Source organism: Lontra canadensis, unplaced genomic scaffold, assembly GCF_010015895.1.
Source record: "Lontra canadensis isolate GAN:19392208 unplaced genomic scaffold, GSC_riverotter_1.0 scaffold7, whole genome shotgun sequence".
NCBI lineage: Eukaryota > Metazoa > Chordata > Mammalia > Carnivora > Mustelidae > Lontra > Lontra canadensis.
The window spans coordinates 25335487-25912202 of record NW_022631001.1 but is presented as its reverse complement, the minus strand read 5'-3'; the positions used below and the strand labels follow the sequence as shown (position 1 = coordinate 25912202).

Sequence of the window (576716 nt, the reverse complement as noted above, 5' to 3'; positions counted from 1 at the left end):
AGGGTGTAGAGATTACTTAAAAATAAAATCTTAAAAAAATAATAAAATAAAATAAAACCAAAAGTAAAAGGGCAGAGGGGAAAATGAAAGAGAAAAAAACAAAACAAAAACACCCAAAACCAGAATAAGCAACACAGCATTCTCCCCAGAGCAGCCCTAGTGACCTACACTGGGCACATCACAACAGAATTTAGCAGCTGTAAAATTCCATCAAAATTCACAGAACTTTCAGTTCAAAGCATTGCATTCATTATTATTTGACAGGAGCTCTTCAGCTTTTCAATCTAGGGGAAAATGTTCAGTTACAAAGGCTCTACCACTAAGTTTCAAATTTCATTACAGTGGAAGAGGAAATCTGCACTTTGGGCAATTTACCTTACATCTTGTTCTCAACCAATAGCTACTCATCCACCTTATTTTAGTGGAGAGGACTTCTTCTTTGACATCAGAACCTTCTTAGGAATTTCTATTAAAGAATATGGTTTTTTTTAATCCATGTGAAGGTGAAGTGCTGGTTCCAGATTATGAGGTATTCTAAAAATGTCAACATTAAAAGAAGAAAAATGGGAATAATATTAAATCTTAACTTTGGGCAATTTTTCTAAAATGACAATAATTTCAGGGGCACCTGCCTGGCTCAGTAAGAAGAGAGTGTGACTCTTGATCCCGGGGCTGGGAGTTCAAGCCCTATCTTGGGTATGGAGATTATTTAAAAATAAAAATCTTTAAAAATAAAAATAAAGGGGCACCCTGGGTGTCCCAGTGGGTTAAGCCTCTGCCTTTGGCTCAGGTCATGATCTCAGGATCCTGGAATGGAGCCCGCATTGGGCTCTCTGCTTGATGGGAAGCCTGCTTCCCTCTCCCCCTCTGCCTGCCTCTCTGCCTGCTTGTGACCTCTCTCTGTCAAATAAATAAATAAAATCTTTAAAAGAATAAATAAAAATAACTAAGTACATAAATAACAATTTCAGCTGCTTCTCTGGTAGCTTGGGTGAGTCTGGGATGGTGTTCTAGGTGGGAGCTGTGAGGCCATCATGAAAGAGAAAAGGGCGGTGCTCTGCTACAAGAAACCACCAGGACAGAGAACCACAGGGCCTCCAACCAGCTGCTGAAGACTATGAGGTTCCTAAAAAGACAGGGTTGATATCCTGGAATAGAAAGCATCTCAGAGTTTCTGGTCTAGCCAAGCTCCTAGCCCCCCACCTGTACAGAAAGCTCAGAGATCTGCTAAGCACCAGGGAACACAAGTCATGGAAAATACCAGAATGTGTGGCCATGGAAAGAGTCGGGGGTGGGGGTGTCAGGAGATGTGTTTCCAGGCAGACTGGTGCGGCGGCGGCAGGAATCTTGGCCAATATCCAGGTGCCTGGACTGAAAGGGTGGCTGTGGTAACGAGGAAGGTCAGGGGACTGTTGTTCTCTGTTGTAGCAGGAAGAGAGTGAAAGCTGGTGGACTGAGGGGTCAGAAAAAAAGATGGTGGACCCTGAGATTTCCAGTGTGGAGAGTATACAGATGCTGAGCAGGTTGGAGGGCATTTCCTAGAAGTGGCTGACTAGATTTAAGAGTAGGTGAATGGTGTTAGAGCTGATGAGATAAAAAATCTGAAAGGTTTCACGTGAGTGGGCTGCCCAGCAGACCACGTACACAGGATGATACCTGGAGTAACGAAGGTTAGAGGTGGTTAAACCAGAGGACACAAACCTCAGTGACAGCCAATCCATAATGGCTGGAAATAGCAATGCAGAGCAGAAAGAAGGGTTTCCCTCTCCAGCTCTGTGAGAGAGGTGCCACCAGAGGCAGCCTCCCCTCTACCTGACTCTTCCCAAGGTATCCTGGCTCTCAGATTTCTGTGCATTTCTACCCATTGTTCCTTCTGGCCTGAAGTCTCTGACTTCATGTCCTATTTCACCCAATCTAAGACACTATTCGTTCAGTACAGTAATTATCTTCCGAGACCTCCTCCCTCAAATATCATCTCCAATGTTAAGGCTTCCTCAGTACTTTCAGGCAAAATTAAACTTCATACCATGCTTCAGCCCCAGGTTTGGGGTCAGATGACCTCAATGGTAATTCAGGCTCAACCACTACCAGTTCTGTGATTTGGGGTGAGTTTCCTGAGTAATCTCTGTTTCAAATGCCTCGTTTGTAAAATGAGGATACAAATAATAAATAGGTCAGGAGTATTTCTGTGAGAATCAATGGAGCAAAGTCCATAATTTGCTGCCTAAAGCATATAGACATTGCTCAATAAATACCATCTTTTCCTCCCTGGAGAATTTTGAATGCATCTTTGGCCGTACACCCACCATCTCATTGATAATCATTTGTTTATAGTCTGGTGATCTCTTTAAGGCCAGAGCCCTTGCCTCCCTGTTCCATCTGTTGAGGTCTGGTTTGACTCAAGGCTCTAGCGTGTGTTGCTAAAGTAAGGTTAATAAGATGACAGGGTCCAGCCAGCAGTGGATCTGTGCCGCAGAGGGACTGAGTATCCAGCAAGTTTCAACCAAATCATGCTCCGAAAGGGTGCTAGAAACAAGAGAAATGTTTGGGGTTGAGATGGGATCACAGAGAGTGATTACCAGGAAACTCTGAGCTTTTACACAGAGGGATTTTGAATTTGGATCAAGCCTAATGAAAACCGGACAGGCAGGTAAACAGTTCAGCAGAGGGAAGCTGCAGCCTGCCATCTTGGGTCCAGTGGCGGGTTTCCATTCTGATTCAGGCAGGCTGAGAACCCCAGGAGAGGAAGCAAGATCCCACCAAGAGTCAGAACTCCAGTTAACATGGGTTACTGGAAAAGGAATATATACATTGCTGTGAAAGATGAACTTCCATGAGGTCCAGACCCAGAAAATATCCCTGGGGGAGGAAGACAAGCATGAAGGAACGCCCATGTTGGCCAAGGACCTTCAAGCCCCAGGTAGGAAAGGTCTTTCTTATCAAAGACCCTTAGCTTGGAGCATAGGAGCCTGGGAAGTGACGATGGTAGGGAGGGTCCCATTAGACCTGATAGCCCAGTCAACAACTTTAGGCAACCTTAAATTCAGAGAAGGAAAGGAACTGTTCTCACAGTCTGGCATTCCTGAGGCTTCAGGAATCCCTGAAAGGCAAGAGGAGTCCTGTCAGCAAGGACGGGGAGCCCTGAGTGCCTACTTTTTTGGTTTTTTGACCCTAGGGTGGAGGCTGAAAAGTTTGAGGGGCCCCTGTCTTGAGAAACCCCACAGAGAAACCTTTCCTTTTCCTCCTCCCATCTGCAGGAATGAAAGAAAGCCCTGCGTTCATCTTGCTAACGTCTAGCCTCCTTATCCTGCCGCTTCTCCCTGCTGAGCTAGAGAACCGTCCCCTGCCTGGCACCTGGCTCAGCCTGGGGTTTGTAAAGAGGGGTGTGGGAGGGAGGTAAAGGGGTAGGGAGCTGACCGGCCGGTGGGCCAGCATCAGGAAAGGGAAGGGTGGTAACACAGGATTATTTCTGTGGCCTGCATTAATGCTCACATGCCCCAAGACATCTAACGCATCTCCCGGTTCTAACTGCAAAACTGACTGCAAAACTGTTTTCACGTTCACCACCTGAGGTAAGGCCCTAGTCTCTTGACACTTCACTATGACTACAAAGCAGTAGTTTTGGGTACTGTCAGCAGTAACAGTCTTAAAAATGCAATTTAATTGTGATGAATGTTATTATCTAAAGAAATAAACCATTTATAATCACACCTTGCTTTTCTGCAACCAGTGATTTCTACAGGTTGTATTATTTGCTCAAGAAATTCTCTCCAGGCATCAGATTTGATGCCTGCAATTTAGAAGTTCAGAAGAATTCATGACTTGTACTTCCCACAGATATCCGTGAAGCCCTGATTGGTTGAGCCAAAATACTAGAGCAGTCTTAGATAAATCCCTCTCCCTACACTATCCCACCAGAAATCCAAGCAGTTACCCAGCCCTGTCCATTAACTTTAATAATAGCTCCCAAATCTAGTGCTTGCTTCTCACTCTGATTATTGCCATGAAAATGGACTTGCACGTTCTGATGTGCAGACAGCCAGGATGCCCAGGCCCAGAGTCTGGCGCCTCCTTGTCAAGGGCGGGTTTGGCTAAGAGGCACAGAACTCAATTCACTCTTCATTCCCCACTTTCCATGCCGGAAGACTTTATACTGCCCTCTGTCTACCCACTAGCGAAACATATGACAAAGAAGTAAGTAAAACCATATGGTAATATGGTAGAAAAATAGACAAAAAGATCATGGGAGAGAACAGAGAGTCAAGAAGAAGCCCCACGAATGCACGGGCACTCTAGATATGGGAGGGGAGGCCACAAGTCGGGGAAAAGGATGACTCAGTGAATGGTGCGGAGACAACTGTCTTTGAAAACAAAAAACAGAAAACAAAAAACTGAATTTGATTCCTGCATAACACCATACACAAAAACAATCTGAAATCTCAAATCACACTTAGCCGCCTAAATGTGAAACATAAACCTCTAAGACTATTACAAAAAATATGGGAGAATATATTTATTTAACCCCACAGCAGGAAGTTCTTTCTTACCAAAAAACTAAAACAGGCCAAGAGTTTATTTCTTGCTCATACCTAATTCAGGCCACAACGGGGCACTGCTCCTCGTCACTCAGGGAAGCAGGATGCTAAGGCCCCATCACAGAATATGCTCTCAGGTGACCGTGACCATGACCATGGCAGGAAAAGGGAGCACACTAAGTGGCCGGCTGTGACCCTACAGCTCAGTCCTTCCGGTCGGGTTCACACAGCCAGTGAAGCCACACACCACATCTAACTTCAAAAGGGGCCTTATAAGGTGCCCAGAGAAGAAAATATTAATTGGGGAAATATTTCTTAAATAAGACCAACACACACACACACACACACACACACACACACACACACACATACACGTAAATTGTAGTAATAACAATAAGCTACAAGGTACTGCGTGCTTACTGAAAGTCAGGTATGCACTGTTCTAAGCACTGTCCGTGTTTCCTCATTTTGGCCCTCAGGATAACCCTTGAGGGAAATTCTGCCATTTTCCAATTTTATAATTGAGGCACTGAGGTTATGTAAATGGCTGTAAATGAGAAAAGAGAACATATCAGACAAGGGGGGGTGGTGGTAGTTAACAGTTAGAAGGGGCTATGTCAATTAACTCTGTATATATTCTTGAAGCAAGCCCTTTGTTGACTATAATGTGTTGCAAATATTACCCATGCTGTGGCTTACTTTTCCACGCTCTTATTGGTATTTTTTAGAATCGAAAAAGAGGGGTGCCTGGGAGGGTCAGTTGGTTAAGTGTCTGCCTTTGGCTTATGATCCCAGGGTCCTGGGATGGAGCCCCACATCCTCCCTGCTCAGCGGAGAGTCTGCTTCTCCCTCTTCCTCTGTCCCTCCCCACTACTTGTGTGCATATGCTCTCTCTCAAATAAAATCTTTAAAAAGAAAGATAAAAAAGAAATCATTTTAATGTAGTTCAATTTATTCAGTCTTTTATGATTGGTGTTTATCGTGTCTAGTTTAAGAAAATTTTCTCTACCCCAAGATCAAGAATTTTTCCAATGTTATTGTAGGGACCAAGGCCAGGCTGTCCCAAAACGTACCAGTTTGGTACAGTGATTATTATTATTATTTAAGACTTATTTATTTTAGAGAGAGAGCACAGGGGAGGGCCAAAGGGGGAGAGAGAGAGAAGCTCAAGCAGATTGCACTGACCTTGGAGCCAGACCTGGGGCTTGATCTCAACACCCTGAGATCATGACCTGAGCTGAATTCAAGAGTCAGATGCATAACCGACTGAACCACCCAGGTGGAGTGGCTCATAGAGATTATTTTAAATAAAAGTTACTTAAGAAAGAGCTGATACAAAGACACTCCGACCCTCCTCTGTGTCCCTAAAAGCAGGAACTAATCTCCCATAGGAAAGGTACCTTCTCTGTACAAAATAAAAATACATCCTTATCACCAGAGGAAGGAACTTGAAAGCCCAGACAGCTATAGAAGCAAACCAAATGACTTTTTCTAATCTACAACTTCAGTCCAAATTCCACTTAGAACTCCTTATTAATTCATGCTTCCAAACATCTGTTTTCTTTACCCTGTCACTTCCTCACAAATTTATTGTGTCTTCATCTAAAAAGTATAAAAACTGCCTGCCTCATTTCTTTAGGTCTCAATTATAAATAAAATGAATACTGGTTTTTCTTTGTCCTGTTAATGTCTCAGGTAAGTTTAATTCTTAGTCCAGCTGGAAGACCCTGAAAGAGAAGAATTTTTCCTTCCCTCCTTTATCTTCTAGGAGACTTGTTATTTTGTCACATACAGATCAGCAACCCAGTTGAAATTGATTCTGGAGTAAGGTGGAAGGAGTCAGATTTCATCGTTTTCCATATAGACATCCAAATTAGGTCAGGGTTGGAGTAGAAAAGGAGCCTGCTACTCTGTGCTAACCTTAAAAATAAAGATGCCGGGGCACCTGGGTGGCTCAGTGGGTTAAGCCTCTGTCTTCGGCTAAGGTCATGATCTCAGGGTCCTGGGATCGAGCCCCTCGTTGGGCGCTCTGCTCAGCAGGGAGCCTGCTTCCTCCTCTCTCTCTCTCCCTACCTGCTTCTCTGCCTACTTGTGATCTCTGTCAAATAAATAAATAAAATCTTTTTTTTTAATAAATAAATAAATAAAGATGCCAGTTATGTGGCAAGCAAAAATGGGTTTATTCAGGACTAGCAGAGAACTGCAAGCAGGGACAAGCAAACTATGGCAAAACCATAGGAAAGTCTGCAGAACAAAGGAGAGGAACACTGTGTGAACCAGGCTAATGCCATCATGGACAACTCCGCCTCGGTGACCACACTGTGACCGGAGCCCTAAGTAAAGCACCCCCCTACACACACACACACACACACACACACACACACACACACACACACACGTTTCCTTTTGTTTGTTTGTTTAATTCAGCCACACCCTTAAGCTCACTTTTAGGGCTTAAGGTCCTTGATCTGCTCTGGAGATATGCCTATGGCACAACTATTCTCAAACATTTCCTCCTGGGTGGTACTAGCACGTACTTCCCAATCTCTAAAGCTGTAAAAGCGTGTATTACAGGAAATAGGGCTGCACAGATCTACATGTCTTGCCACCGTGCAAGACACACTTCTATCCACGATAAGTCCCTTTAATAAACTATTTCCTGTTAAGCTGGACCTGTAGGCCTTTTCCTTCAGCATTTTGACCTCAAAGGTCATTTTGGGTATACCCCGACTATTATAAACCAAAATTCCATTGGTGAAAACTAGGAGTCTGAAGTCTGGTGGCTCTTCATTGGCTGAGTTGTGACCGTCTCTCATTGGCTGCATCACAGTAGGGGAAAAGGAACACTTTCCTGCTCTTGCTGGAAGTTAAGTAAAGAATCCACCTGTTGGGTCTGTAATTGACCAGGAGGGCTAGGGCTTTGGAGTTCCCTCTGCTGCATCTCAGTTTCCTTCTAAGCTATGTTTCTTTTCAGGCAAGGAATTTTCTGGAAGCAGTCATACCCTCCCTGGATCCCGAGTGACAAGGCATTGGTCCCTGTGTTTAAGAGAAAAACAGAGGTCATAGCAAGAAAGCGTTAAATGGGTGGAGTCCATTTACTTACAGTGAACACAGGATCTAAGACTGAAAGCCTCAGCGCCTGTCAGCCATCTGGGTACTTAGCAAGGTTTGGTAAGGTGGTCTCCAAAGAAGATCCAGTGACATCTTCCTTTGAGAAACTTTATATGATCTCAGTCAGCAGCTTTGCCATTACTGTGCAGAGGTCAGCTGGTATGTTGTGCTTGGAATAGGCTACTTAGATACGCATCATTAGTGCTTTAAAATAATCGACCCAACATCGTCTGGCCCACAAATGCTCTGGCCTTGGGAGAATAACCAGAAATTGTACAGGTCTCCCACCGATGATGGATTGTGTGCGAAGAGTCCTGGTTTTCACCTTGCAGTACATGCTCATAAGAGATATGGAAAGGCCATGTGGCCACTAGAGTCCAGTTTTTGCTTAAACCCTGACCAGTTTTATCTATTTTAGAATCCTGTTTTGAAGTTTCATCACTTTCCCTGACTCTAGATACTGTGAGCCATAAAGGCATTCATGAATCAATAGGCTTTGCATCTATTTATAGGCAAGGGTAATCCAAGCTTAAAAAATAAACCTTTAGAGGGGGACCTGGATGGCTCAGTGGATTAAGCATCCAACTCTTGATTTCAGCTCAGGTCATGATCTCAGGGTGGAGAGACTGGGTTCAACCCCATGTTGGAGTCTGCACTGGGTGTGGAGCCTGCTTAAGATTCTCTCTCCCCAGGGTGCCTGGGTGGCTCAGTGGGTTGGGCTTTGGCTCAGGTCTTGATCCCCGAGTCCTGGGATCAAGCCCTGAATCGGGCTCCCTGTTCAGTGGGGAGTCTGTTTCTCTCTCTCTCTCTGTCCTTCTCCCTGTTTGTATGCTCTCTTTCTCACTCTCTCAAATAAACAGATAAATTTTTAAAAAAATTATCTTCCTCTCACTGTGCCCCTGCTCTCCTCAAAAAAAAAAAAAAAAAAGAAAGAAAGAAAGAAAACCTTAGAACTCTTTCACCAACAGACATAGTATTGTTGGGTCCATGATCAAAGGAATGAGACTGATACAAAGCAAAAGCAAAGCTTTATTTTGCACCAAGCATCGAGAATCAAACTGATCAGGCCGTCTCTTAGAAAGAGGGGACCCTTTCCCGCCTCACAGACTAGCTTTTTAGAGCAAAGGCCATGTGGTTGAGCCTGGCTACACACAGGTGGCCAATGAGATTACAATTTACCTTAGCCTAACTAACACGTTGGTCAGAATTGGCACCCAAAAGTCGGGGCCCACTCTCCCTGGTAGTTAGGGAGACAGTATACATACTCCACTGATTGGACGTCTCCACATGGCCTGACCTGCCCTTGTATTTGAGCTTTGCAAGTAAGTTCCTCTGGGAGGGGCAGGGTCAATCTAAGTTTACTGCATAGGGTCAATCTAAGTTTCAATCTAAGTTTACTGCATAAACAACAAAATGGCTCCCTGTGTCTAAGTAGGCCCTTACACTATCAATTCTTGTGTTTGGGCTTGCTTTAAAAGTGCATAAATTTACTAAAATCTATACATGTGGTCAACACTGCACTTGAATGAAAGCAACTGGAATAAAATGTATTTTCAAATACATATATTTATATATATATGAGGTTGAGTCGTTCTTGTCTTGACAGGTTTTCCCACACTGCAGTCTTAAAACGCACATAGTTCTTCCAATACTATTGACAGATTCGGAAAACGGGTGCATCCCAAACATGCTAAGTGTTCCTGGAATCCCCTTTGTTTGCGGATGCTATACCTTGGGTGATGTGTACAAAGTGAAAGAGAAGACACTCGGTGCTGCCAGTCAGCGGTTCAGGGAACATTGTAGAAGGCTGGGGCAGAACGACGCCGTGGTCAGTCTCCACGGGCGACTACTGTGGGGCCTTAGAGAAAGGCAACGTCTGAAAGAGAAGCTGGAAGATGTCAGTCGATTACAAATGAGAACGAATGTGCCTGAGAACAGGAATGGCTACAGTCTACTGTTGGCCGTCAGAGGAACAGGATTTTATGATCACTGTAGAAGAAGGTAACAAAAGCAAGGTTCCTATATGAGTGAGGGCCTGTTGGGTTTTTTCCACAGTTGCCAACAGTCATGAAGTCCTCAAAAGCATGGTGAGAACTGGTACAAATGCCAACAGATTCCTGAGAAGTGAGAGTACAGGTGCAGGGAGGTTACAAGAGCAGAAAAGAAAGAAGAAATTTTTCTACCTTGTGTTGAGAGCTGACTGCATAATCCAAGACCATCTTTTCTCTCAGCAATCAGTCACTCTTCATGGAGGGTTTTATAACCATTAACTTTAATATGCCTTGATATGTGTGCATCTCTATTACAGGGAACACCTTCCCTGTACCACTTCCCACTCTCCCAGCCTTGCTTACAGCTCCCAGCCCCATCTGCAGCCACCGGTTCCTTGGTTCCTCACTGACTCCTGCTGTCACACCCCTCCTCAGGGGTGCACTGCCTCTCCCTTGCTGCCTTTCGGCTTCTCTGATGCAGACGCACGGAATGCCTGGGAGAACCCACTTTGCGTTCATACCTATGCAGCTCAGCAGTGTGGGCTGGTCAGAATTCCATGGGGCAACTCTCAACCAGTGGAGGACCTAAACCAGACGATAAAAATGTCTCCCTTTCGTCCCCCTAGCTACATGATTCTGAGACTCATTTCATAAAGCTCCTCAGAAGGCCCCAGCAGGGTGAAGGCTCAGTTGCCCACTCCATAATGCATCCTTATATTGGCTTTGCTCCTTTCCTTTCTACCCTCTAGGTCCTTCTGTTCTAAGATCACTTCCTAAATAAGCCTCCTGAATGTGTAGGCAAGGCAAAAAAATCTTTTTCTTCTACCCTCTTACAGTCAGTGAGTGAGGCATGTGAATCAAACCAAAAGCAGACAGATTCATGAGAGAAAAAACCAGAGTATACTTATTTATGCACGTAACACACACACACACACACACACACACAACACATACACACAATGTGTTACTCAATCATGAGTAACTCAAACAGGTGGTTAGAATTTGGGGCTTATGTACCTAACTTAGTATATGAAGAGGAAAAAGAGAAAGGACACTTACGGGAAAACGACTTTTTGGAAAGATAAATGAGACTTTGGAGAATAGATGAGAGATACGATAGTCTCATGACAATGTCTGTTTGGGTGCGGTGCCAATTTCTAGTCTCCGAGATTATACAAAGAGTTGTTCCCAAGACAGGATTTATGACAATTCTTCTGGGAGGCTCTGCTTTTAGGCAGATAAGGGATTCCAGGAACTCAAATGCCTTCAGTTCAGAATAATTCCTATGTGAAAGTGGTATGTTTTGGGGTAGTGTACCCTGATCCTCTACAAATGTAAATCCATCTCTCAGGTTAAACAGATAAGAACATATAATCATATTAAACAATATGCATAAGTGACAACATCTATTTTTTAATCATAACGAATATTATCAATCATATTACAAAACAATGTTTACAATACATGGATTAATTTGTCTTCTTAATTTGAATATTTCAAAGACCAAATGTATTTATACATAGAAAATAATCCACAGGTTATAAATCCACCTGGGGATTATAACCACGTGCTTTATTTTCTCTGTCTCTGGATTTTAACTTCTTTACAAATCTCCAGATGAACAATGGTAACGTATTAATCTAGCTTAATATTTTATCACCTGTGATTCAAATCATTAATAGGTTTTAGAAAATATGCTAAGTTAACATTAATCAATCTTGCGGATTATAAGGATTTGTAAGGGAAATACGGTAACAAAACATACACTTAAGTGAAAACTGTAGATTCACATAATTTGTCATATTGGGTAAATATTATGTAAGTTCCAGTAGTACAAGAAACAATTTATAAAATACCGGTTCTTTTTTTTTTTTAAGTTTTATTTATTTAAGTAATTCCTACACCTCAAAAGATCAAGAGTTGTACACTCCTCCAACTGAGCCAGCCAGCTGTCCCTAAAATACTAGTTCTTTAAAAGTATTAAATTTCACTGAATACTTGTGTTTACACTTACATACTCTTAAATATCAGTGTAAGTAATAATAATCAGGAAATTTGAACTTTCCACTTAATTCGACTTTTGGGGGGAAATTAAAAAATTAAGTTCAAAGTCTTACAGGACTACTACATTTGCATTTTCATTTCCTACAGTGGTAAAATCAAGAAGACCTATATCATCTTTTAGCTAAAATTCACAACATCATTTATTTTATCAAAGGGTTTACCTTGACTGAGAATATTAAAGGCACATACATTAGCATTTAATTTCCTTGCATTTATTTATTTTTTCCATTTTATACCTGTTTATTTGAGAGCTTTGCCTATAAAACTCCTTGATAAAGGCACATTGTTGCAATAAACCTCGGAGACAAATAAGACAGAACTGATAAAGAATGTACATCTGATAAAGAATGTACACAGGCAAGATTAGATGGCTGTTGCATTCTTCTTTTCTCTTTCCTCCCCCAATTCCAAATCACAAACAACAACTGATTTCAAAAGCCTCATCTGGGGGCGCCTGGGTGGCTCAGTGGGTTAAAGCCTCTGCCTTAGGCTCAGGTCATGATCCCAGAGTCCTGGGATCAAGGCCCGAAGCAGAGAGCCCGCTTCCTCCTTTCTCTCTCTCTGCCTGCCTCTCTGCCTACTTGTGATCTCTGTCTGTCAAAAAAAAAAAAAAAAAGCCTCATCTGCTCCATCCAGCCCTGCTCTGGCCGTGAGGGCTTCTGTTACACTTGGTTAAGATTAATTCTGAAACTGAGAAGGATTTTACAAAATGCACATTCATATCCAGGACACGTTCTTCCTCCTTAACACAAGGATTCTCAGGGACCCGCACAGATCAAGAGTCGGTGATTTAGGATTCTGGCGAAATTCTTGGTCAAACAAAACCAACATTCGGAAGACACTCCCCAAGGGTGAGGTAAGAGTTGTGGGAACTGAATCAGTAGTTGGTCCACACCACTGAGCTCGGCAGGAAGATCCTTCTGTCCTTGGAAGACATACCCCTGGCCTCTGCTGCAGGGAAAGCTGGACTAATTCAAACACCAGATACTGACTCAGCAGAAAGCAACATTTTCCTCTTAGAATTCAAATTGAGTTGTTTCAGATATTTCCTTAGAAAGTCATACAATGAGAAACATTCAGGAGATACACTGGCTAAGGTGTCCGTATGCGGAGAAGGTGGAAGACTTCCCACCCACAGGGCCCCTTTGTGCACAGATTAGAAAATGCTCAGGTGTTTGAATCAGGGGAGGGAGAGCTCCAGCTGTCGCCCAGAGGGCTACAGGGATTGATGCTTACTAGCACTGAATCGGCCACCAGGGGGTGTGGTGTGTACGTTAACCCAGGCGTTTCCCAGAGCCCAAAGCGTCACAAGTCTTTTGGGGTGGATCTGGAACTCTCAGGCAGGCCAGTAGCTTGTTTCCCTTGACTTGGGAAAGATGTGGGTCATCAACATAAAGTAAGAGGCAAAACACCCTTGAAGGGCCCAAAATTAAGACGCTGAAGAGCAGTGTTAGTGATGGCTGTACCCATTGTCATTGACTGGTAAGAGTCTCCAGACAATTGAATAAGGGACAAATTACTTTAGAAAAGAGGAATTCTGGAGAGAAAAGGGGGAGCTTGGGGGTTTCCCAACTGGAGACTCCAAATGAAGACTAACCTGAGTTTGTCTTCGGGAAAATATAAGCTGGGTGGTAGTGCCCTGTGCAAGAACAGTGAAAGGAAGTCCCGTAATTCACAGACCTTGGGAGGAAGCACCTGGGCCATGCCTGCACGCAGGCCACTTGGCAGAGAAGATCAAGGGCTTCCTTATATTTATTTTATAGAGTAACGGAATTCTCTGAACCTTGATTGGAAGTCTTAGTACTGAAGGGTTTCTTAAAATCTTTGCGAGTGCTAATTTTTGGCCTGGTGTGAATTTGCAAATCATTGGGCCTGATCTGCATATTTATTTTGTAACTCAGCAGGGACCATGAAGCTATTAAACCAAAGTTAGATTTTCCCGTTTCATATTTGAAGAAAGGGCTTAGATTTGAAAACAACAATAGTGTTTAAATCTGTATTTGTTTATTTTGTAGGTTATTTATACATATTTTGTTTCATCCTTCTAAGAATGTAAAATTTACCTTTTACCCAAAGGTTTTAATACTCAATTGAGTAGTTTCATTTTTTTTCCACTGGAAGTCATTTTTTTCTAAGTGAAAAAACTGTTGAAAGATTCATCCTTTTGAAGATAATTTCTTTAATCTATTTAAATGTATTAAATAAATTACAGAGTGCAATTTACAGCTCAAGTCTTCTTGTAAACACGGTGTTCTGCGATTTGGAAGGTTTTCTTTTATTTTTCTCTCAGCCTGGGGGGCTTTTCACAAAAGGCTAGAACACTTAAAGTATTGGAAGTATGGCTTGATTTCTTAATTTTTCCCCCTGGGAGACTCTAAATCCCTTTATCTTGGATTTATATAAGTGCTCACTGATCTCTTGAAACCGACACAAATAAGAAATTCACTGAGGTTGAGAGACATTATGAAAGTATTTTCTGCAAAATATTTTCTACAGAGCAGGCCTAATTAATTCAAAAGTCTTTTTGATATCAAACTCATTTCATGTCACCCGTAGTGTATCCAGACCAATCTTCCAGAAATCAGCAAACTGAAATATCTATTGGGCTTCCAGTCCCTTGGATCCCCCACTCCTGATCCTTATTAACTTCATACCAATTCAAACGCAATTCAGCTGGGCTTTAACATGAGGTAGAAAATCTCAAACAACTGAAGAAATTTTCAAATTATTAGGCAATCTAGGGACACTTGGGTGGCTCAGCCAGTTGAGCGTCAGACTATTCTTTTCAGCTGGGGTGGCGATCTGGGGTCCTGACCTCTGGATGGTGGGACTGAGCCCTGACTGGGGCTGCACTTTCAGTGAGGTGTCTACTAGAGGACCTCTCTCGCTGGCCCTCCCTTCCGAATGAATGAATGAATGAATGAATGAATGAATGAATGAATGAATGAATGAATGAATGAATGAATGAATGAATCTTTAAAAAAAAATTATTAGGTAATCTAAAGATTAAGCAGTAACATCCCCCCCCCTCCCCAAGGAGAAACCGTGCATACATTGATTAAAACAGCGGCCCTGAGTTTCCCTGAACCATCATACACATATTTATCCTCTAGGGGGCGGTAGTTCCCTGTTTCTGGGGAAAAACAACCCTCTCTGGGCCAGAGTTTTGCAGTTCTGAGCCTCTAGGGAAAATTCACTTAGCTAGGCCATAATTTGAACAGAAAGAAAACACTCCAGCTTCGAATCAGATAAAATTCTAACCCAGAAACTAGAAACATTCATTCCAGGAGACAGAAGCACAAGAGCTCTTCCATCTGATCTGACTGCAGGCAGGCTCGTAAATAAGACTCTACCTATATTGTTTGGATTCATACCCATGAACATCTGGCAAAAGGCACAAGACAATAATCCACAACAACAGGAAACAGAAACCGCAGTTTTTCACTTCCCAGTGCTCTATAGATGTTCTTAGCCTGTCGCAACTTGATGTCCTTGTTAGAAACAGATCTCAGAGAAAGGCAGTTACCCCCAACAAGACCCAAATGGATTGTCATTGCCTGGCTTCCCTCTGTAAACAGCCTAGGACAAAGACTTACCTGGAAGGGCTACAGCCATGGTGCAGGTATGAGGAACCAGTAGGCTGACTAGTCATCTCTGTTTGTTGGGGACGGAGGGGGTCCACAAGCTGTGAGACTTTCAGAGCTAAAATTGGGGAAACAAGTTGGTCATTACAGGAACTGGAGAGCTAGCTCCAGGGAAGGAGGGAAATCCAGTACAAGGCTGAGCTGATGCATTCGTTGACTCTCATAGGACTGAATGGGGGTGCATCTCAGAATTAGGGAGCATTTATCTGTGGGTTCTCATCCCCTAGTAGACAAGCACTGCCCCTTGGGGTGTTCACTTGTCCCGCATCCAGGGCTCACACATGAATGAATACTTGTGAGTTCCCACAGGCATTTCTCACTGTGGCTTCAGAGAAGCCGTGGGCAGAAAGTGAGAGAAACACGATGCAGCTGACAGCCATCAGCTGAGGTGTGGCGTCACGCTCCACAGATCCGGTTGGGACAGCAATGGCGGGGGTCAAAACTGGACTGACAAGGTGTGAGGTGGGGCAAGAAGTGACCACTCCATGAAGGTGAAAAAGCTTCCCTTTGGTTGGCTTCTATTTGAGCCCGACCTGGAGTCGCAAGTCTCTGTTCTTAGCTTCGTATCAGTTTATCAATTTTAATGATATATTTTTTAAAAACCTCTCAAATTCTTTGTTTAAATAAGTAATTTTGTCAGGTGCCTGGGTGGCTCAGTGGGTTAAAGCCTCTGCCTTCGGCTCAGGTCATGATCCCAGGGTCCTGGGATCAAGCCCCGAGTTGGGCTCTCTGATCGACAGGGAGTCTGCTTCCTCCTCTCTCTCTGCCTACTTGTGATCTCTGTCAAATAAGTAAATAAAATCTTTAAAAAAAAATAGGTAATTCTGGGGGCACCTGGGTGGCTCAGTCAGTTGGGCAACCAACTCTTGGTTTTGGCTCAGCTTATAGTCTTAGGGTCGTGGGATCCAGCTCTGTGTTGGGCTCTGTGCTCAGCCAGCCTCCACTCCTTTCTCCCTCCCCCATCCCCTGTCCTGTGCACCTGTGTGAGCATGCGCACTCTCTCAAATAAATAAAATCTTTAAAATAAATAAGTACAGGGGCGCCTGGGTGGCTCAGTGGGTTAAAGCCTCTGCCTTCAGCTCAGGTCGTGATCCCAGGGTCTTGGGATCGAGCCCCACATCAGGCTCTCTGCTCAGCAGGGAGCCTGCTTCCCCCTCCCTCTCTGCCTGCCTATCTGCCTCAAAAAATAAATAAATAAATAAATAAATAAAATAAATAAGTACAGAGTGGTTTTATTTTCCCTCATGTATAATGAGGAAGGTGTCATGCCAAGGATCCTGTCTTGGCAAAAAAAAAAAAAAAAAAAGAGAGAGAGAGAGAGAGAGAAAGAAAATTCACAGGTATTTGTACCTCCCCAAAAAGCTGAGGGAATTCAAGTGTCATCACCGGTCTAAAACATTATCAAGACAACTGTATTAAGAAGCTAGGGCTGGTGTATTGAATTAAGAATATGCAGACTCTGCCACAAGGCACCCACACGGTCAAGAGCACGGGGCTCCCTCAGTATCAAGCTCCCACTTTGGGAAATGAAACCCACATGGTTTTTGCTCCAAGGCGCAGTTTCAATACACCCCACAAGGGACCGTCCTCTGTCCCAGGTCAGGAGGCAGGAGGAGAGAGCAGAGTAGCAAGCACCTATTGCCTATAAGGTGGCTGGGGCAGAGGTCACTTTTTGTGGGCTTACCTCTGCATGATTATTTTAGAAGGTGGTCTGGGAAAAGTAAAGCAGGAACTTACGGTGGGAATTCTAAACTTCAGTCCTTATTTAAATGTCCAGACTTGGGGCACCTGGGTGGCTCAATCGGTTAAGCGCCTGCCTTCTGCTCAGGTTATGATCCCAGGACCCAGGATAGAGCCCTGAATCCGGCTCCCTGCTTGACAGGGGTCTGCTTCTCCCTCTCCCTCTGCCTGCTGCTCCCCGCTGCTTGTGTTTTCTCTCTGGCTGTCTCAAATAAATAAATAAAATCTTAAAAATAAATAAATGTCCAGACCTGAGTGTGAATAAGGTTATCATACGCTAGAATACCTAGGCAACGATTCAGAAAAAACAAAAGTTGCTTTTTTCATCAACAAACAATCAAAATTATAGACTTTAGAGGTTAAGCCACACTGTCACAAGACATAGCAACAATCTCTGAAGCCCAGATGTCTTGCAAAATTTTTTGGAAATCGTATTTGCCAGGATGAGTTATATATATGTGTGTGTGTGTGTGTGTGTGTGTGCGTGCGTGTATAATTTTCATAGTTCTTTTAAATTCTTTATTATAGAAAATTCTCAGACTCTCCTTGTACTATCAACAACCATCCGATTTTAGCTGTTCTTTTTCCATGTCCCTCTGTTAAGGACACATGAAGCGGCTAGCTACAGAAAAACTAATTATGTGATCCTAAACAAATAAAAGCACTATTTGTCTCGGGAAACATAAAGTCTAGAGATAGTCAGTCCAAGCTATAAAATTAAACGATGTCTTCAAAAAATTGAGCTCCTTCTATTGCTTTGGTCTTCCATCTTTAGGATGTGGTGGCAGGAGGACTGCTAAGTCTCCAGAAATCACATCCTTATTGCAGGAAAGAAGAATGAGGAAGAGTGAAAAGGACCCAATGATATGCCAACTGCCTCAGGGTTCCTTTAGAAACCTTTCCCAGAAGCTCCCAGAAGTTACTTATATAAGTAATTTTTACTTACATGCCTTTGGCTGGGATGGGTCACATGGTCTCTACTTGCTACGAGAGAGTGTGGGAGGTAAGCAATTTGAGCTGGGTACACAGCCACCCTGAATTAGATCAGGGTCCTGTTAGTCAGGAAGGAGAGGCCTCAGCCATTTTGCCAATGATTTTCTCTTCACTTCCAATGCCTTCCCTTCCTTGACCACCCAGGTTATTCCTTTTTTTTTTTTTTTAAACAAATATTTACTTAATACTCTCATCCTGCTAGTCCCACGGCCAGGTCCTGGGGTTCTGAAGAGAATTAAAATGTAGTGTTTGATCTTGAAAAGGTCCTACTTTAATCTGTAGCAGGAAGCCAATACACAATATCTAAACTTAGCAAATGCAGAGTCACACAAACACATTATTTAAAGATACAGAAGCTACACCTCAAAGATAGAAAACCAGAAATGCTTCAAAGAGGTCGCCTCTAGAGACCAGACTGGGACGGAAAGGTGCAGAGCTGGAGATGGTTGATACCATTATAAGCTCTTGTGTATTGTTTGCCCTCTTTTTTTTTTTTTTTGAATCGCATGCCTACATAAATTTGATAAAACAAATAATTCTGAAAAATAATACTGCAGTAAGCATCCTTGTGCATAAAGAATGGTTGCCATTTTGGGTTATGTTTGCATGGTGTATTCTTAGAATTTCTGAGTTAAAGGTCACAGATACAAATTTGTTTCCAGAAAGTATGCAGGGGTGCTGAAGAGTTTAAACAGAGTAATATATGTAGGCTACCAAGCACATAGCAGGCCCTCAGTACACATCAGTTAGGAACAAGTAAATCACCCAATGTTTTGTCTGGGTTCCAACTCCTTCCCAACAGCTGCCACACAGAAGAAGTGCAGCTCTCTTAATGAGCTTCCTCTGGGTCTTTTGCTAATACAAATACTGCTGCAGTGAGCAGTCTTATGCCAACGTCAATTCAGGTTTTTGCCAGTGTATATTTGGGATAGTTTCCTAGAAATGGGTAAACGCATATGTCATTTTGCTAGATGTTGCCATGTTCCCTGTACAGAGGTCATACCATTTTGTACCCTCCCCAGGAATGTGTGAGTGCGCCATTCTCTCGAAGCCTCCCAAGAGAAACTGTTGTCCAACTGTGGGATTTATATTCATCTGCTGGGTGAGAAATGATCTCTCAGTGTAGTTTGAATTTGCATATCTAACTGATGCTTGTCATTTCCCCCTGCCACTGCCCATCCTAAATTTCGCTCAACCTCCGCTAGCCCTTCAGCTGGTCTAGCTGCTGGCCAAGGGGATGACCTAGACCTTTGTCCCTGAGGGCTCTGAGCCCTTGGTGGCCTTGGCTTTATCAGACCACGGATGTTTCAGTCACCCACGCAGTGCTACTGCTGGGCACAGAAGCAATAAGAGGCACCCTAGGGAATGCCCTGAGCTCCGGACATGCTCCTTTCTGCCCCACTCAGTGTCTGCAACGCTGCCTCTTTATGAAAATCAGAGGTGATTATACCCTGCCACCATGGCAAATCCTTTTGGCCTTCTGAACCATGGGCACGGAATCCGAAAGTGACCAGGTGGCTGTTGTAGCTTCAGGTTCAAGGGAACTTTCCTGTGTCCCTTGGTGGAAGAGCTCCTCCCTGGAAACCGGGACTTCTTTCCAGTGTAGCCTAAAGTTGTAAGAACACAAAGCCCAACGTCTGCAAGTAGGTCACCGGAAATGGTGGTAGGAGGGGCCACTCCTCCTTTTACCCTTTAGCTCCCCGACCTCTGACCTCTGTATTCCTGCTAATGGGGACAGAGTACCAGAGTACCGCATACCAGCCCTCAGTTCAATACAGGTTGCATACCTTCTGGGACAGCCCCTGCAATCCTTCAAGGGGGCATCCCTAGGCTAGCGGCCTCACTCAGCCTTCCAGATGACTCAGGGCGTCAGGGGACCAGTGAGTAGTATGGGACTGTGCCCCTTGTCCGGTCTTCATCATAAAATATGGCCATTAGGCTAAGGCAGGGCAAGGCAGAGTGCTTTGTTGGGAAATCAGGGACGCTGTCACTCTGAATTGGTGGCAGAGGCCCTGTAGGCTGGGAAGGCAAACCCACACCCCAGAGCTAGTTTAAGTTCCTCTAAGAAAGAATTAACTCCCCTTCCAGGTAGAAGGAGCATGGTATAACCCGCTTGCTTGAGTGCTAGGGATGGAGCAGTGCTGGAGAACATTGGTGGCAAGTTAGATAATCAGATAATCAACAGAGGCATAGCTAGATAGGTGTTGGTGGGTGTGAGCCCCTGCTGCTGGGCCTCTGCACAGCCCCCATCCCTGCCCCTGTGACTCCCCCATTTATGGGTCCCAGCCCCAGCACTGGGCTGGCTAAGGATAGCGGCTGGCTGCCATGGGCCAAGAGGAGTCATCCTGTCCACCAGGCTGTTGCGTGCTTCCTCAGAGGTGGGTGCTTCCTAGTGAACATAGATTTGAGACGCAAACATCTTCACATCCCTGCCTCCCCTACCCCATAGGTCGTCCATGTGCTTCTCCCGTATCTTCTGATGATGCTTCTTCCTGGCTCCTGACCAGCCAGCCAGTGATTTACCACTGCTCAGAAGTATGTGTCTTCATTTTTGCCAAATCTTACCCCCATAACACTTATGGCTGAAAGCACTGCTTGGAGCTCTGCCCACTAGGAGGGTTTGCCTTCTATACTACCTTCTAGGGTCACCACTGCTTGGGGCTACAGTGTGGCAACAGTCCATTTTTGGCTCACGTCAACTTACAGGCGGGCCACCCCCTATGTGTGGACCACGCCTGGATGTTTCCTTTCTCCATGGTCCGGTCACAGAGAAGCCCCCATGAGGCCATGGGCTTGAGTGCAGGAGAGACAGCACTGCAACAGATTTCTGACATGGGGCTCTGAGCCACCTGCTCTTATGACTCATTTGTGTCTTACAGACCTCCTCAAGCCTGAATGTACCCTTTCCATCAGTCAGTGGATTGCTACTGTGCCTGTCTCCTTGCTCTATGACTGGATGGAATACCAGCTCATGATACCTCCTGTCTCCTAATTACGTAGTGCACTTCTGAGCGCACCATGTTCAGCCTCTACCAGGGGCCTGTAGTCCATCAGGAGCTGCTTCTCAAATATATACAGTCTTCTGATGCAGAAGTCACAGCCCAGCAAGAGGGTCCACGCCATGCGTCTCCTATGGGGCTCACTAGAGACCCAACCCACATCCTATTTCCATGGACAGCTCCAATGCTATAGCCGAGGGGCAGAGCTATTTGTACTGTGACCTTGTCCTAATGCACAGCCCTCTCTTCCTCAGGGCCTCACTTGAAATTGTTAGATTTCCGACCACCCGATAAATGGATTGGGGTACTATCTTCAACATGGCATCTACTGGCTCTAGATTCCAAAGGATCCATCAAACATGTATATCTCACTTGGCAATAAGGAGTATAAGATGTAATAATTTTTTCTTTGCCTCAAAAGGGATGTCTCAGACCTAGACCCCCTAAATCCTTCACCTATGTAGCAAACTAATGAATCTTGTAGGTTTTTTCTCACACACCCTGGCACAAATGTGTCTTATTCGGACATTCAGAGTAACCCCATATTCCTGTTTACCAGGTCCAATGAGCATGACCTCACCAATATGGTGGACCAGAGTAATGGTCTGCAGAAAGTCAAGGTAACCAAGGTCTTTGTGGCAGACCTTGTTTGACAGAGAAGGAGAGTTATAGTCTTGGGGTCAAGACTATAAATGAGTACTATTGCTCATTTATTTGTGAACAGCTTTTGGTTCTCTTTGCTAATGGGGATTGGAAAGAATACCCTGACAGAATTAACAGCAAGGGCCAGAGATCGTGCTCATCTAGCCCAGTAAAGATACTACATCCAAAGAATGGAACTGCATTCGAGGTTATCACTTGTGGTTATCACATGATCCAACATAAGCCAAATGGTTTTTGCAGACACTACTACAGGTAGATTAAATGGGGGTGGATACAATGGGAACCACCACCCTATATCTTTTTAGTCTTTAAGGGGGAAAATATCTGAGCCCAAACAAACTGCCAACCTACAGATTCAGGGGCTAAATATTCTAGTGTTAAGCTACTAAATTTTGGGTATGGTTGTCATATAGCCAAAGTTCCATTGGATACGCAGGCAGGGAATATAGAAGAGAGATTTGAACAGAGCCTATAAATTTAAGAGTCATAAAACGGTAACTGAAGTGGATGAGGCTGTCTTAGAAATTCATGGGGCAGGGTGCCTGGGTGGCTCAATGGGTTAAAACTTCTGCCTTTGGCTCAGGTCATGATCCCAGGGTCCTGGGATCGAGCCCTGCATCAAGCTCTCTGCTCAGTGGGGAGCCTGCTTCTCCCCCTCTCTCTGCCTGCCTCTGCCAGATCTCTGTCTGTCAAATAAATAAATAAAATCTTAAAAAAAAAAAAAGAAATTCATGGGCCATAGGAACAGCTTGAAGCCCCCAAAGTCAACATTACCAAACTGAGTTCAGTGATTCCTGTCTCAGAAAATGGCACCACCCTCTACCGAAGCACCCATGCTGGAGACCTGAGCCTCTAGCAGCAGACATCATGCCTTTTTCATGATCTGGCCCTGCCAGCCTCATCTCTCTCCATCAGGCATCCCACACACCAGCAAAACAGAACTTTGGGATGCTCGTCATTTACACTGCGCTCTCTTCCCACCACTGTCCCCGTGGCCCTGCACTTTCCGGCATCTGGAACACCACCCACCCCCGGCCTCTTCTTCACAGCCTTAGCCACCATTGCAACCCCATGTGTCACTTCCTCTGGGCAGCCTTCCCTGACTGCCCCCAAGCAGAGTTAGATGCTCCTTTTCTGGTAGCTTTCTATGCACAAGCCATAGCACACATTATGGAGATGACAGCTCTATCTCTGCCAGCCCAGCACATCCTCTTCACCTGACTGTGTGGCTCTGGAAGGCATGGACCATGCCTTTTATGTCTGTAGGCATCCGTGTTTATGTATACGCAAGAATGTAGAGTGTCTCCCCAGGAACAAATAAATCTAAACAGGGTCCTGCTTGGGCTGGGGAGATTTCAGAATGGCCCGCTGGAGTGAATGACAAGGCTGATTACCTTTATTCTCTCTTCCTTCTCTAGCGTCTACAGCAATAACTGTTGGTGGGCTCATGCAACACCCACTTGCAAATCACTTTTCCTTTGTCCCCTTAACTACAGAATCTGAAAAACCTAGCTGTTTTCTCAGGCTCTTTTATTGAGTGTGGCCAATAAAATGAAGCAGAAGTCTGCTAGAGGCCTCTGGGAAAGCTTCTGCTTTTCTGAGCAAAGGGCTAGCCTTCTCCCTTTCTCCCATCTTCCTGCCTGGAATTTAGATGTGAAGCCTAAAACTTCACCTTGTACTGTGAGGCGATAAGCCAGCACACTCAAGGGGGCTGAGCAGAAAGTCTGAGTCTGCTGGCATCTTGGGAGCACTGCCCCAGCCTGCCTCCAGCCTGCCTCCAGCCCTCTCCTGTGTGAAATAATTAAGTGACCTGATTGTTTAAGATGCTGCTTGTCAGGTGTTCTGTCACGGAGCGGAAAGCACTCCTAACTGAGACAGAATACACAGAGCGGCAGCATTAATGGCCAGAGGAGTACCCGGGGTCAAGGTCATGCTGGAACTGGTTTTAAAAGTAAACCTACCAATTAACAAACACACGAGGTTGCTTTTTGTTTTTTGTTCTTTTCAGCTCTGGGTGCTGTGGAGGAGACTTAGAAACAGAGATGTAGCCTCTGTTCTTGAAGGGTTCACAGTCAAGTGAGAGGACGTCTGGTGAAATGCCACGCTGGACAGCATGCAGTTAAGAGCTGGATTTTATCAAGCTCGGAGGAGGGGAAGCCTGGTAAAGGGGAAGTGGCTCAGACAGGGAAGGCTCCCTGCAGGTGGAGGGGCTTGAACACGGCCTCAGCCGAGGAATGGGATCTGCTGGCTCATCATTAGCCCATCCGTGATCTCAGCCTCCGAGGTGAGCTAAAGGAGATGCCTGCTGGCAAGCCCCCAGCACACCGTAGAGGCTCATTAAGTCTTAATGCCTTTCTGGTTTAAAAACATGCTTCTCTCCCTCTCATGCATTTATTCAACATGTATTTATTGAGCCTTTGCTATAGATAGGGAACTGCTCCAGGCACTGTGGATACAACGGTGGGCAGAACACACATGGAATCTGACCTCATAGAGCTTCAGGTCCAATGAGGGACACAGCAAACAAAAGAACAGCTTGGGACTGGAGGGACAGGAGTAAAAACTCAGGCCTGGGCTGCTTCTTACCTTCCTTTAGGCCTCCGCCTGCCCAGATGGGTTCTACATCCAGCATCCGGTTTCCATTGCCCAAGCCACTCATCAGACAGCCCTGCTTGCTGGAGTACAGAGAAAACTGGCCCAGAGCACACCTCCTGTGGGTGCTGTGTGTGGCCTCTGGGCCCAGGCCACCCCTGTGTCGCTGCAACCTGTGAGCCTGACATTCCTCTCTGCCCACCCAGGCTCATGGCCCCGTACTGCCATCCCCACCTCCCTTCCCGAGTCACACATACAGTGCGTGCCACAGCTGAACTCCATACCCCTCAGTCTTCCTGTCGCTTGGTGCCCTCGCCCCAGCCCCAGCTGGCTTGCTCTGGCCACACCTCTCTGCAGGGGGGTTGGGGAGACCCCATCCCTGATCCTGAAGAGCCCCTCACTTCCCCCCTCCCAGGAAGCCCTCCTCCTTGCCCAGAGACGAGTGATGACACAGCTGATCATCTCAAACTAGGATACTCTGAAGAGGGGAAGGGGGCACTACTGTAATCATATCCAACCGCAAGCAAACCGAGGCTCCTACCCAGAGCCCCTCGCTGCGGTCTCATTCTCCAGATAGCCTCTTTTTTTTTTTTTTTTAATTTATTTGACAGACAGAGAACACAAGTAGGCAGAGAAGTGGGCAGAGAGAGAGGTGGGGAAGCAGTCTCCCTGCTGAGCAGAGACACCCCCCACCCCATGCGGGGCTCCATCCCAGGACCCTGAGATCATGACCTGAGCTGAAAGCAAAGGTTTTAACCCACTGAGCCACCCAGGCACCCCTCCAGACAGTCTGCGTCTGTTACCTCACCATTTCCCAGACTGTGTTCTGTGGAACACCTGGGGGACATCAATGGGGCTTCACGAAAACAAAAAGAAATGAAAAACTCCACATTGAAATGACTTTGAGAAAACACCGAGTGAATCCAAGATAAACAGATTTCCTTCCTGCAGGACTTCCCAAAATTAATACGTGGCAGTAAGCGTACAGCACGTCATGTCCCCCAAACCCATTTGATGATGGAATCCTTGTGCAGAGAGCACCCCATGGAAGAAATATACTTGGAGAAACACTGTCCTAGGCAAATGTAGAGGTTTGCAGAACTTACACTTCTCTCTGTCCTAGAGTTTAGTATTAAGACATCAACACCACAATGGAGATGGTTTTAGACCAGCTCTGCCCCTTTCCAGCTGGGTGCCATTTTTCCTCAGTATGCTTCGGGCTGCAGGGGATAGATATTAGTGGGTATTGTAGTTTGTTTCTGTCCTAGCAAGGACCCTGAGCTAAGTGCTTATAGGCCAATCAGTGGTCCTCAAGGACCCAGGTGCTTTCCACTTTTCTACCCCACCATCTTCAGCTTGCTGCTTATCTCCTCTCGTGGTCATAGGATGGCACCAGCAGCTCCAAACACAGTAGAGAGAAACAAAGCCTTCCAGCAAAGAAGGGCATGTCCTCCCATATGTAGATCTTTACCATTTATTCTTAGCGAAGAAAAAGTTTTCCAGATGCCCCCCCATCCCCACAGAAGTTGTCTCCTCAGGCCTCACTGGCCATTGGGGTGACCAGCCATCCTAGTCTTCCTGGAAATGACAGATTTCCAGGCACTCAGCACTACTAGAACTAAAACAGGGACATTTCTGGGCAACTTCAAAGTTCCTAACCGGGTAAGAATGGACCACATGACTGCTAAATCAATCTTTGGGTAGGGGAATGGAATTACCATGATTAGTTTAGACTAATCAGGATTTATGCCCTGAGGCAAGAGAGGGGGCCAGCTTTCCTGAATATGGAATAATGAACACCCAAACCAATCCTGCTTTCTCACAGTGAGGAAGAGGGGAAATGCCATTGGGTAGGCAATCTGCACAGCTGCCTTATCTGTAAAATGAGATACAATGATCATTCTGTCCTCAGGAGGATGGGGTAGAGATTAGATAAAATGATGTAGGACCAGGCCTCACAGAAAGAACGAACAATAGCATCTTTATGTTAAGCACTTACTCTGTGCAAAGCACTGTGCTAAAGGCACTGGGTTGTGTTGTCCCTAGAGCCACAGAACATTCTAGGGGACAGGAATGTAAATCCCATTCTACAGATGTTCTTGAGGCACCCAGAGGTTAAGTTATTTGCCCAAGGTCACACAGCTAGGAAGCTGTAGAGCCAGGTTTCAAAACCAAGTCTGTCACACCCTGATGCCCACCTTCATCTCGCTAGCCTGCTGACTTGCAGAGTTGTGCATCAAATGCTAATTTCCTTCCCTTCCATCTCCAGCACTTGGCACAGGGCTCAGCATATAGCAAGCATTTATTCAATATTTTTTTTTAATGAGTGGGTGGTAACAGCTGATATTCCTGCAACCATAGGGTTTACAAAGAACTTTTCCTGAATTGAGGGTTTTCTCCTCCAAATCTGGTCCTCTTCCAGGGCGCCTTCTCCCAGCAAATGGCACCAACATCTATCTAGTTGCACAAACCAAGAGACTAAGAGTCGTCACCAACCTCCTTTCTCCCTCCCAGACATCACCTCCAACCCATCAGTCAGGCTGTCTCTCCAGTCCATGCACCTCTCTCCATCCTCCGTGACCTGGGCCCACGTTACTGTCACATGCTCACTTGAGCTACTGCGGGAGCCCTCTACCTGCGCAGGCACCCAGATGCTTCCCAAGCCTGTGCTGCCGCCAGAGTACGTGTCTCGGTTTCTGACCCGTCACCCACCTACTGCAAACCCTTGATATTCATCTTTTTTGAATAAAGCTCAAACTCCTAACACAGCCCGACTCTCTTGCCTTATCTTCCAAGCTCCCTCTCATAGTCCACAGTCTCCCAGACACCCCCTCCGTTGACCTTCCTTAAGACCCTCCTTCTTGTGCTGCCTCCTGCCTTAGGATCTTCATTCCCTCTGCTCCTCTGCTGTTTCCTCTGCTCTTACTCGCCTCAGGCCTTAGCCTGGGTTGCTCTCCTTCTACTAAGACCCTCTGACCACCATGACCAGGTCAAATCCACCAGTCAGAGACTCTTAAAGCATCTCCTTTTTCTTAATGGCCCCGTTGGCACAACTGCCGTTTTACATTTGCTTGTGAGTCTGCCTTATTTTTTTTTTTAAGATTTTATTATTTGACAGAAAGAAACAGCAAGAGAGGGAATACAAGCAGGGGGAATGGGAGAGGGAGAAGTAGGCTTCTTGCTGAGCAGGGAGCCCGATGTGGGGCTCCATCCCAGTACCCTAGGATCATGACCTGAGCCAAAGGCAGAGGCTTTAACCCACTGAGCCACCCAGGTGCCCCTCCCCCCTTTTTTTAAAAGTAAATCCCCATAGGGGGCCTGAACTCACAACCTGGGGATCAGGAGTTGCATGGTCTATGGACTGAGCCAGTCAGGCACCCCTGCCTACGAGTCTATTAAATAATGTCTATTGCTCAATTAGCCTGAGTTTGGTGTCTGGGGTTTTTTTTTTTTTTTTTTTAAGATTTATTTGTTTGTTTGTTTGTTTAGAGAGCAAGCCAGCACAAGCGCAGGAAGGGGCAGAGGGAGCAGGAGAACCTCAAGCAGACTCCATCCCGAGCACGGAGCCCCACACGGGTCTCAATCTCAGAGTCTGAAGAGTCAGACATTTAACAGACAGCGCCATCCTGGCATGCCCGGCGTCTGGTTCTGTTGCCTTTCCAATGCCTAGTTGGAGACAGCACATAGTATGTTTTCAATAAACGTGTGTTTCTCTATGAACTAGTTGATGAATCAGTGTTGCACTAGGTAACCCTGAGCTCCGGGCAGGGCCCTGCCTTAGTGCCTCTGTTACCCCCCACCCCCAGCAGCTAGCACAAGGCTGGGCTGGGCAAGTTTGTCAGGAACTGCTCTGAGGGACGGTGACCACGTGGTTGACAGAGATGGGAGTGCTTGTCAGAAACAAGGGAGTGAGGAAAGCAGGACAGGAAAGGAGAATAGTCGAACATGGATTGGGTCTAAGACCCTAGTCTCCATCTGGTGGGAGAAGGAAATACGGAGCGTCGATTAACGACTGCATTGAGGAATTGTTTCATCTCAGGTCAAGGAAGCCAGACGTTTGTGTGTGCCTCCCAGATCGTCTTCAGTGACTGGACTGACCTACCAAGCGGACTCAAGACACCAAAGTCTTCCGGTGTCAGCTGTGGCCCCTCCCTCCAATCCACCTGTGCCCTGTGCCCTGAGGCACTGTTTCCTGGCCACACCCCCTATGGTGGTCTCCTTGGGCTAAGATGATAAATCTCTGCAGTGAGTGGCTTCAAATGACAGAAATGTGTTGTCTCATAGTTCTGGAGTCTAGAAGTCCTAAATGAGTGCTGGCAGGCCATGCTGTCTCTGAAGGACCTAGAGGGGGACCTTTCCTCGACTTCCTCACAGATTCCAGTGGTGGTGGCACTCCTTGGTGTCGCTTGACTTATGCTGGCATCATCCCATCCCTGCCTCCATCATCAAATGACCTTTCTGTGTGTCTCTGTGTCCACATTTCCTTCTTATAATGACCTCAACTGAATCACATCTGCAAAGACCCTATTTCCAGAGAAGGTCACATTCACAGGAATCAGGGATTAGGACTTGAACATACCTTTTGGGGAGGGACACATTCAATACACTAACCCAGAATGATGCTGTGGTGACCTCTTCCAAACTCTTTTGAACCTGCCCTTTCTGTCTCTAAGGCCAAAGCCCTCTTCCCGGGAGCTCTCTTCCCAGCCCTCATGCTTTGCCAAAGATGAAGTTACCTCCTCATTCTCATCAACACACCCCATGAAATCCTGTAATTCACACCACTGGAAGCTTTAACAAAGGACAAAGGCTTTCATGTCTCTTCTCATTTAATCCTTGCCACGGCCTTGAGAAGGCTTATTATTATCCCCACTGTACAGAGGAGGACACTGAGACTCAGGGAAGGTTAAGTACTTACACAAAGTCACACAACAAGGAATGGCAGGACAGGATCTGACCTAGTCTGCCACATGGCAGATGCCATGCCCTTAACCACCTTGCCCGACCCATTCCCTCGGTGGGATACCCACCAGCTGCCAAGAGGGGCCACAGAAACCCATCTAGCAACTTAGAAGAGTGTCATGAAAAAACTGCTAAGAGAATAAGAGAGAACACAAAACTGGGGCCCTGTGTTTGGTCCCTAGGAGGACCCAGGAATAAGAAGTCACAGATTGTATTAAGAGATGAAAATAGATGCTGAGGGGAATTGGGGGGGATATTTCCTTAGGGAGGAATTTTCCATTGGTGACATTTTAGAATTTATTTGATGAGGGTATAGTATAAATGCAATGACTATTCTCTGTCTTTTTACATGCCCCACTAATGGTGAATATCACTTTGCATCCTGGAGCCGGCCCTGGTTCTGGAAGCCAGTTGGTTTTGAATGATATTTAGCGCTGGTCATGCAAGCATGACTCTGCTGTGAACATGATTTCCTCCAAAGGGACGCCTGACTGCTCGTCACGCAAGCATGGTTTTACTGAGCAAACTATTTTCCTCAGTTGAATGAGCTAACTCTTGCACATCCGTGATCATGACCAAGATACTCCTCAAGATACGCAGGCCAGCCCCAGATCCCACAATGGGTGCAGCCACTCGGATTGGATTTACAATGACTCACATTTCATTTAAGCAGTCAGTACATTTTTGCTGAGTGCTGCTCTGTTGTAGGCTCTGTGCTGGGTACTAAGGATCTAGAAATAAGCCAGACCGGGTCTCTCCCTTCAAGGAGCTCATGTTTTATTGGGGGAGACAGACAATTACAACCAATAGGATCTGGGCTTTTGAGAGGACTCTATCAGCCGAGGCTACAAGCTGTACACAGCATAACCTACATAGGGTTAAGTAGAGGGAGAAGAGAATCAGGTTCAGTGCTACACAGCTGAAGGTCAGGGCCAGCCAAAATGCCCAACTGGTTTTCAAAGGGAAACATCACCACGCAGCCACCTGTCACTTGGCACCTATGTGAAGAGTTGCCGTTTAGAAAGCCCTCCGTGGGTGTCTCTTCACAGCTGCTTTTCAGGGGAATCTGTCTACCCGCAGGTAGTCATCAATGTCCAGTATGAACTTCCACCTCTGTGTCTTGGCAAGGACATCTCCTTCTTCCTCTTTTCTTCTTCTTCTCCTTCTCCTTCCCCTCCTCCTCCTCCTTCTTCCTTCTCATACATTAGGTGCCTACTGCATACCATGGGAGAGGACCAAGCTAAGAATATACAATCCTCAGGGCAGCTCTGGCCCTCATCCTGTGAGCCAACTGACTAGAAGAGGTGGGACCACACACGGTACCGGTCAAGGGACAGAGACATTGGGGGCTGTGATGCCACTGACAGCTGGGTGGCAGGGGGCTCTCTGCAGGTGGGAAGCCAGGGTGAAAGCGAGGAAGACCCAAAGGAGAGGAAGAGCAGGCCCAGGTATAGGTCTTCAGGCAGCTGTGGGCCAAACAGCATCTGGGGCATTTGGGGGAAATGCACGTGGTCAAGACCAAATTCGGAGGGTGGGTTTTATTCCAGGTAGCCACCACCGGAGGCTTGGAGCAGAAGAACAATATGGTCAGTGGCCTCTGGCCACCACATGGGGAACTGGCTGGTGGAGTGGCGGCCTCTGTGGGGGTCGGGAAGACGACGTGGCCTTTCCCTTGTCTGGCTTCCCATGTCTCACCTCCTGACAGCCCAGCATGCCAATGCCATGTTGCTCAGAGACCTCTGGATACCTTCCTGGTAGAACCCAGGTCCTACATGAAACCCAAGCTGGTGTGGAATACGGGAAAGGTTTTCTAGCCTCTATACCACAGGAAGGCAATCTAGAAGGGATCAGGCAATTGGATGCTTGTATCTGGGATTCAGGAAAGATACATGAACAAATGAGCTGGGCAGGGTCACGGGTTTTGCCTGGGTGCAAAGATTGGTGAGGATAGTGACTCAGACCAGGTAAAAAGATTACTTCCACTTTGATTCCCCACTGAAATTCACCACTGAAACAGCAAATGAGCTGGCAGAGATAGAGGTACAGTGTGATGCACTGATGCCTCCCTAACTTGTCATACAGGTGTGCTCAAAGCCTAATGGTCAAAGCCAAGAGGGAGAAATCCACCAGGGAGGGGGAGCCCTGGCTGCCTGCTGGCTACCCTTTATTTCACTGAGCTTGAACTCAACACTCAGGGATCTACTTACTGTCACATAGGGAATTCCAAAATCCTATTCTGATAAGGAGCAGTTCTAAACCATGAAACACTGAAGTGTTATGGATTAATTACAATGTAAGTGTTGATGAGAAGCAAACTTAAGCCAGAGAGACAGAGACAAAGTAGCTTTTCCTTCTCACCAGCCACGAGGCAGAGGGTAGAAAGGCTTTTTTTCTAGGTAGAGATATCTGGTCAGGGACAGATCCTTGGTTATAGATCAGGAGCTAAGGACGGAGACTGCCACTGGTGACCCTCTCCTCCCCTGAGGGGGGTGTGAGTGTGAGCCCCAAGGATAAGAATCTAGTGGTCAACATAAATATAAAATAATTTCTCCCATATCAGCATTACTATTTTTCTCTTGTTATCACAGGATTTCAGCAAAATTTTGTAGAATACTTTCTTAGCATGCTTTGGGAATTAACGGAAATGTACTTATCCGTAGCTGACGAAGACTGGATTGAGGGGAGGGAAAATCACCATGGATTCAAGATGCATTATGAATCTCAAACAGGAGAAATACAGAGAAAACCACACATAAGCACATTGTGATAAAACTGCTGAAAACCAAAAACAAAGAGAAAATCTTAGCAGCCAGAGAAAAAAATCCATTAGGGGACTTTCAAAGGAATAAGAACAAGACTGCTGGCTGACTTCTCATCAGAACCAATGACACTCAAAAGAGAATCGAATGTGATCTCCAAAGTGCTTGGAGGAAAGACTTCCCAGCCTATACTTCAACAGCGGCAACAACACGCCTGCGTGGCTCAGTGGGTTGAAGCCTCTGCCTTTGGCTCAGGTCATGATCCCAGGGTTCTGGGATTGAGCCCCTCATCGTATCGGGCTCTCTGTTCAGCGGAGAGCCTGCCTCCCTCGACTCTCTCTGCCTGCCTCTCTGCCTACTTGTGATCTCTGTCTGTCGAATAAATAAATAAAATCTTAAAAAAAAAAAGAATGAAGGAGAAACAGATATTTGCAAACTAGTCCAACCCAGAAGGATTCAGTAGCAGCAGACCTGCACGAAAGGAAACACTAAAAGAGTGGTTTTAGGTAGGAAGGAATGGCTCTGGATGGAAGCCTGAAGATACAGGTCCACAGTAGAATAGAGAAATAGATATTCATACAACAGAGTATTCAAAATATACAAATACACAAGAACACCCCTGGGAACATTGCTCCTAACAGCCAACATATTAATATCCAAAAGGCTGTCAACATTCATACTTGGAGTACTATTCTTCAATCAAAGTTAGTAAAATAGACTCACACTCCCATCCAAGGCAGAGTAATAAAGGCTAGATTTACCCGCCTCCTTGAAATAACAACATCATGGACAAAATATATGAAATAAAGGTTTTCAAAGGGCCTGGTACCAGACAAGGAATGGGATAATAAGAGAAAGGAAAATTGTGGTAACCTCTACAATTGCCCAACTTATAGCCTTGAGAGAGTCTCCAGGTCACAGAGCAGTAGGGAAGGGGATCCTCAGGGAAGCCTGGAAATTTCCCTGAGTTGAGAGGATGGAGTTGGGAGTCTGAAGAGATCCAGTTGGCTAGCCTTTACAGGGCAGAGTACCAGAGATGAAAGAGCTGCACAGAGAGAGAATTCTGGAGATTTTCAGAGGGTCTCTCTGAAGCGTTCAGCTGAGTCGTGATCAGCGCATATGCCCCGGAGCCCTTACTTGCCTCTTTTGAGAGCTCTTTTGAGCTCTCTTGGCTCTTTTGAGCCCCTATGGCATACTCAACTCTTGAGTAGGGACGTGGAAAGCCTGAGCCAAGGCAGATCTTTTCCTGCCCTCGAGAGGCTCCTGGTCTGTGGGAGGAAAGCAAGCACATGCACCTGACCGGCACACACAGCCTGGAGAGTCTGAGCTGAGAGCCAGATGGATGTTCAGAGGCAGATGTGGAGAGAAAAGGGCACCTACTGCTCTAACCAGCCTCCCTCTTCCATGACCCCAGCACTAGGCAGATGCAGGAGCACTGGGATGTGGGAGAAACAAACCCGCTCACCAGGGCCGGGTCTGCAGAGGGGCAGGGCTGATGTGAGGTCTGAAGTTAGTGACTCAGGGAAGCAAAGACTGCCCTCCCTGGAAGAGGGGCAAGAACCTCTGGCCAGGGAATGGCAGCCAGTACTCAGCTCTGCTCTGCCTCTGTATTTTGTATGATCTTGGAGGTCCCGGTCCTTCTGAGGCTCGATTCCCTCATCTGACCCTGGGGATGCTCTATAAGCAATTTTTGCTCTGAGGGAGGTTGCTGCCAGCTGAGCTTCTGGGCCTCAGTTTCCCTTGTCACTAAAGGGGACAGTAATTCCCACCCATCTTTGGAAGAGTCTCCCAATTAAGAGGTTGTTCTTTTCCTTCAGGCACTGCCCAAAGGGGGTAAAGAAGCACCAGGACTTTGTGCAGACGTGAGAGGATGGGCAGTGGTGGACTTTCCAAGGCAACATGAGGCGAGACAAGTGCTTTCCTCCAACCCAGCTTCTCACTTTAATCTTTCCCCAACTCATCCAGAATTGTTAGTTCCCAGAATTCCATGTTCCTTGCCCAGTTCTGTGGTTTCTGCAGGGATGACTGAGGAATGGAGAATGGCTGCCATCTTGCCAGGAAAGGCAACACCTCCCATTTTCACACCTGACCCCCCAGTCTTCAAACGGCATGTGTGCTCTGCTTCCTGTACAGACCCATGCTAGTTAGCCCTCAGAGAACAATGTGGCCATGGCGTCTGTGTGCAGACTGCATTCACATACAACTCCTTAGAAGTAGAGTGGCTTCCTTCCCAGCACAACCTCCTGTCTCCTGATGGCCTCCAGAGGGACTTCATCATCCCAGTTTGTGGACAGGAAACTGAGACCCCAAGGAAGAATCCGAGGCTCATCCTTACCAGGAGAGAAAAGAAAGTCCTGGAGGGACTGGGTGTGTGGGGACAATTCTTGCTTTGTGTTTCAGGAGAGAGAACCCAGCAGTGCAAATTTCAGTCAGATAGAGGCCTCTCCTGACATTCTAAATCCTCCCCAAACAAGCCATGTGGCCTCCTCCTCCCCGCTCCTCTCATTCCCCTGTCAACCCACTTTCTCTTCTCTTCTCACACACCATCCAGAGTCTAGCTTGGATGCGTGGTTGCTCTGCAGCTGTGGAGCCCAGCTCCTGCTCAGAGCAGGCCTTTAACCCCTTCACCTCCCTGCTCGAGGCCCTTCCATGACACTACAGCTGAGGCTAAGAAAATAGCGTCTCCTGCCATTCTCCTGCCCCTACCCTGTCTGGCCACCTCGTAGCATCTGTGGTTGGCTTGCACTCCCCACCTACAGCACCCCTCAGCTCATCTCAAGGAGGCAGCCCTGGGGGGCTGAGCAGTGAGAAAAGGCTGAGGCCCTGCGCACAGACCCTACACCTTCCCACCACCCAGCCTGCTGTCCTGGTGTATCTGCAGTGCCCTCACCTCCTGTCCCAATCCTCCCACCCAGACATCAAGACCCCTGAGCCCAGCCTCCTCCCGAGGATCCTGCACGTTCCAGCTAGCTCCTGTCCTGACTCTCCAGCTTCATCAGCACAGGACCAGGCCCCACAGTGCTGTTTCCTAGTTATTTTATGCCCAGAGGAGGGGTTCCACCCATGCCGGATCTCAAGGCTGGTCTGTCTCCCCAGGTATCCTTCCGTAGAAGTCCACTCAGCAGGCAGACATACCCCAGACACAGGGTCTCACTCGGGTAAGACTGGCGGACCTCAGTCCTGTTCAAAGAGAAGCTAAAGGGGCTACAGGCCCTCAAGAAACATTTCCCATTTTCCCTATGGAGTCTGCACAGCGTACGCCTTGTAGACTGTAAAGTCAGCTCTAGAGTGTGCCAGTAGAATGAGCGTGTGAGTCTCTGTGTCTGTCTGCGACAGAAAGAGAGAGAGAGAGAACACGCATCTCTCTGTGTGAGTATGAGAGGAGAGTATGTGAGTGGATGGGAGTGAGGTTGGCCGCCCCCCCACTACCCCCGCCCCGCCCCGCCCCGCCCCCTGTCTTGGACCTGAGGTGAGGCAAGGGTTGAGTGCCATCTAGTGGCCAGGAGCTGCACTACAGACCACCCACACCTTCACCTCTTCCCGGTCTCACCCCTCCAGCCTCTGCAACACAGAAGCAAAACTGATCCCAGATCCTTCTCTTGGGTTCCAACCCCACTTGCTCACCACCCCTACCTTCCACCACAGTCCTGCAGAGACAGTGACTCTGACCTACTGACTCTGACCTACTGAATCTCCTTTCCCTATCCCAGAGAAAGAGCCATTGGAGGGGAAGTCAGGCAGGCGAAGCTCACATCTCAAGCTTGGCAGATTAGTTAACCTCCCTGAACCTCAAGCTGCTTGGCTGTAGAATGAGATAATGGTATCTACTCCGCAGAATCATAGTAAGGTTTTATGTAAAATGAAACCATTAAGTTGGGAGGGATGTACAGCTACAAGAAACCACGGGGCCCAGCCTAGTGTTCTCCGATCCGGCGAGAGCTGCCAGGTGAGAGCCTCGCAGAGATTCCTCCTCCCAGCCGGCTTCCCGTTTCTCCTGACGCCCCTCCCCCAGCCGTCCCAAACAGCTGCCCCGCCCATCTTCCCTCGAGCTCACACCTGCCGGGGGCGCCACACCCGGTGGTCGCTGCGGGTGAGAGAGGCCCCGAGCCGCCACCCGGAGTGGTTCATGGGGCCGCGTGGACCCACCTTCCAGGCCACCTCCCAGGCTTCCCTTGGCCCTCACCTCCACCCAATTGGCCACCAGGTTCTGCCAATCCTACAGGTCTTAAATTCCTTCCTCCCTCCCAGGGCCAGCCCAGGGCACCGAGAATCAGCTCTAGAGGGCTCCCTGCCTCATCTCCTTTTTCTGCTTCCCAGCAGGATCTTCCTAAAATGCAGGTCCAGGGGCACCTGGGTGGCTCAGTGGGTTAAAGCCTCTGTCTTCAGCTCAGGTCATGATCCCGGGGTCCTGGGATCGAGCCCCACATTGGCTCTCTGCTTGACCTGGAGCCTGCTTCCCTTCCTCTCTCTCGGCCTTTCTGCCTACTTGTGATCTCTGTCAAATAAATAAATAAAATCTTTTAAAAAATAAAAAAATAAAATGCAGGTCCAAGTCACTCCTCTACTGCAAACTTTTCCTGGCTTCCCCACTGCCCCTGAGGTAAAACCAAACTTTCCAGCCTAGCATTCAAGGCCCTTCCTGATCTTCCCTTTGTCTCTTCATTCCTTGTGTGCCTTCATATGAGCAGTCCCTTCTACCAAAGCACCTGTCCCCTTGTGCCCACAGGAAAACAATACCTGCTCATCTTCCAGACCTCCCTGACTTTCCTCTGGGTTGTGATCCTGCCTGGGGCCCCATGGTCAAGAGTCCCATAGGGCTGTCATGTCCTGTGACCATATCTCCCTGAGCAGGCTGTTAGACCTTCCAGAGCAGTGACAAGGACAGTTAGCTCTGGGCCTCAGCAAAGGCATGAAGAAATATTTGTGAGCTGTTCGCTCAACTGGGCGTCGAGGAAGGATCTGTCACAGCATGGGCCTCAAATGGGATTAGATGTCCTCAAGGGAGGGTTGAGCTGGGGACAGACAACAGATGCAGGGACAGGGTTCGAGATCCCTGCAGTGTGCACACTGGCTGTGCTTGGTAGAAGAGGGACACACATTCAGGGTTGGGGGGAGGGGAGGGGAATCACAGGCAGAGAAGCACCTGTGCCAACACACACTGATTGCCGGGGGTCAGCTGCACATTGTTAGAATAGCCAGCCTCTATCAGCAGGGGGCCTGCTGGGCACTGACCTGCCCCTACCTGGGGGTCCACTGGTCAGCCTGGGTCCTGTGCTGAGAGAAGACAGGGACAGACTGGGATAGCCCAAAGTGGGGGCTGGGCAGGGAAGGGGACTGGACCCAAGCTCCTAAGGGAAAGCTAGGTGCCCTGCAAACCATCCAGCCCAGAAGAGCAGGTACCAAACCATGAGAAATAGGCTCTGTGGTCCCAAAGGCTGGCACCCGGAGCACCGCCAGTGGTCACAGGATGGCCCTAACCATCTCCTCCCAGCCCTCCTTTCCTCCCTGTCCTAGGAAAGGAAATCCCAGTGTTGAGCACTGAACGTATCAAGCTTTACTGATCTGGACGAGATGAACAGGAGAGGAAGTGGGGAGGAGAGGGGGTGTAGGCAAGAGAGGGCAGGGTGTAGACATTTTACCCATCTGAGCCTGCTGCTGTTCCAGTCTGGGCTCTGCCTCTCTCCCTGCAGACGGAAACATGCTCACAACCAGAAAAGCAGGGAAGCAAATCCACAGACACAACTCGGGCTGTATTAGTGTAGAGTCAGACTCAGGGGCACTTTCTCGGCAGGACTAATGGGGACACAGTTGGGGAAGGCCCAGAGGGGTTCCAGAGGTCTAGGCTCTGGCTGGGTGGGCACTCATGACCAGTAGGTCAGCAGACAGAGGGTTTAGGACAAGCTCTAGGCAGCCTGCTTCAGCCTAGTTCTTTCTTCCCAGGTGGCCAGCTTCAGCCCAATTCTTTCTTCCCAGCTCACAGTCTCTGCCAGCCAGCATGTCCCTCACTGCTCCATGCCCAGGCCTCCTCATCCACCATCTGCCTCATACCGTAAGCCCCATAGTATGGTAGAGAACTGGTCCAGGGTGTACCCAAACAGTCTGTGACTCTCCTAGAAGAGGAGCTACGCACGAGTGGTGGGGGCTCCAGTAGCCGAGGAGTTCTAAAGAGCTTTAGCTGGCCCCAATTCTGTCTCCCCCATCCCCGTGCACAGTATCTGGAAATAGCCCCATGGGACAGGGTTGGTAGAAAGAAATAGATTTATTCTCATGTACAAAGCGGTCAGCCCACGGGACCATATACAACAGTTGCACAGAATCCTAGAAAAACGCATCTCTCTAAAGGCAACTCAGAATAGGTAAGGCAGGTGGACCCCCTCCCCCCACCCCACAACACATATAGAACAACACAGAGAAGGGAGAAGCCAGCAGCCGGGCTGACCCAAGAGGCCCGGCCCTATGGGGTACTCCCAAGCCCCAGGGCACGGGTAGATATGGCCTTGAAGAAGATAGGAGCCCTGCTAGGGCTAAGGCAGCCCTCTCTGGCTGCAGGGAGGGGGAAGGGACTTAGGCTAAGAGGGGGGACACTCAGGGGGCCCCTGAGGGACTCAGGGTCGGCTCTCTGCCCTAGGGTTGCAGGGACATTCCACGGCTTCTCCTGGGACTCCACAGAGCCAAGGGGACTTTGATCTAAAAGGGGTCTTAGAAAATGGATTGTCTCACTCTCCTGTCTCACCCACACAAGGGAAGTCACTTGCCCAGGGTCACACAGTCAGGAGGAAGCATTATTGACTCAACTGGCACCTGTCTTCCAGCCCCAGGCGCCTTCCTGCCCATCATTCCCATCCTGCTTTCTTCCTGAGCCGCCTCTGCCCAGAGCCCTGAGCTGGCCCTCTGGCAGCTTCTGTGTGGGGCCCGGGCAGCTCACCAGTTCCCAATGCTCACCACAATTATAGTGGCGATCCTTAGGGTCACCTTCAGCCTCGTGGCTATTTCTAGCCATCCAGCAGAATTAATGACCGTTTCTAAGACCCACTCCCTGTCACTGAGATGTCCCACTTCCTAGTTGCAGGAGAACCCTGGAAGAGGGAAGAGGGCCAGATCAGGTGAAGCAGGAATGGGGCCCAGGAGAAACCATCCGGGCTGCCTCAGAAGGACTTGCCAAGATGTGGTCAGGGCCGCAGAGCGGGTCCCGCTGCTTCTCAGTACCCCCTGTGCTCTCAGAGGGCAAATGACAAAGTCTTGGTGAGGCTGGAAGTCTTGCTTCCATTATACAGACAAGAAAGCTGAGGCCCAGGAAGGTCGGTGCTTGCCCAGGGTCGCACGGTTAAGTCCTGGATTAGAACCTAGGACCTGTGGCTCTGGTCCCAGGACACGGGGGCCAAGCCAGTGCAGGGCTGTTAAGAGGAGGCCTGGGCAAGGAAGGGTCCCCGGGCAGGGCTCATTCAGCATCAAGGCTGCAGCAGCCGTTGATGGGGGCCCTGGTGCCATCCAGCTCAGGCACCTCATACTCCTCGTCCAAGAAGTCCAGCGAGTTGTTGCTCGGGAGGCCGCGGATGGTGAACTTGTGAGACACCTTGGTCCAGTGCTCACGGTTAGAGGCCACGCGCTCGTACAGCTCTGCCGCCTTGGGGAACAGGTCCTGCAGCAGCCTGGGGGTGCAAGGGCGCAGGGGCAGGGCAGAAGTCAGACTGTGAGTAGCAAGGGCAATGCGGGCTATCCCGCAGGTGGAACTTGCACCTGAGTGTGAGGCCTGGGACGGGATGCTCAAGGAGAACATGAAGTGAAGGCCTCATGTAAGGGCCAGAAAAGGATGGCTGGGCCCAGAGGCCGCCCGGTACGTCAGCTGGAGCTTGGAAGCCCAGTCCCTGGGTCTGCCGCAGCCAGCCCCATCCCCTAGGCAGCCGCCCCGCCCCCCCCGCCATCGCCCCCGAAGTCTCTCACTTGTAGATGGGCATTGCGATGTGCTCCATGAAGCTGATCTGCAGCTCAGGGATATAGGCCTTCTCCCGGTCCATCATCTCCATCGGCCTGTTGCCCATGGCCTTCTCCTGTAGGCAGCAAGTTGTCAGGCCTGGCCCCTTCTCCCTCAGTCAGGCACCAGGAAGAAACTAACCCAGCCCTTCCCAGTCCCAGGCCTGGGACCCTCCCCGCAACCTGGACACCCAGGGTTATGCCCCACATACCAAGTCTCCCTGGGAGAAGAACTCTTTGTAGATCAGCTCCTGAAAGGCCAGCACTCTCGTCACACTCTGTGCATGAGCTCTGTCTACGTGAGCTCCTCTACAGCTCATTCCCAAGATGGCAAACTGAGGCAGCCCTCAGCCCCACCTCAGGCCCAGTTTGGCAGGGGGACAGCCCCAGATGGGATCAAGTGGCTGCATTCCGGCCCCCCTTCCACCAGCCACTGACTTGCTGTGTGACACCCAGTGAGTCCATGCCCCTCTTTGAATCTCCCCATCTGTCACCCTGAACTGATCTAGGTTTCTGTCTCCCCAAAACTGAGCCAGACTGAGCTTGGTCCAGAGAGGGTGTCTGGGCCACAGGAGCCACACAGAACTGGGCAGGCAGCTTCTCAGGGAGGGGCAGCACTTACAGCAATCTTCCTGGTCGTCTTCCAGCCCTTGGTCTGGTCAGAGAGGTCACAGGAGGTCATAAGGAGGCAGAGGAGGAGGCTGTGGTGCTGCTTGTTGGTCCGGTCATAACCTACTGTTGGGGAGAGGATGGGGTCAAGGACCCAGGCCCCTCTGTCTGAGGGCAAGACCCCAGGGCCCCACCCTCCATGCATGGCTCAGGAAATCCAGCACCCTGGATGGGAGCCAAAGGGCTGGGTGCTGGATCTGCCTGGGTCTGGTGCCTCGATGCTGGGCAGGGGGGCAGGGGGTGTCTAAGCCCCTGGAGCTGCTCTACAGGCACATCACCCTCTTGGTGGTCCTTCCCCAACCCCAAGGCCTGGGGTTAACAGCAGGCACCTTCAGCCATCTTCTGGAGGTCTTTGAAGATGCGAAGGTGATGGGCCAGGTCGGTGGCCAAGATGATGTCCCGCATCAGGTCCAGCATACGCTGATAGTCCTGGGCCGGGGTGGGGGGAGTGTCAAGGCCTCCTGCCAGACACCCCCACCCACTCCCTCGGCTCCTTCCCCTGACCCCATTACCTTCCGGGAGAAGTGGTCGAAGATGTTGCAACCATGGGTGTTGAGGATGGCGATGGCCTGAGCAAAGTGGTGTCTCTGGGGATCAGGGAGAGGAAAGATGGGGTCCCAGTGGGGACTGCGGGCACTGTTTACCACTGAACCCAAGAGAGGTAGCAGGCCCAGTACAGCTCCAGCCCCCCAAGGTGAGCACAGCAGGCAGACGCAGGGAGTCTGGGGACCTGGTTCCCATTTTGGGCTCTGTTGCAGGCCTCTGTGTGGCCCTGGGCAAGTCCCTGCAGGCCCTGAGCCTCAGGTCCCTCAGCTGTCACATGGAGGGACACAACCAGGCAAGCTCTGAGAGCCTCTCAAACTGGAGTGATTCTGAAATGATCCCCCAGAGTCCTAGACACTAATTCATGCAGCGAACATTTGTTTGCTGACAAAGAAAGGCAGTGATGAGGAGAGGGCAAGGCCCCTGTCTCTAGATGCTGACAGGCTGTCACTCGGAGGAGCAGCAGGCTTAGCCCAGGGCACAGCGGGCAAAAGCAGGGCTGCCAGGCGGCCGCCTGGGAGGGAGTGAGCCCCTTGTCTCCCAGGGGCATGCAAGCAGGGGCAGTCTCCAGAGGGGTGTTGTGGGGTGGGGGGGGCAGTGTGGGGCAAGGTGACCTTGAAAATTTGACTTCTACTGTGTGCCAAGCCCTGTGCCAAGGGCAGAGAATTCAGAGACGTCTCAGATTTTGTCCCTGCCCCAAGGAGCTTCCATCTGGGGGGTGGACAGACCCAGTTCAAACAACCTAAGGCAAAACTGGGAGTGACGGGCGCAGAGCCATCCTAGGCCTGGTGGGGAGCGGGATGCACAGGGCATTCCCAGACACACAAAGAGAAACATGCCAAATACAAGTCCTCCCTGTGCAAACCTGGGCTCGGGCAGAATCCGAAGGCTGACTCACACCCCCATCCACACCGGCACCTCTCCACACCCATCCAGCCAAAGGAACCAGACATGCCCTGGGCGCGGGGGTGGTGACAGTCCGCAGGGCCTGTCTGGAGAGCAGGACTTGGGAATAGGAGCAGCTGGGTCACAGTCTAACTACATAAGTCACCAGCCTTAAGAGGATCATGGGTACAGGGATATTAGGTAGAACGATGGTACCTCCATGACAGAGCCCTCGGAGCTGTAGAGCGCAGCCAGCACAGATTTCTGGAAGAACCCCGGAAATCTCCATCACTCTTCACATCCAGATGTAAGTGCCTGCCACATTAGGCTAGGCATTGCCCTGTCCTCCCCGCCCCTTACAACTCTCCTATCTTAGAGCCCTTGCAAAGCCTCAAGGAACCTCCTCCCAGCTCTAAACCAGCTCCTGGTCTCAGCAGCTCCCACCTCCCCTCAGGATGCAGGGCTGAGACTCCCAGACACCCCCAGGAGGGTGCCCCCTATGGGGAGGGCAGAGTCTCACCGAGGCCACCTGGAAGGAGTTGTTTGTGCCTCTGTGGTCCAGGTCATGACACATGCAGGAAATAAACAAGGCGAAGATCTCGATATCCCTGGTTGGGAGGCAGCAGGGAGAGGGAGATCAGCCCCCTCCCACACAGCCAGAGGAAGAATGGCTGCATGAGTTGTCTGGGAGCCACCAGACAGGAGCTCGGGACACCTGGGTCCCCTTCCTGGAAAGCAGCCCTGATTTGGAGTTTCATAGGCTCATTGTTCCAGGTGTATGTGACTGTGAGCAAGTCCCATTGGAAAACAGGACTATGCAACCTTCGTCACGACACCCTTAGGAGGATCCCTTAGGAGGTGGTGCATGTTGGGGGCCTGCCACAATGGGAAGGGGACTCCAGCGGCAGCCAGACATTGGTGGGGAGGAGAGGTTGGTGCAGCCACTCACTCGAGGTAGTTGGAGAGCTCCAGATTCTTGTAGAGCAGGTAGCAGAAGTGGGAGACAGAAAAGGCGTGCATCCAGTTGTGGTAGGGGGGATCCCGGTAGCCCTTCTTCACCATCAGACAGAACCTGGGGGGAGGAGAGAGAGCAGCAGAGGGGCCTCAGGCTCTCCTCCTCCAGGAAGCCCTTCAGGGTCTGCCTTGCCCCATTCCTTTCCTTTACTCATGGTCCCAGGGGCTGGGAATTGCCCCACTCCGACACACCGGGCCACTCCCAGTCATCCTCAGAGACCCCTTCCCAGAGTGCTGGGGCAATGGATATGAGAGTAGAGGACAGAGTGGGGCAAAGCCCGGGGCTCCCCGCCCGTGGAGGGGAAAGCTGGGGTGCACACCGGGCCAGAGTCGGGCAGTCGATTTTGTAGTTGTTGATGAAATTCATGTCCTGCAGCATGCTCAGAATGGCCTGGAGAGAGCAAAAGGGGGGGACCAGAAGGACTGTGAGTTTTGAAATGACTCCCCTGCCGTGGGCCTTCTTGAAGCCTACAGAACTTTGGAATCTCAGAGCTTTAGATCTAAACCAGAGAACCATCAAAAGAACAACAACAACAACAAAAACCCCCAAAAACCAAAAACCCAGAGAACCACGAAATGGAAGAGCCAAGCATTCTCAGAGCCATGAGCTTTCAGAAATGGGATCTAATAATTCTTGTAACCAAGTTCACACAAAATCTTAGAAAACCAGGGAGGGCCTGCTAACCCTGAGACCACACGCCCTGGACATTGATGGTTCTGGAGCAGCCTTAGGCGGTCATCCAGTCCAGCCCCTGAGCCCTGGGAAGGCCCCGTGGTCCATGCTGGAAGACGACATGCCCACTCCATCTCCAAGGGAGGCTCTCTAGTCTTTGGTGATGACTGTCTTGCCAGAAAGCTCCTGTCCAAGTCTAACTTAAATCTCTGGCTGACATCCTCCACCTCTTAACAGTCATATGCGGAAGGGTCTGCTCACCATGGAAGTGTCATCCTCGGGCAGAGAGCGAGGGGTGTAGGTGAAACTGGCAAAGTTGGAGTCAATGGCAGCCACAGGCTGGATTCCGTCATGGAGGAGTTTGGTGTATTCATCATCAGAGACCTAGAGGGGACCAACCAGGGTGTTAGAGGATGGCCTCCACCTCCACCCAGTGTCCTCATCCTCAAAATCCCATAGTGGGGGGACCCCCACCCAAAATGCACCCTCACTGGGCAAGAGATCCCCATTGTCCAGCCCACCCACTGTGCCTCCTTGCCAGTGAGAACCCCCATCTGTAACAGCCTTTCGTGAAGGAATACCCCTTCACGATACCCCCCAAATAACGCCAGCCTTTCACAGACACTAACTTGAGGGTTCCTTCCTTCAGGGGGAATGTCCCAGAGTCTAACCTCAGTCCTTCCAACCACAGCTTTGACCCTACCCACAAAGTCTGGGACCCTTTGATTTGGACATAGGTGAGAGGAAAATGACCACCACACACTTTGAACTAAAGCCTGGGACCATTTTTCTGACACTGAGTCCGGGAATGAGATAGGCTATCAGCAGACTGTGGGGGACTGTAGGACCACAGTACCTAGGAGAGCTGGCGGAGGGCCCTGAGTGAGCTTCCTAGCCTTCAGTGATTTTTAAGGTGGGAGTTCTCCCCAGATGTGGGGAACATCAGGCTGAACCAAGTTGCTCCCTGGGCTGGGTCCTGCTGCCAGCCTTGGGGCTAAACCAGAACCTGCTTGAAAGAGGATGCCTTGAAGGAAAGCAGGAGAACAGGAGGCTTGCCATTGCTCTGGGTCTATTCTTATCTTTAAGAGAGGGCAATCAGAAAACCCAGGCTGGTCCTGGGCCCCTGAGGAACTGGGAGGCAGGGAAGAAACAGGTGGGTTGCAGGAAACCCTGGGATCCTGAGAAGAAGGACAGAGACTCTGTGTAGGCCTCACCTTCATGTGGTACATCATCATCTCGTTGGCTAGGTGGCTGCGATACTGGGCCTCATTCACTTTCTTGTATAGGAGAGACTGGGGGAGAGAGGGAAAGATGGGGCTCAAGCAAAGTGGCTATGAAATCTTAGAATGCCCAGGACAGGGACAAAGGGGTCAGACAGAACCCCCTTCCTGTCCCATGCTGACCCAAGTCCAAGCCTTCAAGCTCCAGCCCAGAGTAGGGAGCACCCTCCGACTCCCCCCGCAAACCTCCCTCCCCTTGCTCCTCCTCCCCAGGTCTTCTTGGCATTTGATCTGGCACTTTGCACCCCCTCCTGAGCCTGCCCCAGTCTTCAGTCACGGAGTCTGAGTCCCAAAGCAGGGAAAGAGAAGCAAGGAAGTGGGAGAGCCTCAGGAACCTAGTGGTTGGCTTCCCTGAGCCAGAACTGCCAATTCTGGACAATGAGACCCAACGTTTCCCAAAAAGAAGCTAACCAGGGCCTTGGGTTGAGGTTGCTTTGGGAAGGGATGGGGGCAATAATGACAACTGGAGTCTTCCCTGATCCTAGAAGGCTAACAGGACAAGATAGTATATAGTAACAGTATCCTGATTTTCAGATGGGAAACAGGCCAGAGGTGACCAGCAGGCACTGTAGGCTGTACAGTGACCCAGAGCAGAACTCCGAGTCACAGACCCGTGCTCTGGACAAAGTCAATGAGGAGAGGATAACAGAAGATCCTCCACTGGCTCTAGGCCCTGTCCCCACTCACATGGGCTATGCTGATGCCACAGTAGATGGAGAAGGCTGTCGCCAAGTCCTCATCGAACTTGCTGAACCATGGTCCGTTAATCTTGTTCACCAGCTCGGCCACACCGATGACCTCTGGGGACCAGAGAGGGGCTAGCACCAGCCGGTGGGTGTGTCCGGTGGCGTCTGCCTTCCCAGGGTGTCCTCAAGGGACTTCCGGGCCTGGGTAACCGCAAGGCCTTTCTGCTGTAGGACTCTAGGACGGTGGGGAAGGGTCGCCAACCCTCCGCTCGGCTCCGCCCCATCCTGCTCAGGCCCCGCCCCGCCCCGCTTCCCGGAGCCGCCCGGAGCTCGCACCCTGGTTCTCATTCTTGATGGGGAAGCAGAGGATGTTGCGCGTGCGGAAGCCCGTGCTGTCGTCCACGCCGCGGTAGAAAAGCGGGTGCGCGTACGCGTCTGGGATGTTCAGGATCTGGCCGGTGGTTGCCACGTGGCCCGCAATGCCCTGGTCAGCCGGGATGCGGATCTCGTAGCTCTGCCGCGGCGGTAACCGAGTAGGGAGGAAGTCAGCGGCCCGCCAGGGAGCGGACCGTGGACTGTCCCTTCTGCTCCCTCGCCGCCCTGCGGACTCCTGGCTGCCAGAACTACGGCCACACCCGCCCTTCGCGCGGCCGCGCCTCACCTCGTCATCCACCACACCCCCGTCGAACACCTTGGCCACCAGCTCATTCTGGTCCAGCAGGAACACGGAGCAGCTGTGGGGAGATAGCCTCAGTCCACAGCGCCCTGACACCCCTCTCTGACCACCCCCCCCCACACACTTCTCACGACTTAGGGCAAAGCCCAGACTTCTGAAGCCTGGAAGGTGTGCTCCGTTACGAGACCCTCTGGAGGGTTGGTTGACTTCAGACATAAATTCATCCCAATGATTTTTTTTCCTCCTTGTAGCGGCTACTGTGTGCCAGGCACTGTGTTAGGAGCTGGGGATCCGTGGGCAGCAAAGGGACCCCCCCCTCCACTGTCATTGGACGTTACTAGTAAGGGACACAAGCATGAAATAAAGGATCATACAAAACATGACAGGGTCCCACAAGGAGGCAGTTGGGGGGAGGGGAGAGGGAAAAGGAAAAAGGGGATGAGGCCTGAGGACTGGGGCCTCTGCTTCCCCACCCTGAGGTAGATTCGCTTACATCTCAGCATTGCTGAGGTTTCTGGCCTCTGTGATGATCTCCTGGAGCAGGACAGAGACATCATCTGTGGGTGGGAGAAGCGTGGACGGCAGTGATGAGACCAGGCTAGAGTGCCAAGAACAAGCCTTCTCACCTTTCCTCCCCAAAACGCCTACCCCCACTCCCACCCCACAGCTGGGCATGGAGGAGGACAGTTCACTCACCCAGGTGAGTGAATAGGTTCTTTGCTACTTGGAGAAGAGCCTGGAATGGAGAGAATGAAGATCGTAGGGGTTGGCGTTGCAGAGGGTTCCCCTTCTCCAGCCCCCTGCCTCCAATGTTTCCTGAGTCTTCTCATTCCTCCTCTCGGGCTCTCTGGTCATGCTGGAGACTGGCAGAGTCTAATTATATCATCTGGCTACCAACTGAAGGAGTGGGAAGTACAGCCCCAGTGAAGGAGCACAGTAGTCTGGAGTCTCAGGCTCTCCCTAACATCGGGCTAACGCTGCCCAGATGTTGCTGTAGTACCCAAGTTGAACACTAGAGGACGATCGCACACAGCGCCTGCAGCCAGCAACGGGCTGGCCTGAGGAGCCACTGACCCACCTCCCTCTTTAAGAAGCCTCCAGGGCACTAGGTAGCTAACCTTCCTGCCATCAGTCCAGAAAGACAGGGGCTTTTCCCTATGAGTGATGCTCTGGGGCTGAGAGCTGGGTGACTTCATCTCCAAGAGAGGCTCATAGTGGGTGACTCACCTGGCACTCACACTTGAGCTTTTGCTCCTTCTGGAAGGCCAGGGTGCTGGTGAGCACAGTGCTTGTGTAGTGGAAGCAGTGCTGGATCACACGCTCATCCTGGTCCGTGAACCTGGGGCAGGGGGGCAGGGGTCACCAGAGAGGCAGTGGACAGCAGTCTTTGGTCTTCCCTCCCTGTTTCTCCTTGCTTCCATTTCCCCAGGAAGTCCACTCAGAGACGCATGAGCTAAACATCACTCCCTTCTACCCGGGCTGCTCGCGGCATAGGCAGCTGAGGCCAGCTTCCCACTCAGACTGGGGGCTTTCTGAGGGGAAGGCTCTAATCTCCCTCAGACCAAAATGTGTTTTCCTCCTCAAACTATTGTTTCTTGAAGCCAGAGCTATGTCCCCTTCCACTGACTTCGGATTTATCCAAACTGAGGTTGGGTCTCCCCCCTCAGACTAGACACTTGCTTGGGCCAGAGCTGGGTATTCTCCTGCTCTTTCCCAGGGGCCACCAGCCTCAGAGAGGGGCAGTGGTCCCACCCTGTCTTGTCCAACTTCTTTCACTGTCCTACTCTTCCAACTCTGCAGGCTGTGATTTGGTGCCGCCATAAATTCTAACGTGGCTGTGAGGAGGAGCCCATCTCTCTCAGAGCTAGCTCCCATTTGGCAAGATGGCCCCTGGTCCTGCTGAGGTCATTCAATCTGGCCACCAAGTGACAGGGAGTTCTGTGGGGCTGGATGGACCAAGCTAGGGAGGATCTGCGCTGGAGACATGGGTTAGCCTCTCCAAGTGGGGGCCTTAGGAATGAGGGGGAGAAGCATGCCTCTGAGATCTTGACCTCTCAGCCCCCAGATTTCCCTGCCTAGGCTTCTCCCCATTTTATGGCCGGTCTCGGTGCTCCTTTGCCAGGGTATCCCTCACTCCTGCTGGCTGCCTCATGCTTTGGGTCTAGATCCCTGTCCCCACCACCCTGTATCCTCTCCCCACCTTCCCTAGCACAGCATGTGAGTTCCCTCAGTCTGGTCCCGCTCACCTCTGTCCCCATATCTATGGGTGTCTCTCAGACTAAGCCTTACTGAGATCCTCATCATTCTGAGAAAACCTCAGGCTCTTTCACACCTTCACGCTTTTCCCCACACTGTTCGCTCTGCCTAGAATACCTTTCCCACCCTCCTCCCTCTCTGCCCTGAAAATAAACTTCAAATCTTGAAGGCAGGGACCATGACTGTGTCACCCAGTGCAGAACTGGTGCCAGAGAGATAAATGGGAGGTGTCTGCTAAGTGCTTTAACTGTATTCTATGTCTGCCCTGGCCACCAGCCCCCTCACGCTCCCAGCTCAAGGGACTCTGGGGTCCCTGTTCTTTGGGCTCCAGGCAGCTTGTCTGCCATCCCTGCTCTGAGCAGAACCCCACCTTGTCTCATACACTCATTCAGCACTTACTCCCTGAAATGTGTGGGACCCAGAGATGGCTACAGAGCTGTCACCAAGCCCCATCTCATTTCCCTTCTGATGCCACCTCTCCTCCAGGTCTAAGGCCATCTTAGAGCCCAGTCCCCCAGCCAGCAGCCAGAGGTCACAGCCCCTGTTGAACCCCCTCTCTCTGTACTCCCCTCCCGAGGGACCTTTCTGAGGCCATCTGAGCAGTCCAGGGCTGGACACAGTAGGTGCCCGATGTGTGCTTGCTAAACGATGTAAATGCTCCCACCAGTAGGACGCCAAGCACTGATGACACAGATCCCACACCCTCCCTGCCTCAGCGGGTTCTGCTTCAGCCCCATCTTCACTTCCCCAGGCCTAGCTGCCCTGCCTGCAGAGCTCTGCGCTGGCAGGTCCTGCTCCTCAGGCCTACGACTCCCAGATCTCTGCCTCACCCTTGCAGACACCATGCCCAGGCTTTCTGACATCTCAGTCATCTCAACATCCCCAGTGTCCACTTTCTGCAGGACCTACAGCCCTGACTGCTTGCTGGAGCCCCAGGGGCCAAGCATTTTGTCAGTATGTCCGTATCCTGGAATCAGGACTCACCTCCCACCCGCCTGCTCTTCCCTCCCTGTGCGACTCAGGCACAGTCTGAGAGAGCAGTGGACCACATGTGGCAGCACTCACATACGGAGCCTATGCCCAGGACAGACACAGCTCCCTGGTCACGGCACCGTTTCTCACTCAGTTAACCTCCATGCTCAGCCCACTCTTGCAGGCAGCTCTTACCAAGTAATGAGCTGGAGTAGGACATGAAATCTATTTACAATTCCACTTCTAGACCCCAAATCTGACCTCAGTTCTTGAGAATAGCTTCCTAAGCCTCTTTACCTGACTCTGCCCTTCCCACCACTGTTTTCTAGGATTCTTAGAGCTGCCCTGTCAGTGTCTCTACAGCTTATCCCAGCCCCCCACCTCTTCCCTTTAGCCCCTGTCCACAGTGTCAGTGGCGCACTCTGGGTCCCAGAGAGTTCACCCATCCCAGAGCTCACCACCCTTCATCAGGGCAGTTTCCAGCAGAAGTGCCAAAAGAGGGTGAAGGCAAGTGGGGGAAAGGCCAGTTCTCTCTAAGAGTAGATAATCCAAACTAGAGGAAGTGGGCAAAAGAAGGGGAACTGACTTGGACCTCAACATGATTTTATTTTTATTTTTTTTAAGATTTTATTTATTTATCTGACAGAGAGAAAGACAGAGAGAGAGAAAAAGCACAAACAAGCAGGGGGAGCACCAGGCAGAGGGAGAAGGAGAAACAGGTTCCCTACTGAACAGGGAGCCCAATGTGGGGCTCGATCCCAGGGTCCTGGGATCATGACCTGAGCTGAAGGCAGATGCTTAATGGACTGACCGACCCAGGTACCCCTCAACATGATTTTAAATAAGCCAACATGGGTGATGGAGAGTCACCAATGACCTGTATCTCAGCCAGAAGAAGCTGCAGCACCTTCAGAATCCCCTAGGCTCCTGCACCAACAAACCATATGGCCCACCACTGCTGGGACAGTGTCCCCTGCCTGGAGCCTTTCCCTCACTGTGGCCCTAGCAGAGCCCTGCCCAGCCTCTCAGCTCCACCTCCTGATCCACGTCATCCAACCAAGACTCACAGGTCTCCTCCAAGCTTGTTGAAGGCGCAGGCCAAGGCCACTACCTGGTCGGTGGCCCGGCTGATGACAGGGACGCAGAGCATGGCCTGCAGCTCACAGCCCAACATGCTCTGCAGCTGTTGCACATCCTCCTGCAAAGGGGAGGGGTGTCAGGGTGGGGATGGAAGGAGGGAATGTGCTTCGTCCCAATCCCACCACCACACTCCGCAACAGGCAATTCTAAGGGGCTCCTGGGGAATGGGAAGCACTAAACATGGGGGTGGCTTGGAAGAAAGTCCCTGGGGCTTGTCTCCCCCGTTCGCAAGCTGCCTTCTCCCAGAGACCCTGTCCCTTTGCCTCCTCCCCCCAGTCCGGCCAGTCCATGGCTTACAGAGGTGAGATCTTTCAGCTGGATAGACTTCTTATCTTCCACCACATGGCCCAGGCGCCCTGTGGTCAGCTGGGGAGTGAGGAGAGGCTGAGTCAGGGCTCGGCTCTCTCCAAGGTCAGGTGACCTCAGACTCAACCCCCCTCCCAAGTCTTTAAGTTCCAGCAACTTCTTCAGTAAATCCAAACAGTGGATAGAGTCAATACTGGGGAGTTGGGGTGGAAGGTGGGGTGGAGAGAAATTCTGCTCTTGACCAGAATCCCCTTCGGATGACATTAGGGTCTTCCCTAATTAGAAGAGAGGAAAGCAAACTCCACAGAGAGTGGAACTCAACAGATTCTAAGAGCCAAATCCAGAAATATTCCAACAGAAGTGAACTGGTCCCAAGTAAGCCTTTCTATAGATTGTAAGAGGTCTCTCCTAATGGATCCTGTTCATAACAGATTGTGATCTCTCATAACATTTCTAAATAGATTCCAAGATCCAGATGATTCCAGCAGATTCCAAGAGATTCTAGCAGAGATCCCTGTCTCTCTGGCCAGCTCCCTGGAGCCCCTCACTGGCCCTAACTCCTCCCACAGACTCCCAACACTGAGGATGGATGGGGGACTCACCGGAAAGCTGGTTTCCTCCTGTAGCACTTTATCTCCTATGACCTGAGGGGCAAAGTGGCGGCACCGGTTAAAGGGTGGGCAAGACTGTTCCCCTCGGAGACCTGGGTCCCCCACCCCCTCTCCAATCCACAGTGGACCTGGGCCCTCACCTTACAGGAAAGCTGGAGATTGTCCTCGGACACCAGCAGGAGGCAGCAGCGAGATGCCTGGGTTTCCTGCTGCAGCTGAGAGGCAGGGACCAAGGGAGCGGCTGACCGCGGATCTGGGGCCACCCCCACTCCCCACCCTCTCGCCTCTCCGAGGCTCCTCAGTAGGAGGAGGGGAGGGCGGGCGCCGGAATCTGATTGAGAAGGGTCCTAGGTCCCTGGAGGACCACCGGGGACAGGGTAGAAGCACGTGCACTCACGTATTGGAGGACTTTGAGCTGCAGGGAAGAGGCGTCCAGGTCGTAGAGTTCCCCTGCAGTGGGGAGGCGCGGAGCAGAGGGAAGACTCATCGACTCCCCCAGGGGTGCTCCACCTGCCGGCCCGGCCCGTAGACCTCCCTTCCACTTGCCACTCGGGTCCCCCATCCCGGGCGCGCCCCACCCCGTAGGCCCGTCGCTTCCAGGTTAGATCCCGTCGGGCCCCGGGACCCCGCCGGGTCCTCACCGCACAGCTGTAGGATCTTCCGGTCCTGGTCGGTGTACGCGACGCCGCCCTTCTGGTCTGCCGCCGCCGCCGCCACCGCCGCCGGGGGTTTCTGGACTACTTCGGAGGCCACGCCGAGCCCGCGCTGCTGCAAGGCCTGCACCCTTTGCAGGGCCACCAGGGTCTGGGACAAGCCGATTGGTCAGCGAGTCACTCGCCCCACCTGTACGACGCTCGCCGCTGCCTGGAGACCTTCGCCTTTGCTCCGTCGTCCTGCGGTGCTCGTTGCCCCCAACCCCGGTCCCAAACAATTCAGCCCTTAGCGCTCTACCCACCCGTGGGCTCCTAGTGCCCCAGGCGCATCCTTCAGTCCTTGAACAGCTAGGGACAGGATTTGTCCCCCTGGCTGGCCTCCAGGCTCTTACTAGACTGGGCGGGGTCAGATTTCTCCGCTTCTCTGGCACTCAGGGAGTTGGAAGGCCTTGTTAAAGTCACAAACTCCTGAAGTCTCAGGATCATTAAGTACATAGTCCTTCCTAAGTATTGACAAGGTATCTGACTTGCCTTATCTCACTGAACCATAAGCAAGTCCGTGCTATCTTTATCCTCATTTTCAGATGTGAAACTGAGGCCCAGAGAGGGTTAAGTGACTTGCTCAAAGAAGGTGGACAGGAACACAGGTCTGTCCAGTTCCCCAGCCAGATCATCTTCCTACCAGTTGTGGTGAGGTCTTCAGCAGCCCCCATCTTACCCGGCCCTACCCCCACTCACATGCTTCTCCACCGCCTGCAGGCTCCACTCTTCACTGTCGCTCAGCTGGCCACAGTGCACCTGAAAGAATATGAGAGGGGGACCACCTGTGACCTCCCCTAGGCTCCTGTCCCATGCCCAGCACACACCTGTCACCACCAACACATCCACACCCCAGTCTGTGGGCCTCAATGATAAGCCTATCCTTCTGACCAAGCAGATGGCGCCAGGAAAATCCCCTCCTCCAGGAAGCCTTCTAGGGCTAATCCAAAGAAAGATCTCTGCCTTTTCAGACACTGTCCCATTAACAGCACAACCCAGGTGTCCAGTGAGGGAAAGAGGGGGTGACCTTGGACCCCTTTCCATCTCCCAGCCCATGGAGCCCCTTAGGTGCTGATTATGGAATCAGTGGTATTAGCCTCAGCCCCCAGCTCCATACTTTCCAAGTTGAGGCTTGAGCTGCCCTTGAGTCTGCAGTGAGGGAAGAGTTTCAACATTTATGATGCATCTGCCGAGCCTAAAGAACTTGGGAGGAAGGTTGGGAGAATGGATGATGGAGTGATAAAGTGCTTGCCTCACACGTGTGGGATTCTCACCAGCCTGGAAGGCAAGCTTCCATCCTGCACATGAATCAAGGCCCAGAAAGGTTGTATTGCCTTGCGCATGGTCACACAGCAGAAAGTGGCAGAGTCTGGGAGAGCACCAATCACTCCCTCCCCTTGTCTGCTCATACCTTCCCCTCTCAGGATCCACCCTCAACCCTTCCACCCTCCATCATCTATCATCCAACTTCCCCGTGTCAATCATGAGGCATACCCTTAGCGCATCTTCTATACTTTGTGAACACTCTTCCCTGACCCCTGCATGGGGACTTGGTAAGAAAAATGGGGGGGGGGGTGGCAGTCTGGGAGCCCACAGCAGGTCCTGCCAGCTAGGCTCCCCACCTGCGTCACCAGCTTCCTGTGCCTACTCAGAGCTGCTTGCCACCTGCAGGGCTCCCCACAGTGACTGCACTGGGGTCCCTCCTTCATCCTCCCTCCCCACGCAGCAGCCCCCATCCGCCTCTGCTCTAGGTCCCCTGCCTGGAGCAGATGGAGAGGAGGAGCCCAACAGGTTCTCACAAAGCTCACAGTCTGGCTGGGGTGGGATGGAGTGGGGGATGCAATTGGTGGGGTGCAGAACCTCAGACCTGAGGAAGTAGGAGAGGGCAGATGGTGTCGGTGGGAACGTCAGAGTTGTGGGGGCTCCGAGGGGAAAGGCATTAGGGAGGCTTCAAGAACTGGCACTGAAGTATGGGGAGGACAGGTGGAACCTGAAGAGAGGGGACACTGCAGCCAGGGGTGTCCTGGCAGGGCTGGCTAAGAGGTGGCATGGGGATGGGAGGACCAGGGCAGGGGTAGGATCCATAGTGCCACAGGAGGAAGAGCCTTGAGTGCAAGGTGAAGGAATTGGACTTTAGCTTCACTGTACTGGGGATCCATGGCAGACTCTAGCATCTGTGGACCAAAGATGGTTGTTGAAGGTTAAGTTCTGGACGAAGTGCCACCATCTAGGACTCCCACAGGACAGGGAGTTGAAAGAGGCTGGGAGCATGCTTGATTTGTGTATGGCTTACATAAACATGTCAGTATGTTACTGTTAGTAGATGGGGGAGGCTATCCTTCTTATTCCTTCCACCTGGACCCGTCTCTCAGGAAAAGGGAAGATTGGGACCCCTCCAAGACTATGTGACATCCAGTTCCTGGGTTGACAACACAGCCTGGTGCCAACACAGAGTGGGGAGACCGAAGGAGAGCTTCAGAAGGCTGGAGACAGGGACGTTCTCCTGTACCCCTTGTACTCCTCCCACCCCCCAGCCCAGCGCAGCCTCCTGGGCTGCTTCAGCCCATCCCCACCCAGCCTATGCATGAGCCCACACACATTCTCCTGAAAAGCCTCAGCACCCGCCCCTACGCTCACTTTTCCATGGAGATGCTCAGGCGTGTGGGCACACGTGGAGTGGAGTCCCAGACTCAAAGGCATCCACACATCCACACCCACAGCATACACACCATCTATATGGGCACATTCAGATCCGTACACAGGACACCTGGGTTCACATAGCCAAGAGCCATGCACACACTCCTGCTCCCCCATAGGCAAACATACAATCACTAGCACTCACGCATGGCTTTTTGCTCACCCACAGGAACACACAATTGCAGCCTACTCTTGCTAAAAAGGGAGTGTGTCTGGGGCCCCGTGGGAACACTCAGTTGTGGGCACTGGGGCTGCAGAGAGGGTTGAAAGCCCAGCACAGCCCTCAAACCCCTCACCCTCACCAAGTTCAGTGTGGCTAGTCGCATGAACACATCGTCCTCAAATAAGGAGCCGGTGTGGCTGCCAGAGCGGGAAGGAAGCATGGGCACAAATCATGCATCCGATGCCAGAGACCAAGGGCCATCCTCTCCTGGGACTTCTCATCCCAGAACTAAGGAACAGAGCTAAGGACTCTTTGCACACGAAGAATCTGCTGTTCAGGCACCTTGAGCTGCAGACGCCCAGCACTCAGCCACACAGCCCTGCACCTGGCCGGCACAGTCCTCAGACAGCCCTCCACCCACAGTATCTCCATCAGGCACCAATATTCCTTGCAGGGCTCCCTGTTTCCTTGCCAGCATTTGCCATCATTTGCAATTCTATCCCTGTTTGGCTCACTTGTTTGATGTCTGTCTCCCGACAGCTCCAGGCTGTATGACCTGCGAAGCCAGGGGTCAGTCACTGCTCCGTTGGCAACACCTAGCACACCATGCCTGGCAATGCCCGAGAAATGGGTCTCCGACTGATAGATGGGCGGGAGGGTGGATGGACAGATGGAAGGATGGATAAATGGACACCAAGAGCAGAGAGTCTGAGAAAGGAGTGGGGCTTGTTGAGGACAGAGCTGGTGAATCAGCCCTCCCCAAATCTCTGCCCTGTGGCATCCCCTTTACCCTTCGGCCCTTTGCCGTCAGGATCTAGTTGTAGCTAGGAGGTCGGGGGCAGCCTGGGCCACCTCTGGAAGCTTGTGAGATCCAGGGGGACACAGGACCTAGCAGATGTGTATGCAATGGGGACAGGGGTGTCCTGGGGAATTGCACTTCTACCTGAGGCACAGGCTTGGAGGAGAGGCAGACTGAATAATTTAAGTACTTTTCAAGAGCTCTTAAAGAAAAAAAAAAAAAAAAAAAGAGCTTCCCGGGGCCTTTGAGGAGGTGGGAAGCTAGTTGTCGGGAACCTCTCCTGGCAACCAGAGCCCCAGGTGACATCTTGCTCAGCACCGTGCACCCCAAGCCTCAGCCTCACCAGGATCACTCTTCTCCCAACCACCCTTCTCCCCACCCTGCCTTGGTTCATGCTGTTTACTCCTAGAATATTCTTTCCCCTCTTCTCTGCCTGTCAACCTCCTACCTATGCTCCAAAGCCCTACTCAAATGCTACCTCCACTATGAGGCACCCCTTGGTGCTCCAGCCTCTGCCACCAGAGCACCTGCCAGCAGCATTTATTTCATTTGGCCAGTGGTCACCTGAGGCTGTGCCTGTCTTCCCCCAGATGGAGCTTCTAGAAGGCGCAAATGGGTCTCACTCCGCTCTCTGCCCCAGCACCCAGCCTGGATGCCCAGAGCAGGGTTTTCTAGGGTGTACTGAATGTGAGTAAGGCTGGCCGCCTCCCCTTCCGCAGCCCACAATACACATATACACACAGGCCTTTCTTCCCGCAGGTGAAGGCAGAAACCTGGACTCCGGGTCCAACCTGAGCCAAGCTGAGCTTCGGTCACGGCAGCCATTCTCCTGCCGGCAAGATGAAAAAACTCCGAACGTCCTCCTCTTGCTGGAGTGGCTTCCCTTCTGACCCAGCCCTCACTAGACAGCCACAGGAAATCCTTCTCGGGAACCTGGCACCCCCAGACTCTTCTCCCTCAACAGAGGTGGGCCACTGAGTTACCCCCTCCCACCGCCCACCTCTGCACATTGCCCCCAGCCCTGGGCCTCTTCCAAGCCACCCGCTCTGGCACAGATTGGGACCAAAAGAGGGAGGGAAGCCGCGCTGAGAAAGAACTCTGTGCCAACAGCAGATCCGTCCCCTGCGGGAACAGAAGCTGGGGGTGGGGGAGCAGCTTGCGGGAGAAACCGAGGGGCCGACGGCTCCCTCAGTCATGCAGATGGGGCGCCGAGGAGACCAAGCCAAGCACTCCTTCCTTCCTCTCCTCTTCCCCCTCTCCCCGCGGCCGGCCCCCACTCCCACTGCCCTCCCCTGCCAGCAGCTCCGGAAAGGTCAGGCGCCTCGGAAACCTTTAATTCCGTTTTAATGAGCTCGGGAGGAGTCCCACGGGCGCACGAGGACCCCTTCTTCATCTGTCCGCGCCCCCAGGTCTGAGCCTTATTGAGGTTGTGGCTGCCTCGGTGAAGCAGACCCCTCAATAATGGCCATTGGGGGGCGCCAACCCTCGGTTCCTAGGACAGGATGATTTGATTTATGGGAGAAGAGCCTGAAAGAGTGGCTGAACCAGCCCCACTAGGCTCAGCCAAGCTCGGCTGGTGGAGCAGAAAGCTGGTAAGCTCCGCCAGGGGGCAGCAGAGGGCAGGGGGAGCCTGGGCCTGGGTTCCCTGCCTGACTGCCCACCATCCCACTACCCCCGGCTCCCCCCCCACACACACACCCGCCTCGCCAAGCAGCGCATACCCCCTTTGCCGTTGAAACCCCTTCCCCTCCATTACCCCCTCCAGGAAGCCCACCCATCGTCGCCAGCATCAGCAGCGGGGCTGGATGCTTTCCCAGGCAGACCTTCCCAGTGGGCCCCCCTCATGCTCCTGAGCTCCAGCCACAGGAATCTGGCCGGCCTTCCCAAACTGGCTCTTTTTGTAGGCAACATGTCCATCCACTTTTCCTCAGTGTCTGTCAGGCCTTCTGTGGACACAGCCCCCTGCCCCTAACCCAGCAGGGAGGATGCCAAAGGTCAGTGTTGCACAGATAGCTCCAATCAGGCTGAGAAGTACAAGAGAGGCCTGTACATATCTCTGAATGTTGCTGACAGGGCCGATGATTTCGTCTTGCCCATTCAAGGTAAGGTGAAGAGCTGGGGTGTGGGAAAAACCCGGACTCCTCCCAGATCCCCATTTCCCCCACTCCAGTCCAGCTTGCTGCTCTACACACACACACACACACACACACACACACACCCAGAAAGGCTCTATCCCCTGTTCGTCCCTTGTTCCTCTCTCCCCCAATCCCACCCCACACTGTTCTTACCAAGATGACGGCTGCCACAGCCCCAGCCTCCTTGTCCACGAGCGGCATGACCAGCACTGAGGGGGAGAGGGCAATAAGGTGGTCCTGCGGGGCCAGTGAGGCTCAGAGATACAGAGCCAAGCCCCAGGGAGGGAGACAAAGACACAGAGAGGCTGGCACAGAGACACAGAGACACCCAGAGAGACGGGGGTCCTGAGGCGGCAACAGAACAACCACAGCAATGTCCCCTGCATGGAAGGAAGCCCCCTCACTTCAAAACTCTTCTATGAGCCCCACCCCCCAGCAACCCTGAGAGGGCAGGAAGCAGGTAAGGCTGAGCACCCCTATTTTACAGATTGGGAAACTGAGGTCCAGAAAGGGGAAGTGACTTGCCCAAGATCACACAGCAAGTCAGGTCTCCTGACTCCCAGTCTTGTGCACTTTCCACATCGAGACAGAGGACAGAGACCTAGAGAGACTGAGACACGAGGCAGAGAGACATGGCGGACAGGGGGCGTGGAGAGGAAGAGAAAGAAAAACAGAGACAGTGACAGAGAGAGCATGACAACAATGCAGCCCATCTAGCAATAGACACAAGCACATGATCACTGCGGCCACTGGCCACTGAGCCCTAGTATGTGGCAGGCCCTTAACATGCGTTATCTCATTTGCTCCTCCTCAAAACACCCCCTCAAGGCAGGTTCTCTCGTCCCCATTTTACATATCAGGAAATTGAGGCTCAGAGAGGTTAGTAGCACAACAGAGAGAGAATTAGATGGAGGAACTGCTGGAGACACAGAGCAAGAGAAAGAAGGAGACAGAGATGAAGACAGGGCTAGAAGACAGACGTGATCTGGGGAGCAGGGCCACAGTCCCTCCCTGCCCCTGCCCAGGTCCCAGCCCTTACCTTGGGTGTCAGGAGCCAGTGGAGCCATCAGCCTGGCCAACGGCTTCCCGGGCAGGTCTGTGGGGCCCAGTCCGCTGCAGCCCAGCCGCTTCTGGGAGACCACAGCCTCTCTGAAAAGGACACCCTCCCAGCTCTCAGTCCCCGGATCAAAAAGGAGCAGACCCCGACCTGAGGACACACAGCCGGCTCGACCCTGCACACCTGCAAGGATCTAGACAATCTGACCTGCTGTAGGGTGGACACAAGGAGGACACAAATAAAAGAGATGGGAACACTGACCTGCCACGTAGAGGGGCAGGCAGCCACAGTCTGGTCTCTGGTGCCCCTTGCTGGAACCCTGGGGCCCAGCACAGGTCCCCCAGAGCAAGTCAAGCAAGGGCTCAGAGCTAGGCTACCTAGCTCTGAAATCCTGCTGTGGCTACTACTTGACCTTGGGCAAGTGATCTACCTCTCTGAGCCTTCTAGGGAGAAAGAGTATGGAGGAAAGTAGAATCCTAACCATCTCTACCCTCAGAAAGCCCTTCTATACACCTGAAACTAGTGTAACACTGTGTGTCAATGATACTTCAATTAAAAGAAAAAAGAAAAAGAAAACATTCTAGAGCAATTTGTGGTGCTAAGCCCAGGAGGACTCCAGGGACAGCTGTCATGACTAAATTTTATCCTACATTCCCCATGTGCCATGCACAGTCCAAGCAACGCGTCTGGTTTAACTTGGAATTCCCAGAAATCCCATGAATTCAATATTATCATCATTTCCATTTTCAGGTGGAGGTTGAGAACATATCCAAGGTCCCAGGGCTAATACGTTGTAGAGTCAGGATTTGAACCCAGGCACTTGGCACCAGAGCCCATACTCCTAACTAATGTGCTCGAATCTTCCTAAAGACCTGAGGGGGGTGAGCTTCCAACGGGATTGGCATGAATGGGCGTAGCTGTGATGGAGGGGTGGGGAGGGGAGGTCGTTTAGGAAGAATGAGCTTCTATCTGCCCTCGCCACACATACTACCCTTCCCCTGGCCTCTAGCTCTTCCTGCTTAATTAAGTGCCTGATTTTTTACCAACTGTCCCTCCATGATGATTAAATGTCCTGGGTTCCTCATCCCTCATGCTGCCTCCACTTAATTGTGTTTGTAGGAACTGCCTGACCTGAAGAGAAGAGAAGCCTGGGGGCTGGGATGCCAGTGTGGGCATCCAGGGTCACTAAGGAGAGCCAAGGAAAGGCCAGATGAGGATAAGAGAGGCGGGGTGGCCTCCAAGTCTCCCCATCAGGTCGAGGCCTCTAGAGAAATCAAAGACAAAGAGGTTGCACCTCTTGGTAAAGGTCATGCAGCATTCTGAGCTGGATCCATTCACTCTTGGCCTCTTGATTCAGGATCTACAAGAACCAGTGGTGTCTCCTACCTTCTAGCCCTCATACCCTGGAAAATGAGGCTCCTGGAGAGCTAGTCTCCGGCTCTGCTCTGTCCAGCTGGGAATAGGGAATGGGAATCTAGGGCAGCAGGAGAGCAATGTAGCCACGTTTCCTGATGACTCAATTGCTGAAGACTGGGGCTTCCTGGAGGCAGGGGCTTGCCTCCACGACCCTCAGCCAAACCCCCTCTTACTGAGCTCACCCAGCCACTTGGCCTCCTGCAGTCTGGTTATTGGGCAACCACAAGATGGCGCTGGTCCTTATGTTGCTGGTCTGTAAACCAAGGGACTACATCTCCCTGACCCCTCACTCCCCCTTTCCCAACCTCCCAACCCCATGCCCAGACCAGAAGCTGCCTTCGCCTGGTGCTCCACCCCCCCACCCTGGGAGCCTGACAAAAGAGTCTATCCTCCGCCTTTCTTCTGCACAAAACTCCCTCTTCTGCGCTCATGGCCTCCTGACTCCAGGTCCCACTCTCATGAGCTCCAGACCCCTGATACCCAACAGCCTCCTGGAAGCCTGTCCTGGATGTCCCTGATGTCGTCAAAGGCACCCAGTCCCAATCTGCACTTGTTCTCTCCACCACATAAAGAGGCACAACCACCCACCAGGTCCCTTGTAAGCTTGTCCACAAACTGTCCCAGCTACCTCCCTCTTCCTCACCTCCCCCATCCAATGAGTGAATCACCTTCCATGCATCTCACAACTGTCCTGCTTGGCGTTAGTGTCAGAGAAGGCTTCCTGGAGGAGGCGATGCGGAGTTGGGTCCTAAAGAACATGCAGAGGTTTTCAAGGCAGACAGGAAGGGAGGTGCAAGCAGAGGGACCCGCATGTGTCGAGTTTAGTGTGGCTGGACAGCAGAGAGCAAGGCTGGACAGGGTCCTGAGGAGCTGGGCATGATCCTGAGGGCAGTGGGAGCCCCAGGATGGACTTGAGTAGGGGAAGGTGAAGGTCATGTTTGCTTTCAGCCTGATCAGTTTAACTGCTGGGTAAAACTCTCACTGGACAGGGAGAATCTGAGAGACTGAAAATGTCCTGGCAGTGAGGGCATCTAGTCTCTGTCGTCCCTGGACAGCAGAGGAGAGGCGGGGCTGGGGCAGATCAACCTTGACTGAGCCCAGATCTCTCACGGAGCACTGGGGCCTCTGAGGAGCCTAAACCCAGAGGAGTCCCCTCACCTTGGCACCTTGCTCTGCAATCTGTCCTCCCCAGCCTGGCCACATCCCACAGTCCCAGGCAGGTCTATGCTGGGCCATGCTTACCCCAGCCCACACCCATGCAAACCCTTCCTGGAACTGCTGTCCCCCTAGAGGTTTTAAAGATACCCATGGACTAGAAGGCAAATGGAAATGCCCAGGCTGAGTCTCCTCAAACCAGATGGGGGGTGAGGGCTTTGTCTATATTCACACCCCAGTTGTTCCTCCCTCACCTTAGGGTCCCCTCCCCCACCCTGCCTCCTCTCCCCTGCTGACTCCTCTGTCCTCCTACCCAGCTGCCAGGCTGATGGTGAGGGGTGAGGGGACTCCACGCCCGGGGGCCAGCTGTCCAGGTTGAAGGCTAATGACTCAGGTCTGGTGCCTGGGTGGTCATGGCTGCCCCAGTTACGATAAAGACAGATGGGCACAGAGTGGGGAGAGGAACAGGCGTGGACTTTATGACAGTTCCATCCCTTTAACAATTATTTGTTTAGTGGCAAGAGTAGAGAAAAAAGCTCTCTGTTGGGAGGGTCAATGGCCTGGAAAGAGCTGAGTGCCCAGGCCCCCTCCCACTCCTCTGAGCCCCGTCTTTGGTGAGGCCCCATCCCCTTTACTGAGCACCCCACTCCACCTCCCACCTCCCAGGGCCTCAACCTCACTCTGAATTTTCATCTCTCTTGGAGATAAATTATGATTCAATCCAGGACCTGGACCCTCTCCTCTCCCTCTCCCAGAATGTGAGACTCCAGAGACAGGGACAGACTATTCCATGTGTCCCTCGACACAAATCAGAGGAACACAGATTCTGCAGTGAAAGAGGACCAGGTCAGCTCTGAGGAAGAAATTTCTCAAGACTGGGCCCTGGGACCCCCAAATGGTAGCAGAGAGAGACAAGCAGCTGGGCTCTTGTGGGCGGGGGTGTCCCCATGGCATCTGAAAAGCCCCAGACTTCGCTGCAACCAGCAGCGGGTAATGAGAGGCTTGAAGATGGCAGGAGACACAATAAGAGGAGGAAGGCGGCAGGGCTGGGGACTGAAATAGGCTGGGAGATTGAAGGGGCACCAACATGAAGGCGACGAAGAGTTCCCGGAAGGCCCTTCTGCAGGCATTCTTCCAGGAGGCCCTCCCCTACAGCCCCTAGAATTCAGAGCTGGACCAGCCCTCGAACACCGCAGTCTTCCATCTTGCTGTCCCCCAGGAGCCGCCAGAGGCCCAGAGCAATTACTGGCCTAGGGTGGTGGTGGGGGGGTCTCAGCCACACCCTCCTGGATCCCAGGTCTCCTGGACGCCCAGCCCACGGTTCTTCTCGTGGAAAGACCTATCCCCGAGGGAGGCCACCACGGCCGGAACACCTTTTTTGGAAACTGGAGCTTCCTCAGGGATGGGGGCAATATGGAGCAGGCCTCCTAGAGCGCCTCCTGCTGGCCAGGAGAAATCAGGGAAGTATGGCTGGTTGAGATGGAGCCGCCCCAGGAAGGACTTTGCTCAGGAGAAGAGGGACTGAGGCAGCATGAGGGGGTAGGGAACCCAAACCACATTGTGGGGATGAAACTGGTGACCTGTGAGCCCACAGTGGAGGACAGTGGCACGAGGGGTCTCCCCATTCCCCCTGTTGTCCTCACACCACACTGAGCCTGTCCTCTTTCTCCCCGGGCCTTATCTGTCTTTATGACCCACCTCTATTCACACCTGCTGCTGTTTCCCAGCCCTGCCAGCCCTCCAGGGTTTCCTGGAGTGGTGCCCCCTCCACTGGGCACAGCCAGAGCCTCGGGCCCCACCTTTGGATGAAGCAGCTGTCCAGTCTCCCACTGGGGCCAGAATCACAGGGGTCACCACTGGAAGGACCCTGTACCCAGCCTCACCCATTTTATAGAAAAAAAAGACTGAAGTCGGAAGGGAAGTAAAAATTTTCTCAAGGTCACCCTGATGAGTAAATTGGGGCTTGGGGTGGAGGGCAATCAGCAACCACTGAGCTCAGACTTGTGCCAGGCACTGGGAGGAGCACTGGGCATCCAGGATCTCATCTCTTCAAAAGACAGCTGCTACTGTTATCTCTTCTAGGGAGAAGAAAACAGGCTTGGAAGTGGGCACAGGGAGTTAGGGAGGGGGCTGGGCTAGACTCCAGGCCCATCTGACTCCCATTTTGGTGCTCTTCCCTCTTCCGCATACCTAGCTAGGTCTTAGCCCTGGCCTTGGAGGTGGACTCAGTGCCAGATGTGGGGTTGGGGGTGTGACAAAGCACAGATTTCAGGAGAGAAGACTGACGTAAACCTTCACCCCTAATCCTTGCTGACCTGAATGAGTTTTGAACTCTGTGTCCCCTGGGATGCGGGCTGCCTCACTCCCCTGGCCCCTTGCTAGCCTCTTCCTGGGATTTCTGAGCCCAGTCTCACAGCAGGCGCTCACCTCCCCATCTCCACTGAACTCTGGGCTAATTGCATTGTAATACTCACTTTTAATTGCCTTCCACCACCACTCTCCCCTCTCCACTGTGGCCCCCTTATCTTTTCCAAAAGCTTTACTGAATCTGAAGGTAGTGGGTGGTGGTTGGGGGATCCTGAGAGGTGCAGAAGATCTGAGAGCTCTCCAAGATGCCTGGACGGCAGACCCCCACCCCACCCCTCCTCACAGCAGAAAGCCTCCGGGGAGCATTCTTGGGCTCAGAAGGGAGGGCAGACCCAGCAGGATGCTCCCTTCCTGCCTTCTGGGCCCTTGGTCCTGTGTCCCTCTCCCAGGAAGGCCTTCCCTGGCCACTAGAAGGAACCCTGCTGGGTGAAGCAAGATCATATATAAAGCAGAGTTCTTAGTAGTAGGGCTGCTGGCTCCGAAAAGGAAAGGGGATATTATAAGCATTCTTCTTCCATAAGATTCCGAAGACCTGCCAGTCCTCTCCTGCCATCTTACAGATGGGACAGTAGAAATCAGAGAGTGGCATGGCGTAGTCATTGAGGGAAGGAGCTGTCAGGAGATGGTGAAGAGGAGAGGGTCACCCACCACCCATCCCCTAGAGGAACAAAATGGGAGAACAGGATGTGAGAAGGCTCTGGCTTGTTGGAGAGGCCCCAGCCTCTCCGAGGGGGAAGGGCTGGAGAGAGAGGCCAGCGTCCTGGAATCCAGGGTCCCAAGTGTCAGGAGGGGCCTCAAGACTACCAGCATCCCCAGGACCAGGATCTCCAGCAGCCCCAAACAGCAATTATTTCCATGACCTCCGTGAAAGGAGGTCTTGCCATGTGTCTTGCTGGCTTTAGCTACCACCTGAAAAAGCCATATTCCTGGAGGCCTTGGCCTGTTGGAAAAGCCCTCCCCACCAGGGAGTAGAGTGCTGCCTTCTAGTAACACCCCACTGGTGCCCACTCAGCCCTCAGCTTACGACCTCGTGCTCCCTGGGCCCACAATGGCCTTGCGGTACTGAGAAGGCAGTGACCATGTCCTCTGCGGCCTGACCTCCTCTGGACCAGCAGTCCTGCCTGTCAACACTGTCTCATCTGACGAGCTCCACTTCCCCTGACTGTCCCCTGAATGGCCAGGAGCCAGGAGACTGTGTCCCAGGCCTGGCTCTATCACACACCAGATACGTGGCCTGGGACACATCTCGTGGTGGAAGATAAGGAGGCTGAATTCAATTTAGGCTCAGGAGTATCAGGGGACCATAGCACACCAGGCGTCCCACCCGTGTGCCTAAGGTCAGGGATTCCAACATTCCATCCTGACAAAAACAAAACCAGATGCTTAGCATTTCTAATAGAAGGCTTTTAAGGGCTTCACTTGTGTTAAACTTATTTGATCCTTGCAACAACCCTAGGAGATAAGTAACTATCATTATTGGCAGTTACAAACAAGAACCCTGAGGCCCAGAGAGGTTGAGTACCTTGCCCTAGGTTATACAGCTAGTAAAAGGGAAGTGGGATTTGAACCCAGGCACTGGGGCTCAGAACCCACAGCAGGACACCTGTCTCTGATCTCCCTGCTTGCGGACACTGGGTTGATACCATGTGCTCCCATAGGTCCCAGCATTCTGGGATTTGGTGAGAACCTCCGTGGCAGTTCTCAGAGCCTTCTAATGATAAACTCTAGCCCCGACCTTCTGAGAAGCTGTAGCAATTCCAAGGAGCTGTCTAGGTTTCTAGAAGAAAAACTACCACTGGGTACTTTCCTGTGCTGTCCACTACCACAACACAGCACGAGAAAAGACATTGCTTCTCTCCTCTATGGGGAGTCAGTAACCCAGCCAAGGAACCCCATTTGGCAGGGAAGCTGAGGTCAAGGGCAGATGGGGAAAGTCAGACCAGATGACTTTGGCAGGTCCCCTAGGCCTGAGATCCTTGACTGTAGGAGAGGCAGCAGGGTACAGAATGGCTCACCGGACTTTCCCCTCCTGGGGCAGCTCATGACGGGGGTCTTCACACACCAGCCGGGACTCCCCATCCAGCAGGTAGGTGTAGACAGTCTCCTAAGACAGAAGGCACTCATGAGATCCTACAGACAGCCCTCCCAGCTGCCCTGTCCCAGGGCTGATGCAGATCTGGTTGACAGGGTCACCGATCCTCTGGCAGTGGGCTCAAGCATCTGTTTGGTTTCACTCCCCAGGTGAGGTCTAACTTGAAGCCAGGGTGGAAGAGCTCCTGTAAGCACCCTTTCCTCCTGGAGGGGTTCTGGGCAGGCAGTGGCCCATGACCCTGCTGGCTTTCCTTGTCTATCACCCCAAATCCAAAGTGCTGGGGAGAGAATCTAAAGGGCCAAAGGTGCAGACAAATCCCACCCACCCCCCACCCCGAGAGATTTCCCTGCTGTGACTCCAGTCTCAGCGAACCATAACAGAGTGGTCAACAGAGTGGTCCATCCAGGGCTGTATGGCAGGAGGGGCTCAGAATGCCCTGGAAGCTTCCCTCTCGACCTCAGACCTCAGAGACACAAACAATTCTACAAGAAACCACACACTGTGACTCAAGCCAGAAGTACTTTCAAGAAGAGGTGACCTTAAACTGTAACTGCTGGGAAAATTAGACGCATTTGGGGAATGGGTGAGGCATAGAAGAATGGCTTCTGGGCCTGGGCCGAGTCGTAGATACGCGGTGTAAAGAGCACAGAGTATTTATAGAACTGGCAGTGGAGGTAGGGGGCACAGGAGGTGGCCTTGGGGTCAGCAGGGCCTAGAAACAGAGCTGGGGGGAGGCTGCTGTGAGCCCTGAGAGATAGGAGCAGGTGCGTCTTTTGGAATGATGGTTCCCTAGAGTGAGATCAAAGCTCTATTCGAAGCTTGTCAAGTCTTCAGCTTGTCAATGTGCCTTCCCCAAGGGCCCAGAGCCGTCTTGGCCTCAGTTCCACACCATGTCTTGGCAGAAGCTGTTGCCCTCAGTGACCCATGGGTGAAAAGCCACATCCCCTCCAAGCAGGACTGGCTACCCGAGGGTTCCACACCCAACTCAGCACAGCCTCAGCGAGCATCCCAAGGCCCTGCACTCTGGGTGCAGAGGGAGACACAGAGGCCAGGGCTGCCCAGCGGATGCCCTGGCCCAGCTGGGGGCCCCTGCATGCCGAGCTAAGTGTCTTGAGGGACACTGTTTTCTTGGGAGGGGAAGGGAGTGCTCTCCTCTCTGCCGATGCTATCAGAGAGGGCTTCTGGAGGAGGTGACACTGGCGCTGGGTGTTGAAGGCCACCGGCAGTAAGTGTGGCAGTAAGTGTGGAATCCAGTCGAAGCCATTGCCCTTCCGCCACTGTGAGAGTCCACAGTCTTGCCAGCCACTCTGGTTTTGGCTGCCCTCACCCTCCCAGCCCCAGGAGTTGTTCCAGTCCTACTTCCAGAGAACCTGAGCCAGTTCATCGGTGGTGTGGGCTGGGGATGATAGGGCCTGGACGAGTATGAGGGGCAGGCACTGGCCAGGCCTGGAGGCCCCTGTCCTCTAGGGGAAGGGTCCGGGCAGCGAGCTCAGGGATGGAGAAACCAGTGAGAGGGAGGCCTCTTCTCATCTGTATCCTGCCTCTGTCTGCTCCTCTAGTCGTTGAAGCAGCCTGGGAAGGGCCTGAGGGATCGGGCCCAAAGAGGTTAGGAGACACCCCAGCCCCAGCACCCAGGGTCACACGGAGAGCCTGGCCCTGACAGAGAGAGAGGTGGCTACCCTGGGGGTGGGGAGGCAGGGAGGACAGATCCTCCTCGCTTCCGGATGTCCCTCTGCCTCCCACCCCCTCACTCCCAGCCCTCTGGGTTAAAATTAGCTGAGTTTATTGGAGAGAAGGAGGGAACCATCGCAGACACATCAGCACCATCTGCATTCGGGGCTGCCTGCCACAATGGGTGCTGATGAGAGGGCCAGGTGCGGTGGCTCTCCTCCGAGGGGGAGTATGGAGACCCCTCCCCCAGTGCCCCCCTTCCCACCACCCCGTGGGGAGCAGAGACGCCTTCACGTCCCTCCCTTCTCTGGGTGCAGAGCAGGATTCCCAACTCCCCCGACTCCCTGGGGGCCCAGCCAGACCCTTTCCATCTCCCCACCCCCTCCATTCCGTGGGAGCAGAGCAGATGCTCTCCTCTCCCCTCCCTTCTTAGGGGTCAGACACTCTCATCTCCTCACCCTTCCCTAAGGGCAGAGTGGACCCTTCCCATTAACCCTCCCCCGACTCCCTGGAGGCAAACCAGACCCTCTAATTCTCTGGGGGCAGAGAAGACCTCCCATCTCCCCCATCCCCTGTGGGCAGTTGAGACCTCTCATCTACCTCTCATCTACCCCTCCCCAGGGGCAGATCACACTTCCCCTGTCCCCACCTCTCTAGCGGGGGTGGGGGAGGTGGGCGGGGGGGAGGAGGGATGCCTCCAGGAGAGGGGGTGTGCTGAGACCCTTCCTGCAGTTAAACCACAGCTCCCCAAAGTCGGGGTCCCTTAGCTCATACAGGTCTCTTGGACGAGCTAAGGTAGACATGTCCCACTGTCCCAGGAACCTAATGGCCTGGACCACAGCTGACTTCTAAGCTCCCAGATCTGGGGATACAATTAATCCAGTGCTGGGCATCTGTGCTGGCACAACAACCAAGCACCCTGCCTGTGGAGACCTAACCAGTCACCTTCTCCTTACCCCTCCCAGGGCAGCCTCCATGGCCACAGAGGGGCCCAGGATAGCCTTGCAGATGCTGACCTGCTAGCCTCCCCACCCCCTCCTTTCCACATGTTTCTCCATCCCAGGCCAGATGTTGCCTCAGTCCTATCCTTCTCTGGGAGGATTTATTTTGGGGCGCCAACACACCACCCACTTCCTACCAATTTCACGCTCAATAAAACTCACTCATTAGCCCTCTTCCTGGGCTCTGAACTTCTAGAAGGTTTGAGAAGCCAGAGCTGAGGAGAGAGAATGAGGATGCTTAGGAGCCAAGCCCCATTTGTCCCTGTCATGCTGTGTGACCTTGGGTGAGTCACCCCCCGTCCCCGGGCCTCTGGAGGTTCATTAATCAAGCAGATTCAGATATGGTGGACTTGCAAGGGTGGGGGTGGAGACTGGCGGGGTGAGGGGTGTCACATTTTGGTAGAGGCTGCCCTTGGCTGGGTCTAAAGTAGGGAAGAGGAGATTCCAGGCTCTGGGGACCCAGTTGAGGTGTCTCCTCCTCCAGGAAGACTTCTATGCTCCTTCGGCAGTTTCAGACCGCGCCCCCTCATGAGGAACACAGTCCCCTCAGCAAGGCACTCTGGGCCCAGACAACCAAGTGGGCCGGGGTGAGCATGGGCCTAAGCAGCTGCTCTCCATCTGCCCTGTGTCTATAACCATCTGTGGTGTTGGGATAGGTCAGAGAGAAGTCTAAAGGTTTCTAGAGGTCATCTTGTCTAGCCTCCTATCTCTGGGCAGGACACGTCACCTCACACAGACTCATTCAACAAAGCTGTGCCTCTCACTCTAGCAACTCCTGGACTTGGCATCAAGGAAGTTCTCCTGCACGTCTACCCTCAACTTCTTCTGCTACATATTCCAAAGCCCAGCTGACTCCACTGTGTTCTCGCTATTATCCCAGGGGAATCCTTTCCATTATTCGAGACACGATCTTCCCAATTTTAAGCTCTAAGTTCCTGTCTGCCCCTGACATTTCAGAATTCCTATGCAAGTTCATTCTCTGGTACTTAGCTTCAGACCTTCTCTTTCAGGACACCCTCTCAGAACACTTACTCAAAACCTTCACTTCCCTACGAGAGGCCCTGGGTACAGGGCCCCTGCTTCTTCCTTCCTTCTCAAATTTATGTGAGGTACAGCAAGGAGCTGGGCAAAGGTTTGGGGGCTGGGGGGAAAATGTGGGCCAAGGCACCTACCACTTTGGGGAGCACAGCTGAGAGGGCCTCCTTGACAGCCCGCCGGAAGCCCGCTATGTGGATGACGGAGCCCAGGCTCAGCAAAGCATCCTGGAAGAGAGGAAAGGGAAGTGAGGGCTTTTTCCAGGCAGGCCAGGGCAGCCCCAACGGCCCAGACAGCTAGGAGCACAAACTCCCTGCTTAAACCAGAGCCCAAGGCTCTCAGACACTTGAATCCCAGGATCTTAAAATCTCAGAATTCAACAAGTCTTAAGGTCCTAGTGCATCCAGGTCCACTCTTCTTAGTAATGGGGGAAAGGGGCTCAGAGAAGGGTCAGGGGCTTAGCAAAGTACTCATAGTACACTAAAAGTTCAAGTCTAGATTCACCCCCAGGCCTCTTGTCCTTTAGCCAAGGACAATTCTAGCATAGAAAGGTAAGCATAACCTTCCATATTAAAACAAAGCAAAATAAGCAAACCAAAAACCCTCCAATCTGAATCCTGGTTTGGGAGAAGCAACAGTCCAAGCAATGAACCCACAGGTGGGAGAAACCACAGTTGGGCCAGCCCCTGGCTGGATAGAGGAGGAAGGAGAAGCCAGCCTTGACAGCCTCACAGCCTTCCCATCCCAGGAACAGTCCTGTCCTTGGAGAGCCGGAACAGAGACAAAAAAGGTCCATGCTTCTCACTCTATTAACTTGGCTGAGCCGCAGGGATCAAAAAGAAAGGTAATGGAACAGGGGATCCAGGGCCAAGGCAGGCTCATGACTCACACCATCCACTCAGCCATGCCCTCCCCCTAGCCCTTGAAGTTCTTTTCTGTGGATGGCCGGGTCTGTGTTCAAAAAGCAAAATTATTAACCATAGGAGGAAGGAGACATGGCTTGGCCCCCATTCATATAAAAATGTTACGAGGTTGAGGGTCTTAGTGAACCACAAGCTCCGCATGAACCCATAGTGTATGTGTGGCCGGTAGTAATTAAAATGCTGGAACTGCAGGCCATATTAATAAAGATCTGTTAACCTGAATAGGGAAGATGACCATTCCCCCACTTCTGCAGGTGGATTAGATTAGCTCCAGTGCACTTCATCTCAAGAAAGGACAAGATGAGACTCATTCACAGGTGACCCATGTAAGGAGGGAACCAGAAACCAAGGCCTGCATGTGGCTGAGACTGGAGGACCTGGGGATGCTCAGCCTACTGCAGAGCAGACCCATGGGTCTCCGTCTTTGATTCCAATCTCTCAGGCTCTCCCGAGCAGCAGGACAGGACTCTATGGCCCCAGGGAAAGGCTGGAGACCCACAGGTCTGAAGGAGGCTGGCCTCAGCCCAGTGGGATGAAGGACCTTTTTCTAGGCAGAGTCACACCACATAGAAAGAGGCCACCAGGAGAGAGGGAGGAGGTGAGCTGCCTGTCCCTAAGGGTGGGCAAGAATTGACTCAGGGCCCATTTTTCAGAGGCCGCTGAGAGAAGTCCTGTGCTGGGGTCCAGGAGAAGCCTGGGGTCCAGGCTTCAGCTACAGCATTTGGCCATGTGTCTTCTTGGCTTCAGTCTTCCCCCTCATCCCTGTTGCCACCAAGTCCTGGGTTCCCAGGAGTGAGCAGCTGCAGTGGACTTTCTCCCCAAATGCTCACTTCCCACTGCTCTCCCCACACCCCAGCCTCCCACCAGCCCCTCCTTCTGCTCAGGGATGAAGACACATTTTGGTCATGGAAATAGATCTCTGCCCTTGGACATCAGAAGCTGCTGGTTCCGAACATCAGAATCCCCCCACACTGGATTAATTGTCCTTTAACCCTTAGGCATTCCCAATCACACTTCACATGTACTCAGCACCCTACACCAGGCCACACAGCCACAGACCTTCACTTCTCCACAGAAGCACCCAGCACACCCAAGCCCACCCACCAGGCACACACAGAGGTTCACGCAGGGGCAGCCATTTCCTTCTGGCTTTGAGACACAGCAAGAGAGGGAACACAAGCAGGAGGGGTGGGAGAAAGAGAAGCAGGCCTCCCACTGAGCAGGGAGCCCAAAGCAGGGCTTGATCCCAGGACCCCAGGATCACGACTTGAGCCAAAGGCAGACACTAAAAGACTGAGCCACCCAGGTGCGCCTTTGTGACTTTTCAGACTTAAGTGCAGGACGAAGGTGGGGACAGGGGGACTATGGCCTTTTAAGGTCAATTCTGCAGACTCAAAGGGGGGAGAAAGAACTCATGTCCCAAAATTAAGTCTGCCAACCCAGGGTCCTCAGGCTGCAGCTCCCAGGTCGGGGCCTCCTCAGAAGGTGGTGCTGGTTTCGGCCTGTTCCTGCCTGGAGGCGGGGCTGGGGGGTAGACAAGCAGAGCCCTGGGGCTCTTGGCCTCTGGTGCAGTCTGATGTGTGTAGCTGTGGAAGTTGAAGAAGAGCAGCCAAGGTGATGGAGTGAGCTCTGGTGCGGGGCCGGGGGGTGGGGAGGCTTGGGACAGCTTAGTCTCCTCATTTGACAGATGAGGAGACCGAAATCCAAAGAGAAGCAATGTCCCATTTATGGTCAGCCAACGAGTCAGGCAGAGCTGGTTCCCAGCCCAGGTCTCCGCCTCTCCAGCCCCTGTTTTGCCTCCAGCTTGGAGCCTGGCCCCCAGCTCCTTCCCCAGGGCCTTAGAGAGGAGAGTCTGTCCTTTGTTCTAATTGGTGGGCTCCTCTACCTGCCCTTTACTTGGATTGGGGGCTGCCCCGGCCTGTCCTTTACTGGAATTGGTGGGTGCCTGTCTGGCCTTTCTTCAGGTTAGTCAGCTTTCTGTGACTTTTCAGACTAAGGGCAGGATAAAGGTAGGGACAGAGGGACAGGAAAGGAAACTTGAGGAGAGTCCAGGCGGTGGCAGAAAGGGGCTTCACAGCCTTGGCCAGAGCTAGCTAGAAGCAGACATGGCCGATGAAGCCTAAGACTCCCTGCCCCGCATCCTTCTGTCCATCTCCCTCCTGGCCTGGCCCTGCCCCTCCTGCCCCAGGAGTAGGGGTGTGGGGTGCAGGAACAGCCACTGGGAAGACAGTTCTCATACCTGGCTCTCAGGGGCCTTCAAGCCCTGAATCTTCCCCAGATCTCAAAGCAACTTCACCTCCACCACATCAGCTCAGGAAAGGAAACGGCTCTGATCCCAAAGCCCAGGAAAATTGGTGGGAGCAGCTGAGAACGCTCATGCCTCTGTCCAACATACATGCCACACCCTCACACAAACGTGGCCGCACACAGAAACACAACCCTATGTACAACGCACACACACTCAAATACTTAGACATGAGTGCACACACACATACATGCGCGTGCGCGCAGCGGCCCAGGCTCAGAGTGGGGTGAAGGAGGTCACATTTCCTGCCCTCTCAGTTTTTTTGGAACAAACCTCAGTATAAATATCAACATAACCACCAGGCAATTTCCCAGACCCCAGGGGAGAATGTTTGGTGTGTAGAAAAGAGAGGCAAGGGGCATCTGGGTGGATCAGTGGGTTAAAGCCTCTGCCTTCAGCTCAGGTCACGATCTCAGGGTCCTGGGATGGAGCCCCTCATCTGGCTTTCTGCTCAGCGGGGAGCCTGCTTCCCCCTCTCTCTCTCTGCCTGCCTCTCAGCCTACTTGTGATCTCTGTCTGATCTCTGTCTAATAAATAAATAAAATCTTTAAAAATATATATTAAAAAAATAAAAATTAAATTAAAAAAAGAAAGGAAAGAGCGGCAATTTCCAGGATTGTCCCAGACTGATGACAGAAACTGTGACCTTAACAGGCCCCTTTCCTCTTCTGGGTCTCAGTTTGCTCATTAGTAAAAAAGGGTCCTTCCAGCTCTGCAACAGATAGTTGTAGAGTTTTGTGGTTGAATTCAGTGAGAATGACTAGCTGGCTGGTGACTTCCTGCTTTCGCTGGCTCCCTACCCACAGCTCTGTAGTTGGAGAGAGGGCCAGGCAGCACCAAAGACACTGCGGCCCCCTTCCCCTCAACACTGGGCTTTCACTCCAGGTACCAAGAAAGGGGAGTCTGTTAGGAGTCAGGGCTTCTCTGGGGCCAGTCCTGTAGCTAGATCAGCATTTCTGCACTTGTTGAGGTAGAAGGGGAGGGTCTAGACAAAATTACTTCTAACTCCTTCCTAATGCCTAGGATCATATGAAGCCAGAGACCTTGGCCTTAGTTCTTCTGCTATTTCCTGTGCAGGGACTAATGCAGGGACCATCTTGAAGGTCAGGGTCACTGTCACAAGCTGCCCTCCTATCTTATCTTCATGAGTCTCTGTGTCTTTTCCCACCTCTTTAAACCCTCCTATTGCTCTCCCCACTGCCTGGGAGAGACTCACCATGCCTCTCGGTGGCCTAGAAGAAGGTAATAACATCAAACCCAATGGTCAAGTCCCTCCCAAGACTCAAGCTGTATTATAGGGACTGGCCATACAGACTGAGTTATCCAGCTCTACTCAGGCCAGGTCTCCTGTGTGGCCTGGGGGTCTTTCTGTGGGCCTTGGTATCCCCTTCTCTGAAGCATGGGCATCCTTCAAGATCTTCAGGGTGTTGGAGCCCCTCTCTGCCTCTTCCCTTCCCTCCGGGCTGTGTGTCTCTCTTAGGCCCTGTTTCTTCCAACCCCTCTAAATGGATCTCTCTTCTCTCCATGCTTCCCATCTCTGTCACAGGCTGCTCTCCTGTCATGTCTCCTTGAGTTTCAAAGTCATTTCCCACCCCAAATCCTCTCTCCTCTCACTGGCTTCTCTCCCATTTCTCTCCTGCACACTCCAGCCCCCACCCACTCCTATCTCTCCTGTCCACTCCTCCCCTAAACCTCCAGGCAGTCCCCTTGAGAACTTGGGGAGAAGGCACCTGACCCAAGATGGGTACCCACAGAATGGGGGAAACCCAGGAGGACAGCCATGTTGGGAGGAATTGGGGGTGCCAGGGCAGATGCCATCTATACTCTTTTGCTTCCCGCCTCCTGTTTTGGTGATCAATATACAGTCTCTTATCTTCCTGGAGAATGGGGTTCCTTCTAGGGCAAAGGAGAACTTATCCATTTCTGTGCCCAGGACTAACAGGCTGAGCTGCTGTGTCAGGGTGACTAACAGAACTCCCCTAAAAGAAGCCTCCTGAGGGCTCAGAGCATGGAAGCCCCCCTTTTGGTAGGGCCTCAGACCCTGGACTGAACTCCCATACTCCAACCTTCCTCTGTGACTTCTTCGCACAGCCCTCACAGCATGGCCCAGCCCTATAGAGAGTCAAGTGTCAACAAAGAACAAGAGGCAGGCCCTCCTCCCTTCCCCACTCCCACCCATGCCTGTCGCCTGCTCAAGGAGCTGGCTCTAAAAGACATTCACGCCTTAGATACTCCGAGAAGAGCTACCTGTGAGCTCTAGATCTTGCACTCCCAGACCTCCCCCTCAACAAGGCTGAGCTGGACCAGCAGCAAGAGAATAGAGGTGTGGTGATCCCTGGGAGACTTGATCTGAAGGAACGGGCAGGATGGAGACCGAGGCCACAGGTGCAGTAACGCAAACGTCAGAGCCTGGCTTGAGTGGGCTGTCAGGCTTGGGGGAAGTGTTCTCAAAACACCTACCGCGTTGGGGGTGGTGGTGGTGGTAGGGCATCAGGGGCTCTCAACCATCTGTGCCCACCAGCGTCCCCAGGAGGGTTGGCTACCATACAGTTTGCTAGCCTCACTCCCAAGTTTCTAGTACAGTACATCCGGGATGAAGCCAAGAATTGCCATCTCCAACAGGTTCAGAGCTGCTGCTGCTGCTGTTGCTGGCCCAGGGCCCACACTCTGAGACCCAGGGGCAAACACCGCCTCCAATCCTCCTGCGAACCTGGGACCATTGTTTTGTTTTGCGTTACTGCTGAATAGTCGACAAACACCATTACATTAGTTTCAGGTTACAACACTGCGATTCGGCAATTATATACCTTACAAAATGCTCATCTCGGTAAGTGTAGTTACCATCTGTCACCTTACTACCTTGGGACAATATTATGGGAGGTGCCTGCTTTGATCCTCCCGTTTGATAGGTGGGGAGAGGAAGGGGCGGGGCCTTGCTCAGGTGAGACCCGCCCAGTCCTCCCAGGGCAGCGTCAGGGGCTCCCGCCTCTTCCGCCTACTGAGAGGGACTCCTCGCGGAGGGTCCTGACGGAGGGGAGAAGCGGGGCTGCTGGAAGGAGAGAGTGAAGTAGGACAGAGGGGAGACATGGACAAGGGACACCTGGAGCTCAGGAGCCCAGTCCTCAAAGAAAGTCCTACCCTTTGCGGTCCTCCTCCGCCCTGCGCCCCTCTGGTCTCCGTCCTCTCTTCCTGCTATTATTTCCCCTCCCCCTCCCCCGACCCCTCCTCCTCCCTCCTCCCGCCTTTCGCAGACTCCGGCTTCAGTTGTTACTCCAACAGGGCCGCGTCTCCAGCCTCTGAGCCACACTGGAGACACGTGCACTGTAGAATACACCTGAGCCCAGTCCTGGCGCCCGCCCCCCCGGCGCCCCGTGGGTGCCCCACTTCCCGGATGGGCTTGGCCCCCGCATTGTGGGCTCTTCCCTTCCAGTATGGCTAACCAGATCCTCCCGGGCCCCTCACCCTTTCTAAGTCAGACTCAGCTTCTACTCCAGATCCTGCCTCCTCCAACACGCCCTCCAATTGTTTCAGGCCCCCCTGGATCCCTCAGGGGCTATGTTTGGGGATGGATGAAGGATGGGAGGAAGGACAGATTTGGGGAGAGAAGGTAGGCTTGTGTGAACAATTAGCTTTCTGGGCTCCTGACTCCCTGGAACCTCTCAATCCCTAGCACAGGGTCTGGGGTCAGGAACAGAGAGGATAAAGGGACAGCCAGAGTGGGCAGAGGGAGGGAGAAAGATGAATGTGTGGAGGGCAAGACTGCCCTGGGAGGCGGACATCAGACCAAGGGGGCCAGGACAGGCTCCTGGCTTCCCCACCTTCAACTGCCTAATTCACAGGACAGGGTAAGTAGTGACCTCTATCCTCATGACCCACATTCTCCTGGATGCCACAGTCTTCTTCCAGAGCCCATCACCAGCGTCCCCCTCATCACAGCTGTCCCAGTCATTCTGATCACCTGGTGCCTCTCCATCCTCTACTCAGGGCACAGCGAGGTTGTCACAAGGAGGCAGATGTAACTCGCTGAGATTCAGTCATGCCATAAGACAGAAGTCTGGGAAGGAGGAAGGGGTGAGCTCCCTATCCCCAAGGATGTGATAAGAAGAATAGGGGCAATGAGGTAAGGCCTTGGTGAACTTGGCCTCCAGCTCTGGGTTCCTTGACCCTAAATGTCTTCAAACCTTCCTCAGCCTTGCCCCTCACATGGTCTTCAAAATGGGTTCAGAGCTGGACAAAGCCCATCCAGGAGTCTCTGAAAGGCAGACATAGTGGCCTGAGCAGAAGAGAATGGAGAGGTGTGACCCGTTGGGCCAATGTCAAGAAAAGTCGCTCTCAGGAAATAATGACCAAAGGAATGGCTGGATACACGAACGAATAAACCAATGAATGAGTGACCAAACTCCCTTTTCTGGGTCTCCCTCCATGAACTTTCCCATGCAGATCTGACCCTGACACTCACTGTCCTGTGCTCCCCCCAACCAGGGCATGGCATGCCAGATACATTGCCACTAGTTCCAATCTGGTTTTCCCATCTGACTGGGAGTTTTTAGATTCAGAGGTTGTGTCCTATTCCTCCCCAGTCCCCAGCTTCATCCAGCCCATCACAGGTGTCAGCAGATATTTGCTGAGCTATAAAATAATCAGTTGGACTTCTTAGTGCCGAGAGCCTTTGGGCTGAGAGGGGTACATTCCATCACCAAGGAGATGGATGGACCCCATAACCTCTGGAGGCTCCCAAGCCACAAAGACAGCTGAGAGCTCTCAACATTTCCCAGGTCTCTCACAGTGACTGTCCTAGAGAAGGAGCCTGAGGAATGAGGGTGCCTTCTGCTGAGAGCTTTTGGAAGCCTTTCCAGGGCAACTTCATGGGCCAGAGGGTCCTTCAATGCTTTAGGATCATCTCCCAGAACAGAAGGGGCCGGGGACAACATGTCAGGATGGAGGGGCTCTTCCCTGAGAGGAGCACTATCGCTATCAGCTTCTTTCATGACTGATGTCACCTCTTCCACGCAGCCTTCCTGGATGGGTCATCTGTCTTCCTCCCAGACCTCCTGAGAATCCCTGCAGGACCAGTGTCTAGAGGGCCCTAGGTCTCAGGGAGCCTAATCCCCAGCTTGATGGGGGTAGCTTAAGGCCAGGAGAGGTAGGAAAGGACTTGCCCAGGGCCTCACCTGGAGTCAGGAGGCCCATGGTCCAGCTCAGGGCCCTTCAAGACACACTAGGCTCCCTCCCTTCTGAGCACTCTTTATTTTTGAAGTCCCTCCCATTCCCTGTTTTGGCCAGGAGATGGGCTGAGCCCCTCTCAGGTGTGGGGTGGGGCTGGGTGTCTTCCTCTAAGCCAGGGGCAAGGCTTCTCGTCTCTCTTTCTGTGCCAGACACCATGCCCAGAGTGGGAGGTGAATACTGGATGGCACCAGCCTGGCCTAGGGTTAGTGTGGGCCTCCAGAGGGCAGGGAAGAAGGGCTGAACTGAGGGGTGCTGATGGGGGTGGAGGGAGGGTGAGCCCGGTAGAGCATTCCCCCCTTGGGACAAGTCAGAGAGCACAGAGCAGCTGCCACAGTCATCGAGGCCTGCCTTGGGGCTCTCCCTGACTCTGTCCCAAGCTCTTTCCCTGCCTCTCAGCCTCCCCAGGCTCTCTGTGTTTGTCCCTCTTACTGTCTGTCTGTTCTCTGGTATGTGTTTCTCCCACAGTCTCACTGCTGGTCCCATGACTGTATTTGGCTCAATCTTCAGGGCCTGGCTCTTCCCAGCTGTTCCCTAGATCCCAAGGCGGGGGGGTGGGGGGAGAAGGGGGGCAGATGAGGGTATGAGAAAGAGACTGGGACAGTGACAAGTTCAGAGGCAACGGGATAGACACAAGACGAGGAGGGGACCCTGGGGACAGGGAGGCTGGGCTGGCCAGGCGTTATAAAGCCTCCCCAGCCACCAAGGGGGAGACACTGAAGACAAAGTCAGAGATGGAGGGAAAACTAGGGTCGGCCCTTTCCTTCTGCACTGGCTCCTGGCCGCCCCCCTTCCTTCTCCCTGCCCCTGTAGGAATGTGTGAGCACTTTCATTGTTCCCAAAAATAGTCCTCCTTTATTGGGGGCTGGAGTGAGGAATCTGGGCTGGGTTCATCTCAGGCATGCCCCTGCCTCTGGGCTCCCATCTACTCTGTGGGGCCTCTCTGAGCTACCCCAACCTTTACCTGCAGTGCTTTGTTAAAACTGTAATCCTTGGGCTCCTGGGAGGCTCAGTGGGTTAAGCCTCTGCCATCGGGCTCGGGTCATGATCTCAGGGTCCTGGGATGGAGTCCTGCATCGGGCTCTCTGCTTGGCAGGGAGCCTGCTTCCTCCTCCTCTCTCTCTCTGCCTACTTGTGATCTCTGTGTGTCAAATAAATTAAAAAATCTTTAAAAAACAAACAAACAAACAAACAAACAAAAAACTGTAATCCTTCTTTGAATAAGACTGCCACGGCTTCTGGGCACAGTAGGCTCTGAGCTCCCAGGCCTGTTGGGAGCTCTCTGTCAAGGGCTCAGCATCTCACAATGGGGTCACTGCCTATTCCTACTAGCTGTCATGCTCTAGCTTCTACCCAACTCTCCCAGCCTCACTCCCCGCACCCTTAATATTCCTCCACCTCCAGGCCTCTCCTTCCACTCTTGTCCTTCTAGGTCCTGCCCTGGTCTGCTCAGCTCCTCTGCCTGGCCCTGTCCTCTAGCACTCACTACTCTCATCCCCACAGCCCTGCCCTGCTCCCCTCAGCAGCTCAACAAGGGCTGGGCCCCAGCAGATCCAGGCTCTGAGGTAGAGGGCTTCTCCAGGGAAGGGGCAGTGGGTGAGAAACACGGCAGGCTCTGGGACCCCGCGCCGGGCCCTGAAGCCTGGACCTTACTGGCCCCCTCTATCTCCTGTATCCCGCTTTTGTTTCTCTTCTGCACCTTAAGCTTGGGATGTCTCTCTCTCAATTTCAGTCTCCATGGGGAGGCCAGTCTAGTCTCATCTTCTCCCTGCCTCCGTTTCTTGGATGGGGAACCTGAGCCCCAGAGGGGAAGTGATGGGGGCCTACAAGCTTATGGAAAGTGATGGGGGCCACAGGCCACAGGTCTCAGTCACTGCAAAATCTTGCGAGGCCCCCGTCAGGGGAGCAGCCAGCCCTTACATGACCCAACACCCCACCCGCCCTGCCCGGGGCAGGCATTCTGGCATCCAAAGTTATTTGCCTTTGGAGGGCCCAGGAAGCCAGAGAACAAACATCCGGAGTCTCTGGAACTTCTACCCTCTCTCCCAGCCCAAGGATCCGGGAGCCACCAAGCGGGTACAGCAGCGTGCGTGTGCACACACACACACACACACTCACGCTCACACACACACACATACATACACAGTCCAGGGCCGGGTAACACGTGAGCCCAGAAGATCCCTTGGGACTGTGAATCTGAGCAAGTCCCTTGGAGTCCCCAAACCTGGGTAAGGAGATGATGAGTCCCACCCCCAGCTTTATATTAATTTTGTCTTGGAAATGAAAATCTCTTTTGTGTGACTTCTCTGATTGCAAAATTCTGGACACACTCATCAGAACGGATACACTCATCAACACGGATCTTTTCGCTCACTTTATGGGCAGCTCCCACTTCGCTGGTGCCCTAAGCACGAGTGTGGCCTGCCCATGAGCCATCTGGATCGCGTGTCTCTGCAGGCCACCACGCGGACTATGGTAGACTACACCCCGTGGGCCGCTAGAAGAGTGTCTGGGTGAAAACCCACAGATCCGTGATTCTGTGAGAGAGTGTGTGCGAGTGTGAATATGTGAGTGTCCCTATGTCCACATCTGCGCCTGAGCGATCTGCGTGTGTGGGGGACCTGTGCCTCCACCTGTGTGCCCTGAGCGTGGGCTACTTTTGTCTCTGAATGAGTGTATGGCTGAGAGTCTTGGTGTCTTACATGTAGGGAGTCTGACTCTCGGCCTCCCGTGCACCCTGCTCCCCTTTTCAACCACCCATGCCAGACCAGGGCTACATCCCTACCTTGCCATGTGTCTCCTGTGTGGCGGTGGACAAATCTTTTAACCTTCCTGGGCTCTGTTTCACCATCTGTAAAACAGTGCCTTCTCCTCGAGCTGCTGGGAGGACTACCCTTGCACCATAAATGTCCTGCCCCAGAGGGCTCCCAGCTGGGGGCAGGGCCACTTCTGTGTGAGTTAGGAGACGGGTGACCCCAGCTCTCTGGCCACTGCCACCCTGAGGGACATGGACTGGTGGGGGAAGGCAGGCTGGATGTTGGCAGTGCCCTACTTCTGTGGGAGCCCCTGTGCCGGGTCTCAGGTGAGGTTAGAGGCCGTGGCCCAGCCAGTGAGCCCAAAAGAGCAGCTCCCTTTCCTCAGCCCCACTCCAGGTGTGCAGCATGGGACTAAAGGCTGTCTGACTCTGGGCTAGGGTGGCCAGGTTCCAGACGAGGCTCTGAGGACATCCACCCCCTCCCCTTCCCCTGGGGCCCTGTTCCCTTGATCCACCCTCCTTCTCCAAAGCCCAAAAGAAGGCCTTACAGTAGCCATGGGCGGGGTGGGCTCACTATGCTGGCACTCGGAGACGAGCTAGGCTGACCCGATGCTCAGAGACACACCCCCACCCAGCCCAACTCCCATTATCAGAGAGGGAAACCGAGACATGGAGAGGGCCAGGGACCCTCCTAAAACCTCTGTAGAGGCCGTTGGAGAAACCCCAGCTTTGTACTCTGTTGGCTGCTGAATGGAGTCCAAGGGAGTACACGGGGGTCCTGAGAGACAGGTACAGCTACACCTGTGCCCCCAGCTGTGGGTGTGGACCTCCAAACCCAGCCCCACCCTCCCCACCTGGGCCAGATCCCCTACTGGTATGATTAACCAGATTATAGGGTTTTTTCTTGAGCAAATTGCCTCGGCCTAATTGAACGAGGCTGCGGGAGCCTGGGTGGGAGGCTGACAGGGGTGAGGATGGCGGGAGCTGGGGAGAGGGTGGGTTGGGAGCAAGTCGTGGGGGCAGGCCAAGCAGGGGACAGAAGGAACAAGAGAGGTGGAGAGGAAGGCTGTGGGCACAAGAGGACAAGACATCACTCATTCAGCACACCCTTTCTGCACACCTGCAATGCTCCCGTCACACTAGCCTCCTGGGCACTGGGAGGAGTGCTGCTCCCCTAGAGACTGCCGAGCCACTGCTCAGTGCCAGGTACCTCGTTCCCTTAAAAGCACTCTTTCGTGACATCCCCCAACAGCTACAATTTTATTCTTAAGGGGATTGAGGCTCAAGACACGGAATGACTTTCTAGATGTCAGAACCAGATAGCACTGTCAGACACCACAGCCCTTGCTCTTAGCTGGTCCAGGCTCATTCTGCCAAGGTGTTACCATCCTGCTTCCAGAAGGCCTTCCTGGGGGTTCAAAGAAAGGAGGAGGCCTCACACCGACTCACACTTGGCCTGGACCCCACTTCCGTCCATGTCGGGCATTCCTCCTTATCTCTGCTCTGGTGGCCAGCACTTGAGGCTGGGGCCAATCCCACATGGATCATACGCCCCCACACAGCCCATGGCACACCCACGGCACCTCTCACTCCCAGTGTCCGGGTCTGTGTCGCACTCATCACCCCCGGATGACACACAGACAGGATCGCTGTCACTTTCGTGTGTCATGACTCACATACTCAGTGACTCACAGCCATTTCATGGTTTCCACAGTGTTATACATCACTGAGTGTCACGGGGCCACACACAATGGTACTATCCCTGTGCCCTCACTCAGGGTGGCTCATCCCCAGTGTCATACATCATGTCTCCAGTGCTCCACAATGTCACCCTCATGTAGTGTCATGTGCACACTTCCAAGCTGGATGTGAGTTGCACCATCACATTTCAGCATCACCCAGTACCTTCTGACATTGAAAAAAAAAATCCACCTTTGGTGAAATGACATCGTATCTGAGATTTGCTTTAAAATACAAAGCAACTGAGAAAAGAGATCTGCAAATCATACATCTGATTAGGGGTTAGTATCCAGAATATATAAGGAAGTCCTACAACTCAACCACAAAATAAACAAACTGATTTAAAAATGGGCAAAGAACTCGAATAGGCATTTCTTTAAAGAAGATATACAAATTGGTCAACAAGCCCATGGAAAAATGCTCAACATCACGCATCATTAGGGAAATGCAAATCAAAGCACAATGAGATATCACCTTTCCCCAGTCTTCCATCCATTAGGATGGCCATGGAGGAAGGAAGGAAGGAAGAAAGAAAGGAAGGAAGGAAGGAAAGGAGGTAGGGAGAGGAGGGAGGGAGGGAGAGAAAGAGAGAAAGAAGGAGGTGGTGGGCAAAGGGAAGGGAAGGAAAGAAGGAGAGAGGAAAGAAGTGTTGGCAAGGAGGTGGAGAAATCGGAACTCTGGTACACTGTTGGTGGCCATGTAAAATGGCACAGCTGCTGTGGAAAACAGTATGGTGGGTCTTCAAAAATTAAAAATAGGGCGCCTGGGTGGCTCAATTGGTTAAGTGTCTGACTCTTGGTTTCGGCTCAGATCATGATATCGAGCCCCATACTGGCTCTACACTCAGTATGGAGTCTGCTTGGGATTCTCTCTCCCCCTTCCTCTGTCCCTCCCACTCATGCATGTTCTCTTTCTCTCTCCCAAAATAAATACATAAATATTTTTTAAAAATAAAATAAAAATAAAATTACCTATGATCCAATAATTCCACTTCCAGGTATATATCTAAAAGAATCAAAAGCAGAATCTTGAAGAGATGCTTGTACCCCTACATTTACGGCAGCATTATTCACAACAGCCAAAAGGTGGAAGGAGCCCAAGTGTCCATCAATGGATGAACGGATAAACAACATGCAGTCTATACATACAATAGGATAGTATTGAGCCTCTGAAAGGAAGGAAATTATGACACAGCTGCAGCATGGCAGGACCTGGAGAACATGCTGCTGAGTGAAATAAGGCAGTCACAAAAGACAAAAACTGTATGGTTCCAGATATCTGAGGTACCTAGTAGCCAAATTCCTAGACAGAAAGTAGAACGGTGGTTGCCAGGGCCTGGGGGCACAGGTAGCTGTTTGAAGGATATAAGTCTCAGTTTAGCAAAATAAAAAAGTTCTGGAGAATGTGAACGTATTTAACATTACTGAACTATACACTTCAAAATGGTTAAGATGGGAAATTTTAGGTTACGTATATTTTACCACAACTAAAAACTAAAAATTAAAGTACTTCAGGAAAGAAAAATGAAGAAAAAAGTGGGGGGGGGGGACTTGGGTAGGGTAGAGAGGGATAGATGAACTAAATGTGCCCAAATCTTGGTAACTATTAGATTTGGGTGAGGGGTATACAGCAAGTTTTTACTCTCTCTACTGTTGTATGTATTTCAAATATTCTATAATTTAAAAATTTTACTCTCCTTTGACCTCACACCTCCTCCAGTGACCACGCCCCTTCTCCACATCCCTTGGGGCCAAAGGTCTCCAAAGTGTTGACTGTGCTCTGTCTTCACTCCCCACTCAGCACCCACCCAGGCGGGCTGGCTTCAGGCCCCACCCCATCACTGATGTGGTTCCTGTTGGGCTAATGCTGGGCCCAGTCCAGCACGGTCTCCCCTGTCCACCTTCCCTGACTCACAGCCACCTCCCTCCCTCTCAGCCCTCTCCTCTCCTGTGACTCCACCCTTCAGTATCCCCTATCTCCCCTGTCACTCCTCCCCTGTCTCTGGGCTGCTCCTCCTCACCTCCCAGGCCTCTAGATGATGGAGTCTGGGCACCTGCGGCTGGGGCTTGGTCCTCAGCCCTCACCCCTACTCTCACCGTGCTCTCGCCCTAGGTCAACCCAGCCACACTTGCCACCTCCCAAAGATATCCCCAGTTTGACCTCTGCTGCTGAAGGTGAAGGGACACCTTCACCTGGATGTCTGACTTCTGTCCAAAAACAGATCTCTCCAATTCTGCCTCCTTGCCCTCTCTCAACCCCCTAACCCTGGCCTCCCCCCAGTCCTCACCCATCTCAGTAACGTCTCCACCATCCATCACTTGGCCCTCAAGTCAGAAACCTGGAAGACATCCTCTGCTTCTCCCTCTGGCTCATCGTCTCATTCATTAGCATGTTCTGTCATTTCAACCTCCCACATATCTCCAAAGTTCATCCATTTCTCTCAACTATTCTGCTGTCCCCTGAGGCCCGGCACCACCATCTCCTGCCAGGGTGGCTGCTGTGGCCTCCAACTTGTCTGCCCACCTCCTCTGTGCCCCTCCAACTCGCCCACCCCCGCCCCCCAACAACTCAGCAGCCAGAGCACTCTCCAAATCATGCATCAGACTGTGTCACTTCCCTGCCTGGACCCACTGGGGGGTCTTCCTGGGACGGCGTCATACACAGTGTCGTGTGATTATACATCGTCATCAGCCATGACACACAGCATCACACGTCCAGCATCGGGCTCAGAGTGTCCTGTGGCCTCACGCACAGGGTTTCACACTTGGCATCACTCCATGTCACACCCTTGGCAACGTGCTCAGCGTCGCTGGATCCCATACGCTTGGGGCACACACTTGGTTTCACAACTCAGTGTCAGACGGCTGAGCCCCAAGGACCACACCTGTTATCACACCATATCACCCATCTGTGTTTACATATTCGCTCCTCATGGTGACACACCCTCAGTGTCGCATACTTGGTATCATTCAGCATCACACAGTCCATGTCACACGGGATCACAGTGTCACGGACTTGGTGGCACATCCCCGGTCTCATAGTCTCTGAGTGGCACCACACACTCGGTATCACTCGGTGTCACACACTCGATGTCATGCTCTGACTCACTCACTCCCCACACGGTATCCCATAACAGAGGATGCACACTGGATAACACACAGCATCACATACTCAGTAGAACACCCACTGCCCCCCATTCCATGTCTTGGTTCCCTCCCACCCCCACCCCACTGGGCACTATCACCAGAGCTGCTGCCCCATGTCAAGGCTGTTTCCTGTTGTTGTGTTCAGAGTCCTTAGCCTGCTTGTTCCTTCAAGGATTTCCTGTTGTCAGGGCCCCAGTCAGGCCTGGCCCAGCCTGGGATACTGGCCCCAAAGCCCAAGAGCCAGCCAGCGGGAAACCTGGGCCCTCTGCACCCACCCCACCCCATTCTTGTAGGGCCCGTGGAATTTTCCCTCACTCACTCAACCTGGATTCCCCATGGGCCTAGGCTTGTGGTGGTTCTACTAAAAGGTGGCCTCTGGGCCCTGTTTCACTCCCAGGGTACCCAGGAAGGGGACGCTTGGGCAGTGTAAAGAGGCTGTCTACCTCCCAAAATTTGGGGAGAAGACCTTAACTGGTCTATGGGGCTCAGTCTGAAGCTGCTGAGAGGCCGAGGAGAAGGACAGAAGGTAGAAGGGGAGGACAAGGGGTTAAGGGGTTAGAGAATTAGCAAAGCCTTCCCAGAGGAAGCCAGCTGAGAGCTAGCAAATATGAGGGCAAAGAAGAAAAGGCAACCCGGGTGGGAGCCCCAGAAAGGAGCAAATGCTTGCTGGTAGAAACTGGGAAGCAGCAGCACGCCTGGGGATAAAGACAAGAACATGGGAGACAGGTAGGTTGTGTTGTAGGATTTGGAGAAAACAGGTTTCTCTCCTACCCTTCCCCCTCCCCCCATTACAGCCTTCAGATTCTGGCTCCAAGAGGAGCCTGGGGCACTCCCTTCCTGGCCCCGACTTCAGGCCACATAGACTGTCCTCCATTGGCGGCTGCCAAGCCCCCTCACCTCCTGCCCCAGGCCAGCCTGCAGGAAGGACACAGGGAGGCCAGCACACGCTCCCCACACGGCCTGAGATAAATATTTCCCAGGAAACGGAACTTGTTCTCTCAGTGTTTACAGCCAAGGACCAGGCCCGGGGAGGGGGGCGGGGTCGGGCGGGGGCCGCCTGAGGAGCCTTGTCCTGGGGCTCACAGCATCGACCCCAACACTGCCTCAGATCCGCTATGCACCTCTGACCAGTCTTTGCCTCTCTCTGAGCCTCCATTCCAAGCCCTCACAGGGGCTGGACCTCCCCCTGGTTTTGGTCTGCCCAATGCCTGGCCCAGTCTGAGCTTGGGTCTTTTCTGGGTGTGAGTCCCTGGTACTTGACACCTCCTCCTTTAGACTAGGCTTCTCTGATTGTAGGACCTATGTTCACCCATCTCCGTCTGGTCCTCGTTTGGTCAGGGGTGAGGACAGATGAACAGACCGACAGACAAAGAGATAGACTGGGAGGCAGCTGAGACCACCTTCCTGGCCCCAAGTCCCAGCAGCCCAACAATTGGGCACAGCCGGATGGCAGGGACTCCAGGCCCCGAGAGATGCCAGATGCTGTGGCCAACCTGCTGGTGGCAGCTCCTCTGGGGCCATGGGGCATCACTGAGGCCGCTTAATCCTGATGTGCAGAAGCCAGGAGGGGGCTGGCACCCCTGCCAGTTATGAGCACTCACTCAAGAATCTTAAACATAGGCCAGGAAGTGCTGCCTCCTGGAAAGCAGCCCTCCCAGCCTCATCCCCACGCTCCCGCGTCCATTTCCTGGGCTCCACAGACATGCTGGTCCTTCTCTCACGGAGACTTAGGGCATCCCATCTACGTGCCCTTGTACACCCTGCTCTTATCACTTGCAAAGACCTTCTTAGCCCCCATGGCAATCTTGCCTTATAGGACCACCTCAACTCCTGCCTGTCCCTATCCCCCCATCACTATGCCACCATGCTGGACCCATTTATTCACCATGGATGGCCTCGGCCTCACCCCAGACTGTGGGATCAAGTGGACCCAGGGTCAGAGATCCAGGGGCTTCTCAGCACCAAGACAGCCTCCTGCAGCCTCCTCTGGGAGGTTCCAGCTCCTCTCTCTGTTTGTTCCCAGTCCTGGGCTGGGCCTAGTTGTCCTCATGTGGTACCCACAGAAGCTGACCACATGGACCTCTCTGACTACCTAGCTGATTTCTGGCCTCAGTTCATGGCCTTGACCCTCCCCATCCTTCAAATTTCCAAGGTCACCTCCTCCAGGAAGTCTCTAAGACTGCCCCCAATCCAGCAAGTGCCCTTTTCTTGGAACTCCTCCAACCTTCACACAGCCATTCTCATTTAAACAAGAAACTTCATTGAGCACCTACTATGAACCAAGCCTGTGCCAGCTCTCATGGGGGCCCAGGAGAGACAAAGGAGACTCAGCCTTGGTTCCTATCCCCCATGTATTTATAACTATGTGACAAAGGATATATAACCACACGGGCAACAAGTCACCCAACTGTGAGCTCAGGGAAGCTTGGGGGCTGTGAGTGCCCAGAAAAGAGCAGAGACTGATTTGACCTGAGTGGAGGGAGCAATCTGAGAGGACTCCACAGAGGAGGTGACATCTAATCTGAGGCTTAAGAAGGGAGTAGGTAGAGAAAGAAGAGAAGGGCGTTCCAGAGAAAGGCGTCCGTGCAAGCAAAGGCAGGGAGGCCAGGAAGAATGGGTACCCTGGGGAGTAAGCACTGCCATATCTGGGAGCAACAGGCAGACGTGTGGGGGCCCAACAGGCAGGGCTGGCAATGCCAAGGCCTGTGGTCTCTCCTTATCCTGTGGGCAGCAAGCGAGGAGCCAGTGCTGGGCAGGACATTAGTGTGCTAAGTGTGGATACCTGTGCCATCGTCTGTGTCGCCTCTCCCTCAGCCCCTGCCCTAGCTAGCGCCTCCGAGAGCCAGCAGAGAGGGCACGGACCCAGCGTGCTCAGTTCACTACTCAAACTGCCTCCCCCTGACCCCCCAGAGAGCAACGGGCCTGACCCTGAAGTAGGATTCCAGGCTGAGCCTGAAGAACCCTCCTCCCAGCTGGCCAGTGGGCACAGGGGCCAGGGAGCCGTCCCGAGAGGGGTGCTGAGCAGATGCCTGCCCCAGAGATGGGCACTGGCAGCCCTGCTCCCCCAGCTGTCACGCTGCCAGCACCAGGAGGACGCGCCGTGCCCCCAGAAGCTCCGCGAGCCCTCGCCCAGCCCCGTGCTGCACCCCCGTCAGCCCAGGCCTGGCTCCAAGGAGCTCACCCTTGCGGGAAGCAGGGAGGGAGACCAACTCCCTCGCTGGGCCAGGCGCCTCACACATACTTTGTAACTTGTCCCAAAGGCTCTGCTGTGATTATGGCCAATAGCAGTGATTAGGTCCACTAATGCTGGATCTTCTTCTCCCCTTTGACAGGTGAAGAAACTGAGGCTCAGGCTGGTTAAGGAACTGGCCCAAGGTCGGACACCGAGAAAGTAATGGAAGTAGGACTTGAACTCATGCCCACCTGACCCCAGCCCCTGCTCTCTCCAGTCCTGCCCTTTCTGTATTGGGGAGCACTCAGGACTCTCTCCCAGCAGAGCTTGTCCTCACAGCCTAAAACCTTCCCTCTCTGAGGGAGGAAGCAGGAGGTCCAGACAAAGGAAATGTGGAGAGAGAACAGAAGCAAAGGGATCTAATGGGCACGATCCCCAGAGGCCTCCTGGTGGGACTTGGTGGGCCGAACCTGAGCTGGCAGGTACCTGGGCAAAGGGGCAGGGCCCAGAGGTATACACAAGGAGCTGAAGCCTGGCTCCTTCCCTTGGGGCCTAGTTCCCAGCACCAAGGAGGGTCTCCACTTCTCCAGAGCCCTCTCCCCTCATGGCTTCCTGGGAAGATGACAAATACAGGCTTTCCTGGCAGGTGGCCGTGGCTGCTGAGATGCTGCAGGCTCCCAGGAACACCATCTGTCCCGGCTCGGGGGAGGGCGGGGGGAGCCTCTGCCCCGTGGGGAATGCCATGACCATAAATAAATTAATAATGACTTTCTAGCGCCACCCGCTCCAACCCCCACCCCCGCCCCGCACCCAGCTCCCAGCTGCAGGGACATTCTCAGGACTTGGCCCCGTGTCCCGGCTGAACTCCTCATGCACCAGGCCCCATGTGGGCGCCTTCTTTCTCATCTCATTGGAGGGCAGCAAGAGATCGAGGGCTGGGCACAAAACACGTGTGGGCTCCACACTCTGATCTGCCCCGTGTGCTCACTGTGTGACCCCACTGTGTCTCCACTTCCCTGGCCATAAAAGGAGAATAATAGCAGTCCCTGCTTCCCAGGGAGGTTGTGAGGGTTGAACAAGGAAGTGTGTCTAAAGCTTCTGGCCTAGAGGAGTCTCCTTTCTCTCAGCCAGGCCAGGGCCCAAGAGTAGGCTCAGGCTGATCCTGGTGGTTGGTGCAATTTGACACACAACCCTCCTCTGTGTCAGTCTTCCCAGTCCCCAGCCCACCCTGTTGCTGCTGCTCAAGGTCCCTCTGAGCACTGCCGATGCGCATGAGGCACCCCAAAGTCATGGTCAGGGCTGCAGAGGGCATCCCTCATCTCAAAGGATATGCACTCCCTGAGCCCTCACCAGGCAACCTTTGGAGGGCAGTGGGAGACTCAGGAATGCAAAAGGCACAGTCCCCAGGCTAAGGAGCTCACAGTTCAGAGAGGAGACCTGTAGAGAAGCATAACAGAGAAACCAGGGTACTAATGACACAGACATCAGAATGTTCCATCTGACTGCCAGGGCAGGAGAGCTCGGAGGAGGGAGCAAGAGGGACAGGGAGGGCTTCCCGGAGGAGGGGAGGCTAGAGCTGAGTCCAGAAAGATATGGGAAGCTGAGGGAGAAGAGAGCGGCAGGAGTGGTTCTGGGGAGGCAGGATGGTTAAAGAGGGGACTGTGGCCTGGCTGGGGCTGCAGAGGGAGCAGGAGGATGGGAAGCATGGATTTTAGAAAAGGGACAAGTTCAGGTTTGCATGTTAGGAAGAGCTTTCTGGCAGCTGCATGGAGAGAGTGGGGTGACTGAAAGCAGCCAGCCGATGAGCCATCCAGGGGGATTGGGACAGGGGGCAGGGATGGAGAGGAGGAGAGGAATTCAGAAAACACTTAGGGCAGAGAATCAATGAATTGTTGGGTGAGGGTGGGGAGGCCTAGAAAGGGGCTTGAAATAATTCTCTTCATCTCTCCTCAGGGGGAGAGAGCCCCAGGCAGGAATAGGGCAGGGAAGGTGATCTAGGTGCAGGGCGACCCTAGGCTGGAGGGGGCAGGGCTGGGATTCAGCTCCAGCCTCCCAGTCCTCCTAGGGGTGGGGACAATGCTCAGGCTGACCCCCAGCCTGTGCCCCCACCCCTCCAAGCCCACCCAGTTCTCCCTCTCCTGAGCTCTCACCTCCAGTCCGCTGGCAATACTCCCTGGGGGCACTGGCTCCTGGGCAAGGAGGTCCCGGCTGGCTGTAGAGACAAGAAGGCCAGGAGCTGAGGCCTGCCAGGCCTTCTTCCCTTCTCCCCAGCGTGCCCAAGGGCCCTCCCCCCGCCCCCTGCCACCACCAAGCCCTCAGCAGGCCCAGGGGCTCCTGTTGCCCGCGGGGGGGCCTCCTCAGGGAATCTTCTCAGGAAGCCTTGCCTGATTTTGCCCTGCTTTCTCCCCCCACCCCCATATCACTCCCTACTTCAGGTGGGTACCATTGACTGGTGTATTCTCTGCCTTTTACTCTGAGAACAGAGCTGAGCTCCTTCTTTCAGCTGGGGCCTCCTCAGGAGGGGAAACAACCACATTGTTACTCCTTGTGAGGCCCCCTCCATGTCGACTTCTCTCCAGGGAACTTCACCACCCCTCTGTAAGCCTCGGTTTCCCCATCTGTAAAATGGGGTTTGCAATGTCTAGTTCACACTCTCACTGGGTTGGGCTCCCTGCTAGGGCAGTGATCATGATGATATGTGTGAGCCACCAGCCCCTTCCTAGCACCCAGTCTTCTGGGATCCTGCTGCCCCCACCCACAATCCGGGGGCCACAGTTCCTCAAAGGCTGGCTGCCACCCCAAGGAGCCACTCGCTCATTCTCCAGGAGCCTATGGCCCAGGTGGCATGGAGAAAGCCCAGCCTCTCCAAGGCGCTGCCCAGGGGCTGGCTGCCCCTCCCCACCCCCACCCCATAAGTACACCCAGCCATCGGACAGGCACAGGCGGAGGGATATTCTGAGCCTGGCTTCGTTCCAGTCAGCTGCTGGCCGCCATGCCAGCCTGGCGCGGGCGCAGGGGCTGATTTGATTTGGCAGCTTTGGAAGCATGTGGTGGGGACGGGGAGGGGGAGAGGGATGAGACACCCATCCCTGCGAGGAAATAAACAGCCTTGGGCACTCAGCGAACTGGGGGGAGGGCAGAGTCTGGCATGGGGGTGGGGGGAGGTTCTGCATTCCCTGCCTCGTGCCCCCCTCTTCTCACCCAGGCCCAGAACACCTGCCCATAACTGCTGGAATTTATGGCTCTCCTTGGGTCACCATAGGGGTGACAGTAGCTGCACCTGGTGTGCGGAGGCTTGTGGTGTGGCTGTGGCAGGGTGTCTGGGTGTCCCCAGGTCCTGTGGGCTCTCCCTGCTCAGCCAGGGTCTATACCCCAGCCTGAGTGCCACCTAGAAAGCTTGGGTCTGTGTGTGGGGCTGTGGTCTAGATGTAGCCATCCCCCAGGGTGACTGTGGCCACATGGCTGGGCTTTGATGGGGGACTGATGGCAGCCCAGGGTGTGACCAGGTCACCCACGTGCCTGAGTCTACTGTAGGGCCTGGTATGCCTTGGTCCCGGCCTGTTCCTTCCCTCTGTGCGATGACCTTGCTCACCCAGCCATGTCCGGCGGAGGAAATGACGAGGGCCGAGCTAAATACCTAACCCCAAGCCCGTCCCTTTGTCTACAGTCCTCAGCCTTCCTTTCCACCCAGGTCTCCAGTGGTCCACCCACTGTGCTGCCCCGGGCTAGCCCCTCCTTCCCTGACAGGAGGCAGTGCTAGCTGTGATTCTCCGAACACCTCTGGCCTCCCTACCGCTCTCTGGAGAAGCCCCTGCCCGTGCTCTTTGGCTCCCCATCACCAGCTTCCAGCATGGGAAGGTAGGCATTCACAGTTCCTCCATAATCCCACCCTGCCTCAGTGTTTGCCACCCTCCTGCCCACCCCACAGGCGGGCCAGTCCGGCTCACCCGCCCTGGGGTTCTGCAGCACCCATTACAAAGCTGCTGGGCTGCTGGGGACCTGGGCTCCACAGCCTCCACTTAGAGAACTGCTGAGTGCGGTCAGGACTCTGACCCTCTGACCTCTACACTGAGAGGTCAAGGCCAGGACCCTTGTGGTCCCACAAGCCAGGGCTGTGCCCCAGACACCAGCCAGGAGGTTAGGGGAGGGTGGAGCCTGCTTTGGGGAGGACATAATGTCTCATCTGTCACCGCCTCCCCATTGTCCCACTGTCCTCTGGGGACCTCAGGGCTCTCCCCACCCCAGCCACAGGAAGCTGAGCCCCTCCTAGAGACAGAAGGAAGGGACACCGAAGGAAGGGCTTTAGGACTAGGAGGAGACTCACCCATGATCTGACTGTCACAGGGGAGAAACCTCGAATTACAGAACCCACTTGTCACAAAGAGGCTAGTGAGAGGGAGACAGTCTGCAGAGAAGTCCTGGAGGGCTTCTGAGCGGAGGCGTGTGGTGCCTCGTGAGAAGAGAACACCAGGTTCCAGGACAGTCTCCTAACTATGAGACACAGGTTTCCACCTGGTCTGTGTCCCAAGGGCAGGGTCTGCCCAAGGTAGGTGTCAGCTAGGCAGCTGGCACAGTGGCAGACAAGAGAGTAATCTGGGCCAAGAAGAGGGAGGACAGCTCAGGGCTGAAGAGAGAAGCTGCCAGCTGATCATAACCTCAGGACTCATCGTAGCTGCCTGACACAGAGGCCAGTGTGCTTCTGTGATATGGGCCCAGCCACAGTCTGCTGTGCCCGTGTGGCATGACCTTCCCCTCTCTGAGCTACTTTCCTCATCTGGAGAATGAAAGCATGGGATCTGATGATCTCCTGGGGCTCATCCAAGCCTAACAATCTTTGGAAAGAGACTGACACATACAGCCAGCCAGAGGGGGAGACTTGCGGGGTGAAAGAGAGGCTCAGTGAAGGGACAGGAGAACCAGGAGGCTCCTTGTGGATCGGGCAGCTGGAGACCCTATCCTCGGACCAAGACAGGAGGTGGTGGACAATAGACACTTGGGGATAGCAGAGAGCCACTGTCATCACCTTACTTGCCTTCTGGCCTGTGGGAGGAGAAAGATGGAGGAGCTCTCAGATAAGGGCTCTGCCCCCTAACAGGTGTCCTGCCTCAGCTCCTGTTCCTGAGATGCTCCAGGGGAAAGGCAGAAGCTGCAGACAAAGGGGAGCACCCAGCATGGGGAGTCGGGAAGCTGGGGTTCAGACCCTGCTGTGCTGTGTGAGCTGGGCCAGCTCCTGACCTCCCTCACCTGATCTGATCACTGAGACTCAGGCTGAGACCCAGACAGCTGGTCCCAGGCTTCTGAGGAACCCAGCTGGAATGAGCTCTCCAGAGGCCAAAGATCCTTCTCTCCTGCCTCCAGGGCTCCCCACCCCCACCAACCCTGGTGTAAGTGCCGAGACACGTGCGTAACCCAAGCAAGCCGGTAGGCAAATGGCCTGGCCTCCTGCCAGGCTGGGCCCTGGGCCTGGGTCCCAGGGGAGCACCCACTGGTCATCCAGGCCCCCTGGCCTGGGACCTCCCTTCCTCAAGCCCTTCCCACAGCCACCTCCAGAGCAGAAGAAGGGTCCTCCCTCCAGAGTTGCCAGTAGGTCCCTGGCCAGCGCCCACCCGCCTCCTCTGGCTGCCCTGGCCTCTGCCCTGGTCGGAGGCCCTTTGTGCTCGGGGCCCTCACAAACAGGGGTTCGTGCATTTCCACGTCCGTGTCCAGGAAGTGTTCATGTCCTGTTTTCCCCCTCAGGCCGGGGCTGGCCAGGCGGGGGGGTAGGCGGTGTAGCAGGCCTCTTTCCTCTGCTGTCTGTGGACACTTCTGCCCAGAGACTTTAGGGGCTGGGAGGAAAGGGCACTCCTCTCCCTGCCATGGTCTGAAATAGCTGAAGAACAGAGGCAGGGGGATGAAGGAAATGACCCCTTCTCTTGCAAGCTTAGGGAGCAGCGGCTCTCACACGTGCACAGATGTGGCTTCTGTTGTGGTGGGAGAATCCCCCCTGGTCCTGTCACCCGTCACCCATGCCCCAGGCAGGAGAAGGTCTCCTTCCCCCAGCACCGGGCTGGGCCCCTCCTCCCCTCCCCCACTCCCCAGGGGCGGGGCCACCCTCCATCCCGAGCTCTCTCCATTGCTTCTCGTTATGTTTTTAATAACCTAACATCAACATTAACGAGGCAGGTGGCTGCAGCTCTTCCCAGCAGCCCCATTTAGAATCATTGAATCATCAAATCATCAAATCCTAGAATCCTGGATTCACAGAATGCCTGCCTATCCGGCTCCTGGAGTCTCAGCAACTTCAGTCCCAGAATGTCGGAATCACACAACCACGCTTCCATACAGCTCCGGCTGGAAGCTAAGTGCCGGGGAAGGCTAGAAACCCACAGAGCGCCAACACCGGGTCCTTAGAGTCATGCACACCCAGAGCCAGAGCTCATGCATGCCTTGGTGGAAAAGGCCCCTACTTCCTCCTTTCCCAGGTGAGAAAATGAAGCCCAGAAAATGGTGCAAGACGAGCAGAGTGTGAGCCAAGCAATGCCCACCCCAAGACTGCAAGATGGGACCATAACATCAGGGAGTTCCCGAAATGGCGTCACATTTACAGTAGGACACCGTGTTCACGCTGGAGTGGTGCTGCTCTTTCATTTTTGCTCCCTTCCCCTCATGCCCCCTCCCGGCTCTCCCCAAGTCTCCCTGTGCCCCCACCCCACCCCACTGGGCACTGTAGCCGATACCCCAACCCCTGGCACCCTTCCCTCCTCCATGGCCCCCCAATAAACACAACCACAGATGGGAGATTTCAAGGGCTAACTCCCTGGTGGGGGTGCGCACAGGAAAAGCAAAATGCCTGTCACCTGAAGCCACCAGAAAGAGGGCGGGCTCCCTGCAGGCAGGACCCTGAACTCAAGTCTGGAAGGTCCTGGAGCTGCTGTGGGGGTCAGTCACACCTGAGGCAGCGGCTTCCGGGGAGTTGTGTCCAAAGTGGAGGGAAGCGACTGAGGCTTACAATTGATACTAGAATCATCGGTTAGGTTTAGCATTTTCATAAATTTACATTTTAATTCATTTTGGAATGTACTCACACATTTTGGATTTGAATTTTATTAAATATTACGTTTCACAGATTGTTTTAATTTTTGAATTCCGAACACTCTTTGCCCAGGGCAGTTCCTGAGTCTCCACGCCACAGGAGAGGGCACAGGAGCCGGGAGCAGGGTCCAGTTCTCCTGGTCTCTTCTTAGCCTCAAAGCTCCTGACCTGGGACACCCTTCCTGAGACCTTTCAGACCTTAGAGGGCCCTGACACAGGCCCAGGCATCTGCCCTCATGCCCTGTCTTCTCTCGAGAGCTGGCCTAGACACCCTGGGCAGCGTTTCCTCTCTTTCTCTCTGTACCTCCACAGCCGAGTGGCTCCCTCTTCCACCCTCAAGGGTCTGTCTCCTCCCCTCCATCCTCTGCCTCTTCCTGCCCCAGCCTCATTGGTCTTCTCTGGACCATACTGTGCCAGCCTCACCACTTCAGTGTGCTCTCCACCCCGTGACCCAGAGGCTTTCTTAACAAGCAGATCTGAGCAGTCCCTGCCCTGCTTTCAACTCTCCCCCTTAGTGCCCAGTTCCTTCTGGAAAAAAGTCCAAATCTCTTCACTTATAAGTCCTGCACAATTTGTCCCTGCCGACCTCACCAGTCTCGTCCCCAGCTACACACACACATACACACACACAGACACACACACACACACACACACACACACACACCACCCTGGGCCTCAGAGCCCGGGCAGTCCAGGATCCACAGAACTGTAGAAACATACTTCTCTCCCTCTGTCACCAGCAAGATGTCACATTTGCCATTCACTCTTTCTCTCTGTCCAGAACTTTCTCCTAGCTCATCTCTTAGCTCTCAGATTAGATATGTTTCCTCCTGGAAACTCCCCAGCTTGCCCTCCCTCCCACTCTGGGCTGAATCAGGGGTCACTGCTCTGTCCCATCATGACCCCCCAGTCTCTCCAGCATTGCCCTCCCCACACTGCCCTCCCCACATTGGTCTTTGGGCCCCTGCCTCCACCACATTATCTGCCCACTGTCAGCCCTGGTACCTAGGTCCACCGAGGGGCCATAGGACAGATGCACTGTGGCTCAGACGTGGTCCTGTGTGTGACAGAGCCTTAAAGCCCACCTTGTGCTCATCTTTACCTCCTGTCTCTGTGGGGCATGTAGTAGGTACTCACTGAATGTCCACCTATGAAGGCCTGGCAGTACATAGTGTGTGGCCTGGATAGGCAGGCTGGGATGCTCAGAGTAAGTCAGAGTCCCCAGGTTGGGCTGGGTTCTTCTGGAGGAGGCATCTGGGAGAATCCTCCAAGTGTCAGTCTTAAGATAACAATTGAGGACAGGTCACAGGAAGTCCCCAGCCCAGACAGAGGACCAGCAGAGTGCGAACAAAGTCTGCAGGAGCGAGAGTTGATGGTCAGGGCCCAGGACAGGGCCACTGGCGGGCCTAGCAGTGCATTCAGAAAAGCCCTCCAGGAGAAGGACTGCTTCTGGCTGGTCTGAGGCGGGGAAAAAGGTAGAGCTGAATCAAGTTGGAGAAAGTGGTAAGCCAGAGACATGGAAGAGAAAGCTCTGTCTCTTCTTGTCCATGGACCTGGAAAGGAAAAAGCTGCCCGGGGGTTGGGCAGGAGGAGCAGGGAAAGCTGGGGCAGCGTGGAGATAACATTCATGTTGACCCCAGGGGCAGGGTGGGTGTGGAGGGCGGAGGCTGGCCGGGAGCATGTCCCCAGCTGTGGCTGGGAAACGTTTCCTGTCTCCTGGCCAGGGGGGTCATTAATAATCGTTTACACGCCACAGGCAGCACGGAGGCCAGCCAGGGAGCAGCATGGTGCGGGGCTGGAGCCCAGCCCAGTGACCAGTGGAGCTGTGTTCTGGGAAATACAGAATTTCTGTGTCCTGTCACCTTATTGTGAAACCTGGGCACGTTCCCCCAACCCGTCTGGTCTCTGGTAACACTGGTGAAAGGAGGGTCTAAAGAAGAGACTTGTCTGGAGTCCCCTCCCTGCTCTGGGCCTCGGTTTCTCTAGATGGCAGATGGGCTGCCAGCCCGACAGGGGGTGATGACCATCTGATGATTGACGTGGCCATCTGGACTCTGTCGAGCCCAGCTCAGGACGTGCGGGATGGGTAGACTTAGCCCAGTCTCCGAAGAGCTTGTGTTCTGATTGGGAGCCAGAGCCTACTACCATGGGGTGCATGCCTGGAGCCTCCCAGAACCAAGTGCAAACGTCCGGCTGGGGAAACAGACTGGAGGGTTGTGTGCCCAGGGCTTAGGGGGCTGACAGTGTGGCTGGACTGGCAAGATGGGCTTTCTCCAGCACGGGAGGTGGGAGCCCCAGGAAACCTATTTGGGCCCTGCTGTGTCAAACTGGGCCTGCCTGGTGCATAGCAGGTGCACAGTAAATGCTGTAGCCAAGCGAACGAGTTCATCTGTTAAATGAGACCCCTGTGAAAGGAGCCTGGGATCTGCAAAGAGCCGCCTAACAAATGATGGTGACAATGACAGTCATTTTGGCTGAACACAAGGTGGGTGGGAAGAGGTGATGTGAAAGCCTGAGAAGGCTGGAGGCCCAGGGATGGCCCTCCAAAGCCAGACAGGACTGCTTGGGAAGGATCAACTGCCCTCAAGATCCTTTTTTCCGGTTGACCCAGAATCTTCCTCAGCCCCAAGCCACACTTCTCTGCTTACTCAACACCCGCTTCCAGGCCCAGCTTAAGCCCACTCACAGCAGGGAACCTTTTGGAAGGTGATACTGAGGTGGTGCCCCAATCCCCTCCGCTGATGACTCTGGTCGTCTAGGTCTTCCAACTGTCAGGAGGCCTGGCCTTTCTTCTTCCCAAATACCTGTCAGCAGGCCACTTGCTAAGTCTTCTCCATTGCTTTCTCTGGAGGGTTTGACCTGGGTCCTCCTACTGACTGGCATCTCCCCTATCAGACTAGAGGGTCCCCAAAGTGTAACCAGACTTCCTTTTTCAGATAAGGGTCTCTGTGAGGACAGATGTGAGGTCAAGAAGAGGAGATAGATTAAGGCCTTCCTGGTTGAATCCCAGCCCAGGGACACTCCTTGAGGGCCACATGGAGAAGAGAAAAGGACAGGCTGGCATGCAGAAGGGAGCTCCCGGATGCTTGGCACCCCAGAGATGATGTGAGCCAGAAAGGCTACTGTGCCACCCATTGGACGAAGACCTCACAGTTGGCAAATTCACCCAGTGCCATGCCCAGTCCAAGCTGCTTTTGAGCCAAGGAGGCACCCCTCGGGATACAACCCAGGCCCCACAGCTTGGGCCTGAACCCCTCCCCACTGCGGCACATTGTGAGGGAGTAGTAAACACAGTGAGCCTACAACACGTGTATCCTTTCTCCGCCCTCCTCCAAAGCCCAGCCTAAAACACAACACAGACCCAAAGGGAACAAAGCTTCCCAGACCACGACATCACCCGCCGCCTGCCTGTCCAGAGCCTGCTCCACCGGAAACCCAAGACAAAGGCCTTGGTCAACGTGAAGAGGATGAAGGGCAAAGGGTAGAGGCAGCTTAGCTTGGGGTGGGCCATGACAGAACGTCACTGGGGATCTCTGGGGACCTAATTGGGAGGGAAGCAAGGACAGGATGGCAGCCAAGTCCTCCCTGCACACACACATCATTCCACAAACATTTATGGGACACCTGCTGGATTCCACACAGCCCAAACATTACATATCTCATTCCTCACCCCCACACACCTTGAGCACACACTTCCTTGCCCCCTGACGCACACTCCACAGCTCTCAACACTGCCTACCCCTCCACACACACACCATTAGCTCACCAACACCCTTCACACACCCCTCACCACACACCGCACATAAACTCACAGAGAGAAAAGATCACATAATCCACATGTCACACTGAGAAGTCATACAGCTCACACACCCACACTTCACATCACACACTCAAGCTCCCACCACGCGCCTCACACACCCCACACTCACCTCCCCAACCACAGACACACACACATCCAATTAAATTCAACACACACACTATCTAGACATGGAGACACACCCTGCATAGATGACGTGCACACCTAGTGTCACACATTTGTGGACACATGCGGACCTGTGGCAGAGACAAGCCTGCCGGCACATCGCCTCCTGCTGCCCACGTGCACATGGACACACGGACACACACACACACACTTAGCCGACGAGCCCCTGGCCTTGGACCCCTCGGTCCTAGCTGCTGCACCCTTCCCTACCCAGAGGGGCACACATGGCCATCACAGACACATGACACTCAAACACCAGCCCCTGGGTCCAAATACATTTCCCAAGCAAGCCCAGGGTGTACCACAGTGACTCTGAGCCGCCTAGGCTGCGAACACACTCGGGCCCACACACAGCTCCCCCACCCTCACTCCCCTCCACCAAGGTGCCCAACAAATCCCTCCATCAGGCCCCCACAGTGGCTTTTCCTGGCTACACACAACAGCCGAGAACATACGCAACCACCCACAAAACCCCCCCATGCAGGCTCACCCTACAACTCCACCCCATGGAGACAGACACACCGCATACACACATGTTCCCTGGACACACAACACTCGTGCATACATCGTCCACTCCACACTCACAACACAGCCCTCCTAGCTGCACACGACAGGCAATGCCATACACACCATCTTCACACACACCGGAAACCCCCATGAGTCCCCCCCAAATTATCGCATTGGTGATGCCACACACAATACTTCATGACACATCACATATGATCACACACGAGGCACACCCAACACATGAAACGTGGCCCAGCCTACACAAACACACATACACCCCAGACTCACCCAGCCCCAGAAACCTCCCACCACAGGTCCCTGGCTCCAGATTGCAGTCTACTCCCCCATCGTTCCTCCATCCCAAGCCCCTACCTGACCCCAATCAAGACCAGGACAGTGGGGATGGGGGGTTATAAGTTATGAACCCCAGGACTCCACACATAGTCCCCACCTACCTTAGATCCCTGGGCACCGCCCAAGGGCTGTATTCTCCATGTTTAGTCCCTACGACCAGCGCCCACACCATGCCATGCCTGACAACATGGGGCAGGCAGAGGTCCTGGGGACACTGGCCCCATATTCTGAGTCTACCCATTCCTCACCCCAAAGCAGAGGCAGATATATGGGGAAGGGATGATCACAGGGTGAGACCCTAGAACAAAGATAGAGACCTAGAGAAATGGAGGGGGTGGGGTGATGGACAGACTGAGAGAGATGAATATGGGCAAAAGGGACCAAAAGAGAGAAACAGAGGGGTAGAGAGAGAAAATGCCCAAAAAGACTCAGAGAAGGCAGAGGAGAAACCAGAGAGTAAAGTGGGACCACCACACCAGAGAGAAACAAGAGGAGAGGGTGAGACCCCTAAAAGACTAGAGGACCTCTTACAAAGGAGGGAGGAAGGGTAGGAAAGCAGGAACCAGGTGGAAGGGGGTCCTGCAGAGAAAGAGAAGCAGTGATAGAAAGAGGTGTTTGGACCCTGGGGTAGAGTCCCAGGTGAGGACTGAAGACCAGATGTTTGAGTGGGAATCTGGGTGGGGGGCACAGATGAGGCTGTGGAATAGAGGTGCAGGGGCTTGGGGTGAGTCTCCAGCTCTGACAGAGGTCTTGGTTGAGAGCTGGGGGTTCAGGTGTTCTGGGTGTACCTGCAGTCCGATATCTATCTATCTATCTATCTATAGATAGATAGATAGATAGATATCGGACTCCAGGTATATATATATCTATAGATATAGATATAGATATATAGATATTGGACTCCAGATATATATATCTATACATCTATATAGATATATAGATGTATAGATATGTATGTATGTATGTATGGTGGGTGTTCTGGGGTTTGGGCAGGGTCATACACTCATCTGGAAGGCAGGGGGTTCCAGGTTTGAACAGAGCTCTCGGTGGGGACTGGGGTCCTACTCTGGACTGGGAGTTCAGCGCTTGGAGCGGAGTCCCAGATCCAAAAGGGGTTCAGAGTCTGGGGTGAGGTCTGGACTGTGAGCTGGAGATTCAAGGGCTCCGGGTATGGGCTGCAGTCCCAGCACAGGAGTGGAATTCAGAGCTAGGGGAGGGGGCCCCACTTTGAGGAGGGTTCTGGGGCAGAGTGGACTACGGAGCTGGTGCCCGCACGCCCCTTGGAAGACCCGGCCGAGCGCTCGCCCGACACCCCGTCCTCCTCGTGCCCAGGGCTGGGGGCCCCCCTACCTGCAGGCTGTCGGCGCATGGCTTCGGCGGCGGCGGCGGCGGCTCGTCCGGCTTGAGGAAGACCTGCTGGCCCCGCCTGAGGAATTGGACAACAGCGATGAGGATGTGGTGCAGCACCAGGACCATGCTCGCAGCCGCCCGCCCGCCCGCCGGCCCGGCCGCTGCGCTCGGTCAGCGCGTCCGCGACAGCTCCGCCGGGTCCGCGCGAGGGTCCGCCCCGGTCCCGCCCCGGCCCGCCCACTCCCCGCCCCCCGACCGCGCGGCCCCGCCTACTCTCCAGCCACCGCGCGCTGCACCTCTCGGCTCGTCCGACCTGCGGACGCCCTCAGGGCCCCCCTCACCGCCTGGCTCTCACCTCCCTTTTCTCTCCGCTCTCAAGACTCTTCCAGCTTGTCCGCTATTAGGATCCCCTACCAGGTAGCCAGCTCTCAGTTTCCGGTCGCTCCTCAGGCCTCTCGCCCCTCCTATCGCTACCTTGCCTCTCGGAGCCCCTCTCTAGTCCGATCACGTCCTCTCCCCCCACTTAGAAAGTCCTGGGGCCCGGCCAGAACCCCAAGCCAGAGACCAGTGCAGTGACAGGAGGGGCGGAAGGCGGAGGGTAGAGGGGGAAGGGGCCGCTGACCCGATGCAGGGAGCCACGGGCCGGCTCCTCTTCAAGTCGGGGAGAATTATAGAGGTCGCCCAGCGACGGACAGGCCTGGGGCAGTAGCCAATCTGTGAGGGGGACACGTGCGCACAGACACACGAGCGCACACACGGACAGGCGCACCATCTCGAGAGCGGGGTAGCGGCCCCGGACCCCCTGCACTGGGCAGGCAGGTCTGCGTAGGCGTCCCCGGAAGCCAGGGAGGGTGCGGGCGCCGGGGCCACCCAGTCCACATTCCGCCGGTGGGACCCGCGCGTCCGGAGCGCAGTTCTCCGCAGAGCGGCCTCTGTGCTCTGGCGCCTGCTGTAGCCGCGACGCTTCTGCGCCCTCTGCTGTCCTACCGCGGCAGCGCGGCCCTGCCCTGTTTGCCGTCTGCTTGGCGAGGAAGGTGGGGGGGCAGGCGGAGGGAGGAGGGGTCACCTGGGCTAGCTCCCTGCTGGACCCACCCAATTCCTAGCCTCCGCTTGCTGTGAAATCGGCTGGGGTGGTAGAACGTGTCTGGACTGGAGGGTGTGCTTTGAATTACACCTGGCCTTTGTCAGCGACTTGAAGCATGACCTTGGTCAGATTCCCTCCCCTTTCTGGGCCTCAGTTTTCCCATCTCTTTCACAAGACTGCCAGGATAATCAACCCGGATAAAGGTGGGAAGGCCACCAGAGTCCCCTGACAGCCCTTGCTGTGGTCTGATCCGAATCCTTCCCACTGCACTGCAGGCCCCTTCTTGGCAACAACCCCCTTCACCACTTGGAAGGTGACTCAGTGAGCCCCCAGCCTCCCCACCTCATGGGGCTGATTCATCTGGGGCCTTTCTCCCTGAGGAGTGATTTCCTCCACGTTGAGTCACTGAGCCCGGTCCTGGACACAGTCCAGGCCCCTGACACAGGCTGGACCGAGCCCTTTTCGTCCCATCAGCCCAGGGGGGCCCCTCCAAGCTGGGATTTCTCCTACCTCTGTTTGTGAGGCCCAGCTCTGAACATGCTTCTTCCTCTGCTCAAACACCTTTAAAGATTCCCTACCACAAACACCAGAAAGCCCAAATCTTCAGTCTGACATAGCAGACCCTCTGTAATTTAGCCCTGACTTATCTTCTCAGCTTTGAACCTCTTGCCGCCATTCCTTAAACTTATACTTCCTCCTGTACTCAATGGGTGACTGACTCATCCTCTAGACCCTTGCCCATGCCACCCTACCCCTGATGCTCTCCAGATCTTGTCAGCCTGCTTATCATTCAGGGACCAGAGGCCCACATCCTCCAGGAGGCCTTCCCTTGATGCTACCTTAGTCCTCTGGGTCCCCCTTCTTGTGTCGTTCCTGGGAGCCACGTCTGGGAACGTGGGGAGGAGTACAAAGCTTTTCTGTCACTAAGTGATCCAGGCCAAGTCAATGTATTTTACTTTATCTTCAGATTGGGGCAATGTGGCCTACTTTTTAATACCCTAGAAATCGGCATGGGCTAAGGTGATGTAAAGGTTCTGGCCCAGATAAAGGCCTCCTTTCCTTTCTTGGCCTCAGTTTCCTGCTCTGGAAAGGGGGTGACCAATGTAGAGACTATGCAGAAGGACTGAGTCTGAGCCCAGTGTATAAAATGCTTGGCAAACCCTGAGCACCTGTTAGTCCTGGGCTTTAACAGCCTGGCTGGAACATAGGTGCCGAGGGGCTATCTGTTACAGCCACAGGACAGAGCTATTCATCAGGGGAAGCCGTGTCAGACCCCGCAGTCAAGTGCCGACCCTGGCCCAGCACAGCCACTATCCCTTGGGCTCTCAGCTCTAGGCAGGACCTCCCAGCACTCACCTCCTAATAGGTTATTTCTTAAATCTTCCTTGGCCATCTTATACTGCAGCTCAGTGGCTGGGGCCCCGGGTACATGCTCTGTGTCTCCCTCAGCCAGATTCACTCTGCATCAATCCTTCAGACTCAAGCATTCCTCCGAGGGTTTGCATCCTAACTCTGCCACAGACTTGTGGGATTCTGAGCAGGCCACTGAACCTCTCTGGACCTCATTTTACCCATCTGTGAAATGTTAATACACTAGATTTAATAAACAAACTTCCTTCTTTTGATGCTTGGCAGGATACAGAGGCTTTTTCGAAAACATCCCGCCATGTAATCCTTGAAAATCTTCATCCAGCCCGCTCCCAGGAGAGGCAGCCCAGGCTCCTTGAGATGGCAGAGTGGCAGGCCATGCCCAAGCCCTCATTGCCAGGAAGGGACTCTTCCTCCAAGGCTAGAACTCCTTCATTCCCCCCATGGATCCCTGACTGCCAGCTCTTCATTCTGTGATTCTGTGTTGGGTTCTCACGCTGGCTCATGCCTGCGACTCCCCCACCTCAGGTACTTTTAAATGTTCCCAGGTGATTCTAATTTGCCGCCAGGATGAGATACACACTGTTCCTGGCTCACCTCAGTCCCATGAAATTGAGGGACGGGCTGACCCCTATGGCCTGAGGGTTTATATCTGGAGCTGGGGGACTGTGTGTCCAAGGGGCTTTAACATTTATTTCCAATACTTACTATGAGCCTCCCAGTTCAGTGCCTCAGGAACAATATAAGGTCAGATCTGTTATTAGCCACATTTTACAGATACAGACTCTGAGGCACAGAGAGACCAAGTAACTTGTCCACAGTCACACAGTTAGTAAGTAATGGAGCCAAAATTCAAACCCGGCCCATCTGGCTCCAATCTGTGCCCTAAATTCATGCTCCACATCTTGAAGAAAAGCATGTGAGAAAAACAGATTTTCCCACCTCTCCTTTTGCCCCCAACAATGCAGTGACTGAGGGTTCTATGCTCCCAGTCCCTGAACCCTCTGCCCGTCTCAGTCACAAGGAAGCCCGGCCCCAGGAATGCCTGCCCCAGCCCTTCTAGACCCTTCTTTTCATTGCCCCACCTTATGGGCCACTCTAACTGCCCCATGGCCCAGCTACTGAGTATTTTTAGGAAAAAGTGACTCAGCCCACAGCTTGTCAACCTGGGTACCAGGCCCCCCAGACCTCAGGCCCTGTCCAGAAACCAGGTCTTTGTTGTTCCTGATGATATTGACACCGCTGTGGGCCACCGTGTTCACAAAACACTTCCTTACCTGGGCCAGGAGAGTGGACTTTCCTGCTGGCCATCCCTCCAGCTAATCCCCAACGGACCCCCAATCTGCTCTCACCCCCCATGCCCACATGTCCTACTTCCACGAGCCTGTCTGGTGTCTGACATGCCTCCCTCCTGTGGCTGCTAACTGTGGTCAGACTCCTGGAAGCCCAAGTTCAAATCTGAAGGAAGCCTGCCCGGACATACTGGGGGACTTCAGGCAAGGTCTGGCTCTCAGACGGCTCAGAAAAGTGAGCCTGGTTCTCACTGAGGGCTCGGGCAGCTCAGGTGGAGGGAGGCAGCATCCAGGTAGGCCTAGTTGGGCACAGAGCAGCTTTCTTGGGCAGACAGGCCTGCGTGGGCATGCCAGACCCAAGGACCGTGAACAAGGTCCAGATCCCAGTGTGGCAGGCTCCTCAGGAGACAGTGTGTATGACTCAGTCTTTCCGTGACTTGGGCATGGAGCCGAGGGACTCTACCATCCTAGGGGCCCTGCAAAGGGACAATCTAAGAAGTGCCTGGAGGAGGTGACATCCCTGCAGGTTCTGTGTCCATCTATAGCCTGTCCTGCATGCTTCAGCTCTGGCGAGAGCATGGGTATAAGCCGCCCTTAGGTACCTGTGTGTGTGTGTGTGTGCAGGTGTGTAAGGCCTAACACCCAGGCCTGTGAGCATGGTGTGGGTGAAGGCAGGAGAGAGTATGACTACAGGTTTGTCAGTTTATTTTTTTGTGAGGCTGTGTGATGCTTCCATGGTATAGCTGAGTGTGTGTGTCTGTGTGCGTGTGTGTCTATGGAACGTGCGTATATGTATGTGTGTGCACACAGGTCTATGTGTGCAGGTGCAAGTGTGTACGTACACATGTAGGCATATGTGGACAGTTGTAGGTGTGCACGAGTGTCCACATATCAAAAACATGCATTTACGTGTGAATATGTGTGCAAGTGTGTGAGTATGCATGTATTCAAATTTACACCTAACAAGAGGCACTGCCAAGGCCACCAGCCCAGGTCAGCTCTGTTTGTCCCTTGGCTATGGCCCCAGATGTAGGGGTAGCCCTCACAGAGAAAGGATCCGGCCACAGGGAGGTGCTGGGAAAATACGGATTTTGGCTCTGGATGAAAAGGTCCTGCTCCCAGAGCCCTGGGAGCAGCTGAGTGGGGAAGAGCACAGGCCGAGCAAACTCAAGCCCAGGGGAATCTGAGGATGGGGAGGAGTCAGCCGAAGTCTCATCCATTTCCATGTTATTTGTATACACATTTGTCTGCAGCAGATGGCCAGGTCCATGACCCTAGAGAGTTAAGGGAACCCACAGGATTCTGGCCCAGACTAGCCTAGGCCTGTAGTCTCACATCTGGGCTGAGGTTCACGGGACTCAGGCCTTTGCACATGTTAGGACTTAGTATCTTCTCCTTATCATCTGCAAACCCCAAGATGCTTCTACCACCACACAAGGCCTCCCTGGGACACCATAATCACACACACACTCACCATCTTCCCACAGATACACACATACTCCTACCGCACACACACACACACTCTCTCTTTCTCTCTCTCTCTCTCTCTCTCTCTTTCCTATACCTACACACATGCTCACATGACTCCTACACACAGAGGCATAGGTGGGCATGTCTGCCCCAGGGCTTCCTTCAGGGACCACTGTGCCTCCTACCCAAGGCCCATACCTGCTGGAGTAGTCTTTTCTGCAGCCTCACCCACACTCAATGGCTCCTAATTGCCTGCTGGACAAAGCTGGAGCCCTTCAAGGTCCTTAACCCCCACCACCGAACAGACTTCCTTGCAGGCCACACCTATGCTGCCTTCTGGCCACACTCCTCACAGCTTCCAGATCCACCAACCAGCACTCGCCATCTCCCTGTGCTTTGCCAGGTGTTCAGCCTTCCCACTGTGCTGTCCCCTCCAGGGAATGGGACTCTTTCTTTTTCATTCATCGCTGTGACCCCAGCACCTAGAACAAGGCTCAACCCAGAGGAACTGCTCAAAAAGAAATCTGTGACTTCGTAAATCAGTGGTAGAATCTTCCTTCCAGCCTGGTCTGCTCCCTTACATAAGATTTGCCCAACCGTATCTGTTTCCCTGTGTGCCTCCCCAGTTGGACCTGTTGCCCCTCCATGAAGAGATGGGTCTGATTCAGGTCCACGTGTACATGTCCAGCTCAGGGCCAAGCACAGAGTAAGAACGCAGGGTGGATGTGGGGGCAGAGCCCAAGGTGTCGTGGCCCCCTCAACAGGCACAAGGATGTCTGGAAGATTGGGCCATCTGGGCCAATCACACAAAGCCTACATGTCCCAGGGAAGAGGCCTCCCCACAGCCTTCCTTCATCTGAGCCCCTTTCTAAAGTCACCCTGACTGGTGATCTAGGCTCTGCTCTCACACTCCCAGGGACAGGGAGCTCACTTTCTTAGCAGCCAACTCCTTCCTTTGTGCGGTGGCTCTGCCTGGTGCTGACTCCTCCCACAGCACCATCCTGTTAAACCCTGATCATCCTGAGCCACGATTCCCATGGAAACCAGGAACGAAGATGAGCGAAAGGAGAGGCAGATCCCAGCTTTCCCAGCAGCTCTCCCAATCTTTCCAGCTTTGGGAAGAGATAGGAAAAGGAGCTCTTGGCTCTCAGCCTACACCAGGGAAAGACAAATGGGTTTAAGGTGCTCAGACTCCCCTAACCTCAACCACCATCCTCTAGAGCCTGGGGTGGTGCGGAGACAGCGCAGTGCCAAGAAACTCCTCGGCAACCTCCACTGAGCCCCACCCCCTCACTGAGCTCCACCCCTGAGTCCCGCCCCTCACTGAGCCCCACGTCTTCACTGAACCCCGCCCCCTCACCAGGCCCCATCCCCTCACTGAACTCCCATCCTCCTCACTGAAACTGCACCCCTTCATTAAGCTCCACCCCCCTCACTGAGCCCCCACCCTCATCCCCCACACCCCTACTCACACCCGTCTCCCTCACTGGAGCATCCTTCCTTCCAGTCTTAGGGACCATGAAGAATGTTCTGACTCCAGCCCTAGGAGTGCCATGTGGAAATGCTTCCTCCTGAGCCCTGACTCAAAGGCTGGGTAGATAGAGGAGGGCAGGCTGGTCCCGGGCCAAGGGTGGCTGCCCAGACTCCCATCCAGCCCCGCCTGGACAGCTGCAGCCCACCAGCTTCCTCTGCCGTCTCTTCCTGGGCTGGCCCTGCTCCAAAGGGATCTCAGGCTGCCGTCGGTCACTGACCCCAGCAACGGCCCCAACACACACCAGGGTTGCTCAGAGCTAAGCCCATGAGAGATACCAAGGCACAAGAAAGTCTAAGAAACAGGGACTCAAGGCCCCGGGTTCTGAAAACTCCCTGCCAGTGCAGAAACAATCATAGAGGGAGGCTCCTGTCTGTGGCTTTGAGGTTCCAAGAACACCCAGAGCTTTGTGTTCTAAGAAAATCAAGCCTCTATTATAAGTCCCTTTATTTCAAGAGTCTGTGCTTTTTAGATTCTATGCATGCAAGAGCCTGGAGTCCTGAGAGTGCAGGGGGGGTAGAGCTTAATGAAGGGGTGCAGGTTCAGTGAGGAGGATGGGAGTTCAGGACCCCGTTATTCTAACTGTCTGACAAGCTAGAACTCGGCTAGGGTCTCCATGACCCTCAGAGCCTGCTGGTCTGGGGGCTTTAGTCTCTGTGAATACCAGGTAAGAGAGAGGGGCCCCAGCGAACCCCTGCACACTTGAGGTGCATTCCTCTGCCCTCTTGCTAACACGGCTGTCCATCGCCCTCCTCTCTGCTAATTAAATCTCAGGCAACTTTAAAGGAGAAGGGAAGGACTGCCATCAGGGACTACCTTCTAAGTGCCGGGCACACTTGGTTGATTCTCTCATTTAATCCTTATGATATTATTAGCCTGACTTGACAGTTGATAAAACTGAGGTCCTGGGGCATGAGGTCATTTGTGTAAAGTCACAGAGCTAGAAATAGTAGAACAGTAATCCAAAGTGGGCCCCATGGCAGACCATGCCTCCTGGTAGCAGGCTGACTTGGGAGAAGAGCCCAAGGGGCCTCCTCCTGTGCTCCCTCCTTGGCCCAGGGCCCTGTTGGGGCAGCTTTTCTTGCCCCAGCCACCCCAAGCACCAGTGGCAGAGACTGTGGCTCCCTCTTCTCTCTCCTCCCGGAGCTGGAGGCAGCCTAGAGCTGGCCACATTTCCCGTCCTGATTGATTGAAAGGTGCTCGATCCGCAAAGACTTGCAAAGACTCTGTGGTGGGACCAGGAGATGTGGCGTTTTGTTTCTAAGCAGCCGTCGCTATGGAAGCCAGGTGCTGCCAGCCCACGGCCTAGCAACAAGGCCCTGGCGCAGGGCGGGGCGGGAGGGCATTGTCGGGGGCTTCCAAGGCAGCCAGTGAGCAATGGTGTGTGGGCTACTCCGTGCTCCAGGCTGGAGGGCTGGACCTGCTGCCCTCTCTGGGCACGCGATGAGGGGACAGAGGCAAAGGACCTGGCAGGCTCTAAAGGACAGAAACCCAGAGATAAGAGCAGAGGGAGACTTGCAGAGACAAAGGGAGTCCAGAGACAGCGAAAGGCAGAGACATCATCAGAAAGAGGAAGACACAGGAAGGTGGTAGAAGACAAGAGCTGGTCAGAGTGGTGGAGACCACTTATTTAGACGATTGGCAAGGAAGGACTGACTCCCAGAAGGGCCCGCCTCCAGAGAGGGTGTGTCAGAGAGCAGGAGGAAGCCGCAGGGGATGACAGAGATGGATGGAGGAGTGACAGGAGGAGATAAGCCTGAGGCAGGAGGCAATAGAGTTAGATAATAAAGGAAAGAGGACTCAGAATAGAGGGGCAGGCGGGGCAGCAGAGACTCGGGAGGCACAGCAGAGGACTGCAGGGGCAGGCCTATGGCAGTAGGACAACAAGGGCACCAAAGTCACAGGTGTCCTGAGCTGGCCCCGCCTCATGGGTCTGCCTGTAGGTGGTCACCAGCCTTGTACCACCAGCCCCTCACCCAGCCTCTCCCCCAGAACACAGAATCATCTAGGCCCTCAAAAAGAGGCTGGTCAGAGGTCGCATGTCTCTCTGACCCCCCAGGGACAGGTCTTGCCCAAGGTCAGACAGTGAGGCACTCTCTGAAACGGCAGGAAGGCAGGCATCAGGAATCCCAGTCCAGGGCTCCTCCCACCCTCACCTGAGTCAGACCGCTCCCTGTGGTTTCCCATGAACATTAGGCCAGTATAGAGAGGCACGTGTGTTCCCTACCAGAGTGAAGAAGATGACAGAAGCTAAGATGGGACCCCCTTTACTTCCCTCTTCCTCAACAACCCTGTGTCAGGGCACTGGGGACCCTGTGTCAGGGCACTGGGGACCCTGTGTCAGGACACAAGGGACCCAAGGATGGAGCAGACAGCATCTGGTGGAGAGATGGCCCACACCTGTTCCTGTCAGGGGTATGACTAGGAAAGGCAAACTCTGGGGAATCCCGAGTGGCCCGGCTCCTTGGGAACAGGGAAGCGGCAGGTACTTAACAGGCAACATCTCATTTGATCTTCACCGTAAGGTGTTATAGATGAGAAGACTGAGGACCCCCAAAGCAGAGTGATTCACCCTAACTAACTACCACCAGCCAGCAGGTGCCTGAATCAGGACCTGAACCCAGGTCTCTGGGGGCCAGTGCCAGTTAAAGTGACTGACGGAAGCCTGTCTGCCAGGGGCCTACTCAGGGGCCCTTCCCAGAGGGAGCAGGGGACGACGGTCTCCAGCCCTGCTCTGGCCACCATTCCTCCCAGTGCCGGATGCCCTCCCCCCATGTCAGAATGGGGGCTAGGCTAGCCTCCTATCAGGGGTCAGGTACTAATCCCCCCATCCACCCCACAATGCTAATTGTTCCAGGAAATGTTAACGCTGTCAGCTGCACCTGACAGCCGCTCTGGGAGCTCATGTGCCTCCAGAGGCCCCCCAACCCCCCATCAGTACCAGCCTTGCTCTCTCCACACTCCTGAGGGAGGATCAAGACGCAGTCTAATTAAGCACCTACTATGTGCCCCCCTGTGGCATGAAGCACTTCACACTCATTATCTCCTTAAATAGTCTCCTAGGGCTCTGAGGGCTTGCCCCCACCTCCTGCCACTCTCGACCCTGGCCTTTCTGCTCGCCCTCCCCACACCTCCCAGCACCTACCCCGGAAGCAGCTTCTGGAGCAGCGGAGCTCCAGAACTGTGGGTGCACACAGGTGCCTGGGAACTGGCAGTTTGATTCTCAGCAGCATGGCTGACTATGGGGGGGTGGGGAGGGGGGATACAGGGAGGCGGAGGACAACAGCAGGAAGGGGAGAGAAAGGGAGAAGGGAGAGCACATGGAGCTGGGGGCACAGGGGCAGCAGGCCACCGCTCACCTGCCACACTCCGCATACATGGGCCTGCCTGCTGGGCCTGGGCTGCAGCCAGATCATCAACCTGAGGCACCACGCTCCCTTGAGCCCCAGTTCCTGTAAGATGGAGCTGCAGGCATTATTGATTGGCTGCCTCCAAGCCTCCTCTTCTGGATGCCTGGAGGCTGCCTCCTCCATGGAGCCCTCCAGCTGATTGGTGTCACTGCCAGGGTGATTCTGGGGGCAGCCTGGGGGCAATGAGCAGAGACTCCTCATCTCTTCCTCAGCCCAGAGCTCTCCCTACTCCTCTGGAAGCTGGTCGGGGTAGATGAGTGGCACAAGGGCCAGCATGGAGGCTTGTGTTCATACATGGATGTGTGTGCATGCGTGCCTGTGTTTGTGTGCGCATGTGTGCACACATAAGTAAGTCAGTATAGCAAAGGAGTTGCTAATAATAATAAGATGTAAGCCTTACAACTTGGGTTCAAATCCCAGCTCCTCCAGTTCCTGGCCATGTGCACCTGTGAAAGTCACTTAACCTCTCTAAGCTTCAGTTTCCTTATCTCTATAGTGTAGTTAGCAGTAGTACCCAACTAACATCATAAATGAGAATACACATGCAGAACTCTGGCACAGTGTTTGGCATGAGGTATTTTTTGATACATGAAAGTTTTTTATTTTATTACTGTCACTGTGAGCATGTGTGCATGTATGCATTGTAGGTATCCTTGGGAGGAGGGATTTCTGGTATTCTAGCAAAGCGGTGTAGGCTGCTTCCTAACCCTTGACTCCCCTAGAGTAGGGGCTGCAGCCATACTCCCAGCCCAACCTCAGAGAAGGGGGAATAACTGCACTGCTCCTCTTTCCCTCCCACCGCCTGCAAAAATACCCCACCTGTGCTGGGTAAAGCTGTAGGGGGGAGATGGATGGCTTGGTGGCCACCAGGCAGAACTGGTGATTAGAAGGCTAACAGCCCAGCATCCGGAAAGGAATGGGAGGGAGGCTGAGCTGTGGGACCATCCATCAAAGCTGGCAGGCCCAGCAGTGCTGCAGAGTGGGGTGGAAGAGAGGCAAGGGGACAGCTGCGAGGTGGAGGAGTGTAGACAGGCAGGGCCAGGCAGCCAGACCCAGCTCAGCTCTGACCTATTCAGTAACCCTGAGTGAGTCACTGTTACCCTGAAACTTCAGTGTTTTCATCAGGACAACGGGGCTAAATGTCTCTCTCTGCCCCGATAAGTTCCAGCTTCAGCAGACCCAATATCAGGCCCCCGGGCCAGAAAGAGCCTGGGGAGAGTGTGAGGGCCTCAGAGATGCCCTTATCTCCTGGGGGTGCCCCATGCGGACAAAGATCCCTGAGAGTGCAAATTAAAGAATGCAGCACAGTGCTTGGGCTGGAAGCCTGACGGCCCAAGTTTCTGACCTTAATCAATTTCTGACTGTGATCTCTTGCTGACCTCAGCCAAGCCTCTGGCTTCCCAGGTCCTTCCTTGGATGCCCTACCCAATTACCACCAACACACAAGAGGCAGGGAGGGCCATCGCACAGCTCTTGCCTATCCAAATTTCATTCAAACTAAGGGTGAAGTCATCCATGGGCCCTCCTCACCTTTTGGAGATAGTGGTTACCTGGAAAAATCCTAGCCAGCAAGTCTGAGGCAAGAGGTCCTAGCTGAGTTCTATTGGGATCATGGCAGAGCCCATAGCCTTGGTTGGCTTTAGTGACCTCAGAAAGCTTGAGCAAGTCACTTTCTCTCTCTGTGCCTCGGGTTTCCCATTTCCAGAATCAAACACTCAACAACAATTCTTCAGGGGCTCCTATTTCCCTATGGGACATACTGCAAACTCCTCATTGTAACCACGGCCCCCGAGTCCTTCCCCAGGCTCCAGTCCTCCTCTGCTCCCTGCTACACCTCCTACAAGTAGGCTGCTCTGGATTTCTGTCAACTCCCCATCCCTCTTTATGTTTCACTTCTGGACTCATGGTTCACCTCTTCACCCCTGATCCTCTGTCTCTCCATTGGAAAATCTCACTCAACAGGACCAGAAGTATCACTCCCTCTGCAAAGCTGTTTGCATAGCCTCTGGCAGAGCTAAGGCAGCCCTCTTTGCAGAGCCAGCAGTGGCTCCCACACACCTTCTCTGAAGCCCAGGCCAGGATGTGTCTATGTCCCCATCTCACTCTGGGCTCTTAAGGGTGAGGGCTGGGCTGGGCCTGATTCCCAGAATAGGGGGAAGAGGTGGGAAGCTCAGGGACTTGCACAGGGATGAGGCTTGAAGGAAAGAAAGGAGGAGGAGAGGAAGGAGGAATGAAAAGAAAAAGAAAGCAGGGAGGAAGAGAAAAAGCTATCCCCAAGGTTCCTTTGGATCTAGCAATCTGAAGGAATGCTAGGCTACTCCAGATGGAGCCCCTATACCCTGGTCCTTGCTCCATCTCCAGCTGCCTCCCCGTTACTTCCCCCTTTGGGCCCCAGTCCCCGCCAAACACACCAGTACAAAAGCCCAGAGCCAAAGGGGTCTCTGGCCTCTGCCACTTCACCCTGACTGGAGGCTAAGAACATGCCTGGTCGTCATAGTGATGGTGCAAAGCTGTCATCACTAATTCATCGCTGGAGCCCTGGGAGGCCAGCGAGGTGTGAAGAGAGCTAGTCAGAACTAATCAGAGCCACCACTAGGGGCAGAAGTCTTGTGGTTGTGCGCCAGTGAGAGGAGCAGAGATTAAACTCCATCACCCCAATCCTGCTGTGTCCTTCCCTCAGCCTTCCAAAGCCCTGATAGGAAGGAGGAGCACAGAGCTTCCCTCAGTCTGTCCTGTGCACCTACTGTATGTCTAGCTCAGTCCAGTCTCAGAACTGGGTCTAGCAAAGGCTGGAATAGGAAGCCCTGCACCTCAGAGCCTCTGAACAGTTATCCAGGGCCTGCTGTCTCCAGTAAGGCAGGGGGGTGTCCCTCCTCAAGTCACAGGGGCTGAGAAGAGGTGGAGGGAAGCAGAAAGAAATGAGCCCATATGCTGTGCCCTTTCCAAGCAGGCAAATGTGCCAGGCATTCCTAAAAAGTAACTCATTCAATCCACCTAGAAAACCTATAGGGTCAAAATTATTACTTTGTTTTACAGATGCCTGAATATCCTCTCTGCCTTAATCTTCCCAGCCAATCCCATTCCCCTCCTCCAGGAAGCTTTTCAGAATGCTCCATCTCGCACTCATCCTCCCTCCCTGGAACTCCCTACAATCGTGAGTGAGGGTCCTGATCTCTCCAGTCTGTCTGGACTGCGGCTCCTTTTCTCACCTGTAGCTGTGGAGGGTAAACTAGGCGGGCCCTTCCATCCCAGCTGCACCGCCTGCGACCAGGAGACCACGCCCATTATTAGGAGGGCGGAGCTGTCCGTGGTTCTGACCTCTCCCAGGCCTGCCTCTAGAAGTCGCTTTTTTTCTGTCCTAAATCGTCTCTTCCTCAGTTTGGGGGAGAAAGGCCAGTCTCCACCTGCGAGACACCTCTGCCCTCCTCTCATTTAGGTCCATCATCCACAGACCTTGAAACAAGGAACCCATTTGGAGTAGGAGAATGAGAATAAAACTAATATGTATTCACTCAACAAGCATTTATTGGACACTACTATGTGTGGCCCTGTGAATAGAGCTTGCGATAAAATAGTGAACAAAACAGACTTACTTCCTGCCTTTTTGGAGATTTTTGTCTTGTTAAGTCAGCACTGGACTTTGCTTAACGCACATTCACCCACGTGGTCCACAATGTGTGGAAAGGTGGATATTGTTATGCCCATTTGACAGTGAGGGAAACTGAAGCGTGGGGTAACAAAGGAACCTGCCCAAGGCCACGCAGCTAGGCAAGCAGGTCACAGACCTAGTCCCTGCCCTCAGAGAGTTCATAATCTAGTTTACCTGTCCCAGTTCTCCAACAAGCATCTCTGGCAAGTGTTCCTTGAGTCTGATCTGAATTCTTCCTGCCACTGCTCTGACTTGGCCTCTCTTTGTTGAGACCTCTGTGGGGTGGAGGATCAGCTTTCATCTCCTTGCAGACACCTGGGGTGCTTCCATGAGCTCCCAGCCCTTTCTCCACCCCCACCTTGCACAGAGGCCTCCCCTTCCCCCCAGGAGGGAGTGAGGTGTGCGCTCTAAAAATACCTTAATCCCTCCCTGCTCTTGCTCTAATTAAGCTGAGTGAGTCACTACTTTAAGTAATTTATTGCTAGTTACATAATTGCTTTAATATTTGGTTCCAGAACTGGGGAACAAAAGTGCCCCCCTTCTTTTCAGGGAGTTGCTAATTCTCAGAGGGGTTTACAGCCCCTGGAAGGGGGAGATTGGGAGAGATGTGGAATCATCTTGGCCAGGTCCCTGCTCCAGTCTGGACCCACAAATAGTCATTCCCATCAGGGCCACAGAGCTCATCTGATCCAAGGAGGGACAGGTTTGTGAGAACACCAACTCTCTACTCCCTTTCACCCACTCTTTGGATTTCTGAGGCCACCACTTCCAACTGACCCCACTCTCAGACCCAGAGTATACCCTTAGGAAACTGTGGCCTGTGCATCATCCTCTCCCTGGCCTCATTACCTCTGCCAGGAGGTACAAAGGCCACAGAAACAAAAGCCCAGAAAGGGTGAGAATTTCCTTGGCATCACCCAGCATGTTAGAAGCAGCTCCAGTCTATATGTCCAGGTTTTCAGCTCAAGTAAAAACCCAGCACCTCTCACAGCCCTGTAAAAAGTCACCCCCCCCAAGGGGGATTAACTGCAAAGGGCACAGGGAAGTTTGAGGCAATAATACTCTTGTCTTGATTGGAATGGCAGTTATATGACTGTATATTGCATTTACTAAAACTCATTGAATCATAAACCTTAAATTGGTGATTTTACTATATATAAGTTATACTTCAATAAAATAGATGTAAAAATTTAGATTAAAAAAAAGAAGTTACACCCTTACTTTCTGATCCCCCCATAGGGTAACAGCTGTATGGAATCAGCGGCCCTGCAGATACTGAGGAGGGGAAGTACAAAGACCCAGCCATGGAGGGCACACAGTAGGTACTCACACACATGTTTGTTTCACTCAGTTCCAATTAGCAAGGACTCACTAGGCACCTCCTGGGTGCACTTGCACATCCTTGATCTCATTAGCTCTCCCTCAGCTCTCACAGAGCCCAGAGCGGGAGCCTAACTGCATGCCAAGTACACCACACACTTGTCTCATTTAATCCTTGCAGCAGCCCCAATGAGATGGGCTCTATTAGTGTCCCCCTTTCACAGATGAGGGAACAAAGGTGGCAGAACTTATACATGTCCTGCTGCCAGGAAGTAGAAGGGCTGAGATTTGAACCAGGAGACAGTCCCAAGACTTATGCTCATAACCACTCCACTCTATGCCTCCCTTTACCAAACTAAGTGGCCTGGGTTAGGAGACTGTGTCTGGAGGCTGTGCCTCTGACCCTAGGAGTTGAATCATGAAGTTTTCCCCAGGCTTAGAAGTACAGGCAGGATACACCCAAGCGAAGAGGGCAGGTGAGCATGTGTGAGCTCAGAGAGGTGGCAAGAGGCAGGACTGGCTTTGGGAAGGAGGGAACTGGATTGGGCAGCAAGCCTAGAAGAAACGCAAAAGAAATCAGGCAGAGTCGGAAAAAAAAAATGAGGCAAAGAACATCTGGCTATGCCAGCCTGTGCATTAAATGCTTACTCAGGCCCCAAGCAGTCAGAACTCCTCATTGTTATTCCTGACTCTGTCCCCCTCCATCCCAAATTTGTCTCTGCTTGGTTTCTCAGCCCTAATGGCCTACTCACAACCACAGCCACCACCTCACTGGGCACAGGCGAAAGTTTCATCCCAAAACTTGTCAAAGTCTGGTTGGAAAATAGTCAGTGATGCCTTGGAGCAGGGGAGAGCTCCAAGGTTGGGGAGTATATAAGGGATGCCAGGACATAAAGAACGATAGGAATTAACCCTGAGAAGGAAGGAGGCATCCAGGAAGAATGTTCCAGGCAAAGGGAACAGCATGTGCAACAACCCAGAGGTGAGAATGCTTCACAGGTGAGGAACCAGAGGTAGCTTTGTCTGGCCACCTGATGGGCAGCCCGTATTTATGCTAAGTGTGAGTGTTTCTATGTGCCAAATGCGTGTCTGTGTTGCATGTATGGATACCTGGGTTATGTGCACAGGTGTTACACTTCATCCCATTAGTAGGTCAGTTTTTTAGATTTACCCTGTCTCTGTTTCTCAGTGTATATTGATGTCTGTGTTATGTGCGTGTTTGTGGTGGGTCTCTCTAGGTCTTTGTACTAGGGTCTGCTTCTCTGTATGTGGGCTTCTGTGTCTGCTGAGTTTTTCTCTTGTTTATTTCTGTTTGTCTCTCCATGCCTGGAGCTGTATGTCTGTGGCCTGGACACTTGGTCCCTTGGCTCAGGGAGCTAGACCCAGGAGAAGCCAGGGGCAGGAGGGTGCTGGAGTTGGAGTCCAGCTGCATACAACAGCACCTAACGATTGTCAAGCACTTAGTTGGGGGGCGGGGGATGCCTGCACCAGAGATGCCAGTTAACACTGATAATGAGTCAGCGACCTGAGGCCCAGCGGAGGCTGAAAGTGGGTCCCCACTGGCACGGAGGCACACAGATGAGCTGGCTGGGCCAAAGCCCATGACTGCCCCCCAGCACCAGGAGGGAACCATTTCACTGACTCATCTCCCAAGGAGGCCAAGGCCCAGGCTCTGGATAGAAAAAGGGTTGGGATCAAACTCCAGGATGAAGGTCTTAAAAGGGAGGACTTTTATTAGACTTGGCAGTGGACAAGTCGTAAGTGTTATCAAGAGATGAGGTGGCAGGGACAGAGCTTTGCTCTTGGTGGCTACAGTCTGAGGGGGTGGCTTATGGGTGTCAGGGATGAGTACTCAAGTGTGTAAGCCACAGGTAGGATGAGGCAGGGAAGGGTGCTTCTGGAGGACAGTCTGGAGTTGCCACCCATCTCTGCCTTGGAGGGCGGACACTGAAGAACTCGGGATATGCTTAGATGGGTGAGCTGGGGGGTGGGGATTGTCAGTCCTCCTACGACCTGTCTACATGGCTCACCTGTCCTCAGCCACCTCCAGTGCAGCCATCTTGCCTCTTACCTGCATCTCCATACCAGCCTCCTCCCTGGCCCCTTTCATTCACCCTTCACTTGGGGCTTTCAAAACCCAAAGCTAACCATGACCCTGATTCCACCCTCCCTGGCTTCCCTGGGTGAACTGGGCTTCCACAACTGACCCTTCCCCCAGCCCAGCAGCCTGGGCCCTGCCACCATGACTTCCTGCTGTTGTGCTGGCTTTTTGTTTAGAATTACCTTCCTCTCCTCCTTCACATGTAAAATTCCCATTCATTTTTCAGGGCTAACACCCAGCATCACCTCCTTGGGGAAGTCTCCTGATCAGCCGTCCCAGCATGGGCTTTCCTCCTTCCCTGGGCTCACCCCCTAATGTCCACTGCCTTCCTCTAACAAAGGGGAGGACAAGGGCTGTCAAGCCCATCTCCACGGCCAGGGTGCCAAGCACAGGGCAGTGGAGGCGACAGCATCATTGAGGAGGGGTGGGATCCATGAGCATGTGGTTCTGTGGGGGCCCAGGACACCAAATCCTGTGAATGGCATTCTTTAGCAGCCCCAGTGCTACTCAGGTAAGGGGCAGGGTGTTGGTGGCAGAGGAAGCTCCAGACTCCTAGCAGCCCACAAGGCACCTGTGAAGCCACGCAGAAAGAACTCTGGTACCTGGATCCCACCAAGCTTCAGAGAACATGATAAAATCCATGTGCAGAAGCAGGGCCTGGCTTCTGGCTCCATCTGAGACCAACCAGCTGTGTGACCTTGGACAAGTTGGCACCCTCTCTGGACTTTGGGTTCCCACCAACCATTTGTCCCTCCAGACCTCTATTCTTTGTCTCCTTTGACAGGCTCTGGGGGGCATACCTTTATTCCAGCTCTGGCTCTCAGATCTACAGCACTCGCCTTGCCCCTTGGGCCTCATGGATGCTTGTCCCAAGTACCTCGACATCCCCTGTTTTCTCCCTTCATCCTGCCCCATCTCCACAATGGTTGCTTCATTAAAGTGCCTTCAATTAGACCATCTTAGTGTGTCATCTGATTCCCCACTACAAAACAGTGCAAACTCCTTGAGGGATTATTGAGGTGATTAAACAAGGTAATTTGGAAAGTAGAAAGGGCAATCTGTGATCATTAGTTCTCTCCTTCTAGCCCCCAAACTGCACCCCACTTGGAGTTTTAAGATAACTCTGAATTCTCTGCCATGGGAAAGATGCGGTACCAGGCTGCCTGCTTCTCTGCTCTTCTACCCAATCCCACATGCTCAGCCCACAGCACCAGGAAGCCTCTGCCCCCACCCCACCCAGAGCCCAGTTCTGAGCCTCACATGGGCCTCTAACCTGAGAGTCCCCCCACAGTTCATCCCAAAGGAAGGTAGCTGCCTGTCTGCTCCCTCCCTGCCAGGGCTGCCAGCAAGGCCATTGCCTCCTACCCATCGTATCCCCAGCTCCACTGGTGTCTTTGAATCCAGCCCCCTCCCACTAATCTTAAAATTCCAAGAAGACAGTGTCTCTCCAGTTTCCCAGGGAAGGGGATCTTCCTGCTTCCAGTTTCCCACTGCCCAGGCCACCAGGAAAAGCACTGTGGGGCTCAAACTTCCCTGTGCTCACTGGGCCAAGCTATGTCCTTCTCGGGCCCCTCCATGGCAGCTATAGCTTAAAGGGATTTCAAAGAGTTTGTAAACCAACTCCTCTGCTAGGACAGGATTCTCATCTACAGTCTCCCTAACCAGGCTGCCCAGCCCCCCTGTTCACACCTCCCTGCACCAGGGACTGGAAGCTTATCCCTTTCCCTTTAGGAGAGTCCCTTCCCCATGGGACTGCCCCACCCCCCTCTCATTGAGCTAAGCTGTTTCCAGGACTCCCCTACTATCCCAGCACTGATTCAGTACTAAGACACCAAGAAAGGATTATAGGGAAAGCCTTGAATGTCAGAACAGTAAAAACCTAAAAAAGCATCTGATGCAAAGATGAGGCCCCTCCCCAAGGTCCCATTCCCATGCCGGACTCCTCTCTACAGAATCACCGTGCTCCAGGAATGACAGACTTCATAAGTGCCCGGGAGGAGTCTCACAGCAGGCAGAGTCTCTGGTACAAACTTCAAAGGCAGCATCTGAGGCCTCAGAGGAGTGGAAAGGCCCAGGTGCAGGAGGTGTCCTCATGCCACGGAACTGAATCCCTACTCTGAGCTCCCCATCTGCTCCAGAGGCTGGATGGAGAGAGGCCTTCTAAGCCAGACACACCCTTCTCTGGGCTGCGAGCCTTGCCATCTCACCCTGAATCCTGCTATGTGATGCTGCGTCAATCATTAGCCCTCTCTGGGTTTCAGAATTTGTATCTCTAGAAAAGGACTGGGCTGGGAGCCCCTGAAGCTCTGCTAGAGGAGTGCCAGTACGGCCTGTCCCCCAACTCCATGGCATGACCCTGGACCTGAGCCTGAACACAAAGATGCTACGTTCCTTTAGGGCCTATACTGATGAGGAGGGGGTCCCAGAGTCTTCCAAGGGAAGCCCAGCCCTACACGTGACAGCCACCCCCCAGCCCAAGTCCACACGTACCCCGTCTCTACCTTCAGGCAGATGGGACTCAGGAGAGAAAATGTTGAGTATCCACATCTTGGGCGTGGCTTTGCTGGGTTCACACACACGCTCATATGTCCCTGCCTTTACGCTGAAACATAGACACACGTATGCACGGAGACGCACACCCACAGGCAGTTTTATTAGAACACGAGTGCATAACACTGTACAAAGAGGAGCACACACTCACATACACAATACCATTTACCAATAACCAGGCAGGAAAATGGGCACTCACATATTCACACATATGAATATGTCCACACTTTTATACAAACACTGACCCCCACACCCTTACACTCTCAGACCCATAAATACACATGCACAATGGGAAGCTCACATTCAGGTTCACACACACACAGAAACACAAACCAGCCAATCTTAGCCCTCATCTCAGGATCAAGCAAATCACAATCCAGTAGAAACCCAGATTCCAAATGCAATTGTCATCCTATATCCGATTCCAAATCTAAACTTGTCCCAGAACTGTGAGGAAGTAAAATATCTTGTCCTCTAACTTATCCCCTTCCATGTGTCTGTGCCTGCCATGTCGGGTCTGGTGTCTCCTCTCACCCTGGGCCCAGTGGGAGTGGAGAACAATGGGCTACCCTTCCTCCACCCCTCATCTCTACTCCTTGTCCAGCCTCCCTCCCTCTGGCCCTTCAGACAGGAGAAGAACCCAGGCTGCAACTGACTGTGCACAACAGCAACCCCTGCTGGAGACAGGTGGCATTACAGCACAGCTCTATGGTGTAGTTCTCACTCCCCAGGATGGGGTGGAGGGTACAGGGTAGAAGGAAGAAGGAAAAAGAGGAAGAGGAGGAGGAGGAAGAAACTGGGAAGAAGTGTGGTGGAGGAAGAGGAGCAAAGTGCTGGGAGCACCACAGGTGAACTTCAGAAGTCTCAGTTTGTGTTGTTTCTCCAATCCTAACCATTCAGCCCAGGCAATATCAATCTTCCCAAAGTCCAGCTCTAATCAGTCCCTGCCCCTGCTCCAAACTCTTGGGAAGAGCCTGGTGGGCCATGGTAAGCAGTCCAAATTCTCAGCCTGGAATTGGTTGTCTGGCCTAATCCACTTCTTAACCTCCTATCCCTAGGAGCTCAGGCTTTGCCTTCTGTCCCTTGAGTCAGGTCTTCATTCCTCTGTTGAGATTTCTAATTGTCTGTGTCTTGCCTGTCCTTCAGTGCCTGACCTTTGCTATCTAGAACAATCCATGGAAAGAGCAGAAACTTTGGGAGCGGGCAGACATGTGCTCCAAGCCTGAGTTCACCAGACACTGGCTGAATACCTTTGGGCAAGTTATTTCCCCTCTTGGATCCTGTTTCTTCATCCAGAAAACAGCAGTCTCTTGGGTTTGTGGTGAGGATTAAATGAGATCATAGATGTGAAAACAGTGCTCTGGAAGCTGTAAACTTCTGCGTGAATGTGTGAAGAGTCCTAATTATGGCTTAATCCCTTTATCCCTACCCCCACCTGCATGGCCCAACACACAGCAGGCTGAGGGGTCCTGAGGGAGGGACTGACAATGCTCCACTTTTGGGCCCTGCATCCCCCAGCCCCCTCCAGGGCCTGTCCCCAGCACGTCTCAGCAGCACAGTATGCATTTGGACGCCAGGCGGCTGGACTAAGTATACTTACTGTGAACTCATGCCAGACTACAACTCCCAGAATGACTCACAGCCTGCTATGGGTGTGGCCGCTGGCTTAACCCCTTCCTCGTCTAGCCCTTTTCCCCATTGCCTCCTCTGGGGGTTAGACCCTGACCAGCCAGGGCAGCCGAGGGAGGTGGTCGCATGTCTCTGAAGGCCCTTGGCCCTCCCACGGAGCATCCACACTTCTCAGCATTCCCACCTCCATGGCTCCATTTCAGACATCCTTGTGTCTCCCACACGATGACAGCTTCTGGGCTCTTAGATCTGGTCTCTCCCCCTCAAGGCCCCCACTGAATCTTTCTTAAAGTGTGGGTGAGGGTGGGTGGTTTATAATGGCAACAGCTAACCTTTATGAGCACCTGCCGCATGCCTGCCACGAAGCTCCCCACTTCCAGATTCTTCACAGTCATTCAGCCAGGAAAGTACTAATATTCCCAGTCCACTATTCACACAGAGTTCAGAGAAGTTAATTAAGTAGCTTGCCCACACAGCTGCCCAGTAATGGTGCCGATATTTGACCCTCCACCTGTCCACCACCTTTTCTACTCTATTCTCCAAGCCTCCTCTGGCTTTGGAGCTGGGTAGCCATCGAAAAAGTGAGAACCCAGAAACCTCAGGGTCTGCCTATTTCAGCAACCACACTGTTGGGACGTCCTCCCAGATGTCTGACTTAAATCCCTTCTGCTGCACCAAGCCCCAGCTGCCTCCTGTTTTTCAGGGAGGGCAGTGAGAAGGGTGACTTCAGGGAATTCGAGAAGTGGGTCACGTCACTGGGGACCTGGCCTTTCCCAGGGAGTGGGCAGCTGAACAATGGGAGATAAATGTGTTGAAAACATCCGTTACTAAATATATCGACTTCCCGAGAGGATGGGGGTGCTTACAGGGAGCGTGTGGCCCCTAACCTAGAGGCCACAACCTTGTGGCTCAGACAAGCTGGGGCATTCAGAGCAGCAGACGAGGGTGTTCAGGCTGTCCCAGGGGCCGGGGGTTGGAGGCCCAAAGGGTGGGAGTCAAGCATGGAAGGGGGTGATGTCTCATCCTCCCAGACAAAGCTGCCAAGCCTAAGCTGGCTTATTTGCATATCACTTTGCATTCATTTGCATGCCACTTTCTGGAAGGGGCTCACTTTCAAGTGCTGCCTCTCCCCCATTTTCAGGGGCTCTGCTCACTGAGCATTTCATTCTCAAGCAAGGAGGAGTCCCTCAGCAGGTCGCTGGGAGAGACCAAGAAGTTGCAAATTCCCAACAATGCCTACATGTCAAAGCTGCTGGGGGTACCCTGGCTATAGAAGAAAGTGCTTGCTATAGTCTAACCTCAATTCTCATTTCTCTCCTCCTTCATCTCTGCACAGGCCCTCCCATACCCCTGCACTTCATGCTTAGGCCGCTCTGACCTCCTTCAGTGCTCACATAAGCAAAACCATGCTTGCTCTCCCCTCAAGACCTTTGCATGTGGTGTTTGCTCTTCCTGGAGCTGTCAATTCTGCCTGAAGAAGTGACTCTTCCTTCTAAGGGCAGCCCCAGCCACCCCTCCCCTGAAAGACCTTCCCTAGACACTGGCAGAGGTAGGGGGAACCATGGGCCTTCCTCCATGTGGCAATTGCTGTGTCCAGCACCCTGCAGAGTTGGCCTGTTTGGTTGGGCAGCATCCCAGGACACACCTGCTAAATGAATGAGTGAATCCTCACCTCCCTCCCCTGTCTCTCTCAGCCCCTGCCATCCCCCCTTTCCCTGGATGACTTCACTCACCTGCAGGAGGGACAGAGCTGGAGAGGGTCTCAGTCCCCTACACCCCCTCCTGTTCCAGAAGACTTCACCCTCATGCCCACAGCCCACTCTCCCAAAGCCAGGAGGTTCCACACCCCTCTGTGCTGGTAGGAAGTTCTTTCTGTTGTCTATCCTTACTCCCTTTTTTATCTATGCCTACTTCTTTATCATTATTTTTGGAGAGGGGTCAGGGACTGCCCCATCTCAGTTTTACCATCTGTAGTGGGATAAAGGCTGCTTTTCTCTCCCTACTCTCTGCCCAGGATGTGTTCATACCACTCCTGAACCATTATGCTCTGGCCTGGACCTACTTGGGAGGAAGGACAGTGACCCAGGATGGAGAAGGGACACAAAGCCAAGCAGCCAAGCCCTGAAGAGGAGCCCAGGAGAGATATAACCACTCCAAGAGAAGGGCTGCTCAAGAGGGAAGGGATGAGCATCCTGTCCCATGGGGTATGTAAGCAGGGCTGGGTAGATCTGTGGGCAAGTTGCAAAGAAGAGTAAACCAACTATGAGAAGGCCCAGATGCTCTATATGTCTTCTCCTGCTGGGAGGCTGGACAGAGGCTAGATGCCCAGCCCTGTGCTGGGAAGCACAGGGAGAAGGCTCCTGCCTCAGAGAAACTCCTTGGTGAGTTGGGTAGGGACCACACACCCAGGGGGCATCACAGAGGAAAGCGGAGTCTGGGCTACAATCTTGATACGTACTGTTGGGGAGACTGCAGGGTGGGTCATGGGGTCAGAGGGAGGGAGAACCAAGGAGGGCTTTCTAGGGGAGCCTTCTTATTCAAAAACTTTTCCTTAGCAACTTGGTCCTATGAAAAGAAGTCCAAGCCCCTTAGCCTGTCATCTGAGACTCTACCGAATCTGGCCCCTCCTGTCCTCTCTTCTTCTCCACTCCCTTCTTGCTCCCACCAACCCAAACTCTTTCTGTCCCTTGGTCACATAGCAAGTTCTCACCCTGACCCACCTTTACATGCTGTTCCCTCTGCTCTTCACCACATGGGCCATTCCTATCCATCCTTCAACACACAGCTCAAGTGTCTCCTCCTCTGAAGCCCTGGCTTTGGGGGTTGGGCCCCACAGTTCCTGGGGCTCCCTCTGCACAGCACCGTTCACACCACAAGGCTGTAGGTTTCCAGTCTTGCCTCCCTCATCAGACCAGGAGTCCCTGAGAGCAGGGTCTGGGGCTGTGTCCATTCTGTGTCCCTAGTGACCAGCCCAGTGGGCAGCAAGCAGGCATCGGACAGTTGCTGTTGAGGGACTAAATGAATGGGTAAACACAACAGTGCCAGAATGGGAGAATGCCGAGTGGGTAGGTTGTATAGACCCAAGCCCGGGGAGTGTAGGCCTGACCTGACAGCAGCCTGGCTCGGGGTGAGACTCCCAGGCCATTAAGACAGAAGGCGGGAACTGCTGGGAGCTCTGCCTCCCCTATTTGGCTAGATCCCAGCCAAGCCATCAGCAGTCCCTGGGGATGGGAGGCTAGAGTGGGAAGCAGCAAGAGTGGCAGGAGCTGCCTGGTGGGCAGGGGCAACTGGGGGGTGGAGGGAACATAAAGGCGATTAACTCTCACTGAGCTGAACCAGCTCAGGCAACCAACAGTCCCCTCCAGAGCCTGAGGAAGGAGACCGGGGTTCGCGTCTGCTGAGGAGCTTCAGCCCTGGCCTTGCAGCCAGAGGAGGTGGACAAATCCACAGCCTCAGTTCCCCTGTCTGGGAAGAGGCAACTCCATGATTTCCAACCCTTGGCACCCTGACTAGAAACCCGCTGGGCATCTCTCCTGTTCCCTTGTTGGCCTGAGCTTTCCAGGGGCTTTTCCCTCTAACACCCTGACCCTCTGAGGTCCTGGCACCACTCCTCCCACCTGAGCCCAAGACCAAGCCCAAGCCCAAGCCTCCTTGACATTTCCCTTCCCACCTTCTTTCCCAGGCCCTCCAACTTCTCCCTTCCAAAAGGCCCTGGTCACCTGCCCCTTGGTCCACCTGGTCCCAGACCTCCTAGATGCCCACACCTGCCTGGCCTCCACCCTGGTCTCCCTGGCCCTTCGCTCTCTTCTAGTTCCACGGTGACAGTGCCACTGAGACAGCGTTCTCAACCCCAAACCTGATTCTGTCCCTCCACCACACGGAGCCTTCTCGGGCTCCCCAGGACCCTCAGGGTAAAGCCCAAGAGGTCTGGAGTTCCCCGTCCTACAGGATGAGGCTGCTGCCTCCCCCTTTAGCCTCCTCACAGCTCCAGGCACATGGCCCGTTCCCCGCCAGGGCCTTTGCTTATGGCGCTCCCACTCCACCCCCACCTGTTAGCTTGATCCTGATCTTTATGCTTAATTATTCTCAAGCTATTTTATGTCTAGGAAGCTTAGGAGGCCCCAGAGGGCAGAACCATTATTGCCTGTTTCTTTCCTGCCTCTCCCCTCAGTGTGTAGTATGAATTGTCCTGGGCTCACAGGAGTGGTCACACTTTCAGCCACCCCCCGCCCTGCCTCAGTGGGCCAAAATGTCCCAGCTGTGTCTTCAACTGCTAGGGGAAGGCAACAGCCACCCACGCCCAGGGGGGATGAACACACACACACACACACACACACACACGGACACCAGCCACACAAGCACCAATATCCACTCACACACACCAGCATCATGCTCACACACCCACACTCGAACACTCAGGTTAACAGGCATCCACGTCTACACACACACACACACACACACACACACACAGCGCAATGCTAGTATTCACGTGTGGGCAAATAAGCACACACACATGAACGTACTGGAATCAAACAACGCACTCGGTATGGGGGTCACTCTGCACATCTTAACATGCCTGCGAACACACCAACTCTCACATACACACACCTGTGCTGACACGCAGCGCAACCTGCACCCACACGTGCACAGGTGAACTCGCACGGTCACACCGCATGGCTCACGCATCCGGACAGGTTGTTGCCCATCCCACCACCCAGGACTCCACAGGCCCCTCCGCACCCCACGTGTCCCCTTGCCCCTCACAGACGTATGCACACACATACCTTCATGTGCAGGCAGAGGCCTGCCCCCCTGAGGACTTGGGGAACACATGTCACTTGTCACCCACCTTGGCAGCCCTCAGATGGTGGAGGGCTACCTCCACAGAACCACCCCCCCACCTGCACAACTAACCCCCGCCCCCCACCAGCATGTGGAGGACCACGAAGCTGGTGCACGAGGCTTCATTCAACTAGCCCCATGGCTCTCTCCAGGATGGATGTTTTGGGGGTAAAGTTGCCTAAACTGGTGGCTGTGAATCCCAATCCCATGAAAGGCAGTTGCCCCAGACCCTGTTCTGTGCCAGCGCCACTCTTATTCATATTCATGTTTGTTTTCTCCCTCCCTCATTCTCTCTCTCTCTCTCTCACACACACACACACACACACACACACACACACACACACGTGGTCCTAGACATCTCATCCTTCTCCAGGGTTCTGAATCAGTTTAATCTCGGTGCCCCCCCCCCCCCCCCCCCCCCCGCCCCTGTCCCCGCCCCAGAGCTCCTTGGAACTCCCTGCAGACCTCCCCCACCCCCAGTCCCTGGAAGGATAATTCAGGTTCATTACTAACCCCTCCCCCAGCCCCTTCTATGGGACCCCAGCCCCATCGCCTCCTAGGTTGATGCCAGACACCCTCAGCCCTGTGCAGAGGCCCCCCAGGTTATAGTCCAGCAACCAGGCTCCCAGGAGCAGGGTTGATCCCCCATCCTTCCACGTGGCTCAGCTCCACGCCAACCCCAGCTCTTCACAGGCACTCCCAGGACCCTTGTCCCTGGTGCATCTTGCAGCTGCTCACCCAAACCCCAGCCCCTCGATAGTACTCACGGCTCAGCCGGTCGCGCTGCCGGGTACTGCTGGCTCCTGCAGAGGATGGAGTGGCCGCATGCCTGCCCCATCGCTCCTCATCGTCTGCCTCCCCAGCCAGACTAAGGTGGCACCTCGCCCTGTCCACCCCGCCCGGGGTGCCAGGCAGGGTGCCTGGCCCAGTAGGCACGGGGACCAAGAGCGGTAGCCTGTCCCTAACTCAGCCTGGACTTGATACCCCGACCCAGTGCTGCTGCTGCCCCAGTTGCTCCCACCTCTCCTGCTGCCACTGCCTCTGCCGCTAGGCTGGCTCTGGGAGGAGGTTGGAGCAGGTCTGATAATGCAGAAGGGGGAGGGAGGAGGGAGGAGGAAGAGAGAGGCCCAGACAGAGAGGCAGAGAGGGAGGGAGGGGTAGAGAGAGACTCTGGCTGGGAGAGGAAAAGAAAGATTCACACACAGAGGAACAGACAGAGACAGAGAGAAACAGACAGGAAGGAAATGCGTGAAGGAGAGAAGAGCAGGATCAGAGCCTCAAAGAGATCAAGACGGAAATATAAAGAGATCAGAGAGGCATAGGGAAAACACATACAGATGAACAAAGATAGAAAAGAAAAAAAAAGTAAAGATGGGAGACAGCGAGCGAGAGAGAAGAAGAGAGAGGAGCTTAGAGAGGTAGGAGGATGAAGGATTTGCACTGTGCATGGACTAGAATGGGAGCTAGGGGTGAGGGACAGATGAGTGGGACCCAGACCCTGCACTACCCCATTCTGGAGGCCATCAGGGTCAGGGGACACTTCTGAGCCCTCCTCAAGTATGGAAGGGCCCTGCTCCAGGCAACACCAGCTCCTCTGGGCTCCCTTACTGAGTCTGTATCATGGTCCTGGGGTGTGTCCCCAGCATGGAGCTGAGTACACAGGGGGTTCTGGGGACTTTTGCTAAGGTCGTTTGGACTCAAAGCCTTGTCAGAGTCCACTTTTGGTGGCTCTGCTTAGAACACTGTGGGACCTGATGCTGAAGCATGCACTTTTTTTTTTTTTTTTTTAGACTTTAAGTAATCTCTACAGCCAATATGGGGCTTGAACTCACCTCCACTAACTTCTTCATTCATTCACAAACACCTACCATTGGCCAACTTCATTAAATAGGAACTCAGACTGTTCCTTGCCTTGGAGAAGCACCAAGTCAAGGTGTGTGTGTTGGGGGCGTGGTTATGACTGGTAGTGTGACAGAAGCACAGTGTCTGTCATGCCCAAAGAGGACCCTAGACCCAGTCTAGGATTTGTGAATATCTCTGTAAGAGAGGATACCAGGTGGGTCTTTAAAGGACCCCAAGAGAAGGGGGTATACTCACCACTAACCTCACTTCTCTGACCAGTGGGGGCAATACCCCTGGCCCCACACACCAGGATCCAGGCTGCAAAGCCCATGAGACTGAGTGAAAACCTAGTCCCTGTTAATGGGCACGGGGGGAGGGCACACAACAGTGGTGGGAAGGACAGGAATGACCTGGCTTGTGCATGAGGCCTGTCCAAGCTGACAGAAGGCCTGTCCAAGCTGACACTTCTCATGGCTGAGCAAGTGTCAGGAAAGAAAATGGGAGGGAGCTTTTGCTTCCCACTGTGGTCCCCGAAGGTAAAATTTCGGACCTCTGAAAGCTCTGGCCGAACTGTTTTCGCAGCCTGACCTATACCTGGGACCTCGCTGCCCCATGCCTTCCAGTTGGGAAGGCATTTTTCAGGCCCAAAAAGTCCAGGCCCTGGCCCATGTCCAGACTCAGCCTCTCACAGTTCCCCTTCACGGCCCGAGGAGCCCGGCAGACAGAAGCTGAGTCAGAGGGGTTCAAAGCAGGGCACCTCCCGGGCACAGGGGAAGCAGGTGCACTGAGGCCTCACCTACCACCCGGCCTCCTCTCTGCCCTCCCACTCTGGAAACGGCAGGGGAGGCCTCATCTTCAGAAACTTCCTGGGAATATACTCAAGCAAGTCAGGGAGGAGGGAAGGTCTCCCCCCCCATCCCACTGCCACACCAGACTCCGCAGCTGCCCCAGAAGTAAGGAGTCTGCAGAAACGAAGCTCAAGAGCCAGAACTCCTGGGTCCTAGGGTACTCCTGGGTTAGAGGTAGGCAGGCGGAAGTTCAGATCCCTGCTCTGCCACGTGCCCTGGGCAACTTATTTAACCTCTCTGAACTTCTATTTAGTTTTCTCATCTGAAAGGAGAGGTCACAATTTCCAAGCTCAAAGAACTGTGAGGCTTTGGAAATGTCTGCCCAGTTCCCAGTGGAGAACCTTCTTCCTCCCCTCCCGTCCCCTTAAGAGGTTGAGTTGATCAGGCTGTGAGAGTAACGGCCTCAAATGTTGGGGCAGGGGCTGCTGTAGGGCAGTGCCAGGATGGGGGGAGGCCTCTGAAAGGGGAGGGTGGAGGCCTCTGAAAGGGGAGAGGGCCTGAGGTTTCCAGCCTGCTCTCGGCTCCTCTGGCTGCTTGCAGCCTGGGAGGCGGGCCCCGCAGGAACCCTAGGCCCCGAGCGCTCACGGCGAAGCCCCGCCCCGCCGCAGGCCCCGGCCGCTCTCCCGGGTGCTGATCTGGGCGTGCCGCGCTCACAGGCCCGGGCAGTCGTTGTGCCGCCGGTCGGCAGACCCCGGGTATGGTTAGTTGGCAGAAGTGGCGGGAGGTGAGAGGAAGCCGGGAGGGGGTGGCTGTCCCAAGCGACGGGAGGGTGCAGCCTCTGGGATCCAGCCTCCGCCCTGCGCCCACTGCCTCTCGAGGACTGCAGGCTCCAGCTAACTCCTCATTGCCAAAGAACGCGGCTTCTTACCAGCGCCCTCTCCCGCCTCCTTCCTGCTTGGCTGTTTCCCTCCCACCTTCCAGACGGCCCCTCCTCGGTCTCTCTCGCTGCCTCATCCTATCTTTGCCCCCTCAACATGGGTGCTCCTCACAGGAGCACCAGGCCCTCTTTCTCCTCTTTCTCCACCCTGGCCTCAGGGAGATTGGAGCCTTCCCCCAGTGCACCATCTCCAAGTGCTGCCGGGCAGGCCAGCCCTCTCCCCAGGGCTCCAAACCTCCAGTACAGATTGCCTCTTGGACATCTGTGGGAACATCCCAGAGGCCCTCACACTCAAATATTCAACATCCAACATACCTTTTGTCCCTAACAAAGGCATCAGCAAACTTCTAATCCTGTCTGGAAACTTCAAAGTCATTTTGCCCCTTTCTTCTCCTGCACTTCCTGTGTAAATCTGTCACCCTCCTCTCCCTCTGTAATCCTCTCTTCTGTCCACTGCTTCCATCCCTCCAGGCCCAGCTTACTTTCCCCTTCTCTGGTCTTTCTCCAGCCCCTCCAGAGCCCTCAACCCCACTATTCCACTCTACCCTCCCCCTGGTACTATCTAGCTTGTCATATAACTCTTCCTTGAAAGCCTTGCATGGCTCCTCAGTGCCTTCAGGATAAGGGCCAAGCTCGTCAGCCTGGTATTTGAAGTCTCTCATGTTCGCTCTGACTGACCTCTCCATTCTCTGCTCCACACGGATGAGGGTCTAGTCCCTAAGCGCGCATCAGTCCTTTTTTCCTCCTTGACTTGGTACCCTCTGGTTCCCAGGCTCACTTCCCCCTCTTCTTGCTTTTCTCTGCCCATCCCAAATCCTGGCCTAACCTTGGATCAGTTCACACACTCCCTGCCCTCACCCACTGGGGACAGGGTAGACAGGAGGAACCACTGGGTTCTGGGCTGAGCAGCCCTTGGCTGCCTCCCTCTTCCCTATCATCTGTCTTACCGTTCCACACCCCCTGCTCAGGGTCACCTCATTTCTTCTACTGGATCACACTTCTCTCAAGGACAGGCCAAAGTCCCCTTCACCTCAGCCCCAGTCCGTAGCCTTGGGGCAGCCTCACCAGGTCTGAGTGAGAAATGTTGAGGAAAGTAAGGAGCAAACACCGGTGAGTGCGGAAGTGAGACAGTGCTTGAGAGCTCGGCACAGGACCACACCAGAGCAAGGTCTCAAGAACATGCTGTAGGTGGATGGTGGGGGGGCCCTGATTGCCCCACCTTGTGGGAACCACTGCCCCACCCCCCCCCCCAAGGGCAGACTGAGGCCATGGAGTATCCCTTGGCCTTCCCGGGGGAAGGCTGGTAATTGGCAGAACGTGGATTTCACGGAGGCTCAGCCTGAAAACTCCTGGGTGACTCCCTCTGGCTGGGAGCCAGGATGGGCCCGCATCTGAGTCTTGGCAACTGAAGCCCAGGGGTGAGGGGGGGAGTGGGGAACTCGGCTCCATCTCACAGTGCTTCTCTGCCTCCCACTCAGCCAGGAGGATGCCACCTGTGGCTTCAAGGACAATGGCTGAAGGAGCACCAAGTCCTCACCAAAGGCCTGGCATACTTCCCTGTGTTCCCACACGAAGGACAGACCCCATCACGCCACAGGTGACAAGACCCTTGTTGACAAAGGAATAAAAAGCCATGCCAGGCTCCAGAACAGCTCTAAGCTATATGGCTTCTTCAACACCTCGGTAAGGTGGCTCTGGGGACCCAGAACTGAGGGTTGAGGCACTGTGTGGGCCTGCTTCAGGTCCAGGATCAGTCTGAGCTGCCCCATGAAAGAAGGGGTGACCTCACACGGGGGTAGTAAGCTCCCCACTCCTGCTGGGCAGGGGAATGAAGTGGTGGAGCAGATGGCCAATTCAAGAAGGGGAGAGGCAGTCAAAATTCAGCCCCTCAGCCCAGAACCCAGTAACGCTTCCTGTCTCCACTGCCCTGTGGATTTGGTGGGAGGCAGGGGGTGCTGAACTGGCCCACTGAGGATGGAGAGATTTGGGATGGACAAAGAAAAGGAAGAGAGGGAAGTTAGCCTGAGATGGGGCTAGACCAGATGCTTAGAAGGGCCTTTTGCCTAAGGTCAAGGTCATCTCCTTGGATGTCTGTCTGGAATATGGACCAGACAGCACAAGATGCCAGAGCCAGTGGAATCCAGCCCCTTATGGTGCAGCAGGGAAAACAGGCAAGAGGGCAGAAACATGCCCAGCTCACACAGTGAATGGAGGGCAGGCCAAGACCTAGGACCAGGGACTTGTGGCCACTGCCCCACTCCACTACCTCCTCCTCCACACCTCTTCCGCTGGGGCACACCGCTAGGAAAGAAGGCTGTGGATATAGCTCCTGATCCTGGGGAGGTATCCCCAGGAATGTGGCATTTCAGCAGGATAGGTCTGAACAGACGTGGCTTCCGTGGCTTCATACTCTGGGGAAGGTTTCGCCTACCCTGGGGTTCTGGCCCCAGCTTCCTCACCTCCACCACCCTCCAGTGAGGCAATTCTCTTTCCAGGAGGCCCTGAGCTACCCACTCAGCCCCAATCTACCTCTTCCCCCTTAACTCCCTGCACCTGAGCGGGGGCGGGAGGGGGTGTGACTCAGTGGGATAAAGGCAGCTGCTATATTTGAATGATTACATAAGCCAGGAGGGAGGCAAGGTCGGTAGACAAGCTGAGGCTGGGCCCGGGAAGCAGGGTCTCCTCCATCACACAGCGCCCGCCTGGGCTTGGACAGGACTCCATGAGGACCTGGGAGGTGTGAGCTTGCATTGCTGGACTGTGAGGGATGTCCTCCCTATGGCTAACCACAGTAGAAAGGCTCTGTTCCCTCTCCACCTTCTTAGAAAAATAACCCTGTGGCTTCTAGAAACCTTATGGCCAAACTTAGACTAAGCCCCAGATCCTCCCCTTGAACTCTCTCCAGAAGGAAAGACAGAATGGAAAACATGGTTTGTCACTGACTCAGAAAGAGTGCTTGCTGGAAGGGGGGCACTGGGCCTGAGGCTTTGCTCACCTGCACCTTCTGGGAGGGACCTGTGTTCCTTCTCAGCCACGCCACTTACTTACTAGTCACCTGACACTGTCAAGTCCATGCCTTGGTTTCTTCACCTATAAAATGAGAGTATCTTCCTCATGGGGTGGGTTTGTTGTAAGGATCAAATGAGAAAACACAAGCAAAGCCTTAGCCCTGGTGGTGGTGGGGGGCTTCACTGTGGCTTTTCAGTATTACCATCTGCGTCACTGTCATTGCCAACACAAAGGACTGGGGCTGGAGCCCTCCCAGATTGGAATGACGCCTGTGCCCCAGTGACCACTGACCCGGGTGGAAGGTGGGAACCCAGAGGAGAGAACTGATTCTGAGAGTCAGGAGCCAGACTTGCTGTGTTCCCCTAAGCAAGCACCTGCCCTCTCTGGTCCTCAATTAGTAAATGAGCCCTCAATGAAAGACCCCCGAGGTCCTCAGCTCTGGAGCTCATGTTTGCAAGAGAATCCACCCTCCCCTCCAACTGGGGATTCGTGACTTGCGGCGTTGGAAGCTGCAGTGCTTCAGGGTGGGGGTATCCTGGGCTGGTATGAGCTGGGGGTGGGCGCCAGCACAAGGCCCATCTCCTCAGAGCTGCTTGGCAGCTCCTAGAAGGCCATGGGGGGCCCCTAGGAGGAGGAAGGCTGTGCCCACCCAAGCTGTGTTACCATGACGCTGGTCTCCATGGTGCCAGGCACACAGGAGGAGGGGCTGACGTGACAGGATCTGGAGGCTCAGGCCCTTGGGTCCCCTAGGCCTGTCCCTCTGTCCCCATAAGCCCCATGAGGTCCTCAACCTAAGGCCCCCAGGAGGGAGGGCAGGAAGGAAGCACAGTTTCTACCTCAGGGGGTCGAAAGAGTGCTAAGAGGACTCGGAATGACTGAGAGGCAGGGGGGGAGAGACAGGAGCAGAGAAGTGGCAGAGAGGGAAGGATTGAGGAGCTACAGAAACAGACGGAGAGAAAAGCGGGTGGTGGGGAAGACGGGTTGGGGCGGAGGAGGACGCTGTCGTCAGGGAGTGGGCTGTGCCTCCCAGGCTGACAAGCGGTGGGAGGGCTGTCCAGCCCATCTCTTTGGTCTCAGTGTCTTGAGGTGGTTGGAGGTAGGAGGACAGAGTGGAGGAGGAGGAGCAGGGTGGGGGCAATTTTCCTAGAGAGCTTTGTTGTGGGGGCGTTCAGACACGTGCCATGTATGCGTGTGTGTGTGTGTTGGAAGTGCAGGCTGAGGTGTGCAGGCACGTGTGTACAGGGCATGTGTGCGCCCGTGCCACTGTGTCTCCAGGGTGATAAATAGAGCGGGAGGAGCTGGAACCAGGGCAAAGAAAGTGCGGAAATTTCCACAAGCTGAGAGTGGTGTGCGAGAGGGGACATGCCAGAACTGGACCAGCTCGGGCTGACTGGGGAACCCTGCCCTGGTAGCTCCTCCCAGGGCCAGGCCCTAGCTGGGGTCAAGTGACTGGACACAGGCACACATACTCTTAAGTGCACACAGTATGGAAGAGCAATCCAGAAGAGCTTCCTGAAGGAAGTGTCCTATTGGAGGAGAGGTTGGGAGGTTCATGCCAGCTGTACTTATGTGTATATGTGCGACAGACAGACATTCCCCAGCATTTAGGGCCTGGATCACACGTTGGTCACAGAGCTAGCTAAAGAAACAGGAATTGTTTCTGGTGGGGGAAGACCCCAAGGAGCCCATTTGACTAGGATGTGGTTACATTTAAGAGGCAAGAAGGACAAAACCCCAGCACCAGAGGCATGGGGAAGAGGCCCCCAGGGCACTAAGCCGCACCACAACGGGCTGCTCATTGCAGGTCACAACACCTTGCCCTTGCATCATGCTGTTCCGTCTTCTTAAGACACCTTTCCCCCTTAACTCCACCTGTAGAAATCTGTCTTTGTAGCCTCACCTCCTCTGTGGAGTTTTTCCTGATCAATACCCCTCCTGGAAGTGCTCCCCCCCACTGGCATTTACTTATGTGCTCCCCCTCAGTGTCCAGTAAAGCTCTGTACACAGTAGGTGTTCAAGAAGGGCTTGTTGAAGTAAAAGATATGAGGCCTGGAGAAGATTCTGGATGCCAGGTCTCCCTAGACATGTGCGGGAAGGGGATTACCAAGGGATAGTGCGAGTTACTTCACACATATTAGCTCATTTAATCCTCCCATTAGTAGGTACTATTAATACCTCCAAAGTAGACGTGAACAGTGAGGATCAGAGACCTCAGGAACTCAGCCACGGTTCTAGAGCTTATACATGGGAGCGTGGGCATCTGTCCAACGGGTGTCCAACACCCATGTTCTTTCCCAGTGAGCTGTGGGCAGGGGGGGAGCCACCAGAGCACGGGCCCCAGTGAGAAAGTCTCCACTCCAGGCCTCCCTCCAATCCCTTGGATCTGGGGGAAGGAGAAGGCAGGGCCCATCTTCCCCTCCCCTGTCCTGTGGATTTCTTGCAGAGCCTGGGGGTCTCCCGAGGCCCTCCAAGGCTGCAGAACACTTTGCAGGGTGGGCGGGTCGAGCAAGAAGGAGGTAGCAGAGAGAAAGAGTGAGACAGACAGACAACCCACCCCATCGCCCAGCCCTTTCCCTCTTCTCTCCTCCCTCTCCATCCATTATGCTCTCCACCCAGACTGACTTGCCACAGCCTTCTCTCCCAGGGCTCACTGTGGTCAGGCCCAGACTTGGGTCACCGGGTCCTTCTCTCCAAACACCTCAACCCGCCCTCACCCTGGCTTGCACCCCTTCCTACCACGTATACCGGCAAGGCTTCCAGTTTTCAGGGCCAGCTTGGGGGTACCTCCTCCTCCAGAAAGCCCCCTCTTCTCCAAGAGCTGCTTCCCACCCCTCAAGGTCTAGTTCTGGGATCTTGACACATCCTACCCCTCCCCCACAACCCCAACCTCAAATGTGAATATAAACCACTCAGGGTCCCAAGAGGCCCCATTTCTTGGAATCTCTGTGACCAAGACCAGCAGTCTCCTGCCCAAAACCACCCATCACGCTGTTGTCATTGCCATAATTCATTACAGTTGAGACTTGAGGCTCCTGTTGGGATGTTGTCCCTGATACCAAGGGAAAGCACTTTAAGTTATCATAAACTCCTGACAGTTCAGATCCCCTCTCCCAGGGGACATATGGGGCCACTTATAAGAGGAGAGAGAAGAATTTAAATCAGGAGGGATACAGAAGAGGCAGACTCCCTTCCCCTGAAAGAGTGACTATAGAAACGGACCTCAGGTTTGATGTGACCTTGTGATCTTGCACAAGTCACTTCCCTTTCTCTGAGCCTCCCTTCTCTGAGCCTCCTCCAGGAGGAGACAGTGCAGAGAACAAGGTGCTGACCCACAGTGGGTACTTGGAAAAGCGCTACTCTCTCCTTCTGGCTCCTAGATTCTGGGAGTCCAAAGCACTTGGTGTTGCCTTCCAGAACATCACTAGTCTTGGAGTCAAAGGCAGGGCCAGGTCCCACCCCACACTCCAACAGAACACCACCTGGGCCTGGACAGCCACGCTGGGGTCTCCAGAACCTGCTCTGGGACCGTAATGTTGAGCTATCCATGGCTGCCCCCTGGTGGCCCAACTGAGTCACTGCAGCCAGTCCCTGACCCTGGGCAGCAAGGCTGGCAGCCTAGCATTGGGGCATTTCCAGTCTTACCCACCAGACTCTCTCTAGGCCTCAGAACTAGCTGGTCAATCCAAGGTGAGATCCAGGGAAGAATTCCAGCCCCTGAGCACTTGGACGACAATCTTGTCCTAGCTGCAGGCAGAATGGTCCGACTTTCAATCTGTCAGCCTGGCCCGGAGCAGCCCACCTAGGGGAGGATAAGAGTGGGACTCAAGGGGCTTAGCCCCAGCCTGTGAAACTGGCCAGGAGACCTATTCCAGTCTGACATCCACTCCCCCTCCTCAAGAGCCTGGAACACAGAACCTGGAGGAGCTTTCAGCTCCCCAACACCCCATTCCTACACTGGCCTTCCCCAGAGTGGGAACATATGAATCAGAGGTCAGGTGACCCATCTCCACCCCCTTTGCCCAGCCCCCACTGGCTGAGGCTAAGGTTGGGAGGTCAGCCTGTCTGCCTGCTGGGCCCGTGGAGAGAGGGCGGTAATGAGGCTCTAAGCAGAGGCAGGAATGTGGTGTCTGGCACCTTCCCAGGGAGTCCCAAATAGGTCTCTGAACAGCTCATTATCTCCCCCACTTGACAGGGCCTTGTCTTCCTGGAGGAGGCAACCAGGGAGTGCCCAGTGAGGGCAGCCTCCAGGGGTAAGGCAGGGCCCATCTCTGGAGGGCCATGCATAGGGACCAAGGGACACCCGAGGCTCTTCTTCCTAATTTAATAAAGCTCCTGTGACTCTGTGACCTTGTGTCTCAGAGGGGCTGGTGGGGCGCTGCCCTGAGTCACTCACAGGCTACATCCAGGCCCCGGCCCAGACTCTAGACTGCAGCCAGGAAAGGGGCTTGCTCCAGCTGGAGTCTGTCCTGACCAGGGTCAGGATAGGCCTTCCCAGCCCGGCTGCACAGGCGTGCAATGGGGATGGCATGAAGCTGGGCCGGGGCTCTGCCTGGGGCAGGAGGGAGGGGCTAAACAGCTCAGGGCCCCGGGTCCCCCCAGCTTCAGGGCACTAGGCACTCACCTTTGGGCCTCCTGAACTCCTGGCCCTTCCTACACCAGAGCACCTGAAACCCCCAGCCAATCACAGGCCTCAGCAATATAGGATAAAATATACAGATATATTTATATTATCAAAAGGCTCCCAAAGTGGGGAAGGGGCACCAGGAAGCCTGGGCCCTCCCAGTCAGGCTAGACTGGAGGGAGCTCCTGAAGTCCCCCAGGCCTGGCTCTAGGCTACAGAGAAACATACCCAAGAGATCCCTCCCCATCCCAGCTCAGTGTTCGTTTAGAGCATCCACCGCTGTTTGCTGCTCTGGAGTCTGGGACAAGGGGGTGGGCACCCTTCCAGCGGGGCCCCGGGGCCTTGGGCCTCTGCAAGGATGGTGGTCCTCCAGATCTCCTGACTGATGCCCATCCCATCTCTCCAACCCCTCAAACTCAGTGTGGGTGACCCTGGTTGGGGAGCAGGCCAAGCCAGGGGCGCTGAGCACCTGGACAGAGCCCATGAGAGGTTCCTCCTCAGGCAGACCCTGCTGCCCTCCGCTTCCTGGCCAGGGAATCCCATGCTGCAGTCAGGATGCAGGGTGTGGGGGTGAGGCTTCCTCATGCGCTCCCCGCTGGCTCACACTGGGCACGCAGGGCACGAGGGTGTCTGAACAGGAAGGCTTCGTGGCAGCAGAGTCCCAGAGGCAGGGGCTGGCTCTTGCACGCTCAGACGTTGCGGAGGAGCTGTGGGAAGCCACAGAAGGCCAGATTCCATAAGCATGCTGGGAGGGTTCACAGGGCCCGTGGCCCTGCTTAAGCTTTTGCAGCTACTTGGGAATGCCAGCCTGGGAGTACTCAGGTCAGCTGGGTCCCCCAGGGCCATGCAAAGAGGGGGCTCCTGTGAACTACACCAACCAAAAGAGCCTGTCAGGACGCAGAGGAGGACAGGGGTGTCTGGCAATCAGGACAAGTAGAGAGGGGACTCAGGCGGAAGGCACACCCCAGCCAGGCCCCAGCCCTCTGCCCACAGGTACAGAAAGCCACTCACGGAGAGGGGGTCCGCAGCGAAGGCGGCCACGCTCCGGCGCATCTCGTTCTCGCTGCCGCGCAGGGGGATCAAGGACACGCTGCCCAACCGGACCTCAGGCGCTGCCCGGGACACACGGGAGGGCTCCGAGGGCCACACCAGGCCGTCGTGCTGGGGAGGAGGTGAGAGGAGGGCACTCGGCTCCCGATCCACCCACCCTTCCCAGAAATGCCTCCAGCTCTGAGCTGAGGGGACACCCTCAGCTTTGATCCCAGTCAGTATGAGAAGCAGCAGTTAGAGGAGAACATGACTGTATCCCTGGCAAAACGCAGCCAGTGATGTTGCTCAACAACTCCCACCTCCAGGTCCACAAACTGCTCCAAGAATACGGTACCCAGAAATCACTTCTAAAGGAAACACATGTGCGCCTCCTTCCACTGGGAGCCAAGACTATGGAATCCACCTGTTTTCCCTTTAGGCTTGACTACCAGGAAGCTCAGGGCCCTGGTACAGTTCTGTCTCCCTTTTCCCCCAGACAACTCTGAGCTCTTGTTTAAAATCTATGGCTTGAGTCCAACCCCCTCTCGCCACCCCATCCAACCCCTTCCTGGCCTGTTCCCACCTGGCCCAGTGTGGCGATCACCTGACTCCCTCAGTCTGTCCTCCCCTGAAGGCCGCATCCAGAACGAGCCCTCTCAGACAAACCTGCACACCACTTTCTCACTTCAAACTCTCCCTTCAAACTGCTGACGAGGTCGAATTCGGCTTCCTGGGAATGGCCTTCAAGGCTCTGAGATCTGGCTCCTGACTCCCTCCCTTTCCAGTGTCAGCTTCTGGCACTCCTGGCCTCTCTCTTTGCGTCCCACCATGCAAGCTGTAGTTCTCTTGCCATGCCTTTCCATCAGCTGTTCCTCTGCCTGGAAACTGCCCCACCCCCCCACCGCCTTTGCTGGGTGAAGGCTCTGTCACCCTCCAGCTCAGCTCCCATGACACCCCCTCCCTGCTGCCTTCCCCACCCACCTGCCACCTTCCCTAGCTAGCAGGCTCCCTGGGCTTTTTTCTCTGTCTCCACACACTGACCACACCAGGCTATTTAACAGGCCACTTCGAGGTCTGTTCCTTTGCACCTGCGGAGGCCCGAGGAAAAGGGGCTGCACCCTTGGTCTCTAGCACGCCTGGCTTGGGGATGGACCAGAGGGGCCTCTAGGAAGGGCTTACTGAGTGAATGAACAAACCAATGAGTTCAAAGCAACTCAAAATCTACTTGAAGCAATTGGTGGCCTCTAAAGCAAAGGAACAAACAGACCCATCCCCCAGAAGGATGCCTCCCAGGACCCCCTCCACCTGGTACCTGCACGAAGAGGAAGGTGGCAAACCACTCCCGGAGTTCCATCTGCGTCTCACAGCAGAGGTACCTGCAGGGTAGGGCACAGATCTGGACACTGCCAAGCACCTGTCTCCCCAGCCCACGGCCTCCAGGCAGGGCACAGAAGTGGACAGTGGGGGAACCCCACAAGAGGGGACACGTAAACATTTCTCCACAGCCTGGGATCTGAGGCTAGGGCCCTCACTCACCACTGCTGCTTCTCATGCTTCTCAGTCTCGTGCACCACCGTAAAGCCCCAGCTGCAGAGAAGGGCCAGATGGAGTCACGTGGCCGCCCACAGAGGCCTCCCAGCCCAGGTGCCCAGGACAGAGCCCAGATGCCTGGGGCAGAGCCCGGGGCAGACGTCAGGGCCTTCGTGCAAGCACTGCACATTCTGGCCACTGCCTCTTCCTCTCAGCCTGCACCCACCCCCACCCCACCCCCAGGCCTGCCCTAGTCCCTGAGAGATAACCAGGCACAGCCCGCAGATGAGAGGAGAAAGTCAGGAAACTAGGTCAAGTGACCGCAATTCTTAACAATAATAGCGGCTAGGCGTCACTTTCCATCTCAAAAACATACACCACCCTCTGAAACAGGTGTACCATTATTCTCCGCGTTTTACAGATGTGCAAAGTGAGGCCCAGAAAGGTCCCAGAGGTAGTCGGTGAGGATTTCAATCCAGGCCAGTGGTATGCAAACACGAGCAAGCATAAGAGTCCCCACGATGTCTTGTTACCATGGACTGGTGGCCCCACCCCCAGGACCCATGACTCAGCAGGTCTCGGCTGTTTGCATTTCCAGGTTGCCACTGCTGGTCTGGGAGACCACACCCTCAAAACTACAGTACCAACCCCTGTCAAGTTCAAAGCCTCCGCTGTGCTGCACCCTGACCATGGGTCCTGAGCTCTCACAAGCCCCAGCCCCAGCTCACCAGGTGGGTGGCCGCAGTTTCTTCTTCACTCCCAGGTAGACTTTGAGACTCCTGATAGGCCACTCCTTCTCAGGCCGGTGACTCTGGGGTGAGGGAAGGCAGAGGGAGGGCACTCAAGTCAGCTGGGGCAGGAACTGCAGGGACCTCCCCCCTCCCTTTCCCCAGCCCCCTTTGCATCCCAGCACAGGGAACCTCCTCCAGGAAGCTTTCCGGACAAAGCCCTTCCTGTTCACCATCCAGCCCAACTGAGCCCCCCAGGCCTCTCTCCCTGCAGCAGCATCAGACAGTCAACCCTCAGTCCCTGAGGTGGCTGTTCCAGCAGGACACAGAGCAGTGATCCTCAGGCCCTCCCTGCTGCCCCAGCAAACCGGAGAACTGACCCGCAGCACCATCGCTGAACCAGACTGTGGAGGGAGAAGCCTGCACGTCATCCTCTGGCACCAAACTGAATGAGCATGTAGGACCTGAGAGCCTTGGCTGGCTGCTCGTCTGTCTCTGGTTATTTATTCCTCACCCCTCTCCACCCCACGGAGGCTCCAGGGTTGACCGTGTGAACAGAAGACTTGTGGGGTCAGTAGCTACTAGCTCTTTGGTTCCACCAGGGGAAGGCTAATGACTCACGCTGAAGCAGGACGGCTGTTTGGTAGACCAAAGGAAGAACTTTCCAGTGGTCTAGGTCAGGAAGCAAGAGACCGATGTACTGGGGAGGGTCAGTGGCTCACGGACAAGTTCGCCTCTGGCCCCCCTCTGCATATGGGTCTGGGCTTGGAAGTAGCAGGCTGGCTCTGAGGCAGAGGTACAGGGACAGTGACCCCCAAGGAAGAGGCGGATTGGGGGTGAAGCTCATGAGCCTTCCTCTTGCTTCGGGGGCCACCTGCTCGAAGCCCTGCCCCACCAGGCACACCAGGCACCCCAGGCACCAGCCGGGCACCAGGGTGGATGGTAGGGGAGGGGGACTCACTTACAACCAAAACTGGGGGTCAAAGACTGAGCCACCTCCACCCTGCTCCCACCATTGCTCCCGGCCACCCCCAGGCATGGCTCCTCTGCAGGAACAAAAAGAGGGGACTAGAGTTTGGCTGGGGACTGGCAGACTCCCTGTGAGGCTGCATAAAGGATGAGCAGAGACCTGGATGCTGTCTCAGGGGATATAGCTTAAGAGGACTTACTAGGCCCTATTGCCCTGCTTTCACCCTGATCCTCCCTGAGAACCAAGGCCCTGATGGGGGAACCCTATGTCTCCTACACATGGCACCCGACCTGACAATGGCCATGTGCCCAAGATGGCCTCGAGCAAACTGGGCTGCAGGCAGGAGAACATGGGGCAGCAGGATGGGAAATCAGGCTGCAGACATTGGGCAAACATGGTGTGGGTAGACACAAGGAAGAAAACCTCCACGCAGGCAGGGAGAAAGAAGGAAGGCAGCGAAGAAGCCAGGCCCAGAGCACTGAAGACATCAGACGACAGGTTGGAAGGAGCCAGGTCATGGGGATGAAAAGACTTGAGACAGAGGTTGTGAAAGAAATGGGTCTGTGGGCAGGGAAAACAGCAGGCTCCAGGCAGGACAGGGGAAAGGATGTGTGGAAAACTAGGTTGCAATATGGAAGGCAGCAGGCTGAGAGAATGGAAAGCAGGCTGAGGGCCTGGAAGAAGTTGAGCTGTGGGTGCCAGGGAAAGAGAACCAGAAGCAAGGGGTAGAGGGAGTTGACAGGGGAAGGAACAGGCTCATGGGTGTGACACAGGAACTGGGCTGCAGGCAGGAGAACATGGGGCAGCAGGATGGGAAATCAGGCTGGTTGGGATGGTTCCAGTCAGGGTGTGGGGAGAACTGTGGGAATCAAGGAATTCAAACCAGGCTATGGCTCCCTGAGGATTCGAAAAAACTGTCCTCAGACTCCACTTCCTCAGGCTCTGGTCTGTGCGGTGTATGCATGGCACGTGTGACAGGAGTGTGACTGAGACAGGGAGGGAGAGGGGGACATCAGTCCATGTGGGGCTTGGTTTCCAATCAAACAGCTCATGTTTCCAGCATCTCTGAGGTATGAGGTCACTAGAAGAGAATACAGTTCGCCCCTTGATGCTCAAAGAGCTCTGCAGAAACCAAGATTTTTCTAGAATGTGACTTTTCCCCAAATCCCTCTAGGTCTTTAACAACGGAAGATGCCTGGGCCGAGGCTTGGGTGTTTGCATATCCTGAATTGCCGGGTGTTGTCCCAATTTCAAATATTCTGTCTGTTGTTCCATAAACCAGCAAATACCAGAATTACCAACACCTAGGTAGCCAAACCACACCCTCCTGGGATTCCTATCAGGGCGCAGGGGCTGGCTGCCATTGGGCGAGCACCACTTGGCCCAGCACTGATCAGCCCAGCTACTGAGGCCTTGATTCCTGTACTTCAAGGACCAAAGAACTGAACTCTGATGCTAACAAATCTGGGTCTGAATCCCAGGCTACCATCTAGAGATTGCCTTAGGCAAGTCACTTGAAGCCTGTTTTCTCCCCTGTGAAATGGGGATGATATTCCTCCTTGTAGGACAACAGTGAGATTAGGTACAGGGAGGGCTGGGCACGAAACGTCGCTCAATAAACATTACCATTTTTTCCTTTTTCTAGTTCTCCTGCCTTTTCCCCTCTGTGCTAAGGGATCAGCAGCTGCTTTTCCAGGTGCCTCAGCCATCCTCCTTCCCCTCTGCCCACAATGATGGTCTTGTTCTGCTCCGAGGGGCTCGTATAAAGAGGGGGTCAGGGAAATAATATCCTGGAACCAAGGGAGACTGAGTGGAGGGGTGAAAAGACCCAGAAGTAAGTAATCATAGAAGGAGGCAAAGGAGAGAAGAGGAAGCATTCCCCACAAGGGTCTGTAGGAGCCCAGATTCATTAAAGAAGTGGAGTGTGCAGAGAGAGGAGGTGACGGTCCTAGTCTGCCTGCTTTGCTCCCTCCATGGCAGCTAGGCCTGTCCAGTGTCCTCAGAAGAGGCGAGGGGCAGTAAGTGCTGGAATCACTGCTAGGGCAGCAGTAGGAGCTCAGGCTAGAACCCTGGGCTTGGAAACACATTTCTGCTGCCCACCCCTGTGGAACAGCTATGCTCTGGGGCTTCTGAGGCATAGCTGGGACCCACAGGGTCAGCACGGGAGGCAGGTTTTCAGCTGAACTCGAGTAAGGGCCTTCTCCCAGGTGGAACTATCCCCTAAAGACAGGGAAGTCCTGAGGGATGGATACAGTCCCCTCTCCCACAGAGTGTGCACCTAAGGGCTGGCCAGCAGCCAGGGAGGATGAGCAGGGGCTCCTACCAAGGGAGGATTATACCACAAGCCTGTGGAGTCCCACCCCAGCACTTAAGAATCAGGGCAGTAGCATGGACATTCTGACAGCCTTGAAACTCTCTCCAGGGTTGGAAAGAGGAGGACCCCAGGGGTGGCAGGAGATGAGGGCTGGAGCTCTAATTCAAACCTAGGGGCCTCCATTACTGGCCCCACAGATCCTACACAGAGTCCTCTGGAAAACTGTAAAGCATCACACTGATGGGCGTTCTACCTTGGGGAAAGGACTCTGGGGCAGGGTTGGAGGTGAAGGGCAGGAGTCAGGGAGGGAGCCAGTGCTGACTGGTAGGGGGTTGGGGAACCATGCCTGGAAATGGCCAAGAGCTCTGGCTAGGTCCCCAGGCTCCCCCCAGGCTCACTTGGCCCCCAGGCGGTGTAAGGAAGCTGCAGCTGGCTCATAGCTACTCACGGTCTCAGGGGCCCCGCTCCACGGCCTCTGGCTCTGTTTGATAGAGGATCAGGGTTATGGAAGGAGGTCCAGGCCCAGAGCCAGGACAGTGTGTGTAGTGGTGCATGGTGGGCTGTGGCAGGGACGTACAGAAGATGTTGGGGGCAGGGTGCCAAGGTCTGGGAGGATACCTGGCATGTGGACAGAGTGGGCATGGAGGAGGGACAGCCTGTGAAGTGGCGAGGACTGCAGGGGCCACAAGTGGGGGCTGTCACCATAGGGCACATCCTTGCGGGTGCCGTGACAAGGCCCAGGTGCAGGCGAGATGGCAGGAGCCTGATGGGATGGTGTCCAGGTGCCACAGGGCACAGAAGAGTGGGCCCGAGAGTCTCCGGCTCTCCCCCCCCACTAGCCATCCTAGAGTCCCGCCATGGGGATGCTCCCGCTGGTAGACACCAGCAGATGTTTGTGAACGGGTGTGTGAGCACACATGGGCGCCAGTGCTTGCTGCACGGCCAGACCCACTGGGGCCACTTACCCGGATCTCCTTGTAGAGCCGGAGGCAGCTGCTGTTGAGGATGAAGTACCGATCGTGGAAGCCCCCCGAAGGCAGGCCCAGGCCCAGGAGGCTCCGGTCCTCACGGAACTTCATCATGCCGTGCTTGGTGTCACCCACGTGGCTGGCTGGGGGAAGACTGGAGTGGCCATGGGCTGCCCTGACCCCCAACCATGGACATGGACACCCAGGGGAGGGTCCCAGGATGAAGGAAGCCACTCCAGCCTACCCCAGCTGCCAATGAGCCCGCGGGCCACCCTCTGCCTGAGCGGCTCTGCCCGGCACCACCAGCTCCCGTCCAGGCTCCAGATGACGGGGAGCCCCCTGCCTGCCCAGCGCTACAGGCACCGGCCCCCCAGAGGCACTACCACCTACCCAGGTAGAGCAGCATGGCTTCCATGGACTGGTGCTTCTTCACCACCAGGTAGCTGTCTGTGCCCAGTCCATGCAAGATGGGCAGCACCTTCTCCGCAAAGTGCAGGGGGCGCTCTGGGGGGAGGGCACACCCGCTGTTACTGAGTAACGGGCCTCACAGCGCCGAGGCCTGGTGCACACACGTACCACCTACATGGCCACAGGCTCCGTCCACACCCAACACCTACCAGCACCACCACACCCCAGAGCTTGAGGCTCCACACATCTGGCTGCGACCAAAGCCGACCCAACCCACGCATCCAAATCCAAGCCAGCGATCTTTCCTGTGTGTCCCCATCAAGGAAAACACCACCCACCAAACTGCTCAAGCCAGAAACAAAGCCTCCCCATCTTCCCTCCATATGTTGAATCTCTTTGCTTCTGTCCATCACTATTGACACACTGGCCCACGTAACCATTTGTCCTTGGACTAACCATGGCCTTCCATGTGGTCCCTAGCATGTGTCTCCTTCCCCGCCCCCACCTCTCCCTACCCAACAACAAGGAACAACCCTCTCCCTACCCAACAATAAGGAACAACCTCTCCAAACTCCCATCGCTAACCCTTCAGTGGCCTTGCATTGTGGTCAGGCCCAGTGGCTGCCTCTGAGTCTATCTCCCACCCCACCCCATGACACAAGCCCTTCACTGCCACCTCAGGCTCCTCGAAAGGGTGACATCCATGGCTACCACAGGGCCTTTGCCTGTGCCGTTCCCACTGCCAGGAGGCACTTTTCTCCCCCTTTAGCATGTAACTTCTACTCTTCTTCACCTCCTAGCACAGGGACTTAAAGCCAGAGAGCCTGTTGTGAGCTCCAGCGGTGCTTTGGCCCTTTCCTGCAAAGTGGTCCTCACAGCCTCAGTTGTATGGTTGTCGCGGTGATCATGGCATTGCTGTCCATTCCAGACCATACTAACCCTTGTGAGGCGAGGGTGTCTGGCCCCCCAGCCTGGTGGGTGGCACTCAACAAATCACAGGAAAACAAATGAACAGATACACCCTCATCCACCATCCTTCAGGGCACCTGGGTGGCTCAGACCTTAAGCGTCTGCCTTCGGCTCAGGTCGTGATCCCAGGGTCCTGGGATTGAGCCCTGCATCGGGCTCCCAGCTCACCAGGAAGCCTGCTTCTCCCTCCCCCACTCCCCCTGCTTCTGTTCCCTCTCTTGCCGTCTCTTCGTCAAATAAATAAATGAAACGTTTAAAAACAAACCACCCTTCACCCTAAAATGCCCTTATCACCCCCTTCACCACCATGGCTCCCTCACACCACCACCTCCAGCAGCCTCAGGAATACCACCACACCCAACCCTGCCCCATCCCTCCTGCACTCATCACCACCTCCTACTCCCTTCATCACCAATGCCATTATCAAATTCAGCATCCCCACCGTTGCAAGCAACATCACTCTGACACCAAGAAGGCATGGTAATAGCTGACGCCACCTACCTCCTTCATGGTCCTTCCCATCAGCCACATCACAGCCATCCCCTCAATCCCTGCCAGCACACTATCACCACCATCACTGAGATGACAGTGTGACAGCAACACCCGTCATCCAAAACTCCCTTGACCACCACAGTTGCCACACTGCGGGGCTGGGAAGACAGACTGGGGCCGCCGCCCAGACAGGTACGGGCCATGCCACACTCCACGCCAATCCTGGGAGCCACCCACCTGCCTCCTCCCTCTCATTGACCTCGAAGCAGGTCCAGTAGTCCCTCTCCCTGATGCCCACGTTCCTGCGGTCCAGGATCTCCAGGGTGAGCTCCTCAGCCGTCATGGATGCCGGTATCTGCAGTGGCCAAGGAGAGAAAGGTCAGCACACCCTGCCCCTGCCCCTGCTTTGCCACAACCCCGTTGTGTGATCCAGGGGCTGAGCCCAGCCCTCTGGTCCTCTGGAGTCCTGGGATGCTGGGGAAGTGTCTCTGAGTGGGCCTGAGGAGCTGGGTGGGGACGAGGCAGTGGGACAGGCTCAGGCACCAGCCACATACAGGTTCCAAACTAGGGCTCCCCCTTGGGATGGAGGCTCTGGTCCCCTGGTCTCCTGAGGCTATGCCTGGCCCAGCCTCACTCTTTGGAACCCTTGGTGGCTAGGTCCCAAGCCCCCACCTTGACATGCTGTTCTGTGTCCGCCTTTTTCTCCTCCAGGTACACTGTGCAGATGAAGTCACCGGCATGCTGTGAGGAGACAGGGCTCAAATAGAGGTCTGGGCAGTGGGTGCAGGCAGCTGTCCTGAGCCCCCGCCCCCAGGCCCTATCTTTCACCTGGGTCCCACTGGCAGTGCCAGCCACACGCATCTTCACGATGGCAGTGATCTCCTCCCTCTGCTTCCTCAGTTCCTCCTCATCCACCTGGAGGTGGGGGGAGACACACAGAGACAGATGACCACTGCCACCCGAGAGGCTCGTCCCCACCCTCCATTGCCCGCTGGCCAGAGACGCACACTGAACACCACTACATAGTGGCCTATGAGGTCTTCCACCACTCGGCCAGCCTTGTAGTCCTGCCCGTCAGTCTGGAAGAGCGTGGGCCCAAAAACAATAGCCAAGTTGTGTGTGTTCATCTGGTTTGTGTCTGAGAAGCACTGGACGCTGGACAGGGAAAGACAGAAGGCTTGAGTGAGAAGTCCAGCCCAGAACTTCCCACTTTCCCCTCCCAGTTCCAAGCAGGTCCATGACCAGCTCCTGGAGTCGGGCCAGGGAAGGTCCTGGTCAGAGTATACTGCTAGTTAGGGAAATGGGAATGGTCTTTCTGGCCATGTCTTGGGTCCTGGGGAGGAACAGAGCTGGGAAGCTGGGAGACCTGGCCAAGGTCCCCTGGGTCCTAGGTCCTCCTCTATTCCTCCACCCTCGCAGATCCTCCCCCCACCCCGCCGTCCTGTGCAGGAGGTTGGGAGACAAAGTGTCCAAGATCAGGGCACATCAAAAGTCAACATTCAGTTCCCAGACCTACCTGGTTCTGAGAAGAGAGCAGTTGGCCAGGTTGGGAGAAGAATCTTTTCCACCCCATCCCCCTAGAGCCATATAATAGTAACGTTCCTCACCAGTACAGGTGGCTGATAAGGGCCTTCACTGTGGCACGGTTGACTGGAGGCAGGCGTGCCAAGAGCTCTCGATACTTAGAGATCTTCTCCTCCTCATCCTCAATCTCTGGGTGGGGAGAGAGATATCAGGTCAAGAAGTCCTCGTTCCCCCCCACCCCAAAGCCATCTCCCCTGTCCCACCCCTCTGGCTGCTCTGCCTCTAGTCCTTGGGGACAGCATTTCCTGGTTCTGTTTAGAGTGACAATGGAAGGAGAAGCAAAGGAAGGGAGGGGAACTGGAGCTTGTCCCCTGGGGCATGCCTTGTCCAAGTGTCCAACCCCGTGGATGTGGAGTGGAAGGGAGGGAATCCTGGGACAGCAGTGACCAAGCCAGCAGCACCAGCCCGAATCTCAGGCTGGACAAGGCCTGCGGGGCCCACCTGAAGTGTCCAGCCAGGCCAGGCGCTGGGCGCGAGTGAAGAGCCCATCGGGCAGGTCTCGCAGGAAGCGCTTGAGTGCGGAGGATACATCATCCACGTGCTGCTCCCCCTCCTTGAGGCGCACAGACCTAGCGTCCTGCCGCAGGCTCTCCAGCAGACGCTGGGTCTTTGACGTCTGCCCACACTTGCGGTAGATGCCCTCCGACGTCAGGCCTGGAGAGGGGTGGGACTGAGCCAGGGGCGGAGCCTCACAGCCGCTGTCAGAGGCCTCCTGGGAAGGTGGGGCTTGGCCTAGAGGGGGCGGATGGGAGGGAGTCTCCCTGGGTGGGGCGGGGCCTGTTCCAAGTGGGCAGGGCTCACCACACTGCGTGATGTAGTCCACACAGCGATACACAATCACAGGGATATCTGAGTCTCCGAGCTGCTGCTCCGACAGCGTGTCCCCGGAGCTGGCCGCTGCTTTCTGGATGGCCCCCAGCCAGCCTGTGAAGTCCAGCCGTCGCTCCCCCTGGATATACAGCGTCCTGGGCGGGGAGGGGGAGTCGGTCACTTGGGGGCTTACCCCTGCCCGACCCCTCCCAAGTCTCTCAGACTGCCACAGGCTTCTGAGAGGGAGCTTCTGCCCCAGGAGTCCAGGGCTCACCTCCTTCGCTCCACCAGCACCAGCACCTGGTTCTCGCTGTCCCCTTGGACGGCTGTGGAGGGGCCGGTCAAGGTGAGGCCCTGTTCATGGTCCCCAACAGTCTCCCTCCAGAGGCTCTCTGGGTACACACATCCCTGGGACCCACCCCCCAATACATGGAGTTGCTGAGATATACCCCAAGGGCAGGAGAGGACATAGGAGGGCAGGCTGGCTCCTTCTGGCCAGGCCAGGGTAGAGTTCAGACTTCCAGGAAGGGGCTGGGGGCCTGGGAGCCCAGGATAGGGTGCCCTGGAATTTAGGGGCCCAGGGCTGGGTCCACGCACAAAGCTCCTGCAGTTTCCGAAGTTGTAGCGGCTCCTCACAGGGCCCCTCTGGGAAGACAGCTCGGAGCTCAGAGCCAGTGAGGGAGAACCAGCCCTCCTGGGCCCGCTGTAGGCTCAGGCCAGCTTTGTAGGGTAGGCGCCCAAGCCGTTCAAAATCCCGGGCCAGCAGATCTTCAGCCAGGGGAGGTATGAATGCCTGGTGGGGAGGCCAGGAGAAAGGGGAGGTAGCCAAGGAGGCTGCATCAGCCCACAGCACTGCCCGTCTGGGACCCCTCAGCTCTCCGGCTTGTGGGCACGTACCCGTTTCCCACCCAGCTGCCTCCTCTCTCTTCCCCAGGGCAGAACGCAGCACTGTTCAGGAACTCAGGTATCAGACCCCACTTCGTACCCACTCTGATGTGTCCTCCCCCAGACAACGTTCCCAGACACCTTCAGGGATACCCTCCTCTCCCCTGCTGCAGCTCTGTTTACAGTATTGTCACTGTCTGGGCCCCATCTGTCTCCTCCACCAGCAAAGGAACCACTGAAGGGCCAGGACCAAGACTGTTTCAGCTGGGTCCCCAGGGCTCAGAGGGCTGACCATCAGGAGGGTCACAGAAGACTGATGAAGGAACAAGTAAGTAAGAGTCACAGGCCCTCATAGCACAGGGGGACCCCATGGGGCACCTGGATCTGGTCCCCAGGGGTGAGCAGCCTCCTGCCTCCTTCCTCCAGAACAAGGACCTCACTCCTTCTGGAGTCAGTACCGTCCATTCTAAGATGGCTCTGTTACTGATTATTAAACATGTACTGAGCAGGGCGCCTGGGTGGCGCAGCGGGTTAAAGCCTCTGCCTTCGGCTCAGGTCATGATCTCAGGGTCCTGGGATCGAGCCCCGCATCAGGTTCTCTGCTCAGTGGGAAGCCTGCTTCCTCCTCTCGCTCTCTGCCTGCCTTTCTGCCTACTTGTGATCTCTCTCTGTCAACTAAATAAATAAAATCTTAAAAAAAAAACATGTACTGAGCATCTACAGAGTGCAAGGCCCACAAGCCCTTCTTCCACAGGTCTCCTGACCTCTCTCCCCGCTAGGTGACTATAGATTGTCAGGCCCTTGGCCCAAGAAGCCTGCCCTATGTCTGCTCCCTGCATTCATGAGGTAGGGGAGCTGGGGTACATGGAAACAGCCAGGAAGTCCTACCCTGGGCCGTCAGACTCCCCACACCTGCCCACTAACCCAGGCCCACCTTAGCAATGCACTTGACCCACTCACGAGCCAGCTCTGCACTCTCCAGCCCAAACAGGTACAGCCGCTCTCCCTCTGTGTACACCTCAAAGGTGTGCTCAAAGCTGTAGATACACAAGCCAGGATTCAGGCCCAGCCAAGACCCACCCGCCCTGCCTCCACCCCCTGCCCACTGACTTCTCCTTGGCCCCCGGAAGAAGTGGTGGGAAAGCCCTAGACTGGGGCCTTAGGAGACCCAGCTCTAGTCCCAGGTTGCTGCTGCATGACCCTGGGAAGGTTCTGGCCCTCTCTCGGCCCATTTCCATTTCCTCAATCGTGGGGGGTGGGGTGTTGGACCTTATGGCAATAACTGTGATTCTGTGATTCTGCCCCAGGGGTGCTCACCCGTGGGTGTCAGGAGGGGGTACTGCCAGGCACACAATCTCGCTGGCCCGAATCTCACCGTTGGGGGTCACTGCCCGCTCATTCTCATAGTAGCTCAAGACCCCGTCGCTAAGGACACACCAGCGTCGGCTGAACTCTGGAGAGAAGTTGGGCAGGGAGCCATGAGGGAGCCTCCCTCCTTCCCCTGAAAACCACCTCTGTATCCTCCCTGGGCTCCCACTCCCACCTGACCCATGTTCTCTTCATTCTAACTCACAAGCTTCCCCCAGTTCCATCCTCCTCCCTGCAGCCTGCCACCCCAGCCCAGCTTACACCTCTCCCCTGGACTACTGCAGTAACTTATTCACTGGTTCCTAGCCTCACTTCACCTAAGATTCAAAACCGAGGTAAAACCAGACTCCATCCTTCCTCTGCTCAAAACCTTTCCATGCCCCCCTCTCCTTATCCTATACTGCTTAGGCTGGCATTCAAAGCCCTGCTGGGTCTGCCCCCACTTACCTCTCCAGCCACCTCTCTGACTACTCCTGGGCACCCCACCTCCCCACTTTTGTTCACCTTGTTCCCTCCAACCACACCTTCCATCCCTCAAGTCCAGCCCGTATGCCGTAGGAAGCTTCCATGGCTACCCCACGCTCTCACCCTCCCCTGTCAGTGTACACATTGCTCTATACGCTGTCTCCTCCTATAATGGCTCTGAGGAAACTGACAAGAGCCCAGAAAGGAAAAGAAATGGGAATCTGGACCAGGAAAGGCAGGAGAAAGAACACAATGTCAAAGCCATGCAAGCTCACAGAGTTCACAGCTTTGAGCTTCACATTGTCTCAGAGCTTCCTGGCACCCAGGGCAAAAAGGATGACTCAGGCAGTTACATAAATGACATTATCAGGCAAAGGGAGGTAGACTAGGGGCAGTGCCTTGGGGGCAGTGAGGTGGTAAACAGCAGAGAGCGCCAAAGAAATCTCTTTGGGTGCTAGTAAGCTTCACAGAGGGGTGCTGAGGGATACAGAGAGCGATGATCTCAACAATCTTCTCAAAGCAGACACTGTCTCTTGTCCTGTCTGCAAGGATATGACCTCGGTCCTCTGACAGCAGGGTGTCCCAGAGCCTTCCCCCCAGACTGGGCCCCTCGAGGAGCACCAACCCTGCCTCCATTACCCTTCGTCCTGCAACGTCTGCCAAGTGCCCACCACGCTAGGAGCTGTTCTCGGTGCTGGGGCTACAGCGGGGGCAAGGGAAGCTAATATTCCAGTGGTGCACAGAGAAACACTAGACACATCTATAAACAGACAAATTAATGTTAGCTAAGTGCTGTGAAATTAGGGTAAAAGAAGGGTAAATAGGACATGCTATTTTGGATAAAATGGTCATGGATGAAGTCTCTAAGGAGTAACATTTAAACAGAGACCGGACTGAAGCGAGGGACTGGTCACGCAGCTATTCTGCGGAAAAGCCCTTTAGGCGGGGGCAGAGCAAATGCAGAGGCCCTGGCGGAAGTGAATATATGCGGCTGAGAAAGAGCAAAGAGGCTGGTAATGCTGCAGCACAGTAAGTAAGGGGGGAGGGGTCACAGGTCATGGGGTGGGAGGGCTGACGTGCAGGTCTTTGAGGGATGTAGGAAGGACTGAAGGTCACACTGAGTTAGGGAGCAAATGGAAGGCAGAGATGATAAAGGGATGGGCTCTAAACTTAGCTCTGTCTGGCTCCAAATGCTAGCTGCCCAGCACCCAGCAGGTGCTCAATAATGGCTTTTTTAGCCTAAAGGAACTCTAGCAGTGACTTGCTCTGCAGTACCAGGCCCTGCTCCCACCCCACTGGCCCGTTTAGAAAGCATCTACTGTGTCCCAGAGATGACATCTCAGAAGCCCTCTTAGGGTGACTCTACCAGAGTACACTTGGCACCTTCATGGGCCCACCAGCCCAGCCTGCCCTGGCTGCTCTGGCCCCGCCACCATGCCAGAAGGCCCTGGCAGCAACGGGGTCTGGCCTGGCACCCACCTTCCCGGGCACGGCGGTCCTGCAGCAGCTTGCCGGCCGAAGCGGTCTTGTAGAGAAAGCCACTGTGGCTCACGGTTGGCAAGACAACTGAGTAGTGCTTCTCCAGGGGCTTCACTGAATCCAGCCGAGGTACCTCTTTAGGAAAGGTTTTGGGGGTAGGGGGAGGAATGGCTGCTCATGTTCGCCATCCCAGGTACCCCCCTCACCCCCACCTGGGTTGAGCATCCAAGCTTACATTCAAGTCACCAGCCCCCTGTCACCCTCAGGCTCTCATTGCCACATCCTGGGCTCTGCCCAAGTTATCCTCCACCTCTCCCCACTTGTGCAAATTCCACGACCCAGCTCCAGTACCTCCCCTGCCAGGAAGCCCTCCTGACTCCCCAACCTAGCCCACCCCATTCTCTCTGCTGAGGCACAGAGTAAGCACACTAGAATGAGGGGGTCTTAGGCAAACTCACTAACAATCCCCAGAAGGAGGTTTGTCCCACACAGTGCAAAGCCTAGGGAAGCAGCCCGGCTCCAGCCCTCCTCCCAGCGGTCCCAAAGCCCAAGCCAGCTGGGTGGTCTCCTGTGTCTCTCTGGCCACCTGGGCTTGCTCCAGCCCAGCACGCCCCACCCACCCATGGCCTTGAGCCGAGCTCTGGCCGCCAAGCTCCACCCTCGGTCCTAGGATATGGCCCCAGAGGCCAGCCCTGAGCCATGACCAGCAGGGCTTATCCCCACCGTCCCCTCCTCACCCAGCTGGAGAGTGACAGCCAAATGGGACCCAACTCCAGCCTGTGACAGAGCCCCGCCCAGACAAAGCAGCAGACAGGGCTGCCATCATAGGTCACCCGCACACAGAGAAATGCAATCCCCACACAGCGACTCAGACTACTCTGTGGCTGCACAAACCCCAAAGCCCTCAACGTCCCCAGGGATAAGGAAACCCAGATCCACAGTGGCTCAGAGATGCACAGACACTGGAGCACAGATGCCACCCTGAAGGCCCGCACTGCAGGTCAGGGAGGGACCCACAAGTCCTGAACGAGAGACGTAGGGACAGACACAAAAAGACACACAGGAAGGGGAAGCCAGATGCACCAATGAACACTGACATGGCAACCCAAACCACACACTGCTGGGCTGGGGCCCTTCACGGAGCTGCACTCATGGCTCGAGCGGCGTGTGTATTGGGGGCCTCACAGCACCCCCATCACAGGGCCAGGCCATGGCAGCAGGGAGGCCCATCCCTCGAGGTAGACCGTCCCACTGGCCACTCACCCGTGGTCCGGTTGTTCCGAAGGAATTCCATCTGCAGTATCTGGCCGGCCTGCTCGGCAAGAGCCAGGGGCGTGGGAACCTCAGGGTCCCCTGAGAAGCAGTTGACCCTGGCCCCACAACCCAGGAGAGCCTGGGTCTCAGCCAGATCTGTGGTAGTGACTGCAGCACACAGAGCCTGGGAGGAGGGAGAAGCGGGGAGGGGAGGGTCAGCCTAAGCTGGAATGGGGAGCCAGTGGGCATGGGGAGCTGGGAGGAGGAGAGGAAGGAAGAAGGAGTCACCCAAGTCTGGAGGCCCAGCCTCAGGTTCAAAGAGAAGAGCCAGGAAGGAGGACAGAGAGAGAGGAGAGGGGGAAGATGAGAAGGGCCAAGGGCATAGGAGGGTGGGTAGGGGCCGTTCCGCAGAGGCTGGGGGTCCCGGTGGCGCAGGGCTCACCCCTACTAGCAGCCTCTGGGACCCAATCAGCTGCCAAGCCTGTTCTCTAGAGGATCTCACGCTCCTTCTGCCTTGTGGAAGGCCAGAGGGGGGTGCTTTGTAGCTCATTCCTCCCACATTTGAATTCCTCACTGCCTGCCCAGCCCTCCCGACCAATGGGAGTCCCTGCCCCTCCTAGCTGGCGGGCTAGACTGGGCTGGGCTGGGGGCTGGACGCCTGGGTTCCTGGGAGGTGGAGGCCTGGTTCCCACTGGGCGTCCAGCCGGCCTGAGCCTGCCTGGGCGGGGCCGCTTGGGGGGGAGGGGGTGAAGGCCAATCAGAGGTCACAAGTGGCATCCCCCTGCCTCAGAGCGGGCTGCCTCCCACTCAGGGTGAGCCTGACCAGGGCCCAGGGCTTGGCTCCCAGCCTGTCAGGGCCTGAGGCCCATGTGGGGCCTCAGCTTCAGTGGGGTGTGGATGGGGGTGGGTCAGAGCAGCCAGCTGTTTTTCATGAGCCTGACAGGAAATAGCATCCCCATCAAGTTCACTCCTTTTGGCAGGATTCACAGGAGCAGGACGGTTCAGGAGACAGAGGAATCAGGAGGGGAGGGAGGCAGACAGATGCTGGGATGTGGACTTGGCCCAAGGGTCAGGCCTGACTCCTCCTTGATTTGCCACAACTCTCCCTTGGCTTAGGCAGGGCCCTTCCACCCTCTGGGCCTCAGTTTCCCATACACCAACTCATCATCACTGTGAGCTGATGGAAGAGATGAGATGCGAAAGAGAGAGCAATAGAGGGCGGTAGAAAAAAAAGTGGGTGGTCTCCAGGGGTCCCAGAGGCCCAGTGCCCTGACCTTGTCCAGTTCCTCCTGGTTGCCGAAGAGCGGGTGGTAGCGGCGGTACTTGCCCTCACGGTATTTGGCCTCCAGGTGGCGCCGCCGGGCACCGGGGCTGCTGTTGGGCTGCAGAGCCTCACTGGGGGGCACGTTGGCTGCCCAGAAGCGGTTCCCCGCACCATTGCCCAGCTGTAAGAAGAGCTGTGGGTGGGGGCAAGAGGTCAGACAGGCAGCCTATGGCCCGGCCTGAGTGTCTGGTAAAATCTTTGAGGTAGTCAGGAGAGGGGCTGGGCGAGCCAGGCCACCCACCCACTTTCCCATCAGGGAAGCTGAGGGACAGCCTGGTCAGTCAGTGGCTATGGGCCCAAACCCAGCTCCTCAGCTCAGTGACAGGACGAGAGGCAGACAGTCCGACAGCAGGATGCCCCAAGCCTGGTGCCTCGCTGGGGCCCTTGCTATTTCCCCCACCCAGTCCCACATCTGGAACTCCGCATTCCTGAGGCTATCACAGCCTGAGTGAGGGTGGGGGGTGGGGTAGCTAACCTGTCCGCCAATGGGGTAAGGACTGTGGAAACCTCTCCTGTCCTTGACATTCCTTTCTGGGCTCAGGGGAGGAGGGGCAGGCACACCTGCTGGGGGCGCAGATGCAGGGGGCCAGTCATCGGGAGCCTAGTTTATTAGTCCTTGCCCTCTGCTGACCATTTGTCCCACAGCCATTTCCTGGGCCCCCCATCCCGCTTCTGTGTCAGGTCCTGTGTGGGGCGCTGGGTCACAGAAGAGAATAAAGCAGAAACAGACCCTGCCACCACTGACTCACTCAGCGACTGTGGGCAAGCCATCTTCTCTCCCTGCGCCTCAGTGTCCTCATCTATAAACTGGGGATTCAAAGCCTAACCCACAGGGGTTGATGTGACAGCCAAACCGCACTGGGGCCTGCAGCTGGACGGGGCGACAGGGAGGCCCTGCGTGGTCAGCCTCCCACTGTTCTCCTCTGTAACAACTGCACACCTCCGTGTGCGAACCCCATGGAGACAGGAACATATGCACATTAAGTATACCCCCAGACATCCGTACATGCGTGCAGAAGTAGAGTTCAGGCTGCATGACAGTTTCTGTTGCATACGCCTTTTTTATTTTTCTAACCACCCCTTTAAAACTGTAAAAACATTCTTACCTCATGGGCCAGTTTGCTGACTCTGCCAAAAATCGCCTTTTCCAAAATCCCCACCCACTAGATGATCCCAAAACTCTCTGCTAGGTTCAGGGGGCCAAGGGCTATGAGGGGGGACAGGGTGGAGACCCAGGCAGTGGCAGAGTGGAGCGGACCCCAAGTGCAGGTGGCAAGCAAGGCCTCCCCACCTCGATGAGTGTTTCCGTCCACACCTTCCTGTCCATCTTCAGGCTCCGCACCTTGGAGACGCCAGCGCCCAGGCCTCGGTGCTCCCCTGCAGACAGAGGGCCCTCACCTTCACAAGAGCACTTACCTTCCTGCCCTTCCTGCCTCCCCGTGAGCCCAGGCAGGAGCAGACAGTGGGGGGCAGCTTCCAGTGCTAGCCACACACACCCCTGCTCCAGGCACCAGGGAGCTGAAGTCACGGGCGTCCTGCAGCAGTAACCCCCCCCTCCAACCAGGCCACTTAGCACAGCCCAGCCACAGTAGTCTTTTTGATCTTTTTTTTTTTTTTTAAATAAACTCTATGCCCAACATGGTGCTTGAACTCATGACCCCCAACCCCGATCCCCACTCTGAGATCAGAGTCACATACCAACTGAGCCATCCAGGTGCCCCCAGTGTGATCTCCTTAAAATGCAAATACACTTTTTCCAAATCCCTTCTTTAGACTCCTCAATGGCACCCCAGAATTAGATCTAGATTTCTCCTGCACTCTCATCTCAGAATCCCCCCCACATTCCAATCCTGATCAGCCATACTCTCTCCTCCCTCTTCTAATCAGCCAACCTATTCCTGCCTCAGGGCCTTTGCACTCACAGCTCTTTCTTCCCCCCATCTCCCCAGGGCTAGCTCCCTCCTCACATTCAGGTCTCAGCTGATAGATCATCTCCTCAGAGAGGGCTTCCTGACAAACACATTCTGTGCCTAGCACTTTATTACCTGATACTTCTATTGGTTCATATGTGTATTTTCTGCCTCTCCCCACTAGAATGTAAGCTGCCAGAGGGCAGGAACCTTGACTGTCTCCTTTAGGGTGTAGCCTCTGTATGTGCTTAGAACAAAGTCTGGCACCAGTGAGCACTTAGGACATCTCTGTGGAATGAGAGGGCAGGGTGAGCTTTGGCTGGAGGGAATGTAGCCTTCCTCAGCTATAGGTCCCAGGAAGGAGCCCTGTCGGAGGGAGGAAGCTGGGGCACTAGGAGCGCCAAGCACCATCTTGTTCTGGCTTCAGCCTCACCCCCCCACCCCCTGCAGTCTCCTAGGGAGCACCTCACCCACACCAGTCACCTGCACCCCTCCACGAGCGGACACCTTTCTAAATCAAGTCATTTCTTTCCTGTATGCAGACCTCCCAGCCCCAGGCCTCCTGGATGTTTGCCCTTGCTCAGCGCCTTCCCCAGAACTATCTCCTGCCCCAGATCCCCATCTCAAGCTGCCCAAAGCTGCTCCCTGGGCACAGTAGCTCCCCTGAGGGCCAAACCCCAACACCTCACAGTGTCCAGCACAGCAGAGACCCCCAGTAACTGCCGGGCAGAGAGATGAATGCATCTTGGGCCCCAGCGTGTCCTCCTCACCCTCCTCATCGGATCTGTCACAGGGACTCTGACACCACAGATCCTGTACATCTCTCGAATCTTCTCCACTGCTTCCCCAGATCAGGCCTCGGCCTGTTCCTCTCTCTCATGGAGCTGTCAACAGCCTCCCCACTGGTCTCCAGTCTCACCACTCCAGTTCAGGTCCCACCCGCCACGGAGTCTGAGGCCCAGATCTGACCGCAGCCCTCCCACCCTGGCCTCCCATCTCCTCCCATGGCCTCCCATTGCACGCAGATCCCTGCCAGCCCCTCCTGTCTCATTCCCCTCCACTCCTCTGATGTGATGGGGGTGGGGAGGGGTGCTGGACCCCAACCGGCCTGGGCTCAGTTGGGCAAGACTCACTTGCCAGGCCATGCGCTATGCACCATTTCCCCTCCCCGTGACTCAGTGTCCTACCCATGGCATGTGTAGCTGAACCCCTGCATTGCGCTCTCCAGACTGCAGGCTAATCATGGTGGGAGAGGCCTGGTGCACAGACGCAGCTTCGTGGACAAGGATCGGACTAGCGTCTTGGCTCCAGCCGCTCTAGCCAGACAGGCCCCTGGCCACACTGACACACCAGCCCTGTTGTGCCTCAGCCTGGCATGCCAGCCCCACACACCTGCACAGCGTTTGCAGATGACGATGCAGAGGTTGATGGAGGCCCAGTCGGGCTGGGCAGCCCCGCAGTCAGCGCAGAATCTGTTGGGGGCCACGGCCCAGATGCGCTCAGCCACCTCCGAGGTAGACAGGGCCTCAGCGATGGCTCCTTGCATGGCCTCCAGCCACTGTTCCTTCTCTAGCTCCGATTCAGCCGAGAAGCTGGGGACACAGGAGTGGGGGGTGGGGGGCAGCGTGAAGAGGTGCAGCATGACGTGGACGGAGCGAGGAGCTGAGCCCTCACAACCGGAAGAGGGAGGCACCCTGGGTCTGTGAGGAAGGTGGGTGTGGACAGAGGCAAGGGTACCATGAACCTAGGAGACATGTGGGGGCTGGGGGGTCCCAGAGCAGGTGCTGCCCTCCCGCCCCGGAAATAGAAAAGACTCCTGGGAAGAAATGATGCCTGAGCTAAGCCTTGACAGATGATGTGGAAAACCATCCTCTCCCATTCCAGAAAGGGAGCAGCATGGCACACGGGGCATTCCGGGACCCACGAACAAGACAGGCAAACTGGCAGAGAGGAGGCTGGGAGACATACAGGGACAAGCCTGGGCCAGGCAGAGGAGGTCAAAGTGCACCCAGAGGACAAGACAGAAGCAGTGGAGGGTTTCAGTGGGACAGGGGAAAGGGTAAAGAGACGTCTTCCTCTGGTTCTTTCCCTGCTGCCACTATTCCACCTATGTGTGTATTCAAGATACGGCTACCCCTACAAGCCTCTACCATAGCCAGAAAAGGCATCACTGCTAGAGATGTGACAGGCACTAACGTGGCCTGACCAGAGGTGCTGAAGACTGTGCTCATCCATGAAGGCCTCACACGTGGAGTCTGCAGGCTGCTGAGCCTTAGCCAAGCACTCCGCCTGTCTTCGTGTTTACATCCGACGGTCTTCCCCCGCATATGTCAGGCTGGTGGGGCCCTTGGTGCTGAACACCGAATCAGCCTAACTAAGGCTGATGACCACAAGATACTCGGTGAATAGGCGGGCCTCTCTAAAACCGACAGGCAAGGAAAACACTGGAAGGTGGCTGGTCCCTGTTGTGTCGTTAGGAGGAGGCAAAGACTCTCAGGCCAACATGTCATCCAACATTACTTCGAAGGCAGAAATAAACAAATAAAAACTTGGCTTTCAACCAAAAGAAAAGAGAAGACCCCACTGGCAGTCACAGACAGGCAGCTGATGCATGAGGCGGAGCCACCGCTGGGCCAGAGGTCCCCTGGCCTGGGACAAAATGGGGATGGACAGAGGGAAGGGGCCAGACAGACATGAGAGAGCCAGGGTGGTGAGGCAGGGGTGGTGACAGGCACGCACGGGACTGAATGGGAGAGGCAGGCATCCCCATGGGTGGAGACAGGGGCCTGGGAGGTCCAGGGAGTCGAGGCGGAAGTCACAGGGGGACAGACATCCACAAAACTGTTGGACATGCAGGTCTGGAGCTCAGGAGAAAGTCCCTGCGGAAGACAGAGAGCTAAGCTAAGGGCAAAGGACATGACAGCGGAGGTGGGATGGCACGTGTTGACAGAGTGGTTACCACTCACTGAGGCAGGTAACAGCTTTACAAAGACAGCCGCAGTCTTACTCCCAGAGGAAGAAACCAAGGCACAGAGAGGTCAAGTGATTTGCCCAGGTCACACAGTGACTCGGTGGTGGACCTGGGATGTTATGGACTGAGCTGTGTCCCCCAGTGTGACTGCATCTGGAGACAGGGCGTTTAGGGAAGTAATTAAGGTTAGATGATGTCATAGGAGTAGGGTTCGAATGTAACAAGACTGGTTTCTTTATAAAAAGAGGAAGGGACAGCAGACAGCTCACTCTCTCTACCTGCACACAGAGGAAAAGCCGAGTGAGGACACAGTGAGGAGGTGGCCATCTGCAAGCCAGGAAGAGGGGCCTCACTGGAAACTAACCCTGATGGTTCCTTGACCTTGGACTTCCAGCCTCTAGAGCTGTGAGAAAATAAACTTCTGTTGTTGAAGTCCCACCCCCACCCCATCTGTGCTCCTCTGTCATGCACCGCAGCCAAGCTGACTGATACATACTGTGACCTCAGGCATGGGCCAGCCCCTCAGGACCGCCTGGGAGTGAGTGAGGGGAAGGGGGACGGTGATGGTCAGATGGAGGGTGGGGTAAAAGTGAGATTTCTTAGAAGGGAGGGGTCAGAGCAGGTTAGTGAGTGGACAGGAAGGACCAGGAGGGTGGGCAAGGCTGGGAAGGGGAGAAACCCATTCTAGAAGAAGGGGCAGGTTTCCACATAAGCAAGAAGATCCTGGCAGGGAGGGAGGATACAGGTAAGTGAGAGGAGGTGGGCTTACCTGAAGATGCGGTAGGGGGTGGTGAGGTCGAAGCTGCGCCGGTCTGCTTCCTTCACGTTGCCTACACTCATGTCAATGAAGGTGATGCCAATACCCAGGTGGTACTCCTGGCAGGTGGGGGGGGAGGGGTGAGGGCAAGGCCTGGGGGCAGGGCCTGAGGCCCAGGGAGGGATAGAGACTAAAGGGAAGTAGTACCTTAGGGACTAGAAAGCACCTTGGAAGGAGATGAAGAGGGCTTAGGAATCTGGACATTGGTAAATGGACCCAGGCTCAGCGGCCATGCAGTGATAGGGAGCGGAACAGAAGGCAGGGCACGGATGGGAAGATAATCCTCAGGGACCAGGCAGGGGACAGGGTCAGAGCTAGAAGCAGGAAGGGTAGCCAGCGCAGGGCTGAGCTTAGGCAGGGGAAGGAAGAAAGGGAAGGGGCACGGCTGGGGGACTGGGTGGGCAGGAGGCAGGTCCAGGGGACTGGGTGGGCAGGGGGCAGGGCCAGAGGACCGGGTGGGCAGGGGCAGGGGACAGGTTTAACAAACTGGCTGACCCCTTCGCACCTCCAGATTCTTATATAGCTGCACTTTGTCCCCAACCACGGCCACATACAGTTTATTCTTGAAACCACGTAGTTCCAGGCTGCCAGCACGGTCAGGCAGCTCTGAGCCTCGAACACCCAAAGGGTAAGTGCTAGACAGCCGGGCCCGGGAACCCTGCTCGGCCACTGCCTGCTGCAAGGCCTGCAGCCACTCCTTCCGCTCCGCTGAGGACACAGGGGAAAGAGTGAGTGTGAGCTCAGTCTGGCAGGCAGCCACCTAAGGGCTCCCCATTCCAGGCTCCTCAGGCAACACCTCTGCCAGCAAGCCCACCCAGATTGGCCCACCTATCTCTGACTATATCTGACTTTTCTGACTGGACAAGCTACACTGGGGAAGCCACTTCGCCTACCTGAGCCCATTCCCTGTAAACGGAAATCTACGATTCTGAGGCCTCAGTGGGTATCTCAAGCACAGAGCCAGTCCGAGAGTGCCCCCTGCTCTCCCCTACCTCGTAGAGGACTGACTCCTCTCTGGGTTTGATGTGGGGGGAGCAGAGGTGCCCTGGTTCTCCCCCATGCCCCCACTTAGCAGGCCAAACAGCCAGCATTCTCCCTGCCCCACTCCTCACCATCACTCTCCGCCCGGAAGGCGAAGGTCCGGTTGTTTGTGATCACTTCAAACTTCTGGTCCCCGATGGCAGCCACACGGGAGATGCAGGCCACAGAGATAAAGCGCTTAGAGTAGGCGTCCTGGGGAGAAGGAAGCTGTCCTGTAGGGGGTGGGGCACCTGGAGGCCTAGCCCCCTCCTTGGCTCCCTCAACTTCAGCCGAGAGCAGGCTAACTAGAACCCCATCTCCCACAGGTGGCCAGGGACAGCCCCTACGCTGAGCGGCCAGAAGACACGGCTCCAGGAGTCAGACTGGAGCTCTGGTGAGGACTCGTCTTGGGTGGGGGCCTCCACCTGCATCCAAGGTCAAGGGTCGGCCTAGGGCTAAGCTGGAGCAGGGGTCCCATCAGGGATCAACAGAGGCCTCACCTTGTTACTGTCAAAGTACCGCAGGTGATCGGCATCCAGTCTCACCCATCGTTTCTGATAGATGTAAGATCTGGAGAAACACAGGCAGAGGGACAAGAGCAAAGGGTTGCAGATTAGAGGATAGGCTCTAAGATTATCCCAGCCCCCTATGGCAGCAAAATACAAAGTCAGCACAAAAGCCAGGCTCAAGGGAGGAAGGAACCCAAATGGTCAATGAGAAGACAGACTTTACCTACAGCAAAAATGACTGAAGTCAGACTCAAAGTACGACTTCCCAATTTTAAGGGTACTAAAACATAAGTCTGGTGGGGATGACTGACTCTTACAGTCTGCCTGGAGAGAGACCTCTTCAAATAACCTAGCCCCTCTGGTTCTCAGATCTGGCATACTAGTATCCTAGAGCACTCCCGTCTTCACGCAGAGAACCAGCAGGACCTAACAGGCATCACTCACCCCTGTGGTGGGTTCTTGTCCAGCCAGCCGGCCTTGATGACCGGTGTGATGGGGGCGGGGCCCCCAGGATGCCCGTCCATGGGGTGTGGTGGGAGCTCGGGGATCAGGAGGCTGCTGGGCAGGGATGAGCTCAGGCTGCTGGTGTGCCATCCACCACTGGGGAAAGAGGAGAGGGAATGAGGGAGCCTAGGACGGGGGCTCCCCTGGGGGAGGGGCCGAAGAGGTGGAGGGGCCAGGCTGTGCTTGGGAACGGAGGGTGGCTGGGTGGGACAACAACTGGGGAAGAGGGGACACTTACTTGGGGATGCCCTCATAGGCATGGTCATCCTCATCTTCATCTCCTTGGTCGTCGTCCTCAGACAGTTCTTCCCCCTCACTCAGCAGACTGGCCACACGCACAGCCCGTGGGATGTGGCTCACTGGGAGCTCCTCCTGGCACCCCCCCCCACGCCAGACCCACTCAGCATCATGCTTCCCTTCGAGCCCCAGATCACACCCACCCAGGGACACCCCCCGAGGTCCACTCCATCAGGGACCCACACAACTCCTCACTTCCCCTACTGTTTCCACACCCTCTCCAGGGACCCAGCCAGATAGCATCAAAGACAGAAGATGAAGGGATCGTGAAAAATACTTAGGCATGGAGAGTTAAGACACCCATGGGGCCCAGGAACACAGAAAGTGAAAGAGATCAAGGGAGACTCTCCAAGGAAGAAGTGCTCAGTATCCCGGGGGAGAGAGGGGGCCACACACAATCGTCCAGACGTGGCTGGAGACTGGAACTGAGGCCACCAGCAAGCACCCTCAGACCCCTGGCCCAGGGCTCAGGTGCTGTGCTCCATCCCCAAGCCCCTCGTGGCAAGACCACAAGGGGGAAGGAAGCTCTCCCTGGAAACTGAGGCACTTTCTCTCTCCAGTGGTCCCCAGGGTCTGCAAGGCAGCTGGGCAGCCCACCCTCCCCTCTGACAGACAGCCCAAGCCCTAATCACCACCTGCCCCACCTTCTTGGTCATCAGGCCGGCTGGGGCCCCTGGGCCCTCCTCTGGAACCTCATCATAGTCAGAGTCATCTGAGGAGAGAGGGGTGGGGGTGGGAGGAGACTCAGAAGGAGGAGCCTAGCCTCCTCTCCTGGGCACCCTGGCCTGGCTTCACATAAGCCACCCTTGGCTGGAAAGACACCCCCACTCCAGCCTGGCTTTCAAAAACAGGCACAGGGGACATAAGATGCTATTTACACTCTCAGGGCCTTGTAGGACAGTACTAGGGGGGTGGCCAAAGGAGAGGCCAGACTATCACAAGGAGGTCTGAATAGGTGGTAAACTTGTGGGTCAGAGGCAAGGGCTCTCTAAAAAGAGGCTGAAAAAGAAACAAGAAACAAGAATCAAGAGAAATGGACAATCAAAGGAAAAGCAAACCATTGACAGCCATGGAAAATATTGCTAGACTTTCAACCACGAGCCACTCAGAAAGTCTGCCACATACACTTAACAGTCAGTAGATCAAGATAGGTGGGTGCTGGGGGCGCCTGGGTTGGCTCAGTGGGTTAAAGCCTCTGCCTTTGGCTCAGGTCATGATCCCAGGGTCCTGGGATCGAGCTCCGCATCAGGCTCTCTGCTCAGCAGGGAGCCTGCTTCCTCCTCTCTCTCTCTGCCTGCCTCTCTGCTACTTGTAATCTCTGTCAAATAAATAAATAAAATCTTAAAAAAAAAAAAAAAAAGATAGGTGGGTGCTGGCTCCACTGTGAGGGTAAAGAGAATGAGGCTCACCTGTCCAGGGCCACACTGTGTGAGTGGCAGAACCTGACAGAAAGTTCGATCCTTGCACCCTTGCTGATTCTTGAGGAGTCCTGATTCCAGGCTACGCACTGGGAGCCCCATGCCTGGCTATGGCACTCACCGAACTCTGGGGGCAGGCGAAGAGGCTTCGGGGGGATCTCCGGGGGACTGGGAGGTGGAGATGGGGGCTGTGGAGGCCCCCGAGGGAAGGTGGCCGGGGGCTCCTCAGGCTCTGGTTGGGGAGGGGATGACAGCAGCGGTGATAGTAGCTCCTCTTCTTTGGAGGGAAGGCTGGGAAGAGAACAAAAACCAGGCCCGGGGGTTAGCTCCAGGCAGCTCAGTCAACGGGCTGGCTCACTACACAGAGCCAGGACCCAAACCCCCTGAGCCTTATCTCCCTACCACCCCTCTCACCTGAGCTACAGCAAAGCACATTCATTCCACAGACTCAGACAGGAACCCCCTCCCCTCACACCAGGCCCCCGAAACTCTGAGCTCCTCGAGCTTAAAGGAAGCAGGCCCCTTCTTTGGCCATGAGCTGGCCCTGCACCTGGCAGGGTCACCTGTCCCCAGAGCTCTAGCTTTCAGCCGCATGTACCCATAGGGTCTCCAGAGCAGAATGGGCTGGGGGGTGGTGTGCATCCCAGGCTGGGAAGTCAGGGAAGACTGGAGAAGTTGACACCTGACTGAGCTTTTAAGGGTAAGAAAGCATTTGGTGGTGAGTGGATGGGTCAGGTTCAAAATGGGCATGCAGGCCAAGGGCACAGACCAGAGCCTTAAAAACCAAGTCCTAAGGCCCTGAGCTGTGGGGCTCTGGCTCAAGACCACCTTCTCTCTTGTCCCAGACATGTATGTTCACCATGGTGCTCTCAGATACCTTAAACTCACCTGATCCCACCATGCCCCTCTATTTTTTTAAATTCCAGTACAATTACCATACAGCATTATAGTTTCAGGTATACAATACGATGATTCGCCAACTCTACACGTTTCTCAGTGCTCATCACAGTAAGTGTACCCCCTTTCCCCTTCGCCTATACCTCCTACCACCCCACCATGCTTCTCCCCTCTGGCAACTACCACTTTGTTCTCCATATGTAAGCCCTGGTTTTTTGCTTCTTTTTTTTTGTTATTTGCTTTGTTTCTTAATTCCACATATGAGTGAAAGCATATTGTATTCGTCTTTTTCTAACTTATTTCACTTAGCATCACAGCCTCTAGGTCCATCCACGTTGTTGTACATGGCATGATCTCATTCTTTTTTATGGCTGAGTAATATCCCATTGCAAACACACACCCCCACACTACATCTTCTCTATTCATCTATCGAGGGACACATAAGTTGCTTCCATATCTTGGCTATTGTAAACAATTTTACAATAAACATAGGTCTGCATCTACCTTTTTTTTTTTTTTTTTTTTTTGCATCTACTTTTTTGAATTGGTGTTTTCATTTCCTTTGGGTAAATACTCAGCAGTGGAATTACCGGATTATATGGTAGTTCTTTTTTTTTTTTTTTTTTTTTTTTTGAGGAACCTCCCTTCTGTTTTCCACAGTGGCTGCACCAGTTTGCTTTCTCATCACCAGTGCATGAGGGTTCCTTCTTCTACACATCCTTGCTAACACTTTCTGCCCACCCCACTTCTCTTGCATACCAGCCCCTCATCTCTGCTATCACCACCCTTCTCCAACTCCAGGGCTGGGTTCAGGGCCCCTTGGGCTCCCACAGCCACAATGCTCTGTGTATCTGTCTCTGCAGAGATCACACTGCTCCCTACGGGCTGTCTCCTGGCTTTGACATCGGATACGAGTTTGACCCCTGCCTCAGTCCTCGATCCTGTGTGTCCAAGGGAAAGCACTCAGCATCTCTGAGCCTGTTTCCTCTTCTGTAGAGCGGGGACTATGTCAATGATCTGACAGGGTGTTTGGAGAATTAACCAAGACGAGGCATGCTGTGCGCCCACACAGCTGGAACAGGACACCTAAGCCCCAGAAGCCTGGCCCCACCCACTGTCTCAGCCGGAGTCTGGCAGGGGCCAAGGAGGAACATCAGAGTGGGTGAGCAACTTGTCTCACTGGTTATTTTCAGCCTGGTTATTGCCCCAGCGTTCCTGGCAGTGATTGGCAATGCATGTCTATCGCAAAAGCAAGCAAGGGCTGGGGGATGATCATGATGCCAGGCCTTTGTTTCTGTTGCTGTCTCTTCCAAGAACCCCTTCCTCCTGGGCTCTGACTAGAGAACATCCTCTTGTCCTTTAACTCCAAACTTAAGTTCTGCTTCCCTGCAAGTCTTTCCTGAGCCTTCTCTCACACTCCCCCAGACCCTGCCCATCTTCCCCTCTGTTACAAGGGGATTGATACGACCAATCACTCCGAATCACATGTATTAAAGTAGCTCTGTCCACTGTACCCGGCGTCCTGCCAGCAGGTGAGCCAGGACCTGAACCCCGACTCCACCAGAGAACCACACTCCTAGCACACATGCCTGTTTCCCTATCACCCTGTCCTCTAATCATCTCTTCTCCGTGTGTGCAGAAAGAGTCCGACCTGCACTGATCTTTCTCATACTCCCCCAGAAACCCGCAGCAGCTGGAGTGTCAGCCATGCTCCTTGGCAACACCGCCTTGGACAAGAGTAGCCTGAGTGAGGCAGTGTACCTAGACCAGACACTGCAGGTGGGCTCTCCACCTGGGGGAGAAGCTGGAGCTTTGGGCTTCCCTGAGGGGGCTGGCATGTCACTGGCTACATCCCATGCAGGAACCTGAAACCACACCTGTGGGGTCGTTAGAGGACATACTGGACTCTTGAGTCAAGATGTTTAAGGGTGGCTCTCACACCTATCTGTTGGGAGTGTCAGTCCCCTACCCCTGTGCGCTCTCCTGGGCGGCCACAGAGAATGGCTCCCGGATGGCAGTGTGAACAGGGGCACTGACTGCGACCGGGACCCCGCAGCAGAGGAAGAGCGGCCACGACCCTGGTGGCCAGCCCTTCCCTCCCTAAGCGCATCTGGGGGAATTTGATGCCAGGTGGGTCTATGGTATTCTTGAGAGCCTTCAAGTTTAGCTGGACCTAAGAAGATCCCCAGGTGGGCACCACACCATGTCTCCCCTCCTTGACACTGAGTCTCTCTAGGCCAGGGGCAGCCTCAGACTTGATTCTTTTATAGCCCAGCACAGGAAGTGGCCAAGTCAGCAACAAGAGCATGCTGAGTGGGCGGGTAAGCAGGCAGACGACCGGGTGGACAGATGACAGAACAAATAAATGGCTGAATGGATGGGTGGGGGGTGGACAGAAGGGTAGGTGGATAGGTTGGCCATCACGGTCGAGAGAAAAGTGAATGAAAGGGGGAAGAAAGACCTAGAGACTAAGTAAGTACTCACAGGTCCAAGGGTGTGACCCCAGCTGGTCAGAAGCAATGTCCGGAATTATCTATCACACACAGCCTCCCAGACCCCAAGCAGGAGGGGTCCCTGGGGGCCTGGCCTATGATCAGCTGGGAGCAGAAGTCCAGGCTTCAAGGCCAGTGCCAGTCAGACTGACCCAGAGGAGGTGGGGACAGGCTCCGCCCCTTCAATGCCGAGCAGGAGAGCATCCTCAGAGCTGAAGAAGCAACGGGCACCCCCATCACTGTCCTGACTGTCTGCAAGGGGTCTGCCCAGCTGAGGCCTACCTCCCTGGCCCGTAGGTTCCCTGAGGCAGGTGCCACACCTACCATCTTCCCTACTGCATGCCCAGCACTCAGGGATGAATAAATAAATGAAGACATAGATTAATTAATTCGTCTTAGTATTGTGTATGTGTATACATTCCCAGTTGTCTTCCAAGCACTTTACATGGCTTCATTCATTTACTCCACACAAGGGCTCTATAAGGTATGGCTGACTGTTATCCCCACTTTATAGATGAGGAAACTGAGGCACACAGACACAAAGTAATTTGTCCTGGATCCCACAGCTGGGATTTGTACCCTAGTACCACAGCTGGCAAACTCCACCACAGGGTCGAATGAGGCCACGGTCAGGATCTGAGAGCTTCTCTGAGGCCTGCCTCCTTACACTGGCCACCCAGCTCAGGATGTGGGCAGCTCCCGAGTTGCCATCCAAGAGAGCACGCGACCACAGCTCTGATGGCTGTTGTGACCATGGCAAGAAGGGAAAGGGGAACAGTGCAAATAGCTCCTCCTCCAGCATGGTTTTTGCAGGCAAATGGCTATGTGCTAAGCAAGTGGAAGCAAGAGGAGGGGATCCCCACACCCCAATGGACCTCCAGGCCTCTCTCTAGCCACTTCTTCCAGAAATCTTCCTGGCTGACCCCCGCCTGCCTACCACAGGGGACAGGGCCATGCTGAGTCAGGGCCAGGCCAGGAAAGGAGAAGTGGTATCCGGAAGGCACAGTATAGTGGGAAAACCCCAGAGGAAGGGACAGTGCCTGCAGAGCACTCCCACCCCAACTGGGGTCCTGGCCACTCAGTGCCGGCAACCCTAAGGGCCACCTCAGCTCCAATCTGTACCTGAGGCCCAGCTGGGACATTTCCCATTAGGCCAGAAGATTGGCCACAACCCCAAGCCCCAAACATGAGCACGTGCACAGTGGCCTCCCCCTCCAAACCTTGGCCTACATCGCTTGCTTCGGCATCACCACCCTCTCCCTACCATCTCAGCCCATGGAAAGCCCACATGTACCTAAGAACACAGCTCAATGAGCCTGTCCTCAGCGGGCCTCCACCTGTCCACCTCCGCCCCTGCTGGCTCCCCTGTTCCTTCAGACTCTTTCTCTTCTGTCCAAGTGACATGCAGACACATCTGCTCCCCCTACTATGCCTGAAGCCAGCCTGGGCCACTCCTGGACAGGGGCAGAGGCTGATTCGCCTTGGCATGGGACCGCAGCCTGAGAAGGTTCATTTTACTGAACTGGGGCAAATACACACTGCCAACCTTCAACATGAAGGCTTGGGGATATGTGAGGGTCCCAAGTCAGAATGGGGAAGAACAGAGTGACCATACAATTAACTGTATATTAAAAAAAAAATGTATAAACCAGAACAGCTGACAGTCTATACTGTCAGTAACTATGTCAGAGCAACAGGTAAAACAGGGCCCGTCCTGGTGAAATGAGATGTGTGGTCAGTCTCGCTAAGAGACCGAGCTTTGGAGCCTGGCAGAGCTGGCTCAACCCACTCAAATCCCAGCTTGACTCTAGTCGGTCTTTGACCTTACAAAGCAGACTGCTTTACTTCTGAGCCTCATTTTCCTGTCTGATCTACTTCCAGGCTTACTGACAATTCAGTAAGGAAAGCCATCCCCACAGTTCATCAGCACAACTTCTCCACTCTGGCTGCGATGGAGGAGGCTGGGCCAAGAACCTGCTTCACAGCCTCCTCCCCCATGGCGGTCCCTGGCTCTCCCTTCCGAGCTTTCTGTCTTTATCAACCTCTGGCCAAAGGAGCCAAGCTTCACCATAAGGACAGATGGGCCAACAGAGCAGGGCAGTCTGAATATCTCGGGCTGGCCTTGAACTCATCCCTTCCTTATATTCCAGCCATGCCTGCCTGAACTGTACCCCATAAATGTGTATTTCCAGGCATTTGCGTATGTGGCTCCCCCCATCTGTCCCTTCCCTGTCCACACTGTACATCCTTCCCCTTCATTTTGTGCCTCCTCTCAGGCTTTAGGCTGTGCTGGGACCTCCTTGGGGCTCCTCCAGCCTCCACACTTGTGATCATTCAGGATGGCTGTCTGTCAATGTTTGCTTCACTGCACTGACCTCAGAGGACCAAGGACCCAGGACTACACCCTGTCTTGGATTCAGGACCTTCCCCCCGAAAGTGTCACACAGGCCTTAGAGGGATCCAGCCGAATCTCAATCCCTGGGCTCTCACCAGCGGGGCCGAGAGGCGGGATGAGGCCCAATGATCTGACCACCTCTGTCTCCTACCCTGACCTCCCCTTCCCATGGAGGCAAACCTTCCCAGCTGTCCACTTCCTCATTTATGCTCTGGCTACACAGGGCTCAGGCCTCACTCCTGTGCTTCTTGCTTCCTCCATGGCTGCCCCTGTCCTTCCTTCTCCATCATGAGACCCAAAGGTCAACCCCTCCAGCATTCTCCTGCTTCTGTTCTGTTAGTTGTGCCCAGGTCACAACATGGAAAGCCCTTCCTGGGCTTCCCCTTGCTTAGATGTACTCAGCCCTTGCGTATGCTGTGAGCCCCCCAAGCCGATCTCTTGCCAGGCCATGACATCAGCCAACACAGAGGGGGACTTAGACAGTGCATGTTGGACTGAATGGCCAGCACCCCACTCACATCCTGATCACTGGAGAAGGGCAGTGGCTACCCTCCACAGAGCAGCGCCCCATTAACCTGGCATCCACCCTCACAACCAAGGCTCTCTCAGCTCTTAGCACTTCTCCCTGGAATGACAGCTACCACTTACTAAGCACCCACTATGTGCTAAGCATTCTTCCTGGAGGCCTTTTCATTTAATCCTTACAATGATCTAGATCTAGATCATCCGCTCCATTGTGCTCAGGACATGCCTCTAGGAACTCAACTGCTCCTTCTGCTGAGCTCACACAGCCTGTTGGGCTCTTCATGGCAGGTGTGCCCCCAGGCCTACACTGAGCTTTCCACAGGCAAGCCATGCTGTCGTGGGCAGGAGGAGGCAGAGGCCCAGCTCGCCCATGGCGGCTCTTCATGCTTCCCAGCTCTGGCCCTGTGCTGGTGCCTGAGGATTCTGGGGCAATGAAGGTCATCCCTGAGGGAGTCCATGACCGTATGGACCCTGTCCCCCTCATCCTGAGTACCCAGCTCAGGGCTGTTCTGGCAGGAGGAGAAAGTACAGGTAAGTGTCTGCTGAGCCCTGTGGAAAGATGAGCCAAGGGCACAGGGCAGGATGGGATGCACAGGCAGGACCTAGTGAGAGGTATCTCTACATCCCCAGGGACCCAAGCACAGGGTTGTTGAGCTCGAGGGGTCCACAGCAACTGCGGGGAGGGATGGCGAGCCTAACCTCCCAACATCATAGGGACCCACCCCTCTACTGGCCCTGGGGAAGTCGGGGAGGAACCAAACCAACTAAGTGCCAGCCCTCTGTAGGTCTCCCTATTACCCTGGACTCAGTGCAAGGGCAAACGGGTTCAGGTAAGAGCTGCTTAGAGCCACAACACCCTTGTACTGGACAGCGAGAAAAGCCAGAATGAGATCAGCACTGAGTCCCTGAAGGGCAGACACCCACAGAGGCCACAGAGACAGTCCCTCAGGCACCATGGGCTCCCAGTGGGCCCAGGAGACAGATCCAGGGCTGAGGGATGGAAAAAAGAAGGGGAAAAAAAGGAAAGGGCAGGAGAAAAACAAGATGTGGAGAAAGTGAAAGAGGAGAGAAAATTCTGAGAACAAAAAATGGAGGGGCAGAGGGAGTACCACAGAAAACCCTGCCCAGAGGGGACAGAAAGACCCTCAGAAAGGAGCCTCCCTCCCCGTGCTCCGCTGATAGCCCAGCCCAAAGCTGCCCCTCGCTCACCCTCAGATGTCCACCAGGTCCTGGGCCGGAGGACTCGCACAGCTCCGCTCGACAGTGCTATGTGCCTGACCAGGCAGCCTGTCTGAGCAGGGCTGGTCTGGCAGACAGCCAGGCCTCTGTTCCCCGGGTGTGTCGGAGGCTGTGTCGGGGTCCAGGTACGGCTCTGTGTGGCTGTGATCACTTGTCTGAGTGCGTGTTTCTGTGTAAAAGTGAATCTGTCCAAGAGTGAGTGTGAGAGTGTGTGTGTGTGTGTGTGTGTGTGTGTGTGTGTATGTGTATACATCCAGCTCTGGCTCCCCTTGGTTTCCTGCTCTCCACCTCCCCCACCCCCTGCCGCCCTGGCCAATACACACACTTCCTGAAAACACTGAGAAGGAGAAAAATCACCCAGAATCCCCTGGGGCAGACACTTCCTCCCCGCCCCCAGCCTGCCCCCCCCACACCCCAAGTTGGAATGGGACAAGCCACCCCATTGCTGTCTAGCAGGGCCTTACAGAGTAGATCCTCAGGAAGCCCTAGCTTTGGCTGGCCCCTCTCCACCCCCACAGGAGGCCCAGAGAGGCTGGGAAAGAGACTCTTTGAAGGGAGCAAGTTCTGCCCCAGCAACAAGTGATAAGCCTTCAGGAAGACCAGGGATTGGCTGGGCTGCAGGACAGGCAGGAGCACAGGTGGGAGGCCGTGCAGTGTGATCCCAGCTGGCAGCTGCCCACTCTGGGCAAATACTCCCTCTTTGGAGGTATCTCTAGGCATCTGGGGAGATATCAGAGGAGGAAACTGGGGCCCAGCACCATCTGAGAGGGGCTCTGTGGAGGGACCCTGGAACCCTGGATCTGAGAAGACCCCTCTACCACTCAGGGAAACAGGCTCAGAGGGTTCACATCTATGATACCTGGAGCTGAGTAGACAGGGCCCCAGGCCAGGAGGCAGGGTCTGAACACTGGCTTCTACTCTGCTGGGCTGTGTGACTCTGGGCAAGTTTCTCCGTATCTCTGGACTCGTCAACAAGTTTCCTATCTCAGGCTTTTAATAATGGTGGGGGGTAGAGAGCCTTAGAGGGGTAAAGTAGGGTCCTTCCGGGCCAGGCAGCTGGTGAGCCTTCTTGTGAGAGTCCTGACCCAGCTGGGGCAGGGAGGTGGCGAGCTGTCCCTGCTCATTGGCTGCTTGCCTCCTTAAAGGCCTCTGCTGCCTTCCTGAGATGTCTAGGGTGATACAGGTCGCCTGGTGGGAAGGGATATGGGGTGGTGAGCTTGGGGCCCTTAACCCTATCGTCTAATGTCCAGCGTGGGCTGAGGGCACTCTTGGTGCTGAGTCCACGTGGGTGGCAACCGTGCCAGCACTGGGCAGCACGGAGACTCGGTCAGTCTTAATCTATTTGTGCACACAACAAATACTTCCAGAGGGTGCGTTAGGCACCTAGCACAGTTGCCGGTATTGGTGATACAGCAGTAAACAGAACCCACCAGAATCCAGGCCCTCATGGAGCCGACACTAGTGGGCTGGGCAGCATGTGGATACACACTGGCTCACGCCCAGGATGACACAAATAACACATGTGCCAATTCACTACCCACAGCACATGCACGCACAAACGGACTCATGCCATTGGAGGTCCCAGCACGCCAGCACATATGGGCCCGTGGAGGTGTGCACACAGGCCCTGAGGAATTCACATGTGCACACACCACTGCGAGCAAGTAACCACTGAAACCACCTAAGTCCCCACTCCTGCGGACATACGGGGACCACATACGGCCTCCCTGAAAACCGGTGCAGAAGTGTAAATACACAGACATACTACAACCTTCACGGCTTATACAAACATACACACTTAGGGGTGCCCACTTATATGCTGGCTAGGCATGCCCTCCCATGTCCGGCTAGGCATGCCCTCCCATGTCCAGCCAGTACACACATGCACACACAGTAGATAACCCCAGGTCCCACTGGGGAAGCTGGTGATGGGCTGGAGGCTGGCAGAAGTACTCACTCGGTGACCCCGTGAACTGGCATAAGAGGTCCTAAGATTCAGAGACTGAGACTCCTGTCACTCAAGGGTGCAAGAAAGGACCCAAAGGCCACATCAGGAAGAAGAGACTTCTACAAAGGGGACAGGAGCAGGCCAGGTTGAATCGCCTTCTGCCATGCCCCATGGTGCCTGTGGTCCAGAGGAAGGGGCTGTGAGGGAGAGCGGTCAGGCTCCAGCCCAGCCTCCAGCCGTTACACATACATGAAGCTCCATCTGCAGTGAGTTTTTCTGCCACTGGGCTTTGAAGATTTTGTATGCCCTGGAAGGCAGGGTGCTAAGACATGGAGATGTCCACTGTTCCAAATGTTAAAGACCCCAGGACAAGGAAGCCAGGCTTGGCAGCTCACCTCCCATCACACTCTGTCTGAAGAAATAGCCCCAAATTGTGAAGGATAATTATCTACAAATTCTCTCAGCGTGGAATGAATTTTGGGTCCTCTAGCTACAAGGGGCCAGACTCCTGAGCATGGAGGCCTGGCCTCCCCCACAGGTCAGCTAAGTGACTAAGTTCAGAATGAAGCTCTGAAGAGTGGGGGCTGGTACTCTGGGGCATAGACAGGACCCTTGCTCTACCCAACAAGTCTCCTGTCCGCAGATGTTGGTACCAGGAGGGCCATGGAGGGCCAAGGAGGATACCCAATAGAGAAACAGGCCCAGAGGGGCCACTGCGCATCAGTCACACAGCTAGCTGGGCCTGCCCCGGGTATTCTGCCTCTGCTACAGGAATCCAGGCCTCCACTCCCTCAATGGGAGGTTTGCCTCCTGAGCTTCTAATGGACAGGGTTCTGCCTCCTGTCCTTGTTCACCTATTCCTATCCCTAGAGACAGATGGACAAACAGACACAGACACACAAAGACACATAGACACACACACCTATGCTCTCTCTCTCAGCCCCCTCCATGATGATGGAATGAAAGGAAACAGAAATGGAGAGGGATGCCTGGGTGGCTCAATTGTTAAGCTTCTGCCTCCTGCTCAGGTCGTGATCCCGGGGTCCTGAGATCAAGCCCTAGGTCAGGCCCTCTGCTGGGGGTGGGGTGAACCTGCTTTTCCCTTTCCCTCCGCCCCTCCCCCACCCCACTCTTGCCCCCGTTCTCCCCCACCTCATGCTCTCTCAAGCACGCTTTCTCTCTCAAATAAATAAAATCTTTAAAAATAAAATTAAATTAAAAAAGAAAGAAATGCCTCACGCATGTATAAGAATGGCCACTAGAGGGCATAAGGGCTCTAGAAAACTCCAATCTACACAGTGCGCCAAGCTCCTAGGGGTATACCTAGCATCATCCCTAGTTGTGTAAACCCAGGAAAGCCAAAAACCCTTTTCGTGCTTCCAGCAATCAAACCTCAAAACACCACAGCCCTGGCTTGGCCTTCAAGGCCCCCTTACTATCAGAGCCCTTTTCTGGGTGGGAAAAACCTCCCGGACACTCCCATAGGAGCTCCCTGAGCACACACTCGACATGGATCCAGTTAGTGCTCCTCTCCATTTTCTGAGCCTCAGTTTCCCTACTTGAAAACAGGACACAAATCCCCCAGAAGATGTGAGCAGGAATCAAACAAGATTGTGTAAATGAAGCACCCAGCACAGTGCCCAAGAGTAGGAAAAAGGAGATCTCCCTCTACCCATCCCTTCCTCCTCCAAGAAGCCTTCCCAGATTAGGCTGACCTGGGTCCAAGTACTGCAGTCATCTCCATTACACCCCTGAACACATATCCAGCACCAGCTGGGGATGCTCCCTCCCAGATGGGCATCCCAGCAAATTGCAGGAAGGGAAGGCATATGTGAAGGAGGTTAAAATAGGCCATCCACAGAAGTAGGAGGAAACTCAAGGAAACAAAGGAGTAAGGGGAGCCAGGAAAGGGGAAAACAATTCTGAGGAGGAGGGAGAGTGTATAGGTTGCAGCCTGAAAAGTGTCCCTAGGATTTGGGGACATGTGGCTAGAGCAGTGAGGAGGGGGAAGACAGGAGCACAAGCACCAGGCCCTGGGCAATTCCTGCCCCCCGGGGCGGCAAGCTCATCATCCTAGACTGTTTCCTCCACATGCTACCTACTGATTCGGAATGTACTCCCATCTCCCAGTGTCTCATACTGACCAGGCCCCAAACAGAACTCCAGGCTTCCTCCCTGGGTATGCTTCTCTCCCTGGATCCCCAGATCAGGGATGGCACCACTCTCCACCCAAGATGGAATCATGGATTCTGTATAGCAACCTGCGCCATCTCTGCTTATGTCTAGGCCATCCCCAAGGTTCATCCATTCCAGGGCCAACCTCTCACTCCAATCTGCCTACTTCTCTCCAACCTTATTAGCACAGCCCAAGTGGGTGCTTCTCCTGAGAGCCTGGGACCTGTCACTTGTCACCCAGCCTCCTCCTCCAACAGCCTCACCAGCCCCTAGTCACCCTCTTAGTATTCAGCTTTTATCCGATTGTTCCGCTTGAAACCTTCCTGGCTTCCCACCTGGCCTTCACAGAATGTCCCACCAGGGCCAGCCGCAAGCCTCACCCCCACTCACCCAGCAGTTTAGCTCCAGTCTGCTCAGAGTGCACCCGCTGACAGTGCCTCCCACCTCCGAGCTTTACACAGGCAGTTCCCTCCACTGAGGGAGCCTTCCTTCCCCAGGGCCGAAGGCCACAAATGTCCCCTCTGCTTTCTAGGATCCTTGACCGAGGCGCTTCCCACCACGATGGCACCCACTCACCTCACTAGCAGGCGCGGGGGCCCCGTGCGGGGGGGGCACAGGTGGAACACTTAACTCTGCCAAGTGGCGCTTGGCAGGCAGCGGGGGCAGCGCAGGGTCCGGGGCTGCTGCAGGTGGGGAGGAGAAGCAGGCAGGCGGCAGGCAGCTCCTCCGGGGCGGGATTGGGGGGGCAGTGGGCAGCCCCTCCTCCTCTCCAGCCACGGGCTCTGGCTCCACGGGCGCTGGCGCGGCAGGAGGGGCGGCGGGCGCGGGCGGTGAGCGGAAGACATGTCGCTTCATGGGCACAGGCCGTGGGCTGGGGCGGGGCGCAGGGGTGGGGGGTGTGTGGGCGCGCAGCAGGCCAGCCAGGATGCGGCGGCGGTGACCAGGGAGCAGCATGCCCATGTCCAGCAGGCGGGCATCACTGAGGCCTTGGCACTCCGTGGCCCACACCAGTCCGTGCTGCTCGAAGAGCCCGGCGTACTGCTCCAGGTGCAGCGCCCTCAGCCACTCAGCCACAGACAGCGCTACATCCCGGGCCTCCGCCATGGTTCCTGCTAGCAGAGGCCAGCCAGCGGGGCCCTGTCCAGACCTGCGACAGAAAGACAGGCACAGGTGAGAGGCAAAGCTGCCCAGACCTAGTTTCCTGATTAGCAACCCTCTGTGGCTCTCCCACGCCATGGGGTCAAGCTCTGTCCTTAAGCTTTCTCCCTGGTGCCCCCTGTGCCAGGCAAGGCCAGATACTGCCAGGTCCCTGAACACACGGGCTTTTCTCTCTGCCTGAAACCTGCCACCCCCACCCCTGCAGCCTCCTAGCATCCAGCTCACATCTCCTGCAGGAAGCCCTCCAGGACCTCCAGAGTTGGTACCACCCCGAAGCCCCATCCACAGCCAGGGCCACTGCCGCAAGGCTGGCCAGTGGCTGTGTCTACTGCCCTCTGCAGGACCTGGGCAAGTTCCCAGCTGATGGCCAGGCCCAGGGGCTTAGCGAGTATGCGTGGGGTTGCTAGTCTCCCTGCAGGCCCCGTGTAAGGGTTGAGCTTCATCCCCTCTCCACGTCCCTGGAGGAAGCAGAATGCTCCAGGAATTAAGTGAAGCCAGCATCACCCAGCCTCTGGGGTCCTGGCCCTGTGAATGAGTCACCCCTCCCACCGCCAAAGGGGTTAATGTATAGGAAAGGCCATCCCCTCATTTGTTCATTGGAGAGAGCCTCACACTGGGCAATAGGGACTCAGGTCCCACCCCTGCACTCCAGAACTCCTGGCCTGGCAAGAGGCAAGAGACAAATGACACAGAGAGAAGGAGATTAGTAAATCAAAACAGCAATTCACCAGATCATCTCCACAGATATCAAAGAAGCAAACAAAGCGCAACGTCCAGTGTACTTAACAAAAATCTTACTAAAATAGAAATATATTGATACTTCCTTAAACTAAAAATCAGCATCTTGCTTCATGGGAAAACAATGGAAAAATTTTCCATTAAAGTCAGGCATGAAACAAGGATATCCATTTCATGAGTGATTATTATTAATCATGGGATTAAAAATATAAGAATATAGCAAGTGAGCTGGATTCAAAGCTAATAGAACAGAATGAATATTTATAGGCAATAACCAGGTAGAAACCAGGAGGAAGAGCCTCATTTACAACAGCATTATAAAACCTAAAACACTAAGAAGAAACATAAAAAGAATTGTGCGAGATCTGAGATCTGTAGGAAGAGGCAAAAAGAAGAGACCTAAACAAATGGAAAGACACGGTATGCTCCTGGGTAGAAGGCATCATGAAGATAGTAATTCTCAGTTAATTTTTAAATATGCACAATTCTATTAAATACACACATAATACTGGAAAAGGGGGGGAGGGGACCTAGACAAGCAAATCTGAAAATTCATGTGGAAAAGTAAACAAGCAGAAAGAGCCAGGAAAATTCTAGAGCAGGGGGTGGGGGGAAAGAAGGGTAAAGGGTGGGAACGAGCCTCACCACATATTAAAACATATAAAGCCATAGTAATTAAAATAGTACATGTTACCAGCACCTGAACAGATGAATCAAACAAAACAGAAAGTTCAAAAATAGATCTAAATACATAAAATCATTTAGTGTCCAATAAAAGTAACATCTTCAAACTAGTGGAGAAAAGATGCATTATTAGATTGTTGGGACAGCTGCAGAACAATCTGGAAACAAAGTTAGGCTCCCTACCTCACACCTTACATCAGGATAAATCACAGGCAGATCAAAGATTTCATTATAAAAAAATAAAACCATGGAAGGATTTAAAATATCTTCTGAGAGAGGCAAAAGCCTTTTGGAAATGATGCAAACCCAGTTAGGTAAAGAGTAAAATATTCCACTATATAAAAAACAAACATTTCTGCATAATAAAAATGCACCATAAACAAAGTCAAGAGATAAACGACAAGTCAGAGAACATATAACTCTCATATCCCAGACATAGGACCGACCAATTTTCCTAAAAACTGAAAAGCACCTAGAAATAAGAAATAGGTGGAGGAAAATGAAAATGTAACTGGTTCTCAAGCATATGAAAACTAACTTAACCTCCTCACACCGTGAGGTGACCGGAGGTGACCCGGTGAGGCATTCCCCCACCAGCTAGTGGGAGTGCCTCTGGGAAGGGCAATTAAAGCCACAATAGCTATGAAAACCCCAAGTCCTTTCACCCTTTGATCCAGCCACCCCCTAGGCACTTACTTATCCTGCAGTCTTCCAAGGTGACTGGCACCAGTGATGTGTACAATAACAAAAGATTGGAAATAACCAAAATACCCACCAAACTAAATTATTGTGTAGTCATACGGTAAAATACTTAGCAGCCTTAAAAAAATGAGGAAACTCAGGGTGCTTGGGTGGCTCAGTGGGTTAAGTGTCTGAGTCCTGGTCTCGGATCAGGTCATGATCTCAGAGTCCTGAGATGGATCCCTGTGTCAGGGTCTGTACTGGGTGTGGAGTCCTGCTTGATATTCTCTCCCACTCTCCCTTTGCCCCTCCTCCACCTCCCTCTGGTAAAAAGAAAAATAAAAAATATCAGAATACCTTTATCCTTTTATAATATACACAAATATCAAATCATTATGTTGTACGCCTAAAAATACAATGCTTTATGTCCATCATATCTCAGTTTAAAAAAAAACTTAATTGGAAAAACAAAAAATATCTTCCTTTTGTAAAAATTTCCAAAACCACATGCACACAGTGTCTAGGCCCCTCCCCGGGCCTTGGAGGCTCCATCAGCTTTCTTGGAAACCCACCTCTGGCGGGAGGGAGACTTTTCACTTTACATCTTTATCAATGACCTACATTTTGAACATTTTGAACAGTTCTTCAAAAAGGCTGCTGAGGGGCCAAAAGGAAGACACAAACAGAAATACGCTGGATGTTCTAGGATAAACCAGCTCTCCACATTATGAAAACATCAGTTCTTCCCAGGTTAAGCTATAACCAGCACAAAACGCAATCCTCCCAAAATTACCATTAGGCAGATTCTAAAGCTCATATAAAATGATAGTAAGGATTTGTTAGGTGGAAAAATAAGATGCAAAGTAGTGTTTTGTTATGTAAACATCTAGGTTAAATTAAAAATTTACATATATGTCCTTCTGTATATACATATACATAAGAATGACCCCAGATGGGTATACAAGAAATTGCCTTCCTTGGGGGAGAAGAACCAGCAGGTGTGAGGACAAGGAGGGAGGGTTACCTCTCACTGTATGTTTCCTTACCTCCAACTTTTCTACCACTTTCCAAAAAATAAGTACAATTTAAAAGAGAATGTGATCTACAATGCCCACCCACCTGCTGGTCCCTGCCCTACCCACCCCTTCAAAGCCCTTCTGAGGCTCTCCAGCCTCACCCTCTTCCTGCCTCTCTGCCTATTTTCAACATGAAAACTGGGACCTCAGCTCTGGCCTCCATGAAGCCTCTTGCACATCAAAGTTGGGGCTTCGCCAAACACACCCAACCCAGCTCCCCACCCCTGCCTAACTCACCTGCTGGGCTGCCCAGGACACTGGGGATCCTTCCAGGGGCAGCAGCTACTCTGAATGGCTCCTCATCTTGGTCCACGGTGGAATCTGCAAGGAAGGAACGGGGGAGAAAGTCCATGAACCAATTTGAGCCGCTGGATGCCGGGAGGAGGAGGAAGGAAGAAGGAAAGGAAGAGGAAGAGGAAGGAAGAAGGGAAAGGAAAAAGGGAAGTTAGAAGAGAGGGAAGGAAGCAAGAGATGGGGTAGATGGTAGGGGAAGAAGGAAGGGATCAGGGAGTCTAATGGAAGTGGCAGGGGGTGGGGGGGTATGAAGGTTAAGCCAGAGGAAGGCCTTCACGTGGGAGGGAAGAGGCGGACAGGTAAAGGCTGCACAGGTGGCGAAGAGGAGTCAGGACCTCCCATGCTCTGGCCTCCCTGGACCGGTGTGTGGTCCCCAGGCTGGGCTGTGCAGAGGCAGGCTGCGGTGGGAACTGCCGGGTCTGCCTGCGCCGCCCGCAGGGAGGACTGGGCGGGGGCAGATGCAGTTCCCACTACAAAGCTGAGCCTGTCAGTGAGAGGTGGGGAGCAGGGGGCGGGGGGCGGGGAAACATGACACTCTCAGCGGGGGCTAGAAGCCTCGGGGTAGGGTGAGGGCAGAGGGGGCAACTGAGGCACAGGTGTGAGACCCGAGGTCGTGCTCCTAAACATGCGTGGGGGGCCAAAGGAGGCTATTTCCAGGCAGGAGGAAAAGGAAGTGGCCATCCCCGAGAGCAGGCCCCCAGCAAGCTCAGGTGGCCTGTGCTCCGTGTGAGGAGGGTGGGGAGTCGACAGGCACCATGGGCCACAGCACATTTCCTGCCACAGGGTGGGTCAGTGTGCACCTGTGACCATCTGAATTTACTTGCTAGGTATTTATCTAAGTAGACTCTACAGCTACTTCTTAGGATGGAGCTAAAGTAGATATATGTTTCAAAAGTATTTTTTTGAAGATTTTATTAATTTATCTGAGAGAGAGAGAGAGAAAGAGCGCATAAGCAGGTGGAAGGGCAGAGGGAGAAGCAGACTCCCTGCTGAGCAGGTAGCCCAGCTCGGGGCTCAGTCCCAGGACCCTGGAATCATGACCTGAGCTGAAGGCAGACGCTTAACGACTGAACCACCCAGGCGCCCCTTCAAAGCATTTTAAAAATAAACTTCAGGTAATTAGTACCTCAGAAAGAATTGGCAAAGAATGGCAGTGCTACTCAAATGACAATTTTTTTTTAAATAAAAGACAACCTAAATAGTCATTATACACCAGGTATCTAAGCAGTTTTTATTAACTTCCTGAATCCTCACAGCAACCCTATGAGGTACACAGCTCGTAGTAGAAGATGAAGAAACTGAGGCACAGAGAAGTTAAGTAATTTGCCCAAAGTCACACAGCTAGGAAGGGGCAGCCTGAATATAGTCTTAGATCTGCTCTAATACAGTAACCAGCGGGAGCCCCACAAGGCCACGAGCCCTGAGGACATCACCACATAAAGAGGTGTGTTGTATAATGTACACACTGGAATCTGAAGATTTAGTACAAAAACCAAGAAGACAAAACATCTCTATTGTTTCTATTTATTATATGATGAAAGTATTCTATTTAGGATATTTAGATTAAATATATTAAAATTAATTTCAAAAAATTTTAAATTGCTCTTGTGGCTCACAATGCATTTCTCCTGGATGGTCTAACTCTGGGTTCTTTTTTTTTTTTTTTTTAAGATTTATTTATTTATTTGAGAGAGAGAGAGAGTGAGCACAAGCAGGAGAGACAGAGGGAGAGGGAGAGAATCTCAAGCAGACTTGGTGCTGAAACCAAGAGTCAGACGCTCACCAGACGATGCCACCAGATGCTCCCAACTCTGCATTCTTGGCCACTCTGCTTCCTGCCTCTCAAAAGTGATCATGAACACCAAGAGAGCACCTGTTCCACCTTGGGTCCCGTTCTAAAGACTCAACGTGGACAACTGATGTCCCCAACCGCGCTACTGGAATGACCAGAGCTGGGAAACAGGAAACCACTTCCAACCCTGAGAATGGGTCAGACTCCTCCGGGGCCTCCCTCAAGTTCCTATTCCTTCCCTAAAGACTTCAGACCAAGGTCAGACTCAGGGACCCACCCTGACACCCCTCTACGACACCTCATTCAAGGTTCTAGAAGCACAAAGATGACCTCAGAGAACTGGACTGGCTCTCCAGGAAGCTCAGGCTAGAGGGGGTCAGACACCATCCAGCCAATGAAAATAGCCCAAAGGGCCCTCACCAGGCTGAGGGTCAGGGAAGGTATCCTGGAGGAGGAAGCTCCTTGAAAAGAGAAGTTTGGAGCAGTGCCCAGCTGGGCCCTACTAGAGTCTGAGGCCAAGAAGGAATTGGCAATACTAACCCCCTTTATTTAAAATTTTGGTATCTTACCTTAGATTTTTCTCATTTATTTTGATTTAAAAAAAAATACAGCTTAAAAATATTATCTTGAATTCTGAGCTTTTTGGCCACCCCCGCCCCTTACACTTGGTGCCCAGGGCAAGTGGCACACTCACTGTACCCTAATCCTGGCCCTGGTTTGGAGGTGTATGCCCTCCAGCTACTGTGACACATCCCTGAGTCTCCACCTCCAGGGGAGCAGGGACCTGGCAAAGGGGAGTGTCGTCCTATTGTGACAGCAAGGCCACAAAATGGGGGGTTCCCCTCCTCCTCTACCCCAAGGGCCCAGCTCAAGCCTCAACACCCCACCACTCCACTCTGCCCCGCTTCTCCAGTCTCCCTCCAGCTCCCCTCTGCTGTGCCAATTAAGATCCCACTCCAGCTCAAAACTGCTAAGTCCAGCCCCTCGTCATTGTCATTTGACCTGCTCCAGCAGCGACATTTACAAATGAAGAAACAACACCCGCAGAGAGGAAGTGATTTGACGTAACCCAAGCCCTAAACCTAAACCGGGCTGGCCCAAGACTCCCTCCATGTTGCTTTTTGCACCAGGAAGCAGCTGAGCATAGGGGACCCCCGAAAATGTCTGCTGACAATGAATAAATGAGCCACAGCCCCCCACCTTCAGGTGCTGACTCCAGACTGCCTTCTCCAGCAAGTCCTCCCTCACCACCCACCTTGGGCTCCTAAACCTGGGAAGCTGAGCCCTGCAGTTGGGCACTGCTCCTGATCTGCCTCTAGTTGTTCCATTCCTGGAGGTCCACCTCCACCTAACCCCCACCTGGCCTGGGGTATCCTGAGGGTCTGCACCCCTCTGATTCCCTTTGTTCTCCACAATGGAGTCCAGGGCCTGGCTGGCCCAGGGGCACTCAGTCCAGAGGTAGTCATCCAGAATCATTAATCCTTGCCAGCCAGTCCTTCTTTTGGTCTGACCTGAGTCTCTCTTGCTGGCGGCCAACCTTTCACCTTCTGTCCTCTGACGACCATTTCGACCCCCATCACAGTTTAAATCTCATTGCCCCTTCTCTTTTCCAGCCCGGCATCCCTTGCGCCATACCTACCCGTCCAGCAGGAAGGCAGCCCAGGGGGCAGGCACACTCCCACTTCCTCCATTTCCTAAGTGCCTACTGCATGCCCAGCCCTTGCCAAATCTCCACCCTTATCTCACTTGTCCTCGGAACAACCCCAAGGCCTGAGATCCTTGCCCCATTTCAGAGAAGCTGTGTGGGGTGGAAATTTGCCCAGGTCACTTGCTGGAGTCAACAGGGGCCTTCCGAGAACGTGACCTCCTCTGTCTAGTCCAGCTGGAGAGGCTTCCAGAGGGACTCCTGGGCTGGGCTTTGAAGAAGTAGGAGGTTGCGTTTCCGGCCCAAGGGAACCGAGTGGACAAGGCTAAGGGATAGGAAAGGACCTGGCAGTCAGAGACAGGGTGATTTCAGTGGGGCAAGGACGGGGGAGGTGAGAGGATGGTAGTGACACCCTGACAGGTCTGGGGACTCCCACAGGGGTGGGAGCCTCCTTTGCATTCTGATATGCATGGTGAGTCAGGCCTGAGTCAGGGTAGCCTTGAAGGTCCCAACTCCTTCCACATTGGGCTCTGAGGTCCCCTCAGCCCAGACCCTGCCCCCGCCACCCCTTCCCAGGATGGCATCTTCAGGCCGCCTCTGCACAGAGCTACACTCTGGGTTCAAGGGAAGGCCCAGTGATGTGGGGGGGGGGGGTAGAGAGGCAGAGGAAGGCAGGCCCAGGCTCCACACTTGCTCTGTCCTTCCCGGCGCACCCTCCCCTCCTCCTCCCCCTGCTGCCCCAGGCAGGCCAGTCAGGGACCCTAGCATCCAGACCTCAGGAAACCCCTCAGAACGTACCACACAGGAACCAAGAACAGTACTCATGCAGCCTCGGCCAGGTCTATAAACCACAACCTAGCCGTACCACAACTTACACCTCACACAGCCCTGAGCGACACACACCTCGCAGGCCACTCGGCAGCCGCACAGCTGATCTGCCCCTCCACTGCACACACTCCCTTCAGCCCCCACACTCCCTACCAACCACCCGACTACATACAACTGCCCTCCTGCCCCGCGATGCCCGGTATCCCCCAACCGCTCCCTTCTGCCCAGTCACCAGGTGATACCTGTGGGCAGGGCCGCATCGCATCTGCCACCCTCCTGGGACTCCGCTAACCAGGCAGCTAACCAGGCCAGGGGCCTTGGAGACACTTCCCTCAGATATGAGGAACTAGGTGGGGGCGGGGTTCCCAGCGCAGAGGGTGCAGAAGTGGCCCCCGCCTGCGGCCGCAGCTATTTCCCTCCAGCCCTGCGAGGCAAGGCAGCAGGTGTGGCCCTCAGCTAGACAGCTGACTGATCCCTGGGCCAAGAAGCCCACTTCCTATCTCTCAGGGATGGAGGCCCACTGCATAATGCACCCAAAGAGTTATACTGGAGTCACCCGCCTCGCCACCGCTCCGAATCTCTGCCTGTCACTTGCCCAGGCACCAGGCTTCTACCCTATCCCATCCATGGTGTGAGCCGTGTCTGGGGTCCTCTGGGGTCTCAGGAGTGACTGAGGCAGATGAGGAGCAACACTCAGGACAGTGAGGACTGGGTCGGAGCCCCAGCGTCTGGGTGCATGAAGAGTGGCCTCACCGGTGAGTCCCTGGGGCTCCAGGTCAGAGCCCATTCCACCCCAGGAGGCAAGGCAAGTCTAGGCTCCAGTCCTGGCTCTGTCACTTCTGGCCTGAAGTACTGGGCGAGTCTTGTCACTTTATGAACCTCAGTTTCCCCCTCCATAAAGCAGAGCTGTCATCCAGATGACTATGACACGTCACCATATATGTACCAGAGACCACACTCATTTGTCATCCACTCCCTCTTCTGCTGTAAAGACAGACACTTCCTGTTCCTTAGGCCCAAGGACTTGGTGTTGGCCTTGTTGCCAGGCTCTAGTCTAGACCCTGCAGCACCCTGGAGCTCTCCGTTACCCTAGCTCCTGGTGACTCTCACACCCTGCCTCCAGCCACATCCCCCTGCAGGGCTCTAGACTGGATACCCCACTGCCCCCTAGACTTCTGTCTGGGTGGCCCCAGGCACTGCACATGCCCGCCCCACCATGCACTCTCCAGGGAAAGCAAGGCTACCCTCCAACCTAGGTGGGGCCTTTGAGCAAATTAGAAAAAAATGCCTCTTCCTTCAGGAGCCCCACAGCAGGACCTGCAGCTCAGCAAAGAGGACAGGCTAGGTTTCAGTACCCCTCTCCCAGCTCTCACCTCACCCCTCCCAACCAGATACCCTGGGACAGGGCACAACAGGCACATTGCACACAGTGGATCTGGTGAGAGGCAGGACATTTAAACAGCCTCCTCGGGGCAGCTGGCTCAGCATCACCCCAAAAAACATAAAACCAGTTTTATTCGTGCCTGTGGTGCATTAAAGACTAGGGGACAGCAGACATCGCTGTGCTCAATTTCAGGCCTAGCCTTAACTCCCACCCCAATCTTGAAAGACTATCACTTTTAAAACCTTCATGTCTGTACTGTTTAAAGTTTTCATAGTTGTGTATCGCTTTTATAATTAGAAGGCAAAAAAGATAAAAGTATCTTAAGTCTGTTAGAATTGAGTTTGTCCCAACTTGTTCTTCAAAACCATTATTAAAAAGTACCTTCATGAGTTTAAATGTAACATGAGTAGACAACTAAGAAAACAGTTACAAACGAAGCTGATTTCCTGGGCCATCTGGACTGGAGAATGAAAAACTGAGACCCCCAAACTCACTTCCTCCCTCCACCATGACCTTATCCTCCGGAAAGTCTAAGACACCACCTAGCAGATAAGGTCCCCCTTACCAGGACGTGAGGGCCAGTGGCAGAGTGCAGCCCAAGGACTTTCAAATGGGAAATGGACTGAGGGTCATTAGTAAACATGAGACTTCAGAGTCCCGTGGTTTGTCCTCTAGACAGCACCTGACCCCATCCTAGCCCTGACCGTCACCCATATTCCCCCAAACCTCATCAAGGGGCCCCCTCATGCCCAAGCCCCACCCCGGAGAGGGTCAGCTGGGAAGGAAGGTGTGGAATCAAGTGTGATTATCTGGAGTGCCTCACTTGCAAATTAACGAAACTGAAAGTTAAATGATTTAGGGTTTAGGTCTTGTCAAAAAGTCTGTGACATTCGAATCCCCCTTGGCTGACCATGTATTCTCACCCCCAAACAGATCGTCAGGACCATTCTGGGCCACTCCCTCCCATTTCCCCCAGGCCTCCTCATTACCTAGTTTTGACACATACCTCCCTCTCCATCCCCACTGTGCCCATCCACCCCAGGCCTCTCGTGCAGGCCTGGATCTCTGGGCCCTCCTCCCTGCTTCCAGCCCTTGCACCACCTTCAGCCAACACACCCCTGCAGCCTACCCTGTAACCCGCCCCCACCCCCCAAGGCAGAGCTCCTCACCTAACCCGGACTCCACAGCCCTGACCCACACCCACCTTCGCCATGCCCCAGCCTTTCACTGTTCAGGAGCAGCATGTGACACCTGGGACACTCCCAGCAGGAGCACACAGGGCTCTGTCTGGTTCCCTGACCTCAGGCATAGATCATCCCCTCCTCAGCTGGGGACTTCCCAGGCAGGGCTGGGCCAGAGGTGCCACAGGGTGACTCCAGCAAGATCCTCCTCTGTGTCCACTGCTCCCTATGGCAGGAGGTGGTGGGGACAGCGGGGCCTCTTAACACTATAAATGAGGCAGAAACAGAAAGAAACAGGGCTGACCACATAGTGGGTGGGAGTACATGGGGCTGGCAATGGGCTCCTAGGCAGCCGGAGTGGACAGAACCAGTCACACGGTGGGACCCTCAGAAGGGTTGAGGGCTAGTTTTGGCCCTGGTCTGGGAGAGGGACAGAAAGCCACCTGACTCCATCCTCTCTGAGCTGCCCCCAAACCTGATGTGCCTACCTACCCAGGAGGAGAGACTTGGCTCCCCTGCACCCTAGAACTAGCAGCCTAGGAGGGCAGGGACCCGAGCCTCCCTCTCCCTAGGTGGCCCCTGGAATGGAGAAGCCCAAAGATAAGCAGACTGCTTGCTGCTAACACCCAAAAGGGGGAAGCTACCTGTGTTGATGGGGTAGAGGTGATTAGACTGGCAGGGTGGGCGCTGGCAAGGAGACAGAGACCGGGTACCAGCCACACAGGCTCTGGCCTCCAGTGTGATGTGTGACCTCAGCCTTCCCAGCTACAGAGTCAGACAGAAGATGGGAAGACTCCATGACTCGGCCTCCGCTCTCCAACTCACGGAGAACATTCTCACCCACTTACCCCGCCTGGCCATCCCTGCCTACTTACCTGGCCTGGCCATCCCTGCCTAAAACAACAAAGGTGGTGATTATGGAAGGCTCTCCATCTGCCAGGCACTGTGCTAAACACAGTGTGGGGACTGCTTTATACCACCCTCATGACAATCTAGAAAGTGAGTGGTTTTAGCCCACCTTAAGGATGAGAAAGAAACTAAGCCTCAGAAAGGTTAAGTACCCTGCCTAAAATAACACAGGAGCCAGCATCTGAGCCAGCATCTGGGCCCCTCTTTCTTTTTTTTGGGGGGGGGCCCTCTTTCTATTCCATCTCCTCGGAGGGGACAGTGCAGAGACAGGCAGAGAGCAGGGAGGACAAAGGAGGTCGGGTGGGCAAGAGAGAGGGAGCATGAGCACAGGCTGAGAAGGGCCTTGAAGGCCAATGCTAAGACATCTGCCCTTACTGTCCAGACAGCAGGGCACTTCCAGGATGGATCACAGGGTGGGGGGCTGGCAGGTGCACAGGGGTGCCGGCTGCTAGGAGACTGGGAATTCATAAAATTTCTGAGTCTCTGTTTCACCATCTGCATAATAGGGACTATGAGAGCTCTACCATGCACACTTGTGAGAAATAAATGCATACCTTCAAAACACAGCCCAAATCTGACCAGCTCTCACTCCCCAGTGACTTTCCACCTCCCTCAGTAAACACCACAGCCGCACAGGTCTACAGGCTGTGTGTAGTCCATCCCCACTGCCTCTATCTCCTCGCTGTTATTCCAACCCACTCTGTGTGTGCTAACCTCAGAGCTGGGCCCTGGAGCTCCTCTGCCTGGAATGTTCACCCAGACATCTGATGACTCACTCCCAAACTCTTCCAGGCACTTTCTCAAATGCGAGGCCTTCCTTCCCTGAACGCTCTGCCTAAAAATGTGCCCCCTGAGTCCCTGACCCTGTGTCATCTTTCAGCTTTATCACTGGGGGGTTACAGACCTGGATGCCTGTACCACTGCTGGGGCACTGGACTACTGCATTACACATTTATTTGTTCATTGTCCGTCTCCTTTACCAGAGGACAGGGGTGCTGTCTCTTTCACAGCCCTATCCCCAGTGGCTAGAAGTGTCCGGTCCCTGGAGGGATGGAGGAATGGACGTCCACAAAGGCCTGGCTCACCTCAGTCAGGAGCCTGGGACAGGGGCCTGCGACCTGGGTAAGGAGAGGGATGGTTGGGAGAGGTGGGTGTCAAGGTTCACAGTGGAGTTCTAGGAGTCAAAGATTCAACTCTGAGGTTCCTTGGCCCCCTCTGTGGTTGGGCTTCCCCCTTCTCTCCACCTGAAGCTGCCCCAGCCACTTCCTGCTGTGCTGGCCTGATAAACATTGCTCAGGGAGCCCTCACCCACAGAGAGGAAGTGCTGACTCTCAGACAATACCCCCCAACACTGCTGACCACCGGGCAACTGTTCCCCAGAGCAGGTCAGAACCTCCTCGGACTTCCAGTAGTCTCTGAGGCCAGCCGCACCCCCTCTGCCCTGTCTACCCCTTCCATGACTTTCTGTGTCATCTGGTGGGGTTCAAAGGACCTCCACCCCCTGGCTCCTGCCACTTACTCCTCTCCCACCTCATTCCCTCCACTCGCACTGCCTGATACTTGACCTCCAGGTCTTTGCTTATACCAGGTCTTTGCTTATACTTGACCTCCAGGTCTTTGCCTAGAACATCACTCTACCTTGCTCTTCAAGGCAGAGCTTCAAGTTCACTTGAAGTTCAAGTGTCAACTTCAAGAGTCACCTACTCCAGGAAGCAGTCTCTGACTCCCGTGGCCACAGCCCTGATCATGCAAGGATGTCATTATCTGTGACTGTCTCACCACAGACTTGGCTGGGTGCTCCTTGAAAGCAGGACCAGAGTCTGATTCCCCTGCATCCAGCCTGAGGCTGGCAGGCAGGCAGTGAGTATCTGTTGAATGAATGAACATCTCCTAGTTTTGTACTTGGAAATTAGTTCCCAGGCAAGTGATGACTTGCCTGAGGTCATACTGCAATCAGTGGCCACAGTGTGGCTCTAACCTGGCCTCCAGCCTCCTCAATCAGGCACCTCCCATTTCCCTAGTGCCCACCAGGCATAGCTGTAGTCTCCTGCCTGCCAGACCGCAGGCCTGCCTTCCCCCGGCGCTCCACACCCACCAACCATCCACTCCTCAGGCACGGGGCGACCACCTTACCCAGCCCTCCCCTCCTTCAGAGAGGAAAGTGAACCCCAAAGAGGTGCAAGAAACTAAACTAACCAGGGCCCCAGGGTAAGTCAGGGCCAGGCCCCAGGTGCCCCAGACTGGACCCCCTTCCACTAGCCTGTTCCTTGGAAGAAGTGAGAGGGTCCGGTCCCTCAGGGAACCTCAGAGATACCACAGCAATGCCCCGACTCTACCGGGCTAGGCAGGCCCCTCACTGAGAAATGTGGGTTCTGGGTTTTCAGGTCACTGGCGGTAGACGCAAATGAGTGTCCTGGTTCATGTCCTGAAACAGAAACTGGAACAGAACTGCGAACAGCTAGATGCTCCCTGGGCTCAGCATGCCCATCTTCAGAGCTGAGGAGACAGAAGGGGGAAGAAGAGCCCCAGTCTGAAGGGAGAGGTAGGCCTTTAACTGGGGCTCTGGCACCCAAAGCTGTCCTACTGTCATCCGGCAAAGCCTCATCCCCAGCCCTGCTCTCCGGGGTCCCTTTTCCCCCACCAGACTATGGTTGGTTTTGGGAACAAACTCTGGCATTTTGGCTGCAGATCCCCAGTGGGCTGCGTGGGGATCCACTCAGATGGACAAAAGCCTTCTCCAGCTCGCACATCTAGGAGGGCAATGCCCAGCACCTCCTACGCCAGTCCACCAGGATGCTGAACGCTGACCACACCTGCACAAAGGCGCAATCACCAGGTCCTCTGAGGATGCATCTGGGCCCCATGGCACACACGGGCACCTGCATGGTACCTGCCCAGAGGCATGCGTGGCAGGAAGGAGATGGGAAGCACAACCTAGGAAGGAACACACCAGCCAGGAAGTTTCCAAGGAGGAAGGCACTTCTCTCAGAAGAGGGAACAGGTCTCCTCCCCACAAGGTGGCTCCCGTTCTCATGCCCACACCCCGTGAGGGCAACTGCTATGCCCACAGGCTCAGAGGGTGGGGGGGGGGCACCAGCAGGACCAGGTGCAGGTGGCAGCACTGCAAAATATTCAAAGGCCCTGAGCCAAGGCCCAGCCTCCCTGCCCCCCAAGGAGGGGCAGTGCCTCCCTGAGGGATCCCAGGCTTAGGTCTCCATCCACCAGTCTGTCTCGGCCCTTGAGCTTGGCTCTGACCCTCCAAGACGGGTCCTGGGCCTGCTGAGCTACATTCCATGTTGGTCCTAGGAGGACCTGGCTCATCCATCAGCATGACCCAGACCTTGCTCTCAGACCCAGCCAGCCATCAGCCCTCCCTGGACCCTCCCTCAACCCCATCTTGGTACCCAGCAGGACAGCCCCACTGCCAGAAAATGAAGAGGTTGCCTGGCCTCTGCCTGTTCCTACCCCATTCCCCACCAAGATGGCTATCTCTTCTGCTACCACCTAGTCTCCCTTCCAGGGTCTGGTTCTCAGATTTTCTTTTTCTTTCTTTCTTTCTAAGATTTTATTTATTTATTTGACAGAGAGAGGCACAGTGAGAAAGGGAACACAAACAGGGGGAGTGGGAGAGGGAGAAGCAGGCTTCCCGCTGAGCGGGGAGCCCGATGCAGGGCTCGATCCCAGGACCCTGGGATCATGACCTGAGCTGAAGGCAGATGCTTAAAAACTGATCCAGCCAGGTGCCACATGGTTCTCAGATTTATTGAAAGGCGAGAGCTGGGTGCTCTTGCTGGGGATGGTGGGTGTGGAGAGCATACAGAGCCTGGAGGCCGGTTGCGCCACTGAACCCCAGAAGTAACCCTAAGAAGCTCCGGGCCTTGTCTGTCTGGCACCAGCCAGCCAAGGTGGGGCACAGGACTCGGTCTCACTCAGAGGCCACCCAGTGCAATTCAAGGCTTTCCAGGCTCTTGGAACCCAGAATTTTGGAAACTCAGAAGCCAGGAAATACCAGCACACAAAACCCTGGAATCCTTGAATCCCCAATGCCTAGGATCTGTGACTCAGAATCCTCCAATCCTAGCTGCTCTGTGTAGGGAGAGGGTGGATGAGAAGAGAAAGGAATGGAGAAGGCCGCCTACCCCACCTTACCTGCTCTGTTTGATTCGTTCCTGTCCTGATCTGTCCACACCTAGGGACTGGTGTGGAAGCTGTTGCTTCCTGGTCCCTTTGTGAAGATCAGGGGGAGCTGAGTTCAGGGCCCCGGCCTGGCATTATGGTGGAAAGGAGGGGAGGGGAGAAGAGAAGGCCAGGAGCAAGGCAGTGCCCTCTGGGGCAGTAGGGAAGGAAGCAAAGGAGACCCAGGCATTTGGGGTAGCAAGATGAAGTGGGCAGCTCCCCCATCCTGGGGGCTGTCCCACTCCACTACTGGCCCAGCCAGAAGGAAGTAGGGCCAGGCCAGACTTCCCCACGTGCAACTTCTAGGTCTTTCCCCTGGGAATGGAGACAGAGGAGTGGCCATGAGAGGTCCCAGTGCTCCTCTCTCTCCCCCTTGCCCTCACAACAATGAAGATAATAAGGAGGAGAAAGATTTTGCCACATTCCTCCCTGCTGTGGTCAGGGGACGGTGGCCTCTCTGACGCCTGAGTCCTCCTCTGGACCCCTCTGGCACTAAGCACACTCTTGACCACAGCTGGTCCCTGCTTCTTGGCCTCATGGCTCTGATACCATGTTCCCCAGGTTTGTTCATTCGGTCACTGACATCTGGCTGTTCACATCCCAGGCACCGTAACAAAACTAGGTTTGGTCAGGGAGAAAGACCTGGGCCCTCTGACAAGGCAGGTAGGCTGCATCTGAGGCAAGTCAGGGCTTCAGAGGCCCAGGATGCCCTGACCGGGCCCCAGGCATGCAGGCCTCAGAACTTCTGCCCGGGTGTCCCTTCCAGCTCTCCCTTTCCTGGGCTGAGAGACCACAAGCAAGTACCTTAGCTTCCACTGACCTCAACCTCCTCATCAGCAAAACAGGGCCTGGGAGAACTGTCATATTCAACAAAGCCCAGAGAGAACAGGATAGAACAAGGGCAGCAAGCAGACCTCCAAGAGGTGCTTGTCTGAGGGCCGGGACCCTGGGAGGCTCAGAAATTGATAGCAGTTGGCCCCGTCTACAAGGAGGATGCCTGGGCACGCCTGCCATCCCCACAGTGGGCTGCCAGCAATGTCACATGACCATGTGGCCCTCCACGCCCTGCCCGCCACCCAGATCATCAGTTCCCAGAGTAGAGCAGGGTTTGGATCTCCTCCGCCCACAGCGTCTCCCAGTGCTCAGAGTTCTCACCACGGAGGGGGAGACACTCAGACTCCCGGCTCCTCCGTAATGGGTGATTGTAGGCAAATCACTTCACCTCTCTGGGCCTGTCTCCTCATCTGTAAAATGGGAATGGTACCTACCCCAAGAGACTTGCTGAGGATTAAATCAGTCAAAAAAAAAAAAAAAATGCTTCCACAGTGCCTGGCACAGAGTAAGCTTCCAAGAAACACTAGCTACTGCCACTATTATTACTACCATTCAATAATAATGCCGTTACTGAACTGGTCACTTAAGCCCACATCCCCTCCCAGCCACTCGGATTGCCCTAACAGTCTGGAGCAGATGTCCTGAGTACAGGACAGATCTTTTCCCTTCTCAACTATGTTCCAAAGGCTGAGACAGAGGAAAAACTCCACTGTTCCCCCAGCCCCTGGTCATCCCTGACACCTGAGGTCATTGGCCTCCTTGGGCTGTCCTCCCCAGGGCCCTCATCAGAATGTACAGGTCTGGGGGCCTGATGGGGGTGGGGGTTGAGGGGACAAGATGTCCTCTCTGATCAGGGCTGGGGGGCCTGGTGTTGAGTTAGAGGCAGGGCCTGAGCTCCATGGGCAATGTACTTGTAGGGGACCTCTGAGGGCCCCTCTTGCCTTCCTGCTGTTCAGATCCTTGGAGCAGCCCCATTAGCACAAAATCCCTTCCTGAAATATGAAACACCCCTCTGTGCAGGACTACAAAGGGGGCCAAGGCCAGCCAGACCAAGACCAGAGGAGGGGGTGAGAGGGCCCACCCAGGGGACTGGTTTCTACTCCTCAGGGAAGGCGGGGTCTATTCAGCTGGGGTCACACTCTGCTCAAGGCCCCCTTGGCCACCACCCAAGGGAAAGCCCCTCACTGAGCAGATCCTAGACTGAGCTCAAGGGGTAAGGTCAAGCTGGGGGAGGGGAAATCAGGCCAAACCAGGCAAAGGAAACTCCTGCCTGACCCTGCCTCTACCACTCAGTGGCTGTCTGGGGAGGACGAAAGTGGTTAGCATACATAATAGTGCCTTCAGTGCTATGTGCCTCTTTACTGACATCTTTCTCACAGATGTGATTCCTCAGCTTTCTGAAGCTGCCCCCCCCCCCCCATTACTGGGCAGTGATCCCCGTCTCATGGAATGGTATGAAGTTAAATCAAGTGCAAATGTACAGCATCAGGCACATGATAGGTGCTCAAATCAAACAGAGCTCCCTCCCTTTCCCTCTTCTTTCCCCAAGAGGGCCCAGACTAGGGGTCGGATCTGTCCTGACCCTCACCCACCAGGGCTCACTATCTGATCCTGGTCTGATCTCTGGTCCTTGGCCTCAGTCTCCCCATCTATGAAAAAAAGCTTCTGGGCCAAGTAGTATCTGAATGTCCATGACCCTATCTATTCCAATCTCCTTCCCACCTCCATTCCCTCCTTTCTTCTCCATTTCCAACTCGTGTCCTACTGCATCCCTCCTCCTGCAACAGAACCTTTGGGAGCCTAAAGTTGGGTGGAGGAGACAGCTGATGAGCAGCAGGTATGAGCCCTCAAGCAACCCAAGGCCCACCCCAGGCTCCCAAGGGTTAAGGTCCAGAGTGAAGGGCGGGAGGGAGGGGTGCATGGCAGGGTCAGCGCTGGACAGGCGGGCCTAGAGCCCAGGGCCTGCCTCCCCTTCCCCCACCCTGGGAACAGAGGCTACTTGTTTGGGCATCAGCTGGCTGGCTTTGAGCTTGGCTAAAGGAAGAGTGGGGTGGGGAGGGGAGAGGGCCCCAGAGAATAGAGGGGACTCCCTTCTCTTTAGCCGATGCCCTAGTCTTAGTACTAGGCTAGTCCACCACCAGCCCCTAGGACTCTCAGAAGCCCCTTACCTCTCTGAACTGACCCCTTTCCCTCCAGTTTGTCTCTTTCCTTCATTCAAACTAATTTCAGGGAACAAGATTTACTCTCAGGCCCAATTCTTGCCCCAGTGGTCTCTCTGTAGAGCATGAGACCAGGGCTTATCACCCCATCCTGCAGATGGGGAAATGGGGGCTCTAAGAAGTTTGGGAATTGAAGAGCCACATAATGTTTGATTGCTGTGCAGGGACTACCCCAAGCCCCAATCATCCCCAGGGCTCTGCAGGCCCTTCCACACAGAGCTCCAAGGAGACCCTTCCCAAGCTGTGACACCAGGAAGGATTGAAAGGTGAGGAAGGAAGAGGCAATAAGCAACCCACCTGTGAAGTCCCAAAGGACACAGATTTTTGGATGGGGAGAAAATTCTGGAGAGGGAGGGTGGGGAAGACAAACAACCTGCACAAAGGACGGAGGTTTCAGGTACAGAAAAGCATGACTGGAGCCTGAGAGGTGGTGGGGGTGCAGCTGGGCTGATGAAGCCTGGGGGCAGTCTGGGCCCCAGGTGGCCTCTGCCCACTTCCACCTCACCAGTTGTCAGGACTGTGCCTGGAACAACCCCCTTGTGCCCAACTCCTGGGAGGAAGTGGTGAATGAGGAGGCAAGGTCCCCCAGGCCAGGGTCTAGGCAATCCCCAACCAGCCATGGGACACATGGGGATGAGTTCTTGCTGCACCCTGCCCCAGCTACCCCTTCCAGCCATACCCATCTCCTTTCCATTCCTCAAATATACCACGAAAGTTCCTGCCTTTGCACAAACTGTGCTGTCCTCTGGGGGGTCCTTATCCTTGTTAATTGCCACTTCACTGCCTATTCCAGTCATCTCCTCCTCCCTGGGCCTCCAAAAGTCCCAGTCCCTGATTCTATCTTGGTACCTGTCTGCACTTGTCTTCCAGATTCTGCTGGGATCTTTCTACCCTATAATGAGCTTGCTGGGAGGTCTCCCCCTAACCTGGGCACTCTCTGCTCTCCAAAGACAGATATCCTGGGTGCCTCAGTTTGGACCTTGGTGCTCAGTACAGTCAAATCCTACCTGAGTACTTCCACAAATCTGTACCACCCTGCAGCAACTTCCCCCCCACCCCCGCCCCTTCCCTGCAACCAAGCCTGGGGATCAAGGAAAGCTCCCAGGATAAGAGCTTTGGATGAGGGAAATGCATATGCCAGACCCTACTGCGATCGCTCCTGATCAGAGTTCCCCAACACCAAAAATCACACTTGGAGATCTTAGACCAAACACCCACCCCATGTCCCCTAGGCTGCACTTCAAGCCTGCTCTCTCCAGCGCCAATAACCCACTCCCGGCTTGACCCCATTCAGTGAACACACACCTCCTCTTTCCAGCAATTGGGCCAGGTAGGAGCTCTTGGGAGGCCATGCCCCCATTTACTGATGGTGAATTGAGGCACAGAGACCGGAAGTCGTCTGCCCAAGGTCACTGGAGCCCCAGGTCCAGGGCATAGGGTCATAGGAAAGTGCCAAGCGGTAAGGGTCTCGGCGGTCAAGGAGGTGGGAGACTTCATTTCACAGATGAGAACAGCAAAGCGCCAGAGGGAGGGCTGGCTTCGGCTCCTGGGAACGTTCCAGCTAAAGGACTAATAGCTGGAAGCCCCCTGACCCGCCGGTTCGCCCTCCTCCGGACCGACTTTGGCCCGACCGCGCATCCTCAGTTGGTGACCCTCATCCCCATCATCACACAGGAGAGCAGACCACTGCCCCGGGAGAAACGCTCGCGGAAGTAGGCGCGGGGCACACAACCGGCGCGCGGCCTCGGCGTTCTCTTCTGCGAAATGGGGAAACTCCGGTCAACACCTGGTAAAGGGGCAGCGGACGGGGAAGTCCCAGCAGCCGCACTTACTTGTTCTGAGCGAAGACTCCACGCGGGGACCCGGGGAGTCAGGGTCCTGGCGCCACCACTGACTCACGCCGCTGTAGTGAACTCGCGGCCAGAGGCCGGCGCGCCCACCCCGCCCGGTGCTTCCGCCTGCCCCACGTGACGCCCGGGGGTGGAGAGGGGAGGGCCGGGAAGGGGCAGGGATCCGCCCCCAGCTCCTCCCAGCCTAGTCGCAGTCTTTGAGCCCGCGGGCCTGGCCCGCGTAGCCGACAGGTCTGTCGGTGCGTCTCCCCCGCCCTTCTCGTTGCTTGCCTGTCCGTCTCTGTCTCTTGAAGTTAAGACTTACCTCCAATGTCCCCGCACGCGGAGTCTCCATCTCTTCCTGAGTCTCCCAGCTTCTTGCCACCCTTCTCCTGGTGACTCTACCCCCGGGATGGGGCGGGGGAATGAGCCACACATTCCCAGACCTCCCCCCGCCCCAGCGTCCCAGACCCCCAGGATGGAAAGGGGCGGTTGGAGGCGGGACGACCCAGGTCCCTAACCTCCTCCTCCTGGATGTCCTTCCCCACCTCATTCTCTGAGGATATCCCACTTCCCTCTTGGGGGCCACATCCCCCGGGGTAGCGTGGTGGGGAAGAGCCCTACACAGTCAGAGGGCTGAGGGAGGATCAAAGGGCAGGAGGCTGTATAGAGCCTGAGGGCTCTATAAAGGATCAAAGGGCAGGAGGCTGTATAGAGCCACATCCCCCAGGGGTAGGGTGGTGAGGAAGAGCCCTACACGGTCAAAGGGCTGAGGGAGGTCAAAGGGCAGGAGGCTGTATAGAGCCTGAGGTCCTGGCACCAAGACACCTTCAGTGGCTGAGATTGGTAAAATGTCTGCCCATCCTACCAGCACATACACTGATAAGGGCCCCGGGTTTGGGAGGAATTCCTGGGTCCTGTGTTCCTGTCACTTCTGAGGCCAGCCAAGTCAAGAGACCCTAATTTCTCTGTGCTTCTATTTCTCCAAATGCCCAGTGGATATATTTGAAAGAACAGCTCTCACCAGGATGGGGCGCGGGGGTTGGCTCTGAGATTAGGAGTCATTAATCTGAGCACCTACTACATGCCAAGCCCAGTGCCGGGCAATTTATGCCTTTTATCTGAATCCTCATACCTCTCCCTGAAGGCAAAAATCATCACCCCAGGTTAGGGATTAGAATATGAAGCTCCAAGAAGTTCTAGGACTTGTCCAGAGTTACAAAGCCAGTATTGGGCAAGCCTGGGATGGGAACCCAAGTCTTGGAGAGTTGTAGAATCTCCTGCCTACCCTGCACGGGACATCCACCTCACCCCTCTAGAAGAGAGTCAACTCCAAATGGGCTGTATCTTTCCAGGAGGGGAGGACAGGGCCAAACCTTGGAGAGAACTTCTCAGCCCCAAATTCATATGGGGTGCAAAAACACTAGGGAGGGCCAGAGCACAGAGCTCTCGCCCTCCCAACCTGATAGTAGGGGTGTCCCTTAGGTGGCAGAGGGTACCTCGAGGTCACTGAGAACAGGTGAGATTCAGGCACCTCTCTAGATCTCAAAGCCTGGACTTGAAAGCAGCCAGGTGGAACACAAGACCAGGGAACAGGCATCTGACCACTTGCAGAGGACTGCGAGCCCTACCTTTTCTGTTAACATAGGCCTGAGGTCTTCAAAGTAACTTGGGAAGTCTCGACTCACAGAACCTGGTCCCTCCACTGCACTAAAGTCTGATGACCCTCATCTCAACCCCCAACCTTCCTCCTCCAGAACATGTTGCCCCCAATCTTCATTCTGAGGCCCACAGCCATGTGGTCTGAGACCCAGGAACCTTTCTGTCTTCCTTCTGTGATGACTGGATAGTGTCAGACCCTCTACTTCCACAGCTTGTACCAGTGGGGCCTTAGGCTGAAGGTCCCATGGAAAAACCTCACCCTCTGACCCCTGACCCCGGGCCAGACCTACTTCTCTCAGGGCCCTGAAAAGTAGCCAAAGAGCCTAAAGCGAACAGGCAACAAGGACAGGCCAGCGGATGAGTAAAATGATGAACAGATACAAAAGAGAACACACTATGGAACAACCTCACGTACACCCCCAGCTGCACTTGGGGAAATGAGTGGTTGCCCAAAGGGATAAAGGCCAGGTGATCAATAATGAAATTCACAAAATGAGCTCTAGAACAAGGGGATTAAGGGCTGCGAAGGTCGGTGGTCATGCCCCGGGGTGGTGAGAAGCAGGTACAGCGACGAACCAGCTGAGGCTGTGGGATCGTTTATTGGGGCTGTGTCCAGCCAGGCCACAGCGCCAGCCTGGGCCAGAGCCCAGCGTCCCTAAGAGGCGCGGGGGTGGGGAGGGGAGAAAGCACGGGAGGATCCGCCACCCCGGCCCCACTCCATCTTGTCTTGGTCCCTGCGGTGGTGCTGCGCTCAGGTAAGCGAGGTGTCGTCATCGCTGCCCTCGCCGCCTGCGCCCCCCAAGCGCTCCTCCCGGCTCTCTGTCACAGCGCTCTCATCGATGTTCTCCAGCGAGTCCGCGTGCTGCACGGAGAGCTCCGACAGCGCCAGGCTCGGCAACGGGCTCTGCTCTGGGTGTAGCCACGGCTTGAAGTGCGGCTGATGCTTCTGCTTCCACTCCGGGTACTTGATGCATGCCTTGTACATCTTCTTCATGGCCTGTGGGGCCACCGCACAGCCGAATCAGGGGTGGACGCGGAGCGGGACTGCGTATCCGCCAAGTCCCGGCCTACGCCCTCCAGCGGCTCAGTCCCCGGCTCCCGGTATCTGGACTCTGGCCCATTTCATGACTCCGCCCCTCAACCCTGACTCTGCCCCCTGACTCCCAGTCCCCATCCTTGACCCACCCCCTCCTCCGAACCCTTTCCCCCAGCTTCGGTACCCCAAAGTCCCAAGGCCACTCACCTTGGGAGCCAGGAACTGAGAAGATTTATTCACTACCCACTTGGGTAAGGAGCCTACGAGAGCAGGGAAGGGTAATAAGGAGAGAAGGAAAGCAGCCGCCTAAGGGACCCAGCCCCCGCCAAACGTATATACCACCCCACTCCTTCCAGCCTGGGGCTTCCACAGAGGGTACTCTCTTCTCCCTGGGAGTGGGGGGAGGCTGTGAGTCAAGTCCTGTAAGACTGCATCATCCTCACTTTCTCTTTCCACCTCAGCCCAAGGTCTCTAGGATCAATTCTGTTGTATCCCCCCAAACCCACCCCATTCACCCCTCCCATCCCTCTGCTGAGCCCCAGAGGACTGCATGGAAGAAAACCACAGGATCCTAGGTGACCACAGGCTACAACTAGATTGAAATCATGAACCCCCAAGCTCCCACCCACCACCTCCCCTCCACTGACATCCCTTCTCATACCCAGCCTGTGAACAGCCTTGATGCTCAGCCCCTCATCTACCTGTCCTTCCTGGTCCCCTGCCCCAGGAAGTCTAGCTGCTACACAGGCCCCTTGGCTGAGCACCCCACCTTGGCCCGACCTGGAATCCACAACCCAGTTGTCTACCCTTTCTCATTCCCAAGTGTCTACTCTACCTGACACCCATCACGGTCAGTAAGAAGCAAGAGGGCCCTGGGCCTGGTTCACTGGACCCTCGGTGGGGCTTGGGCACACCCAGGCAAAGATGTTCAGGGCTTACCCATCCTCTAGCCAGTCACCCATTCACTCACTCACTCCACATCCACTCCGTGACACCTACTCTGGGCCAGTCCCCGGGGGCCCAAAGAACAGCTCACTGTCTGGGGCCCAACAGTGTGCCAAGGGCTCTGCTGGAGGGGAATGGGCCCACCAAGCAGGGAGCCAGCGGTGACCTGGGTATCAGAGACAAAGGAGGTGACATCTGAAGCAGCCCTACAGGCATGAGTGAGGGAGGAGAGGTGTGAGGCTGAGGGAAACCGTTGCCTACACAGGGAGGTGGGACCATGTAAGGTATGAGGGGGGACTGTGAAAGCTGGGGAGGGGGCTTAGAATTTACTCTGAGGGCAATGGAAAGCCAGAGAAGAATTCTAATCAGAAGAGAGTCATGTAGAAATATGTGTTTTGGAGAAATTCCTCAGTAGCTGTAAGGACAGACAAGGTGGCCGAGTACGGAGGGAAAGGACAGATTCAGGAGCTATTTAGGAGGTAGAATCAATAAGAATGGGTGGCCAGATTTGGGAGCCGAGCAGAGGGCACTCCAGTCAACCCCCAGATTCTTGGCATGGGTGACTGGGGGTTGGAGGCTTAGGAGAAGGCATAACCTAAAGGAGAGAGAGTTCAGCATGGTACACAGTGAATCTCAGGTCCTGGAAGACATCTGGAGGGATGAATCCAGGAAGCCAATGGCTGCAGGGATCTGGATACTAGCAGAGACACATGTCAGCTGGCCACAGAGCCTGGGGAACAGCTGAGCCCTACCGAGGGAAAGAGTACTCCGTGGACATGGAAAACTCAGGCCGCTGGGATGGGCAGAGGTAGGAGCCAGCAAGACAGACAGGGTGAGAGCAACTAGTGAGCGGGAAACAAGTCAGAGCCAGGGCGTGGGGGTCCAGGAAAAGAGCTCCAGTCCTCGTCGCGGAGCAGCACCTTCTACCTTGGCCTTTGTTTTTCAAACCATTATCAAGTCTCAAACCTTGGTTCATATGATATTCTGGATGGAGAGGCCCCCAAATACAAAATAGCTCCAGACAGAGGCCCTTTTTGATCCCTAGATCAGGTCACATCCCCTGTGGTATAGGAAAGGATCCCCTGATGGGCTGCTGGGGCCAAGCCCTCACCTTTGGGGTCCACCTGGGCCAGGTAGGTGATGACGCAGCTCTTGGGCCCCGTGCTCTGGATGAGGTAGCCCGTCTGGATGGACACAGCTCGGACCAAATCTTTCCGAGGCGGGTATTTCTGGGGATGGAAGGCAAAGGGAGGTGAGACTCAGGGTTGGGGCAAAAGAAGTGTCTTTGTGAGTATACACACACACACACACACACACACACACACACACATACACACACAGATAGCTAGTTCAAAACCCCTGGCATACACTCCAGGCCAGGCCTGATGCAGGGGTGAGGAGAAAGGGAGGACTCAGACTAGGTCACCCCTGCCTCTTTTAAGCTCCCCCCGCTCTCCCCAGGAACGCCCCCAGTCTGTGGTCAGGGGTCATGAGCACATAAGTGGGCAAGCACACACACTCCTCTTTGCCCAGGCCAGAGCAAGGTGGCCTAGCCTCAGAGAGGCTCAGAGAGCCCTGCCTCTCACCCCTTGCACCCCCTTTCCCAGCCAGCCCATCTCACTTGCCCACAGGGATGGCCTACATCACCCTCTTCTCAACTGTCTGAGAGCTGAGCAGGGAGACCAGAGCCAATATTCTCACTATGTAGGAAGGAAACTGAGGGTTGGCGGCCTCTTCCTGGGCCAGGCCTGCTGGCCCGGCCATACCCGGCCCCTTCCCCTGTGCCCCCAGAAGGGAAGGCAGGTAGACTCACGGGGTGTTTGACTGAGTAGTTCATAATGATGTAGTCAGTGCCCATGGGGAGCCAGGAGCGGAGGGTGATGACATCACGGTTCTTCAGGGGCTTTGGACACCTCCCTGTGGAGTGCAAGGGACAGTTCAGCCAGGCCACCGGCCTGCCTACCTGCAAGGGAGGGCACAGCTGAGGCCAGGCACAGAGATGCCTTGTCAACTGCCAGTTCCCCCTGATCCAAACGGCTACCCCAACCCCTGCTAGACCACAGTCCCAGAGCTAAGACTAGGAGAGAGAAAGGGCAGAACCCTCTCCTCTCCCCTCTGGTCTCGGGGACCACCTCACTGCCTCCCGTGGCTCTTCCCTTGCTGGCCTGGCTGTTTGTGTGATCGTGAGTATATGGGAGAACGATGTTACCGTAAGTGTGTGTGTCTGACGATGTATGACTGGGAACATGCGGCATGTGGCCATGGGCTGCAACGTGACTGTGTACACGTGTGGAATGTGTATCCATGAACATGTGTGTGTGGCTGCGTATGCCAGGGAGGGTGACCCTCCATCTCAGCACACGGGTGTCGGAGCCGCCTGGCCACAGGAGTGAGCGCAGGGTGGGCAGGATGGAGAAGGAGGCTGGGCTGGAGGCCTGGATGGGGGTGGAGAGCTGGGATCGTGCTTATGGCTGCTCACAAGAGTAATAGCCCACGTCAGCATTGACTGTCAGGCGGGCGATGTCGAAGGTCTCAATGACGTTGCTGTCCCACTTCTTTCGATACTCAATGTCGTGGAGCACGTCATAGAGCGTCTCGGCTGGCACGTCTCGGCATTCCATCCGGCACTGCGGACACACACAGGGGGTGTCAGGGCCACACAAGGTTCCACGCCCTGGCCAGGAGACCCAAGGGGGGACAGGCAAGAAGGGGAGAAGACGGACAGAGAAGAACAGCAGCTCTGAGGCCAGCATGGGCTGACCTCTTGCTGTGAGCCCTGTCCAGCCCTCCCAGCAGCCGCCTGTGCCAGGAGACAGACAGCCCCTGGATCCAGAGACCATCTCCCGTCTCAGCCCCCAGCAAACCTCCCCTTACGTCCCAGTCTCCTTCTCCAGGAAGACTTCTTGAATGACCAGGCCAGACCTTCTGGACTCCCAGACACTAAATCTCTCTGTGCGGTCCCAGACCCCTGAACATCATGGCTGAGGCTCACAGCTGACTCAGCGCAGAATGTGGAATAGGTACATGTTAAATGAATTGAAAGCATAAATAAATGCCTAAATGGATGGTTTCTTTCATCCGTGATACTCACTACCATATCATTTGTATGTTAATCCAACAAACATCTCTGGATTTTTAAAAAAGATTTATTTCTTTGATAGAAAGAACACAAGTAGGCAGAGAGGCAGACAGAGAGGGAGAAGCAGACTCCCTGCTGAGCAGAGAGCCCGATGCAGGACTCAATCCTAGGACCCTGGGATCATGACCAGAGCCAAAGGCAAACACTTAAAGGCTGAGCCACCCAGGCACCTCATGGATTTTTTTTCTTAAGATTGTATTTATTTATTTGAGGGAGAGTGAATGAGTGAGTGTGGGGTGGAGGGGAGGAGAAGAGGGAGAGGGACAAGCAGACTTTGCATGGAGCACAGAGCCAGACATGGGGTGCTGCGCAATCCCAGGACCCTGAGATCCCAACCTGAGCCAAAACCAAGAGTCAGATGCTTAACTTACTGAGCCACCCAGGTACCCCAAACATCTTTGGAATTCTTACAGTTTTTAGCCTTGTTCTCAAAGAGCTTTCCGTCTAGGGGAGAAAAGAACCAAGGGTACTTTTTTTTATTTAACCCTCAAAACAACTCTATCAGACAAGAAATCCAAGGAGGAACTTGAGGCTGAGAAAGGTTAAGTAACTTGCCTGAGGTTGCCCAGCTGGTAAGCAGCAGAGCTGGGATTTAACCTAGATCATATGTCTGTAAAAACAGAACTATGTTAAGTTTGCACTCAGCAAGATGAAACTTAGTTCATGTCCTTGTTCCATGATTTTTCTTCACCTCAAAGCCCCAAACCCCAGGATCAAGTTCCCCTCAGCAACTGGATGAGTTTTCTTGTATAGTTTAAAAAGTTCTCCCAGAACTGGGCATTCAGATGGTGCCAAGGGAGCCGCACATCTTACTAAAAAGGGAGATCTATGCAAACATATGAGGGTGATTCATACTGCCTTTCCTCTAACCTTGTGTTAGGCCTTGGCACACTAATAGTGAGGAAAGGCCACAGGAAGGGCACATCACCACCTACCGGGTATTCTAGGCATCAGTGAACTCATCAAGCCTGGGATATACTTCACTTTACAGAAAATACGGAGGACAGAGAACCAGCTAAATTTCACAAGAACACAACTGAAGGCAGACGGGGAGGCACTGTCCAAGGCCACTGATCCAGTCGCTTCTACAGGTCAACGTCATAATGAAAGGTCTGGGCTAGACTGACAGGACCCAAGAACCAGATAGAAGGTGTGGTCCTGGATTGCATGCTGACCTGGACGAAACAGCTCTAAGGGCTATATTTGAGATGACTGGAGAAATGTGGCTATCTTCTGAGTATTAGGCGCACTGAAAATTTACCGAAACAAAGTGGTAGAATGCTGCCTAAGGAAAAGCAGGTTACAAAATGGAATGCGCAGTATAAGCTCATTGTGGAGGAAATCTATGCACAGAAAACCCTCAGGAAGAATAATCACTGAAGTGTTAACAGCAGCAATCTTGAGTTGACAAGAATATGATGGTTTTCTTTTCGCTGTATTTGTTTTCTAAAATGTATAGTACTGCTCCTACAATATGACAAGATTTAAGTAGAAAGGTCACCCAGAGGTACTGAGGGGTGTACTCACCAGATGCCAGGTACTACTCTCCCCCAGGACTCCTGCTTCTCCTCTCCACCCCCTTCTTCTTCCAGCCACCAGCAGAGGAGAGAGTCTCCCTTTTCCCCCTCCAGACACTATCCTAAGTGCTTTACACACATTACCACATTTTGTTCTCACAGAACGGCTCTGAGGTATTAGCCCCATTTTAGAATTAGGACAGCCCTCGAAGTTCCCTTTCCAACCTGGATCTGGCAGAATGGCTCCTGCGAAGAAGTGTGGTGAGAAGAGGAAGGGCCATTCTGCCATGAACGATGCAGTGACCAGAGAATATGCCACTGACATTCACGAATGCATCTGTGGAGTGGGTTGCAAGAGGCGTGCCCCTCAGGCACACAGAGAGATCCGGAAATTTGCCATGAAGGAGATGGGGACTCCGGATGTGCGCAGTGACACCAGGCTCAGCAAAGCTGTCTGGGCCAAGGGAATAAGGAATGTTCCATACTGTACTCGTGCGCAGTTGTCCAGAAAACATAACAAGGGTAAAGTTTCATCAAACAAGCATCATAGGCTGGTTACTCAGGTGCCTTTCAAAAGTCTAGGACGGTTCATGTTGATGAGGACTAACTGCTGACTCTCAAAGAAAGGTCTAAAACGCAAAAGGGAGGAAGGGAGGGAGGGAGGGAGGGCGGGAGGAGGGAAGGAAGGAAGAAAAACCAAAAAGAAAAAAAGAAAAGCTCAAGGACAGACTCCAGCTTGCAAAGATTCACTGTGTGACCCTGAACAAGTCACCTTCCCTCTCTGCTTTTCTGCTGGGTGAAAGGGTATGGCTCCAGATCCAATCAGTTAACTAACAGGCCCCAATTCCAGCCCTGTGCAGAGCACGGAAGAATCAGAGTTGACTCAGGCCTGTGCTCCAGAGGCTTTCAGTTGAGGGAGGAGACTAACTTGACAATGGAAAGGTAGTCCAAACCACCTGATGAGGGCACAAAGGAGGTGGTCAGCTCTGCAAGGTGAATGGAGGCATCGGGCTGCACAGAGAAGCTGTCTGGAAGGCAGGTGTCTGCTGAGGGCCCTGGAAGAGAGAGCAGCCAGGGAACAGGCACAGAGGCAGACGAGAGTGATGTGTGTAGGCAAGCCAAGTGTCTGCTCCAGTCCCTTTGGTGTGTTGTAGCCTAATGGTCAAAAGGTCCTGGTTCCAGGTCTTAGAGAAATGTGTGATTCTGGGGCTGGGTCAGCAAGTAAGGACAGCAAGTAAGGACACACTCACAGAGTGATAGGGACCTTGCCCTGCAGACACAGGATCCAGCATGAAGGGCTCCCACTTGTTCAGGGAGCAACTTGTCAGGGTTTGCCCAAGGCTTTGCCAGTTTTAGCAATGAAAATCCCACATTCTGGGAAACCCCTCAGTCCCAGACAAACTAGGACAGTTGGCCACCTACCACAGGCTAAAGCTGGGACAACCCATGTGTTAAAATAGTGACAAGAGATTGTATTCCACAGAACAAAACAGGAAACCAAAGGAAATATAGGTATGAATAAATAAAATTAATGTCTATGGGGCGCCTGGGTGGCTCAGTGGGTTAAGCCTCTGCCTTCGGCTCAGGTCGTGATCTCAGGGTCCTGGGATAGAGCCCCGCATCGGGCTCTCTGCTCAGCGGGGAGCCTGCTTCCCTCTCTCTGCCTGCCTCTCTACTTGTGATCTCTCTCTGTCAAATAAATAAATAAAATCTTTTAAAAAAAGTAAAAAAAAAATGTCTGATGAGGAATAGGGTATTTACATAGCTTCAAAGTAACTTCCCATCAAATACTTATAAATTACAAAGGGAAAAATGAGTAACTTCACTGTAGAGAAGCAGGGCAGACACCTTCTGAACCAAGCGATCCCAGTGAACTTATTAGTAAGGAGACAAGTTGGCACTGGCTGTCGCCTGACAGGACGTGATGAAGAGAATACAGGCAAAACTTAACGTGACGTTTCTGCCAAACGTGCATAAACACAATCGAATCATTAGGAAAATCAGACAAACCCCAAATAAAGGACTTTTACAAAAGTCCCCCCTGCTGAGCGTCAGGGTCTGGACAGGCAAGGAAGGACTAGAGAACTCTACCAGACTGAAGGAGACTTCAGATGGACTGACTGATGGACGCAGGAGTGAACGCTGTGGTGGCAGTGAGGGAACAAAGCGAGGGGAGGACTGGGACGGAGAGAAAGGTGGTGGAGAAGATGGCAGAGGTCAGACCAGCAATGACAGCTGTGGGATGACCTCTACCCAGTAGTCCCCTGGAGGTCTGGATGCTGCAGTGGCCTGTCAATGCACACGCACGCTATACCCCACCTTATGAGTGGGCATCACTCCCACACTGCCAGGTAGGAGCCCAACACCCAGGAGCCGCAGCAGCCAGAATCACAGGGCAGCAAAGGCAGTCGAGCAGGGATCCAGAACCGGCTCTTCCTGTCCTCTCAGCTCTCAAGGAGCACTCGAGGGCGGCCTCTGGGGAAATAGGACTTGTCTAACCAAAGCCAGCTTGCAAAGCTGACTTGGCTCTGCAGGTCCTCAGAGGTGTTCTCTGGGCCCTGAGTGTGTGTGGAGGGGCCATGACAACAGGATTCTGCTCTTAGCTTAGAACCCTACCTAGGACTGCCTCCTCCCCCTGGCCAGGCTCAGCGTTCCCAGGGCTTGGGTACACACTGAGAGGGGACCCACACTGCCCAGACGCTGCCCATTTTCCCTAGGGCCTGGGGCTCCTGTGGTTTCCTGAGACAGCAAGCGGTAGTCCTGTAGTCCAGGTGTGCACAGCTCCGAGGCAGACCCTGCAGGTAAGTATAAACTCTGCATTTCATCTTTTAAATAAAGAGGGAGGGATAAACAAACAAATAAATAAAAAGGGAGGGATGCCTGAGTGGCTCAGTCAGTTAAGTGCCCGAATCTTGATCTCAGCTCAGGTCTTGATTTCAGGGTTATGAGTTCAAGCCTCTCGTTGGCTTCCATGATGGGCACAGAGCCTACTTAAAATACATACATATATACATACATAAACAGGGAAACGTCAAAGGTTTCCCAGGCTGGTGTCAGGCTCCTGGGCAGGCCAGCAGCGGTGCCCTGGCAGGGCAGGAAGCCTGGCGGGAGCGGGGGCACTGTGGGTAAAGAAGCAGGCAGGCTGTCTGGCTGGTCCTGAGAACGGAGTGGAGAGTGACCATCGGTGTTCTCACCCTGCCTGGCTCCAGGCTGTGCTCTTTCCACAGCCTCCTGGAGGCAACGCAGCTGTGCCAAGAGGGGTAAATTACACCCAGCATTGCTCCTGCCCACGGTGGCAGCCACCACATGTGTGAGCTATAATTCTAAAAGGCTTCAGGAGGGATGGTGCGGGTAGGGATTAGTCACTGGAGGGCACCCCGGGGGGCAGGCCTGTAACCGGGACCCACAGCCATTGAACCCTGGGCAAGTCAGTCACTTGGGCTGGCCCTCTGGGAGCTCCCCCAGCAAACCAGAACCGAAGGGGGCTGCTTTGGCTACTCAGTGAGGGTGCCACTAGCTGCAGAACCCTCCGAGCTTGGGTACAGCAGGGAAGCTGACTTGTAGCTGAAAAAACTGAGGCCCAGAGGGAGCGGGTAACACCAGGAAACTACAGAGGGTGTCCCCCCTTCCCTTCTTGCTAGCCCCAGGAGGCAGAAAACAGAGTGCTCAGAAGCCAGGACTACCACACCCATAGAGCCACGTTCAGCAGGGACTGGCCAAGTGAGGAAGGTCCTCAGGGAAGACTCTAGCAGGTTATGAGTCTGGCACTCCCATCTTCTAATTCCAGTTCCTCCTCTGGGCACAAACTTCCAAGTCTTAGTTTCTTCACATGAAAAATGAGGGTAATAATAGTACCTATCTCATGGGGCTGTTGGGATCAAATGAAATGAGATAATGGGGTGATATGCCTGGTACACAGTAAATACACAAACACAGCGGCTGCTCTGGCTTTAGCAGGCTTCCGTGAGCAGCGGTTTACCCTTCCACAGACCAGGACCAGGTCCCGTTGGCACATGCTGCCTCGTATTTTGTGCCCTGCGTGCTCCTCTTGCCTCTCCCTGGCCCTGCCCGTCTGTCCATTCATCCATTCACCATTCTCTGGAGTCCGCTGTGTGCCAGGCCTGCAAGTGGGCAGTAGGGCCTCCAGAGTGAACCAGGAGCCCCAACAAGCGGGTGGCACAAGGGACAAGGACACAAAATCCCATTAGAGGATGAGTTGGGGTCGGGGGAGAGGAGCACAGTGACTGTGGGAGTAGAGGGCAATGAAGCTAAAAGGGAAAGGAGTGGAAATGCCTCTAGGGGGGAGAGGGCGTTTCAGCAGAAGGATTGCTGGGCACCAAGCTGTGTCTCATTCTGCCCCTCCCTCTCTCCCACCCCTTGCCCTGTGCTTCTCTGGAGGCCTTCCCAGGGCTCAGCTTCCTAGAGAAGGTAGAATCTCCATGGGAGGGAGGGAAGTGGTAGGGAGAGGGGCTGCAGTTTCTCCCAAGACCCAGGGAGATAGCTGACCCCAGACAGGGAAAAAGAAGTCAGGTCACCTCCATGGGGCTGCCATAGGGCCTTGAGGGCCAAAGGTCAGGGCCATAACATGCAAACTGGAGGGGAGGTGGACCCAAGTTTGGCCCTTATCCTCAGACCTCACACAGCAGGTCTCCGGTATCCTTGCCTGTGGGATATGTGGGGCACACGTATTATCCCAAAGTCCTAGCTAGGGACCCAGGGGATGAGCTCTTCTCCACCACTCTTCAGTGACCACTGGGGAACGTGCGGCCCAGAGAAGGTCAGGGGTCTGTGTGGGCTCTTACCATCCCACAAGCCATGTTGACAGCTCACCACGCTGCATTTTGGTAGACGGTGTTGTAAGAGGAATAACTATTATGCAAATCATCCGTTCCCAACAGAACCTTATTCAAATCAAAGGGAAGTGTTCCTGCCTGCGGGTGGGTCACTCAGTATCAAATCACTCATAGCCCTGAACCATAGCCACAACCTCAATAACCATTATCATGTATTAAGGGCTCAAAATCACTACCTAATTCATCATCACAAAGGAGACAACAGCTCCTGGCCCATGGACCCCACAGGAACTGACATTTAGGTCAAAGTGCCTCTGCCAGTTGTGAAGGTCACCAAGCTGTGACCTCTACACTAACACTGTCTCTGAGCCTCCCAGCCCCACAGTGGGTATCATCATCCCCATCTTACAGATGCAAAAACTGAGGCCTAGAGAGTTATAAGGATTGACCTCAAGGCTAACAGTGGTGAAGCAGGGAAACAGCACCTGCTTGTGCCTGACCCCAAAGTGTCAAGACTTTCTGCTACCTTCCTCAGGGGGCAGGACCAGCCCAGCCCAAACACCACGCAGGAGCTGGAGACATAGCTAACTGATGGTTATTATGCAGAACTCACTGGATTCAGATGGCTTGCTGCCCAGGAAGGCAAGGCCCATATATTCTTCCTTGGAACAAAGTTCTTCACCGCATCCTTGGACCTCACTGGGCTCAAACACAGACCTTTCCAAAACTTAGCCCCGGAGCTCTGCACCTGGAAGACCCCTGAGGAGGTTCCGGCCATCGCGCTGCCCAGCCAGACCCAGCCAGGCCCCACGGCTCACAGCTGACTCAGCAGATCCTTTCTGGCCTTGGCTTGGGCAAAGGACTTCAGCGCTGAGTCCCGGTTATCTTCATCTGTCAAACAGAGATAATCCTCCCCTCAGAGAGGAGCTGCGAGGATTAAATGAGTCTTGTACATAAAGCCCAGGCAGCAGGTGCCCTTCCTCCAGCCCCAAGCCCCAGCAGCTTCCCCGACTTCTCAGGCCCTGACAACAGGAGCACCTTCTTGTTAATCTCCAAAGGGCAGGACATGCAGGGCCAGGGAACAAAGTTTAAAAACACAAAAATGCCCCAGATCCCTCCACAGGGTGGATGAACAGAGAGTGGGGTGGGTGGGCCTCTTCCACCAGGGAAGGGCCCTACACAAATGCACCAGCTCCCCATTCACGTCCAGGCAGCACAGACTCCATGTCAGCCCAGGTGCTGAGAGATGCAGACTGGCCTGGGGCACAAGGCCTATGAGAGGCTCCCCTTCAGCAGCCCCTCGACCCTCTCTGCTCTGGGTCCCCTCCCAGGGCCCCCACTGTCTGTCCCAAAGGCCCCAAGAGGCCCGCATCGAGCTGAGCTGATAGAGAACCTGCCCTTGCCTCTAGATTTCTGAGGCTCCCAGAATGGAGACTTCTAAGCCCTTCCTCTAAGGCCCCCCACCAAATCTCAAGAAGAGCTCAAGGGCACTGACACAGGGGCTCAGAGAAAGTGGGCAGTGGGGTGTGGGAAGAGAGAGGTCTGATCAGTCCTGCTTTCCCAGGGCTTTCCTTCCCTGGCTCCTTCCCTATTTTGTTTCTGAACTTCAGCCTGGCTGCAGCCCTCCCGGTCCTTAAATCCTTCAGGTTGGCCTGGGGCCCTCCTTCCTGTCTCCTCTACCCCCCAGGCCTCCCTCCATCAACACACACTGCAGTGCACTGACTTGCCCCGGCGCTATGGCCCCTTGTTCATCTTGGCCTCCCCTGTATCTGGCATGGTTTAGTCAAGAACTGTTTCTGAATGGAAGGGATGGACAGATGAGACAACAAAGAGGTTGTGCCCGTGTAGGCTTCCTCTGACTTTCAGAGTGCAGCTCTGAGCCATGGCCAGTGGTCCTTAGTGCTTCTGTGGAATCAGAAGGAAGAGTTGTCGTGAAAACCTCCTGGACTCTGGTAGAATTCTCTATGGCACTTGTGGCTGATGACTCCTTCTGCCATTACCCTTGCATGAAATGCAGTGTGTGGGGGTGGGGGTGGGGGGGTCAGAGACAGGCTTCAGGGAAGATTCCTGGACTTGCTGAAAGATCTTTCATAGTTCCGATAAAATAAATTTAAATTATACCGAGGTCCCAATTTACATTTAGGAAAATAACAAAAATATAGAAAATACCCATGGCTTGTGAGGATATGGTAAGACTGTTATATAGTTAGTGACAGCAAAAATTGACTCCACTATTCTGAAAACCAATCTGGCAAATATTTTTAAAATCATAAAAATGTCTTTCAGGGGCACCTGGGTCACTCAGTCGGTTAAGTATCTTGCCTTTGGCTCAGGTTGTGATCCCGGGGAGCTTGCTTCTCCCTCTCCCTCTGCCTGCCGTGCCCCCTGCTTGTGCTCTCTCCCTCTCAATCTCTCTGTCAAATAAATAAATGAAATCTTTAAGAAAAGAAAAGGAAAAAAAAGAAAAATGTCTTTCAACTCAGTTCCTGGAATCCCAGGACCAGAAATTTATACTCAGGAAAAAACATACCAAAAAGCTGTTACAATATTCATGCCTATATTACTGCATTTATAATTAGCAAAATATATGGAGAGCGACCTGGAACAGCACCCACAGCTGGGCCGGGTTGGGTTAAGACACATCACCGATGACGATTGCCCAGCTACTGAGAACTGGGGGCTCCCCAGGGCAAGGTTGGCTCTGAACCCTGGGAACCTAGACTAGGACAGGCAGGGAGCAGCTGAGGGAAAGGTTCGGGAATTAATAATTCTGGAGCAATATTAGAAACTTTTACTGATGTAATGTTAAATGAACGAAAGAAGATACAAATCTGTATCTGTGTCAAGGGCTAAACCATGTATAAATTGTCTACATCATCGAATGAGAGTTGGGACAGAACAAAGAAATGTTTTGCACAGGAATTGAGGCTTTGGGTGATTTTTCATTTTCGGATTCTTGGTACAACACAGTTTATACAAGGCATGGAAACTATACTGTTTCCCCCTGCGTTGAGAGTGTTGTCCAGAACCCAGAGGTCCTCATTCCCTGGACCTGGAAGTCTGGGGGGAGCTGAGCTGGGGCCTGAGGCTGCCCAGGCTGAAGCTGAGTCAGCCTGGAAATGCTCCCTATCACCTGCTCATGCTGGGAGTGGAAGGGGGGGGGGTGGTCTGTGTCCTCGGGCTGCACCAGGCAATGAGGGCCATGGGCTGCGGGGCAGGCCAAGAGGGAAGCCAGTCCGCAGCTATAAGGCCGAGCACTCAGTGGAGTCCTACAGGATAAAGGGAAGAGCAGAAGGCGCTCAGATGAAAACGAGGGGGAAGAGCTCCGGGCAGAGGTGCCAGTGTGAGTCTGGGCCTGGCAAAGACCTGGACTGGCTGGAGGAAGGGGAGGAGGGGAGGGCTCAAGCAGTTCCAACAGGTAACCTGAGCGAACAAGGAAGGAGGCGGGAGAAAACAGAGCCGTCCCTTGAGAACCTCAGACTGTTCATTCATTCATCCGTTCAGCAAATGTTAACAACGCGCCAGGCTCTGTGCTAAGAGCTTTACAAATTAACTTAATTCCATCCTCTCAGTTACCTGGGAGGAGGGAGATTATGCCCATTGGTAAATGGTGGCCCAAAACAGTGAAGTGAAGGAACCCACCCAGACCCCAGTATGAGCCCCAGTTGCCTCCTGAGTCTGCTCCAGCTGACCGCACGGGGCCCCGTGCTGCTCTCCGTCCAGGGCTGAGAGGCTTACACTGGCTCTGCCTCCTTCCTCCAGCGCCCCTGCCCTGTCCCAGTCTCCAGCAGCCTCCATGGACGCCAGCACACCCCTCAGGCTGCAGACCAGCAGGCCCCAGCTCTGTAGCAGCGAGCAGCATCAGGTGCGAACATCACACAAGTGGACCTCCTGGCCTGGAGCTCCTGCCGCTGTGCTCCAGCCCCGGGGGAGGTAGGAGAGGTGGACAAAGGTGGAGTTGAGGGCAGGAGAGCTGGGAGAGGCGGACAGTGGGTGGGCCTGGAGGAGAGGGAAACAGAAGGGGTGGCTCGAGAGACAAGACAAGGGCCAGGGCTAACACACAGACACAAAGACAAAGTCATGTTGGAGAAGCACCTTCTAGGGCTTCAGGGACTGCCAGAGGCCTGATGCTCCAAAGCACTCTCTCTAGTAAGCTCCAGACTTCATCTTCCATGGCCTCCTGGGCATCACACCCGAGCACACACTCACCCCGTCCAGTGCTGCCATATTATCTACCCCAATGCCCACTGCCCTCCCCTCTCCTCTGGCACCTGGAACCTGGGCACGGTTCTGGACTCGTTCCTCACTCCAATTGGAGTTACACTCAGCCACCACCTTCCAACACCTCCTGCTCACCAATCCGAGGCAGGCATCCCCATCCTCCCTTGAACCACTGCAGCTGCATCCTTGTCTCTGGTTTCCTGGTTCCCAGGCCAGTGCTTTCCCTGCCCTAGGGAACTTTCTAAAAGCCAGAGGGTGGCATAGGCTTGAAAGTCTAAAAGAGGGTGGCATAGGCTTGAAAGTCCCTGCTGTCTCTCTCTCTGCCTTCGGGCCCGGATCCCAACTCCAAAATGTCCTCCTCCTCTCTGGCTCTGCCTCCGCTCCTTCTCACTCTGTCTGTACTCCTGCCTCTGGGAGCCCTTGGCACTGAGGGATTCGTGGAGAACTGCTCAGCTTGCAGCCTGGCTCCTGCCCAGACAGCCCCCGCCACCACCATGCTGTCTGCCTTGGGGTCCCCACCAGAGTTCTCTTGAAGGGCTGTCCCCATCACCATCGGTCTCCCCGCTAGGCCTCAGAGGTAGGGCCTGGGTCTGACCCATCTTCAGGTCTCCAGCACCCACACACTGGCTGAGGTGGGGCAGAGTGGGTGGGAGGCATGAGAAGAGGTTTGTTGACTGAATAAATAACAGGGACAGAAAAAAAAACATGGACGGAAAGGGACAAGTAGAGACATCAAAGAAGAGGTGGTAACCCTCAGACATGGGGACAGAAAACACACCCTAAGAGGAGACTCTGAGAGCCAGAGGTAGGCCCAGGGGCCAGGCCAGGAGGCTGGATGGAGGCAGGGAGGGCAGAGCTGTGGTGGAGCCAACCCTGAGCCCCAGGCTGGAGCCGCCAGGAGACAGCTGAGGAGACATAATTGGATCAGAGACAACTCTGCTGCAGTGAGGGGGCGTGACTCACACACACAGTAACACCAGACACAGAAACACACAGTCCCACACTCAGAGGCACATACACACAACCTCAGACACCAGCACGGGTACGTGCATGTGCGCGTGTACACACACACACACACACACACACACACAATACAATTTACTGACCCTCGTCAGAGTTGGCACGGGGGCACCTGGGAGGATGCTCATATTACACACACAGTTGCCCGCAATTCAGCTCCCCACACAGAAGATGCACACGGAGAAGGCCAGACAAGCCCTATCACATCACCCTGTCTTCATGACACACAACCACCATCTGGCATCTTATTTAATTATCGGTTTGCTTCTGTTTTCTCTGGTCTCCGCCTCAGAATGTAAGCCCATAACAGCAGGGTCTGAGCTGTCTGATTTGCCACTAAATTCCTAGATATAACACAATACTTGGCATACAGTATATGCTCAATACAAATGTGTTGAATGAATGAATGTTGGAGACACACCTGGAAACTCCATCCACTCTGGTTGTCAGGCCTCTGCCTTAAGATATCACTTCTGGGACACCTGGGTGGCTCAGTCAGTTAAGCATCTGCCTTCGGCTCAGGTCATGATTATCAGGGTCCTGGGATAGAGCCCCATGTTGGACTCCCTGCTCAGCGGGGAGTCTGTTTCTCCCTCCCCACTGCTGCTCACCCTGCTTGGGCTCTCTCACACTCTTTCTGTCAGATAGATAAAATCTTAAAAAAAAAAAAAAAAAGACTTATCATTTCTTTGGTCCAGAATCAGGTCACAAGCAGTCTGGGGAACCAAAGATAGGGATGGGGTGCCCAGGAGATGGTAGAGGGGATCTCAAGAAACCAAGGACAGATGCAAGTTGTGGCATGAAACCCAAAGGACATGATTTCAATGGCCCAGGACCACAATACTCATCCCACTTCCCTTGTGCGTGTGTGTGTGTGTGTGTGTGTGCGCGCACGCATGCGTGTATATGTGCACACATGTGCTGCGGGGTGGGGAGGGGCAGTGAACATGTGCAGGCATTGCTCACCTGCCCCAGGACATGACTCTAGAGACGACAGAAGTAGCAAGTCTTCCAGGAGCCCAGGCTGAAAGGCAGAGGGGCAAAAAGGCAGAGTAGGCTAAAGCCCCAGAGAGGAGCTCCAGGTGCTCTGTGTCACCAGCCCCAGGCTCTCTCATGACAGGTGAGAGGAGCTTGGATCTGGCATGGGACCTACCACTAAGTCCTAGGCCTGCCACTTTCCTTCACTGTCTGTGTTTCTGAAGGTCCAGGGGCCCCAGAGCACTGAGGCCAGCCCCAGCATACCAGAGGGGATAAAGTGAGGCACCAAGAGGAATAGCCTGACACTTGGTCTGAACAGCTGTCCTTCTGCCTGTTGATGGAGCAGGCTCTTCCACCCAGTCAGGGGCAGAGGTAAAGGGTCGGGGCTAGAATGAGGTTTCTAGCCTGTCTATCATGGCAGCAACCTAGTTGCCCAGCCTGTGGCCGCTGGTCCCTCAGAAACAGGCTAGAGTGGCCCAACCGAAGGTCCCAGCTCACGGAAGACTGCCAGGCTTCTGGAGTCATGGCACCCATGGCCCTGGCTCCAGGTGGCCCCGCCAGGCGTGGAGACACAGGAGGAGAAAGAAAACCCATCTGTCTCCAGGACTCCCTCCTTTCTCTCATCTCCTGAAACTTTAAAGACTCTCGGCTAGAAACTGAGCTGGGGCTTGTTAAAGTTTAAAAGCCAGAGCCTGGGGAGCTGGGCATGGATGTACAGAGCCAGCCTGTGGGCTGAGGGCTCTTCTGGCCCCAGGGGGACACTGACTAGAGGCACCCACCTTCACCCCACTCACACTCACGAGGTTCTCGCCCCCAAGGCAGGCATCAGGGGGCTGTACAACCACACCCTCTCACAGCCTAGCCTGCACATTGCAAAGGGTCATGCTAAAACCGCCAGCTTCCATCCATCCTAGCTCCTCCGTCTCGCCAGATGCAGTCGCCAGCCCTGGAGGCATTCCCCACAGCCCCCGCTTTAGCATGGGCCCTGGCACCTCTGTCCAGACAAATACAGATTCCTCCTTCTCCTCTTACCTGCCTTCTTAAAAACCATCCCCTGGCATCCTGGCACCCAGGACCTGCAGGACCCACATCGTAGGGCCTTGGTCCAGCTCTCTACTCACCTCTAACCCCCTGCGTCCCCAGCTCTATCCTAAGCCCCCTGCCAGTCTCCTGATGCGCTGCTCTAGGTCCCACCTCTGGGCCTCCCCGCAGCTGCTCCCCTGTCCGGAATGCTCCCAGGGCTATCAAACATGTACATCTCATTCTCCACCCAATTCCAGATGTATCACCTGAGCATTCCAGAAGACTTCCCCAGGCCCCAAGGCTGGTTCAGAGCCCGCCTCCGGATCTCCACAGCTCCTGTGATGAGTGTCCATCCACGCACAAGGGAGCTCCTTGAGAACCAGGCATGGGCTGGAGTCCCCTCTCTGTCCCTTACCTCCCACACAGGGCCAGGCAGAGAGGCTATCAGTGAGTGTTCGCTGAAGGAGTGACTGGATGAGATGCCCTCAGAGAGGCCCCACTATCCATGTCTGTGGAATGAGGAAGTTAAAGCCGAGGTGGCGGCAGCAGCATGCTCAAGGCCGTGTGGCTGGGCCTCCAGACCATGTGCTCTCTCCCCTACAGCCTCAGCCTTGCCCAGGGACCTCTTCCAGAAAGACCTCCCTCAAGTTTCCAGCCCCCTCTGACCTTTCCCTTCCCTGAGCTCCCTCACCGGAAGGTCCTGACCCTGACTATCTGGAGGCATGCTCTCTGGGAGCCTGTTTGGTGAAGTAAACAGGCCTCAGCTCTGAGCCACTGCCCCCAGTTGCCCCCACACCAAGTCAGAGCTAGAGCCAGCCGGGACAGTCTTCAGGACCGAACCCTGGATCCAGGCACCCCATCTAGAGAGCTCTCTGATGGCACAGAGTGGCAAGGCCTTAGCTCACCTTCCTTACTCTGTGCCTAGCAGTACATACCCCTCTAGCATGGTCTAAGGCCCAAACAACCTCTACAAACCACCTGCCCAGCAGCTTCCTGTAGAGATGGGGAAACTGAGCCCCAGATGGGCAGAGTTCCAGCCTGAATCTGAACTCACTGAATCCAAGGCCCTAAAACCAGATTAGCTCACACTCTTGCCTCCACAGAGAACACTGACTTGGAAAAGTGAAGTGACCTCCAAGGTCCCACTGAGGACTGGGCTCTTGGTCAGCTGGGTCCCCTCCAGGGTGTCCTCCCAAAACAACACTGCACAAGGAGACCCAAGCAGGAGAGAAGGGTATGTTGGGACCCATGGGGTTCTAAACACAAAAGGGCCCAATGGTGTTTATAAGCAAGCCCAAGGGAACAGAGAGATCTCAGCTTCAGAGACCCAAGGGCCTGCATTTTGATCCTGCCTCAGCCAACTCTAGCTGTGAATTCCTCGCACAAGTGAATTCCTGCTCTGAGCCTCAGTTTCCACATCCATTCAATGGTGTTAATAAGACCCACACCACAAGACAGCTGTGAAGACTCAGTGGGAAGCCATAAGGAAAACATCTGTCCCTGCCCCCACATTCCCCTTGACCCTGGGGAGTCTGTTAAGAGTGGTAAAACTGTTAAGAGTGAGAAGGGCCATAAATAAATAAATAAATAAATAAATAAATAAATAAATAAATAAATAAAATTTAAAAAAATAAAAATAAAGACTGAGAAGGGCCCTTGGGGATCCGTCAAATAATCCCACATTTCACAGGGGAGCTACTGAGGCACTTAAGAGGGAACAGACTTGAAAGCTTAAAACCTGGGGTGGGAGTGGGGGTGCCTTGTGATATGGGAGCCGGGGGACAGAGAGGTCAAGAAGGGAGGGGCTGTGGAGCTCTCTCCAGAGCAGAAGGGGAGGAGCCGTAGGAAAGGAAGTCAGAGAAGACAGGTCCCCACTGCCCAGCTTCCTGTAGCAAGAGGAACCTCAGGTTCTCAGGCACACTTTCCCAGGAGACGTCCCACCCCTGCTGCAGCCAGCAAGCCCCACAAGGCCCCCCAATTACTGGGCCCACTCCTGCCTCTGTGGTCCGCCTGTGGACATCTGCCCCATGCAGTAGGCAGGGGTCACCTGCCATTGTCATTCCTCTCTTCACCTTCACCGGGTTCTGGAAACTTCTGAGGACAGGGCCAGGTCTCCTCCACATCTCACATGGCTGGCCAAGCACAAGGCTAGGCCGGCTGCAGCAGCAGAGAGCCTGAGCACAGGAGCAGCAAGGGCACGGCTTGGCAGGCCACATCACCGCCTGCTCTCTGTCCCCTCACTCCTCCTTTCTCCCCCACTGGCCCCAGAACATGTGTTCTTAGAGCCGGCACAGAAGGAGAAACAGCCCAGAGAAGGGCAGGGATCCACCTATGGTCATACACTGAGGACACCACCACCAGGACTGGACCCGAGCTGGCCCTGCTTAAATGACCGGCAGACCCCCGAGTTTTGTATTCCTCATACACTCAGACACCAGCCTGGGGATCAAAAGACCTAGGTCTGGGTTCCAGTCTGCCTTCTGCCTTAGACCCAGGATTCGTGTTCAGCATCTGCCTGTGGGACAAGGCCTGCCCTTTCAGGAGCTGGTGTCTGCCTCCTCGCCAGGGCCCAAGGCACAGTACAACCCTGAGGCCAGGCCAGGCTGGAGGCCAGGAGGGAGGGCAAAGGTGGAGGTGGCCTCCAACAGCCCCTTCCCTTTGTCTTGGCTCTGAATGCTGGTCCCAGAGCCACAGTGGCTCTCAGGGACCTCTGGATACAGGAACAGGGAGAAGATAAGTCTAGGGGAAGAGACATGAGAGATCAATCAGGTAGACAGATAGGCAGGACCCCGCCCCCCACCCTGGGATCACGAGAACAAGGCATGTCCAGGGTGCAGGCTGGCTTTCCCAGCTCAGGGGGAAGGCTCCCGACAGGCTGGGGCAGAATGGCCTAAGGGGCCGAAGCTCAACAAACAGCTGTGGGTGACTCCCAGCCCCCTGGAGTGACCCCATCAGCCCTGGGTCTCTGGCTTCAGACCTGCTTTGTGCCCTTGGCAGGCCACCGCCCCTTTCAGGGCCTCCAGCTTTCTCATTTATCAAACAGGAATGGGATTATGAAAACACCGCAGTACTTCAAAGAGTTATTGATGGGGTCAAATGCTGTAATGTTGACTAACAGAGTGAGCCAATCGGACAGGGCCAGGTGCTCTGGAGCCAGGCTGGCCTGGGTCCTACTTTTACCTCAGCTGCTCTGGGACCTAAAGCAAGTGACTCTTGGCCTCAGTTTCTTTGTAGGATGGAGACAAGCCTGCCCAGGACTGGCCAGAGGGTAAATTCAAAGGTGGGGAGAGACAGTCCCTGCTTGGCTCAGGGCACGGGCTCCTGTCAGAAATGGGATTCACTGCATGGAAACTGGGACTCCTGAAATCCTGAGGATGGGGAGCTCAGAGACCTCTGCCCATCTACCAGAGCTTCACTGGGCTATGCTGAGGGGATCAGGAGTGGGGACTGGCCCCGTGGGATACCCATAGCCAAGGCCCCAGCCTCCATCCTAGGCCCCAGCTCTGCTCACCTCCTGTCCCCAACTCTATCTCCACTGTGGGGAGCAGAACAGAGAGAGTTAGGCTAGGAGGATGGAAATCTGGGTTCCAAGCCTGGCTCTTCTAAGACTTGGCTGTGTGACCCTGGGCTGGCCCCTGTCCTCTTCAAAGGCCTCAGTGTTCTCACTTGTGCCCAAGTGAGGAGGGAGTATGAAACAGGGATGGCAAAGGGCCTTCTGGCCCCCTCCAAACTCTGATCAGTCTGAGAGGGAAGGAAGATCCATGCCCTGCCTGGGTACCACAACACCCAGTTTTTCCAAGTCCCCTTCTCTCCCAAAGAAGGCCACCTGACAAGACTGATCTGACCACAAGGGGTCTCTTGTGGGAGTCTGGCCCCAAGACCCACCAGCTCCAGTCCAGTAGTGGGCTGGGTTTATTCATTAACCAAACCAGATGGAGGAGGCAACTCAGCCCTATTGACACAGAGGGTGGGAGTATACTGGACTTAGTTCAGACCTTCTCCTTCTGGGGAGCCTTAAGCCTTCCCCAGGTCACAGTCTGGAAAAGAACCTTGTTCTCACAACAACCTTGCTCACCTTTCATTAAGTTTGTTCCTTCCTTCTTTCCATCCTTCTTTCAACCAACATCCCTGCTCTATCTAGGGACACAAAGAGAGATAGGATCTGTCCCTGTCCTCAGAGAGCACCAAGCTGGGACACATCAGCTGCCCTTTGCTCCCCTGCTCCTCAGCATCAGACACAGATCAGGTCTCCAGGAACCCCCTAGCCCAAGGGCCCTCAGGCCTGGGCAAAGTCCCAGATGGAGAGACACACACACACAGACACCCAGAGAGAAAGAGATAGTCAGATAGCTGGGATCCAAACGGAGAGTCACGGTGCGGGGGGGGGTGGGGTTGGGGTGGCGGGGAGGCAGAAGGGATGAGCTAGAAGGCCACATGGGACAGATGAACAGAGCTGTAAATGACGAAGATACAGTGAGGCAGAAAGGCATGGGGTCAGGGAGGGAAGGTCAGATATCTCCAACCCTGGAATGAAGTCAAGATGCCGCAGCTAAGTCTGAGAGTAGATCCTGGGCAGAAGTGCCCTCTGAGTCCCCTGCCCCTCCCTCCGCCCCAAGAGAAATGCACTTCTCCGCACTGAGGAGGAGGGCAGCAGAAAGCGGAGAGCAAGGGAAAGGCAAGGGAGGCGAAGGGCATAACCTACTGCAAGAGCCCATTGAAGGGAGACCTGCCCCCCTCGAAATGTGGCATAACAATAATGCCTGATAGGTTGGAGGCAGCCGCCGAGGCCTCTAGACTACAGTCTTCACCAGCCTCTGCCCCGTCTCATCCTTCAGGGGAGGTGGGCTCATGGGGTCGCAAACCTCAAGCCTGTCCTGCATGGAGGAAAGTCACAGGGCTGTGTGGAGTGGGGTTGTAGGCTTTGAGGGAGCCAATGTACCAGCATCTGCCTTGCACCTGCTGGCCTCCCTTGGCCCCCTCCTCCGAGAGCCTGGCCCTGTGTAAAGCACGGACATCCAAGCCCTGACCTCAGGATCTGCCAACTAGGATCTGGAGTCCCTGCAGAAGACTCTGGGTGCAGCAGGGGAAAGAAGAGGGAAGAGCAGGGCATCAGGCGGGAAGGAAATCAGGTCCCTGGCACCCAGAGCTGCAGAGAGTGGAGACAGAACCAGGAATTAGGGCGAGAAGAGCTCAGTCTCCCCACCTGGGATAACTCAAGTTGGGGAACTGTGAAGTCTTGCCAGGGCAGAGTGGTCCCAGAGGGAGACCACTCTCCTAGACGGGCCTGGCAGCAGCCCACCTCCCCCAAGCAGGCAAATGCATGAAGAAGACTGGGCTCTGGCTGAGTGAAGCCAGAATGAGTCACACCCCCTCTTCCGGCCTCAGTTGGCCTCTGTGTAATGAGCCCTTGCCCAGCAAACTGTGCCTCCTCCTGGTGGGAGACTCCTTCTGAGGCCAGGTGCACAACCAGGTGTCTGTGGCCCTGCGGGGGAGCAGAAGACTCCCTGTCTGAGGCGGCTGGGCGCCCTGGAGGCTGCACGTGGGGCAGGGCAAGCCTACCTTGATCTTGTGCAGGGTCCGATCCATCTCCACAGCCTGCACCCACACAGACACGCCGGCCTTGCTGTAGGTCAGATTCCAGCCCTCCTCGGCCTCACACTCCGACCGGAAGCTACGGAAGTCCTGGTCGTCGGGCACCTGGACGCTATCGCGGCCCAGGACTGGCCGAGGCCCTTGGGGCTCTGTTGAGGCAGCGGACTTCTCCATGGGGAGGCCCAGGGCCCTGGTCCTAGTCCAGCTCTCCTGGGTCCGCGGAGGCTCCGACAACGTCGACGCGGCTGCAGATGCTGACGCCACCTTCCTGGGACCTGCAGGACCGGTTTGAGGTCGGGAGTCAGTGCGCTGGGGGCGCGGGTGGGGCTGTCCGGGGTCCTGGGCGGATGGAGAGTTCCAGACCGGCAGGGACTGGCCCCCTAGTGAGCGCGGACCAACACGGGGCAGTCACGGGGCCACCCCCAGGAGCGACCCCGGACCTCCCTGGGGCCGGAGTGGGGGCTGCGTATCGGGTGCTGGGGGTTCCGCGAGACCTCTTCGGGGACCCAGGGGAGGCCAGGACCCGAGGTGACAGACGGTCCGGCGGGGGCTCCGCGCAGCGCCGGCCGGACCCACTCAACTAACTCGGCAGCGGCGCCGGCGCGGACTGCGCGCCGGGCGGGTGGTGGGGGCGGGGCAGGGCGCCCGCCCAGCCGGACGCTCACCTGTGCCCGCTGCTACGCCGGGGCCCGCCGGGGCCGGGGGTGCGAGCGCCTCCGCCGCCGCCGCCGCTGCCCGGGCGACCGGGGCCGCGCGGGGGCTCCGGGGGAGGAGCAGTGGGTCCCGCCGCCCGGCCCCGCCCCGCCCCGTGCCCCCCCCCCGCCCCGCGCGCCCCCTCCCTTCCTCCCTCCCTCCGGGCTTGGCTCGGGGGCTCCCGGGCTCCGCTCCCCGGGGCTTGGTATTTTCCAGGCTGCGGAGGTACAGCTGACGGAGCTCGGAGCCCCGCCCCGCCCCGCCCCGCAGGGTCCTAGCGCCCGCCCCCGCCCGCCCCGAGAGGGGACGTGGCCTGGAGGGAACTAGTCCACAACCCGGGGTTGAGCACGGCGCAGGAAGGGAGCAAGTCAGGATGGACTCTGGGAGGAGGGGTCCTGAGGTGTTGAAGAGCGATTCTGGAAGTTTATTGGGAGCCCATTCTCCATCCCCCTCCCATACGCACAGTTATACACCCCTGCAACAACCTACTTACACACAGGCACGCTGTCCCCAGACATCCCAGAGACACCCCCACACGACACTCCAGAGACCCAAACATGGGCGCACACCCCCGCCACAGTCAAAAGCAACTCGAGATGCCGAAGCTTACATCCCCCACCAAGGACAGGCACACCAAGCCTACACACTTCTAACCCAGTTCCCAGTGAGGTTCGCAAACCCAGGCGGAAGTTGATCGAACCCACTAGCCTCTAGGTTCCCAGACTGACCAGACTTGGGTAACATCTCTGAGTCTTACTCCAAAGTGAGAGCTTTAACCAAGGCCCCCTCCAGCCCAGGACTCCGGCCATTGTCCACCACCACCCGTCCTGAGCACCCAATCACCTGCCCGCACACCTCCCATGGACTAGACTAGGCTCTCAAGAGCATCCCCTGTTCCTCCCCAGGCAGAGCTGGCCAGAGCTCCAAAGCCAAGGAGGAGGGGGGTTACCTCCACCACTACTCCAGCCGTCCCTTCCAGCCTGGGAGGCTGCCATCTGCCCCCTGGGTCCTAGTGCCAGCCCTGCCTCCAGCCACTCTGTGTGAACTGAGGCCAATAGTTCAACTTCTCCCAGGCCAGGCCAGAATGAGCATGGCAGATGGCCCAAGGCTGAGCATTCAGTCACACTAGTGACTGGCCCTTGACCACCAACGGGCAGGGAGGGCCCGTGGGAGCTCACCTGGATGGGCAGCTTGCTTGCCCAGGGTCACAGAGCAAGTACATAGTCATCCTATAGAATACCCAGATCTCAGCCTCCTCCCACCCCAGAGTTTCTTTCCCTGCTCTGGCGCCTCCATCCTCTCTGGGCCTTAGTTTCCTGTCCGTAGAATGAAGGAATCAGAATGTGTAACCTCTTATCCTTACCATCCTAGAGTGCTGGGATGGAATAGCTTTTCCTAAAGGTGCTAGAGAAAGATGAGTTGTCACAGTGGGTTCACAGATAGAGGTGTTTCTTCCTACAGAGCTTAGGGCTCCAAGCCCTTTGTGAATCAGGCCTGATTTTACAAGCGCAGGAGGGTGAGCAGGAAGATGTGACGGCAGGTGACCTCAAGGTTTATTCTGCAAAGTAAATCCTGTAAAAGGAGTTGCAGGTCCCCGTGAGGCATGATCACCTTCGATCTCCAGTATGTGGGGGGCATAGATAATCACCCCACCTTTTCTAACCCAAATTCTTTAAATATGTGGGAGTGGGCAGCAGGGGGATAGCTCAAAGCTCAGGAAACCAAGCCTATGGTTCTCTGCTATGTACCTCCTCTCTACTCTATCTACCCCAACTCTAGACAGGTCACTGTCCTTCCCCTGGCCTTAGTGGTTTTATCTGACAGCCTCACAGTCAAGCGGCTGGGGGACTCAAAAAAGGAATCCACAGAGCCTACTTTGTGAGCTGTCGCCTCTGGGATCTAAGGAAAAGAGATGGGAACAGTGGCCTGGTGGGTCCTGCATTCTTAGGGCCCCAGCAACATCTTAGCAGACAGCAAGTACCAGAGCAGTAAACCTTTCATGCCCATCACCCAGTCTGGGGTAAAAGAGGTAAGGTGGAGTGACAGTAGTAAGGGGCAGACTGATGGAGAGCTGCCAATCTGAGAGAGACCATAAACTCGGGGAGGTACAGATGGCAGAAACCATCGATTAACCAAGAATGAATCTTCCTGGTCTTGGGTCAGAAGAAGTAAGTGGCCTGGTACCCCTGCTTCGATGGCCATGACTTGGGCTCAACCCTGGGTTCCGGGTTCAGGCCAAGCTAGCTAGCCAGTGGATGGGCAGAATCACTCCCCATTCTACTCATCATTCATTTGTCCTTGCAAGCTCCCATGTCCCCCCAAATTTAGGTATCTCTAGCTCAGGGGTTTATCACAGCCTCTGAAACATGACCGCCAAACACCCCTGAGCAAGAGAGAAGGACCCTGTCTGCTCAAGGACAGAAGAATGAGCCCAGGCAAGTTGGGACAAGGACCTTGGAGAGGAGTCTGGAGAGGAGTTCTAGAACTTGGCCACCCCTGCTTCCCATAGCCTGGCAGTGCAAAGGGCCTGTGGACCTGAGTTCAAATCCAAGCTACACCATTTCCTAACTGTGTGACCGAGGGCAGGTGACAAGTCCCCTCTAAGCCTGTTTCTTCTTCTAAAATAAAAATACCTACTCTCTGAGAATTATTGCAATGAAAAGAGTTGTACGTGTGGCAGTTTCACCCCCAAATAGTCAGAAATATAACTGGGAGGGGAGGTAGAGAGAATATACCGTCCAAAAATGATGTCTCCAACCAAAAGTGTTAAGATAACCTCTCATTACGATGGTGGTTAAGATTCTCATGAAAGATTAAACAGTAGAAATGTTGGCAAGGTATGCCCCCTGCTCAGCCCCTTGCAGTCCCCTACCCCAATCATAGGGCCCTTCCACCGGAGATAGATCCAGGTATTTCTTTGGGCCCCCAAGGCACGGCCCAGGTCTGGCTCCTGTCTGAGTCCCAAGCCCCAGAACAGGGCATCACAGAGTCGGAGTCAGAGTGGGTGTGGAAGGCAGGAGCTTATATGAGAAGGAGAAGGTGCTTAGCAAACTGAGAGACATTATGGGTATGTGAGGAGTCATTACCTAGGGCACTGGGCAAGTGCTGGGCCTTCCACATGCCCCTCACAGAGAGAGCAGAACCGGAGATCCTCAGACTAATGCTACCTGCACTGTACAGATGGGGAAACAAAGGCCCAGCTAGCACGGACAAAATAGAGGTAAGAACCTAGGTCTCCCAGCTCCTAACCCAAGGCTCCACCCCTGCTCCCCATTATATGCCACCCCTTTCACTTCCCTGGGGCTGGGGATGTGGGTACTGTCACCAGCCTCTCTCTGTCTTAAGATTTGGCCTCTGCCCAGAGCCCCCACCCTCCCCAGTGTCCTGGACAATGAAGGCCACCAAGTCTTGACTTGCTCCTGGGTGTTCCCTCCTACTCACCATCTAGTCAGACAGACGGATGGCTGCCCCGATCTCCCCTCTGGGAGATTAGGAGAAGGGCCCCCCCCTGGCCCATTCTCCCCCCACCCCCTCCTCAGTGGTAACCCGGCCTGCCAGTTTGGGTGGAGAAATTCCCAGGTTGCCTATGGCAACGAGGCAATGTCCTGGGGGTACTGTTCTAGAAGATCAGGCAGTGACCTGTGTGATGTCACCAGGAAACAACAGAGTTGAGAGGTAGTTCCAGAGGCCCCTCTGGAAGGGCCCAGGACAGAGCACTCTGAGGCCCCCAGGGCTGGCTTGGCCTTGAGAGGCATGTGCCCTTTACAGTCTGATGGCAGGTGGCCATAGCTCTGCAACCCAGTCCCATGTGGAGCCGGATCTAAGTGTTTGCCCAGGGTGGGTCCCTACCTTGCTGGGCCTCACTGAGCAAACAGCCCAAACCCTGCCCTGAGGGGGCAGCTAGAGCCTGAGGGAGTCCCAGAGATCCCACAGTTACCCACATCCTGTCCTCTCTTGGTGACACTGTCATAGCCACAGACCTTTACACTGGTGTCCTGTCACAGTCCCACACAGCTACATGCCCCCTCAGTCTCCTGCATGGCCAGCCCCACCCAGCTACATGGGTTTGGGCACACCAGGTCACCCAGAGCACCCAAGGAGTGTTGCCAGATAAAACACAGGACACCGAGTGAAATTTGATTTCCAGGTTGGCAAAGAATCCTTTTTCGTATAACTATGCTCTCGATACTGGCTACATCTGGCAACCTGTCACCCACAGCACAAATCCTCGGAGCTCTGCCTGCTGGCACGTCAGTCCTCTCCAGACTTCAATCCCCGGACAGCACCCAGGAGTCGCAGCTGTTACGTGTGCACACCTGTGTGCGTGCACACACACACACACACACACACACACACACACGGCCCCCCCCACAGCCCCTCTGTGAGGAGGTGCTGGGCCAGAGTAAGAACATTCATACTCATGTTGTCTGACTTTTATAGCAACTTGGGGTGGAAGGTCAGTCAGGGACCATTAGCCCCGTTGGACAGATGAGGAAAATAAGGCCCAGCAAGAAACAGAACCTATCCTTGGTGTCCCTGTGGTGGTACCCTGGGTGTGGGGCAGGAGGGATGTGGGGGAAGTTTCGTGGGCCAGGTTGTGTCCTTGGGCAGGTCCCAGTTCCCCAAGCAGGCCTGACAGAGGAGCCTCTCCCTCAGGAAGAGCAATAGCCCCTCCCACCAGCCAAAGGGTGATCCGAAGTGCTCCCTAGAGGCCCTCTCATCCCAGGGGGTGGAAACTTGCCTGAGTCAGGGTGCTGTGGGCCCAACTTTGAGATTAAAAAATAAGAAACCGAAAGAAGGAAATTGTTTGGGCTGCCAGAAAACGGGCACTCGTGCCCGTGCTGGGTTTCTTGCCTGGGTAGAAGAGCCAGACAACTTTGTCCTTCCTGAAGACATGCAAGGACACCTCTACCTGCACTGCTAGTGGCCTGAGCACAGCGCCTCGGGAAGGGCCGAGGGTCAGGCAGATGGATCAGGAGCCTCAGACAGGAAATTCCAGGGCATTTGGAAGGCTGCATCCACCCAGCAATCAAACTGGATTCCTGGAATGGCAGAGCTGGATTGACAACATCAGCAGGGGAGACCCAGGGGGGCAAGGCCATCCGGGTCTGGGGCCCTCCCATGGAGGGGATCCTCATGGTTCTGCTTCAGACTCTACCTACCCTGAGCACCTTTCTAGGCCTGTTATCCTGTCAAGCAGTGACGTTCAAGATTCCCCCCCCCCACCAGGCTGAGGCAGGCCGGTGGCTCTGTACATTGTGAGGTCTTGCATGGTGTGGGGATCTTGCTAGGCTCCTCCCTCCCCCAAACCTGGGGGTACCCTGGGCAGCAAGACCCTGCAGGTCCAGAGCACAGCTCCCAGAGCTCCAGGATGCAGGGACTGGAGGGTGTGGAAGGAGGATGGGAGCGAAGGCCAGGCAGACGCCGTGACATACACCTGCTCAGTCCTCTGACCTGATGGCTAAGGGCAGGAGCCCGGGAGCCGGGGAGCCAGGCTGTCTGGCTTAGAACCTTTTACTGTGTGATGGAGAACAAGTTACTGAGGCTCTCTGTGTCTCAGTTCTTCCAGTGCCTGGCAAGCAATGAGTGTTCAGTGAAGGCCACAGCTCCTGAGCCCCCTTCCCCTGAGGTCTGACATCTGTCCCCAAGGATGGCCTCTCTCCTGCATCTTTGTTCCCTGACCTGGAGGTAGGACCTTTCTCTTCTGATGTGGAGAAAAGAAGCCACCTGGGTTCATCCGGAGCCTGGAGGTAGAGAATCAAGCAGAAGTGAGCCCTAGGATATTCTGTCCCCTTTCCTCATTCCCCTTTCCCAAACAGCTGCCAAAGGCCTGGATGGGTCCCCTTCTGGAGGCCTTCACTCAGGAGGACATTAGCTCCATGTCCCCACAGATGCCCCCCCTCCCCCGCCACCAGCGTCCGACAGCTGTATACATGGGGAGCGTGGCCGTGACCAGCCAGTGGGCAGGACAGAACTGAGATGTCCACGTGCCAGGGCTGGTTCCCAGGACCGGAGGAAGGGCTGGTGTGGGGAAGGCACACTAGGGACCTGTCTGAGGATGGGGCTAAAGGCTCTGCCCCGGCTCAGTGTTCATTCTGGGGTCCAAATCCATATGTGGTCCAGGCCCGGGACAGGCTCAGTTTTCATGAGGCACGTGTTAGAGAACTCGGGGCTGGTCTGTCAGGAATATGTAGGTGACGGGGCGCCTGGGTGGCTCAGTGGGTTAAAGTCTCTGCCTTTGGCTCAGGTCATGATCCCAGGGTCCTGGGATTGAGACACCCCCCCATCAAATCCCGCTCTCTGTTCAACAAGGAGCCTGCTTCTCCCTCTCTCTCTGCCTGCCTCTCTGCCTACTTGTGATCTGTCAAATAAATAAATAAAATCTTAAAAAAAAAAAAAAAAGGAATATGTAGGTGAGGATATGCTGAAGAAGGAGGCATGAGTCGCCCACACGGGGTTGGCTGGTAGCTCTCTTGGGATCTGAGCTCCCACTCTGGGAAAGTGAAAACCCTAGGTCCTTTTGATTGAAGGCGCAGTTTCAGTACACTCACACAAAGGAAGTCAAGTCAGGGGATGAATTACTTTCAGATCCCAGAACAGGCTCAACGAGCCAGGGAAAGGGCAGTCCTCCAGCTGGGTGCTCAGCCAGCAGGGGACAGAGAGCAGGGCCACAAGCCCCCATTCCTTCTAAGGAGGTCAGGGTGCAGGTCACTAGATTTTCACAGGCTCAGCTCTGAGTGGTCATTTGAAGTGACCAGGAAGAGCCAAACAGGAATTTGTGGTGGGAATCCGAAGCTCAGGTCCTCATCTAAATGTCCAGACTCTGGATGTGAGCAGGGTTGTGAATACTTGTAAAACACCTAAGCAGCAACTCAAAATGTCTGTTTTCTCATTACAAGGCAAGGCTGCACGGGCAGCTTCCCCCAGCCCCTGCCCCCTGCTCTGAGGCCTTGGTGCCCCCGCTCAGCGGGCAACTCCACGGTGCTCTCCCCTGGGGGAGGTTGCCTCCTTCAGCACCTTCTAAATTTAGGGCTGGGCTCTGTGACTCATTTCTGAATCTGCTTTGCTCCCCTCCTCCAGGAGTGTGCTCCCACGGTATTTTTATCCTCTGCTGCCTCAGACCAATTAATAAGGCCCTGGAATCCTGCAGCAGCCACCACACCAGGAAGAACTTCTCCAGGGCACCTGTCCCAGGTTAGCTCTGGGCCGGTCTCTGACTAGGTCCTCTACTCCGCCTCCCCTTACCTCTCCAAGCACCCACCTCCCCGCTGCCACTCCCCAACCAGGGCCCCCCCCAGGTGGCAGCACTGGGGCTGATCCAAGCAGGGCTGAGGGGGCGCTGGGAGGGAGCAATGGAGTTATGCCCTGTCCTCTCCAAATTGATTGCCAGGCAGAGAGCCCTGACCTAATGTCAGGAGACCAGAATTTCAGTCCAGACTCACTCCTACCTCACTGTGGAGCTCTTGGTGAGTTCTTGGTCTCTCTGGGTTTTTCTCTCCTCCTCTGTAAATAGGGGGTTTGAAGGAGACCTCCATTATGGAGGCTTGGACCAGGGTTGAAATTACCACTGGGCCAGACCTCAACCGTCTAACAGGGTGAGCTGGGGGCAGGGTACCTGATGCCAGGCCCACCTGGGCCCCTCCCTGCCCTCCAGTCCTTGCTTTGAAGGGGGTGAGGGGGCAGGTCAAGCCCCTGCTATTAGCATTTTTGGACTTCTGCCTTGCAGGGAGGAAAGATTGTGGATGACACCAAACCCTGATGGGGTTAAAGACCCCAGTCAGTTCTGAGTCTGACTGCCCAGGGTTGTAACACGGGGCTTTGAGCAAGCATCACCTTCATTCTGGACCTCAGGTTGTAGGGAAGGGAATCGTGTTGCACGTGGAGGTGTAAACACTCCTTGAGGCACTTGTTCCCGGCCAGGTCTCCAGGGCTAGAAGAGGAAATGGGGATGTGGGTCCCCATCACCCCCCAACGCCTCCTGACTTCCAGAAACACAGGCTCCCAGGGCACAGAGGGAAAGTATCTGGGAGCTCAACAGGCCTGGGGCTGCAGCATCTCTCCCCCTGCCTGGCTCTAGTAGAACCCGGCTTCAACCTGTGTTCATGAGTAACGACAGTGGCTAATGTTTACTGAGTGTGAACCCCATGCCTTGTGCTGTTCTTGGTGTTTAACAGCTCCTAACTCAATTAATTCATAGTCACACCCAGCTACGTCTTACTACTGCCACTTTACAGACGACTTGAGGCTCAGAGAGGTTGTGACTCACCCAGGGTATCAGCATTAAGTCACAAACAGGGCTGATTAAAAGCCAGGTCCAATGGCAATCCTGGCTCCTATTTACTACCCCAAGGTAGCTGTTCTCAGAGTGTACATCAGACACTCGATAAATGTTTGATGAAGATGTTTGATCACTGCCATGTAATGGAAAGATGACTATCCTAAATTGGTTCTACCCCAGCTCCTTGTGTGTTCTTAATGGAGTCCTTTCCTCTGTAGCCTGTATTCCCTGCTGAAAACAGATAAGTGTTAAAGGCCCAGGGAACTAGATACTTGGAACTGAGAAGAATCTTAGATTTCCAGTTCTACCAACATTTGCCTTGCATGACTTGCCTGAGAAGTCTCCATCTGCAACCAGAACTCAGGGTCCCCCAGACTCCTCCCACCACCTATCCCCAGAACCTCTAAGGGCAAGCCTTCCAGAGAGAACCAGCTGGGTACCACTCAGCTCTACCACTACAAGGGACAGAGAATAGTTCACTTCTCTGGTGGGCAGCTGCCTGATCCTTGGGGGGTGGGATGCTGTGCCTGTGGTACCACTTGGCTGCTTCACCTGGCCAGGAGAATGGCTCCTACAGCCTCAGCAAAATGAGCATCTCTTCCTCTCCTCATCATCAGCCCAGTCTATATACTACCTCCAGCAGTCACTGGCCACAACTGGCCACCTGAGTGCCCATTTCCTCCCAGGCTCTGAAACAATGCCTCAGGTCCTTCCACTCCTTCCCATTCAGGGTCTATTCCCTTAGCACTACCCCCTCTTCTGTCACACCTGGGCTCCTTCCCTTGCCTGGACCACGGTCCTGAGAAGCAGTCTGTACGGTTCCAGCAACACTGTTCTTTCTCCAGCATTCTCCAGATCCTCCTTAGCTTCCTGCCTCAGGTAGCCATCTCAAGAGAGCAGGGCCCTCCTTCATTAGGGCCAAGTTGGGTAGGAGAAGGATTGGAAATAGGGACTTCCCCCAGGCTCTCAGAGTAAAGTCTATCTCTGAGCCTGTATCCAACAAAGACACTGATCTTTGGGGTGCAGGGAAGGGCTGCCGGCTCAGTGGTGGTAGGGCTGAGCTTCAGCCCTTTCTCACAGACTGCTGATACATGCAGCAAGCTCCTGACCCTTTTGGGTCTCTCAGTTTTGCAATTTGTAGAATGAGGAAATGGGCCCCTCAATCTGCAACCACTGACTATAATATTTTGCCTTTATAGACTGCTTGGGAATTTAGTTTCACTCCTGGATCTCATTGAATCCTCCCAACAACCTCTTTACATTTACAAACTAGAAGGCTTAGGTTCCCAAGGGTACAGAATTGACCAAGGTCACACAGCAAGTGAGAGGCAGAGCCTAGGCTAGGGCCTGTGAATCCTGAACCGTCTCTGGTCCTTCACACTGTATTATGCTAGGACTCTGGCTGTGTGACTTTCTCTGAACGGTTGTCCCATTTGTAAAAAACCTGCTGTGAAATAATAAGGATATATGATGGAAAACTAAAAAACATTACACCAAAAACGAAACAAACCCAAACCCCAAAACCTATCATCCTGCTATGACGATCAAATTAAGACAGGCAATGAAGGGGTATGAGCTTTACAAACCATAAGAAAAAGGACAACAGAAAGAACACAAGACCTTCAACGATACTATTTATTTTACTGTTATCTTCGCTAAGGCGCCCCCAAGTGTTGATCCCGAGACGCTTCGTTAGCGCAGGCGCTCTTCGGTGTTTACTGAGGCCGCGAGGTCCCGCCTTTGCGCATGCGCGTGCGCTTGCCGCCGGGGGCCGCCCAATGGCCCTCAGGCTGCTCCGCGTTGGACGTTGCCTCCCAGTCCCTTGGTGCTTGTGGCGGCTCAGTCACCACGGCGCCCTGGCGCCCCCATCGGCTCCACTTTGGCTGAGCAACGTCGCAGCCGCAGAGCGGCGGCGATCTGAGGAGAGGCAGGAAGAGACCCTGCACAGCTGATATCCTTTCTTCCCTGAGGACTCCAGCATCTCAGCGCCCGCTCCACTAAACCCTAGGTGTCCATCCTGTTACCCCCTCATGGCAGACCGGACGGGACCGCAGTGACCCACGCACTGCCTTATGGGAGCCTTAGTTCAAGCCTAGCACCTTTCCGGAGTTGGAACTCTTTCAAAACTACATTTCCCAGAAGCCGAAGAATAAGAGACGTTGAAGCCCGCCGGGGCACGTTGGGAGATGGAGTTTGGGGACCATAGTGAGTTTGCCGGGGCAGGCAAAGGCAGTGAAGCCGCGGAGCCCAGCGCTTTGCGCCGGGGATTGTGGGCTGGAGGCACGCAGGAGTCACGCAGTAGCTGTTACAGGAAAATAGTGCTGTTAGGGCTGAGTTTTAGAAAGAACACCGCTCGCTAATGTTTGCACATCACCCCCATCACTCCTTGAAGACTGCCCTCACAGGGATCACCCTCGCTGGGACTCCCATTTCTCTTACTGCTGTTCAGTGAACCTTTTGTGGTGATGGAAATGTTTTGTATCTGCACTAATATGGTAGCCACTAGTTTGTGGCCACCGAACACTTTGACATTTGGCTAAGTGCCATGGAGGAATAAAAATTTTAATTTAATTTAAAAAATATTTTAAGTTTAGTATAATTAATCACTTCTTAAAAAAAAGATTTTATTTTTAGGGGAGCCTGGGTGGCTCAGTGGGTTGAGCCTCGGACTCTCGATTTTTGGTTCAGGTCATGATCTCAGGGTGGTGAGATAGGGCCCTCCCTTGGCCCATCTCAGCAGGAGTCTGCTTGAGATTCTCTTCCTCTTCCCCTGCTCCTCCCCCACCCTTTAAATCTTTAAAACATTTTATTTTTAAGTAATTTCTACACTGAAGGTAGGGCTCAACTCACAACCCAGAGATCAAGAGTCACATGTTCTACCAACTGAGCCAGCCAGGCTCCCCTATTTTTTTTTGTTGTTGTTAAGTAATCTCTGTATCTAAGGTGGAGCTCAAATTCATGGCCAGATCAAGAGTTGGATGCACCACAGACTGAGCCAGCCAGGCATCCCTGTAATTATCACTTTATTATTTTTTTAGTTTCATTTTTAAAAAAAGATTTTACTTGACAGAGAGAGAGAGGGAGAGAGAGAGAGAGAGTGCATGCTTACACAAGCAGGGGAAGAGGCAGGCAGAGAGAGAGGGAGAAGCAGGTTCCCCACAGAACAGAGCACCTGATGGGGCTGGATCTCAGGACCCTGGGATCATGACCTCAGCTGAAGGCAGACGCATAACTGAACCACCCAGGCGCCCCTGTAATTATCACTTCAAATTAAAATCTAAATCACCTAGTTGCAGTGTATTGGAGAGTAGCACAATAAACTAGACCTCCTTAGTAGCATTCAACACCAGTAATCACCCTCATGCTTTGTCAGACTTAAACTTTGGTTTTCTCCTGACTACTCACTCTTCTGTCTTTACAGATTCCTCTTCCATTGTTTGTCTCTTGAAAACCTAAACATTAGTTCGGACTGTAAAAATCTGCCCTGCTATTTATCAGGCCAGAATAACAGACACGGATGAGCCAGCTGCAAAGTTAATAGGATATACTATTTTCCCTAGGACATATAGCAGCTATAAAATATCATAACAACCCCCTCCTTTGAGTAACTACCTCTTTCTTACTCACTGAGCAGCTTAATTTTCTAAAATCATAGACTATCAAAAATTTTACTGCTTAAAATTATATAAGTAAGAGGGAAACTTTTGCCTGGAGTATCTAACTCTCTAAATGGACAGTATTTACAGCCCAGATACAGAGATTCAGATAAGGGATTTCTGAACATAATATATCACATCTTTTTAAACTTGCTTGTTTCTAAGGTAACAGGCCCCTGGCTCCACCTAGCTGTGGATGTTGGCTCCTTTGACATAGCTCTCTTTTGCTTTGAGCCTTCAAAATATTGCTTCATTTAAGTTTCACCTGATGCTCCTCTCTCTTAAATCCTGTGATGACTCTTTTGTGTTCAGTGGGACACCCCAAGGTTCCTCTGGTGTATTGTCTTGGCTTGGCTTCACTGGACTATGGATTTGTCCCTGGTTCTGGTCTTTGGCTGACTGGGCTTTGGCAAACAAGCCCTCTCTTCACCTTGCATACTCTTTGGATGACCTCATTCACTTCCACCCAAAAGCTGATGACCCCACCCCCAGCCCCACCCTACCACAATCTCCAGCTCAGGACTTCTGGTTGTTGTTGTGGTTTGTTTGTTTTTGCTTTGTTTTGTTTTAAAACCACTCTTCACTGCTGTGTTCAAGTAAGAACTAGGTTTTGAATATCTCTGACCGTTAGATGGGTGGGGACCCTCCTCACCTGGGTCAGGTACCTCTTTACCCACTAACCTCAAAACTGCATCACACCGAAGGAGCGGCATTTCACATAGGTCGGCATCCTAAAACCTTTTAAAGTTGGGAGGAATGGAGGGAGAGGCAGGTAGAAACTGGGTCCGAATTACTCTGTTCCTTATCCTTCATCCTTCAATGAAGGATGGGGCCTCAATGAGGAGGCTGCAGAGGAGATCCCAACTGTCTTCCCAACTGTCTCCTCCTTCTCCTCTTCCTTATGGTCCCCTCCCCGTGAAGCCTTTCCAGTTGGTGTCTCCACCCTTTCCAGTACCTAGTCCCTTTGGTGCCTTGGGAATTTCACAGCCACCTGCCTTCCTGGAGCCTGACAGCCTTCTCCTTGTGCCAGCTCACTGAGGGGCAAGATGGGGCCTGCCTGCTGCTGGGAAGGAAAGTGAGTACTGTGGAAGCTTCTGTAGGGCTGTGCCTGGATTTTTCCTTGACCATATCTGAAATCAAACATACTTAACATCTTGAGGATTGCACTTCCTTGTGAAAGACGCTCTGGCCACCTCCTCCCACTCCACTTCTGCCATATTTCATCTACCAAAGAAGTTTGAATTCCTCTCATTCACGTAACTTTCACCTGACTTTGCAGAACAAAGTGGTCACCTTCTCCTTTCCTGCCCATTTCAAAGCATTGTGCACACTAGCTCACACTGAATGATGCCCAAATTACAACCCTGGAAGTATGATCACTTTTGAACCTGGTCCCTTAACTTTTGCTAGACTACAGAAGGGACAGCATCACGCTCCAAAGGATCGCTTCACAGTCCTACCACAGTATTTTTTAAAAAGATTTTATTTATTTATTTGACTGATAGAGATCACAAGTAGGCAAAGAGGCAGGCAGAGAGGGAGAGAGAGGAGGAAGCATGTTCCCTGCTGAGCAGACAGCCCAATGTGGGGCTTGATCCCAGGACCCTGGAATCATGACCTGAGCCAAAGGCAGAGGCTTTAACCCACTGCACCATCCAGGCACCCCTTACCACAGTATTTTGAAGTAGCCCTCTAATACTTCACTTCAGGGGTGCCTGAGTGGCTCAGTCCATTATGCGTTTGCCTTTAATTCAGGTCAAGATCCCACGGTCCTGGGATAGAGCCCTGCATCGGGGTCTCTGCTCAGTGGGGAGCCTCCTTCTCCCTCTGCCGGCCTGCAACCCCCTGCTTGTGTTCTCTCTCTGTCTCAAATAAATAAAAACTTAAAAAAAAAAAAAAAAACAAAACCCTAACTTTAAGCAAAATCCTTTAGCTGTACTTTTAAGGTTTTTAAGAATACATGTATAGGGGGCGCCTGGGTGGCTCAGTGGGTTGGGCCTCTGCCTTCGGCTCAGGACATGGTCTCAGGGTCCTAGGGTAAGAGCCCCCGCATTGGGCTCTCTGCTCAGCAGGGAGCCTGCTTCCCCCTCTTTCTCTGCCTGCCTCTCTGCCTACTTGTGATCTCTCTGTCAAATAAATAAATACAATCTTAAAAAAAAAATACGTGTATCGTCACCAGCTTAAAAAACAAATAAACGAAAATCCAAACAGCATACTTGTAGAATGTAATACTCAAACTCTTAGTGCTTCCTTATGGTTTCTAGCAGGATTTATTGTTACTATTATTGGGGTTTTTTGGAAAGGGTTGGGAGGGTCTTTTATTTTTGCTTTGAAATAAAGAAGTGAAGTTTTTTAAAAGATTTAATTTATTTTTTTGACAGAGATCACAAGTAGGCAGAGAAGAAGGCAGAGAGAGAGCAAGGGAACCAGGCTCTCTGCTGAGCAGAGAGCCCAATTTGGGGCTCGATCCCGGGACCCTGGGATCATGACCTGAGCCGAAGGCAGTGGCTTTAACCCACTGAACCACCCAGGCGCCCCAAGAAGTGAAGTTTTTAAATAATAAAAAAAAAAAGAGAAAGCGCAAATCACTACACGTTTGGTGAGTGTAGCTTCAGTTCATGTCATCCCAAACTCTGTCTTCCCTGTGAAGCAATAAACAGTGTGTGTATGGGGTGTGTAGGGAAGGTCAGGGGTCCCAGAACCCCATTAGCTATAGGTGAAGTCACTCCGTTCAAACCCTAAGTGTCTGGACCATTTCACATACACTGCAGTGCAGCTGCTGGGTCCAAGGGGAAGCATGTGTGTTATATGGCCCGGGTGCCCTCCCAAGAGGTTAGACCTGTTTACACTCCCACCAGAGGAATGATGGTTCCATTTCCCATGCCTTTACCAACTCTGAGTATTAACTTCTTTTTTAAAAAAGATTTATTTATTTATTTATTTATTTGAGAAAGAGAGAGTGAGTCAGGGGAGGAGCAGAGGGAGAGAATTTTCAAGAAGATTCCCAGCTGAGCACAGGCTTGATTTCACGACCCTGAGATCATGACCTGAGTCAAAACCAAGAGGGTGTGATACTTAACCAATCGAGCCACCAGGTGCCCCAAGTTTTAGTTCTTTATATATTCTGGATACCAAACCCTTATCAGATATATATTTGCAAATATTATGTCGGATGTCTTCTCATTTTCTTGATAGTATCCTTTGATGCACAAAAGTTCTTAATTGTGATGAAGGCCAATCTATATTTTCCTTTGTTGCCTGTGCTTTTGATATCATAACCATAAAATCATAGTCATGAAGATTTCTTTCAATGCTTCTTCAAAGAGTTTTGTAGTTTTAGCTCCTAAGCTTAGGTCTTTGATCCACTTTGAATTTTTGTACAAGGTGTGAGGTAAGGGTCCAACTTTATTCTTTCGCATATGGAAATCCAGTTGATCTGACACCATTTGTACAAGAAACAATTCTTTCCCCATTGAATGTACTTGGCATCCTTGTCAAAAATCAATTGGCCAGGGCACCTGGGTGACTCAGATTGTTAAGCATCTGCCTTCGGCTCAGGTCATGATCTCCAGGTCCTGGGATCGAGCCCCATGTCAGGCTCCCAGCTTAGCAGGGAATCTGCTTCTCCTGCTCTTTTTGCCTCTCCCCCTGCTTGTGCTCTGTCTCTGTCTCACTCTCTCAAATGAATAAATAAAACCTTTTAAAAAATTCATGGGGTGAATTGAAATTGGCCATGGGGTGTCTGGGTGGCTCAGTCATTTAAGAGTCTGCCTTCAGCTCAGGTCATGATCCCAGAGTCCTGGGATTGAGCCCCATGTCGGGCTCCCTGATTAGCCTGGAGCCTGCTTCTCTTTCTGCCTCAGCCCCTTTCCCTGGCTCATGCTCTCTCCCTCTCACATAAATTTAAAAAATATTTTTAAAAAATCAATTGGCCATAGGTATATGGGTTTATTTCTGGATCTCAACTCTAATCTAATGGTCAATATGTCTATCCTTTGCCAATTCCACACTGTTTTAACTATTGTAGCTTTGTAGTACATTTTGAAGTGTGAAGTCCTCCAACTCTGTCCTTTTTCAAGATTGCTTTGACTGTTCAGGACTTCTTATGATTCTATACAAATTTGAGGACTGGCATTTCCACTTCTGCAAGAAAGTCTCTTGGAATTTTGATAGAGTATGGTGTCTTTGTTTTTTTAAAGATTTTATTCATGTATTTGTCAGAGAGAGAGAAATGGAGAGCAAGCACAAGCAGGGGGAGCGGCAGGCAGAGGGAGAAGGAGGCTCCCCCCAAGCAAGGAGCCCAACATGGGACTTGATCTCAGGACCCTGGGATCACAACCTGAGCCAAAGTTATATGCTTAACCAACTGAGCTACCCAGGCATCCCAGGGCATGTGTCTTTTATTAAGAAATTTTACATTTTGATATGTTTAAAATATCTACCTTTTTTGTGATAATTTTTAGGTTTTGGTGTTGTTTAGGAAAGTCTTCCCTATCCCAAGGTTATAGATAAATTACCCTAATTGTTTCTAACATATCTATCATTTGTATGTGTATAAGCCATAATGTAGTATCTATTTGGAATTTACTCTTTTTGCATATGGTGTGAAATAAGGAATCTCATTATATATTTTTCTCTAACTGGATAAATAATTGTCCTTAGTAAATTATTGACTAGACCCCTCTTTCTACTTATTTGAAATTCCACCTTCATCACATATTAAATCCCTACAGGGGAGGATCTATTTCTGGTCTCTGTTCTGTTAGTAATCTTATCTATTTCTGAACCAACAGCACACCATTTTCATTATAATAGCTTTCCCTATTCTTAAAATATTTTTTTCTCAGGTATTCTCTTTTGAGATGAGTGTCAGAGACAACTTGTCAAGTTCTATAAAAAAGGTATGCAATTGGGATTTCAGTTGGAAAATAATGAATTCATTATTTGTGTAAATTATATTTTTATTTTTAGTCTTCCCAACATGAAACATTTTGTGTATTTTCTTTCGTTCAGTTATTCTTTTATGGCCTTCAGTTAATTTAATTGGTTACATTAAGATACATTAAGTACACAACTGATAAAAACATTCAAATTAGGGGTACCGGGGTGGCTCAGTGGGTTAAAGCCTCTGCCTTCGGCTCAGGTCATGATCCCAGGGTCCTGGGATCGAGCCCCGCATCAGGCTCTCTGCTTAGCAGGAAGCCTGCTTCCTCCTTTCTCTCTGCCTGCCTCTCTGCCTACTTGTGATCTCTCTCTCTATCAAATAAATAAATAAAATCTTAAAAAAAACATTCAAATTAAATTTTGTTGTTCACTTGCAGCTTGTAAATTTTTTTTTAAGATTTATTTTTATTTGAGAGAGAGCGAGCAGGGGCAGAAGGAGAGGAACAGGGGAAGCAGACTCCCCTTTGAGTGTGGAGCCCAGCATGAGGCTCGATACCATTACCCTGAGATCAGAACCCTGAGATCACGACCCTGAGATCATGACCAAGCCAAAACCATGAGTTGGACACTTAACTGACTAAGCCACCCAAGTGCCCCTGTAGTTTGTAAAAGGATCATGAGTGCTACTAAGAAATAGATGTATTAAATAATAGAGAAACAAAATACCATAGAACAGCCTGTCCCATCCTGACCGATATGATGGTGTGAGGCAAAGTCTCATGCTTGTACTATTTAAATTTTTGGCTATGTGCATGTGATTTATTTTTCAATTAGATATAGCTACCATTTTGGTTTTTAATTTTCAATTAATTAATTATTGTTTTATAAAGATTTTACTTATTTATTTGTCAGAGAGAGAGAGAGAGAACACAAGCAGGGGAGTGACAGAGGGAGAAGCAGGCTCCCTGAAGAGCAAGGAGCTTGATGCAGAACTCAATCCCAGGACCCAGGGATCATGACCTGAGTCGAAGGCAGATGCTTCACCAACTGAGCCACCCAGATATTCCCTACTATTATTTTTTTAAGTGGGCTCCATGCCCAGCATGAAGCCCAATACAGGGTTTGAACCCACTAATCTGAGCTCAAGATTGGAGCTGAGATCAAGAGTCAGACGCTTAACTGACTGAGCCATCAGGCACCCGATATAGCCACAATTTTGAATTCACAACTTCTAAGCATTGGGCCATTAAAATTAGTTTTGTATAGTTTTGATGCCACAGCAACAGCAATAAGTATTTATGGATCGCCTTCTCAGTTGGTGCCAGGTCCTGTTCTAGGGCTGAAGACTGTGCCGGGATCAAAGCGGACTTGGTCCTGGCTCTCCTGAATCTTCCAGACAGGCTGGAAAGACAGATCAAAAACAGCTGAAAAAGCACAGAAAAATGATCCTCTCTGGGAGTGATAAGCGCTCTGAAAGGAAGAACAATTAGATGATGTTGTAGACATTGATTGGAATAAAGCCTATTTTAGAGTGGATGAACAGGGAAAAAAAGGGGCTGTGTCAGCTCTTAAAAGATCTGAAGGAAGAGCACCCACCAGGAATAGAGAATATCCCAGGCAGAGGTGCCAACGTGGAATGAGTGAGGCAGTTATTCAGTGTTGTGAATAAGGCTTTGTTCACAGGATAGAAAGAGATAAGGTCAGAGATGTGAGTGGGACCTTGTAGGCCATGACAAAGGATCTGAGATTTGTTTTGAATATGCTGGATGGAATATGCTGGAAAATCTTTTAGAGGGTTTTAAAGAAGAGTGCCATGAGCTGATTTAGGTTTTTAAACAATCACTCTGGCTGCTGGGAGATCCCTAATCCAGGTGTAAGTTATAAACCACAGTTGACCCCTGAACAACATGGGGGTTAAGTGCACCGACCCCTGCACAGCAAAAAAGCCACATATAATTTTTCACTCTCCTAAAACTTAATAATTAATAGTATACTGTTGACCAATAACACGAACAGTTGATTAACACATATTTTGTATATTATATGTATTAATACTGTATTATAATAATAGAGTAAGAGAAAAGAACATGTTATTAAGAAAATCATGAGGAAAAGAAAATATATTTACAGTGATGTGGGGCCATGAGCAGATGGTCAAGAACTTTTGAGGTGTTTTTGGTGTAAAAAGGTGCTTTTATGATAGCATAGGAATAGGACCTGTGGGCAGAAAGAGCTGCACTTGTGTTTGTGGGGAGTGACTGATTAAACACTTTTTAGTTAGTGGAGCAAAAGTGTAAGGAATTTGGAAGCAAGGCCTTCCAGGGGCTTGGGTGGCTAGCTGTTGCTAAGATACGGTTAGTTACCCCCGTCTAGCAAACATTAGTCTTGACACCCTTCAGTTGTATACTAGTGGGCCATATGCTTGGAAGGTAATTGCTAACATGTATCTTTGGGGGGTGTTTATGGCTGTCAGAGGGAAGTAACACTGACAAGAGCCAAGCTGCTGTGGCAAAACATTAAAGAAAGTCCTTGAAGGGAGCTGTAGGATTGTTACAATCTGTGTCTCAGGAATTCTGCCTGGAGACTCCCAGGTCTCAGTAGCCAAATCACCACAAAGCCTGGCATTTCTTTTTTTCTCATCATACAGTACTGTATTTATTGAAAAAAATCCATAGAGAAGTGGATCTGCGCAGTTCAAACCCACATTGTTCAAGAGCGAACTACATATTCTAAACCACATTAGGTCTCCAAATTATGATTTAGTCACTTTTTACATATATTGTCATCAAATCATGTTTTTCTTCCATAATGATGAATGAAACAGCATGTTAAATGTGAAAAATAGGAATGTGTTGTCATACACATGTTATCTAAGATTTTAACTGAACTTTATAACAATCTCTTATATTCTAAAGATAGAAGATAAATGTTTTTAGTCAAAATCAATCACTTCTTTATCATATTATTGAAAAATGACAAATGATTTCAAATTTCCTAGGAGTATTTTGTGAGTCAAAAGAGGGTTAGGAACCCCTCACCCCAAAACAACTCCTCATTTGAGAGAAATACCACCTCTGCTTCTCACTGCCAAGCAGAGCCCTGATAACATATTCTTCAATGCACACAGACTCATGACGGTGTCTCCAGGCACCTGAGAGTCAGTCCTAAAAGGAATTCTTCACTGTCACCAACGGGCTCTGGGTCTCCACAGTCACGGAGTCTCCTGCGCATGCCTTCTGGAAACTGTTACTACCTACACTCACTCCTTCAACAGACAGACTAGGCTTGGAATGTGGCTCAGGTCAGAAAGGCCTTCACTCAGTGAAGGGGCAGGAAAGTTTTCCCAGAGGAGGTGGCCCATGAGTAGGAGTCGGGAGGACTAGAGGAGAAGGTGTTCCAAAGGAGCTTGTACAAGGGAAATGTCGGGGACTGAGCTCAGTTCATGGTGGTTTCAAAGCATAGCGGGGGTAATTATCTTGGTGTGTCACTGGCATTTACTGCCTTCCAACTCCTGCCACCCATCCCACCATGCAATATCTCAAAAGACCCGTCACCTCCAGGGCCTGTGCGGCTCCCCTAAATCCCGATTTCTCTCCGTTTCCGCGCGATAGACAGGTCTGCAGTCACTCGCCGAGAGCAGGGTGAGGCTGGGTCTGGTGAATCCCTCCTTTCAGTCTTCACACCCAGCGCGTCCGCACAGCTCTGGACAGGGGTCTTCCTTGACACGGTTTTATCGCAGTTCCCTGCAACCCATGGTTCACCGTCAAGTGTACCTGCAGGAGGTGCTGCTACTCCCCCAGAGGCCGCCCCACGAGAGCGAACGCTTGAGCCCGGAGACGGGACACCGGGCTGCCGGCCAGGTTAGCCACCCGCTCCTGTGCAACCTCAGGCCAGCTGCTTCTCCCTTCTGGGCCAGGGATTGCCAGGTGGAATCAGCTGCAGCCCTTCACTCTCAGGGACCTCTATTTTCTGCGAAGAACTGAGCGCCTAAACCGTGCTCTGCACAGGAGCTCTTCTGCTTCCTGCCCTTCCACGAGTTTCTGTCGCCTGGGAGTTTTTATACCATCAGACCTCTGCACTTGCTCTTCCCGCCGCCTGGAATCCTTTCCTCTCTCCTCCCGGCCAGCACTGACCTATGGCAGCCCTCCCGTTGCAACTCAAACGCCGTCACGTCCGAAAGCGGCGCCTCTTCGCCTCAGCCCTTTCCTCCTCGGCGCTTCAGCTCGCCGTCACGCTGTGCAGGCCTAGCGTCTGCGTCGCCTCTCCTCGCGGATCCGGAACGCCTCCAGGGCAGGGTCCGCGTGTGAGGGGTCTCTAGGTCCCTAGCTCAGGGCGCGCCCGGGCCGGAGGGTCCGTCGGCGACGTCGGTCACTTCCGGACGCGGTCTCGGCGCCGAGGGGTTAAGGACCGGGACCTGGCGGCCGGCGGAGAGCTCGCGCACAGGCGTGGGGGAAGCCGCCCCGGAGGCCGCGACCTCCGCCCGGGGTCACGGCGGCGGACGTAGGTGAGAACTTCTGGAGCGGCCCTGGGGCGGCTTCCCAGCACATCTGCGCGGCTTTCCTTACACCCCCAACCCCGGCGGACGCTCTTAGCGCGATCTGGGGAGTCCCCGTCGCGGCCGCCCGCCGACGTCACGGAGTCCCCCAGAGGCCCCGCCCCGGTCGCGCCTCCTTCCCCGGGGGCGGCGCGCCGTGCGGGCGGGACAGCGGCTATGGCGGGGTCCGGGCCCCTCGGCGTGCCGGCCGCCCGCTGGAAACGCCACATAGTGCGGCAGCTTCGGCAGCGGGACCGCGCGCAGAAGGCCCTCTTCCTGGAGCTGATGCCGGCCTGTGAGTGCGCCGCGGGGGCCGTGCAAGACGGCAGTGGAGGGAACGGGGATCCGGGCGCGGGGACAGGGGGTTGTCCCGCTCCTCGGGCTGAGAGCCGCGTGCAGAACAGCCTTCTCGCCTCGGGATCCGTGGGCCTGGAGGTCGCTCTGTCTGTTACGCCCCACCTCTGACTAGCCTGCGTTCCTCCCCTTTCCAGTCCGGACTGCTTAGAGCGCCTTCCAGGACCGAGCTCCTCCCGGTTCTCCTGCCCTCCTAGCCCCTCAGGGCCCGCCTCTCCCGGACTGGGTTTCCCGGGCACGGGTTTGTTAGCTAGTGTTGTTTTTTTTAAGGGTCTCTTATGCTCCCCCATCCCGGGGCAGTTCCCAAGGTACAACCTAGTGGATCCACTTGGTCCCTGTCACCCAGTGAAAGAACTCCGAGAGCAGCTACTTCTAAACTCTGAATCTCTAGGGAGAAAGCTCAGAGTCTCAGGCTTTGCCACTGGTGAGTGATCCTGGCTCAGGTTTTTGGAGCATCTCTGTGCTTGGGCAACCCCAGCCTGAGGGAGAAACAGGGGGCTCCAGGCTGCTGGCTGAGACCAAGAAGTCTTAGGTGTTTCTGTGGGGTGGGGCGGGGTGGGGGGGCTGGTCAGGAGTGGGTACGGCAGTTCAAGCCAGGGCGAACAGGTGGATCTGTATACGTGCCTCTGGTCACTCGAGGTTGTATGTCCGGGGTCATGGTTGGGGGGATTACAGCCACTATCCCACCAGCTCCAACACTGGTCCTAATTTTGGCTGCTGCTTAACTATCTCCCCCCTTATCCCCTAAACTGAATTTGCAGCTCTTGTTCTGGGCCATTTCCCTGCAACCCTCTAGGCTGCTGGACCTCTCCCTCAGGGATGTGAGGCCAGCCTCCTGCCTCCACGCAGCCTCACTTATCCACTGCTCTGATGGACAATGGAACCATCCAGTTTGAGGGAGAAGTTACCCCTATTTCCCAAGAACTGCAGCCCGTGAGACTGGAGAGACCCAGAGGGCTGAGATCAGACATAATGAAGTTCCAGTTTTCTGTGTGGTCTAGGGTGGGTTGTAAGCTTCAGATTTTTCACCCATAAATTGGGCAAAATGGCATCTTCTTTAGATTTGCTGGGGGAGGGGGCAGTAGTGCCCTGGGGGCTGGGGTGGGGTTTTGTGTGAGAACTAGGCCAGTGACCCCAGCTGAGGTGACAGGCAGGACACTGGGTGAAGGAAAGGAGCTGAGGAGCTAGGCCTGGGCTTACCACACACTGCCCCCACCCCCGGAACTGGTGAGAAAAGAGGAAGTGGGTGGGGTGGGTGTGGACAGAGATATTCCAGGGTCTGTAGTAAAAACTACCAAATTCAAGGAGGTCTGCTGGACAGTTGCTCAAGGACTTTCTCTTCTGGCCTGGGGGAACCTTACCCCAACCCTGGGGAAGACAGGATTGTTTTTCAGAGTAGAAAGTTAGAGCCCCTGGAGGGGAAGTAATTTGCCAAAGGCCAGAGGCAGGTGGAGCTGGGTTTATTTCATCACTCTTTGGGGCAAAGACTTGCTGTGGGGCAAGATTGAATCAATTTCTGGCCCCTTCCTTCCCTCAGGATCCACAGGGGTCGGTGAGGCCAGCCATCTCCTTCCCCTGCAGTGGTTGTCTTTCTCTATCTTCCCCTGGGAGGACCTGTGGGCAGGTACTGGGAGGAGGCTGTGCCAGGGCTGCAGGTCTTGGGAGAGCCTACAAACACCTTTAGGCAGAGGCCAGAGTCCAGCCTGCCAGCAGCCATGCCATTCTGCATCCCTGGGCTCTTCCTACAGCCCTCCCAGCCAGAGAGGTAGGCCTGGAGTCTGCTGGAAATTGTTTTTCTCTGCCCCAGGCTTACCCTCTTGTACCCCTAGATAACCGTCTCCTAGAGAAGGCTGAGTTGCTGACCTGGATCTCAGAGAAGCTGCAGCCAGAGCCAAATGATGTCACTCCCACTGCCCTGCAGGGCCCCTGGTGAGTGTGAGCGTTCCTGGGTACAAAGGGCTGCCTATGCCTGGGCCCTGCCCCCACTATGCTGGGTTCATTTTCTCCGGGGCATCTCACTGTTCCGTAGGTGCTACCCAGGGGAGGGAGGAGGTGGGCTTTTGAGCCTTCCTCCACACCAGCTGCTTAGACGGTCCTTTCTCCACCACATTTCTCAGCCCATCTCTGTATTTGTCTCATCTCTTCCCTTCCCACCCCACACTCCTCCCTTTTCCCCTCCTCTTTGTCTCCCTGATCCTTACTTGATGCCTAAAGGAAAGGTCTTGCTATATACTCCAAAGGGGTAGTGAAGATGAGAACCAGGAGTGGGTTAGGCCTCACAGCTGGGAGGTGCCTCTTCTTCTTTTCTTTTTTTAAAATAAAGATTAATCAGTTTGGCAGAGAGACCTCACTCGCGTGCACGCACACACAAGCAGGGGGAGTGACACGCACAAAGGGAGAGGGAGAACCTGGGTTCCGTGGAGCAGCAGCAGGCGGTGTGATGTGGGGCTGGGTCCCAGGACCCTGGGATCATGCCTGAGCCGAAGGCAGACTCTCAACTGACTGAGCCACCCAGGTGCCCCTGGGAAGGGCTTCTGAAAGAGGGTCCTAGCTAGGGAACCCAAGGCCTGGGGAAATCCCAGAGCAAGGGAGTCATGGGCAGTTCCAGTTTCGGGAGACTTGCTCTTTCCTCTACTGGCTTTCTGGCTTCCACCTTCCTTAGGAGAAAGTTCATGGTTTTGGTTTCAGGCTTTTCACGTTCATCCTGTGGGTGAACGGAGGGACAATGAACACCATTCTCTTATTGGTTGGCAGGGAGGAGGACTCGGGGCCTGACTCAGATGAAGTCCCATCACCAACCACTCTGAGGGTGAAGTGGCAAGAGGAGGAGGAGGGGCTCCGGCGGGTCTGTGGTGAGGTAGGCTGGGCAGAGGTCTGAGAGAGAATGGCCTGAGGCCAGAATCCAGGACTCTGGAGGATGTGAGGTGAGAGCTCAGAGAAGAGTAGGAGGTGCACAAGGCCAGATGATGTCTGTTCTCCCTTCCAGATGGTCCCGGCTGCTCCGTTTGCATCCTGCTCCCCCAACCCCGGGGCCTGGCTCCGGCTGATGCACCGTGCATATGGGCAGACTAGATGAGCAGGGTGGCCCCCCACCACGGCAGGGGGTGCTGCTTTCACCTAACACCGCTGCCCCCACCCTGTGGGGTGTCTTGGCTTCGGTTTTGCCACATTGTCCTGGTTTTCTTCTCTTTTCTGTAGCGGCTGCTTCTGCACTTCCTTCTCTGGTTCCTTTCGCCCTTTCAATGCGGGTGTTCCCTAGAGCTTGGGTGGCTTCACAGACTCCTGTCACCTCAAAGACTGCTGCCTCCAAGACCTGTTTCTGGCCCAGCCTTCTCTCCTGAGCACCATACTCTTTGGTCAGCAAAAAGTAAGATTCACCATCTCCCCCACAATACGTGGCCAGCCGCACATGGAGAGGGGACGCCTGTAGGTGCTGGGCTAAGCCTGTTTCAGCTAATCCTCTGCAACTCTAGAGCAGGAATTGGAGGCTTAGAGAAGTGGAGCCAGGGTTTGTACTCCCTCCCACACGAACCCGCCTTCAGTGATCTCCATTCATTCTTTCAACAAAGATTTATTGGCAGTTGTCCAAGGCACAGGATAAGAACAAGACCCGGCCCCAGGGAGCTTCCAGTCTAGTGGAGGATACTGATAGGCCATAAACTTGTGTCTGGTGACAGCATGCTACGTTACTTGCCCAACAACTGTGGGAGTGGGGCTCGAACCCAGTGAGAGCCTCTCCCTCAGAGCCCCCGCTGTAGTTGCAGCCTGACATTTGAGGCACTTTCTGGGCTGTGTGATCCTCAAGGCCTGGGATGCCTTTGGTTTGCTTCCACTTAACTCTGGGGTTTGTCTCCACAGTCCATGCTAGTGAATATTTGTAGACTAAATGATGGACGAGGTAGACCCTCCACCCCAACTGGTAGTCACTGGTCAGAAACTGAGGGAGCATCTCTGGTCCATCCTGGCCCTTCATCCTGAGCTAGTAGTCATCAGATCATGGATCCTGCCTCCAAACCCATCAACTCTGTTGGCATGGCCCAAGTTACCCTCATCTCTTCCTGGATGATGCCTCCCTTGGCACTCCCATCCATTCTCCATACAGCACTCACAGCGAGAAAGAGAGAGATACGTGTATGTATGTACGTATGTATACACACATACACACACACACACACGCACACACGCATATTTTTTAAGTAGCCTCCATGCCCAGTGTGGGGCTTGAACTCACAACCCTGAGATTTAGCGTCCCATGCTCTACTGACTAGGGCCAGGCAGGCGCCCCCAGAGTGATATATTTTATTAACAAAAAGATCACCCTAAAAAAAGACAATACAGCCATACAAGGTTGTGAACATTTCAAGAGAACAGAAGCCCATCGAGTAAAGAAGTGGAACCCCCTTCACTGTCTCTCCCATTGTCAGCTTCGTATATAACTTCCAGAGCCCTTTAGCCTTCCCAGTGGAGTTCTCCAGCCTCCTGCCACTCTCCCTGTCTCTGAACTCATAGTCCCCTTTGTCTGGGACACCTCAACAAACCCCCTTAGCACTTCCTCCCTGCCCCAATGGCTCCCAGTCAGTTCCCATTGGATGTGCAGGGAATGGGGAGTGGCTTTTTCTTTAATTTTTAGTACTGTTTCAGATATTGCAACAAGCATATATCATTATCATTAACTTACTTGGGGGGAATAGTTATAGCTCATAGGAAGTTGCAAAGATTGGCTGCTTCTTATGTAACTATAGTACACACAATCAGGAAACTGATATTGGTATGAGATGTACATGTATTTCTTTGTCATGGTGTCCCCTATGTAGATGTGTGTGACCAGCAATATACAGCACAATTTCATCACCACAAAGATCTCCCTCTGCTACCCTTTCTGGCCGCAGCTCACCCCTCTCCCCCAACCATCCCTAACCTTACAACCAACCACTCATCTGTTTTCCATCTCTATTATTTGGATTTTGAAAAACCTCCCCCAAAATACTCCCCCCAAATACTACCAAAATAGCAATGAAAGGAAATGACAGGCCAGGAAGCAGAAGTGGAGGTCAGATTGCTCCGTGGTGAAAGGAATTACAAACGTTATGGATTGGGCCAGCTAGGAAGGTAGGCAGGTGCGGGAGCACTCACACAGGGAGGTGCGTCAGTGTAGGGGAGCAGCCCTGGCCTTGCTCCTCAATCCGTCCCTCACCAGGCCCACGTGAGAAGAACACAGGAACAAGTTAGCAACCAGAGCCCCAGCCTTGGTTATTTCCTCCTGTTCCTCTTGTCACACTGGTAGGAACTTCTTCGCCTGAAGTCTGTCTCTTCCACTGACCCCTCAGCTCTAAAAAGTGGGACTCGACTTTCCTATCTATGGCTTTCCCAGCTGTTGGTTGAAGGATGGCTGAATGAGGCAGGGGCATAGATGAGCTGACCTTCACCCCCACTCTCGGGCTGGGGGCAGCTCCAGTATTCAGTCTGGTCTCCATGCTCCCACAGCCCATTCTTGTTATTGCCCTGTGTCTCTGCTTAGGGCTCCTGTTGCTCTCTAGAATCTATGCTTGGGTAGGCCAGGGTTAGAGTTTGGGGAACAGAGCCCACATCCCTTGAACCTTTCCTGTGGACCTGTCCTGTACTTGGAGCATCATGTTAGGTGGCCTGCCACTTGGCTGTGTAACTTTGTCAAGACACATAACCTCTCTGTGCTAGTGTCCTCTGCTTCCAGTTCAGTAAGATGGCGGGTGGCTGGAGTAGCAGACTGTTCCACTGGTGTCCGGCCGGGAAGGCGCGGTGGGAGCCCCATCGAGGCGCTCCCGCCCACCTCCCGCCCCCCTCCCGCCCCCGACCGCTCCTAGATGGCCTACCAGGTGGTGGAGAAGAGCGCTGCCCTGGGCGCCCTGGAGTCGACCCTGGAGGAGCGGCAAAGCAGGTAGGCGCGAACCAGCGCGAGGGGGCATCGTGCCCATCTCTGGGTGGCTCGGGGCCATCTCTGCCGGGGAAGAGGGGACGGGGTGCTCCTGAGTGTCTGCAGCACGGCCGGAGAACTTTCCCCACGTAGTTGGTTGGAGGCTTGGCTTAGTCACCTGCCTGGCCGCATGGGAGGGACAGTGTGTCCCATCTCTGAGACGGGCGCCACCACGCGGTGACGCAGGGTCCCCCCTCCTGCAGGCTGGCGGCTCTGGAGGCGCACGTGGTGGAGCTGCAGGAGGCGCGGTCGCGGCACGCGCGGCAAGTGGACGCACAGCGGGAACTGAACGCAGCGCAGCGGGCAGCTTACGAGGCGCTGTGCGCGCACGCCAGGCTCCAGGAGGCGGCCCTGCGCAGGCTGGAGGAGGAGGCGCGGGACCTGCTCGAGCGGCTCGTGCAGCGCAAGGCGCGCGCCGCCGCGGAGCGCAACCTGCGCCTGGAGCGCCACGAGAAGTGAGCGCGCTTGGCCCCGCCCCTCGGAGGCGCGCCCCTGTGGGGGGTGAGCACCGTCCGCGCGGCACCTCTGCTTGCCGAGTCGCGTCGGGCCGGGGTTGGGCTCTCTGGATGCTTCTCTCCTCCAGGGCCAAGCAGGCGCGCGTGTCCTTGGAGCTGAAAAAGGCTGCCAAGCGGACAGTCAGCATCAGCGAGTAAGAGTGGGGATGCGCCGGGTCCTGCTCGCCCACCCGCTGCTTTAAAGGACCCCTTTTCTCATGGCTTTGCCTGCAATTCTGCCCCACCCACAACCTGGTCCGCACGAGGCCCCCACGTAGACTGAATCCACAGGACATGTGCGGACTCGTGTCTTCTGGCCGTAGGAAACAGCATGCCTGCCCATCGCACGTGCGCCCACACCGACCCCTCTTCGCCGTGTTGTGCGCTGGAGGCAGCGGGTGCTGGTCCCTTGACCTTCCTTAGTTTCACTCCCTCTCCCAGGAGCCCAAACACTGTAAGCCAGGGGATGAGAGAGGAGGCTGAGTCTCTGGCCCCGACTGCTGAGCCCCTATCCCTGAAGAGTGAGGCTGGTGACAAGTGGAAGAGACCCTTCAGGTGAGGACTGTCCCAGGGCTCTGAGCTGGGCCCCACTCTGGAGTCTTCCTCCAGGGCCTTGGGCTGAGCTCTTGGGCCGAGAGGAGTTTGGGGAGAAGCTGTAGTACAGCTCAGACCTCCCAGGACCGGTCTGATCTCCAGTGCCTGGAGCTTGGGGTCATTGCCACCTTAGGGACCCCAACGCCTCTTTCTCTCCTTCTCAGGACCAGAGCTCTGGGGGTGGGGCGTCACTCTGGTGAATGGGTGTCACCAGCAGGGAACTGTGGGCAAGGCCCAGGACTCAGCTGTCACAGGCATATGTGTGTCGGCAAAGGTGTGCAACTCACAGGGACATGAGGACACATGTGGGGAGCATATCAGAGTGCAAGTGAACATGTGAGCATGTATAGATGTGAGCTCTCATGGGCTTCTGAAGCCCAGGGATTGGGGTTTCCATCCCTGAGGGCCCCTCCCCTCAGTCTCCCCCATTCGTCTCCATTTGTCTGTCATTGAAGCTGCCCTCCCCACACCCTCGCTCCATTCACCAACTTGAAGCCTTCTCTTTCAGCCCTTCCTTGCAGGTCACTGGTGTCTGGGCCTGGGGGCAGTGAAAGAACTCTGGGGAGGGCATGGAATTCTGGTCCCCAAAGTCCTGGCAGCCCTGGTGGGCCAAGTCATCCCAGGACACATCTTCTGGACATTTTTGAGGTCACTCAGTGGGCCTAGGTTTTACCTCCCTCCATCCTTCAGCCTTGTGCTATCCCAGCTTGAGGGCATCTCACCCTTTCCCCCATATGCCCCAGCTCAGCCTCCCCAGAACTTTTGTCAGGGGGCAGTTCTTACCATCATGGTGGAAACTTCAGGAGACTTTTTTGCCAAATCCCTCCTTGCCTCTACCTTCCTGGAACTGCTGGTGGGTCATCCCGCTCTCCTGCTCATGGAGGAGCTGAGTTCTTGTCCCAGGCTCAATGGCCTATGAGCCTCAGGGTCCCCAGCAGGGTGTAGGGATGAATGGCTGCTTCCCCCGCACACTCCCTGGCCAGTCCCTTAGCAAGTCTCTCTTAACTCCACCCCAGATCTGCCTCTGCCACCTCCCTGACACTCTCCCGCTGTGTGGATGTGGTGAAGGAGCTTCTGGAGTAAGTGTATGTGTGCACCCACAGGTGTGTGAAGGGTGTGGGCCCCTCGGAGGCCCGTGGCAGGCTTCTGGAGTCTTGGCTTGGTCTGTGTGTATCCCGATCTGTCCGTGCATGTGTTGCCCAGCTGTCTGTGTAAATCTCTGCTGCCTCTCCCAGACCTCATTTCCCTCATTTCCAGGCCCTTCCTGGCTGTCCTCCATAATCTGTCCCTCAGCCATGGTCCTCCCGGGGAACCAGGGTCTCCAGCCCGAGCCTGGATAGGAACTACCACTCAGTTGGAAAATAGGCTGGATGCATCAGGACTTGCTCAGGGTCCCAGAACCAAGTGGCAGCAAGGCTCGGACTGAAACCCCAGCCCAAGGGTTGCCCCACATCCACCAACTCCTCCTTGCCTCTGTGCCCTTCCCGTCTTCACCGGGACCCCTGGGGTCAGAGGCTGGGCTGGGAGCAAGTTCGCTGCCCCCCTGGGCCATGTTCTGCCACCTGTCTTGTCTGCTTTCCATTGTTGCTACCTCGGGAGTGTGAGACTCCCATGTCAGAAGGCCTTGCTGGATGCCTTCCTCACACCTGCCCCCCCACCCAGTTTCAAGAAGAGGAGAGGCCACTCGGTTGGGGGAGCTCCTGAGCAGCGATACCAGAGCATCCCTGTGTGTGTGGCTGCCCGGCCTCCTACCCAAGTGCAGGATGTGCTGGTAAGGGAGGGGCTGCACCACATGCCCGAGGTGCCTGTGTGGGGAGTGTAGGCCCCAGGGGTGCTCCACCGAGGCCAGGGAGACAAGGCTGGGCTCCTCAGCTAGATCACACGTTTCCTTTCCCAGCCAGTGGCAGAACCCTCTCAGCATTTAGTAACCGGGGATGGGCTGGAGAGGGGGGTCAGGAGGCCAGGCAGGGAACTATGGGGAAGCCTCAGGGGTGTGTGTGAGAGAGAGTCTGTGAGTGTGTGCAGAGAGGTGCGTGTGGTGGGGACCAGAGGCACCAGCCTCCCTTTTCCCCATAGGATGCCCACCTCTCCGAGGTCAATGCTGTTTGTTTTGGTCCCAGCAGCAGCCTCCTGGCCACCGGAGGGGCTGACCGCCTCATCCAGCTCTGGAATGTTGTGGGAGGTGAGGGTTTCTCCTCTATGGGCCAACTCGTGCTTTCTCTCCAGAGCCCACCCTCAGCTTCCTGCTTGGTGGTCGAAAGTCTTAGATCTGTTTGTGTTTCCTCACATATAACATTTCTGTGGGCAGTGGCCAGATGACCCCTTGGCAAGAGTTCTGGGCTGAGCCTCCCAGCTGCTGGGATCCAGGTCTGCGGGATGGGGAGGACCCAGCTCAGATGGTCCCTGTTAGGGGAAGTGGGGGTCCCCTTTCATTAGATTCTGCAGGGATAGGCCCTTGAGAAGCAGGTCCCTGGGGTCCAGCAGGTGACTTCCTCTTCTGGTATCACTTGAGCTCTCAGAACTCAGGAGATGAGTGTCAACGGTCTACCCTGTGCTTGTAGAGGCGGGTGTGGTGGGGAGTCACAGTCATTTCCTGGAGGCTTTCTAGAGAAAGGTCTGGCCCTGGCTTGCTGTGTGACCTGGGGACAGTCCCTTCTCTCTGGTCCTCTGCAACTCTGTGAGGTGATCAGCTACCCCCAGAGCCCCCAATGGCAGTTTGGGAAGGCGCAGTCTCCAGCCCAGGCCCCCAGAATTCTTTCCTCTAACTTGGGAGAGACTAATCTTCCCAGTTCCTCCTCTTCATGTGGTTAGTGATTTCATTTCACCTGTCCTTTTCCTGGTACCCCCAGGTCGTCTGGAGGCCGACCAAACCCTTGAAGGAGCTGGTGGCAGCATCACCAGTGTGGACTTCGACCCTTCGGTGAGGGGACTTAGCCTCAATGACATGGGATGCCTGTTGTGTGGGCTCCCCAATCCGCTCTCCACACTGGGCAGGTGGGGGCTCTGGGACATAAGGGAACATCATGGGTGTCCTAGAACCAGTCCTTCTGGCAGCTGCACAACTATTCCCTGGGCCTGGAGGCTTCTCTCTCTGCCTGGATGATCTGGGAAGCTCTAAGGCAGCCCCTGCCCCAGCTCTCTGGCCTGAGGGATGTTGCTTCTGTCCAGGTCCAGGTTAAGGGCCTTCGCCTTCCCCTTCCATCTTTCCAGGGCTCACAGGTATTAGCAGCTACTTACAATCAGGCCGCCCAGCTCTGGAAGGTGGGGGAGGTACAGTCCAAGGTAAGACCTGACTGAGGAGGCAGCCCTGGGGGTCAGAGGTCGTGCCTTGGGCCCTGAGTGGGGGGCCCAAGGGGGTCTTGGCCATGTCCTTGATCCATACGTGGGATGGGGGTGGACAGGAGACACTGTCTGGACACACAGACAAGGTGACGGCTGCTAAATTCAAGCTAACGAGGCACCAGGCGGTGACTGGGAGCCGAGACCGGACGGTGAAGGAGTGGGACCTCGGCCGTGCCTACTGTGAGGCCCAGCCCCTACCTCCCCCTCCCTACCTGCTGGCACCCCCAAACCGGGTCAAGGAGACCTCAGCCTGTGCTCTGGGAATGGCTTTAAACTTCACAGGCATTTGGGGTGAAACCTCCCATGGCCTCTCCTCTGCCCCCCATCGTGCTTTCTGCCTGGTTTCTTGGTGACCTGAGGCTTTGGGCGGGGAAACGGGACCTGGCTTCTAGTTTGGGGAGGACAGGTACTCCTCTGGGGCTTTTGGACCTCAGCTTCTCTGGATGTCCTGTGGGATGGCTTCCAACAACCTTTTTCTGAGGCTAGGGTTCTGCTCCTTGGTCCCCAGGCTCCAGGACCATCAATGTCCTTTCCTACTGTAATGATGTGGTGTGTGGGGACCATGTCATCATTAGTGGCCACTATGACCAGAAGATCCGGTTTTGGGACAGCAGGTGACAAGCATGGGCTGTGGGTGGTTGAGGCATGGGGACAGGCTTCCTGTGTTTTCTTTCCTTTCTCTGGCCATGCAGCCACAGAGGCACCTCAGGGAAGTGCTAAGTGTGGACCCTTGAAGGCTCCTTTGCCTCTGGGGACCTATGGTACCTTTTTAGTGGCTCTTGGTGCAGCTGCTGGACTCGGCCTGGGCCTCATCAACCAAAATGGAGGAGCCCCCTTTTCTACGTAGTTACTACCTTTTAATCAAAGGAAACAAAGTTCTAGTTGTCCTTTCACTTTAGAGCTCAGCACTGGGTTTGGGTGATTTATAAAAGCCAGTGTTGGAGCCAGCGCCAAGCCTGTCTCTGGGTCCTCCTTCCAGGTCTGCGGTGACTGCTGTTGGAAACCCTCTGCTCTCTCTCACACGCTGAAAGGCAGCTCTCATTGTTTTCTCTCCAGCACTTATTTTAGTGACCCAAGGGTTTCGAGGCCCCAGCTTCCACTCAGAGGCTGGCTAAGTTCCTCTGGGAGGGGCTGGCCACAGTGGGAGAAGGGAGATAGTCAGCGGCAGCCCTGGGGGCACCCCTTGACTTTGTTAACCTGTCAGGAGTGACCTCGGTGGGCTGTTCCTCATCCCTACCTGTTCCCAATCCTCAGGGTCCCCTGCTGCACCCAGGTCATCCCTGTGCAGGGCCGGGTCACCTCCCTGAACCTCAGCTATGACCAGCTGCATCTGCTCAGCTGTTCCCGAGATGACACACTCAAGGTCATTGACCTTCGTGTCAGCAATATCCGCCAGGTGTTCAGGTACCTGCCCCGGGCTCCCTGACACTGTGGCTTTGGATGGGGCTGTTGGGTTTCTCATCCTTTGTTAAGGGCCCTTCTGGACCTGTCAATGGGGGACCCATCCTGGAGGCCCTTCCGGACCAGGGCCTGTCGAGGTGCCCCATGCTCTTGATGGAGGGAGGAAGCTCTTGAAGCTCCTGAGGGCAGGGACCGGCGGCCATGTTCATTCTGACCCTGATTCTCTGTGTCCTCAGGGCTGATGGCTTCAGGTGCGGTTCTGACTGGACTAAAGCTGTGTTCAGGTGTGTCTGTGAGAGCGCGGGCCTGTCCCTAAGTGTGCCCCACCTAACCGTGTAGGTCTGTGTCTGCGTGGACACGTCTGTGTCTGCATGTGTGTGTCCTCACCTCTGGTCATCCCTTGCTTGCTCTGCTGTGGCCACTGCAGCCCGGACAGAAGCTATGCGCTGGCAGGTTCCTGGGATGGAGCCCTTTACATCTGGGATGTAGACACCGGCAAGCTGGAGGGTAGTCTGCGGGGACCCCACTGGTGAGCACGGCCCCCACCCCCCACATCAGTCACAGGGCCAGTGCCCACCCCTCCCCCTTGACCCCCGGCCCCAGGGCTGCTCAGCCAGTTCCGAATTAATGACATGCTTGGGACCCTGGAGTCCCCAGCCCTTGTCCCCACATCCTCCCCCACCCCTGAGCCCTTCTTAGTTCACAAGGTTCTTTCCTGTGTGCACAGCTCTGTGAGCCCATTTTATAGGTGAGGCAGCAGGCTCAGAGAGAGCCTCAAAATTCCTGGTTCCCATAATGAGGGGCAGAGCCCAGGCTGCAGGTCCGGCTTCTGATGCCTCCCTGAAGCCTGTCCCTCCCTCTCCTCAGCACTGCTATCAACGCTGTGGCCTGGTGTGCCTCGGGGAGCCATGTGGTGAGCGTGGACCAGGCCAGGAAGGTCGTGCTCTGGCGCTAGTGTCATGACTCCTCCTGCCAGGGCTGGAGCTCGAGTCTGAAGCCCAAAGCCAGAGGACAGCTTCCCACTGCTCACAGGGCTCCAGAGCAAGTGGGGCTGGGGGTTGGGGGGTGGTGACCTTGGGGCATTTATGGGGAATAAGGCCTGGCAGGACCTGGCCTGTTTTTAAAAAAAAGTTTGTGTGTGTGGGGGGGAATTACAGTATTTTTTGTTTGTTTTAAATCTCTGATTTCTTACTTTCTTTGACATAAGTGAAAAAAAAATTGCATTTAAACTGGTGTCTGCTTGCCTCTTTGCAGCGTTCAGGTAGCAGAAGCCTTTGGGCTGGTGGCTCAAGGACACCTGGGCTTGGCCCCCTTCCTCCTGCTGCACAGAGCTGGGGCAGAGCCAGTCTGGCCTCACTGCTGTTCATGTCTGAGGAGACAGCATGAAGAAAGGCTCACAGGCAGCAAAGGGCAGTGGCTCTTGGAGCCATGTGAATTTCACCCTTGGACCAAGCTGGTCCAGAGACTAAGCCAACACCTTGGGCCCTCCTACTTTAGGCACCCGGAGCAGGCTGAGGCTGTGGAGGGGGTGGTTGGGAGTTCCAAGGAAGGGAGCACGGGAAGCAGCCCAGAGGGGCTCTGGTGGAAAGGGTCCTAACAAACCGGAGAGTGATATCAAGTACTTAGTACCCCAGGCCTGTCTTTAGATGGAGGCACATTCTCGATCCAGAGGTAGAGCCCAGAACGGGTGGGAAACAGTCTGTACAGGTCTGAGTGTTGGGGAGGACAGCTGTGGGCTGGGCCTGGGTTGGGACTTCACTTATGGGGGCACCACAAGCCTCTGGAGTATAAGGCAGACCCAGCAGGGCAGAGCCTGGGCATCCCTCTGTCAGCCTCGAGCTTGGAGGAGTCATCAGTAGGACAGCCACTGCCAGTCACAAGACAACAGAAGGGACTTCTGTCCCCGAGTGCTAGGACCTTACTGTGGAGTGCTGCTTATCTGAGATTCAAAGGCTTTACTCTGCAATTCTCAGTGTCCTTCTTTATGACCTTCCAAAGTCCCCCCGGGGGTCATTGCCCTTTCCAGGGTTTGGAAGCCATTCCCAGGATGAGCAGTCGGCCACCGAGAGCCTGAACTCCACAGCCAGGCTGTCTGTGTCAGAGTCACAGCCCACCGTTCAGTAGCAGGGTGATTTTAAGCCGGTTCCTTAACACCTTTGTGCCTTAGTTTCCTTCTCTGTGAAAGGGGAAAATAGTAGTGCTCGCCTCAGAGGGTGCCTGGGTGGCGCAGTCCAAGTGTCTGCCTCTTGGTTTCCACTCAGGTTGTGATCTCGGTGTTGTGAGATGAAGCCCTGCAGCAGGCTCTGCGCTCAGGAGTCAGCTTGAGATTCGTTCTCCCTCCCTCTCTACCCCTCCCCCGTTCCTGTTCACACTCTCTTTCTCTCTCTCTCTCTCAAAAAAAAAAAAAAAAAAAGTTCTCACCTCAGAACATACTGTATGGACTCCAGGACGTACTGTATGGACTCCAGGTGTTAGCATCTGTGAAGCTCTTGGCACAGGCCAAAGAGGACGTGTTGATTAAATACCTAGTCTACACTCTGGTGACTCTCCGGTCACTGCTCTTGGCCCAGCTGTCCCCTGGGCTCTAGGTGACATACCTACCTGCCTCCCAGACATCATCTCCCCTAAGTGTCTCTTCCACTCCTGCCCCACATCCCCCAGCACCAGGGGCTGGAGTGTCTAACTTTAACCTAGCTGCAACGCAGGCTCCCCTCTAGTCTTGCTGTGTCTCCAGCCAGGCCCCTCGTCGTGGCCAGAGTGACTTTCCAAGGTATCCTGGTCACAGATACAACCCTTTCAAGTTCCCAGGCTGCCTGCAGAGAAGCTGCTTGGCATTAAATCCAAACCCCTTAGGAGTGAGCCCGCTGACCTCAGCTGCATTTTCATTTCCTTGCTACTCTGAATGTGCTTTGCACATTGATTTTTCTCTCTGTCCAGAATGTTCTTCCCTCCCAGCCCCCAATTCAAATGTGTCCTTTGGGATAATCTCTGAGAGCCTTTCCTCACTTACCAGGCTGGCTAGGGGCCTCCTCTCTCCTTATGTTCCTCTTTGTGTCTCCTTCCCTCCATTTTCAGTCAGGGAGCTCTTAGAAGAGGCCAGGATGGGAACAGAGTAATTTCTGACATTAGGTCAGGCCAGAGTGAGCCTTGGGAAATGTCTATTAAATGGCTAACACAGCAAGTCTAACAGCTGAAGATGCTAGGAGTCCAGTATTTTCCAGCCCCACCCCCTTGTCCTGGCTCCCAGCGGCCACCAGGAGTCACCAGCTGCTTAGTGTCTGCTGAGCCATTCTCCAGTCTCCTGGGATTCATGGCTGGAAAAGCCAGTGCTTCCAGTAGCCACCAGTACTCCATGCTTATGTGTCAGGCACAGCGCTCTACTTTTCAGGCAGTGTCTTATTTGTTTCTCTCAAGCTCCTTGGGAGGTAGTTTCTTTCTCTCATAGGTGATAAAATTGACACTCAGATGAAGTATTGTGAGATCACACAGCTGGCGCAGCTGGATCATGACTTTTTTTTTTTTTTTTTTTTTTTTAAACAACAAAATAACATTTTGAGAATCTGGGCTCCCTGTTATGCAGGGCACCCTCCCCCATCCTCTGTACCCAAGCTGTGTGTGCCCTGCCGCCACCATTACTGGGTGATTCTAGCCTTGTGTCTAACCCTAAAGCCCTCCCTGTGTCCTCTTTTTTCCATTCTGGGCTCTGGTCACCTAGGCCTGATTATGGAGGGTCAGTGTCCCTTGAAGTGTGGGGCATGCAGAGCCACAAGAGTGAGCTGAATTTGAATTCTAGGAGGCTGTTACCGTCTACACCACTTGGGGCAGGGACCTCACGGCGGTGAAGACAGCTGTGAAGGCTGCTTAGGTAATCTAGAAAAAGGTGTTGTGAAATGATGGACTCAGCTCTGGGGACCCCAACCCCTCTGCTCCCTGTAAGCGTTCCCTTCTTCATCGGCCAATCTGACAGCACACCCTTGGGGCACAGTTGCTTCTCCTCAGGGAGCACATGCATAGCTCAGCTTACTTGGAAGGAATGCTTCCTGGAGGAGCAAGTCTGGAAGGGCCAGTGAAAGGCCAAGGCATTCCAGGGAAGGGGTGGGTGTGGAGGAGGAGGGGCTGGTAAGGAATGAGCAGGGGGAGCTCAGAGGAGAGGCAGCTGGGAAGGCTGCCCCTCCACCTAGCCTTTGAAGTTGGTAGCAGAGAGGGTGAGGAGAGAGTCCTGGGGCTAAAAGCCTCTCTAGGCCTTCAGTATCCTCTGCCTTATAGGTCTGCATATCTTCCAGGTTTTCAGTCCTCAGGTACTCGGGCTACCTGCCTGAGTTGGGTCTCTAATGACAAAACTGAAATGGCCTTTCCCTTGCTGTGCACGTGGGCTGAGGCCCAGAGAGGGGCCAGGGTCCTGTGCAGGGTCACACAGCAGAGGTGGGATAAAACCCCAGGACTCCCTCTTTTCTGAAAACTGCCCTCAGGTTCTGCAGAGAGGGTCTGACCTGGTCTGTTCCAGGCTCTGCTCCCAGTGGTCTTCTACCGAGAGACCTTGGGCAAATCACAGTGTCTTCCGGGGTTGGGGAGGAGGATTTTCCTCACCTGTGACACTTGCAGTCCCAGAGCTCTGGGCCTCACCAGAGGTGACACAGCTCTTCCCTGGGGCTGGTCTGCAGGCAGGAGTACTGCCTTCTCTGTCTGCCCCCGGCCAATCAGGCTTGAATGAGCCTAAGACTTGACAGGGAGAAACAACCAGAAGCCCTCATTCTGGGCTCCTGCTGCCCCTTGGTCATGTCCCTGGAAGACACACCTTAGCTGGAGTCTGCTGTTCCTGAGTCTTCCCCACCAGATGTGAGACCCTTGGTGATGGGGATGAGATCTGAGTCATTTATATCTCCAGTGCTCAGAACAAGACCTGGGCAGTTTGAATTTGATATCCAGTAGTGATTGAATAGAGGTGGTCATGGCCCTCAAGTTCTCTGGAAGAATCCTAGTGGCACCAGGTGTGGACCCACCTATGGAGAGTCAGCATACCATGTCTGTGTACAGGTTGTTTTCTTCCTCTGAACACACATCTACTGGTCAAACATATTTCCGTCTTCTCTGCACATTATTTCAGTTAATCCTACTGGATTTTAGGACATTTGTATTGTCTTCTCATTCCCACTTTACAGATGAGGAAAGCAAGGCCCAGAAAAACGAAGGGGTGAGCCAGGCCTTGGCTGATCAGGGTGGCCAGGGGCTTGAATACAGGACTTCTGACCAGGCTCCTTCCCTGCCCCTCACAGGAGCAAGGGGGTGACGAGAACAAGAAAGCCACTTAGGTGTTTAGCACGCAGCGTGGAAAGCGTGTGAACCCTAGTTGTGGTTTCATTTCTGTTGTTTCAGGAGAACACTCCAGGAAAATATTCCCAGACCAGAGCTCTTAGAAACAGACATGGCAGAAGTACTTGTTTTTTTGGCCAGTGGGACCAGGGGAAAATGGTCCAGGAACAAGATGCTCTTTGGCATTCACAGGGTTCTTGGCAGATCAACAGTGACAGAACAGTCTAGGAGGAAACTTAACACTGCTTGTGTCAAGTTGTAGGATTTCAGGACAAATTACAATTCTTTTTTCTAAACTAAGATTTCTATAACTTGGTTGTGTTTTTGTCGTGAAAAGCTTCTTTGTAATGAACAAAATAAATGCAAAAATTCAGAACAGCTAGATTTTGTTGGGAAGCCACTCAGGTTAGGCAGTAGCCCCCTAACTGACAGCTGTGGCTGGTCTTGGGCAGGGAGTGAACACAATTGCCTGGGATGTGATAATTCAGAGGAGGGTTTGCTTTCTCTGGGGTCGGATGGGGGGCGGTGGTGGAGGCCGGAGAGTCCAATGGCTTGAATTTCAATTTCTGACCATCCTGAGAAGTCTGTGTGTTAGTCTGTGATATTTCTGTGTGGTGTTTTCACTGTGTCTAGGAACTGAGCTGATCTAGCTTAACAGAAGAGCTGGATAAGCCCTTGGAAATCATCTCATTCCACTCCGTTCAAAGCTAGGGATGCAGAAGCCCAGAGGGGAAGGTTGTCCCCATCAAGTGGTGGCAGGGGTAAAGCCAGAGGACATCCTCCTACTTGCCTCTCTGGCTGGCTTGTGGGTCGGGGGTGGGTCAAAGGTCAGAGAGGAAAGGGATCCAGGCGATGTGCTGTGAATTTGGCTTCACTGTTTGACAGTTAATTCTTTTGAAGGAGGCCAAAATTTAGCTGGGGTGCTGGGTGGGGCAGTTAGTTTAACTCTGTCCCCCAGTCAAGACTAAGCCTCTGATGCCAACAGCAGTCTCAAATGTGGTATGCAATGTACACCCTCTCATATTTCTGTGGAACATTCCTTCCCTTGACAGCCCTGTGTGACTATGAGGCTGGAAGAGAGCAAGGACCCGAGCAATGAAGGGAAGGTCACAGAAGGTGGGGGCAGGTGACAGTGAGGAATGTTGGTGGTGACCACCTGGTGCCACAGCCTCCATGCATCCTTCCTGGATCCACAGTATTATCCTCAGGTTTCCACCAGGACATGTAGCCTCGGTTCCCACAGCCATCAAGAGGGAGTCAGGATTTAACTCGACCTTCTGACTCCAAAGTCCATGCTGCCATCTCTCATGCTGCTGGTAGGAGTATCAACAGATACCATTATTTTGGAGGCCAATTTGGTAAAATCTAACAAAATCAAATGCTCATACAGCTTTCTAACTCTCAAATTACATATTTAGGAATTTACCCAATATTTTTACTGGAACAAATTTATAAAGAATGATGTACAAAGATGTTGTTTTTCACTTGCTAATGGCAAATGGATGGAGACAACCTAAACATCCATCACTATAGCAGGCTTAAATTATGATACATCCAAACCATGGAATAGAAAAGAGAGCCTTCAAACAGAAAGAGGGAAACCTAATTATATAATCCCATGTATATTGGAAGGCAATGTGCATGTGTATAAGTTTTATGCACAGAAAATACCTGGAAGAAAGAATATTGCACATACCCAGCTCTGGGAAGAAGAGAACCGTGGGGTCCCTCCCTAACCAGATTGAGCCCTGGCCCTCAAATGTGGCTGCGGGCAGCCAGAGGGACTAGGCCGGTAACTGGGAATTTATTTCCTCTTCTCTGTATTTGTTTTATGGTTTAAAAAAGGAAGGCCTAGGAATGTCTTTATAAAAAGCATTGTCTGTTTGGAAAGGTCTATTTACCCAAATCTTTTTATATGGAAAACTTCGAAAACTGATTTTTTTTTTTATTATTCAACATTTTATACATAATAAATACAAACTTTTTACAGCCACTGTAAAGAAAGCACATCTGCACAGAGGCACTCCCTCCGAGCCTGGCCCCGTGCACTGTGATGCTGGATTATATGTCCTGGAGGGAGGGGTTCTGTTTAAAAAGGAGGCATATTTTTACAACTTTTGTTTTGTTTTGTTTTTTTTAAATAAAATTAGCAGCTCTTCCAAAAAATATTTTAAAATATAACAAAAGATTTCAAATGACTCTCTGAGAATGTGGAAAATCCAGATTCAAGGACAATTTGGCTAGCTAAAGAGAGAAGACAAGACTGGGTAGCAAGAACTGCCTGATTTAAGCACTTGGAGGATTGTTTAAAGTGCTTTGAAGATTTTTAACATGTCAGAGAACTTTAAAATCTTAAAAAAGCCACCCTTTCCATTTCTTTTTTAAACTTAAGAATAAGTTTGATAAACACAAAAAGACCTCAAATAGATCAACAGGTTAAGAAATGCAAAAAACAAAATAAAAACCCCAAATCACAGAGAAGACTCGTCACTGGGTACTGTCACTGAAGTGATCAAATGACTAACTGAAGATTTCTCCAGCTATAACCTGACTTTTGGTCAAAAATCCCATGGGGACATTTGGCAAGCATTTCAAGTTTTTAAAGATTCTTAGGAGGGATGGAGTTTTCAAAGCATAATACAGCTTTTAGACTGAATTCTGCAAATTTGATTCCTTAAGAAAAAAAAAAAAAAAAGCAACTGCAAAACCCCCTCGTCCCTGGGTTCAGCTCTCCCCATCTTCCACAGGAGGTGGAGCGCCCACAGAGACCTCTTCGGGGCCACCTGCCACTGCGAGCTCGCCAGCCTGTGGAGAACGCTCCTCCCGGCTCTCCTGGTGATAGGGAGAACTTGTCAGTCTGCACTTGTGTGTGGTGTGCCATCCTTTAGTCCTTCTGCATGGGCAGCTGGTTTCCTCCATGAGCCACAGGTTCTTCCTCCCAAGGAAACGTTGAGTCAGGGGGAGCTGGGAAGCTGTACTTTCTGTGGGGTTTGGCTGCTGGTCTGGAGCAGCCGCAGGCTGGCCGGCTGGGCTTAGGCTTGGGAATAAAACAGCGTGAGGGGCCTCCCCAGTAGAGAAGCTCAACAAGGGAAGTATGTGTCCCCAGTTTATCTAGAGGTTCAGACTCAAAAGGTATTGATCAGGAGAATATATGCTGCAAAAATTAAGATGAAAAAATACCCAAATACAAAAAGAACATTAAATCAGCTCATTTCAGATCCGGAAGCTCCATTTCTGCTTCAGCCGCAGCCTCCTTTCTATTAGTCTATGTGATGGATCAGAATTGGCTATGAGTGCAGCCCCTCCATATTAGCTCCACTAACACTAAATGAATGGCGTAAATATTAATACAAAGGACACTGTTACTGTTTTAAATCTGTTAGCTGTGGAAGAGATGTGCATTAATGCAACTGGCGATAAACTCAGGGCAGTCCATTTTTTTTCCAATAAGGTTTCACTTTCTCAGTCTGGGGACTAACTGTGGGGAGGAGCCAGCCTCTCCTGAAATCCCTCCTTCTAGTTCCTTATGTAGCCAACATGATCTGATTAAACTCAATCAGACGAGCAAAAGCCACCTGAAGAAAGATGAGGATCTTTGCCACATCCTTGTGGCCACAGTAATATACTGTACGAGTGCCCATGATCAGTTTCTCTGTGACCGTGCCCTGAATGAGGCCTGGTCTCCAGTCTCATATAAAAGTGGACCACTGATAGGCCTGAGGGCTGTCCCCCTCTGCTTCTAGGGCCCACTAGGCTTTGTGCTATGGTAGGAGAGATGACATAGAAAATGACAACAAAAAAAGGCACAAAATATTCAAAACGTGGGAGGAGTGCACCAGGCTACCCAGTCCCATGCTCCTCCTTGTTTTTGCTCTGTTCAAGAGTCATCATCATGCAAAGGTGCCTAAAGAACAAGAATGGCCAAACGCCAAGCCTGGCCTTGATTGTAGCAGTAATGGCTGGGTAAACCCATCATCACACCAGTGTGATTTCTACATCCTCAATCTTCTCTGCTGGCCTTCGGTGGTTCTGTGTAGGTGGAGGGGGAGCTGCCCGGACCTGAGCAGGAAACAAATACATGGATCGTCAGTCAGCTTCCTGATTCAGTGCCTGAAGCATCCACATCCCAAAAGGTCAGTTTATCCACAGTCATGGCCACCCCAGGGGTCTCAAATGCTCTGAACATGAAAGCATGTGCTTCCAAAGTAATTCTCACTATTTTTCACACCAAGGAGTTACTGTTCTGTTGAAATGTGGAACCCACAAATCAGGTTCTTGCCTCGGCTGAAAGCTTCATGGGCCTAAGAGTCACCATAGCCCTAAAAGCCTCATCCAAAGGAAAGGCCTGGAAGTGGAACCCAGAGAGAGCAATGCTTGGAGAACTGAACATCTTTCAGCCTGTCTTGGAAGGAGAGCTGCACGAGATAAGACTAGAGAGGTGGCCTGTGGTGAAGTCATGAGGCCTCATAAAGCCATGTTAAGAAATTTGAGCTTTACTCTGTGGGCAAAAAGGAGGCTTTGGTGGATTTTAAACAGCAGTAGTAAAGGTGTGAAAGGATGACTGGGATAATAGTTTGGAGAAGAGGGGGGTGGTGGGCAAGAGTATAGGTAAGAAGACAACTTAGGAGGCTCTTGTAGTCAAGTGAGAGTTAATGTTAGCCTGATCTAGCCATTGGTGGGGGTGCGAGGAGAGAAAAAGAGACTTGACAGTTGTCTCCAAGGTAAATGTGGCAGGATTTGGTGATGACTATTTGTGGGAGGCAGGGCCAGGGAGCTATCAGGAGTGATGCCAGAGCAGTGGTAGAAAGGAGGTTCCACTCACTAAGACAGGCAATATGAGAGAAGGAGCATGTCTGGGAGGGAGGACAACTAATCCACTGTTGCTGAGTTTGGGGCTCTAGTATGTATACACTGAGATGTCCACAAGGCCGAAACTCAGGGAAGAGACTGGATTGACAGTTCTAAGTCTGGAAGTTGTCAGTAAATGAATGGTTATCAAAGCTGTGGGAATAGATGAGTTGGAAGAGGGAGAGCGAGTTTAATGACTTCAGGACAAACAGCCCAGGGAAGAACCCCAAGGAGCACCAGCAGAGATGGGCTGAAGCAGAGAAACCTATATAGTTCAGTGAAAAAGAAAGGGCCAGAGAGCAGAAAGCAAATGAGGAAAGGGCTGTGGAACAAACTGGCCCACTTCTCCCCATTCCCACCCATACCCAGCAGTCTATGCTGCCATCTCCTCTTGCTTGGACCACTGCTCCAGCCTCCTAATGGCTCCACATGTCTGTTCTGCCACCTTCCATTCACTCTCACTTAGTTGCCATAGCAATGTTTCAGAAATGCAAAACCAGTCACATCACTGTCCTGCTTACAACTTTGCAATGGCTTCCTATTACACTTAGGCTAAAGAGCCAAAGTCTTTAACAAGGCACTCGATACATGTCTGAATGAACGAAGCCAAAGGAAGTGAGTGGTTCAAGGAATGGTGTCAAATGCTGATAAGCAGTTCAAGGAAAATAAATGCATTGGGTGCGTGTGGGAAAGTTATGACCTTGGAGCCATTTCACAGGGAGGTGGGGGGAAGGAGTTGATGGCACGGAGTGAAGGGTGAGTAGAGGTGATTATTTGTAAGAGTAGATTCTCCTTGAGAATAGAAGCTCTTAAATATCAAAAAGCATGAAGTATATCTCATTTCATCTCTGTTCCTCAAAAGAGGCCAAATATAAGCCTGGAAAATAGGTTCTCAATAAATGCTCGCTAAGAAAAAGTGCTCTTGTTTCACAGACCACTCTGACGCTCACAGAGCTTGTAGTTAAATACACTTCCATGGCTATCTCACCAGGGCTCAGTGAGAAAAGTGCCAGTGTAGACTAGACCTTCCAAGTTGTCCTGATTTTTATAGCCTTCATTTTTTTTTTTAAAGATTTATTTATTGGAGAGAGAGAGAAAAAAAGAGCACTCGCATTCACAAGTTGGGGGAGGAACAGAATCCTCAAGCAGACTCCCTACTGAGCGAGAAGTCCAAGGACACGGGGCTCAATCCCTTGACCCATGAGATCAAGACCCGAGCCAAAGTGAAAAGTCTAAGCTTAACCGACCGAGCCCCCCAGGTACCCCTTATAGCCTTCATTTTTAAGAGCTCTTTTTACTGTCCCCAACCCACCTGACCCTTGCATGGGGAAATGAGCGTAGCACAGTGGCCACAGGGGGACATTAGTTTTTAACTTTCAACTTAGAAAAACTGTGCATTCTGTAACCCTGCCAGATAAGAGACTTACAGGTCGCAGTTTGCCATATGAGGTCTCAGGAGTATGCCTTGATGCCTGTGAAAATCCCGGCGATTCGGCAAGGAAGCTGTTTTCTAAGGGGAGGAACCAAGCAGCTCATTTTATTTGTGTTGTTGAGCAGTAAGAATGCTAATGCAGATCTGTCTGCTCTTCAGGTGAACATGTGGATTTCTGAATGAAAATGAATTTAGATCCATGCCAGGAGAACCCTTACCATTTGCTGAGGGAGAGCGTGGGAAGTACTGGGAGCTCCTCTTATCTGGGCTGGGGTAAGGGCTGCTGGGAGGCTGGTCATACAGCGGCAGTGGAGGCAGGGAGCCCGGCGGCTTGGGGGAAGGAGAGATCTGCCACAAAGCAAAGAGAAACTACGAAGTGCTCACACCTCAGGAAGGAGAGGCCAGCTGGCTTCTCTGACTAACTCAAACATACTACTTTTCTCTGCAGCTCAGATAGAACTATACATAATTTTTGTCGGCCTCATTAGAAGCACGTGAGCTTAGGATAACAACCCCAAAACTGATTTTGTGATGTATTTAACTTTTTCCTCAGAGATCTCATCACACTACTGATTACAGTTTATCATAAATAGTCATCAGGTCAAACCATTCTCTAGAGTTCTACTGAAAATCTACTAACTTGGTCAATTCAATAAATCAAGTGAAGAACAAAGAAAGGGGACAAGTTCTATTTTTTGGTGAAAATAGAATAACTGGCTGTCTCTGACTTCCTCAAGTTTTGTAAACGTCAGACTAAGTGGTCACAATGTCACACAAACAAGGTGGAGAGACATGTTCCTTCTGGTCCTGGATCTGCCAGGCCTGCAGTGACCCACCCGATTTAGGGGTTTCCTGTGAAGTCAAGTTTTGCTATGATGAGCTGAGCACAGAGCCACATCAGTGTAAGGGGTCTCCGGCAGGCTCATTAGTCCTCTAAAAAGGACTGGCAGGCAGGCTCTGAAAGCGATGGAAAGAGCAGTATTTTTCACTCCCTAAACTAACTACAGAGACAATACATCCCTCTCTGGTTTCTGTCTTTCTACCAAACTATTCTTTTGTAAGTCACATACAATTTATCCTTTCGGTTAACTGATTCAGAGCACAGAAAGTGGACAAATGGAGGTGTAATACGGCCATTACCCAGGAACCGGGTTGGTGAGTCTCTGCTTTTCCAAATTCAGTTTTGCAGAAACCTGGCAACAGAGGGCTGGAGTGGGAAGGTGGGGCTGAGACTGTAGCCCCAGTCTGCATGGGTCAACCACCACTTGGGGGCAATTTTCTTTAAACACCTTTAAATTCAGTTTTCTCTCCTCTCACGTACCTGAATCTCTCTCATCCGCGGAGTGTCACCATTTTCTGAGGCTGAAAGTTCTTCCACTAGCACCGATGGGAAAACACCAATCCGCCCACTGAATTCCCCTTCCCAGAAGCCATCGTCATCCTGGTTTTCTTTGTTCAAGATTCGGATGATTGCTCCCTCAGGAAAGGATAATTCATCATCTGTCTGGCCCTCATAGTCATAAAGTGCTTTCACGAAACAGACTAGGTAGCAAGAGGGAGAAAAATGCATAAGGACATGGACAGCCAGGTTCCTTCTGCAACCACCCCTATGCTCACATGACAACTAAAAGACCATCATACAGGGTGACAGTACAGTGGTCATTTTTTTACTCACTGAAGATCAACTTCAGGGTTCTACTGTAGAGGATAGATGTGACCAAATAACAGAAAACATAAAACAGGAATAAAGTTTTGCTTTTTAACCCACTGAAGGCTGACTCCGGGGCAATACTGCTTAGGCCAAATGTGACCAAATAAAGAGTGCCTTGTTTCAGTCTTTACCACTGGCATCTCCGTTGAGGCTGCCTGAAACGAGCTCGGCCTCCGTGGAATTGCTGGATGTGTGTGACCGACTGTCCAAGGCAGCCAAGGACTGCAGCATGCTCAGTAGACTGTTCGAGGTGGGAAACTGTAGGTACTTTTCTGGCACATAACCCACTTGGCCAACTTTATTTCGAGCCTGAGTAAAAGACATGTGACAAAATAGGTTTACACACACAATCTGGACAGGGCAAAACAAGGAACCAAAACAAACTCCTAAAAATGTCATGAGAAGGGGCGATATGAGCAAAGGAATATACCTTTACCCAGTCTTCCATATCTCCATCTTCAATCACTTCTAACACCTCATGTTCCTCAATGGTCAACTCATCTGGTTGAGAAGCCTGCAATGTAGGATGGTCATGGACAAAATTAAAAAGGTTAGATAAAGAGCAGATGTGTGCTGGTCATAACAAAAACTGGGGATCAAAATACTGAAATGATTTTGGAAAACATACTGAACATAAAAATTTAAGGGTTGTAAAACTATCGCAATGAGGTGAAGTTTTGCTTTAAAAAACTAAACAAAATAAAGCCACAACAAAAACTGGAGAAACGGAATCCTCAAGAGGCCATCAAGTGCCAAGCACTCTGCTGGAAGCAGGGGACCAGGGCCCCGGCTCCAGCTTACGTATCTAGTGGTTAGGTTATTCAACTTCTTGATGCCTCCATTTCTTCAAAATGATAATCCTGCCATTCTGGGGAGGATGGGAGGGTCAATATGGGATGAATAAGCTGAGGACCATGAGGATTTGGGAAGCACAGGCAGGGCAGCAAGCACGGCATCAGAAGCGCGCAGGGCACTGCATGGAGGTGCGGACTTGAAAATGCAAACAGCTATGTACATGGACCGGATGACAGCTTGAGCAGTGCTGAGAACTGATCTGGAATCACTGTCTGATAAACAATGGCCAAGAGAAGAAAGCTGGGAAGGAAATGACTGAGACTGGTCACAATTTGGATTTCTTATGCTCTAGCTTAACTGTGGAGACTGGGCTGGTCCACTGAGATGCTTCTGTACAAGCTGCTAATTGGGATAGTTTTATTATCTCTGACCGCAGGACCCACCAGCACCGGCGACCCCAATACTGTTCCTGAGACTGCAAAATCAGAGCAGACACTCAGGGGCTCTGCAGAGGGGCTGGAGAGAAACTGTGTGGCTGTGCTTCCTTTAGAGACTTGCTGTCACATGTAACAGGGAGAGGCCTGCTGGCATCTTCTGGCTCTCTGGTCAACAGGCTTAAAAGCATTCCCCAAGTCCCAAGATTAGTTACAACTATATAACCAAACTATAAGACCACATAGTTTTTCAAATATCACAATCTCCAAGTGTATATTATCTCCAAGTTACACAAGCAAAAATAAGGCAAGATAATGGGTCATTTTATTAAGACTCATTTCCCATTTCACGTGCATTATAATATTTCATCAAACCCAGATTCTGGCTGTTGCCACAGCTTCTTGAGATGTTTAAATAGTATTGAAAATGGATGACCAGTCACAGAAATCCTCCAGGACCAGAATTTTAAGTAAATTACCTGATTTCGAAACTGAGGGGGAAAAAAGCTAATTGAATTCATGACCGCTTTTCCAACGGAATTTCTTTGCTAAGGTGAAACTGCACTATGCTTTGACTACACCAGCAAAAGGCAACAGTATAACAGACATTTTCCCTAATTCCGTGGCAAGACTTAAAAAAGTTATCGATACAACGGGACTTCTGTGTGTGTGTATCCTTCAAAGCAGGAAGGATAAGAATACCTTTAAATATACTGTTGCCCTTGTAAAAATGTTGTGGAGGGCCATGCAAGTTGTTCAGTGCTATTATATAATATCAGCGGATGCTAGGTTGATCACATCATCCCCAAACAGTGACTAAGTCTTCCACTTGACAAGGTCAAGTCCTCTGCAAGGATCTCAAGATTCTACAGAACTTGGTCACTGTGGGTTCTCAATGCTTTGGACCCACACACCATTCCCTGTTCTCTGGAACACACGATATTCCTTGTCTTTATGCTTTTCCAAGGCTGTTTCTTCTTTCCAGCAGGCCCCACTCCCTGTTTCCCATCTGGTGAATAGATTTAGATGATTGCGGATTCAAGTCCAGCTTCAGTCTGTTTCCAAGGGCAAGTGACCATAAGACTTCTCTGAGCCTCAGTTTTCTTTTTTATTCCTATTAGAATGTAAGCTCCGTGAAGGCAGAGATTTTCATCTGTATTTATCCATGCCATATCCCCAAGCATAGAAAAGAGCACAGGATGTTACATGGAAGGTGCTCAAATAATATTTGTTGAATTAATGTGTTGGTTGATAGTACCTTCCATATTGCATCATTGAAGAGCTTAGAATAACATACATACGGTACCAGGCACACAATACCTCACAGATGGTAGCTGTTACTATTACTCATGATTTGAGACGCAGCTATTATGTTTTTCCAGACCACCCACAATGAGTTGGTGGCTTCTTCCTCCTTTTGTTGTGTACTTAACTACCATGAACTACCATGGCACTCTGCTTAGTTGTTTGCCCTTGTAGGGTTACTGCAGGGAATGTAATTTTTTTCATGTATCCCAACTAAAGAGAGCAAGTGGTCAGGAAATGCTTATTAAAGAAACACACGCTCTCACCCTGCCTCCTGAAGTCCTAATAACCTGTGAAAACCACAACTCTAGAAGCAGCCCCGTGCTCCATTCACACCACTCTCTCTCTAAATCTCCCATTGTCTTTTAAAACAATATACTTTTTCCTGATTAAAATAATACATCTTCCTTGTAGAAAAGCTAGAAATATGTATAATTGAAATCTTAAGGTACATGTAATCTGGCATCTTACTCTTCTGGCACAACATATTTCTTTTTGCATAAAAAAACCTCTTATTAAAAAAAACCAAAAAAACCTCTTATTAATGTAATTTTTAATTATCTTCATAATATTTTATGCATATTACTATATTATATGAATGGTTAATTTATTTAGCTATTCCTTTATTAGATAGCCAACTCTGAGCTATTATAAAATGGTTCTATGATGAAGCAACATTTTTTATCCAAAACCTGTTTTCTATATTGTGGATCATTTCCTTAAGATATGTGCTAGTAGGGCCAAAGGTTACGAGAATTTTTAAGGCTTCTGAATCTAATCCTTAAATAAAACTTTTCTTTGTTTGCACCAGATTAATCCAGGCCTCCTTTCCAGGTCTGGACTATTGGAACCACCACTAGACTTACAGTTCATTTCTCTCTAATCTGTCCTGTATAGTATCTAATACCATGGCCCGGGTTACCTTCTTAAAAGCCAATCTGATTTTAGGACATCCAAAGGTTCCTACCAGTCAGGATAAAAACCATACTTCAGTCTGGTCTACAAGGCCCTTTACTATCTGACAGTAAACATCTTTATTTCCAGCTGATGCCCCCCCATTATTGAATGCAACATTTCCCAAGCACCCCAGACTCCCATTAAACTGGGTCCCTGTATCTGCTGTTCTTTTTGCTTAGAAAGGCTCTTTCCCTTCTCACTTTATTTAGTAAGATCTTATTCATGGCCTAATTTAAGTGCCATCTCATCTATGAAATTTCTCCTATAACAGGAAAAATTTGCAATTTTAACCTCTACTATAAATATTTTAATAGATACTCTATTTTTCAGCTTAATGTTTACTTAATGTTTTTCAGCTAAATGTTTACCTCCAGACTATCCATTCTGGGGGGTGGGGGCAGAAATTTTGTCACAATAATTCTTGCATCCCTGAAACTTGGGGCACTAAATGTTTGTTCAGTGATTAACTAGTTAAATAGATTTTTATAGTCTGCTTTATGATAGGGACATGCCTGGCATATGCCGATAGAGGGAATGTTGGATGGATGTGAGCTATTTATAGTCACTCAGACGCTTGGGTTCCTCTCCATTTAAGGACCTTAAATTTTAATTCTGGAACTTCAAAGTAAATATAATGTTGGGAGGTGAGCTGGGAAAACATTCCCAACCCTAGTATTATCGTACTCTATAACACCTTTCCAACGATCTCAGAAGATGCCTTGCAATTTTCAAAAGATTATCAAAATGGTTTACTTTGAAAAAAAAAACCCCAACCCTTTTAGAAAAGAGGTAAGTGTTCGTGATTTAAGTATATAATGAAAGGATGTCAAACTAAAAGGTCTGATGTTGAAGAGTATATACTGCCAAGTTTTGGCCTTTCAGGGACAGTGGGCAGTGGGAGTGAGACTGTCTCCCATGAATGACTGTTGAAGATTCTCTCCAGAGGCTTCCTCTACTGTTGTTCCTTAAGCCCTGGGTGTCCATCAGCATGGGAGCTAGAGGACAATTCATTTGTTTATGCCTTCCTTACATCATTCATTTATTCGTCCCACAATTATTTACTGAGGACCTGCTGTGTGCTAGGTACCATCCTGCTTGCTGAAGACACACAACAGGGTACATAGATACAGACAAAGTTTCTGATTTTATGGCCCTTTACTGGGGAGTCAGAACAAAGAAATATGAAAACCAGTAAGATTAAGTTTGGCTGGTGATAAGTGCTATATAGTAAATAAAAGAGGGAAAAGGGCAATGGGAAGAGAGTAGTAAATGAGAAGTTGGCTTGTATTTAGTTTCTCAGGGGAGACCCGAGGAGGCACTATTTGAGCTAAGCCTCAATGAAGAACAGTATGCAGCCAACCAAAATTTTGGGGAAAGATGGTTCTAGGTAGAGGAAGCAGCAAGTGCAGAGTTGTCAAGTTAGGAAGGAGCACGGTGCCACTGGCTAAGTGTGGTGAGTGGTCTGGTTAGGGGAATGGTCTGGCATGAAGCTGGGAGACTGTCAGGGCTCAGATCAATCTGAACATTATAGACTCTAGGAAGAGGTTGTTTTTCTGTGTGACAGAAAGCTTACAAAAGGTTTTTAGGCAAGGGAATAAAATAATCTCCTTTATGTGTTAAAGATAATTCTGGTTGCAAAGTGGACAATGGACTGTTGGGAGGGAGGTAAGTATGTAGAAGGGATGCTGATTACGGTTTTTTTTGTTTGTTTGTTCGTTTTTTTGTATACAGTAACTGAAGTAATGGCCTAAACCAAGATGGTGAAAAGTTAATGGATTCAGTATATGTTTTGGAGGTAGAGTCAACAAGGCTGGCTGATGGACTGGATGAGAGGAGGGAAACTCAATTTACTTTTTATGAGTAAAAAAGTTTATGTGAAAGTAGAACAGGGGTAAGAGAGGTGAAGAACTATCACACCACCTGAAGGTTGCTGGGGGGGTAGGAGGGGAGGGGGATGGGTGGTTGGGTGATGGGACATTGGGGAGGGTATATGCTATGGTGAGTGCTGTGAATTATGTAAGACTGAAGATTCACAGACCTGTACTTATATGTACATTAAATAATACATTATATGTTAAAAAAAAAAAGAATTATTACACCAAACCGAGTCTTGAAATTCTGGCATCTATTTATCTAGGTCCCTGCTTACCATGGAAACAAGAGGTGGTTAGTAATGTTTAACAAAACTGTTCTGTAAATCAATTTTCTTTTAGTATCAGTTTGGAGAGTCATCCTAATGGAGGGACTTGTGCCAAAGCAGGCAACTGATAATAAGGGTAAGATTACCTTACTGAAAATTTACTAGATGTCAGGCACAGTACTAAGTACTTTGCTGTATAAGTATTATCTCACTTAATCTTCGAACTAGCCCTATTATCCCCATAATATAGGTAAGAAAACCAAGACTCACAGAGACCAAGGGACTAGTTTGGTCATATAGCTTGTAAGTGGCAGAGACAGGATTTTAATCCTGGCAGGCTGATGTCAGAGCCTAGACTATTCATCATTATGTTATATTATCTGTAATGTTAACTGAACACCAATTTTATAGTAAGCACAGTACAAGAGGCTGGGCAGACTTAGTCACGTGTGTCTTCAGAGTTGCCACAATTTAATACAAGCATAGGTTAGAGAAATACATACCTTGTAGGAATAAACAACTTTGCAGGTGAGTGGATAATTTCTTAAGGTGCCAGAAGGGCTGGAACTGCTGTCATCAAAAACATCCATATTGTCTTCAAACTCTTCTCCTTCCTCTCTTTCAGGATCTGCATTAAGCTAGAGAAAATTAGACGTCAATGGCTAGCTTCTTTACTTCAAAAAAAATGGTTGAAAGCAGGAAAAAACACTTAAAACCTGATTACTTCAAAATATAATTTACTTATTCAACTATACACAGAAAAAAGTATCTATTCTCCTGTTATGAAAAGACAAGATTTTTTTTTTCAAGATTTTGAGCGAGCGAGCGAGCATGCACGTGCACATGTGACAGCAGGGTGGGGGGGGGTGGCAGAGGGAGAGAGAGAATCTTAAGCAGGTTCCACACCCATCATGGAGTCCAACACGGGGCTTGATCTCACAACCCTGAGATCATGACCTGAGCTGAAACCAAGAGTTGGAAGCTTAACCGGCTGAGTCACCCAGGCGCCCCTAAGGTTTTCTTTCATTTCTTTTGCCATTGAGGCACTTTATTTGCATGAATATATTACATCCCTAGAAAGAGGATCCCAGGATTTTCCCTCTTGTGTTTCTGTCTTGCTTCTTCATGGTTCATGATGGCAGCTGAGGTTGTCAGTACAATGAAACCAAACTGGCAGGTTGGGAGCAGGTTCTTTGGCCATTTTTCTAGATCTTTCAGTTGTATATCAAATTTGGGGTTGATCACTGCACACTTGTTTAACTGCCCATGAGGTTCACAACAATTTTTCAAGCTCTGTGATTATCAGTGATTTCAAATTCACCAATGTAACCAGGCTTCACCATCACAGTGAGAAACTGGATGATGACTTTGGAACGTGGCCTACTAAGAACCTGACATTTTGCCTCTTTTCAGCATTGTTACTGCTCTTGAGAGCATGTGCCAGGACAGTCCTGCGCACAATTATGGCAGCATGGAAAGTTGCAGGAAAGCAGATTTTATTTTCAACTATTCTCTACATGCAATGTGGGGCTCAAACTCACAACCCCGATATAAAGAGTTGCATAAAAAAACCACAAACAGGGTGCCTGGGTGGCTCAGTGGGTTAAAGCCTCTGCGTTCAGCTCAGGTCATGATCCCAGGGTCTTGGGATCAAGCCCCGCATCGGGCTCTCTGCTCGGCGGGGAGCCTGCTTCCCTTCCTCTCTCTGCCTGCCTCTCTACTTGTAATCTCTGTCTGTCAAATAAAATAAAATATTTAAAAAAAACCCACAAACAAGAGTAAAATGTCTTTCAAATATATAAGAAATGTTTTATCAGTGTCCTTTTTCTTTTCACTGTTAAATACTAATAAAGGCTTCTTACCATTTTAAACTGATCATATGGGGAAATGTTCATGCTACCAAGGATTTGGAAAAACAAGCTCTCCTCTATTGTTGGTAGAAATGTAAGCTGATACGTCCTTAAAAAAAATCAGCCTACTGAAATTAAAAACTACCATACCACCTGATCTAGCAACTTCACTTTTGTGAATCTCTTAAGGAGAAGTAAAAGCAACAGGAGTTAAGACTGTAGATCTTATTCAATTTACAATGGGGTTATGGCCAAATAAACCCATCATAAGTAAAAAAATATCTGAGTTGAAAGTGCATTCAATACACTTAACCTAGTAAACATCATAGCTTAGCCTAGTCTATCTTAAATGTGCTCAGAACACTTACATTAGCCTACAGTTGGGCAAAACCACCTAATACAAAGACTATTTTGTAAAAATAAAGTGCTGAACATCTCATGTAATTTACAGTCCCCAACTTACAATGGTTTGACTTACAATTTTGTGATAGTGTGAAAGCAATACACATTCAGTAGAAAACATACTTGAAATTTTGATCTCTTTCCAGGCTAGCGATATGTGGTACAATATTCTCTTGTGATGCTGGGAAACATGGCCACATATTTGGAAAGCCACAAGGCCATGAGGGTAAACAAGGGACCCTCGCAACCGTTCTGTACCATATGATGATTCCATTGTTCATGTCCAGCACAGTATTCAATAACTGTTTGTAAAAATGTATTTACCTAGAGTACTATTCATGATGTTAAAGTACAAACAGTATTTATGTGAACATCAATATCTGACAGAGGGAGGCAGAATAAGAAAAACAAAGGCTGGAGAATAGAGATGGATGACTTGTTTTTTATGTAACTCTATACTATCCGAACTATTAGAATAAGCATGTCTCACTTTTTAAACTAAAAATCCAACAGGAAACAAAACAGGCAAAGTTCCTTTGTCTCTAGGTACACATAAGCATTTACTTAGCTACTTTTCCCCATGTTCAAACATGCAAAGGCATGCATGTTTACAATATTAAAGATGTAAGGACTGGAGAGTGGGAACTAGGCCTCACAACAGAATAACTGAAATATCAAATCCCTACAATAAGCTGAACACTGTGTGAGGCTTGCAGACATGAAACAAAGGACACACTTTGCTTTGCATAAGCTTGTACTCGAGAGTGGAGAAACCACCACCACCAAACGCTGAGTGTGCAGGGTGGGGGGCCTTTGGAGAAGGTCAGGGAAGACTAGCTGGCTTTCAGCGAGTTGCAAGGTAGAGGCTGCCTATATTGTCCAATTATACTTTCTAACGAATTAAAGTGATTTCTCTTGAGTAATTATTAACGCTTAAAACTGACTCTATTCTTAACTGCTAGTTCCCTAATACAATTCCATAGAGATTTCTAAAAGAATAAATGGCACCTATTTCCTGTCAAATGTATTGCCTACATTTCAGAGCCCTTGTAATATTCTCATTTATAACTATTCCTGGAAATTCTTCACAGTTGAGTGAGATAATCATGTGCATCTCATCTTATAAATAACTCATCTAGGGCGCCTCTGCCCGGGGTCCTGGGATCGAGCCCCGCATTGGGCTCTCTGCTCAGTGGGGAGGCCTGCTCCCCCCTCTCTTTCTGCCTGCCTCTCTGCCTACTTGTGATCTCTGTTTGCCAAATAAATAAATAAAATCATAAATCACTCATCTATGGTCAGTCAGGTGAATGACAAAGACTCAAATCTTGACCTTTCAAATCATTTCAGGCTATGATACCATCATTTTCCAAAAGGGCATTGTGTCATATAAAAGAGGAGGATCGGGCACCTGGATGACTCAGTTGGATGGGCGACTGCCTTTGGCTCAGGTCATGATCCTGGAGTGCTGGGATTGAGTCCCGCATCGGGCTCCCAGCTCCTCAGGGAGTCTGCTTCTCCCTCTGACCTTCTCTTCTCTCATGCTCTCTCTCACTGTCTCTTTCTCAAATAAATAAATAAAATCTTTAAATAAAAAAGATGAGGATCACATGCTAGAAACTGCCATAAAATAAAACATATTTACATATACTTAGAAAACACTGCTTTTGTACTCTAGTAAAGGTTACAGACATTTAAAAAAATAACAAAAACAAAAAACCCGTAACTGGGCACTGCAACAAAACAACACAAAACACCCATACATCTATAAAAACTAAAATTAAAGCCAATGTGGGTAGAACATGTTTCCAAAAATATATAAGGAATGTTAATATGCACTGTGCTGTGGCACTGGGAATCAATCCAAAACATTTTCTCTTGGCAACACTGATACTAAACATTCCTTTCTTTCCCCTTTTTTCTGAGTTCATTGTTTGATTCTCATGGAAGGGAATGGAAAGTTGCAGTGACAGCAACAGGGGTCAGGGCCATGTGCTTTTTCATCACTCCAGCAGCTTTCCAAAGTATGTCACTGATGAATAACTTCTGCTTTTTCCCTCTTTCACCCTCTGTAACTTCACTGTTAGAATGTTTTCTTGACTAAGCATTTCTAAAATCACATTCTTCCTCTGTTTCTTAACAATAGTTCTCTTAGCCCCTTTCCTTCCTGTCACCTGACAGAACTTCAATTTAAACTATTCCTTCTAGTTGTACTAATGTTTTTCCTTTCTTAGATGTTGTAAAATGCTTACTCTCTTTGCAAGCGCAGATAAGAAAAAGCTTTCTGAGTTGGTATTAGTAGCCCTCTGTTTGGACTCAGCAAAATAACCTCTGAAGGGTTTCATCAACTTTATGGAACTATAATGAACTAGAAAGCAATACTGGGTTCTTGGCTCTGACAGACTTGAGTCTGAATGCTGACTATACCATCTACTGTTGTGTGACCTCAGGCAAATTATTTAACTTCTCAACTTCAATTACCTTATCTCATAATGAAGAAAAGTACTCCTTCATAGGGTTATCATAAGGATTAAATGAGGTAACATATTTAAACCCATAACACATGCTGGATATATAGAATGTACTTAATAAATCATTATTCTTTTTTTTTTTTGATGAGGAAAGAAGAAATTACATAAAGAATCTGGTGATATTCAATATAGAGGAAGGCAGCTCCTTATAACTGACTAGAAGAACCTCTGAATTTCATTTGGACAGAGAAGTGATCACATTGAACATCATTCCAAATACAACACAAGGAGGCTGTAAAGGGTGATGTTGAAAATATCAGCAACAAAGATTTCTGCTTCCAGATAAGATGGAGTATCAAGGACCAGATGTAAACTCCTTTCAGAAACAACTAAAGAACTGCTCAAAATATATGAACCCTGGACCTCATGCACTGAAGGACAAGGATCCCTGGGGGATGTGAAATAATTTCCTCAACTTAGGAAACAACTATTTAAATCCAAATGAATTGGAATAAAGGTTAAAAACCAGAGCAGGAATCAATACAACAGAAAACAGAAAAATAACAGTGAAAGAAAAAATAAATGAAATTAAAAGCTGTTTCTTTATGGAGATCCATCATATGGATAAACCTCTAGCAGAATGATCAGGAAAAAAGTAGAGACACAAATATCAAGAATGAGAGTGATGCTGCAATACAGATTCTCTAGATAACCAAATATTAAAGGAATATTATAAACATTTTACTTCAATAAAGTTGGCAACTTAGAATGGACAGACTCCTAGAAAGCCACAAATGATCAAAGTCCACTCAAGAATAAGCTGAATAACCCTACATCTACTAAAGAAATTGAGTTTTTTGTTAAAAACAAAAAAACTTCCACAAAGAAAACTAGGCTCAGATAACTACTCGGATGAATTATAGCAAACATTTAAGGAAGAAAAAAATACTACACGATTTTACATTAAACTTCCAGAAAATAGAAGGGGAAGGAATACTTTTCAAATCACTGTAAGACAAACATTACAAGAGAAAGAAAAGAAAATTATAGACTAGTATCTGCCATGAATAGAAATACAAAAATGCTTATGGAAATTTTAACAAATCAATTCCTCTAAATACATAAAGGGTAATATATCATGATTCAAGTGGAGTTTACTAGTAATCCAAAGTTGGTTTAATAGCTGAAAAATTATCAAGGCAATCTGTCATATAAACAAACTGAAAAGAAAAATCGTTCGATAAGATCCAACATTCGTTGCTATCAGCGAACTGAATAGGAATAGAGGAAACTTCTCAACATGGTAAAGGGCATCTACAAAAACCCTACTGTTAACATCATACTTAATGATGAAAGACTGAATGCTTTCTCCCTAAGTGCAGAAACAAGGCAAGGACATCTGTCAGCTCTCACCACTTTGATTCAGCATTATACTGGAGATTCTAGCATCAAGCTATATAAATAGATCAATGGAACAGAGGAAAAAATCCGAAAATAAGCCCACACATACATGGTTGATTTTTGATAAAGATGTGAAGGTAATTCAGCGGAGAAAGCACAGTTTTTACAACAACAGTGAAAAGGAACTTATACTCATTCTTCTTACCATATACAAAGATACTGGATCATAGATTTAAATGTATAACCTAAAACTATAAAAATTCTAGGAGAAAATATAAGAGAAAACCTTTATGACCTAGGGTTTGGCAAAGATTTGTCAAAGAAATCATAACTTTTAGTCAAAGCTGCCACACCACACCACAGCATAGTCCGTAAGAGAAAAAAAACAGCAAGTTGGACTTCACTAAAATTAAAAATGTATGCTCCTTGCAAGATACTGTTCAAATGAAAAGATAAGCCATAGACTTGGTTTGGGAGAAAATTATGTTAATCATATATCTGATAAAGGGTTTGTACATAGAATATAAAAAGAACTCTCAAAACTTAGTAAAAAGGAAACAAACAACCCAATAAAATATGGGCAAAAGAGCTGAACAGATACTTCATCAAAAAAGATCTAGAGATAGCAAATAAGCATATGAAAAGATATTCAACATTATCAGTGAAATGCAAATTAAAACTACAATGCTACACTACAGCACACCCATCAGAATGTCTAAAATTAAAAAGACTGACTATATTAAGTGGGGGCAAGAACACCTACCAATGGGAATGTAAAATGGTACATGTACTTTGGAAAACAGTTTGGCAGTTTCTTAAAATATCAAACATATAGCCACTGTCTGGTTGGCTCGAAACGTAAGTTCATAGCAATTTTACTTGTAATAGTCTCCCCGAAACCTAAATGCCCATCACCGGGTGAACTGATAAACTGTGATATACTCATACAATGGAACACTACTCAGCAATTAAAAAAATGCAATGAACTATCGATACACACAACAAGATGCATGATCCTCAAAATAATCATGCTAAGTGAAAGACGACAGATTAAAAAAAGGTACATATTGTATGATTCTGTTGATATAAAATTCTAGGAAATGCAAGCTAATCCATAATGAGAGCAGATCAGTAGTTGATTGAAGGGCTGGAAGGAGGTGAGGAAATATGATTACATAGAAAATCTATGCAAAAGCTATGATAACTAATAAATGAATTTTAGGAAACTTCTGAAGGTGGTGGTTATATTCATTATCTTAACTTTGGCAAGGTTTTCACTGGTGTGTACTTATGTCAAAATGTATCAATTGTACACTTTAAATATGTACAGCCTATTATATATTAATTATACCTCAGTAAAATTGTTAAAAAATATCAGTAAAGTTAGGGAATTTTATTTATTTCTTATTTTCAAAGAATATTTTATTTTTTTATTGATCAGAGAGAGAGAGAGAGAGCACAAGCGGGAAAAGCAGCAGGCAGAGGGAGAAGCAGGCTCCCTGATGAGCAGAGAGCCTGATGCCGGACTCCATCTGAGGGCCCTGGGATCATGACCTGAGCTGAAGACAAATGCTTAACTGAATGAGCCACCCAGATGTCCCAAAGCTTGGGGATTTTAATGACAATGGGTCACACAGTACTTGAAGATGCTACAAGACCATTAATTACATTGAAAATAAAACTGATATAAATAAATAAATAAAGCTGAAAAATAAAACAAAAAAAAAAAAAAGAAAAAAAGGAATACACAGCAATCATACGAATCATGAGAAAGGTTAGAGGAATTAAGGGTCATCCACATAGTAAGAAAGTATGGTAAAGAGCAAGGCTTTAGCGGCAGGTGTATCTGGGTTCAAATCCTAGCTATCTCAACACTAGCTGTGTGCTGTTGGGCAAGATACCTAATTCTTGTAAGTCTATCTTCTCATCTGTAAATACATTCAGAACTGTTGTGATCATTAATTGAAATAATGTATGAATGTGCCTGACATAGTACCTGGTACAGAACAGATGCTTTATCTGTGAACTCCCTCCTTTCATTAGTATTTTAAGCTTAGTTGGTAAAATTAAACTACTTATCTTGAGGTTTGGATTAATATTTTTGAACATGTACTATGTATAGGGATTTATGTTAAGCACTTTACTTGTTATTATGGCTATGCAGAAAGTCAAAGAATTTCTCTTAGAAGTGAAATTCTCCACAGCTTCTCAATGCCCATCTTTTGGTCCTTGCTGTCAGTGAGACTGGTTCTCTCAATCTGTGGCTACAAACTCAGCAGACATTTGGTAACTCCCAGCACCTAGCAAAGGTTCTCAAGGCAGTGCAGGTTCAATATATGCTTGCTGAATTGAATTAAATTGATCCTCCTGAAAATATGAAATGTCAGTTTCATTAGTAGTGTGGCCTATTTGGGTTATAGAGTTTAATTCAATAAAAAGACCAGTGCCCATTTGGAAAAACTGTAAACACAGAAGTGCCTGAAGATTTTTGCAGGTGTATTCTATTATTTTCTACAGTTTACATTTATTTTATTACAAAAATTCATTGTTTCCTTTCTTTGGGATTAGTGTAAGCCCAAAGCAGATTTTCATATGTCAAAAACAAAGCCCATTATATTGCAAGGACTATTACGCATTAATGAGGCAGATGGAAACTAAACTACTATCCTGATGGTTAAAAATATTTAATTACCTTGCCTTTTCAAACACATTATTCAGCATGGTCTTCCCAATAATGGAAGCCAGAATTTATTTCTATGCAACTCTGAAAAATGCTCACACTCTTAGGGAGGCTGCACAACAGAGCGGATGTCAGGATGTCTGTGTATAATAGTTGGGGGAAAGGGCTGGAGACAAGGAAGTTGTGTAAACACTATCAGATATAGTTTGAGAACCTAGGGGAAAATAATCGAAAGAACAGAAACCAATCTTAAACAAAGAACTATAAATCTCTGACCTAATTATTTTTTACTTTTAAGTAATCTCTATATCCAATGTGAGGCTTGAACTTACAACCCGAGATCAAGAGTCGCACACTCCACTGACTGAGTCAGCCAGGTACCCCTGACTTATTAATTCTATTTCTAAGAATCTATATTACAGAAAAAAATCCCCTGTATGGAAAAAAGAAATATATACAAAAATATTTTTAGAGTATTATTTATTTAGAATATCTTGAAGAAATCTAAATATTGAACCTATAAGAGAATAGTTAAGTGAATTATGGTATGCTTTCTTGATCAAATACTATGCAGACATTAAAAGAAAGATTATGGAGATCATCCAGCAAATTGGAATGCTAGATGGAAAAATACACAAATTAACTTTATTATGAAATATGTTTAAGAAAAAAAAAAAGGATGGTAGGGGTGTCTGGGTGGCTCAGTTGGTTAAGTATCTGCCTTCACCTCAGGTCATGATCTCGGGGTCCTGGGATCAGCCCTTTTCGGGCTCCCTGCTCAGTGGAGAGCCTGCTTTTCCTGCTCCCTCAGCTCCCTACCTCCAGCCGGGTCGCGCTCTCTCTCTCTCAAATAAGTGAAAAATAAAATCTTAAAAAAAAGAAGAAGAGTAGAAAGAGGATGGAATTACATCAAGTTGTTAACAGTAGCGTTAGTAAGAATGGAGTCTTTGGTCATCTTCATCTCTACTGAACTTTCTAACTTTTTTGTAACCTAGTTATAAAACTGTTTCTATTCTAAAATTCATATAATTTCAAAATTAGGTTGTAAACTGGGTATGGTCTGTTAGTAAGAGAAGAAAGGAAAATAAGAGTAGGGAGGAATGATGGACAGAAAGGCTGACTGGGCTACTGGTAGCAATCTAACCACAGGCTGTTATGTATGAGCTCTAGTTAACCATCAGATGAATAACTCTATTAGCACATGGCTCTCCTTTTAAAAAACGTTGCCATATACTGTGGTCCTTTTTCTCTTTTTCTTCCGAATCCTGTATTCTGTACTAGAGCAAAATACAGAAGACAAAGAGTTAATACCCAAGGAAGTTTAGTTTCTTCCTTGTTCTATAAGGTAAATAGACTGTATGTTTTAAAAACATTTATCTTCTAATAAGGCCCTTTACACTGTTAATGTCTAACACTAGAATTAAACACATTTTCCAGATGGAAGAGAACTCTAAACTTGATGACTAATGCTTTTGTTGGCATCTTATAATGGAAGAAATAATTTGGTCCCCAGATGTGTATTTCTGCTTCATGCTCCTAGCCAGCTAGCTGCCAGCGTGAAGAGATACAAATCCCTCTAAATTATTTCAGTGTTGTCATTTAAAAGCAGGTTAAATAAATATTGGGACTTCATTTAGCAAATCTATGCCTATGTCTGATCTCTCCTTCATTTATACAGTAGCCTCTCCTCCATATCCATGGGGAATAGGTTCTGAGACCCCTATGGATATTTGAAACGAGAGATAGTACCAAACTCTATAGACTGTATTTTCCTACACCACGTATCTATGCTACAGTTTAATTTATAAACCAGGCCTAGTAAGAGATAAATAACTAATAATAAATTATAACAATTATAACAATATACTGTAATAAATGTTATGGGAATGTGGGCCTCTCTCTCAGAATATCTTATTGTACTATATTCACCCTTCTTGTGATGATGTGTGATGATAAAATGCCTACATGATGAGATGAAGCGAGGTGAATGACGTAGGTATTATAATGGAGCGTGAAGCCACTACTGACCTTCTGACAAAGTCAGAAGGAGGATCATCTGCTTCCAGATAGTTGCTTCCATGGTTGACCACAGTAACTGAAACCAGGAGAAGTGACACCATCAATGAGAGGGGCACTAATGTATTATTAATAGAATTTCCACCAAATATAACCTTCAGCTGAAAGCAGGATGACACAGGCTCTGTAATACTGACTAGAGGGAAGAAAAGAGGGGGAAGGGATTGCAAAATGCTCCCTTCACAGAGGATATGATGTTCCTACATGAGCTGATATCTTTGGACAGTTCTCAACACTTACTATCAGAATGTACTACTCATTGACAGACTGTACTAGGCATATATCTTTCATTTCCTTCCTTCACACTCAGAAGCCCTTCTTTATCTCCTGTTGAAATTCTTCAAGGACTATCTCAACTCACATTTCCTTCATGGGGCAAACATCTTTCCTATTTTTCTATCTGGTACTGAGCTTTTTTGATAGCATTTCACAAAATCATAAAATTTTGGAATTGGAGAGGAATTTAGAGTCATTTAATGTAATTTTCTCTCTGAAACCCAGAGAGAAGTGGCTTTTTCCCCAAGGTGTTGATGAGTTAGGAGCAAGCAATTTCAAGTTTGGCACAGAGTAGCCCAATCATACACTGCCGTGTATCACTAAGATCTATAAGATCTATCTGCTTTACCAGCTACGCTCTTTGAAGAGAGAGACCAAGTTTAGTTCATTTCCAACATACCCAGGAAGTAGGCAAGAACTGAGGGGATAAATGCCTGCTCAGCTGAGTTAGTTAGAAAAGGTACTAGTCCAAGGGAAATCACGTGTTTGATTGGTTTCCAACAGTGCCACTGAAGATGCAGTAAGAAAGTTTGTATCTGGAATTTGCTATCATCTTGAGTTCTGTACAACAAAATAACCTGAAGCAGATGGGAATTGTGTTAGAAAGAGATATTCCATGATGTGAGCAACTCTGTCGTATTGAAAACAGAGCAAGTTCTTCTAAGCCCAAAGTCAAGTGGGTGATGTGTGCCTACTTTCCTTAGCTGGATTATCATTAATAGTAAAACAAAAATAAGCTTTCAATAGACTGCTTTTCCTTAAAATGCACACCCATACACAATCTTAAGTGTGCAAGTGTATTCCCATTAGAAAATCAGAATGTTATGTAAAAAAATTGACAAAACTTTCAGGAATGTTCTCAAACTTCAGCCAATTTCTCTAGCAAGGATCCCTTTTATCTGAAGGGCATAAGCACTGAAGAAGCACTATGGATACAGTAAGAAGTCGAGAGAGTAAAGTTTTAGCTTTTAGTTTGCCACGACTTCATCTATTCGTCCATCTGACCTTTCATTTCTTCCTTCAGCAGATATTTACTGAGTACCTACTATGTGCCAGGCCCTTTGCTGTGCAGAGCAGTGAATCAGGCAGACATGGAAATTACATTCCAGGGAGGAAGACAGACAAAGAAGACAAATAAAGAAGGCAAGGACAGACTGTAATAAATGCCATAAGGAAATAAACAGGATGAGAGAGAGAGTAATGAGGGGGAGGCAACAGCGGGAACTACTTTGGCTGACCAGCTAGAAATCATATATCCACTTAATGTAGTAACATGGAAATCACAGAACTTTTCTGGCACTCAGATCTCCAACATGAAAAACGGAGATTGAACTGGATGACATCAGAGTAGAAACAGCCCTGGACTTGAAGCAAGAAAACACCAGCTTGAGCTGTGGCCTTGTTTGTCACACCATCCCTGCCCTGTGTCTCTGATGATGATACAGTGAGCAGAGCGTGAAAGCCCTTGCGAATCAAACAGGTTAGACCAGAAGTGTTCCCTTCCCTTCTTTGAGACTGTTTATGACTCTCTGCATCTTAGTTTTCATTTGTACTAGAGAAGACCTCTGAGCACTTCAGAAACTCTAGATTAAAATTTTTACTCTGCTACTCCTGGACAAGAAGCATCTCTCTTCAGGAATGGGATAAGGAGTTTGGTAAAGTAACCAACAGTACAGGTAAACCAACAAGAGGTAATATGTTCTTCACTGCACGGTAAAAAAAAAAAAAAAAAAAAAAAAGCATGACTTTTTTCCTCCTGCTGTACCAAGTTTAACTCAGTTAGTGATAGGGTAAGGCAAAGACACCAAACTGCTAGCAAGGCCATTATTTTTTCTTCTAAATTTTGGCTATTTTCAGGTTTGGTTACACAGTCAGAGAAAGGCATCCTTCAAATGTCACAGCCATCACAGCCAAGAAGAGAAACCCTACCGAGTGTAAAGTGCCGTTGTTTGTCACTGCAGGAAGGCGAGCCCATCGTTCATTTTCCAGTTCTTCCATTACTTGATTCATTGCACTCTTCAGCCATGTGTCCACAGAAACACCGATCTGCTTTAGCAGGTCCAGCCGGGCTTCAGCTTTCAACTTAATTATCTAAGAAAACCAAGAGAATGGTCAGAAATCAAGGCATTTTTTCCCCCTCAAATCAACGTGTGTGTTTTTTTAGTTATTTCTGATTTACTAATTAGAATAATCTTGATATTTACTAGCAATGCTACCTTGGGATAAATGTTAATTTTTCACTTGGAGAGAAGGGAGGAAACCCAGAACAGAAATGAGGGTAAATGGCACACCTTCATTTTGACAAGATACATCAACAGAACTTATGTACAAGAAGATACACCATAAAGTCTGCATTCTTTTCCTTTTAATAAGGCTACGCCTCAGACATCCTAAAATCTAGCATGTTCCACAGCCTTCTAACCCATCTCCTAGACTTACAAGTTTTCAAATGATCTCATCATGTCACTCCCCTGGTTAAAAACTTCAGTGACTCCTGACTGAACTACTGCGTAAAGATCTGAATTAAATTACGGTGTAGTTGTCAGAAACAGTAAGAGTTGGAAAACAAAACGTTCCTAGTCTCCAAATTCAAGGAACCGAAAGACTGCTTGTTCTCGGACTCGTGTTCCAAGCCATAAGCAAGTAACCACAGAACCAGTTTGAACCTGTCTGGATCCAGCCTGGAAGCCAGGCAGGGACAGCCTCACACCAGCCACCACCAGTAGTCAGGTTCCCACTCCTGCTTCCCACAGCCCACCCATCTCTAGATAGCACAGCTGCAAGTGAACCAATCCATAAGTTTTGAAAATCTGCCAATCCCTGAAATCCACACTTCTCAAAACCCTAGATATTAGCTCTGTTTCTTCAGAGAGACTGTATTTTTAAGTATCATTCTTTTTTGCTTAGCAAGTAGTAAATTCAGCTTCATTGTTCTGCATAATAGAGAGATGGTCTCTTCCTTCAACATTTGAAGGTTCCAGTGAGAAGATTTGGATTGTTTGATAAATTTCAACCTTCACTTCATGGCCTTTCTATGGGACTTTTGGACAAACGAGTGTGCTCACTGAACCCTGCTGGTATGCAATTCTGACCACTCTCTGGATTCTCAGCTGCGGAAGCTGGTATCAAATTGATCTGAGCTCTACAGGCACCGATTTTTAAAAATTGAGATAAAATGGGGGCACCTGAGTGGTTTAGTCGGTTAAGCATCTGACTTTGGATTTCAGTTCTGGTCATGATCTCAGGGTTGTGAGACTGAGCTCCACATTAGGCTTTGCACTCAGTGGGGAGTCTGCTTGAAACTCCCTCCCCCTACTCTCTCTCTAAATACTTTAAAAAATGAGATAAAATTCATGTTACAGGGGTGCCTGGGTGGCTCAGTGGGTTAAAGCCTCTGCCTTGGGCTCGGGTCATGGTCTCAGGGTCCTGGGATTGAGCCCCGCTTTGGGCTCTCTGCTCGGCAGGGAGCCTGCTTCCCTTCCTCTCTCTCTGCCTGCTTCTCCGCCTACTTGTGGTCTCTGTCAAATAAATAAAAATCTTTATAAAAAAAAATTCATGTTACATAAACTGCCATCTTAACAATTTTAAAGTGTACAATTCAGTGGTTTTGAATATCATACAGATCCTTATATAAAGTAATTCAAGTTTTTAGCTTGGAGGTACACAATTTGGTAAACAGCCTTGCAAAAATATATTTATTCTTGCACCTGGGTGTCTCAGTGGGTTAAAGCCTCTGCCTTCGGCTCAGGTCATGATCCCAGGACCCTGGGATAGAGTCCCGCATAGGGCTCTCTGCTCCGTGGAGAGCCTGCTTCCCCCTCTCTCTCTGCCTGCCTCTCCGCCTACTTGTGATCTCTGTCAAATAAATAAATAAAATCTTAAAAAAAAATATATATATATATATTTATTCTTCTAATAATTATTTTGGTAATAGCTTTACTGAGCTAAAGCTTACATATACTATAAAATTCACCCATTTACAGTGTACAGTTCAGGGACACCTGGGTGGGTTAGTCGGTTAAGCGTCTGCCTTTGGCTCAGGTCATGATCTAGGGTCCTGGGATCGAGTCCCGCATCGGGCTCCCTGCTCGGCGGGGAGCCTGCTTCTCCCTCTGCCTGCCTCTGTGCCGGCTTGAGCTCTCTCTCTCTTGCTCTCTGACAAATAAAATCTTAAAAAATAAAATAAAATAAAGTGTACAGTTCAATGACTAAGGGTATATTCACAGATATATGCCACTATCACCACAATCAATTTTAAAACATTTTAATTACCTCCAAAAGAAACCCCATAATCCTTTAACCATTGTTCCCTTATCCCAGTTACTTTTCTACTTTCTCTCTCTACAGATTTGCCTATTCTGAACATTTAATATAAATAGAACCATATAATATGTGGCCTTCTGTGTCTGGCTTCTTTCACTCAGCATCGTGTTTTCATGATGTAGCATGTATGGTATAGCGTGTGTCACTATTTCATTCCTTTTTACAGCCAAATAACATCCTGATTCTAGCAGAATCAAATTACCAACAACTTTATCTATTTTGTCAGCTGATAGACACTTGGGTTATTTCCATTTTTTTGCCTAATATGAATAATGTGTCTTTAAACATTAGTGTACAAGTTTTTGTGTAAACATGCTTTCATTTCTCTGTATATGTGCATATACTTCGGACTGAAATTGGTTGGTCATAAAATCATGCGATGTTTAACCACTTGGGAAAATGCCAGATTGTTTTCCAAAGCAGCTGCCTCATTTGACAATCCCACCAGCAGGGTAAGAGGGTTAGCGTTTCTCCACATCCTGAAAGATACTTGTTAATGTCTGCCTTTTCGATCATAGCCATCCTAGTGGGTGTGAAGTAGCATCTCCTTATAGTATTGATTTGTATTTCCTTGATGACTAATGATGTGAAGCATCTTTTCATGGACTTATTAGTCATCTATCTTCTCAGAGAAATGTCTGTCTATTCATATACTTGCTCATTTTTAAAATGGGTTGTCTTTTTAATGTTCTTTTTATTTTGTCTTTGTCTTTATTCTAAGAGTTTTTCTGTATTCTAAATAAAAGTCTCTCATCAGATACATGATTTACAGATACTTTTTCCCATCCTGTGGGTTGTCTTTCATTTTTTTAAACACTTTTTATTTGACAAAGAGAGAGAGAGAGAGTGAGAGAGAGCATGCGTACAAGGAGGGGGAGCTGCTGAGAGAGAGGGAGAAGCAGGCTCCACACTGAGCACGGAGCTCAACATGGGGCTCAATCCCAGGACCCCCAGGATCGTGACCTGAGCCAAAAGCAGATGCTTAACCAGCTGAGCCTCCCAGGTGCCCCTGCCTTTCACTTTTCTTTTTAAATTTTATCTTTTATTTTTAAGTCTACTCGATCTGATTTTTTTTTTTTTTACTTTTAAAAAAAATTAACATATAATGTAGTCTGTTTCAGGGGGATAGGTCTGTGATTCTTCAGTCTTACACAATTCACAGCGCTCACCACAGAACATACTCACCCTTCCCAATGTCTGTCACCCAGCCACCCTCACTTTCTTGATTGTATCTTTTGAAGAAGAAAGTTTTTAATTTTGATAAAATCCAATTTATCTGTTTTTTTCTTTTGTTGCTTGGGCTTTTGGTTTCATATCTAAGAAATTAATCCAAGGTCACAAACATTTACTCCTATGGTTTCTTGTGAGTGCTTTATAGTTTCTGCTGTTATATTTAGGTGTTTGATCATTTCAAGTTTATTTTTGTATATGGTATGAGGTAGGGGCCCAACTCCATTCTTCTGCAAGTAAATATCCAGTTGTCTTTGCACCATTCTAGTATGCATTTTAACTAATACAGGCAATAAAATGTTCTAGGAAAGAAGAGTGAACCAACAAACTCCTTGGAAATCATAAATCTAAGTCATTTAACTGCAGAAGCAGAGATACACAACAAAAAAAGGAGAAAGAGTGAGAGCAAGAGTGAGAGGGAGGGAGAGATATATCAATATATTCTGTTTTTTCAATACCAAGTAATTTCATTTTCATAAGACATATTTTTGTCAGTACTTTACCAAACAGCTGATGAGCATGGCATTTGCAAAGTTAGATTTTTAGATTATAGCTCCAGACTAATCATAGCTATCTTTCCTCCAGAGTTCCAACTGTTTATATTTTATCAACTACTTAAAAGAAGAATTTTCCAGGGTTTTCAAATGAATCTTGATGATTTACCAGTTGATTAAAATTTGTAGAGCACAAGTCTCTGTAACTTCATTGCATCCCAGATACTACTTGACCAAATCATTTTAGAATTTGTGAAGAGATAGAGCTTTTTAAAATGATGTTTTAAAAGCCAGTTCTTTTAAAATACAAAATCTTGGTATAATAGGAAATGAATGAAAATAAATAAATGAATAAAATGATAGTATTTGCCACTCTAAATTACCTTTGGTGTCTTAAAAAAAAAAACACTCCAAACAACTTTTATCACATGTACTAGGAACTATATGATTATTTCATTTAATCCACACAACAATTCTAGGGATGGATATCATAAACTCCATTTTACAGATGAGAAAAATGATTTAACAAGGTCCTAACAATTTTGGTAAAATGTTACTGCCAATGAATCATGCCTCTTGCTATCCATGTTGTTCCCTCCCACATTGATTCTCGGCTTATTCATGTGATCTTTGATGGGCCATATGCAAATCTGATTCTAGCAGAGATCTGATTAAGTGCAATTAAGACTGATTTCTGGGAATGTGTCTCCACCATGTACGGAAGCCTAGTTTAGCATATTTGAGGATGAAAGACCATTTGGAAAAAAGGCTCAGCACTCTAGCAAACCCTCTGGATGAATGTAGCTCCTTGAGTAATCTCAGGAAAAACCTGCAAAACAAATGCACAGTCAACACCCAGAATGGTGAGAGACAGTAAGTCGTTTTTGCCATAAAGCTGGGTGTGTGTGTGTGTGTGTGTGTGTGTGTGTGTGTGTGTGTGTTTTAAGGCAGCCACAGATTATTGTGTCTAAATAATTTAATTTCCAAATATCTGGAGATTTTTCAGTATCTATTATTGATTTTTAATTTAATTCTGATGGGTCCGAGAACATACTCTGAGTGACAGCATTACTTTTAAACTAACTGACACTGGTTTATGGTCTAGTATCTGGTCTTGCTGAATGTTCTGTGTGTACTTTAAAAGAATAAGTACTCTATCCTTATGGGGTGTTCTATACATGCCAATTAGGTAAAGTTGGTTGACAGGGTTGTTCAAGTCTTGATCCTTGCTGATTTTCTAGCCCCTCGTTCTAATTACTGAAAGGAATGTTGACATCTCTGACTACCATTGTAGATATTCTATTTCTTCTTTCAGTTCTGTCAGTTTTTTGCTTCAGTATTTAGTTGCTCCATTATTAGCTACAACACATTCAGAATTGTTGTGCCTTCTTGATGGAAAAGATCATGACGACCTTACTTTTAATCATTATAAATTATCCCTTTTAATATTTCTTGTCCTGTAGTCTATGTTGTCTGATATTATAGCCACACCAATATTTTAATGGTTAATGTTACTCCCTGTGGTGAGCAACAGCTAAAATTTTGGCTCAGTTATTTTGCCTTCCAACTACTATTTCCTGTCAAGCTTCTGGGAGTTTCTGCTCCACAAATGTATCCAGGTTTGGCTGAGGATTTGCAAGTTATTTACATATATGCAAACTTGAGAGCTCCCCAACATTCATCCTCAAGCCAATAAGACCAAGGCTCTGACTTGAATTCAAGTCATGCAGCTCCTTGTCGCAAAGAGCTGCTTACTGTACATATCTCCAAGTACAGTCCCATTCTTTTAAAGGACTTTCTAGTTTTTACATGGCTTAGATCTTCCAGTTCTATTAAGTATTTTTGCCCCAGGTTAATAACTGTTATCTAAAGGAGGATTAGTCTAATAGGAGCTAGTTTCTTATTACCAGAAGCAGAAATCTTGTGGAGACGTCTACATTCAAAACAAACTGCAAAGAAATCTTAAATTTTGCTCAAGTTTACCATTAATAATATTTCCATTGCAATTCTGAAACTTCAGTATATTGCAGGATAAAACAAAATATTGTTACAAAATTTCGACCATAAGCAAAAAAAGACAAATATAAAATCAAAGAAATTCAACAAAATCCCCCTAATTTAAAATTTTAATTGGAAATAACAACATGAACTCATGATTAAAAAAAATAACAATAAATTTCTAGCTCCGAAAACAAAGAAAGGGCCAAGACATAAATGACACTCATTACAATAGGCACCTTCACATCCTAGACCTGGGTGTATAACTACAATCCTCTATTAATAGAAATCAGAGCTCCGTGGAGAATCAGACTTAATTCTAAGTCTGATCAGGGAGAATACAAGCTGAGTCTATGATAGCAAGCCTGTGTGAGAAAGCAGGAAACTGTTCAAAGACTAATGGGAATAACAACAAAAGGACACGGAAGCCTAAATGGACTCTCACTGGCTGAATTTAGACACTATGGGGCTTCAAAGAGGCCATCTATAATGGAAGATAGATGAAATTAATAAAAATCTATAATAAATTGAGAATATATAAGGTGGGACTGACCCTATGAGGAGAAGTAAAGGATAATGATGTGAGGAAAAAATATCTACCACAGAGCTGTGAACTGAAAAATTCCCAGGGCTGAAAGATATTACAGTTCTATCCAGCCAGACTGAGAAATCTTATTGGGTACTTATGGCATAACAAGAAACTACAGAAAGGAAATGCACTGGCAATAGGGCTAAATTGGCCCAACTGGAAAGGCTATTCTAAACAAACCCAAACAAAACTTAAAAATCAAACTCCAAAGGATTAAACTGATCTGGAGCTGACATGGCTGTCAGAACAAAACTCAATAGCCTTTAAAAAAGAAAGGAGAATTCAGATTCAATAACCAAACACAATTTCTACTAGGTATTTGAAAAGCAGAAAAACATGAGCCATAACTAAAGGAAAAAAATTAATCAATAAGAAAGAGATAAAGAAATAACAGATATGATGGAAAGAGCAGACAAGGACTTAAAGTCATTATTATAAATACACTTAAGGATTTAAAGGAAAACATGAAGGTAAACAGGCATGAACTGGGAATATAAAGAGAATATAAAGAACCAAACAGAATTTATAGAGCTGAAACTATAATATCTGAAATAAACATTCACAGGATGGCCTTAGCAGTAGATTACATACTACAGAAGAAAGGATCAGTGGCCTTGAGTATATAGTAGCTCATCAAACTGAGCTTAAGACAAAAAGTAAGGCTGGATGAAAATGTGAGGGGTGATCTTTGCATGTGATGTGTAGGATGATATCAAGTAATCTAATATTCATGTAGTTGAAGCTGAACTAACCTATATGATAGAAAGGTCAGTTGTTGCCTGATCACAAGAAAACTTTGGGGGGAATGACAGAAATATTTGACACCTTGATTGTGGTGGTGAATATTAAGGGAGATGCATTTGTCCAAGCTCACCAAACCCTTCACTTGAAATGGTTTCATTTTATTGTTTGTATATTATACCTTGATATAGCTGATTTTTAAAATTCCATAAAATCACAGTGAGTAAAGTAAGAAAGAGTGAAAAATACCCATTTGCCACTACTGGAGATGACTAGTACTTGCTAGCTGCAAGTACAAAAAAAAGGAACTTTAACAGCTGGAAGGCCTGGTAGCACCACCTAATTAGGTGACTACTACTAGCATCATTAATAGAGTTGATTAACTTGATAAAAACAGCCGTGTGATGAAAAACAGCATCATCTATGAAGTATTCTTGCCTAAAGCACTCATTCAAATCAGGCCTCGAGATTTTTATTTTATTTTTTAAAACATTTTATTTATTTATTTGAGAGAGAGACAGTGAGAGAGAGTATGAACAAGGAGGTCAGAGGGAGAAGCGGACTCCCTGTGGAGATGGGAGCCCGATGTGGAACTCGATCCTGAGACTCCAGGATCATGACCTGAGCTGAAAGCAGTCGCCCAACCAACTGAGCCACCCAGGTGCCCCATGGCCTTGAGATTTTTAAAAAATCTTATTATGTTATGTTAGTCACCACACAGTACATCATCAGTTTTTGATGTAGTGTTCCATGACTCATTGTTTGCATAGAGCACCTAGTCAGGCCTCTAGCTTTAACTTCTATTATATAGAACAGAAACAAACATACAAAGCCAATATTGCAAAATATCAATGGTTGAATTTAGCATATGAGAAATATGTATTTACTCTTCATCTTTTATATGTTGTTGAAAATTTTCACAATAAAAATGAAAGAAAGTGATTAGTCAAAAGGTCTGCTGACATATTATGTTACATGAGCACAGTGAAAACCTGCAGTAACAGGCCCAGAGATGACGTAAATCTGGATATAACATGACTGGAAATTCTGTTTTTATAGCAGGCTCATCCTTAGCATTTCCTTAATCTTGAGGTGGATGAGGCTTCACATTTTATGCAACTGAAATTTTTAGGTTTCTCCTATCGCATGCTGGCAAGGGTATTAATTATCATTTTTTGAGTCACCAAGGTACAAGGATGACATAATTCTGAATTCCCAACAGAACCTTATAGGATGACAATTTAAGAGAAAATGTTATCTACGAAAATGGGTTTATATAGATAATAAGGGATATTTCTTGCTTTTGTTAATTCACTTTGTTAATGTACTTTGACCTTCAAATGTACATTCAATTCAGATTTTTAAAATATAGTTAATATCTTGGGATGCCTGGGTGGCTCAGTCGGTTAAGCCACTGCCTTCAGCTCCGGTCATGTTCTGAGGGTCATGGGATCGAGTCCCGCGTTGGGCTCCTTGCTCAGCGGGGAGCCTGCTTCTCTCTCTGCCTCTGCCTGCAGCTCTGCCTGCTTGTGCTCTCTCTCTCTCACTCTTTCTCTCTCTGATGAATAAATAAATAAGTAATAAATAAATAAAAATATAGTTAATATCTTTTTTTTTTAAGATTTTATTTATTTGACAGACAGAGATCACAAGTAGGCAGAGAAGCAGGCAGAGAGAGAGGAGGAAGCAGGCTCCCTGCGGAGCAGAGAGCCCGATGCGGGGCTCGATCCCAGGATCCTGGGATCATGACCTGAGCTGAAGAAAGAGGCTTAACCCACTGGGCCACCCAGGTGCCCCAATATAGTTAATATCTTAAAGAAAGAATCATATTGTCTATAGTTCCTTCAGGAGGCCTCACCCCAAATGTGAGTTACTAAAAATTTCTGGGTATCTTTGACTTCTTACATTAAATTTCTCCTCTTTGTGTCTCCTCACTGTCAAAAAAAAAAAAAGAGAACTGCCCTCAACCCAAATAAAAGGAAAAATCTAAACATGCAAAAAAGAACTGTGTTCTGGAACAACATAAGTCATGTACAGCTTCCAAAAAGATGGTATTTAAAATTCTTGGTCTCTTGGCAAGCTACGTTTAAAATAGGAATGCTAAGTCAGATGAAGAATGTGTGTGTCTGCATGACAAAAGGCATTTCAAAAAATTCAAATGCCTAAATACCAGGTTAAGAAGACTGTTACTAAAGTTTAACTTAAGCAGCTATTACTTTGTTTCAATTCTTGAATTTGTCAGCGGCTGCAAACAGTACCACATCTAATATAAAGATCTTTGTAACTATCATAGAGATCTTAACAATTGAACAATAGTGTGTTTATCACTGTGTGTACAGTATACTCATCAGTATCTAGCGCATGGCAGGTATTCGTTAAGTATCTGTTAAGCTAATCAATTAGCAAATTTGTGACACATTAACCAGCCAATAATTAATTAATCACTATATAAAACTTATTCTTTGGAAAAGCGCAGACCATTTATATTTTTATTTCTTATGTTTGGAGAAAGTTTATTACTGAGTGCCATGAAGGCTTTTATTCTAATTGGCAACACTGAATGGAAACACAATATAGAAAAGACTGGATAACATAGATTAGCCAACAAGGAAGAGTAACAGTCATGTTGGTAGGAGTTATAAACCAAACATGAAGGATATAATGGAATTTTAACCAGCTTTTTCCCTTTTGATTAGGTATTTATAATAAAGTAAATAACTACTAAATGGAAAGAGAAAATCCAATGCAAGTGATATACAGGCAAAGGGAAGAAAGGAGTCTACACAAACCACTAATGTCAATTCTTCAGAAGGTTCTTGTGGTCAAGTCTATCCAAAAACCTCATTATGACTGTCTGGTAAGTACTACTCCAATACTACACTCACATATTTGCCATCTAATTTTAGCTGGGTTATTCTTTATATCTGATATGTGAAAATCAAATGAGACATCATTTTAAGATCATAGTAGGATTAACTATATTTCATAGATATTTAAAGCTGAGATAATAGATCCAGCATCATGGTTTTTAGCATATTCCGTATTTTTGGTAAGAAAATTATCTCTGAGAATGCAGACTCAAATACTGGTATTAGGAAAAATGAGACAATCTGTTGTGGGAATCTCACTTCATATTTTTAGCTTTAAGCTAACAAACACAGGGCTGTTCAGCACACTCACGGAAATAACAGGTCATTGAGCCTAAATGCAGACTTGTGTGACCAATACCTACTACTGCTACTCCTGGGGGGTTTGGTGGAGGGACGGTACGAGACAGTAACACTATGGAGGGAGTTTGGAAATAGAAAATACAAGACAGAACACACCCTTCAGAAAACTTCTGAGACTTGTCCTCTTCCACCAGGGCTCTGAAACTGGCTTCACTCAGAGTATGGAGAAACAAACAGCAGGAGAAACTCATAGACAGGCCAGTGTCTCTCAGACCAGGCGAAGGCCTGCCAGCAGTACTTGGCCGGTACCCTAGGGTAGTGGCTTAGCCTGACCCTGAGTTCAGAGTGGAAAATGGCTATTTATTGTACACCCTGCCCTCTTCACTGTAGAGGCAGTGGATCATGTGTCAGGGACAAAGGCAAGTTGGGTTTACTGGGGTTTCTCTATACCAGGCAGATGGCAAGCCTTCCTGGTTCAGATCACTTCCGTGGGGTTGTGCCAAAAACATGCTCACATTCCCTCTGTTTGCCTAAGCTGCCTCTCCCCTCACCCTCCCCTTCCCCCTCAACCAACCACTGAAACACTTCCTCAAAACCTCTAGAGTCCTGAGGGGATATATGAAAATCACTAGTTTAGATTAACCCTCAACCAGTCTCTTATAGAGAGACCCTGGCGGTATCTTGTACACTTACAGTGCCACACTGTGTCCCAGGGGAACTTCTCTCATTGGGCAAATGACTCTTAGAGAGTATTTCCCAATGCCAGGCTCAAATCTTCCTCCTTCTTCTTTTGGTTCAAGTTACGCCTCTTGACATTACATGGCATAAATCTTGTGCTATCCCTGTTTCTCTAATTAAATACTGCTCATCTGTCAACACCCATCTCAAATTCTACCTCTTCTGTGTTACCTGCCCTGACAACTTCTCCCACAGTGGTCTCTGTGTTCTCTGGGTTCCTTAAGTATAAAGTATACTTGTGTGGACCATGCCTCAGCATTTATGTTTTACAGTCTCAGCTATCTTTGGCACTCTTTATGCCTTCCTAACAGGAAAATATTCTCCTTGAGGTCTGGATAGTCTGTCTTTCTAAGATGTCTACTTTCTAACATCCCTTCAACATGTTGCACTGAGTAGATAACTATACACAAGTGTGCACAGGTCATCCATGAACTGGTCCTAACCACAATAATTTTTGCTTACTTGCTACCATTATTTCTTCAAAAAACCTCCACTCTAAACAAATCCAATTGCCAAATTGTATCCTATGTATTCCGCCTTTGCAAATAATCTTTCTTTCCATCTCAACCTCTCTGCCACCAGGTCAGGGAATATTACTCTAGGGTACATGAACTTCTGGACATTGTACAGAAAAATGTGTTTTTTTTGTTTTTGTTTTTGTTTTTTTTTTGTGGTAGAGAAGGTTTCACACTTTCATACACAATCCTCAAAAGGGTTCCATGACCCCTCACCAAAAGATGAAAATCTATTGTTAGGTTTTTTTTGCCTTAAGCAGACACTTAACCAAGTCTCTCCTTTTAAAAGATCAGATTTTGCCCCTGAACCAGTGAACCTCCCATTATTGGGAAGGACTTTTCAAGGCTCTGAATATATATATATCTCAATTTTATGCCATTAATTTGACTGATTTATCATGTTCCTTGTGAAAACTTTAAAATTAGTATCTTTATCGTGGTATAATTCTTCTGCTAATTTTTCTTGATTATAAACTCTCCAGATAACAGGTTCAGTGTCTTTTTGTTACACATACTGTTTTGCAGGAAGCAGGTATCAAAAATAAAACTCCAGATGCAGATAAAAATGCTGAGTCATCTTCAAATTAAGTAGTGGATAGCAGCTGAATTCTACAGGTATACACCACAGCTGTGATATTGTTGGAGCTGGGGAAATGCCCCAGTGAGCTGCCACCTCACCTCTGCTTTACGAATATTTTCTCTGGCTTCATCTATTTTCTGTTCCAGCTCTGCTCGGCTTTGTTCTGACACTGCAACTCCATGACATTCCAGATCGTCTAAAACCTATTAAAGAAAACAGGAAAATAATGACCGTTTTTTCTTTTTGTCTTTTTTTTGCTTAAGTGATTACAGTATTCAGGTAATTTAACAGGCTTCAGTGACAAGTGGTCACAATTCCTCTTTTAACATTTAATTTTTTTCACTTATTTGTTAATTTAAAAAAAACTTCTCGATATAATTATACAAAGTTGCAAAAGTAGTACAGAAAGTCTCCCCACCCCTTCACCCAAGGCAACAATTTATAGAACAATACTACAATATAAAAACCAGGAAACTGACATTGGCACAATCTACAAATCTTACTTGGATTGCATGTTTTGATATGCACACCTTCAATTTCTAAAAATTAAATGAATAGAGGGCTGCCTGGGTGGCCCCACTGGGCTCAGGTCCTGTTCCAGCATCCTGGGATCCAACCCGCATTGGGACTCCCTGTTCAGTGGGGAGCCTGCTTCTCACTCTCCTTCTGCCCCTCCCCTGTTCCTGCTCTAATACATAAATAAAAATCTTTTAAAAAAATTATATGCATACAAAGTACTATTGTAAAACAATAAAAAAATGGCAGAAAGTCTCATATTTGCACATCCCACTATATGCCCCCCACCCCAGATAATTACTGTCCCATCAATTTACATGTATTTTTCTCAACTATTTCTTATGTATCTGATCCTAGAACTATTTATATGTAAAATATAACTTAGATATATTAGAGTTATGGAATTTAAGATAGGGAGATTAGTAGTTCAATCTAATCATTATGACCCCTTATAAGCAGAGAACTTCCTCTGGCTGGAATCAGATGAGAGGCCAGCCAAAAAGGAAGTCAGGGAGTTGATTCCAAGCACGGGAAGGATTCAGTGCATCATTGCTGGCTCTGAAATATAGAAGCCCATGTGCAAGGATCAGAGAGAGTAGCCTCCAGGAGCTAAGGGTAGCTCCCAGATGACAGGAAAGATGTAAGGACCTAGGTCCTACAGTTATTAGGAACTAGATTCTCACAATAACCTGAATGAACTTGTAAGTGGGTTCTACCCTAGAGGCCGGCCTAGCTAGCTAAAACAACGTGATTTTGGCCTTGTTAGAGCCTGAGCAGTAAAATCAGCCAAGCCCATCCAGATGTCTGACCTACAGAACTGTGAGATAAAATATTTGCACTGTTTTAAGCTACTAAATTCATGGTAATTTGTTATGGCACATATAGAAAATGGACACAACTATCAAATACAATGTTTCCTCTAGGTTTCAGGAAGATATCCTTGTTAGGATGAAAATTCTTTATCTTGCTGGCTATAACTTCTGTTTTATTTTTTAATCACTAAGAGATAATTTTATCATTTGATTTTTTGGTAATTATAAAAATAATCATAGAATTTTTCATCTTTATTTGGTAAATGCAGTTTATTATGCTGATAAATTTTCTAGTGTTGAATCGTGATGGCACTCTAATTAGTCATGTGCTTAAAATATAACTAGATTCATTTTTATTAAAATTTATTTAGCATTTTTATAAGTTTGTTACATCTTTGTTAGAAATCAATGGACTATGTATGTGTTTGCCTACTTCTTGACTCTCTTTTTTGTTCCATTTATCTGTAAGTCCATTCTTACACCAATACTACATCTTGATTTCTGTAGTTTTATGTCTTGAAATGAGGTAGAGTAATCTTTCCATTTTTTTTTTTAAAGGTTTTACTTATTTGAGAGAGAGAAAGCACAACTGGAGGGGGAGGAGAGAGGGACAAGCAGACTCCCTGCTGAGCAGGAAGCCAGGTCCCTGAGATCATGAACAGAGCTGAAGGCAGACACATAACTGAGCTACCCAGGTGCCCCAGCCCTCCAGACTTTTTTTTTTTAAGATTTACTCATTTATTATTTTGAGAGAGAGTGTGTGCAAGCACATGCACATGGCGGGGGGGGGGTGGTGTGCAAAGGGTGAGAGAGAGAGAATCCCCTCCATGCTCAGCACAGAGCCCAACGCTTAACTGACTCAGCCATCCAGGCATCCCAGCCCTCCAATTTTATTCTTATTTTTCAAAATTGCTTTAGCTATTTTAGATCATTTGCATTTCCATGTATGTTTTAGAGACATTTTGTCAATTTCTTGTGTTTGTTTGTTTGTTTTTTAAAGATTTTATTGGTTTATTTGTCAGTGAGAGAGCAAGGACAGTGGGGGCAGGCAGATGGAGAAGCAGGCTTCCCGCTGAGCAGGGAAGAAGGAGAAGGAGGCTTCCCGCTGAGCAAGGAACTCCATGTGGGACTCAATCCCAGGGCCCTGGGATCATGACCTGAACTGAAGGCAGCTGCTTGACCAAATGAGCCACCCAGGTGTCCCAATTTGTCAATTTCTGTAAAAACTCCTGCTGGATGTTTGACTTGGATCGCACTGAATGGATTAGTTTGGAGATAACAGGTATTTAAAAAACAAATTAAAAAAGAGATAAACCAAAAAACAGACTCTAAATATAGAGAACTGATGGTTACTTGAGGGAAAGTAGGTGGGAGATGGGTGAAATAGGCTGTGGGGATGAAGAGTACACTTATTATGATAAGCAATAAGTAATGTATAGAGTTGCTAAGTCGCTGTGTTGTACACCTGAAACTAATACAACATTGTATGTTAACTATACTGGAATTAAAATAAAATAAAAAAAACAACAAAAAACCCTTCAGTTCTCCATGTTAAAAAAATAAAAAATAAAAACATTGAAACTTCTGTTCCATTGGTCTATATGTCAGTCATGACAATACTACAATGTTTTGAATACTATAGGTTTGTAATAAGTTTTAAAGTCAAGATGTATGAGTCCTTCAACTTTGTTCTTTTTCAAGACTGTTTGGCTAGCCAGGGTTCCTTAGATTCCATATGAATTTTGGGATGGGTTTTTCTATTTCTGCAAAAAATACTGTTGGGATTTTGACAGGAATTGCGCTGAATTTGTAGATCATTTTGGGTGGTATTGTCATTTTTTTTTTTTTTTGGTATTGTCATCTTAATATTATCTTCCATTCCATAAACACACAATGTCTTTCCATTTATTTATCTTATTTAATTCCTTTCATCAGTGTCTTATAGTTTTTAGTGTATAAGTCATTTGCCTCCTTGGTTAAGTTTATTCCTAAGTATTTTATTCTCTTTGACGGTATTGTAAATGAAATTGTTTTAATTTCTTTTTTGGATTGTACATTCTTAGTGTATAAAATGCAACTGATTAGGGAGCCTGGGTGGCTCAGTTGATTAAGTGTCTGCCTTTGGCTCAGGTCATGATCCCAGGACCCCATGATTGAGCCCCCCATTGGGCTCCCTGCTCAATGGGGAGTCTGCTCCTCCCTCTCCTCCCTGTTCCTGTGCTCTTTCTTGCTATTTCTGTCGCTCTCTCTCTCCCTCAAATAAATAATCTTTTAAAAAAATGCAACTAATTTTTGTGCATTAGTTTTATATTCTGCAACTAGGCTGAATTTGCTTACTAGCTCTAATAGGTGTGTGTGTGTGTGTGTGCATGTAACATCATTTCATTTGTGAACAGAGATAAGTTCACTACTTTCTTTTCAATTTGGATGCTTTTTAATTCTTTTTTTTGCCTAATTGCTGTGGCTAGAACTTCTAGTATTATAATGAATATAAGTGGCAAAAGGGGGCATCCTTGCCTTGTTTCAGTTTGGACAGTTTCTATTGCTATATATACTTTTAAGCTCCTTGTGGTTTTTTTTTGTGCCATCCAATCTATTGAATTTTTCATTTCAAATACTGTATTTTTAGCTCTCAAAGTTTCATTTGGTTCTTCTATACATTTTCCTTTTGTGTCTTTGATATGTTCATGTTTGTTTCCTTTCAAATCCTTGATTTTTTTACTGTTCTAAAGTCCTTATTTGCTAATTCCATCATCTTTGACATTTATGGATCTGCTTCAATTGATTTTCTTCCTTTGGTCATGGGTTATATTCTCTTGCTCCTTTTAATGTTTAGCAAATTTGACATTGTGAATACTATGCTTTTTTTTTTTTTTTTTTGAGAGTGGGGGAAGGGCCAAGGGGCAGGGAGAGAGAAAAGAGAAAAAGAGAGCTTAAGTAGGCTCCATGCCCAGCACACAGCCCAATGTGGGGCTTGATCTCACAACCCTGAGATCATGACCTGAGCCAAAATCAAGAGTGGGACATTTGGGTGGGACATTTGGGAATACCTGGGTGGCTCAGTCAGTTAATCATCTGCCTTCAGGTCAGCTCAGGTCATAATCCCAGGGTCCTGGGATTGAGTTACGCATCAGGCTCCTTGCTCAGTGGGGAGTCTGCTTCTCCCTCTGCCTGTAGCTTGTGCACTTGGGATTGTGCTCTCTCTCTCTGATAAATAAATAAATAAAATCTTAAAGAAAAAGTGGGATGCTTAACCAACTGAGTCCCTAGGTGCCCCATGAATACTATGTTACTGAATACTGGATTTTATTTCTTTCCTGTGAAGAGTAGATTTTTAAAATTTTTCCTGGCAGGCAAATAAGTTACTTGTGGATTAGTCTGACCTTTTTTTTTTTTTTAATTTTTTTAAAAGATTTTATTTATTTATTTGACAGTCAGAAATCACAAGTAGGCAGACAGGCAGGCAGAGAGAGAAGGGGAAACAGGCTCCCTGCTGAGCAGACAGCCCAATGCGGGGCTTGATCCCAGGACCCTGGGATCATGACCTGAGCTGAAGGCAGAGGCTTTAACCCACTGAGCCACCCAGGCGCCCCTAGTCTGACCTTTTTGAAGCCTGTTTTAAAGCTCTGTTAGGTTAGTTCTAAAGTAGCCCCACTGTAAGACAAGTTAGCCCTGGAACCACTGTATGATCTTTTTGTAGTCTCCTGAATGCCCCAGGTAATCCATGGGACGTCTCAACCTTTGGTAATCACAACTTGAATGTATCCTAGACCTATGTGACCTCTGGGAATCCTTCAGGTTATCTCTGTCAGTCCCTACCCCGTATTGTGGAACTTCATCATATGCACGTGTGGTTTAGTATTCACCAACAGAATGAAGGGGGGACTATGTCGATTTTTGGATTCTTTCTCTGCATCTCCATATTGTCTGGTACTTTGTCCTGAAATTCATGCCACTTCAGCCACTCTGAACTCTGATCTCTGTCATCTCAACTCTGAGTCTGTGGTGCCCTGCTTAAGTTCTCCCTTCCTGCCCTGCAATATAGAAAGTGCCTTTAGGCAGAAAACCCAAGAGGTCATATGACTACTAATTTCATTGTTTTTTTTTAAAGTGTGATCCCATGGTAATTTATTATGGTGCTTTATCATGGCCAAAAGCAGAACTGGTTTCAGTATTAAAAAACCCCTTGGGCGCCTGGGTGGCTCAGTGGGTTAAGCCTCTGCCTTCAGCTCAGGTCATGATCTCAGGGTCCTGGGATCAAGTCCCACGTCAGGCTCTCTGCTCAGCAGGGAGCCTGCTTCCCCCACTCTCTCTGCCTGCCTCTCTGCCTACTTGTGATCTCTCTCTGTCAAATAAATAAATAAAATCTTAAATAAATAAATAAAATTAAAAAACCCTTTATTTTGTTGCTTAAATTATACCCTTACTAGATTAAAGCTTATCATAGCTCATGTTATTAAAAAATGGAAAAGTTGTTGAAATCTGCCTGTATTTATCTCCTAGTGGAAATATACAATATGCCTTGACAACAGGGAGAAAAAGCAGACATATTTTTAATATTTGAACATCTATTTTCAAATATAATAGAGCATTTATTTTTATTTTTTTTTAAAGATTTTATTTATTTATTTGACAGACAGAGATCACATTTAGGCAGAGAGGCAGGCAGAGAGAGAGAGGGAAGCAGACTCCCCGCTGAGCAGAGAGCCCTACTCGGGGCTCGATTCCAGGACCCTGAGATCATGACCCAAGCCGAAGGCAGAGACTTAACCCACTGAGCCACCCCGGCGCCCCTACAGTAGAGCATTTTAATGAAAAAAGTCTCTTATGTGTTTAACATTTTGAAGTATAAAGCTGCAGTAATTCATCTAATTACTATTTATTGGCTATATGGTAGACAGAGAACTTGTCTCTCTAGTTCACAAATTCTTTGAGATAAACTGTGTTAGAGAAACTGCACTCAAGAAGCCTCATCTCTCTATGAATCTCATTTACATGACCAGATTCTGAAATTTATACTGTAGTCTGACACCAGGTTTGGGAGGATTTGGGGTAAAGAGGGGAGTTTTATTTTGCATGCAAGAGGGATGTAAACTGTTATAACCAGAAGGTAGACTGGAAGACTGTGGGTTTGTTTTTTTTTTTTAAATATTTTATTTATTTGACAGAGATCACAAGCAGGTAGAGAGGCAGGCAGAGAGAGATGAGGAAGCAGGCTCCCTGCCGAGCAGAGAGCCCGATGTGGGGCTTGATCCCAGGACCCTGGGATCAGGACCTGAGCTGAAGGCAGAGGCTCAATCCACTGAGCCACCCAGGTGCCCCAAAACTGTGTTTTTGGAAAAAAAAAAAATTACTACAGTATTTCCCATTCCACATATTCTTCTAGAACCTTGCTATTTCCCTACCAAGAAGTGGAGTTTATGTTCTCTCTCCCTGAACCTCAACACGAGGCCTTTGTGACTGCCAGTTAACAAAAAAATGACACAGTAATATCATGTTATTTCTGAGACTAGACCAGAAAAGATAACATAGCTCCTACTTGGCTCATTCTTGGGACTCAAACCTTTGGAGCCCTGTGCCACCATGTAACAGCTAAGCTGAAGCCACTGTGCTAGAGAGACCACAGAGAGACCAAGATGCATGAGAAGCTCCAGCTGTTCTAGTTCCCAGCTGTCAAGTCCTCCTGTTCCAAGCACCAGATATTTCAGTGGGGAGGCCTGTGAGGTGACTTGAGCACCAGTCACTATTTGACTGTAACCACATGGGAGACTCCCAAGTGATAAGTGGCAAGCTAAGTCCATCCAATCTCCAGAGTGCTAAGAGACAATTAAAAATGCTCTTTTTTGTGGCATTAAGTTTGAGGTGTTTTGTTTTGCAGCATTAGATTAGTGGAACATTGAACTCAGGATCCCTGTGAGACAGTAAAAAGAAGTCAAAGCAGGCAAGAGAATATATGTATACACAGAAGAAAGGTCTAATGTTGGAGATATTAATTTATGATTTGTGGTAAGTGAAACCATGGCATTGGTTGAGAGTGCCTAAATGAGAATAAAGAATAAGAAAGCCTAATACAGAACTCTAAGGAATTTAAATATTTAAATATGAAGTGGAGAAAAAACCCATCAAAGAATATAAGAATGGCTAGAGAGGCAGAAGGAAAACCAGGACAATGTTAAGTCATGGGTAACTAGAGAAGAGGGTGTTTCAACACAAAGGGAGTTGTCGATTATGATGAAACTGCCAACAGGTTTTGAGAAATAAAAGTGTCCATTTTGGTTCACCTCCCCTTCCAATTTCCCTCAACTCCCTTCTCCTCTCCATCTCCCTATGTCCTCCATGTTATTTGTTATGCTCCACAAATAAGTGAAACCATATGATGCTTGACCCTCTCTGCTTGACTTATTTCACTCAGCATAATCTCTTCCAGTCCCATCCATGTTGAGAAAAAAGTTGGGTATTCATCCTTTCTGATGGAGGCATAATACTCCACAGTGTATACGGACCATATCTTCCTTATCTATTCATCTGTTGAAGGGCATCTTGGATCTTTCCAGTTTGGTGACCGTGGCCATTGCTGCTATAAACATTGGGGTACAGATGGCCCTTCTTCTCACTACATCTGTGTCTTTGGGGTAAATACCCAGTAGTGCAATTGCAGGTTCATAGGGAAGCTCTATTTTTAATTTTTTTTTTTAATTTTTTAAATTTTATTTTTTTCTTATTCTATTTTTTTTTAATTTTTAAATTTATTTTCAGCGTAACAGTATTCATTGTTTCTGCACCACACCCAGTGCTCCATGCAATCCATGCCCTCTCCAATACCCACCACCTGGTTCCCCCAACCTCCCATCCCCCGCCCCTTCAAAACCCTCAGATTGTTTTTCAGAGTCCATAGTCTCTCATGGTTCACCTCCCCTTCCAATTTCCCTCAACTCCCTTCTCCTCTCTAACTCCCCTTGTCCTCCATGCTATTTGTTATGCTCCACAAATAAGTGAAACCATATGATAATTGACTCTCTCTGCTTGACTTATTTCACTCAGCATAATCTCTTCCAGTCCCGTCCATGTTGCTACAAAAGTTGGGGAGTTGAGAGAAATTGGAAGGGGAGGTGAACCATGAGAGACTATGGGCTCTGAAAAACAATCTGAGGATTTTGAAGGGGCGGAGGGTGGGAGGTTGGGGGAGCCAGGTGGTGGGTATTAAGGAGGGCACGTATTGCATGGAGCACTGGGTGTGGTGCAAAAACAATGAATTCTGTTATGCTAAAAAGAAATTAAAAAAAAAAAAAGCCAAAGGGTAGTGACCTGACAGAGCCATGAAGGGAGCAAAATTAAGGGCCAGCAATGAAAAAAGTATATGATAGGAAAAAAAAGAAAAAGCAATTAGTGCAATTCAGTGCTCTTTATCATGGGCCTATGTAAAATCTTAAAGGAACTTAATATCTGCAGTAAGAAGGCAACAAGGGAAGTGTGAGCTCAAACCCCTGGAGGAAAGGGCGTCTGAAGATGAGAATCTGAAGTGTACACAGACAAAGGGATATATATATTCATGTGCTAACGGGTCTCAAGAACACTTAAAGATGTGTACCTGAAATAAACAGGATAAGTGGAAAAAATGAAAATGTATTTTTTATTAGCAAAGCCCATTTATAAAGCTAAGATTTTACATCATGCAGATTGTTCTCCCATTATCTCAGCATCCTGATAGATGCCTGCCACAGCTTATTTCTAATAATTAAAATAAATGAATGACCAGAAAAAAAAAAAGTGTCCATTTTGGATTTAGCAACATAGACCACTGGTGATTTTGGCAAGTGAAGTCTGTATGAAGTGTGAGGGAAGGGAAAGTAGGAAAAGTCCAAATATTATGGGCTAAAAAATACGTGTGAGGTTAGGAAACCTAGACATGAATATTCTTTTAATAAGTTGGATGTGAAGGTAAAGAAAAAGTTATAAATAAATGGAAATTATAAAGTTTACTATACCTTGTGCTTAGCGTTTAGCCTTGAATATACATTTTTTTGGTGTTTAATTTTAGTTTTTAAATTTTTAATTTTATTTTATTTAGCTCTTTTTGTTAAGTAAACTCTGTGCTCAACATGGATCTTGAACTCACGATCCTGTGATTAAGGGTTGCATGCTCTACTGAATGAGCCAGCCAGGTGCCCCTTAAAGATACACTTTCATGGACTCTACAGTTAAGTCTTCAAAAATTTTATCTCGGTCATTAAAAGCATAATTCAACACAGGCATGTCTCTTCTACTACCTGAAAGACGGTAATACACTATCACTAGCTTTTCTTAGAAAATTTTATGGCAAAATAAATTACTATGTTGCTGCTTGAAAGGCTTAAGGAATTTCCAAGCTAAGTAGATAGCTGAGAGCATACTGCTGAGTGGCTGAAATTACAGAAAAAACATAAAGATATTTTTCACATTAATAAAACTCAACTCCTTAAATTGGTTTGACATTAGCTAAGTGTCACCTAAGACTCTATTATACTTACCCGCTGTTGGTGAACAATGTTTTTGTGCTCACGTGCCACACGTGTGGCCCATTTTCGAGCCTCCTTGTTTAGACTGTGCTCCTCTGTGGTACCAGTTTCCGATTCTAATTGTCGGCTCTACAACATAAGAGAGAACAGAGACCAAACATCATTATGCCTATTGAAATCACTACTGTTTGTAGGTGGACCAGAGAGCCTTCACTTAATCAGCACTCAAAACAAGCCCTGCTCCACTACTGTGGGCAGCAATGTCTCATATCAGAACATTAGCAGGACGGTATGAAACCATAAATGAACACCGGATTTTTCAGTTTGCACTGTTTAATATTGGAGCTTCACCTCTAATACTGTGGACTGATCCATTTTGGATGTGAAAAAAGCTAGCTAAACAAAGAAAAAAAAAAGTATTTATGCCAACTTACCATGACGCTAAAATGGTTACATAGGTAAAATGGAAACAACTCAATTGTTTTAATGGGATTTAAAAAAAGAATCAATGGATAAAAGTGAAGAGAACAAAACAATACAATAACACAACCTCTTTGTCCACAAAAATACTGGGCTTATTTTTTTTTTAAAGATTTTATTTATTTATTTGACAGAGAGAGAGAGATCACAAGTAGGCAGAGAGGCAGGCAGAGAGAGAGGGGGAAGTAGGCTCCCTGCTGAGCAGAGAGCCCAAATGTGGGGCTCAATCCCAGGAACCTGAGATCATGACCTGAGCCGAAGGCAGAGGCTTTAACCCACTCAGCCACCCAGGCACCCAAGATACTAGGTTTAAATTATTAAATTAGTTTCAGGTCCATCACCAATTCACTAAAAACCCTCAAACTAGGTTTTGCCCTTCCTCTGGACTTTAATATCATACGAGAGGGGTGCTTCATTAAATGATCAGTAAGGGTTTCTTCTAGCCCTAAAATACTACTATTCTGTTTCACAAACGACAAACTGCAAAATTTAAATTAGCAGTATTAATAGTTAGCCCCTACTATACAAAGTATAGTGAAAAGTGCTTCACATAACTTTTTTTTTTTTTTTAAAGATTTTATTTATTTATTTGACAGAGAGAGATCACAAGTAGACAGGCAGGCAGAGAGAGAGAGAGAGAGAGGGAAGCAGGCTCCCTGCCGAGCAGAGAGCCCGATACGGGACTCGATCCCAGGACCCTGAGATCATGACCTGAGCCGAAGGCAGCGGCTTAACCCACTGAGCCACCCAGGCGCCCTTGCTTCACATAACTTTTATAACAACCTCACGAGGTGATTCATATAGCCATCTTATAGAAAAGGAAACTGAGGCTCAGATGTTAAAATGTCTAGTGTCTACCAGATACTACATGTTACAACTCTGATTTATACAAGTCTGATTTCAGAATTAGAGCTCTTAACCACTAAACTATTTTAATTTTTTCTAAACTCTTAAGAACCCATGGAAAAAAACATCAAATAATTGGGAAAACAATCTCTTAAATATGAATTAATCCAAGAGGATTTTAATACAAAAAAGAAGCAAAATTTTACAGTGGGAAGATCTTGGAAAACTGACTTTTGCAAGGCCACACAGCTCAAAACTGGAAGAGTAAGTAGAATTTGGCTGTATTAAAAACTTATTATTTCTGCTGGGGGATTATAAGCAAGGTTCAAAAACTTTTACTCTATGCAGACGTTTCAACTAAAGCTAGATTATACAATGATAAATGCACTGAAACAGAGCAAAAGAATCAAAATAAAAATCTAACCAATTTCACAACTGATTCATTCTCTGGGCTATTAGAAATCTGGGACCCATCTTTATTATTGTGTTTTGCTTTGTAAAATACAATATTTTGTGGGATCTAGGCATTTACATTTTAATCCATTCTCAGAAGTCAAGGTTTATAATGTTAAAAGGTGGATGCAAATTGCAAATGCAATCTACATTAACCAGAGGAATCTAATGTATAAATGGAATGCAAGAAATGTGTATTCTGAAGAGCCCAGGCATAGGTTTTTAAGTCAGACAGACTTAGTTTTCATTCTATGTCCTTTATTATCTTTATGATCTTGGACATGTTTTTAATCTGAGTCTTAAGTCACATTTGAAAATTGGTGAAAATGCCAATCTCATAGGGGTTGTTAAGATAAAAGTAGCTCATATTATAAACATTCTCTTACACTAACTATATAATTAAGTATCCAATAAGTGGTAATTGTTAATGCTAAACACCCAGTTGAAAATAACTTGAAACAAAATATTGTTAGTATTAGTAAAAAATTCCACATAATTCCTAGGTTCTTGCTAGCCCAAAGAATGAATTAGAAACAAGACTGAAGGTATATTGAAAGATCAAGGCAGATCTCAAACAGAATGAACTTATACGGAACAGAATTGAGGAGAAAGAAGACAACTGATGGAGAAATTATATTTTTATCACTGAGCAACATTTTAGGAATAGGTAAGTGTGTTAAATGTGTACTGGCTACAGACAGGTCACAGCCCTAGTTGCTCACACATCATCTCTACCTTTTCATTGAGTATTTCCTGTGCTTAAGAGCTGGGGAAGTATAGATAGGGCCTTTTCCCCTTTCTCTGTGGGTTTATTATTCCTCAGATGGGAGTGTCCAATGACTAGGACAGACAACAAATGCCACTGACTGGGAGATGTGATTCTGTGATTCAAATTCAAATTAAAATTTTTTTTGTGATTTCTAAAATCAAGCCATGGAAAGAAATGTGGAAGCTACCTATAACTCAGGGTCTAGACAAATGAAAATTTCATACAAGGCAAACACAACCCAGATGTTAAACAACACACAGAGAAATGTTCTAATGCCATCTCTACCATCCAAGATTGCTGTAAATCAAGATCTAGTATAGACCAGATGGTGGTGTTAGCGGTGGCTGATTCTACCAAAGGAACTGCTAGTGACTGCTTCTTTTTGAAATGTTAGCTAATTTGATCCCTAGTTCAAACTCTTAACATTTTTCCTTTACTTCTTAAAAATGCATTTGAAACATAAGAGAATAATAACATCTATAAGCTATTAAGCACAACATTTTAAAGCACATTGCTATCTGCCTAAAGCAAAATATAAGAATTTAAAAATTATGTATCAAAAAGCACTATACCCTAGCTCTGAAAAAGTTCACTTATTGAACTTGATTATTTTTAAAAGAAACATATGTAATAATACCACGATTCTCAGAAAAATGGTGGCACAAAAATAATTCAAATAAATTAAAAACTGAAGAGAAATGATATAAGTACTTTCCTACCAGCTCTTTTTTAAAAATTTGACATAGAGAGAGAGAGATTACAAGCAGGCAGAGCATTGGGCAGAGATAGAGGGGGAAGTAGGCTCCCCGCTGAGCAGAGAACCCCATGCGGGGCTTGATCCCAGGATCCTGAGATCATGACTTGAGCTGAAGGCAGAGGCTTAACGCACTGAGCCACCCAGGCGCCCCTCCTATCAACTTTTAAGTATAGGACTGGTAGTTTTTCATTTGTCATTTGTCAACTTGGGTATTTGACAAGTTAGGTCAACTAAATGTGATTCTTGAGATCTTTGGAAACATCAGATTTTAGAAATCATACACATTTTAATAAAAAAAAATTACAGAAGCAGATGGGTCTTTTTCCATTCCCTCTGAGTAAAATAGCTTCCTTATTGTTTTTTGTATTGTCCTTCAAATCTCAGGTCACACGTATAGGGGGAGGGGCAGAGGGAGAGAATCTTCAAGTAGACTCCTCCACTTCAAGTAGAGCACAGAGCCCAACACTGCTGAATCCCACAACCTGAGAGCTCATCATGACTTGAGCTAAAACCAAGCCAGACGACTGACTGAGCCACCCAAGCGCCTCAGCGGTTACTTTTAAACAGTGATAGTTCAGGTGTAAACTTTCTACAGCATTCCTTTTTTATAATTAGAAAACTATACAGCTATGTTAATTTTTTTCTAAAAGGGTATTATTTATTGCATATTTAAGCTCTGTGCTAACTGCTTTACAAACATTATTTAGCTCTCAAAATAATCCTAACAATGATTCTCAATTTATAGGTATGGAATCCTAGGCTTAGAAAGGGTATGTGTCTTTTTTTAAAAGCCAGTATGTGGTGAATATAGAGCTTGTATTGAGTTCTCTTTGACTTTAGATTCCTTGCTACCTTACAACTGTATTGTCTCACCAATTGTTCTATATAGTTAATACCAATATTGATCAAATAAAGGCAGTAATATTGAAGAAGATATTGTTGAAATACAAATTTCCTTTGAATGAAGCTTTGGCTAGGCCATTTACTCAGAGGTAAGACAGCTTTTGCTTTCACTTCGTTTTTAGAAAAACAAAAGCCACGTTTCATATGAGTTTAAAAAGGCCTTCAGAGCCTTAGCAATGTTAATCTTTTTTGAAAGTTCCCAATTTTTTACAGAATAAAAATACTAGTCTTTTCAAATTTATAAAGTTATTAAATAACTTTAAAGAACTACATGACAGAAATTAATATTCTACTATTCTAGATATATCAGTTTTTAAGTCATCTTAATTATTTGTCCTTAAGATATGATTTCAGTTCACTTTAGGATTAACATAAGCGCATAGAAGTTAAGACAGGCATCTGAGCATATGCTCAGAGGGCAAATTGAGTAGGGATAGAAAAGATGATTTCATACAAGAAACATTGTCATAATTTTTCAAGTCTGTTACCAAAATATAACCATGTGAAAGACAGAAAAAGAGATAGTCATACATAATGAATGAAAACTAGCATTTACATAGCAAAATACTAGCATTTCAACCTAATTTCAAAAGATAATGTTAGGGTTGTCAAGCCAATGTCATATGCCAAGAACAATCCAGTTATTAACCCTTATTCAAGGGATTTGTACTAGTATTTTTCAGCTTATTGGTATATATTTATTGTGTTAAATATTTAATCCACTTCAGTTTTTTATGAAATTTAATAATATATTGTTAATTATTTCAAGAAAATTATTTTTACTTGTTTTACTCTTCAAGTAAAAAGCATCTGGATCTGCACAGGTTATTATATCTCTAGTACTCATGTTTATACCGGTCCATGGTCCTATAATTTTGAAATTCACAATGCTCTGAAAAATCACAGGCGTTTTAGGTAAGTTTGGAGCCACAGCTCAGGTGTGGCAAAATTTGACTTGAACCAAAGAGACGTTATTTATGGTTTTTATTTATTTCACTTGGTATAACTACTCAAATGTTTTACTGCAAAAATACTATGCTTGATCATGAGGTCCTTCCCCTTGTTTTAGGGTGTTATACAATATATGGTATATGGATCACCCTTCTAAAACCTGAAAAAGTCCGTTATTTTTTTTTTAATGTTTTATTTTTAAGTAATCTCTACACCAAACATGGGGCTTAAACTCACAACCCCAAGATCAAGAGTCCTATGCTCTACCAACTGAGCCAGTCAGGTGCCCCTAAAAATCCAGGATATATCTATGTTATTTTATTTATTCATTTTCAAGATTTTATTTTTAAAAAATATGGAACGCTTCATGAATCTGCGTGTCATCCTTGCACAGGGGTCATGCTAAACTTCTCTGTATTGTTCCAATTTTAATATATACGGTGCTGAAGTGAGCACTGAAAAATTTTAAGTTTTGAAACACATCTGACCTGAAGGCTTTTGTTGGGAGACTGTGAACCTCTAAGTCACATATTTTAAATATATCATACAACTTGGAAAGGAGTGAAGCAGTGCTCTTCATGAATCATAACTTATTCTGACTATACTTGGAGAGTAGCAGGAGCTCACAACTGGGTTGAGAGTGCGTAGTCCCTCTGGGAAGCAAATGGGAGCTATTAGATACCAAAGGTAAATTTAAGAGAAAAACCTGTCCTTCAGTTATGCCATGAAAACAAGACAAAAAAAAACAACAAAAAAACAACAACAAAACCACTGTTTCTGACACTCTCTAGATATATCTAGAGCCTGACTGGTTGGAACAGCCACAGGAGGAGTACGCCTTTACTCTGGCAGCTCTCACAGAGATTCTGCTTTAAGCACTATAATCACAGGCTAAATAAAAAAGTGAACTCCCAGGCTCTTTTGTGTCGGTAACCTTACCAAGGAATCTGTGGGAAGCTCTAGATACCTATAGATGGTTAGAGAATGCATCAAATCCAGAGAAAGCACAAAGACTCATTATATAGATGGTAGGTTTTCTATGAAAAGCAAGTAAGTCCTTTTTGAAAGACTGAAGAACTTAGGACAAGCCCCTCTGAACACTTGACTGCCAGCACTGCTGTTTCTGGAGAGCAACACTTTAGTCTATAATCAGAGCCTTTCATTTTTGGATACCGTGGTGGGTATATGTATAGAAGGATGGTACCTACTTACAAGGAGGATTTTCCACAAATTCTCTATCATAGTGCTTTCACGTTCATATGCCAATGCTATAGGTAATACAAGACTTCCATCAGCAGATAAAGCCACTCACTAACAATGAGAAATTTGAAGTAGTTTCCCTGTATAGTATACTGGTCCCATATAGTCTTTAAGGACAAGGTTAACTTTTGGTAAATATTTTTCTTAGTTTTATTGAGAAATAATTGACATACATCACTATATAAGTTTAAGGCATATAGCATGTTAGTTTGATTTAAATGTATTGTACATATTTTTAATAAATGCATAAAATGCCCTGCTTAGCAAAAATTTAATGTGCAAAAGTCCTGAATTACAGCAAGTGGCCATTTTACTTAATATTTAATCTTTAGATGGTAGAAATAAATATCACAACAATAAATAGCAGGAAAAGATCATACATCAGAAATTTGTCAGCTATTTTTTTTTAAAAGGCTTTATTTATTAGAGACAGAGAGAGAGAGAGAGCCTGCACACAAGTGGGAAGAGCTGCAGAGGGAGAGGGAAGCAGGCTCCCCGCTGAGCAGGGAGACCCATGCGGGGCTTGATACCAGAACCCTGAGATCATGACCTGAGCCAAAGTCAGCCACTTAACTGACTAAGCCACCCAGGGACCCCTGTCAACTATTTTTTATATTTGTGATACTATGATAAAAATGTCAGCTTATGCTATCTGTGAAGATCTTGTTATTTGCAGTTCAGGAAAGGTAAAAAGGAAAGTCTTCATATCCCCACCAGGAAATATGGGGGGAAAGTTTCCATAAGTTTTTCCTGCCTTAAATGCAAACATGTGTGTTTCCTGTATTATTCCCCATCCAGGTTAAATAGGATAGGAGATCCTTTTCATTGGACATGAGGAAATGTCCTTAAGGGCACACATCACTATTTGTGGTAATGGAAGGGACAAACACTGAGGTGTATGTAGGGCAGAGGTGCCGAAAAGTTAAGAGGGGTGAGAACGGACACTAATTGTTAGCTACTGGCTGCTGTTTATTCCACACAGATTGCTTTTTAGGCTTACAAACTGTTAAGAAATATGTTGATGAGATCCACACTGTGGAATGAAAAAAGAACAGAAGTCCCAAGGGACTTTCAGTCAACTCAATAAGAGAGTTAAATGGGGGGTACCATGAATATAAAAGTGTTACAAGACTTCATAATCTTTATAATGTCTCCTATATTTGATATTTTGCTGTTTCCTATAGCAATTAGGGGCAATACCTAAAAAAATCAAATATGCTTGTTTTGTGGGAAGATGGGGAAAAAAAGACAGTCAACATTTATTCTGTATCTACTATGTGCCAGGTACTGAGTCAAATGCTTAAGTATCTCATTTAATTTTCAAATAGATTAAAGTCTTCAACATTTACATAGGAGAAGGCTGAATCAGAGAGGTTAAATATATATAAACATATAAATAAAATAAACACAGCCAGCAAATAGCACAGCCAGGATCTGACTCCAAAGCTCATGATTTCTCACTGTATGACACCTGGATTAATTTCTAAAACAAGTATGACCCATGTGACAGCTGAATGACTCTCCAAAATTGGGATCCTAGTATATATATGTACTTGTCATATAGAAAATCCTCTCTTTTGGGGGTTAGGGAAATTTTAGGGTACATCTCATATTCTTTGAATAATCCTGCATTAAAAACTCCTTTCAGCATAAACAATGAATTCTGTTACACTGAAAAGAAAAAAAAAAAAAAGCATTTCACAAAATAAGATACAAAACGGCCAATAAATATATATGTATACTCAAAATTAATAATCATACAAATATAAACTAAATGAAATATGGTATGCAAAATTTAAAAAAAACAAACTCCTTTCAGCAAAGAAAGGTGAATATTACTCTTTTCAACTTTCTGGTATCATCTGAAAAATGGTATTTGAGGATATAAAGAAAGGACACTGTAGAAATCAATAACTATATGGAAATAAAGGCAAGAAAATCAGTGTTAACCATGAGACAGCTACTAAGTTACTACATTAGATGAAACTTGCCACTGATCATTGTCACTTGTAATAATATTATAGTTAACACTAAGATCCCCAATCTAATTCTATGACTATACAAAATAGAAATAATTGCGTATTTATAAAGCCATTTTGGCCAGTTTCTTCTGGTATATCACTCTAAAGCATGAATCAAAATAATCATATATTGAAATAAAATGATAACAAATTTCGATTTATCAGCAAGTAAAGATAAGTCAAAAAACAAAAAGGGTACAATCATTTCAAGCCTTTAGTTAACTTTGACAGTAATATTGTGACTGTATGCTCTTATCTGGTTTTCAACTTCTGCAGGAAAAATATTACAATTTGAAATGGGTTATATTAAAAAAGGCTTCAGCTTCCCCTTGATAAAGGCAAGATTAGCTCTACAATTCTTTCCAACATGCCTCTCCAGGAAAACAAAGGTGCTTCAGACAAGATGAAAAATGAGAAGTTCAATCCTTTCACTATAAATAGGGAAGGAAATGCTTAATTTATATAGGAAAATGGAAAGCCCCAGTTTACACAATCAGTGGCCCTTTACACACCCGAACACATTTTTAATCCCAATACCAGGTTCCACCCTTCATTAACATGCAAACCCACACATCCCATCTCCCCCACCCTTGACCCACACCCCCATATACCTCAGCTATGGTCATTCTCAGAGCACTGACAGGGGAGAGCTCAATATCCACCAGTTGGGCAGCTTTTAAACTCTGCCCAGTAAAGATTGCACAAGGACAGAAAACAGCATAGTTAGAACTTTAAGGCAAACAGGGACATGCAGCTAAGAACATTTAGCACAGTGTCTAGAAACAGAATAGGATTTAGGATTGTAGCTGGGCCTTGAACAAGTGAAATGAGAGTCTACTGTTATTCTGATTTTTCTGAGGAAAATGGGCAAAGATAAAATAATCTTGAATTAGTTGCAATTTTAAGTCAAGCTTGGTGAACCTGTCCACACCCTGTATCTTCTAATGCTCTGCTTCATTCCTCTCAGGTAAAGAAGTGAAATTATAGGATGTCACTGAGTCATTAAGCAAAAGTTGAATGATTGAAAAAGGAACTAACATAAAGGGCAAGGGTGATAATCTAGAGGTAAATGCTGATTTCCTATATTTCTTTATATAGCCACGAACAGGGCTCCTTAAAATGTAAGAAAAGTAATAAAGATAACTCTAGTAAAGGTCTATTAAACTGAGACCATGAAACTGTGATATCATAAATTCCCCTGGTTCTGATTCCATGTTTACTAAAAGACCTTACGAATATAATTTGACATCCCTCTTGGCTTGCCCACATTGAAAGAATGTGCTAGATATGCCAACATGTGCTTTCTTAACTTGCAGAAGTTGACTGTCTTTTTTTTTTTTATGTTATCAAATTAGCATTTTGGTTCTGTTGTTTTTAATTCAAATAATGGCAAACATTTTTCATAAACTGAAGGATAAAATGCATGATTAATATCTGCTTTTTAAAATATTGCCAATTTGAGAATTTATGTTAATGCTCTGACATTCTAGGAAATCTGAAAGGAATGAAAAAGGGTAATTTTTTATAAAGCCAACCAAAATATGTGCAGGCACACATTCACTGTTCTGTTTATTGATTCTACTCTGGTTAAAATTTAACCACTGGTTTCTTTGGAAGGGTGTCCATGTGAAGAATTTCATGGATAGAAAGTATAAATTATGTTTGAATTGAAAAAAAAATTTTAATGAATATTTTTTTCTTCTCTCTGTTCAGTTTGCAGGTTTTTAGTTACATATCTTAGAACTTAACCTCATTTAAGTTGCTAACATAAAGATACTGGGTTTTAGTCACATTTTAGAAAGGAGAAATGGCTGTTTCTCTGCATACTTACAATTTTGTTATGAAATTAAGGAGACACACTCAGCTTTTTCTGTCTAGTTCAAGGATAATAGTTATCTGAGCACAAACATAGCTTAAAAACAAATGGAATGAAAATCTGGAATTCCCTTACAGTATCGCTGTCACAGGGCTGGAACTGGAAAGGCTGGGGTTTGTGAAATACAGCATTCTCTTGTAAAAACAGCTGAAGATTATAGTCCCGTACCACCTAAAGAGAAAATAAAGTATCTTTAAGTCTTTAATAAAGTTATGATGCCGAGTAATTATATTTTAAAGTTTAAGATTTATTCTGTTGCTTTCCAAAAATGAGAAATCATCCAACACTATGTGATCAAAAGAAAATGGTAAGTACACATTTTTTTTTCATTTTAGATAACAGTTGTTACTTATGTGTCCTATTTTCTCAATAGTCTAAATATGGAAAGTACTAGTTTAGAAACTAGCCCAGATTGTAGGACTAGATAATAGGCAATATTTTAAGACAGAAAAAAGATAGCAATTATGCAAAAAGTTGCTCTTTTTAATGAGGGCAGTGGGATGAAAGCAGGGAAGCACATTAGTCCCTTAGGTCTCTCCCAGCTATAAAGTTTTGTAGACCTCTTAAAGTCTGCTATATGGAGACTGTCACCTACTAGGAAACTTCCAGATAACCCCATCCATAGCATAAAATAGTATTAAAACAATTTTTTAAAAGTAGGCACCATGCTCAAAGTGGGGGGTTGAACTCATGACCCCGAGATCAAAAGCCACATGCTCTAATGACTGTGCCAGAAGACACTCTACAAAATAGTATTTTTATAGTACTTCTTGACATCATTTCTAGGAAATTACATTTTTTTTAAGATTTTTTTTTTTTTTTCATTTTAAACTAATCTCTATACCCGACTGGGGCTGGAACCTACAACCCCAAGATCAAGCAGTCGTGCACTCCACAGAGCCAGCCAGGTACCCCTAGGAGGTTACATTCTACCTACCATCTTAAATCATACCAAGGAATTCAAATAGAAGGGGAACTCCAATACACAGAAGGCAGCAAAGCAAATAGTGCAGAAAGACAGCCATCTGAGGAGGCTTCACTGCACTATATACTGGGAAAGAGTGGAAATCAACAACATTTGATTGTGCAGAAACCCATTTTCCATTTTGCTACAGGGCTTACCCTTCACTTATTTTCCATGACCACCTCTGCCAGAGGATGGGCAGAAGAAGAAAAGCTTAAAGTAGCTCTGTAGCTATACCTTAGTAGTTCTGGGAAAAAGTTTATTGAAGAGATAGAGAAAGGAGGGGTTATATTTTACATTTTATTTATCAGCACAAACCCAGTTCCCTACTGCTCATTCAACAACCATTTACTGAGAGAGCTTACCAAGCCCAGTGCTAAATGCAGAGGTGAGGGTAATATATAGATGAATAAAGATGAAACAAGGTTAGCATCTTCAAGGAATTTATAATCTGGAAAGTGGGAGAACCAGATAGTACACAATTAAATACACTGTGGAAGTATGTAGAGGGTACTAGGAGAAACAAAAGACGGTGAGGAGAGCTTGGCAGAATTCTGTCAGGCAAGGCTGGCTGAATAAATGTATTCTCAAAGGGAAGTGCATTTTATTTTCCCTGGATTCCAGTTTTAAGCTGTGAAAACTCTTGATACACCTCTGAGAGCCTCATTAATCACCATGCAGAAAAAGCTAAGAGGATCACCCCTGTAGTTACAACCTTTTTAGATTTTTAACTTCATTATAACATATATAAAAGTAGAGACAACAAACCCACCTGCCTCTTCCACCCCCAACTATACTGAAGCAAGTCTCAGACATATCTTTTCATCCATAAATATTTCAGTATGATATCTAAAAGACAAGGACTGTTTTAAAAACCCTACCCATATTAAAATTCACAATAAATGCTTATAAAACAACCAGTAAGTGTTCAAGTTTCCCTGATTGTTTGATTATTTTTAAGTTTTTCGGCAGGATCAAAATAAGGCGCCCACAGTGCAGGTGGATGATGTTGCTTAGGTTTCTTTTCATATAGAGGCTCCTTCTTTCTTCCACCTCTTTTTTTCTCTCTTTCAGTTTGCTGAAGAAAACTGTGTTTTTGTCCTGTAGCATTTCCCACAGTCTGAATTTTGTTGACTGCATCCTTGTAGTTTTCTGTTTTCTGTATGTCCTATAAGTTGATGCTTGATTGCATTCAGGGTTTTTTTGTTTTGTTTCTTGCAAGGTGGTGTTTAATTCCATGAGAAGGCTTGCCTCTGACTTACCCCTTTTTTTATGATATTAAACACTAGAGTGGCCTGAATAGTGGCCCCTAAAAATGTATGTCCATGTCCTAAGCCCTGGAACCTGTTTATGTTACCTCATTTGCAAAAGGATCTTTGCAGATGTAACTAGATTAAAGATTTTGAAATCATTCCAGATTCCCTTGATGGGCCCTAAATCCAATGATAAGAATCTGTATAAAAGACACACAGAAGATAACACAGAAGAAAAGCCAGTGTGACCATGGTAGCAGAGATCAGAGTAATGTGGCCACAAGTGAAAGAATGCCTAAAGCCGCCAGAAGCTGGGAGAGCCAAGGACTGATTTTCCCCTAAAATGGTTTGAGGGCATGTAGCTATGCCAATCCTTTGATTTTGACTTCAGGGCTCCTGAACTCAGAGGGAATAAATTTCTGTTGTTTTAAGCCACGTAGTTTATGGTAATTTGTATAGTAGCCCTATGAAACTAATGTAACAGGCCTATGATGATAAATGCCTAAATCTGTTGGAGGATGCAAGAACTAGAGATTTTTTTCTCCTTTTTCTTATTATTCTAAACAAGGAATTCAATCATTCCCTTTTCATTTATTAGCTGGAATAATTTATGAAAGGAACTTTGCAAGGTGACTATTTAATTACCTAGAGGTATAGTTTGTATAAGGAAGGCAAAATAAACAATTAATTCTTTCCTTTTATTATCTAGTTTCCCAACTGAGTTGTTTCCCTAGAAACCTCCAAAGAATACTTAATTATAACTTTAATAAATTATTATTATGAAGACATGGCTTCAAAAATATTCAATGTGTTTTAGTTCACTGCAGTTACCATCAGTGATGCTAAAATTACCTCATCTTTGGCCAGTAAAATCGCATCCTGAGTCCTTTTGACATGACCTAGTAGTTTCTGATAATTTTGCTGGTTTCTTTGGTTTTTATTATGACAAATTATTTAAGGTTGATCTATTTCATGCCCCAGACCTGGAGAATCGCACCTATTTTCCCTAAAAGCCTTGTCTTTTTCCCCCATCCCTAAATGAGAAGAGAGTATTTAGAAAACAAAATCTGGACACTAGAGGTACTAGGTTAGTCACTGGTCTTTTTCTCAACGACTTTATTTTGAAAGGAAGTCACAAGGAGATCCTATGTACCTCTCAATGCTGGCATCTTGCATAACTATAGCAAATATGAGAATCAGGAAATCAACTTTGGTACAAAGGATAGAGCTTATTTAGATTTCACCGTTTATATTAACTGATTTGGGTGTATGTGTGTAGAGGTCTATGCAATTTTATCACATGTGTAGCTTCCTGTAACCAACACCAGAATCAGATGGTTAACTGAACCACCCCGCAGACTCCCTTATGCTGCTCTGTCGTAGCTATATCCACTCTTCTCATCCCTGATTTCTGGCAACCACGAACCTGTTGTCCAGCTCTTTAACATGTTATTTCACAAATATTATATGATGGACTCAGGCAGCACAGCTTTAAAAAAAATTATTTATTTATTAGAGAGAGAGAGTGCACAAGCAGGGGGAGAGCCGGAGGGAGAGAGGGGATCTCCCTGCTGAGCACAGAGCTCAGCAAGGGCTTGATCTCATGACCCTGAGATCATGACCTGAACCAAAATCATGAGTCAGCGGCTTAACTGACTGAGCCATCCAGGCACCTGGGCACCTGTCTTTTTAAGATTTCCTTTTTATGGGGCACCTGGGTGGCTCAGTGGGTTAAAGCCTCTGCCTTCGGCTCAGGTCATGATCCCAGAGTCCTGGGATCGAGCCCTGCGTCGGGCTCTCTGCTCTGCAGGAAGCCTGCTTCCTCCCCTCTCTCTCTGCCTGCCTCTCTCCCTACTTGTGATCTCTGTCTGTCAAATAAATAAAATCTTTAAAAAAAACAAAAAAAGCTACCCCAGTGGGTAAAAAATGATATTTCACTGTGGTTTTTATTTCCATTTCTCTAATGACTAATTATGTTAAACATCTTTTTATGTGCTTATTGGCCATTTGTATATCTTTTTTTTTTTTTCTTTTTAAAGATTATTTGAGGGAGAGTGAGCAAGCAAGCAGGGGGAAGGGCAGAGCAAGAGGGAGAGAATCACAAGCAGACTCCCCACTTCATGTGGAGCCAAAGACAGGGCTCAGTCTCATGACCTGTAAGATCAAGACCTGAGCTGAAACCAAGAGCTGGACGCTTAATGCACTGAACTACTCAGGTGCCCCTGTATATCCTCTTTAGACAAATGTCTATTCAGGTCCTTTGCTCATTTTTAAGTTGGGTCATTTGTCTTTTTGTTGAGTTGTAACAGTTCTTTATATATTCTAGATTTTAAAACCTTATTAGACAAATGATTGTAAATAATTTTAAATACTAAACAGTAAATAGTAATTATTATAAATAATTTTGCCCTCCCATGGGCTGTCCATTCCATATTCTTGATAATGTTCTTTGATACACAAAAGTTTTTACTTTGAAGAAGTCCACTTATCTCTTTTTTTCTTTGGTTGCTTGTGTTTTAATATTAAAACTAAAAACTTATTCCCAAATCCAAGGTCATAAAGATTATTACCTCTATGCTTTCTTCTATAGTTTTAGGTCATTGATTCATTTTAAGTTAATTTTTTTCCTTTCTTTAAAATTTTGATTATTTATTTGACAGAGAGAGAGAGAGAGCAAGTGAGCGCACAGTCAGGGGGAGTGGCAGAGGGAGAGGGAGAAGCAGAGCAGGGAACCTGAGGCGGGGCTCCATCCCAGGACCCTGGGATCATGACCTGAGCCGAAGGCAGATGTTTAACTGAATGAGCCACCCAGGTACCCTTTGAATTAATTTTTGTATTTGGAGTGAGGCAGGGGGTCAACTTCACTCTTTGCATGTGGTTATCCTGTTGTCTCAGCACCTTTTGTTGAAAAGACTTTCTTCACTAAATGGCCTTGGAAACCCTGTTGAACATCAACTGGCCAACAGATGTTTGGGCTTATTTTGGGCTCTTGATTCTATTTCATTGGTCTCTGTGTCTATCCTTTTGGTAGTACCACACTATTTTGATTAATTTTGCAGTAAGCTTTGAAACTGGGAAGTGTGAGACCTTCAACTTTGTTTTGTTTTCAATGTTGTTTTTGGCTATTGAGGGTCCCTTAGAGTTCCACATGAGTCTCAGGACTGGCTTTTCCATTTCTGCAAAAAAGGCTATTGAAAATTTGATAGGGAACGACTGAATCTGTAGAATGCTTTAGGGAATACTGCAATATTAGTAATATGAAATTTTTCAATTCATAAATATTTATTATTTCCATTTATTTAGGTCCTTTTTCATTTCTTTCAGCAATGTTTTTTAGTTTCTAAATGTACAAGTCTTTCAATCCCTTATTTAAATTTATTTGTGGTATTTTATTCTTCAGATACTATCACAGTTGGAATTGTTTTCTTAATTTTCTTTTGGTTTATTCATTGATGGGAGTATAGAAACACAACTGATTTATTTTTTATTTTTTTTTAAAGATTTTATTTATTTATTTGACAGAGATCACAGGTAGGCAGAGAGGCAGGCAGAGAGAGAGAGGAGGAGGAAGCAGGCTCCCCGCTGAGCAGAGAGCCCGATGCGGGACTCGATCCCATGATGCTGGGATCATGACCTGAGCTAAAAGCAGAGGCCTTAACCCACTGAGCCACCCAGGTGCCCCAAAACACAACTGATTTTTGTGTTTTGATCTTATACCTGTAACTTTTGCTGAATTCATTTATCAGCTCTAGTATTTTTTTTTTTGTGGTTTCTATAGTATTTTCTATTTATGTCATCTGCAAATACAGATAATTTTACTTCTTCCCTTTTAATTTGGATGCCTTTTTTTTTTTTTTAAGATTTTACTCATTTATTTGAGAGAGAGGGAGTGCATGCTCAAGCAAGCACAAGCAGAGGAAAGGAGAGGGGCAGAGGGAGAAGGAGAAACAGACTCCCTCCTGGGCATGGAGCCAGACACAGGGCTCAATCCCAGACCCCACTATCATGACCTGAGCTAGTTAGATGATCAACCAACAAGCCATCCAGGTGCCCCATTTTTTTTTTCCCCTTGACTAACTGATCTGACTAGGACTTCCAGTACAGTGGGGAAAATGGGCATCTTTGTCTTGCTTCTTATCTCAGGAGGGAAAGCTTTCAGATTTTTATCACTAAGCCTGATATTAACCAAAGGTTTTTCATAAATCCCTTCTATCTGTTAAGGAAGTTCTCTTCCATTCCTAATTTGTGTTTTTATCATAAAAGAATGTTTAATTTTGTCAAATGCTTTTCCGTGTCTTTTTTTTTCCCCACTGTGTTTTTTGAGAGGATCATGTACTTTCCCCCTTCATTTTATTAAGCTTACTTTTTTGCTTAGCCTTCAAAGTGTTAAGAACAGCAATAATAGACAATTTCATTTCCAAAGAAATACAGAAAAACACTTCCGTTTTCTGAATTGTTTAAAGAGCTAGGTTACTAATTAGTAGGAGTTTTCTTATGCAGACAGAAAGCAAGCACACATGAATGAACTATAAAGACCAGCAGAACTATCGTGGAGTTACTATCCTAAAGAAAATATTTATGACAACATCTGCTTCAGTTACATATACAAAGCATTTCATAAAATATTAAGGAGAAAAGCAAGCTTCATAAATAATTAAAATTTAAAAAAGCTCCTAGGGCCAGGTGTTTCCCTTCAGGGGATGAAAGATATAGAGAACACTGTAACAGCTACAGTGTGTCAGTATGGATTACCCCCAAAGTATTTTTGAGAATACATACAGTTACAATTTAGATATGGTGGGGGAGGGGGGAATAAACTCCTTCCCCAAGAAGACAAAGTAATAATGGTAGAGGTTAAAACCTAGAGTTTCAAACTTCTCTCTGGGTTATCAGATCACTGTGTTTCTTTTAGCAGTATAATAAGAATAGCGTAACAAATTCTTTGTAACAGAAAAGCACATGGAATAAAACAAAGTTATGAGCCCTTCTGGTATTTGGAACAAAAGGGCTCATCTCCCCTAGTTACATCATTCTTACTTGCAATCTAAACAGAAGAGTATCTCATTTATTCCTTATCCCTGGGGAGCAAAATGTTCATACAAGTCACTGCAGAGGAAAATGAAAGCTTATCTCTTCATGTGTCCAAATCAGTTTATACATTTTAAATTCATTTTCTGTGTAAATAATACAAGTTAGAGAGATAACATAGTAGAGTAGCAGAGCACAGAAAAATGCTACATGTGAGTGTGCAACCTCAGGCAGCCACATAAGTGTCCTGAGTCCATTTTCCACGCTATATAATGGGCATCAGAGTACCCACCTCAAAGGATGTGCTAAAAACTCCCAGAAAATTAAGTGCCATGTAAAATATTATTTATTTTTTAAGACTATACACTTACCAGCTTTATAAACTATATCCAATCTAACTTATTCTCAGAAAAAGAGATCTTAGACAGTTTTGTCAGAGGACAATCTCTCTGATAAAATTAGAATGTAATAAAATAAAAACAAAAATAATTTCTAATAAAATTAGAAATGAAAAACGTTACCCCACTACATACTCCCACTGAATGAAAACTGGGAAAACTCATTTCTTAAATAATTCATGGGTTAACAAGGTGGAAAAACATGTAGAAACAACAAACAGCCCTAAATAGTTTTAAATTACCTGAAAACAAGAAAGACTAAAACAGGATCTAATACAAAACATGCCTGAAAAAAATAAGCACATAAGCTGCAATAAAGTAGAAGGAAATAATAAATAGAAAGGCAGAAATTAAAGAAATAAACAACATGGAGAAACAGAACAAAAGCTGACTCTTAAAAGAGATTAATAAAATAGACTGGTAAATCTGATCAACATGAGAGAAAGTACAAACAATATTAGAAATGAAAAAGGAAACAACTGTAGAGGCACACAAGTTTATACACAAATATACACCATCAAATTTGATAAATGAAATGGATGATTGTCGAGGAAAGTATAAGTTACTAAAACGTGCTAAAAAAGGAAAAGAAACTCTGAATGGACCAATAAATATAAACCATTTGGTCACTAGTCAAAAACCAACCACTCCATAAATGGAACAAAGCCAAGATGTTTTTATAGACTCTTTCCTCTAACATTATCTTATGGAAAATAAATGTCAAATGTACATAACATTAAAATAAAAAGAACTGTATGGAAACACCTATATACCCACTACCTAGATTCTTCAATTGACAGTTTTCCTTACTCTCTCTCTTTTCTTTAAAGATTTTATTTACTTATTTGAGAGAGGGAGAGAGAGAGAGCCCGTTCGCACACACAAGCAGGGGGAACAGCAGAAGGAGGGTCAGAGGGTGAGGGAGAAGCCGACTCCCTGTCGAGCAGAGAGCCCGATGTGGTACTTGATCCCAGGAGTCTGGGACCAACACCTGAGCTGAAGGCAGACACTTAACTTTGAGCTGCACCGGTACCCCTAACTAACATTTTTCTACATCTGCTTTCACGTAACTATCCATCTTTCTGCCCATCCTTCTTTCTATGCATCAATCCCTTTATATCTTGTATTAGGTTCTGGAGAGTAAAAATAAAGGAAAATAGAAGTATGACAGGATTTCAAAGCACCAGACTAGTATCTTTATATTTCCATATTAACTTTATATTTTGAATGTTTTTAAAAAATAGAATTAGAGCTATGGTACACTGAAAACAAGAATACATGCATAATGAAGTGTTTAAGAAGAAGAGTCTATGACTCTTCTTAAGAAACCCTGATTCTTTTCCAAACGATATCTTAAGGTATTAACCAGTTCCTGCTTCCTCTCCCAAAAACGAGGACCGAACTGGATCTTCAAAAATAGTCATTATAAAATGAATATATTTTTACAAATGCATGCATTCAGTCAGGAGATATTTGCTATGCATTTATCGGAATAAAAATAACATTATTAATCACAAGAACAATTTATCTTCAAAAGGATAGTTTTTCTGTTGCAAAAAATCTTAATCTGTCAGATCCTAAGGAATTCAAACAATTTTGTTTTCTCTGCACACAGTGTGAACATGCCAGCAAACCTGCTAGATCTCAACACTTTTGAATAAAAAGATTACTATCAGAGAATGACAGCATATAAAAGGAAGGTTAATTTAAAAAAAAACAAGATTATTCACTTCTTTAATGATTATAAAATGTTACTTTTCCTTTTGTGCCCTTTTATTATTCTTTGCATTGAGACATGATCTTGTTATCCCCCCATGAGTTGAGTGCATTCAAAAATTATTTTGAGTGGAAGGTAATTAAAGGTCTTTAAATCATTCCTTCTCAAAAGCAACATACATGGCAGCAGACTCATGTCCTGATCTAACTTGTATCATTACCTCCCTTTTTTCCACATTGTGCCAACTCGTCAAGGAGACGAGAACACCTTCCAACTTTGTTAGAAGGAATACTGTTTCCAAGAAATTTGCCCTTTAAAAGCATTCTTTTAATGTACTGGTACCTTCATTTTATTTATATACGAAACATTTAGGTTCTAAAATGGATAATACCACATATTACATTAAAGGTAGCTTACCTTGCTGGAGGTTTCTAATAAAAACTGGAATGTGTTCTGCACAGCTTGGCATGTCTCTAGCTCAGTTCGACTGAAGGCTATTAAATAATCCTTCAGGTGATCATACACATTTCCATCAAGAGCCTGTAAAACAGTAAACAAAAGCCAAAAAATTATGACAAAGCTCTGATATGTAATACCTAGTGTTCACAAGATAGATTCAGTTTAAAATCCATTAATAATGAGTGGACAAAAGATAAAGATTATTATAAATGTGAACATGTAAACAGTAAACAATCACCTGGGAGAATGTTGACTCTTTCTAATGAATAGGAACTAAAAAAGAGAAAATTCAATATTGGTAAGGCTGTGGGAACAGAACAAAACTTGGAGACAAAGTGGGCTAGGTTCTGATCTTCATTTGTCTGTTTATTAACTCTGTCAACAACTGTTGTCACTTTATAACACAGTATGTGTGGGAATTGAATGAAACAATGGATGTGAAAGGATCCAGGCACAGTGCCTGAAAGAGAGTAGACAATGCAAACATTAATCTCCTCCATTTTTAAGATTTCATTTATTTATCTGACAGAGAGAAAGCAAGAGAGTGCAAGCAGGGGGAGTGGCTGAAAGAGAGGGAAGCAGGGAGCCTGACATGGGGCTCCATCCCAAGACCACAGGATCATGACCTGAGCTGAAGGAAGATGCTTAACCAACTGAGCCACCCAGGCGCCCCTAATCTCCTCCATTTTTCCTCTTCCATTGTTGGTAGGATTATAAATTAGTATATTCTTACTGTAGAGCAGTCAGAGAAAAAAAAAACAATATAGTTTTAAAAAAGTGAATTGCAGGTACAGTTTTGGGGAAGAAATACCAATGAAATGTCTCTGAGGAGTTTTAAATACTCCTTAAGCATTTAGAGTAGGACTCATTGAAATTAAAAGAAAAAAAAAAAGAAAAGAAAAGAAAACCCACCATCATGTATAATGACTAAAATATACATGGCAACAAAAACTGTGTTAACTATAGTTACAAAAGCATAAATAAATAATTTAATGTTAAAAAAAGTAGAACCAGTAGCATACATTTTAGCAACAACTATGGGCAAAATATATCTATCATCATCATAATCATCATCACCATCATCATCTAAAAAGGTTCTGGACTCTTGCCGATCAATGGAGGTCTTCTTAAAAATTAAGGTAAAATTTGTACAATATAAAATCCACCATCTCAGCTATTTTAAAGTATACTATTCCTTTGCTTTTAGTAATTCACAATATTGTACAACCATCACTACTACCTAATTCCAGCACATTTGCATTGCCCCAAAAGAAATCTCCCAATATTCATTGGGTGGTGACTGCCATGTCCCCCCATGCCCCCCCTTATGGCAACCATTAATCTTTCTATTTCTATGGATTCACCTATTCTAGACATTTAATATAAATAGAATCATAGAACATATGTCATTTTGTGCTTGCCTCTGTCATGTAGCATAATGTTTTCAAAGTTCATCATTGTATTAATAGTTCATTTCTTTTATGGCCAAATAATATTCCATTGTATGGATATACCACATTCGGTTTATCCATTCATTGGCTTATGGCCATTTGGGTTGTTTCCACTTTTCCGCCATTATGGATAATGGTGCTATGAACATTTATGTAGAAGTTTTTATTTGAACATCTGTTTCCAATTTTCTAGGGTATATGCCTACTTGTGGAATTGCTGGGTCCTATGGTAATTCCATGTCTAACTTTTTGAGGAACTGCCAAACTTTTTTACAGTAGCTGCACCATTTTACACCCCCACTAGCAATGTATGAAGGTTCTAATTTCTCTAAATCTTCTTCAACACTTTTTATTTTCTGTTTCTTTTTTAAAAATTATTCAAGCCATCTTAGCAGTATCTCATTGTGGTTTTGACTTGCATTTATCTAATGACTAATAATGTTAATTATCTTTTCATGTGCTTATTGGCCATATGTTTATTGTCCTTGGAGAAATGTCTATTCAAGTCTTTCACTCATTTCTAATTGGGTTGTTTGTCTTTTTGTTGTGGAATTGTAATTGTACTTCATATATTTGGGTACATATATTTTATGAGATGTATGACTTCCAAATATGTTCTATTTTGTGGGCTTTTTCACTTTCTCGATAGTGTCCTCTGATACACAAAAATTCTTATTCTGATGAAGCCTAATTTAGCTATTTTTCTTTTGTTGCTTGTATTTTGGTGTCATATCTAAGAATCCTCAATGGAGGTTTTATAGTAGATAAATTCTTTGTACATCTTATGTTTGGCTATTCTATTAAACTTTTAATATAAAACAGATTTTTAAAAAGATTTATTTATTAGAGAGAGAGTGCAAGCGTGCATCCATGCGAGTGGGGGAAGGGTCAGAGGGAGAGAATATCCAAACAGACTGCTTGGGCATGAAGCCCTATGCTGAGCATGGGGCCCTATGCGGGGCTTGATCCCACGCCCCTGAGACTGTGACCTGAGCCGAAACCTAAAGTTGGATGCTTAACTGACTGAGCCACCCAGCCCCTATAAAACTAATTTTTTAAAAGACTGTTTGAGAGAGAGAGAGAGAATGAGAGAGAGAGCATGAGAAGGGACAGGTCAGAGGGAGAAACAGACTTCCCACCAAGCAGGGAGCCTGATGTGGGACCGATCCCAGGACTCCAGGATCATGACCTGAGCCAAAGGCAGTTGCTTAATCAACTGAACCACTCAAGTGCCCTATAAAACTGATTTTTAAAAAATACTCACATTCTATCCCCAAAGCAGAGTAACAGAGCTGCATGTTCTATAGTGCTTACACCACCAGATGGCACCATCAAGCACTTTAAATATAGGCTGTATAAATTCCTTAAAATTCCTTTCCATGAAGTTATGTAACAACCCCAGTGAGACTGCTGGTGTTGTCTGAATAAGAATTCCTAACTTAGGACATGCTTTTCATGAACCTGCTAAAAAAGAAACATATAAATTCTTCTAATACGGTTTTGTCTTAGAAATGATCTTGGTAGGTTGTCTTAACTTCATATTTGCAGGAAACAAATGAGGCATTTTATTTAAACACAGCAAACAGGAAAAAAACAAAAAACAAAAACCCCACACAGCAAATGGCAATACAGGCATCATGAGCTCCTAGCCTCTGAATTTCTGATTCAGTAGGCTGGGATGGGGGTGGGGCGGGGGGCTGAGAATTTTTATTTTCTAACAACTGTTGCCAGTCTGGGGACCATACTGTGAGAACCGCCAGACTAAATAGTTACTTCAGCTGATTAGGTTGAGCATTTATGTAGATTTAGATCCTGGTGACCCTGGAGGAGGAAGAGTGGCTAGAGCAGAGAAGTCTACCATCCTGAATAAGGTGAACAGCCCCAACACAGCAGGAGGGCAGATCAGCAGCTGTCTCTTCAACAGAATCATGCCAACATCAGAATTAGAGGCAGCGTGCTGTAGCATGGGGAAGAACCCGAGTTCAGAAGTAAGTTGGATGTGGGTTAGAAGGCCAGCACTGCTACTTCATTCCTCATTTGGATGGTTTTCTCATTTGTAATTAGAGAAAGTGGGAATACTATATACTCCAAAGGCACATTGTGAAGATTAAACAAAGGAAGTGGCACAATGTTAATCTCCTTTCTTGCCTTCCTTAAAAGTCTTCAGTGGATTGGTCATATATTGGTAACTGTTAAAGCTAGGTAATGTGTATATTGGAGTTATTATGTAACTCTTTTTATTACAGTATACATTGGCTATTTTCCATTAAAAAAATAAAAAGAAAGATTAAATATCAGATGTGGAAAAAAAGTAATGCCATAATTTTATTTTCAATGGCTCCCACTGTATTTTTTGAAAAGTCAAAATTCTTAACTGTATCTATGGCCCTTCACAATCTAGTCCAAACTACCTCTGTAAGCACCATCTCTCATCACTGTTGTCTGCATTGTACTCTACATCCCAACCACACTGAGCCATTTTAGAAAATGATATTTACTTTCACGTTTCCAATTAAGTTATTCTCTTGGCTTAGAATGTTCTCCTCCCACCCCCCAACTTCTCTTCATTCAAATAGTGATAATGATGGCTGACACAGGCATCTAACATTTACTAATGACATTTGACCTAAAGTAGGTGACCCTTGGGATGGAAGCTGAGTCCAAGATAGCCTATTCTTTACCACCAAATGGCTATTCTTCCTACCAAATAGAGAAAGTCTATCTTCAGTAGAAGAGATTTACACCAACTCACAAGGAAAAGCAGTGATGAGAAATTTGGCAGAGAGAAGCTGGGAATAGGGGGCAAAAGGGAGGGACAGGGAGTGTCCTTGGATTGGGTAGTTTCTGAATAAGCATCCCCTTGCCCCTTCTATGATTGGCTACCGGAGCCAACAAATTCCCACTTTGGTCAAGCTACTTTGAGTTGTCTCTGTTATTTGCAATTAAGAGACTCCTCATTAAAGGGTAATGAATAATAACTGTAGCTTGTATTGGCCATACTATCTAAATTATTTCCTTTGAAAGTCGTGACAAAAACTTTGATTCATCTAGGCAATTAACTACAAGTAATAACTAAATAGCTTGTCCTATATTCCTAGTTCTCTTCAATTAAACAAAAATAGAAGTTTGAAGTAGATAATTTTTATTACCGAATCACAAATACATTCCAAAAGGAACATGTATTTCTTTTTTTTTAAGATTTTATTTATGTATTTGAGAAAGAGTGCAACACAAGCATGAGCAGGAGCAAAAGAGAGGGAAAGGGAGAAGCAGACTTCCTGCCGGGCTGACGCAGGGCTCCATCCCAGGACCCTGAGATCATGCCCTGAGCCAAAGTCAGAGGCTTAACATGGACTGAGCCACCCAAGTGCCCAGCTATACATGTATTTCTTGAAAACTCAAAGTTAAGAACTACTCAAAACTTTCAATAAATGGCAAATGTGTCACAACGAGGGCATGCATGGTGAAGATGCATCCGAACCCTGTCCAGCATTTAATGAGCAAGGCACAAGAATGTTCTAAGTACACTTGTTTGGTCATTTTCAAATGAGCACACATGCACAATCTTCGATTACTACAGAGAGCCGTGTGAAGAGTCACAAATTTTGTAATGGTAATTACAATGATAAAGTGGAATTCACGTATTTCCTCAGAAATGGTAGGAGAGGCATTCTTTTGGGGTTTATACAAATGTGAGTTAATCTGGCAGAATGAGCTCCTTAGTGGTCTCCACTATGCAAAAACTTGGTAGGTAACCCAACCAAATATGTATTTTGTTTTTTAAAGATTTTATTTATTTATTTGACACAGAGAGAGAGATCACAAGTAGGCAGAGAGGCAGGCAGAGAGAGAGAAGTTGAAGAGAGAGAGAAGGTGAAGCAGGCTCCCCGCTAAGCAGAGAGCCCAATGCGGGGCTCGATCCCAGGACCCTGAGATCACGACCCGAGCTGAATGAAGGCAGAGGCTTAACCCACTGAGCCACCCAGGCGCCCCCCAAATATGTATTTTAAATCTAGTCAAAGTTCAAAAAAACTATTTGATACAAATTGCTAAGGGAAGAAGTCTGTAATGTCTCACTTGAGAAACCACAGGACTTTGATCAGCAACATGTTTTAATGGTCTAGCAGTTTTTTAACTTAAAAAACTGAATTTGAATGCCTTTAAGCAGCCATGTTCCTTTCTGTTACCAAAGGACATGTTCCTTATACATTATTATCCCTGTCCTCTTTACTCATTTGACCAACTTGATCTCTAAAATCAGTTGAGTTTGGGTTCCAAACTCATAAAGTAGATACATTTTAAAATAGTAAATAAATAAATAAATAGTTGGGATATCTTGAAAGAAAAAATCAGAAATTTAAAATACAAGGATGTTCTGCTGAACTTTTTTTTTTTTTTTTTTTTTTAAAAAAACAAGGAAGTATAAATTTCCCGGAACCTGAAGAGGAAAATTATGCTGAATTAGGAGTTAGGAGAAAGAAAATGTGTCATTTTTCTAAGCATTTGATGCAATGTTCCTTCACAGTGAGAACTTTAAACAGTGGCCTCCTTATTTAGATCCAGGAAGGGCACAGATTCTCTAGTCATACAGTTATGCCGAAATCTCCTGAATTTCCTTAATGCAGCCTAGAAAGGCAAATTCTTCTAAGAGCAATGGGCATTCTGAAATAGTCTCTGATAATAGTCAAGGATATAAATACCAAGATGATGATAAATATGAACTCTCTTAAAATTAAATCATGAAATTTTATAGTCCTCTTTTGCTGATGGAAGAGAACAATGACTGCCTGCCTGCATTTGTATTTCTGAGAAGACCCCAGCTACACATAACCAGAGTCAGAGCAAGTAGATTTTTACAAATTTAGAGAGATTGAAGAAGTCATGGGAATGAAAGGTGCAGCACAGGGGAATATAGTCAATGGTCTTATAATAATGTTGCATGATGACATATAGCAGTGACACTTGTGGTGAGCGCAGCAGTTGGCCGATCACTGTGTTGTACACCTGGAAACAATGAAACACTGTTTGTCAACTATACTTCAATAAAAATTTTTTTTTTAAATTAAGATAAAAACAAGTGCTGGGCTGCATCTGTATCCTTGTAAATATTTTAACACATGGATGAATACGACAATTGATGTAAAGTAAAGTAGTACTTAGGTGTAAAACTGAATAAAGTAAAACTAGAAACAGATCACCCAGGTTGTTTTGTTTAAAAGCACTGCGTTATTTCAGGTTCTGTGAAAGAGGAAACAAATAAGAAAGTTCCTGTCTGTGAATTACAAAACTCCAGGAAAGAAAAATTCAGTACTGCTTTTCTCTAATATTTGTGTTGTCCTGTTGAGTTATTTACTAGCATGCATAACTGGTGGTAAGTGTGCTAAAACCATCTCGATATTTAGGTTGCAATGTGAAAGCAGCATGGTCTGACAGAAAGCTCTGAGCCATATACACTTGCATTCAAATCCAGCTTTACCACTTACTAAAAATGCTACTCTAGGAAAACACTGAAACTTCCCGAGCTTTAAATTCCTGACCTGGAGTCAAAAGAATATAGTACCTGTAAAACATGGATATTAAAATAATAAAGCTTAACCATTTCTATGTTCTACCCAAGATTTTCATTTATTTCCTTTATAGGACCTATAGTAGGGATTTTTGTGACAGACTTGGTTTTCAGTTTTGATTCTATTATATAAACAGTAAAACCTCTCTGGGCCTCAGTCTCCCCATTTCAAAAATAAAGGGATGATAACAGTATCTCCTCATGAGATCTGTAAAATAGGCATTTTCAAGCATAACATTCTAATTCCCTTGATGTTTCTTTTATTATGTATTTTTTGGAGTTATTTCATAGTGGCTACTTGGAAACTACAATTAACATCTTAATTTAAAGCAAACTGGATTAATGTAAACTTAATTCCAACAGCATACAAACGCTGGTCCTACATAGCTCTACTCTCTCCCTCCTCTGTGCCATTACTGTCCTACAAGTATATCTTTACATGTTTTAAGTCCATTGACAACATTTTATGCTTACTCCTTTATGTGTTATCTTTTTTTTTAAACGACTTTGTTCTTTTTTTTTTTTAAAGATTTTATTTATTAATTTGACAGAGATCACAAGTAGGCAGAGAAGTAGGCAGAGAAGCAGGCAGAGAGAGGAGAAAGCAGGCTCTCCGCTGAGCAGAGAGCCCGATGTGGGGGCTCGATCCCAGGACCCTGGCATGATGACCTGAGCCGAAGGCAGAGGCTTTAACCCACTGAGCCACCCAGGCGCCCCTATGTGTTATCTTTTAAATCAGACTTTAAATATACAATTCCTTTCTCGGACTGGCTAATCTCAATTGTCTGACCTTAAATTCATGGATTTTTCCTTCTGCAGCTCACCTTTGCTGCTGAACCCTTCTAGTGTATTTTTATTTCAGTTATTGTACTTTTTAACACCAGAATTTTTATTTGGTTTCTTGTTATAATTTATCTTTGTTGATATTCTCTCTTTGTTGGGACACTGTTCTCATAATTTCCTTTAGTTCTTCAGCTTTATGGTTTCCTTTCACTCTTTATACATATTAAAAAGAGGTGATTTAAAATCTTTTTCTAGAAAGTCCAATGTATGTGCTTCTTCGGGGTCAGTTTCTATTGACTCCTTTCAGTCCTCTGTAAGGGCTATACTTTCCTGTTTCTTTGCACATTTCATAATTTTTAAAGAACTGGACATTTAAAGTAATGTAATATGGCAATTCTGGAAATCCCCAGAATTTATTGTTGCTGCGGTTTATTTTTAAAGATTTTATTTATTTGAGAGAGAGATAGAGAAAGAGAGCAAGCACAAGTGGGGGGATGGGCAGAGGGACAAGCAGACTCCCTGCGAGTATGGAGTCTGACACAGAGCTCAATCCCAGGACCTGGAGATCATCATGGGAGCTGAAATCAAGAGTTGGACACTTAACTGACTGAACCACCCAGGTGCTCCTGCTGTCTGTTCGTTTAGTGGCTATGTTTCTATCTCAGTGTTTCAGGGAATCCAGAATTTTGCAAAAAGCTTCATAGACTCCACAAATACTTGATTTGGAAGTTTTAATATACATCATTTTGACCATTTTTTAATATACATGAACAGATATTTAAGTCCATCAGCCATCCATTATTTTCCATGTTACTCTACTGTTAACCATTAATCTTCATTTCTAACAAACCCACTAAAATCAACAATCAAGTAAAATGTGATAAAGGTGAGTGAAATACCTGGGCAAACTTAAAGCAGCATATGTCAAGAGATTCGAGTCAAGATCTACTGTCTTGAGTATACTGCTTTAGGGAATCTCTTGCCCCTGTTTTTATCCCAGTAGCCCCAAATCTCTTTTGTTCCTCACATATACTATAGACAAAACTAGAGTAGTTTTCCTTAAAGTGAAAGCAGACGATTTAATCACACACAATCCTCACAGTTCACAGATTCTTTGTGGGAATTTACATTTTTGTTTTCATTTTAATAAATAATTTTTAAATGATATAATTTAATCCAGTAACATGACTGATTACCTTTTACTAGGGAATTGCCATGGGGTTTCTGTGCTTATGTATGATCAATATGTCAAGCAGTTTTGCTCCAATGGTCCTAGGTTAATGACAACAGATCTTAAAATGACCTCGAACTTAAAATGTAAATGATATAGTTGCAACACATGGAGGTCAAATGACATCAGTGAATGCTATACTAACAAAGCAAAAAAGTGTGATGTGAGAAAAAGAGTCATTATAGGCATATGGTAGAATAGGCACTGAGAATTCCAAACAACTTGGAAGATAGTATCATAATTTATGTTTCAAGTGGCAATTTAGGTTCTACTAATCTTTTTTTTTTTTTAAAGAGTTTATTTATTTATTTGACAGACAGAGACCACAAGTAGACAGAGAGACAGGCAGAGAGAGAGAGGGGGAAGCAGGCTCCCTGCCGAGCAGAGAGCCCGATGCGGGACTCGACCCCATGACCCTGAGACCACGACCTGAGCGGAAGGCAGCGGCTTAACCCACTGAGCCACCCAGGCGCCCAGGTTCTACTAATCTTTATCAGTTATCAAATTTAATTATTTTGTCAGTTTGAGTTTTATTGATTTATAGATTTGTTTGCATTTAAATGGTAACTGTTTTGGTTTTATACTTATGCAAAAACTATAAGCATAAATTTTTAGCTAGAAGCAAAGAGTCAAAAGGGTCAAAAGGAGGGTCAAAAGGCCTGATGGAGGAAATCAAAAGACTTCTGGAAGAAGATACTACAGAAGTTCAGCTCTTTAGGTATATAAACCAGAAAAATATAGATATCAGAGACTAAATATGACTGCTACAAACATAAGAATTTTTGGCATCCCAATTTAGATCTTGAATTTCCTCATGTTGATCTTTTGGCTATGTTATTTTAAGTGGCATTTTTTGTGTGTACTTTTGATATGAAAGTATTGAAATGCCAAAAAGTATTTAGCATGAAGAACATAAAGCTTTAGTTTTAGTTCAGGAGGCAATAGCCCTGATGCAGGCAATACAAACGCTCCTCACTTTGAAATTTTGGGGAAGAGTTAATACATATTTTTTGGATATATGGGACCATTAATGGAAAGGAAAACAGTGTGATGGCCTTAGATGTTTCCATTGCTCCCCTCCAAACCACACTTGGTGACTATAGCAAACACAGTCTGATCTTTACAGCCCCAAGACAGCCTCTGACTGAAGAATCTTAGATGTATGGTATACTCACATGAGACAGCTAAATTTCTTTGCACTTGATTTTTCTATGCCATATGGAATATTATGACAAAAAGGAATCTGTGATAAGTATAATAAGTGATCATTCAACAGTTCAATTCAATAAAATATTTATTGAGAACCTACTGTGTGCCAAGAATTATGCCAAGGGTTGAGTCTGTTCATATGTGGTGTATTTGAACACATAACCATGAAGAACGTGGCCAAATGTTAGGGACGAGCATGTAATTGGTAATTTTAATTATACAAGGTGCTTCTTAGAAGAGAGCCATCTTGACAGGTAGAGAGGTTTAAGGAAGATTTTCTGGAGGAAATGATGCCTGAATGTATTTGAAAGTCCTTAAGAATTACATTTGTCACAATTTTTATTGAGAGAACAGTTCAGTTCTTAACTATTAAAATCAATACTTATCAAAGTTTGCCCAAGACTAATTTATTATTTTGATTATGTGTTTTCCTAATTAAACAATTCAGGTTTTAAAATGATCTTTGAGTTACACTTAAAGCAGATTTAAGATTCCAAATATTTTCTAAAAATAAAAGGGTAAGAGCCACACAAATTAGATCTTTACATGTAAATAAAAGTGGCCTTTGAGCTAAACATGCAAAGCAGGATATTTTCAAATTTTAATACAGTAGCAAAATTGTACTTTTGGGGGCATACAGTTATTCAGAACATCAAAGCTTTGAAGTACAGAGTCTATGAAGAAAGAATTTGGCTTTTCTTTTTATAAACACTCACATGTCCATACTGAATTCAATTCCAGCAAGAACCTCTGCTGTGCTCAGCAGTATTTGCATCACAGAAAAAACATTAGCTGAGGACATTCAGGAAGGAAGGAAGGAAGGAAGGTCAAGAAAGACAGGATTCATTTCTTAGCAGCAATGACAAAAATTCCCTTTCTTAAAAAGTTACAACTAAACATATTTCTCCCCATTTAGTACGATTGTAGTTATAACAGACTGTGCCTCAAACACTTTCTAAGTAATGGATTTAAGATTATAAGAGAAACATTAAGTTTCTACTTCCTTATTCCAAAGTTTAATACCTACAATTATAACTTAATTTTCCTTTTAAAAAATGACTTATTTTAGAGAGAGCATGCATACACATGAGTGAAGGAGGGGGGAGGGGGAAAGGAGAGGGAGGAAATCTCAGGCAGACTACCTGCTGAGTGTGGAGTCTGATGACATTGGGGAGCTCAATCTCAGGACCTTAAGATCGTGACCTGAGCCCAAACCAGGAGTCAGCCACCTAACTGACTGAGTCACCCAGGAACCCCAAACTTGAATTTTCTTTAAAGAGTCGTGGAGGTTTATTCAGATTTTAAAAGCTGCCTATTTGGTGAAAACATTCCAGTTTCTCTGTTAGATTTTGGTCTTTTAGAGAAAACTCCCTGGTTTACAGGAAATCTATGAGAATGGTGGGTGACTCTTTCTGTAAACAAGCAGTAAAGTCCCAAGGCGCTTCTTCGACATCTGTGGATTGCTCAGACTGTCTCCTCTGGCAAGAGCCCCCAGTGTTTTGTGTGACAGTGCTACAGCCTCTATGTAGAAAGTGCAAACAAAGCCAAATTGAAAAGGCATTTATAGCCTAACACAGATGATTCTTGGCTCTAATTTTACAGAAGCAGGACAAATAAATTTCAGCCCTAAGTGGGAATTAGCTTTTCCATCATCCTTACTCTTTTAAACTTCTCTTTACCAACATTCTAAGATCTGAAGATCTCACAACAATATTTAAGCAAAATGAAACTTTGTGATGTGTATGCATTCTATCACAAAAGCACCACATTTCTGACACTGAAAAGCCTTTTATAAAGCATGTTAGTATTTCAGTTTATATGAACAAATCTGACCAGATATATGCATGTTTCCAAAATGCACTTTCCAAATATCATTTTAATATTAAAGGAAATAATACATGTAATAATGTTAGCATGATGTGTGATAAGTAATAAATAGTTAATAAATGAGGTTAGTTTTATATTTTTTTTCTCCTTCAAGGGAACAGAGGCCATGTGGATCTTGTTCTCTATTGTTTCTCCAGGAAATGGCACATAGAAAGCACCTAGTAAATATGTTAAATTATAAATGAATGAATGGTCTGAAATAAAAATGTCTCCTACCAGTACTGTATCTCTCATGTCTAAAATAGCACCTAATAGGATATAAGTATATAATAAATTACACTGGATGTCAGTTTGCTTGGTATAAAATATAAGCTCAACACTGTTAATGTATCATTACTATCTTCAGCATTCACTATCTTGTTCCTTTAATGAGCTATCCTTTTTCTTCAGTTTGTGATTGGTCAGAAGAGTGGTTTAAATAGTACAAAATTTAAATGTTCAACTTACTAGCAAGAAAAAATGAAAATAATTAAGAATATTACAGATTCATCCAAATTGTTGCTTACACAGTTATATTTAATTATCTATAAAATACAGTTTTGAAAAGGGTACAAGGAAATAGGTACTTTCATACACTGTTTTTAGGAATATAAAAATGATGTAATCTTTCTGGAAGGTAATCAGTCTATACGCAAAGTATTAACAAATTTTTGTTTTTGATCAGGGAATTAAGTTATAAGAAGGTATCTTAAGGAAGTTATCAAAGAGGTATACAAAATGTGTATATAAAAGAATCCTTACTACAGATTTATGAAAGCAGACAAAACAGGACAGGAAAATTTATGGCATATTAATAAGATATTATGTGGTCATTAAAACCACATCTTTGAGTATTATTTAATTATTTATTCAGATTTATTTATTTATTTGAGAGAGAGAGCACGAGCAGGGCGAGTGGCAGAGGGAGAGAGGAAGGGGAGGCAGGAAGCAAACTCCCCATTAAAAGTTGGGAGCCTGAGGGAGGCCGTTCTGATCCCAGACTCCAAGATTATGACCTGAGCTGAAACCAAGAGTTGGGTGCTTAACTGACTGAGGTACCCAGGTGACCCTTAAGTAATATTTAAAGACAGGGATAGTTGGGGCACCTGGTGGCTCAGTGAGTGAAGTCTCTGCCTTCGGCTCAGGTCATGATCCCCCTGGGATCAAGCTCTCAGGCTCCCAGCTCAGTGGGGAGCCTGTTTCTTCCTTTCCCTCTCCCCCTACTTGTGCTCTTTCTCTCCCTCTCTCTCTCATTCTCAAATTTTAAAAAATCTTAAAAAAAAAAAAATAGAAAGTCTGCCAGCTTTTAATGTAACTTTGAACACTTTGTCAGTAGGAATCCAAAAAACACTATAAACCTACTTAAACCTCATGGCTAAAAAATACAAAGTTACAGATAAAGTTTATAAATCCTGATATATTCTTGGTTACATTTTTAATAAATCAATCACTAAAATATCTGTTACTTGGATTTCAACAAAAGTATTTTTAAAAGAGTATACATGTAGAAAGTTAATAGAAATATTTCACTTCCATAATCATGTTTAATCATAAGTCACTAAGTTAAAGCAGATGAGCTATAATATATAATTTAGGTAGGGCCTTATTTTATAAATGCACAATGGGAATACCAAAGTAAGGCAATTAGTAGGTTATGTAAGTATGACTATAATCTTCTAACAGTGACAACTGTTTCTCATTGTGCCATTCTTTGTGCTTACTGCCCCATTAAACAACAGAGCTTTATATTCTTTTGATTTCCATGGCATCTCCTTCAGTCCTGTAATCCTTCTGTTTCTTTAAATATCATTTGCCTTACCAGGATTCTTGATTATTACTAACATTTCTCACTAGTATTACTGAACAAGTCTTTTTGTTCTCTCTGCCTCCATCTTGTCCACTCCAATACCTACCTCCTTGAATCAGTATTTTTTTCAGCATACTACAAGGGCAGTACTTTTAACCAAAAAACAGTGGCAGAGGGGATGAAGGTAAAGAGATAAATTCTAGATATCTCAGGGTTTGATGACTAGGATACAGAAGGAATATAAGAAAAAAGATGTGGGGGCCCCAGTCAGTTAAGCACTGTCTCTGGCTCAGGTAATGATCTCAGGGTCTGGGATGGAGCCCCAACTTCACTCAGCAAAGAATCTACTTCTCTCTCTCCCTTTGCCCTTCCCCTCGCTTGTGTTCTCCCCCTCTCTCAAATAAATGAATAAAATCTTAAAAAAAAAAAAAAAAAAGAAGAAGAAGAAGAAATGATGACACCTGGTGTCTGGTCAAAGGAATTGATAAACAGTGATATTATTACTGAGATGAAGAGTAACTTAAGCAACTGAATATCTGGGTCTGGAAATCAAAAGAAGAGTTTAGGCTAGAAATGAAGACTGCAAACATTTATCTAATAAAACTGAATGCCTACTGTGCGCAAGATATAGAATACATAGTAGATGTGGGTCATATGGTAATGAACAAACTAATGGTCTTTATAGTCTTGTTTTTTGAGAATCACTTATTTAAAGATGGGAGCTGAAATAACTAGGAATAATTATGATGAAAGAGTGCTTTCAGGGAAAAATAAGAGTGCCAAGGAAAGAATAATTATGAGACAACAAAAGCTGAGAAGAAAGAGCAGCCAGTAATGGAAGAAACCAGTAGAAGTATGATTCTACCAAACCCAAGAAAAGGGGAATGGCTAAACATCAAACACTGCTGGGACATAAAGAATAATAAAGACTCGGGGCGCCTGGGTGGCTCAGAGGTTAAAGCCTCTGCCTTCGGCTCAGGTCATGATCCCAGGGTCCTGGGATCGAGCCCCGCATCGGGCTCTCTGCTCCGTGGGGAGCCTGCTTCCCTTCCTCTCTCTCTCTGCCTGCCTTCCTGCCTACTTGTGATCTCTCCCTCTGTCAAATAAATAAATAAAATCTTTAAAAAAAAAAAAGAATAATAAAGACTAAGGCAACAAAGGAGTTATTACTGACCTTGGTAAGAACAGTTTTAATGTCATAGTGGCAGTGGAAGCTAGACTGTAACAGCCTTAGTAGTGAGTGGCAAGTGAGATCACAGATAATTTCAAAAAGTCGTTCTGTGTGTGTGTGTGTGTGTGTGTGTGTGTGTATGTGTGTGTTCAAAACTCCAAAGACAATGAGCTCAGACCGAGGGGTGTATAACCAGAACTTTAAGAAAGAGTTCATCCTTAGTTTACAGAAAAAGGATTCGGCAAAAAAGAGACAATCTCCAATCTCATTTTAGGGATATAACCTTGGTACCAAACTAGAAAAAGGAATTAAAGAGCAATTTCACTTATATACATGTGTAATGTGGCAACAGGCATTAAAAAAAAAAAAAAAGGTTTATTTATTTGAATGAGAGACAGAGCACAAGCCAAGGGGGATTGTAGCGGGAGAAGCAGATTCCCTGCTGAGCAGGGAGCCAGCTGCAGGGCTCCTTCCCAGGACCCTGGGATCATAACCTGAGCCACAGGCACATGCTTAACTGACTGAGCAACCTAGATGCCCTGTCAATGGGTATCATTAAAGTACACCATGATTAAGTAGGATTCATCCTCAAAATTAAAGGAACCTAAACACTAGAAAATATACTGATGTATTCCACCACACTTTTAAAAAAGATTTTATTTATTTGAGAGACAGAGAGATAGTGACAGAGATGGCGAGACAGAGCATGAGCAGGGAGAAGAGGGAGAGAAGACTCCCTGCTGAGCAGGGAGCCCAAAGTGGGGCTCAATCCTAGGACCCCTGGGATCATGACCTGAGGTGAAGGCAAATGCTTAACTGACTATGCCACCCAGGCGCCCCTGTATTTCACCATATTTATTTTATTTTATTTATTTGAGAGAGAGACACAGTGAGAGAGCATGAGAGGGGAGGACCGAGGGAGAGGCAGACTCCCCATGGAGCTGGGAGCCCGATGTGGGACTTGATCCCAGGACTCCGGGATCATGATCCGAGCTGAAGTCAGTCGCTTAACCAACTGAGCCACCCGGGCGCCCCTGTATTTCACCATATTAAAAAAAAAAAAAATCATATGCTCGTCCTCAAAATGTGAAAAAAACCCAAAACCTAAAAACCAGCAGCAACAATAAAATTTAACTTCAATTATTGATTATAAATTTTTTTCAGAAATTAGTAGTAAAATATAACTTTCTAATGCTGATATAGGGTAATCCCCTAAACCAAATATACTTTCAAGAATTTCTACCTTCTCCATTAAATCAGACATTTTTATATTAGAGACTGAATAAATATAGTATGTAGGAAAAAAGAAATGAGCTATAAAAACTAATAAGTTATTATTATCATCTGATGACTATATAACATAGAAAAATTGAAAAGAATCTATAAAACTATTAGAACTAAATCAAGTCAACAAAGGCTGGATTTTAAAATCAATCTACTGGAATAGGATTTCTAGTACAGCTGAGTGAATACGCTGACAAATCTCCCAAAACACTGTAAAACTAATTGTTAAAATCATCCATTATAGGCTTTAGAAATCAATCAAAAGCAAACAATGAGTTAAAAAAACTGCTAACCTTTGGGTAAGAATAGCGTCAATCTGTGGCATTCTTGCCTGAAGCTGTTCTTTCTTCCTTTCTCTTCATTCAATTCAGTTACCAGTTCTACTAAGATAGGCTGGCAGTGAAAACCAGTGGTTCAGTGCCAGAGAGGGTAACTTGATCTGGAACGGAAGGCAAAAAACTCCTGTCCCTGGATATTACTACCAGAAGTAGTGATCCTGATAGGATCTCAGACAGGAAAGCCCCCAGGTCTCCTAGCTTGAGGCTGTTGTCCCAGCTGGGATAAACCATCTGACTAGCACAGTAGCTAGAAATTCAACAGAAAGATCCTATTTTGTATGGAACCAGAAGAGACCCAGAATTGCTAAGGAAATGTTGAAAAAGAAAAACAAAACTGGGGCCATCACATTGCCTGATTTCAGCCTTACTACAAAGCTGTGATCACCAAGACAGCATGGGACTGGCACAAAGACACATAGACCAGTGGAACAGAGTGGAGAGCCCAGATATGGACCCTCAACTCTATGGTCAAATAATCTTCGACAAAGCAGGAAAAAAGACAGTTTCTTCAATAAATGGTGCTGGGAAAATTGGACAGCTATGTGTAGAAGAATGAAACTCGACCATTCTCTTACACCATACACAAAGATAAACTTGAAATGGATAAAAGACCTCAACATGAGGGAGGAATCTTTCAAAATCCTAAAGGAGAACATAGGCAGTAACCTCTTTGACATCGGCCACAGCAACTTCTTTCAAGCCATGTCTCCAAAGGCAAAGGAAACAAAAGCAAAAATGAACTTTTGGGACTCCATCAAAATCAAAAGTTTCTGCACAGCAAAGGAAACAGTCAACAAAACAAAGAGGCAGCCCACGGAATGGGAGAAGATATTCGCAAATGACACTACAGACAAAGGGCTGATATCCAAGATCTATAAATAACTCTTCAAACTCAACACACACAAAACAGATAATCACGTCAAAAAATGGACAGAAGACAAAAACAGACACTTCTCCAAAGACGACATGCAAATGGCTATCAGACACATGAAAAAATGTTCATCATCAGCCATCAGGGAGATTCAAATCAAAACCACATTGAGATACCACCTGACACCAGTTAGAATGGCCAAAATCAACAAGACAGTAAACAATATGTGTTGGAGAGGATGTGGAGAAAGGGGAACCCTCCCACATTGTTGGTGGGAATGCAAGTTGTTGCAGCCACTTTGGAAAACAGTGTGGAGATTCCTTAAGAAACTAAAAATAGAGCTAGCCTATGAACCTGCGATTGCACCACTGGGTATTTACCCTAAAGATACAGATGTTCAAAGCAGCAATGGCCACAGTCGCCAAACTGTGGAAAGAACCAAGATACCCTTCAACAGATGAATGGATAAAGAAGATATGGTCCATATATACAATGGAGTATTATGCCTCCATCAGAAAAGATGAATACCCAACTTTTTTATCAGCATGGATGGAACTGGAAGAGATTATGCTGAGTGAAATAAGTCAAGCAGAGTCAAGTATCATATGGTTTCACTTACTTGTGAAGCATAAGGAAAAACACAGAGGACATGGGCAGATGGAGAGGAGAAGTGAGTTGGGGGAAACTGGAGGGGGAGACAAACATGAGAGACTGGGGACTCTGCAAAATAAACTGAGGTCTTTGGAGGGAAGAAGGGTGGAAGGTTGGGTGAGACTGGTGGTGGGTATTAAGGAGGGCACATATTGCATGGAGCACTGGGTGTGGTACATAAACAATGAATTCTGGAACACTGAAAAGAAGTAAAATAAAATTAAAAAAAAAAAAGAGAGAGCTATAAACTCTCCACATAACCCTCTAAATGACAGGGAGCCTCTATGGACATGCAAGATAAGACCTCAGAAGGCATAAGGGAAAATAAAAGGTAAGATTGCCTGAACTCTGAATATTCTCCCCAACCAGCAAAGGGTAAAAAAGCCTTACTGGTCTGAAGTATTGGCACAAATTCTGACCAGTCACCGACTGATTGCCAAGTTATGAAGACAGACAGGAATTTAAGCTTAAAAATAAAAATAAAAATAAAATAAGGAACTGAACAGAGATACTGTGCCTGCATATTGTAAAACAGATTCTACAGAATTGGTCTGGGCAAGCAATGAAACAACAAACCATCTACCTCAGCAAAAACGGAAACAAAAACAGCTCTTGGGGAGAAGGGGAGAATCCAGATCTTCTACAATACGTTATCTCAAATGTCCAGTTTTCAACAAAAATTACGAGATATGCAAAGAAACATGAATATGTTACCTAAACTCAGAGAGAAAAGCAGTCAATAAAAATTGCCTGAGTGGGCCAATATGTTAGATTTAGCAGACACAGACTTAAGGTAAGTTTTATCAATATGTATAAAGAAGATTATGTTCAAAGAATTAAAAGGAAAATATAACAACTCAACAAGTAAGGAATCTCAATAGACAAATAGAAATAATAAAGAAAGAACCCTACAATAAGGCAAGAAAAAGAAATTAAAGACATTTAGATTGGAATGTAAGAACTAAAACTATCTTTATTCACAGATGACTGATCTCATATATGTAAGAAAATTTTAGGGAATCCACACATATACACACATAAAAGAGCCTATTAATAAACGAACTGCAGAATACATGATCAATATAAAAAAAAAGTTGTATTTTTATATATTACGCAAAGCACCGAGAATGAAGATCAAGAAATAGAATAAAAATAGAATAAAAAAATTTACAAAGAAATAAATTTAGTAAAAGAATTGCCAAGATTTATGCACTGAAAACTACAAATGATGCCAAGAGAAATTAAAGAAGACCTAAATGAATGGAGAGATAGTCCACGTTCATGGAATGGAAGATAGTGTGAAGATGGTTAATTCTCTCCAAATTGACCTGGGGATTCAATACAATTCCAAAAAAAAGCTCACTTGGCCATTTTTTTTTTTTTTTAATAGAGGTTTACAAGATAGTTCTAAACTTTACATGGAAATGCAAGGGACCCAAAATAGCCAAAACAATTTTGAAAAATAAAACTGAAGGATGTACAACATCTAATTTCAAAAGTCACTGCAAAACTATAGCAATCAAAATGGTAGAATCATGAGGTAAAGACAGGCATGCTAGTCAATGGAATATAATTGAGAGTTTAAAAATAAACTCTTGGGGTGCCTGGGTGTCTTAGTTGTTAAGCTTCTGCCTTTGGCTCATGTCATGATCCTGGGGTCCTGGGATTGAGGCCCACATTGGGCTCCCTGCTCAGTGGGAAGCCTGCGCCCTCCCTCTTCCTCTCTCTGCTTGTGATCCCTCTCTCACTGTCTCTCTATCAAATAAATAAAATTAAAAAAAAAAAAAACTCTTACATTTATGTTGATTTTTGACAAAGGAGACAAGGAAATTCAGTAGGGGGAAATAGGGCTAAACTATAAAACTTCTAGAAGAAAACACAGAAGAAAAATTTTGTGATGTCACGAAAGGTAGTCTTCTTAGCTATGATACAAAAAGCATAATCCCCAAAATTAAAAAAAAAGATAGATCATATTACATCAAAATTTAAAACTTTTTCATTTTATAATTTTTTAAGATTTATTTTTATATATTTTACAGAGAGAAAGAGAGGAGGGGAGGGGCGGGGCAGAGAGAGACAAGAGTCTCAAGCTGACTCCATGCTGAGTGCAGCCCAATTCAGTGGTCAATCTCACAACCTAGAGATCAGGACCTGAGCTGAAACCAAGTTGAACGCTTAACCGACTACATCACTGAGTTGCCCCATAAAACTTCTTCACTTTAAAAAACACCATTATAAAAATGAAAAGCTACAGACTAGGAGAGAATATTTGCAAATCACGTATCCCATAAGGAACTTTGTCCAGAATATATAAACTCTTACAATTCAATAATAACTATTATTAACTCAATCTAACTTAACAAATAGACAAAAGATCTAAAGAGACATTTTGCCAAAAAAGATATATGAATGACCAGTAAGTACATGTAGGGAACTTCAACATCATTAGTCATTAGGAGAATGTAAATTAAAACTACAATGAGATACCACTGCACGAATGACCATTATTAAAAGGACAAATAGCAAGTGTTGGTAAACTTATGGTAAAACCGAAACCCTCATATGTCGTTGATGAGAATATAAAATGAAAAGAGCCAATTTGAAAATAGTCTGTCAGTTTCTCAAAAAGTTAAATGTAAAATTACCATATGACCCAGCAATTCCACTTCTTGGTATTTATGCACAAGAAATAAAAGCATTTGTCCACACAAAAACTTATACATGAATATTCACAACAAAATTATTCATACTATCCAAAACCCAGAAAAAATTCAAATGTCTATCAACTGGTGAATTGATGAAAATGTGATAGGATGTGGAGAAAGGGGAACCCTTTTGCACAATTGGTGGGTATGCAAACTGGTGCAGCCACCCTGGAGAACAGTATGAAGCTTCCTCAAAAAGTTAAAAATGAAGCTACCCTATAACACAGCAATTGCACTACTAGGTATTTGCTCAAAGGATACAAAAATGGTGATTTGAAGGGGCTTATGCACCCCAATGTTTATAGCAGCACTCTCAACAGCCAAATTATGGAAAGGGCCCAATTGTCCACTGACTGGTGAATAAACAAAGATGTGGTGTGTACACACAAACACATGGAATATTATTCAGCCATCAAAAAGAATGAAATCTTACCATTTGCAATGACATGAATGGAACTAGAGTGTATTATGCTAAGCGAAACAGTCAGAGAAGGACAAATACATGATTTCATTCATACATGGAATTTAAGAAAGAAAACAGATGAACACAGGGGAAGGGATGGAAAAATAAAATAAGATAAAAATAGGGGGGCAAACCATAAGAGACCCTTAACTATAGGAAACAAACAGGGTTGTTGAAGGGAGGTTGGTTGGGGGATACACTCAATGGGTTATAGATATTAAGGAGGGCACTTGTTGGGAAGAGCCCTTGGGTGTTATAAGTAAGTGATGAATCACTCAATTCTACTCCCGGAAACCAATACTACACTTTATGTTAAGTAACTTGATTTTAAAAATGTGGTATCTCCACAATGCAGTATTACTCAGAAGTAAAAAGGAATGAACTACTGATACATAATATAATGTGGATGAATTTCACAAATATCATGCTAAGGAGTCAGACACAAAATATCATGTGTTATGATTCCATTTACGTAAAATGTTCAGAAAAGGCAAATATATAGAGACAGAAAGCAGACTGGTGGTTGTCTGGGGCTGAGAGTGGGAGCAGGCATTAGCTGCAAACAAATATATGGGAACTTTCAGGGATGAGGAAAATTTTCTAAAACTGAATTGTGGTGATGGTTATATAACTATATATTTTCTGAAAATGAATTGTGTTTTTATAATGGGTGAATTTTATGGTATAAAAAGTATCTTAATAAAGCTGTATTTTTAATAAATATTTTATTTATTTATTTTGAGAGAGAGAGTGCATGCACAAGTGGGAGGAGCGGCAGAGGGAGAGAGAATCTCAAGCAGACCCCATGCTGAGCATGAAGCTCTACAAAGGACTCAATCTCACAGCTGTGAAATCATGACCTGAGCCAAAATCAAAAGTCAGACACTTAACCAACTGAGCCACCCAGGCGCCCCAATAAAGCTGTATTTTTTTTTTTAAAAGGTCAGTATACAACATCAGTAGTATTCGTATGCATTGAGAATGTGTAAAGAATGTAAAGAAAAAATACTAAAAAGGGAAAAAAATAATCCTATAAAATAGGAAAAAGTATTCTGCATCATTAGGGAAAATTATAAACATTAACTGGAGGATGTAAGAAAAAAACTAAATACATTAAGATGAAAATCATGTTCATACACACGAGAAGACTTGATATTAAAATATATCCAAGTAATCTATAAATTCAATGTTATCCAAACCAAGATAGACATATGATAACAGGCTGAGTCTGAAGAGTGAAGGACCCCTATGAACCAATACAATTTTGAAGAAGGGACAAGGTGATTTTAGACAGGGATATACAAGAGACCAATGAAACAATACAAAACCCAGAAACAGATCTGCATATATATGGGAACTGGTTTATAATGGCGCTCAGTCTAAATGAGACTGTTCAATAAATGGTACTTGGACAAGTGCTTATCTAAAATTAAAAAATGGAATCTTTACCTTAAACTATAGTATATACAAGTAAATTACAGAAAGATTATAAACTTAAATTTATAAAACAAAATTTCAGAACGTTTAAAGGAAAACAAAGATTAATATCTGTATCTCTAGGTAGGAGGAAAAAATGCAAATAATAAAAGAATGATAATTTTTGAGTACATAAAAATTCAAAACTTCTGTCGATTAAAGACAATATAAATAAAAAAGCATATTTGTAGCATATAACAAAGAATTAGTATCCAGAAAAGAATTCCTATATATCAGTAAGAAAAACATAACTGAATAGAAAAATGGGTAAAGGATATGAATAGGCAATTCACAACAGAAGAAACAGGAATGATGAAAAGGACTCAACTTCACTAGTGATTAGGGAAATGCAAACAGAAAATACCATTTAATACTCATCAATTGGCAAAAACTAAAATGCCTGCTAATATTACGTACTGACGTGGATGTGGGAAAATGGGAACACTTATATACTGCTAGATAGAATATACTTGGTAGGTCCTTTGTGAAGCTAGAAGATGTACATACTCAATGACTCAGTAATTTCAGTTCCAGGTATAGGCCTATCTGTGTATGAAAGTATCAAAAATATGTTCACAGGAGCATTTTTTTAATAGTAAAATATTAGAAACCACGGAAATGTCTCTCAAAAGCAAAATAAGTAAAACAATTGCAGTTTATAAAATGGCATACAACAGAGAAGTTAAAATGTATGAATTGGTTGTAGAACTTGATCAAATTCACAAATATGTTTGTTAAAAGTATTAAGTTGCAGAAAAGGCAAAGACAATGCCACGGTACATAATTTAAAAGCACACAACAGTATTATATATTGTTTATGAATATTCATGCAGATTTTTAAAAAAGTGTTGTAAACCTCTGTTAAGAAAGGAAAGATACTATCTTCAGAACAGTAGTCGTCTTTAGTGTGGAAGGGAATGAGAAACGGAAAGGAACAGCTGAGGGGTATACTAAGATTTAAACTTTATCTGTGTCTTGATTTCTTTAAAAAATTTATATGAATCTAATAAAATGTGGTTACTATTTGCTAATTTTAAGTAATGGATATGTGGGTATTTATAATATTTTTGTATTTTTCTACATATTTCAATTTTTTAATGTTGAAGAAATAAGGGATTTGTTTACTACTGAATGCCTGATTAAAAGGTTTGAGAAGGCCAGCATTAGAGAGAGACTGTTGAATTAGTACAAGACAGCACAGAACAGTAGCGGTATATTAGGGTATGAGAGCAGCATAGATGCCCAGGAAGGCTCAAATCTTGGGTAGGGACTTGCAATTCATCAGGAAATAAATTTAGTTTATGGCTAATTTAGAGGCCTTTAAAATTTTTTTCTGCTTCTTGGTTTTCCTTAATTTCACTAATCATTAAGTTTCCTACTTTTGATTATGGGAAAGCACTTGAGGTGAAATTCACACACCTTTGTTAGTTATTAATAATTTTAATGAAAGGGAAGGAAACTGAAGAGGATTATTGATGAAGTTTATAGACGAACCACAGAATATGTTAATTAATTCTCCTTTTTCATTTACACTAATAATTGGTTTTGACTTGTAATTCTGGGCAGCTGTTTTCTGGTCAGCTTTACTCCCATCATTTAAAATATACACTGATAACACCCATTTACAAAATCTGAAGATACTTTGGCATGCACATCAATGAAAAAAGGTTAAGTGCTGCAGAATACTATTATAACTATGCTTAGCTTTATACAGTTAAAAACATATAAATAATGTTACATTATAATATGCAATATAAAAATACATAATATCTATAATACCACACATAATAAAATTTAAAAATGTAAGTAATATACAGTTAAGTTCAAACCAAGCGAGCAGAAGTAGCTACAGTGAGTCTAAGTCAATAGCCGAGTCACTCCTGTGCAGTGGATTGTTCATATGTGACAAAAATGTCACGTTATTCAAGAGAGAGCACCAGAAACGAACATGGATTTTGAACTGTATGCTGTGTACTCAGAGTGTTGAAACAGTTCCCTCAGTTGAAAAGAGGGAGCAGTTTTATGGCGTTGGAGGAATATATGGAAGAAATTTTTGTATAAAAAATCACAGGTAATCTCACTAGCGATAATCACTTCTAAGTACTTTGATGAGTATCTAAATATGTGAACACGTATTTATAAAATATTTAAATTTTATTTATAAAATAGACTTAAAAACAAATTTAGGCCTCTGCCTTCAGCTCAGGTCATGGTCTCAGGGTCCTGGGATCGAGCCCCACATCGGTCTCTCTGCTCAGCAGGGAGCCTGCTTCCTTCTCTCTCTCTCTCTCTGCCTGCCTCTCTGACTACTTGTAATCTCTATCAAATAAAAAAATTTTTTTTTAATTTAGGACTATATTGAATATATTATTTATGATCTACTTTAATGGTAATACAGTGTTAACATTTTCCATGACATTAAATAATTTTCTATAACATAATTTAAAAATGAATATATGAATCATTTGGATACACCATAAATTATCTACAGTTTATTATAAAATATTTAAATTACTTCAAATTATTGAATGTTTTATTTTTAAACATTTCAGTTGCTTTTAACTTTTTTTAATCTTTTGTACTCACCATACATGTAGACAAATATTTTCATAGATATCTATTTATATACATACAATAAATTCCTAGGATATAAGTGCTAAGGCTAAAGAAGGAAAATTCTAAGAGTTTTGTAGTTTTAGCTCTTACATTTAGGGCTTTGATTCACTTTGAATTCATTTTTATACTCTTTTGTATGCGGATATTCAGTTGTCCCAGCACCATTTGTTGAAAAGACTATTCTTTCCTTCACAGAATGGTCTTGATAACCCTTGTCAAAACTCAAATGACTGTAGATGTACTGTCACTAGTCTTTCATATTTCTCTTTTTTTCCAGCCCCTTTGAAATATAACTGCCACATATGTAACACTGTGTAAGTTTAAGATGTACAATTTGCTGGTTTGACACATTTATATGCTGTAAAATAATCACCACTCTAGCATTAGCTAACACCTCAATCCCATCACATAATTACCTTTTTTTTTTTTTAAGATTTATTTATTTATTTGACAGAGAGAACACAAGCAAAGGGAGCTGGAGAGGGAGAAGCAGGCTTCCCAAAGGAGCAGGGAGCCTGATGTGAGGCTCAATTCCAGGACTCTAGAATCATGACCTAAGCTGAAGGCAGATGCTTAACGACTGAGCCACCCAGGCACCCCATCGTTCTTTTTTGTGGTGAGAACATTTAGGATCTATTCTCTTAGAAACTTTCAAGTATGTAATACAGTATTATGAGCTATAATCACCAAGTTGTATGTTAGATCCTCAGAACTTATAACTGGAAGTTTGTATCTTTTGACCAGTATCCTCCCTTTCCTCCTGTCCCCCAGGCCATGGTAACCACCACTGTACTCTGTTTTGATGATTTTGGCTTTTTTAGATTCCACATGTGACATCATACAGTACATGAGTTATTTCACTTAATATAATGCCCTCAAGGTTCACCCAAGTTGTTACAAATGGTAGGATTTCCTTTCTTTCTCATGGCTGAATATTCCATTTTTTGTATATATCACATCTTCTTTATCCATTCATCTACTGACAGATATTTAGGTTGTTTCCATATCTTGGCTACTGGGAATAAAGCTGTGCTGAACATGGGGGTGCAGATAGTTCTTTGAGACTCTGTTTTCATTTCCTTTGGATAATATACCCAGAAGCGGTATTACTGGATCACACAGTATTTCTGCTAATTTTCTGAGGAACCTTTTTACTGTGTTTTCTATAATGGCTGTACAAATTTACATTTTTTTAAATATTTTATTTATTTACTTGACAGAGAAAGACAGAGATAGCAAGAGAGGGAACACAACCAAGGGGAGTGGGAGAGGGAGAAGCAGGCTTCCTGCTGAGCAGGGAGCCTTATGCGGGGCTCAATCCCAGGACCCTGGGGTCATGACCCAAGCCAAAGGCAGACCCTTAATGACTGAGCCACCCAGGCACCCCCCAATTTACATTTCTAACAATAGTTCACAAGGGCTCCCTTTTTTCCACATCCTCACGAACACTTATCTCTTGTCTTTTTTGATCGTAGCCATTCTTTTGGGTGTGGGGTGATATCTCATAGTGATTTTGATTTGCATTTCCCAATTAATCATGTCTAGCACCTTCTCATGTATCTGTTGGCCATTTGTAACTCTTCTTTGGAAAAAAGTCTATTTAGTTGATCTGACCATTTTTAAGTTGGGTTGTTTGTATTCTTGCTATTGAATTATAAGAGTTTTTTATACATTTTGGCTATTAATCCCTTATCAGATATATGGTTTGGAAATATTTTCTATCATCCCATTGGTTGCCTTCTCATTCTGAGTGATTCTTTTGCTGTGTAGAAGTTCAGTTTGATATAGTCCCCCTTACTTTGCTTTTTTGTTGGTTGTGATTTTATCATATCCAAAAAATCATGACATCAAAAACTAATGATATATTGTATGGTGAGTAACATAACATAGTAATAATAAAAAAAACTCAGTGCCAAGACCAATGTGAAGGAGCTTTTCTCCTGCGTCTTCTTACAGGGGTTTTCTGGTTTCATGCCTTAAGTCTTTAATCCATTTTGATATAATTTTTGTGAATGGTACAAGACAGGGGTCCAATTTCATTCTTTTACATATGGTTACCCAATTTTCCCAACACTGTTTATTGAAGAGACTACCCTTTCCTCACTGAGTATTTTTGGTTCCTTGTCAAATATTAATTGACATATATACAAGGGTATATCTTTCTTTTTTAAACTGAATTTGTACCTTCTCCTTGTTTCTTTAAGGATGTGTCTATTTTTCTTATGAGTTATTTCTTATTGAGTTTAACTCCTACATTGTCATCGGCCTTATCAGATTATTTAGAGGCAGCACAGACAGGGGTTGTGGTAGAAACTGTTGTCCACCAAAATCTGTTCTCCTTTCCTTCCTGGGCACATGGTGGGACTGCATTTTCTAGTTTCCTCTACTGTTAGAACTGGCCATGTGGCTAAGCTCTTTCTAATATAGTATGAGCAGAAGCAATATATGCCATTTTTAGGACTAGATTTTTTAATGATTTTATTTATTTATTATAGCGCGCGAGAGAGAGCGCGCGTGCAAGAGCTCAAGCAGGGGGAGCATCAGAGGGAGAGGGAGAAGCGGGCTCCCCACTGAGTAGGGAGCCCAATGTGGGACTCGATCCCAGGACCCTGGGACCATGACCTGAGCCGAAGGCAGACACTTAACCAGCTGAACCACCCAGGTGCCCCAGGGCTAGATTTTAAGAGAATGGTATGACTTCTCATGCTCTCTTTCCTCCATCCGCTGGATAGAATTCAAATAAGTCAATGACCCAGGTTTGGCCAAGCTGATGATGAGAGAAATTGGCTGAGTCACCTTGTTGCTCAGGTCCTTAAATAATTTTATGAGGAAGAAACTACCTATCTACCTTGAAATACTGCATGAGAAATAATTAACATCTATCTTATCTGAGCTTTTACATTTTGAGTCTATTTTAGTTGTTTAGCCTTTGTCCTAATTAATACAGACTAAGTACCTTATAGGAGGATATTGATGTAACAAAAAATTAATATAGATGGCATCCTCTAAGCAGCAGAGCAGCAAGCAGTAAGAAAGCAAATGCTGCAAATTGGGAAGCTGGTAATACTGGTTATACTGTGGCAAAACATCAGGTGATATCATTGCCTGCATGACATGGAAAGCAGATGAGGGTTATAGATGGTAGAGTTCTAGGGCAGTGTTTCCCAATCCTAGCACTTTGACTTTAGTAAAGCAGCTACTACATATTGTATTACACATTTTAAAAAAACCTGGAATTGTCAAATCTACCACCATATTCCCATGAAGTGTCTACCTTTGCTAGAATACTTAAAATACTTAAAATCTCCTCCTCACACTTACGTTAAATACATATTCACCCATGTTTTTGTCTATACATTTCTCTTTCATGAATTTATACTTTGGACTGGTATGATGTAGGGTCAGAAGTTTTCTTTTTCTAGAGAACTTCAAGATCATTACCTTTATAATCTATGATTTTCCCACCAATTTGAAGTCCACCTTTTCAGAGTTTGCTTACACATCCTTAATATCTAACTAAAATCAATGGTGCTTGCTAGGAAATGAGGTTGGAGTTCAGTATACCAGATAAAGTTCTTACCCCATAAAGCTTAGGATACATTCTTGTTGACAAGAATACTATAAAAAGACATACTCTTTCTTTTACTTAAAAGACAATTTTCTGAATTCACATGTTGCTGGCACTCCCCAAAGGCATACTTTAAAGCATTTTATTTTTGGAAAAAAATAAAAATATCCCTACATCCTCATGATATGTCTGTACATGTCTTACCAAATTAAGATAAACTTACAAAGGAAGAGTACCCATGAGTTAAATGCTTGGAAACTCCCTTTGTACTTTCGTCTAGATTGGTTTTGCTTGGTCACTCAGGTGAAGTTAACACTCTCTTCTCTATCTCTATGCTAGAAAGATAAAGGGGAAACACTAAATCTAAAATTAGCCTTCAGCAATTTTGGAGTGAAAGCAATCCCATATGCTTTTTGTTTACTTATATTCACCAACTTTAACTATTTTGATAGGAAAATTTAGTTAAGATCCATAAGAATTTATTAATAGAGATAAAACATTAAGTTTTATTGATTAGTGGAAGGTCAGGGAAGGTGGGAAGAGAAATGAGTACTCAAAGAACCTCTACTATGTGCCAACCACTTACATGTATTTACAACTCTTTTTTTTTTTTTTTTTAAGATTTTATTTATTTGGGTGCCTGGGTGGCTCAGTGGGTTAAGCCCATTAAGCCCATTTTAAATAAATAAATAAATTTATTTATTTAAAAAATAAAATCTAAAAAAAAAAAAAGATTTTATTTATTCATTTGATAGACAGAGATCACAAGTAGGCAGAGGGGCAGGCAGAGAGAGAGGAGGAAGCAGGCTCCCCGCTGAGCAGAGAGCCCGGTGCAGGGCTTGATCCCAGGACCCTGAGATCATGACCTGAGTCGAAGGCAGTGGCTTAACCCACTGAGCCACCCAGGCGCCCCTGTATTTATAACTCTTGCAAGGATAGTGTCAGAGATAATTCCATAGATGAAGAAACAAAATCTCACAGGTTACGAAATATAAGGCAATGAAATCTAGCCCTGAAGTAAGGCTTTCTTGATGGAATTACCTGCTTTTTCTTAAGGTGAACAGTTCACACTCTCTAGAGTCCCAGGCCTTGCTGAAGGAACTAGAACTACTCCACTACTTTAGATATGTTTCAGCTTTCAAAAATTTTGTACTAGAAGTGGAAAGAATAAAAAAAACTTACCAAGTTACTATACTCTGATAGAAAATGAAATATGTACTATATATTAAGAAAAGTAAGAGATGCCAGAAAACATGAGATGCCTAACACTCTTGGTACAGAAAGCAAGCTTACAATTAGGCAATAAGGACAGTCTTTGAGAAATGGCCTTGAGAGGGTCTGCCAAACTAAGGCAGCAAGGTAAAATCGGGATCTTAGAAATGTACAGCTAGTGACGAGCATACCTCTTATCAATTCCATTAACAAGTTCTTTTCCAAAGTATCTCTAATCTCTTAATTCTGCTTTCTGAACCCTTTAACATACATTCTGGAAGTGAACTCTCTCTCTTAAGGTCAGGTCATATCTCATTTGACACTAATTCTCTTCAAAAAACAGGTTGGAGCGCCTGGGTGGCTCAGTGGGTTAAAGCCTCTGCCTTCGACTCGGGTCATGATCCCAGGGTCCTGGGATCGAGCCCCGCATCAGGCTCTCTGCTAAGTGGGGAGCTTGCTTCTTCCCCTCTCTCTCTCTGTCTACTTGTGATCTCTGTCTGTCAAATAAATAAATAAAATCTTTAAAAAAAAGAAACAGGTTAAACATCTAATTTATAGCTATAAAAACATATTATTAATATATCAACAAAACTGATTTTACCCAAATGAATGTATTAAACATGAGGGCACAAAAAGTTGTTCAACAAATATTTATCATGAGTCTATCTGTCAGACATTATTCTGGGTGGCAGGGACACTGTGTTGAAGAAAAATTAGACAAAAAAAAAAAAAGAAAGAAAGAAAGAAAGAAAGAAAGAAAGAAAGAAAGAAAGAAAGAAAAATTAGACCAAAATCTCTGCTCTTAAATATTATGTCTGGTCATAACAAATACAATAAACATATAAGGATAAATAAAGTCATAGAGAATGAAGAAAAGGATGCTATCTTACATTGGGTAGGCAGGGAAAGCTTTACTGATAAAGTCACATTTAAACAGAGAACTGATTGAAGTGAGGGAGTAGTATGTGTGGATGTCTAAGGGAAGAGCTTTCTGAGGAAACAGAAAGGGCAAAGGCCCTGAAGTGAGAGTATGATCACTGTGGAATCCAAAAAGGCCAGAACAGCTGAATTACGGTGAGGGAAAGAGGGATAGAGGACATCAAACCTTGGTAAGAATTCTGGCTTTTAAACTGAATGAGAAGAGAAACTACCAGTAGGTTTTGGGCAAAGATGACATAATCTGATTTAGGTTTTAGAAAGATCACATTGGCTACCGCTAAAGAATAGACATCAGAGGGAAAGGTGGAAAGAAGCAGAGAGCCAATGACAAGAATCATAAAATACATGCAAGAAATAATACTGGTAGCTTGATTTAGAATAGTAGCAGTAGAGGTGAGGTGAACTGGTTCTATTTAAAGGTAGAGCTGAAAGAATTTACTACTGGGATGGATTTGGGGTTTGGAGAGAAGTAAGAAGAATGACACTGAAAGGGGCACCTGGGTGGCTCAGTTGGTTAAGCAACTGCCTTTGGCTCAGGTCATGATCCTGGAGTTCCGGAATTGAGTCCCACATTGGGCTCCCTGCTCGGCAGGGAGTCTGTTTCTCCCTCTGACCTCTCCCCTCTCATGAACTATCTCTCATTCTCTCCCTCTCTCTCAAATAAATAAATAAATCTTAAAAAGAACGACACTGATGCTGCTAGCATGAGCTCCTGTAAGAATATAGTTGACACTATTGAGATTGGGTAGCTTCCCAGTAGTAGCAAGCTTGGGAGGGGAAAATCAAAAGCTGAGTAAGCAGGTGACCAGAATGATCAGGAGATGAGTAATACACAAGAAGACTGAGCATAAGTAAATAAAATGAGGATAAGGGGAGCGAAGTTTCTCATTGTCAAAGAAGGCATTTACATAAAATATAGAAGAGAGGGAGGCTAGAAAGACTGTTTACACAAACATAATACACATACACATACTGACAGAGAAATAAATACAGCTGTTCATGTGTGTGTATAAGCATATATATCCTAGTTCTGTTCACTGAGAGGGGTTAGAAGCAATAAGTACACCAAGTACCCAGAGCATAGTTTCTTCCACGTCAATAATTTTGCACTAAAATGAAATAGGGGAGACAGAGGAAACAGCTAATTCCAGAATCAGGGTAAGGAAAGTAAATGATAAACTGGAACATCTTTCACCAGAAAGGAAATGCTAAGTGAATGAGGGGGGACATATGTGAAGGACAGGTGTCAGTACAAAGGAACTTCTACTGGTTAAGTATGGAGCAATCTGAGCCTAGTAAGAAACAATAAGCCCAACAAATTTCAATCCACTGAACAAAACAGAAATCCATAACCACGATAATATGAACTATATCTAGTCATATGCTCTTCCTATAACCCAGCCCTATCTCTTGCTACACTCCCACTGCACACTATAAAGATACTGAACGACTTATCTCTGTAGTCCAGAATTATTGTTATCTCAATATTTGAAGTGTTCTCAATTTGCCTGTCTGCCAGGAAAACTGAATTTGATTCAATTCTATAAATATTTACTGAGTACTCTTCTATGAAGTAAAACACAGTAGTAAGCCATTCAAGTTCCTCCTTTCAAGACCTACCATTCTACCAAGTGAGGCAGAGTAAGCCCTAGTTCAAAAGCTACTTCCATGAAGCTTTTCCTTACTTTCCTCCTGGTCTCACAACATGTGTAGACACTGCCATTATAGCACTTCTTATTGCAAAATAATTGTTTACTTGTCTTCTTAATTCTGCATTGCAAGTTCCACATGAACAGAGACTGTTTTTCATTTTTGTATCCCTAGTACTTAGCACTGTAAATATATTCATGCAATAATACATTCAACAACTATATATGCTGGGTACCATGCTATGCTCCACGGATACAATTACAAGTAAAAAACAGGTGCAACTTTGCTTTCATGAAATTTAAAGTATACTAGAGTTGGGAGAGGAAGGCAGAGAGACAGTACACTCAAGTATATAGTTATAAATCAAGAGGAATATTATGAAGGAAACAAGGCTAATGCTATGAGAACATAAAACAAGGGACTCTGGTATAGTTTGGGGAAGGCATCCCTAAAGAAACAGATTTGAACCAGGATGTGAACCATGTTTGAAAGTTAAGAAAGTAAATGGAGAGAACGAGGAAAGGGGTGACTGTAGACCAAGGGATGAACAAGTACAAAACCCCTGGAGGAGAGCTTGATATTAGAGAAGAACTGAAAGACAGTCACTCACTGAAGTGCAGAGTGATGGGGGAGAGATACAAAATGAAGCAAAAAGTAGAAATAACTCAAATGTCCATAACTGATGAGTGGATAAACAAAATGTGGCATATCCATACAATGGAGTATTACTTAGGCATAATAAGGAATGAAGTGTTGATACATGCTATTACATGGATGAACCTCGAAAACAGGCTAACTGAAAGGAGCCACACACCCTACATACTGCATGATTCCATTTATGAAATGTCTAGAAGAAGAAAAATCATAGATAGAGAGCAGATTCGTGGTTATCAGGAGGCGGTGGGAAAACAGGGAATGACTGCTAATGGGGTACAGGGTTTCTTTTCGGGGTTATGAAAATTTTCTAGAATTAGATCATGGTGGTAGTTGTAAAACCTTACAAATACACTAAAGAAAAAACACTGAAATGTATACTGTAAATACACAATGAATCATGGAACACTACATCAAAAACTAATGATGTGCTGTAAAAAAAAAAGAAATGCAACAGATTTCTGTACACTGATTTTATATCTCACAACATTACTGAATTCATTTATTAGTTCTAGTAGTTTTCTGGTGGAGTCTTTAGTTTTCTACATATAATAGCATGTCATCTGCAAATACTGGAAGTTTTACTTCCTCCTTACCAATTTGGATGCCTTTTTCTTTTTAAGATTTTATTTATTCATCTGAGAGAGAGAGAGAAAGCACAGCAGGGGGAGAGGGAGAAGCAGACTCTCTGCTGAGCAGGGAGCCCGACATGGGGCCCCAGCACCCTAAGATCATTACCTGAGCTTAAGGCAGGCGCTTAACTGTTTGAGCCACCCAGGTGCACCTCGGATGTCTTTTATTTCTTTTTCTTGTCTGCTTTCTGTGGCTAGGACATCCAGTACTATGTTGAATAAAAGTGGTAAGAGGAATTATGGAGTGAACTTGTTGTGATGAGCACTGGGTGGTTCTATGGAAGTACTAAATCACTATATTGTATACTGAAACTAAGATTACACTGTATGTTAACTGGAATTTAAATAAAAATTTTTTTTAGAAGTAAAAAAATAAATAAAACGGTGAACTTTGTGTTATGTAAATTATATCTGAATTTTAAAAGATAAAGTTAGCAGAGAACATACACCCTTTAAATTATCTTGAGGTTTTCCATTTTATCCTCAGAGTAATAAGGGTACAGTGCAGATGCTCTAAAAATTACTTTTTGAACAAATAAAAAGACTTCTTAATATGTGACCCAATAGTCTATAATAGATCTCTGTCATTTTATTTGAAACTGTTATTTATAATTCTGCTTCCTAGAAAATATCTTTAGGTGGACCTGAAACTTTTATTGAGTTACTCCTTTCCAGAGAGTCATCTGTTCAATGTCCTATCTTATTTGTAGCTATGTCTTGATGGGTCTTTCACGGAAAGATAATACTTGAGGATAACCAGGGGCTAAATAACAAGTAGGATTAGGATAACTGTGGCACACGTGTCTCAGTGGGGAGCCTTGAATGGCAGCTCTTCTTGCCAAATAATATTTTATCTCTAACTATATTAATGAAAGAGAAATCTTAGTTTCCTAAGTAAAGTTTTATTCCCATTTCCAAAATAACAGTGCTGAGATGGAATTCTAGAAAGCCTCACAAACATTCTTGGCAGTATTAAAGGCCATGAACTACTCCATGAGCATAAGGCCCGCTTACAGAAGTCAAGATGCTTCTGACCAATCATGTCCATTCCAGTGATCCGGCTGTGCTTCTGTGTACCTGAGCTTCATTCTCTGACCAACACTTCTCCTTGGTGCTTCTTTTTTTTTTTTTTTTTTAAGATTTATTTATTTATTTGACAGAGAGAGAGAGAGAGAGGCAAGAGGCAGGCAAACAGAGAGGGGGAAGCAGGCTCCCTCTTGAGCAGAGAGCCCAATGCGGGGCTCGATCCCAGGACTCAGACCATGACCCAAAGCCGAAGGCAGAGGCTTAACCCACTGAGCCATGCAGGTGCCCCTCTCCTTGGTGCTTTAATGGTTTTATAATAGTAATGTTAAAAGATGTACCACAAATTGACATATAACAAAACAAAGAACAAGACCACTAGTCATCCTTTCAAAATTATTGGGTAATAACACTAAAGTCTCATGTAAGGATTCATCTTACATGAAAAACGTGGTTTTTATTATACACACACACATATATACATGTATATATACACTATTACCTTTTAAACAGATTTGCTTTGAAAGAGCACACCTGGTATTATCACTTAGCCTCATAATCACTTGTTAAGGCTAAGTGAATACTTGAAGAACTCTCCAGTGCAGAATATTAAATTCAATGGTAATAATCTACTTATTTCCTTTAAAAATTTTATGAATAGAGAATGAGGTACATCCCAACACTTATTTTTTTCATCTATAGACCTACTCCTTCTGGGATACTAGAATAATTTTATTTCATTTGGCTTAGAGGTATTTACATTTAGAATAAAAATAAGATTAATGAACTGTGCAGAAAAGATGAGTGGCATTTAGGTTTACTAACTGAACTGCAACTTAATTTTAAGAGTTTGTCTGACAGAAACAGAAAGAAAGAAATGTATAAAGAGCAATCTTCTCCTTAATTTTTTAAGGGTAGAGTGTTTTTTTGGGTTTTTTTTTTTTTTTTTTTCAGTTTGTCGGGGCAGAGAGAGAGGGAGAAAATCCCAAGCAGGTTCCATGTCCAGAATGAAGACCCCACTGCAGGGCTCAATCTCATGACCCTGAGATCACATCTTGTGTCTAAATTAAGAGTTGGATGCTTAACTGACTGAACCACCCAGGTATCCCTTGAAGGTAGATTTTTTTTATCAAAAACCTTTTTGCCATCTTCGTCTGTGCCTTGTACAAGCTGGAAATTTGGGAAAAACTCTTTTTAAGACATCGCAAAATGTTAGACGCACTGCTGATAAAAAACATTACAAGTTTTTTTTTTAAAACTAAATCTTAGGGGCAGCTGGGTGACTCAGTTGGTTGAGCATCCAACTCTTGGTTTCATCTCAGGCCATGATCTCACAGTTGTGGAATTGAGCCCCAGGTTGGGCACCACACTCAGTGTAGAGTCTGCTTTAGATTTTCTCTCTTCCTCTGCCCCTCTCTCCACTCCCCCTACCACACTCTCTAAATAAATAAAATCTTTTAAAAATTCCAAAACTCTAAATCTTAGGATCAAGGAAATATGGTTGTGTTGATTGATTTAATAAGAAAACAATTAGAATGACCTAACATTCATGTAAGTCAGAAATTATAAAGCCATGTTGAAAATGGAGCTAGTAAATGAAGCAAGATGGGATTGGGAGGGAGATAAGTGACTCTTAATCTCACAAAACAAACTGAGGGTTGCTGGGGGGTGGGGAGTTGGGGGGGGTTATTATGGACATTGGGGAGGGTATGTGCTATGGTGAGTGCGGTGAAGTGTGTAAACCTGGCGATTCACAGACCTGTACCCCTGGGGAAAAAAATATATGTTTATAAAAAATAAAAAAAAAAATTAAAAAAAAAAAGAAAAAAAAAAAAAGAAAATGGAGCTTGGTAAACTCCACAGCATGTTATTTGTGATAAAGAAATACAATTCTTAGGTTTAAATGCTTTACTGAACAAAATTTAAAACCTACACATTGGTCATACCAGATAATCACCAAATACACACAAGTGAGACCTGACCTTCACCATGGGAATAGGGCACTACGCTCAGAAAAACACCTGTCTCTGGCCAGGGACTAATTTAAGCCATAGCTAAGCACCTCAGTGATAGAAAAGAATCTCTATTATATTTTATGACACCATTATATCAGTATGAGAATCTAATCAAAGGCCACCAGATACCAGTAAAATGAATACTATTTGCCTTTTCAAAATGGTTGGAAAAAGAGAGAGGGAGAGGTCTTGGTAAGTGATTTATAAACAAAGAAAAATTGCTAAGGCCAGAAATGGCTAAGAAAGTTAAAGATTCTGTATGTTCATGTATCACTTCCTTTCTTAGCCCCAAAGCTAATGCCATCAATGTCCATTACTTCAAATTTTTAATAACAACAATAAATATATCACAGAATCTAGGAAAATTACTGGATGCCTAATAGTCCACAATTCCAATGAATAAAAACAATTCAATATTTCTAATATATGAAAATGGGACTTATATGCAAAAAATAAAAATAATTAAATTTAATGGAAAAATATTCTTCACAGAAAACTGCATAAAAAAGCTAAGATAATAAATAGTCAAATATCCACATTCTAACCTATTTTAAAAAAAGAGCTACTTTAATGGCATTTTAGAATTCTTTCTTCAAAGTTAAATATTTTAAAGCTTCATTAAAAACTCTACTGCTAGGGGCACCTGGGTGGCTTGGTTGGTCAAGATCTGACTCTTGATTTCAGCTCAGGTCCTCAGTTTGCTTGTCCCTCTCCCTCTGCTCCTCCCTGCCGCTTGTGCTCTTTCTTTTGCTCTCTCTCAAATAAATAAAAATCTTAAAAATACAACCAACAACAACTCTATTGCTAGTAGCCTTAGCAAATACTTCCGTGCTTCTCCCCAGGACCAATGGAACCAGTGGTTTCTGCTATACATCACTTTCGTAAGTGCTCATACAAGTCCATCCCTGTGAAACCCATCTTCAGCCACCATAGCTTACTGACATCCTACTCACCATATAAGGGCTATCTAAGATGTTAATTCTCCCATGGAGAAAAGTCCTCCATGATGAAAGACCACAGTAATCTCTTTATTTATTCAACACCAATTTTGAGTGGTAGGTATAAAACAGGGAACAAAACAAAGTTATCTGCCGTCAGGAATCTTACATTCATGGGAGATTTAATGGTCTGAAGCTATTTGTACCACTTATATTCATAGAAACACTCAACTGGAATCTATTCATGCATATGTAGGATTGTCTTGAGGATTAAATGAGATAATATGAATGTAAAACCTCTAACAAATAAAAGCTACATAGATAACAGCTATTACTATTACATGCTCTTAAATTGTGGTGGGTTTTTTGTTTGTTTGTTTGTTTGTTTTTTGACTGAACTAAGTGGTTTTACTGGGGAGAGGCAGGATTACAATAGACTTGAGTTGGCACTGGGGCTCTTTTCTTGTGAAGGTGGGCATGACACTGACAAAGTGCTGGTTGTACTGCATCCACCACCTGGCCTGGCCTGTCTTCTCCTTTTTCTGTTTGGCTACCTTGGGAGTCTGCTCCCTTACTTTCCTAGAAAAAGCCAGGGAACCAGGAACTTTGTCTCCAGGCTGTGGCCGGCTGCTTCCAGGGTGGTCAGAGCCTCCACTCCACAGTGACCTACAGTAGCCTCACCCTCTAGGGCGTGCCTGCCAGGAGCACGACTTGATCTTCTTGAGTGATGCCCTCCAGCAAGGCTACATGAGCCTTGATCTGGATAAGCATCTCCTGGCTGGTCACCTTGAGGATGTGCAGCTCTTGGGCAAGGACAAAGCTACATGTCCACTACTGAACTACAGGTACCACAGCCGCTCCCGTGAAGATGGAGTTGAGAAAGAGGAAGAAGCAAGGGCGTGCACATCATCACCACCTGCTGTGTGCCATGTCACTGCAATTGTCACATCCAATTGTAGCTGGATGTCTTCTTAAGTAGATGTCTTAGTTCTACTTCTAATTTGTAAGGTCCCTGACAGCAAGGATTCACCAAGTGCTCAGTTCACTTTGTTGGTAAAGAGGCATTTAAAATCAATTGCAATGGATGATAGATAATAAAAGTGCAGCCTTAAAAATGAGTGGAATTCTGGGGCTCCTGGGTGGTTCAGTGGGTTAAAGCCTCTGCCCTCGGCTCAGGTAATGATCCCAGGGTCCTGGGATGGAGCCCCGTATCAGGATCTCTGCTCAGCAGGGAGCCTGCTTCCCTTCCTCTCTTTCTCCCTCTCTCTCTCTGCCTGCCTCTCTGCCTACTTGTGCTCTCTCTTTTTCTCTCTCTCTGTCAAATAAAAAATAAAATCTTTAAAAAAAATGAGTGGAATTCTGACACGTTCTATAATACAGATGAATCCTGAAGACATTACACTAAGTGGAATAAAGCAGACATAAAAGGACAAATACTGTATACTCCACTTATATGAGATACTTAACATTAGTCAGATTCATATATAGGAAGTAGAATACTGGATTTCAGGGGTCAGAAGGAGAAAGGAATGGGGAGTTATCATTTAGCAGGCATGGAGTTTCAGTTTGGGAAGATGAAAAAGTTCTGGAGATGGATGGTGGTGATAGTTGCATAATACTGTACATGTACCTAATGCCAATGAACTGTATATATAGAAACGGTTAGGTCCATATCAGACTTCTGCGGAAGACAGCCAAGTAGGAGGACCCTCAGCTCACCATATCCCGCAGATAAAACTAGGTAAGACCCCACATCAGTGTAAACAATCCAGAAAACAACATGAAGACTAGCAGAACTCTCTACAGCTAAATGTAAGGGACACATCAAAGAGGGCAGGGAGAGTGAAGACACAGTTGGGAGCTAAACAGATCCATGGAGCTATCCATGGGAGGGATGCTGCAGGCTGGAGAGGGTAGAGAGACAAACCCTCACACCAAACACCCCAGGCACAGGGCACTCGAGTGGGGAAGACAAATCCCCATAACATCTTTGGCTTTGAAAACCAAAGGGGCCTAATTTCTGAGTTCTTATAATCAGCAAGGCTTAAATTAACACCTGGAACTTTAAAAAAAATCAGTGGGCTCAGCTCTGGGAAAGCCTGAGGGCAAGAAAATACTGAATCCCCACCTCTAAAGAAATAGCACGAAGCCCTGAGATACAGCATAGATACAGCAATTTGAGAAATATCTGGAGGTACATGGGAACGGTTATTTACTAATCTGAGCATGCACTGGAGGGGCAGGGATTGTTGGAATATCTCTACAAGAATGAAAGAGCTGGTGGATGCCATGTGCCTCCCCTAGCCTAGATGCATGGACACCTGCACAACCATTTCAGTGCCAACAATCTTCACCTATCCTGCTACCAGAATGCTTTCCCCCTTGCTTCTGTAGATCTGCCCCCTCAAACCAGGCCGGTCTTGGCAAGAGTTCTGGATAGCTGTAGCTCCCTCACAGACCTGTTGCAAAGTTTGCTAACACCTCTCCCCTATATTCCCTTGCAAACCTGCCTCCTTCCAGTACACCTTAGGTTGAATCCCATTCAACGTGTTGCTGCAAGCCTGGCAGTGACCAAGAATTGCCGACAAGTGCCAGTACCAGTCCAAAGTGACTGCTGTTCCAGTGATGGTAGAAGAAAACCACATACACTAGTCAGGCTGTGGCCCCAACAGTGGGCTGGGGCAGCTATCTGTCTGACTGCAGACCCCACCCACCAACAAAAGCTTCTCAGGGGACAGTACAGGGAAAGTGCCCTGCACTTCAGTGCTATTTATCTCTAGCGAATGGCTGGTCAAACTCAACTGAAGCCCAAAGTGACCCAAGACTGGCCCACTACACAGAGACCAAATCCTGCCCACTATAGGCAAAGAGAGCCATTGTAGATGACTTGACTAAAGGTAAAAGCAGTTTAGCCACAAGGGTATGGCATATGCAATATACACAGATACCCCTAAAGTACCAGGTGCTGGTGAGCAGGTGACATTGTATTACAGGGCACTACTGGATCTCTTCTTTATAAGGCCACTACTTTCAACAGCAGGAGATATAGCTAACTTTCCGAACACAAAGAAACAGATACAGAGAGTTAGACAAATTGAGAAGATGGAGACGTATGTCCGAAATGGAAGAAAAGGACAGACTCATAAGGAGAGACCTAAACAAAATGGAGATAAGTAATATGACTGATAGATAATTTACAGTAATGATCATTAAGACACTCACTGGATTTGAAAAAGAGTGGAGGACCTCGGTGAAATCCTTAGCAAAGAGACAGAAAACATAAAAAAGAATCAGAAATCAAGAACTCATAACTGAAATGTAAAATACACTAAATAGAATAAATAGTAGACCAGAGGAAGCAGAAGAATGGATCATGGAATTGGAGGAGGAGTAAGTGATGGAAAGCAATCGAACTGAACAAGGGACACCATCAAGCATAATAACATTCACATTATAGGGATCCCAGAAGGAGAAGAGAGAAAAAAGGAAAGAGAAAATTTATTTGAAGAAATAATAGCTGAAAACTTCCCAAATCAGTGGAAGGAAACAGAAATCCAGATCCTAGAGACAAAGAGAGCCCCCAACAAAATCAACCGAGGAAGGTCCACACCAAAACACATAGTTACAAAAGCAGCAAAAAGTAGTGATAAGAGAATTTTAAAAGCAGCAAGAGAAAACAAAACAGTTACGTATCAGGGAAATCCCACAAGGCTATGAGCTGATTTTCTAGCAGGAACTCTGTAGGCCAGAAGAGAGTGGCATGATATAGTTAAAGTGATAAAAGAAAAAAAATCTGCAGCCAAGAACACTCTATCCAGCAAGGCTATCATTCAGAATAAAGGGAGAGATAAAGAGTTTCCCAGACAAACAAAAGTTAAAAGGAATTCATAACCAGTAAACCAGCCCTACAAGATATGTTAAAAGGGACTCTGAGTGCAAAGCAAACAACATAAGTTAAAGGAGGAAAAGTAGGAAGGAGGAAAGCAATAAAATTAAGTGTATCTATAAAGATCAGTCAGGGGATTCACAAAACAAAAAGATGTAAATTATAACACCACATATCTAAAATGCGAAGGCCATGTGTCTACTGGCCATCTGTATGTCTTCTTTGGAAAAATGTCTATTCGTATCCTCTGCTTATTTTTTAACTGAATTATTTGTTTCTGGTTGTTATCAGATATATCATTTGCAAATATCTTCTCCCATCCTGTAGGCTGACTTTTAGTCTTGTTGATTGTTTCCTTTGCTGTGCAGAAGCTTCTTATTCTGATGAAGTTCCCAATAGTTTACTTTTGCTTTTGTTTCCTTTGCCTCAGGAGACATACCTAGTAAGAAGTTGCTATAGCCAATGTCAAAGAGGTTACAGCCTGTGTTTCCTCTAGGATTTTAATGATTTCCTGTTCACATTTAGGTTTTTAATCCATTTTGAATTTATTTTTGTGTATGGTGTAAGAAAGTGGTCCAATTTCATTCTTTTGCATGTTGCTATCCAGTCAGTCAGAGGACGACAAATACCATATAATCTCACTCATATGTGGAATTTTAAGAAACAAAAGAACACAGGGAGAGAAAAGAGAGAGGTAACCAAGAAACAGACTCCTAATTATAGAGAATAAACTGATAGTTATGAAAGGGGAAGAAGGTGGGGGGATAGGTTAAATAGGTGATGGGGATTAAGGAGTGCACTGGTTGTGATAGTCACTGGATATTGTATGGAAGTGTTGAATCACTAATTCTACATCTGAAACCAATATTACACTGTATATTAACCAACTGGAATTTAAATAAAAACTTGAAGAAGAAGAAAAGAGTTCACACTTAAAGGACCATTAACTTAATATATTGACTACTCTATGCAGAAGTTTTTATATACAAAGTTAATGATAACTACAAATCAAAAACCACTAATAGACACACAAAAAATAGAGAGGAATCCAATTATACCACTACATAAAGCCAGCAAGCCGTGAGAAAAGAGAACAAGAGACGAAAGGGACAAACAAGAACTACAAAACAAACATAAAACAAATAACAAAATGGCATTAAGTACATACTTATCAATAATTACTTTGAATGTAAATAGGCTAAACGATCCAATCAAAAGACATAGGGTGATGAAATGGATAAAAAACAAGACCCAACAATATGCTGTCTACAAGAGACTCCTTTCAGACCTAAAGACACATGCAAATTGAAAGTGAGGGGATGGAAAAGCATTTATCATGCAAATGGAAGGAAAAAGAAAGCCAGAGTAGCAATACTTATACTGGACAAAACAGACTTTATTTTTTAAAAATATTTTATTTATTTATTTTGACAGGCAGAGATCACAAGCAGGCAGAGAGACAGGCAGATAGAGAGGGGGAAGCAGGATCCTTGCTGAGCAGAGAGCCCAATGTGGGGCTCGATCCCAGGACCCTGAGATCATGATCTGAGCCGAAAGCAGAGGCTTTAACCAACTGAGCCACCCAGGCACCCCACAAAATAGACTTTAAAACAAAGACTATAAAAATAGAAAAAGAAGGGGCGCCTTAGTGGCTCAGTGGTGTAGGCATCTGCCTTCAGCTCAGGTCATGGTCTCTGGGTCCTGGGATCGAGCCCCACATCGGGCTTCCTGCTCGGCAGAGAGCCTGTTTCTCTCTCTCCCTCTGCCCCTCTCCACTACTCACTCTCTCTCAAATAAATAAATAAAATCTTTAAAAAAAAATAGAAAAAGAAGGACACTATATAGTCATAAGCAGAACAACCCAACAAGAAGATATAACAATTGTAAATATTTATGTGCCTAATGTGGGAGCACTCAATATATATAAAATATATAAAGCAGTTAATAACAAATATAAAGGAAGTAAATGAGAGTAATACAGTAACAGTAGGGGACTTTAACACCCCACTTACATCAATGGATAGACCATCCAGACAGAAAATCAGTAAGGAAACAGTGGCTTTAATGACACACTGGACTAGATGGATCTAACAGATAGACACAGAACATTCCATCTAAAACAGCAGAATATACATTCAAGTGCACATGGCACATTCTCCAGAACAGATCACATTTTAGCGCACAAAATAAGTCTCAAGAAATTGAAGAGATCAAAGTCTTATCATTCACCTTTTCTGACCACAACACTATGAAATGAGAAGTCAACCACAAGAAAAAAATCTGGAAAGAACAAAAATACATGGACATTAAATAATATGCTGCTAAACGATGAATGGGTCAATCAAAAAATCAAAGAGGAAATAAAAAAATACACAGAGAAAAATGAAAATGAAAGCACAATAGTCCAAACCTTTGGGATGCAGTAATGGCTATTCTATGAGGGAAGTTTATAGCAATACAGGCCTATCCCAAGAAGCAAGAAAAATCTCAAATAAACAACCTAATTTTACACATAAAAGAGCTAAAAAAGAACAAAACACATAACTGGTAGAAGGAAGAAAATAATACAGAAGAGAGCAGAAATAAACAAAATAGAAATAAAAAAAGAAGAAAACAGATCAATGAAACCAGGAGCCGGTTCTTTGAAAAGATAAAAAAAATTGATAACCTTTAGCTAGACTCATCAAAGAGAGAGAGAGAGAGAGAGGAGACTCAAATAAACAAAATGAGAAATGAAACATGAGAAATAACAACACCACAGAAATACAAAGGAGTACATAAGAATATTATGAAAACTTACATGCCAACATATTGGACAACCTAGAAGAAATGGATAAGTTCCTAGAAACATATAATCTCCCAAAATGGAGTCAGGAAGAAATAGAAAACTTGAACAGACTGATTACCATCAACAAAATTGAATCAGGAATCAAAAAAACTCCCAACGAACAAAACTCCAGGAACAAACAGCTTCACAGGTGAATTCTGCCAAACATTTAAGACAAGTTAATACCTATTCTTCTCAAAATAGTCCAAAAAATAGAAGAGGAAGAAAAGCTTTCAGATTCAGTCTATGAGACCAACATTACCCTGATACTAAGACCAGATAAAGACACCACAAAAAAAGAGAACTACAGGTCAATATCTGTGAAGGACATAGATGCAAAAATCCTCAACAAAATATTAGCAAACCAAATCCAACAATACATTAAAAAAAATCATTTGCCATGATCAGGTGAGATTTATTCCTGAGGGGCAAAGGTGGTTCAACATTCACAAATCAATCAACATGATACATCAACAAGAGAAAGAATAAAAACCATATGATCATTTCAACAGATGCAGAAAAAGCATCTGACAAAGTGGAATTTCCATTTGTGATAAAAACTGCCAACAAAGTAGGTTTAGAGGGAACAAACCTCTAATATAGTAAGGGTCATATATGAAAAACCCACAGCTAATATCATACTCAATGATGAAAAACTGAAAGCTTTTCCCCGAAGATCAGAAATAAGACAAGGATATCTCTTCTCACCACTTTTATTCAACTAAGTACTGGAAGTCCTAGCCACAGCAATCAAACAAGAAAAAGGAATAAAAGGCATCCAAATTGGTAAGGAAGAAGTAAAACTTTCACTATTTGTAGATGACATGATACTACATATAAAATACCCTAAAGACTCCACCAAAAGACTACTAGACTGATAAATGAATTCAGTAAGGTCACAAGATACAAAATCAAAATACAGAAAACCACTACATTTCTATACACTAAATGAAGAAGCAGAAAGAGAAAATTAAGAAAATAATCCCATTTATAACTGCACCAAACATAATAAAATACCTAGGAATAAACTTAACCACAGATGTAGAAAGACCTGTACTTCAGAAACTATAAAACAACAATGAAAGAAACTGAAGATGACACAAATGGAAAGATATTATATGCTCATGGATTGGAAGAACAAACATTGTTAAAATGTCCGTACTATTAATCTACAGATTGATTGTCCATACTAAGCAATCTACAGATCTAATGCAATCCCTATCATGGGGCACCTGGGTGGCTCAGTCAGTTAAGCGTCTGACTTTGGTTCAGGTCATGATCTCAAGGTCCTGGCATTGAGCCCCATGTAGGGCTCTTGCTCAGTGGGGAGTATCCTTCTCCCTCTCTTTCTGCCCCTCCCCCTGCTCATGCTCTCTCTCTCTCTCAAATAAATAAAATCTTAAAAATAATCCCTTTCAAAATACTAATAGCATTTTTCACAGAACTAGAACAAACAATCCTAAAATTTTTATGGAAACACAAAAGGTCACAATAGCCCAAGTAGTCTTGAAAAAGAACAAAACTGGAAGTATTAGAATCTCAGATTTCAAGATATACTTCAAAGGTGTAGTAACCAAAACAATATGGCATTGGCACAAAAAGAGACACATAGATCAATGGAACAAAATGGAAAATCTAGAAATAAACCCATGATTAGTTAATCAATTAATCTTTGACAAAGGAGGCAAGAATATGCAATGGGAAAAAGTTTCTTTAACAAATGGCACAGGGAAAAATGGACAGCCCCTTGCAAAAGAATGAAATTGGACCACTTTCTTACATCATACACAAAAATAACCTCAAAATGCATTAAAGACCTAAATGTGAGGCAGAAAACCATAAAAATCCTAGAAGAGCACAGGCGGTAACTTCTCTGATATTAGTAGTAGCAACATATTTTTCTAGATATGTCTCCTGAGGCAAGGAAACAAAAGCAAAAATAAACTACTCAGAGTACACCAAAATAAAAAGCTTTTGAACAGCAAAGAAACAGTCAAAAAAACTAAAAGAAAACCTACTGAACAGGAGGAGATATTTGCAAATGACCTATCTGACAAAGGGTCAGCACCCAGAATATATAAAGAACTTCCACAATTCAACATAAAAAAACCCAAATAATCCAATTTAAAAATGGGCAAAGACATGAACAGACATTTTTCCAAAGAATACATAGAGATGGCCAACAGACACATGAAAAGATGCTCAGTATCACTGATGATCAGGGAAATGCAAATCAAAACCACAATGAGGTATCACTTCATACCTGTCAGAATGGCTAACATCAAAAACATAAGAAACAACAAGTGTTGGTGAGGATGTGGAGGAAAAATAATCCTCATTTACTGATGGTTGGAATGCAAACCGGTGTAACCACTGTAGAAAACAGTGTGAAGGTTCCTCAAAAAATTAAAAAAAGAATTACCATATGATTCATTAATTACACTACTGGGTATTTATCCAAAGAATACAAAAACACTAATTTGAAGAGATATATGCACCCCTATGTTTACTGCAGTGTTATTTACAATAGTTGAATTATGGAAGCAGCCACGTATCCACTGATTGATGTGGTAAACATACACAATGGAATATTACTCAGCCACAAAAAGAATGATATATTGCCATTTGCAACAACATGGATAATGTGAAGTGAAGTAAGTCAGAGAAAGACAAATACCATACAATTTCATTCATATGGAGAATTTAAGAAACAAAACAAAGAAAAAAAGAGACTAACCAAAAAATAAACTTTTAACTATAGAGAACAAACTGATGGTTACCAGAGAGGAGATAAAGAAAATTAAGAGTGCACTTATCATGATGAACACTGACTAATGTTGAATCATTATATTGTACACCTGAAACTAATATAACATGATATGCTAATGATACTGGAATTAAAAAGAAAAAAAAGGAAATGGTTAAAATGGAGAATTTGTTGAATCATTATATTGTACACCTGAAACTAATATAACACGATATGCTAATGATACTGGAATTGAAAAGAAAAAAAAGGAAATGGTTAAAATGGAGAATTTAGGGGCGCCTGGGTGGCTTAAACCTGGGTGGATTAAAGCCTCTGCCTTTGGCTCAGGTCATGATCCCAGAGTCCTGGGATCGAGCCCCGCATCGAGCCCCAAGTCCAGTTCTCTGCTCATCTGGGAGCCTACTTCCTCCTCTCTCTCTCTCTCTCTCTCTCTCTCTCTCTCTCTGCCTGCCTCTCTGCCTACTTGTGATCTCTGTCAAATAAAGAAATAAAATCTTTAAAAAAATAAAAAAATAAAATGGAGAATTTAATGTTTTGTGTATTTTACCAAAATAATTCTTCAAAAGTTGGTTTTTTACTTTCCCCAAAAGATCTCAGAATAAGACAAGGATATCAACTCTAACCACTTCTATTCACCACTGTACTAAGGATCCTAGCCAATAGAATAAGGCAAGAAATAAAAAGACTTCTAGATTAGAAATACAGAAATGGGTGTGCCTGGGTGGCTCAGGTGGATAAGCATTTGCCCATGGCTCAGGTCATGGTCCCAGGGTGTTGAGATCGAGCCCTGCATTGGGCTCTCTGCTCAGTGGGGAGTCTGCTTTTCCCTCTCCCTCTGTCCCTTCCTTGCCTGTGTGCGTGCATTCTCACTCTCTCTCTCGCACTAAATAAAATCTTTAAGAAAAAAGACAGAAATTAAACTATGACATGATCATGGTTATTTAAAACTGTAAAGAATCCACAAAAAAAGCTACTAGAATAAGTGAATTTAGGAAGACTGCAGGATAAAAGGTCATGTAGCAGATTGCATTTGCCAAAAAACAGTCACAGCAATATTTCTGGTGCCACCTCTTCTTCCATAACTTTGCCATACTGCACTAAGAAGCAGAATCTATCCCATCAACCCCTCTTGATCTTGGGTTGAACCTTGTAACTGCTTTGACGAATGGAATGCAGAAAAGAAATTCTATGACCTTTGAGACTATTTCATAAAAGGCAATACTTCCTGGCCAGCCTCCTTCCCCTGCTCACATAATTTGTCTTTGGAACCCAATACTGAGAAGAAGGCCAGGCAACACAGAGAAGCCATGTGCAGAAACTCCAGCTGTCAGACCCCCAGAGTCTCAGCCAACATGGAGCACCAAGCACTAAACATGGGAGAAAGTACACTCTCAGAAGAATTCAGCTGCTAGCCTTTAAGCTGCTCTAGCTGATGTGGAATGGTACAGAGATAAGTTATCCCCACTGAGCTCTGTTCAAAGTACAGATTCAAGGGAAAAATAAATACCTGTGTTGTTTAAAGCCACTAAGCTTTACAGTAATCTGTTATGCAGAGTAACATAGTAACTGCCATAAGTCAATATATGAAAATCAACTATATTTCTAGATATTAATAAAAAGAATTGAAAGATGAAATGAAAACATAATGGTTATAAGTAACATTGACATACTTAGGAATAAATTTAACAAAATAAATACAGAACTATGGAGGGAAGCAGAATTATAAAACGATCCCAACAACACTTGTCATTACATAATCTGAGTGTGGAGAAAATTCATGAACGATGCAATATTATTCCTATGATAATGTTATATGGCAAAAGAGAGATTATCTGGTAGACCTAATTTCATCACAGGAGTCCTTTAAAAGCCCCAAATTTTCTCTGGTTAATAGCAAAAGAGAAAGTCAGAGATTGAAAACATGAACAAGAGTCTACGCACTGGTTGGGAGATAAAGGGAGTCATATGGAATGGCCTTGAAAGCAACCTGAGTGACTTTCAGCCTATAGCCATCAAGCAAAAAAGGACTTAAGTCAACAACCTGAATGACCCTGGGAATAGAGTCTCTCAAGAGTCTCCAGAGAAGAACTCAGTCCAGGCAAAATCAAAATCAAGGTTCTGCCTTTGTAAGATCCTAAGCAGTGGACCCAGCTCAGCCCACCTGGGTTTTTAAACTAAAAAACTATGAAATAGTAGATGGAGATAATTTAAAGTCTCTAAGTTTGGGCTGATTTACTACATAGTGATACAAACTAAATATAACTGCAAAGGAACAAGAGTGAAGTTTTGGGGACAGAAATATTCTATATATTATGATTATGACAGCAATTACATGGATATATATGTGTGTGTGTCAACACTCAACCAACACTATACTTAAAATAGATGCATTTTATTTTATATGAATTATACCTTAATAAAGTTGATTCTAAAGAGCCAGTTTAAGTTTTCTCCTTTTGCCTCTTGTCACCTTATACACTACTCCCATAAGTAGTTTTATGTATTCTCTGCTTTAGAACTCCTCATTTATTATTGATTCTCCAGCCCAGGATAAGTCCTTAAAGTTTTTGGGTTTTTTTTGTTGTTGTTCCAAAGATTTTATTTATTTGACAGACAGAGATCACAGGTAGGCAGAGAGGCAGGCAGAGAGAGAGAGGAGAAGCAGGCTCCCCACCGAGGAGAGAGCCCTATGTGGGGCTCGATTCCAGGTCCCAGAGATCATGACCTGAGCTGAAGGCAGAGGCTTACCCCACTGAGCCACCCAGGCGCCCCCAGGATAAGTCCTTAAGCCAGAATATTCAGTTGTTACTAGAGGATGTGAGCAGTAGATTATCATGATCTGATTTACGTTTTTTTAAAGATTTTATTCATTTATTTGAGAGAGAGAGAGAATGAAAGAGAACATGAGAGGAGAGAGGTCAGCAGAAACAGACGCCCTGCAGAGCAGGGAGCCGAATATGAAACTTGATCTTGGGACTCCAGGATCATGACCTGAGCTGAAGGCAGTCGCTTAACCAACTGAGCCACTCAGGCACCCGTGATTTACATTTTTAAAACATTACTTTGAAAACATCTAGCAAGGAAATCACCTAGGTAAAGAATTCTATAAGAAATTTACTAGTTGGAAAATCCTATCTTAGAACAGTTTCCAAATTTTATTTCAAGGAGCCCTGGTATTCAGTGTAATATCTCACAAACCCAAAGTAAGTAGAAGACGACATACACAGGTAGAGGGAATGGGGAAAACGTACAAAGGGGAAACAGCCTAACAAGTTTTAACCAAACAGCCTCCTTTCATCTGCTTTGTATACAAGGATTCCATGCAGGAGTTTGTAGCAGTTGTTCAAATGCTAAAAATATTTTAAAATTACTGCTTTATAATTTTGGGCAATTTTTGCTTTAAAAAATGGGCAAGAAGCATTCTGATTTTCTCCTTCTGTGTCACAGGAAGCCAAGTATAACATAACCAATAAAGCAAGGGAAAGGATCTACCACCTCATAGGTCTTAAGCCCTTTGGGGCTGCTCCAGAGAATTATAGCCTTATTGCTGGCTCAGTGACTGTATGGATCATGTCTAATTCACCTCTGAATCCCCAGATGCCTATCACCAGTACACACTGAAATACTTGCTAAGTTTAACAGGACAAGCAAACAATGTTAAAAGATATAATAAAAGGAGCTGTAACACAATCTGAGACTCTTCGGTAAAGTGGCTGGAACACACCACTCCTAGGTATATTTTTTTAACGACTTCTTGCAGAAGAACACCAGGAGATATATACAAGAACATTTAATAGCAGCACTGTTTCATTTATAAGTAAAACAAAACCAACAAAAATTTCAGTTGAGAACATCAGTAAGTAATTTATAAAACATACACAATGAAATACTATATAGCAAAATGATAATGAATAAGGTAAAAAATTGGTATTAATCCACAAATATAGTATTTAGTGGGCAAAAAGCAAGATGCAGAGTATGATACACTATATATCGTCAGAAAAGCAGTTAAACATGGTGGATGAGAGAGATGTATTTTAGGAAGAGTCACATAGGAGGCTTCCATTTTACTAGTTACTGTTTCATTTCTAAAGTTGAGTGGTGAGTTAATGGGTATTTATCAACCTTTGAATGTACTTACATTTGAAAATTTCATATTCAGTTTTAAGTCCTATACCAAGGATCAGCAACTAAGGCCTGTGAGTCAAATCCAGCTCAACACCCATTTTTGTAAATAAAGTTTTACTGGAACACAACCATTCATTTGTTTACATGTTGTCAATGACAAGGTCAGGGCTGAATGGTTGTGACAGAGAAACCTAAAGTATTTACTGTTAGGCACTTTACAGAAAATGTTTGCCAACTTCTGTTTTATTTCCAAGTATAGAGTACAAACGAAGGAGCAATTAATTCTGAAATAACACATATATAATCATGGTCATAGTTACTGAGAAAAATGATCAGCAGATTTGATGATAGCTAGAGAAAGAAGGATGGAAGGAAAACAAGTAAAAACTAAATAGCCTTCAGAGCACTGCTGTCCAACAGAACTTTCCGTGATGATGGAAAAATGCTAGATCTGTACTACACAGTATGTGACCACTAGCCACATGAGGCTCTGGAGCACTTGAAATGTGGGTATTATGACTACAGAACAGAATTTAAGATTTTACTTATTTTTAATTATTTAAAACAGTCGCATGTACCTAAGGACTACCGTACTGCACAGTGCAGCTTTAGCACTCTGGAGGACAGATTGACAGCAGTTGTCATCTGAAACCTAGGACGGGGCACTTACTCAAGGGAACAAAGAGCTGCCTCCAGTTTAAAAAATTGCAGCCACTGATGGAAAGGCAAACCATGGATAATAGCAAGGGTAAGTTTAACACACAGAATTGGGACTGATAGAATATGCATAAAAATTGGGCCTTACTCTAAGAAAGAGGACACAAAGAAAGAGGATGCAAAGTAATAGAAGCAGAGATTTGAAGCTTTCATGATAATTTATAAAGTGAACAAACACTGGGTGAAAGAGAAGTACAACAGCAGAGAATTATTCGGCAGGGAAACCAAAAGAGTCTTGACTTTAAAAAAAAATGAGTTCCATAATTCCACATGTGAATGAGGAAAACTCTCAGAATATTTAGAAGTTAGCTGGAAAAGCCGTATGAGTAAGGGACTTGGTTACCAATAATGACTTTCTCCTCACTTAACCAAAACAAGTATCTGCAAAAGATATGCCATATTATATTTTCTAGATTTATTTCACAGAGAAAGATGATGTTTAATTTTTATTACTTTGCCCAATTATCATCTAGTCCTAGTATTATTAAACTTTCCAAATTCTCATTAGCTGGACATTCCTTCCCTTTTCTACTTTGATGCACTGTGTTTCATCCTTCCCTATCCAAACTACTAAGAATATACTACCCAAGCTTATAAAATATTAGCTTATGATATTTTTGATATTTATGATACAAAAATATGCTACGAAAAAAGGAATTTGGAGAAACAAACTACCTTACTTCCCAGCAGCCGGAAGGGAAGGCTGTCAGCTTTTCTCCATCGAGGGTGATATTCGCTGTGGGTTTCTCATAGATAGATTTTATGAAGTTGAGGAATGTTCCCTCTATCCCTATACTTTGAAGTGTTTTAATCAGGAACGGATGCTGTATCTTGTCAAATGTTTTTTCTGCATCAATTGAGAGGACCGTATGGTTCTTCTCTCCTCTCTTACTGATTTGTTATATCACACTGATTTGTGAATGTTGAACCACCCTTGTATCCCATAGATAAATCCCACCTGGTCATGGTGGATAATCTTTTTAATGTAGTGTTGGATCCTATTAGCTAGGATCTTGTTGAGAATCTTGGCATCCATATTCATCAGGGATATTGGTCTGAAATTTTCCTTTTTGGTGGAGTCTTTGCCTGGTTTGGGGATCAGAGTAACGCTGGCTTCATAAAAAGAGTCTAGAAGTTTTCCTTCTGTTTCTACTTCTTGAAACAGCTTCAGGAGAATAGGTATTATTTCTCTGAATGTCTGGTAGAATTCTCCAGGGAATCCATCAAGTCCTAGGCTCTTGTTTTTTGGAGATTTTTGGTCACTGCTTCAATGTCGTTAGTAGATATTGGTCTACTCAGGTTGTCAATTTCTTCCTGATTCAGTTTTGGAAGTTTATAGGTTTCCAGAAATGCATTCATTTCATCTAGGCTGCTTAACTTACTGGCATGTAACTGTTGATAATAATTTCTGATGATTTTTTTCTATTTCCTTGGTGTTAGTCATGCTCTTTCCCTTTTCATTCATAATTTTATTAATTTGTGTCCTCTCTCTTTTCTTTTGGATTAGTTTGGCCAGTGGTTTATTGATCTTATTGATTCTTTCAAAAAACCAGCTTCTAGTTTCGTTGATGTGTTCTACTGTATCTCTAGTTTCTATTTCATTGATCTCTGCTCTAATCTTGATTATTTCCCTTCTTGTGTGTGGGGTTGGCTTAATTTTTGATTTTCCAGTTCTTTAAGGTGTAAAGAGAGCTGGTGTATTCTGGATTTTTTCAATTTTTTTGAGTGAGGTTTGGATGGCTATGTATTTCCCCCTTAGGACCGCCTTTGTCGTATTCCATGGGTTTTGGACCAAACTGTCTTCATTCTCATTGGTTTCCATGAATTGTTTAAGTTCTTCTTTGATTTCTTGGTTGATCCAAACATTCTTAAGCAGGGTGGTCTTAAGCTTCCAAGTGTTTGAATTCCTTCCAAACTGTTTCTTGTAGTTGAGTTCCAGTTTCAAAGCATTGTGGTCTAAGAATATGCAGGGAATAATCTCACTCTCACTGATTTGTGACCCATTATGTGGTCTATTCTGGAGAAAGTTCCATGTGCACTCAAGAAGAATGAGTATTCTGTTGTTTTAGGGTGGAATGTTCTGTATATGTCTATGAGGTCCACCTGATCCAATGTGTCTTTCAATGCTCTTGTTTCTTTATCAATTTTCTGCTTGGATGGTCTGTCTATTACTGAGAATGGCATGTTAAGATCCCCTACTATTAATGTATTCATATCAATATGACTCTTTATCTTGATTAACAGTTGTCTTATGCAGTTGGCTGTGCCCGTATTGGGGGCATAAATATTTGCCCAATATCAAGATTTACTACAAAGCTGTGATCACCAAGACAGCATGGCACTGGCACAAAAACGGACACATAGACCTGTGGAACAGAGTAGAGAGCCCAGATACAGACCCTCAACTCTATGGTCAAATAATCTTCAACAAATCAGGAAAAAATATACAGTTGAAAAAAGACAAAGTCTCTTCAATAAAAGGTGCTGGGAAGATTGGACAGCTATGTGTAGAAGAATGAAACTCGACCATTCTCTTACACCATACACAAAGATAAACTTGAAATGGATAAAAGACCTCAACATGAGGCAGGAATCTATCAAAATCCTAGAGGAGAACATAGGCAGTAACCTCTTCGACATCAGCCACAGCAACTTCTTTCAAGCCATGTCTCCAAAGGCAAAGGAAACAAAAGCAAAAATGAACTTTTGGGACTTCATCAAGATCCAAAGCTTCTGCACAGCAAAGGAAACAGTCAACAAAACAAAGAGGCAACCCACAGAATGGGAGAAGATATTTGCAAAGGACACTACAGACAAAGGGCTGATATCCAAGATCTATAAATAACTCTTCAAACTCAACACACACAAAACAGATAATCACGTTAAAAAATGGGGAGAAGACATGAACAAACACTTCTCCAAAGACGACATGCAAATGGCTATCAGACACATGAAAAAATGTTCATCATCGGTAGCTATCAGGGAGACTCAAATCAAAACCACATTGAGATAGCACCTGACACCAGTTAGAATAGCCAAAATCAACAAGACAGTAAACAATATGTGTTGGAGAGGATGTGGAGAAAGGGGAACCCTCCCACATTGTTGGTGGGAATGCAAGTTGTTGCAGCCACTTTGGAAAACAGTGTGGAGATTCCTTAAGAAACTAAAAATAGAGCTTCCCTATGACCCTGCAATTGCACTACTGGGTATTTACCCCAAAGATACAGATGTAGTGAAAAGAAGGGCCATCTGTACCCCAATGTTCATAGCAGCAATGGCCACAGTTGCCAAACTGTGGAAAGAGCCAAGATGCCCTTCAACAGATGAATGGATAAAGAAGATATGGTCCATATATACAATGGAGTATTATGCCTCCATGAGAAAGGATGAATACCCAACTTTTTTATCAACATGGATGGGACTGGAAGAGATTATGCTGAGTGAAATAAGTCAAGCAGAGAGTGTCAAGTATCATATGGTTTCACTTACTTGTGAAGCATAAGGAAAAACACAGAGGACATGGGCAGATGGAGAGGAGAAGTGAGATGGGGGAAATTGGAGGGGGAAACAAACATGAGAGACTGTGGACTCTGAGAAACAAACTGAGGGTTTTGGAGTGGAGGAGGGTGGAAGGTTGGGTGAGCCTGGTGGTGGGTATTATGGAGGGCACGTATTGCATGGAGCACTGGATGTGGTGCATAAACAATGAATTTTGAAACACTGAAAAAAAAATAAAACTTTTTAAAAAGTTAAAGAAAATAAAAAGATAAACACAAAAAATAAAATAAAATAATGTATAAAGCTAAAAAAAAAAAAAGAAGAAGAAGATTGGAATGCAATGTAGAAAACAGTATGGTATCTAGTAAAGAACACAGGCTCTGAAGTCACAGAGACTTTAAGTCCTGAATATATACACATTCACTGAATCTCACTGACACTCTGCTATATGATTTGCAGAACAGGGATAATGATATTTAGCTCGAAAGATATTATGAAAACTAAATGAAAGAAAGTATTTAAAGTACCTAGATAGCACCTGGCCATGCTGGACACCAAAAAGTTACTTCACTCTCACTCTCCGGCATTTTTTTTTTTTCTTCTACACTTTTAACCTAAGAATACAATGTCCAAGATATGTAAGAAAATAGAATAGTTGTTTTGATCCTGAAAAGGCATTATCCAAAACCGAGGTGAAAGGATCATCTTTAGACAGGAGAAACAACTCTGTTGTTGAGGTTCCTTGGAGGAATCTTGAACACACATGAAGGCAGGTAATGGGAAAATAATGGAGTTCCCTTTTAATGGCTTGTATTTTCTCTGTAAATTAGAAGACCACTTGCTAAGTGTGAAAGAGAAGAGGTAAATTCGAGGTCTGAGATGGAAAAAAGTTGAAAGAAATGTTAAAAATATTAGGGAGTCAACCAAGGAAATGACCAAATGGACCCAAATGTTCAGGGTCCATTTGAGACTGGTTCCACATTAATTTATGAACATAAATGTGTTCTGTTTAAAGACTGTTTTCAGTAGTACTTGGCTACTTGGATTCAGGTACAAACAAAGAGGTTATCTGGGTTCCTCCTGGGTTGGAATTTCATTTCATTCCATTTATAGGCTAGAATGGTATTTAAATAATGAACTATGAATTCTAACTAAGATAAAGAAAAAAATGATAAAGGATAATATGCCTAAAATGATTAGGATAATGCCAGAGTAATATTGAGCAATCAAAGAGAAAAAGGAATAGTTGTTAATATTACTAATTATGGTCCTCCACCAATAAGTAATTTCGTTATTCTTTTAAGATTTTATTTATTTATTTGACAGACAGAACTCACAAGTAGGCAGAGAGGCAGGCAGAGAGAGAGGAGGAAGCAGGCACCCTATTGAGCAGAGAGCCCGATGTGGGGCTTCATTATTCTAATTTGTAATCATTTCTATATATTTCTCTCTCTTCCACCAGACTGAGCTCTTTGAAGATAGTGTCTTACTCATCTCTGCTTCTTCCCAAAGGGTAGTCCACTATCTACCACATTGTAAGTGACTATTAAATGCTTATGATTAAACCAAAGAATCAAACCTCTTGCCTCAAAATTATCCATAGAATTTGTTTAAAAAGATCCTAGCTAGGGCATCATAACCTTAACAACAATTCAGAAAACAAGACTTTTCTAAGAAAGGTACGAAGGGCCACTGTCAATTCAATGATAGAAACTCACTCAGCAGCTAACAATATGACTGATGACAGTTTTCCAATACTGCAGACTACAGCGTTAACATGAGGAAGAAAATGAATTCACACATACACAACATGAAAACTGAGAATATATCTGTCTATTTTTAAGGGACAAAAGAGGACTCCAGCCTCTATTTTTATCATTCCAGTACCTTACAATGTCGATTGAAATGAGTAATCTGAAGCATAACCTAACCAATGCCGATCAAATATCTGCATTAGGACTTCAAAGAAAGTTCAAAGATATATAATTTGAGAGCTGGCCAGGCCCATTAACTTCCTCTTTGTATTGGGCAGAAGATACACCCCCAAAATAATACTGTACCTTCCCCAGTTTATCAAAGGCCACAGGGTTTCAAGAAAGAGGTCTTTTAGCCTGAAGATTCAATTTAAAAAACATAAAGATTTTATTTTTGCGGCTGTTTAACTAGTATGTTCATTTTAAAGTATTCAAAGGGGAAATATATAGTTAACAGCTTTAAGAGTGGGCAGTATACAGGAAATCACAACTTTAAGTGTAAACTGTATTGAGTATCTTCTTTAATAAATGGGTTGTCTAAGACTGAGTAGACATATATATTTCCCTAGACAAAGCATGGTAAAATGGGAGGTCAAGTCTCTAGTTGGTTCTTGTAAATCTGAAGGGCTATGTACACCCAATAAGATACTAAAATGCCTAAACCTCTAGGTCTAACATTTTATTGGGAAATGTAAACAGAGCTCTCATCTGGGATGTCAAAACAATCCCTTGTCTCTCTTACCACCCATGTTCTAACCAGTGGAATTCAAAACAGAACAGAAGCTAGGAAAAGGGGAGTTCAGGCAATGAACAGAAAGGGAAGAAAACATTTTGCAACTGGATACTTCTTAGCCCAGTTTGACTCTATGACTCCCATTTTTCCCTGAAGGTATCAGGAAATGTCCTGTCTACTTTCAAGGAAAGAACTTACAGTTTCTAGACAGAGTTTATCTCTTTCCCAGAGGCCCTGTAGAAGAAAAGAGCACCCACTCCTGTTGCATCCCCTTTCTCAAAGATTCTGATCTGTAAAGCAAGCAATTTAATTAATGTGTTTTGACAGTCATTAAGAACAATATTTGAAAAGGATGGGTTGAAAATATAAGAGAAAGACAGAATAATCAAATGTTTGGGTCCTTAAGAAGACAGGAGAAAATGAGATACACTCTATGCAGCGACAGGTGAAATCTGGCAGAAGTTTAAAAAAGATTTTCTTCTCTACCCCTTTTCTTTTACTTCATTGGAAGTGAAAGAAACAAATACATGTATAAACAGGGAAAGACCATATTGAGTTTGAGTACACAAGAAAGTATTAATACAATCTATCTACATTTCAGAGCGCTACCTAGGGTAGAGACATCTTCATATAATTACCAGACATTTTCTCTTCTTCTCATGGGTACCTCAAAATCATAAAACATCGACATACAGGTTTACCTATTAATTGAAGGTAAAATTATAAAATTTTAAAAATCTAAGCCTTAAAAAAATCTTATTCTGTATCTTATATATTAATAACCATTATACAGGAAATATCTGCCACTACTAGAGACTACAGTTAGAGTCTTTTTACTGTGATTTGGCTTTAAACACTTTCTTATATTAAAAATTAATTCAGAATTACCTGAAAGATAAAGTACCCAAACAATATCAAGTATAGTTCAAAGAAATGCAAAGAAACCTGGCTGCTATTCTACTGACTCAATGCTATCTACCGAATAGTCAACTCACAAGTTGTTTTGTCTCTAATGAAACAAATGAGCACAGATATTAAGGCTGTATTACCTTCATAATGTTAACTAAATCTGTTTGATAGTAGCGATCCTGGTGTGCATTTGCTGCTGCTAGTGTAAGAAGATAATCATTCCTTGCGTGGGTAGCTTTAGAATTACATTCAGATCGCCGGGCTTTTAACTAAAACATAGTGAAAGAGAAAAAAAATCAATACAAACTGATATTGCGCTGTAAGATAAATGAGGATACCATTCTTAGCTGGCAATTAATGGCAATTAATGGCTCCCCAACAAGAGTAAAGGTAACCATGTGGAGAAATATTCATTTGCATATAAAAATATTCAACACTATTGAGGAATTAAATAATGATTACAACCGTTACACATGGTGAGAGTGTTTCCTTTTTTTTTTTTTTTTAAGATTTTATTTATTTATTTGACAGAGAAACCAAGCACAAGCAAGCAGAACAGCAGAGGGAGAGGAAGAAGCAGGCTCCCCACTGAGCAGGGAGCCTGATGCAGGGCTCAATCCCAGGATCCTGGGATCATGACATGAGCCGAAGGCAGTCGCTTAACCAACTGAGCCACCCAGGCACCCCGAGAGTGTTTTCACATGTTATTTACACTTAACATACTTCCAAAGCTTTTCAAAATACTTCAAAGTATTTTGCTCATTTTATTCAGATGGGAAAATAAAGGTTCCCAAATTAAGTAAGTACCTATTTCTCAAAGACATGGGTAAATCTGCTATGAGTTAGAAAATCTTTTTTTTTAAAAATCAGCATTCTAGGTACCTGGGTGGCTCAGTTGGTTAAGTGTCTACCTTCGGCTTGGGTCATGATTGCAGGGTCCTGGGATCGAGTCCCACATTAGGCTCCCTGCTTCTCGGGAGTCTGCTTTCCCCTCTGCCTCTCCCCTCTGTTTGTGTTCTCTTTCTCTCAAATAAATAAATAAAATCTTTCAAAAATAAAAATTAAAAAAAAATCAGCATTCCTCATGTGCCAAAAGAATAGTATGCTGGCTGGGATCCTGGCAGCCAAAGGCAGGTCACTAAACTTACTTATCAGGTATTCGACAGCTTGATGGTCCCACAGGAAAATCTCACTTGGATCTGGCCCAGAGCATCTGCTCAAGGCTGTAAATCTGAATGAAATGAATTCTGTAGATTTTCTAAAGCCCGAGGACAAAGTCTCTTGCACTAAGAGTTATAGATAACAGGCTACCTAAGCAGGTAAGGTATAGAACCTATCTCTAAAGCAATCTTGAGGAGCAAGCAGTGTCCAAAGTGCTGACACCTAGGCAGAAAACTCCCATGAACTGGGAAGGAAACTTATTCCCCGAGTTAATGACTTTAAAATGCTTCTAAATTAGGGGGAAATAACTGACTTCAACCCTCAAAAAACCCAGTTCTTTTTTAGTAAGCTAAGGTTTTTCAATTGTGAAATAGTTTTTAAAAACTCACCTTTACACTTGCTTTCTGTAAACTGATTCTTGATTGAAAAAGACTAAGTTTAGATCTATAATAAAAGAGAAAATACAGTATGTTTAATAAAATTATGAAATTACATATGACATCTTTATTATTATAATTCCAAATTTTTAAAACAGTGATGCTTTTCCATAATGCTATTCCAAAAGAGAACTAAAAAAATAGAAAGCCAGGAGCAATGATTATTTTCCTTTACTATAGGAAGAATATTGTAGTGCAACAAGAAAATTGGGATATTTAATTAAGATATCCTGAATGACAAGAATACAATTTGACAAATACAATATATCAGTATCTCCTAATAAACAAGAGTCATCAAACTATAGGTGATTCCCAGTGTCATGCAATTACACACACTTAAATTCACACTTAGTTTAGAAACTCAGGGATAACCAATCTGGGGAGGCAAAAATTAGCAGGCTTTCAGGGTCATGTGCAATAGGCTGTGACAACACCTGCAATGCAACCTACAGTAGGATATTCCCAGGTTCTTCAAAGTCCTTAATTCCATTATTTTTCCCATGAAAAGTCTTTCTTGTTTGGCTCCCAGCCTGTGTGCTCCCTCCACTCTTACCATAGTATTTGGAACACAGTGAGAAAGTCCTTGGGCTCTGCCCTATAGGATTTTGTTTTATTTAATCTTCTCCCATTCTGATGTCCTTATTTTCCTCAATTCCTTTCAGTTTGGGAAGGAAACATAATTAACAATCAGTAGTAAAAATATGCTGGTTTTACCCAAACAGCTAGAGATAAACAGAAGGAGAAAGTCAACAGACAAACAGTAAGGAGTAACAAGACTCCCACGACCGACCAGTGATTTTTGAAGCTGCAATGTTTGTCTTGACTGCAGTGTCATGGTGATTGCCATGGGAGAATTCAGTACATGTGCTGGAAGCTATGCCATAATACCAAGGAAAGTTGCAGACCCCATGGGAATGGAAGGTGGAGCAAGCCAGTCTGCATAGCAAATGTTTGGAGGATAGCAAACGCAGCCTATGATCTTTCTAACAAAACAGAAACACTCAGGGATGCACACATATGAATCCTAACTACTTCTCCACTGTTTAAAAAAAAAAAATTGCATCCAAGATACTCCTGTTATTTTCTACCTTGCCATATTCGTATTTCCTGGGGTTCGGTCTGCTTTTATTAATCAGATTCCTATTTGTTTTGGTTAGAAAAAGCCACACACTTCAAAATTTGAAAGAGCCTGTTCAAGATTAAAAAAGACTGGGGTATTCTCAGTTCCTTTTCTTGCAGTCATTATCCAAATGATCTGAGTTGCACCTAGATTTTCCAAAATAAGGTTCTAAGTTTCTGCTTTCTGTTTCATTTGCTAATCCTCATATAAACTCTCGTGTGGTACTTAAGAAGATATTAATAATAGATAAAATAATACAGTTTCAATGCTCAAAGATTCTGATCTACAACAAATAAGATACACATAAATATTGAATTGTATTGCACACTCCTCACCATCTACTTCCAAATGTTAATGCTCCTTAGGGTCCCAACCTCAATTTCTCATTTTACTTATGATTTCATCCCTATAACTATCATCTGATAGGCAACCAACCCCAAAGCGAGATCTTCAGGCCCAGATTCTCACCTGAGAGTTAGATACATGACTCCCTACCAAATTTATTCACTTCAGTGTCCCGCAGGCTCTTCAGAACCTACATATCCAAAATGGAACCCATCCTTCCTTTCAAATGGCATCCCTCTTCCCTTTTATACTCTCTCTTAATGTGCACAGCTCACCATCTATCAAATCATCATATCAAAAGTACACATAGTCCGGTCTTTATTTCCCCTTCCTGAGCTTCCTTCTCATCTCCTTCAAGACTCTATCCAAACATCACTTCTTCTATAAAGGTTTCCTTTCTCATTAGGCAAAATTAATTTATTTTCTGTGCTTACAAAGCAGTGTTTTCATACAACTACAGCGAACATATTATTAGTTACTATGTAAGTGACTGTAGGTACTTAATTTGAGTCTACTGTGAATAAACAAATCATAAAGTTACTTTTAAACACATCTGCCTTTAATTATAGGCTTTAAATTTCTTAAAGATGCAAAGCTTATCTTACTCATCTCTGTACTCAAAGTACCCAAAATAATTATTCAATAAACATTTAGAGAGCCAATGAAGATAAAGAGGCATTTCTTACTCTGTAGTTGAATGAATTTTCCAGGAAAGTTACACACTGAAATAAAATGTCTAATTTGATGTAACTGCTTTGAATTTGGGCCATATTAGAAGGCTGTGTTTTGCGATGAGCATCTGTGAATTAGATCCTGTTAAATCCATACTTCTTAGGAACTGCCTTGGAATTGTCCTCATTTTTGCTCTGTGGACCTTGGCTAAAGTAGGTATTTATATATGCTCTAACAGATCTCTCAACTCTCTGTTCTAGAATCCCTGAAAGTTTTAAAAAAACAAATTCCCCAAAACCACCATGACAGGAAATTCCTATAAGGAGATAATCTAATCTAAAATCTTCAGATCTTATTGGAAAGATGGGTTCACTGACTCTATCACATGGGAAATACCTGCATGCTCAGAAAAATAATAAAGACAATAAACTAAAATAGCGAAATATTAAATATGTTTTCCAGTAATGTTAAATACTTTAGGAATATTCGTCAACAAGTCCTTGGTACGGAATTAACTTTGGAGGAAACCCTAAATTTTCACAAGATGCTTATGAGATTGCTTAACTTCCTATAGATAAAAACATATTAGAAAGAATTCCGCCCCCCCCCAGCTCCTAAACCCAGATATTCTGACACCATAGCAATTTCAACCAGCTTTGCTAAGCGTTCAATACAATGTTCATTTGTCCTTTTTCCTTTTCAAAATTCAATTTTTAACATGAAAACTAACTGATCAAATATTCTCATTTTGCTATACTAATTTAAATGAGATCATCCAATATAAAAGAAAAATTTGAAAGTATGTAACATTTATAGGTCAGATTAAACCAACAAAACCTAAGAATGAGACTATGCCCTATATTAACAGAAAACAAAGTATTGGCAAAAATAACATTTATTTGCATAATTACTTTTTGAGAAATGCTAAAGCACATACTTTGCTTCGATGTCAGCTTTCTCTCGTACTGCATGAGCCATCTGTTCAGTCTCAAAGTACTTCTTTTTGCCTTTAGCTAAATCTTTCACTGTCTCTTGTAATTCAGTTTGGATCTTTGTCAACTGGTCCACACACTGTAAAATACAAAGTGCAATTATGATGTATTAGTTTTCAGGCTTACCAAAAATGAATTTGTCCTAAGGACTATGCACTATGCCCTCAGGATGGAAACCCAGGAGAAAAATCAACACTTTTAGTCTCCTTCAAACTGCAAATTAAAATCCAGCGAACAGCTGGTACTCCCATCTCAAGAAATGTATTGAACAGTGTCCCAGTTTGCTTAACAACTCTTAATAACCTCAGTGCTGCTGAAGACTGACGTTAAGGTAAGGCAGGAGAAGAGCAACAATGAAAATGCTTTTATTGTTGGAGATACCATGACACTAAAGGCAAAAGAACAAAGCAATCCTATATTTCTTTATAATCTTTGGGTGGGGTCATGCTGATCTTCTCTATAGCATGCCAATTTTAGTATATGTGCTGCAAAAGTCTTAATGTGCTACAAAATCTTAATAAAATCTTTACATGTTTGGGGAACTGATGGTGCAAAGGATACTGAAGAATTCTGCTCTGGGAAAGGAGGAGTGTAATCTGACAAGTCTAGCATAAATCCAAGATGGAGAGAAGCAAGAAACCTGGGTACCATGTAACAATTACTACTCAAAATTACTGCCAACTCAGTTCTTTGAATACATATACACATCTGGGAATGGAAACAGGCATGATTAACTCAAAGAAATGTTTAATTAATAAATTCTTATAACACACTGGGGCCAAAGTAACATTGCTTTGGGACTCTTCTGGATATCTAAAGGGGAAACACTTTTCCCAGTTTGCAACAGACCAATGCAAAGTTTTACCAGCCTGAGGCCAACTCAGGGAAGCCTCAACTGAAACACTTCTGAGCCAGAAACAGAGTCTGGTAGAGACTAACAAGAGCTCAGCAAAGCAGGAAGAAACACTGGTGAGGAACTATATTGACAGGATGAACAGCACGGAGTAGAGGAAAGACACTGGAGCAGCAAGGATAAAGCACAAATAAACTTACACATGTGACACACAGGCTAGAGTTTCCCAAAAATTGTTAGGTGGTAAGAAAAGGACTACTTTACAGTAAGCAAAAAACCTGGAAGATTCCCTAAGAGCATATTTACTGAGCACTTAACAAGTGCCAGGCTATAAATAAAGGGTCAAAAAAAGCCTCACCTCTTTCTCCTCTGCATGAAAACTGGACCCTTACTTAACTTTCTAGGTCTATGTATCAACAGAAACCTGATAAAGACACAATGTGGCAACACCACTTATGAACATTGATAGGTAAACTGCATCAATGTGGAAGAAAGTACAAATGCACAATAAATATCTGATGGAAAAGTCCCGGGTTCGGGCTTCTTTGAGTATGATAAAGCCTGTATATGGACAAGTCCTTTGCAGAGACTTTAGAAGTTCTGGTGTAATAAATAAACAAATAAAGTTGTAATAAAAGTTTTTAGTCTCTTTAGGGTCAGTGGCTATCCCTGTACATATGAATCTCATTCTCTTACCCCAGACCTTTCACCTGAGGAACCAAACAGAATAACTGGTTGGCTATGCAGACTGAGGCATACACTGGTGGAAGAACTAATTATACTAGTGCTAGATGCCGTCCTGCTTGTTAACTGTGTTTGCTATTCTAATGTCCTTCTAAATAAACCTCATGCCATGTATGGCCTAGGATAATCATGACAGTCTCAGTGTTTTGCTACATTTAAGAAGATTTATGGACGCACACACAGGCAAAATGTGTAAGTATAGTACTTTATAAATATTATCACATTTACTCCTCCAAACGACTCTGATAAAAGTATTCATATTAGTACCATTTTAAGATGAGGAAATACAGGGTGCCTGGATGGCTCAATCAGTTCAGTGTCCAACTCTTGATTTTAGCTTGGGTTATGATCTTGGGGTCATGGGATTGAGCCCTGCATCAGGCTCCACTCAGCACAGAGTCTGCTTGGGATTTTCTCTCTCTCCTTATGTCCCTCCCCCAGCTTGTGCATGCACCTGCTCTCTCGCTCGCTCTCTCTCAAATAAATAAATAAAATCTTTTTTTAAAAAAAATGAGGAAATAGACTTACAAAGGTTAAATAATTTATCCCAAGTCATACAGTAAGAAAGTGATGATATCTTTTACCATGTAACCCACTATAGTACGTGCCCCAGTTTTGTGACAACCATGTTTTTAATGTCCTTATGTAGAGAAAACATACCTTAAAATAGTAAGCTTTTAAAAACTGACATGTAACTCACATAGCAGAAAATTCACCCTTTAAAAGTATACAATTCAGTGGTTTTCAGTATATTCTTAAGGTTGTACAACTATTACCACTATTTAACTCCAGAATACTATCATCACCCCCCAAAAAAACCCCATACCAATTAGCAGTCACTCTCCATTTTCCCCTACTCCTAGTCCCTAGAAACCACTAACCTACTTTTTGTCTCAATGAATTTCTTGCATTTCATATCAGTGGAATTATATAATATCTGGCCATATATGTCCCAAGAGTTTCACTTAGTATAATGTATTCAGGGTTTATCTATATCATGTATTAATTCATTTCTTTTTTGTAGCTGAATAAGATTTTGCTGTGTAGATATACTAAAATAATAATCTTTTATCTTGCAGAAAAATCTTCCTTTCTCTTTAGTTTTAATAGTCCTTATCATAAACAAACCGCTTATTTAAAAAATAATACCATGAGGGGTGTCTGGTTGCCTCAGTCAGTAGAGCATGTAGCTCTTGATCTTGGGGTCATGAGCTCAGGCCCCAAGCTGAACAGAGATTACTTTTTTTTAATTTAATTTTATTTTTTCAGTGTTCCAGGATTCATTGTTCATGCACCGCACCCAGTGCTCCATGCAATATGTGCCCCCCTTAATACTTAAAAGAATAAAAATAAAAAATACTATGCCTCCATCAGAAAGGAGGACACAACTTTTGTATCAACATGGATGGGTCTGGAGGAGATTATGCTGAGTGAAATAAATCAAGCAGAGAGTGTCAATTATCATATGGTGTCACTTGTGGAGCATAAGGAATAACACGGAAGACATTAGGAGAAGGAAAGGAAAAGTGAATTGGGGGAAATCGGAGGGGGAGATGAAGCATGAGAGACTGTGGGCTCTGAGAAATATATTGAGGGTTTTGGAGGGGAGGGAGAGTGGGGGGTTGGGTGAGCCTGGTAGTGGGTATTCAGGAGGGCACATACTGCATGGAGCACCGGATGTGGTGCATAAACAATGAATCTTGGAACACTGAAAAAATAAAATTTTAAAAAAGGAGAAGTTAAATTTTAGAACCAAAAAAATAAAAATAAATAAAAATTAAAAAATAATACCATGACAACCTGACACTCCCACAGAAAACTGAAACATCCCAGTAATGCCGTGTTTGTGGGTGTGGAGAGCTTAGAAACTGTTCCATGACTTAAATGAGATATTAAGAACCAAAAACTGGGGCACGGTCTGAAAAATGCAACTATGTTTAATGGGGAAGTGAGATGGATTATTTGTTTTGTTTTAATTTTATTTTATTTAAATTCAATTAGTTAACATATAATATATTAGTTTCAGAGATGGATTATTTAAAAGAGGAGTCAGATGTAAGGTTTCTATAACCAAAATGTTCACCTAAAATGAGAGTGGCCTCAGAAAAACTTAAACAGTGAAGAGAAACTCAAGAAAACAATGGCAATTTACTTGCACTGAATGGGTCTGATAATGAGTGTTTTGAGAGGAAACTAAGGACAGAAGGTCAAAACTTTTCCTGGGGATGAAAACCATGTGGCTAGGATCGCAGTATATTCATACAAAGTGAATGCCATGGGCACATGTGTGCACAGACCCACACATAGCCACTCACTGCTTATATCCCTACCCTTTGAAGAACAAGATGTCTTTCTTAGTACTGGGTAACCAAACATCTTATGGAATTACTTAATTCATTTTCATCTATAAAATGCTATTAATTAAATTATTTTTTGCACGTGTGACAATGTCAAGGTGGATCTTATGATAGTTCAGATCTTTAAAAAGATTTCTCAAAAATCTCATCAGAAAACTTAGGGTGATTCTTTTCTTGTTTTTTTTTTTTTTCTTTCCATTTATATAAGTTTCTAAGATACTATTCATCAAATAATATTAGATAGCCTATGTGTGCAATGAAGAGATCTCTTGTGATCCATTCTTCCCTACCCTTCAGTACATCCATAACCACATGTTTTCCAAATGAACTGCTTCAAGTCAGAGTATCTGGGTTTTTGTCAAAGAAAAGTAGTCTGCACATAGCAAAATACAGGCATACCTCATTGTATTGCACTTTGCTTTATTGTGCTTTACAGATACTGCATTTTTAAATTTTTTTCTTTTTTACAAATTGAAGGTTCAAGACTTCAGTGAAAGAAGTAACTGAAGATGTGGTGGAAATAGCAAAAGAAGTAGAATTAGAAGTGGGGCCTGAAGATGTGCCTGAATTGCTGCAACCTCATAATAAAACTTGAATGGATGGGGGATCGCTTCTTATGGATGAACAAAGAAAGTGGTTTCTTGAGACAGACTCTACTCCTGGTGAAGACTGTTAAAATGACAACAAAGAATTTAGAATATTAAGTATATTTAGTTGATAAAACAGTGGCAGGGTCTGAGAGGATTGACTCCAATTTTGAAAGAAGTTCTGTGGGTAAAATACTATCAAATAGCATCACATGTTACATCACATGTTACATCACATAATACAGAGAAATCATCTGTGAAAGGAAGAGTCAATGGATTCAGCAAACTTCATTGTTGTCTTATTTTAAGAAACTGCCACAGCCATCCCAACCTTCAGCAACCAGACCCTGCTCAATAAGCAGCCATCAACATCAAGGCAAGACCCTCTATCAGCAATAAGACTATGACTCATGAAAACTCAGATAATGGTTAGCATTTTTTTTTAGCAATGAACTATATTTAAATTAAGGCATGCACATTTTTTTAGACATAGCTACGGTACTAAACAGTCTATAGTACAGTGTGAACTAACTTTTATTTACACTGGGAAGCTAAAAAATTCATTTGACTCAGTTTATTCCAATATTTGCTTTATTGTAGTGGTCTAGAACCAAACCCACAGTATTTTTGAGGTATGCCTGAACCAAAAATATTTATTAAATAAAAGTCATCAAACTTAATTTGGAAATAAAAAGATTACCTAGGATTTCCTTTCCAATTTTAAAATAAATTTCTTCTGCAGAATCCAGTTTTCTGGGGTAGACTAAGTTATATACTTACAAAGAAGCTTAATAATGCTTAAGAAAAGACTTGGTGCACTCCAGTACCTATAGAAAGAGCCCAGATGTCCATTGGCAGATTAATGGATAAAGAAGATGTGGTCCCTAGATACACAATGGAATATTATGCAGCCATCAAAAATGAAGTTTTGGGACGCCTGGGTGGCTCCGTTGGTTAAGCGGCTGCCTTCGGCTCGGGTCATGATCCCAGCGTCCTGGGATCGAGTCCCACATTGGGCTCCTTGCTCAGCAGGGAGCCTGCTTCTCCCTCTGCCTCTGCCTGCTATTCTGTCTGCCTGTGCTTGCTCTCTCTCTCTCTCTCTCTCTCTGACAAATAAATAAATAAATAAAATCTTTTTTTAAAAAATGAAATTTTGCCATTTGCAATGACGTAGATGGAACTACAGGGTATTACACTAAGTAAAGTAAGTCAATCAGAGAAAGACAATTATCATATGATCTCACTGATATGTGGAATTTGAGAAACAAGGCAGAGGATCATAGGGGAAAGGAGGGATAAATGAAAGAAGCCAAAACCAGAGAGGGAAACAAACCATAGAGACTCTTAATCTCAGGAAACAAACTGAGGGTTGCTGGAGGGGAACTGGGTGGGAGGGATGGTGGGTTGAGCAATGGACATTGGGGAGGGTATGTGTTGTGGGGAGCAATTTGTATTGTGTAAGACTGATGAATCACAGACCTGTACCCTTGAAACACATAATACATTATATATTGAAAAAAAAAAAAAAAAAGACTTGGTGTGGTATAAGCCCAGCTCTTTCCCATGAGTTATAAGCACTGACCACTGATAAACACAGAAATTAATGTACAAGTTTACACTAAGGCTAAGGGATCATATGAAATGGTGACAAACTTGGATAATAGAATTCCAGTGAAGAAATTAAAAGTATGATCCCTGAGTATGACACAGATCATGTATAGATTGCCAGTAATTTAAAGACGGGAATAAAAGTAAAAGTAACTTTAGCCAATACATTAAAGTCCTACAAACCAGCAGGTTCTCTGAACAGTAATTGTGTCCTGGAAACTCATCCTAAGATAATAACTTCAAGGAAAAAAAGTTAAATTTTTATTGTAGACTTAGTGGTAATGTCCAAAAACAGAGGTATGATTTTAAAAAGCAGAATAAATTAAAAATTCATTCAGAAATAAAAAATAATAGAGGTGCCTAGGTACTCAGTTGGGTAACCATCCAACTCTCAATCTCAGCTCAGGTCTTGATCTCAGGGTTTTGAGTTCCTGGTCCACACTGGGCTCCAAGCTGGGCATGGAGCCTACTTAAAATAATAATAAAAATTATAACAACAACATAAAGGTTGTACAGAAACATAAACAATTAATTAGGAAATGGGAGAGAATGACAAATATAGGATATCATAAAAAAATGATCAATGTATTAATTACAACTATTACAAAAACTAAGCAGATAAAAGAAGTAAAGGAATTAAGTAGTCTACTAAGGTAAAGAGGTTGTATGTATTTTTCTGTAAACCTATTTAAACTTAAACTTCAAGCATTTTTAAAAGATTACATGGGATTTGGAATTAGGAAGTAGTGTATTCAAGTTCCTGATCTGTTATTTACTACTAAATCTCCTTAATATTTTTTAGCCTTGGTTTTGTCATTTGTAAAATAGTAATATTTACATATCTAACAAGCACATATGAAAAACAAATGAGACTTTAATGGATACAGTAATAGTTTACAAACTCTAAAGTGTTATCCAATGTAACTCCCAACTATTTCAAAGGAATGTGAACTCTAGTATACATGTGAAAAATATGAACTGAAGTGTTATTAATTATGAGACTGATAGATGTTAACTGGACTTATTGTGATCTTTTGCATATATACAAATATTGACTCTCTGCATTATACACCTTAAATTAATACAATGTTATGTTAATTATATCTCAATTTAAAAAATGAAAAATGCCTTAGATTATAGTGGCTCATTTTGTTCTATAAGCAAATGTCAGCATACAGAAAATGATTTAGAAAAAGCAATGATATAATTCTCATTATAATCTACACAATGGTCAGATGCTTTATAATTATAATATGCCTGGATTTACCCCCACTATTAGAAAACTGTCAAAATAGAGAAAGTTTTTAAAAGAACATGAATATCAAAATGTTATAGAGGGAAAACTTTAAGTCAAACTTGGTTGTGATAATGACAGAACAAGTTGTTTCAGACTACCTTCCTCTAGGATGGAAAACTTGGACACTGTTTAAAACGACCAGCACTAAGGAACAATGATACACACTGGACTTACGGGAACTGTGATGTCTGGAAGAAGGGAAGCACAGCTAGGTAAGCTCTATGTTTAAGGTGACTTTTTTCCTAAGGTTATTTGTTGAATCAGGTTACAAAGAAACAGGCATTCTTACTAGACTGGAAATCAGAGGTTGAAGTTTAAGGATGCTGAAAGAGTAGAAACTTGAGAGGTTAAGATTTGGAAAGAAGGGTGCTACAGAGAAAAGCAAGCCCAAAGATCTGTATGCAATTTCCCTGAGTCATCGTTTCGGTTGACTTCTAAATGGCATGTATGGGTGTAACGCCAAGAAATCCAGTAAAAAACAGTAGCTAAAAGGCTAATGAGCTGAGCAGTTACCAGAGGATCAGAGCAGCTACATGATGTTGAGAAGACAAAGGCTGGAACCATGTCTTGTCAAAGTAGAAGGGTTTTGGTAGGCACCCCACACTTTTTCACAGTTAAAATCCTGGCAATAAGAACAAAGGTGAAATAGACCCATGAAAAGCTAAAACCAGACGCTCACAGGATCAAGGTGATCTGATAGTATTCTATCTGCCTGCCAGAAAACTTAACTCTTTGGAAATAAAAAATGTCTTCCAGAGTCTCTACAATTTTTTTTTAATGATTTTATTTATTTATTTGACAGAGATCACAAGTAGGCAGAGAAGCGGCAGAGAGAGAGGAAGGAAGCAGGCTCCCTGCTGAGCAGACAGCCCGATGTGGGGCTCGATCTCAGGACCCCGGGATCATTACCTGAGCCGAAAGCAGAGGCTTTAACCCACTGATCCACCCAGGTGCCCCCCAAATATTCTTATATTAAGAAAAGTAGAACTTTCCAGTAATTCAGTTAAATTTGGTGACTGCACTAGCTATCTGACACATAGTATTCCCTCCCAGTTAGGAATTATGCTAGCATTAATTCTCTGCCTCTATCTCCTACCCTCTCTCTGCACACAGGGATAGATATTTACATACCTAGACATACAGCACATTTTCTTCCAACTCAAAAGCACTGTTTGGTCAGTGGTCATGTAGTTTATGTACCATGTTTGTTTAGAAAGAGCTAATTTTGAGCAAAGGTAAAACAAAGGCATTCTTATGCAAATGTTAAAACCAAGTGATATTACATGAATGCTTGAAAGAGATGAAAATTATATATATATACAATATACATTTAACATACTGATTTTATGCTGCTAAAATCATCTCTGACAAATAAGCAAAATTAGTTCTTTTAGATTTTGTTTGTAAAACAATTCTGAAAATCCAAATAACAATTAGAATTTAAAAACTGGATGGCTTCTGAAATACTATTTCCATAAATGGTTACTTTAATATTTTCTCAAGTATTTAATGGTCCCATAAAAAAATTAATTACTTATTAGGCATCATGATAATCTGTTTTTGTAACTCCATTTCCAAAAGAGGACACAATTCAATCAACTATTTTTAGTAGCAAGCTTTTCATAAAAATCACATTTAATAAATAGTGGCTTTTTTCTTTGAATTTTTAACTTCTGTATAAACAAAGAAATAGATCTACTTGAAAACTTTACTTCTTTGTAACCTATATAATTAAACTTTAGAGCACAACGCTTTTGGTAATAAGTTTTCTATATTTGGTCAAAATGTGTCAACTTCTTTTAAATTAGCATACAAAATGGCTCAAGCGAAAACTAAGACAAAGTAGGATTAATAACATTGTGACTACTTTAACATACACCAAACTATACCAATATTGTGAAACTAAGTGAATCTATTTACTTAAGGTGAAAAGTGGTATTTTTAACAAGCGTTCACTGAGCTTTCAGAATGTTGATCCAAATTACATTCACTTTTGTCAGTTAATAAAATACAGTAGTTAGAATATGATGAAATCAACAAAATCTTTGTAACGTGTTGAAATCAAAAATATTTGTGACCATATAGAAAAGCTCAAGGTGTTCAAGTGCAATTTAATATAATCTTGCAGATCACAAATGGAGCACTGAGATATTAATAATGCATATAAGAAAAGAATAGAAACAATACCCTTTTTAGTTGCTGTTCTTTTAAGCTTCTCACTGTCCTTGCAGGCTCAGAAATGAAGTTTTTATAGTTTTCACATATATTGATCCGAGACTGGGCTACCTGCATTGTTCCCTCAAGAAAAGACTTCCAAACAGGATACATGCTCCTAAATTCAAAGAGGGACAGAAAAGAATTAGGCAGGGAAAAGGAAAAAAAAGTTGGCTAACCTTATGCTCATTGCCTAGCACTGTGAAACAGAATGGATGTTTTCTTTATATCTGAAAGTGTATTTATACTGCTTTATAGGCAGGAATATTTTTAACATATACAGGGAGAAATGCGACATATACTTTATTCCTCAAGGGCTCTGCAATGGGCTGTCTTGATTCATCAGCTATTCTTGATACTGAAGTAAAGTGAAACAAGGATTACAATTCCAGACAAAGCTGACACTATTAAAATTAGTGAATAATTCAGACTGTCCAGACAGTTCACTGTCTCAGGGTCATCACTGTGAATATCAAGTTTCATTATTTCATTAAGATATTTTCCTGGGGTGCCTGGGTGGCACAGTCAGTTAAGTGTCCAACTCTTGGTTTTGGTTCAGGTCATGATCTCAGGGTCATGGGATCAAGCCTCGAGTTAGGCTCTGCGCTCAGCACAGAGTCTGCTTGAGAGTCTCTCTCCCTTTCCCTTTGCCCAGCCCCTGCCCCATGCTCTCTCAAAAATAAATAAATGCAATCTTAAAAAAATTTTCTAAAAGACGCTTTCATAATTTTAGAGATGGGTAACCGAGGCTCAGAGAGATGTCGAGAATCACTCTAGATCAAAGAAGAGTGTGGTCGTACTGAGATATAGATGAAGGCTAGGTACATTTTAAGTACATTCTCTTTCAACCACAACATATTACTTTCTTCCATACACTGAAAGGGTGGAAAAAAATCATTAACAATTTCTTATGTGCTTGAGAAGTCTATGGTATCATTGCTCTACATCTGTTTCTGTGTTTTAATAATGCTTAGCCAGCATCACATTGTGGCTTGGAATCATTCCAAGCAAGTCCCATCACCTTTGCTTGATAAATGTGCTGAGCAATCTCTTTATAAAGTCAAAGAATTATGCATCCTTTGCTTTTTGAAGCCAATATCCTTTTCAAAGCTTCTCTTCTACTTTGCTAATAAACACCTTAGTCTGTTCTAATATGCACCTAGACTAGTTAAAGATATTTCGTAACTTATCATAAGAATGGATGGTATTTTGTTTTTAAAAATGAAATACTGGTTAAAAAAATGCAATACTGGTGGATTATAACATTCATCTCCTGGGATTTTCTTCTTGTGCCACGTGGATTTCCTACTATAGACTGCTATAGAAGATATCTTGTGTTATATAAGTGCTACTAGCAGTGGGTCAATGGATGAAATGGATGACAGTGTAAAAATAAGAAAAAGAAAAATTTCCTGAGTCCCCATCCTATTTAGAACTAAGAAAAACCCTTGTAACTGTATTTTTCAACCAAGGAAATGATTAGTTTATGTAATGAACTGGTTTTTGTAATACACCAAATGAATCAGTTTAGATGGAAATATTCATTTATTTAAGCAGACATATATCACATTCCCTTTGGAAAAAAGATTCAGTGTGTTGTGCCAGCATAAAAGCAAAATCAATCTGAGATGATGGATGTTAACTAAACCTACTGTGGTAACCATTTCACAATATATGTAAATCAAATTATCACGCTGTACACCTTAAACTTATAGAGTTATGTATATCCATTATTTTTCAATAAAGCTGGAAAAAAAAAGAACAGCAAAATAAATGTTTTCAATGGCCTTACTGCATGACAACTGATGGAACCTAGGATGTAAACTCACCACAGGCCCTCCTAAGCAGTCCAAATAACGGATTTTCTCAGAAAACGCAAGAAGTTCAGTACTATGCTTTGTAACTATTAATTTATGCTTAAAATATATTTTAAAATCATAATGAAAATGAGAAAGAACCAGTCTGAATTGTGATAGGAAGGAAGGAGGGTAAGAAGGACAGAAAGAAGGAAAAATCCCTTCATCTAGGCTCTCCCCTTAGGTAGCACCCTCTTCCCATTACTCCTTTGCCTAGTTGACTGCTGTTCATCCTTCAAATCTCAGGTTAATTATAACTTCCTTAGAGAAGTCTTTCATGATCACCATGAACCCAACCCACAGGCTCAATAAAGTTCTTCTCAGTTATTCATTCACACGGCTCCAGCGTTTTTCAATTATACATATTTTTATGTAATTGTTAATGTCTGTCCTTTTCACCATAGTGAAAATTTCCTGAAAATATGGGTACATGTCTTTCTCACTACCATATTCCTAGGGCCTAAACACACGACCTAACATTTAGAAAGGTTATAGTAAGTATATGTTGCATGAAAAAATGAATGCATATAAAAGTATGAGGATCAGGGGCGTCTGGGTGGCTCAGTGGGTTAAGCCTCTGCCTTCGGCTCAGGTCATGATCTCAGGGTCCTGGGATTTAGCCCCACATCAGGCTCTCTGCTCGGCAGGGAGCCTGCTTCCTCCTCTCTGTCTCTGCCTGACTCTCTGCATACTTGTGGTCTCTGTCAAATAAATAAATAAAATCTTTAAAAAAAAAAAGTATGAGGATCACGCAGTAAAAAGAAAAATCCTTTCCTTACAGAGTTTAAAAAGAAATCTTCAGGGATTAGCAGATCTATAGCAGGCAAACATATCCCCAGTAATGACATACCATAAAAAGAACAGAATTCAGTTACCAGTTAATCAGAAGACCTGGGCTCAAGTTCTAGTTCAACCAATATAATCATATGTAGGATACTTTGCTATACTTTCATTTCCTCTACTGGGAAATGAAGAAAATAACAAAAATACCAGCACTATATACCTCACAGGGCTATTTTGACAGTAAATGCAAATGATGTGAAAACCCTTTGCACAGATTCTTTTAAATGCATAAATAGTAACAGAAGCAGAATTATAATAGAAATATAAGTGCTTCTTAACACAATAGTGATAGCTGCAACGGTAGTGTTTTTCATTCCAAGTAAAGAAAAATAATAATGGGTATAGAGTGATTTATAAATCTTTTTAAATTTCATTAGGTTTCATATATGATTTTGAAGCATAAGATACTAAGCATATATGGTATTTTGCTATTCTGCTCAGGTCAGGCAAAATGAGGTTCAAAATTATGAAATATGAAAAATTTTAAGAATCTATCATATGCTAGACATTATGCCATGTGTCTTTGCATTTATATTATTTAATCCTCCTGTCAACTTTGTAAAATAGGCATTATCCTCATTTTTCAGAGGAGAAAAATAAGACTTGGAGAGGTTGTAGAATTTTCCTAAGGCTATCCACTAGGAAATAGCTTATGGTCATAACCTAGACTTTGCCATTACCAGTAACCACTCCTCTCCCGTAATCCCAAATTAACCATATAATCCCTGACCAACACTTTGTTTTCACTCATTCCCTTTAGGATTCCTCTCCAACAATATTCAAGCTTTATCAGAAGCCACATCCATTCAATTCTATTCCCTTTCCACACTGTCTCTTACCCCCCTTATAATTTCCCTTCTGAGCTCCTTATCCAGCCTAAGTTTCATGATCCACCATTATAGTGACTCCCTACGTATACCCTTATGACCCTGGCCCTTCTCTTTTCATCATTCTAATCTACAAATTTCAACCTTGGTTAAATCAAAAATTCTGCTTATACCAAACTCTGTGCAGCAGAACACTACTGAAGAAAACTATAATCATGTGGCCTTGGTCTCAATTTAAAATTGATGTCTAATAAAATTCTAGTAACCGCTTAGTGCTACCCAGCAATTCTACTATATTCCCCTAAATCCTCTTACTCTCTCAGTCTTCTACACAATTACTTCCCACCTTTTCCTCTCATCTCAAATCTCTAACATGACTATACTTTCAGCTGATAATGAAGCTACCAGAAGACAATGCCCATATGGTCCCACCAGAGCTACCAATCTTCCTACTTCTGCACCCATGCACTCTGTCATCTCTCATTTTACTTGGCCAAGCTACCTGTACTCTGAAGGCAGCCCTTCACATTTAGGCTACATTCTATAACTCACCCAAGAATAGCAGTCCAGGAATTGTGCTCTCTCCTACAACATCTACTGTTCCCGCTCCACTGGATGGATCTCTAAATATGCTATATGTATCCATTCTAAAAAAACAAAAACAAAACCAAAAAACCCTCCATCAACCTTCCATTTCTCTCCAGCTACCATTCCAATGCCTGCTCCCTTTCACAGCAAAACTCCTTGAAAGCACTATCTGAAATTACTGTTTTAATTCCTCTGCTCCTGGCCTCTCTCTCTCTCTCTTATTTTTTTTTTTATTTTTGAGAGAGAGAGAGAGAGCGCACAGGGGCAGGATTGGGGGTGGGTATGGAATGGTGGGTTGGCCAGATGTGGGGGGAGAGAGAGAGAGAGAGAAAGAGAATCTTAAATAGGCTCCATAGTGCATGGAGCCCAATACCAAGCCCATGAGGGGCTTGATTTCATAACCCTGAGATAAGGGCCTGAGCTGAAATCAAGAGTTGGACATTTAACCAAATGTGCTACCCAGGGGGCCCACTCCTGTTTCTCTGGATTTAATTTAAATAAAGCCATAGCCTCTAGGTCATAAAATATCTCCTTATGCCTAACCCAATAGTCAGTTCAAGCTTTGGTTCCATTATTCAATTTATCAGCAGAACTGACCTAGATTACCCTTGAAATGCTTTCTTTCCTCAGCTTCTAAGACATCACTCTTTCTTGGTCTACTCCTATCTCACTAGTCACTCTTTAGTCTCGTTTGCTGATTCCTCTTTATCTCACTGTACTGTAAATGCTAGAGTGTCCCTGAAGTTAGTCCCCAGGCCTCTCTTCTCTAACTACACTCGCACTTTAGATATGCTCATTAAGGCTCATGGCTTTAAATAATATCAATATAATAACTAGTCCTGAATTTTTATTTCCATCCCAAACATCTTTACTAACCTCCAATTGCCTATTGAACATATCCAACTTGGACATTTAGTAGGCATCTTAAAACTATAATACCCAAAACCAATTTTCTAATCTCCCTAAAATTTGTTGTTAATTGATTCCATCTCATTGATAGCTATTCAAACCTTCTAGATGCATAAGCCAGAAGCCCTGGAGTCATCATTAATTTTTCCTTTTTCTCTCATATCCCACATTTGATCCACTCAAAAATCCTGTTCAGTAGACTTTAAAAATGGAATCTGGGTACTGTCTGCAGAAGTCGGGAGATTGGTAACTGGGACCACATGGGCATTGTCTTCTGTTTTGGGAAACATTATCTTGTGCTTGGATTATGGAAACAGCCTCCTAAACAACCTCTCTGCTTTTGCTCCTGTTTCCCTAAAGTCTATGCTCTACACAATACAGCCAATGCAGGGATGCCAGGGTGGCTCAGTAGGTTAAAGCCTCTGCCTTCAGCTCGGGTCATGATCCCAGGGTCCTGGGATCGAGCCCCGCATCGAGCCCCACATCGAGCTCTCTGCTCAGCAGGGAGCCTGCTTCCCTCTCTCTCTCTCTCTCTGCCCGCCTCTCTGCCTACTTGTGATCTCTGTCAAATAAATAAATAAATAAAATCTTAAAAAAAAATACAACCAATGCAATGCCACCACTTCCCATGACACTGTGTTCTCCTTACTATGCTCACTTTCCTTATCACCAATACATAATGTTTAATTATTCGTATGTTTATTGTCTTGTCTCCTCTCACTAGAATGTAGGCTCCATACAGCAGAAGCTTTATTTTATTCACTCTTGCATCTTCGGCACCTAGAAAAGGGTCTGGCATAGCAGGCATTCAATACATAGTTAGTGGTGGAAAGAGAGGTGGGAATGACATGGCTTAGATGTGAACCAAGACTCCCAAACTTCTGCTCTGCTGCTGACTTAAGATCGCTCTTGGTCCCAGTAATAATGCTAACAAAAAAGAAGGGTGTCTGCACTCTAATAAAGGTACCAAGCTTTGTGTATCTTAAGTCCTTTGTGTATGTCTAACATGATTTTTGCCTCAATATCTCCTGTGCTATTTTCTTCTTATCTTTTTTTTATGAAGATGACTCACCTTTTATTGTTGTTGTTTTTTAAGATTTTATTTATTTATTTGACAGAGAGATCACAAGTAGGCAGAGAGGCAAGCGGGGGGAAGGGTAAGCAGGCTCCCCGCTGAGCAGGGGGCCTGATGTGGGGCTCAATCCCAGGACCCTGAGATCATGACCTGAGCCGAAGGCAGACACTTAACCCACTGAGCCACCCAGGCACCCCAAGATGACTCACCTTTTAAATTAAAATGGCACTTTATAATTTCATATGCTAACTGAAAAACAAAGGACATTTGACATAATAATTAAGTTGCAACTAGTAAAATTAAAAAAATGTTCATCCATATACCACCTAAAATCATTCTGGTATGTCTCCCATATAGATGTCACAGTGGAAAACAGAGAACACTTTACTAGGAAGAATCGTAATTAAGAAACGAACCAAACAATTTACTTTGACTGTGGTGGTAGTCACACAAATCTACAAATGTGATAAAACCCCACAGAATTTAATATGCACACATCCAACTGAGTGCACACACCCAAATGAGTGAATTCTGAATTAGACTGGTGGATTCTATCAATGTAAGTTTCCTGGTTGTGATACTGTATTACAATTATGTAAGATATTACCACTGGGAGAACTAGGTGAAGAGTGTAAGAGGGCTCTCGGTATTAGTTTTTATAATTGCATATGAATCTACAACTATTTCAAAATAAAAAGTAAAAAAAAAAATTTAACAAAACCATACATCTTCCCAAAGCCTAAAAATGTAAAACTGTACATCAGGAAGATTCTAGAAAATGTGGTATATAAGCTCAAATTTTAAGATTAATTTATACAGTAACTGATAACAAGAAGAAAATATAGTGTCTAATAAGTAAGTGTTCATGTAGTCCTGTTCTTGCTAATGAGAACGGAGAATATCCTAAGTGTAGGTAACAGGACAGCAGGGAGGATGACTGATCTCAGTCTAGTCGATGTGTGGTAAGAACTGCAATACAACCACAGCTTGAGCTGTCCAAAGGTTAGGGAACTGCAGATAAGAAAAGGAGAAATGGCCACAGATGAGGAGAGAAAGGTAATTTGGCGCCAGCTTTCTTCATGGCTTTGAATACTATTTAAAAACACTTTGGTGGGGGTACTTGGGTGGCTCAGTCAGTTAAGTGTCCAACTCTTGATTTCAGCTCAGGTCATGATCTCAGGGTCATGAGACTGAAAGCGAGCACGGTGTGGAGCCTGCTTAAGATTCTCTCTCTCCCTTTCCCTCTATACCCCCCCCAACTCATGCTCTCTAATAAAATTTAATAAGTAAACAAACAAAGAAGCAAACTTTTAAATTTCACCCATTGGCAAGAAGAAACACAGGTGATTTTCAAGCAGGGGAGTGACACTAGGCCCATTTTCCAAAGAAACATGGTAGTTGGTGGTATTGTAGTTAATGAATTATGAAAGGGAGAGATCACAGGCGGAGAAGCTGCCATTTAACATTCCTAAGACAGGATGAGATCTAGAAAGAAGCCAAACTTGGAGGCAGTTGACTTTTTGGTACCCAAGCTGAAGAGTTAATAAAAACATACAATCATTACTAGTTTATAGGCAATATTTAAAGACAGGAATAAGACAGATAAGATTACTTAGAACAGTCACTAGAGAGCTGAGGGAACTTTGAGAAACACTTATATAAGAAAGGACTTGCTACGGTCCAAATGTCTGTATTCTCCCAAAATTCATCATCTGTGAAAACCTCCACAGATAATATGGTATCAGGAGGTGAGGCTTTAGGGAGGTGATTAGGTCATACAGCAGATTAGTGCCCTTTTAAAAAGAGACCCCATAGAGCTCCCAAACCCCTTTTACCATTTAAGAACACGCTAGAAACTGAGAATCCTGTAACTCAGAAGAGAGACTTCCCCAGAACCCATGCTGGTATCCTGGTCTCGGACTTCCAGCCTCCAGAACAATGAGAAATAAATTTGTTACTTATAAGCCATCCAGTCTGTGGTATCCTGCTGTAACAGCTTGAACAGACTAAGACAGCTGAAAACCTGCCCTAAAACACTTAAAAAAAAAAAAAGTTCAAGAGAAAGTAAGGTCACAGTTGTCTAGTTTTAAGGCAAATGGGGTTGGTTTAATGTCATTAAACAGCTCATGTTTCATCAGACTGACAAGTATTTTAAAAGACTAATCACATGCTCTTTTGGTAAAAAATAAAAATTCTAATCCAGTAAAAGAAATGTAAAATACATTGATATAGAGTTTGTGAAGTATAATTTACAATGTCAACATTTTAAATGCATAAATCCTTGAACCCAGTATTCCCCCCTTTAAGAATTTATCAAAAAAAAAAAAGAAGAATTTTACCCCATAGATATACTTTCATAGTGCACAAAGATATAAATACATGCATACATGAGTTATCTACTGCAGCATTATTTGTAATAGTAATAAACTGAATAACTACCAACCAAAAAAATGGGTAACAACACTACAGTCTACCCATACTATAACACTAACACAAACATTTAAAAGAACCGGGGATCTGAACATACTGACATGAAAGGATGTCTAAACAGACTTCCTAAGTGTGTGTGTAAGGGAGGGGTGGGGGGGGGGTGAATTATAGAAACCTATGTATACAAAAATTCCATTCTGTTTAGAAGAACAAAACTATTTATGTTCACGTATGTGTCACACAGGAGAGATATGGAAGAAAAGACCATATGCTTTTACCAGCACTTACCCTAAGGGAACAGCAGTGTGAATGAGAGGCCTGGGAAAGAGGATGAGGCTGCCCTTAATACCCTTTATACTCTGTGGCACATGTATTAGTTTGATAAGAATTTTGAAAATACAAATACAAATATAAATACAGAAAAAGTTAAAAGAGAAGTTTAAAATGACTAGAACTAAAATAAACTCCTAATAAACAAAAAAATTGGCAATCGCCATTCTTACCCTCAATCCTGATCATTCTATTACCTTTTTCCACAAGGCCACCATCATCCTCTCAGCTACCTAAATTTAAAAACCTAGGGGTCGCCGGGGGTGGGGGACTCAGTCATCCAAAAAAAAAAAAAAAAAAAAATCTTACCATTTGCGATGACATGGAAGGAACGAGGGGGTATTATGCTAAGCAAAATATGTCAATCAGAGAAAGCCAATTATATGACTTCACTTATGTGTGGAATTTAAGAAATAAAACAGGATCACAGGAGAAGGGCAGGAAAAATAAGGTAAGACAAAATAACCAGGTAGACAGACAAATCATAGGAGACTCTTAACTATAGGAAACAAACTGAAGGTTGCTGAGGGAAGGTTGGGGGGGATAGGGTAACCGGTTGATAGGCATTAAGGAGGGCACATGATGTAATGAGCACTGGGTGTTACATGCAGCTGATGAATCCCTGAACTCTACTTCTGAAACTAATAATATACTGTACATTAATTAACTGAATTTAAATAAAATTAAGTTAAAATTAAAAACGACAACAACAAAAACCAAACCTCGGGGTCATTCTATAGTCCTTTCTCTCCCTCCCTCTACTTCATTCTTCATTCAGTAAATATTTACCAAGCATGTTCCATGTTCCAAGAACTATTTTACATACTGAGAAAACTACATTCTAGTCTGATAGTCATAGAAAACTGTTTATAGTTTGTCTCAGAACAAATTTGACACAAAAAACAAAATTGTGCCAAATTAACTCTAAGTCCTCTAACTTCCATTTCCTAAATATGACTGAAATCTCCCCCACAACCTAATTTCTACTGCTAATTTTCATTGTTCGAATAAGAGACGATGAGAAATTAAATTCCTGCAATTTTATCCTTTCCAAATGCTTCACATCTCTCTCTCTCTCTTTTTTAAAGATTTTATTTATTTGACAGACAGAGATCACAAGTAGGCACAGAGGCAGGTGGTGGGGGGCTGGGAGAAGCAGGTTCCCCACTGAGCAGAGAGTCCAATGTGGGGCTAGGCTCAATCCCAGGACCTTGAGATCATGACCTGAGCTGAAAGCAGAGGCTTAACCCACTGAGCCACCCAGGCGCCCCTCTTCACATCTCTGTAATCTACCTTCATATTATGAAAAGTGAAGCTGAACATGTTTTCCTCTTGTGGAAATTTTTCAGTGCTTCCACTATCTTTTGAATAAGAAAAGAAACTCTGATATGCGAAGTCCTTCCCGATGCCTATGTATCCTCTCGGTCCACCTCTCCTGTCACCCTCCAACCCCTATATTTCACACCAGCCAGGCAAACTCCTAGGTTATCTAACATCCATATTTTCTCAGGCATCCATGCCTTTAAGGCGTTACTTCTCTCAGAATTCCTTTAGCCCAACCCTAGCAAACTCCTATACATTCTTTAAGACTCAGAAGCCTTTAAGCCTCTCCTCTACAGTCCTAATGCACCGCTCCACTCCTAACCCAATACCACAACTATTTATAGTAGCTATCTCCTGTTAAGTTCCATAAGGACAGGCACACACCTCACAGTCTCTCTGATCCTAAAATGTACTTAACAGCTAGCATGTAGTAGATATTTTACATCCATCTCATGAATAAAGAATGAATCAATGACTGTTTAAACAGCAGTGTGACCTTCAGTAATAAGATGTATAACTCAAGACTTAGTTTCCTAATGTATAAAAGGACGATGACTATATATATATATATATATATATATATATATATATATATATACCTCACAGGGTTGTTTTGATAATCACAAGATAACTTGAAATTCCTAATATGATGTCTGGTATTTAGTAAATATTTACTAAAAGTTGGCTTAACATACTTTTAGAAATAAGGCTGTACAAGCTATTGAGGGAGCAGAGCCTTTCTATCCTTACTTCTTTGGTAACCTTAATCCTGAATTTCAAACAAACTTAGAATATAGCCTAACTACAAACTAGAGTCCTTCTTTATTCTCAAGCTAGCAATCTTCTTCCTTGGTCTGGCTTTCTTTGTGCTAGCAATACTGAACTATTTAACATTCTTTCTCTCATTCAAGGTTTTTGCTCTACTTGTCTCTTTTGGCTACAATTTTAACTCTTCCCTCTTTCCCTCTTAGCTTAATTTCAAAGATACTGCAAAGTCCCAAGAAAATCTCTAGTTTTGTTTAGTTTCCTGTTTTGCTCTATTAGTCTATATTGCAATTATACAAATCTATTCCTTAAAGCTCATCATGCCGCCTTCCACGTGTTCAGTCAGTCCTGATAACTGTGAGGAACTATTATAGTTTCTTCTTCATCTTTCAGTTATATAACTCTGTTAAGAATTTACCTGATGATGTCAGTCTTCACTGACAATCCAGCAACATGATTTCATATTCAGATTCCTAGCCATACACTTGAATACTGAATTCTTAATTATCCTGGTTTCTCTCTGCTTTTGTATCATGGGCATTAGTTTTAACTGCAAGCTCTGAAAACTTGTCTTTGAGTTCTGGTTCTCTTAATACTAAGGACAGTCTTGAGGATAAAAGCTAATAAACACTTTCAAATTAACTTAAAAAAAAGACATAAAATCCTAAACAAAATTATAAATATTTTAGACATATCTGTAGGTCATTGAGGACACAATTTATATTCCATTGTCATCTACCTTCTTTAAAATTTGTATGTAGAATATTGACTAGCCAATTTCTGGATACCCTGTTCTGTGTGTATGTTTATGTGTGTAAAAATTAGAATCTCTTTTCCCTAGGCTCATAAAATTCCAACTCTCCAAATTTAGAATTTCAGAATTAAAAAACATGACAGAATGCTACAATTTTGTTTCATTATTGTTGCATTAATGTGTTCAGTCTGTAGGTTACTGAAGAAACAATTTGTGTTCCGTTGTCAACTACCTTCTTTAAATTTCATATGTGGTTATTAATCAATTAAACAAAACACAACTTGGCTTAATACATAAGAAAACTATTTTATACATATTATTTACATATGTTATAGAACATTAACATTTTCTGATAATTTTGAAATTCTGTCTAAAAACATAGCAAAGAAAAGCAATTGTTTAAAACACTGAAGTCTATATTATCTATAAGTGACATGGCTCTGCATGAAACCATTTTTAGAGAAAATGAGCAAGATCTATTTAATCGGTTACCTGTAATCATTCCGATCATCAGCTTTTATTCCAGGCCAATCTCTCTTCAGATACTGACTAGCCAACTTCTGGATACCCTGTTAAAATACATATATATACATATTTTATAATAAGTACTTTGCCATAAAAGAAGCTCTTTTCCTTAAAATACATTACCTGGCAAATCTCATCTTTTCAAATGTAAATTTAATTCAGAAGGACCAATGATAAATGGTAGAACATTGAAACCTGGCTCAATATTGTCACAGTCCTCTCTTGTCTCCATTTTTAGGAAAGGGTGAGTATAAGGCTGAAAAACCTGAAACTTAGTTTCTATGCTTTTCACTTCACCAAACTACCTGACCACCATAAAAACAAACTACTTCTGGAATATCACAGGGAACACATCTGTCCACCTCCCCAGAGCTCTGATTACACAGCTTAACAACTCAATTTCCCATCATTCTTCTGCTGTGGCGTTGTACCACATTTCTAAATCCAAACTCTCATATATCATGAAAGGTAACGATGCTTTCAGTTTGGGGCAGATACACGTTTACATGTAAAATTAATGAACATACCTTGGTGCTAGCTATTCCATATTAGTCATTTTAATTCAAGACAGATTTTAAGGATTTTTTTTCTTTTTAAATAATACCATGGCACAAATCACTTCAAATAAAGAAATCAGTTTTACAAAGAAATTCTACAAAGAAATATACACTTGTTATCCATACAAAATGAATGTGCAAAAAAACAATATTTATCTATAATAAGTACAGTAGATATCAGGATTTGGACAGAAAAGACTATTGTATTGGCAAGTGAGGTTAAACTATTCACTCTGAACATAGAATGTACTTTTAGATGGAAACATATGTGGTCCCCTAATACTCTAACAGGGTACAATGTACTGGATTAGAAATCATATACTTTAGGACCCTCAATATTCTACATACAAATGCAACTTCAAACTGAATAAATAAAATGCTGAAATGAAGAACAGTCACATTAACATACTGCCTACTTTAAGCAGAGACTGCCCAAGTAAAATCAATGCTGCATTTTACACATGGCACCCTTATACTAAGGTCTACTGCCAAATCAATCTGGCATTAAATGCATTGTTGAATCAAAACCACTTTTTTTTTTATTTTTTTCAGTGTTCCAAGATTCATTGTTTATGCCCCACACCCAGTGGTCCATGCAGTATGTGCCCTCCTTAATACCCACCACCAGGCTCACCCATCTCCCCCACCGCCCTCTCCTCCAAAACCCTCAGTTTGTTTCTCAGAATCCACAGCCTTTCATGGTTCATCTCCCCCTCCAATTTCCCCCAATTCACTTTTCCTTTCCTTCTCCTAATGTCCTCCATGTTATTCCTTAAGCTCCACAAGTAAGTGAAACCATATAATAACTGACTTTCTCTGCTTGACTTATTTCACTCAGCATAATCTCCTCCAGACCCATCCATGTTGATACAAAAGTTGGGTATTCATCCTTAATGATGGAGAATGAAAACCATTGTTGAATGCTTCTATTTATCATTATTTCAATGAACCCAAAGGGTAGCAGGAACTATAGAGTAGCTCCTTTGGATCTCCAGTTCCTCCCGAACGTCACAACAGTTTGGTTTCACTATTGCAAGGCACTGTGTATTCTGAGGACTCACATGCAACGGCATATGCACAATAGTTCCATTTACACACCTTGTACTCTGCGAAGCCCTATCACTAAGATTTCCCTGAAAATGTACAGCACTTTATCATCTTTGTACATTCTTCATACTGCTGTTTGCGTGAAATATCTTCCCATCATGCCCATTCCTACCTGCTGAACTCTCACCACCCTGTCTTTAAGCTGATTTTTAAATTTCGTAACACAAAATATTCAAAATCATATATAGGAAAATGTGAAAAAAATTATTTCCTAAAAAATTTCATCAAAATAGAATAGTTTATTCTTGTTTCTGCATTTATTAGCGGGAATCGTTTTTTAAAGAGCTACCCTGGGGCACCTGGGTGGCTCTGGGGGTTAAAGCTTCTGCCTTTGGCTCAGGTCATGATCTCAGGGTCCTGGGATCGAGCCCCACATCGGGCTCTCTGCTCGGCGGAGGGCCTGCTTCCTCCTCTGCCTGCCTGCCTCTCTGCCTTCTGCCTACTTGTGATCTCTGTCTGTCAAATAAATAAATAAAATATTTAAAATAAATAAATGAATGAATGAATGAATGAATGAATAGTGAGCTACCATTCCTGAATTATTTGGTTATCCTGAGGTACAGTTCTTAAAAGAAAGGCAAGATAAATATTTGGTTGTCCAGTTTTGCCCAAAGGTGAACAATGGACTTTTAATGTAACATTATGAACTCATATCTTTTAAATAATGGGTGTGTTTCAATTTATTGCAGTCACTATTCTTTCGATTCTGTGGTAAGGTGTCCCTCCCAGTTGGCTACCACATCATGACCCCAACAGACCTTGATAGTTTCTCTGTTTTCTTCTACAGTTTCTATTCCAAATATGCAATAAGCCAGTTTTCTAATGAATTCTGATTCCTTTCCGAGAGAAACAAGATTTAGCGATCACAACTAGGCACTACCTTATCCTTCTGGTCTTTATGTCTTTCTGAAAGAGGCTTTTTCTAATCATTGTATACAAAGTAGCTCACCCTCCGCCCAGTTACTCTTTCATAGTACCCCAACTTATTCATAATCCTTATTATGTTGTTACTGTCTGGTTTAAATATATTTCATGTGTTTACTGATTATAAACTCCATCAAGTAGGCATCTTATCCTTTTTTTTTTTAATCACAATGCCTCCAGGCTTTATAGCAAAGAAGCTAGCATTTTGTTGATCCTAGTAATGTTCACTGACTGCACAAATAAATGCCACATACCTTATTCTATTTCAAATGTATAATACCCAAACTTCTTTTGTGTTCTTGCCATTCTGAGTTAGAAATCTCTAAATCAAAATTTCTCTGGTTCCTCACGCCTCAGGAGAGGAAAAAAAAAGTACTAGATGTCTAAGATTATGACCAGGTGGTTTTAATATAATAAATAAGTTCCTTTGTAAAATTACAGTGAAATTTGAGCATTTCCACTATTGGAAGAAAACATATGTGTGGATACTCCAAAGCGATGAAAACCAAAAGTACCAGAAATTTATTCCATACCTAGAAGGCACTGCATATTAATTTTTGTGCAGGTTCAAATAAATGAAAGGAACTCATAATACATGGACAGGAATAAGAAGTATGTAACATAAAATGGGAGGCAACACATGGTCACTACCAAATAAGTGGCAATATGTGATGTAATTCCCAGGTGAGGAAAAGATCACCTGATATTTTCTTAACAAATTACATCTAAATGATACGATAGCTGACTTATTCAGTTTAATGAATGCTAAAGTGGTTATAGAACATTTCATACAGATCATGGGGTATATAATATGAACCTCAGATTATGAATAGGACTAAGAAGGCAGAATGACGCCACTCAACATTTATATAAAACAAATAAACTTGACAAGCATTTCAACACACTTATTCCTCTTAACTCTGTTAGGCCTTGTTATAACCACAGATAAATTGGACATTTAAGAGGCTACATAATTTACTTAAGATCATATAACTAGTTAGGTTTGAAATAGAATCCGTATCATTCTAAATCTTTGCTCAAAAAACATCATTTTAGAGTGGATTTTATCTAATTCTTTTAAAAATTTCTGAAATTACTTTACCCTTTTTTGTGCATTGTAAGTTACAACAGCAATTTCTAGAGCCCTGAACCACAAAGTTGAACTGTATTAAACTGAATGAGCCCTTCAGAGATGAGATGAGGGATTCATGAAATAGATAAACAGTGAGATCTTTAGATGAAAGACTTTATTCAAGTTAGTTCACAGAGGCAGGAATCATGACTTCTGTGTGCTCCATGCAGCTGTTCAAGATCTATTCTGTATGGATGCTCAAGAAATACTCCAAGGCCATTATAGGAAAGGTCTTAAGTAACATTTCATGTCTCTGAAAGCATTCTATACTTAAATGAACTGGTTTCCCTTTTATGTTATATTTAAAGCTATTAAAGCTATGCCTTATGAATAAAAAGTCTTATATACAGAAAATAAAATCTATCCTAATTAAGTGGCTAAGGAAAATCTACAGCTAGAAATTTTCTGGAAAGTTTTTTTTTCTTTTAATCACCTCCCCCCCACCCTATGCCACAACATTACTCCCTAACACTGGTGCACTAGACATATAATCCTTACTTATATTCATCTGAGCATCACTGACGGATCACGTAGATTTGATTTCCAATATAGTTTACTCTGCAGCAGTGGTTTCCATAAAAATGTACTATCAATATACTCTTTGGAACATCCAATAACATCCCATTCCAACTCTTTAAAAAGCTATCAGTGTCTGATCTAAGACTTGCTTTGTTGTACCTCTCAATAACACTTGCTATATTGCTCTAACAAGTGAAGCAACACAAAGAAAGCCACTGTTCAGTAGACACTGGGAAATAAACTGATGGCTTAACCTTTTGCCCATTTACCACAGCAAGATGAGCAAGAGTGTGCTCCACGGCTCACGCAGATTATTCCGTACCTGTCCCATCCCCTTAACATACAGAGAAAATAATATTTAAATTTTACTAAGGGTTTGCCATTAAGTGGCTCTTCAAAGTTACAGGACACCATGTTATTTATTTTTTTAAAGATTTTTATTTATTCATTTGAGAGAGTGCATGAATGGGAGGAGGGGTACAGGGGGAGGGATAAACAGACTCCACACTGCCCACACCCCTTAATCCCTCACCAAAACAGGCTGTCCTGCGTGGAGCTGGATCTCAGGACCCCAAAGTCAGACGTTTAATAACCAACTGAGCCACCCAGGTGCCCCACACACCATGTTATTTATATACTATAAACCTTTTTGTTGTGAAATTCCCAAGATTATGGAAATGACTTTTAAAAATTAACAAGTCCATTGCACAAGCTGGACAGTTCTCAAACTGACATAAATTATATAATAATTGTCTTTATTATTCTTAAATTACTTTAATAGTAATGGAGAACTTCACTTTTACCCTTAAGGAAAGTTTTGAAATATTTTTCATTGTTTTCTATGGTACATAACTGCAGTTAGCATTAAATTAATCAGTATATTATTTTAAAGTACGTAATAAACATTAATATTAACCTCATGTAATATATTAAACATTAAATACATATTTCTAGCTTTTTCCTTTTATCAAAAATAAAGATTAATTTTGTTTAAATTAATTACATAAGAGAAAACAAGATCTGGGGCGCCTGGGTGGCTCAGTGGGTTAAGCCTCTGCCTTCGGCTCAGGTCATGATCTCAGGGTCCTGGGATCGAGCCCGGCATTGGGCTCTCTGCTCAGCAGGGAACCTGCTTCCTTTTCTCTCTCTGCCTGCCTTTCTGTCTACTTGTGATCTCTCTCTGTGTCAAATAAATAAATAAAATCTAAAAAAAAAAAAAACAAGATCTTTTTTTAAGGATTATATTTATTTATCTGAGACAGAGAGAGAGCACGAGCAGAGGAGAAAGGCAGAGTGAGAGGGAGAAGCAGAATACCCACTGAACAGGAAGCCCAATGCAGGGCTCGATCCTAGGACCCTGGGATCATGACCTGAGCTGAAGGCAGACGCTTAACCAACTGAGCCACCCAGGTGCCCCAAGAAAAAACAAGATCTAATGATTTTAAATGACTTATTGTATCTCATTTGAGAACCAAACAATAAAAAAAAAAAGCCCATGAAATTTAATATTCATTCATGATTGAAAACTCTCTAGAAACTAGAAGCAGAAGGACCATTCTTTAACCTAAATAGGTGTACATGAAAAACCTACAGCTAACATACTTCTAATGGAGAGTGAATGTTTTCCTCCTAAGATTGGGAAGAAGGCAAGAATGTCCTCTCTCACCAGTCCTTTTCAAAGAAGGTTCCACCTAGTACAGTAAAGAAAAAAAGAAAAGGGACACAGATAGGAAAGAAATAAAATCATTTTTATTCACAGATGATGTGACTATGTGTATAGAAAACTAAAGAATCTATCAAAACAAACACAAAAAGCCCCTTCTGGAATTAATAATTGAGTTTATCAAGGCTGTAAGTGACAAGTACAACATTGAGAATGGGACTGTTTTCCTACATACCTGTAACAAACATTTAAAGTTTGAAATTTAAAAAAAAATTTGTATAATAACATTGGGTAAAACATGATGTGCTTAGGTATAAATCTAACAAAATGTGTGCAGGAACTGTATATGGAAAATTCCAAAATACTGATGAAAGAAATCAAAGAAAATCTAAATTAATGTACAGATATCTGATGTTAATGGGTTGGAAGACTTTATATTGTTAAGATGTCAATTTTTCCCAATATGATCTATACAAATGAAATCCAAATGAAAATTCCAGAGAGCTTTTTTGTAGATATAAACAGCCTGACTTTAAAATATATATGGAAACGTAAAGGTACTAGAGTCACCAAAACTGAGAAGTAAGTTCTGAGAAGTAAAGTAAATTCTGAGAAGTAAGAACAAAGTCAGAAGACCCCTATCACCTACATTCAAAGCTACTCAAGTATAATGTTACAGTAATCAGGACAGCGTGGTACTGGCCAAAGAATGGACACATAGATTAATGGAACAGAAAAGAACCCAGAAATAGACCTACACAAATAAACAGATTTTTCCCAAAGGTACAAAGAAAATTAGATGGAGAAAGAACCATCTCAACAAATGGTGAACAACTAGATGACCATGTGCAAAAACCTGAACATTAGCACATACCTCACAACTTACAAAAAATTAACTCAAATGGTTCACAGACCTAAATATAAAGTACAAAACTATAAAACATGTAGAACACAAAGAAAATCTCTTTGATCTTTGGCAAAGAGTTTTAACATATAACACCTAAAGCAAGACATATTAAAGAAAAAAATGATAAACTGATAAAAAAATGATAAAATAAAAACTTCAGATTTCATCTGAAGTCTTTAAATGACACTGTTAAGAGAATAATAAATGAGCTGCAGACTAAAAAAAAAAAAAAAAAATCTGCAAATCATATATCTGGTAAATGACTTGTATCCAGAAGATGTAAAGAGCATTTAAAACTCAACAATAAGAAAAAGAAACCAAGTGAATTTTTAAAATGAACAAAAGATCTGAACAGACACTTCATCAGTAAGATATAAGAATGGTAAAGAAGTGTATGAAAAATGCTAAGTATCTCTTGTCATTATGGAAATGCAGATTAGAACTACAAAATACATTATATACCTATTAGAATAGCTAAAATTTTTAAAACTACAGTATCAAATGTTAATAAGGATTCAGAATAACAGGATACTCCTTCACTGTTGATAAGAATGCAAAATGGTACATCCTCTTTGAAAGACAGTTTGGAAATTTCTTAAATGGTTAAACACAGACTTCCCATCTGACTCCTATATATTTAGCCAACCAATAAGAAAATGCATGTTCACATGAAACCCTGCACACAAATGTTTCTAGCAGCTTTATTCATGAAAGTGGAAGCAACAAAGATGTCCTTCAATAGATGAATGGTTAAACAAACTATGGTACATCTTACTATGCAATACCATTCAGTAATAAAGACTATTCATTCATACAGTTACACAAACTATTGATTTAGATAAATCCTAAATGCATATTTTATTAGTGTGTAACTCTTTGATTTGGCTTTTAAAAGAAGCTTCTTTCAAAAAAAAAAAAAGCTTAAGGATAAAAAAAGCTTCTTTTGAGGAGTCAAGATGGCGGAGAAGTAGCAGGCTGAGACTACTTTCAGGTTGCGGGAGATCAGCTAGATAGCTTATCTAAAGATTGCAAACACCTACAAATCCAATGGGAGATCGAAGAGAAGAAGAACAGCAATTCTAGAAACAGTAAATCAACCACTTTCTGAAAGGTAGGACTGGCGGATAAGTGAATCCAAAGCGACGGGAAGATAGACCGCGGGGGGAGGGGCCGGCTCCCGGCAAGCGGCGAAGCAACAGAGCACAAAATCAGGACTTTTAAAAGTCTGTTCCGCTGAGGGACATCGCTCCAGAGGCTTAACCGGGGTGAAGCCCACGCGGGGTCAGTGTGGCCTCAGGTCCCGCAGGGTCACAGAAGGATCGGGGTGTCTGAGTGTCGCAGAGCTTGCAGGTATTAGAACAGGGAAGCCGGTTACAGAGACAGAGCCGAGGAGTGACTCTCACCTCGGGGTTACCTTGAACCGGTCGCAAGCTCGGTCAGCTCGGAGCGCGGCCGGAGTCAAGGGTGACGGGAATAATTGGGCGCTGTTCTCTGAGGGCGCACTGAGCAGTGGGGCCCCGGGCTCTCGGCTCCTCCGGACTGGAGACTGGGAGGCCGCCATCTTCATTCCCGTCCTCCGAAACTCTACAGAAAGCGCTCAGGGAACAAAAGCTCCCGAAAGCAAACCCGAGCGGATTACTCAGCCCGGCCCCTGGTAAGGGCGGTGCAACTCCGCCTGGGGCAAAGACACTTGAGAATCACTACAACAGGCCCCTGCCCCAGAAGATCAACAAGAAACCCAGCCAGGACCAAGTTCACATATGAGGAGTGCAGTTTCAATACCAAGGAGAGCAGCGGAATTCCAGAGGAGGAGAAAGCAAAGTACGGAACTCATGGCTTTCTCCCCATGATTCTTTAGCCTTGCAGTTAATTTAATATTTTTTTCTTTTTCAATTTTTTTCTCTCTTTTTCTGCTAAATTTTTTTAACTTTTACCCTTTTCTTTTTTAACGTTTTTTAACTAGTTTATCTAATATATATATTTTTTCCTTTTTATATTTTTTCATTATTGGTTTTCTTTTTTTGTTTCTTTTTTTTTTTTCTTTCTGAACCTCTTTTTATACCCTTACCCCCCACCCCGCAACAATTTGGGATCTCTTCTGATTTGGCTAAAGCATATTTTCCTGGGGTTGTTGCCACCCTTTTAGTATTTTACTTGTTCCTTCATATACTCTTATCTGGACAAAATGACAAGGCAGAAAAATTCACCACAAAAAAAAGAACAAGAGGCAGTACCAAAGGCTAGGGACCTAATCAATACAGACATTGGTAATATGTCAGATCTAGAGTTGAGAATGACGATTCTCAAGGTTCTGGCTGGGCTCGAAAAAGGCATGGAAGATATTAGAGAAACCCTCTTGGGAGATATAAAAGCCCTTTCTGGAGAAATAAAAGAACTAAAATCTAATCAAGTTGAAATAAAAAAAGCTATTAATGAGTTGCAATCAAAAATGGAGGCTCTCACTGATAGGATAAATGAGGCAGAAAAAAGAATTAGCGATATAGAAGACCAAATGACAGAGAATAAAGAAGCTGAGCAAAAGAGGGACAAACAGCTACTGGACCACGAGGGCAGAATTCGAGAGATAAGTGACACCATAAGACGAAACAACATTAGAATAATTGGGATTCCAGAAGAAGAAGAAAGAGAGAGGGGAGCAGAAGGTATATTGGAGAGAATTATTGGAGAGAATTTCCCCAATATGGCAAAGGGAACAAGCATCAAAATCCAGGAGGTACAGCGAACCCCCCTCAAAATCAATAAGAATAGGTCCACACCCCGTCCCGTAATAGTAAAATTTACAAGTCTTAGTGACAAAGAGAAAATCCTGAAAGCAGCCCGGGAAAAGAAGTCTGTAACATACAATGGTAAAAATATTAGATTGGCAGCAGACTTATCCACAGAGACCTGGCAGGCCAGAAAGAGCCGGCATGATATATTCAGAGTACTAAACGAGAAAAACATGCAGCCAAGAATACTATATCCAGCTAGGCTATCATTGAAAATAGAAGGAGAGATTAAAAGCTTCCAGGACAAACAAAAACTGAAAGAATTTGCAAACACCAAGCCAGCTCTACAGGAAATATTGAAAGGGGTCCTCTAAGCAAAGAGAGAGCCTAAAAGTAGTAGATCAGAAAGGAACAGAAACAATATACAATAACAGTCACCTTACAGGCAATACAATGGCACTAAATTCATATCTCTCAATAGTTACCCTGAATGTTAATGGGCTAAATGCCCCAATCAAAAGACACAGGGTATCAGAATGGATAAAAAAACAAAACCCATCTATATGTTGCCTACAAGAAACCCATTTGAAACCCGAAGACACCTTCAGATTTAAAGTGAGGGGGTGGAAAAGAATTTACCATGCTAATGGACATCAGAAGAAAGCAGGAGTGGCAATCCTTATATCAGATCAATTAGATTTTAAGCCAAAGACTATAATAAGAGATGAGGAAGGACACTATATCATACTCAAAGGATCTGTCCAACAAGAAGATCTAACAATTGTAAATATCTATGCCCCTAACGTGGGAGCAGCCAACTATATAAACCAATTAATAACAAAATCAAAGAAACACATCAACAATAATACAATAATAGTAGGGGACTTTAACACTCCCCTCACTGAAAGGGACAGATCATCCAAGCAAAAGATCAACAAGGAAATAAAGGCCTTAAATGACACACTGGACCAGATGGATATCACAGATATATTCAGAACATTTCATCCCAAAGCAACAGAATACACATTCTTCTCTAGTGCACATGGAACATTCTCCAGAATAGATCACATCCTCGGTCCTATATCAGGTCTCAACTGGTATCAAAAGATTGGGATCATTCCCTGCATATTTTCAGACCATAATGCTCTGGAGCTAGAACTCAATCACAAGAGGAAATTTGGAAAGAACCCAAATACATGGAGACTAAACAGCATCCTTCTAAAGAATGAATGGGTCAACCAGGAAATTAAAGAAGAATTGAAAAAATTCATGGAAACAAATGATAATGAAAACACAACGGTTCAAAATCTGTGGGACACAACAAAGGCAGTCCTGAGAGGAAAATATATAGCGGTACAAGCCTTTCTCAAGAAATAAGAAAGGTCTCAGGTACACAACCTAACCCTATACCTAAAGGAGCTGGAGAAAGAACAAGAAAGAAACCCTAAACCCAGCAGGAGAAGAGAAATCATAAAGATCAGAGCAGAAATCAATGAAATAGAAACCAAAAAAAAACAATAGAACAAATCAACGAAACTAGGAGCTGGTTCTTTGAAAGAATTAATAAGATTGATAAACCCCTGGCCAGACTTATCAAAAAGAAAAGAGAAAGGACCCAAATCAATAAAATCATGAATGAAAGAGGAGAGATCACAACTAACACCAAAGAAATACAGACAATCATAAGAACATATTATGAGCAACTCTATGCCAACAAATTTGACAATCTGGAAGAAATGGATGCATTCCTAGAGACATATAAACTACCACAACTGAACCAGGAAGAAATAGAAAGCCTGAACAGACCCATAACCAGTAAGGAGATTGAAACAGTCATCGAAAATCTCCAAACAAACAAAAGCCCAGGGCCAGATGGCTTCCCGGGGGAATTCTACCAAACATTTAAAGAAGAACTAATTCCTATTCTCCTGAAACTGTTCCAAAAAATAGAAATGGAGGAAAACTTCCAAACTCATTTTATGAGGCCAGCATCACCTTGATCCCAAAACCAGACAAGGATCCCATCAAAAAAGAGAACTACAGACCAATATCCTTGATGAACACAGATGCAAAAATTCTCACCAAAATACTAGCCAATAGGATTCAACAGTATATTAAAAAGATTATTCACCACGACCAAGTGGGATTTATTCCAGGGCTGCAAGGTTGGTTCAACATCTGCAAATCAATCAATGTGATAAAACACATTAATAAAAGAAAGAACAGGAACCATATGATACTCTCCATAGATGCTGGAAAAGCATTTGACAAAGTACAGCATCCCTTCCTGATCAAAACTCTTCGAAGTGTAGGGATAGAGGGCACATACCTCAATATTATCAAAGCCATCTATGAAAAACCCATTGCAAATATCATTCTCAATGGAGAAAAACTGAAAGCTTTTCCTCTAAGGTCAGGAACACTGCGGGGATGTCCTTTATCACCACTGCTATTCAACATAGTACTAGAAGTCCTAGCCTCAGCAATCAGACAACAAAAAGAAATTAAAGGCATCCAAATCGGCAAAGAAGAAGTCAAACTATCACTCTTCGCAGATGATATGATACTATATGTGGAAAACCCAAAAGACTCCACTCCAAAACTGCTAGAACTTGTACAGGAATTCAGTAAAGTGTCAGGATATAAAATCAATGCACAGAAATCAGTCGCATTTCTCTACACCAACAACAAGACAGAAGAAAGAGAAATTAAGGGGTCAATCCCATTTACAATTGCACCCAAAACTATAAGATACCTAGGAATAAACCTAACCAAAGAGACTAAGAATCTATACACAGAAAACTATAAAGTACTCATGAAAGAAATTGAGGAAGACACAAAGAAATGGAAAAATGTTCCATGCTCCTGGATTGGAAGAATAAATATTGTGAAAATGTCTATGCTACCTAAAGCAATCTACACATTTAATGCAATTCCTATCAAAGTACCATCCATTTTTTTCAAAGAAATGGAACAAATAATCCTAAAATTTATATGGAAGCAGAAAAGACTGCGAAGAGCCAAAGGAATATTGAAAAAGAAAGCCAGAGTTGGTGGCATCACAATTCCGGACTTCAAGCTCTATTACAAAGCTGTCATCATCAAGACAGCATGGTACTGGCACAAAAACAGACACATAGATCAACGGAACAGAATAGAGAGCCCAGAAATAGACCCTCAACTCTATGGTCAACTAATCTTCGACAAAGCAGGAAAGAATGTCCAATGGAAAAAAGACAGCCTCTTCAATAAATGGTGTTGGGAAAATTGGATAGCCACATGCAGAAAAATGAAATTGGATCATTTCCTTACACCACACACGAAAATAGACTCAAAATGGATGAAGGACCTCAATGTGAGAAAGGAATCCATCAAAATCCTTGAGGAGAACACAGGCAGCAACCTCTTCGACCTCAGCCGCAGCAACATCTTCCTAGGAACATCGCCAAAGGCAAGGGAAGCAAGGGCAAAAATGAACTATTGGGATTTTATCAAGATCAAAAGCTTTTTCACAGCAAAGGAAACAGTTAACAAAACCAAAAGACAACTGACAGAATGGGAGAAGATATTTGCAAACGACATATCAGATAAAGGGCTAGTGTCCAGAATCTATAAAGAACTTAGCAAACTCAACACCCAAAGAACAAATAATCCAATCAAGAAATGGGCAGAAGACATGAACAGACATTTCTGCAAAGAAGACATCCAGATGGCCAACACACACATGAAAAAGTGCTCCATATCACTCGGCATCAGGGAAATACAAATCAAAACCACAATGAGATACCACGTCACACCAGTCAGAATGGCTAAAATAAACAAGTCAGGAAATGACAGATGCTGGCGAGGATGCGGTGAAAGGGGAACCCTCCTACACTGTTGGTGGGAATGCAAGCTGGTGCAACCACTCTGGAAAACAGCATGGAGGTTCCTCAAAATGTTGAAAATAGAACTACCCTCTGACCCCGCAATTGCACTGCTGGGTATTTACCTTAAAGATACAAACGTAGTGATCCGAAGGGGCACGTGCACCCGAATGTTTATAGCAGCAATGTCTACAATAGCCAAACTATGGAAAGAACCTAGATGTCCATCAACAGACGAATGGATAAAGAAGATGTGGTATATATACACAATGGAATACTATGCAGCCATCAAAAGAAATGAAATCTTGCCATTTGCGACGACGTGGATGGAACTAGAGGGTATCATGCTTAGCGAAATAAGTCAATCGGAGAAAGACAACTATCATATGATCTCCCTGATATGAGGGAGAGGAGATGCAACATGGGGGGTTAAGGGGGTAGGAGAAGAGTAAATGAAGCAAGATGGGATTGGGAGGGAGATAAACCATAAGTGACTCAATCTCACAAAACAAACTGAGGGTTGCTGGGGGGAGGGGGGTTGGGGGGGTGGGGTTATGGACATTGGGGAGGGTATGTGCTATGGTGAGTGCTGTGAAGTGTGTAACCCTGGCGATTCACAGACCTGTACCCCTGGGGAAAAAAATATATGTTTATTAAAAAATAAAATTTAAAAAAAAGCTTCTTTTAAAAGCCAAATCAAGGAGTTACACATTAGCAAAATTAAAAAAAATTTTTTTAATTTTTTAAAAATTTAATACACACACACACACACACACACAGATGTATATGTGTATATATATATATATATATACACACACACACACATATAGGTTAGTCTCTGTTCCTGCCTCCTGACACCGAGCTCATAAAACTCGGAATTTCTGGAGTGATAGCAGTGTCTTTTGTTACAGTCACGTGACTCTACGTGGCCTCCTGGTAGGGGGCTGGTTACCAGAAAAACCAAGCCATGTTCTTGGAATTTTCTGGCTCAGTTCCCATTCCCCAGAGAGGAGAAAGGGGCTGGAAATGGAACAAATAATCAATAATGCCTATGTGATAAAGCCTCCAAAAAAATTTCAACATTACAGGGTTTGGAGAGCTTCTGGTATGAAGGTACTAGGAAACTGATGTACCCAGAGAGGGCAAAGAAGCCCCACACTCCTTCCCATATACTTCATCCTATGCATGTCTTCCAGCTTGCAGTTTCTGAGTTATATTCCCACTTAGAAGACTATTGCAAGATAGGATTCTGGGAAGATGGTGGAATACAGCAGAAATCTGTCTTCCAACCCAGACAACAGACTCAATGGCAGAATCTGTCTCATATAACTATTCTGGAACTCTGAAGTCTTTTCTTTTTTTAAATTAAATTTAATTTCATTTGCATTCTATTAATTAACATTCAGTGTATTATTAGTTTCAGAGGTAGGGTTCAGTAATTCATCAGTTGTATATAACACCCAGTGCTCGTTACATCATGTGTCCTCCTTAATGCCCATCACCCAGCTACCCCATCCCCCGCCTCCTTCCCTCCAGCAGCTCTCAGTTTGTTTCCTATGGTTAGAGTCTCTTTTGGTTTGTCTCCCTCTCTGATTTCATCCTTGTGTTATTTTTCCCTCCCTTTTTCTATACTCCTGTTTTGTTTCTTAAATTCCACAAGTGAAATCATATTAACTGGCTTTCTCTGATTAAATTATTTAGCTTAGCACAATACCCTCTAGTTCCATCCACGCTGTTGCAAATGGCAAGATTACTTTCTTTTTGATGGCTGCATAATACCCCATTATATATATAAACCACATCTTCTTTATCCATTCATCTGTCGATGGGACATCTGGCCTCTTTCCATAGTCTGGCTATTGTGAACATTGCTGCTATAAACACTGGGGTGCAGGTGCCCCTTCAGACTACTACATTTGTATCTTTGGGGTAAATACCCAGCAGTGCAATTGCTGGGTCATAGGGTAGCTCTATTCTCTATTTTGAGGAACCCCCATACTGTTTTTCAGAGTGGCTGCACTGGTTTGCATTCCCACCACCAGTGCAGGAGGGCTCCCCTTTCTCCACACTCTGACCAACATCTGTCTTTTCCTGACTTGTTAATTTTAGCTATTCTGATGGGTGTGAGGTGGTATCTCACGGAGATGGTATCTCACTGTAGTTTTGATTTGTATCTCCCTGATGCCGAGTGACATCAAGCATTTTTTCATGTGTCTATTGGCCATTTGTATGTCTGGAACTAAGATGTCTTTTCAAGGGTTACAACTTCTAGGGGATAGCTTGAACATTAAATGAAATAAATTTCAGCCAATTTCTGCACTTAGTTCAGTAGTAACTACCTCTTACCTCCCAGCCCAGTGGGCAGGCAGCCATATACTTATTCCTGAAACAGGCTGCAGAAGATAGATGGACAAAAAGGGCCCTGTCCTCCAAATGTCAGGGATCTGTACTCTGATTACTGATTGTTGCTTCTGATCATGGAGGTGGAGACACAGAGGCACTGACACAGAGGTGGGCAGCCATTGTTGCATACCTATCCCCTATTGAAGAAACGTCAGAGCCTAAGAAACTTTTAGGACACCATTCAAGTGGACCAACATAAATACTGTGGGAGTCCTAGAAGAAGAAAAGAGAGAAAAAGGGACAGAGAGATTATATGAAGAAATAATGGCCAAAAGCTTCCCAGATTTGACAAAAGACATGAATACAAACAGTCAAGAAACTCAAATTCCAAATAGGATGAAACAAATTCCAAATAGGACGAACTCAGAGACCCACACTCAGACACATTATAATCAAACTGCCAACAGCTAAAAGCAAAGAGAGAATCTCAAAAGCAGCAAGAAGCAAATCACTACATACAAAAGAATCTTCAATAAGATTTTCAACAGCTTTCTCAAGGGAAATCTGGAAGGCAGAAGATAGGAGATTCATATTTTCAAAGTGTTAAACGGGGAAAAAACCTGTCAACCAAGACAATTATATCAAGTAAAGCTGTCTTTAAAAGTGAGGAAGAAATCAAGACATTACCAGGTAAACAAAAGCTGAGGTAGATGTGAACATTAGACCTACTCTGCAAGTAATGTTCGAAGAATCCTGCAGGGTGAGAGAAAAAGGACACTAGACAATAGCTTGAAGCTATAAGAAGAAATAAAGATCTCACTAAAGGTAAGTTTATGGGCAATTATAAAAGCTAGTATTAGCGTAACAGCGTTCTATAAATCTTTTTGTTTTCTATAGACTTTCTATAGACTAATATCTTTTAAAAAATTACTAGTCTTGGAAAAAAATAAAAAATAAAAATAAAGAATTACTAGTCTTGGGAAACATAGGTGGCTGAGACACTTAAGCTTCTGCCTTCAGCTAAGGTCATGATTCCGGGGTCCTTGGATCAAGCTGTGTGTTGGATTCCCTGCTCAGTGGGGAGCCTGCTTTTCTCTCTCCCTCCACTTGTGCTCTCTCTTGTTCTCTCACAGGATCTCTCAAATTTGAAAAATCTTTAAAAAATAAAAATCTTAAAAAACAAAAAATGGTTAGTCTTTAAAAGCTAGCATTACTATAATTTTGATTTTACATAATTTAAGAGACTAACATTCAAAAATTTTTTGGTTTATGTTTTTAGACACAATGCAAAAAGATATAATTTTATGATACCGATAAATGAAAAAAGTGGGGACAGAGCTGTAAAGGAGCAATGTTTTTGTATGTTTCTTAAGTTAAGCTGGCATAAATTCAAATTAGAGTGTTTTAACTTTAGAATGTTCAGTGTAACCACAAAAGTAAGTACCTACTTATCAGTAATTACTTTAAATGTAGGCAGATTAAACTCTTCAATCAGAAGACAGAGATGTGGGGTGAGGGAGGGTGCCTGGGTGGCTCAGTTGGTTAAGTGTCCAACTCTTGATTTCAGCTCAGGTCATATCTCAGGGTCATGAGATCAAGCCCTAAATAGGGCTCCACACTGGGCATGGAGCCTGCTTGAGATTTTCTCTCTCCCTCTCCCTCTGCTCTCCCCTGTGCTTGAGGAAGCACTCTATCTCTCTCTCAAAAAAAAAAAAAAAAAAAAAATCCTCCAATGTCCTTCTTTCACTCAATTTAGACTAAAAGCATCATTACTATCACAGCACTTAAAATAGAATCATAAAAACACACTTAAAAAGATGTTTCCTTGGAAAGCTACAGTTCTAATAACAATGGGATTTATCACCTTAAGTTAATTTACTGTGTTTAAACAAAACTCATAATGTTGCCTTTAGTATCTATAAGAGATATAAAAGTCATATACCTGAAGTATACTTAGTTCTCCACTGAATGTTGCTGTCATGACAATTTCATAAGAGAAAGTATATGCATAAATCCTGTTCAACTTAAACAGAGTGGACATATTAAATGTCGAGTTCATATAATGCTATTGCCAATAAAAGCAGATAACTTGAAAGTATGCTTAATAAAAGGTATCTTCCCTTTAAGAGGCACAAGCCCAAATCTACCCAATGTTAAATATTAAATGCCAGTTATTTAATCATTTTCATGTTCACTTCAACCATTTTCTTCCCTCCAGTCTTGTTTTTTCTATAGAGTTCCTCTATTTATTTCCAAAGCAATTTATACACAAACTTTAACCAAGAGAAAATCCTATAGACTAAAAGGCACTAACTTAGCTTACCTTTAATATTTCAATAGTTTTTATTTCACTTACCATTTTTAAAAAAATTTTATTTATTTGACAGATCACAAATAGGCAGAGAGGCAGGCAGAGGCAGAGGGGGAAGGAGGCTCCCTGCTAAGCAGAGAGCCCCATGTGGGGCTTGATCAGGACCCTGAGACCATGACCTGAGCCAAAGGCAGAGGAATAACCCACTGAGCCACCCAGGCGCCCCTCACTTACCATTTTCAGTAGACTGCTTAACTAAGAAATGATGGCTATACTTTTATGAATGTTTTTTCTTTCCCTCACATTTTGTAAATTTTTCTTTCCAAATTTCTGGAAGCTATTAGTAAAAAAGTAATATTTTTCACTGTATATTACAGTCATCTTCCAATAAAGATGAATATATGTTGGCAAAAAACAAATCTGAAGGAGTTTATTTTGCAATATTTAAAACATTATCAATTGGAAAAACATAAATTATAGCTTATAGATTTTTAGAGCAAAATATACGTAATTTTGGTTTACTGACATCAACAGAGTCACTAAACATTGTTAAGTTATAAGTTTTTCAATTTTTATGAAAGCTTATTTTAAGGCTTGGATTAGCAGATACCTATTTGTATGCCTATCTGACATGAAGGTTTTTACTGGGCTGGGGAACAAATTGGTTGCTATTGTTTTTAAACAAGAAGAAAAGTGTTCTATTAGTCAACACAATTGAACAGCCTACTTTGATCTCAAAGACAGCTGTAAAAGCAGTTCCTCCTTCAGACCAGAAACTGGAACATATCAAACCAGCAAGCAAATAATAACTTCATGTACTTGACCCTTAGTGATCTCAAATTAGAGGGGGAAAATCTAGAAGAAATGGCCCAAATGTGACTGAACATAAATGCTAGTAAAAGCTATTCTTCATTTGCCTTGTGAGATGGAGAACACATAACTATCAGGACTAGTATTTGAGTGCTTACTGTGTGCCAGATGCTTCACATTTATTAATTAACATTTAAAACCACTGCCTTATGCAGTAGACACAACAGAAATCTTAAAAGCCTAAGTAATTTTTATAAAATCACCCAACTAGTTAAGCCTGGGATCAAATGCAGGTCTTATTTCAAAACTTAAAACACTTTCTGACTATTCAGTCCATTCTGTTGTAAACATACACTATACATTTTGGATAAGGTTTGTCTAAAAGTTCTTTAAAAACAGGGCTGTAAAAACTAACACAGGTCAGTCTTTGCTCAGTAAATAACTGCTGAACTGAATCATTTCCCATTTTGGTGAACAATTATATATATACATTTTTAAATTAGCAGAGTTTATTTTTTAGAGCACTTTTAGGTTACTGAGAAACTGAGCAGAAAGTAAGAGGTTCCCATATACTCCAATTGCATAGATGACCCAAATATTAACATCTTGCATTAGTGAGATATATTTATTACAAGTGATAAAAAAAACACTGATATATTAAAATTCATAGTTTACATTAGGATTCACTATTTGTGTTGCATAGTTTTATAGGTTTTGCCAAATCCACAATGTCACATACCCACCACTGCATTCTCATAATAAACACTGAATCACCCTTGTGCTCTACCTGTTCATCCCCCCCTTCATTCCCCTCCCTCCCAACCCCTGGCAAACAGTAATCATTCTGCTGTCTCTATTGTTTTACCTTTTCAAGAATGTCATATATTTGGAATCATACAGTACTGCAGCCCTTTTATGGTTGGCTTTGTTTACCTGACAATATTCATTTAAGGTTCCAACTCTTTTAGTGGCTTAATGGTTCAGTTTCTTTTATCACTGAATATTATTCTATTTTCTGGATACACCACTGTTCATTAATCCACTCACCTATTGAAGAACATCTTGATTGCTCCTAGGTTTGACCAATTATGAACAAAGCTGCTACAGACATTCATGTACAGGTTTTTGTGTGATCTTAAGTTTTGAACACATTTGGTCAAATACCAAGGTGTCCAATTGCTTCACTGTATTATAGACTATATTTAACTTCCAAAAGTGGCTGCACCATTTTGCATTTCTACGAACATGAATTTTCAAAGTTCCTGTTGCTACACATCCTAAGCCAACCTTGGGTGTTTTCAGTGTTTGGATTTTAGTCATTCAAAAAGCGTGTGCAGTGGTATCTCATCGGCAATTCCCTAATGACAAATGATGCTTAGCAACTTTCATATGCTTATTTGCTATCTGCCTATCTTGTGGAGGTGTCTGTGTAGGTCTTTTGCCTACCTTTTAATTGGATCATTTGTTTACTTATTATTGAGTTTTCAGATTTCTTTGTATAATCTGGATTCAAATCAGATACATGTTTTGCAAATATTGTCTTCCGGGCCCTGGTTTATCATTTCATTTTCTTAACAGTGCCTTTCATAGAGAAGTTCTTAATTTAGAATCTATTATTTTTAACATCAAGTTCTCATTAACTAAGGTTAAGGTCTTTAGGCTTTAGGAATCAGATCAGTGAAAAAAAATCTAAACTTTGAAGGTTAATTCTAATAATGGATTAACTATGAAATTATGCCTAGGTGTGTTTAATACTGATGGTGAAAATCACATAAAATCTAAATTTTGCGAATAACCATAGACCTCTGACTAAACTCTTCAAAAATGAGAAATTTTTATGCAAATCATTGTTTTGTAATTTAGCTGTTTTGAAAGTTTCAGTCACTACAGTGTTTCCTTAAAATATGGATAATGTATGACATCCTATTCTACATATAATTTCTTATTCTTAATGCAAAGAAAAAATTTTTTGCAAATTTAATTCAATAAACCTTTGTCCAAAGTAACATGTTGTCTTGTTTTAGAATGTCCTTTATCAAGAAAAGGGTATATTACAGTTATATATGAAGTACTATGGGATAACAGCAAAAAGTGCTGAACAGATCTGAGAGAGCAGACAAGGACAACTAGGATAAGTTTCACAGTAAAAATGATCATTTCAGCTGGGCTTTGAAGGAATAAGTATAAAGGATTTCCCAGTGACCAAAGAGAGAGGAAAGGATATGCATGAACAAATATGTCAAGCATAAAAGAAGGAAGGAACAGGGAGTCAGATAATGCTAGGTTTAAATCCTGGTCCCATTACTTTCTAGTAGTCAATGCTTAACAAGTTATATATCTTCTCTAACAGTTATTTTCCTTATTTTTTTTTAAGATTTCATTTCTTTATTTGATAGAGTGAGAGAGAGATCACAAATAGGCAGAGAGGCAGGCAGAGAAAGAGGGGGGAAGCAGGCTACCTACCGAGCAGAAAGCCCAATGCGGGGCTCAATCCCAGAACCCTGAGATCATGACCTGAGCCGAAGGCAGAGGCTTAACCCACTTAACCCAGTCACCCCTATTTTCCTTATCTTTAAAATAGAAGTAAATTCATACCTTATAGGACATGTAAAATTTAGGTAAAGTTATGTTTTTAAAAAGATTTTATTTATTTATTTGACACAGAGATGGAAAGCACAAGCAGGGGGAGTGGCATACAGAGGGAGAGAGAGAAGTAAGCAGAGGGAAAGAGAGAAGCAAGCAGAGGGAGAAGAGAGAAGCAGGCTCTCCACAAAGTAGGAAGCTGGATGCGGGACTCGATCCCAGGACTGTGTGTGCCACCCAAGCACCCCTGGTATAGTTACTTTTAATAAACATTCAATAAATATTAAATTACCCATTGACATTTAAAGGAGAGAGCCATAATTTGATCTTTATTTCAGAAGGATCACCATGGTGCTAATGTGGAAGATTCATTATAAAGGGAAAGAGATGAGAGTGATCTAATTAGGAAGCTATTCTATTTGGTCTCAGCAGTAGAAAGAGAAAAGAACTAACTAGTAATAGGTGCTCCAAAACAGAAGTGACAACCTGGAACTAATCAGATATGGGAAGGGGGAAGAAACTGTAATCAAGATTGACTAAGTACATTTACAAATTTCTTGCTTAATGTTGATCATACATTAAAAATCTAAAAGCTACTTGGTTACTATCAAAGTAACAAAACAAAGCAGAAAATAAGTGTTTGCAAGGATGTAGAGAAATTAGAACTCTTGTGCACTGTTAGTGAGAATGTAAAATGGTATAGCCACTATGGAAAACAGAGATTCCTTAAGAAATTAAACATAGAGGGGGTTCCTGGGCGGCTCAGTCTGTCAAGCGTCCAACACTCAATGTCAGCTCAGGTCATGATCTCAGGGTTGTGAGATCAAGCCCTGCATCAGGCTCTCCACTCAGCGGGAGTCTGTTGGAGATTCTCTCTCTCCCTCTGCCCCTCACCACACACACTCATTTGCACTCTCTCTCTCTTAAAATAAATCAATCTTTTAATAAAAGAAATTAAACACAGAATTACCATATGATCCAGCAATTCTAATTCTGTGTATATATTCAAAAGAATTGAAGGCAGGGCTCAAATAGATATTTAGATACCTATATTCGTAGCAGCATTATTTACAATAGCCAAAGGGTGCAAGCAATGCAAATGTCCATCAAAGGATAAACAAAATGGGGCACACAGATACAATGGAATATTCTTCAGTCTTAAAAAGGAAGGAAATTCTGCCACAAGCTACTACTTGAATAAACCTTGAGGACACTGTGATAAGTGAAATAACCCAGTCACCAAAAGACATATCTTGTGAGATTCCACTAGCATGAGACCAAATTCATACTGAAAGAAAGTGTAATGATGGGTTCCAGGGGCTGGTAAGAACGGGGAATGGGTACTTGTTTCATGGTGCTTATTCACAAGATAAAAAAGTTCTGGAGACTGATTGTGCAACAATGTGAATATACTTAACACTACTCCACTGTACATTTAAAAACAGTTGAGATGGTAAGTTTTCTGTTACATGTATTTTAACACAATTAAAAGTAATTGTAAAAAAATTTTTTAATCTAGTAATACTGCACACAAACTAAGGAAAGAGTCTGAGATTTTCTTCCTATAAAGAATCAGTTTAGTTTTTCACCCAACTTCATGTATGGCACTAACTAAAATCTCTCACAACGTAGTTGCCTCCTCCAATCAAGGATAGCAACACATAATTTAACACACACACACACACACACACACACACACTAAGCTGTCATTTTGGTAGCTTGGTTTTAGGATTTATAATGTCATGGGTGTGTGTGTGATCACAATGAATATCTTGGCAAAAGACAAGATAATTGTTAGACAATTTACACTTCTGCAAAGTACTGCAACAGATTCTAAGGGTAGGTATAAGAAAAGGTCCTGTCCTGACCTCTAAGAGCTGATTCAATAGAGATTACTGTCAATGAAACAAGTAACACTTGTAAATACAACTTACTAAACTCAATTTAGCATACATAAATATATCCAAACAAGTGAATGTATGGTTTTTACACCAAACAGGAAAAGCAAAAGGAAGGGTTATACATGTCTCCAGAGCCCTAAACATAAAGTAACATTTAAGAATGTCACAGTTTCCTGGCTTTATAAAGTCTCTTACACATCTCTCAATTAGAAGTAACATGAAGCAGGACAACTGGAAGATGTTATGAAGTGTTAAGGTACTAGTGTTCTACTTTGTCCTAGTAGGGGGGGAAAACATTTCTGAAAAATAATCATGGCCTAATCTTATTTATGTCTCTTTCATAAAGTGCTCCATTGGCTAAGCATCATCCTGATGACCTTAATCTTTTAAAGTCAGTGGTAAATCCTTTAATCTATTTAGAAATCTTACCAGAGATACAAATCAATCCACATAATGAAGAAAGAAAAAAAATAGTATTAACATTCATATGAGGTGTTACTTTTACAAAGTATTTTTATCTCTATGTTATTTGATCTTTACTAAAACTGAATGTAGTATATATTTTATTAGAGTCTGACCAATAACAGATTTCACAAAAAAGTTAAATGACTTAGACACCTAGAAAGCAATACTGCCTACACCCAGAACTCCTACCCATGTCTTCTAAGACTAGCCCTCACTTTATTCTATTTTGCACAATTTTAGGAACTTACGTAGCATAGGTAACCAACACATATCAGGCAAGAGCTGGCACAACAGCATTTTCTGCAAGCATATTCATTATTTAGCAGGCACTGTGTTAGATGCTAAGGAGACAAGAGCAAACATTACAGATAACACCAATGCCCTTGTAGTGCTAATATTCTGCCAGAGATGAATTAAATGAGTTAATATTCATTAAGAAGAAACTGGTTAATTAAATTATAGTAATCAATACCCTGCACTGTTATGCAATTATTAAAAATATTCTGGGGCACCTAGGTGGCTGAGTCATTAAGTCCCTGCCTTCAGCTCAGGTCATGATCCCAGGGTCCTGAGATTGAGCCCCGAATCAGGCTGCCTGTTCAGTGGGAAGCCTGCTTCTCCATCTCCCACTCCCCCTGCTTGTGTTCCCTTTCTCACTGTGTGTGTGTCTCTCTGTCAAATAAATAAATATTTTTTAAAAAGGTTAAAGCCTCTGCCTTCAGCTCAGGTCATGATCTCAGAGTCCTGGGATCGAGCCCTACATCGGGCTCTCCGCTTGGTGGGGTGCCTGCTTCCCCCTCTCTCTCTCTGCCTGCCTCTCCGCCTACTTGTGATCTCTGTCAAATAAATAAAATAAAATCTTTTTTTTTAAAAAAAGTTCTATATGGATGATCTCAAATACTTAGTGAAAGTTTAATGAAAATGCAAGTGGCAGAGAACTATGAATAATGTCATCCTATTTTTGTTGAAAAAACAATATATGTAAGCACATATGGTCTAGAATACAATATGAAGTTGGAAATGGGATTGAAAAGTATCAGCTTTTAGCTTCCATTCCTTGTACCACTGAATTGTTCAGTATTTTTAGGGCAAATGTTCGTTACTTTTATAACTGGAAAAAAATAAAACAAAATAAAGAAGGAAAAACTCAAGAAATCACCCTTGGTACAGGTGTTTCAAAAGGAAACTGGGAACATAAAGCAGAGAGATCATACATATGAAACTTGAAGTCTAAAAAGAGCTTGGAAAGAGAAGTGGTAGTCAAACAGAAACATAGCACTTTCAAGGAAGTAGAACTTCAGTATGGAAGTATGGAAGTATGGATAGTAATGAGACTTCAAAAGAGAGAATGGCTTTAAGGCAAGGCTGAATAAAGCAGTAAGCAAGGGCCAAGTTACACAGGAAGTTAGAAGTCTGTACTATAGGAAGCCACCATTTTAAGCAGAGGTGACATGATCAGATTTAAAACAAAGATGATAGACACAGGAGGTAAAGCCTTGAGAGATGTTTAGGAGGCAGGTTTTAGTGGAAACAATTCTAAAATTATGAAACAAACAATATTGGTGTTAAAGAAATTTATCATGTGTCCATTACACATAGAAATAATGGAAATTTAAGAAATAGTTTTGATATTAGCAAAAAAAAATTTTTAAAAAAGAGTTGTTTTCCTTAACTACATTTACAGATATGTTAAAGCTGAATTTTTTAAAAAAGCTTTTTAAGACAAGTGCTTATAACTATTTCAAAACATGAACCTAGAAACTCTCAAGTAGGTTGTCTAATTCAACTGTGGTAACATGCAAAGATGTAAACATTACTACTTCCCACAGAAGCTGTCAAAAAGTACAACATAAATGATTACTCACCAGAAACTGTTACTAATGTTAAAATCAGTTACCAGAGGCTGAGCTTGTAATAATAAAATAAAGATCAAAGTTCCATTCTCCTGAAAATATCTCAAGTGAGGAACCACATCAATAAAACATAATATACCAGTCCTCCGCAAATTTAACTACTCAGTAGGAAAAAAAAAGTATCAACTCTTTTGATACTGCATACACTTACATTGCTCAAATTCAAGAAAACTTATTAGAAAAAAAGCAACTCTTTTCTTTTTTAAGATTTTACTTTTAAGTAATCTCTACACCCAACTTGGGGCTTGAACTTACAACCTAAAGATGAAGAGTCATATGCCTCACCAACTAAGCTAGCCAGGTGCACCCAAAACAACTTTGTTTTTTTAAGTCTATCTACTTGGTAATAATATTTAAATTGTCTCTTGAATTTCCAATATTTCTATGTGCAATGGTTACATGATAAATAAAACTTCCTGAAACAACATTACTGAATGATTCTTTATCATACACATTGTTCATCATATTTAACCTCACAGCCATACCATTAAAACATGCTAGTTTTTAATTGGAAGGCAAAACCTACCAAACCTTGTTAGTTTGGTGACTTCTCTGAGGGTACTCACAACTAAGACATGGCAAAGGCTGTACTCAAGAACTTCTTATAGGCTATTTCATTTATTGAGTATCAGGTAAGTTGTGACAGAGAACTTCTAGATAGCAAAAGAGAATAAATTATAAAAGAATTAAAAATCAAAACAACAAAAATAGTCAATATGTAAATCAATAACTTAACTGAAAGCCCTCTGGGTACAAAGCACCACGACAACTGTTAAAGCAAATTAAATAGGTCACTCTACCTAAACAGACATTTTTCCAAAGACATATAGATAGACAACGAATGCCAGAAAAGATGCTCAGCATCCCTAATTGTCTGGAAAACGCAAATCAAAACACACACGCAATGAGATATCACCTTATACCTGTCAGAATGGCTAAAATCAAAACGACAAGAAATAACAAGTGTTGGCAAGGATGTTGTGCAATGTTGGTGGGAATGTAAATGGTATAGCCACTCCAGAAAAGTGTGGCAGTTCCTAAAAAAATTAAAAATAGAAATACCATATGATCCAATAATTCCACCACTGGATATTTACCCAAAGAAAACAAAACACTAACTTGAAAAGATATATGTACCCCTATTTTTACTGCAGCATTATTTAAAATAGCCAAGGTACAGAAGCAGCCGAAGGGTCCATCAATAGACAAATGAAAATGTGCTGTGTATATACCCAATGGAATATTATGCAGCCAGAAGAAAGGATGAGATTTTTATTTTTTATATATTTTTTTGCCATTTGTGGCAACAGGAGTGGACCTAGAGGGTATTATACTAAGTGAAATCAAGTTAGAGAAAGACAAATATCATATGATTCCATTTATATGTTTAATCTAAAACACAAATGAGGGGCACCTGGGTGGCTCAGTGGGTTAAGCCTCTGCCTTCAGCTCAGGTCATGATCTCAGGGTCCTGGGATAGAGCCCCGCATCAGGTTCTCTGCTCAGCAGGGAGCCTGCTTGTCCTCCCCCCACCGCCCGCCTGCCTCTCTGCCTACTTGTGATCTCTCTCTGTCAAATAAATAAAATCTTAAAAAAAAATACAAATGAACAAACAAAAAGAATCAGACCTATAAATATAGAGAACAAACTGCTGGTTCCCAGAGAGGATGTGGATTGGGGGATGGGCAAAAAAGGTGAAGGGGAGTGGCAGATACACACTTCCAGTTATAGAATGAATAAGACACAGGAATGAAATATACAGCATAGGAAACATAGTCAATGGTATATGTAATAGTACTGTATTGTAAAGAGACGGTAACTACACTCATGGGGAGCATAGCATAATGCACAGAATTGTTCAATCATTACATTGTACACCTGAAACTAATGTAACATTGTGTGTCGACTATACTAAAAAATAAAGACTACAAATATTTTAAAATATTGGATCGACATTTTTGGTATTTGGTATATTAACTTTTCTGGAATTTTTTTTTAAGATCATATAGACCAAAATTAAAAATTCATCTACTATGTAATTAATATTTACCTTTAATATCTAATATTGGTTCATGATCAATTCACTGAGGAAACTGAAAAATCGTAATTGAGTGTATTACAGAAAATTTGTAATTGAGTGTATTACATAGCTTAGGGCTACATAAGTAGATTTTTCATATAGAACTGTTTCTCTCCCCAGTTAAAACAAACAAACAAACAAAACCCAAAACTGAACATATGCCAAAGAAAAGTGACAGCCAGCCAGTCAGTCACTCCACAGACCATTCAGGGTACTACAGAGTAAGCATCACCTGTAGAATTAGAGACTCTAGAAGTGGGGCTAAGATATTGATAGTTTAACATAACAAACGTCACAGTTGATTCTGATGTGCAACCAGTACTGAGTCAGTACACTGGTTAAGAGCACAGATATACAAGCTTGGGTTTGACTCATGGACCTTCCTTGGCAAGTTACTTGTCTTTATTTTGCATTTCCTTATCTCAAAACTAAAGGTAGTAATGGTAACTACTTCAAAGTGTTGTTGACATAATTAAATGAGTCAGTGCTTATAAAGCACTGGGCCCAATGCACGACATACGTTAAGTGCTCAATGCTACATTCATTCAGTAAATATTTACTGAGCATTTACTCCGTACCTGCCAGATGCTATTTTACATACTGAACACTGCTGAAATGTTCACTTATCTTATTAATGTTGTTGTTAAAATGAGAATGGTAAAATATTTAAACAAACTTTTTACTTTTAGGTGAAGAAACTAAAGACTAAGAGTAGATCAGGCTGGCCAGTACTTAAAGGGAGCCAGTAGCAGAAATGGGATCAAAACAAGGAACTTCTTATTTCCAGGCTTCTTTTATTTTCCTCTTTCTTCTTCTTTTTCTTCTTCTTCTTTTTTTTTTTTTTGAATGCACCTTTTAAAAAAAATTCTGTATTTAAATTCAATTTAGTTAATATATACTGTGTTATTAGTTTCAGGGGTAGATTTTAGTGATTCATCAGTTGCATATAATACCCAGTGCTCATTACAGGAAGTAGCTTCTTAATAGAGCTGACTATTGGGCAGGTTTAAAAAGATAGAAAGTAACACAATCCAAATCATAAAGTATTAGAGCCAAGATAATTTTGAAATGTGTTCAAGGAAGGACACAATAAAGAAAGCATAGAAACATAAAGCCACAACAAGCAAGCAGGTTTCATCGTCATTATTCTAGTACAATATTACACAGTGTTACACATGGTCTTTGGAGTCAAACAAATCTGGTTCCAAAGCCCCAATCTACCTAAATCTATCTAATTTACAAATTATGACACTTTGTAAAATGGATATAATGATTAGACCCATGATGATTAGGAACCTAATGATCAGACCAATGTCTGACATACAGTAAGTACATGATAAATGGTAATCATGATTTCTACCACACACGAAGTCTTCCTCCAGGCATATGGTGTTCATTCACAATTATTTTTCACCTTTACATTTTGGATACCAGCCTTCCACTGATAAAGAATGTCCCTTTCTCTATATCCACTCAATATTCCTGCTTTCTCTAGATATGCCAATCCCATTTCTCATGTCTTTCTACAAACTTAGGGCCCTTAATGATCATGTCATACATGTGACAGTTAATCATACAAATCACACAGAGCCCTACTAATAGTATGTATTTTGTAACTTTTTAAGTGTATCTTACTTTGTCAGTTAGATATTCAGTTTTGGAATATGTAAGTCCTAATTTCCTTGTAACTCTACAAAAGCTAACAAACTTGATATACACAGAGCATAGTAGATGACTTTAGGAAAAGAAGAGGACAATTCTCTAGGATATTCAGAATACATACTTTTGTATCCAAATCCCTAACCAACTCTACATTGAAGAGTAGGAATATATGTTATTTTTATATGAAACAGCCTTGCCAAAAAGGGGGATTATTGTAACAAAAAGATTCATCAAGTTGAGCTTTTCCACACACGTCTTCTGGTAGATGTAAAAATAGTTTTCCAGCTGAAATATTAAATACAATACCATCTTTCACTAAGAAATTTTGATGACTGATTCTAAAAGGGAACTTAAATTTATCTAGCTGAATTCAGATGAAGAATACTGGGAAGTTATTCAAAATTTCTCACTAAGTAACAGGGCCAATAATCCAATATAAATAATTATATGACTCTCATTTCAATGTTCTTTTTCTAGAACACTGTTTTCTAGAACATTGTTTTGTTTTGGCTTGGCTTCTTTAAAGACCCTGGCCTAGTGTTTACAACCTTCTATCAAATGATATCAACTTAGCTTATCTTCCTATTTCTTTCCAGTATCATGTAAATCTCCATAGTAATTCCAGAAACACTGCTTATTTTTATCTACAATCACTTTCAAGTGTAATAATACCCCCTACTACAAATCCTATCTTTTCCTCAAAGACTAGCTCATTTGATTTAGCTTAGTTCATTAAATAAGACCAAATATTCAACTATTATTCAACCTTATTTTTTTAAGTGTATGTATGTACGTCATCTCTATACCCAACATGGGGCTCGAACTCATAACCCCAACACCAAGAGTCATCTGCTACTCCAACAGAGCCAGTCAGGTGCTCCTATTCTATCTTATTTTGAAATGAAACCATTTTTCTGCTCAAGAACGGAGATTCACAGTACATGAAGAAATTAATACTTTGCTTTTTAAAAATGCACAATTTTGGGCCACCTGGGTAGCTCAGTCAGTTAAGTGGCTGCCTCCATCTCAGGTCATGATCAAGTTTGATCTCAGGGTCCTGGGATTAAACCTCGCATCTGGTTCTCTGCTCACTGGGGATCCAGCTTCCCTTCCCCCTGTGTCCCTCCCCCATTACTCATTCTCTCTCTCTCTCCCTCTCAAATAAATACAATCTTTAAAAAATCTAGAATTTCACTCTTTCCATGATAAAATGTTATTTTAGGGTAAGATTTATGAAAAAAAGAAAAAAAGCTCTAGGAAGAAGCAATCTGTTCAACCTGGTGATCTTCAGATTCCTCTTGAATAGGTCTTAGCTTCTTAACAGAGCTTAACTATCTACAGAGTAAGGGCTATGCCTTTGTGCCCAACTTGTGCTATACCTATGAAATAAGTGTTAATCATTCAATAAATACTTATTTAGAAAAGATTCACCCCAGGCCATGTTAATACTGGGTACTGGAAAGAATAGAGATGATTCTCATATGGTCTCAGCTTTCAAAAAATCTCAGTGGGTATAAATCTTCAATAGAAAAATACATAAAAGGAATATAGAAGTTTGATAAGAGGGATGTTAAAAGGAAGGTTTTCTTTGTTAATTTACAAATGGAAGAAAAACTTACAGGCTGAAAGAAGAACCCAGTGGAGAAAAGAGGGATTGAAAATCAGGAGAAAATGCTTTAAAAGGGGGGCGGGGGTGCACCTGGGTGGCTCAGTCATTAAGCTTCTGCCTTTGGCTCAGGTCATAACCCAGAGTCCTGGGATGGAGTCCCACATCAGCCTCCCTGTTCAGCAGAAAAGTAGGCTTCTTCCTCTCCCTCTGCCCCTGCTTGTATTCCCTTTCTCACTGTATCTCTCTCTGTCAAATAAATAAATAAAATCTTTTTTAAAAAATCAGGAGAAAATGGGTAAGAGCTATAAAAATTAGGCTGACATAACTGGAAATAGATCGGGCTATGATTATACAGATGAAAGTTTGGTTAGAAAGATGAACCCCTTTCAAACAAGGAAGAGAAGATAATGAGTATCTAGATAAATTGTAAAGGAGGAAGGGTACAAAACTGAGATAACTTACTTTTTTAATTGGCATAAGAGCTTTGAAAATGTACTAATACAGTTTAGAATAGGGATCCCCCAATTTTTTAAAATATGTAACACATCAGTTTAAAAAAAATTGAGAACATCCCCCTAAAATATGTATATTTAGTAATAAATCATACTGAGATATTTTGCATTTATATATTATATAGATTATAAAACATAACAAAAACACAACTTTAAAAGAAGGACATAAATGAGCAATAACTAATTTTTCTAGTGTTCTTCCAATGTGATTGGTTCATAGGTATCAATGACTACTATTTTAAGACAGAAGTTTAGGGTAAAGTTCCTCATTATGAAAGTGGTAATATATCCATTATTAAATAGTCTTCTATGTAATTATAAGTTATTTTTGGCTTACTTTCTTCAGGTCTGTTTGGGCTATCATAGTTTTCACCTTATTATTAAGCTGATGAACACCTTTAAAAGAAATGTCATCTCTGCTCTTATCTAATGTTCGCATTATTAAAATTATCCTCAATGAGTTATTTTTCACAGTGGTTATTTTAAAGTTATTTGTCCAGCCTGTCAGATAGCTTAATTTAAATTAGAAAACATCATCTGTAAATCCATTTAATCAGGTGAAAACTGTTATAGCAACACATGAAGGCAAACAGTGAGTGTACTATAAAAAACCCTCAAAGTGTATGTAATCATCTTGTACACCCCCAAAAGCATGAACAACCTACTCTAGACATTACTGTTTTAGATCATGGGCTTTGTTCTCAGGTGTGATATGTATTACATATGTAGATTTAGGCAAATTACTTGATCTCAGCTTCAGTCTCATCATCTGTAAATAAAGGTAATACTTCAGTGGATGAATGGATAAGTAAACTGCAGCACATCCAGACAATGGAGTATTATTCAGCACTAAAAGAAATGAATTATCAAGTCATGAAAAGACAGAGAAAACCTGAATGCATATTACTGTATGAAAGAAGCCAATCTGAAAGGCTACATACTAATTTCAATTATATGACATTCTAGAAAAGGCAAAACTATGGAGACAGTAAAAAGATCAGTGGTTTTGGGGGGTGGGGAGACAAACAAGTGGAGCACGTAAGATTTTTAGGGCAGTGGAACCATTCTGTATGATACCATAATGCTGGATACATGTCATTATACATTTACCAAAACATCAAAAGTTAACCCTAATGTAAACTATGGACTTTGGGTGATAATGATGTGTTAATTGTAGGTTTATGGGCTGTAACATATGTACCACACTGGTGGGGAATGTTGTTAGTGGGAGAGGTCATGCATGGGGGATGGGGGCCAGAGGGTATATGGGAACTCTGTACTTACTGCTCAAAATACTATGAACCTAAAACTGCTAAAAATTAAAGTCTATTAAAAATAATAATATTTACACCTCAAAAGATAGATTGTTGAATTACTCAAATGAAATGGCATATGTGAAGTACTTGATGTATATACCCCAGGTATTTGATAATGTCTCCAATAGTATTCAATCTTCCATTCAACGATATTTAATTGGAACTCAGAGAGTGATTATTGTCACAACTATGCAGATTTTGGCCAAAAAGAACTCTGGCAAGTAAACTTTTTAATGTTTATTAATTCACTGACCACTTATTTGATACTGAGACTTTTCTTGTATGATTATTGGGTCTATCAATGACAACTTAATTCTAACATGAAAATTCAATTCAGTTGGTCATTATGTACAAGAAATATCAACACTATGACACATGTGATTTTCAAAAAAACTGGGATATTTCCCATCACAGACTGATTATAGATGATTAATAAAATTAGTCAGCACAGCAATGTGCTCATTGTTAGGACAAAAATATCCTATATGGGGTTAATTCTCAAGGAAAATGAATGAAGTAGGATCAATTAGTATTTCAAGACCTTAGATATCTCTTCTTCCTTGGAGGACCAAAATGTTTAATTAATTATTCCACATAAATGCAATGAACTCCTAGAAAACATCAGGCAACACTTAATTCATAATTTATAGAAGGATGAATACAAATCATTTTGAAGTTTCTTTTTAAATTCTCACATTCCTAATTAATATTCATGAGGATAATTTCACAAAAGCAGTTAAAAACTATGCCAGAGAGGGAACAGAAATATATAGTTGTGCCAGTGGAAGAGGCAAGAAATTTCTCTCTCTCAAAATTGAAGATTTAAGTTCAACACAAACATTTCCTAAATAATAGTTCCATAATATTTTAATCAAATTATTCATTACTCAGAAATAACACTATGGAGAAACAGATAATAATGCTGCACAAAGGCTGAGTTCATTTGTTCTGGACAGGTGGCCAGTCTGCAGCTCTGTGTCAGCAGCCCAAACCCACCCACAATAGCCCTAAAGACGATTATGCAAATGCCAGCCAACCCAGCTATTTTCCCAGGAACAGGAGAAGGGCTCCTAGTAGAAGCTGTAATTGTTCTGCAGTCATGTGGAAAGACAAGCAGTTTTTTCTTGCTGGAGGCAGTGTTTTCATTAAGGGCACTACTACAATATGTGTGAGATATACAAACACACACACACACACACACAAACACATGTCATGAAAAGACACAGAGGGACCCTAAATGCATATTACTATGTGAAAGAAGCTGATCTTAAAAGGCTCCATGCTGTATGTGTGATATGAGAGGGCTGTGGGGTATATGTCTGAGGTGCACATATCGCTCAAACACCAGACACAGCCTATTCCATCTCTTCCCCAGTCTCCCCCTTGCTAACCAGCTCTGCCTGGGTTATCAATACCAAGTCTCTTCTGTTGCTTACACCTTCCCTTGCCAATAAAAAATACAGTTACATTTACAGAAATGTATTAACTTTTGACCACTGAATCTCATAAGCAGGACATAAATATTCTCTGGCAAACCTCAGATAAGAACCATTTCTATGGGAGCCAGGGTGGCTCAGTTGGTTAAGCGACTGCCTTCAGCCCAGGTCATGATCCTGGAGTCCTGGGATAGAGTCCCACATTGGGCTCCCTGATCAGCGGGGAATCTGCTTCTCCCTCTGACCCTCTCCCCTGTCATGCTCTCTCTCTCACTCTCTCTCTCAGGTAAATAAAATTTTTTTAAAAAGAGAGAACCGGGGCACCTGGGTGGCTCAGTGGGTTAAGCCCCTGCCCCTCAGGTCATGATCTCAGGGTCCTGGGATCGAGCATCGGGCTCCCTGCTGAGCAGGGAGCCTGCTTCCCCCTCTCTCTGCCTGCCTCTCTGCCTACTTGTGATCTCTCTCTCAGTCAAATAAATAAATAAAATCTTAAAAAAGAGAGAGAGAGAGAACCATTCCTACTCCATATATAGAGCATCTTTTTTCATCGAGGGGCAAAATGAAACAGACTGAAGACAGAAACCCATCAGATTTGAAGTAAAATACTGACAAGGAACACTGCTATCTAACCTTTACTAATTAACGCGGTTATTAAAGTTATTTAGGTTTTGTTTTTGATTCTATGTCATCAAGTTCCTTAGTTTCTAAATGGCAGTTTTCAAGTTATTTGCTCTAACACCTGATTTTACAATTCTTTCTAGAATTAGAGTTTGTTTCAATATTATTGCTGTTAGATTTTTTCTTCTACATGATTTAAAAATAGTATTTTTTCCTTTTTCTCACCTCTCTTGACCTACTCACCCCCTCAAATTCCTTCCTTTGTAAGATAAGATGTACATTATCTACTTTATTTAGTAAAAAGCATAAGATATTACTACTTTCTCTACTTACATGGAACTTGACAGTGTCCAGAACTCATGTTATACCATAAAATATGACCAAGTCCTTCTGCCCTAAATTCGTTTAAGGGAGACTTTTCCTCAAATGCTTAGAAACAGAGATTATGGTATTCTTCACGAATGTCAAATATGTTATTTTAGAATAGGATATTACAAATTTTTAAATGTTTAGTCAAGAATACATGTATCATTAAAATTAAACCAACCATAAGTAGACAATAACACTCTTTAACCTCAATAGTGTTACTCACCACAAATTTCCTTAATATAAACTCCACTGTCCATAAAACAAAATAACATTAAAAACTCTTTTTTCTATTTTTTTATTATTATTATTCTTTTTTAGTAGGCTCTATGCCCAAGTGGGGCTTGAACTCAAGACTCTGAGATTAAGAGTCACATGTTCTACTGTTGAGCCAGCCAGGCGCCCCTCAAAATCCTTTTTTTAAAATGATTTAGCTTCAGCTTTGAAATGATTGTTTCTTCTAATAAACCCTCAAAAAGCACTTTGCTTATGTCTCTTGAAGTACTTACTTAAACACATTCAATCACTCAAGCACTCATTCCTTGGTCCTAATTCAAATAGATTAGTAGGTCACAGTCTCTACCCTCAAGGAACTAACACTAGCTAGTGAGAGAGATCAGAACTTTTTAAAAAAATGTTTTTAATATATTCTGATATAAGTACAGAGTAGACAAACATACAAGTTGAGTATGGTACACTATATTTACTGAAGTTTCCCTATCACTTCACCAGGATGGCTAAATTAAAAAAAAAAAAAAAGGTAATTCTAAGTGTTAAGAGAATATGAAGAAACTAGAACCCTCACATGGTTGTTGATGAAAATGTAAAATGGTGCAGCCTCTAGGAACAGTTTGGCAGCTCCTGAAAATGCTAAACATACAGTTATCTAATGACCTGGCAATCCCACTCTTAATTGTACACTTGAGAAAATACATATCCGCTTAAACACTTGTACATGACTGTTCATAGCAGCATTATTCATAATAGTGAAAACATACCAAATGTCCTCCACTGATGAATGGATAAATAAAATGTGATCTGTCCATAGGTATATCCATTCAATGAAATATTTAGTAATAAAAAGGACTGAAGTACTGATACATGTTATAATATGGATGAACCTTGAAAACAGTATGCTATGTAAAAGAAGCCGGAAGACCACATACAACATGATCTCATTTATATGAAATGTCTGGATTAGACAAATCCATAGAGATAGAAAGTAAACTGGTGGCTGCCCAGGGATGGGGAAATTGATGGGAAAATATGAGGTGACTGCTAATTAGTATAGGATTTCTTTCTTTTTTAAAAATGTGTATTACTGAAGTACAGTTGACATACAATGTTATATTAGCTTCAGGTATACAGCATAAGTACAGGATTTCTCTTTGGTGTGGTAAAAATGTTATAAAATCGATTGTGGTAATGGTTGCAGTACTCTGAATATACCAAACCCACTGAGGTGCATACTTTAAAGGGGTAAATTATATGGTATGTGACTTATATCTCATTAAACTGGTATCTGTTTTTTTATGTCATGTTAGTCACCATACAATACATCATTACTTTTTGATGTAGTGTTCCATGACCTTTTTACTAAATATAAATACAAACATAAATATAAATATATTACTGAGGACCTCTATCTACTCTATTCTGTCAGACTCTGGTTTAAAGGGCAGTGTTTTTCTGTTTCCGACAATGGCATCGCAGAGTAAAGTAAGGATCTAACAAATACGCTTCAAATGAATGAATACCCTTTCAGATGTCAATAACAATACAATAGATTAGGTCAGAAACAAAAATTCAAACTCATAGGCTAGTTAGAGGTACAGCATTAAATAAACCAAGAGGCTAAGCAGCAACCAGGCTTAGGCAGATGTCTACACAAAGGAAAACAATATAGTTTCCCTCTCCAATTTGCACAAAGATTGGTTAATGACCTAAGAGTTAAATTTAAAAAAACTAAAAATATCAAGACTTGGCAAAGATATGGAACTGGAACTCCCATATGCTGCTGGTTAGAGTGTAAACTGGACAACTCACAAATACAATGTTGACCAAGAGAAGTCAGACCAAAGAGTATTTGCTTTAAGATTCCATTTAGATTAATTCAAAATCAGGCAAAACAAACGTAACTGTTAGAAGTTAATCACTGATTTTTTGGGGTGTGGTTTGTGACAAAATGGACCAAAGGAGGCTTCTGAATGCTAAACTGTTCTAGTTCTTAATTTGGGTTGAAGAGGTTGACAAAGGGTATGTCAGCTTCATACTAAAAATTATGCACGTGTCTGTATTTTATATATATATATATTTCAATAAAGAATAATGTTCAAAAAATAAACACACCTCTAAATAAACCGTTGGTCCAAGGAGAAATCACAATGGAAGTCAGAAAATATCTTCAACTGAACAACTAAACACTACATAATAAGACTTATGGAATGTCACTGTAATATTTAGAGAAAAAAATATACCCTTATATTTATAAAAAGAAAAATCTAAAAATCAATTTAAGCATTCCTTCCTCCTCCAAGAAGTTAGAAAAAGAACAGCTGACTAAACCCTAAGAAAACAGAAGGAAGGAAATAAAAGATAAAATAATAAATGAATCAACATAAATATAACATACAAAGGAAAAGATCAACAAAAGTTAATTCCCTGAAGAGACAAATAAAAATGACATACCTCTGGTGAGACTAGACTGTTCAAGAAAAAGAAAAATGAAGCATAAATAATCAACATTGGAATGAAAAAGAAGAAATTACTAAAGAAGCTGCATAATATAAATGAAAAATATGAAGTTATTATGGGCACCTATGCCAATAAATTTGAATATCAAACAAAACAAACAAATTCCTAGGAAAAAACACTGTATTACCAAAATTTATATGAGAAAAAAATAGAGACACTCATTAAATTTTATACATTATGTACATTAAAGAAAATAAAAAGTAATTTTAAATCTTCCAACAAAGAAAAGCTAGATCCCAGTAAGATTCACCAAAAAGGACTTCCTAAGAATGGAAAAAGAAATAGTGCCAATCTCAGAAAAATTCTCCAAGAAGGCAAAATTCTTCAACTAATTATATGAAGCCCTGATATCAAAATTCGAGAAGAAAAAGTATGAGAAGGAAAATTACAGTCCAATTTCCCTCGTGAAAATACATTAGCAAATCGAATCCAACAATATATAGAAAAGCTAAAACATGCGATGGGCTCTAATGGATAAAGTAGACAGCATACAAGGAAGATGGGCACTGCAAGCAGAGAGTTTGAAATCCTAAGAAACAAAAAGATGCTAGAGATTAGAAGAAAAAAAAACCTAACAGAAATGAAGAATGCTTTGATGGGCTTACTATTAGACTGGACATGGCTAAGAAAAGAAATCTCTGAGCTTTAGGATATATCATTAGTAACTCTGAATACTGAAAAGCAAAGAGAATAAAGGTGAAAGAAAAAAAAAAACAGACTATCCAAGGACTGTGGGACAACTATAAAAAGTATAACATATGCATAATAGGAATACCAGAAGGACAATAAAGTGAGAAAAGAAAAGAAGAAATATCTGAAACAATAATAACTGAGAATTTCCCCCAAATGAATGTCAGAACCAAATCACAGATCCAAAAGACTCAGAGAATACCCAATTAAATGACAAAAAACCCTACACCTATGCAGATCATTTTCCAACTGCAGAAAATCAAAATAAAAGAAAAAAATCTTCAAAGAAACCAGAAGGGGGTAAAAAAAACACCTAACCTATAGAGGAACAAAGATAAGAGTTACAACCAACTTCTCTTTTTTTTTTTTTAATATTTATTTGAGAGAGAGAAAGAGAGAGGCATGGGGGGTAGGGGGGAGGGGGCATGCAGAGACAGAGGGAGAGAGAATCTCAAGCAGACTCCCTACTGAGTGTGCAGCCTGACCCAGGGCTCCATCCCAGTACCCTAAGATCATGACTTGAGCTGAAATCAAGAGCTGGACACTTAACCAACCGAGCCACCCCTGGCGTAGGCAACTCTGCATATGTAATTTCAAATTTAGTAACTATTTTTTAAAAGATTTCATTTTATTTGACAGAGAAAGAGAAAGAGAGAGCATGAGCAGATGAACAGCAGGCAGAGGGAGAGGGACTGGGAAAAGGAGAAGCAGAATCCCCCCCTGAGCAGAGAGCCCGATGCAGGACTCAAACCCAGGACCCTGGGATCATGACCTGAGCTGAAGGCAGATGCTTAACAACTGAGCCACCCAGGCGACCCTCAAATTTAGTAACTTACATTACTTCGTGTAGTATATCCAAAATTTCAGCATGTAACCGATATTTTTAAAATAGGAGATACTGGGGCACCTGGGTGGCTCAGTGGGCTAAGCCTCTGCCTTCGGCTCAGGTCATGATCCCAGAGTCCTGGGATGGAGCCCTGGGTCGGGCTCTCTGCTCAGCAGGGAGCCTGCCTCCTCCTCTCTCTCTCTGCCTGCCTCTATGCCTAATTGTGATCTCTGTCAAATAAATAAATAAAATCTTTAAGAAATAAATAAATAAAATAAAATAAAATAAAATAGGAGACGTTTTCCATTCTTTCATACTAAGCTTTCAAAAACTTTCTATTTTACACTTATAGCACATCTGTTTGTATATGCATTTTTTAAAAACTTATAGACATGGTTTATTATTATACTTATTTGCGATAAAGTTTCTTATACACATTATGCATACATTTTCATAATTTACATAATTTGAATTTAAACATACAATAGTTATTTTTCTCAGTAAATTCAGATTTATATAATTATTAAACAACATCGATGATTGTTGTTTTCTTTCTGCTGCTATGAATATAGAAATTCACTGCAGTAAAAATTCTTATGTCTTGGCTATTCATTTCTTTTTTTCCACTTTTAAATTTAAATTCAATTAATTAACATATAATATGTTATTGGTCTCAGAGGTAGAGGTCAGTGATTAAGTGATATTAAATCAGTCTTAAATAACACCCAGTGCTCATTATATCATGTGTTCTCTTTAATGCCCATCGTCTGGTTACCGCATCCCCCTTACCTTCCTCCCCTCCAGCAACCCTCTGTTTCCTATGATTAAGAGTCTCTTATGGTTTGTCTCCCTCTCTGATTTTGTCTGTTTTATTTTTTCCTCTCTTCCCCTATGATCCTCTGCTTTGTTTCTTAAATTCCACATATAAGTGAAATCATTTCATAATTGTCTTTCTCTAACTGACTTATTGCCTTATTAGCATAATACCCTCTAGTTCTATCCACATCACTGCAAATGGCAAGATTTCATTTTTTTTAATGTCTGAGTAGTACTCCAACAACCAAACTCTCTTCAGAAACCATATAAGCAAGAAATAAATTATTTATTTCATATTCATTTTTTAGATTTTACTATCTAATTTTATAATGTGCTAAATTACCCTTCAACAGTGGAGGAGAAATAAAGACTTTATCAAACAAACAAAAGGGGAGGGATTTTGTTACCAGAAGACCTGAGGTGCAAAAAATGTCATAAATAGTTTTTTAGAGAGAGGGAAAACTTGAATCTACATAAAGAAAAACCCATCAAGCAGAAATAAGTGAAGGTAAAATAAAGTTCTTTACTTTTCTTATTATTAATTGATCTAACAGGTAACAGTTTGTTCAAAATAATAATAGGAATCATGTATTATTCTATTATGTATAGTTATGTATACAGCTTACGCATATACAGTTGATCCTTAACACAGATTTAAACTGCACAGGTCTACTTATAAGTGGATGTTTTTTTTATAAATACACTACAGTACTGCAAATTTGTTTCCTCTTCCTTATGATTTTCTTAGTAACATTTTCTATTCTCTAGCTTTATTATTAATACTACAGTAATAATGTACAAAATAAGTATTCATCAACTTTTTATATTATTGGTTTTGGGGGAGTCAAAAATTATATCCAGATATTTGACTGCATACCCCTAAACCCCATGTTGGTCAAGGGTCAACTGTATATATAATGTATATACATTATATATGCTTATATATAGATGATATAAATGACAGCAATGGTACAAGGGATGGAAAGGAGGAATTAGGGTTATTTTGTTATTATAAGATACTCACACTACCCAAGAAGTGATATGGTGTTATCTGAAGGTAGATTTGGATTACATAATGCAGGCTCTAGGGCAACCACTAAAAATAGTTAAATATATACATATGACACATATGTATCTAACAGATACATCTAATAGATAACATTCTAAGAAAGGACAGAAATTAAAATCATATAAAATGCTCAGCTAAAACCACAAAAGGCAAAAAGAAAATGGAAGACAAAATAGGAACAAAGAACAATAGCAAGAAATAGAAAATAGTAACCAATGTGGTAGATATAAGTTCAATTACATCAATAAGCACTTTTTTGCAACAATGGTTTAAATGTACCAATGAAAAGACACAGACTATCAGAATGGTCAATAAAAAAGATCAAAAAAGGGGTATCTGGGTGGTTCAGTTGATTAAGCATCTGCCTCTGGCTTAGCTCATGATCCCAGGGTCCTGGGATTGAGCCCCTCATTGGGCTCCCTGCTCAGTGGGAAGCCTACTTCTCCCTCTCCCACTCCCCCTGCTTGTGTTCCCTCTCTTGCTGTGTCTCTCTCTGACAAATAAATAAATAAAATCTTTAAAAAAAAAAAAGAAAAGACCTAAATATATGCTGTCTATAAGAAACCCATTTTCCATATAAAGACACTCATAGGTTAACAGTAAATGGATGGAGAATAACCTACCATGCTAACACTAATCAAAAGAAAGCAGTAATAGCTATATTAATTTCAGACAGAGCAGACTTCAAAGCAAGAAGTTTCCATGAATAAGAAAGGTATTATATATAATGGTAAGAGTCAATTCTCCAATTCGACATAATTCTTAATGTGTATCAAACTACAAGAAGTGAAAACTAGTAGCATTTCAAGGAGCAACAGATGAATCCACTATCACGCTTGGAGACTTCAACAACCTCTATTAGAAACAGATGGATCCAACAGGCAGAAAATCAGTAAGGACATAGTAAAACTCAAGAACACTAAGAGTCAATGGGATATAACAAACATCCATAAACTACTTCATCCAAGAACAGCAGACTATACCTTCTCATGTTCACTTGGAACACGCACAAAGACAGACCACATTGTGGGCCATAGAACACAACAGATTTTATTTACTGTTTGAGAGACAGCGAGTGAGCACAGGCAGGGGGAGGGTCAGACAGAGAAGCAGGCTCCCCACTGAGCAAGGAGCCCCATGTGGGGCTTGATCCCAGGACTCTGGGATCATGATCTGAGCCAAAGGCAGATGCTTAACTGACTGAGCCACACAAGTGCCCAAAACACAACAGATTTAAAAGAAAAAATATATATATCTGTTCTCAGACCACAGTGAAATTAAACTAGGTATCAATAACTGCAAGATCACTGAAAAATCCCAAATTTGTGGAGATTAAAAAACACATTCCTAAATAACTTGTGAGTCAAAGAAACCTCAAAAGAAATTTTTAAATATGTTAAACTAAATAAAAATGAAAACACAACTTTTCAAAATTTGTGGGATGCAGCAAAAGCAATGCCTAGAGGGAAATTTGCAGCACTAAAGGTACATATTAGAAGATCTAAAATCAGTAATCTAAGCTTTACCTTAGGAAACTAGGAAAAGAAGAATAAATTCAATCCAAAGTAAGCAGAAGGAAAGAAATAAAAAGAATTAGAGAAAAAAAATCAATGACACTGAAAACAAAACCATTAGAGAATATCAGTGAAATAAAAGGTGGTTCTTTGAAAAGATCAATAAAATTGATTAAGCTCTAGCCAGGATAACTAAGAAAAAGAAAAAAGAGAGAAAAGAAACAATACTAATATCAGAAATCAAAGAGGAGGTATCACTACAGATCGTATGGATATAAAAAGGATAATAAAGGAATACTATGAATAATTCAATGACCATACATTTGATAACCTAGACAGAATGGAGTAATTCTTTCAAAGACACAATCTGCCATAAACTCACACAAGAAGAAACATAACCAGAATAGATTTATATATAAATATAGCTATGCCTATAATGTGTGTTATCAACAACATGTTATGTTTTGTTTACTGATCTACTCTGACAGTCCCTTTTGCTTATCAAAGTGAAAATGTGAACAGTCTCTTTTAATTGATGCATTTAAACCCTGATGTTCAAGTGATTAAAGATAGTGAATCAATAATTAATAATCTTCCAAAACAGAAAGCACCAGATCCAGATATCACTGGTGAGTTTTACCAAGAACTTAAGGAAAAAATTACACTAATTCTCTACAACCTCTTTCAGAAGATAGAGGGAATACTTCCTAACTCAATCTATGAAGCTAGAATTACCTTAAATCCAAAACTAGACAAAGACACTATAAGAAAACTACAGACCAAAAAAATCATGAGCATAGATGCAAAACTCCTTAACAAAGTATTGGCAAATTGAACCCAACAATGTATAAAATACATCATAACCTAGTGGGATTTATCTCCAGTAGGCAAGACTGGTTCAACAGTTAAAAATCAATTAATGCAATCCATCATATCAAATGGCCAAAAAGAAAAATGACACAATCATATCAATAGGTACAAAAAAGAATCTGACAAAACCCAACACCTTTTATAATAAAAAATTCTCAGTAAATTAGGAACAGTGGGATACTTTCTCACCATCATAAAGAATATCTACAAAAACCTTACAGCTACATCGCACTCAACCATAAGAGACTCAAAGCTTTCCTGCTAAGATCAGTTACAAGGATCTCCCCTCTCCCCACTCCTTTTCAACATCATACTGGAAGTACTAGCTAACACAGTACGACAAGGAAAAGAAATACAAGGTATACAGATTGGGGGAAAAAAACTCTTCTTGTTTGCAGATGGCATGATTGTCTCTATAGAAAATACAAAAGAATCAACAACAAAAAACCCTCATGGAATTAATAAACATTTACAGTAAGTTTGCAGGATACAAGCTTAATATAAAAAAGTTATTTTCTGGGGTGCCTGGCTGGCTCTATTGGTGGAGCATGTCACTTCTGATCTCAGAGTCATGAGTTCAAGCCCCACGCTGGGTGTAGAGATGACTTAAAAATAAAATCTTTAAAAAAAAAAAAGGCAGTTCCTTTTCTACGCATCAATGAAAATGTGGAATTTGAGATTAAAATCACAATGCCATTTACACTAGCACTCAGAAAAATGAAATACTTACATATAAATCTAACAAAATACATACAAGCTCTACATGAGGTAAACTACAAAACTCTGATAAATGAAAATCAAAGAACTAAATAAACGTAGAGATATTCCATGTTCATGGATAGGAAAACTCAATATTGTCAGGATGTCAGTCCTTGCCAACTTGATCTGTAGATTCAATACAACCCTGATCAAAATCCCAGCAAGTTATTCTGTGGATATCAATAAACTGATTCTAAAATTTATATAGAGGGGCAAAAGACCAAATAGCCAATACAGTATTGAAAGAGGAGAACAAAGTTGGGAAACTGACACCATTTCACTTCAAGATTTAGTATTAAGCTACACCAATCAAGACAGTGTAGTACTGGTGAAAGCACAGACAGATGAATAGAAGAGAGCCCAGAAATAGAGCCACATAAATAGTCATCTGATCTTTGATGAAAGAGCAAAGGCAATATAATGGAGCCAAGAAAGTCTCTTTAACAAATGGTACTGGAACAACTAGACGTCAACATGTTAAAAAAAAAAAAAAAATTCTAGACATAGACCTTAACACCATTCACAAAAATTAACTCAAAACAGATTACATACCGGGACATCTGGGTGGCTCAGTTGGTTAAGTGTCTGTCTTCAGCTCAGGTCATGATCCCAGAGTCCTGGGATCAAGCCCCAAGTTGGGCTCCCTGCTCAGCAAGGAGTCTGCTTCTCCCTCTCCCTCTGCCCCTCCCCCTGCTCTCTTTCTCTCTCTCTCTCTCTTTCTCTCTGTCTCTCAAATAAATAAAATCTTTTTTAAAAAAATGGATCATATACCTACATGTAAAATACAAAACTATAAAACTCCTTGAAGATAACACAGGGAAAATCTAGATGACCTTGAGTATGGTCATTACCATATGTTTTTTAAATACTACATGAAATCCATGAAAGAAATAATTGGCAAGCTGGACTTCATTAGAATTAAAAACTTAAGCTCTGTGGAAGATATTTGCAAAAGACACATCTGATAAAGAACTGTTTTCTAAAATATACCAAGAACTCTTAAAACTCAACAATAAGGAAACAACCCAATTAACAATGAGTCAAACTCCTTAGCAGACATGTCACCAAAGAAGATTAACATACAACAAAGAAGCATATGAAAAGATGCTCCACATGACATGTCATAAGAGAAATGCAAAATAAAACAATAAGATAAGAACACTACATGCCTTTAAGAATGGCCAAACTGTGGATCGCTGACAATACCAAGTGCTGACAAGGATGTGGAGCAAGAAGAATTTTCATACATTGCTGCTAGAAATGCAAAATGGTATAGCTACCTATGGATATGCTCTTACCATATGATCCAGTAGTCACACTCCTTGGTTTTTACCCAATGGAGTTGAAGATGTATGGTCACAAAGAAATCTGCACAAGAATGTTTATAGCAGATTTATTCATAACTTCTAATACTCAGAAGCAACCAAGACTTCAGTGGGCAAATGGATACGGTGGTACATCCAGACAATAAAGGGTTATTCAGTGCTAAAAAGTAATAAGCTATCAAGCCATGAAAAGACATGGATAAAGCTTAAATATGTACTACTAAGTGAAAAGAGCCAATATGAAAAGGGTACATACTGTATGACTTGATTTTTTTGACACTTGGAAAAGGCAAAACGAAGGATAGTTTAAAAAAAAAAAAAATCAATTATTGCCAGGGTCAAGGGCAATGGAATGTAGACAGAGAACAGAGGATATTTAGTACAATGAAACTACTCTGCATATTATAATGATGGATTTATGTGCCTGCATATTTGTCCAAACTCACTGAATGTACAACACCAAGAGTGAACCCTAATGTAAATTATGGACTTTGGGTGATTTTGATTTGTCAATGTAGGTTCATCAATTGGAATACACACATCACTCTGGTGGGGGACACTGGCAATGGGGGAGGCTACACTTATGTGGGGGTAGGTGGTATATATGAAATCACTGTATCTTTATCCTAACTTTGCTGTGAACCTAAAACTGCTCTCAAAGATACTGTCTAAAATAAAATAAAGCACTGCTCAAACTATTCTTAATAGTTTAGAAAGAAATAAAACATTTAATACTCATAGTTCCAATGTTTTAAATTAAGTATACTAAATATTAGTCTTACTAGTGTAGTACAATAGTTTTACTAGTACAGAAAATAGTTCTACTATTTTCTATTTCCTTATACCTTTACAGATGACAGTAAAATTTTTGACAAAAAATGTTTTAAAGTCACAGAACAACTGTAATTTTTCCATTAAGATCACTTCGCAGTTTCAGCTTGCACCATCATTTGACACAATCCTGGACGTGAATGAAGGAAAGTGAGGACTGTTGGTATAAGGATTGGAGAAAGAAACAAAACTGCTATCATTCTCAAATAACATGATTATTTACATAGAGGGAAAATTTAAAAATAAACAATTAGAATTTAAAGTGTTCAGCAGAATGCTAAACACAAAAATCAAAATTTAAAACTCTATACATGATCAAAAGGTAAAAAATTAGTTTCTTGAAAGATGTCAACTTTAATAAAGGTCCACAATTCCAAAATGTAAAATCATCTGAAAACAAAGTTTATCTGTAACTCCTTTGGTGGCAAAACAAGCCCCAAACTGAGATGATGTTATTTATAGTTTTTATGTGCCAGAAAATATGGGGATATAATATATGGTATACAGATTAAGTATGTAGGATTAAGTTTAGCACAAGTGTTAAAACCCTCTATTGAGAAAATTATAAAACTTTTATTGAAAGACATTAAAGAATACCTTTGAAATGGAGAGATATGCCAAGGTAACTGATTGTATATCTCATTTTGTAAGTTGTCAATTCCTTCCCAACTGATTTATAAATAAATGTAATCTCATTTGGTCTTTTTGTAAATCCCAACTGATCTTTTGGCAAAACTTGACAAGTGATTCTAAAATTTGTATGAAAGTACAAAGGGCTAAGAATAGTAAAAAACAGAAATGAACAATATGAAAGGACCTGCTATACCAGATATAAAAATTTATTGGAAAGCTGTATGAATTAAGACAGTATATTTGTATAAGGAAGAAAGAACAGTAAAAGAGAAGAAAGATCCCAGAAACTGATGCACAGACAATATATAATAAAAGTGACTCTGTAAAGACTATCTTTATTTCAAACTACTTCTTCAAGGACATCTGTATATCAAACAGCATTGAAGGACAGAAATAGATCTCTCTGTATGGGTGAAATAGGTTATGGGGACTAAGGAGGGCACTTGCTGTGATGGGCACTGGGTGTTATAATGAATTGTTGAATCATTATACTGTACACCTGAAACTAGTTATCACACCATACATTAACTACCTGGAATTTAAATGAAAACTTTAAAAAAAAGTTTCCAGAGTGCTGGAAATTTTCTGTTTCTTTACTTAGACACGAGTTAAATGGGCACTTGCTTCATAGTTAGATATTTAGTGTACATTTCTATTCCTTACATTTTTATTTACTGCTATTGTTTTTCACAATTTAAAAATATCTAATTTTAAATGATTAGACCATCACATCATTAGAACTTGGAGTATATAAATTTATACTAACATGCTAAATGGAAAGAATCTTATTTCCTAATTATGCTACTTTTCCAATTTCTTTATTCCATTGGTTTATACACAACAGGTACTCAGTAAAAGCATAATTAACCAGGATAGAGGAGAGCTCAGAAGATAACTAGCATAATAGTACCAAATCACACTATCACATGAATCATTTAAAAGGATCTAATAACACTAGAGAAATTTAACAATGGAGGCTAGTACTATAAACCTTTAAAAATGTGTAACAGATTAATATTTAATATTTATATGATATTTTACTTCTTTGCATCATCTATTAAATCACTAACAGGCACTATTCAGTAGTGAATGCAAATATTACTGGTTTTCATAAGCAAGTATTCATCACTCTAGCCACTTTTCTGGGCAACCCACCAAGTAATACATAATTTAAGTTTTCTGTTTAATTTTTCCTTCCTATCTTGGTTACCAGACCTACCATAACCATTTGTGTAATTGAAGGAACTAATCAGTTAAATTACCTACTACTTTTATTGTTCTCTTAAAACACTGGCCCAAGGTACACACTATAGATAAATATTTTCAGATTTAAAAAATGATTTCTGTATTTTTAAAACACACATTATGTCAGACTACTAGCTTTACTGGTATCCATGTTCTCCTCTTTTTCAAGGCATACACATTGATGATATTTTCCCAGCCTCCTATTAAATCAGATGTGACCATTTGACTGAGTTCTGGTTAATGGAAAATAAGGAAAGGTAAAGTGTGCCACATTCAGGTCTGGCCCATCAAGACCTCCTATGTGCAATCCTATTCTTCCTTCCTCTTTCTACTAGCTAGATGCAAAGGATCCAGCAGAGGACTTGACCCTGAAGAATTTCAGAGCCTCAAGATTAATGGACCCTGGATCACTAACTAAACGATCACATCGAGGCCATTTACCAAATTCCTGCAGTAAAGGGTTACATGAATAAGAAATCATTTTATTTGATTTGCTAAAGCCTCAGAGATTTTCAGGTTGTCAATTAAAGTAATTAATCATCCTGACGAACACAGAACATTTATCAGTGAGACTCTATATGTGTTATTCGTTCTGTTCCCAAATATTACTACTGATACATTCAGGGCCTGCCACTGTCCTCCTGTATGTCAACTTTGTGTGATTTAGACAGAGACCATTTTAGTAGATAAATTAGGAAAAGGCGCCCCCTCTGGGAGGACACAACTCCACGGAAACAGCTTGGCAAGGAAACTGTGTGAAGGAAAGGGGTCTCTTTCTGCAAGGTTCTAGGACAAGGTTTCAGTTGGGCAAGGTAAACCAGGACTGGATTTCAAGTTTCCATTTTAGCTATAGCTTAGCAGAGGCACAAACCATACAATCATTCTCAAAGGCCCTAGGTATACTTCTCTACCATTCTTTTTCCTACCACAGCAAATGGTCCTCCTACGATCCTTCACATATCAGCTATATTTCAGTAAAACAGACACATACAAATTTGTCTGCATATAGGCAAGGGAATTTTTTAGGTAAAAACCTGTAAAATATGATTCTTAAAAGATTTAAGGTAAAATTCCTATTTAAATTTAGGTGGTCAAATTATTCGTTCAACCTAATAAATTTCAAAAAGAAGACTGGTTTTCAAAATTAAAAAGCAATTACTGAATTTCTTCTCCTACTACATTAAATCCATTGTAAGCAAAGTACATACATAATTTTCACTGTTATCAATTTAAGTTCCAGTTTTTCTGACACTTTCTAGAATTAAGGGTAGGGGAACTACTATAGAGGACAGTGGAAGGAATCCCAGCCAGGCAGATATTTAAGCTACAGCACTACTGGCTACAGAAAATCAGTTAAACAATTAATGCTGGAACAAAGAAAAGAAAAAAAAAGAAAAAAGAAAAGAAAAGAGAAGAAAAGAAAAGGAAAGAAATGAAAGGAAAGGAAACGAAAGAAATGAAATGAAATGAAATGAAATAAATAAGAAGTACCAAAATGCAAAGCAGCCCCCAAAGAACTCTTTCCTTCTAATACACTGCACAGCCTCAGAGACCAAATAAATTGTGAGCATTTGAACTTCAGTTAAAAAAAAAATCAGTTAACTCCTTAGGAGTTCAGGTTGTTCATCTGTTATCTCCAATGCACACCCTGCTAAAAAATTTCTTCAAAATCTGACCCATAGAAACTCAACCAAAGGGAGATAATTGGTGTGAGAATTATAATGAGCTTATGAAATGCCTAGCACAGTGACTGGGATCCAGCAGATACTAAATAAATATCACCTCATTCTTAAGCTCAACTGTAAAATTCTATGACTATTGCCTCTATTCTTACTGTTGAATTCATTAGCTGAAAAAAAAAAAAAAACTTTAAAAAATATTTCTTAAGGCACTTCCAAATCTTAATTCAAAGATTCTACCAACCTACAATGAAAAATTCAAACTTTTGTCTTTTAGAGATTAAGCACATATATTAGAATACATACTAAAATTGGGCAAATAGCAGACAAATAGTGTATTTAAAATAATATACATATTATATATAATGTGTTAACTTTCTCATATGTTAAATATTCTGAAACAAAAGATGGGAAGAAAAGTAAAAAGACCTCTTGCCTGAATTCCTATAAGAACTTTCAAAAAACCCCGATGAATTGACTTTAAAAGGAAAAACAACCAATAAAAAAAAGTATGTGAAAGCCAATAAAGCAAAAAGGCACTGCAATATCTACTAACATGGGAATGCACATAAACACCAGTACTGAAAGAAACAAAACTTATAAATTAAATACTATTTTTGGTACAGCTTGTCAAAAAAATTAATGACTGGCAGCACTCATTCCTGTAAGGGTGAGATGCACCAGATTCTCTTTTAAATCATTAGTAGAAATATAAATTGCTGTACCATTTAAAATTTTTCACCTATTAGGAAAAAAATTTCTAATTAAAATTCTCTACAGTTTCTCATTGTTTTACCTACTAGGATCTATTAAATTTTTTTTGTATTAGAGTGAGAGAGTGTGCATGCGAGTTGAGGGGGGAGAGACAGAGGAAGAGGGAGAGAGACTCTAAAGTAGGCTCCAAACCCAGTGCAGAGCTCCATCTCACAATCCTGAGATCATGACCTGAGCCAAAATCAAGAGCTAGATGCTTAACTTACCAAATCTATCTAATAAAATTTTTAATTTTATTAATTTTATTAAATAAATCTATCTAATAAATTTTTTAATGCAAATATGCTTTGCTGGAGGGATGCTATTTTTCAAAATTATTAAGATAAAAGCACAAGTGTAACAAGATAAACATGGATGTTCATTGCAGTATTGCTTTCAACTTAAATGAACGGGATGTGGATCAATCAGTGTGGATGTTAAATAATTAACATCTGTAACATAAGCTATGATGTTGCCCAAAATTTTGAGATTTTTAAGTTTTTTTTAAGTATTTTTAAGTATTCACCTAAAGAAAATATCAATGATAAATATACTATTAATATGAAGGACAAGAAATAAATTTAAGTATGAGCCTAGTTTCCTACAGAGGATAAAAAACTACATTTTAAGTGAGCATACATAATAGGAAAAGATTCATGCCAAACGTAAGAGAATGAATTCGAAAAGAAATAAGACAATTTTTACTTAATGTACCTCTGTATTATTTAAATTATTAAAACCACAATTACCTTTTAAATTTAAAAAAAAAAAGACTAGGGCGCCTGGTGGCTCAGTCAGTTAAACATCTAACTTCAGCTCAGGTCATGATTTCAGGGTCCTGGGATCGAACCCTTTGTTAGCTCCCTGATTGGGGGTGGGGGGTGGGTGTCTGCTTGTCCCTCTCCCTCTGTCTAACCCCCAAGCTCAAGTTCTCTCTCTCTCAATTTAAAAAAAAAAAGTCTTAAAAAAATAAATTAGTAAAAAATAAACTTAAAGATTCTTATGAAATACTCAAGATGTCTCGTATGTGCCTAAAATAATAAAAAAAAAAGTTGTCAATTTCATTATTTTTATTGTATCTTACCCAAGGTTATAAGAATTTAATTATCTCTAATACTAAGTGGCATGATATATACTTGAATTTATATTCAGAATAAATTAACTAAAGAGGAGACAGAGCACAGGCAATTTTCTTATACTCTGTCTTGGATTTGTATCTTTAGATAGAAGAAAAAAATATTTAAAAATATCAACCACTGAGAGTACCTATTCACTTCCAAGGATGTTGTAAGAAGAAGTCCTAAAATAAAGTATTAAGCCATGATGTAACATAAAACACTTCTATAAAACTGTCCCACAATTTCTAGTCGTAAATATTTATGTTCCTTCCTCCACAAATAGAAATGGAACCTTCTTTTCTTTTCACCTGACATCAATGTGATCCCAAGTATTTCCCAGAACTGTGATTACCAAAATGCCACGAAATGTACTGAATTCTTCTACAATGTACAAACTACTGTATCCCTCGAAATTCACTCAGTATTTGTTAGAAGACTATATATACAAATGACACTAAACCAATAACCTTGTCATCTCATTCAACTTATCAACAACTGTGAGTTGAGGAAGAAATGGTATATATAAGTTATTTACAGTAACTGTGTTAACAAACAGTACAGCCACAATTAGAACTCCGGCTATCTTATTCAATCTTTACATAGTATATATAACCTATGAAAATATGAGCTATTTTCAAGACTTTAGGAAGAGAACAAAATCATAGAAGATGAGGAGGAAAGGGAAAATAGAATAGAAAGAAATACAAAAACATGACAGTGGTAGCAAGTCAAACTGCAAGAAAAATTTACCTAAAGCATATGAGGCACAGCTAGAGCAGCAGGATGTATCTGTGTATATGCTGTTTAGTTGGTGTAGTTCATTTCCTCAGAAAGGAACTTTAATTTCCTCAGAGAGGATCTCTCACTTCATTCCACGCCAGCTACCTCAGCACCTATGAGACCCAAAATTTACCTCTGATCTCCCTTTACCCAGGGTTCACGATGGTCTAGTGTTGGTCTTAGGGAAATAGGCATTTCAGAGATGACTCCCCACAAACAGAATGGCTTGGTTAACTCTGTATGGGTCAGCCAGTGCTGAATCAATGCTATGTAACAAACATCTTTAAAAATGCCAGTGGCGGGGCACCTGGGTGGCTCAGTGGGTTAAAGCCTCTGCCTTCAGCTCAGGTCATGATCCTGGTGTCCTGGGATCGAGCCCCGCGTTGGGCTCTCTGCTCAGTGGGGAGCCTGCTTCCTCCTCTCTCTCCGCCTGCCTCTCTGCCTACTTGTGATCTATCAAACAAATAAATAAATCTTTAAAAAAAATAAAAATAAAAATGTCAGTGGCTTAAATATTAAATGCTAATTCCTTATTCATGAATGCATGTTGGCTAGAGCTACTCCAGCTTCAGGTTGTGGGTCAAGTTCAATTCTTCTTCACGTTATCTTTCATTCCGGGACTCAGTCTGCAGGGGCAGTAGTTACCTGGGGCAAACACTTCTAGTAAATGGCAGAAGTACAGGAGAGCTGGAGGAATTGTACAAGTCCTCTTAAAATGTTATCTTCCAAAATGACCTACTGTCACTTCTATCTCCGTTCTGTTGGCCCAAGTAAGCCATACAGCTAAGTCCAAAGTCAGGGATATATGTTCCACCCCAAGGGAAAGGGCGCAGAAGGATTATTTCTGAGCAGTATACCATAAACTCTAAGAGAAAGTCCCAGAAAAAATTGATCACCACTGATCAATTCACTACTATCAAATTCTCACATGATGAAGAGCTAAGATGAACAGAAAACATGCAAATGACAGAATCAAAATGCAAAAACTTCTCAATATACAAGCACAATGGGCTAAACTCAATACAAAAGACTCTCATAGGAGTAAAAATCCCACTACAGCTCAGTATAGGATGGAGAAGATCTGATTATTAATAGCAAAGTATGTAAGACTCACTGGTTTTGAGTTTAAGCTCAGTAAGAGCCACTAAAATTATATAGATCCCTAACAGGATAATGTAACTTTGTCCATGTCAACAGTAACCAATATACATCACTAAGCAACTAGTACATATAAAGTACACAGTAAAACTTTAAAAAATGAAAATAAAAACACAGAAAGAAACAGTCTGCTCTCTCTGAGACAATTACACCCATAGGTTTATTAAATTCAATTTTGATCTGAGTATCAATGTCTGGGGAATAATGACAACAAAAAAACCCAACAAGATAGGTAAAAGGTTTAAAACTGAATTGCATAGGTCATTCAAATGTGAACTGAATAAACTACAGAAATTTAGGGATGGAAATGCAGAAGTGGGATGCGGACCTGCAGAAAGACAAAGAAAAAGCATAAAAGTTGTTTCCAGATTCCTTAAAAACTATCATATACCCAAGAAGTTTACTTAGAAGGGAATATTTTTGCTCAATATAAATAGGAACTTTCCTACTAGAAGATGAATGCCTAAGGGACAGGGAAATTACTATCACTAAATTCAGAAAAAAGCTGCAAGGCCTCTGTACCAGAGGTTGGCAATTTTTTTTTCTCTAAAGTGCCAAAGGGTACATATTGTTGGCTTTGTAGCTGTACAATCCCTGTGTCAACTACTCGACTCTGTCAGTGTGGCAAGAAAGCAGCCATAGACAACATGTAAACAAATGAACATGATGGTCCAATAGAATTTTACTTACAAAAACAGGTGTCAAGTCAGATGGCTACAGTTTGCCAACCCCCTCTCTATATTAAAAAGAGAGAAAGAAGGTAAAGAGGGTTGGAATATATACAACCTTTACATCACTTCCAGCTCCGAGGCTCCATAAAAAGTCATTAAGGCAATTCAATAATATACAGAAATAGATAGGGGAAAAGGTCATTTTTTATACTTTGATATATCCCATGCATATATGTGTATATTTATAATCACATAAAGAAAGGAATTTGCTATAAAGGGAAGATACACATTCTCTGAATGAGGTTTGAGTGGGAAATGAAGTAAGAGAATTTCAAAACAAGTAAGACCCAAGAGTTCATACTAATTTTACTTATAAGTATAATTGAAAGTGAAGGGCTAAAACCACAATGTGTTATTTGTAGAGATGCGCTGGCTATGAAACAATAAAACCATCAAAGCCTAAGTGACATTTATATAGAAAATATAAAGAATTAAGTTCAAAGCAAAATTAATTTCAAAGTGTGCATTGAATTACAAAGCCAAGAGAAGCAAATGTTCCTTCTTTCACATATAAACTTAGTACTTTCTAGGCTTCTTATATAGTAGCTCTTCAAGAAACTAAAACTAACAGAGAGAGAGAGAGAGAGAGAGAGGGAGAAAGACACACACACACACACACACACATTAGGGGAAAACTCCATCAAAAATATTTGCTTAGAAATACCCAATGAATCTGCAACAAAAAAACCATTTCTAATGATACCACACATGGTTCCACGCATTCAAGAACTGACTAATGATACGGAAAAATAATTCACAGAACACACACACCTAGCCATGTTTTTTAATAACTGCAAAAATAACATGGCAATTCCTTTAGTATACTGTGTGATTTGAACAGGATGGTATTAAGAAAGATTTTATCCAGTTTCACTATCAAATATAACTAACTCAGAACTATTTAAATCAATAAAGCATTATGTAGTTAACAAATGTGATTTGGAGTTTAAATTTTGTATGAGCATATATTCTGATGGCACAACTATAATGACAGGAAAATACTCTGGACAGTTATCCAGATTGTAAATCAATACACTGCTTCCGTCATCAAGAAACTCTTGCTATGATTAAAAAGAAAAATCACCTGTCTAAACAGTATGCTTAGTAATAGAGTATAATTGTGGATTATTTAAAGGCTAATGTAATATATTAGAGTATTCTCTCACTAAGTGATAATACGGAAACTGATCATATAAAACAGTTACTACATGCTAAGCTTTGACGGTTATCAAAGAGAAAATGTTCTGTCAAAAATGAACAATGAAATGAATTCTCAGTGTTTCTGCAAGATTTAAAAAAAAAAAAAAAAAAAAGGTTTGATCCCAATGCTTTAAATGTGAACTGGATAGCCAGACGTGTTTGTCCTATATATTTGGCATTTTTTAAATTACTTCATACCTCCATGTAAGGAAGGCACATGACTGTTTCTCAGTGGCAATAAGATCAAAGCAAAAAGTAGTATGAAAGATCATCATTCAAAAAATTGCCAGAACTGATACAGGAATTCAGTGAAGTCACAGAATACAAAATCAACATACAGAAATCTGTTACAACTCTATATATCAACAATGAAGCAGCAGAAGGAGAAATCAAGGAATTGACCCCATTTACAATTGCCCCTGAAACCATAAGATACCTAGGAATAAACCTAACCAAAGAGGTAAAAGACTTGTACTCTGGAAACTATAAAACGCATATGAAAGAAATTAAAGAGGACACAAAGAAATGGAGAAACATTCCACGCTCATATATTGGAAGAACAAAATTTGTTCAAATGTGTTTACTACCCAAAGAAATCTACACATTTAATGCAACCCCTATCAAAATAACAGCATTTTTCACAGAACTAGAACAAACAATCCTAAAATTTGTACAGACCCAGAAAAGACCCCGATTAGCCAAAGCAATCTCAAAATAGAAAAGCAAAGGTGGAGGCATCACAGTTCCAGACTTCAAGTTATATTACAAAGCTGTAGTGAACAAGACAGTATGGTACTGGCACAAAAACAGACACATAGATCAATGAAACAGAACAGAAAACCCAGAGATGAACCCACAACTCTATGGTCAACTAATCTTTGACAAAGCAGGAAAGAATATCCAATGGAAAAAAGACAGTCTTTTCAACAAATGATGTTGGGGAAACTGTACAGTGACATGCAAAAGAATGAAACTGGACCACTTTCTTATACCATACTCAAAAATAAACTCAAAATGGACGGAAGACCTCAATGTGAGATAGGAATCCATGAAAATCCTAGAGAAGAACATAGGCAGCAACCTCTTTGACAACAGCTGTAGCAGCTTCATACTAGATAAATGTCTTCTGGGGCAAGGGAAACAAAAGCAAATATTGGGATTTCGTCAAGATAAAAAGCTTCTTGCACAGTGAAGGAAACAACCAACAAAACAACCTTCAGAATGGGAGAAGATATATGCAAAAGACATATCTGATAAAGGGCTCATATCCAAACTTTATAAAGAACTTATCAAACTCAACACCCAGAAAACAAATAACCCAATTAAAAAGTGGGCAGAAGACAGGAGTTGACATTGTTTCAAAGATGGCTATCAGACACATGAGAAGATGCTCAACACCACTTATCATCAGGGAAATACAAATTAAAATGGCTACAATTAACAACACAAGAAACAAAAGATGTTGGCAAGGATGCAGAGAAAAGGGAACCCTCTAACACTATTGGTAGGAAGGCAAACTGGTGCAGCCACTCTGGAAAACAGTACAGAGGTTCCTCAAAAACTTAAAAATAGAACTACCATAAGACTCAACAAATGCACTACTAAGAATTTAACCAAAGGCTACAAAAATACTGATTCAAAAGGATATATGCACCTCCATGTTTATAGCAACATTTATTAACAATAGCCAAATTACAGAAAAAGACCAAATGTCCATTGACTGATGAATGGATAAAGAGGATGTGGTATTTATACACAATGAAATATTACTCAGCCATGAAAAAGAACGAAACTCTACCATTTGCAACACGTGGATGGAGCTAGAGTATTATGCTAAGTGAAATAAGTCAGAAAAGACAAATACCATATAATTTCACTCATATGTGGAATTTAAGAAACAAAACTGATGAACATCAGAGGAAGGAAGAAAGAGAGAAAGAGGCAAACCATAAAAAAGACTCTTCAATTCAGAGAACAAACTGAGGGCTGCTGGAGGACAGATGGGTGGGAGATGGATTAAACGGGTAATGGGTATTAAGGAGGGCACTTGTGATTAGCACTGGCTACTTTAAGTGATGAATCACTAAATTCTACTCCTGAAACTAATATTACACTATATGTTAACTAACAAATTTAAATAGAAACTTAAAACTGCAAAGAAAAGATCCGGGTTTCAACAGATACTTAAGACATATTCCATAATTTAACAATAATTTTCAATGAAATAGTTATGATCAGATACTGTACATTTATTTAAGGATTTTCACTTCATACATTATATACATACAAATTTCCTATCTTTTTCCCATCCAAAGAAAATCTAAATATAAGAAATCTATGAATCTAGAATCCATTTCTTTGAGAGATAATTTAAATTTAACTATAACTCAATAGGATAAACTGCTGGAACAGACTACCAAAGCAAAGATAAAAAATGAATTCTGGAAGTAAAAAATCACTTCATCTTGGGGGAAAAGTTAGAAATGTATATCCTGAGTTTGCTGAAATTTCTTAAGTCTCTTCTCCAGTTCAGTTCTCATCAACATTCTTCTGAGAGTCTGGTTTCTCTACACTGAATATTGTTAAAACAAAACCTAAGAACAGTTGACATATATATACATTACCTTTTGTGAGTCGCACTGCTGTCAACCCAACCTAGTTTAGATAAATTAACAGCAAGCAGCAAATTTGTCACATTAAAATTTTTACTGATGTATGCAGCATTTGTTTAGTGTGCATACAGGCATTTAATAAATGGGGAGTTGCAATTTCACTCAACTTGTCTAGTTAGTATTGTAAAATGACAAAAAAGTTATGACTATAATAGCAACTCTATATTAATAGGCTACATGAAACTTTCAGGTAACAACATTTACAGTTTTTCTAATTCTTTTCTTTTTCCTTATGTATGACTACTCTATCAAAATGTATTTTATTATCTACTTAATTAAAAATTTTTAAGCTTCTATCTTATGTCCTTTTCCGTATCATTTTCCAGTAGTTTTTATTATGCTTTACAGAAGTGTCCATCAATGAATTACTAGGAAGAAAAAAAAAAGTCCTCACAACAGATAGTTTAAGAAGCACAATTCTAGTGCACAGGCTGCCAAATTACAGCCTGCAGTCTATTTCTCTAAAGTTTGCCTGTAACAAAATCACATCTACTTGTTTACCAGTTGTCTATGGCTACTTTCACTCAGCAAAGTTGAGTAATTTTGGCAGAGATCATATGACTCTCAAAGCCTAAAATATTTACATCTGGTTCTACGCAAAACGTGTTTGCTAACCCTTGCTCTAGATGGCTGAGCAAAACACTGAGAAAGCCTATTTTCCTCTCTCAATCATTCAGTAGGCGAAGACATTGTTAGAGCTCAGGACTCCTCAGATGATTAAACACTCCTAACTGCAGAGCTCTAGAAGAATTGAAATTTAGATATTATTTAGGTACTCTCATTGAGAGGGAATAAAGGGCACATAAACCCATCAACATGGTCTCTGTCTCCTGGTATACTAAAATTCTCATTTGTGCGTCTAATTCTGATTTTAAAAAAGAATCACAATCCAGGCCATCTGGGTGACAGTTAGTTAAGCGTCTGCCTTCTGTTCAGGTCATGATCACAGGGTCCTGGGATCGAGTCTGGCATCAGGCTTCCTGCTCAATGGGGAGATCCTGCTTCTCTCCCTCTGCTTGCCGCTCCCCCTGCTTATACTCACATTCTCTCTCTCTCACTCACTCTCTGGCAAATAAATAAGTAAAATTAAAAAAAAAAAAAAAGAATCACAATCTGATCCAGATAGGAGAAACAGCACTAAATCTGGAAGACCCTAAAGAATCTTCGAACCAGACACATAATGAGGGTTCCAACTATAGGAGCATATGTGTATGTGTGTGTATGTGTATCATATGTACACATATGAGGAGCTATAAAAAAAGGACTTTCTCCCACTGTAATTTTTATCTAACTGCACTTTCAACACTATCAAAAAACAGTATCCTATGTAGATTTCAAGGAACAATGAAAACAGTAGAAAAGATCATTTTAGTTTGATGTGCTTTCGATTTTATCTGGAATCTAATCTTAAAATGAGATGTTACATTTATAATAGTTATCTAATTCAATGCCCATGGTTCAAGTATTTTAAAAGAATAAAATTATTTTTATGAAAACCTATGCCAGATTAGGTCATTATATTTTATTATGGGCTGGAAATGCAAAGTCTGTAAAATGGAAGGATATCCTATTATTTTAATACCTCACTATTACACTCAAATAGCTCAAATAGCTTCCTATGATGATTTTTTTCTATCATGATTTTTTGAATTCCATGATAATACACATCATATAATATATAATATACATCAAATAATGAACACAAATTCTAGAAAGTTGCTGAAAATTATACATTAGGATTAGTTTAAAAACTCAACTTTAGAATATTAGTGCTAAGAATGTTTTGAGCATAATATCAAAGAGTCAATACATCAATAAATATTGGGTTTTTCCTTTCAAAAAGATCAAAAGCCACAGGAATGACATGTCATTCTCAGCTTTAAACAGTTTATAACCTAGTTGAGGTCTTCTACAAAATTTAAAAGCAAGAAATGCTTCTAATGGTTAATGGTATGAAAGAATTTGTCTGCCTTCAAAACCCTTATTAGCGGGATTCCTTGGTGGCTCAGATGGCTGGGCGTCTGCCTTTCAGCTCAGAGTCCTGGGATCGAGCCCTGCATCAGGCTCCCTGCTCAGCGGAGAGCCTGCTTTGCCCTCTCCCTCTGCTGCTCACCCTGCTGTGCTCTCTCACTCTCTGTCAAATAAACAAATAAAATCTAAAAACAAAACAAAACAAAAAGCTCTTATCAGCACTTGTATCCTAAAATATTGCAAATTACAAGAAAATGCTACAATTGTATAAGCCATAATATACTTTTAAAAATTGGCTAAGATGACTTTCTAGTATCTTTTTTTTAGAGTTCAAACCTCCAAAAAAAGTAAATCTAATTTTGAGCATTGACAATCAGAAGTCTTTTTTTTTTAAATTAACATATAATGTATTATTTGCCCCAGGGGTACGGGTCTGTGAATCATAAGGCTTCCATATTTCACAGCACTCACCACAGCACATACCCTCCTCCAGTGTCCATAACCCAGCCACCCTACCCCTACCCCTCACCCCCCAGCAACCCTCAGTTTGTTTCATGAGATTAAGAGTCTCTTATGGTTTGTCCCGCTCCTGATCCCATCTTGTTTCATTTTTTTCCCTCCCTACCCCCAACAACCCCCCACTCTCTCAAATTCCTCATATCAAAGAGATCATATGGTAACCACAGTGGATTCAGTCCAAAATTTAAATAAAGAATATAAATAAAGAAGAAAAAGACTAAAACATCAACTCAATGAAAAAGAGAAAATGAACCTTTCAAAAACAAAGCGTATCTGAGGTATTTCAATGGAAGTGTCCTTAAGTCTGCAATTTACTTTGAAGTGTACCAAAAATAAAATGAATTCATGAATGGCAGAATGATAAATAAATGGATATGTGATAAAACAAGTATACCAAAATGTTAACGGTAGAATATAAGTGGTATATGAGTGTTAACTGTCATATTCTTTCAGCTTTGCTCTATGTTTGAAAATATTCATAATAAAAGGGAATGAAATAAAGCATATTAACATTTTAACATCCTTTCAGCATGACATCAGTTGAAGAATTTAGTGAGTACAATATACTTGTCTCCAAAAAAAGAATTTGGAATGCTCTCAATTTTATTCACAAGAACAGATTAACTGATTTGAATTACCAACACAAAGATACAAAGAACTAGTTAACAGCACACAAAGAATAATGGAAAATTAAATAGAAGAATGGGGAGGGGTCTCATTAATTGTTCACTAACCATTTTTAAGGAGTAGGGGGAAACATTTTAAAAACCAAAGAAGATACTTAGATAACTAAACTGGCATGAAGGCTTTTAGAATCCTCACAATTCCAGAACTGTTCCAAACCTAAAAGTCAACAATGTCTAAAACATCTTTGGTAGCAAAGAAGCAGCTGCTCTCTCTTTGAATCCTAGGACATAGAATAAAAATCTGTGCTAGAACACTCATTTCCCCTGCTCTTGTTTTCAGGATAGTTCTAATTTCTAATCCACTGTACTACTGGATTTTTAGTCTACACACACACACACACACAGAATCTTGTTTATCTTAGATAATTCAGCTATTTATTCTGCTATGAAGTGTTTATCCATAAGAAAGCATACTCTAAAAAAAAACTAAGCAAACAGTAACTATACATTATTATCATTATCATTATTCTATTTTATTTATTTATTCTATTCTATTTTACAGATTGGCAAATGGATCCAAAGTCCCACAGCAAGTAAATGGCAGAGCTGGGATTCAAACCATATTTTTAACCATCAGACTATACTCTCCATTTAGAAAATTCCTATCCTCCAGAGATCCACTTTTAGTAAATACTCAAGATTTCTAACTCATGAAGATCTAAAGATTTGAAAATGGACCTTAGGTTTTTAAGAACTGAGCCAAAGGGCAATGGGGGCCTCTGTGTTTAAGAACTGGCATATTTTATTCCAACAGTAACTGATAGTGAATGCCTTAAACACGGAAGTCTTCCCTGATTGTTCATTACTAGTATGGACTGCTTCTCTACTTATAATCTTGCTGCATATAATTGTGATTTGGAAACTACCTCATTCTGCCTTATGCTATACTAACTCATTTACACATTTTTTTATCCTACTTGATTATGAACCATTTGAGGCTAAAAATCAAGTTTTATCTTTGCATCTACCCTGAAAAACTGACTTAAGAAACCATTTGGTTCATATTACTCAATAATTCAACATTTAAGTCACTAAAAAAAAAAAAAAAATTGAATAGCTGCTCACTAAAATAAGTTAATAACATTAATAACAGTTCATTAGAATATTCCTTTGAATCAGTGATACTTGGTCTACATTTATTAATCTACAGAGAATAAGGGTATAATTCTGCTAAATGATACATGTTTTGAAGACTAGAGAAAGGCAAATGTCATGAAATGGACATAAGGATTTAATCCTACTACAAAAAGTGTTACCAACTTTTTGCAAACTAAGTGTAAACTTCATTAAATAATTAATTTCTGAGAACATAAAGGAATTAATTTATACTACATGACTACATAAGTGACTTCTGGTTTTCAACTACTAGTCAAAAAACATGCTTAGATTTCCTTCTAGCAAGACCACTTTCTTGGCTTAGGAATCTCAATTGGAGAGACACCTGGGTGGCTCAGTTGGTTAAGCATCTGCTTTCAGTTCAGGCTGTGATCCAAGAGTCCTGGGATTGAGTCCCACACCTGGCTCCTTGTGCAGAGGGGAGCCTGCTTCCCCCCTCTGCCTGGGGCTCCCCCTACTTATACATAGGTGCTCTCTCTCAATCTGACAAATAAATAAATAAATAGATAAATAAATACATAAATTCTTTAAAGAAAATACCATTTTGATTCCTGCCCGGAATTGTAATTTCCAACACAATAGACATGAAAAGAGCATTCTTGTGTCTTGCTTCAAATGTTATTTAAGCACTTACGATGTCCCAGATACTGTACTAAGTGTCAGAAATAAATCATGAGGGAAATATCCTGTATTCAAGGACTTCACAGATGAAGAAGTAAGGTGTGGGTGCTATCATGGAATGTTTCCTGGATAGTACTATGGTTTGCTCTTTTAAAATAAAAGCATTAGGGGGGCACCTGGGTGGCACAGTCAGTTAAGTGTCTGCTTTCAGCTCAGGTCATGACCTCAGAGTCCAGGGACTGAGCCTTGCATCAGGCTCCCTGCTCAGCAGGAAGCCTGCTTCTCCCTCTCCCTCTGCCCCCTTATTTGCTCTCTCTCAAATAAATAAATAAAATCTTTAAAAAATTTTCACTTTGGCAAGTTGCAGGGAGTGCATCAGAGACAGGCAGTCGCATTACAGAACTGATTCTCAGTACCAAAAAACAAGAGATGGATGTAATTGTTGACTGTAAACAACATTAACATATATATTAAGAGGAAAGATCAAAAGTGTCTTCATATATAAATCGCAAATTCAAACTCTCCCAAACTTATGATCTAAAATACAGAAGCTTCTTGGGCGCCTGGGTGGCTCAGTGGGTTAAAGCCTCTGCCTTCAGCTCAGGTCATGATCTCAGGGTCCTGGGATAGAGCCCCACATCGGGCTCTCTGCTCAGCAGGGAGCCTGCTTCCTCCTCTCTCTCTCTCTCTGCCTACCTGAGATCTCTATCTGTCAAATAAATAAAATCTTTAAAAAAAAATAAAATAAAATACAGAAGCTTCTCTCATGTAGGTAACGCTATGAAGCAGTACTCTAATAAGGACCATTAAATATTCATTAAGGATGATTCTCTTCGGCAAACCCAGGTAGGCTAGCTTTATTTCTTTCTATTTCTTTTTTTTTTTAAGATTTTATTTATTTATTTGACAGAGATCACAAGTAGGCAGAGAAGCAGGCACAGAGAGAGGAGGAAGCAGGCTCTCCACTGAGCAGAGAGCCCGATGCGGGGCTCGATCCCAGGACCCTGGGATCATGACCTGAGCCGAAGGCAGAGGCTTTAACCCACTGAGCCACCCAGGCACCCCAATTTCTTTCTATTTCTTCATAAGAATAAGACTTATTCAAAGACAGTGAATGCAATTTAACACAGCAATTTTAGGTGAGCCTAGTGATGGGTATTAAGGAAGGCATGTATTCCACGGAACACTGGGTGTGCTGCATAAACAATGAATCTTGGAACACTGAAAAAGTAAAATTTTTCAAAAAAAGTAAAAAAAAATTCTATAATCAAGTATCCAATGCTATATTTTTTCCTTTAAATGACCACAAATAAAAATAAAAATATTTCATTTTGCAGAGACTGTTTCTCTTCTTTCAGATTATATAATATCCTAGAATACATATCCCTCTTTATAGTTCTAAAGCTAAAACTATGTGTATCATCAAATAAGTTACCTATATACACCATTTCCCCCACATTTTAAAAAACTCTTCATTTACACATTTGCAAATTGTTTTTCTTTCCCCAGCCCAATTAAAATGGTACTTCTCATCACCATAAAAAACATTTATATCTGAAGAAGAAATAATCTAATTTTTATTAATGATATCCTCACCTCCTAACAGTGCCTGCTACGTGTCAACTGAATTCCACTGTTAATAAACACTTAGATAAGAGGCTGGATGGAGAAGCTTCACCCTTATGCTTTTGATCCCCACAATATTTCAATATTTATTCTGAAACATTGTAAATTCCCCAAAACACCTATAATCAAACATAATCAGAAAATCACCACATTCAGGATTGTCATCTCCTTCCACTAAAGATAGGTAACAGGTTTGATTTTATCTATGACCAGTTTCATAAAAAGGATAGATGATACCCTACCAATTAACACTAGTCTTTATCAGCAATCATTCCATCTTATGGGCTCTCTTAAATAAAAATATTGCGTCTCTACTAGCTTCTGAGGGTTGCCAACAAACCTCTGGTTTGTAGATTTTGATCATTTGTCTGAATGGTCTATTTAAAGCTACTAATAAACAAAAATGAATATTCTAATCATTCTGGTTCTCTAGACATAATTCTAAAGTTCCTGGAACTTCCATGAGAAATTTCTGGTGCTACCTGGTTTCAGCTTTTCAGCAATTCCAGCAGAACAGAATGACACAATATGATTTTAGATTCCGGCCTCTGGTTGAAAATGAGATATGCAAACAAACACTAAAGTCATATAAAACTCAGAGCTTTTGGAAAAGGTTGGCACATTTAAGGAGCCATCATTTTTTTATTTTTCTAGATTATACAAAAGTAAGTTGTAAGTTAAAGAAGAAAATCTACAAATTCCAGCTACTGCCACCAAGAGAAACTAACCTCTATAAGTGTACAGAGTCAGTGATAGAGGAGAGAAAACACGGGTTTTTTTTAACAGTCAGATACTAACGTTCATACTGTGTGAGGGTTGCCCTTTCTGAGCCTTGGTATCTTTAATTGTAGAAATAATGGCCAATATCTTATTGGTGTAAGAATTTAAATGAAACAATGATGTCTAGCATATATTTAGTGCTCCCAAAACTTAGAGCTTTCATTATAATTTAGGAGGGAGAAGACCCATCTTTACTTTTCTTTTTAATCTTTTTTTTTTTTTTTAGATTTTATTTATTTATTTGACAGAGAGAGACAGATCACAAGTATGTAGAGTGGCAGGTAGAGGGAAAGGGAGAAGCAGGTTCCCCGCTGAGCAGGGAGCCCAATGCTGGACTCCATCCCAGGACTCTGGGATCATAACCTGAGCCAAAGGCAGCCACTTAATGACTGAGCCACCCAGGTACCCAAGATCCACCTTTTCAATCACATTTATACATAGCCACATCAAGGGGCCTAAATTTATATTTGAATAGGAAAATTATGCTTGGATACTAGTTTCCCAAAGCTGCTATAACAAAGTACTACAAACTTAGTGGCTTAAAACAACCAAAATTCATTCTTTCACAGTTCTAGTGGCTAGAAGTCTAAAATTAACATGTCAGCAGGGCTGGTTCCATTTCAGAGAAACTGAAGGAGAATTTCCGAGGCTCTAAAGGAGAATACATCCTATGTGTCTCTACTAGCTTCGGAGGGTTGCCAACAAACCTCTGGTTTGTAGATTCTTCACTCCAATCTCTGCATCCATCTTCACGTGGCAGTCTCCTTTCTACCTCTTTGTACAAACGACTCTCTTCTTATAAGGACATCAATCACTGAATTAGTGATTGATCTTCTAATCCACTATGATCATACATAAATCTGATTGTATTTGACATGAATTTGGGGGTAGAGGAGATATTCAACAGTAGAGTTACAAAACCTTACTTTAAGAGAATAAGGGAATGGGGCGCCTGGGTGGCTCAGTGGGTTAAGGCCTCTGCCTTGGGCTCAGGTCATGATCTCAGTGTCCTGGGATCAAGCCCCACATCGGGCTCTCTGCTCTGTGGGGAGCCTGCTTCCTCCTCTCTCTCTGCCTGCCTCTCTGCCTAGTTGTGATTTCTGTCAAATAAAAAAAAAAAAAAGAGAGAGAGAGAGAATAAGGGAATCAAAAGTCACCAACTTAACTGGGTGATGGACATTAAGGAGGGCACATGATGTAATGAGCACTGGGTATTATCTAAGACTGATGAATCATGGGACGCCTGGGTGGCTCAGTCAGTTAAGCCACAGCCTTCAGCTCAGGTCATGATCCCAGGGTCCTGGGATCAAGTCCCATGTCAGGCTCCTTGCTCAGCAGGGAGCCTGCTTCTCTCTCTGCCTCTGCCTGTTTGTGTGCTCTCTCTCTCTCTCTGACAAATAAATAAAACAAAATCTTTAAAAAAAAAAAAAAGACTGATGAATCACACAGACCTGTACCTCTGAAACCAGTAATACATTCTATGTTAATAAATTGAACCTAAATTTCAAAAATGTGTTAAAAAACAAAAACAAGTATGCTCGAGCTGTTTTTCACTCCATGAATTATAGATTTTTTTTTAAACCACATTTTGCAAGAATGTGGAGAACTATACGGGTATCATATGAATTGGAAGAAAAGTCATATTACTGTATAATAATAACACATGAGATAATTATACCATAACCTTCTCTAGAAGTAGGTTCTTTTTATTTTTTTTTAAGATTTTATTTATTTATTTGACAGAGAGAGAGAGATCACAAGTAGGCAGAGAGGCAGACAGAGAGAAAGGCGGAAGCAGGCTCCCTAGTGAGCAGAGAGTCCAACACGGGGCTCGATCCCAGGACCCTGAGATCATGACCTGTGCCAAAGGCAGAGGCTTTAATGCACTGAGCCACCCAGGTGCCCCAGTAGGTTCTTTTTACAGATCAGTAGTTTGTAGAAACTTCCCAAAGCTTGGGGAAATTTAATAATTTAAAATTTTAATTTAACTTAAAATTTAATTTAAAAATTGAATAATTACTACAGTAATTGCTTTAGATGCTGTGATACTGTGAATAAAGAAAAATCTTAGAGGAGATAAATATTTTGGTTCATAAAGAAAAAGTCACCAACTTAAACTAAAGCTTTTAAAAACTGTTAGAAGCTCTTTGAAGCAAAGATTTTATTTATCTCAGTGTATACTTTGTAAACTTATTCTTGATGAGGCTGGTGCTTACCAAATCCAACAAGGTATCATGAGAGGAAAAAAAGTGGAATCTACAGAAGAATATTATTATTATTTGGCCTGATATCACAATGTTTCTACTCCTGTGATAAAACTATAATTAACAATGATTAACCAAGTCACTTCAGGGGTAGGGTATTAGATGACCAGATCACACAGCTTTAGAGTAGTAAAACTGAGGTGAATATACTCCATGTGAATAAACAAATAAATCCACATGGACATATAAAGAAAATATTCATACTATCTATATTTAATTTTATCAAAAAATAAAGAAACTAAATTACACTAACATTTAAGCATAGGTATGCTTTTGGAGCATCCCATCCCTACTCCTGACTTGGACAGTCTACCAGATGAACACATGCCATGTACAGCACACAAGGTATTCTGGGGAAGAAAGGGTGTTATACCACACAGAGAGGTTTAGTAACATCCTGGTTTATGTATTCACCTTCAGAATACTTGAATACACTGTCAGTTACATGTACCTGGCTAAGTCCATTTCTGGATTTCATATTTTAATTGACTGGCCCTCACAAAAATAGATAACTAGCTTTAAAAGGTTCCAATTAAGAAACAGACTGAACTAAATACTATTGATTCACATACATGCAAGTGACACTTTCTACCAATCCAAAGAGTTCTTTATCAAGAACAATATAATGTAGATACAATGACTATCCAATAAAATCTCATAAGAAATTACACCACTAGAATTTTACGCCTCGAGATATAAGCTACTGATAGCAGAAAGCCATCAAAAATATTAACAATACTTTATATTTTTAAAATTTTAACAATATATTTTAAATACTTTAACTTTTTATGCATATTTTATAATATATACAATATATTACTACAGAGCACATATATATAATTTAAAAATAAACATGCACATATATAACTTAGATTTTTTAATAGATGTAATATACAATCAAAATATGTTTGAAAACTACTACTTAGACACTAGAATAGAGAAGGACAATATCCTTTTGGAACACTTAACTCCAACAGGGCAAATGTTATGTGATAACATGATTCAACTTATATGAAATACATAGAAGTGAATTCATAGAGACAAAAAGTAGATCAGACAACATCAGGAGTGGGGAATCAGGAGTTACTGCTTAATGTACATAGAATTTCTGTCTGGGGTGATAAAAATGTTCTGGAAATACTGATGACAGTTTCACAACACTGCAAATGTACTTAATGACAGTAACTTGTACACTTATTTTTTACTTGTACACTTTAAAAAGATAAATTTTATGTTATATATATTTTACCAAAAAATATGTTTTACCAAAATTTTATGTTATATGTTATATAAATTTTATGTTATATATATTTAAAAACCTGATCACAAGTCCCCCCAAAAAGAACACTGAACTCATTCCCTCAATTCAATGTTTATTAAATAATCTATTGACCCATGAGTTTGTTTCCTGAGTGCCTTAAAAGCTAATTAACCAAAAAAAAAAAAAAAGCTAATTAACCTGACTAGATAAGGCTCCTATTGTGAACAGATTAATTAACAGGTTGTTAGTTTTATTGGGAGATTTCTTCTATATAGAGCAATAAAATCAATTTTCTAAACTTAAGAGCCAAGGTATAAACACCTTGTAAAACTCTGCCTAAAGTAAACAGATGGTCTCCATCTTTAAAATCTCTTAGATGGAGGGGCACCTGTGTGGCTCAGTCAGTTAAGTGGCTGCCTTCAGCTCAGGTCATGATCCCAGGGTCCTGGAATTGAGTCCCACATCTGGCTCCTTCTCAGCAGGGAGCCTGCTTCTCCCCCTGCCTGCAGCTCCCCCTACTTGTGCCCTCTCTGACAAATAAATAAATAAAAATTTTATAAAAATTTTAAAAATCAAATAAATAAAATCTCTTAGGTGAAAACAAATCACTATTTGGTTTATACCAGTTATGTCTATCTACTAGGGAATATAGGCATCAGTGCAGAATATTGTTTACCTTCAAGAAATGTAATCTTTTAAAAAATTATTTTTTGTTTTCCCACATCCTAAAAATCATCCATGTTCACAGCAAAAAACTACTTCTTTGGTACATCTGTGTCTTCAACTTTGCAAAAATGAATCATTTTGAACACTTTGAATGGGGCAAATTTCAATTAAAGATTACTATCATTTTCAAAACCTGAAACTGTGTTTCTTCATTCATTCATTCATTCCTTAAATAAACATTCACCAAGTATTTAAAACATACCAGAGACTCTGCAAAATGGGTGAACAGGAGGGGTATAACAGGACAAAAAGTGACAGAAGCAAAAAGTTACTAGTGGAGCCCACTGAAGGGCTGTCAAATCCAGACTGAGCAACACAGGAGGTAATAAAATAGGACCGGCTGACACCTGATCTGCAGATTGAAGGACATACTGAAACTATCTAGAGAGAGGCAGAAGGAGCCTTGTCGTTTTTGTTTTTGTTTTTAATGAAGGGTAAAATACTGTCTTTATGACTGGCAAAGTACCTAGGACACAATATATGGGTTCCAGGCATAGACACTGAGACCACAAGTAGAATCAAGACCAAGTGGTTCCTTTCCAAAGAGAAAGCTCAAACATCCCACCAGCATTTCCTTATTGTAGGAATCATGGAGGTTCCAAGTTACTTCCCTGCATCTGCCTTCACAACACTGTATTACAGAGGATATGCAAAACTGTATTATAGAGAATATGTGTAGGTAGGTAAGTAGGGAGAAAGGAAAAGACACCTATATAACTAAATATTCACCTCTTCTACATGGCCATCATGACTATTCCAGTTTACCTGGTTTCACTTTTTTTTTTTTTTAAGATTTTATTTATTTGACAGAGAGAGAGAAATCACAAGCAGGCAGAGAGGCAGGCAGAGAGAGAGCTGGGAGGAAGCAGGCTCCCCGCCGAGCAAAGAGACCAATGCGGGGCTCGATCCCAGCACCCTGGGATCATGACCTGAGCCGAAAGGCAGAGGCTTGAACCCACTGAGCCACCCAGGCGCCCCCCTGGTTTCACTTTTAACTCCAGTCACTACAAGATATCTAAGATGGCCAGTATATCTATCATCAACAAAACTTATTTTCAAAGGGTTCTGTATACCTCCTAATCTAAATCAAGCTCAGCCTTTGACCCTTTAAATCGGAGGTTCCCAAATAATGTATTGCACACCCAGGAATATACTGGAATGAGTATTCCTCAGCCCTTGAGAAAGCTAAGAGAGGCCTGAGACACTGGAGCACTTAGGACTGCCAATGCTGCATTGGAAGTTCTGTAACTTTTTTCTAATGTCATAAAATCAGTCAGGCTTATGCCATAACAATTTGGCATTAAGATCTTTGATCATCAGGTATAAATACAGCATATTACTTATAACAATATTCAGACAAAAATGGACAGTCTCAGATGTAACAAGCTCAGTATAACATTAGTATGACTGGATGTCGCCATGAACTGATGCCACCATCAATTACCTAAAAATCAAACTGACTAGATTTCTGATTTTTAATATTATCACTACAACACCTGATAAAGTTATATACATAACTTACATACATAAGGATGTCCACTCAGCAGTTTTAACTACATAGTGCTCGAAGTACTAGCAAAAGCAATCAGACAAACAAAAGAAATGAAAAGCATCCAAATCAAAAGAGAAATAAAATGATCTCAGTTTAGAGATGATATGATCCTAAATGCAGAAAAACCTAAAAATGCCCCCCACAAAAAACCTGATAGAATAAACAAATTCAATAAAGTTGCAGGATACAAAAAATCAAAATACCAGAAGAAACCCAGTTGTGTTTCTTTATACCAACAATGATCTATATAAAAGAAAATAATCACATTTATAATAGCATATATATATGAATAAATTTAACCAAGAAGGTGAAAGATCTGTCCAGTGAAAACTATAAAACACTGATGAAAGAAACTAAAGATACAAATTAATGGATAGATATTATACATTCATAGATTAGAAGAATTAATACTGTTAAAATGTCCATACTACCCAAAGTGATATTCAGATTCAACACAACTTCTATCAAAGTTCCAATAGCTTTCTTCACAAAAATAGAAAAAAAAATCTAAAATTTACAATGAAACACAAAAGATCCCAAAAAGCCAAAGCAATCTTCAGAAAGAACAAAGCTGGAAGCATCATGCTCCCTGACTTTAAACTATATTACAAAGCTATAGTAATCGAAACAGTGTAATACTACCATACGAAAAAGATACACAGACCAATGGAAGAGCATAAAGAGCCCAGAAATAAACTCACACACATATAGTCAAGTAACTTTTGACAACGGTGCCAAGAACACACAATGTGAAAAGGACAGTCTCTTCAATAAATGGGCTTAGGAAAACTAAATATCCACACAGAAAAGAACGAAATTGGACCCTTATCTTACACTATACATATAAATCAACTCAAACTGAAGACATAAATATAAGACCTGAAACCATAAAACTCCCAGAAGAAAATATAGGGGAGAAGCTCCTTGAGACTGGCTTTGGCAATGATTTTTCAAATACGACACAAAAGCTCAAGCAACAAAAGCAAAAATAAACAAGTGGGAAAAAAAGCTTCTTCACAGTAAAGAAAACAATTAACAAAATGAAAAGGCAACCTATAGATTGGGAGAAAATATTTGTAAACCACAGATGTGACAAGGGGTTAATGTCCAAAATATACAATGAACTCATATAACTCAATAACAAAATATCAACCAACCTGATTAAAAATATGAGTGAGGGACCTTAATAGACATTTTTTCCCATAGAAACGGTACATGAAAAGGTGCTCAACATCACTAATCATCATGGAAATACACATCAAAACCACAATGAGATATCACCGCATGCCTCTTAAGATGGCTGTTATTTAAAAGATGCAAGAAAACAGTGTTGGTGAGGATGAAAGAGAAAGAAACATTCATAAACTAATGGTAGGAGCGTAAATTGGTACAGTCATTACAGTATGCAGATTCCTCAAAAATTTAAAACCAAAGGGTCATATAATCCAGCAATCCAAGGAAATGAAATTAGTACTTTCAAGGATACCTGCCGCCTCATGTTCACTGCAGCATCACTGACAATAGCCAACATATGGAAACAACCTGAGGATCCGTTGATGGATTAATGAATAAAGAAACTGTGGTACGTGTACACAGTTGACCCTCAAACAACATGGGTTTGAACTTCTATGTGGATTTTTTTCTATAAATATAGTACAGTACTATAAACATATTACAGTTTTCTTAATAACATTTTAATACAATATGTGTTAATCAACTATTTATATTATTAGTAAGGCTTCCAGTCAAAAGGAGACAATTAGTAATTGAGTTTATGGAGTCAAAAGTTACGTGAAGACTTCTGACTGTGCAGGGATGGAAGCCCCTAAACCCCTCACTGATCCAGGCTCATCTGTCTATAATACATATTATATTATCTGTCTATATATAGATAATATATATTATCTGTCTATAATATATATTAGTCATTCTTAAAAAAGAAGAGGATCTTGCTATTTGCAACAACATGGATGAACCTAGAAGATATCATACTAAAGAAAATAAGCCAGATACAGAAAGAAAAATAATTCATGATCTGACTTATATGTAAAATCTAGAAACATGTAATATATGGAAGAGAGAACAGAATGGAGGTTACAGGAGTAAAGAGGTGTAAGAAATGGAGAGATGTTGGTCAAAGGATACAAAGTTGCAGCTATATAGGATGAGTAAGTCTAAAGATCTAATACAGAGCATGACTCTAGTTAATGACACTGTACTGTATATTGGACGGTTGCTAAAACACCACAAGAAAGAAAGAGAGGGAGGGAGGGAGGAAGGAAAAAAGGAAAAGGGAGGGAAGTAAGGAGGAAGGAAGGAGGGAGGGAGGAAGAAGGTAGGCAGGGAGAGAGAAAAGAAAAGAGAGGAAGAAGGGGCGCCTGGGTGGCTCAGTGAGTTAAAGCCTCTGCCTTTGGCTGGGGTCATGGAACTGAGCCCTGCATTGGGCTCTCTGCTCAGCAGGGAGCCTGCTTCTCTTCCTCTCTCTCCCTGCCTCCTACCTCTCTGCCTACTTGTGATCTCTGTCTGTCAAATAAATAAATAAAATCCTTAAAATTTAAAAAAAAAAAAAAAAGAAAGAGGAAGGAAGGAAGGAAAGAAGGAAGGGAGGGGGAAGGAAGGAAACTATTTGAGGACATGCCTATGTTAATTAGTTTCACTCAAATAATTTCACTATGTATATCAAAGCATCATGTTCACACCTTAATACACACAATTTCATTTTTCTGAAAAATAAACCCCATAACAGAAAAGAATATTTTATACTACAAAGTTATTTCCTTTTTAAAAATGAATTTCTGTAGTCCTCTTCTAAAATTAAAAAGTTACAGGGGAGGCTACAGAAAACATTCTGTCAGAGAACAGCAAGCTATCAACACTGCACTTCAATGGGTTCATGAGCTACATATCACTGCCAGATACTACCATCCCTAAAAATGAGGCATGCCCACCACTACTTACTCCCGTTCTGCCTTTTACTGGTTGCTACAGGTCAACCAATACTTCTCCTCTCCTTTCCAGTAAAACAAGAGAAGCAAAGCTAACTTTTAGTCTATGAAAATTGAAGTATTATGCATCCTACAAAATGGAGTCCTAAGAAACAAATTACAAATTTTATTAAAAATTTTCCTCTGAGTTTTTTTTTAGCTACCAACATTTTCACAATTCTGGAACTCTGATTAGCATTGATTCTTTATCCAAGACAATGAAAACCTACAGTTAAAGAAATGACATCAGGTTTACCATATCCTCAAGTAATCCTTGTTTAACATAAAGAAATGTTTTAATAAACTAGCCACTTGTACCAAAACTTTGTTTATATCCACAGAAATCCTACCCTAGCATCAGCAGCACCTCATTTACACAGTTATCAGTACATGTTTAGGTATTCTTATTTTGACACAGCAAATTATATTTTATCCTATTATCCTCACAATCCTTACTAAAGGGTTCATTTTATAAACTAGAGAGAATATACCCTCTTCAAAGATGACCACTAAAAGCCTAGCCCTAACTCCACAGGATAAAAGAGTTTTGGTTTTCTATGCTCCCTCTCAGGGGCAACGAAGGAATACATTCTAGTCAGTTTCCCAGGAGAAATGATCAGCAACATGCCATACAACACCAGAGCCAAAGGGAGCCACAAGGATTATCTAAGACTCTGAGTGAAGATCATAAAATAAATTCATGCTTTCATGTATTTTCTACCCATCCCACTCAAAACACACATAAATGAGATTTAAAAAAAAAAGAGAGAGAGAGAAAACAAATAAGACAAGAATAGACATGAAATGAAGTAACTATCTCTCTAGACCAGAAAAGCAAACCCATGATCAGAGTTAACATCAGAAACATACTAGACTCTAGGTTAAAAAGAAGGAAACGGGAAGAGGATTCTGGGAAGATGGTAGAGCTGAAAGTCCCAGGAATCTGTCTTCCCATCTATAGGATAACTGTTATCCCAGAATCTGTCTGTTGTAACTATTTTGTAACTTTGGAGACTGTAGAATGATTGCAACTTCCAGAAGAAGACTTGATAGAGTAAATTGTGGTTAATTTCCGTCAATTTCAGCTCTTAGCAGATTAGCAGTTAATTCATTCTCCAGACACAGGATAGGCAGCTGTGTATAAATTCCTGGAGCAGCTTGCACAGGGCTTGTGGAAACCAAGGTGGGCAAAAGGACCCTGGCCTCCAAATACGGGAAATATCTGTTATGATTGCTATTGCTGCTCCTGATCATAGAGGTGCAAAGAGGTAGGCAACCATTTTGTTGTACCTCCCCCAACTGTTGCAAGCCCCTCTAACTCTAGCTGAAATGACTTCTGGGAAATTTAAGGAACTAGCACCCTTTTCCTCATCTTCATTTTTTGGCTTTTTTCCCTTTCTACCATGACTAGAACATGCATCTATCAGAAAAATAAGAAAGTGATTGTGCATGCACAGGGAAAGGCTCAGGAAAACAAACAAACGAACTGGATAAGACCTTAAGTTTAAACCCTGAGGCTGATCCCTCAACACAGAGAGTGCCTACAACAATCAAAAAATGAAAACAATATCAAAAACCCATCAAACCCTGGGTAAGGGGGAGAATTTGAGGTCCAGAGTTAACACATTATTAGCCTAAAATGTCTCATGTTCAACAAAAAAATCACAAGGCATACAAAGAAAGTATGGCTCATTCAAAGGAAAAACTAAATCAACAGAAGCTATCCCTAAAAAAGCACTTATAGCACATAAACTAGACAAAGACTTTAAAACAACTGTCCTAAAGATGCTCAAAGAGCTAAAGGAAAATGTGGAGAAATTAAGAAAACAATGTGTAAACAAAATGTTATTGAGGAAAGGACACTAGATAGCAGTCTGAAGCTATATGAAGAAATAAAGAGCTCACTAAAGGTATTTATGTGGGCAATAACAAAAGACAATATTATTATAACTATTGGTAACTATACTTTTTGTTTCCTCCATGATTTAAAAACACTTATACATTTAAAGAAAAAAACTATCAGCGTAAAATGAAGTCTTAGTGTAACTTTTGTTTGTAACTCCAACTCTTGTTTCTACATAATTTAAGAAACTAATACATTTTTAAAAATTACCAATTTATATTTTTGGGTACACTATGTATAAAGATGTCATTTTGGGTTATCAACAAGTCAAAAGTGGGGGAATGGAGCCTTAAAAGAGCAGTTTTTCTGCTGCTAAAGTTAAGCTGGTATAAATTCAAATAAGAGTGTTGTAACTTTAGGATGCCAAGCACAAACACAATAGCTACAGAATATACATAAAAGGAAATAAGAAAGGAATTTAAACATTTCACTACAAAAAAAAATGAACCGAAGAGAAGACAGCAATGTAGGAAATAAGGGAGGGAAAAGCTATATAAGGCACATAGAATACAAAGAGCCCAATGACAGAAATAAGTCCCTCCTTATCAGTAATTAGTGAATGGATTAAACAGTCCAATAAAAAAAAAAACAGAGATTGGCAGAATGGGTAAAAAATACATGATCCAACTATATGATGTCTATGCAAGACTTACTTGGAATCCAAAGACATAAATAGGCTGAAAGTCAGAAGATGAAAGACGATATCCCATGCATGGAACAACCAAAAGAGAGTAGAGGTTGCCACATTAATATCACACAAAATACACTTCAAATCAAGAAAGGTCATGAGGGGTGCCTGGGTGGCTCAGTGGGTTAAAGCCTCTGCCTTCTGCTCAGGTCATGATCCCAGGGTGCTGGGATAGAGCCCTGCGTTGGGCTCTCTGCTCTGAGGGGAGCCTGCTTCCTCCTCTCTCTCTGCCTGCCTCTCGGCCTATTTGTGATATCTGTCTGTCAAATAAATAAATAAAATCTTTTTTAAAAAAAAAGGTCATGAAACAAAGAGGACATCACACATTAATAAAAAGTTTCAACAGTGAGAATATGGAGTAATTATAAATGTTTATGTACCTTATGACAGACCATCAAAATATATGAAGCAATAACTGACAGAATTGAAGGGAAAACAAGACACTTCTACGATAATAAAGGCCTCAGTAACCCACTCACAATAGTAAACAAAACAACCAGATAGTATATAAGGAAATAGAGAAGGCTTAAACAACAAAACTAACTAGATCTAACAGACATAAACCTAACACTATGCCCAACAATAACAGAATACACATTATTCTCAAGTGCACACTGGACATTTTCCAAGATAAACCATACATTAGGGCCATAAATTAAGTCTCAATAGATTTTAAAAGATAGATATCATACAGAGTATCTTCTCTGTCAACAACAGGAAAAGTTAGAAATCAATAAAGAAGGAAAAGTGGAAAAACATGTAAGTGAAACAACACACTTTTAAACAACCCTAGCTCAAAGAAGAAATCAAAAGGGAAACCAGAAACTACCTAGAGATCAATGAAAATGAAAACACAACATCCCAAACATTAGAGGACAGAGCAAAAGCAGTGCCAAAGGGAAAATTCATAGCTATAAATGCTTGTATTAAAAAAAACAAGAAAGATCTCAAATCAACAACCTAACTTCAGAACGTAAGAAACTAGAAGAAGAAGAACAAACTAACCCAAAGCTAGCAGAAGGAAGGAAATAAAGATTAAGCAGAGAGATATGTGAAATAGAGAACAGAAAAATAGAGGACATCAATGAAACTAAACGTTAGTTCTTCAAAAAGATCAACAAAATTGACAAACCTTAAACTAGATGGACTAAAGAAAAAAGAGAAAATTCTAATTACCAAAATCGTAAGTATAACTGGGGATTCTACAGAAATAAAAAGAATTTTATGAGAGTGCTATGGACAACTGTATGTCAACCAATTAGATAACCTAAATGAAATGGACAAATTCCTAGAAATATAAAACCTGCCAAGACTAAATCACGAATAGAAAATCTGAATAGAAGTATAACTAGTAAGAAAACTGAATCAGAAAGAGGAAGGAAGGAAGAAAAGAGGAAGGAAGGGAGGGAGGAAGAAAAAGCAAAATCCTGGACTTGATGGCTTCACTGGTGAATTTTACCAAGCCTTTAACAAAGAACTAATACCAATCCTTCTCAAACTTTTCCAAAAACATGAAGGGGAGGGAACACTTCCTAAGCCATTCTCTGAGGCCCAATACCCTGATACCAAAGCTAGACAAAGACACTACAAGAAAGAAACCTAAAGACCAACATCCTTTATGAACACCAATGCAAAAGCCTCAGAAAAATAGTAGCAAACAGAATTTTGTTTTTAAAACATTTCAAGTCAAGGGCACCTGGGTGGCTCAGTCAGTCAGGGTCATGAGATCAAGCCCTGTAGCTCTGCTCTGGGTGTGGAGCCTGCTTAGGATTCTCCCTCTCCTTCTCCCTCTCTCCCTTCACAATCCCCCTTCTCCCTCTCTCTGAAAAATAAAATAAAATAAAATAAAACATTGAAAATCAAGCTGTATCAAATTTGAGAAAAAAATCAGTCTGCTCTTCTCCCCAAATGTATTTCTTACCCATAGTTGCAAGCTAAGAAACTCAAAAAATAAAAAAAATAAAAAATAAAAATTTAAAAATAAGAATCACCATAAACACAGAAAAGAATCCTCAATCTTCTCTCAAGATAGTTATCCTCATTGTTCTACAGGAAGAGCTTGGCAGAATGAAAAGCTCCAAGTGTGTAGTCTGCCATTTCAAAGAACCTTGCCAATGCTTCTGTAATAGCAATGGCCAGAAAGCTAACTGCACACAGCTAAATTAAGTTACATTTTAAACCTCTATGCTGATGAAATTTACCAAAAAAGAACCCCATCACATACACTAACTTCTTGGATAGTATCCCAGCTCCTCTTCATTAGTTTGTTTCTTGAAACAGTAAAAATAGCAAAAACTTTAGGGGCAACAGTGTGTCACAACAGGCTATTTGACAGAGTGTCCATATTTGCTCAATGTTTGTCCTCAAGCAAGGAGCCGCCCTTAAAGTCCACAATCTTTTCCTGCTCTTTCTCTCTAACCACAGTAACCTTTTGTATCCTTCTTTCACTGGCAGCATTCTGCCAAAGACTACAGGAAGTAAATTAATACACAGAACTTGCCCTTAGCAATTTCAGTTTGAGTACTGCAAATGATTTTACCAACACCTCAAGTGGTTAGCTAACTGCAGTCAAAAGCCAGATTTGATTTTACCCTAATATTTAAGGTTGTTTAGTGACTCTTACATGGCTTCTGTATTTTCAGAGATTCATTTATTCTGTTTGTATAAATAGATATGTAACACATCTGTTATTTCTGGAGAATTACAAAGTGAATTTCAGAAACCATGCTTAAAAATAAAACATTAATACTCTTGTAGGAAATTGAAAGTAACAAGCATCTTGAAAAAGCGCAGGGCTCAAATCCCTTCAAGTATAAATAAGGTTATGCAATATTATTTTTTCTTTCTTCCAACATTCCCCTAAAACTAGATTACAAATCTACTTTTCATGTGCTTCAGGTACTGTTCTCCAGATTGCTGTCATATGATCAATCCATTTGAACTATTTTCCTTTATGATACTTCTCTATTGGGATGGTTCCTCTGTACCCTCTCTAAATTTCACAAATAATACTCAATTTTTTTGGCCAATCAATCCTTTGCATTGAGTATGACAACATTAAACCATTAATAATAATTCTATAAAGATCATATCAGTGTCTTTGAAGGAAAAGAAGTTAATATATTTAATTGGAAGATAACATACAACCATAGAGTGTAAGCCCTCTAAATGCTAGAAATTTTCCTTCTCTTTTGGGCAGTGCCATAATACCTAGAAGAGCGCTCAATAAATATTTCTCAACACATGGAAACTGGTATATCTCAAAATAAACTTCTAACTTAAAAACAGTATTGTATTTTATTAAATAATTAAATGTAGTAATCAATCCTTCTAGAGCACAAATTCTCACTCATCTTATGGTCTAACTATGGAAACACCATTCACAAGATTGAGCTCCTGACAGAGGTGAACCACCAGGCTAAAATATTAAAAAGGAACCAAAACACAACCACCATATTTTTAAAAGTTGTTTTAACACTGCAAAACTGATAGAGATTAAGTGTTCATATAAATTGCAATTCCATTTCTTTCTGAGGTATTTAGATACTCTTGGCTACTTAGATGATGTACCAATGACAAATAATAGCAAAAGCTACAGAACTTCCTGAAAAGGAAGCTTCTAATAGTGTCGTTACCAAACATTACTATTAGACAATTGGTACAAAGATGTTTCACATTCTTTCAATTTAACAACTAGCAGACTCTCTAAAGGAAATTCCCACCATAAGACCAAATGCTCTGATTTTCAGTTGATTTTTAAATGTACTGAAATGTAACAGTTAAGAATATACATCGGCTTTTATAATAGTGCTTAATCTCAAATGTTCAAGTTAAAATTAAATTCTCAGATTTTGCTTTCTCCAGTTCTGCCTTGTCAAAATTCTACCATAATAAAATTTAACACTTTTTAGAGCACCAGCAAGACATGATATAGCAAAAAAATACAGACATGGTTTGAGACAAGTAAATGATTTTTAAAACTTACTATCATTATTATAGATTCAATCAGGCCAGAAAATTGGCAATATCAGTGATGTTGTGTTCTAATCCATCCAAGTCATCAGAACAAACCATAAAATCTTATTAGGCCCAATATCAACTACATAGTATTTCTGCTCATATTTAACCGAAATCTAATCAGGAAGGGAAAAAATGAAAAATTCCAAATACAAAATGCATTCTGCAATACAAATGACCAAACCTATCAAAAAAATCAATGCCATGAAAAACAAAAAAGGTGGAGGAAACATTCTAAATAAAATCAAGGGAGATTATCCACCAAATGCAATGTGCAAAACTTAATTGGATCTTGGGAAAACAACTTATAGAGATTTCAGGAATAAATGAGGAAAACTGAATGTAAACTACATATTAGATATTACAGAATCATTACTCATTATCTTGGGTGTGATAATGACATAATTATTTGGGGAAATGTTCTTTTTCTTAGAAGATGCAAAGTGAAGTATGTAGAAGAGAAGTATGATGACTGCAGCTTACTTTCAAACAGTATAGCTTTGGAAAAAAATGTATATCGACACAATATTAATATAGCAAAATATTAATAACTGGTTAAGACAGAGGCAATTAATAGTATTCCTTTTTTTAAAGTACTATTCTTCAGTGTATTATTCTTCCAACATATCTGCAGATTTGCAATTTTTCCAAATAAAGGATTAAAGGAAAAAATGTCAGTAGGTCAGTAAGTTTCTTCGTATTTTTTTAAAGACTTTATTTATTTGAGAGAGAGAGAATGCACACACGCACACACACACAAGTCGGGGGAAGACAGTGGGAGAAGCAGCAGACTCCCCACCCAGCCAGGAGCCAGACAATTCCAGGATCCTGAGATCAGGACCCAAGCTAAAGTCAGAGGCTTAACTGGCTGAGCTTCCCAGGTGCCCCTCTCCATATTTCAATTTAATTCAATAAAAAATTCCAAACTCTAAAGTTGGTTAACACAATGAAAATTTCATTTCTTATAGCTTAAAGTAATAACTTAATTGATTCTTGTTGTGGATACATTTTAGATAACTTGGATTATAAAGCAAATTTCGATAAAGCTGATCCTACTGCATGGGTTTCTGTTGCATTTTTGAAGGCTTAAAAAAATTTTTTTAAAGGCTTTAAGTGATAGTTTTTCAAAAAATTCTGGCATAATAAAAACAGTTAGGTAGTTATCCTAATGAAACAGAAGATGTTCTCATAGTGGGAGGATTTTTATAATGCTTCCCCAAAGGCAAGAAAATCCTCCCACTACTTTACCTCATACTATTTCCCAGACACATAAGACTATACAAACGTCCACAAATTTAATTAATCACTCTCTTTCTACTAGGGAAATCCATTATCTAACAAAGCTAGGTTCCAACAATTTACAGAAATAAGTAAAACTAAGACACTGAATACAACAAAGACCATCATATACAGGTACACATACATTGAAAAACAATTTCATATTCATTAGTGTATCTGACAAGCCTGGAAAGAAGAGAGGGGAGAATGGTCATCATTCTCCTCTCAAAAATGATGTAAAAATGAAGGCCAGAGAGTCAAGTAATTTTCCTAGTATCATCAGTTTGATGTATTTCAGACAGAACATTCCTGCCTTTGAATTAGTGTCCCATTTCTTGTCCATAAAATGAAAAATATGTAGTCAGTGGCTATAGTAATAAATACAAATAAAGCAATTAGATATCTACTCCCACGTACCCCAAAGTACCAAAAGACAACAGCCCACTATGAATATATTATATATAAGTAATATTAGGAATATTTTATTTTGCAACATATTCCTCAGTCTATGAAAGAAAAAAAAGCCATTAGGAATATCCTTTCTTAATGTCCCCTCCCACATTTCAACTTTTCTTTAAAGAATGAAACCTCTACATAGCCTGGGGTTGGGGGGAAGCATAGCTAATCAATTCTATTAAGATACATATTTTTTAAAACATTTTAAAATCTCTGAAACCAGGGCATATCTAACCACTGACAACATCTCACAACTGCAGTTGTGAGATCAGCATATAAGAGAAGCTGATGGTTGTTCTGTTCCCTTGAGAAGACAATGACAACTCTTATATATTTCTAACAACAAACATGTAAAAATCCCAGGTGTTGTCTAAAAACCTTCACTGACACTGTCTGCTAAGATCAAGACACTTCCTATATGAAAACCTAGAGAATGGTATCAGGAAAGGGGAAAAATTCCTGGAGACAATGCTGGAATATTCTGTTAAGAAATGCTATGCTAGGGCACCTGGGTGGCTCAGTGGGTTAAGCCGCTGCCTTCGGCTCAGGCCGTGATCTCAGGTTCCTGGGATCGAGTCCCGCATCGGGCTCTCTGCTCGGCGGGGAGCCTGCTTCCCTCTCTCTCTCTCTCTGCCTGCCTCTCTGTCTGGTTGTGATCTCTCTCTGTCAAATAAATAAATAAATAAATCTTTAAAAAAAAAAAAAAAAAAAGAAATGCTATGCTACGGGTGCCTGGGTGGCTCAGTGGGTTAAGCCTCCGCCTTCAGCCCAGGTCATGATCTTAGGGTCCTGGGATCGAGTCCCACATCAGGCTCTCTGCCCAGCATGGAGCCTGCTTCCTCCTCTCTCTCTCTCTGCCTGCCTCTCTCCCCACTTGTGATCTCTGTCAAATAAATAAATAAAATCTTAAAAACAATAAAAGAGAAAGAAATACTACACTACTAATATACTAAGATGTACAGAGGTAATCCAGAATGGAAAAGTAAGTAAATTAATGGCTCTGGATCTAAAAGTTATTCAGAACAGTCAGACTTTAAGTAGGAAGACCCTTTAGAAATACCTTTATCAATTTATTATACTTATATTTCCCTTTTAAGGTATGGCCAAGAAATAGATATTTTAAAATATCACTTCTAATTAATGCTAAAAGAGTTCTTTCAAAAACTGTAAGCAGATGATAAAGAAAGCACAGTGTCACATAGAGTTTAACTGCAATTTTTTTTAAAGATTTTATTTATTTATTTGACAGAAAAAGATCACAAGTAGGCAGAGAGGCAGGCAGCCAGGGATGGGGGTAGGGGGGGGTGGGGGGGAGCAGACTCCCTGCTGAGCAGAGGGGCTGGATCCCAGGACCCTGGGATCATGACCTGAGCCGAAGGCAGAGGCTTAACCCACTGAGCCACCCAGGCGCCCCTTAACTGGAATTTTTGTTCTTAGAACAAAAATACCAATTTCTCCTAAAAAATAGGCCCCAAGATATGTATAATTATATCATCTAATAGTAGCAATAACACAAAATAGACACTCTCATATACTGCCACTAGAAACATAAATAACTATTTTTTTACAGTACATTAAGACTACTAATGCCTTAATATTATACATAACTTCTGACCCAGAAATTTCACTTATAAGAACTGGTGGAAGGAAATAATCAGAGATGAATGTAAAGCAGTTCAACCTAACAGTATTTATATCAAAAAAAAGTAAAACTAGAAAGAAAAAAAACTAATAAATATTAGTTAAATAAAATGTTAAATGTTATACCAAATAAAATGAAATATAATTATTCCAAACTGTAATCAGCAGTTACTTCAACAATGATATAGAAAGATGTTCACTGCTATTGGTAACTAAAGAGAGAATACCCTGAAAAAAACAGTGCATTTATAAATTTTAAATAAACTCTTTCAATATATGTAAGTTGCATATATGTTCATTAAAAAACTATAAGGTTACATGACAGCATATTAATTAATGTATTAATTAAGGCAATCTCTACAAGATGAGGGGGACAAATTTTTTCTCCTTCTATTTGATTTCCAGAATCTTTTACAGAAAATATATTTAATTTATGTTATATTCATATGAAAGAAATTGTGCAGCTCTTTAAAATCATATTGGGGATTGTATTATAGTATTTGGTATGCTCAGAGCAGGGGAGGTAAATTAATTTAATTATTTATTAATTTAATTAGAAAACAGGACCAAGATTCAATGACTCTAACTCAAATAAGAGCTATGCAGCAATTACAGAGAAAAAGCAGGTTGAAACAAGAGGCTGTAGACTCAAGAAAAGAGGCCTCTAAGAAAATGGAGGTTTTGATGAACTAGATGATATATTTAAAACACTGGGAAAACTGAGAAAAATAAAAAAGGAACTAAATAAATAGAGATAGCTGAGAAGAGTTAACATTGTTTAGATGTCAATTCTTCCCAAATTCACCTAAGGATTCAAAGCAATCACTGTCAAAACCTCAAAACCCCAAAACCCCAGGGAAATGAACAAACTGATCCTAAAAGGTATATGGAAATACAAAGAGCCAAGAATAGTGAAGACTCTAATACTACCAGCTATCAAGGTTTATTATAAAGTTACAGTAATTAAAACTGTAATATGGCCAAAAAGTTAAAAAAAAATACACTAGTGGAACAGAATATAAGTCCAGAAATTGACTTACACATAAACAGCTACCTACATATGCTGCTGATGAGAATGCAAAATTATACAGCCAATATGGAAAACAGTTTGACCATTTCTTAAAAAGTTAAAAATAAACTTACCAAATGACCTGGCAATTCTAGTCCTAGATATACATCCAAGAATATGAAAACACATGTCCAAATAATGACTACTATGTGAATGTCTATAGTAGCATTATACATAATAGCCTAAACCAGAAACAATCCAAGTATCTATCCATTAGTGAAGAGCTAAACAAAATGTAGTGTGTGTGTGTGTGTGTGTGTGTGTGTGTGTGTGTATCCATACCATGGAATATTACTCACCAATAAAAGAAATGGATTACTGATACATGATAAAACATGTACGAACTTCAAAAACATTTGCTAAGTGAAAGCCAGGCAAGAGTACATCTTGTTGTAAGAGTACATTTTTATGACATGTCCAAAAAGGCAAATTTACAAAGACATAAAGCTGATGGCCGCCTGAGGAAACAGAAATTGACTGCAAACAAGCATAGAAGACTCACTGGATTAATAGAAATATTCTAAAACTAAACTGTGCTGACAGTTGCGTAAACTATAAATCTGCAAAAAAACATTTAATTATACATTACAAATGGATGATATTTAATGATGTATAAGTTATGCCTCTCAAACGTATCTAGCAAGGGAAAGCAAGCAGGAAGCTATAAATGAAATGTTTGGTAATGCACTGGTAATAGCTGAGGCCAGGTAACAGCTAGTAAGAATTCACTGTTCTAATCCCTACTTTCATATATGCTTGAAAATTTTCCATAATAAAATTTTTAAATACAAAAAAAATCACTTTTTTTAATTTGCAAAAGATTTGAACACTTTATCAAAGAATATGTACCAACAGCAAATAAACACATGAAAATGATGCTTAACATCATTAACTATTAGGTAAATGCAAATTAAAACCACAATGAATATCACTGTGAACCTATTACAATATCTGGAATTGAAAAGACCATATCCAGTGTTGGGGAGAATATAGAACAACTGACACTTTCATATACTGCTGGTGGGAATATAAAATGGTACAACTTCTTTAGAAAATTATCTGGCAATTACTTAAGAAGACCCAGCTATTCTACTCTAATGTATTCACCCAAGAGAAATGAAACCATCTGTCCATACAAAAATATTCATAGCATCTTTATTTAAAATATCTAAATATAAAACATAATGTCAATCAAGAGGTGAATGGATAAACAAATTGTGGTATATCCATATAATAGAATACCACTCAGCATGAAAACAAAAGAAGAAATGAACTATTGATACACACAACATAAATTATGAAATAATTATGATGATAAAAGAAGCCAGACAAGAGTACATACTATATAATTTCATTTATATAGAATTAAAATTCTAAAAAATGCAGACTAATCTATACTGATAAAAAGTAGATTAGTGATTGCCTGAGTGATAATAGGGAAAAGATAATCACTGAGGGATGAGTAAAAGGGAGGGATTATAATGAGACATAAGGAAACTCTTGATGGCTACAGACATGTTCTTATCTTGATTGTGATGATAGTTCCACAGGTATATAACTAAATAAGGCTGGGTTTGTTTGTTTTTTAAGATTTATTTTTAAGTAATCTTTACACCCAATGTGGGGCTTAAACTCACAACCCCGAGATCTAGAATTGCATGTTCTATTGTCTGAGCCAGCCAGGCACTCTGAAGGCTGTTTAAGAAAAAAATCAGGTACACCTGGGTGGCTCAGTTGGTTAAGTGGCTGCTTTTGGCTCAGGTCATTATCCCAGGATCCTGGGATCGAGTCCCTCATTGGGTTCTTTGCTTGCTGGGGAGCCTGCTTCTCCCACCGCCTCTACCTGCCACTCTGCCTGCTTGTGCTCTCTCTCTGACAAATAAGTAAATAAAATCTTAAAAAAGAAAAGAAAAGAGTCAGTTAAATACTTGCATAAGAGTGAGAACAGTAAAGAGGGAGGGGCACAAGAAGATTTTTGGGGTGGTATTAATGTTCTGTTTCTTGACCTGGGTACTAGTTATATGGGTGTGTTCACTTAGAAAATTCATGGAGCTGTACTTGGGATTCATACACTTCTCTGTACACGTTATACATCAATTTCTAAACAGCTTATTAAAAAGAAAATGGGCTATTACTATACATTCATCAGAATGTCACTTTTAATTGTAGACAATACCAAGTGTTGGCAAAGATGTGGAGCAACTAGAACTCTCATACTTTGCTTCTGAGCATGTAAACTGGTATAATCACTTTGGAAAACCAGTTGTAACTAATAAAGTGCTTATACATACACACACACACACACACACACATATATATATATATATATATATTATATATATATATATATATATATATATATATATATATACCCGGTGACCCAGCAGTTCTACTCCCAGGTGTTTACCTAACAGCAGTGCATCCATATGTCCACCAAAAAACATGTACAACAGTTTTCCTTAGAAGCACTAGTCAAAATCATCCAAAACTGGAAGCAATTCAAATTTTAATCATCAGTAAACTGGAAAACAAATTGTGATATATTCATTCGGTGGATATTATATATAGTAATGAAAAGGAATAAGCTACTCCTACACACAACATATATGAAGCTCAAAACTGAATGGTGAATGAAAGAAATCAGACACAGAAGAATACACAGTACAGGATATCATTTAATTTAAATTCAAAAACAGTAAACTGTTTGTGGTAACTATTGTGATAAGAATCAGTGCACTGGGGCACCTGGGCGGCTCAATGGGTTAAAGCTTCTGCCTTCGGCTCAGGTCATGATCCCAGAATCCTGGGATCGAGCCCCGAATCAGGCTCTCTGCTCCTCAGGGAGCCTGCTTCCTCCTCTCTCTCTGCCTGCCTCTCTGCCTACTTGTGATCTCTCTCTCTCTGTCAAATAAATAAATAAATAAAATCTTAAAAAAAAAAAAAAGAATCAGTGCACTGTTTACCACTGAAAGGTAGGAGTAATGACTGCTTCTCGGACCCTGGTAATTAATGTTTTACATCTTAATCTGAATAGTAGCTACAGGACTATGTTCACTTCATAAAAATTTATCAAACAGTATACTCAAGATTTGTCCATCTTACTGTATATATGCTGTATTTCAATTTCTAAATCTTTTTCTTTTAACCTCTGCACCTATACTCACAACCTCAAGATCAAGTTGCACGCTCTACTGACTAAGCCAGCCGGGCACCCCATTTCAATTTTTAAAATCTACCCCCCAAAATTTCAACCCTATACTGAGCCAGAGAAGAAAAGAAAAAAAAAAAAATTAAATAGTCCAGCTGTCCTCTCTGACCACATCCCATCACCAATGAGGGTAGGTCCTCAGATAGCAAATGCAAATAAGTCTGACGTCATCTAGCAAAATCCACAGATAGAATGTCAGTCATTTGAGGGGTTTCTCTACTACCAATAAGAAGTAAAAACACTGGTGAGGCAGTTAAAGAAGAGTATAGAGATAGCTTTGTCTATATCATCAAGAAATAAATTGAAAAATTAATTGGAAAAATATTGAAGAGTAAGAAGAACTGAGAAAAATCACCTAAGAAGTAAATATGACCAAAAAAAAGAAGAATCAGCATGCTGACTCTCCAAATGACTTCTCCCAAGCAGAGAGACACTGGAACACTTTAATTTCTGAATATTATTATTCTATGAAATTTTAAAATATACTTTAGGTATCTTATACAGCTTATACATTATTATATAGAATTGTATAAACAAAACCAGGTATAATCTACTTAAAAGACATTTAAAGAAGTTTTTCAAGAATAAATTAGACTGCTCTGTAAAATGCAATTCCACTATACTATATACCTATGTATACACAAAAATACATATGTCTACACACAAATAACATAAATATATGCTATAAATATACAAACACACATAAAAACATAAATATATGCACTTAACAGAACAAGAAACAGAAGTCTAAATATATCATTTAGAGTTAGAAAAATAACAAAGGCGCCAAAATAGTGCCGAATTACAATGGAAAGAGTAGGCCAAAAGGAATGGCTTAGGAAACTAATTTCTTATTTATTATACGAAATAATCTAGCAATAATGCCTAGAATTGATAAATCATGAATCAGTTATAAGCACATTATTTAAAGATACAGAAATGATCACCAGGAGAACCAAAATAGTCATCTACTTTTAATCTTTTCTCTGAGGATGGTGATTGTGATTGGGACAAAGGACTGCTAATTTTCATGCAATTTAATGTACTGTCTTATATTTTTAATAAATGGCCTGTCTTATTTATTTGATTATTAAAACTTTAAATCATGTTCCAGACAAATATACAAAAATTTTCATTTCATATAAATTTTAAGGGCAGATCACATACTTTGGTCTCAGTGGAAACATCTATTAAAGGCATAATAACTGCCCTATTTTACAGGTCTGTTGAGAGGATTACACCAGATAATATATATAAAATAATCAGCAGAACATTAAAGAAATTGTATGAAAAAAAAAATCAGCAAAATGCCTAGTACAAGGATTCAATAAATTTCAGCTATCATTACTAGTACTTACTAAATTTGCATAAAATAAGGTTCAGCACTAATTATTAAAACTGACACTAATTCATTATGTAAAGTACCTGATTTACAAGCACTCAATAACTAATGGCCGAATTAATGAATTAATGAGTCTATCTTTCAAGAAATAATTATCTTCTAAGATTACCAAATAAAATACAGTTACCTTGTTAACCACAGTGAAATCAGAATAAAACTAAAATCAAAACCTGACATTTATAATTTTGGGAGTGGAAAGACATCAATTTTAGAATTTTGTTCCACATAGAAAGTAACTGCTTACAAGGGCCAAAATTTCCAAATCATGTCAAACTGTTTTTATACAAGGTAAGGTAGTTATTAATTCTTTACATATCTACAAAATGATATACCAACATAATTTTTTCTTGGCACATTTAGTTACCTGGGAGCAAATAAAATTCTAATTAAAACAAAAGAAGGAGGAGCCCCTGGGTGGCTAAGTGGGTTAAAGTCTCTGCCTTCGGCTCGTGTCATGATCCCAGGGTCCTGGGATCGAGCCCCACATCGGGCTCTCTGCTCAGCAGAAGACTGCGTCCTCCTCTCTCCTCTCTGCCTGCCTTTCTGCCTACTTGTGATCTCTGTCTGTCAAATAAATAAATAAAATCTTTAAAAAAAATAAAATAAAATAGGGGCGCCTGGGTGGCTCACTGGGTTAAAGCCTCTGCCTTTGGCTCAGGTCATAATCCCAGGGTCCTGGGATCGAGCCCCGCATCAGGCTCTCTGCTCCGAGGGAAGCCTGCTTTCTCCTCTCTCTCTGCCTGCTTCTCTGCCTGCTTGTGATCTGTGTCTGTCAAATAAATAAATAAAATCTTTAAAAAAAAATAAAATAATAAAATAATAAAAGAAAATAAAAGAAGGAAATGCTTAAATTTCCCTAGAAATAGCACTATGCCATCCATTGAAAGTACATCATTCTCTATCAACAGGGACCTAAATAGAGATAAATGCCTAACTGGATAAAATTAACCTTCCATAAGACTGTAAAGAATAGGATATATTAGAGAATGAATATACAGATAACCCCTGTACAATGTGGGGATTAGGGGTGCCAACCCCCAATGTAGTCAGCAATCTACATACAACTTTGATTCACAAAAATGTAACTACTAAAACCCTACTGCTGACCAGAAGACTTACTGATAACATAAGCAGCCAATTAACACATATTTTGTATATATATTATATACAGTATTTTTACAAAAAACTAACCTAAAAAAATGTTAATAACAAAACTGAGGAAGAAGAAATACATTCACAAAATGGTACATAAATTTATTGGGGGAAAAAAATCCCATGTATAGGCAGAACCGTGCAGTTCAAATCCATTTTGTTCAAGGGTCAAGTATATATACTCATAAAATGTATGATTACTTACACTTGCAAATACTTAAAAATTCTATAAATATTATCATCTCTCCAAAGGCTCATAACCTTCATAAGGAGCCACTTACCTTCTCGTCTAGAGATTCAAATGAAGTAAAAAGGAGGATCAAAGTGAGATAGCCAGAAATTTAAAAAAAAAAAAAAAAAGGATGCAGGGATAACAAAGTTTCTCTCCAACAACCACATCTGCCTTTAAGCCAAAGAAGAGGTATACCTAGAATGGTCACCTCAATTTCCAAGCTTACCTGTGCATACTCTCTTTCAATTGCAGCTTTCTTCTGACTGAATGTCCTAAAAACACAAATAAAAATTCATTACCAGAAGTATAACAAAAATTTTATGTAAACTTATCAACCCACCCTCAGATACTACCTGGTAAACTGTGTTCAGAGAAAGTACAACATATTATTCATTTATGTTCCTAGGAGTACTGCTGACAAAAGACTCTGGAGTCAGAAAATCAAATCAAACATTCAAATCCTGCCTCCACCATGTACTAGTTGTATGACCTTGGTCAAGTCACTTGACTGCTCTGTGCCTCAGAATGGGAATAGTAACAGTACCCACATAACAGGGATAGTGTAAAATTTACTTAATTAAAATACATTAAGTGCTCAAACCATGTCTAACACACAGTAAAAGCTATATATGTACTTTTATGACAAGGACTAATGCATAGTAGGCACTAAAAATGTTTACTGAACTTAATCAGTGTAGAGGGAACTACAGAAAACAAAGTAAAAATTGAATTTGGGGGGCACCACAAATTTGGAGGGCTGCCTCCGTTAGTAAAGCATGTAACTCTTGATCCCAGGGTTTTAAGTTCAAGCCCCATGCTGGGTGCAGATAACTTAAAAAATAAAAACTTAAAAAAAAAAAAATCAGGGGTGCCTGAGTGGCACAGTCAGTTACACACCTGATTATTCGTTTTGGCTAAAGTGGTAATCTCAGGGTCATGAGATCGAGCCCCTCCATCGGACTCCATGCTCAGTGCACAGTCTGCTTAAGCCTGTCTCTCGCACTGTGCCCTCCCCCACCATGTGTTCTCTTTCTCTCGCTCTCTCTCTAAAATGAATAAAACTTTTCAAAAAGAAGAAAATCAAATTTTGATCAGCTTAGCAATATGAAGAACAGTCAAATCAATTCCTTCATTCCAGTTCTTTGCAGCAAGAGTTACAAAACAAAGTACAAGGACACTAAATGTGATATAATGGATGTACCCTTTCCATACATGTATTATATTTGACAGATTCTATGGTAACACTTTTCACATTTTAACATTTATGATATTGGGATTCACCTTTTAGTAATGATTAGCAGTATTTTCTTTTACTTCAATAGTACATGAAATAACAGTACACCTTATAAACCATAGGCAAGTAGTCAATGAAATATGTTAATACTGACAATTTACCTTGAATAGTTTGAGCTTAAGACTTTTCTGTTATGGGCCAGATACCTGTACTCTTAAAAGCACTTCACCAAAGCAGAAATATCAGAGTAAAAAGTGAAAAATATAAAGAAAAGGGTGGGATTTGCGGGGGCGGGGGGAGACAATTTAAGCCAAAACTTCCACTTTAACAGTTATTTAAACTTACCAACATGACTATTCATTTCTTATATAAGAAAAACAACTATTTAAGATCTTACTACATTTGTTTTTAGTGAATAACTGTTGTTTTTTTTTTTTTAAGATTTTATCTATTTATTTGACAGACAGAAATCACAAGTAGGCAGAGAGGCAGGCAGAGAGACAGGGGGAAGCAGGCTCCCTGCCAAGCAGAGAGCCTGATGCGGGGCTCTATCCCAGAACCCTGAGATCATGACCTGAGCCGAAGGCAGAGGCTTTAACCCACTGCGCCACCCAGGCGCCCCTTTAGTGAACAACTGTTACATAGCCTTAAAAAGGAAGGAAACACTGACATATATGCAGGATGAACCTTAACGACATTACACTTAATGAAGTCAGTCACAAAAAGGCAAATACTCTAGGATTCCATTTATATGAGGTACTTAGAGCCGTCAAAATCATATAGACAGGGGCGCCTGGGTGGCTCAGTGGGTTAAAGCCTCTGAGTTCAGCTCAGATCGTGATCCCAGGGTTCTGGGATAGAGCCCCACAACAGGCTCTCTGCTCAGTGAGGAGCCTCCTTCCCCCTCTCTCTCCACCTGCCTCTCTGCCTACTTGTGATCTCTGTCTGTCAAATAAATAAATAAGATCTAAAAAAAAAATCATACAGACAGAAAGAATGGAGGTTTCGAGGGGCTGGAAGGAGAGCATCAGAGGAGTCATTACTTAACCAGTATAGTTTCAGTTTTACAAGTTGAGGAGTTCTGGAGATGGATGATAGTGATAGTTAAAGAACAATATGAAGTACTTAATACCACTAAATTGTACACTTAAAAATGGCTAAGATAGTACATTTTATGCCATACATATTTTACTATAGTAAAAAGGTGGAAAAAAGTATAGCATATCTTTTCCTTAAGGGGTACTGTACTTTTTAAAGCATTTAACACAGTCCTTTAAAATATAATAAGTCAGATGCCTGGATGACTCAATTGGTTAAGCCACTGCCTTCCGCTCAGGTCAAGTCCCACATCAGGCTCCCTGCTCCACAGGGAGTCTGCTTCTCCTTCTGACCCTATCCCCTCTCATGCTCTCTCTCACTCTCTCAAATAAATAAATAAAATCTTTTTAATAAATAAATAAATATAATACAATGAGTCTATTGTCCTTAAAGCATACAAACTATATATTATATACACATATATAAATACACTGTATGCATTTATATACTGTTTTATATAACACACATCAAAACAGTCATTAAGTTTTCTCTGGGTAGCGGGATTACAGGCTTTCAACTTCCTTCTTTTGCTTTTGCTTCCACTATTTTCTGATGTTTTAGTAAGAATATCTATCGTGTTTGAAAACATGTCCTTATTTTTATTTATTTTTTTTATTTTTTAATAAACATATAATGTATTTTTATCCCCAGGGGTACAGGTCTGTGAATCGCCAGGTTTACACACTTCACAGCACTCACCATAGCACATACCCTCCCCAATGTCCATAACCCCACCCCCCTCTCCCGACCCCCCTCCCCCCAGCAACCCTCAGTTTGTTTTGTGAGATTAAGAGTCACTTACGGTTTGTCTCCCTCCCGATCCCATCTTGTTTCATTTATTCTTTTCCTACCCCCCAAGCCCCCCATGTTGCATCTCCACTTCCTCATATCAGGGAGATCATATGATAGTTGTCTTTCTCCGTCTGAAATGTCCTCATTTTTAAATAAATGCACACACATAAATACATGCATACACCTTTATGTACTCATGTTGTTTTACTAAAATTGTACCAGAAATTATTATGACTAGTACTACCAAATATGTGATCTTCCCACCTACCATAAATACCCAGGCAAAAATGAATTAGCTTGGGGCGCCTGGGTGGCTCAGTCGTTTAAAGCCTCTGCCTTCAGCTCAGGTCATGATCCCAGGATCCTGGGATCGAGCCCCACATCAGGCTCTCTGCTCAGCAGGGAGCCTGCTTCCTGCCCCCTCTCTCTGCCTGCTTCTCTGCCTACTTGTGATCTCTGTCTGTCAAATAAATAAATAAAATCTTTAAAAAATAAAATAAAATAAAATGAACTAGCTTATACTTTCCGCATTAAAAAATCTGAAAACTTACAAATATTTGGAAGGAGGTAGAATTTTTTAATATTTTACAAAACATGAAAGCAAATATTTAAGCTCTTTATTTAGTAGTAGTACTTATTTAGTGTTTAGTGTTTATTTATTTAGCTTGAAAGCTTAGATGTAAATCATCTTGAAATAAGGATATTCAAGTGAAGTCACCAAGAAAATAGGAACTCTCTTACTCTGAACATGCATATCAACTAATTTTAAAGCTCTCAGTGGAATTTTTAGTTGTTATGACACAATTACATGTCTACTAAGTAATTTTCTGTTCTAACGAAAGAAAACAAACCCAAGCTGACAACTATTCAAAATCAACATCATTAATATTAGAAATCTATTTATTATAATTCACAGTCAAGAGAGCAGAACAACAACAAAAAAAAACTTCTCATAATCTCCATATAAGGTGAAAAGGCATTTGTTAAAATTCAACATCAGTTTCTCATAAACGTCTTTAGAAATATAATGGATGCTATAATTAAACAGATGGACAAGAACAAGTGATGGCAAGGACATGGAGAAACGAAGTTGGCAGGAATGTAAAAAGATGCAGCTGCTTCAGAAAATCATAGTCTGGGAGTTCCTCAAAAGCTTAAACAAAGAGTTACCATACGACACAGCAGTTCTATTCCTAGGTATATACCCAAGAAAACTTAAAACATATGTTTATACAAAAACTTGTAAATGAATGTTCATAGCAGCATTATTTATGATCGCCAAAAAGTGGAAACATCCCAAATGTCCATCAACTGATGATCAGATAAACAAGATGTGGTATATTCATATGATGGAATATTATTCAAAAAAGGAATGAAATACTGATACATGATGCCATATGAATGAACTTGGAAAGTGCTATGCTAAGAAGTCACATAAAAGGCCACATATTATATCATTCCATTAATACAGAATGTCCCAGAATAGGCAAGCCTACAGAGACAGAAAGTAGATAGATCAGTGATTGCTAAGGGTTGGAGAGTTAAGTTGGCCATTATTTCAAAAATATTTTTCTTTTAACTAGATAGGTTGATTATAAAGTTCATAAAGAAAAATGAAAATTTAAGAATACTTATAAACATTCTGAAAAAGAATAATATTTTTAAAAAGACCTACTCTCACCAGATAATAAAAATTAATTTAAAAAGTGACAATACTTGGGCTTCTGGGTGGCTCAGTCGGTTAGGCCTCTGCTTTGGGCTCAGGTCATGATCTCAGGGTCCTGGGATCGAGGCCCACATCGGGTTCTCTGCTCAATGGGAAGTCTGCTTCCCTCTCTCTCTGCCTGCCCTCTGCCTACATGTGATTTCTCTCTTTGTCAAATAGATAAAATCTTTAAAAAAAAAAAAGTGACAATACTTAAGATAGCTTGGTAATGGAACATGAGTAAACAGACAATGAAACATAAGTCAGAAATATACATAAAATAGAGCTACCCTACAACCCAGCAATTGCACTACTAGGTATTTATCCAATGGATACAAACACAGTGATCCAAAGGGGAACCTGTACCTCAATGTTTATAGCAGCAATGTCTACAATAGCTAATATATGGAAAGCCCACAAATGTCCATTGACAGATGAATGGATAAAGGTGTGGTATGGGTGTGTGTGTCTCTGTGTGTGTGTGTGTGTGTGTGTGTGTATAAAATGGAATATTAGCCATCAAAAAAATTAAATCTTGCCATTTGCAACAATATGGATAGAACTAAAGGGTATTATGCTCAGTGAAATAAGTCAGTCACAGAAAGACAAATATCATATAATGTCACTCATATGTGGAATTTAAGAAACAAAACAGATGAACAAAGGGGAAGACAAGGAAAAATAAAATAAGATGAAAACAGAGAGGAAGGCAAACCATTAGAGACTCTTAACTATAGGCAACAAACTGAGGGTTGCTGGAGGGGAGGTGGGGGGATGGGGTCTTTTCCTCTTTGAATCAAAATGTTTTCTTTTCCAGTTACTAAATTTTTGTGCTTGGAGGTGTCTTTTCCTCCCTCCTTCCCTCTCCCTTTCCTTTCTCCTTTCCTTTCCTTTCTCCTTTTCTTTTCTCCCTTCTTTTCTTTTTTCCTTTCTCTCTCTCTCTTTCTCTCTCTCACTTTCTTTCTTTCTTTCTTCCTTTCTTTCCAGCACCAGAAACAAATTCTTTACTCTGGGCATTCTAGTCTAAAGTGAGTCAATGCAAGAAATTAGGTGCTTACAAAATTATTTGAAAATGCAGAGAAGCAAGAGGCAGGGATCCACAGGTGGGCTTAACTGGTTACCAGCATAGCTGGGACCCAGAGATCAGGGAGTGCTGACTGATCTCACTGCTATGACTGAGGTCTGGTCTTTGCCCTTGGCTTCTGGGGAGTAATCTCTAAACCTTTGGAATGTTATGACTGATAACAGTGTTTTTATTTACCTGGGGACTTCAGTCCGTGGCAAATAGCCTATACTAACTATGTGATTTATTGAGAGTGGTGTGGAGAAGAGGGGGGCGGGGCACATGGTATGAACTCAACCTCTGAAGGAGCTGGAAACAAAAGTTAGCCCCATGGGCAGTCAATCACATCCAAGTAACCAAACATACCTCTTCCCCTTGGTTGATTTTAAATTACATCCCTTCACTATTAAAAAACTACAACCTTCAGTAAACTTTCAGTGAGTTGTGTGAGTCCTTCTATAAATTATCAAATCTAAGGATGGTCCGGGGGACCCCTGATCTTGCAAGTCATTTCAGAAGTGAGGGTAATCCTAGGGACCTCCAAACTTGCAGTTGCTGTCAAAAGTGCGAGTTGTCGGGACGCCTGGGTGGCTCAGTGGGTTAAAGCCTCTGCCTTCGGCTCGGGTCATGATCCCAGGGTCCTGGGATTGAGCCCCACATCGGGCTCTCTGCTCAGCAGGGAGCCTGCTTCCTCCTCTCTCTCTCTCTCTATCTCTCTGCCTGCCTCTCTGCCTACTTGTGATCTCTGTCAAATAAATAAATAAAATCTTTAAAAAAAAAAAAAAGTACGAGTTGTCTTGGGAACTCCCTAACTCCGTAATTCATTGCCAGGATCAGAAGAAAACCTAAAAATGTTCAAATTATTATTATTATTATTTAAGAGTTTACTTACTTGACAGAGAGAGAGAACGCACCCAAGCAGGGGGAGAGGCAGAGGGAGAGGGAGAACCAGGCTCCCCGCTCAGCAGGGAGCCCAACATGGGGCTTGATCCCAGAACTCTGAGATCCTGACCTGAGCTGAAGGCAGAGGCTTAACCAACTGAGCCACCTAGATGCCCCAAAAATGTTCAAATTATTAATGGTGATAATGGAAATAGGATATCAACAACCATAATGATGAATGTTAAAAATAAAGATAAATGCATGCACTAAATGGCTAAAATTTAAAACACTGGTAACTATAAATATCAGTGAGCCTACAGAGAAATGAAACTTTGTTATTGGTGGGAATATAAAATAATACAATGCTTTGGGGAAAATATGGTATTTCTTATATAATTAAGCACATACCTATTCTGACATAACAATTTAGAAGTAGGCATTTACCAAGAGAAATGAAAACATAAGTCCCTGAAAACACTTCATGAAAATATTTATAGCACCTTTATTCATGAACAGACAAAAACAGGAAACAGTCCAGGTATTCATCAGTGGGATAATAGATCAACAAACAGCAATATATATCCAAAATATATAAAGAACTTCTAAAACTCAACACCCCCAAAAAAATAATAATCCAATTAAAAAATGGGCAGATGCCACAAATAGACAACCTTTCAAAGCAACATACAGATGGCCAACAGAGACACACAAAAAAATGCTCAACATCACTCATCATCAGGGAAATACAAATCAAAACTACAATGAGAGATCACCTCACACCCGTCAAAAGAGCTAAAATCAACAACACAAGAAACAACAGGTATTGACATGGATGTGGAGAAAGGGGAACCCTCCTGCACTGTTGGTAGGAATGCTCGTATGGCTACTCTAGAAAACAATATGGAGGTTCCTTAAAAAGTCAAAAATAGAACAAACCTATGATCCAGCAATAGCACTACTAAGTATTTTACCCAAATAACACAAAAATGCTAATTCAAAGAGATACATGTACCCCAATGTTTGTAGCAGCATTATCTACAATACTCAGACTGTGGAAGCAGCCAAGTGCCCATCAACTGATGATGGATAAAGATGTGGTATGTATGTGTATATAGATAGAGAGATAGATACAGGTATAGATAATGGAATATTACTCAGCCAAAAAAAAGAAAGAAAGAATAAAAGCTTGCCAATTTGCAATGACATGGATGGAGCAAGAAGTATTATGCTAAGTGAAATAAATTAACCAGAGGAAGACAAATACCATATGACTTCACTCACAGGTAGAATTTAAGAAACAAAAACAAATGAGCAAAGGTAAGAGAGAGGGAAGGAGGGAGGGGTAAACCAAGAAACAGACTCTTAACTATAGAGACCAAACTGATGGTTACCAGAGGGGAGATGGATAGGGGGATAGGTTAAATAGGTGATAGGGATTAAGGAGTGCACTTGTAATAAACACCAGGTGTTGTATGGAAGTGCTGAATCACTATATTGTACACTTGAAACTAATATTACAATACATGTTAACTAACTGGAATTTAAATAAAAATTTTTTAAAAGTGATATATTCTTGTGAAATGGGTAAGCCTGATGATTCACAGACGTGTACCCCTTGAGCAAATAATATATTAATAAAAATAATACATTATATTAATAAAAATAATTTTTAAGAAAAGAATACCAAAACAAAAGTGGTATATTCTTAAAATGGAATAAAACTCAGCAATAAAAGCAAATGGACTATAAGATGACTACCACATTTTTATTATTCTGAGTTAGTTCACCCTGTTATTTTACAAATAACACTGTATAAATACAACTAGTATTAGGATATAAAAAGAATTTTTTAGCATGGACAGCAAAATGGTATAGGGAACTAGTATACTTGTATTATCAGCATGTCGACAACTCTTTCATCAAAACCCCTTTATGGAGCGCCTGGGTGACTCGGTCAGTTAAGTGTCTGCCTTCAGCTCAGGTCATGATCCCAGGGTTCTGGGGCTGAGTCCCACATCGGGCTCTCTGCTCAGCAGGGAGCCTGCTTCTCCCTCTCCCTCTGCCCCTCTCCCCTGCTTGTGTGATGCACTCAAAAAAAAATTTTTTATACAAAACAAGTAGAATAAAGAACTGAAACTATACAAGTCTTGCAGAGAGGAAATTATTTGGCTCCTAATAAAAATATTCACCAACATTCACCAAGTATCTTCTGAATTTCAGGTATTCTGCTAAATAGGCACAGGAAATATAAACGAATGAGACATGGACTCTGCTCTCAAGGGATTCATTAGTACAGGCATAAATGGATGATGCCAAGATTCAAAATGCTATCGTCATAAAATGAAAGGTAGAAAGTGTTCTTATTTCTTATTAATTAGGCAACATTGGGCAAGTTAATTTTCCTGCCTGTGCTTCAGTTTCCTATAAAAAGAACACCTACCTCATAGGATTATTATGAGGATGAAATGTACATATTTGTAAAGCACTTAGAACAGACTTGGCACATACTAAATGCTAGAGTCTTTATTAAATAAGTGCAAATACATTCCACATTTATTATAATTATGAAATTTAATCCAGTTTAAAATATTTTGATTAAATGAATATGTGAAGCACTAACAAAAAAATATACTTTACGTGACTCTGGTGTTGATGACAGAGCAAAGTGAGAATCTCCTTACTCCTCTAAGAAATTACCCAAAAGCAATAAATAAATAAAAAAGCAAACGTGATCTCCAATAAATCTAGGAAACATATGAAAATATAAGTGAAAGGCCAAAAGAGAGACAAAACTGGAGAAAGAGGGTGAATATAAGGCATGAGGCTCCAAAACTGAAGGGGGTTGTGCAGACATCTCTTCAAGCGTACTTCCTGAGGTATAAAATGGAAACCACATTTGCAACAACAAAAAAAGGGGACATGAGCTAGGGGAAGGAACTTTGCTCCTCACAGTCTGAAGTAATAGAGGGACAGTACTAAATAAGGAATCACACAAACAAGCTACACTAGCAGAAATTAGGCTGCTGGTATGGCAAAAAGGTACTGAGACAGCCTACACTATGAACAGTCCTAAAGCAGCAAATCTTCTCTAGCCGAGGAGAATGAAATAAGTTCCTACATACAAGCCTGGTTATAAGGAAAATTCCTATAAATTTGGAAGACAGTAGCTACCCTGAGACACCTACTTCCAATATCCTAAAAAGTAGTACAGGAAGAACTCTCTTCATTCAAAAAAAACAAAAACAAAAAAAACAAAAAACAAAAAAGAAGCAGGAATAGAAAATATAAATGCAAAACTTAAAGGAAAACAGGAGCCAAAGGACATTCATGAGAAAAACGCTTCCATGGAGCAGATTAAAAAAAAATGTAATCAAATATTTCAAATGAATTTTTAAAACTTAATAATTCAAAAAAATGAATGAAACAAATACCACTGACATATTGAATTATAATGTTTAAGTGCCAAGAGAATAGCAGTCTCATTGACTCCTCAAAAACCTTAACTATTCATAGCCTATTGCTGACAGGAAGGCTTATCAATAACAGCCAATTAACACATATTTTGTATGTTATACATACTGCATACCATTTTCTTACAATAATCTAACCTGGATAAAAGAAAATGTTAAGAAAATCATAAAGAAAATAAATTTATAGTACTGGACTATATTTATCCAAAAAAAATTGGACCCACATGGTTCAAACACATGTTGTCCAAGGGTCAACTGTATGTTACTGTGGATTTTTGTATGTGCCCTTTATCATGTTAAGGAAGTTTCCTTTTATTCCTAGTTTCCTGAGTGTTTTTTTAAATTATTTATTTAAAATTTTTTGAGTAGTTGACACTTAATGCTACATGTGTTTATACGTGTTACAATGTTTCAGGTATACAACACAGTGATTTCACCTTCTCTATAAGTTACACCAGGACCATCACAAATGTAGCGACCATCTGTTACCACACAATGCTATTACAATATCATTGACTGTATTTTCTATGCTATGCCTTTAGTTTACTGAGCAATTTTTTTCACAAAAAGGTGTTAAATTCTGTCAAATGCTTTCTTTGCCTCTATTGAGATGATTATGTGGTTTTTCTCCTTTGTTCTATTCATATGGTGTATTTCACTCACTGGTTTTCTTATGTTGAACTTCCGCATTCCTGGGATGAATCTCACTTCATCATACTGTATAATTCTATAAATGTGTTGTCAGATTTGGTTTGTCAGTGTTTTGTCGAGAATCTCTGCATCAGTGTTCATAAGGGATATTGATCTTTGGTTTTCTTGTGTTGTCTTTGTCTGACTCTCATATCAGAGTAATGACGACTTCATAGAATATGAGTGTTCCCTCCTCTTCTATTTTTTGGAAGTGTTTGAGAAGGATTGGTATTAACTCTTTAACAGTTTGTTAAAAACCCACCCATGAAAAGCTGTGTTGTCAAGGACTTTTTGTTGGAAGGCTTTTGATTACTGATAAAATTTCTTTACTTTGAAAGGTCTGTTGAGAATTCTATTTTTTTCTTGAATCAGTTTTGGTAATTTGTATTTTTCTAGGAATTTGTTCTTTCTAAGTTACCCAATTTGTGGGCATACAATTGCTCATAGTTCTCTTTTATAATATTTTTAGTTCGATGGTGGAATGGAGAGTAATGTCCCTTTTTTAAAAATATTTTATGTATTTGACAGAGAGAGACAGAGCAAGAGAGGGAACACAAGCAGGGGGAGTGGGAGAGAGAGAAGCAGGCTTCTGGCCGAGCAGGGAGCTTGATGATGGCTCTATCCCAGGACCCTGGGATTATGACCTGAGCCAAAGGCAGATGCTTAACCCACTGAGCTACCCAGGACCCATAATGTCCCTAGTTTCATTTCTGATTTTAGTTATTTGCAGCTTCTCTCCTTTTCTTAGACTAAAGGTTTGTCTCTTAAGAATCGACTTTGGTTTCATTAGTTCTCTACTGTCTTTCTATTCTCTATTTCATCTCTGATCTAGTCTTTATTGTTTTCCTCCTTTTGCTGGTTTTGGATTTGGTTTGCTCTTTTTCTAGTTTCTTGGGTATAAATTTAGATTGATTTGAGATCTTTATTTTTAATGTAGGTGTTTAGAGCTATCAATTTCCCAGAGTACTGTCACTGCATACACTAAGTTTCAGTATACTGTGTTTTGTTTTCATTCCTGTTAAAGTATTTTCGAATTTTCCCAGGGATTTCTTTGACCTACTAGTCAAGAATATGTTGTTAAATTTCCATATATTTGCAAATTTTTCAGTTTTCCTTCTGTTGATTTCTGTAGCTTCATTCCATTGGATCAGAGAAGATAGTTTCTATGATTGCGATCTTTTACTGATAATTGTTCGTGGCCCAACTTATGGTCTATTCTGGAGAATATTTCATGTGTACTTGAAAAGAATGTATATCTTGCTTTGTTGGGTGGAGTGTTCTGTATTGTTTGTGAGGCCTACTTGGTTTATATTATTTTTCAATGAAATGGAATTGATGATCCAGAAACAAACCCAAATATTTGTAACCAACTGATTTTCAACAAGGACACCAAGTCCATTCAAAGGAGAAAGAGTAGTCTTTTCAACAAATGGTGCTAGGAAAGTGAATTTCCACATACAAAGGAATGAAGCTGGACCCCTATCCCATTCCAAATATAAAACTTAACTCAAAATAGATTGAAAACTAAATGTAATAGATGAAACTGTAAAATTCTTTTTTTTTTGAACTATAAAATTCCTTTTTTTAAAGATTTTATTTATTTATCTGACAGAGATCACAAGTAGGCATAGAGGCAAGCAGAGAGAGAGGAAGGGAAGCAGGATTCCCTGCTGAGCAGAGAGCCCAAGGTGGGGCTTAATCCCAGGACCCTGGAATCATGACCTGAGCCGAAGACAGAGCTTTAACCCACTGAGCCACCCGGGTGCCCCGAACTACAAAATTCTTAAAAGCAAGCACAGAATTAAGACTTCAAGGTCTCCAACTTGGCAACAGATTTTCAAAAGAGAGCAGGGGGAGGGGCAGAGAGAGGGGGAAGGAGAGACTCCTCAAGCAGACTCCCCACTGAGCATGGAGCCCAAAGTGGGACTCAAACCCAGCACCCTGAAATCTTGACCCGAGCCGAAGCCAAAAGCTGGACACTCAACTGACTGAGCCACCCAGGCATCTCTTGGCAACAGTTTCTTAAATGGAACACCAAAAGCATATCAGTAAAAGAAGAAAAGTAACTAAAATGAACTTTATCAAAATTAAAGATGTTTAGGGTGCCCAGGTGGCTCAGATGATTAAGTGTCTGCCTTTATCTCAAGTCATGATCTCCAGGTTCTGGGACTGAGTCCCACATCAGGCTCCTAGCAGAGCGGGGAGTCTGCTCTTCCCTCTCCTTCTGCCTCTCCCTCTGCTTATGCTCTCTCTTTTTCTCAAATAAATGAATAACATCTTTTAAAAACATTTTTTTTTTAATTAGCTCTTGCTTCCCTTGCCTTTGGTGATGTTTCTAGGAAGAAGATGCTGTGGCTGAGGTCAAAGAGGTTGCCGTCTGTGTTTTCAAGGATTTTGATGGGTTCCTCAAAAAGTTTAAAACAGAGCTACCCTATGACCCAGCAATTGCACTACTAGGTATTTATCCAAAGGATAAAAACATAGTGATTCAAAGAGGCACATGCACCCCAATGTTTACAGCAGCAATGTCCATAAGAGCCAAAATATAGAAAGTCTCTAAATGTCCATCAACAGATGCTGGATAAAGATGTGAGATATACAGATATAGATATAGATAATGGAATATTAATCAACCATCAAAAAAAAATGAAATCTTGCCATTTGCAATGATGTGGATGGAACCGGAGGGTATTATGCAAAGCGAGATAAGTCAGTCAGAGAAAGACAAGTACCTACGATTTTATTCATATGTGGAATTTAAGAAATAAAACAGATGAACATAGGGGAAGGGAAGGAAGATAAAGTAAGATGAAAAGAGAGAGGGAAGCAAACCATTAGAGACTCTTAACTGCAGGATACAAACAGGGTTCCTGGAGGGGTGGGATGGGTTAATTGGGTGATGGGCATTAGGAGAGCACATGAAGTAATGAGCACAGGATGTTACATGCAACTGATTAATCACTAAATTCTACCTCTGAAACTAATAATACAGTATATGTTAACTAAATTGAATTTAAATTAAAAATGTTTAAAAATAGTTCGACCATCAAAAGCAAAAACTCCAGGCCTACATGGCTTCACTGTTAATATAGAATTAACAGTTTGATAGCAAACATTTAAGAAATAACAGCATCATATATAAACTCTTCCAGAAAGTAGAAAAGAATGAGAACACTTCCCAAATCATTTTATGAGGCCAGTATTACGCGTACAGGAAAACATAAAAAGACAGCATCGAAAAACAACAAAAATTCTACAGTTAATATCCCTTATACATGTAGATGTAAAAGCTCTTAACTATATATTAGCAAATCAAATCCATTTTATATTTTCATATAAAAAGGATAATATGACATAATAATAACAGAAAGACCATATCGGGTTTATCTGAGGAATGCAAGCATGGTTCCAGAACCAAAAATACATCAGTTTAACTCAACACAAAATAAAGGAGAAAAGCTACATGATCATTTCCATAGATGCAGAAAAAATATTTAACAAAATCCAACATCAGGAAATTAACCAAGGAGGTAAAAGATGTAAACACTGAAAATTCTAAGACATTTATGAAAGAAACTGAAGATGACACAAATAAATGGAAAAATATCTTGTGTTCATGGATGAGAAGAATTAATATTGTTAAAATATCCATACTAACAAGAGCCTATAGATTTGATGCAATACCAAATTTCCAAAGGCATTTTTCACAAAAATGAAAAAAAAAAAAAAACAAAAACTAAAATTACACTGAAGAGCCAAAGCAACTCTGAGAAAGAAAAACAGAGCTGGAAGTATCACACTTACTGATTTCAAACTATATTACAAAGCTAAAGTAAAAAGCTTTACAAAGCTAAAGTAGTCAAAACAACAGGGTACTGGCATCAAACAAAGACATACAGACCAGTGAATCAGAAGAGCCCAGAAATAAACCCATGCATACACGGTCAACTACTATTTGACAAGGGAGCCAAGAATACTTAATAGGAAAAGGAGAGTGTCTTCAACAAATGGTACTGAGAAAACCAAGTATTTACATATAAAAGAATGAAGCTGGACCCCTATTTTACACCACTCACAAAAATTAACTTGGAATAGATTAAAGACTAAAATGTAGATTTGAAGTCATATAACTCCTAGAAGAAAACATACAGTAAAAAAGCTTGACACTGATCTTGGCAATAATTTTCTGGATATGACACAAATGCACAAGCAACAAAAGCAAAAATAAACAAGTGGACTAAATCAAACTAAAAAACTGCATAGCAAAAGAAATAATCAACAAAATGAAGAGAAAACCTATAAATTCAGATAAATATTTGCAAGCCAAATATTTAATAAGGTGTTAATATCCAAAATTCGTAAGGAACTAATATAACTAAATAGCAAAAAAATAATAATAACCCAACTAAATATCGGAAGAGAACCTGAAAAGGCAGTTTTCTAAAGACATACAGATGGCCAACAGGTACGTGAAAAGATGCTCAGCATCACTAGTCATCAAGGAAATGTAAATCAAAACCACAATGAGATACCACTTCACATCTGTTAGAATGGCTATTACCAAAAAGAGAAGAAAGAAGTGTTGGCTAATGTGGAGCAAAGGTAAACCCCTTGTGAATTCTGATGGGAATTTAAACTGGTATAGCCATTATGGGATACAGTATGGAAGTAACTCAAAAAACTAAAAAAAAAAGAAAAAAAAAAAAGGTCAAACAATCCAATTTTAAAATATGGGAAAAAGACCTGAATTGACATTTCACAAAAGAAACTATCTAAATGGTCAGCAATAATGAAAAGATGTTTTAAAATCACTAGTCAGGGGCGCCTGAGTGGCTCAGTGGGTTAAGCCTCTGCCTTTGGCTCTGGTCATGATCTCAGGGTCCTGGGATCAAGCCCCACATTGGGCTCTCTGCTCGACAGGGAGCCTGCTTCGCCCTCTCTGCCTGCCTCTCTGCCTGCTTGTGATCTCTGTGTCTCTGTCAGATAAATGAATAAAATCTTTTTAAAAAATAAAAATAAATAAAATCACTAGTCATTAAGGAAATGCAAATTAAAATAAGATACCATCAAATACCCACTAGAATTACTGAAATTAAGAAAGCTAACAATATCAAGTGTTTATGAGGATATGGCAAAACTGGAATGCTCATACACTGCTGATGGGAATATCAAATGGTATAGCTACTTTGAAAACATTTTCATTATTTCTTATGAAGTTGACACACATTTATTAAAGAATGCATCAATGACACTATTAGGTATTTACTAAAGAGAAATGAAAACATGTCCAGGAGAAGACCTATAAGCAAATATCACAGCAGCCAAGAATGTAAACAATTTGTAACAGACAAAAATTGGAAACAATGAAATGCCTCTCCACTGGTGAAGGATAAATAAACTGTAGTATACCCTTACTATGGAAAACTCCTTAGCAATAAAAACGGAATGAAACATCAATATATGCAACAACACATATGAATCTCAAGAACACTGCACTAAAAATAAATGACACTGAATAAAAGATGTCAAACACAAAAGTACCTATTCTGTGATTCCATTTATATGAAATTCTAGGAAAGACACAACTATAATGACAGAAAGTAGGTAAGTAGCTGTTTGAGGCTTGGACATTAAAGGGCACAAGGAAACATTTTAGGATGATGGAAATGTTCTATATCTGGAGTATAGTGGTTATAATTCGATTACACACGATTACTAAAATGTACCAAGCCAATATGCACTTTAAAGTGGATGGTTTTTACTGTATATAAATTATACCTCAATAAAGTTGAAAATAAATTAAACATGATAAAAGTAGTAAATAAAGAAATAACAACCATTGTCCTCTTAAGTAACACTAATTCAAAATCTGCAGAAAACTGACATTATAAAATGCTGGTTTATGGGGCACCTGAGCAGCTCCATCACTTGGCCTCTGCCTTTGGCTCAGGTTGTGATCCCAGAATCCTAGAATGGAGCCCTGCATCCGGCTCCCTGCTCAGCGGGGAGCCTGCTTCTCCCTCTCCTAATCCCCCTGCTTGTGCCCTCTCTCTCTTTCTCCCTCTAATAAATAAAAGCTTTTATTTAAAAATCTTTTGGTTTATCATTTCTGAAAACTTAATGTGCTTCCATTTTTATAAGATTTGATTAGAGCTAGTTTGGGTATCATCTCTTCCAAAATCATTGCCTGAATCTCTATGCTGGACCAAGTACCTGTTACAGTCCCAAAGCATGTATCTGTCTCATTGCTAACTACATTACAGTGAAAATACCCGTGTATAATGCTAAGTGAAATAAGGCACAGAAAGACAAACATCATATGATTTTGCTCATATGCAGAATTTAAGAAATGAAACAAATGAGCAAAAAAAGAGAGAGAGAGAGACAAAGACAAACCAAGAAACAGACTCTTAACTATGGAGGACAATCTGATGGTTACCAGGGGGAAGTGGGTAGGGAGATGCTGAAACAGGTGATGGGGATTAAGGAGTACACTTATCATGGTAAGCACTGGGTAATATATGGAATTGCTGAATCTATATTACACTATACCATATAGTATATGTTATATATATATTAATATATGGCATATACTACTCTATACTATATACTATTACACGATACTGTACACCTGAACTAATGTAACACTGTATGTTAACTTTACTGGAATTAAAATAAAATTGGAAATACATGTACAGAAAAAAAAAGAAGATATCTGCATTTCTGTCTATCTCTCTTACGTAGCTTTGTATCCCCAAGCATTAAGCTTGATGCTTGGAAGAGAGATGCTCAATTAAATTGAAATGAATCTATATAAAACCTACACACATAAAATATAGATACATAGACTTTTAAAGAAAATAAGAAATGCCAAAAAGGAAAAGGGGCAGGTTAATAACAGTGTTCTTTATATCATTTTAAAATGTATGCAAGTTTATTTTAGGTATTCATAAATCTAATTTAACAAGCCACATTAACTGGACATTCTATTCCTCTGAGAATCCCAAGAATCAAGCAAATCCTCCTCCAGAGGTTTGTAAAAGCCTTTAAATTTTTAAAAACTACTCCTGTATCCTTTATTTTTGCAGTATCTCAAACAACCATGAAAAAAATCCAACCTTGCTAATTACCAAAGAAATCCAGATTCAAACAATAAGACTGTTTTGCCTATTAGAATGCCCAATATTAGAATATTAGAATAATGATATCACATGTTGTGGCCACATCTGAAAATAAGCACCTACGTAGGGCAGGGTATGCAATATGGCAGCAGGTATGAACAACCATTTTTTTTTAAGATTTTATTTATCTGAGAGAGAGAGAGAGAGAGCGAGCACAAGAGCGCGGGCAGAGGGAGAGGGGGCCTGAGCAGGGGGCTGAGCAGGCAGCCTGACGCAAGGCTTAGTATCCGTAACCTGGGATCATGACTTGAGTCAAAAACAGCCGCTTAACGGGCTGAGCCACAGGCATCCATAAACAACCACTTAAACAGTATATAATGTTTGACCAATCAACTCTACTAGAAATCTACCCTAAAAAGATAGTTACATAACTACACAAAGATGTAAGTAAGAACATCAAACACTATGCTACACTAAAAATTAGGAACTACAGTGCAGTGTAAGCTCCTTAGGTGAACAAAGGAAAATAAAACTTGAGTTTAACAACTATGAAGTCTATATTTTAAAATTAAAAACTAATTTGGTTAACAAAACCTAATTCAGTAACAAACACTCCTTCAGCATCTATGTACCAGGCTATGAAATACACAAAGATAAAAGATAGTCTTGCTCTCAAAAACTGCACAGTCTGGAAGGAAATATATACATACACAGAGAATTAAAATTCTGGAAACAAATATTGAACAATGGATTAGTTAAGCATGGGGGAAGTTAAAAAAAAAAAACCTCTGTAAATAATAGTTATTATAATTTTAACAGTGGTCCTCAAACTTCAACATACGTAAGAATCACCTAAAAGGACTTGTTGAATCACAGATTGGTAGGTCCCACTCCCAGAATTTGTGATTCAGTAGGCTTGGGATAAAGCCTGAGAAATTGCACTTCCAACAAATTCCCAGTTGGTACTGACACTACTAGTACAGAAAACAGTTTGAGAATCAGAGAATTATAAAACTACTCATCCTTCCTTATCCCACCAAATACAAACAAGTAAGTAAATCAACTTATATATATAGAGAGAGATTTTTAAATTACATACACATAAAAGAAGGGGGAAAAACACCTAATAACAAGCCAAACCACCACCCTCTTAGTCATCTAATACAACTGCATTAAAAGTAATATAAACTTGAAAAAATTATTTCACTGACATTTTCAACCCACAAAGAATCCACTCTCAGTTATTCAAGGTTGATTATCCAGTCAATAATTTTATACATCTTGGAAATCCACTTCTCCTGCAGTATCTGTTAGCCAAGGAAATATTTTATGTAATGTCTCAGTTCGGGAGGAGAAAAAAAAATCTGAAATGCGTATCAAATAAGAGTGGTAACTCCTACCCTAGAACAGCAGTTCTCATCCTTACTTACAAATGAGAATACCAGCTACACTTTTTTTTTTTTAAAGATTTTATTTATTTATTTGAGAGAGGGGCAGTGAGAGAGAGCATGAGCGAGGAGAAGGTCAGAGGGAGAAGCGGACTCCCCATGGAGCTGGGAGCCCGATGCGGGACTCAATCCCGGGACTCCAGGATCATGACCTGAACCGAAGGCAGTCGTCCAACCAACTGAGCCACCCAGGCGTCCCCAGCTACACTTTTAAAGATGCGTATATGCAGGCCTCTCCCCAAATCTACCAACTCTGAGTCTTAAGAGTAGGACCTAAGCATCTGCAATGTTATAAAGTGCCCAGGTGACTCTTCCTTATACAATGCATTCTTGGCACCGTCCTTTCATTTAAGCTATGTTTAATTCTGGGAATTCAAAATATTTCAAAGAAGATAATGTTATCACATTGTGATGACAATATTTAGGAATTTGAAAAAGCTCTATGATCTTCCTCATAACCATTCTTCCCCCTCACGCCCCACTTCCCAACATCACAGAGGTTGGGGAGCATCTCACCTCACACTGATCAAATGTGGTCTAAATAGAGCTCTTTTCTTCTCTAGTTACATGTGCTGACCAACTGACTTATTTTAATTGGGCATCTTTGAACTTTTTGCCTTTCAACTCTTGATACACTATAAAGAGAAATAATGTCCTCAAACTGAATTACCTGAAAAGAGATAATTTTATCAAAAAAGAAATTGAAGTCAAGTTTGTCATGAATAGGTCCTAAGATGAGAGAGTCACAAGACATCTTCCAAAGCTTTTTATCATAACATCCTTTAAGCAGTATTTAAGTCAACTCAGTAAATATTGCATGATGATAGAAAATGGCTATCCTCTCATTTTTCAAAAGTATTGATATCATGGTGTGCGCGCGCACGTGCGCGCGCGCACACACACACACAAAGACCTGGGGAAGAAGACGTTAAAACCCTCAACTAACACTGTATTTTCAAGTAAAACAATTACTTTCCATTAAGATTAGTCAATACTCATCAAGTTGCCGAAATCTTATCAGGAGATCTGTAATTAAGTTCACCTCTGAACACCATGACTTTATATGTTTTCATCTCTGATATATCACATTTAAGACCCATTTTAAGATGCCAAATTTTCTTTGCCAGGAAAAGAGTTGGGAGACATTTATTAGTCGACAATCTTTTATTAAAGTGGAACACACATTCCTTTAAGATCCTAGCAGAAAATATATCAAAACATTTTAATCAAATGAAAATTGTTGCTATTTCTATAGAATACACATAGGTTAACAAATAATTTTTTATTACATTATCTATCTTTCAACATTTTACTCCAAGAGACATCTTATTCCTTATCCTTGAATTACATTGTACATTTAAAAGATACATCATAAAACTTACACAGCCTCTGCCTGGCAGAGTTACATAAAAATAAACACTGAGGCCTTTTTTCTTGCTTTCTCCTTCCTTAAAATTTTACTGATACATAATATACAGGAGGTTTGAAGACTTAATTTTAATACATGTGTACTAATATATCAACACTAGATCTAGATCAATGACAAAAGATACCACATTAACAAAACATGCATTATCAAAGCCATTTTTAAAATTTTAACAAATTACTATAATTTATTATTATTATTCTTTTATATTTTTTATAAACTAATAGAACTCTGAAAATCTGATATGTTCCTGAAAGTAAATTTAGGATTATTATGTCTCTTGAGAAGAATACCAATGTAATTGGCTAAAAGCAATTTATTTTCTAGGTAGAAGCATTTCAGTAACTTTTGTAACTTACTGGTTTCAAATACGTAAAGAAAATTTTTTTTACTAAAGTGAGTTTACTAATATAAAGCATTTACATTCACCCAGAATAAGCTGATTCTAAGCTTTTGGAGTATACTTTATTTTAGGTACACTGCTAAAAAGTTAAAAATAAACATAAATTAGATGGCCAGGAAAAAAACCTTGCTGGATAGCAAGACTTCAGCTATTCAAAAACTTTGTATCCCTCACTCAATCACTATAAAACTGCCTGATCTTAACTTACAGCAAAAAAAGACAGACAAGGCATTTTTGACTATGGAAATATTTTGAAATATAACCTAAGCCCCAAATATAATTATCAGAAGAGCCAAGAGATTCTCTAGAAGTTCAGTGTTTCACACAATCCTTCAACAAGCCTGGATCTGAAAAACATGTAACTCCAGACCATGTATCTTCTTCCACTCCTATACTAATCAGCCAGACTAAAAGCTGTGCAAGTCACTGAACCTTACACCTCTTCTTTGGTATCTATTCTAAGTAGTAGTTCTTGAAACAAGAAACCACATTCCATCCACAATGTCTGGACATGGTAGGCACTGAAAATAGTGTGCCACCAAATATTTAAAAAAATCCCAAGTGAAAGACATCTGTTTTCTACTTTCAAGAAAACTGAGTCAAGCTATAAAACCAGGGAAATGATGGTCCTATGTTCCATGGAATTCCTACCAAGATCTAATAAAGGCTGAAAAAATATGCTTGGAAATACTAGGAAAATTTCCCTTGATTTCAACTGCTATTATCAAATTCCTTTAGAGACAGTTTTCAATGAGAGAAAGAACTTAAATTTTAAAGTCAGGCATACATCGAGGTTCAAACCCAGTTCTTCTATTTCTTAGTTCTGATCTTTGGCAAGTCACTTAACCACTCTATGCCTCACTCTCATCTATAAAATGGGACTAATAATAATAATTACAGAATGCATAGCTGCTGGGAGGCTTTTAGATATAATTAATGCTCAGCAACAAGTGTTGACAAGGATGTGGAGAAATCAGAACCCTCAGATTGCTAGTCAGAATGTAAAATGGTATAGTCCCTTTGGAAAGCAGTCTGGCAGTTCCTTGAAAAAACAAAGAGTTAACGTATTAGTCAGCAGTTCCACTCCTAGGCATAGAGTCAAGAGAAATAAGAACACATGTACATGAAAAAACCTGTACATGAATGTTCATAAAAGTGTTACTTGTAATAGCCACAGTGGAACAACTCAAATGTCCATCAACTGATGAATGTATTAATAAAATGTGGCATATCCAAACAATGGAATATTTAGCAATAAAAAGGAATGAAGTACTGATAGATGTTACAACATTGATGAACCTTGAAAACATTACACTAAGTAAAAGACATCAGTTGCAAAAGACCATATATTGTATGATTCCATTTATATAAAATGTCCAAAACAAGTAAATCTATGGAAAGCAGATTAGTGATTGCCTAGAGCTGGGCAAATGGGGGTAAGATGGAGGGTAATGGCTAAGGAGTGTGAGGTTTCTTTTTATGGTAATGAAAATGTCCTGAAATGGATTGTGGCAATGGATGTACAACTTTGAATATACTAAAAGACACTGAATTATATACTTTACATGAGCGAATTACATAGTTTAAGAATGATATATTAATACAGCTGTTAAAAAATTCCTGTGGTACAGAATACACTTAAATATTGAATATCCAAACTCACACATCTAAAAGCAGAGGATAAATTAGGAGTATATAGATATTACATATGTGTAAATACATAATGTTACTTATATATTTAAAGACAGCTAAATATCTTCCTCCAATACATCTAAGAAATGGACTTTTTCTTTTTCTTTTTTTTTTAATTTTATTTTTTATAAACATATATTTTTCCCCCCCAGGGGTACAGGTCTGTGAATCTCCAGGTTTACACACTTCACAGCACTCACCATAGCACATACCCTACCCAATGTCCATAACCCCACCCCCCCTCCCAACCCCCCTCCCCCCAGCAACCCTCAGTTTGTTTTGTGAGATTAAGAGTCACTTATGGTTTGTCTCCCTCCCAATCCCAACTTGTTTCATTTACTCTTCTCCTACCCCATTAACCCCCCATGTTGCATCTCCTCTCCCTCATATCAGGGAGATCATATGATAGTTGTCTTTCTCTGACTGACTTATTTCGCTAAGCATGATACCCTCTAGTTCCATCCACGTTGTCGCAAATGGCAAGATTTCATTTCTTTTGATGGCTGCATAGTATTCCATTGTGTATATATACCACATCTTCTTTATCCATTCGTCTGTTGATGGACATCTAGGTTCTTTCCATAGTTTGGCTATTGTAGACATTGCTGCTATAAACATTCGGGTGCACGTGCCCCTTCGGATCACTACGTTTGTATCTTTAGGGTAAATACCCAGCAGTGCAATTGCTGGGTCATAGGGTAGTTCTATTTTCAACATTTTGAGGAACCTCCATGCTGTTTTCCAGAGTGGTTGCACCAGCTTGCATTCCCACCAACAGTGTAGGAGGGTTCCCCTTTCTCTGCATCCTCGCCAGCATCTGTCATTTCCTGACTTGTTAATTTTAGCCATTCTGACTGGTGTGAGGTGGTATCTCATTGTGGTTTTGATTTGTATTTCCCTGATGCCGAGTGATATGGAGCACTTTTTCATGTGTCTGTTGGCCATCTGGATGTCTTCTTTGCAGAAATGTCTGTTCATGTCTCTGCCCAAGAAATGGACTTTTTCTAGCCATGATGAATTAAACTGATACCAGACCAGCCCTCCTTGGGTAACATCTATGAAACTAGACAAAATCTATGACTCTACTATTTTCAGGAGTGAAACCACCGGCAGTACTGGCATACCACATCTGCTCCAGCTTTCTGCCTGGGACACTTTCCCAAAGGCATCACGGGGAAGTGAGGCCTAGGCCAAGCATGAAGGTCTTATAAATGGAGAAATCAGAGTTCTGGGCTAGCAGAGTGGCTAGAGTTTATATGACAGGATACTGGAGAGCAGGCAATAATGCAGAAAAGGTGGCCCCAGAAATCTGCATGGGGTCTCCTTAGGCAATTTTGGCTGAGAGTACCAGGCTACACATAAGCAGGGTGAGACTCCATGAGACCTAGAACAATCACTGCTGCAGGCCTGAGAGCTGAACATATACCGGAAGCTGCACACTGCTAGGAGACATCAGAATTCCAGTTCAGCCAGAGTGGAGACATTTCTGCACACCCTGGGCACTCTGGCTTTCAGTGGAAACGCCAAAATTCAACACTCTTTAAAGAAAGACAACATAACTAAGACTTCCTATAATGTGCCATCCACAAAGTCCAAATAATCAAAACTTACTAGGTATGAAGATAAGCAGGAAAGTGTGACCCATAATCGGAGGGAGGGCTGGAAGCAGCCAATAGAAACAGATCACAAGAAGACTCCAAAGTTGGAAACAACAGCCAAGAGCTTTAAAATAGCAATTATAAATATGTTCAAGCACTTAAAGGTACAGTATCAAAAATGAAAATTACACTGGATAGGCTTAGAAACAGATTGAAAATTATAGAAGAGGGGTGCCTGACTGGCTCAGTCAGTACAGCATGTGACTCTTGATCTAGGGGTTTTGAGTTCAAGCCTCACACTTGATACAGAGATTACACAAAAATAAAATTCTTTAAAAAAAAAATTACAGGGGCACCTGAGTGGCTCAGTCAGTTAGGCATCAACTCTTGATTTTAGCTTAGGTCACGGTCTCTGGGTCCTGGGATTGAGCCCCACATTGCCTCTGTGCTCGGTGGGGAATCTCCTTGAGGATTCTCTCTCACTTTCCCTCTTTCCCTCTGCCCCTCCCCCTGCTCATGTTGTCTCTCTAATAAATAAATAAATCTTAAAAAAAAAATTTTTTTAATTACATAAGGGCCAATGATCCAGAAAACAAATCAACAGAAACTATCCACTCTGAAGAACACAGATTATTATCAAACAGTATAACATATGCAAATCCTTGGAACCCAAAAAGGAAAGAAGAGAAATGGAGCAAAAAAAAAATATTTGAAGAAATAAATAATGGCCCAAAATTTCTCAGGTTTGTTGAAAAACATCACCTATGGATCCAAAAAGTTTAGTGAACCACCAGCATGATAATTACAAAGATACCACATTAGTCACATCACACTTCCCAGAATTCAATATCCTGCAAAAATTACCTTCCAAAAATTAGTGTAAAATAAAGACATTTTCAGAGAAGTGAAAGCTAAGAGAATTGTCACCAAAACTCACTAGAATTGCTGAAGAAGTTCTTCAGCCCAAAAGGAAATGATACCATCCTTTCTGATGGAGGCATAATACTCCACTGTATATATGGACCATATCTTCTTTATCCATTCATCTGTTGAAGGGCATCTTGGTTCTTTCCGCAGTTTGGCGACTGTGGCCATTGCTGCTATGAGCATTGGGGTACAGATGGCCCTTCTTTTCACTACATCTGTATCTTTAGGGTAAATACCCAGTGGTGCAATCGTAGTTTCATAGGATAGCTCTATTTTTAATTTCTTAAGGAACCTCCATACTGTTTTCCAAAGTGGCTGTGCCAACTTGCATTCCCACCAACAGCGTAAGAGGGTTCCCCTTTCTCCATATCCTCTCCAACTCTTGTTGTTTACTGTCTTGTTGATTTTGGCTATTCTAACTGGTACAAGGTGGTATCTCAATGTGGTTTTGATTTGAATCTCCCTGATGGCTAATGATGATGAACATTTTTTCATATGTCTGTTACCCATTTGTATGTCTTCTTTGGAGAATCCCATAACATTATCATAAAATTTTTAAAATTAAGAAACCTATTGGGTACTTAGTGAAAGCAAGGAAAAAAGTGTTCTCTATCATGCAACAAACATTTGCTTATAAAACTCAAAATTAGTGTATTAGTATATTAATACATTATAATTAGAATATTTGTATTATATCTTGTATAGCACTATAGGCAAGCTAATATTAGTGGAGAATTAATAATGTATACTACACATTAAATATATCCAGTTGAAATATTAAAACAAAAACAGTTTATATAAATAAAACTACTACAAAAAAAATTTAAAAATTTAAGAAAAAAAGGAAATAATACAGACAAACTCAAAACTATGTTACTGGTCTGGGGAAAGAAAGAAAAGTCAAAATTGGTAAATAAATATAAAAGACTTTTTTCTATGCTTAATCTCTTCAAAAGATAACTGTGTTTAAAGCAAAACTAATATCATATTATGAAGTTTATAAAGTATGCAGCACAAAGTCTGGGATGAAGTAATTAGAATTGGACTTCTTACAAGTGCCTTAGGTGGAGAGGTATAATATATCTAAGTATACAGTGATAAATTAAAGATGCATAGGTGTAACACCTAGAACAACCACTTGAAAAACAGAAAGAGGTACAGCTAAAAATGCAAGAGAAGAAAAGGCAGTACTAAAAAATATTCAATTTGCTCAATACAGCTAAGGAAACTATTACATAAAATACCTCTACAGCAAAACAGAAAACAATTCCCCCATGAAAGAAGTTGGCTTATAATGCAAAATACATTTTACCACAGAAACATTTCAAAATAGGACTATATTTAAAAATTTTTATTTAAAATATTTGAAAATATGACTATAATGTAAAACCTTTGGATAAAGTGAGCTAAAATAAAATTTGAGGCTGGACAGAAATCTAACCACTTAATACGTGTACTTGTTTCAGAATAAAAAAAAAAAAATCCACAACGCAGAAAGAAACACAGTAGTACACAGAGCCTGTTTCCCCAACTCTGAACTATAATCAGCTGAAGATCTGTCATTCTAAGAAAAGAAGTTTATAAATCGAGTATTCTTAAATTTGTACATACTAGGAATAAACTGCAAAGTCTGTTAATATAAAAATACATAAAACTAACTTCACTAAAAATTAATTAAAAGCCAAATGTTTAGCAATTCTGAATCACCTAATTTTAGTCTTCAGAGTAGGTAAAATTCATGTGACTCAAAATTCAAAACATAAAAAAATGGTATGTAATAAAAAGTCTCTGCCTCTTGCCCCCATTCTCCAACCACCAAAGAGGGAAAAACAAGTACCACTAAAATATAATCAAGAAGTATAACTCTCCCAGTTGTTTCCTGTGGAACCACAGACATGGTAACACTTTTCCTAACACCAGAAATAACATTTTCTTTTTGAACTGGAATTATGTCAAATTTCACAAAACAGAAAACATCTGGATGACAAGAGATGTGAATGCAAAAAAGAAAAAAATCAAATGGAATTTTAAAATAAAGCATACCAAGGAATACTGTGAAGACAAAATAAGATGAAATAAAACTATCAGCTAAGGTTCTATTCAGTCCTGACCAACACATGACAGGAAATCTGCAGCAATGGAACAAAAGACGAGGTTACAAGTTTCTGTGCCTAGTTCCCAGATTAGTCACTGAAGAATGGACAGCACAAACCATACTTAGAAACTAACTCCTGCTTATGCATCACATCATTCCTGAAGGCTGACACCAATAAAATAGAATGGGATTTGTGAAATTCAAATGAACATTCAAAAAAATTTACAAAGAAAAACATAAACTTACCACCACAGGCTTCCTCAAGTACTTTATATTTTCAAGACTGAATTGCCAATCCTCAATTATTAAGGAGCAAATTATTCAGCTAGGAGTAATTCTAGCTCTTATTTCTCCTTCTCTAATTTCAGTTTAGCCACTTCACTACTTATTAATGCTTTCACCTGAGAAGTAAAAGAAGTTCAGCAAAACCACAACTGTCTGGAGGGCCCTTGGGTCACCATTTCTCTAAATTATCAGAAGACCATAAATGGTTAGATTTTTAACCACTCCTGTGTTGCTAGGAGGAGAATACTAAGAGGCCACTGGCCTATTGGGCCATTACCTACGGCAAATATAAAAACCTACTCCTGACCTATGCCTCTGAATTCAAAAGAAGTTGGTAGGAGGGCATACAAGTGTTTTCTAAGGAATTCCTTACTCCAGCTTTATCTTTCACAATTAAACCCCAACACATTTTTTACACTTTTATGGGAAACACTAGAAGTAACTTAGAAATTGGTCCCTATGGCAAAAAGGGCAAAACAGTAATGTGGAAAAAGCCATATCACTGCCACCAAAAACTTATTTCTTGCTGGCAAAGACCACCTCTCCAAGAATATAATCATATTCCCAGCCTCCTTTGCAACTAGCCACGCAGAGGCAGATGAGCCAAACTCAGCCAATAAGATACAAAGTCAAGTCTATTGAGATAATTTCTGGTAGAAATTATCTTCTCAGAGGAAAGAGGAGAAGAAGAGAGGGAAAATTTGCATTAAAGATAAACTGCCCTTCCCTCCTCTTCCTCTGCTAACACTGTTGTATAAGATCATCATGCTTGGAATTGCAGAAGTCATACAACAATAATGAGAAGAATCATAACCAACACACAGAAAAATAGAAGGTACCAAGGACTACTGAGCTTAGTGAAGGAAATTCTTTTTTTTTTTTTTTAAGATTTTTATTTCTTTATTTGACAGACAGATCACAAGTAGTCAGAGAAGCAGGCAGAGAGAGAGAAGAGGAGGAAGCAGGCTCCTTGCTGAGCAGAGAGCCCGTTGCGGGGCTCGATCCCAGGACTCTGGGATCATGACCTGAGCCGAAAGCAGAGGCTTTAACCCACTGAGCCACCCAGGTGCCCCGTGAAGGAAATTCTTAATATTACTTGAATAATTTATCTTTAAGGCTCATTGCATTTTTAACTCACCAGTTAACTCTTTAGGGTATAAGTCAGTCACAGACCATAATTCTGAATTGGTGTTCTGAATTACTTAACATAATCACAATCCACGAAAGACAATTATCATATGATCTCTCTGATATGAGGAAGTTGAGATGCAATGTTGGGGGTTTGGGGAGTTGGAAAAAAATAAATGAAACAAGATGGGATCGGGAGGCAGACAAACCTTAAGAGACTCTTAATCTCAAAACAAACTGAGGGTTGGTGGGGGGGAACAGTTATAGACATTGGGGAAGGTATGTGCTATGGTGAGTGCTGTGAAGTGTGTAAACCTGGCTATTCACAGACCTGTACCCCTGGGGCTAATAATAGACTATATGTTAATAAAAAAATAAAAATGTATAAAAAAGTAATAATCACAATCCGCATGCATTCACTGAGCATCTATTATGTCACTATACAAGAGAGCTTTTATATACATTACTTTGTTTCAATTACCAAAATAACCCCATAAGATATTATAATTATTACCATTTTACAGATAAGAGACATGAGGCTCAGAGAAGTTTAAGTGACTTGTGGTGATTTAGGGTCAAAGTCACACAGTTAATAAGAGATTAAGACTAGGATTCATCCCCCAGTTGCACGCCTCTTAAGCTAGTTCTCTGTTCAAATCTATAAATCTATAAATCATTAAACAAATTCTCCTGCAGTGGTTTGCAATAGCCATCCCAACCAGAACCAAATCTTCATATTTTAGGAGCACATAAGGATCTATGAACAATGGCTTATGAGTTCATAAACCATTAAAGAGCAATAGGAAAAGGTATTGTTAAAACCCTGACTCTTTCAAGTAGGCATTGGTCTGTGACAAAAAGTTTTAGTAAACAGATTCTTTCAAACTGTATTTCCCTATTTCCTCCTCTGCCTAGTTTGTACCTCCTACTCTTAGTCTTAGTCTCCCCACTCCAGAACTGACCATAATGTAGAAGTATATATTTAAAATGTAAATTCATTTAGTCAGTTAAAATTCCATGTTATCCTTTCATTTTAAAATCAGGTAATCTTTTTTTTTCCTCTCATTCAAAGAAATGTTAAATGCAGTCCTATTTTATCTTTTTCCATGCAGTCCTATTTTTAAAAGTTCTCCCCTCATGATTTATATCATTATAAGTTCTCATCTGAAAGAATACTGGGGCACCTGGGTGACTCAGACAGCTAAGCGTCCAACTCTTGATTTTGGCTCAGATCATGATCTCAGGGTTGTGAGATCAAGCCCTGAATCAGGCTCCATGCCCAGCTTAAGATTCTCCCTCTCCCCGAAACATATGAGACTCTTTATCATAGGAAACAAACTGAGGGTTGCTGGAGAGGAGGGGGGTAGGGGGATGTGGGTACTGGGTGAGGGCACGTAATATAATGAGCACTGGGTATCATATAAGACTGATTAATCACTGAATCCTACCTCTGTAACTTAAAAAAAGTTCTCTTTCTCCCTCTCCCCCTCCCTCCTTCTAAAAAATAAATTTTAAAATTTTTAAAGAAAGGAAGAACACTGAATTGAGAAGCAATTTACAATTTTTGCATGAATGAAAATAGACCCAGGTCCAGTATCTGATTAGCTACTTCCAGTTTTCATCATATCAAAAACACTGATTCTAAGACACATTATATTCCACTAAGAAAAAATGGCTGCCAACTAAATTGATACAATACCCTACCACTTACAATTTTTATTTATACTTATTGAAAGAGTGCTTTTAAACTTATTTAGTCAGATTTTTTAGGATATATACTCTTGTGCATGATTTTAAAAAGATAAACTGATGCATAAACTGGTCACACTCAGGAGTCAAGCTCTTCTGAACCACTGTTCTGAATCAATCATTGATACCTATATTTTTCCACATAATATCATCCTCTGCACCATCAAAAGCCCAGCTGACCCAATATTTGTATTCCAACCATTAACTGTGGGATTTTCTTTCAAGCCTGCCAATAGGTATTCAAATTCTTTCTTTTTTTTTTTTAAAGATTTTATTTATTTATTTGACAGAGAGAGAGATCACAAGCAGGCAGAGAGGCAGGCAGAGAGAGAGGAGGAAGCAGGCTCCCTGCTGAGCAGAGAGCCCGACGTGGGGCTTGATCCCAGGACCCTGAGATCATGACCCGAGCCGAAAGCAGCGGCTTAACCCACTGAGCCACCCAGGCGCCCCAGGTATTCAAATTCTATGCATGAAGAGACACTGACAACTACATCAAAGCCAAAACCAACTCTAAGATGTATCTGGATTTCAGAAGAATGTAAAAACAAAAACAAAAACAAAAAAAACTGTGCTTCTTAGAATTAATGAAACACAAAAACCTCCACTGTTACCTTGAATAAGACAACATCCCTCTTCCCAGGCTCTAATTTCCACTAACAATAGTAGCTACCAATGCTGAAGATCTACCATGCTCAGCATTTCATGTATCTCATTTAAATTTTACAGAAAAGCAAAAAAAGGTAGGTACTAACCTTATTTTACATATATGAAATATGAGGCTCACAGAACCTTAGTAACTTGTCCGAGATTACCCAACTAATAAGTGGCAGGGTTGGGTTTCAATCTCTGGTCTACCTTCAAAGTCCTTATCCTTTCCACTGCTTCAGTAACTCAAAATTTAATGCGTGTCTGAATCACTTCAGGTGATTCTTCCAGAGTGGGAAAAATATAGTAAATACTGTATATATTTGCAAATCAAATAACTTACATATATAGACATACATATACATGTACATAAAGAACTCTTACAATGCAATAAGACAAATAACCCAATTTAAAAATCGGCAAAAGATCTGAATAGACATTTCTCCAAAGATATACAAATGGCTAAAATAAACACATGAAAAAATGCTCAATATCACAGACTATTAGAGAACTGCAAATAAAAGCCACAACAATACCACTTCACACCCATTAGGATGGCTATAACCAAAAGACAGACAATAATAAGCATCGGCAATGATGTAGAGAAACTGGAACCTTCATAACACGATGGCTAGTGGGAATATAAAATGGTGGAGCCACTTTGGAAATCAGTTTGAAAGTTCCTCAAAAAGTTAAACAGAGTTACCATATGACCCAGCAATTCCACTACCAGATTCATACTCAAGATAAATGAAAACCTAAGTCCACACAAAAATTTGTACATGAATGTTCAAGGGAACATTATTCATAACAGCCAAAAAATTATCAACTGATAAGTAGGTTATTAAATGTGGTGGTACATCCATCCAACAAAGTATTATTCAGCAATAAAGAGGAATGAAGTACTGATGCTATAACATGGATGAACCTTGAAAATATTATGCTAAGTAAAAGCCAGTCACAGAAGACCACACACTGTATTATTTCATTTTTACAGATTCCATTTCTATAGAAAAAGAAAGTAATTGCTTAAGGCTAGAGAAAATTATGGAAGCGACTGCTAATCAGTACAGAGTTTCTTTTTGGGGAAGCAAAATGTTCTCAAGTTTAGTGTTGATGGTCATACAATCCCATGAATATACTAAAAACTTTAAATAGGTTAATTGCATGGTATATGAATTATATATCAATACAATATAACTTTTTTAAAAAACAGTCTAGACCAGATTACTTCTAAGGCTCCCTTCTAGACATAACAGTCTCTGAGACAATGAAAAAATTCTCAGAGCATCCATAAATAGTCAAGAATCCAATCCCCAGTGAGTCCCACAAACTTACAGTTTATAGAAGGTAACATTTAGTATAGTAATTCCTCACTTGAGGTCACTAGACCTCCAGGTTTCTACAAAGAAAAGACAGGTGCTTTTTAAGCTAGTTTCCATTTTTCAGAACATCTGTGAGAAACCATACACTCAGCCTTCTCTGAGGTAAAGTTTCAAGTATCTTTGCCTTTGTCTGGATTCATGTTAGTAGTTTTAAAATACTGATTCAAAGCTGATTGACAGCCTGATGTATGAAAAGTTAAAAGAAAGAAAAATTATTAGTTAAAATGTACTATTTGATAGGCAAAATGTTTCAAGAAATGGGACTTATGATGATTTCCTTGATTAAAAGCGTGGATAATACAGAGAGATGGGATAGTGCACTAGACTAGAAATTAGAGAAAATAGCATTTTTCTTCTCAGTATGATTCACTTCATCTCACTGTGCCTCAGTTTCCATTTTCATTGACAAACATGACAGTGTTCAACTGACTCTAAAATTCTATGGTTTTTCCAAATTATATAATGACCTAAAAATGTCTGCTAAGAAGGTAGTTCTTTATATTCAGGATCCCTGCAAAGAACTTTCTTTATTGACTCTACTTAGTACATCATAAGAATAAACAATATAAAATATATAATATTAATAAATAATATATAGGCTGTAGTATTTAGAAACTTATACATGGTTTTAGAAAGCAAAGAGAGAAATAATAATAATAAACTAAAAAGAAAGTAAAGTTTCCTTGTCTATTGCTGACAGCAAAAGTCAACAGGAAACACTTCAGTATAAAATCTCCCCAAAGCATGGAATGTCCCTGATTAACAACAAATGAGTTATCTTTCATTCTCAAATTTTACTCCCAACACACCAGCTTCCAAATACATCTCTGGAACAAATGAACTGAAGCAGGGGAGGAGAGCAAAGGAAAAATACTGTATCATAACTGGTTTCCTCCCTTCAAAATTCCAGAAGATGAGAAGGGGGGGAAGGAAGTGAAAACCAGCCATAACCCAGCATGAAATTGTCTATTTACAGCTTAATACACTACATCTCCTATTACATCTCCTACTTACAGCTTAATAATTATTGTGGTCTTTTAATCTTTCACTCTTTTTAAAGTAATAAAAATTTTTCTCTGCCTACTAGTAATTTCTTTATATTAAGAAAAGTTATTTGCACTTTTTTTGAGTGAATTCACACTAACTTAAATTGAGCATAATACTGGTTAAGGCATCGGTGAGAAGGACTTCTATTTGTGGGGTTTTGGGGAGGAAGGGGATGGGACCCTCAAAAAAAGAAAAACAAAGGCACCTGGCTGGTTCAGTCCGTATAGCATGCAACTCTTGATTTCCAGGTTTTGAGTTCAAGTACCACACTGGGGGTAAAAAGTACTTTTAAAAGAGGTGGGGGGTGGGGACAACAAGCAAGATCTTTTACAAGATAATACGTATAAAAACTTCAAGTTCAGAGATTGCTAATGAATTTTTTTTAAAGATTTTATTTATTTATTTGACAGATAGAGATCACATGTAGGCAGAGAGGTGGGCAGACAGAGAGAGAGGAAGAAGCAGGCTCCCCGCTGGGATCATGGGATCATGACCTGAGCTAAAGGCAGAGGCTTCAACCCACTAAGCCACCCAGGCGGCCCTTGCTAATGAATTTTTAAATGGCATTCTACTTGCTAGGACAGACCAAAAAAGCCAAACTACCCCCTTCTCAAGCAACTAAAGTTATTATGAATATCGAGGGTATGCAATTTTCAACTTCCAATTCAATATTATCATTGAAAAAAAAATCAGAAACATAAATTCACCTATTAGGAGGTAATACAGTATTCTGATCACAACTACATAGGAGTGAAGGAATTCACTGAAATAACTTAATATAGGGGCGCCTGAATGGCTCAGTGGGTTACAGCCTCTGCCTTCCGCTCTGGTCATGGTCCTGGTGTCCTGGGATCGAGCCCCACATCGGGCTCTCTGCTCGGCCGGGAACCTGCTTCCTCCTCTCTCTCTCTGCCTGCCTCTCTGCCTACTTGTGATCTCTGTCTGTCAAAGAAAGAAATAAAATCTTTAAAAAAAAAAAAAAAGAAAGAATTTAATATAAAAGAAGAACGTATATCATTTGAATAAAGAATCTAATTCTTGGAACACCAACAATCTATGTATTTATATATTATATGTAAATATAGATATACTCAACGCCAAATAGTACAATATGTTTTAAAGTGCCCACATGAATCAAAGTATAACACAAGCCCAACAGACAACACTCTAGCACCCTACAAACAGAACAATAAAACATTTCACCTAAAAACAAGTAAGGTACACTTAAATATAACCAGTTACATTCACTAAACAATTCTGCCAGCCTAAACAAAGGGTACAAAGACACAAAACTGAAATGACTTACCCCCTGACTTCAAGGAATTCACCTGAGGGGGGAAGCCAAAAGCATGTGCAAAATCAAAATCCTCTGAGATCACAGAGATCAACAAACTTGCAAACTTAGTGGCAACCAGAATTTGCCAGGTGAAAAAGTGGTAGGAAGGGTATTAACGGGCAAAGAGAATGGTGTATTTAAAGGAATGAATGTACAGAGCACAATTAGATAACCAGAAGTCCTGAGTCGCCAAGGCAAGGGGAGTAAGAAGGAAAGATGAATAAGCATGAAATGGCAGTAATTACATCAGGAAAGGAAGCTTGTGGCTAGGTTGCAGAGCGTTATATATGCTACAACAAGGTGTGTAGTCTTTATCTGGGAGGCCATAGAGAACACAGGATATAATAAACAATGTTTTTAGAAACCTAACTGGTGGGTCACCTGGGTGGCTCCATCGGTTAAGCGTCTGCCTTCAGCTCAGGTCATGATCTCAGGGTCCTGAGATTGAGCCCCATGTCAGGCTCCCTGCTCAGCAGGGAGTCTGCTTATCCCTCTCCCTCTGCTCCTTCCCCCTGCTCCTGCATGTGTACACTCTCTCTCAAATAAAATCTTAAAAAAAGAAAAGGAAAGGAAAGCTAACTGGTGACAATGTGGAAGACAGACTTTAAAGAAGAGATTGAGGCGTAGAAGTATGAGAACACTACTGCAATAGTTGGGATATTATTGCAATAAGGCAAGTGAAATGTGATGGCATCAGCAATACTACAAACAAATAATTAACAGGAGCAGAACAACCTATATCAATCTAGCAGTGATTGTGTGTCCCCATACTTGACCATAAGCTCTGGTACTAAGGTATAGGCAGTAAAGGAAAAAAAGAAAAGAATGTAAACAAGAAGTCTTAGAAGATATTATCACAGGGTTTAATGACCACTGACCTTCCATACCCCAGAGAAGCCTCACTTACTAATTTGGCCTTACAAAACTGCTTCCAAAAATTTATTACTTTCTTCATCTGGAGATTGCTACTACAATACCATATTTCACTTAATAGATGTTTAAAACTTTATTTTTTTTTTAAGATTTTATTTATTTATTTGACAGGGGTCACAAGTAGGCAGAGAGGCAGGCAGATTGGGTGGGGGCTCCCCGCTGAGCAGAGAGCTAGATGCGGGGCTCGATCCCAGAACCCTGAGATCATGACCTGGGCCAAAGGCAGAGGCTTAACCCACTGAGCCAGCCAGGCGCCCCAAAACTTAATTTTTAACCTTACGAAGAGCTTCAGGTATTTTGCACAGGAATTATTTAAGTCTAAAAATACCCCTGTGGCCACATGAAAAACAAAAAGAAACTAATGCAGAATTAAAATAGACTACTTCCCAGTGAGAAAACAATGATCTTAGTATATTCAAGTTTGGATAAGACTAAATTTATATGCCCTAGTTAGAAACCCTGAACAGACAGGAGAAATAGTCACAAGTAGTACCTAAATTAAATATGGGGCAGGAAAAAAGGAGCTCTTTAAATTAAAATGTTTGGGCTCCAAACAATTCAACTATCCAAACACATAATTTTATTATAACAACACACAGATCATATTTTTCATGAAGTCAATATGAGGTTATGCACCACAGGAGAAACAGGCAACAGATAAAGCTTACAGACCCAATGCCAATTTGATAAATGTGTTACTAAAGGGAAATAAGAATTGTAGCCACTCTGTTTCAACATTCAACTTATCTTCTATCCTTTACAAAAATATATTTGTTGAGCTGTCAATTTGTATTACAGGATTGTTAAAAGAGTGGTGTTTCTTTCAGTAAAATGAGTCATGCTTCCCTCTATAAAGATACTGATTTTCACAATGCTGGCAAGATGGCTTATGTATTTAGAATTGTCTTGATTACAAATATAGGTAACTTTAATGACAAAATATGATAAACATATTTCCCACTAAATTTAATGTTCAAAGACAAAATTGTATTTGTCATGTTCTAACAAATAGTGCCAGTGTACAATAGTCTGAGGTTGACAGGCTCACCCCCAGATATTAACTATTAACCAGAAGTGTCAGTTTAAAAATCTCTGTGAAATCATTAAGGTAGTAAATGTTACAATTCAGTGGAAAGATTATTTAAATAAGAATTTTTACTTTAATAATTATAATTTAATAATTTTTAAGAGCCTTGTTTTTTCATGATAGTATGTGTAGATTATAGGTTCCACCACTAAAAGAAAAAAAAAAAGTTTGTATTGCGTTAGTTCCAGTTATAATTCCTAGCTGAGTCAAAGCTCTAACAGCATTAAAGCAGGAAATCCAAAAGGAAATTCCATCATCAGTTCCTGGGGCTTGGTAACTCAATGGTTCTTTGAAACAAAGATATAAAAGTTCTTATACTATTTACTATAACCTTACCTCATATCTTCAAGTAAATCACATTCTGCTTGATGTTTGGCTTGAAGTTTTGTCATCTGCTCAACTTGAGTGTTTTTCAGTTCTTGTGTAACTTTCACCTAAAATATACCATATATTATGAAGGCCTTAACTTCAACTTTAAAAACAAAGTCATTACTTAAGCAAAATACTTAATAGCTGTCAGAATATATACCTCTTGCTCGTTTCTCCCCTAAAGGCCATAAATCCATTACTAGTTACCTAATTTTGTTTCCTGAGGACACAATGAGAAATCTAGCCAAATATCCTGAAAGAGGGTAAATGAAAGTAAAAGAGTATAAAAATTACAGATTAAAGAAATGCAAAATAAACTGCCAGTTATTCCTTTTCATGCACAAGCTTAATACATATGTAGTAGTCTTCTTAGAGTTTTAAGAGTCTGTCTTCTATTTCTTCCAAAAAAGATTCAAAGATCTCAACCACCAGGAGAGGTGAGCTGAGTATAGATGGCAGACGTGAGTATAGGAATGTCTAATATACAATGGCCAAAATTTACACAATCATGAAATTATATGCATAAATTGACTACATAAATCATCCCATAATGGCCGCGAGAAAGCACAGTCTCAGGATGCCAGCTCGCTGACAGCGCATCAAATCACAATCTCTTTCTCACAAAGGAGAAAGCAAAAGTGACCTTCCAGCATATGCAGTGCTTTTAAGCTACCCCAGCAAGCCGGTCCCGGTGGCGGCTCCACTTCAAACAGAACAGCAAATGCAAGCTGTCCAGTGCCTCGCCAGCCAGGCCCGGACCCCAGGGTTCCAGGTTTCAGTGGGCCTGGAATCCCTGCCGCCGCCGCGGAGCCGGGCTAACTGGGAGGGGTGGGGGTACATGTGTGAAAGAAAAAAAGAGTCACCTAACTGGAGAAACACGGATTAAGAAAGAGAAAAAGAAGCAGACGCAAGCGAGTTAGGCATTCAGCAAATGTTTGCCCACGAGGGGAGGACAGAACAGCATTCTCCACCCAATGCCCAGGGTAGACACTCAGTAACCATCTGCAGAATTAAAAAGGCAAGGACACAGCCTCAGCCCTTGAGAACGCTGGGGAAGAGGGCAGCGAAACAGTTCTCGAAGGGCGCAGCGGGGGGAGCCGCTGACACGCCGAGAGCACCCGTCACTCCCACCCCAAGCCCCGATCGCAGTGCACACGCCACGCACCGCCCGGTTCTCGCTCTCCGGGGACAGCACCAGCCTCCTGGCCCCCTAGCTGGAGGGGAGGGGCAGGACCAGGGGTGGGTTGGGGGAAGGCTTAATTTCTTGTTTTCCCCTGGGGTGGGGGGCGGTGACTAGTCCAACTTCTTTTCGGCCGCCCCGTGGGAAAGGCAGGCCGAACCTTACCGCTAGGCTGGAAACAAATTCCCTGAAAATGATCAAATGGGCAAGGGTGGCGACAAGCAGACGGAGGGCTCAAACCTGGCGAAGACTAAACAATCACACAAGCACAGGCTCTGAGAAGCTGCAGGGGCTCCCCGCCTCCCCTCGGTGCAGCCCCGAGAATGCACTTTGCAGCGAGCAGCACTGCCATGCGCGCGCACACATACAAATGCACACCCGAAACTCCTGTGAAATGTATGGGGGTCTCCCGTGCGGTGGAAGGGACGAGCCCCGGCAGCCTCTTCATCAGAAAGACACCTCATCCGCGTGGCCTCCTACTGAAGCCAGCGGCAACTCGGTGACAAGCCCGAGACGACTGTGGTCACGGCCCCTTGCGGAAAGGGGGAGGGGGCGCCGCGTCCCTTGTACACATCCCTCCCAAACCGCAAAGCCCCCCAACTGCACCCTCACCTTCCTCGGCGGCGGCTGCATGATGCTGAAGGGACATCAATCCTCCCCCCGACGGCGGCGTCAGCTCGGACGAGGAGATGGGGGGCCGTGAGGAGGGGAGGCCCGGCAAGCGTGTGTTTGTGTGTGTGCGTGTGCAAGGAGAGCCTGAGAACGAGGACTCGCCCGGCAGGGAGCAAGGCAAGGCCGGCAGGCAGCTGGAGGACCCGGGTCGGACCGCGAGTGTGAAGAGAAGGAGGAGGAGCGCCGGGAAGGCCTGGGGCTCCGGCGGCCCGGGGGGTGTGTGAGGGAAGGAGGCGGAGACCGCGAGGGGGCGGGGGCCCAGGAGCTGGGGTGCAGGGTCTCCGAGCTCGCCGAAAGGCTCTCGAGCAGCAGCGTTGTCCCGTTCCCCGCCCGCCGGCGCCGCAGCTCCTCGCAGACGCGGCCTCCCGCCCCCACTCAAGCAGCCCAGCCCTCTCTGGGCCCAACGCCCCCGCCCGCCCGGGAAGGTGGAAGGCGGTGCCGCGCTCTCGGCTTTGGCTCCTCCACTCTGGCCGCGGGAATTTCCGGCCCCACCGTGTGGCGCAGCGCCCCGCTCCGGCGGCAGAGGGGACAACACAGTCCAAAGCAGGGCTCCAGGGGCTGGGCCACGCTGGAGGGAGGGAGCGTGGCCGCGGCGCGGGGCTTCGGATCTCGGCGGGAGACGTGGGGGAACTAACGGATCGGTCGGCGAATAGGAGGGGTAGAAACGCTAAAGGAGCGCGAAAATCCCCCCGTTGTCTCCGAGAGTGGCACGTTCCAAACGCCTCCTGTCCTCCCTCCCCCACACCCAGAGCCAGACGGGGGCTTCACGCGCGCCTTCCCGCCAGCCGACCGGGCGCGCGCCTCCGATCGGTGCCGCGCACGTGGGCGGGAGAGGGCTCTGCGCCGACGCACGCGCACAAGCCGCCCCCGCCTCCTGCCGGCTTTTGGGCTGCAGTGCTTTTGTGTGTGTCTGTGTGTTGGGGTGGGGGGACGACACTCAGAGTGAAATTTTTACTGTACGCGAAGGGTAGCATGCCTGTGACAGTAGGAGAGTTCCACTTCTTTCCAACACCCCTCTCTGGCGAGCGAATGCGCGGGCCAGATAGCCAAGCGTGAGGGGGTGAGCATGGACAAGTTCTTCCTCAGCGGGCCACAGGTGCCCACTGCTGCGGTGCGGGGCAGGGGGATACCTCGCAGAGAAGAAAACGGCTCTCTGCTACAGGGCATTCTCGTCAAAGAGCACGGACTCTGTGCTGGAGGGGAACCGTGAGGTCGTTAAGATCAAGATCCCCAATTCACAGATGGAGAGGCTAGTGCCCATAGGAGAGACTTTTCACACAGCAAGACTAGACTCTGCGTCACGAAGGGCTCTATGGGTCATAAAACAAAACAAAAAAACGTGCAGATGATAACCATGAAGAAAAGTAGAGGAGGCAGCAAGGGCAACAGAGGAAGCTCTTGTCTGGGAGTCACGACTTCTGGGTGTCAGTCCACTCTGTGCCTCTGACTGAGTGAGATCTGCCTTCCTCTGTCACTGGGGCTGTTCATCTGGGCAGCCCCCTCCACCTACGTTCCCACCCTGTCCAGACAGGGGTTTCAGCCTCCCTTGGGGGTCCTTAGAAAAGTGAAAATAACTCTTCCAGAGCCACGTGGATGTGCAGAGGGTGAAATCGCCTCACGGTTTTATCAGAAGCTGGGTTCCCAGACATCTGTTCTCAGAAGCGTAGTCAGGCAAAAGAAGAAAGTCACTGAGGTCTGGAGAGACCCAAGTATCTTGCCTGAGGCCACAAGTGGCCAGAAATTGGGAAGATGGGACTCGAATCCAGGTTGTTCACCTCAGATTACTTAGATTCTTGTACAGGAAGGTGATAGAATCAGAGCTATGCATGAGTCAGGTTGTGTAGGAACTAGGAGATCAGGCTTGTTTTTTCTAGTTTCCTTGAGGCTATTCAAAAGTCAACCCTTCACCAGAGCCCTCAGTCACTATCAGGGAAGGCCTGGGGCAATGCAGCAGGTGGGCAGCGGCCTAGCTCCCTGACAGCTGTGGGACAGCAGAGCTGAAGCCCAAGGTAGCCAGACTGGGCTCCAATCTCAGCTTCAGCACCAGTCCATGGTGAAGCCTTGAGCTGATCAGTTTCACTGCTTCCAGTGTTTATTTTCTAACTTGTAAATTGGGGATATAATACCAGCCCTGCAGGCTTGTTGTATTAAATGGAATTTCTTCTAACACAAGGCCTGGTACATAGTCGGTGCTCAATAAATGCGTATGGATTCATCATTCATTCAAAAAATATTTGCTAAGATCCTGCTTTGTGCCAAGCCTTGTGGCAGACACTGGGGATACAAAAGTTAGCAAGACACAATCCGCCTCAGCCTTCAGGAAGGCTGAGTTCCAGACCAGCCATTCCATGAGTGACACTAGGTTTGTGGAGGAGGGGTAACAGTGCTTGCCCAGATGAGCACCTTCTGTTATGCCACAGAAGGTGCTCAACAAAGATTTGCTGGATCTTAGTCCTGGTACAACTAGTCTGACTCAGAGATTAGCTTCCCATCACCTCTCTTTTCCTAGAGGGGAGGACTAGGTATAAAATTGCTAGATGTGGGGAAATTTGGGATCCAGCCTCTACTATTGATAAGCTGGGCCTTCTCTGGATCTTGGTCCCCAACTATGGAATAAAGTAAGTGAATGAGCCTGGAACTTAGTAGGCTCTTCACAGATGAAGTACAACCCTGGGGCCCGATTTTGTGGGTTTAGGAAGTCATCTTCCACCTGATTTGCCCTTATTCTAAAAGCAGGAATGGCATAAACTTTATGGGATGACTTCCTTTGGGGATATGATAAAAAGCTAAGGGGCAACATGAAATGACCTGCTAACTGCTTTTTCAGAAATGTTTGTTGGTTGTTGTAAATGTGTTTAACATTTACTAAGTGCCTTTCCCAAACTTCAAACTTTTGTATTACTTCTCTGAGCTAATCTTCACTATAATCCTGAGAAACCGTTATTTTATTCACTTTACATATGAGGAACTGAAGGCTCAGTGAAAGATAAGTAACTTGCCCTGAAGTGATGAATTTGGGACCAGAATCCAGTTCTCCAATTTGCCTCTTGTTCAAAGGAATTGAGAGAGTTCACCCAGAAAAAAAGCAGACTCAGGGGTGCCTGAGTGTGTGGCTCAGTGGGTTAAACCTCTGCCTTCGGCTCAGGTCATGATCTCAGGGTCCTGGGATCGAGCCCCGAGTTGGGTTTTCTGCTCATCAGGGAGCCTGCTTCTCCCTCTCTCTCTCTCTGCCTGCTGCTTTGCCTACTTGTGATCTCTTTTTCTGTCAAATAAATAAATAAAATCTTTTAAAAAAAGGTGGGGGCACCTGGGTGGCTCAGTGGGTTAAAGCCTCTGCCTTTGGCTCAGGTCACGATCTCAGGATCCTGGGATCGAGCCCCGCATCAGGCTCTCTGCTTGGCAGTGAGCCTGCTTCCTCCTCTCTCCCTCTCTGCCTGCCTCTCTGCCTACTTGTGATCTCTGTCTGGCTCTGTCTGTCAAATAAATAAATAAATAAATAAATAAAATCTTTAAAAAAATAAAAGCAGACTCAGGAAGATACAATCCCTATATTCCAAACTCTATAGGAAGGGGGAAAGGGATTTCTATGATTTATGTAAGCCTGCCTTAAAACGTACTCCTTTGAACCAGGCTGGGAACTTCCAGAGCCTTTCTCCTGTAGTGCAGATAAGCACTGTGTTACCAGACATAAAATCTCTTGAAATTCTTTGTGGTAATGCCCAGAGCTGTCCTTTGGCCACATAGCAGCATGCATTATGGCCCCAGAGACAGACTGGGGATAGGTCTCAGTTGCATCAAAGGAAGAAGGTTTTTCAGGCAGATCTAACCCTTGAGGAGGTGAGCTCCCCTATCCCTGGGGCAGTGCAAGTAGCTGTTGGCTCCTTTCCACCAAGGAGGCCACAGATGCAATTCTTACCCTGGGAAGGAATTAATAACAACTATCATTTATTTTGCCTCTTCTATGTGTCAGGTATTGAAGCTGGCATGTTATTTACATTATTTCTAAGCTTTACAACTTCTCATGATACATAACACCCCATTTCATGGATTTCACAGACTGAGGATCAGAAGCTAAATGACCAGTCCAAGGTCACACAGCTAGAACAGGAGAGCCAGTCCTGGCCCCTGGCCCCTGGCTCCTCCTGGCTCTGAAGCTATGCTCTTTCTTCCAGGGTGCATTCTGCTATACAATCTTCCAGAAGGAAAGTGATTCTAAATTTAAGTGATTAAAAACTGGCCTAGAACAGGCATATGAGTAGGCATTGGAAGATGAACTATTCCAGTATTCCACAGGGCTCCCAGGAGAAACTCTGGGGATATGAAGTGTACAGCAGCCCTTGAACATGACTAGAATGTGAACAGCACCCCACCACCATTCAGAGTGGCCACCTGGGGCAGACTGGCACTCCATCCAAGGCTCTAGAGAAGGTGGCCACCATCCCATATGCCCATACTGTACCAGGTCGCCTCTCACCATTACTGTTGCTAAGGTTCACAGCCCTCTCTGCTCCCTTTCCGGCTCTGTCATTATCCCCCACTCACATTGGCTCAGACTGCTCAGGAATACCTGTTAGCCCACCCAGAGGCTAGCTATTCCATGTTGGAGCCCCAGTGAGACTACCAGGCTGTGCTGCTATAAATAATGCAGTCTGTGGACCTCACTCCCATTCACCTCCCTACTACTCTAGTCACCTTTCTCCCTGTACTTCCACTCACCACCCCCCTCCTCACACACAGAATAGCTTTTGCTCCTTCGGGAGCTAATCCCCTCAACACAGTCCTCTAAGAAACCTGGTATGGGAGCAGCTCTCAAGACAGAGCATCACAGCCCACTCAAATGAAGCTTCAAGGTTAGTGACCAACAAAAGAGCGAAGCAGCTCTCCCTAGAACACGAAGTGATTTATGGCAGAACTAGACCTTGGATTCCATCCAGCAACACTCAACAAGTCCCCTCTTCTGAGCTCAGTCATGGGCAGGTCTCTGGGATAAGACCCAGGCCCTGCACTCCAGGAACTCCCAATCTCAACACATGGACTAAAGGTAGTAGCCGTGAGTCCAGAACATGCAGGGTCAGGAGAGTCATAGGGACCCAGATTCCACCAGGTGGTAGCAGGGGCCTAAGGCCAGAGGTAGGTTCCTGAGAGGCAGGCACTGGGACAGGGAATTATCTGGGCAGCTGGTGCCAGGGAGTGTTAGAGCTTGGGTGGGGGAGAGGGACAGCCAGTCCCAGGGCTATAGTAGGAGCTGACGGTCACATGGATTTGATATCAGGAAGCAGGAAACCAAGGTCTTTGCCAGGCACTTACTGAATGTGACCTTTTTGGCACAGCTATGTAATCTATAAAGAACTGAGGAGCTATGTGAGCTAGTGACTGCCCATCCTGGGACACATCAGGGAAGGTTGAATGACTGTCTATGTGGGACACCAACAAGGGCCTTCCCATTGCGAGCTGCACGGTGATCACAACTCTGGGAAACTTGGACTGATAGGTAAAATAGTCAGGTTTGGGAGGAGGAGGATTGTCATCACAGGGATTTGGGGTCAGGTAAACCTGGGTTAGGTGTTTGGTTCCTCTTCTGCCTGGCTTTGGGTTCCTGACCAAGTTCTGAAATCTCTTTTCAACTGAGTTCCCTTGTCCTTAAAAGGCAAATGATGACTTTTTGCAGGGTTGTGGTGGGAATTAAATGGGAATGTTTACATAAAATGCCTGCAACCGTGCTGGCCCACCAATGTGAGCTTCCTTTGTGTGTGCATGTGTTTTCCTTCAGTTTCCCTTCATTTTGTTCTCATTTTATTTGTAAATGTAAAAAACAAAACACAAAAAGAGGAATTCTCATGGGAGGGTGTTGAGCCCAACTCCAGTCCCAGTTTTACCCCTGACTCATCGCAAAGACCCGGGAAGTCCCAGACCTCCTTCCACCTTCGTTTCCTCATCTGGAACACAGGGACTTCCACCAGGGAGTATCTTCAAAGCCCAACCTGAAGGCTTGAGAGGCTACCCCTTCGAGAGTCCCTTCTATGTTGAGGACCCCCCAGGCTGAGCAGAGGAAAGGTGGCTAGTGGGGGTGGGAGGAGTGGAGATGGGGGTCGGGCAGTGACCAGGGGAAGGAGATGGGAGTTGTAGGGGAGGGACAGCAGCACGAGGAGGCGACAGCTCTTCAACCCCATTGCCCTGGCCCATGAAACAGGTAGGCCCCACTCAGCTTGGGAAGCCTGCCACCTATTTTCCCACAGCCTGCCCAGTTAATGCCAAAACAAAACACACTTGTCTGCTCCCTGCTGGAGGGCAGTGGGCCAAAATGAGTGTCCTGGAGGCCTGGCAGATGACCTGGCATCCTGCCTCTCCTCCCTGGGCACCCACCCTCCCCCTGTCTGCAACATATCCACACACACGTGGCCTGTGGCCTGTGGCCTGTGGGAGCTGAGCTCCGCTCTCAGCCAAAACTGGCCCAGGCTGCAGAGAGAAGCTTCCCCAGGACCTGTCCTCCCCCGTCTCATTTTCAGGGTTCCTAAATGGACATGCCAACACCTAAACCTGCCTGTCTTTCCAGTCCAGCTTTGGCCCTGAGATGTGATCTAATTCTCACCATGCTGCTGTGGGCAGAGGACGTGGCATCAGAAGCTGGGAGCTGCTGTCAGTCGCTACAGGAGGGAATTCCCTGGCTCAGGAAAGCTCTTCCAGAGGAAGGGAGCAGGTGGTGCGTCTCCCCAAAGAGACAGACACCGCCAACGCTGTAGGCAGAGCCAATCCTGGGGTAAAAATCATCACATGCACCACCCCCGCCTTCTCTCTGATGCTTGTCTACACTGGGCACAGTAATAATAATAGCTTATACTTTATAATAGCTACTACGTATCAGCATTCACATAAATTATTTAATTCTCACAACAACTTTGAAGTAGGTACTATTATTAGCCCCATTTTACCCTAAGGTCATACAGCCAATAAGTGGCAACCTGAGATTTCTACGCAGTTAATCAGGTCCATGGTCTCCGCTGTTAACTGCTATACCAATCGGTCACCAGAAGATGGTAGCCCCCCTAAAACCCAAGTCCAAACTCAGAATGGGGCAAAATGTTTGCGCTAGTATCCTACAATCCTAGCATTTACCCAGACTCGCCTAAAGCTGGGGAATCACCTAGGGCTGCTTGTTTAAAACACAGGGCCCTCCTCTGAGGATTCAGTAGGTTTGACGTGGGAAGAGAAGCAGTGCCTGACATGTGGAAATTGCCCCCCAAAAAGGGGGGGGTGTTGTTAGATGAATGAATGCTCTGCCTTCTCTGAGTCTCCGTTCATCTTTAAAATGGGGTTTCAGTTCCCCACCCTGCCCATGTCTAAGCGCTGCTGCGTGTTGAGCCTGTGTATCTGTACCAGCTTTGCTTAGGTTTGAGGAGTTGTTTACAAGCACACCCACTAGCTCCTAATAATAGCTGTAATAACAATAGCTAACATTTCTCGCGTGCTTACGAGGTACCAGGCACAGCTCTGATGGCTTTGACTGTATTAACCCATTGATTCTCACAATACCCCACTATCTTGACTTTAAGGATGGATAAACTGAGGCTCAGAGAGGATGAATAACTTGCCCATCATCACACAATTAGTAAGAAGCAGGATTTGAACCCAGGTGTTCCTACTCCAGTGTCCAGAGGCTAACTATTCTCTCATAGTTTCTGGACTCCCCCAGCCCGCACAGTAGAGCAAATGGTTACTGCACCTGTCATGTTCAGGAAGGGAGGAATGGAAAATTCAACTAACAGAGACAAGATTTAGAATACCCTCACTATTGTTTGAGTCTGAATAAGAAATTCCAAAGCGTGGAATCAAGGTTTTATAGTCGTTCCACATGGGTAAGGCTGGCTCTGTCTGAACCAGGGGACCCCAGGAGGCTGCTCTGGAAGTGGGCCTTGAGGCCTGGGAGGTAGACACTCCCAGGAGAGCAAACATCGCAGGCTGAATGGGCTGAGCCATGGTTGGGGACAGTCTAAGTATCCCAAAAAATGAGCCTACAAAGGTGGACTACAGTCTTGGGTGTCCCGCTTGGATATTTGCTCTAAATTTTGGAAAGCTGTCTTCCTTTATGATGTTTATCACATTCTGTAATAGGCATTGTGTATTGATCATCTCATCTATCCTACCAATGCTTCCATCCCCACAGATCTCTGGAGGAGATCTTCTTTGTCACTGTATCCCCAGCACCTAGGACAAGGCACACTGGATGGCTGGATTTGAAAGCCTAAAGTCCCAAAAGTTTACCAGCCATGGAACATTAAGTGTGGGCAGCCAGGTCAGTAGAAGCCTCAGGACAGCAACCTGAGGAAGGGTGTGCCTGAGGGTCACATGGGCCTGTCTTCTGTTCATATTCAGCCCTCTGACCTCACACACTGGACGGGGCCTGTGACCTCACTGCTACTCCTCCCAGGTGGAGGTTTGTGAGTGTGTTGACCATGAACGACAGGATGGGCAGGTCTGAAAGTCAAGTCACCTTGGACTGGGTCACACTAACTCCATTGCCTTTCTTCCCTCCTTGTTGGGCACTCAGCTTGGGGGCGTGATTAAGAGCTTGGTCAAGTTTTAAGTCAGACTGACCCCTTTGACTCTTGGCTCTGCTACTTTCTAGCTATGTGGCCTTAACAGCACCATGTGGTGACTGCACACACCTCCCCTACATCATTTCACATAGGTCCTGTGGCCCTGGGCCCTGCTCTCACCCTCTCTGGGCCTCAGTCACTATGGAAGTTGGAATGGTTACCCTTGAGGCCCCCATGGCTCTATCATTCTCCAATTCTATAACAATCAAGACCAAATGGTGTTTTCTAAATGGTAACAAAATGAACGTAAAGGTGAACCTTGCGGCAGCCAGAGAAACCTTCTCTAGCCCAGCACTAATCACAAAGAAATGACTGGATCAAGACCACAGTCATCATCCATATATTGCATCTGGGCGACAATTTTTCAGGCATATCTGGAGATAGTTAATCTCTATTTTCACTAACCTCTCCTCACTCCTCACCAGGCTAGGAACGTTGGGCCACATCACCAGGCCCTCTTGCCACCTGGCTTCCACTTGGGTTTGGACAATGAGAAGCAACAGGACACCTGAGAATGAGAGAAGAGGGAGATTGGGCAATTTTCTCCCTCTGCTCCCGCCCTGCTTTGGTGCCTTTCCTACTTCCTCCTTGATCCGATTCCTGCCAGGCAGCCCTACTTCTCACTGGGCTCCAGTAACATGATTCCTGTCCCACCTTCAGCCCTGGTCCCTGGGTGGGCGCCCTGCCATCCTTCTGTTTGTTCCCTTCTCCTGCCCATGTCTCGGTACAGCCAATCCTTGGGTAAGTCTCTTCACTTGAACCTGAGAGGTGAAATGCTTCCCTCGGGCCTGCCGGTTAATATAGGACTCTCCAGCTGAATCTGCCTATTTGGCTCAATTAGTTCAGCACATTTCCCAGAACAAAGAACAACCATCCTAGCCCATGAACAGCCCTCCCATGTACCCGCTCTAGAGAAGACAGAGAAACCTGGCTTCTTTGGGGGCCCCAGAGTCTGATTCTGACTTCCTGTCACTCCTTAAGAACTCTTGTGGGCAGAGTCCGATGAGACAGAGGCACCTGCATCAAGGTAGCATTGACTGGCACGGAGAACCAAGACCACTGAACTAAACACGCCTCAAGACAGAGCATGGTTGCACCCCAGCTTCGGCAAGGTGGGTGGTGGGACCGTGGGAAGCCAGGAACCTGCACAGCTCAGAGCAGGCTTCCTGGAAGGCTAGGCAGGGCTTAGTCGGGAACCACAGGGTGCCAGAAAGACAGGGAAAAGAGGGAGGAAAAGTTTAGCTAGGGAGGCAGTCGAACAAAGGCTTGGCAGGAGGAAGTGGGCTTCCTGAGTGCAGGAATGAGGGGCAGGGACTTGGTGGGGTACACAGTGGTCTGTGGAAGACTGTCCCTTGGCTTCCCTCAGAACATAGCCTCTCACCCTACCAGGATCAGGGCTCCCACTTTCCCTCACAAGGAATCCCACCTTCCCCCAGGTTGGGCTGCCTGTCCGCCCAGCGGTTTCACTTCCCTTGTTAACGGCACCTGCCCAGACCACAGCCATAGTAGAGCCCAGGTTTCAGTTCTCATTTCCTCCACACCTCTGCAGGCTCCTAAAAAGTTTCAATTTCTCAACAGAGGTTGGGCCTGACACTGACATAGTTATCCTGTCTTTTGTCATCATCTCTCCCCCAACCCAGCTTCTCTGCCCTCCTAGCAACAAGAGCATGGCCTCTGATACACTGAGCATGCCTCTGCTCCAGACCCCTCTATAGCTCCCCCTGTCCTACAAATCAAGCCCCATATTCTTTTTTTTTTTTTTTATTCATTTGACAGACAGAGATCACAAGTAGGCAGGCAGAGAGAGAGAGGAGGAAGCAGGCTCCCTGCCGAGCAGAGAGCCCGATGTGGGGCTTGATCCCAGGACCCTGAGATCATGACCTGAGCCGAAGGCAGAGGCTTAACCCACTGGGGCACCTGGGTGGCCCCATATTCTTAACATGACATTCCAGCCCTCACCGCAGGACTCCTGCCAGCCTACCTGACCTCCTTAACTTCACCATTTTAGACATGCTTTGTTCCCAGCACAACATATATATACACATTTTTCCAGAACTCATCAAATTCTTTTAGCAACTTCATATTTCTGAATATGCTGTTCCCTCTGCTTTCAGCCTTTCTGCCTTTTCTCTGCCTGATAAACTCAAATTTACTCTCCAAGCTGCTGCCACCCTCCCCCCACCCCGCTCAAAAACTCTGCTTCCTCCTGCCATCAGATCAAAATTAATGCTCCTGTTCTGGACAGCCTTGTTCAGATCTTGATGACAACGTTAAGCTCCGGCTGACCAGACTTCTATTTAGTCATGTTTTTTTCTGAACTCCCCTTCCTTTCAAGTCTGGCCCAGCTGGACTGTTTTTTTGCTACGGAACCTTGCGCAAGTCACTTAACCTTCTTTAGAGTTCTCCCAAGCCCCCTGGCTGGGTTAGGTGCTCTCTGTTGAGAGTTTTTCAATATCCGTATGTATGTTGATAATCATGATTCTGTAACTATCCCTCACTAGACTGAGTCCCTTGCTGACAAGGTAACAGGACAGATTTCCTTCCAACCAAATTGTCTCTTTATTCCTAATGTCCACCATCCCAGAAATACTTAGGGCACAGGCAAATGTAAACTCAAATCCATGTTTGCCAGTAGGGAAGCTGAGCCCAAAGAGGCACAGAGATTTGCCCAAGGACGTGAACCAGCTTCATTTTTCCTCTGCCCTCCCCCAAGTCCCTTGGCCAGCCTACTCTCCAGGGACCTCCCTGGAGGCCTGTGGCAAAACTCCGGACCAGAGAACGGGCTTGCACGAGGCCTCACCTGTTGCTGTCCCATGGGCTTTCAAGGGAGAAGCTGCCAGATGCTCAGTTTTACTTCCCTCCTGGCTGCAGAGCGTTGAGAGCAACTGTCAGACCTCAGGCACTTCCGCTGTACCGCAGCCAGGCTTCCTTTTCACCCCTTCCGTAGGCAGCAAGCACACCAAGGGCCGCTGCCTCCATGCCAGTTCCTGGGGAGTTCTGTTTCTCCTTAGGGCAGAGCCCAGACAGCTTTGTGGCGGACTTCCCCTAAGGACAGTCTCTACCCTTGGGAGTTTGTGGCAGAAAAGCCTCATTCCCCCAAACTCCAGAAGACTGGAGCCTGGACCTTGATGAAACCTCCTATGACCTGCATAGTTAGGGAGCGAAAGGCCTCACGTGAGGAAAATTCTGCAGAATCATAAACTCTCAGAACCCTTGATAGAAGCTGCTTGTTCATGCAGATAGGGAGACCGAGGCCCAAAAAGGGATTTTCCCAGAGCAGAAAGCCAGTGATCTAAATGCCAGGAGCATCTATTTGACCCTGAACTAAATGATCCCCATCTGTGTTGCTCTTAAGTGCTTTGGTTGGTGTAACGTTGCTTTGTTTTTCTCTCTCTCTTCTACTGGCCCTTCAGGTGCTTCTCCCCCGGTGCCTGCCTGTAATGGCAGCTTCTCACCTCCCCCCAACAAGGCCGCCATTAATTAACCATTAAATTGCTTACAACAAGATCATCAAAGGCGTAACTCTGATGTGTAAAATATGAGTAGATGGGCTCAGACCAAGTGCCTGAGGAACATCTCTGGGAGATCCAGGGGCCTTTTATACTTAAAGTCTGGTTTCTATGGCCTTTCCTCAACAGAGAGAGAAGCCCAGGGACAAAGACGGGGCTTGGGAATATATTTTCACTGCTCTTTATCAGTCCTTCTCCCTAGCTCACACTTAATCCCATGTGCTTGGAGGGTGCTTTTAGAAGGAGAACAATAGCTTGTCCCTCTGCTTCTCTCATTTTGGTAACTTATATCATCCCGAAGGCTAGGAGGGGCATAAAAGATCAGGAAGTTCAACCTGAAGTCCAACTCAAATCATTTCTCCAACTATTTTTCTTTCTTCACGATCTTTACTGGGCTCCAGGATTTGCTATATAAGGATATAACAGGGTCTCATCTTCAGGGAACTCACCACCTGAGGCTGGAGACAGACACGTAAAGAGTGGGTCATGTGCCCAGGCGAGACAGTGACCAGGTTTCTCCAGGAAGGAGAAGTTTCCCAGGATCTTGAAGGATGAACTCACCAGAGAAGGAAGGGAAGGGCTCCAAGGAGCTCTCTCTATTCCTACCACCAGAGCCTGCCACTGAGCAGGCCCCTCCTAGATCAGACTCCCTGGCTTCTGCACAACCTTTTGCCTTTTCCCCTTGTTTACTCACTTTGTTGCTCAACCAACTTATCCTGCACTTCATCTGTGAAGATGCTCTGCTGGGCCCTGGTACTCCTGTCCTCAAGGAGCCCCCAGCAGAGAGAGACAATGACCACACAGTGTGGACAGGTGGTGTTGGGGTGAGGACAGAACTGGAGAGCTAGCAAAGTCACCCGAGCTATTCTGGGAGGTCAGGGAAGACTCTGTGGAAAAAGATTTATGACCCAAAATCTGAGATAGGGAATCTCCTTTGACCCTCCTGACATTTTTCTAAGGTAGGTCTTATTTTCTCCAGTGTAAAGGTGATAAAAATGAGGCCCTGAAAATGTCAATGTCTCGCCCAAGATCATATAGTTAGTAGGTGGCAGGGGAGGGGGAGTTGTTGGGTATGTTCACCCCTGGACACCTGGCAGCAGAGTCAGAGGGTGGCTCTGCTGGAAGGGCTGGGCCTAGGAGAATGGGACCAGAGGTGGGATATTCAGAGACATGGAGGGAGGAGCAGAAGCTTAGAGCCCGGATCTTGGTGGAAGCAGCAGGACATGCCATCTTTCCCACACACAGTGGAGCAGAGGAGGGGATAGGAATTCCCAACAGGCCATCAGGTCATGGCTTCAGAACAGCAGAGCTGGCTCAGTCCTTGGACCTGATCTCATTTGGCCACCATGAAACTGAGGACCAACCAAAGCAACTGATGAGGACACACCGTATCACAGTGGCTGGCCCTGGACAAGAACCTCAACTCTGTCCCTCAGCCCAAGTCTCCGTGCACGGTCCTGGCTGCATCATTAATCCAATCTACATCGACTTATGTATGCTCTGGATTAGACACTCTTCTAGAGACCATAGAGATGACAGGCTCCTCCCCACCACTGCTGTCGGAGGCCTACAGGAGTTTAACTGGAGTGGGGAAGTCAGCTCTGGTTTACAGACTGCAGGCAGCATATGAGAAGTGGGCTGACAGCAGGCATAAAGAGAGTGCTGGGGAGTGAGGTGGAGAGGACATACATGTCCAAGTGTCCTGGGAAAGTCCTTGGACCTCAGTTCTCCCGTCTCTTCCAAGAAGAGACTGTCTTCAACAGTGCCTGAGATCTCTCCATTCAGGCAGTCAGGCCTCTCCTGGTGCCTGCCTTGCAGGGGTTGGGAGGTAGACTGAGTGGTGGGAGCAGAGGAAGTGGCTTGAGCTGCTTGACCCATTACCAGCAGAGAAATCACAGACTCAGCTCTCAGACATCTGGGAGGTGTTGGGAAGCCGGAGTATTTTTAGAAGGCCAGAGGCAGACATGCCCGGAATCCTGGGCGTTGCTGAGCCAAAGAAGCTGGGAGGCCAGTAGAGGGTGAACCAAAAAAGGTGGCCTCTGTGCTGATTCTTACTTCATCAAGGTCCACCGGCCTTCCCTGTCCCTGGAGGCCAGGGCTCAGGCCTACTGTTCAAGCTTTGATGTCCCTGACTTGCCATTGATCACTGATCTACTTCCTGATGGGTAGTCAGGGGCAGGATGGTTACAGAGCCTCAGGGGAAGGATGTCTGTCTGCAGCATTAAGTCTACTTCAGTTCCTTCAGCCAGCGCTTTGAGTGCTGTCTCTGGTCCAGGTGAGCTGCTGGGCCCAAAGGATATGGAAAGAAAACAAGCAACCTGGAAGCTCTGTGCCCAGATTCCTTGGCAGGGCAGGGGTAGGGGAGAACAGGGCACAGATAGTAATAACAGCATGAGATCACTTTGGCAGAGGGGGACACATGGGCCTGGGGGAGCTTAGAGGAGGCCTGTTGGTTTCCCAGGGCTGCCACAGGGACCAGATGATTATCTATGGACAAAAATGTAACCTGCAAGCTAGAGGACAAGCTCTGGGTTGTAACTAAAGGATGATTATCAGTCTTTTCTAGAGCCATATATTTCCTCTTGCATTATTTCTGGAAAATGATGTCTCAGAATTAGAGTAAGTAGTAGATGCTCTTTTCAGCTCTGGACCTATCAACTCCCAGAAAATCTGTCCAGTTTACAGGGGCAGCTCTAACAAATGGATGCTCCCGCCCCCTCTCCCCTATCCCATCCCCATCAGTTCCTCATGGCAAGTCCACTCCATTGTATTATAGATGAAGATCCAAGGCCCAGAAAGGGGCATGTCCAACTCAGGATCCCTCAGGAAGGCCTCAGGAAGGACTCTGACCTCTGTCTGGAACCTGCAGATTTCCACATGGTCAAAACCACAGGAAAGACACTCCCAAGCCCCGTCACAGGCCAAGGGCCAAGGTGTGGGGTGACAGAGGACAGGAGTCCAGCCCCACAGTGTGCCCCGTCACAACTGACTCCACAACTTAGACCTGGCCTGTTCCCACCCCCTCCGTAAGACCATCTGTCCTTCCAGCCCAGCAGTTCCTCAAACCAGGCTCCTCAGTTTCTTGAGAGTTTCCAGCCTTAGTCGCAAGTGGCTACAAATATTCCACCTAAACTTTTAAATGCAGTGCCTTCACTTTAATGATAATCTAAACAAATTAATATGGGAATATTCTAGCTTAGTGGAAATGCATAGCATCTAATAAAAGAAGCAGCTGTAAGTGTCAGGGCTGGTGTCTGGCTTTCCGCATTTAATTTCAGTGCAGTGTGTCAAGCTAACCTAACCTATCAAGTCGGAGACTCACTACTCTACAAAAATGCTTCTTTTTTTTTTAAGATTTTATTTATTTATCCATAAGACACAGAGAGACAGAGAGAGAGGGGGCAGAACTAGATTCCAGGACCCTGGGATCATGACCGAGCCAAAGGCAGACGCTCAACCAACTGAGGCCACCCAGGCGCCCCTAAAGTGCTTATTTCTTTCCTGCAAGATCCTGGACAGAGAAAGAACGCTCTCAGTTGGGGTCAGAAGTCCTGGATTCTGATTTTGTCTCTTTATCCAGCTCACCGAACAGCCTTGGACAACTCCTTACCTGGGTCAAAGTGTGGGTCTAGGTTTCTTCACTTGTAAAATGGTTAATTGGGTTAGACGATCTATGTGACCTCATCTGGCTCTCAAGAGACAAGATTCCAAATTGTGATGAGCTACCTTCTTATCCCCACCCATCCCTCAGCCCCTACTCCCCACCCAACCACATACCGAACCCTGCCCAGTGCAGCCCTGGGCTGCTAGGAAGAGACACATGCCCAGAAGTGGAGCCTCCAGGAGGGCAGGTTATCAGGCAAAAATAAAGGATGCCACCCAAGGAGGGTTGGAGGTCATCAGGAAAAAGGCCACCAGGCCAAAGAGAGCTCTGAAAACCAGTCATACTGTCAGCTAAGACACAACCTAAAAGCCTGGCGGCTCCTCCCAGAGTGGTGGGATCCACATCTTGGACTCCTACAAGGTCATGGAGCATAGCCCTCACTAGGGCGGGGTTCTCCTTGAGGCTTCCCAACAGGCCATATTCCATCCTACCCCACCCACCCTTCCACTGAGGGATCTGAGCCTCCCTCTGGTCTACCCACCCCCTTAACTGGCTCACCCTGGGGCCTCAAGGCACAGGGGTCCCCAGGCAGTGCTGGACTTACTTACTCTGACCTGACCACCCTTCTCTATCTCCTACCCCTTGGACCTGCCCAAGTCTCATAGATTGCCTAGATTTCAAATTAGGAGTCCGCTCTGTCAGGAAGCCCTCCCAGCCCCCTCACCCCAGGCAGGGTCAGGCTCTTCATCCCTCACCCCATGCTCTATATTAACATCTGTCCCTGTTGCTGATCCACTGTAAATATTTTCTGTCCATCTCTCCTTCCAGACTCTCTTCTTCCTGTACTAATTCAGACATCATGGAGATGACATTCTCTTATAGCTAAGAGCTTTTTCATTGAACAGAACTTTTTGGAAATCAGCTCTAATACTGGGCTCTGCTCTGTCAGGAGCTGTGCTACAGGTTAACTCTGGCCCTCAGGCCTTTTTCATCAGAGTAGTTGTGGTATAAACTTGCTGTTTGCCACCCCCCCCAGGGCTGGGAGTGGGGATCTATTAAATCTCTCTGCCTTGCTGGGGAAAGGCCTGAAGCTCTGTCCCTTGGCAAGAAAATTTTAGGCCTCTTAGAACAGCTGAAGTAGGAGGCCGTGACTGTAGGCCCCCTGACCTGGATCACAGGTAGGCGTGCCCTCTAAACCAGCGTTCACCAGAGACTTGGCAGGCTCTTGAAATCTGAGGACTAGGTCAAGGAATCGGGCACCCTGCAGTCCTGAGCCATGGATTTATTCTGTCTTGTCACCATTTACCTGAGGGGTCTCCTGGGGGCACAAGCTAGTGAAGTGGGTGGAGCACTGTCAGATGGGAGGGTAGGGAAGGCCAAGGGAGGAAATACAGGTAGGGAAATGCTTGGGAGTAGGTGGACCATCACCACCAGACATGGGTGGGAGTGGCTGTCTCTTCACCTAGCCATGGGACCATCCTAACCTTCAGTAGCTTGATCCCCATCCAGGCCCCGCCGAAGAGGCTTCAGAGCACAGAGGTCATAAGTCATTACCTCCCAGAGTAATGGGAAGCACTTCCAATCCCAAGGTGGTCTATTCTCAGCACCCCAGCCCAAGGGAAAGAGCACTGAGCCTGCCAAGTCTCTGGTGAACACTGGTTTAGAGTCAGGAAAGTGTATGACTTTGGGCAGGTCCTGCCTCCTCTGTGAGCTTCAGTTTTCGCATCTATACAATAAAAAATGGACTCTGTAACCCCTAGAAGCCCTCCAGTTAAGATAGTATATAGGCAGGATGAAGCAGAAGGAATTGTCCCTTTGTGCAGGGTGCTAGCTTGGTGCTCCCACATATCTTATCCCATCTCATCTCCTAGCCACAGAGTAAGAAAAGAGTATCTGTGCCCAAGTACAGCTAATGGAACCGAGGGCACAGGCTGCTCTGACCCCTTCCAAAAATCACACCTTTGGGCAGGGAGGGCCTTTGAATTGAAGTGAGGCTACCAAATTTTTGCTCTAGGCAAAGAAGAGTAGCTTGGATGTGGTTTGTTTTTTAGTAAAATATAGAAAAAAAAATGTACCATTTTAACCATTGTCCGGTGTACAATTTGGTGGCATTAAGTACATTCATGATGTTGTACAACAATCAAAACTATGTATTTCCAGAAATTTTCCATCATCCGAAATGGAAACTCTGTACCCATCAAACTAACAATAACTCCCCATTCTCCCTCCCCTCTCAGTCCCTGGTACCTTGTTATTCTACTTTCTGTCTCCATGAATTTGCCTATTCTTGTACTTCATGTGAGTGGAATCATCCTATATTTGCCCCTTTTTATCTGGTTTATTTCACTTAGCATAATGTCATCAAGGTTCAACCATGTTGTAGTAGGCGTCAGAACTTCATTCCTTTTTAAGGCTGAATAGTATTCCATTGTATGGCTAGGTGACAATTTGTTTATCCATTCATCTGTCTATAGACACTTGAGTTGTTTCCATCTTTTGGCCTTTATGAATATTGCTGCTATGAACATGGGTGAACAAATATCTGTTTGAGGGGTGCCTGGGTAGCTCTGTTGGTTGAGTGCCTGCCTTCAGCTCAGATCATCATCCCAGGGTCCTGGAATTGAGTCCCGTGTGGGACTCCCTGCTCAGCAGGGAGCCTGCTTCTTTCTCTCTTCCCCTTTTGTGCTCTCTCTCTTGCTATCTTTGTCTCTCTCTCTCTCAAATAAATAAATAAAAACTTAAAAAAAAAAAACAAGTATGAGTCTCCACTTTCAATACTTTTGGGAATGTAACTAGAAGTAAAATTGCTGGCCTTTATGATAATGCTATGTTTAACTCTTTGAGAAACCACCAAACTGTTTTTCACAGTGGCCGTACCATTTCCCACTCCTGCCAGCAATGCCTGAGGGTTCCAGTTCCTCCCTGGGACGCAGGCTGGAGATACTTGTTATTTTCCTTTTTATTATTTTATAGAATAATAGCCCCCCTGATGAGTCTGGTGGTATCTCACTGTGGTTGGCCTGGATTTTTTTTTTTTTTAACAATTTTAGCTTGTAGAGCCCTTTTGTCCAAGAAGTTACCCAAAAGCCACATGAGGTCTGGTAGAGGAGTTGGAGGTAGTTAACTGGCAGCAAAAGGGGCTGGTGAGACCTGTGTGTATGAAGGGTGCTCACAGGTGAGAGCCCTTTTTCTCAGTCCTTCCTTCCCTGCCCTGCCCCACCCAAAAGTCCTTAAGGTCTTTATGAGGAACCCGGGGCCACAGTAAAATGTCCCTGACTCATAGTTTTTGAGGTCACTTCCCTCCTGGGGTGCTAACTGGAGAGGGCCAAGTGTAACAGTGGCAGGCAGCGTCTCCTTTTTTGTCCTTGGGCCAGGACTTTGCCAAGGAGGCCCTCTCTGTTCTGGTGGTCACTTGAGGTGATCAGATGAGCCCCTGGCAGAACAAGACAGGACCCTGTGTGGCCTGACAAAGGCTGCCTCTCCCAAGATCCAACGGGACGCAGAGCCCGGGAGAAAGGAGCTTCCAGGGTACAGATGGAAGCAGGCCCAGCCTCTGCCCTTGAGAGGTTCAAAGTTGGCCAATTCTCTCCCCAGATAAGCACCCCCAATAAGCGTCACTGGTCAGTGAGAAAGGATGGTTGGGTCCCCAAGGGGAACTCCGTGGTGTGGGAAAGAAGTCTCGTACTGGTAACGAGACTCAACTTTGCTGCTGAAGACCTAGAAGCCCCTTTGAACTTTGCTCCCAGGGAAAATTGCCTGAGCTCAGGAATGTGAATGAGAGCTGGGGCTTTGGAGCCCTGCATTCATGGCTGCTCGGGCTGTGAGCATTGAGGTGGAGCAAGGCTGGTGCTTAGCAGGAACCTGGGTTGAATTGAGCTAGCTCGGAGGGTTTTGAGCAGTCCTATGAAGCAGGAGAAAAGGCCTCCAGAGGGGCTGATCGCACTTCCTCTTGATAAGATCTTGAGAGAACTCAAGTAACTAATGGGGGGAAAAAATGTGAGCATAATTTGTGCCCTAAGCTGGGGGAGTGACCAGATCAGTCACATGTAGTTCTCAAGTTCTTGGCTTCACCAGCTCCCAAAAGTGGGGCCGGGTGAGGGGCACCAGAAAAGTGTACTATCCCTTTCTGAACTCAGCTCAAGACTACCCTGGGAAACAGGAGGGAAAGTCTCTGAGCCTCTTTCTATACTTTGATTCCTGACAAGTCCTTCTCAGATGCCCTCCAAGAGTTCCCTGGCTGTTCCCCATACTCATCATTCCACCAGGCCCTCTGCCTAGGTCTGTATCCCAGCATAGTATCCAAGTGTTCAGCTTAGTTTCCGTTCACACCCTCTATCAAAGTGTACCCAGCCTGTGTCCCAATCCCCCTGAATCTGACAGGGACACTGAACTCAGCTGACAGACAAAATCGACCTGAGAAGCTGATGGCGATAGCAATTGGTTAGTCCAGCCCACAGAACTTCCTATACAACCCTTTCCTGATTCCAGTCTCATTTTACACCAGGGATCATACTCTAAAACACAGTAATATAAATAATGGGTTGCTTCCAGGTGAGGGTCCAAACAGGCCAAGCCCCAGGTGTGACCTTCAGTTGCTCTTCTCTGGCCAACATGCTAAATTCATACCTCCCATGAGTCCTGAAGCAGGTTATGCCAGTCACCGTGGGCATGTGCCTGCCGATCAAATTTGCCTAAGATGAAATCCTGATTATGAAAAGGGCTCTTTGGCCTTCAATATTTTCCACCCTAAGCATACAAATGGAAACATTTCTTCTTGACTTCACTTAAAAGGAAAAGAAAGACAAGCAGGATAAAGCGCAAGATAAGAGAATAGAGTAGGAATCAAGGAACTGAATCCCACCAGCCATCAAACCTTCATTCAACCAGCCTGCTCAGCCACACTTTCTATTTGCTAATTCATTATTTCAACCAACGAATCTTCATTCAGCTAATCAAAGAATGAACACGTCTTCACGCAAGCATATATCTCTTATTTATTGGAGTAGTCAATTTCATTCATTCATTCATTCATTCATTCAATCAATCACTTTCTTTAACAAATCAACCATCATCCAACCAAAAAAGTAGTAAGTAGTCATTCGGTCTTCATTTACTGAACTGTGTATTCCAAATATCAAAACTCAGGGCTGAAAGAGACCTCAAAGTCCACCCAGTTCAGCCAATTCAATCTTGTAGGAATCCTTTCCATTGCAATCTTGCGAGGTACCCACCTCTATTGAATACCTCTAGTAACGGAGCACTCACTATCTTCAAAGGCTGCCTGGACTATCTCGAGCTCCCTTGTAATATTTATATCTGTTTCTGGTTTATTTACTTTTCAAGCCACCCAGAACAACTCAGCTCCTGTCACTGCTAAGACAGTGCATCAGCAGGTACAGATGAAGATTATGACCTCTGGGTTCCCTCCTTCCCTCACCTGACCCTTGTGGGAACTGTTCCCTCTTTGTTCCAGTCTGTCTCTCTCTTGGGGTCAGATGTGGCTCACTTAGTCCAGGGCTTTCTCCTGGTTTGAGGCTTGACATGGGAGGTCACATTCCAGGTGTGATGTGACAAGCTCTGAGGTAAGGGGACAATTACCTCCGGTTCTGAACAGACTAAGCCCCAGAGTGTTTTTCTTTCTTTCTTTTTTCAGATTTTATTTATTTAATTGGCAGAGAGAGAGAGACAGCGAGAGAGGGAACACAGCAGGGGGAGTGGGAGAGGGAGAAACAGGCCTCACGAAGAGCTAGGCTTGATCCCAGGACCCTGAGATCACAACACCCCACCCCCCAGCCAAACATGCAGATGCTTAAGGACTGAGCCACCCAGGCGTCACCACCACCACCCCGCCCCCATAGTGTTTCTCATGCCTGCTATTTTGCTGGAAGGGTCTCACCTCACCCTGCTCCACACCCCACCCCCACCTCCACTATAGCTGAGAACCCCAAACAGTGGCAACAGGGATTCTGTGGGCCAGCCAGTCCTCCTCTGACATCTGCAGAGAGAGCTAAACCATGGGAAGCAGGAGATGAGGCAGGAAGACAGAAAGAAGGAGGTAGGGAGATTCTGAAGGACATAGGTAGATTCTTTTTTTTTTTTTTAAGATTTTATTTATTCATTTGACAGACAGAGATCACAAGTAGGCAGAGAGGCAGGCAGAGAGAAAGGAAGGGAAGCAGGCTCCCCGCTGAGCAGAGAGCCCTACGCAGGGCTCCATCCCAGAACCCTGAGATCACGACCCGAGCAGAAGGCAGAGGCTTTAACCCACTGAGCCACCCAGGCACCCCGGTAGGTAGATTATTGAGTCAGTACAGGTTGCAAGAAAGCAGAGGCTGAGGGAAGAAATGATCCACCGCACCATTAGGTTCTGGGAGCAAGCGGCAGAAACAAACTGACCAATTTCAGCAGAAAAATAATTTCTTACAAGGGACTGTGGGTAACTTGCAGAAACTGGTTTCCAGTTACAGGGTGATTTAGTGGTGAGGTATATATTTGATTCTAAAGAATTAGAGCATACGGCAGGAAAAAATGTATTTATTTCAGAAAAGTTAAAACTTGGGGTGCCTGCGTGGCTCAGAATATGCTTCCCTATTGGAAAGAGCTTACTTTCCCATATTTGGGGTGCCTGCATGGCTCAGTGGGTTAAAGCCTCTGCCTTCAGCTCAGGTCATGATTCCAGGGTCCTAGGATAGAGCCCCGCTTCGAGCCCCACATCGAGCCCCACATTGCATCGTGCTCTCTGCTCAGCAGGAAGCCTGCTTCCTCTTCTCTCTCTGCCTGCCTCTCTGCCTACTCTCTCTCTGTGTCAAATAAATAAAATCTTTAAAAAAAAAGAAAAGAAAAGTTAAAACTTTCCTTCCTCCGAACCTTCCAAGAAGATACATCCAGGCAGCTGGAGGGTTTTTGGTTTGCTGAGAACATGGTCTTATTCAGAATGATGCTGCTTTTTCCTCTACAAGATCACAGCCTCACATTGTGTGTAAGGAAGAGAAGCCCAGAGCTAACTGTGCCACAAAGAAGGAGAGGGGTGTAGGAGAGGTGGGTATAGAGGAGAACCTGGAGAAGAGAGAGGCCTGGGGTCACTTGAAGGGACCAAGAACTGCTGGGGACTATTGGAGCAAAACCCAACTCTGTCTCTAGATCAAAATCTTTGCTACAATGTCCATTTCTCACTAAAGCCTGTGGTGAAGTTTGACTCTGGGGGAATTCAGTGCTGAGGCTTGCTCCTTGGGAAAGGGTGTGAGTGGAGGTCATGGGCAGTCACACCTGCACTGCATTTTGAGACCCTGCCCAGGGTTTTTGATGGTAAATTCAATTCTCAGCTGAATTTGGGTTTCAATCTTTACCCAAAATGAAGAGCCTGACATATTCCATTGTACCTAGAGTTAACAATACTGTATCATGCACTTTAATTTTTGCGAAGAGGTTAAAGCTCCGGTTAAATGTTCTTGCCTCTATAGAAAATAGAAAGCCAAACATGCCCCCCTCCAATCACTGCCCAAGTGCCAGTGTAGGCTAATCCAGCCCAGGCAGAAATGGTCTTGGAATATTATCTCAACACCAGAGGGGATCTGTGGTTGTAAAGTCAGCATTCTGGCATGAGCAAGAATGGATTTTTCAGAAAGTATACTAATCAGGATCCTTTGTTTGTAAATCATGGAAATTCATCTCTAATGTGTTAAGCAAGTCAAACAAACAAAACCCAAAAAACATAAAAGGGAGGGTGGAATTATTGGCTCACTTGAATGTGAAATCCAAGAATAGGACTAGCTTCAGGAATAGCTAGATCTAGGCATGAAAGTCAAGTCATCAGAAATTTGTCTCTGTCTCGCTACTTTGCCTTTCTCTGTGTTGGCTTCTCTCTCAGAATATGCTCCCCATCTAGTGGAAAGATGACCCTCAAGAGCTCCATCCTGACATCTTCAGCCCTATTGGAAAGAGCTTACTTTCCCATTCGTTCTGAGGAAGTGACCATAACTGACTCTCATGGGAGACTGATTGGATTACTTCCCTGGCCCTGGAGTTGGGAAGGTAGGGTCAGCCACACAGGAACTCTT

At 45.2% G+C, this 576716-nt stretch overlaps 5 protein-coding genes, 1 non-coding gene and 3 pseudogenes across 23 annotated transcripts; 2 read left to right on the top strand and 7 right to left on the bottom strand.

The window, feature by feature from the left end:
• Positions 1 to 39102: 39102 nt before the first annotated feature.
• Positions 39103 to 129924, bottom strand: PDE2A (phosphodiesterase 2A). Of its 2 annotated transcripts, XM_032853183.1 has the most exons (32): positions 129557 to 129924; positions 102544 to 102619; positions 91430 to 91491; positions 70153 to 70242; positions 66232 to 66320; positions 59261 to 59370; positions 58375 to 58430; positions 53127 to 53186; positions 52377 to 52539; positions 52133 to 52185; positions 51876 to 51950; positions 51727 to 51768; positions 51116 to 51184; positions 50746 to 50876; positions 47678 to 47789; positions 47147 to 47186; positions 46944 to 47007; positions 46436 to 46508; positions 46111 to 46288; positions 45776 to 45888; positions 45023 to 45100; positions 44070 to 44192; positions 43456 to 43526; positions 43071 to 43193; positions 42642 to 42729; positions 42338 to 42385; positions 41206 to 41280; positions 41023 to 41122; positions 40647 to 40759; positions 40237 to 40275; positions 39995 to 40101; positions 39492 to 39702 (listed from the first exon to the last, which is right to left on the bottom strand). In XM_032853183.1, exons 2-32 carry the CDS (start codon positions 102560 to 102562, stop codon positions 39492 to 39494), a joined length of 2775 nt encoding a protein of 924 aa, XP_032709074.1. In that variant the 5' UTR covers positions 102563 to 102619; positions 129557 to 129924. The 2 variants fall into 2 exon arrangements, with proteins under 2 accessions (XP_032709073.1, XP_032709074.1); XM_032853182.1 differs by lacking the exon at positions 91430 to 91491 and having other exon boundaries at positions 39103 to 39702; positions 129557 to 129627.
• Positions 129925 to 140064: 10140 nt separating this feature from the next.
• Positions 140065 to 188868, bottom strand: ARAP1 (ArfGAP with RhoGAP domain, ankyrin repeat and PH domain 1). Its single transcript, XM_032853181.1, is given in 36 exon segments — positions 140065 to 140693; positions 140998 to 141147; positions 142328 to 142391; positions 142552 to 142602; positions 143274 to 143356; positions 147006 to 147038; positions 147523 to 147668; positions 147916 to 148029; positions 149632 to 149749; positions 150067 to 150135; positions 150223 to 150309; positions 150402 to 150549; positions 151002 to 151107; positions 151420 to 151632; positions 151780 to 151943; positions 152063 to 152114; positions 152386 to 152581; positions 153608 to 153710; positions 153991 to 154126; positions 155986 to 156120; positions 157249 to 157423; positions 158514 to 158696; positions 159855 to 159940; positions 161866 to 162065; positions 164214 to 164320; positions 164767 to 164969; positions 165374 to 165494; positions 165782 to 165851; positions 166235 to 166390; positions 166533 to 166666; positions 167236 to 167303; positions 168131 to 168300; positions 180257 to 180291; positions 180293 to 180827; positions 184255 to 184338; positions 188819 to 188868. Coding segments are annotated over 34 exon segments (4386 nt in total). The 5' UTR covers positions 180785 to 180827; positions 184255 to 184338; positions 188819 to 188868; the 3' UTR covers positions 140065 to 140675.
• A 14482-nt stretch (positions 188869 to 203350) lies between these two features.
• On the bottom strand, positions 203351 to 231272 carry STARD10 (StAR related lipid transfer domain containing 10). Of its 2 annotated transcripts, none has more exons than XM_032853179.1 (7): positions 231169 to 231272; positions 227002 to 227309; positions 207231 to 207378; positions 206565 to 206668; positions 205863 to 205980; positions 204014 to 204066; positions 203351 to 203767 (listed from the first exon to the last, which is right to left on the bottom strand). In XM_032853179.1, exons 2-7 carry the CDS (start codon positions 227206 to 227208, stop codon positions 203522 to 203524), a joined length of 876 nt encoding a protein of 291 aa, XP_032709070.1. In that variant the 5' UTR covers positions 227209 to 227309; positions 231169 to 231272; the 3' UTR covers positions 203351 to 203521. The 2 variants fall into 2 exon arrangements, with proteins under 2 accessions (XP_032709070.1, XP_032709069.1); XM_032853178.1 differs by lacking the exon at positions 231169 to 231272 and adding an exon at positions 227700 to 227756.
• On the top strand, positions 209647 to 210014 carry LOC116865093 (annotated as a pseudogene).
• A 17713-nt stretch (positions 231273 to 248985) lies between the features above and the next one.
• Positions 248986 to 262351, top strand: ATG16L2 (autophagy related 16 like 2). Of its 11 annotated transcripts, none has more exons than XM_032853167.1 (18): positions 249129 to 249374; positions 251263 to 251362; positions 252188 to 252290; positions 255274 to 255347; positions 255587 to 255838; positions 255967 to 256032; positions 256319 to 256432; positions 257488 to 257550; positions 258134 to 258242; positions 258548 to 258653; positions 259321 to 259454; positions 259571 to 259753; positions 259873 to 259993; positions 260322 to 260427; positions 261068 to 261217; positions 261451 to 261498; positions 261642 to 261743; positions 262082 to 262351. In XM_032853167.1, exons 1-18 carry the CDS (start codon positions 249257 to 249259, stop codon positions 262167 to 262169), a joined length of 2037 nt encoding a protein of 678 aa, XP_032709058.1. In that variant the 5' UTR covers positions 249129 to 249256; the 3' UTR covers positions 262170 to 262351. The 11 variants fall into 11 exon arrangements, 10 of the variants coding, with proteins under 10 accessions (XP_032709063.1, XP_032709061.1, XP_032709059.1 ...); XM_032853173.1 differs by having other exon boundaries at positions 249133 to 249374; positions 259321 to 259391; positions 259682 to 259753; XM_032853177.1 differs by lacking the exon at positions 249129 to 249374 and adding an exon at positions 249650 to 249668.
• Positions 262352 to 268460: 6109 nt separating this feature from the next.
• FCHSD2 (FCH and double SH3 domains 2) lies at positions 268461 to 564376 on the bottom strand. Of its 6 annotated transcripts, none has more exons than XM_032853162.1 (21): positions 564347 to 564376; positions 551068 to 551165; positions 513719 to 513764; positions 421556 to 421632; positions 409337 to 409481; positions 399649 to 399782; positions 396527 to 396581; positions 395117 to 395245; positions 335594 to 335716; positions 325892 to 325987; positions 324552 to 324623; positions 315513 to 315629; positions 305776 to 305880; positions 293229 to 293390; positions 280650 to 280784; positions 274946 to 275029; positions 274647 to 274824; positions 274126 to 274346; positions 273023 to 273152; positions 272800 to 272882; positions 268461 to 270583 (listed from the first exon to the last, which is right to left on the bottom strand). In XM_032853162.1, exons 1-21 carry the CDS (start codon positions 564359 to 564361, stop codon positions 270500 to 270502), a joined length of 2289 nt encoding a protein of 762 aa, XP_032709053.1. In that variant the 5' UTR covers positions 564362 to 564376; the 3' UTR covers positions 268461 to 270499. The 6 variants fall into 6 exon arrangements, with proteins under 6 accessions (XP_032709053.1, XP_032709052.1, XP_032709054.1 ...); XM_032853161.1 differs by lacking the exon at positions 564347 to 564376 and adding an exon at positions 552893 to 553377; XM_032853163.1 differs by lacking the exon at positions 564347 to 564376 and adding an exon at positions 551308 to 551401.
• LOC116865236 lies at positions 281136 to 282041 on the bottom strand (annotated as a pseudogene).
• Positions 321009 to 321115, bottom strand: LOC116865463. Its single transcript, XR_004382193.1, has one exon. It is a non-coding gene; the product is annotated as a U6 spliceosomal RNA (small nuclear RNA).
• Positions 373544 to 376045, bottom strand: LOC116865235 (annotated as a pseudogene).
• Positions 564377 to 576716: the final 12340 nt, after the last annotated feature.

Bases quoted from the DNA above. Each gene is read 5' to 3' on its own strand.
- PDE2A (XM_032853182.1), bottom strand. From the start codon at position 129,627: ATGGGGCAGGCATGCGGCCACTCCATCCTCTGCAGGAGCCAGCAGTAC. The intron at 58,431-59,260 runs GTAAGGGCTGGG...TCTCCCCCTCAG, and splicing joins ACTGGCTCCTGACACCCAAG to TGCTGGTCATGCCGCTCGTG. The intron at 45,889-46,110 runs GTGCGAGCTCCG...TCTGGTCCCCAG, and splicing joins CATCAAGAATGAGAACCAGG to AGGTCATCGGTGTGGCCGAG.
- STARD10 (XM_032853179.1), bottom strand. From the start codon at position 227,208: ATGGAGAAGTCCGCTGCCTCAACAGAGCCCCAAGGGCCTCGGCCAGTC. The intron at 206,669-207,230 runs GTGAGCAGCCAT...TGCACTCCACAG, and splicing joins TGACGTGGGCTATTACTCTT to GGAGGTGTCCAAAGCCCCTG. The intron at 203,768-204,013 runs GTGAGTGGCCTT...GTGGCCCCACAG, and splicing joins CTCAGTTCCTGGCTCCCAAG to GCCATGAAGAAGATGTACAA.
- ATG16L2 (XM_032853167.1), top strand. From the start codon at position 249,257: ATGGCGGGGTCCGGGCCCCTCGGCGTGCCGGCCGCCCGCTGGAAACGC. The intron at 257,551-258,133 runs GTAAGTGTATGT...CCCCCCACCCAG, and splicing joins GTGGTGAAGGAGCTTCTGGA to TTTCAAGAAGAGGAGAGGCC. The intron at 261,499-261,641 runs GTGTGTCTGTGA...TGGCCACTGCAG, and splicing joins TGGACTAAAGCTGTGTTCAG to CCCGGACAGAAGCTATGCGC.
- FCHSD2 (XM_032853161.1), bottom strand. From the start codon at position 552,913: ATGCAGCCGCCGCCGAGGAAG. The intron at 305,881-315,512 runs GTAAGTATAATA...TTTCTTTAATAG, and splicing joins ACATTGTTCACCAACAGCGG to GTTTTAGACGATCTGGAATG. The intron at 274,825-274,945 runs GTATATTCCTTT...TCTTTTACTCAG, and splicing joins ATATGGAAGACTGGGTAAAG to GCTCGAAATAAAGTTGGCCA.